At 44.2% G+C, this 576716-nt stretch overlaps 1 protein-coding gene across 6 annotated transcripts; it reads left to right on the top strand.

Annotated features, from left to right (window-relative positions):
• The first annotated feature begins 146928 nt into the window (after nucleotides 1-146928).
• Nucleotides 146929-411251, top strand: grin2aa (glutamate receptor, ionotropic, N-methyl D-aspartate 2A, a). 6 transcript variants are annotated; one of them, XM_078418198.1, is made up of 15 exons: nucleotides 146929-148406; nucleotides 148536-148995; nucleotides 150139-150555; nucleotides 264641-265233; nucleotides 295210-295324; nucleotides 325883-326085; nucleotides 332287-332455; nucleotides 332746-332899; nucleotides 344511-344636; nucleotides 349749-349978; nucleotides 354144-354304; nucleotides 369522-369709; nucleotides 391313-391551; nucleotides 405098-406276; nucleotides 407065-411251. In XM_078418198.1, the coding sequence occupies exons 2-15, from the start codon at nucleotides 148975-148977 to the stop codon at nucleotides 407128-407130; spliced, it is 3861 nt and encodes a 1286-aa protein (XP_078274324.1). In that variant the 5' UTR covers nucleotides 146929-148406; nucleotides 148536-148974; the 3' UTR covers nucleotides 407131-411251. The 6 variants fall into 6 exon arrangements, with proteins under 6 accessions (XP_078274324.1, XP_078274322.1, XP_078274320.1 ...); XM_078418196.1 differs by having other exon boundaries at nucleotides 405098-406687; XM_078418194.1 differs by having other exon boundaries at nucleotides 148831-148995; nucleotides 405098-411251.
• Nucleotides 411252-576716: the final 165465 nt, after the last annotated feature.

Below are 576716 nucleotides of genomic sequence, written 5' to 3'. Positions count from 1 at the left end.
TGTCTAATGATCTATTTAACACCAGATTACGCTTTGTGGTGTGTTTGCAGTACAATTCTTTAAATTTGATCCTTGAGAGATTTCAGAAATAGGCCTTGAGGTGTTTGTAACATATAGTAGGATCTTTTACATGTTGATCTTTTGCTTCAGCATATATTTTCTGTAAAAACTCTTTCCCTTCATTCTTTAATTTCTAATGAATATATTCAACAACTGAGCCTCAGCAGTCCTTGCACTAGAGATTTCAGAAGATTCACATTCCTCTGCATGAAAAATATCTTTAAATTTCAGCTCTGAAGGGCTGGCTCCTTATTCTGTGGATGTTTTCCACTCATTTCGGTGTGGAGAAACATTAGCTCTGTAACTAGCTCAGTGAATTTTTTGTCTGTTTTAATGATGTCACTCCTCATGCTTCTGAACTCCAGGCAGTGTAAGCCCAGTTGACAGATTTTTGCAAATTGGGCATCCCTCTTTTCCAGGGAATCAATCTGGTGAATCTTTGTGCAGTTCTTCTCTAAGTATATCGCTTCTTAGAAAGGGATAAAAGATCTGTAATATCTTAATATTTTAAGTAAAGGTCTCATCACATATTTTCAGCAGGGCATCTTTACCCTTGATCTCTAAATTTCCTTTTGTCTTCACATATGTTTTCTGTACCTGTGTGTTAACTTTAAATGATTCACGCACAAGGACATCCAAATCCAGGTCTTCCACTCTTGGAACATATTTCGACATAGAAGGCACTGAGGATGCTCAGTGTGAACCACACACTTTTTCCATATAATCTGTGCCAAGTTTGTTTGTGTGAAGGATAGGGCCTGACACCACAGTGATTGTTAGAGAGCCAAAGCCTGCTTTGGTGTTAGAGAGGGCAAACTACTTTATCCACTATGTGGAGACTGTGTGGTCTTGCAGGAAGGATCCCTTTTAAGTATCTTCCTTTGCATTGGATCCCAGGAACAGCTTCCAATTACTCTACAGTCCATTTTCTGATTACCCCAGTTCCTCTCAAACTCTGGTCTCATTGCATGTTCAACTTCCCTTCACACAATTCCATTTCCTGTCCATGTTTCCAAATACACAGGACAAGATGTTAGAAATCCAAAGTGCCAAATGTCAACTTGCTCCCGGTGGTGATGGGAGGCTTATGCACTCACCTATGCTCCTCCGATGTTGAGAAAGGCTAGGTAGACACGTCATTGGGGTTATCAAGTGGGCACCTACTTTCATCGACGTTTCACTGATTGGACCCACGACGTCTCCAGTAGGCTCAGCAGTGCATTCTGGCGTCCCAGAACCACCCCCCTCTGCATCTGCTTAGCCGACTTATTTGGGAGACCAGATGGGGTCTTTCCTCTTCAGCCAGAGCCACTGGCTACTCCGCTCTGCCACCTGTGATGTTTCCTTGATAGCCTGGCGTAGGACTTGTCCGCTGATCCCCAGGTCCTTCATCAGTCTTATGGTAGATGTTGCCACAAATCCTCGACATCCAACTTCTACCGGGCAGATCTTTACTCTCCAGCCCCGCTGTTCTGCCTCCGCTGCAAGCTCTGTATAATCGCAGTTTCTTTCTTTCAAAGGCGTCTTGCACAGCATCCTCCCAAGGGACTGTGAGCTCCACAAAATACACCATGCGCTGAGAGTTGGACCAGAGGACAAGATCAGGCCTCAAGTTGGTGATGGCTATCTGTGATGGAACTATAAGCCGTTGGTCCACATCCACCAGCATCTGCCAGTCCCGGGCTGCCTCCAGCTGTCCAAACCTTGTCCTTGGTGGCATTTTCCGTTGCTTTTGTTCCCCCTCCCGAACAAAGGCAATTGGCATAACTGGTTTGGTTGTTCTGGGCGGCAGGGCATTGTTGGTTGTTCTCCTGCTTTCCATAGTCGCTGCCAGGCATTTTGAGCACTTGATTATGTCTCCAGGTGTACCGTCCTTGGGAGAGGCTTACTTTACACCCAGTGAGGATGTGCTTAAGCGTTGCTGGTGTTGAACACAGGGGGCATGATGGATCTTCGCCCAGCCATTGGTTGAGATTTTTTGGGCTAGGAAGGACATCATAGGTTGCCCGAATGAGGAAGCTTATTCTGCTCGCCTCCATCTCCCACATGTCCTTCCAGCTGATCTTCCGCTTTTCCACATTCTCCCATCTCATCCACTGGCCCTGTTTAGCTTGCGACACAGCCTTGGCACACCTACTCGACGATTCCTGTCGGCGGACTTCGGCCGTGACCAACTTCCGGCTCTCCAGTGAGGATGTCTTGTTCCAGCAAGGTCGCTTTCCGCCAAGCCCCAAGCCACTTCTTCCGTGTTGGACTTGCCCAATCACGTCGCCTTGGTGGAGAGCAGATTTTGCCTGCTGTGTCACATTCTTAGCCGTCCACTTCTTTCCTGTTGCCAGGGTTGGGGCAGCAGCTCGGATGACAGTGTACCTCGATTCAGCCAGGGTCATCTCTAGTCTGACTTTAGTGCACTTGAACTCCTCTGTGAGGCTAGAGAGAAGCAGCTGAAGTACCCCCTGACCGTACAGGCCTACGTTGCTCAGGCATCGAGGAACACCTAACCACTTTCTCACAAAAGAGCTGATTGTTCTTTCCATCTTCTCAACTCTTGAGGGTGATGTCATACATGGTTAGTGGCTACATAAGGCGAGGTAGTAACCCAAACTGCAGGCACCAGATTTTCAGCTTTCCAGGCAACATGGATCGGTCGATGTTTGCTAGACCTTTGATGATTTCTTGCCTAAGTTCGTTTGCCTGATCAGTGTCCTTCAGTTTAGAGTCATACCATCTCCCCAGACTTTTGATTGGCTTCTCTGACACAGTTGGAATTGGTTTTTGATCAATGAAAAACCTTTGATCTGTCAGTTTGCCTTTGATTATAGAAATGCTTCTTGATTTGGATGGCTTAAATTTCATTCTAACCCCAGTGATGTTCTCTTGAAGCTTCCCTAAAAGGCACCTGGTGCAAGGTGCTGTTGTTGTTATGATTGTCATGTCATCCATGTAGGCCCTGATGGGTGGTAGACGGACTCCAGACTTCAGCCGCTCGCCTCCCACCACCCACTTGGAGGCCCTTATGATGACTTCCATAGCCATTGTAAAAATCAATGGGGAGATGGTACACCCTGCCATTATGCCAATCTCCATGCAGTGTCATGTGGTGGTAAAGTCTGGCGTGGTGAAACAGAGCTGCAGATCCTGAAAATAAGCCTTGACAAGGCTTGCGATGGTCTCTGGTATCCTGAAGAAGTCAAAGGATGCCCAGAGGAAACTGTGAGGTACAGTTCCGAACGCATTGGCAAGGTCATGGAAAACGACATGCAGATCTCTTTTCTTTCCTTGCAGTCTGGATTGCAAACTGCTGGAAGAATGTAGCAGTTTAAGCATCGGTGGAAGGCAAAGGGATGGTCAATGATGGCACTGCGTCAAGACAGAGCATAGAAGGAAGATAGCAGTGTATAGAAGTGAGAGGAAGGGATGAGACAGTCTAAATCGCCCAGAGGTTGATTGGTGATAGGTTGAACCATATAAGGGAGGGCTGATAGACCTTCTGTATCAACACATTAACAAATGAACAAGATGCGAGTGAAGGGCCTATGTATAACATATTACATTAATAGCTTTCCAAACATATCCAACGATTCATGCAAGTGTGCTTTGTATAGGTTCACGGCCAACACTCGCTAACTGTAAATCATGTGAAGTGGAACCAAATTTAGCTCTATAATAAGAACATTAAGTTGTACTATTTAATCCACTGCCATCTAATAATTGAAAGAATATCAAAATTTAATGGTGATGCCACAAAATGCAATTGATTACTGCAAATTTAAGGAAGCATATTATTGGCCATAATGATGCTTTGGGACAAACTTGAGAAACACATTCGCTTTTCAATGAACAACTTATTAATTTGAGCATTAATTTTGTTAGGAAATTCCCAAATATTCTCAATTCAAAACTAAAGTAAAACTAAGATCACCTCATCCCAGGATATCATCTTGGTAGTTTCTGTACTTTTATCAAAACTTAATTTGAGATGGCCACTTTTTACATGATGCGATGTCCTGATTTTCTTCCGCTTATGTTTTTTTTCACTTGAATGTGTCCTCTTTTTTCGAGGTCGATCTTAAGGTAACATAAAATTATAAAGAAAAAATAGTAAATACATTATTTTCCTCATTAAAGTACTCTAGTATTTCCATGTTTGGAATTCTCTACGGTCAACTTTTAATATAGACTTCACTAAAACGTAATCAAATAAAAAAATAGACAATAGAAATTTTACTTTTATAGTTCGAGAGCTCGAATACAACAAATCCCTTTTTACAATCTGGTTGGACCTTATCTGGAATACTGTGGACTATTTGGCCACCTCCCTTTTGAGAAGATACCTTGATTCTAAAACAAAGATGGAGCAGTAACCATGCGATTGAAGTTTTTCCAACATTAAGTGCTATTGCTTTACCAAACATGAATTACAATTGGTTGTATGTGCTTATTATATGATTGAATTTCTGGGTTAGGGTTGCACATTCTAGTCAGATACATTTTTTGTATGTGTTCTGGCACTGGAACAGATTTGGTTCAACTTTTATTGCATGTTAAAACTTCAAACATTAGCATTGTTGCCTAAACAGTGGAAAAAATGGAGAAGCAAAGTGGAAGCTGGAAAAAAAAAACACAGGTAAATTTATATTACTTCCGCCTATAAGCCGATCAACTAACCACAGAAATAAACAATCAATTCCATGTTTGAAATATTGCATCAGCAACAATAGACAGATAAGGATGAACCTCAACCTGCTGTGTACATCACTGTAAATGCTCTCCCCATTCCACCACAGCTGGATGTTCTTCTCGAAGAGCAGCACAAATTCCAGGAAAATTTTGGGGGAAAATCCTGGAAATTCAATACCACCTCATATTGACAATCAAACCAGATAACAACAATAGATCACAATAAATTGCTTTGTCCTATCAAGTGATTTGAATGTGTGTAACAATACTGGCCATTAAATTAGAAAAATCTCAGTTTACTTACCAGAGCTTTTCATCTCCTTTAGTATAATTGGGGTACATTCAATATCATCATCTTCATCATTCGTGTGAATATTGAATTCATCCGATTTTTCTTCATTATTGTATTTTGGATCACTGGAACTTAGACTTTCAGTATGTACACTTTCATTAAATTTGTCTTTTAGCTTTTGAGTAACAGGTAATGCTGACAACTGCATATTATACATTATGTTCTTCTCTGATTCAGTGGACACCTTTTCTACCATGGGAACAAGCGAAAGCTTTAATTTCAGTTTACTGGTTCTATCATTAGAGTTTGAAGAAATATATTGAAGATTTTCAACATCAACAATGCGATAGACTGGATCAACGTTCTGTGTCTTATTCGAACTAATGGAGTTTTCACTATTTTTCTGATCCAGCAGCTCCGGAACGTTGGTAGAATTAGTTTTAGAAGCTCCATTGAAGTCCTCTTTTAATACAAAAGATGATAAATTAATAGCACTACTATGTGCAGCAGTTTTGTTTTGATTATTAGTTTTTGAAGATGTAGTTATAATCTTTTTCAGCAAGCTAATATTCTGATGCTCCACCTGAAGATGTGTTTTAGTTTCTAGGTGGCCAGTGATTTGAAAGCTTTTCTGACATTTTAACTGTTGATTCTCAAGCTGTTTTTCTGTTCTGAAAACATCTGGCAATATTTTGAACTTAGTCTTAATGACTTTGATATTATCATTAACAGTTGTACTCTGGTTTAGTTCAGGTTCTGCAGGCTTATTATTTTCATGTTTTGAAATGAAGAGTTCATTAGATTTACCACCATCTCTACTTCCTGCATTCATGCTCTGCAAATTGTTTCCCTGATGGTCACATTCTTTACATGGCTGTTCATTCTCAATGTGATGTTTTCTTCTGAGTAATGATTCCCACTGCTGGCGGTCACTTACTTGAAGAGTTTTCTTTGCTCTGTAACCCTTTCGTGGAGGGATATTTGCAGCATCCATATTTTATTATCTATAATGTTCAAAGAAAAACTAATAGCATCAGAAGCACAGATGATATTAAAACTGGAATTTATCACAATTCTCAATCATGTTTCCACTTTCATGTATACTTTTGGAATTCATCCACGATTAAAATACCTTAATTCCAATTTAAGTAAGGGCATATCACTGCCCAGATGATTCTGAGGTCATCCAGCTTCCTCTCCAGTTCCCTAATGCAGTCTATAAGGAGATGCAGCACCTCCCACAGATGTGCTCAGGGACACTGGTTTTCCCATGTATTGATGCATCTTCTCTTTTCCCCAATCACATTCAGATAATGATCTGTTTTTTAAATCAAAGTGGTTAACTTCAAATTAAGCTGTATTTGCCTACTCACCCAACTTGCCTTTTTAATATTCTTTGCCTCCTCACAGCTCCACGTCACCTGCAAATTTAGAAATGTTACATTTCATTTCCTTATTCGGATCTTTGATATATATTGACAAGGTGTGGCCCAAACACTGATCCCCTGGCACCTTACTGCCTGTCATTCAGAAAAGCACCGCTTATTCCTACCGTTTCCGGTCTGTCAAATAATTCTCAGTTCATGGTAGTGTATTACACAGTCCCAAGAGTTCTACATTTTCCATACCATGGTCATATGTGGGACTTTATCAAAGGCATTATTTTAAGAGCTGCTGCATACTATTACTGCATTTACTATTAAGGTTGAGTTGTACATTCTTAAAAAACATTTGGAACTTTTTTGAAACAACTTGTTATGAGTCACAGAATGGCTACAAACTGAAGGAAGTAATTCATCCCAATTGTTTGTACCGGCTCTATGCATATTTGCAATCCGGCTTGTCATTCTTCCAATAATCCCTTGAATAACACCAGGACAGTCTGTGTGGAATTTCTATGTTCTACTGCAGTGTGCGCTGCCTGAGTAGAGTGTACCTACTGGCTACTATAATTCTGCCCACCCACTCCACATTCCAAAGATGCGGGTCGATTAAATAGTTACCACAAATTTCCCATTGGTGTAGTGGGGGAATTGGAGGTAGGTATTAATGAGCATGTGAGAGAATAAACAATAGTGAAATGTAGGGGCAAGGAATCAGATAACAGCAAGAAAACAGACCCTTTGGTTCACATTATCACGCCGACCATCAACACTGAAGTTAAACAAATCCTATGTAAAGGTAGACTAAAAATGCTGGAGTATCTCAGCGGGACAGGAAGCATCTCTGGAGAGAAGGAATGGGTGATGTTTCGGGTCGAGACCCTGTGTACCTTTGATTTAAACCATAAATGTGAGGTTACCTACTTTGGAGGCAAAAACGGGAAGGCAGATTATTATCTGAATGGTGTCAAGCTAGGAAAAGGGGAAGTACAACACTGGGTCTCCTAGTACATCAGTCACTGAAAGTAAGCAAACAGGTACAACAGGCAGTGAAGAAAGCTAACGGCATGTAGGCCTTCATAACGAGAGGATTGGAGCAAAGAGGCCCTTCTGCGGTTGTACAGGGCCCTGGTGAGACCACACCTGGAGTATTGTGTACAGTTTTGTTCTCCTAATCTGAGGAAGGACATTCTTGCTATTGAGGGATTGCAGCGTAGGTTCACAAGTTTAATTCCTGGGATGGCGGGACTGTCATACGATGAAATAATGGAGCGACTGCGCTTGTATTCACTGGAATAAGAGGGGATCTTATATAAACATATAAAATTATTAAGGGATTGAACACGCTAGATACAGGAAACATATTCCGGATATTGGGGGAGTGCAGAACCTTCTTAGGCCCCCCTCGGTCATGGCTGACCATTGGCGATGCATCCTAGTTGGCTGCTTGCTTCACACCTCGGCTAGAGCAGTGTCGCTTGTGGCTGAAGAGACCAATGCGGGAGTGACAGTCTGTGTCGCAAAGGTCACATTTGTATGTGGTCTCTGGTCTGTTGAAGTTGCTGTACTCCTTTCTGCGTGCCCGCTTGTCTGCTGCTGCTTTCATTCGCTTCTCTTCCCCCGATTTGAGATGTTGGTTCAGGGTACCTCTCCACCTCATATGGTCAGCTGCAAGGCTCTCCCTCATCCCAGATGTCGAGCGCCTTCAGATCTTTCGCAGACATCCTTGTAATGTAGCTGGGGCGGCCGATGGTTCTCCTCCCAGATGTCAGCTCTCCATAGAGGATGTCTTTTGGAATGCGGCCATCCTCCATGCAGTGGATATGGCCCAGCCACTGCAGTGTGCGCTGCCTGAGTAGAGTGTACATACTGGGAAGGCCAGCGCGAGACAGAATCTCGGCGTTGGACATTCTGTCTTGCCAGAATATACCCAGGATACGGCGGATGCTTCTAAGGTGGAAGGTGTTGAGTCTTCTCTCCAGTCTGGCATATGTAGTCCATGTCTCACTGCCGTGCAGCAGCGTGCTGTTGACACAAGCGTTGTAGACTGCTATCTTTGTCTTCACTGTCAGCTTCGAGTTGTCAGGCGAGCGAGCGTTGTAGCTGCCTTCCCGATCCTCTTATCAATCTGTGTCCAAGGAGAGGTTGTCAGTGATGGTGGAGCCGAGGTACATGAACTGATGGACGGCATCGAGTTCGTAGTCGTCGATGGTGATGACTGGCGGTGCCTCTGTATCCTGTCCCCGGACATTCGTCTTCTTCAGGCTGATGGTCAGCCCGAAGTCCTTGCAAGCCCGATAGAAGCGGTCCATCAGTGACTGTAGTTCCTGCTGAGTGTGGGACACAACTGCTGCATCATCGGCGAACAACATGTCTCTGATGAGTAGGAAAATAACTGCAGTTGCAGGTACAAATCGAAGGTATCACAAAATGCTGGAGTAACTCAGCGGGTCAGGCAGCATCTCTGAAGAGAAGGAATGGGTGACATTTCGGGTCGAGACCCTTCTTCAGACTGATATCAGGGGGGGCAGGACAAAGAAAGGATATAGGTGGAGACAGTAAGACAATGGGAGAACTGGTAAGGGGGAGGGGAAGAGAGGGACAGAGGTACTATCTAAAGTTAGAGAAGTCAATGTTCATACCGCTGGGCTGTAAGCTGCCCAAGCGAAATATGAGGTACTGTTCCTCCAATTTGTGGTGGGCCTCACTATGACACTGGAGGAGGCCCATGACAAGAAAGATCAGACTGGGAGTGGGAGGGCGAGTTGAAGTGCTTAGCCACCGGGAGATCAGGTTGGTTAAGGCGGACTGAGCAAAGATGTTCAGTGAAACAATTGCAGAGCCTGCGTTTGGTCTCGCTGATGTAGAGAAGTTGACATCTGGAACAGCAGATACAATAGATGAGGTTGGAGGAGGTGCAGGTGAACCTCTGCCTCACCTGGAAAGACTGTTTGGGTCCTTGGATGGAGTTGAGGGGGGAAGTAAAGGGACAAGTGTTGCATCTCCTGTGGTTGCAGGGGAAAGTGCCTGGGGAGGGGGTGGTTTGGGTAGGAATGGACGAGTGGACCAGGGAGTTACGGAGGAAACGGTCTCTGCGGCAAGCAGAAAGGGGAGGAGATGGGAAGATGTGGCCAGTAGTGGGATCCCGTTGGAGGTGACGGAATAGTTGGAGGATAATTTGTTGGATACGCTGGCTGATGGGGTGGAAAGTGAGGACAAGGGGGACTCTGTCCTTGTTACGAATGGGGGAGGGGGAGCAAGAGCGGAGCTGCGGGATATAGAGGAGGCCCTAGTGAGATCCTCATCTATAATGGAAGAGGGGAAGCCCCGTTTCCTAAAGAATGAGGACATCTCTGAATCCCTAGTGTGAAATATCCTCATCTTGGGTGCAGATGCGGCGTAGGCGGAGGAATTGGGAATAGGGGATAGACTTTTTACAGGACACAGGGTGGGAAGAAGTGTAGTCCAGATAGCTGTGGGAGTCAGTGGGTTTGTAGTAGATGTCTCTGATGAGAGCTTCACATGCTTTTGTCTTGGCTCTGAGGCGGGTAAGGTTGAAGAGCTTGCCATCTGATCTAGTAGGCAGGTAGATCCCCTCTGTTGCGGTGCCAAAGGCATGTTTAAGGAGCAGAGGGAATAAAATCCCAAAGAGCGTGGGAGCGAGGACGCAGCCGTGTTTGACAGCACTGCGAATGTCGAAGGGCTCCGAGAGACTGCCATTGAACTGCATTGTTCCCTTCATGTTGATGTGGAAGGATTCTATCATGCTCTGCAGTTTTGGTGGGCAGCCGATCTTTGGGAGAGCCTTGAATAGGCCATCTTTGCTGACAAAGTCGAATGCCTTGGTGATGTCAATGAAAGCAATGTACAGGGGCATCCGCCGTTCTCTGCACTTCCCCTGGAGCTGGCGAAGGGAGAAGATCATGTCTACTGTTGACCTTCCAGCTCAGAAACCACACTGTGACTCTGTGACACTGACTCTGTGACACGTTCTGCCAGCTTCTGCAGGCGGATCAAGATGACCCAAGCAAAGACCTTGCCGACGATGTTGAGGAGGGAGATGCCTCTGTAGTTGTTGCAGTCGCTTCTCATATCCTTGTTCTTGTAGAGGGTAATGATAGTGGCATCCCTCATTTCCTGCGGTACAGCTCCTTCCTGCCAGCTCCTTCCTGTCAAAGTTCCTTTGACTTCATGCAAAGGAAGCAGTAAGGTAGTCTTACAAAGCTTGATCAGTTCAGGGGGAATCCCGTCGATTTCTGGGGCCTTGCCTGAGGCCAGGTTGTCAATGGCCTTGCTGAGCTCTTCTACCATCGGCTCTCCATCTAACTCATCCATGGTCGGCAGCACTCGATGGCGTTAAGGGCTGAGGGAGACACAGTGCTCTCTCTCGAGTAGAGGTCGGAGTAGTGTTCCACCCACCTCTCCATCTGCTGTCATTTGTCTGTGATTAGTTCCCCAGTGGAGGATTTGAGGGGGGCTGTCTTGGTCTGATATTCCCTGTTATGGCGGCCGTCTGGATGTCCTCACTAAGCTGTATCCAGTACTCATTGGCGCAACGCCTGGCAGTCTGCTGAGCCTTGCTCCTGGCAGCCTTGAGGATCTGCAGGTTCTTCTCGTTGGCTGACCGCTTGTACTCAGCTAGGGCGGCGAGTCATCTCGGTCGACTTGGCCTCAAACCAGTCATGTGTCTTTGAGAACTTCTTCCTAAAGCTAGCCAAGGCTGTGTGGTGCATGGTGTCCCGAACCAGGGGCCACAGTTTAAGAATAAGGGGTAGGCCATTTAGAACTCAGATGAGGAAAACCTTATCCACACAGAGTTATGAATTTGTGGAATTCTCTGCCTCAGAAGGTAGTGGAGGCCAATTCACTGGATGCATTCAAAAGAGAGTTAGATAGAGCTCTTAGGGCTAGCAGCATCAAGGGGTATGGGGAGAAGGCAGGAATGGGGTACTGATTGTGGATCATCAGCCATGATCACATTGAATGGCAGTGCTGGCTTAAAGCGCCGAATAGCCTACTCCTGAACTTATTGTCTATGTATCTGCAGTTCTTTCCTACACAAATCCTACGTTAATCCCATTAAATTGTTTCCCCCTGCATTCTCATCAATCCTCAGCAGATTCTATCAGTTGTCTATAAACTTGAGGCAATTTACAAAGGCCTACCAATCTGCAAATCCTCAGAATGCAGAAGGAAACTGGAGCACCACAAGGAAACCCACACAGCCACAAGGAGAACATGTAAACTCCATGAGACTGCACACGATTGAACAGGTCTCTGGCCATGCGAGGCAACAGTTCTAATAGGGTGCTGCTACTGGATTGGCAGAATTGCACTGAAAGCCAGCATCAATTCAATGCGCCAATGACCTCTCTCTAATAAGGGAATATAAAAAATTATGCCTTTCAGATATTGCCCAGCTCTCCTTTGATGGCTCTTGTTGAATCTACATTTAATCCCATTCTGGCAGTGTACTCCAGATGCCAACTTGCCACCATGTTATAATCTATTCCTTTCTGTTCAATTCATTATCCCTCATATCTTACCTTAGTGGTAGGAGGCAAAAACCAGTGGTCAAGGGGAACTTTTCTAACTACAAGTTTATAACCAGTAGTGAAGTGTAGGGAATTAGTGCTGGAATTGTTGTTTGTCAATATATAAATGAAATGGATGAGAATGGAATGGACTGATTAGCATGCTTCCCCTCATAAACCGATGCTGCCTGACCCACGGAGTTACTCCAGCACTTTATGTCTATCTTTCACATGAAAAGAACTGGGATGTTATGTTGGAGCTACACAGAACATTGATCAAGCCACTGAGTATTGTGTTCAATTTTGGTTTCTGCACTACAGGAAGGATGTGGTAGCATGAGAAAGAGTACAGAAGAGATGCACCCAGATGTTTCAAGGCACTGCAGCTGCAGATATGAATTGAGATTAGATAGGCTGGGTTTACACTCACTAGAATACAGGAGGCTTACTAGAACACAGGAGGCTGAGGGATAGCTAGAAGTTTATTATTTATTAAATTATGAATGGCATAGATATGGTAGAGAGAGTCTTAGAACAGGTATAAACTTTGAGTGGTTAGAATGAACAAATTTAAAGGAGATTTGAGGGGTAGGATTTTCCACATAAGTTATAGTTGTATGGAAGGAGCTGCCAGAGGAAAAGCGCCAAGAAGGTTTCATTGTTGTATGCACTGGAATAATGAATTTCTTACTTACTGCAGCTTAACACGCAGATTAAATGCAACAAATATACAATAAACTATCTGTTATAACCAGACCATAATTTTACAACCAAAACCAAGCCTGTAGCAGATATATAAAATCACGAGAGAAATAGATTGGGTAAAAGCACAGTCTTTTTCCCAGAGTAAGGGAAATCAAGAACCAGAGGACATGAGGTTTAAGGAGTGGGGGGATTTACTGGGAACCCGAGGGGTAACTTTTTTTTTAAACGCACAAGCTGCTGGAGGAGGTAGTTGAGGGACTAGTGTAGATGCGGCATGTTGGTTGGATTGGGCAAGTTGGACAGAAGGACCAGTTTGCACACTGTATGCAGGATAGTGGTCAGAGTTGTGCAGGGTGGTTTAAAAGCCTGATGGACTGTTCTTGAGCCTCCTGTACTCTGTCTCATTGTTATTCTTCAATGGCATTGAAGCTGTGCCTGACTACACAGTCATGGGTATAGAGTGGGGAACTGAGCATGCAGCCTGGAGCGCCCTGCAAGGTGTTATGGCCAATTGGTATTGACTGAGATCTACTGATGAACAAGTCAAGAATCCAGTTGCAGTGATAAGCGGAGACCCTGTTTCTTGAGATATGCGATAAGTTTGGAAGAGGTGATAGTGTTGAATGCTTAGCTGCAGTTGATGAACAACAGCCTATTTGTATTTCCTATTATCCAAGGAACAGGAGCACGTATGGCAGTGGAAAATCTGTGAAATAAAATCCGTTGTCGACCCGTTCAGTCATTAGGCAATTTGAAGTGGGTCCACATGGCCGTGTGGGTCCTGGCTTACTAAGACAGGAGTTGATATGACTCATAACCAACCTCTCAAGTACTTCATCACAATGGATACATTCTACCTGTCAGGAGTTGTTGAGGCATGTCACCATGTTCCTTGTGCACTGATACTATGGATGTCCTTTTGGATATGGGGACCTCGGACGTAGTAGTGAGGTTGAAGATGTCTGTGATTACTCCACACAGTTGGTTCATGCAGGTTTTGTGAATTTAGCCAGCTCCACCATCAGGACTAGATGCCTTTATGAAGGATTTTCTGATGTCAGCCTCAGAAACAGAGATCACAGTGACATCAGGGACTATCAGCGCTAGTGCAGGTATATAATTTTTCCCTCTTTTGATGAGGACATGCAAAGAATTGAGCACCTCTGGCAGTGATGCATCGTTGTCACGCAAGCTTTTTGCTTTCACCCCATGGGAAGTAATAACATTCGAGTGTAACCAAGCATACATCTGACCCTCCAGTCAATTACAGTATTTGAAAAGAATTTGGACAAATACCTGGAAAAGCAATAGAATAGAGCTATAAGGGCCTAATGTGGCCAAATGGGATTAGCAAGAGAGACATTACCGTCAGCATGGACAACATGGCTGAAGGGCCCGTTTCTCTGCTGTATAGCTCTATAAGTAGGATGCATCATAGGTCACACAATTCCTGTTTCCACCACTACTGACAGTAATTGGAGTGTTTGGGAGTAACCTAAAAAATTTGCATAGAAAGAAACTGCAGTTGCTGGTTTACACTGAAGATAGACACAAAATGCTGGAGTAACTCAGTGGGTCAGGCAACATCTCTGGAGAAAAGGAATAGGTGACATTTCAGTCAATACCCTTCTTCAGACAGAGTCAGGTGAAAGGGGAACGAAAGATATAGTCAGTGATATAGAACAAAGAAATAAAAGATATGCAAAAACAGTAACTTCATGCAATTCAAGTAACTCTCTTCGTCCCTCCCACAGCCTAGTCGTTGTACCAGTTTCACTGGCATCCTGGTGAGTTTCATTGTCTGTATAACTCGTTTTCACCAAATCCACAGCTAACAATGGACCAACATGCCGCATCTACACTAGTCCCTCAACTACCTCCTCAGCTTGTTAAATATATAGAAATATAGACTACGATATAGAGAGATATAGAACAAAACAATGAAAGATAAGCAAAAAGGTAACGACGATCAACCTAACATCGATCAATTTTTAGGTGCCAAACTACTCTGAACTGATTTTCAAAAATAGCAACCAAATCCATTTGCATTTCTTCAGCAAATTACAGTCTACTCTATGAGGCAAAACATTGGTAATATTGACAAATTGGCAAGGAATATATTTGCCACAATTGTGCCATTGCAACATGAGAGTCAAATCACCTACCCTTCACCTTAACAGAGTATCCCTCCATCCACGTCCTGGGGTCATCACTGAATAGAAACTTAACTGATCCAACAGGATAAATACAATGGCTGCAAAGGTGGTCAGAGCGTGTGCATTCTACAAGTGATTCCCCACATGACACCTCAAAGTCTTTTCACCACCTAGGAGGAATAAGTCAAGAGAGTGATGGTATACTCTCTGCTTGCCTGATTGAGTACAGCTCCAAAAACTCTCGAGGCTTGACACCTCCAGAACAAGGGACACATCAACTATCCTCCTAAACATTCATTTCATCCATCACTGGTACATAATGACTGCAGCTGGCATTATACCTACCAAGTGCGGTGGAAATTGCTTCGGCTGATCCAACATTATTTTCTACTCTTTGACCTCTACCAAAAGTGCCAAAGAAGCAGAAGCTTGTAAACACCATGAATTGCTGTTTTGCCTCCATGTTTCACACTAGATTGATTTAGAAATTGGTTGGCTTTTGGTTGAGTAAATTCTAGAAATCACAACCCAACAGTACCTTCAGAAGGACAGCAGCAGATCAATGCAGTGGATAACCAGCATCATCTAAAGGACAATTATGGAGAGAAAAATGTTGTACTTGCCAGCAACACAGATGCTGATTGATGATGGTTAATCTTTTAAAAAGCATGTTTCTCATAAACTGGAAAAGCTTTGCGTGGCATATTAATGAGAAAAATGTTTTTCCCACTCAGAAGTCAAGATAGGGCTCACATCTTAAACCAATAATTGTTCTGCTTAGGTGACAGCAGCTAGAGAACCCGATGCCTCAACGTCTGCCATCTAGTTTTGATCCTGACTCTGATGCTATCTCGTGGACTATGCATGGTCTTTCTGTTAGTGTGTCTTTCCTCTCACATTCCGAAGATGTATAGGTTAGTAATTGACCACTGTGCATTACCCCTAACTTGTGGGCAAGTGGAAAAATCATGGGGGGCATTTGATGGGAATGTGGGGAGAAATAAAATTAATGAGTGTAATATTAGTGTTAATTTGAACTTACTGCTTAGTGTGGACTAAGTAGGTTTAAGAAATAGTTTCCATGCTGTGACTTATATGACTAAATTATTCTTCACCTAATTTTGATTTTACTAAAATATCATTGCATTTGGTGCTCGCATTAAATCCAATACTACTTCAAAAATTAGCCAAAATACAGTACAAGATTACTGAATTTTGTGCTGGCACCAAATGCAATGATGTTTTAGCAAACCAAAAGAAACTAATTGGTCTTTGAAGCGAGGATGTATTTGCGTTAACCATGGTCTTATTAGGCTTAGGTTGGGTATTTATTCACAAAATGCTGGAGTAATTCAGCAGATCAGGCAGCATCTCAGGAGAGAAGGAATGGGTGATGTTTCGGGTCGAGACCCTTCTTCAGACTGATGGGGTTGGGTATCAGTTATGTATCTGACCCAACCTCTATTTTCAAAGCATTGCAAATGGAAGGAACTATTTAAAATTAGGTGGTAATATGCTGATATCTGATTCCTTAAACTTTCTTACAATTATAGTATCATACTTCTATTAATTATTTTACACAAAAATATCATGAAAGATTCATCCGTGAAAAGGAAAATACTATATTGTGGAAGCATTTATTTTGGAAAAGGTTCAAACCTTGCCAGTTTTAATATTTTGTAACCGATTTTAAGAGATACATTAAACTTATAGCTGCTTAATTTGAACACAGAAAAGAGACTAATGTCCAAATTAAGACTAACTAACTGAAGTCCGATATAATATTAGTTCACCATGCAGCAACGAGCCTATTGAGAAATTCCTGACTAACAAACAAATCACTGAGATGAAATTAAAACAGGCAGGAAAGCAAGTTGTGAGGAGCTATAAAATAATCTACATAGAGATAGGGTCTAGTCACATATATATTGTGTGCTCACTGGGCAGAGGTCAAATTTGGATCTAGTTAGGTGAAAGAACAGAAATTTAGTTGATAAATTGTAAAGTCAGTATGGATTTACGAAGGGGAAATCATGCTTGACTAATCTTCTGGAATTTTTTGAGGATGTAACTAGGAAAATGGACATGGGAGAGCCGGTGGATGTAGTGTACCTTGACTTTCAAAAAGCCTTCGACAAAGTCCCACATAGGAGATTAGTGGGCAAAATTAGAGCACATGGTATTGGGGGGTAGGGTACTGACATGGATAGAAAATTGGTTGGCAGACAGAAAGCAAAGAGTGGGGATAAATGGGTCCCTTTCAGAATGGCAGTCAGTGACTTGCGGTACACAAAGCTTGGTGCTGGGACCGCAGCTATTTACAATATACATTAATGACTTGGATGAAGGGATTAAAAGTAACATTAGCAAATTTGCAGATGACACAAAGCTGGGTGGCAGTGTGAACTGTGAGGAAGATGCTATGAGGTTGCAGGATGACTTGGATAGTTTGTGTGAGTGGGCAGATGCATGGCAGATGCAGTTTAATGTGGATAAATGTGAGGTCCAGGTGTGGTCTCACCAGGGCCCTGTACTGCAGTAGGACCTCCTTGCTCCTAAACTCAAATCCACTCACAATGACAGCCAACATGCCATTGGCTTTCTTCACTGCCTGCTCTACCTGCATGCTTACTTTCAGTGAGCACACCTAGGTTTCATTGTATCTCCCCTCCTCCTAATCTGACATCATTCAGATAATAATCTGCCTTCCTGTTCTTGACACCAAAGTGGATAACCTCACATTTATCCACATTATACTGGATCTGCCATGCTTCTGCCCAACCTGTGCAAGTCATCCTGCAGCCTCATAGCATCCTCCTCGAACCTCACACTGCCACCCAGCTTTGTCATCCGCAAACGTAGAGATGTTATATTTAATTACCTCATCTAAATCGTTAATAGATATTGTAAATAACAGGGGTCCCAGCACCGAGCCTTGCGGCAAATGGAATGAATAGTGATACAACGAGGGGCCAAGGTATAGATAAATACACATTGCGTGCATATGCTGCAAGCAATTAGGACCCATAAAATAAGAGCAAAAGTAGACTTCAAATATTGATTTTTTTTTAATTGCAAAGGGAAATTACGAATATCACAATACAAATTAAGTGTTTGTAAGCTAGAGCACTATATAGAATTTTTGCCTCTTTAAGGAGGCATAAACATGCTATTCAAAGAGGCTGTTTAAAGACGGTTCACTTGGTTGATTCCTGGGATGAAGGGTTAAGCTTAAGAAAGATAGGTGCATTCTGCCTAAATTCTGCATGAAGTTCAGAAGAATAAGAGAAATTCTTCAGAAAAATAATTCTGAGGAACAATTACGAAAATTATTTTTCTTAAGGATGACACAATATCTGCTGTATGGTCAGCAAAACAACTAACACACTTACAATTTGACTAACTTTAGGTCCTAGTACATGTCCCAAAAGGAAAAATAATTTAAAATTACCTTGTGTAGGCTTTGTTGCCGAGTTATTTTTCACAGATGATAGTGAGAAACTGACCACAGAAGGAGGTTCTGCAGAGTGTTCTGCAAATGATGAGGGATCTTCAGTTTGGCTGTGTGAGGCATGCTCATTAGTTAAATACATCTGAAGACTCAAGATAGAGAAGGAAACCAATTTTGAATATCAGTCCAGTGAAAAAATACATACTTGAGCTAATTAATCTTGAAAATGCAAAAGAAAACTACACCACAGCTCATGAGATAATCAGTTGACAGGAGAGGCAAAGCTGGCCAGTTGCCATTTGAAGAGCTAAACCAGGTCACAGCAGAAATGGTTCTCGAGTTCTTTGCATACAAGTACTTTGAATCATGATCATTTACATTTTGATAATTTGTAGTGAGGTTTAAGTAAAAGGGACAGAATTATGCATACTTCTTGGTTAAGACAAGCAACAGTAAAGTAGGTTTCCTTTTTTGACTTCCAGCTGATTGAAGTGGGAATAGCTAAAATCTGCAATACCATCTGTATGATTCTGTTCTGATTTTACAAATCAATTCTTTTTTTAACCTGAAAAAATCTGTCCCCAATTTCATTCTATATGTCAGAATTCTAACAGTAATTGGACAAAGCAGGGGGGTAATTTCTGCCCATCCTGCATTGATAGTTCAGTTTTTTTGCCTATTCCCAATTGGCCCCAAGATGGTGAGTGTGAATCATCTTCCTGAATTACTCTGGTCCTTCTGGTGAATGTGTTCCCTCAATGCTAATGGGCATAAAGTTCCAGGTATAATTTTTCCAAGTAAGGATGGTTGTTGTGCTGTTGTTGATGTTGCATTAGACCTGCTGCCTTGTCCTTCTTGGTGAGAGAGATCAACATTTGGAAAAAGTGTGGTCTTGGTAAGTAACTGAAGTGCACTTATAGATCATATAGTCTATAGCCATTGTGCCCCAGCGGTGTGAACATTGACCTCTAACTTCAAAAAGCCCTTTCTTTCCTTCTCTATCCCCTCCCCATTCCCAGTTCTCCCATCACCCATTCCTTCTCTCCAGAGATGCTGCCTGTCCCGCTGAGTTACTCCAGCATTTTGTGTCTACCTAAGTCAGGAAGCATATTCCAGACTGAGATGTACAGGCTTCAGGACCATAGGAGAATTTACATCTATGTGAATCACACAGGAAAGTGGAATTGAGGACATGATCAGGTGTACTGAATGATAGAGCAGGCTGAGGGGCACTACGTCCTATTGCACTGTGATGTACTTACATTATCAGAGCAAATATTGACCCACAATCTGGTTCAACTGTTTCAATAAACTTTAAAATATACAATATAAGGTATACAAAATCATGAGAGGAATAGATCGGGTAGATGCACAGTCTTTTACCCAGAGTAGGGGAATCGAGGACCAGAGGACATAGATTCAAGGTGAAGGTGAAAAGATTTAATAGGAATCAGAGGGGCACCTTTTTCACACTATGGGTGGTGGGTGTATGGAACAAGCTGCCAGAGGAGGTAGTTGAGGCTGGGACTATCCCATCGTTTAAGAAACAATTAGATAGGTACATGGAGGGATATGGACCAAGCGCAGGGAAGTGGGACTAGTGTTGCTGGGACATTGTGGGCGAGTTGGGCCGAAGGGCCTGTTTCAACACTATCACTCTATGACACTATATAGTTAAGAGAGTGGTGATGATTTTAACTATTCATTGATAATTAACATATCTCTGTCAGCACAAATGAATTACTTGGTCCACATACGAAAAGGTGAACTTTTACAGACGCAATATTTGATTACAAAAAAAGTCCATAACACATATTTGGTCTTGCGTTTCAACTCAGAATTATAGTGAAAGAGTTAGAACGCAGTACGTTTTTGCCTCATAATTGATACTCTCATACTCATTTCCTCAATTTGATGAACCATAAATATTTTAATTTTAATTTAGCTTTTCAACTATAGCATCAGGCATTATTTTTTCCCACGGTCAGTAATTCTATATTAAATCAAATAAGAACCTTTTATCACGTCAAGCAGCATCTGTGGAAAAAATAGCACAATTAATGTTTCAGTTCGAAGACTCAATTTTTCCAATTTTGATTAATCTGAAACTAATTCTATTGTTCCTTCCTCAGATGGTGCCCAACCTGCTGAATGTTCAGCACTTTCTGTTTTTATTTCAGATATTCATCATTCGCATTTCTTTTTTTCCTTATACTGTAGCTCCCTCTATCATCCTAATCAGGTACCTCCATTTTTCACAGTATTATGGCTTCATCAAGAAAGTAATCTTGGAGGCGAAAAGAAACGAGAGATGAATAGTTAAGTATTGAACAGAGTAAAGTCAGGACAATATAATTAATCAGGACCAAATTTAAAAAACCTTGCACCAAAAATCAAAATTGTTAAATTACGGAAAGGATAAAACTAATTGTGCCAAAAATAGCACCCATTTTTATATTACATCAGTGATTAAACTTAAAGTACTTTCGCTATAAAGCAATTTAAGGCATTCTTTAGAACACAAAAGGAAATATCTTGGAAATGACTACTTTTAGAAAGAGGCCAGCATCAGGCTTCTGAAACTAGATACCAGAACATATTTCTTCCTACATTTCTTTTATTGAAATACACAGTGCAATTATTGTCTGAGACCAGAAACTGGACCTATTTTAACAACCCCAATTTCATCAGTCTGGTGTAATTTTCATCTAACTTATTTTCTGCTGCCTCCAAACAATTTTTTGGGGTTAGAATTATATAAATAATTTGGATGAATTTCCTGACTGCAGTAAGGGGCCTTTGCAGGATTTGCAGAGATTAAGCAGACAATGATTTAAATGGCTAAATTATATATAGTTACTAGACCAAGTCAACCCATTGGGCCCATTCCTCGTAGAGGGGGGACAGGGAAGGGGAGAGGGTGCCACTCACCTTGGCCCCGTGGCGCCAGCGCTGCGGCCAAAGCGAGCCGTAGACCCAAAGGCTGTATTGGTCTTAATCCCCTCCTCCTGCCCCCCACAGCCACTCCATCCCCCACCTACACCCCCACCCCCTCCCCACCCATCCCTCAACCCCCCCACTCACACACTTCCCCTCCACCCAGCTCTCCTTCCCCCCCACCACCCCCCTCCTCCCCTCCACTCCCCAAATCCCTCACTCCCACTCTCCCCCCCCCACCCTCAACCTGGGCATCAGTCAGAACCCCCACATCCCCCTCCCCTGCAAGAGATTAATAAATATTGAAAGATATAGAATATAACATTTTATATATTCTTAAATTATTATATTTTAAGTATTATTATTATATTAGATTATTAGGTTGTGTGTGCGGTGGGGTTGTAGTCCGGTGACTGTCCGGTGAGCTAGGACTACACCTCCCGGCGGGCAGCGCAGCGGCGGGAGGCTCACACAAGATGGCAGAACGGGAGGAGGAGGAGAGCGGCCACCATTTTTATTGGAGTCGTCGACGACGCCGTTGGTTGAAACGGGCGCTGGAGGAGATGCGGGAGGAGGAAAAGCTGCCTGATGGGGGTTGTATTCCGGTGATGGTGCGGGACACTGGGCCCGGGCGGCAGCGGGGAGTCGACGACGCCGTCGGTTGAAGCGTGACTATCTTCTTCCTGCTCGGAATCTTCCCCGGGGCCTGGTGTGGGCGAGGGGGGAGAGGAAAGGGAGGCACTCACCCCGGCCCCGGACGGCAACAGCAGGAGAGCGGCCGACCTGCCAATGGCCATGTTCTTTCACCTTCTCTCTGGCGCCGCGCTAGACCAAGTGGACCCAAATCTCTCCTGCGGGCTTCTCCTGCGGCAAAGCTCAGCAACTGACCATCCTGCGGGCCCAGCAACCCTCTAACTGACAAAGCCCGTTGGCGGGCAGGGTGTGTCTCCCGGGGTCGTAGGTGGGCGGGGGGGACAGAGAAGGGGAGAGGGTGCCATCTTGTTTCGCCTTCTCTCTGGCGCCGCGCTCCGGGTGCAATTAAAGTCATGCGTGTCCCATTGGGATGTTACACGCCAAGGACCTTTAAGAAGTCGGATTGAAATGTCATTTTTAAACTTTAAAATCTCTAACTATGCCTAGTCAAACCGCATGTCAAAAACCTCAGCATGATATTTGACTCTGCATTAAAATTTGATAAGCAAGTCAACGCTGTGGTAAAAGCCAGCTTCTTCCAACTTCGAACCATAGCTAAAATCAAACCTTTCCTCCAATTCGACGACACAGAAAAAAATCATTCACACTTTCATTTCCTCCCGCCTAGACTACTGCAACTCCCTATACACTGGGATCAGCCAATCTTCCCTGTCCCGCCTGCAACTGGTCCAAAACGCCGCAGCGAGACTCCTGACGGGTACCCGTAAAAGGGACCACATCACCCCGATTCTGGCCTCTCTCCACTGGCTCCCTGTACGGTACAGAATCAACTTCAAGCTCCTCCTATTCACGTATAAAGCCCTAAATAGACACTCCCCCCCACATCAAAAATCTTCTAACCCCCCTCTCTAACTCCAGGTCCCTCAGGTCGGCCGACTTGGGGCTACTCACTATCCCGCGGTCTAGGCTTAAGCTCAGGGGTGACCGCGCTTTTACGGTTGCAGCTCCTAGACTGTGGAACAGCATCCCTCTCCCCATCAGAACTGCCCCCTCCATCGACTCCTTTAAGTCCAGGCTCAAAACCTATTTCTACTCCCTAGCGTTTGAGGCTCATTGAGGAGGCGCTGTGAACTGTTTGCGTGCTACTGTACGTTTCTTTTTTTTCTCCATTGGAACCTAATCAGATGTACAGCACTTTGGTCAACGTGGGTTGTTTTTAAATGTGCTATACAAATAAAATTGACTTGACTTGACTTGACTAACTTTAAAATATAACACCAATTTAAATAAAACTTTTCATTAACAGTCGCCGGGACAATGGTGATTAAGGTGGTGCTAAAATTGTGGCTCTATCGTTTACCGTTTTGGCTGTAGTCCCCAACCAAATCTCAGAAATATATGGTGGATGGTGTTCCCAAACACCTGAAGCCTTTGTCCTTCTCAGTTGGAGAGATCACAGGCTAGGTAGGTGCTGTTGAAGTAGCACAGGTGACTGACTGCAGTGCACATTTTTAAAGGTACATCTTACAGCCATTGTGCATGGTGCTGGAAGAACGGATTTAAGGATTAGGGTGTTGGTTGAAGTACTAATTAAGCAGAATGCAGTCAATATTCCAGAGATTGTTGGAGGTACACTCATTTAGCAAATGGAGAATATTTCATCAGTTTCCCGATCTGTGCTTGATAAATAGTGGAAAGATTTGTGGAGGTTATGCAAATCACTTACTACAACATACCTAGCTTGTGACCGGGTCTCTGACTGTTTCATTTGCTGAGGAGATCCAAAAGAAACTGAATGTTGCACTCAGGGAAATTGCTACTTCTAACCTCATGAAAGAAAGGTCATTGATGCAGCAGTTGAAGATGTCTGCCTTGGAAGACTTGAAGTAATATCCTGAGGTTAGGACACTGACCACAAACAACTACATCTATTATCCTTTGTGCAAGGTATAACCCCAACCATAGAATTATTTCCCTTTAATACCTATTAATTTTAGTTTTACTAAAGTTCCTTAACATCATACTTGGTCATGTGCAGCCATGATGTCAAAGGCAGCCTCATTTCACAACTGGCATTCATAAGGTCATAGCAGAAAAGGAGCAGAATTAGATCATTCGGGCTATCAAGCCTACTCCACTATTCAATCATGGCTGATCAATCTCTCCCTCCAAACCACGTTTTCCTGCCTCCTCCCTCTAACCCTTGACACCTGTACTAATCAAGAATCTACCTATCTCTGCCTCAAAAACATCCATTGACTTGTCCTCCACAGCCTTCTTGTGGCAAAGAATTCCAGAGATTTACCATCCTCTGACCAAAGTAATTGCTCCTCATCTCCTTCCTAAAGAAATGTCCTTTAATTCTGAGGCTGTGACCTCTAGCCCTTCGGCCCAGCGTGCCCACACCGGCCAACATGTCCCAGCTACATTAGTCCCTGCATTTGGCCCATATCCCTCCAAACCTGTCCTATCCATGTACCCGTCGAACTGTTTCTTAAATGTTGGGATAGTTCCTGCCTCAACTACCTCCTCTGGCAGCTTGTTCCATACACCCACACCCTTTGTGTAAAAAAGTTACCTCTCAGATTCCTATTAAATCTTTTCCTCTTCACCTATGTCCTCTGGGCCTACTCTGTACTCTGGGCAAGAGACTGTATCTGATCTATTCCTCTCATATTATATTATATACCTCAATAAGATTACCCCTCGTCCTCCTGCGCTCCAAGGAATAGAATCCCAGCCTACTCAACCTCTCCCTATAGCTCAGACCCTCTAGCTCTGGCAACATCCTTGTAAATCTTCTCTGTACCCTTTCCAGCTTGACATCTTTCCTATAATACAGTGCCCAGAACTGAACACAATACTCTAAATGCGGCCTTACACAATCACATCAATGACTTCCCAACTTCTATACTCAATTCTCTGACGGATGAAGGACAATGTGCCAGACGCCTTTTTGATCACCCTATCTACCTGCGACTCCACCTTCAAGGAACCATGCACCTGTGCTCCTAGATCCCTCTGGTTTACAACACTCCCCAGAACCCTACCGTTCAGGGTGTCGGTCCTGCCCATGTTAGATTTCCCAAAATGCAAAACCTCTCATTCCTCAGCTCATCTGACCAATCGATTAAGATCCTGCAGTGATTTTTCACAACCATCTTCAATTCAATCTCATCCAAAAGATTGCCAGTGACAACTCTCAGTTTTAAGCAAAATCAAACCCTGAAGAAACTCAGCAGGTTAAGAGGCATCTATGGAGGGCAAAGGGATATTCAATGGTTCAGCCTTTATGGATGCCGCTCAACCTGCTAAGTACCTCCAGGTGTTTTTTTTCCCTTCAGAATATAGCATCTTTGTGTCTCACATTTAAGGCTTAGTCATTGATCATTCAATGGCCTCTTCAATTATAGGCTAATCTTGACTCCAATTGAAATGAATAGGATACATCAGGAAATATTTTACTGGTTAATTAGAGTTCTAAATTTATCATTCAGGTCTTCAATGTTCCAAACATTTCATAAAAGCAGTCATTGGCAAACCTGCAGGTAATAAAATAATCTTTTTTAACATGTGTTCTTGTATAATTATCAGATTTTGAGGTGAGAGAATAAGGTAACTATTTAATTTGCATCGTCATTGATAGCAAGTATTTTTCTAACTATCACAGAGAACAAATGATTAAGCTGTTGAAATTTACTTACAATAATCCATTTTTTTAATGCCAATGTGAGTATTCACAATAGAATATGCACTGAATACAGTGACTGAAACAATAGGGCAAAGTTACTTAACTGCTAGGGAATGACAAATTAAATAAAGCATTACTCAATTTAATTGCAATATTTCTGATCTTACATCAAAAATAAATCTCTCGTGATTTGTGTGCTATTCAGGTTTAGTGCTCTCCCATTCTGGAAAGGAATATGATGTAAATGGAACATGTAACACTATATTCTGCAGTTTCTCTTTTGCACTACCTGTAGCACTAATGTATAGAATGATTGCACTCATGAATGGTATGATTTGCCTGAATAGCATGCAAAACAAAGTTTTTCCAAGGCATCACAGTACATCTGATGAAAACAATACCTACACCAGCATTTATGTACCAATTCCCGTTTATCTCTTGCAGTTTATTCCTGCTCACTAAAGCAAGCAAATTAGAAATGCAATTTTCTGAATTAAAAGTGACAGGGAACAGCATGGTTATGAAGATTGACTTCTCTAACTTCAAATAGCCCTTGCTTTCCCTCTCTATCCCCTCCCCCTTCCCAGTTCTCCCACCAGTCTTTTTACTGTCTCCGACTACATTCCATCTTTGTCCGGTCCCCTCCCGACATCAGTCTGAAGAAGGGCCTCGAACCGAAACATTACTCATTTCTTCTCTCCAGATACTGCCTGTCTGGCTGAGTTACTCCAGCATTTTGTGTCTACCTTCAATTTAAACCAGCATCTGCAGTTCTTTCCTACACATATCCTACCATATACAGTTAAATGTACATTGGTCAAGTGCCTAACTTTTCCTCCTTGTACCGATTAATCAAGCAGTGTAGATTTAGATTTAGAGATACAGCGCGGAAACAGGCCCTTCGGCCCACCGAGTCCACGCCGCCCAGCTATCCCCGCACATTAACACTATCCAACACACACTAGGGACAATTTTTACATTTTACCCAGTCAATTAACCTACATACCTGTATGTCTTTGGAGTGTGGGAGGAAACCGAAGATCTTGGAGAAAACCCACGCAGGTCATGGGGAGAACGTACAAACTCTGTACAGACGACGCCCATAGTCAGGATCGAACCCGAGTCTCAGGCGCTGCATTCGCTGTAAGGCAGCAACTCTACCGCTGCGCCACCGCGCCACGGTGTAGATCAGGCTACAACAACTACTCACTACTACTAACTTACTGTTACAAAAAAAAAGAAACAAAATACTGGAAAGAATCAGCAGGCCAAGCAACTATTTCTCTTGCCGAAGTTTCAGGTCAAAGATTTCAGATGAATGACACCACATCGTTCTACCAGTTTGAGACAATATGTAATTTAGCAAATTTAGTTAGGAATTTGCCTTGGTGCTTTGTTCACAAGTAACAACATGATATACAGCAGACAATTAAAAATAAAACATTATTATTTAAACATGTGACGAATGAAATAAAATACCAGAGCAAAAGGAGGCGACAGACATTTGGCTGTTGAATGGAGTTACTGTTCGTGGAAAAAAACTTTATGTCTGGCTGTGGCGGCTTTGACAGTCCAGAGTCGCCTTACAGAGGGAAGTGCTTCAGAGTTTGTGGCCAGGGTGAGAGGAGTCAGAGATGATCTTACCTGCTCTCTTCCTGGCCCTTGCAGTGTACAGTTCGTCGATGGGGGGGGGGGGAAGGGAGGTTGCAGCCAACAACCTTCTCGGCTGATCGAGCGATGCACTGTAGCCTCCAGATGTCATGCTCGGTGGCTGAGCCAAACCAGACCATGATGCAGATTGTGTTTTCTCCGCTGCCGCAGGAAGTGCCTCCTCTGTTGGGCCTTTTTGACTGTGGAGTTGATGGAGGCCTCCCATTTAAGGTCCCTGGAGATGAAGGTTCCAAGTAACTTAAATGACTCCACAGATGTGACTGTGGTGTTGTTGATGGTGATTGGGAGAGGGGGAGCTCTCCTAAAGTCTACAATCAGTTCCACCATCTTAAAAGCATTGAGCTCCAGGTTGTTGTGATGGCACCAGGACGCCAGCTGTGTCACTTCCCCTCTGTGGGCAGATTCCTCCCCGTCCTGGATCAGTCCAATCAGGGTTGTGTCATCCGCAAACTTGAGAAGCTTGACAGAGGAGTCTGTGGAGGTGCAGTCGTTGGTGTAGAGAGAATAAAGGAGAGGGGAGTGTACGCAGCTTTGTGGTGCTCCTATGCTGAGGGTCAGCGGGTCCGAGATGTGCTTTCCCAGCCTCACATGCTGCTTCCTCTCTGTCAGGAAGTTGATGATCCACTGATAGAGAGGTTCGGGCACAGTCAATTGGGAGAGTTGAGTGTAGTAGCTCTGGCACAATGGTGTTGAATGCAGAGCTAAAGTCCACAAACAAAATCCTTGCATAGGTCCCCTGGCAGTCTAGGTGCTGGAGGATGAAGTGCAGGCTAGGTTGACCGCATCATCCACTGATCTATTTGCCCGGTACGCAAACTGGGGTCCAGCAGGTGGTTTGTAATATTTTTCAGGTGGGTCAGCACGTCTTCCAAGGGTCTTCATGATTCCAGAGGTCAGTGCGACTGGCATTAAGACCAGTAATCCTTGGTTTTTTGGGTACAGAAACAATAGTGGAGACATTGAAGCAGGCAGGGGCAGTGCAGGTTTGCAGGGACTGATTGAAAATGCCTGTGTAGACTGGTGCCAGCTGTTTGGCAGAGCTTGAGGATAGTGGGGGAAACAGTGCCCAGTCCTGGAGATTTCCAGCTTTTCTGTCTCCTGAATAGCTTTACCACCTCCTCAATTGCGATTGCTAGTGGTGATTGGGGAGGAGTGGGTGGGGATGGGTCCAGTCTTTGCAGACTGGTGTCAGGCTAAGTAGGTGTGAAGTGGTGATTGGGGAGGAGTGGGTGGGGGAGGGAGGGAGGGGGTACCAGGGTTATTTTTCTGTCTTTCGAACCTGCAGTAGAACTCGTTCAGGTCGTTGGTCAGCTGCCGATTGTCCAAGGAGCCAGGGGGAGGGGGGTTCTTCTTGTAGCTGGAAGAGCTGCACCTGCGCCTAAACTTTTCAGTTCTTCTCAAGGATCACTGGCTAAAAACGTTAACGGTTTCTTTTTCTGCAGATGTCGCCTGGCCCGCAGTTTACTGCATTCTGGCATTTTGTTTTTATTTTGGATTTCTAATATCTGTAGTTTTTTGATTTTCAATAGCTCCAAGTAATTATATCTAATGAAAACAGCAATATATAAGCTAAGAGACAGAAAAATTTGGAGTAACTCAGCAGGACAGGCAGCATCTCTGGAGAGAAGGAATGGGTGAATCTTCTGAAGGGTCTCGATCCAAAACGTCACCCATTCGTTCTCTCCAGAGACGCTGCCTGTCCTGCTGAGGGACCCCAGCTTTTTCTGTCTATATTCGGTTTAAACCAACATCTGCAGTTCCTTCCTACACAATATATAATCTAACTTCCATGGATAAATTAATCCTTGGTTTTACACCAACAATATTAATTTAAATTTCTAAATGCCTTTCAAATATTCCGTCACACAAGTTTTTTTTTCAAAGTCTTTTCACAGAAGCACATGTGTGCAGAGCCATATTTCATTACTTTGGGTAACAACTGAGCCAATTAAAAATGCAACTAAAACCCTGCCTATGAATTTTACAAGCAAATGCTTTATTTCTGAATATAGGACCGGCATAATTATCTAAACAATGTAGTGGTCATTCATGTTTGATGACCACTTGAACACAGTAAAATAAAATTCAGATAATCCACCATCTGATTGATCAGAAATCCCAATAGTTCAGCATCTAGCTACCATAGCCCTATTTTTCATGCATCCTTGAAATATTACCAGTCTTTCCTGTGCTCCCTTTCAACTCACCAGAGCCCTTTTTCCTGTACTTTATTTAAACTCACTTCACTGAAGTGTAACATCTAAAATAAGTGAATTAAAAGTTTATCATGTATTAGTGGCAATAATATCCAATGAAGTGGACAATCTGCTGGATTATTGGAATTTTACAGTACTGACACTAGATTCATTTACCCAATTTCTATGACATTTATTATTTTGGATAACTTATCTACAACTATATTTTCAGTTGTTTACATTTAGTCAAGTGCAGTGGTACCCACGAGAGTACTTAACCACCCCATTTCCTCAACACACCATTGCACTGTGTCCTGTCCACGAGAGCAATCTTTGAGATCAATGCTGGGCGACTTGAGTGGAGATATATCTTGATGCTCAGCTAGTTTGACCAACAAGTGTAGAGGGCAGCAGGTGCTTGGTTTGCTCAATGAAATCCAACAGCGATATTCCCAACTGATGGGATTTATTCCCAATTGATGGCAATTCAATTTGCCAAAATAGGGCATGGAATATCTTACAATATTTGGAACGATGAATCGCCATTCTGTTCCTTAGTGAATTAGATGCAAGTAAAAATGGTTCATCTAGTACCCTTTCAAGGAGAAGATTGCTTGCACAGATTCTAACACTAAAATGAATCAGTTATATTAGATGGCCCACTGCATTGCACACCAATAAAATGGTGTAATATACTCAAAAGGAACACAAATGAGATACAGTAAACCCTTGTTATAAAAGACTATGGTGGCATGGGTGGGGAAGGGGAATGGTCCTGTTATTGCCAATTATCCGCTATAACTAAGTATAATATATGGCATTTCATGTGTCGACTCAACAATAAAATGTAGGTCGAGCAAGAACTCCACTGACAGAGGTGCCTTTTTTTTCAGCTGAAACATTAAAACAAAAGCTTACCTACCCCAAGCTACAAAGCTGCAAGGTCGCAATATAGGTGGTAGTGGAAGAGGCAGCAGGGGCGGCTTGGAAGGCTGGCTGGCGTTGGCAGGTGCGGTGAAGTTCGGTAGGTCTGTCCACTATAACTGAAATCCATTATAAAGAGATCCATAAAACGAGGGTTTACTATAGTTATATTTTGTAACATTTCCAACACTTTGATTAATTGCTGAAGGAATTAGGATTAGAACTATTGGATTGCCATTTGGACAATTTCTTTATTGGCATCTGGGCAGAAAAGAGCTGTTGCATCCTCATTCCTTTTCCAGATACTGATTTAATAATTGATGGAAAAAGGCTGCTTTTGCTTGATGGTGAGGTGCTACAGCATTTACCAGAGCATTACAAATCTTGATTCTCGATCTGCTGAGAACTGACATATCCATAGCAGATCATACTGTGAAAATGTTATTTCAGCACACCATGACTTGTGAGAGTATGGAATCATTAGCCATGTCACCTTCACCCCAAGAAATATCTTTTAGTTTGCCATTTTTGACAAAGTGGACTTTTGCAGAATGAAAACATGACATTGCAGCCAAGATGATCCATTTAATTCATGTTCCGTGATCACATGTCCACTGTATTGTTCTAGAGTTTTGGTTCCTGTATGGGGAGACTTGACAAGCAATAGCTGAAAATGTTACTTATGCATGTGGTGAACAGCATCATCTCTAAAGAGTAACTGCTTGCAAAACTTGAAGCGCCAAGTTCTTGCCACCACTTCCTGTCTGGCAATAAGAACAAAATCTTGTCTGCTTAACTTTATGTCGCAGTAAATAGCAAATTAAAAATGTTGCAAATTTCATCCTCCACAGCGCAACACACAGATTAAGTATGATCCTGTCCTTACTTTAACTTTGCAGCTGCACTTGAAGCCAATGCCAGATTTTGCTAAGCATGTCATTACTAAACTCAAGGCATCTCTTATACTTCTTGTCTGATTATCTAAGAGAACTGCTTCCTGAACACCTGGGTTGGTTTGGATTCCTGCCAAGAGCCCTCTCCCAACCTTAACTACCGGTGCCGCTACATCAAACTTGTACGTTTCCCAGATGCTCGGAGTATCAATCAGCTCTGGACGATTACTCATTTTAGCTTTCAGGAGCGTTATGACAGGATGACTTGCTGTGATCAGTTGTGGAAAGCATTTCAGAAACATCTTCCATTTTGGTACACCCCATGTTTAAATGCTTAACATGGACTCTGCACAATTCATTGCCATTTCACAAGATAAACTCCTTGTCCTATTTTCCTTCAGGTCAGGACCCTTCTTCAGACTGATCGTGAGGGAGGGGAGGAAATAACTAGTGGCCCACCCCTTTCCTCCTTCCGCAGAGACTGCTCCCTCTGCAGTTCCTTGGTTCACCCATCCCTCCCCCTCCCCGGATACTATCTTCTGCCCCTATACCTCTGGTCTCACATCCATGCAGAGACCACAGCAGCTCTTCCAGGTAAGACAGAGGTTCACTTCCTCCACTGCATCTGGTATCCCTGATGTTGTCGTCTATACATCAGTGAGATCAAGCATAAATGCAGCAACCCTTTCGCTAAACACTTGCGCTTGGTCTGCCAAGGACAACGGGATCTCCCAGTTGCTAAACATTTTAAATACTCTTCCCATTCTTACCTTTCTGTCCTGGGTCTCCTTCATTGCCAGAGTGAGGCCACACGCAAGCAGGAGGAACAGCACCTCATATTCCACTAGGTTAGCATCATAGCCCAATGGTATGAACTCAATCCCTGTGGGTACTTTGGGTGCGAGTACTAATTGTCAAGGAATGCTGGTGTTCTTTGTCTAGAATGAGACAACAGAAGAGCTTTAACTTTGTTGCAATATTTTGCTTTGCAAACTCAAACCTTGGGATGTTGGCAATGTGCTACTTGTCTTCTGGTCGAATAGAATCACATTTGGATCTTTACAAAGTTGTAAGAATTTGTCCACCTTCAGGACCATAAAAAACAGACCACACACTTCAAGCCACTTCATGCTCCAAATTTACTCGTTTACCTGCTCTTTTAACATAGATAGAATCCTTTGGGGATTTCCAATGCTTGCCAAATTTGCATATCTGTCAGATATATCCGACTATCATTTTAATCGCTCTGTGCAGAAATATGTATGCCGAGTTATTTTTCAAAGTTGTGACCTTGTCTGGAACTTTAAAATGAGGTTGAGGATCAGTCTGATATTTGTCCTTTTACATGTTTTTTATGCCTCTCAACACCCAAGTATAATCCATTAAAAAATGCACTGTTTTTGCAGAAGCCTTCTCAAACCTGTTCTAACATAATTACACTAAATATATTTATCCCATACACGTCAATTCTTTTATTCAAATTATTCCTGTAAGGTCAGTCTGCTCACATGGTCACCAATAAAACAGGTAACCTTGCCTTCTGCCAATAACACTAACCATTCATTCCATTTGTTTTCATACTCATGGGTGTAATGAGAATAAGTTCTTATTTCTTTTCAATTACATCTGATATAACTTCAGGTTATGATTATCACCATGATGGAATAGTTTGCAGGTATATCAATATTAATTCCAATGTCTTGATTACCGAGTCTTCTTTTGTTTTTGAACCGCCTGAACTAACTGCAATCAATCATGAATGATTCCAACTCATCCAGTGTAAACATTACTTGCATTGGGCTTGGCACTCTGTGGATTTGTAACTTCCAACAAAGGCCATTAGCAGAGCATAACATCAGAGAAGCAAAATTTAAAAACAAGACATGTTGCCTTTATTCAAGAGCTCATCAGAACTTTCTATAAACATTGTTGCAACCCAGACACCAGGTAGACACGTGACACAAGGCTTGCAGTGACAACCTTAATGTAACAATTATTATTCACAAGAAACATTTAATATATATCACACACAGTATCTTTTGCGACACACCTGCGAAGCCTCTAAATCCCTTGAATGAATTAAAGAAACAACAGGCTCAGTGTCTCATTTATGTCAAGCGACTTTTCTGAACATCACATGGGAGAACACATGGATGGGAAACATGTATGAAGGAACTGTAAATGCTGGTTTAAACCAAAGATAGACACAACATGCTGGAGTAACTCAGCGGGACAGGCAGCATCCCTGGAGAGGAGGAATGGGTGACGTTTCGGGTCGAGACCGTCGCTGCCTGTTCCGCTGAGTTACTCCGGCATGTTACGTCTCCCTTTGGATGGAAAACATGTTTTGTTAAAGGAACCGTTGTCAGTAAAAGAAAAATATACTAACCGCATTTTCATGTGGCATAGAAAAATCAGTTTTGTTCTACACAGAAATAGCTTTGAAAGCGAGCTTTCCTTCACGGGAGCAGCCCCAAGACCAACAGGTGGCGTTTCCATTTAAAAGAGATTGAGGAAACAAGACGAGCAGCAGGAAATCTGCACAATAATCACCCCACCTTCAAGAATATGACTGAGTTTGCGGTAAACCCACTTCCTAAAGCAGGAACCAAAAACAACCTATTCGCCGAGTAGAGGTTCAAAACCTACACCAAAACTGCATTTACAAAGTGGCAAACATACCAGTTTCTGCAATCAAGGCTGCTGTAGCTCATGATAAATACAAACCTTCCAGCCGTTATCCTCACGGGACGTTTTCAAAAACAAACCTTCAAAGAATAACATTTTAACCACTTCCACGATTAAGACAAGCGTGACATTTTTTTTTTCGAGCGGATGAGACACTAACCTCCGCAATTAATCGGTACTAAACTTTAAAATGTACAGATAGACACAAAATGCTAGAGTAACTCAGCGGGGCAGGCAGCATCTCTGGAGAGAAGGAATGGGCGGCGTTTCGGGTCGATACCCTTCAGACCGAGTGTCAGGGGAGAGGGGGGACTAAAGATAAGGAAAGTAAGGTGTGAAAACGACTGATCAAAGCTGACGTCGGTGAACGAAATGTAGAATGGTTCATTGTTGACTGAGGAGGAAGGTGACAACAAGGCATGATACGAACAATAAAATTAATCAGGCCCGTGAAACTAGTTAGAGAACTAGGGTGGAGGAGGTGTGTAAGAAGGAACTGCAGATGCTGCTTTAAACCGAAGATAGACACAAAATGATGGAGGAACCTAGCGGGGGTCAGGCTGCATCTCTGGAGAGAAGGAATATATAGGTGACATTTTGGGTTGAGACCCTTCTTCAGAGACGGAGAGAGAGGGAAAGGAATTTGGAAGTTAGGGAAATCAACATCCATATCGCTGGGTTAGAAACTACACAAGGTTGTCTAGTGCATACCTTGACCGAGCCACATACTCCGCCATGCACGCACAGAGCAGGTGTGAGGACGACACTTGTGCTTCCCCCTCCCCGGCACGGCGGCGCACGCGCACCAACAATGACGACCGTTAACCGCGGGAATTACGTTCGAAATTTCAAACCGCGCCCCCGCTCGGCCCCTCGCGCTCCGGCGCCAACCGTCGGCCCCTTCGCGCAGCCGCAGAGGCAAGGGCGGAGGCCGGGGCCGAGCATGCTGGACTCGAGGCCGTCGACGCACAGCCACAGCACAGAGGCTGAGAGCCGGGCACGCTGTCACGATGAGGGAAGGAGGCGAAGCGTCCGGCAAGGTAGCATGTTTTAAACAAACAAAAATAAAAAAAACCCGCGGTGAAGTAAAACATTAATCGATATGTGGAAATATCGTACATTCACAGATAGAGTCATACGCATGGGGGCATGAAACATCACGTGTAAAAACTTCCAGTGAATCAACGCGACACATTTTCCCTCCCCATTCGTTAGACATGGATGGGGCAGGTTTGGAGGGATATGGACCAAACGCAGGCAGGTGGGACGAGTGTAATTGGGACTTGTTAGTCGGTGTGGGAAAGTTGGGCCGAATGGCATGTTTCCACTATGACATATTTAAAAAAAATCTGACAGGTCGACGGGGAGAACAACGCGTTCGTTGCTTACCTTTAAAATAGTCATTTGCTCTGGTTCCGTGTCCCGTGGGGCAGGTTCCTTCCTGTCACTTTGTGAGAGTTTGCTGTGTGCGTGTGCGATCTATTCTAGGACTAGGCTTTAACATGTCTGAGCCCCGCTGTACATGTGTATCTACCCACAGCCGTGCCAGGCTGGGAGGGAAGCATCTGTATCAGGCAGATATGGCAGAGAATTGTTTCTGCAAAGTGGTTTTGGTCCAATGCCTTTCATTGACGTGATTCGTCTTAGTTGCACTATTTAGAGGCTTACTTTTACTTCTTAGACAAATCCGATTATATGCCCCAAGCATATGCATATATCTGTTTAAACAGTCCATGATGATCCATTATTTATAAACTTACTTTTATTTCGGAGTATACCTATCTGTTTATATACCCATGCATACAGTATATCTGTTTTAACCATCCGTGATGGTTGCGTTATTTATAGCTGTACTTTTATTTCTGAGTATACTCATCTGTTTATATGTCCATGAATATGTCTACATTTATTTAAATGTCCCTCTATTTACCTGTCCCTGTATCCATTGTGCATGCATCGGTTTTGAGGTCTTCACTTATCTCTTTAGCAGTCCCTTGGGATGGAGAATGACCGACTTCATTCCCATTCCGTGCTTTTCTGAGATGGTTGATGAGACCAATGCTGGACCACTGGATTGCTTGAAATAAGTTAGGATGTTCTTGATGTGGTGGGCAGTTGAACAATTTTTTTGTGGTTATAAGATTTCAATAGCACCTCAAATGTCCTTTTCTATTTAGACCAGTCATGAAACAGAGATAGTAGCAATGTTAGATATTTTCAAGAAGAAATTGAGTATACCCCTGAAAAGTTTCCTCTGTCTGAATGGTAATCAGATATTGGAGCAGAATGTTGCGAGTCTGCTCTTATGAAAGCAAATGATTCGTACTGCTCAATGAAGGCAGTTGAGTTTAATAAGCCCACAAATGCTGGGGGTTTTGGTCTTGGCGAGGATGGTCTTGGTTCATTCCTGCCATTGGAGTTGAGAATTATATGTAGGTGGCATCTTCCAGTGCTTTGAGATGCTTTTTATAGGTAGTCTATTCTAAGAAACATGGTCAAGGGGTGGGACTATTGCTATCCTGTAGAAGAAGTGTGCCATGCTTGCCTGAAGTCTTGATCAATCAGTCAACAAATATAGCTCAACTTGAAAATATATGTTTGTATTAGTAAATGTCAATTTCACATTACACTCCCAAAGCAAAAAAAAAGTCTGCAAATTAGCAGTCTGAATTCATTAATAAACAAACATCTAACAAAATATTGAAAAGGGAGCAGAAAAGGGAGTAAGGTTTTTATAGGTCCACCACTGATTTTCCAGCAACTGGTATTTATTCACAAAATGCTGGAGTAACTCAGCAGGTCAGGCAGCATCTCAGGAGAGAAGGAATGGGTGACGTTTCGGGTCGAGACCCTTCTTCAGACTGATGTCAGGGGGGCGGGACAAAGGAAGGATATAGGTGGAGACAGGAAGATAGAGGGAGATCTGGGAAGGAAGAGGGGAAGAGAGGGACAGAAGAACTATCTAAAGTTGGAGAAGTCGATGTTCATACCACTGGGCTGCAAGCTGCCCAGGCGAAATATGAGGTGCTGTTCCTCCAATTTCCAGTGGGCACTATGGCACTGGAGGAGGCCCATGACAGAAAGGACAGACTGGGAATGGGAGGGGGAGTTGAAGTGCTCGGCCAGTTTGGCCAACGCGGACCAAGCGCAGGTGTTGAGCGAACTGTCGGGACAGTTCTGTTTATGGATTTTGGGTAGGAGGTAGAATTGGGCCGTGCGGGGCTGGGGAACTATAAGTTTGGGGGCATTGGGAGGGTAGATCGCCGGAAATGGTGAGGTCCGTGATGGTGCTGATGATAAAAGTCTTGTGTTTGTCGGTGGGGTCATGGTCCAGGGATAAGTAGGAAGAGGTGTCTGACAGTTGTCGTCTGGCCTCGGTCAGGTAGAGGTCAGCACGCCAGACAACCACTGCACCTCCCTTGTCAGCGGGTTTGATGATTAAGTCCGGGTTGTTGCAGAGTGAGTGGAGGGCTGCACGTTCAGGAGGGGAGAGGTTAGAGTTAGTCAAGGGAGTGGAGAATTTGAGGCGGTTAATGTCACGACGGCAGTTGGATATGAAAAGTTCTAGTGAGGGTAGTTGGCCAACCGGGAGGGTCCAAGAGGAGGGGGTCCGTTGGAGACGGGAGAAAGGGTCATCACTGGGGGGGGTGAGGACTCCCCATGGAAAAAGGCGCGGAGGCGGCGGAAGGTGAACTGTCCCGGCTGACCCATTGTCTCTGCCTGCTCATGTTCCACCGAACTTATATCCACCTACCTCGATTCCATCCTATCCCCCCTGGTTAAATCCCTCCCCACCTACGTCCAAGACACCTCACACGCTCTCCATCTCCTCAATAACTTCCGGTTCCCAGGCCTCCACTCCCTCATCTTTACCATGGATGTCCAGTCACTCTACACTTCCATCCCTCACAAGGATGGTCTCGAAGCCCTCCGTTTCTTCCTCGACCGTAGAACCAGCCAATCCCCATCTACCAACACTCTCCTCCGCCTAGCAGAGCTGGTTCTTACCCTTAACAACTTCTCCTTTGACTCCTCCCACTTCCTCCAAATCAGAGGCGTAGCTATGGGCACTCGCATGGGCCCTAGCTATGCCTGCCTCTTTGTCGGGTACGTCGAACAATCCCTGTTCCGGGCGTACACCGGCCCCATCCCGAACTCTACCTCCGCTACATCTACGACTGCATTGGTGCTACCTCTTGTACCCATGCAGAACTCACTGACTTCATACACTTCACTTCCAATTTCCATCCTGCCCTTAAATATACCAGGACTATTTCCGACATCTCCCTCCCGTTTCTGGACCTCTCCATCTCCATCACAGGAGACAGACTAGTGACTGACATTTACTATAAACCCACTGACTCGCACAGCTATCTGGACTACACTTCTTCCCACCCGGTCTCCTGCAAAAAGTCTATCCCCCTACTCCCAATTCCTCCGTCTACACCGCATCTGCGCCCGGGATAAGGTGTTTCACACTAAGGCGTCAGAGATGTCCTCATTCTTCAGGAAACGGGGCTTCCCCTCTTCCATTATAGATGAGGCTCTCACTAGGGTCTCTTCTACATCCCGCAGCTCCGCTCTTGCTCCCCCTCCCCCCACTCGCAACAAGGACAGAATCCCCCTCGTTCTCACCTTCCACCCCACCAGCCAGCGGATCCAACAAATCATCCGCCAACATTTCCGTCACCTACAACGGGACCCCACCACCGGCCATATCTTCCCATCCCCTCCCCTCTCAGCGTTCCGCAGAGACCGTTCCCTCCGTAACTCCCTGGTCCATTCGTCCCTTCCTACCCAAACCACCCCACCCCCGGGCACTTTGCCCTGCAACCACACGAGATGCAACACCTGTCCCTTTACCTCCCCCCTCAACTCCATCCAAGGACCCAAACAGTCTTTCCAGGTGAGACAGAGGTTCACCTGCACCTCCTCCAACCTCATCTATTGCATCCGCTGCTCCAGATGTCAACTTATTTACATCGGCGAAACCAAGCTCAGGCTCGGCGATCGCTTCGCTCAACACCTGCGCTTGGTCCGCGTTGGCCAAACTGGTCTCCCGGTGGCCGAGCACTTCAACTCCCCCTCCCATTCCCAGTCTGACCTTTCTGTCATGGGCCTCCTCCAGTGCCATAGTGAGGCCCACCGGAAATTGGAGGAACAGCACCTCATATTTCGCCTGGGCAGCTTGCAGCCCAGTGGTATGAACATCGACTTTTCCAACTTTAGATCTTCTGTCCCTCTCTTCCCTCCTCCTTCCCAGATCTCTCTCTATCTTCCTGTCTCCACCTATATCCTTCCTTTGTCCCGCTCCCCTGACATCAGTCTGAAGAAGGGTCTCGACCCGAAACGTCACCCATTCCTTCTCTCCTGAGATGCTGCCTGACCTGCTGAGTTACTCCAGCATTTTGTGAATAAATACCTTCGATTTGTACCAGCATCTGCAGTTATTTTCTTATACTTCCAGCAACTGGTTGTCTGGCACCTCTTTAATCCGGCCAAAATTATGAGAGCACACTTGAAATCCCCCCTGGAAGTCCCCCTGAAAATATGGTGCCTGTGCTGGGTGAGGCGGTTGTTCTCGACCTCTTTGGGACTTCTGTGGATGATCGGCGGGTCGAATTTATCCTCTGTGGTCGGGGCTCTGGGAAGCCTGTCCAGCCAAAGACAACAGATCCCTTCCCATAGCCGACTTCCGAGGATGACTTTGCGGGCCGGAATCTTGGAATTGTTCCGGTATCGTTCAACTCTTCGAGGAGGCCGTGACCTCTGTAGTCTGGTAAAACGGATAATCCAGCAAGGCTCTGGAACTAAGGGTGTCAGAAAAATTGGTGGCGGACCTGTATTTATATATTTCTTTTACTCTGTCTTGCAAGTGTAACCAAATGGTGAAATAAGCATAATGATTTTAAACAGTTAAGATTTCCAGTGTAGATGTATGCTTGTTATATTTTTTTAGTGATTCAGAAACTTTTATTGACATACAGTTATTGATATGTCTTCCTCTACATCCCTCATTTTTGCCACTCCAAAATGCAAATGAATAAATGCAGCATCAAAAGTGCTGATGTTAAACAATGATTGCTTAAATAAAAATTGAATGTTGCTACAGTTGTATTGCATAATACATAATTGTAAGATAATATTCAAGTGTATTAAACTGCTCAATATTGTGCAAACCCTGTTGGTTTCAAACTGCACCTAAAAATATATTTTTGTTGGAAGATAAACAAATAAGCGTGTTACAAGTCACTGTTAAATGGTAATGAAAATGCATATTGATAAAGTTTTACAGTAAAATGCTGCAGACCAACAATAAAGAAGTGTACGAAGGAACTGCAGATGCTGGTTTAAACCGAAGATAGATACAAAAAGATGGAGTATCTCAGCGGGACAGGCAGCATCTCTGGAGAGAAGAAATGGATCCAAGTTTCATTCAAATTGGTCTTATATTTTTAAAGTTAGAGATTTTAAAGTAAAAAAATTACCTTATTTAAACTGATTCCTTACGATGTTCAGCCTGTGACGTCACAATGGGACCCGCCCGAGTGAAGGCCAATGAGGGATGCGCACTTTTACATATCCGCGTCTGCGCAGTTGGGGCCCGTTGATCTGATACTTACGTAAGATGGCCACCGGATCCGCGCATGCGCAGAACCCAATGGGTCCGAACGGGGTGGGTGAGTGGGGGGGAGGGGAAGGGTGGGAGTGGAGGGGAAGGGGAGGGGAAGGGTGGGGGTGGGACTGGGGGGAAGTGGGGGTGGCGGGAGGGTTGAGGTGGGGGGAGAGGGGAGTGGGGGGGGAGGGGAGGGTGCTAGACCATTGGAGGAGAGGCTTTGGGTCCACGGCTCGCTCCCTCTTCCCTTTGGGTGGCACGGGGCCGAGGTGAGTGGCACCCTCTCCCCTTCCCTAACCAGGTCAAAATGCTGTGTAATTTGGAAATAAATTTCGGAAGTGATTTCCCTAAAAATTCTTTAGTACCAAAAAAAGCTGTTCAAAATCTAATCAGTTAAAGAAAATCCTTGCGTGTAGAAATAACATAAAATGCCTTTTCTGTACTAGTTGAAACATTGCATAAGTAAAAGAGGAAATTAGATAAACCAGGGATTGAGACTGAGATTGACATGAGGCAATCAGCATCAATTGACATCAATGGGATGGGGGTGGGACAGTGGAACACATCCAACGATAGAGCATTAATAGAAGTCAAAATGCTGCAAAATGTGAGGGAGAGAGGGAAGAAAGAAAGAAAGCGGGGGGAGCCTCCCAGTTAGCTGTGTTTCCTTGTCACGGGTTAGAGGAAGACTGAGCTATCGGGACAAATCTGAGACCACCAGCAACATTGTGTGAAGCCAGGGAGAAGCCCTTGGCAGCCAGTATCTCTATCGAGGCTATCAGTGTTTCTTACTACACACACACACACGCACGCACGCACGCACACACACACGCACGCGGCGTAGGTTCACTAGGTTAATTCCCGGAATGACGGGACTGTCGTATGTTGAAAGGCTGGAGCAATTAGGCTTGAATACATTGGAATTTAGAAGGATGAGGGGGGATCTTATTGAAACATATAAGATAATTAGGGGATTGGACACATTAGAGGCAGGAAACATGTTCCCAATATTGGGGGAGTCCAGAACAAGGGGCCACAGTTTAAGAATAAGGGGTAGGCCATTTAGAACGGAGATGAGGAAGAACTTTTTCAGTCAGAGTGGTGAAGGTGTGGAATTCTCTGCCTCAGAAGGCAGTGGAGGCCAGTTCGTTGGATGCTTTCAAGAGAGAGCTGGATAGAGCTCTTAAGGATAGCGGAGTGAGGGGGTATGGGGAGAAGGCAGGAACGGGGTGCTGATTGAGAGTGATCAGCCATGATTGCATTGAATGGCGGTGCTGGCTCGAAGGGCTGAACGGCCTACTCCTGCACCTATTGTCTATTGACACACACACACACACACACACACACACACACACACCACCCCCCCCCCCCCCCTCCCCCCCAGGATAACCCAGAGACCGTCCGCATGCCTTTTCAGGTCCAAAGCTGAGCCGCCAGGATAAACCTGAACCTCCAATGTCTCCTCTCAGACAAGGGTGAACTTCAGGGAGCAGCCTGAGATCGCTACGCCTCCTCCTACGAAGACCAGGTATAAGCTACTGGGACAAGCACAAGATCGTCTTTGCACATGCATCCTGATGGCGAGGGACTGTGCCCTCATGCAGTCCTGGACTTTCTTACCTCTGTAAATAAAATATATTATGTGAGAATGAAAGAGTTTAAAAAGAAACAAGTCACAAAATGTTGCCTGCTTCTTCTTGCACATTGTAAATTGCTTAGCTAAGCAGAAAGAGGTAAGCTGTGTCTAACCTTGACAAGTACATGTACTATAAAAAAAAACAACTGACCTTTAGTTGGCTTTGCTAAAAAAATAATAAGAATAAGCGGAGATTGCTTTATTTTTTTTTAAACTGACCTACTGATGACTTCTTAATACCTTATACGGACATGGTCTTATTTCTTTCACTACCTTGTAATGGGCATGATGTGAGTGGTGCCACCTCATTCATTGATAAGAAAAATATATAACTATACTGTTTTGTCCTTGTTTTCGGAGAGTGGGGCACGAAGTGAGCTTGGGTGTCTGAAGACACCCGGTGCTGTCCTCCCCATTCCCCCCTGGCGTAATAAAGACTTTACTGTTTTACCACTAACTTTGTTGCATTGTTGTCTGTCTAGAGAAAACAAACTTTAACAAGGTCACCATACAGCGAGTGTCGATGTGATCACTGTCAAACCCAGCGTGATGCCACAATTCTTTAACCATTAAACTACAGTACATTGGAAAGGGTTAAATTATTTTGTTAGCACATGACGTGTAGAAGCTTGGTGAAGCATGCCTATAAGCAAGGATATGCCTGGAGTAAATGTGGATAACAATGATGTTAACTATTGAGTAATACATCAGAGGAATCCCCTCTCATCAATTTTGCATTAATGAAGGCGGGTTTACTAAATATGTCAAACAATACTATCACCCCCTTCAAGCTAGTTATCAAACTCACGGAACTGAGTCTCTGCACATCCCTCTGCAACTGGATTCACGATTTCCTCATCAAAGGACCACAGTCTACAAATTGGCATCAACACTTCTCCAATAACCATCAGTATGGGAGCACCTCAAGGCTGCGTGCTCAGTCCACTGCTCTACTCACTCTATACTCATTGCTGTGTGTGACCACCATCTTCAAGTTCGCCCACGACACCACTGTTGTTGGACGAATTACATATGGTGATGAGTCGCAATATAGCATTGAGATCAATCAACTGACCAAATGGTGCCAGCACAGCAACCTGGCTCTCATTGTCAGTAAGACCAAGGGCGGCATGGTGGCGCAGCGGTAGAGTTCCTGCCTTACAGCGCGAGAGACCCGGGTTCAATCCTGACTACGTGTGCTGCCTGTCGGAGTTTGTGTGTTCTTGTGACCACGTAAGTTTACCCTGGGTTGCGCCGGTTTTCTCCCACAGTCCAAAGACAAACAGGTTTGTAGGTTAATTGGCTTTAGTAAAAAATTGAAAAGTGTCCATAGTGTGTAAGATAATGCAAGTGTACAGGGATCGCTGTCGGTGCGGACCCGGTGGGCCGAAGGGCCTGTTTCCGTGCAGTAGCTCTACACTAAACTAAAGTCTACTTCCGGTGCGCCGTGCAGATGGCTGTACTGACATGAACTCCGAGTCAACTCGGCAAACTTGTGTGGATTCACTTTTAACTAGTTGCTCTTTTGCACATACTGTACTATCACATATTCAGTATGATCGACAAACACTTTCGGAGATAGGAACGTCAGCCAACGTGGACTTTAAGCCAGCTATTGATAACACAGACGACGGCCTCCCCTGGGTGTTTTGTCTACCTGCATGGCGGAGGAGGAAAGCAAAGAGAGGGAAGCGTGCTGGCGCTCTGTGCAGAAGCCGGGGAAGAAATTACAAATCCCCTCTGCCCAGCATTCTGTTAACTAATGTGCAATCCCTGGACAATAAATTAGTCGAGTTGCACGCACGGTTCGAACACCATCGGGACATTAAGAACTACTGTTTTCTGGCGTTCATGGAGACGTGGCTGGAGACCAGCGTACCCGACTGTGCCGTCACTCCGGAGAGTTTTTCCGTCTACCAATAAGACAGAACGAGAGACTCGGGCAAGTCGAGAGGAGGGGGAGTATGCTTTATGGTTAACTCTTCGTGAGCCATGGATGTCTGCGTTTTAACTATACACTGCTCCCCGGTTCTGGAGCTGTTGGCCATTAAAGCTAGACCGTTCTACCTCACCAGAGAGTTCAGTTCAGTCCTCCTTACTGGTGCTTACATCCCCCCACAGGCTAATAAATCTCTAGCCCTGGACAAACTATGGAATTGTAAATGAGCTGGAGAACTCCCATCCTGAGGCTGCGTTCATTGTTCTGGGAGACTTCAACAGAGCCAATATGAAGAAGGTTCTCCCAAAATACTTCCGACACATCACGTTTCCCACTGGGGGAGAGCAGACCCTGGACCATTGTTACACCCCATTCAGAGACTGTTATAAGCCTGTCCCTCGCCCTGCAATTGGTAAGGCAGACCGCTGTTCCATTCTACTGCTGCCTGCATACAGGCAGAAACTAAAACAGGAAAAACTGGTTTCCAGGGTCATATATAAATGGAACAATGAGGTTGATGAGGCCTTACAGGACTGCTTTGACACAATTGACTGGCAGATGTTTGAAGACGCAGCAGAAGGCAATATCAACGAATACACAGACTGTCTTAGGCTACATAAGTAAGTGCATCGATGATGTGGTTCCAAAAGCCACCATCTGCACTTATCCAAATCAGAAACCCTGCGTCTGACGGGAAATCCGTGCTAAACTTAAAGCACGGACTACTGCCTTCAACTCAGGCGACCTCAACGCCTACAAGGTAGCCAGATATGACCTCCGGAAGTCCATCAGGAAAGCCAAGAGAGACTACAGAAACAAAGTGGAATCTAACTACTGCAGCTTGGACTCCAGACGCATGTGGATTGTGTGTGTGTGTCTGTGTATACACACTGAACTTTTTCTCGTTTATCATATTGTTTACAGAGTACTATGTTTACATTTTCTGTTGTGCTGCTGCAAGTAAGAATTTCATTGTTCTGACTGGGACATATAACAAAACACTCTTGACTTCTTGACGAGCAAAATTAGTTGGCATCTGAGAATAACTCTGATAGTTGATCTGTCAAAGGAAGTGCCTAGAAGCTTGGATTGCCACTTGAGTTTGAATATAAGAGTCCATGGCACACAGATTGGTTACAATTTAATTATACTTTTTTTCATCTTGGTATCGAAAAAGATAATTTATGAAAAGAATAGAATCATTGGTAATTGAATATGTACAGATGTCAATGTTTGTTTGTTACATTCTGCACAGTTGAAGAAGATTTCCAGGGTTTGGCAGATGGAAAATCTGGTAAAGGTTATGGCAATACAAATAGTGTGGCTTGTTGCTTTAAAAGAAAGAACTCTACAGATTTGTCTTTTCCACACATATCGTGTTTAATTTTAAATATTGGTCTCACTTTCAGCATACATAGCAGGCAAAATTATGGAGCATGCAATAACCACATTGACAGATTTGTGATGTAAGATATACTTGATAATGCCACACTTCAGAAGCACTGCTTCAGATTATGTGTTCTTAATAGCGGTCCGGTCAGTTTTATAGTGCTCACTCTGAATACTTTCTGCTGTTATTCATGACTATCCTAAAAGTGTCAGAAAATGTCTTTGAATGTAATCTGTCTTTCCTGTAAGATGTTCTTGCATTGTTCATTCTCTGTAAAATAATCCTGACATGTTGGATACTTTAAAATGAATGCAAGGAATTTCTCATGAGAAAATAGCATTCATTTTGTTGATCAAAGAGCAATCTAAATATTGAAAAGGTGATCATACTTATATTTTTGCAGACCATGATATTGCATATAGTAACCCTGCGTGATGGTTGAGAAGGAAAAATAATTATTGTCAGTGCATATCACGAGGAAGGGATGGGACAGATGCCGGTGGTTGAGAAGTGGATTCAGATGAGATGAGAGAGTTGGGGGGGGGGGGGGGGGGGGAGGATAATGGGCAGATAGAACCAGGAGGGAGAATGGATGAACAAGGTGAACAGAGAGAAAAAAATCTAGGTGGACCGGTGAGTGTGGATGGGTGGGGGGGTTACCTGAAAAATTGGAAAATTCTGTGTTCATACCATTGGGTTGCAGGCCTCCCAAACAAAATATGAGATGTACTTCCAATTTGTCTTTGCCCTCACAAGAGCGATGGAGAAGGCTGTGAGGGTGATGGCCTGGGGTTCATTGTCCAATGTTATCATAGGACTTTTGACGCATGTAACACCGGTGCATTCTGGGTGAGAACAGTATGCATGAATATATTCTTTTTAAACTCCCAATTAGATTTATTAGCAGCTGTTATTGGTATAGTTTAGACGAAAGTGAAAAATATTTTCTTCACTTTTATCCCATTTTGTTTTTCTTTACCAAACAAACAATTTATAATCACATTTATTCCCCAGCATTTTGTGTCTACCTTATAATCACATATGTTCTGTTAAAATCAATGCTGACAATTGCAACAATAACATATGACTAGTTCAATTTTAAGACTGCTGGTGTAAGGTTAAGTGTTGACTAGATCTCCAAGGTAATTTTCTGATGCTTCTTTGAATATTGCCATGTAATTTATTATATGCCGCTATTCAAATGGACAGATGTCAGTTTAAAATCTTATTTAAAAGACAGCAACTTCAACAATGAAATAATCTTTCAATACTGCCCAAAACTGTCAGCCTGAGTTTATGCCCAATTTCTAGGGTGGACTTGAACGTCCCTTACAGTCTTGTATGATAATCATTAAAAGGACCAGGGCTAGTTAAGCTAAAAGTTGCAATCTTGTCAAAATCCTGGGAGGACCTAAAACAAGCCTGGATTCCTTTAGAACAAAAACTAAATAAATCAGGCCTTCTGCTCTTGGGCTTCTTAAATGTCCTCTTTCTTTCCGAATTTCATCTCTGTCAAAATTGATGGAGCCCTCATCCATGTTACCTCCATGCCCCACATGTCTGCTCTCAACTCCCCTCCTGCCTCTGCCCAGGCAGAATAGCAAGTGAGCTCCCCAAGCCTTATCTTTCATCCAACTATCACCTACACCCAACATATCATCCTTTGCCATTTCCACCAGCTCTCAAATGATCCCGTCACCAGTTGCATCTGATGCATTGTCCCATTGTCTGACTGTCATGGCCTGGCTTGGCAACTCAAATGCCCAGGAACGAACTAGATTGCAAAAAGTGGTGAACACTGCTCAGTCCATCATGGGTACTGACCACCCATTATTGAAGGGATTGATTCAAGGGAATAAAAGTTAACGGGAACTAAGTTACCTACTCGGAATTATTTATTTTGATAAAAATGCTTCTGCCTTACATCGTATATATCTCTGCTAATGACAATATTTGACTGATCACAGAAACACATTACAGCCATCAGTCAAACAGAATTTAAAGTCATGCCAATGACATGATATAAGTTGAAACAATGATACAGTCTGTATTTTTCTGCAACAAACTGACATCTCACAATTGTATTGCTCTGCTGCTTACTCAGACCCATTTAACATTGGGGACTATAGGCATCACACCCAATAAGGTGCAGATAGTTGAGAGAGACTTAGAAGGGTCCTGACCCAAAGCGTCGTCAGTCCATTCTCTCCTCAGATGTTCTCTCTGTCCTCCAGAACTTTGTTTTGGTGAAAGTCAAGAAAATCTCCCAAAGTACAGCTTCAGAAGCCAATTATATATCAGAAGATTTAGAAATAGAGTTGGGAATTTAATTTTGTTCTGTGGGATTGTACCCCAATGTGGGTTGAAGATTCAGTATTTTTTGCCATGCATTACAAGTGAATGCTTTACCACTAAGAATACAAGTTACAGGTGGTATCAGCATTCACTCTTTGGTGGAGTTTTCAATTTGGAAGACCCCAGTGTTTAGCTGTGTAAAGATAAATCAAAATGGGGCCTTTTAAAGTTTTACGTTATTTAATGGCTTGATGTGTAGGCGATACTGGTACTGATGCAGATTTGTTCAAAAACTGACTTGCCAAACATGTATTACCTGGGGATACTTTTCTCTAGTGGCTTTCATCCTCCCAGGTGCCCTTAACTAATAGGTTTCAGCCAGGCAAAGCAGCGCAGTATTCAACAACAATTTTTGAAATTTCTCTTGCAGTATATGCATTACAACATCCTTGCATATCTTTTCATTTTTCCTAGTTTGCTGTCTCAATAACTTCTGAAATGCACAATGATTAATTCTAAGAATAACAAAAATCCTACAGCAGCCCAGAGTATGTCCTAAATAACACATAGGTTTCATAAGCCCAGGCTGCAAATGATCCACATCAGAAGCCTCCCTGAGATTTCTCATTGTGAATCACCAGTTAATAAATTATGACTCTCATAAAATTAAGGCATGATGCGAAACAAGCGTTTACCTGTTTGTTTATTAGTGCGTAAGAGCATAAGAAATGGAGTGGCAGTAGACCTTTCAAATACCTTAATGCTATTTCCATCATTGTCCCCATATCCCCTTATTCTCTTCATATGCAGAAATGTATTGATCTCTGACATCTGAAAATGACTGAGCTTCTGCAACCCTTTAAGATATAGAATCCAAAGATCTTACTTGCAGGAGCACAGCAGATATGTAAACATCGTATTCAGTCGATGCCCTAATAAACACCATTAAACAAAAATGCCACTATGATCTAGTTTAATTTAGTTTAGAGATACAGCACGGAAACAGGCCCCTTGGCCCACCGATTCTGCGGCAACCAGCGATTCCTGTACACAAACACTGTCCTACACACCAAAGACAATTTCCAATTTCCAATTTTTACCAAAGCCAAATTAACCTACGAACCTGTCAGTCTTTGGAGTGTGGGATGAAACTGGAGCAGCCGGGGAAAATCCACATGGTCATGGGGAGAGCATACAGTCAGCACCCATAGTCAGGATCGAAGACGGGTCTCTGGCGCTGCATGGCAGTAACTCTACCGCTGCGCCACCATACCGCCCAACCTAGGTTGTCAGCCCAACGTGGTGTTCCATTTTTATGGTTTTGTTGCACTATTTGTATATTATATGGAATTGCAACAAATGAATCACAAGTTCTCAAATGGGTCCTACTATCAACTGCCGCCCAGGTTAATGCATTTAATATACATAAAGGACTGCTTTCTCAAGTCAAATTTTAATAGCAAAACTGTTAAAGTAACATTTCTTTGATTTCAATTTCAATTTGTCTTGTGTATTTCTAATTTGTTGTGAATAATGTAATTTAGTTTGTGTTGCAACAGATGATTGCATGTTATTTTGAGGTGTATCTTCCTTTACCTGATTGGCTTCAGTTGAAGTTGAGGTGGACAAGGTGTCCCTGTTAAGAATGGGGGGAGGGGGAGCAATAGCGAAGCTGCAGGATATTAAGGAGACCCTAGTGAGAGCCTCATGTATAATGGAAGAGGGGAACCCCCGCTTCTTAAATAAGAAAACACCCTTGTCCTCACCTTCCACCCCATCAGCCATCGCATACAGCATATAATCCTCCAACATTTTCGCCACCTCCAACGAGATCCCACTACTGGCCACATCTTCCCATCTCCACCCCTTTCTATTTTCCGCAGAGACCGTTCCCTCTGCAATTCCCTGGTCAACTGGTCCCTTCCCACCCAAACCACCCCCTCCCCAGGTACTTTCCCCTGCAACCGCAGGGGATGCAACACCTGTCCCTTTACCTCCCCCAGCGATTCCATCCAAGTACCCCAACAGTCTTTTCAGGTGAGGCAGAGGTTCACATGCACGTCCTTCTACCTCATCTACTGTATCTGTTATGCCAGGTGTCAACTCCTGTACATCGGCGAGACTAAGCGCAGGCTCGGAGGTGATTTAGCTGAACTCCACTCAGTCCGCTTTAACCTACCTGATCTCCCGGTTGCTCAGGACTTTAACACCCCCTCCCATTCCCAATCTGACCTTTCAGCCGGGCCTCCTCCATTGTCAGAGTGAGGGCCCAGCACAAATTGGAGGAACAGCACCTCATATTTCGCTTGGGTAGCTTACACCCCAGCAGTATGAACACTGACTTCTCTAACTTCAAATAGCCCTTGCTTTCCCTCTCTCACCATCCCCTCTCCCTTCCTAGTTCTCCCACCAGTCTTACTGTCTCCGACTATTCTATCTCGGTCCTGCCCACTCTCCTGACATCAGTCTGAAGAAAGGTCTCGACCCAAAACGTCATCCGTTCCTTCTTTCCAGAGATGCTACCTGTCCTGCTGATTCACTCCAGCATTTTGTGTCTACCTTCGATTTAAACCAGCATCTGCAGTTCTTTCCTACAACCTTGGAAGAATTTGGCGACTGCAGGGCAGAAGGAGGAGGTGGCGGGTGAGCGGACAAAGTAACTGGTGAGGGAGGAAGCTCAACGTTGACCAAGCTTATCCAGTAGGTGGTGGTGGCCTGAAGAAAGCGCTGCCGGCCACAGACTACAACTGACTGTTTTGTTACAGACTGAATCAGTTTGAAGAAGGGTCCCGATGTCACCTGTCCATGTTTTCCAGAGATGCTGCCAGACCTGCTGAGTTACTCCAGCATTTTGTGTCCTTTTGTGTATGAACAATCATCTTCAGTTCTTTGTTTCAACACAATCTGCCACAGGCAATGTTGGTCCAATTCTATACTGCTATCATTGAGTCCGTCCTCACCTTCTCCATCATGGTCTGGTTTGGCTCAACCACCAAGCACGACATCCGGAGGCTGCAACGGAACGTTCGCACAGCTAGGAATGTTGTTGGCTGCAACTTCATTGACGAACTGCACACTGCAAGGGCCAGGAAGCGAGCGGGCAAGATCATCTCTGACCCCTCTCACCCTGGCCACAAACTTTTTGAAGCACTTCCCTCTGGAAGATGACTCCGGACTGTCAAAGCAGCCACAGCCAGACATAAAAATAGCTTTTTTCCCACGAGTGGTAGTTCTACTCAATAATCAAAGTCGGTAGTTTCCTTTTTGCTCTGGTTTATTTTCACCTACATGTTTAGACCGTAATGTTGTATCCTTATTGTTTTGATGTGTTTATCTTTATTCTTAATTGTTAACTGTATGTTTGTGTTGTCATTTGTGAGCGGAGCACCAAGGCATATTCCTTGTATATGCACATACTTGGCCAATAAACATTTGTTCGTTCATTCATTCATTCCTTCATTCAATTATGTACAATGATAATCCCTTTCTTCGTTACAGCCAACAATTGGCAATCATGGACATATTCCCCCCCCCCCATGGTTCAACAAGGGTTTGCTTAATTCAAAGATGGAGCAGAACAACACTCATGAAACTCTCATATTTCCTTTTGACAAAGAAGGAGGCTATTAGGATAAATGGCATTTGCTTTTAGCAGGTTTTATAATTTGTTTACAGGGGAACATGGATTGAGTTATCTGTGAATGTTAGCATAACCACATTGTAGCATTGAATTCAGCAGTTGAACTGCATTATAGTGGACCATATTTGGGTGACATTTAGATTGTGAACTACTCGGGCTGTGCACAAAATGTTGTTTGAAAAATAGATGTATTTTTACTGAGTGGAGCGAATGCAAAACATACTACCAGATGGAAATGTGGAGTAACATAGTACAGTTGCATCTTAGGGGATCTAAATAAATATATGCAATGGGAAGGAATAGAAGGATGTGTTTATAGTGTGAAATGAAGTAAATAGAGAAGGGAAAGGCTGGTATGGAGCATAAACATCAGCATTGGCCAAATAAACTTTCTGAGGTGGAAAATTCTAAAAACTGTAATTTTATACAAAATTCCATCACTGGTGATCATCTCTTGTATACACCAAAAACACGGCAGTAATTAAATCATACAAAAATAGACAACCTAAGGAAATGTTGCAAAATACTGCTATTCCTGCATTTTTTCGTTGTGGTAAAATATTCAAATCAGATAGTCTTGAGGAATGCAAAGTTTGAGAACAAAATAGAATTGTAACATAAAAGTTAAAATTTCATAAGCACTTCCTGTGCACTGTCTCACCCTCTCTCTCACCACAACTGGTTTCCTGTGGACTTTGGTTTCTTACATTGAACAATAAGCCAACATTGGGCATTGTTATATTACAATTATATTGTGCCAAATGTAACATACTTTGGTTTATTAACTGAATGTCATGACTATAATGATAAATTAGGTTTTATCTAAGCAGGGGAAAAATGAAGATTTGCGAAAACAGTTTATTTGACAATTTATATGTATAAATGCCGAAGTGTGACTACGAAGAGTAGTATTTTAATTGATAAAACTTTGTATTCGATGGCTATGTTATTTGTATCTTTCTACGGATAAATATTAATAGTTGAAAAATACAAGTAATGTGGTCCTGATTATGTGATATTTTTTACAAGGTCTTACTGTATATTAACAGAAAATACTGGAAATACTGAGCAGGACAGTTGAATGAATGAATGAATAGGTTTATTGGCCAAGTATGTGCATATACAAGGAATGTGCTTTGGTGCTCCGCTCACAAATGACAACACAAACATACAGTTAACAATTAAGAATAAAGCATTACCACATCAAAACAATAAGGATCTCAACATGTGGGTGAAAATAAACCAGAGCAAAAAAGAGACTACAGACTTTGGTTATTGAATAGAATTATCACTCGTGGAAAAAAAGCTGTTTTTATGTCTGGTTTTGGCTGCTTTGACAGTCCGGAGTCGCCTTCCAGAGGGAAGTGCTTCGAAGAGTTTGTGGCCAGGGTGAGAGGGGTCAGAGATGATCTTGCCCGCTCGCTTCCTGGCCCTTGCAGTGTACAGTTCGTCAATGGGGAGAAGGTTGCAGCCAACAACCTTCTCATCTGTGCGAACGATCCGTTGCAGCCTCCGGATGTCGTGCTTGGTGGCTGAGCCAAACCAGACCATGGTGGAGAAGGTGAGGACGGACTCAATGATAGCAGTATAGAATTGGACCATCGTTGCCTGTGGCAGATTGTGTTTCTTCAGTTGCTGCATGAAGTACATCCTCTGTTGGGCCTTTTTGACTGTGGAGTCGATGGTGGCCCCCCATTTAAGGTCCCTGGAGATGATAGTTTCAAGGAACTTAAATTACTCCACTGATGTGACTATGGTGTTGTTGATGGTGAGTGGGGGGAGGGGAGGGGGAGATCTTCGAAAGTCTACAATTAGTTCCTCTGTCTTGAGAGCATTGAGCTTCAGGTTGTTGCGATGGCACCAGGACGCCAGCTGCGTCACTTCCCCCTCTGTAGGCAGATTCCTCCCCATCCTGGATCAGTCCAATCAGGGTAGTGTCATCTGCAAACTTGAGGAGCTTGACAGAGGAGTCTGTGGAGGTGCAGTCGTTGGTGTAGAGAGAGTAAAGGAGAGGGGAGAGTACTGTAAGGGGTTTCTGCGCCGAGCTTTCGCCCGACCTAAGGTCCCCGTGCCTTGCTCTGATCCCTTGACCAGGCCGTGCACACTGGTTCCCCGTGAGTGGCTCGACCCACTCACCCCTTACGGTTCTAGACACTGGACTTAGATGCAGGAGCTCTTATAGTGCAGAAAAATTCAACCAGACCAGATTTCAAAACCAGGGTTTAAATGAAAAAGGCTTTTATTCAGCGCTTGGGACTATTGTCCATGAATACTTATACAGTTCTATAAGACATGTCTATAAAACACATACCGAATCACATGAATACTTATAACTATGAATCATAAAACACACACAGTTCTATAAGACATATACACGACTGTAAGATGGGGAACGTACGACACATCGCAAAATTGACCAACACATATTCCTTTACACACCCAACGTTTATTCAAACCACCCTCCCCTCTACACTAAACTATGTCCAGGATATGCAAGATCTGGGTGCATGCTCACCATGGGGCTATTACTGGGGTTACTGGCTGTTCGTTTTGCAGTATTTCTCCTCGAGTTGCGTGCCGGTTCCTCTCTCTTGCATCCGTTTTTCTTGCCTGTCTTTTCTTCCTCCTGCATTCGTTTTCTTGCCTGCTTGCGTTCCTTGCAGGTTTTCTTCTAGAGTTGACTTAAACTTTTTCACCCAAAAGTAGTGGCCAGTTATACTGTTTCTGACCCGTCCTATCTCCCGCCAGATCTTGGAATCTCTTTGTTCAAAAAGATATGTATGAGGTTTTCTTCTGATCTGCGCTTATGTTCGGGGATACCGGGGATGGCCAGACGGTGTAAATTGGGATTTCATTGTGAGGTGATGGGTGTTAACTGGTTTCCCATCACCTACCAGGTAGTTTTCTATGGGCTATTGTGCCCCCTCACTGAGATGAACTGTTTAGGTCGGCTTGGGGCATTGTGAGTATGCTGATGTCAGCGCCCCAGTGTCTGGACTCCGACCTGGTTTCGTAGGTTTCTGCATGGCCAATACCCATCCTTTGTTCTGGCCATGGCTTTGCAGAAAACCTAGAGACTGGGATGTAAGGTTTTTACCTTTTGTGGCTGGTCACGAGGTCCTGCGGCCATTTTAGGACCCACGGATTGTGACATCCTTTGTTAATCTGACCGCAGCCTTTCTCCGCTATCAGCCCCAGTCTCTTGTTTAAAATGTCCAAACTGCAGCTCTTTGGTTTGGTGTTGCTTTCCAAATGAGGGAAAACTTCTCAAATCTTACAGTCCCACCTGTTGATTTGCATAACCCCAGCTTATCGAATCAATTAAATAATGTGGTTGAGCAATGTTTTCCCGATTCTCCATATCCAGACCCCTGAGGTTTTAACTAAACTAGTGTTTCATTGCGAACGTACAGTCCCCATCTTAGGCTGACCTTTACTGCCCGTGTCCCGGGCAAAACTATATTACATGTACATTTTCATATCGGACATATACACCTACACCTTGTCCCAGGCCGATGCCTCCGCCATCCTCCTACTGATGTCAGCTGTAATGTAGGACATGAAAACAATACAACAGTAAAACGATACATTTTTTTACATTCCTTCACAATCACTCTTGATACAAATTCGAATACAAAAACCTAGTTTATACAAATTTTAAAAGGGGACAATATAAAACACAGTCTACTCGGTGCGGAGGGGGGGGCACGTCCTCCTAGCAGCTTGCGGCTGGGTCCTGCTCGCCCACCCGCACGTAACGGTCTCTCCATTCCCCTTGATGTACTTGGTTATTGAGGTGCTGTCCTCTTTTACATTTCCCCTTAGTGGTTTTTGGGCACTCACCCTCCTGTGCTACTGCCAGTGGAACTGTGGGAGGTGTCATGCGTGGTCTGGTGATGAGTTCAGTGGCGTTTACCCGGATCGGGGAAAGGGGGACCCCACAAGCCCGCGAGCTAACATCCCACCTCATTCCCTTACCGTCATCCTGCCACTGTCTCTGGAAAAATATGCTGTTGCCCGTGGGGCAACGATACCTCGAACCCCACATACACATATAAATCCCCTCATCCGGTTCCCACCATTTGTCCCAACACACACTCAACTGTTCTTTAGTCCCAGAAATAGTCCTGTGAGTTTCGTTGTTAAGTCTCTCCCACTCAACAGTGGAGTTGGCCATTGTCCTGCTCGTTTTCCTCAGCCACCACCGCCTGCTCGCGGGGACCTTCCCCGTGCATACCAGGCAGATCCTTTTGCCAACGGTGGCGCTGATCTTTTGGGCGATGATCTTGATTCTCGGGCACAATAATGAAGCGTCCCGATAAGCAAAACCTGGGGCGCTGGAATACTCTGAAGAGTTCGATCCCAGCCACCCCGGCCACCGGCCTTCATGGAAGTAAACTGCGGTCTCCTCCGCTTCTCTCCTTCCAGTCCCATCGGTCGTGATGGGAGCCGTGTCCCCGGAGCAGCCGTAGACGATGATGTCCTTGGTGTGGCCCCGATAGGTCCACCCACATCCGATCGCCGTGGCAAAGATCCACCATACGAGTGCCTCCTTCCACTCCAGAAAACAGATAAAGAAGAATGGTATAGCCAGCCTCTTGGGGAGCGCTTGGCTTTGTTAAACGCCTCTGTGGGCGGGTCTCTTGACCCCCAGCCTGCACCCCACACCCACACATCCTGGACGCATCAACTTTATTTAAACGCTAACTATCCCCACAAAACTTATCTTAAATAGCTTATCCTTATCTAAAATACCTATCCTTATTTATATTATCTAAAATATAATACAGTGCCGCCTTCCCCGGGCGGCTCAGCTAATCCCTGTCAGGGTTGCAGCGGGTCGTCCCCTGCGGCTGCACCACGCTGTCTCCCACCTTTGATCCTCCGCAGCCTGTCGCTGCCTGGCGGGGGCTAGGTCCCCTCCGGGACGTAAGCTCCCTCCTCCCTACTTGGCTCCCGTACCTCGGGGCGTGATTGACCTCTGGCCAAAACTTCCTAAGTTGGGGTTTCCTGCTGGACCTACGGAGGATCACCTTAGACACTGCCCCCTGGACAGCCTGGCTGAGGACCGGTTCCTGCCGTGCCGCAGCTCGGGTACCCCCCGCAGCTGCCGACCCTGGCCCCTCCTCATCCAGCTCTGCCCCCTTGGTGCTGGGTATACCCGCGGCATCCGGCCTCACTCTACCTGTATCTACAGGTGGTGAGCCTTCGCTCGCTACCCCCGCCTTCCTGGTGCATGAGTCGGGGACGTTACTGTCGTCCCCCTCCGACTCCTCTTCCTCCGTAATGGGATCCAGCCCCTGGTTAAGCTGATCAGGCTCTTCCTCACCCGAATCCCACCCAAAACGGGAGACCCTCCATTCCTGGAGAATTTCCTCCCCCCTCACGCAGGCAACCTTGCCTGTCTGCGTGACCTGCCTCATCCTTGGCTGTGAACGCGCGCCAGCCTGTTCCTTCCCTGTGAACCCCGCCAGTGCGAAAGGGACCCCCGTGGACAGGGGAGAGTCAAAGGGTTGCTCTGTGTGGACCACGGTGCATGAAGCCCCCGTGTCCGACAGGTAACTGCCCCTTTGCCTCTCCACTACCATCTCCACAAGCGGCCTCTTCCACGCATCGTAGCGGAGAGGACACAGATAGGCAGGCTGCGTGGGCTGATGTCATTGGGGAATGTCCAGTGCCCCCCTCGCACCCGGGGAACCGGTAGCGACTGCCACCTTCCCCTGGGCGGCCATGAGGGACTGCATCACCTCGATCATCGTTTCGATGATCTCGGGCTTAACTGGGACCCCGGTGCACTGGGTGGTGCCAACCCTATCTTCCTTGGTGTGGGCCCTGCAATCCTTCTGCCAGTGTCCCACCTTACCGCACCTGAAACACTTTGACTGTGTGGTAGGGTTACCCTCCTGTCGCCACTCCTTTTGGGCCAGTGCAGTAGCCTCCGCTACGTACACCTTCCCTTTTTCGAGTCGGGTAGACGTACTCCGGGTGTTTCTATACCCTACCGTGAGATGGTCTAAAACCGCCTCCTCCGTGCTATTTGTGGGATCAAACCAGGCTTTCGCCTGTTCCCTGACGACTGCCAGGCTGTTTGACACCAAGCATCGGAGCCACTGGGCTCTCCCATTCCCGACCAGGACATCCCGCGCGGGGACGTGCGGGCAACTGCTCTGATATACTGTCCACAGTCGCGCCGCAAAAACCCTTGGGGGTTCTCCCTCCATCTGGAGGGTCTTCCCTAATCGGGCAAATGGACCCTCATCGCCTACCCCCATGACTTCCAGGACCTCGTCCCGCAGGAGATCGTAGGTCCTGGTCCCTCTTTTACTCTCGTCTGAGAGGCATTGGAGGATCGAGCTGTCCAGGGAGAACAGCAACATTTTTGCCCGTTCTCCCTCGTCGCAACCGTTGATTGCGGCGGTTTGCTCGATCTCCCTAAAATGCAGCGAAAGGTCCCCTGATTCGGACAATTTAATTACATGTCCGATCATAGCTCTTAACTGCTGGGAGCTGTGGGGCACCACGATCTCGCTCTGAATGGGTCCGGCGTCCCCATTCAGCGCGGTGGGTCCCCGTCTGGTTTCCCGGACCGGGCACATGGGTGCCGGTGCCGAGTATTCTACCGGGAGCTCCTCTCTCTCTCTCTCCCCTACACTACCCCTTTTCCAGGATGCCTCGTAGCTAGGGGAATTGTGGAGTCTGGGGGCTGAAGCCACCATGGTCTTTCTAGGGATCGGAACCGGGACCTTCGCACCCGCTAGTGACTGGCCCGCGGGGGGGTTCATCAAACAGACCAGCCCGCTTGCTTTATTTAAAGCACCCCGCAGACCCTCTATCTCCTGCAGGCAGGCCCCGTGGTCGGCCCCTTCCGACCTGTCCTCCAAAACCATTTTATAGGCTGCCCTAACTCCCTTAAGTTTCTCTTCCTGGGTCTCCAGCTGGTGGCTCAGGGAAGCGCACTGCTCCCTGAGCTTGCCCTTACTGCGCATAGCCTCAGTGATCTGACACTCCATCAGCTCTACCCTGGCTTCGTGGCGGTTGGTCACGACCCGGTGCTCCTTGTTTAAAGAGTCCAGAGCCTCAATCAACTGGTTCCCACCCGCAGCCTTCTCCTCTACCTCCTCCTGAAGGTCCCTGATCTGGGCTGCCTGTGCCACAACCACACGGTCCAAAAGCTGGACCTGCTTTTTATAGCAGGTCAGCCAGACCGCCTTCTCTACAGATTTCTTATGGGCTGTACTGGCCGTCCACCGGATTGCTGCATCCAGTGGGCGCTTGTCATCTAGTAACGCACACATCCATTGTTTGGTGATATTCACCTTACTAAACACATAGTCCGCAATGCGCTCGTCCATTATGTCCCTAGTTTTAAAATCCTTTTCTGGTACACTATCATCCTGCTGCCAGTGTCCCTTCGTGGTCGCCATTATCTGTAAGGGGTTTCTGTGCCGAGCTTTTGCCCGACCTAAGGTCCCCGTGCCTTGCTCTGATCCCTTGACCAGGCCGTGCACACTGGTTCCCCGTGAGTGGTTCGACCCACTCACCCCTTACGGTTCTAGACACTGGACTTAGATGCAGGAGCTCTTATAGTGCAGAAAAATTCAACCAGACCAGATTTCAAAACCAGGGTTTAAATGAAAAAGGCTTTTATTCAGCGCTTGGGACTATTGTCCATGAATACTTATACAGTTCTATAAGACATGTCTATAAAACACATACCGAATCACATGAATACTTATAACTATGAATCATAAAACACACACAGTTCTATAAGACATATACACGACTGTAAGATGGGGAACGTACGACACATCGCAAAATTGACCAACACATATTCCTTTACACACCCAACGTTTATTCAAACCACCCTCCCCTCTACACTAAACTATGTCCAGGATATGCAAGATCTGGGTGCATGCTCACCATGGGGCTATTACTGGGGTTACTGGCTGTTCGTTTTGCAGTATTTCTCCTCGAGTTGCGTGCCGGTTCCTCTCTCTTGCATCCGTTTTTCTTGCCTGTCTTTTCTTCCTCCTGCATTCGTTTTCTTGCCTGCTTGCGTTCCTTGCAGGTTTTCTTCTAGAGTTGACTTAAACTTTTTCACCCAAAAGTAGTGGCCAGTTATACTGTTTCTGACCCGTCCTATCTCCCGCCAGATCTTGGAATCTCTTTGTTCAAAAAGATATGTATGAGGTTTTCTTCTGATCTGCGCTTATGTTCGGGGATACCGGGGATGGCCAGACGGTGTAAATTGGGATTTCATTGTGAGGTGATGGGTGTTAACTGGTTTCCCATCACCTACCAGGTAGTTTTCTATGGGCTATTGTGCCCCCTCACTGAGATGAACTGTTTAGGTCGGCTTGGGGCATTGTGAGTATGCTGATGTCAGCGCCCCAGTGTCTGGACTCCGACCTGGTTTCGTAGGTTTCTGCATGGCCAATACCCATCCTTTGTTCTGGCCATGGCTTTGCAGAAAACCTAGAGACTGGGATGTAAGGTTTTTACCTTTTGTGGCTGGTCACGAGGTCCTGCGGCCATTTTAGGACCCACGGATTGTGACATCCTTTGTTAATCTGACCGCAGCCTTTCTCCGCTATCAGCCCCAGTCTCTTGTTTAAAATGTCCAAACTGCAGCTCTTTGGTTTGGGGTTGCTTTCCAAATGAGGGAAAACTTCTCAAATCTTACAGTACGCAGCCTTGCGGAGCTCCTATGCTGAGGGTCTGCGGGTCCGAGATGTGCTTTCCCAGCCTCACATGCTGCTTCCTCTCTGTCAGGAAGTTGATGATCCACTGACAGAGGGGTTCAGGCACAGTCAGCTGGGAGAGTTTGTTGTGTAGTAGCTCTGGCACAATGGCGTTAAAAGCAGAGCTAAAGTCCACAAACAGAATCCTGGCCATAGGTCCCCTTGCGGTCTAGGTGCTGGAGGATGAAGTGCAGGCCTAGATTGACTGCGTCATCCACCGATCTATTGGCCCTATATGCAAACTGCAGGGGGTCCAGCAGGGGGTTTGGATGTTTTTCAGCTGGGCCAGCACAAGTCTTTCAAAGGTCTTCATGACTACAGAGGTAAGTGCGACAGGCCTGTAGTCATTAAGACCAGTGATCCTTGTCTTTTTGGGTACAGGGACAATAGTGAAGACCTTGAAGCAGGCAGGGACAGTGCAGGTTTGCAGGGACTGGTTGAAAATATCTGGGTAGATCGGTGCCAGTTGTTCGGCACAGAACTTGAGGGTGGAGGGGGAAACATTGTCCGGTCCTGGAGATTTCCGGCTTTTCTGTTTTCTGAGTAGCCTCTCCACCTTCGCAATTTCTATTGTTAAACTGGAGTCATTCTGTGAGGATGTGCAAATCGGTGATTGCAGAGGGGTGGGGGGGGGGGGGGGGGGGGGAAGGGCCAATCTTTGCAAACTCCAGCCAGTCTGTGTAGGTGTGAATTGCTGCTTGGGGAGGAGTGGGTGGGGACGGATCCAGTCTTTGCAAACTGGAGTCAGTCTTTGAGTACGTGTGAAGTGGTGATTGGGGGTGGGGGAGGGGGTCCCAGGGTTATGTTTCTGTTTCTCGAACCTGCAGTAAAACTCGTTCAGGTCAGCTGACGATTGTCCAAAGAGCGTGGGGTTTTCCTCTTGTACCTGGTGATTTTTGACTGGCGGAGCTGTCTGAGTTCTGCTGTGAACCAGGGCTTGTTGTTGTTGAACCAGATCCGGGTCTTCGTGGGAATGCAACTGTCCTCGCAAAAGCTGACATAGGATGTCACAGTGTCTGTGTACTCATCGAGGCTTGTAGTTGCTTCCCTGAACACATTCCAATCAGTGTAGTCATAGCAGGATTGTAGACAATAGACAATAGGTGCAGGAGTAGGCCATTCGGCCCTTCGAGCCAGCACCGCCATTCAATGTGATCATGGCTGATCATTCTCAATCAGTACCCCATTCCCGCTTTCTCCCCATACCCCTGACTAGGCTATCCTTAAGAGCTCTATCTAGCTCTCTCTTGAATGTATTCAGAGAATTGGCCTCCACTGCCCTCTGAGGCAGAGAATTCCACAGATTCACAACTCTGACTGAAAAAGTTTTTCCTCATCTCTGTTCTAAATGGCCTACCCCTTATTCTCAAACTGTGGCCCCTGGTTCTGGACTCCCCCAACATTGGGAACATGTTTCTTTCCTCTAATGTGTCCAACCCCTTAATAATCTTATACGTTTCGATAAGATCCCCTCTCATCCTTCTAAATTCCAGTGTATACAAGCCTAGTCGCTCCAGTCTTTCAACATATGACAGTCCCGCCATTCCGGGAATTAACCTAGTAAACCTACGCTGCACGCCCTCAATTGTAGTTTTTCAATGCCCTTGCTTGTCCACCTTTTTGTTGTTCTGACCACAGGTTTAGCAGATTTTAATTTCTGCCTGTAGGTCGGAATAAGGTGAACTAAACAATGATCGGAGAGACCCAGAGCCGCCCGTGGAACAGAGTGATATGCGTTCTTGATTGAAGAGTAGCAGTGATCAAGTGTCCTCTTCCCCTCTGGTGGGGCAGGTAACATGAGGTCTGTACTTTGGGAGCTCACGACTGAGGTTGGCCTTGTTAAAGTCCCCCAAAACAATGACTTGTTGAGAGTAACACAATAAATGCTTCAGATCAATGACCTTTCATCGGAACTTAATTATATTGTTTGATCTATGGCTCTGTAGCCATTTCCCAAGTGAATAATAATCAATAATGCACACTTTAAAAAAATTCAAGTGTTCATTAAAGCAGATGAGGGAATCTTAATTATACTGTTATGAATATGTTTGAATCATTAGTATTCTGGTACGAAGGAAGCCATTCAGTCTGCCACATCTGAATGCAGCTATTTGAACATTCCATCTGCTTTCAACCCACTCTCATGTATTCTCTCTTATTCTGGCAATTTTGTCTTCAAGTGCATAACTAATTGTTTTTCAAATGTTTCTGTTCAGAATGCTATATCCTATTAATAATACGTGGATTTTTATCATTAGTTCAGCACTTAAAACAGCTTTGCAAATTTGATCTATCATTCTGAGGGTATTGGGGAAATTAGTTTTCTTCCTTTTAACATTTTTTATAAAGCATAGGTTTCTAGACCAGATAATTCAAAACATGCTAACTTTTTTTTGCCAAATTTCAACAGTAATCATCAAAAATGTGTTGGAAAATGACTTGAAAATAAAAAAATATCGCAGGGTTATGGGAAAGAACAAAAAAGGTGAAACTAACTGGATAGCTCGATCAAAGAATCAGCACAGCTATTGTTTTCCAAATTAAAAAAGCCACTTGGAAAAGGTAATTCCAGAATAGAAAACTGTGGAAAATAAGTTCATGATTCAAGATCCCTTGTATAATCATGTTGTGATTACAGAAGACACAAGGAACTGCAAATGCTGGAATCTTGAGCAAAACACACAGTGCTGGAGTAATTCAGTGGATCAGGCAGCATCTGAATGGATGGGTGACGTTTTGGAGTCTTTCTTCAGATTGATTGCAGTTGTGGAGAGAAAGCTGAAAAAGAGGTGGGGCTGGACATGTGAAAGGTGTGTGTGTGTGGGGGGGGGGGGGGGGGGAGGAGGAGGGTGGTGATTGACAGATGGCTAGAGATGAAAAGGAGACACAAAAGGTTGTCCGATAAAGAGAGGAGTGAAATGTAAAGCCAGACGGAGGGATGTGTAAGGAGAGGGGGAAGTGGGGAAAGAGGCCAAAATAGTGAGAGAAATCGGTGTGGTCCAAGCTTGTGGGGGTTACACATGAAAGAGAGTGGAGGAGGGGAGGGTGTTACTTAAAATTGGATAATTCAATATTCATGGAATTGGGTTGTCAGCTACCCGAGCGGAATATAAGCTGCAGCTCTTCCAGTTTGTGTGTTGCCTCACTCTGGCAATGGAGGAGACCAAGGACAGAAAGATCAGTCTGGGAATGGGAAAAGGAATTAAAATGGTTAGCAACTGGAAGATCCAACAGGCCACGATGGATCGAGCGCAAGTCTATGCTTGGTCTGGCCCTGCAATCTATGCCACATTGAGAGCACTGAATGCACTAGATAAGGTTAGAAGCGATGCATGTCAACCTCTGTCTCACCTGGAAGGGATGCTGGAATACCTCAGTGCTGGCTCGAAGGGCCGAATGGCCTACTCCTGCACCTATTTTTCTGTTTTTTCTATAGAGGTGAGGGAGGAGATATAGGGATAGGTGTTACATCTCCTGTGGTTATAGGGCAAAGTTCCAGGGATAGAGGCTGTTTGGGTGGGAAGGGAGCAAACCAAGGATGTGTCAAGGGAGTGGTCCTGTGATCATTTGCCTGTGATTATTGATCCCTGGTCTGGTGGCCTCATGCTCAAAGTATCCTTTTGCACAGTTAAGGCCTTGGTGATGTACCTAGGACCAGGCGTATTATACAGTTATCACATTTCTCATAGGAGCCATCTGGTATCTCTTCCCTCATGCTGCTATACAAATCAGGTCTGACTGACTTTGTGGGGTAGAAATAAACTTTTGTTTTAAACTGTGATTTTATAAATACATACAAGTTAACCCTACAGACTTTGGAAGTATATTTGTCAACTTCAATCTGATTATCAATTTGCTGCTTTATTTATTTACTCTAAAATTATATTTTTCACACAATCTTCTGTTAATAATAAGTCTTAATAATAAGCCAAGTGGAAGTGGCGGCGCCTAACGGCTGCAGCTCGCTAGCAGTCTGTTCGTCTTTTTTCCTTTTTTTTGTTTGTTGTGTGTCGGTGTTGGGATGGTTTTTGTATTTTTTTGGTTGTGTATGTGTGGGGGGTGGTGGTGTGTGTGGGGGGGTGGTGGTGTGGGTGGGTGGGGGTGGGGGAAACTTTTCTCTTCCTCACGGCGCGGGGCCCAACATCGCCCGGTGCGGCTCGGCCGCTGGACTTTACATCGCCCGGTGCGGCTCGGCCGCTGGACTTTACATCGCCCGGTGCGGCTCGGCCGCTGGACTTTACATCGCCCGGTGCGGCTTGGCCGCTGGACTTAACAGTGCCCGGTGCGGCTTGGCCGCAGGACTTTTCATCGCCCGGTGCGGCTCGGCTGCGGGACTTTACATCGCTGGTGCGGCTTGGCCGCTGGACTTAACAGTGCCCGGTGCAGCTCGGCCGCTGGACTTAACAGTGCCCGGTGCAGCTCGGCCGTGGGACTTAACATCGCCCGGTGCGGCTCGGCCGCGGGACTTTACATCGCCCGGTGCAGCTCGGCCGCGGGACTTTTCATCGCTGGTGCGGCTCGGCCGCGGGACTTAACATCGCCCGGTGCGGCTCGGCCGCGGGACTTAACATCGCCCGGTGCGGCTCGGCCGCGGGACTTAGCTGCGCAAGGCATGGTCGCGGGGCCTTCCATCGCCCGGCTCGGCCGCGAGACGTTTCAGCGCCCGGTGCTATTCGGCCGCGGGGACTTCCATCCCCTTGCGGGGACTGTGCGGGTCGGTCGGGGACGAGCTGTCTGTCCGTGGGCGTGGGGAAGAGAGTGGAAGTTTTGTTGCCTCCATCACAGTGAGGGGGTGTTTGGAGTCACTGTGATGGACGTTTGTGTTGGGGTTATGTGTCTTGTGTTCTTTTTTTCTATGACTGCTATGTAGTTTCATTCGGTACTTCGGTACCGAATGACAAATAAAGCCCTGTTATACTGTTATACTGTTAAGTATTGACTTTCCAAAAATGCCTTTTGTTTTGTTTATATTGTATTGTATGTTGGCAAGTGGCATGCTTTCACACTTCGAGGTACTGCTGTGCTCACATCGTTGATCTATAACCACATTATGATCAGTATCTAGACAGCTAGCTAAAATAATTGATTTTCAAGGAATTGTTCCTAATTTGGAACTCAACAATAGATCCGTACTACTTGAAGATTGATTTTTTAAGAAAAAACCTTATTATTAAGAAAAGTGCAACAAAGTTCCCAAGGATGACACCAGAAATGAGAGATTGCAGAATTTTTGTGATTTATACAATGGAATGAGGCTGTTCAACTCACCAAAAATAAGAAACTATTTTGACTAATCCCCTTTCCATGGCAGTATGGTTTATTAACCTGGCTAGTTTTTAAATAAGATATGGATTTCTTTCTCCATCATCTATTTGGGCAGTGTTGTAGTCATCCATAATGCTTAGAGGGATTTCAAATAAATCCTTATCTTCCATATAATGCGGCTATTAGTTATGTTAAATCTGTGCCTCCATTTATTGTCTCCTCTGCTGATCAAGAGGTCCTTCTAATTCACCCTAGGGTTCTTTTTGAGGGGGAGGTTCCTGATAAATTGCAGACCAAGAAGAAGAGGTCAATGGTGAAACTGAACGGAGGATTGTGGCTGGCATGTCAGTGGACCACCACAACAGCAGCAAACTTGTAAGAAGTTTGCAGCAGGGATAGACTGCTAACCATCAAGGAGACCATGCAGTTGGACCCAGGGCTGTCTTTGTCAAGGACCATGTCGTGGCTACCCGTGCACCAGTCTCCTTACATTAAAAGATGGCATACACAGGTGTCCTGCATGTCCCACACTGCAGTAAAGTATGTGGTTCCAGGATTGGCCTCTTCAGCCTTCTCAAGACCCACAGAAAGGAGGACTTTGAGAATATTGGACTTTGAGTGATGCCGATGATGCCAAAATGGTGACCAGAGCAGTGTTTACTTCCTTTCCTGAAGCCTAAGTATTTCACACAGATCTGGTATTATCTTCCCACTCCTATATTCTATGTGTCGACCAATAAATATGCTTCTGTGACTTAGACGAAGGGATTAAAAGTACCATTAGCAAATTTGCAGATGATACTAAGCTGGGGGGGTAGTGTGAATTGTGAGGAAGATGCAATAAGGCTGCAGGGTGACTTGGACAGGTTGTGTGAGTGGGCGGATACATGGCAGATGCAGTTTAATGTAGATAAGTGTGAGGTTATTCACTTTGGAAGTAAGAATAGAAAGGCAGATTATTATCTGAATGGTGTCAAGTTAGGAGGAGGGGGAGTTCAACGAGATCTGGGTGTCCTAGTGCATCAGTCAATGAAAGGAAGCATGCAGGTACAGCAGGCAGTGAAGAAAGTCAGTGGAATGTTGGCCTTCATAACAAGAGGAGTTGAGTATAGGAGCAAAGAGGTCCTTCTACAGTTGTACCGGGCCCTGGTGAGACCGCACCTGGAGTACTGTGTGCAGTTTTGGTCTCCAAATTTGAGGAAGGATATTCTTGCTATGGAGGGCGTGCAGCGTAGGTTCACTAGGTTAATTCCCGGAATGGCGGGACTGTCGTATGTTGAAAGGCTGGAGCGATTGGGCTTGTATACACTGGAATTTAGAAGCATGAGGGGGGATCTTATTGAAACATATAAGATAATTAGGGGATTGGACACATTAGAGGCAGGAAACATGTTCCCAATGTTGGGGGAGCCCAGAACAAGGGGCCACAGTTTAAGAATAAGGGGTAGGCCATTTAGAACGGAGATGAGGAAGAACTTTTTCAGTCAGAGAGTGGTGAAGGTGTGGAATTCTCTGCCTCAGAAAGCAGTGGAGGCCAGTTCGTTGGATGCTTTCAAGAGAGAGCTGGATAGAGCTCTTAAGGATAGCGAAGTGAGGGGGTATGGGGAGAAGGCAGGAACGGGGTACTGATTGAGAGTGATCAGCCATGATCGCATTGAATGGCGGTGCTGGCTCGAAGGGCTGAATGGCCTACTCCTGCACCTATTGTCTATTGTCTATTGTGTCAAATTCTTTGCTAATATCCATTTAGATAATATGTCATCATTGAACCCTTGTTTTCAAGTTAATCAGATTGGGGGGGGGGGGGAATTCAATGATATATCCAGAGTTGGTTGTTAGATGCTGGCAGTCATTGCTTGACCTTTAGCATCCACACTTGGTGTTTTTCCCTTATTTAAGATGGGGAAAAACTTCAAGAACATCTATCAGCTGTTTAATTGCCCACCACCATTTATGATTAATATGGCAGAACTGCAGAGTGTAGATATGATAGTGGTGGATTGCTTAGTTCAATTTGTCGCATGTTATTTTTATTGTTTAGCACGTCCTTGATCCCAGCACTGTAAGGAACTGAGATGAGTTTGGTGCTGTGGATTTATTTGGCTGGTATCTCATATTTAAGTATGCTCATAGCATCCCATTCTTCATTGCTATTGAAGGCGTGCAGCGTAGGTTTACTAGGTTAATTCCCGGAATGGCGGGACTGTCATATGTTGAAAGACTGGAGCGACTAGGCTTGTATACACTGGAATTTAGAAGGATGAGAGGGGATCTTATCGAAACGTATAAGATTATTAAGGGGTTGGACACGTTAGAGGCAGGAAACATGTTCCCAATGTTGGGGGAGTCCAGAACAAGAGGCCACTGTTTAAGAATAAGGGGTAGGCCATTTAGAACTGAGATGAGGAAAAACCTTTTCAGTCAGAGTTGTGAATCTGTGGAATTCTCTGCCTCAGAAGGCAGTGGAGGCCAATTCTCTGAATGCATTCAAGAGAGAGCTAGATAGAGCTCTTAAGGATAGCGGAGTCAGGGGGTTTGGGGAGAAGGCAGGAACGGGGTAGTGATTGAGAATGATCAGCCAATGATCACATTGAATGGCGGTGCTGGCTCAAAGGGCCGAATGGCCTCCTCCTGCACCTATTGTCTATTGTCTATTCCTTGTTGGACCTCTGACTTGAAAGTGAGATTAATTTGACGGATTAACCAGGTCATGAGATGACTAATTGTGATTGTGTACATTTCTGTATCTACAGATGGCCCATATAACTTCATTGTTGTCCTGTTTCGCGCTGCCAAATCCATTCTAAATGAATGTATTAACAGCAAATAGAAATGAATTACTTATTTAAACAATTTAATCCATCTAGAAAAACAAATGCTTTTGTATTGAAGGGGATAGTAGCAAGCAAGAACTTCACACACTTACTTTTGGTTTCAATTTACATAATAGGATCTTTAGAAGTGGTTGTTACTGGCAAGGATGTTTTCATTGCTCGTTCCAAGTTGTTTTAAAAATCATTTTGATTGTTTTCCCCTGGAAAGAAGCTGGCACTGATGAATATCAGAAGTGAGATATTATTCCCTGTGTTAGCACACCAGTTATCAATCAAATGGTTAAAAAAAAATTAAAAGATCAATATTTATTTATACAAACAGATGTTTGTGGTCTTTCATATTAATAGCAACAATGTAACCTGTCTTCTGGAACATTTCCTGAAAGGTTCCTGTGTATTGTGGCAGCTGTAGATGTTGTACAAGGTACAAGTCATTATTAATATACTTTCAGGAATAATTGCAATAAAATTCTTAAGGGAAAATGTATCACCATTATTAGCTATTGTTTCTAAATTGCTGCTTACTTTACAACTGCCATCATACTCGTTATAACTGCTCTTTCCAGCTTCTGGAAAATGGGTCCCTCCAGAGAGGTAACGGTCTTGTTGACAATAATACTTGGTCCTCAGTGTCCCTGCAATGAGTGTCTCAGAATAATGCTTGTAATAATAGACATTCACTATGCCTTCGGAAAGACCACCAGTATAATCAAGGACCAAACTCACCCTGGCCACACTCTCTTCTCCCCTCTCCCATCAGGCAAAAGGTACAGAAGTTTGAAAATGCATACCTCCAGATTCAGGGACATTTTCTTCCCAGCTGTTATCAGGCAATTGAACCATCCTCTAACCAGCTAGGGTGCGGTCCTGACCTCCCATCTACCCCATTGGAGACTTTTGAACTATCTTTAATCGGACTTTATCTTGCACTAAATGTTATACTCTTTATCCTATACACAATGGATAGCATGATTGGAATCATGTATAATCTTTTCTTTGACTGGAAACCATGCAACAAAAAGCATATCCTGTACCTTGGTAAACGTGACAATAATAAACTAATCAAAACTACGATTACAAAAAAAATGAGTAGACATGGGGTTCCTATTTATGTAACAATGCTGTACAACTCTGCCAGGTAGATTCTAGCGGGATTAGTAAATTGATTTGGAGACCAGTGCCAGGAGTTCATTGCATACCCTCAAGGTAAATAACATAATTGAAGAAGAGGGTGAGGATGGAAATGTTCATAATGCAGATATATGCAAATTGAAGAAGTTAACTGAAAAAATATGATATATTTATATAAATTATCATAAAGTCAGCGACCCTTAAAAGTAGAAAAATTGCAAAATCATTGCACCATTGGAAATTGTGGAGAATAACAAATTTGGACTCTCTAATCAAGAGTGATGACTGGCAATCACAGACTTTCCCAAAAAATCCGTTGTTTTCATATCAGTGATTCCTTTGATCAAATGCTAAGAGAGAACTTTGCGTGTGGATTGTTTGATGAACATAAACAATCCGTTATCAAACCCACCAGTCTGAAGAAAGGTCTCGACCCGAAACGTCACCCATTCCTTCTCTCCAGAGATGCTGCCTGTCCCGCTGAGTTACTCCAGCTTTTTGTGTCTTTCTTCGGTTTAAACCAGCATCTGCAGTTCCTTCTTACACAGATAAATATAATCTCTGATGAAGCTTGTTGCAGAAGCCATAGACTGACACACATGAAATAGAAGGTACTCAACATAGTGCACTTTATTCAAGTTTTCTTCACAAACTGCCTTTGAAACTTGTTCTACACATAATTGCAGTCCAGAGGCCTTTAAACGGGATGACCACCTTAAAGTGACAAATATTGTTTACAACCAATAGTAAATATACCATTGTGAGAAATGTCTAGAATATTAAAAAAATATTGGAAGTACACTTGACAAACTGGTATTTTCAAAAGGTTATGAGATGTGAAATATGTAATCCTTTATCAGAAAACAAAATTGATTGCAGGGTGTTTTGTTTTTATCTCAGATTTTCAGAGTTTCGTTTACCTTCGGAAGAAAAACATCTTCTGGATGTTAACATATCTCAGAATTGTGTGGTTTTCCAGATAGATATACAGTATTTTCTCAATTTTAAGGCCTTAGAAAACCATTTTAGTATTGAGTGCACATTGGAATGAAAAGATTTATTGCCACCTACTGGATGAAATTGCATCGAAGCCTGCAGCAGTGGACCCATTACTGATTTAAAGATTATATTATTGAGCCTTTCAAATATGATTTTTAATGTGGTCAAGATTATCAACGGAAAAGAAAAGGCAAGATTTAATTTTGGATATTAAATATTTATCATGGAAAAATGTTGAAATCTACAAATCAAAGACTACAGTTATTTAGTTATTGGTGGATAGCCAAGATTTTCATAGTAAGAAAGAATTGATAAATTTATATGCATTTAAAATAACTGAGGCGGTTAAAGGATTAGACCTAATCATAATTGTCTATGATTTATGGTATTGTGAATCTTTTCAGTCCACTGGTTAGGTTGTAGACTTGTATCAGCCACCTCTTTTCTTTAATAATTACAGGCAATGCAGGATATTTGGGCTGATTCAGCATTTCTGAAGGCACGCATACAGCTCGAGATAACTTCTAGCTTCTGAGTTAGTAAATAATAGGACTTGGCAAATGCAATTTAATAAAGCAAATACATGTATGTAGGTTAATTGGCTGGGTAATTGTAAAAATTGTCCCTAGTGGGTGTAGGATAGTGTTAATGTACGGGGATCGCTGGGCGGCACGGACTTGGTGGGCCGAAAAGGCCTGTTTCCGGCTGTATATATATGATATGATATGATATGTATTGAATGCAAGATTTATAATGACTGTGAGTGAGTCTTATTTCATGCAATCTCCCATACTCTTGGTGCTGATTTCTGTTCCCATCTTGTACAATTAGTGGTGCATCCCTATATCGAATGCGCATTACGGGAACATGCTTCTTCGTAGAAACAAGCATGCTTTCAATTCCATGGAGAGTTTTCTATTATTTTTTTCCAGATGCCTATCCATTGAACTTGGTGCATAATTTCATGCCAAACTTTGTGAATTTGCTTTAATTGTAATACTGATTGCCCACAGTCTTTTTCTCACAAGAAGTATGCATGTTATTCAAGATGGTAATTTGTTTGAGTATTCTTTTAATAAGATTCGTTATATCTAATCATAATCATACTTTATTAGCCAGGTATGTTTTGCAACATACGAGGAATTTGATTTGCCATACAGTCATACCAATAAAAAGCACCAAGACACACAAAATACATTTTAACATAAACATCCACCACAGTGACTCCTCCACATTCCTCACTGTGATGGAAGGCGAGAAAAAAAGTTCAATCTTCCCTTCTTTGTTCCCCCGCGGTTGGGGGCCTCAAGCCTTCCGTTGACGGGACGATTTTGGCTCCCGTAGCCGGCAGTCGGGCCTTCCGCATTGGGCCGATCAGGCTCCCACATCGGGGGGATCTCAGCTCCCCCGTGCCGGGCGATCGGACCTTTGCGACTTTGGAGCTTCCCGACATCAGTCTCTACCCGAGCTCCTGATGGTGAAATCTGCAGGCCCCGATTGGAGTGTCGATCCCAGGCAAGGGATCTCAGGCTCAGAGGGAAAGTCCACGGCCCCGCGGTGGGGCTCAAAGTCAGTCTTGAGCAAGGCCTCCAGCTCCATGATGTTAGGCCGCAGAGCAAACGGAGATACGATCTGAAAAACAATCGCATCTCCGGCAAGCTAAGAGATTGAAGAAAAGTTTCCCCCGACCCCCGCCCCACCCCCCAATAAAACAAACCAGAGAACATTAACACAAACCTTTTAAAACACACTAAATATAACAAAAAAGACGAAAAGACAGACAGACCATTGGCGAGGCTGCCATTGCTGATGGCGCCACCCGGTGGAGACCTGAATGAATGAACTCGCATAAGTTCAAATCCTCCTCGGTACCAGTTGGAAGATTCTAAATTGATTAATTAAATAGTTCTGGAATGTTTTTAAAAAAGTAGCTAATATTCATCTCAATGACAGTGAAACCACCAAATTATCATACAAATTCATATAGTTCACTTATGTACATCAAGGAAGAAAATATACCCTCTTAAACTAGTCTGGTGAAACTGTGACTGCACATGGCACCAACATGATTGAGTCTTAACTGCCTCCTCAGTTCAGAAAGAGTTAGGGATATATAATACAAGCTAATCTTGCCAATGGCTTTCATGCCCTGTGAATGAATAAATCAAAACATTTAAATTCCTTTAATTGCCTGCTTAAAGTAATTGACAATTAAATTGGCGAAACCTTGCAGAAAAGGTGTTTCTCAATTTAATTGACAATTAAATCTAGCATTGAATCAATAAAAGAAACATTTTTGTTAATAAAATGAGTAATTGAATGGAGAAAGCACATAGCGAAGTCAGTATTCAGGTTTGAAGGAATTAGTGGTCTGAGAAAGGCTAGAAAAATATGGATCACCATATTTTATAAGCTAAATACAGGAAGATTTTTAAATGTATTGAAAGTGAGCCATGACCACTGAGATATGACTAGGCTGGGGAGTGCTGTGTATCTAAAGAAAGAGAAAGGAAGATGGTAGAATCCATCACATCCGACATGAGGTCATGAGAGAGATCATAGAATCTGAGCGGTTTGTCAATGCAGGGAGATGTAGCCCACATTCAACATGCTTGTCACTACCCTGCAGCTCCAAGTCCCACATCTTAAAGCCGAGCAGCCACATTGCTCTTACTAAATGGCCCAAATTAGCCCTGATAGGCAACCTTCTACACCAAGCCATGAGCTGAATCTTTGTTGTTAGAGCACCAGCACAGGACAGTGATTCATGCTGGGTTCCTAACACCTGTGTTCCTGCCACAGCAGCGCAGAGCAGTGGGATCTCTTTTTTAAAGAGCAGCTGGGTACATATTTGTGAATTTTTCTACTGGAGGATCAAAAACTCGATAATGAACCAGTGCTCTCTGCGATAGTGCTAAGCAAGATACCAGTGCAACCCAACTCTAATACAGTCAGAGATGCTTTCTGATTCAGTTATTGATGAACAAAGTCATGTAACCTACTCAAATCACTGCAGCAACTTCGAAAAGACCATTAATGAATTAACTGAATGAATAAACTTGCTATTTAAATTTGCCAACTCATCAGCCGTGTGAAAATGTATCATTAATTAATTTTACTGAATCTGCCAGTCCTTGTTCTGAATTGTTACAGATTTGTCCGCAACAATTAGTTGCCCTATGTAAAAATATTTAAATGAAAGAACATTTTGGATTGGACTCTTTAGCCAGGTCTTTTTCTAGTAAATGGCACCAGGATGCAATCATTCACAAATGCCATATTTCTGAAGCATAATTAAAAATGTGAGATCAACAGGATTTGGTTTTATCAAACATTTTTCACTAGAACTATACTGCCATGGTTTCCTGTTTTGCAGATTTATTACTTGGCACAAAATTTACAGCCATTTATGCTTCTAATAAAGAAATTGGATTAGCCTGTTTTTTTGCTATGTAAATGTTGGGAAATAAATTATTGAGAGGGGAAAAATGAGCTTCAGTTTGACAAAGTCACACATCGTTGACAAAATCCATGATTGCAAAAATCTGACGAATAATTTTCTGTGAATCCAATGAACTAACTTTTGCTTTACGAAGAGACCATTGTAAGGGGTTTCTGCGCCGAGCTTTCGCCCGACCTAAGGTCCCCGTGCCTTGCTCTGATCCCTTGACCAGGCCGTGCACACTGGTTCCCCGTGAGTGGTTCGACCCACTCACCCCTTACGGTTCTAGACACTGGGCTTAGATGCAGGAGCTCTTATAGTGCAGAAAAAATTCAACCAGACCAGATTTCAAAACCAGGGTTTAAATGAAAAGGGCTTTTATTCAGCACTTGGGACTATTGTCCATGAATACTTATTATACAGTTCGATAAGACATATCTATAATACACATCCCGAATACATGAATATCTTTTATTTATTAATCACAAAACGCACAGTTCACAAGACATATACCCGAATACCCTTTTCGCTGAAAACTTAAAAGCACACAGTTCCACGAGACATATATCCGAATACCTTCTTCGCTGAATTCTTGAAACACACACAGTTACACAAAACGTATACACGAATACCCTTTTACTTATGAATTCTTAAACACAGTTCTGCAAGACACATACACGACTGTCAGATGGGGAACGCACGACGCATCGCAACCTTGACCAAACCCTATTTTTAATACACACCCAACGTTTATTCACAACCACCCTCCTCTCTACACTAAACTATGTCCAGGATATGTAGGATTTGAAGTGCATGCTCACCATGGGGTTATTACTGGGGTTACTGGCTGTTCGGTTTTTGCAGTATTTCTTTTCGAGTTGCGTGCCTGTTCCTCTCTCTCGCATCCGTTCTTCTTTCCGACTTTCTTCTTGACTTCAGACTTCGAACCCGGTTTTCTCTGCGCTTCTTGCCTCCTGTCCGTCTTAACTTTTTCACTCAAAGTAGTGGGCAGTTATACTGTTCCTGACCCGTCCTATCTCCCGCCAGATCTTGGAATCCTTTTGTTCAAAAGATATGTATGAGGTTTTATCTTCTGATCTGCCTTATGTTCCGGGATACCGGGGATGGCCAGACGGTGTAAATTGGGATTTCATTGTGAGGTGATGGGTGTTAACTGGTTTCCCATCACCTACCAGGTAGTTTTCTATGGGCTATGTGCCCTCTCACTGAGATGAACTATTTAGGTCGGTTTGGGGCATTGTGAGTATGCTGATGTCAGCGCCCCAGTGTCTGGACTCCGACCTGGTTTCGTAGGTTTCTGCATGGCCAATACCCATCCTTTGTTCTGGCCATGGCTTTGCAGAAAACCTCGAGACTGGGATGTAAGGTTTTTTACCTTTTTGTGGCTGGTCACGAGGTCCTGCGGCCATTTTAGGACCCACAGATTGTGACATCCTTTGTTAATCTGACCGCAGCCTTTCTCCGCTATCAGCCCCAGTCTCCCGTTTAAAATGTCCAAACTGCAGCTCTTTGGTATTGCGTTGCTTTTCAATGAGGGAAAACTTCTCAAATCTTACAGTCCCTCCTGTTGATTTGCATAACCCCAGCTTATTGAATCAATTAAATAAAGTGGTTGAGCAATGTTTTCCCGATTCTCCATATCCAGACCCCTGAGGTTTTAACTAAACTAGTGTTTCATTGCGAACGTACAGTCCCCATCTCTTAGGCTGATCTTTACTGCCCGTGTCCCGGGCAAAACTATATTACATGTACATTTTCATATCGGACATATACACCTACACCTTGTCCCAGGCCGATGCCTCCGCCATCCTCCTACTGGTGTCAGCTGCAATGTAGGACATGAAAACAATACAACAGTAAAACGATACATTTTTTTTTTACATTCCTTCACAAATTCGAATACAAAAACCTAGTTTATACAAATTTTTAAAAGGGGACAATATAAATCACAGTCTACTCGGTGCGGAGGGGGGGGCACGTCCTCCTAGCAGCTTGCGGCTGGGTCCTGCTCGCCCACCCGCACGTAACGGTCTTTCCATTCCCCTTGATGTACTCGGTTATTGAGGTGCTGCCCTCTTTTACATTTTACGCATATCAAATATAAGACTATACCCGCTTGTATCACAACTAATGCGTGTGACGCTATCCTAACCCAAGACGGGACCTCGATATTGGTGAACAGGTCCCACCATGGTGGGATCACGATGTCCAATATTTCGGACCCTATCTCTACGGTCTTTTGCTCCAGGGTGTAAAAATGTCTTTGCGACACGGCGACTGCCTTTAACAGGGTTGTGAGATGTTCGGGAAGAGGGGGAATGGCGTACCCGAAATGCGCTACAAATCGCTGCAGGTCAGTGAAGTTTTCCTGTACAGTGAGGTGAACCGTGGAGGGTTCAGGAATGGGGACAATTCGCTGCTGTGCCACTTGAACCTCTGCCCTGGGTTTAAAACAGAAGCTGCTGTCTCTTACCGGACACGAACCGTGCTGTCCGTGTCGATAGTACTGCGCTGCCGTGGTAACACAATAGGTACCACCCCCTATGTATGCCACCTGTGGGGGCACATGGCTCTCTGCCATTGCCTCCATGGTACAATTCATAGGCTTCGCGCCAGCAGTCCTGAACCCGCATTGCTGTTCTGAAAAAGCATTCAAGTGCTGAGGACACAATATGATATGTGCTCCCCGGCTCCGACACCCCGAGAGGTCAGTGCCCGTTATCGACTGCTCCCAGCGGATGACGTGCGATGGGACCGCTGCATAGCGAATATGGGCTCCCCCCTGAATGACTCCAATGTTCTCCACCCTGTACACTGGTGCGGGCCTTGTCGTCTTGCCCAACACTGGCATCCGCACCACTATTCCCATGACTGTGTGGTTTGACTGGCCACAATCTACGGGAACAGGGTATGCCTCCGATGCTAACCTGAGCTGGCACGGGGTGAGCGCGTTCTGAAAGGGTAGCAGCGCCTGTAGGTGCTTGTTACTGATCCAGGACGGGACCAATCCTCCCTTTAGGTCCTCGAGGTTGCTGCGGCCCTCGCCCAGCAACCATGCCCCGTACAGTATACACACCTCATTTTGCGCTGCCTGATCGGACGCGTTCCGATCTTCCCTGATCAGTGCGTTCACCGTGCCGGCATGCCTTTCCAGCTCGGCAATTATCTCGCGCAGGTGTAGTGTCATTGCCTGGTCCTCATGTAGCTCGGACCCCACGACCTTGTTCTCATCTGTGAGGATGTCTTTTAACTGCGCCTTTAACCTGTTAATCTGGGTCTGCAGCTCCACGGTATCTAGAGCGTTGACCACAGATGTCCCGGTGTTAAAGCCTGTAAATACATCATTTACTACACCCCTCCTATGCCTCCCCGTCTGACTCCAGTCCTCCGGCTCTTGGCTATACAAGCTCTCCTTGTCCACACTGGCAAGGTCGAACTCGTAAAATTGCCGGAACATGTTGGCTAGTAGCACCTGGTACAGTTTTTCAGTTTCCCTGGGGCACCACCCCGGCAACCGCACCTCGGTGAGGTTTAAGATCACCGAGGCTACCGCGTAGTGCACCCCCTGGTACAATACCTGGTCAGTCGGTATCAGTACCAGGCCATTCCCGGGCCCCTTAGTGGTTTGTGGGCAATCACCCTCCTGTGCTACTGCCAGTGGAACTGTGGGAGGTGTCATGCGTGGTCTGGTGATGAGTTCAGTGGCGTTTACCGGGATCGGGGAAAGGGGGATCCCACAAGCCCGCGAGCTAACTTCCCACCTCATCCCCTTACCGTCATCCTGCCACTGTCTCTGGAAAAATATGCTGTTGCCCGTGGGGCAACGATACCTTGAACCCCACATACACATATAAATCCCCTCATCCGGTTCCCACCATTTGTCCCAACACACACTCAACTGTTCTGTAGTCCCAGAAATAGTTCTGTGAGTGTTGTTGTTGAGTCTCTCCCACTCAACAGTGGAGTTGGCCATTGTCCTGCTCGTTTTCCTCAGCCACCACCGCCTGCTCGCGGGGACCTTCCCCGTGCATACCAGGCAGATCCTTTTGCCAACGGTGGCGCTGATCTTTTGGGCGATGATCTTGATCCTCGGGCACAATAATGAAGCGTCCCGATAAGCAAAACCTGGGGCGCTGGAATACTCTGAAGAGTTCGATCCCAGCCACCCCGGCCACCGGCCTTCATGGAAGTAAACTGCGGTCTCCTCCGCTTCTCTCCTTCCAGTCCCATCGGTCGTGATGGGAGCCGTGTCCCCGGAGCAGCCGTAGACGATGATGTCCTTGGTGTGGCCCCGATAGGTCCACCCACATCCGATCGCCGTGGCAAAGATCCACCACACGAGTGCCTCCTTCCACTCCAGAAAACAGATAAAGGAGAATGGTATAGCCAGCCTCTTGGGGAGCGCTTGGCTTTGTTAAACGCCTCTGCGGGCGGGTCTCTTGACCCCCAGCCTGCACCCCACACCCACACATCCTGGACGCATCATCTTTATTTAAACGCTAACTATCCCCACAAAACTTATCTAAAATAGCTTATCCTTATCTAAAATACCTATCCTTATCTATATTACCTAAAATACCTTAAATAGCTTATCCTTATCTAAAATACCTATCCTTATTTATATTATCTAAAATATAATACAGTGCCGCCTTCCCCGGGCGGCTCCGCTAATCCCTGTCAGGGCTGCAGCGGTTCGTCTCCTGCGGCTGCACCACGCTGTCTCCCACCTTTGATGCTCCGCAGCCTGTCGCTGCCTGGCGGGGGCTACACCTCCGCTGAAACGTAAGCTCCCTCCTCCCTACTTGGCTCCCTTCCCTCGGGGCGTGATCGACCTCTGGCCAAAACTTTCTAAGTTGGGGTTTCCTGCTGGATCTACGGAGGATCACCTTAGGCACTGCCCCCTGGACAGCCTGGCTGAGGACCGGTTCCTGCCGTGCCGCAGCTCGGGTACCCCCCGCAGCTGCCGACCCTGGCCCTTCCTCATCCAGCTCTGCCCCCTTGGTGCTGGGTATACCCGCGGCATCCGGCCTCACTCTACCTGTACCTACAGGTGGTGAGCCTTCGCTCGCTACCCCCGCCTTCCTGGTGCATGAGTCGGGGACGTTACTGTCGTCCCCCTCCGACTCCTCTTCCTCTGTAATGGGATCCAGCCCCTGGTCGAGCTGATCAGGCTCTTCCTCACCTGAATCCCACCCAAAACGGGAGACCCTCCATTCCTGGAGAATGTCCTCCCCCCTCACGCAGGCAGCCTTACCTGTCTGCGTGGCCTGCCTCATTCTTGGCTCGGAGTCCCCACTCACAGGGCTGGCCCCTGTGGTTGACCCCTGTGCCCCTGGTCTGTACAATTTACATTGGTTGACATGGAACCACTTACTCCGCCGGGGCATCTTCACGGCGTAAACCATGGGGCTGGCTTTATCTACAATGCTGTAGGGCCCCGTGTAGAGTGGTTCGAAACTACCTACCCTAGCGTAGTTCCGAACCATCACTAGTTCTCCTACCTCCCACTCCTGCAGCTTGCGTGGCTCCAGCAACAGCTTGTTGCCCAGGTGCTGCCTACCCATGTTCCCAGCCGCCTGCCCGTGGACCTGTTTTAGATGCTCGAAGAGGTTCTGGACAAACCTGTCCCTCTTAACCTCTTCGAGCTGACCCTCCGTGAGCACTGGGGCCAGAACATGAGTGGGAGTGCGCATAACCCTGCCAGTCATCAGCTCGTACGGGGAATACCCCGTGCTCTTAGACTGGCTGGCCCTGATCCCCATGAGGACTAGAGGCAGGACCTCCGCCCATTTTTGGGGCGAGCCCGTAGCCTCCTTCCTCAGCCTTTCCTTCAGGGTCCTGTTCATACGCTCCACAATCCCTGATGACTGGGGATTGTGGGCTACGTGCCACTTCCCCTCAATGCCCAGGAGCATGAGGGTGTTCTGCATTACCTGCCCTGTGAAATGACTCCCTTGGTCGGACTCCACAAAACGAGGGAGCCCCCACCGTGAGAACACCTCCCGGACCAGGATCTTGGCAGTACCCAATGCCGTAGCTGCCTTGCAGGGGAAAGCCTCCACCCACTTAGTGAACACGTCAACGAGGACGAGGCAGTACTTATAACCTCCTTGGGTGGTGGGCAAGGGCCCGATGTAGTCGATCTGGATCGACTGCCATGGTCCCTCCACCCTCCTGACGTGTCCCATGGGCACTTTCCTTTTCTGGGGGTCTGGGTTATTGGCAGCACAGACGAGGCAGCTGGCACAGAACTCACGGACCTCGTCCCTAAGCCCCGGCCACCATCCCGCCTGCTCTACCCGCTGCCAAGTAACCTCCGGTCCGGGGTGCCCTGCCCCTGGACCCTCATGTGCCAGCTGGAGGAACTCCCTCCTGTGCTGCTGTGGCACAACCCACTGTTCGGCATGGAAGAGCATGCCTTCTTTTACAGAGAGGGTCTCCTTACCGTAGAGACCCTCTACCTGCTTGCCCTCGCTAACTGCTCTGAGGACGGCTTTTAAAACAGGATCCTGAGTTTGGACGGTCCTCAGGTCCAGAGGTAATGTGACCTTTGGGGTCCCGACGTTACCCTCCTTACCCTGGATCACTGCTATCTGCCTGTGCCCATAGGGGTCCCAAAAAATGCCACTGCGGGCGCCCTCCTTGGCCAGGACGTCCGCCTGCTTGTTGCCCTCCCACCGGGGCTCTGTAGCGGAATGAGCCTTCACCTTATGGATGTAAACCTCCCTTTTCTCCCCTACTGCTGCTAAAATCTGCTCTAGCAGGGGTTTGACAGTTAAAGGCCTCCCGTCTGAGGAAGTGTATCCGCGACGGGACCAGATGGCCAGGTACTCTGTACACGAATTGCATGTGAACATACTGTCCGAGCAGATCGTGTACGGGGTTGGGAACCTCTCTGGGTGGGTAATTACGTACGCCACCGCGGACAGCTCAGCCTGCTGCGCGCTCATGAGACTGGGGAGCTTAATTGCCAAGGCAATGCCTGCCTTGGGGTCATAAACTCCACATCCCGTGAGTCGTTCGCCAGCTGACACCGTGCTGGAGCCGTCCACATAGATCTCCCGGCCTGTGGGATGGATCCCAGCCCGTAAACCTATGTCGACGTCCCAGACCCCCTCCACGGAACACCGATGGGCCGTTCCGGGATATATTAAATTTGCCGCGAGCTTGGGCTCGCACAGACCTTCAATTCTCAGATTCATCTGTGACAGGAGGAGGGTCCAGCGCGCGATGCGGGCGCTGCTGACAGTCCCATCCTTGATCCTTCCATCCAGAAGCATCTGGGTGGGTGTGTGATGGGTGAGGAGAGTGATTGGAGAGGTACCTGTGAAGATTAAAGCCCTCTTCACAGCCCAATGCGTGGCTAAAAGGTGCCTCTCGCAATTGGAGAAACTCCTCTCCACATCGGTGAGCACCCTGGAGGAGTACATCACTGGTCGCAGCCTACCGTGCCGTTCCTGCAGCAGCACGGCACTCAGGCTGTCCCCACTGGCTGCCACTTCCAGAGAAAACCCTTTCTCCCCATCTACGGCTCCTAAGGCTGGTGCGGTTTGCAGATCTCCTTTTAACTTCTCGAACGCGGCCTGGCAACCCTCATCCCAAGCCCACTCCACTCCCTTGTGTAGGAGTCGGAGTAGCGGGGCTGCGGTGGCCGCGTAGTCCTCGATGAAGTCTCTGCAATACCCGGTTAGTCCCAGGAAAGACCTCACACCCGTTACTGTATAGGGAATCGGCAACTCCTGCACTGACTCCCTCCTTGCCTGATCTATGGCTCTTTCCCCGGCACGGATGGTCAGACCCAAGAATTTTACTTCTGGCAGACCGATCCGTGCCTTTTTCGGATTTATTTTAAAACCCTTCCTAGCCATCAGCTCCAACAACTCGGTCAGCAGTGGACCGTGCTCCTCCTTTGTGTCTGTGAACAAAAGGAGGTCATCCACATACTGCACGACCTGGTGGCGCTGGCTAAACTCTCTCAGGCTATCCGCCATACACTGATGAAAAATGCTGGGGCTGTTGTGGAAACCCTGTGGCAAGCAGTTCCAGGTATACTGTTGCCCTTTAAAAGTAAAGGCAAACTTGTACTGGTCCTCCCGCCGCAGCGGAATGGACCAAAACCCATTGGAAATATCCAGCACCGTGAACGTGGTCGCGGATGCTGGGATACTTCCGATGAGGTCGGCAACTGCTGCCACCGTGGGTGCGCAGGCGGGGATGTTACTGTTGAGGACCCGGTAGTCCACCGTAGCCCTCCATGAGTTATCCGGTTTCCTAACCGGCCACAATGGAGAGTTTACGTGTGTGGCTATTGGCCTTAGTACGCCCTGCTGCACCAGTGAAGATATGGCTATCTCCAGATCGGGTTCTGCCTCCTTGGGGAAATTGTACTGCTTCTGGGGTCTGATCATGGGGTCCCCGTCTATGCTGACCTCGAACCCCACTACCCTACCACAATCGTGTTTGTGGGTCGCAAACGCGTTCAGGTTGCTCCCCACACACTCTTGTAATTCGGCCGGGACCTCTGCCACCATGCGCTCGAGATCGTAACCCTCGGGCGGCTTCATGGTGCACAGAGTCCCTTTCCCCTCCTTTCCCCTAATCACTATTATCTCCCCTTTACCGCCCTTGTCCACCCAAAGGCAGTGGTTCCGTAAGTCCATGAGGATCCCATGGCTTACTAGAAAATCGGAACCAATGATTCCCTTTCCACCCCCTTCTGTCCACTTCATTAGGATACACTCCCATGTGGTGCGGAGTGTCCCCAAATGAACGGACAGCGGGATGGAACGCGCGCCAGCCTGTTCCTTCCCTGTGAACCCCGCCAGTGCGAAAGGGACCCCTGTGGACAGGGGAGAGTCAAAGGGTTCCTCTGTGTGGACCACGGTGCATGAAGCCCCCGTGTCCAACAGATAATTGCCCCTTTGCTTCTCCACTACCATCTCCACAAGCGGCCTCTTCCACGCATCGTAGCGGAGAGGACACAGATAGGCGGGCTGTGCGGGCTGATGTCATTGGGGAATCTCCAGTGTCCCTCCCGTACCCTGGGAGCCGGTAGCGACTGCCACCTTCCCCTGTGCTGTCATGAGGGACCGCATCACCTCGATCATTGTCTCGATGATCTCGGGCTTAACTGGGACATCGGCTCGCTGGGTGGTGCCAACCCTATCCCCCTTAATGTGGACCCTGCAATCCTTTCGCCAGTGCCCCACCTTACCGCACTTAAAACACTTGGACTGTGCGGTAGGGTTACCCTCCTGTCGCCACCCCTTTTGGGCCGGTGCAGTAGCCTCCGCTACGTGCACCTTCCCTTTTACTAACCGGGTGGTCGTACTCCGGGTATTCCTATACCCAACCGTGAGACGGTCCAAAACCGCCTCCTCCGTGCTATTTGTGGGATCAAACCAGGCTTTCGCCTGTTCCCTGACGGCCGCCAGGCTGTTTGATACCAAACATCGGAGCCACTGGGCTCTCCCATTCCCGGCCAGGTCATCCCGCGCGGGGACGTGCGGGCAACTACTCTGATATACCGTCCATAGACGCGCCGCAAAAACTCTTGGGGGTTCTCCCTCCATCTGGAGGGTCTTCCCTAATCGGGCAAAAGGACCCTCATCCCCCACCCCCAAGACTTCCAGGACCTCGTCCCGCAGGAGATCGTAGGTCCTGGTCCCTCTTTTACTCTCATCTGAGAGGCATTGGAGGATCGAGCTGTCTAGGGAGAACAGCAACAATTTTGCCCGTTCTCCCTCGTCGCAACCGTTGATTGCGGCGGTTTGCTCGATCTCCCTGAAATGTATTGAGGGGTCCCCTGATCCGGACAATTTTGTAACATGCCCGATCATGGCTCTTAAATGCTGGGAGTTGTGGGGCACCACGATCTCGCTCTGAATGGGTCCTGTGTCCCCATTGTCCAGGGGGGGTCCCCGTCTGGTTTCCAGGACCGGGCACATGGGTGCCGGTGCCGAGTATTCTACCGGGAGCTCCTCTCTCTCTCTCTCCCCTACACTACCCCTTTCCCAGTATGCCTCGTAGCTAGGGGGATCGCGGAGTTTGGGGGCTGAAACCACCATGGTCTTTCTAAGGATCGGAACCGGGACCTTCACACCCGCTAGTGACTGGCCCGCTGAGGGGTTCATTAAACAAACCAGCCCGCTTGCTTTATTTAAAGCACTCCGCAGACCCTCTATCTCCTGCAGGCATGCCCCGTGGTCAGCCCCTTCCGACCTGTCCTCTAAAATCATTTTGTAGGCTGCCCTAACCCCCTTGAGGTTTTCTTCCTGGGTCTCCAGCTGGTGGCTCAGGGAAGCGCACTGCTCCCGGAGCCTGCCCTCACTGAGCATAGCCTCAGTAGCCTGACATTCCATGAGTTCTACCCTAGCTTCGTGGCGGTTGGTCACGACCCGGCGCTCTTTGTTTAAAGAGTCCAGAGCCTCAATCAGCTGGTTCCCACCCGCAGCCTTCTCCTCTACCTCCTCCTGAAGGTCCCTGATCTGGGCTGCCTGTGCCACAACCACACGGTCCAAAAGCTGGACCTGCTTTTTATAGCAGGTCAGCCAGACCGCCTTCTCTACAGATTTCTTATGGGCTGTACTGGCCGTCCACCGGATTGCTGCATCCAGTGGGCGCTTGTTATCTAGTAACGCACACATCCATTGTTTGGTGATATTCACCTTACTAAAAACATAGTCCGCAATGCGCTCATCCATTATGTCCCTAGGTTTAAAATCCTTTTCTGGTACACTATCATCCTGCTGCCAGTGTCCCTTCGTGGTCGCCATTATCTGTAAGGGGTTTCTGCGCCGAGCTTTCGCCCGACCTAAGGTCCCCGTGCCTTGCTCTGATCCCTTGACCAGGCCGTGCACACTGGTTCCCCGTGAGTGGTTCGACCCACTCACCCCTTACGGTTCTAGACACTGGGCTTAGATGCAGGAGCTCTTATAGTGCAGAAAAAATTCAACCAGACCAGATTTCAAAACCAGGGTTTAAATGAAAAGGGCTTTTATTCAGCACTTGGGACTATTGTCCATGAATACTTATTATACAGTTCGATAAGACATATCTATAATACACATCCCGAATACATGAATATCTTTTATTTATTAATCACAAAACGCACAGTTCACAAGACATATACCCGAATACCCTTTTCGCTGAAAACTTAAAAGCACACAGTTCCACGAGACATATATCCGAATACCTTCTTCGCTGAATTCTTGAAACACACACAGTTACACAAAACGTATACACGAATACCCTTTTACTTATGAATTCTTAAACACAGTTCTGCAAGACACATACACGACTGTCAGATGGGGAACGCACGACGCATCGCAACCTTGACCAAACCCTATTTTTAATACACACCCAACGTTTATTCACAACCACCCTCCTCTCTACACTAAACTATGTCCAGGATATGTAGGATTTGAAGTGCATGCTCACCATGGGGTTATTACTGGGGTTACTGGCTGTTCGGTTTTTGCAGTATTTCTTTTCGAGTTGCGTGCCTGTTCCTCTCTCTCGCATCCGTTCTTCTTTCCGACTTTCTTCTTGACTTCAGACTTCGAACCCGGTTTTCTCTGCGCTTCTTGCCTCCTGTCCGTCTTAACTTTTTCACTCAAAGTAGTGGGCAGTTATACTGTTCCTGACCCGTCCTATCTCCCGCCAGATCTTGGAATCCTTTTGTTCAAAAGATATGTATGAGGTTTTATCTTCTGATCTGCCTTATGTTCCGGGATACCGGGGATGGCCAGACGGTGTAAATTGGGATTTCATTGTGAGGTGATGGGTGTTAACTGGTTTCCCATCACCTACCAGGTAGTTTTCTATGGGCTATGTGCCCTCTCACTGAGATGAACTATTTAGGTCGGTTTGGGGCATTGTGAGTATGCTGATGTCAGCGCCCCAGTGTCTGGACTCCGACCTGGTTTCGTAGGTTTCTGCATGGCCAATACCCATCCTTTGTTCTGGCCATGGCTTTGCAGAAAACCTCGAGACTGGGATGTAAGGTTTTTTACCTTTTTGTGGCTGGTCACGAGGTCCTGCGGCCATTTTAGGACCCACAGATTGTGACATCCTTTGTTAATCTGACCGCAGCCTTTCTCCGCTATCAGCCCCAGTCTCCCGTTTAAAATGTCCAAACTGCAGCTCTTTGGTATTGCGTTGCTTTTCAATGAGGGAAAACTTCTCAAATCTTACACCATTCAGGATCAGTAGAGTAATAATTTCGCAGATTCTGAGAAAGGGTCACGACCAGTTAGTTGTTGGTCCATTTTTCAGTCTGAAGAAGGGTCCTGATGTGAATCGTCATCTGTCCATTTCCCTTCATAGATACTGTCCAACTTGCACAGTTTGTCCAGCAGTTTTGTTTTTGTTCAAGATTCCAGTATCTGCATGGTCTTGCGTCTTGATCTTTTCACATTGTCCACTCTGGCCATTTATGTAGATTAATGGTGCTAAACCCATTTGAAATTAATACAATTATTATTAATCTATTACATCATGCAAGTGTATAACACAAACGTGCATATATGACTTGGTCTGTTTTAGATGCTTATTAAAAATAAACATATGACAATTCATATTAAGCAACCACAGTTTGATAGAAAACTAAATGTCGCCAACATCTTGGCTTTGCTGTCCCAAACAAAATAGAGCACTGATGCCTAATCTCTTCTCAGCAATAGGTGATAAAAAGCAATCTCATAAGAAATGTAATATGGCCATTCAGATCTGTTATTCAATTCTAAGGTATCACAATGATTCAATTCTCATTATCTTATGATATAGAGCCCACCAAAGCTATATTGCTCTCAGAGCAATCTCATCATTCCCACTCCTCCATGTATTTCCTTGTAATCTATTATTTCTGATATGCCATCAACATCCCTTTTCACCTTTCATCCATCTACAGGAGAGATAATTTACAATAGCCAATTAACTTACCAACTAGCCTATCATTTGGGCGTGAGGGAACTCTGGAGCACTTTGGGGAAACTCTACATGTCAAGTTTAGTTTATTGTCATATACACAGATACAATGAAAATTTAGCTTGCTGCAGATCACAGGCACCTAGGCTCAGACAACAAATGTAAATTTACTGTAGACTCCCAACCTTATGCTCATGGTAACGGCGAGAAGTGGGTCTTACCCTGACAGTGGGGATCATTGATACAGATGTCACTTTTTTGAGGCAGCGTGTCATGTTGATGTTTTCAATGGTAGGGAGGTCTGAGCCCATGAACGATTGGGTTGAGTCCGCCACTCTTTGCAACCTCTTGCATTTCTGTGCATTGGTATTGCCATACAACCAGTCCAGATACTTTCTACAGTACATAGGTTTGTTGGAGTATTTGGTGATATGCCCAGTCTCTGTAAACTTCTAAGACAGTAAAGTGAAGCCTTCATGATTACATCTCTGTTCTGTGCCCAGGGCAGGCCTCTGCGATCTTAACACTTTAGGAGTTTGAAGCTACTATATCTCTCGACTGTCAACCCACCAAAGAATAGTGGCATGTAGCCCTCCGACTTTCCCTTTCTGAAGTCAGTGATTGTTGACATTGAGCGAGAGGTTGTTGTTGCAGCATCACTCAACCAAGTGTTCTATTCTCTCTCCTGTAAGCTAACAGATTACCATCCATGATTCAGTCAACATTTGTCCATTAGCGAATGTATGTATGACTCTGAAGCTGTGCTTAGCCACATAGTCAAGGGTTTAGAGGGGATTAAGCAGGGGGCTTAGCAGATAGCTGTGAAGTGCATCTCTGTTAAAGTCAGTGTGGAGGAGATGTTATTATCAATCTGCACTGATTAAGATCTGCCAATGTTGTTCCTTTAAGAAGGGAAGGAGAGGGAATCCAGGGAATTATAGGCCAGTGAGCCTCACGTCAGTCCAATAAAGCTCCGTCATGACTTCCTGACTCTTATGCTCAATGCTCCGGCCTACAAAAGGAAGCAAAACAGTATGCCTTCTTGATCACTCTAACTACTAGTGTGGCTGCTTTCAGGGAGTAATGGACTTGGACCCAAGATCCCACTATACATCAATGCTGTTAAGGGTCATGCCATTAATTGTTTATTTTTCCTTTACATTGACCATTTCTCTGCCCATTTCTGTAGCTAATCTATACAAGTTCATAAGACAGTAAACAAAATTAGGCCATTCGACTGCTCTGCCATTTGATAATGGCTGATTTATTTTCCCCTCTCAACCCTATTCTCCTGCCTTCTCCCTGTGACCTTTGACACCCTTACTAATCAAGAACCTATCAATCTCCACTTTTAAAATAGCCAATGCGTTGGCCTCCACCGCTGTCTGTGGCAATGAATTCCTTTGTTTCACCACCCTCTGCCTAAAAAAATTCCTCCACATCTCCATTCTAAATGTGCGTCCTTCTATTCTGAAACTATGCCTTCTGGTTCTAGACTCTCCCACTACTAGAAGCATCCTCTCCACATCCACTCTATCTAGGCCTTGCATTATTCAGTATGTTTCAATTAGATCCCCCGTCATACTTCTAAGCTCCAGCAAGTACAGGCCCAGAGCCATCCAACGCTCCTCATACATTAACCCAGTCATATCCTGGATCATTCTCATAAACCTCTGGACACTCTTCAACGCCAACACATCCTTCCTCAGATATGGGGCCCAACTTCAAATTTATTGCAAACAGCATTGGTCCCACCACCAATCCCTGCAGATTTCCACTAGTCACACACCTCCAACCTAAATATTTTCCTTCCACCACAACCCTTTGTCTTCTATCAGTCACAAAACAAAAGCATCACAAAATTGGCTAATTAAAAACAAATTATCTTTAACATTTTAAACAATCTTAAATGTTAACAAACTGATGTGTTGATTAGAAATCTTTGTTATGTTCATAATCAATATTTACACAGAATAATTTGATTGCATGAAGAATCATTAGTTGTTTTTTCACAGGATTTCAATGCTCAGTGTAGAAATCATATCTGACATGAGTTTTTAATTTCAGTCATGTTGTAATTTTGAAATGCCCTGGAAACAAAGAAAAAGTAATTAAAGGCAGTTTGTTCTTCATAATGGAACACAATAGGAATTCACTCCACATTATTGTATCATTATTATAGGTAATGATGTAGGTTACTAATAGGTTAATTGCATTTTTAAACACACTTGAGAAAATAATTAGCTGGAAATGATTATTGAAAGTATTTTGACTTGAACAAAATTTCAAAACCATTATAGAAACAATTATTTGCAGGAAATGGCCATCAATGGCAATGCTCACATTGGTCGCCCATCCCTAATTATCCTTGTGAAGCTGGTTATGAACTGCCTTCCTCAATTGCTGTAGTTTGAATGGGGAAGTGCTGTTAGGCAGTTCCATTATGGAGAAGCAGCAATGATAAAGGAACAGTGATATAATTCCAAGTCAGAAAGCTATGTGATTTGGACAGCTGTGCTCATGTACCTGATCCCAGGTGGCGAAATTTGTGAGTTTGAGAGGTTCCATCAAAGCAGGCTTTGTGAATTACCTCTCTGCATTTTATAGCTGACACACTGCAGTCACAGTGAGCCCGTGATGGAGGAAGCAAATGCTTTTGATGGCACATTTTGTGTCATGAATGTTGTTAAGCTTCTTGAGAGTTGCTAGAGTTGCACTCATCAGGTCAGAGAAGAACATTTTACTGTGACTCGAGTCTTTGAGATGTAGGAAAGACTGGGGAGCCTGGAGCATATCATGCGCTATAGGTTAACTAGCGTTTGATATTTTTCTGTGGTAATGGTGCTGATCCAGTTAAGTTTCTGGTGCTCAACCCCAACTCTGTGCATTTTAATTGTGCAGAGAAAAGCAAATTATACGAGAAGATAGATACAATGAAAAATAAGGGCTCTGATTCATTGTATGTTCAGCAATAAGTTGCAGAAACCTTTATAAATGTAATCATCATGACATACCAAAGAAACATACAAAGATAATTCACGATGAGAATATTTTAAAAAAATGGGCCAATTTTATTTGGTTCAGAAGTAGATTAAACATAAAAATAGATTCAATGAGCACTAGCTAATAAAAGAAAGAACAAAATACATTAACAAGGGAACTAATTTAGTGGAACCATTGAATTTTGTGGAAATTTAATTCTGGATATGTGAGATTACACATACATAACCACCTTTACAAAGCCCTAGCCCTAATAAAGTTAAAAAATAAATAAACAAATGATTGTTCAAAATTTAAGAGAGTGACTTAAAGTTCAAGTAGAGCTTAAAAGCAATATCGGGCACTGAAGAGGTTTTTTCAGCACTGCAGAGCCTTTGGACAAAGTGATCATGTGATGTAATATTGATGGCACTATAAATCCCTCACAGTGATGCATTATGTTCAAGATGGGTGGGTTATTAAATACAAAATCTTGATATGGGTGGGAGGGGAGAGGGTGGGGGGGAGGAGGGGTGAGGGCAGGGGTGGGGGAGTGGATTTGGGGGAAAGCGGGGAGGGGAGGGGTGGGGGAAGTAGGGGGGGTGGGGGAGGGGTGGGGGGAGAGCAGGGGGTTGGGTGGGAGAGGGGGGGGGTGGGGCGAGTAGGGTTGAGGGGGACATAGACCGTTGTGATTTGGTGTTGAAGACCACTGGAGAAAATATGTCTTCAATTAAATTAGGTATGATTTTTTTTTGATAAATGAAACTCTTTCTTCATAACTTAGTCACACATTTTATGACCATTGTTCTTTTATTCAATAAATTACACACCGGGATGTGTAAGGAAAAAGCAAAATAGAAAAAGCAAAACAAAACAATTTTTTCTTTGTTCTAAAAAGTATTTCTGTTCAATAACCTTTCTATAATAGTAGAATATACTCATGATAGGCCTGACATTGTACATTTAGTCCAAGAACTACAGACTGTTGGAAATAATAGTCGTTTTTCACACATGAATGTAGTGCAACACGTATGTGCATTTGGCGTGCATATTTGTTTTGCTGAAAAGTTGCATTATGCGTCATATTATGAATTTTGATGTAAAATTCTGAACTTTGGACATCAAAATTCTGAATTTGTAAAATCAAATGTTGGGAGGTCTGATGTAGCTACATTTTCAGTATGCTGAGGTGTTGACTTTTTAAAAATAAATGATGCACCCTGACCTGAACCTTCCTGGTATTTTCTGTTATTAAATAATATGCTATTACCTTTCCTGTATCCTATATTTACTATATTTACTGTATCCTATATTGTATCCTATATTTCCTATATTTACTGTATCTGAACACTAGTCTTTTGCAAATCATGTGCGAGGGCATCCAGATCGTTGTGCATCTCCAATCTTCTTAACCTCTCCATTTACTACTTTCCTATATCCGTCTCGGGTATAAAATTCCAAAGATTTACCACTTACTATTTGAAGAAATTTATTTAAATCATAATCCTAAATGGCCTACTCATTATTCTGAGACTATGACCCTTATTTATAGATTTGTCAGCCAGGAGAAACATCCAGCTTATTGCACCACATAAGAATTTTCCACATTTCAATGAGATCTCTCATTCTTCTAAAGTTTGGAGAAAACATCAGTCTCTCCTCATATTGCATACCTGCCATCCCTGTTCTAGTCGATCTTCACTGCACTCCTATGTGACAACGATATACGTTTTTCAGGCGAGGAGACCAAGATGATAACAATACTCCAGTTGAAGACTAATCAAGGATTCTTTAATTGCACTCAGATGTCTTTACTCCCATAGTTAAATTCCCTCATAATTTGTAGGAATAAACTGCAGATGCTGATTTAAACCGAAGATAGACACAAAATTTGCTTGCAGAATCTGATTGTTGGCTTTCAGTAATCTGTGTACATCTAAACCTTGATCCCTTTCAATACCAGCATTACCCATCCTCTCACCATTTGAACATGCTAAGGATTTAGATTTAGAGATACAGCGCGGAAACAGGCCCTTCGGCCCACCGAGTCTGCGCCGCCCAGCGATCCCCGCACATTAACACTATCCTACACACACTAGGGACAATTTTTACATTTACCCAGTCAATTAACCTACATACCTGTACGTCTTTGGAGTGTGGGAGGAAACCGAAGATCTCGGAAAAAACCCACGCAGGTTACGGGGAGAACTCCGTACAGACGGCGCCCGTAGTCAGGATCGAACCTGAGTCTCCGGCGCTGCATTCGCTGTAAGGCAGCAACTCTACCACTGCGCCACCGTGCCGCCCAGAGTTTTCTGTTGTAGGTACCAAAATCGATAATTTCAAAGGTGTGTAAGAAAGAAAACTGCAGATGCTGGTTTAAATCGAAGGGTCTCGACCTGAAACGTCACCCATTCTTTCTCTCCAGAGATGCTACCTGACTTGCTGAGTTACTCCAGCATTGTGTCTACCTTCGATAATTTCAACATGTTATGTTGCATCTGCCATGTTGTGGCGCACACATTCAGATTGTTTGTATCTCCTTGAAGCCTCTTTGCCTCCTTCTTTCTACGCATAATACCACCTAGTATTGTGTTAGATTATAGATATTAATCATTTAAAGTAGAATAAAAATCTAGTCACATTAAATTGCAACAACATTGTAAAAACTCACCTGAAATATACTTTAAGGCAGGACATCTGCCGTCTGTATGCAGACTTTTTATATATGGCTCCAGGCACACAATAATATGATTGTCTTCTAAATTGGCTGAGCAAGCCAGTCAGTTCAGCATCAATTTAAGATAGACAACACATTGTAGCAACTTACTCATCACAGAAATTAATGCTGTGCTTTTACAATGTGGAGTGAATCAAAATGTTAAAGGAACTGTGTTCTGTTAAGTTGTTGCTGTAGAATAACTAATGCTTAATCAAACTATAGCATAATTAAACAACTAAGAGAGAAATTGAGTTGAACCTTGGGAATAATTATCCTACGATTCTGGCATCAGAAAGTTACTCCATGGGTATAGGCCTTGAAAATTTGCAAGACAGTGTTAACAAAAGATTTAGAGGCTAATTTCTTCTTTATAATAATGTTTAAACAATGAAGATTGTGAATCATCATCAACAATGTAAGAAGAGTAAGAAAATGACTGCAGATGCTGGTACAAATCGAAGGTATTTATTCATAAAGTGCTGTAGTAGCTCAGCAGGTCAGGCAGCATCTCAGGAGAGAAGGAATGGGCGACGTTTCGGGTCGAGACCCTTCTTCAGACTGATGTCAGGGGGGCAGGACAAAGGAAGGATATAGGTGGAGACAGGAAGTCAGTGGGAGATCTGGGAAGAGGGAGGGGAAGAGAGGGACAGAGGAACTATCTAAAGTTGGAGAAGTCAATGTTCATACCACTGGGCTGCAAGCTTCCCAGGCGAAATATGAGGTGCTGTTCCTCCAATTTCCGGTGGGACTCACTATGGCACTGGAGGAGGCCCATGACAGAAAGGTCAGACGAATGGGATGGGAATGATATGTTATCAACATATAATAATGATTCTGCTATGTCTTTCTAAAACATGAATTGCATATAACGTCATCGGTGAATTAGGGAAAACAGTGTTATGCGGGCCAAGTTGGTTGGAACACCATTTTGATCGGGAACTAGAGAACCACTTAAAAGTTACAAGCAGAAAAAAAGCTGCCTTGGAAAAAAAGTCAGTGTTGGTAAAAGACACCTCTGTAGCGGCCCCTGGTGGTGAGCCACACGAGGTACACAACCTTTGGCTCGTCAGAGATCACGAGGTGCCCCGGGGGGTATGGGATTTTTGGCGCAGGCGGCAGATAAAGGAGTGAGTGGAGAGAGAGTAAGTGGTGCAGTGAAATAAAGTGGTGTCGGATAAACTTGGTCTGCTGCCTTGTTCTTGGACGGACAGCTCCGTGTCCACTACATCTGGTGACCAGCCGACTTCCAAAATAGACATTTTGGAGGATCAGAATGCATGCTGCTAGCGACCAACCAGCCATCGCCGCCGACCAGGCCCAACTCGACACAGTCACCCTGAAACTGCCTACTTTCTGGACCGCCCAGCAGTGGGTATGGTTTCAACAGGCCGAGGCACAGTTTTATCTTCGCGGTGTCATGACTGACGAGACCCGCTACTATTACGTGGTTGGCGCGCTCGACCAAGAGACAGCTGGTCGGGTACTTCCCTACCTGCGGAATCCACTGGCGGCCGAGAAATATGGGGGCTTCAAGGCGCTGCTACTCCGTACTTTCGGCCTCAGTCGTCTGGAACGAGCGGCCCGTATTTTCAACATGGGCGGGCTGGGCGACCGAAAGCCCTTGGTCCTAATGAGTGAGATGCTCTCGCTCATGGACGGCCACCAGCCCTGCATGTTATTCGAATACGCCTTTTTGCAGCAGCTTCCGGATGATATACGCCCACTCCTCGCAGGGGTGAGTTTCCAAGACCCTCTAGCTCTAGCAGAGCGTGCCGACGAGCTGTGGCTGGCCGGGCGGCAGGGAGTGGGCGCGCTGGATCGTGTGTCCACAGTGCCCGGGAAGGCGCGGCGGCCTAGATCCACACCTGCCGGGGCCTCCACGGAGCCCTCTGAGCCTGCCGGAGAAGCCCGTGGAGGAGCATGGTGTTTCTGCCATCAGCGCTGGGGCTCGGCGGCCCGCCAGTGCCGCCCGCATTGTACGTTTCCGGGAAACGCTCGGGCCAGCCACCGGTGATCATGGCGTCAAGATTCACCGCCTATACGCCTGGGACCGGCGGTCAGGCCAAAGATTTCTAGTGGATACAGGGGCCGAGGTCAGCGTTGTGCCCCCGTCCGGGATGGACACGTGTGCAGGCAAGCAGGGGCCCTCGTTAACCGCTGCTAATGGCAGCCCCATACGGTCGTATGGCGTCCGCACCATTCCCATGATCTTTGGCGCTTGCCACTTTTCCTGGACATTTACCGTGGCGGACGTATCCCAGCCACTGTTGGGCGCGGATTTCCTCCGGGAGCAATCTCTGTTGGTGGACGTGAGGGGTCAAAGCCTTGTCCATGCTTCTACGTTTGAAGCAATTCACTTACGCCCTCCTGCGTACGCTGTGCCAGTCCGCAACCCGGTGGCGGTGGTGGATAACATCTACGTCCAGATTTTAGCCGACTTCCCAGCAATCCTGACCCCTCAATTCAACTCAACCAACCCGAAACATATAAGATAATTAGGGGATTGGACACATTAGAGGCAGGAAACATGTTCCCAATGTTGGGGGAGTCCAGAACAAGGGGCCACAGTTTAAGAATAAGGGGTAGGCCATTTTGAACGGAGATGAGGAAGAACTTTTTCAGTCAGAGAGTGGTGAAGGTGTGGAATTCTCTGCCTCAGAAGGCAGTGGAGGCCAGTTCGTTGGATGCTTTCAAGAGAGAGCTGGATAGAGCTCTTAAGGATAGCGGAGTGAGGGGGTATGGGGAGAAGGCAGGAACGGGGTACTGATTGAGAGTGATCAGCCATGATCGCATTGAATGGCGGTGCTGGCTCGAAGGGCTGAATGGCCTACTCCTGCACCTATTGTCTATTGTCTATTGAAGCATGGGGTTCAATGCCATATTCTCACTTTGGGGCCACTGCTTCATGCCCGCGCCCACAGACTGGCCCCCGACAAACTCCATTTTGCGAAAGCAGTGTTTCGAAAGATGGAAGCCATGGGAATTGTTCAACGCTCAAACAGCCCATGGGCTTCCCCACTGCACATGGTGCCCAAGGTCTCTGGCGGTTGGAGGCCTTGTGGCGACTACCGCCGCCTGCATGACGCCACAATTGCAGACCGGTATCCCATCCCGCACATTCAGGACCTCTCTGCCCATCTGGCTGGGGCTAAGTTCTTTTCTAAGATTGACTTGGTCAGAGGTTACCATCAGATCCCCGTGCGACCGGAGGATGTTCAGAAAACCGCCATCATCACCCCTTTCGGATTGTTCGAATTCCTGCGTGTGTCCTTTGGCCTTAAGAACGCCGCGCAGGCATTCCAACGCCTGATGGACACCGTGGGGCAGGAGCATTGTGCCCACATCCCTCTGTTGTATCTGCAACTCAACGAATTTGTGCTTGTGATCAACCCGGATAAGTGCCGGTTCGGCCTCCGAGCTGTCGATTTCCTGGTCCACCATGTGATGCAGCACGGTGCGGTGCCCTTACCAGACAGGGTGGAGGCCATTCGCCGGTTTCCACGGCCGTCCACAGTGCGGGGCCTCCAGGAGTTTGTGGGCATGGTTCAATTTTACCACCGATTTGTGCTGGCAGCGGCAAGGATACTGCGGCCCCTATTCCAGCTGTTGTCGGGTAAGCGGCGGGACGTGCAGTGGACCGACTTCACCGTGGCAGCTTTTGAAGGGGTGAAAGAAGCATTGGCTCGGGCGACGATGTTAGTGCATCCACGTGTCGAGACCCCAACAGCACTAACCGCGGATGCCTCGGACTCTGCGGTCGGTGGCGTGTTGGAGCCATCTTTGTACGGTCACTGGCGGCCTCTTGCCTTTTTCAGTCGCCAGCTTAGCCTGGCAGAGTGTAAGTACAGCACATTCGACCGGGAGCTGCTCGCCTTACACCCGGCGGTTCGGCAATTTCGGTATTTCCTGGAGGAAATCGCCTTCACCGACCATAAGCCTCTCACTTTCGCTTTCGCTAAGGTTGCGGATCCCTGGTCCGCTCGGCAGCAGCGCCAACTCACGGCAATCTCGGAGTTTACCATGGACATCCGCCACATCGCCGGGAAAAGTAACCTGGTCGCAGACGCCCGGCCGGTGGTAGCCACTCTCGACATGGCCCCGGGAATTGATTATTCTGCTTTGGCGGCAGCGCAGCTGGGGGACGAGGAGATGAAGGCATATTGCAATGCCATCACGGGTCTGGTGCTCGAGGACGTTCCTTTGGGTCCCGCCGGTATCACTGCCCTGTGTGACACCTCCACAGCCTGTTGTTCCCGTGGCCTGGCGCCGTCGGGTTGTCGACGCTATTCACGGTTTGGCCCACCCATCTATTCGGGCGATGGTGGCATTGGTTGCTGCAAAATTCGTGTGGCATGGGTCGCAGAAGCAGGTCGGTCATTGGGCCCGGACGTGTATTGCATGTCAAACATTGAAAGTTCAGCGGCACATCCGGGCGCCAGTTCAAGACTTTGCAGTGCCTCGCCGGCGTTTTGTTTATATTCATGCGGCATCTCACATCTACTTACGGTGGTGGCCAGAGGCCATCCCGCTCATTGGCACCTCAGCCTTGTCCTGTGCACGTGCCCTGGTGGCCTATTGGATTGCCCGTTTCGGGGTACCGCTGGACATCTTGTCCGACCGGGGTGCCCAGTTCACGCCAGAACTGTGGTCCGCAATGGCTTGCCTGTTGGGGACTCAGCTCCATCACTCGACGGCTTACCACCCCCAGTCCAATGGGTTGGTGGAACGTTTCCACCGCCGTCTTAAGGACGCTTTGAAGGCACGCCTCACCAGTCCCGGCTGGATGGACGAGTTGCCGTGGGTCCTGTTGGGGATCCGCACCGTCCTTCAGGAAGACTTGCAATCTTCATCGGCGGAATTGGTTTACGGCTTTACGCTCACCGTGCCCGGGGAATTTATTCCAACCACGGGCGGCCCCCAGGAGTCACCGTCCATGTTGGTCCGTCTGTGGGAGAGGATCGGCGCCCTGTCCCCTGTCCCAACGTCTCGGCATGGGGTCACTCCATTATATGTGCCTCTGGCTCTCGCCGACAGCTCGTATGTTTTCCTTCGGCGCGATGCACACAGGTCGCCCTTGCAGCGGCCGTATGAAGGTCCTTTTCCGGTGCTGCGACATGGGCCCACGACTTTTGTATTGAACATGGGGGGTCGGCATGAGACTGTATCGGTGGCTGGCTTGAAACCGGCCCATTTGGACCTGAGTGAGCCAGTACGGTAGGCCCAGCCTCGTCGTCGGGGGCGCCCGCCATCTTGGGTCCAACCTAATTTGTCCTTACAGGGCAGGCCCCTTTTGCGCGGGGATGTGCGTACAATGTCCGGCTGCCTCGTTCGGCTGCCCGTCCGTTTTTACGCCTCTGGTTCTGGGGGGGGGGGTCATGTAGTGGCCCCTGGTGGTGAGCCACATGAGGTACGTAACCTTTGGCTCGTCAGAGGCCAAGAGGTGCCCCGGGGGTGTATGGGTTTTTGGCGCGGGCGGCAGATAAAAGAGTGAGTGGAGAGAGAGTAAGTGGAGAAGTGAAATAAAGTGGTGTCGGATAAACTTGGTCTGCTGCCTCATTCTTGGACGGACAGCTCCGTGTTCACTACACCTCTTTATATGTAACCTCTCCCCAATAATTAGACACCTTTGTCTCTTAAGAACATAATATATAGTTTCACCATGAGGCCATTGAAATTGAGAAGAAATTACTTCAATTGATACATTTGCAATGATACCCTATTAAACAATGTAACATACAGTTATGTTACATTGTTTAATATACGGGGCTCTCGTTGTCGACCTCCCCATGGTGAGCCTTGTAAACTGACCTCAGTCAGGTGAACGACAACAAACAGAGACAGCAGAAGCAGTAGCAGCTTCAAACGCAAGAAGAAGAAAGTTTAATATACCATTGCACATGTATCTAGAGAAGCGATTATTTGTCAATTTCAACGGCCTTCTGTAGTGAAACTAGCAGCTGTGTTCTTCAGAGATTTTAATATTTTTAGCTTGCAGTAATAAAAAATAATTTATAGCTATTAAAAAGACTTAGTTTTGAAAATCTTCCAGAAAATAAACATTATTTTATTTTAGTGACTCTGAAACGCTCTTGCTTCCAACCCTCTTTTCCCAATGACACTATTATTTTTATAATGCCATTTTATATAACGTTTAGTTTTCCAGGAACTCAATTATCACTTTAAAACAGAACTAACTGCTTTCAGGTTATTTTAACCATGGGAATCAATAAATAGATATTGTCTCAGACTGCACATGTTATTATTTTACCTACATTTCCTGATATTTGTGAATAAAAAGGTTTGCTGCAGTAAGAGTAAACAATTGATGAATGACTTCAAAGGCTGGTGATAGTTCTATTAATATGGTAATATTAATTGAATTTTAAAAGAAATATTCATAAATCGGATATGAGTGTTGTCCATCCCCCTGTAACAACACTCCTCCCTTAGGGCCATTCCGCTCCCCATCACCGGTAGACAGGCTAGGAGAAGCCAATGATCCACACCACAAACAACGCCAGGCTGCTGGAAAGCAACGGCATCCTGGACAGAGCTTTGGACAGAGCTGAGACCACAGTCAAAGGAGAAACAGCTGTGCCCAAAGATAGACACAAAAAGCTGAAGGAACTCAGTGGAACAGGCAGCATCTTTGGAGAGAAGGAATGGGTGACATTTCGGGTCGAGACCCTTCTTCAGACAACGTCACCCATTCCTTCTCTACAGAGATGCTACCTGCCCCGCTGAGTTAAGAGTCAAGAGTTTTAATGTCATGTGTCCCAGATAGAACGATGAAATTCGTACTTGCTTCAGCACAACAGAATATGTAAACATAGTACATTGTAAACAAATGAGAGAGAAAAAAAAATTCAGTGTGTGTATATATACACATACCCACAAGTACTCCACCAGCGACTCCGCCGACTCTCGCCACTCCATTGCCCACCAGCGGGCCACAGCCGTTGCCTTACCTGAGTCCCAGGCTCAGCACCAGGCCCACAGCCTCCACGATGCAGACTCCAACAACACGTGGTCTGGCTCTGCTGGGTCCCACTGCTCCCCCACTCCTACAGGAAACCTCAATGGGGATTCCACTGGTTCTTCCTCTTCCCCTTTTAACCAGGTGGCCCCAGCTCCTTCCCACCCGTACAATAGTCCTCATGCCCCCCTCCTCTCTGAACACCCCCCCCCCACCAGACAATAGCCCTGGCCTCCATCTACTCACCTGCCTTTCTCAGACCCCAACCTCCACCCTTGTGCGTTCACCATCTCCTCTGACCTCCCCCTTTCTGATATGGAATGGTCTGTCCTCATCAGAGGCCTCACCTGTGTTCCCCTCCGCCACGATGTAGAGCTCTTCTTCCGTAGCTTCTGCCTCTGACTATGGGAAGGTCCTCACCACCCAGTGATGACCCCTTCTCTCTCTCTGAGAAGGGGTCATCACTGGGTGGTGAGGACCTTCCCATAGAAATCTCCACCCGACCCCCTCCTCTTGGACTTCCCCAGATGGCCCCTTAACCTTCTTTAGACCTTTTCATTTCCAACTGTCAGCAGGACATCAACCATCTCAACTTTTCCACTCCCCTTCCTTACTCTAACCTCTCCCCCTCTGAACGACAGCCCTCCGCTCACTCTGCAGCAACCCCGACTTGATAATCAAACCCGCCGTCAAGGGAGGTGCTTGGTAGTTTTGCACGCTGACCACTAGCGGGCTGAGGCCAGGCGACAACTCTCAATCACCTCCTCCTACTTATCCTTGGACCATGACCCCATAGACGAGCACCAGACCTTAATATCACACACCATTTCTGATTTTATGACTTCCGGCACTCTGCCCTCTAAAGCCTTCAACCTTATCGTTCCCCAGCCCTGCACGGCCTGATTTTATCTTCTCCCCAAAATCCACAAACAGAACTGTTCTGGCAGACCCATTGTTTCTGCTTGTTCATGTCCCACCAAATTAATTTCCACATACCTCGACTCCATCCTATCCCCCATGTCCAATCCCTCCCTATCTATGTCCAAGACACCTCACATACTCTTCGGCTCTTTAACGACTTCCGGTTTCCAGGCCTCCACTCCCTCATCTTTGCCATGGATGTCTAGTCCTCTACACCTCCATCCCCAATCAGGAAGGTCTTAAAGCCCTCCGCTTCTTTCTCGACCGCAGAACCAGCCAATTTCCATCTACCAATACTTCTCTGCCTAGCAGAGCTGGTCCTTACCCTCAAAAACTTCTCCTTCGACTCCTCCCACTTCCTCCAAATCCAAGGCGTAGCTATGGGCACTCGCATGGGCCCCATCATTGCCTGCCTCTTTGTAGGGTACGTCGAACAATCACTGTTCTAGGTGGACACTGGCCCTATTCCTGAACTCTGCCTCCGCTACATTGATGACTGCATCGGTGCTACCTCCTGCATCAATGCAGAACTCACTGACCATCAACTTCACGACCAATTTCCATCCTGCACTCAGATTCACTTGGACCAACTCCGACATCTTTCTACCGTTTCTGGATCTCACTGTCTCCATCACAGGCAACAGACTATTGACATCTACTACAAACCTACTGACTATCATAGCTATCTAGACTACACTTCTTCCCAGCCTGCTTCCTGTAAAGACTCTATCCCCTACTCACAATTCCTCTGTCTACACCGCATCTGTGCCCAGGATGAGGTTTTCCACACTAGATCATCGGAGATGTCGTCATTCTTTAGGAAACGGGGATTTCCCTCTTCCATTATAGATGAGGCTCTCACTAGGGTCTCCTCAATACCCCACAGCTCCGCTCTTGCTCTCCCTCTCCCCATTCGCAACAAGGACAGAGTCCCCATTGTCCTCACCTTCCACCCCATTAGCCGTTGCATACAGCATATAATCCTCCAACACTTTCACCACCTCCAACCAGATCCCACTACTGGCCACATCTTCCCATCTCCACCCCTTTCTGCTTTCCGCAGAGACCATTCCCTCTGCAACTCCCTGGTCAACTCATCCCTTCCCACCCAAACCGCCCCCTCCCCGGGCACTTTCCGTTGCAAACGCAGGAGATGCAACACCAGTCCCTTTACCTTCCCCCTCGACTCCATCCAAGGACCCTGACAGTCTTTCCAGGTGAGGCAGAGGTTCACTTGCACCTCCTCCAACCTAATCTCCTGTATCCGCTGTTCTATGTATCAACTTCTGTACATCGGCGAGACCAAGGGCAGGCTTGGAGATCGTTTCACTGGACACCTCCGCTCAGTCCGCCTTAACCTACCTGATCTCCCAGTTGCTCAGCACTTTAACTCCCCCTCCCATTCCCATTCTGACCTTTCTGTCCTGGGCCTCCTCCATTGTCAGAGTGAGGCCCAGCGCAAATTGGAGGAACAGCACCTCATATTTCTCTTGGTACCTTACACCCCAGCGGTATGAACATGGACTTCTCTAACTTCAAATAGTCCGTGCTTTCCCTCTCTCTCTATTGCTGGTTCTCCCATCAGTCTTACTGTCTCCGTCTACATTCCATCTGTCCCGTCCACTCCCCTGATCGGTCTGAAGAAGGATCTCGACCCAAAACATCACCCATTCCTTCTCTCCAGAGATGCTGCCTGTTCCGATGAGTTACTCTAGCATTTTGTGTCTACCCACAAGTGCACTCACACATATACACCGATCAGCCAAAACATTATGATCTGATGAGCCAAAACATTATGACCACCTGCCTAATATGCTGTTGGTCCTCCTAGGGCAGGCCCATACGCAGCAGGGTGCGATGCACTGCGTATTGTGACACATTCCTCCTGTGACCACCATTAAAATTTCGTGAGACTTGTGCCACAGTAGACTTTCTGTCGGTTCGGACCAGACGGGATAGCCTTTGTTGCCCTCGCGGTTCAATGAGCCTTGGGCGCCGAACACCCTGTCGCCGGTTTGTGGGTTGTCCCTCCTCGGACCACTGTCGGTAGGTACTCACCACTGCTGACTGGGAGCACCCCACAAGCCTTGTCGTTTCAGAGATACTCTGATCCAGTCATCTGGCCATAACAATTTGGCCCTTGTCAAAGTCACTCAGGTCTTTACTCCTGTCCATTTCTCCTGCAACCAACACATCAACTTCAAGAACTGACTGTTCACTTGCTGCCTAACAGTGGGTCACTGTTAGGGGGGGGCAAGGAACAGAGGCAGGGACTAGGGAGTACCCCGGTGGCTGTACCCCTTGGAAATAAGTACTCCTGTTTAAGTACTGTTGGGGGGGACAGCCTACCTGGGGGCAGCGACGGTGCCCGGGCCTCTGGCAAGGAGTCCGGCCCTGTTGCTCAGAAGGGTAGGGAAAGGAAGAGGAGAGCAGTAGTAATAGGGGACTCTATAGTGAGGGGGTCAGATAGGCGTTTCTGTGGACGCAGTCGGGAGACCCGGATGGTGGTTTGCCTCCCTGGTGCCGGTGTCCGGGATGTGTCTGAGCGTGTCCAGGATATCCTGAAAGGGGAGGGAGAGGAGCCAGAGGTCGTGGTACATATAGGTACCAACAATATAGGTAGGATAAGGGAAGAGGTCCTGAAAGGAGAATTCAGGGGGCTAGGAAGAGAGTTAAAAAAAAGGACTTCCAAAGTAATAATCTCAGGCTTACTGCCTGTGCCACGCGATAGTGAGAATAGGAATGGAGTGAGGTGGAGGATAAATACGTGGCTGAGGAACTGGTGCAGGGAGCAGGGTTTCAAGTTTCTGGATCATTGGGACCTCTTCTGGGGGAAGTATGACCTGTACAAAAAGGACGGGTTGCATCTGAACCCGAGGGGAACCAATATCCTGGCGGGGAGATTTGCTAAAATAACTGCGGAGACTTTAAACTAGTACGGTTAGGGGGAGGGACTCAAACACAGATAGCTAATAGGCAGGGTGTGAGGCAGGAGGCAGAAAAGGGAAACACTCAGACCCAATATGTAGGAGAGAAAGAAGGGAAAAGAAATAAACTGAGAATAAGAAATGATGGGTCCCTTAAATGTGTATATTTTAATGCTAGGAGCATTGTAAGAAAGGTGGATGAGCTTAGAGCCTGGATTGACATCTGGAAGTATGATGTTGTGGCGATCAGTGAAACATGGTTGCAGGAGGGTTGCGATTGGCAATTAAATATTCCAGGATTTCATTGTTTCAGATGTGATAGAATCGGAGGGGCAAGAGGTGGGGGTGTTGCATTGCTTGTCAGGGAGGATATCACAGCAGTGCTTTGGCAGGACAGACTAGAAGGCTCGATTAAGGAGGCTGTTTGGGTGGAACTCAGAAATGAGAAAGGTTTAGCAACACTTATAGGGGTGTATTATAGACCGCCAAATAGGGAACGAGAATTGGAAGAGCAAATATGTAAGGAGATAGCAGATATTAGTAGTAAGCACAGAGTGGTGATTGTGGGTGATTTCAATTTTCCGTATATAGACTGGGAATCACATTCTGTTAAAGGGCTGGATGGTTTGGAGTTTGTAAAATGTGTGCAGGATAGTTTTTTGCAGCAATACGTAGAGGTGCCTACCAGAGAAGGGGCAGTGTTGGACCTCCTGTTAGGAAATGAGATGGGTCAGGTGACGGAGGTATGTGTTGAGGAGCACTTTGGGTCTAGTGATCATAATGCCATTAGTTTCAATATCATTATGGAGAAGGTCAAATCTGGACCAAGGGTTGAGATTTTGGATTGGAGAAAGGCTAATTTTGAGGAGATGAGAAAGGATTTAAAAGGAGTGAAATGGAAATTGTTGTTTTATGAAAAGGATATAATAGAGAAATGGAGGATATTTAAAGGTGAAATTTTGAGAGTACAGAGTCTTTATGTCCCTGTTCGGTGGAAAGGAAAGAATAATAATTTGAAAGAGCCGTGGTTTTCCAGGGAAATTGGACACTTGGTTCGGAAAAAGAGGGAGATATACAATAAATATAAGCGGCAGGGAGTAAATGAGGTTTTTGAGGAATATAAAGAATGTAAAAGGAATCTTAAAAAGGAAATTAGAAAAGCGAAAAAAAGATATGAGGCTGCTTTGGCAAGTAATGTAAAAGTAAACCCCAAGGGGTTCTACAGATATGTCAATAGCAAAAGGATAGCGAGGGATAAAATTGGTCCATTAGAGAGTCAGAGTGGACAGCTATGTGCTGAGCCGGAAGAAATGGGGGAGATATTAAACAATTTCTTTTCTTCGGTATTTACCGAGGAGAAGGATATTGAATTATGTGAGGTAAGCGAAACAAGTAGAGTAGTGATAGAAATTAGGAGGATTAAAGAAGAGGAGGTACGGACACTTTTGAAGAATATAAAAGTGGATAAGTCTCCTGGTCCTGATAGGATATTCCCTAGGACATTGAGGGAAGTTAGTGCAGAAATAGCAGGGGCTATGACGGAAATATTTCAAACGTCATTAGAAACAGGGATGGTGCCGGAAGATTGGCGCATTGCGCATGTTGTGCCTTTGTTTAAAAAAGGTTCTAAAAGTAAACCTAGCAATTATAGACCTATTAGTTTGACGTCTGTGGTGGGAAAATTAATGGAAAAGATACTTAGGGACAATATATATAATTATTTGGATAATCAAGGCCTGATTAGAAACAGTCAACATGGATTTGTGCCTGGAAGGTCATGTTTGACTAATCTTCTTGAATTTTTTGAAGAGATTACCAGGGAAATTGATAAGGGCAAGGCTGTGGATGTTGTCTATATGGACTTCAGTAAGGCATTTGACAAGGTTCCACATGGAAGGTTGATTAAGAAGGTTAAATCGTTGGGTATTAATAGTGAGGTTGCAAGATGGATTCAACAATGGCTGAATGGGAGATACCAGAGGGTAATGGTTGACAATTGTATGTCAGGTTGGAGGCCAGTGTCTAGTGGAGTGCCCCAAGGATCTGTGTTGGGTCCACTATTGTTTGTCATTTACATTAATGATCTGGATGATGGTGTGGCAAATTGGATTAGTAAATATGCAGATGATACTAAGATAGGTGGAGTAGTTGATAGTGAGGTAGATTTTCAAAGTCTACAGAGAGACTTGGGCCTTTTGGAAGGGTGGGCTGAAAGATGGCAGATGGAGTTTAATGCTGATAAGTGTGAGGTGCTGCATTTTGGTAGGACAAATCAAAATAGGACGTACAGGGTAAATGGTAGGGAATTGAGGAATGCAGTGGAACAGAGGGATCTGGGAATAACTGTGCATTGTTCCCTGAAGGTGGAATCTCATGTGGATAGGGTGGTGAAGAAGGCGTTTGGTATGCTTGCCTTTATAAATCAGAGCATCGAGTATAGAAGTTGGGATGTAATGTTGAAATTGTACAGGGCATTGGTGAGGCCGAATCTGGAGTATGGTGTGCAGTTCTGGTCGCCAAATTATAGGAAGGATGTCGACAAAATGGAGAGGGTACAGAGGAGATTTACTAGAATGTTGCCTGGGTTTCAGCACTTAGGCTACAGAGAGAGGTTGAATAGGTTGGGTCTTTATTCTTTGGAGCGTAGAAGGTTGAGGGGGGACTTGATAGAGGTTTTTTTAATTTTGAGAGGGACGGACAGAGTTGACGTGGGTAGGCTTTTCCCTTTGAGAGTGGGGAAGATTCCAACAAGGGGACATAGCTTCAGAATTGAGGGACAAAGGTTTAGGGGTAACATGAGGGGGAACTTCTTTATTCAGAGGGTTGTGGCTGTATGGAATGGGCTTCCGGTGGAAGTGGTGGAGGCTGGCTCGATTTTATTATTTAAGAGTAAATTGGATAGGTATATGGATAGGAGGGGATTGGAGGGTTATGGTCTGAGTGCAGGTAGATGAGACTAGGTCAGGGAGAATGGTCGGCGTGGACTGGTAGGGCCGGACAGGCCTGTTTCCATGCTGTAGTTGTTATATGTTATATGTTAATATATCCCACCCCTTGACAGGTGCCATTGTAACAAGATAATCAATGTTATTCACTTCGCCTGTAAGTGGTCATAATGTTTTGGCTGATCGGTGTGTATATATATATATGTACATACACACACATACTCAAAAAACAAACAATAGTAGTGCAATAATAATAATAATAGTCTATTGTAGTTCAGAGCTTATTTGAGGTTGTAGGGTTTAATAGCCTGATGGCTGTAGGATAGAAGCTGTTCCTGAACCTGGACGTTACCATTTTCAGGCTCCTGTACCTTCTTCCCGATGGCAGGGGTGAAATGAGTGTGTGGCTCACTTCTATACTCTGACTCATCACCATCTGTAATTCATCCAACAATGGTGGAGTTGTCGGTGAACTTGAAGATGGAGTTTGCATTGTGTCCGGCTACACAGTCACGAGTATAGAGTGAATAGAGCAGAAGGCTGAGCACGCAGCCTTGCGCGGTGCTCCTGTACTGATTGTTAATGAGGAAGAGGTATTTCTGGCAATTCAAACAGACTGTGGATGAGGAAGTTGAGGATCCAATTGCAGAGGGATGCGAAGAGACCCAGTTCCGTGAGCTTGGTAACCAGCTTTTTTTTTATTATCAAAAATTGTACACAATTATTTAAAAAGCAATATTTACAATTCAATAAAACAAAACATAACCCACCACCAGAATACAATAAAACAAATATACCAAATGAAACGATTATACAATTATATTACAATCCCCATCCAGGATGCATCCAATCCCCCGTGGTGCCCAGCGGTCCCGGAAATCCTCCAGGGTGCCTGTGGACCGGGCATAGTCCCTCTCCAGCATCACCCGGGCGCGGACGTAACCCCGGAAAAGGGGTAGGCAGCTGGCTCGGGCAGAGCCCTCTTCCGCCTGGCGCCTTGGTAACCGGCTTGGAGGGGATCATGGTATTGAACGCGGAACTGTGGTCAACAAACAACAGCCTGACGTAAGTGTTTTTATTGTCCAAGTGGTCCAGTGTGGAGTGGAGAGCCAGTGAGATTGCATCCTCCGTTGACCTGTTGTGACGGTAGGCGAACTGTAATGGGTCGAGGTTCTTGTTGTGGTAGGAGTTGATATCCACGATAACCAACCTCACAAATCACCATCACCACGGACGATAGCGCCACTGGTCGATAGTTGTTGAGGCACGTCACCTTACTCTTCTTGGGCATTGTTGATGCCCTATTAAAGCAGGTGGGAACCTTAGACCTCAATAATGAGAGGTTGAAAATGTCCCCAAAAAGTCCACCCAGTTAGTCTGCACAAGTTTTGAGAACTCGGACGGGTATACCATCAGGTCCAGGCGCTTTCCGAGGGTTCACCCCCCCCGAAGAATCTTCTGACATCGGCCTCTGTGACTGTAATACCATCAGGGTGTATGAGGGCTCGGGAAGGCACATCAGTATTCTATCAAAGCGTGCGTAACCCCGGAAAAGGGGTAGGCAGCCTCCTGATTTCACCTTGTGGGAGGTGATGGCATTCAAGCCCTGCCACAGTTGCCGAACATCTGCCTCATCCTCCAGCTTTGAGCGGGTCCCTTTTGGCCTTTTTGATGACCTTGTCATGGTCGTGCCTGGACTTTTTATAGACCTCTGCGGCACCAGACCTGAATGCCCAGGATCTGGTCTTCAGAAGAATGTGGATCCCCTGGTTCATTCAAGGCTTCTAGTTAGGAAACACTCGGGTGGTTTTTGTAGGAACACAGTTACTCCAGCTTTTTGTGTCCAGATGTTTAAACCAGCATCTGCAGTTCCTTCGTATACAACAGCTGTGTCCAGTTGCTCCGGCTTCTTGTGTCTATTTCGATTTAAACCAGCATCTGCAGTTCCTCCTTACACATATCCAATTAGCTTTTATTGAATCAGCTTACCTGCATCTCATCAGCCCTACTCCTTATAAACCAACGGAGTTCCAGCCACGAGAGGAGGGAGAGGAGGCAGGAGAGAAAGGAGAGGAAGAAAAAGTGGCAGACTCTTTACCAGCTGTGCTTCTTATTGTAGGCTCTGAGGATGACTGACCTGCCAAAACAAGTCCGACACTGCCAGCACCTCCTCTGAGGCACGACTGAACTGCTGGGACAAGCCTGAGATCGCCATTACCTCATCACACACAATGAGGGACTGTACTATAAATAAACCATATCACGTAAGTTCACCCTATCATGAGTGTATCAGTGTAGTCATTGTCGACCCAGGTGCCACAGCCCCTAATTTCCTTTGAAGAGGTGGTGGTTATATATTTCTTGAATCTCTGCAGTTAAGTCCTACTATTTAGATCCAGTGACAACGGATGACAAAGAAGCAGGAAACTATGTCCAAAACAAGGAGGTCTGTGATTGGAGGGGAAATTAGTGACGATGACTTATCCGCAACCCTTTCTCCCATTGTCTTTCCAGGAAGTTGTAATGGAGGGCCGTTTTTCTGGATGATGTTGAGTTTCATTAGCTGTGTTAAAGTTGCATTCAACCATGGATGTAGAGAATATTGTATGTGACGTCGGGGATGATGCCCGGTCAGCAGTGACCACATCGACACTCGCAGCAGGGTATAGTTACATGGTATATTTTATTTACAGTGGTAGGAAAGTCCAGGACCACATGGGAATGCTGTCCCTCTCCGTCAGAGTGCATGTGTGATGACGTTGGCTATCTTGGGCTTGTCCCACAGCTTAGTCCTGGTCTTTGAAGGAGTAGGCATTGCGATCTCAAGTTTCTACCTGCAGTTCACCCTTGCCTCGAGAGGGGGTTCTGGCAGTCTCAGGTTTCTTCCTGGAAGCTTAATCTTGCCTCTGTGTGGTAGTAGGTGCATTCCAGGAAGAGGTTCTGGCATCTCAGGCTTGCCCTGACCACTCAATCTTAGCCTCAGTAGAGGCACTGGGTGTCTAGGGTTTCTTGCCGGCAACCCAGTCGAGACCACACAGTTGGTCTGCTCAATCTAGTCAGTCAGCCAGTGATAGGGATCAGAGTGAAATCCAAGGGAGAAGGTTTTGGCACATGTACCATATGTACAATTTGTGCCTTGAGTAAGGTGAGCCACTCTGCACAGATGACCAAAGACCAACTTTTGCAGTTGGAGTTATATTTGGCACAACTACTTTTCAGGTCACCAGTGAGCCCTCCCCACAATTCTGGATGCTGATAGTGAAAGATGTAATGGAAACAGGTCATATTGTCAAGCGTTTAGAGATTCTTATATTGCTATTATCAACCAAAGCCTGAATGTTATTTATCTGTATGTGGACACATTATTTCATTATCTGAAGAGTTGCTTCATGAGTGTCTCTCATCAGCTCTTCATTGGAGATATATTTAGTTATGTTTAATTACAATCCCCCCCCCCACCTCCACTTCTTCAGGATAAGATTCTGGCATAGTGGGGCATCTTGATAGTTTTTCCAGCTCTGATAATCAGTGGTAGTATTTAAATATAGTTGCTGTGTTTATTGTCACAGAATTGGAATTGCATTCGGCCACGTACGGTTACTGTGGGACTCCCTACCCTTTCACCAGCTGCCACTTCTTCCTGTAGGGCATTACTTTCTCCGCTCCCCTGCCTCATCCTCCTTTACCCCCGACATACTCAACTTTGGAAGATGTCGGCCACTGGGGAGGAGGAGCAGACGGTAGTGGTGGACAGACAAAACGATGGCCACCAGGAAGAAACCGCAGCTGGTGAGGGGAGGGAGCCCCGTGGTGACCCAGCACGTCGTGTCGTTGGCAGCAGCCTGAAGAAAGAGTCACAAGGGCTACAAAGTGAGCTGCAACAACAGCTGTGTCAACTGGAGCATGAGGAAGCTGGTGAAAAAGGACTCGCTGGTGCAATTGGTGCACAGTTTTAAGGTGAAACAACACAGTGCTGGAGTAACTCAGCAGACTGAATCTGTCTGAAGAATGGCCCTGATGTCACCTTTCCATGTTCCATAGAGATAGATGCTGCTGGAACTACTGAGTTACTCCTGCACTTTGTGTCCATTTGCGTATTAATCAGCCTCTGCAGTTCTTTGTTACAACTACATACAATGATAATTCCTTATTTGGTTTTAGTGGACAATTGCCATTAACGGACACCACCCCCACCACCCCCCCTCCCACCCAAAGTCCATTATAATGAGGGTTTACTGTAATGTAATTCAATATCCGAATGATGTAACTGACTATTAAATCCGAATTAATTATTTATAAAAAGAGGCAACTCTTACTACACACCTACATTTTTTTTACAATTTGTTGTTGAATTTTTGTTTAATATAGTTAATGAACTGGAAATTCCAGATCAGCATTAAAAGGAGCAATATTATCATGGAATGACTTTTTTTGTTTTCAAACTCTGATTTGAAAATATAAAGATGGTTTATTTTTATCAAATTTTAATTGTTCAATCAAATAAAGTTCATTCATGGATAGTGTGACAGATGTTTTAATAATTTACTGCAAAAATTGAATAATCTCAAAGATTTTTTTCATTCCTAGACAGGTGTGAGTATTGCTGGCAAAAGCAGCATTTAATGTTGGCCCCAAGTAACCCTTGAGAAGGTGGTAGCGAAAAAATATGCTTTTTGTTGACAAATTGTGTGGCACTGATTTTGTTGCATTAAATATTGTGCCATTGTTGTTGTAGATGGTGTTAACGTCAGCTTTGCCTCTCCAAAAGCTTCAAAATTGACTCTAAATAGTTGTACAAAATGTGGTTCCTATTCAAAAATATGTTTTACATCTTGACTTGCATGCATCCCAATTGTGGAGCCCCCAGTTTATTACTGTTACCATCACTTTCCTACCCAGTAGTCAGGGAAGAGTGCCAGCCCTTTAAGCCAAACATGTTGGAGTTATATTTGGCACAACTACTTTTCTGGTCACCACAATCCTGGAAGCTGATAGTGAACGATGTGGTAATGGGAACAGGTCATATTGTCAAGTGGTTAGAGATTCTTGTTGCTATTATCAGCCAAAGCCAAATGTTATTTATCTGTATGTGGACACAGATTACTTCATTATCTGAAGAGTTGCTTCATGAGTGTCTCTCATCTGCTCTTCACTGGAGATATATTTAGTTATGTTTAATCATAACCCCCCACCTCCACTTCTTCAGGATAAGATTCTGGCATAGTGGGGCATCTTAATAATTTTTCCAGCTCTGATAATGCACCAACTTATTCCCTTGGATTGCTAGCATCTGATATGAATAGTAGGCTCCATTTTAAACTTCAACTTGAAGTTTTCAGAAAAGTCTGTTGGTCTCCTAGAGAACTGCGTCCATCTGCCATGGGTAATAAAACTGTTCCAATCTGGGTGGAAAAGCAGTAAAACTCAATGCCAAATTTGTTTAATTTGCACACATTGAGTGGGATTATGAGGGAGAATCTAATTGTTCCCAGCATAATGCCTCCGTTCATGATGAGCTCATACGGGAGTCTCTTAAAGCCTTTACATTAGCAGATTAGCTCAAGGATTCAATAATCTAATCAGTGGTAGTATTTAAATATACTTGCTGTGTTTATTGTCATTGAATTGGAATTGCACTCAGTCGCTCCCGGTCACTGTGGGGCTCCCTCCCCTCTCACCAGCTGCCGCTTCTTCCTGTAAGCCATTGCTTCCAACACTCCCCACTTCGGTACTGCCTCCTCCTCCTTTTCCCCCGACATACTCAACTTTGGAAGATGGCGGCGACTGTGGGGAGGAGAAGGAGGAGGAGGCGTCGGCGGTGGAACGGACAAAACAACAGCCGACAGGAAGATGTGGCAGCTGGTGACAGGGGTGGGAGCCCCACGGTGACCCAGTGCATCTTGTTGTTGGCAGTAGTCTGAAGAAAGAGCTACAAGGGCTACAACGTGAGCTGCAACAACAGCCGTGTCAACCGGACCGTGAGGCAGCTCATGAAAAGGGGCTCACTGGTGCAGACCAGTGGTGTTGGCACCTAGTTTTAAGGTGAATTGACACAACACACAACGTGCTGGAGTAACCTAGTAGACTGAATCAGTCTGAATAAGGGTTCCAACGTCATCTATCCATGTTCTCCAGAGATGCTGCCCGACCTGCTGCATTACTCCAGCACTTTGTGTCCATTTGTGAGGACAGCATCTGCAGTTCTTTGTTTCAGCTACATGCAATGATAATCCCTTATTCCGTTATAGCGGACAATCGGCAATAATGGACAACAAATCCCCCCCATGGCTCGTTATAATGAGGGTTTGCTGTTAGGTAATTCAATATCCAAATGATGTAATAGTCACCATTAAATCCATATTAATTATTTTTTAAATGAGGATGCTCTACATTTTTTTTCAAATCTGTTGTTGAATTTTTCTTTATAACATTGTTAATGAACTGGAAATTCTAGAACAGTATTAAAAAGCAGAATATTATATTTTAATTAATGTTTTGTTTTCAATCCCTGATTGAATAAATTCTGTTTGAAAATATAAAGATTGTTTCTTTTGTCAAATTTCAATTATTAAATCAATTAAAGTTTGTTCGTGGATAGCGACATATGAATTATCTCAAAGATTTGTTTCATTCCCAGAAAGGTATGGGTATTGATGGCAAAGGCAACATTTAATGTTCGTCCCAAGTATCCTTTGAGAAGGTGGTAGTGAAGGATCCGCTTTTGTTGACAAATTGGGTGTCACTGATTTTGTTGCATTAAACATCGTGCCATTGTTGTTGTAGATGGTGTGAATATCAGATGTGCCTCTCCAATAGCTTCAAAATTGGCTAAATAGTTGTACAAAATGTGGTTCATATTCAAAATGATGTATCTCATCTTGACTTGCATGCATCCTAATTATGATGCTCCCAGTTTTTATAGTTACCATCACTTTGCTTCCCAGTTATCAGGGAAGAGTGCTCGCCCTTATACTCAAACTCCCCGTGGCAGCTAGAGTATACAAAATTCTAATTGGCATTGACTGGAGGATCTAGAACAAGGAGTCACAGTCTTGAACTAAAGGGCGTGTCATTTTGGATGGAATTGAGGAGAAATCTCTTTTCTCAAAGGTTAGTGACTCTGGAATTTTCAACCCAGGAAGTTTAGACATTGGTGGCATTCAAAACTAAGACGGATGGATAGAAGGGTAGGAAAATGATGTTCAAGTGGAAGATCAGCTTGCATTATTAAGTGTTGGAGCTGGCTTGAGTGATCAAATGGCTGTCTCCTGTTCCCATTTCTTAGGTTTTTTACTATGACCACTATTGGAGGAGAGAAGGATTGGAGAGAGCCTGGAGAGAGCACTAAGATTCTTTGAGAAAGACTGTGAAGTGCTGGTGAATGAGACAGATGCCTGAAGAGAGGATGTGCAACCAATGGAGCTGTGCCGGGAAAGATATCTCAATATTACTAGGTATGTCAAAAATTGCTCTTTAATGCACAAACACATACATAAACAGATGCGGGGACATACGCAGCCAAAGACATCCCACTCCCCTGTGTTCACCAAAGAAAGATGCCATCCTTTCCCAACATGTCACCTCCTCAAAGATCAAGCTGATATATAGCAAGGTTATTTGTTTCATTTTCACCACTGAGGTAGAAGCTGCCAAGAACTGGAGAGAGGGGAGAGGGTATACAGACAAGCAGTGAAACCTCTTGGGTGCAGCACCTCATCTGGCTTTTAAGAGAGGGTACTTCCCCATGGCCAGGCAAACTATCAAGGGCTTCATAACATGTGTTGATGCATCCAGAATTCCCTTTGCTAGTTTGAACACAGTCTGAGCAATGTTGGGAAGTATGTGAGCAGTTTTTGATATGCTGATTGAAATGAATTTATAATATTAAATGAAAATGTAGAGGAAAATGTGTTGAAGTTTTTTGGCAATCAAGAAGTAGCTAAAAACATTACACATAGTTAATGGTAAAGTGCAGTGATGCAGAAAAATTGCGCTCAAATACTTTATCTATAAGTTTTACTATCTGCCAGAGGATTATTTTTTTTTAAATTCACTCAGACTCTGATTAGATTCAATATATAATTAGGCCATAATGCTACATTTTCTAACTTGCTATTAGTAAGCAATGGTGTGGAACTGTTACAAATGTTCACATCAAATGCTATGAAATCATTGCAAAATCAAACTAGTTTTATTTTGAGCCTTCGATATATTTTAATTCATCGTTTTTTTACCTTCTCAATTATCTACTGATAAATTACATATACTAGGTTAATAAAAACAGTTTGCTCATATCTAGAACTTTTTATCTTGCATGCGTTGGTGTCAGCTGCTGCAAATATATGCTGATGTTTGCGAATGCGACAATCTGTGTGGGAAATGGAAGAGGGGGCTTTAATTAAGTCTAGCATGCTTGAGAGGTGCAGTGTCCATATAATTCTCCTTCGATGGTATATGCTGTGCCTGTGACATATACACGATTCAAAAGTATAATAGCCACCTGAGGTTATGGCCTAATATTTTTTAAAGAATAGAGCAATATATTTTAGTTGTTACCTGACAAGATTTGTCTTTTATCAGAATCATGCTACAGGGTAGTATACATTTGAGGTCATAATCATGAATATTCCACTTTCAAAAGTCTAACTGTAACAATTGAATTGATAATTAATAATGGTAATCTGTTAAAAGCTAATCATTCATGACTTTTCCTGTTAGCAGAACATTGTAATGAATGGCTATAGATCTGCCTGGTGGCTGATTACATGGTTTTCTGCTGGAAAATCGTAAGTTGATTTGGTATTGTTTTTATTTAATTTAGACGCAAGTTGGGGGGGGGGGGTAATTGTAATTGTTGTGGGGGTTTCGAGGATGGAGGGGGAGGGGATGGGGTGGGTGGACAGTAGTGGTGTGTTGGAGAGAGAATGGTCTATGAGTTAATCGATGATTCTGACATTCCGCAAAGAAATCTAGATATATTGGGGAATGCAGAAACTCTTTAAAGTTAGATAAATGCAGCGTTATGCACTTGGCATTATCACTGTCACATGTATTATATGGTGCATGGTACTGAATTTAAATCATTTGGGAGTGCAAGGGATTTTACTATTCATTACTCACTATCGGCTCATGATAAATGCTGAAAGGCCACAACCAAAGCAAACATTTCAAAAATCAGAACTATTGGGATCCACAAATAGAGCTAATAAAATAAAATATACTACCTTGTCCATTTAGCTTTAGTAAACATAGAAATGTTGGGAAGAGTTCAAAGAAGGGCTGTGAGATACATTTCTCAGTTTATAAGTCCTTAGATATTCAAATATATTTAAGGCTTTGTATGTTTCTTGAAGAAATGTATACATTTTGGATATTTTAACAGAAACTTGCACATTATGAAATTCTTAACGAGATTGATTGTGTTCGTACTCAGAGGGTATTTCAGTTTAGTTTCAAGTTATGGGAAGCCTCATCTATCTGAGCTGTAGCCTGCAGAGGCTTGGTTTTAATGGTGCTGATTTCCTAAAGGATAGTAAATCTCTGGGGCAAGATGCCACTTCACCTCTCAGTGCATGCCTTCAAGAGAGCTCTCTACCAGTTCCACATTGGAATGGAGATCATGCCTTATAAAAGAGAAATCAAATATTAGATGCTCTATGGTAAGTCCATGTGGCTGATCAGACAGGCTTTATTCATTCATTATCTGGGCAGCAATTTTCTACTTTTTTCCCCTCAAGAGTGGAGAGATCGGTTCGGAAGGAACTTTCGATAATTGTTTTTTTAATCTCCCACATTACATGATAAATGGTTGGTTGCTTATTGGCTCAAGACATCATGTTTTTGTGCAATAGGCTCAATGGTCTGGCCAAATTTTACCCATCAATTGTATATATTGCATAACACTCAATTAAGCTTGTTGAGCTGGCTATTGCGCATGTTAAATATTTGTCATAAATTAATCGTTTCAAAATTTGTAATAATGCAGAACCAACGTTTTGGATTAATTGGTGATACCGTTTGTACATTGCTGATAAAACTTAACTTTAATATCTTTGGAATTAATTATAATTTGAAATCTTATAAAGGTAATGACTGAAACAGTTATAAATATCCCTTGATTACTCTGGTTATTGTTCTACGTGTAATTGTGAGCCAAAGGCAGCCTGAGAACAAATATTTTGTGCAGTATTCCTAATACATGACATTATAAAATTACATTTAAATTATGTTTCAGTTATGTCAACAAATGGTTCTCTCTTCCTTGTTACCACAGTGAAATTATCAAAAGTACAATGTATTTCGCAAAAATGGCAGTGGAAGGAATTTCTGGCTTTGTTTCTATGTTAATGTAAACTGAAAAAAACATAGTCGGTATTTAACAAAAAATATTCTGCTGCCTTCACAATAGAAACAAATGTGAAAGACCCACAGGGTACCAGCAGACACTAGCATCTTACCTAAGTGAACATTCTTTGTGAGCCAGGCAATGGTATTTAATTCAAATTTAAAAAGAAAGAAAAGAGAACAATATTTTGCACCAACGTTTAATTTATCCAGGGCAGGACAGTTGTTAGTGATCCTATAAGAAAATAACTGCAGATGCTGGTACAAATCGATTTATTCACAAAATGCTGGAGTAACTCAGCAGGTCAGGCAGCATCTCGGGAGAGAAGGAATGGGTGACGTTTCGGGTCGAGACCCTTCTTCAGACTGAGTCTGAAGAAGGGTCTCGACCCAAAACGTCACCCATTCCTTCTCTCCCGAGATGCTGCATGACCTGCTGAGTTACTCCAGCATTTTGTTAGTGATCCTATCCTTGTCAACATTTAGACAAGCATACTTTCCGGTAATGCCACGATAGTAATTATTTGAAGGAATCTGAGCTTATTTATCTTTGTAGTCAGGGCTCTGAGTGGAAAAGGTCATTTTCTAATGGTGCCTTCAATTAAATCAGGTAATTCAATGCAAATCAAGAAACATATTTGGGACCTGCTTTGTTTGCATGGTTCAAGAGTACTAACTGATCATAGAATATTGTATATTGTGACCTTGCTGAAATTCAGAATTTAAATTCACTTTAGTTTTTTTTCTGTTTAAGTGTTGTTAAAGCAAATGTGCAAGGCTTCAACACTGGGATCTGAAGATGAACCTGGACCCAGCTTGTTGCTGGATATGCTGCCAGCAGTGCTTTCTTGTTGGCCTTACCTTTGCCATATTAAAAGGCCTGAACTCCCTGACTCTCCACATGGGCAAGGTGCACCTGGCCCACGAGGTGAACTGTACTGCGATCGGGCCTCATGTAGCAAATTTTGAACACCCGCTGGTTCTTTTGAAAGCTAACCCCTTGTGGTACTTTTGAACCATTTTGAAGTGAATCCCATAATTAAAGACACTTAAAAACAATTCTAATAGACATGTAATTCATAGTTATGTATACAAGTGAATAATATTAAAATAAAGTAAAAAAGAGGTAGTCCATTTACTTGCATTTACATGCATTCAGATCTTCCCTGCAGCCTGTTTTGATGCTGTATCTCTTTTGATGCTGTATCAATGTTAACATCTGACCTCCAGGTTGTTTCGAATGCCTATACTTGACCAAGCATGCAGTAATCCTAAATGAATGGCTGCCTGTTCACAAGACCGATCAAACTGCAGATAGACACAAAATGATGGAGTAATTCAGCAGGACAGGCAGCATCTCTGGAGAGATGGAATGGGTGACGTTTCGGGTTGAGACCCTTCTTCAGCCTGTAGATTGGCTTGTCAACACATTCCAGTCCAATGGCTCTTATCTGCGTTTTTAGACAAAATGTGCTTCAGGTTCCATATGCAGCATGAATATCGTACTCACATTTCTGCCAGCAAAATGAACCTTCCTGAACATTTCATTCATGATGAGTTTAGTTACCGCTCGAGATTTTTAAAATATATATGAATTTCAAATTCTTGTAAAACCCATGATAGATTAGTTCTGTTTTTGGGTCTTAATACATATATTGTGCATTTGTGTGGGTCGGACTTGCATCAACCAAGGGAACCCTTACATGCGCGCTCCCATGTGAAACGGAATTACATGTACAAATGGAGATATTGGAGAATTAGCATATGTGACTCATACACACCCACTGGTAGCCAAGAACAGAATATTTTGGCAGATAGCACAAAATTCTTACTGCTTACTCATTTGGTTGACGATAATGTACAGAATATTGTTTCAATATTTGCACCTTCTGCACACGCAGTTCCTGTCCTTTCGGGTAAATGTCACCAGTGAGAAATATTTATCCTGTTATGTGCAGAATGAAGATGACAATGGTTTCCTATTGTTTCTGACACTTGCTGTCTTTCGGCATAGAGTTATAGTCAGTTACACAGCATAGAAAAAAGCCCTTTGACCCAGCACGTCCATTCCGACCAAGTTGCCAACCTGAGCGAGTCCTATTTTCTTGCATTTGGCCCATATCCCTCTAAATCTTTCAAACACAAGTTCCAATCTAGTTTAAACAATGGTATTGTACCTGTCTCTACCAGTTTCCCTGGCAGCTCATTCCACATAATTTTTCAAATCTATATGCACATTTGATTTCGATTTTTGAACAAATTCCATGGCTGGTTATATCTTATCAGACAAATGCAGCAATGGCTGATGTCTCATGAAATAATTTGTTGGGTTAATTCTAAAGAGGTTATATTCCAGTGATATGTTGTTTGGGTGGCAGCCTTGCACCAGATATTAATATTGGAATTTTTTGCAGTCCGTAATTGCCCTCTTGATTACATGCATACAGGAAATCATACCACTGTGCAGAAGGGGAATATTCAATCCATCTTGTATAGTCAAAGGCTTGGATAGAGTTGATGTGGGAGGATGTTTCCACTAGTGGGAGAGTCTAGGACTAGAGATCATAGCCTCAGAAATAAAGGACGTTCCTTTAGGAAGGAGATGAGAAATTTCTTTAGTCAGACGGTGGTAAATCTGTGGAATTCTTTGCCAGAGGAGGCCAAGCCAATGGATATTTTTAAGGCAAAGATAGATAGATTCTTGATTAGTACGGGTGTCAGGGCTTATGGGGAGAAGGCAGGAGAATGGGGTTAGGAGGGAGAGATAGATTAGCCATGATTGAATGGCCTAATTCTGCTGCTATCACCTTATGACCTTATGTAGGTGGAAAATATCTCAATTTTTTTTTATATTTGGCAATTGTTTTGCGGGTGAAGGCCTTAAATTCTGTCAATCTTCCACTGTAAATCCAACAAGAAACAAACATAGCTCCCAGAGAATGTCGTAAATGGCAATTTCAGCTGGTGATCCATTTTCTCTGGGTGTTCTGATAGTTTCCAATGGGATCCTAAATATTTTTTTGTTATTTCTCTACCCCAAAACTGATTCAATGATTTATGTAAAGGATACTTTATTCCACTTGGCACAAATAGACTATAGACAATAGGTGCAGGAGTAGGCCATTCGGCCCTTCGAGCCAGCACCGCCATTCAATGTGATCATGGCTGATCATTCACAATCAGTACCCCGTTCCTGTCTTCTCCCCATACCCTCTGACTCCGCTATCTTTAAGAGCTCTATCTAGCATCTAATAAGTCTCAACTCTGGTACCTCAATTTTAAATTTGGTTTTGCTGTACATTACATCTTCTGCAGTAGTTTGAAAAATATGGTTACAACAAAGCAGAATAAATTAGACCCTGGAATTCTCATGGGCTTCATCGATTTCCTCATTATAATACCGTGAAATTTCATGGTAATTGCAGAAAGAATGTCCCACGAAGGTACAGCAATTTTAGAAATTGTTCTAATTCTATATTTTCTAATTCTATATTCTAATTCATATTTTCCTACACTGTTGTGTAGAAAGAAAGCAGACAATGGCAACCGACAGGGAGAAATACTCAGTCATTGCCAATAACATTACCTGAAATTTTAAACCATTTTCTGCTAAATGTGCACTGGTCCTCAGGATTTATATTTTCCAATTTTTGAGCTAGATACTGTGATTAATGTTTCTCTCCACAGGACGAAAGGTATAAACATATAACAAGAACTACTGTGTTAAAGGGTAAAAATAAGGTCAGGTAAAAATTCATGAAATCTGGTCTTATCAAATTTTTATTAGTTATCACAAATAATGATGAACATTGATTTATGTCTCCTTTACAACATGAAATATGTTATTACTACGTTCCTTCCAATTATGATACACTTTTAACTAGTGCCAAATCTTGTGACTTACCACAATGCTTTAAATAAATAGTGAATCATTGTTGAAATGATATGTGGATGACAGGAAATATATTCTTCACACTGTAAAATTGCACATTTATTTTAGTAACTTGTTTTTAAGGCAGTTTCCACATTATTGTTTATACATTTCCTTTTATTGTTTGGTGCTGCATTGCTGCAATATAAGCTGCCTGATAAATGGGGAATCTCCACATCCCCAACAGATTGGACCTCCAAGAATCGTTTTTTTCATAGTATTGCCTTATTATGAACTTTCACAGTAATACTACTTTGGGTAAATTGCTTTTATATACTGTTTTAATGGTATCATCAATTTGTTTTCTTGTGTAGGCTAACAAATTGGTTAAAATATCAAGAAAAGATTACATTAAAAACACCCTGAGGGCTGGTAAGATTCCTGACAGTGTGCATGCTCAAGCAGTGCATTAAAGTATTCTACATGTGTGCACAGCTGAACAGGTCAAGAAAGACTGAATTCTAACACTAAAATGAGATAAACTTCACAATCCCAGTATAGAATTTTATGGGGCCATGTTCATATCATGCATGGGCCGAAAGTTAATTATTTGAACTTAACTGAGTTAAATGCTACACTCCATTAGTCTTTTAATTTTCACTTAAGAAATATAAGAAGTGAGAGTTGGAAGATCTGATCTGTTCTGATCTTTCGCCTTATTTCCCTTTATTGTCTCATCGCCATAATCCCGAGTCCCCTTTTATCCAAAAATCTATCCATTTCAACCATAAATCCATTAAATACCGACATCCCAGATCACTCAAATAGAAAATTCCAAAGATTTACGAACATCTAAGTGAAAAATTTCCACATTTCAATATTAAGTGGCTGATCAGTTATCCTGAGACAATGCCCTTGGTTCAACATTCCTCCTGCAGGAGAAACAAACTGCATAATCTTAGATATTTCAATGGGATCATCTCTCATTCTTTTAATCCAGAGTGTCAGCCATTCTGTTCAACATTTCCTTCAGGGCAATCCTCTCATCCCCAGAATAAATGCAGAGAACTGTGTTACACAGTCTCATTACCTCTTGTACTCCATCAAACATGCATTGAAGGCCAATCTTTCATTTATCTTCTTAATGATGTACAGTGTCTGCATGCTAATTATAATCTATCTTCAAGCATGGAACATGCTGTTTTTCCTGTTTATATTGTGGTCCTGTCGAACAGCAGAATCATGGTACTTGACAGGCCAAATTTATGCTTGTTCCTGTTTCTTGTGATAAGAATGATTCTTTTGCCCCTTGGTTACTTATTATTTTGGGAATGCATTTGATGTCTTCTGTAAAGGCAAGTGCAAATATTTGTTTAATTACAATGTTGTTTCCTACTCAACATTATTAATACATCTGTCTTCGGGTCCAACTATTATTACTCTGTTTCTTATTGTATATTTAAAGTGTTTTATATCTCATGCTGGGCTACTCTAATATTTTATTTTCTTTCTCTACATTTTTAGGATTATCCTATGCTGGTTTTTAAATTTCTCCCAATCTTCAAATCTGTATTGTTCTTTGTGTCTGTTCTTTAACTCTAATGCTATCCTGTAACTTCTTTGGTTGGCTTTGGATAGATTACTTTTCCAATGGAGTCTCTATTTCTCAATGGATTGCACTTTTTGGGGGAAAGGGGTGCAGTTATTAAGTTTTTCCTTATATGTTGTCCCCTTATCTACTGTCATACATTTTCATATTGTCATACCTAATATCTCAATCTGTATTCAACAACTCGGGTTTGTAATTACCTTTATTTAAGTTTAATTCTTACATTTCTATTAAGCTGGTTGCTACAAATCTTAAATGTTTGTCACACATGTAATTAATGTTGACTTTGTCTTATCTTAAAGTTACTTCCAGTGCAAGGGTAAATTACTAGGGATTATTAATTAATCTAGTTTCATTGCAGATGACTAGTTCTGAAACAATCTACCCGTACCGTGGTTCACAATGCATTTATCAAGGGAAATGTATCAAATGAACCCATGAAGTCTTCAAGTCCACCTTTGCCCAGTCTATATGAAAATGCAATCTCTCAATATTCCTGTATTTGCACTTAGACATATTGCTTCTTCCAGACCTTCATACTGTCTGTTGAAAGCTGGATTTTTAAGGTTGTGACTGACTGACCTGTATTGCATTCATTGTCTATTGCTTGGCTTTTCCTACTGCATTTTCTGTATTGTTTTAGACTATAATTTCCTTACTTTTCCTGTTGCTTTGCAGGCTTTTATTGTACATTAATACAGCTATTGCACTGTTACAGCTGGCAGCAGCAAATCTTAACCGCAACCACACTGCTCAAACTGAAGAGGAGGAGAAGAGCAGAGAATGATAGGTATGGCTGCAGCTCTGCTAAATCATTTTTTTTCAGCTACGAGGCACCGTTTAGGAGTGTGATGGAAGACTCTATTTGCCTGGAGAAGTTGTTAAAGAACATTTTAAAACATACCATATAGATTGGACAAGGCAATCAAGGTTTTTTCAAGAACGTCAAATACAACGGCTGTAATATACAACTTTGAAAAACACAGTTTTTCACTGTATCTTGGTACGTGTGACAATATTAAACCAATACTAATACAAATACCAAAATTAAGCATGACCCTGACTTGGAAATATAATACTTTTCTTTCATAATCAATGGATTAAATTTTTTGATCTCGTTACCTAATGACACTGTGGAAGCACCTTCACCATATCAGCCGCAGTGGAACAGTGGCCGACCATCAGCTTCTCAATGGCAAAGAGGCAAGAGTAAAATATATTTTCCTTGAAAGTAATTTTTACATCTTACAAGTGAATCCTGTGCCCAGAATTATTGTTCATTATATTGGGAGGAGTTTCCACCAGCAGATCAGATATTTATCACTGAGTCTTTGACAAGCAATGAGGAAATTAAAAGCATGAGCAGCACGAACAGTGTATTCTATATCTGGCCTGATGGGGTGAAGCCCACTGGTCCATGACTCCACATTGATTGTGTTTGGATGCTTGTTTGTTCCAGAAGGTGAAGTCACTAACAATGAGAAATTCTCACCCATAATTATATCAATTCATAATTTTCGAAGATACACTTCTACAAAATTAACTGTCTGCTTCTCTTGTATTCAGTGTTATTTTATATTGTTATAATAAACAAATTAACCCACCCTTTACTAGGATTGTCATGTTGCTTCCTCAGTCCAACATGAACCACTTCCTCAAGTGCCATAATAATCTTGAATGTTGAGTTCAGTTCACCAAGCATCAGAGACCAAGCATGGACTAGGCAACTGTTTCATCGACACTTGTGCTCTGTCCACTAAGGCCTGGTGGTACTCCCAGTTGCTACTTACTTGAACTCTCCTTCCCATTCCTTTCCATCCTTGGCCTCCTCCATGAGGCCACATGCAAACTGGAAGAACAGCACCTCATATTCTGGTTTGGTAGTTCACCACCCACCAATAGGAGCATTGAATTCCTGATTTTGAAGTCATACCCCCTTTCTCTCCTATGCCCCCCCACACCCCACACAAATTTCACCCACCATCGCAGACTCCCCCCAGTCACCCTGCTCCTTTCTCCTACTTTGCACACTCATCTTCCATTCCCAAGTCACCCATTTCCCTTTTATTCCCCCTCCCTGTTCCTTACCAGCCAATATCCTCCCTCTGGCTTTATATTTCACTCCTCTTCTTATCTGACATTCTTTTGTCTCCTATTCCCCTCTAACATTTGTCACCTTTTCCACTCATCTGCCAAACAACACTGCTTCACCTGTCTCCATCAATCACTTGCTAGGCTTTGTCCCATCCTCACCCACATTTCTTTTCCAGATTTCTTCCCCCTACTTTAATCAGTCTAAAGTATGGCCCTGACCTGAAACATTATAGATGCTGCCTGATCCGCTAAGTTTCTCCAGCACTGTGCTTTGCTTAAAATTTTCCACCTGGTTAGAGGAGTGAAATGGGGCTGAATCCATAATGGACAATAGGTGCAGGAGTAGGCCATTCGGCCCTTCGAGCCAGCACCGCAATTCAATGTGATCATGGCTGATCATTCTCAATCAGTACCCTGTTCCTGCCTTCTCCCCATACCCCCTAACTCCGCTATCCTTGAGCTCTATCCAGCTCTCTCTTGAATGCATTCAGAGAGGCAATGGCCTCCGCTGCCTTCTGAAACAGAGAATTCCACAGATTTACAACTCTGACTGAAAATGTTTTTCCTCATCTCTGTTCTAAATGGCCTACCCCTTATTCTTAAACTGTGGCACATATTCTTAATATGTGCCTGTACGCCACAACATGAGGAACAGAAGTGCAATAAGCTGCCCTGAAAATCCCAACACTCAGTCTTCAGTCGGCTTCCCAATAATTTCTTGCATTTGAATGCACTGCTCTTCATCATCCTCATCCCCCACAATCTTCCTCATTTATCTTCCCTGATCACCTCTTATCCACAACCAAGACCTTGATCTTCTGGCTGCCATTTCCTACCCCCTTCCCGAAGGATAACACCATTCTTCAAAACAATCTGTTCTACCTTCCTGTTTTCTCCTTCACTGTAACCTTTTGCAGCCTTTCCTTCTTTTGCAGCTTTTCCAACAATCTTATAAAAGTCTGAACAAGAACCCTGGAAAAATCTGAGTCTCCTGTAGTCTGCATTCTCCATGATCCAAACACTCAAACCAGAAAATATTGAAACCAACTTTTCTGTACACCACAACGATATTAATTTCACTGAAATAAGTCTGATGTAACAGTGCTTCACAATGAATCTTCAATAAAAAGAATCATGATGTTATAAGTGATTGCTTTCCAAACAATCTCATGGAGCACAATCACTTTAAAAAAGCATACTTTTGCATTGTGCTTTTATGCACGTTGGAGGGGGAGGGGAGGGAGGGGTTAGGGGAGGAGGGAGGGGGAGGAGGGGGTGGAAGGTGGAGGGAGGGAGGGGAGGGTGGAGAGGAGAGGAGGGTGCTGCACCAATGCAGGAGAGGTTTGGGCCTAACGGGTCTACTTGGTCTAGTACATCCTAAAAAGGGGTGACAAATCCTTGGTTTGACAGCATTTCCAAAAGGTAGCACCTACAATTTGGGAGAACCAGTGCAACCTTTTAGGATCAAGCCACTGGAGCAGGGCTTCAATCTTTTGTTGCCCATTGGCTTTGGTGGAAAGCGTGGGGGAGGACTGTGCATGTCCTCCAATTCACACAGAGAATCTGATTTATTCTTTTACTGCCAATGCATTTCCCTGTCACTAAAGTAAGCTGATGCTGCAGTCAGCTAATGTCAATCAATATAAATCTGCTGCCGAGCCTACAAAAAATTGAAAGGCAGTTTGTACACAACATAGCTAGTATATAACTTGGGTGTGACAATTAAAGATTTGCTCAGCAATGATGATATTGAACTGCATTTTCATCAGAAAAGTAAACTATTGTGTGGTATTGGTTTCTAAAATGGGTTCAACAATAGCAATAATGTGATTTCTGGAAAATCAATTGCTTAAATAGCAGTTAAACATCAGTTTTGAAGAAGCTTTACAATTTTAAAGGGACTAGAAATGGACTACTATTGATTTTGTTTCCAAACCTACATTTGAATTTAGTCTGGTTGAAGGATTGAAAAGTCATGCTTTTTAAATGCCTATAATCATGTTGATAAAAACAAACGGAAAATGGAGTAGTGTGGGTCAAAATGCAATTTTGTGCGTTGATCCTACCATTTCATGTAGTTTGCTGAAGCAAACAAGAAAGTTTGATAAAATGCAAGTGATCAATGTAAAATGTAAATCCATTTATGTGCTCGGGCTAAATTGGACCAGGTCTGAAAATCTTCAATATAATAGTGACAAACTGGCTTATTCAAAGTAATGATTTCCTAATGCAAATAGCACGAATCAAAATAATTATTTGCTGACAATATTTAACCAGCTATGGACATTTTACAGGAGAAATGTATTATGACTGGTGCAGATGTTAGCAATTTTTTTCTGGTTGTATCGAACCAGGAAAGAGAGAGGAATGGTTGAAAATGGGAGAGAAAGATGGCCATATTTTCCAGCATTTCTCTTGGTGGTACATGCAGGCACATTCAGTGAAAACATGAGAGAAAGCCTATACTTGGAATAAATCAAGAGGACCTGAATCCAATGTAGAACTTCGATAATGAGCAGTTACAATCAGTGAATGGATCTTGAAATCCTATATCCAACTGACTGAACGACCAACCTCAGCTCCTGCTCAATTTATCACACCCTTTTTATTCAGTTAATGATCAATGCTGTTAATCAGGATTCAAACATCATGATGATATTTCACCTTAATCATACACACCATGATTATTGCAGGCATCAAAACCACATCTTGCAGCTTGCATAGCCTATCAGCTTTTCCGTTCTGAATGCTGATTCTATGTCTCTCGCTCCAGATCCTATTTGAACATCTGAGTATCTCTATCAAGTTTTGTTTTTATTTCTATCAGTTTTCAGACAAGGCAGCCAGATGCACAATACTAACTGATACCTTACTTTTGGGTCAAGTTGATACTAAATAGGAACAGCAGGAACTAGCTGTGGAAGAAGGTTATTCTCTAATTCCCTTTGTGTAAATAACGTTGAGCTTTATCAAAAGGCCCATTGCTGAAGTTATGGAGTGAAGGGCAGTCCATTGATAATAATATCCATCTTCCCTCATATTTGCTCCTCTTCATGCCAGCATTCTGTCTTCAGTTCAAAATTAGTTACATCAGAAGCGTATATACAAACTGCAGATACCATTGTGGAGCTCTATGGTATCCCTTGGCACCCAAAGATATGTGCTTCCAGAGATTCTACTAAAAAATAAGTGGAGCCAATCGTGTTTGATTTTAAAAGCAATCCGAAATTGTTCCATTCCACTAACGAAGGACTACAGGAGTACCTAAGATCTCAACGGCACAGTGACAGTGTGAGAATGTGGAAATCAAATGGACATCAGAGATGAATGGTCATAGGTAGACACAAAATGCTGGAGTAACTCAGCGCGACAGGCAGCATCTCTGGAGAGAAGGAATGGGTGACATTTTGGGTCGAGACCCTTCTTCAGACATGACTGATCATGTTCCAAATAAGGCAATCCACCAATGACATATTTCTCAAAGTTTAACATCCAAGATTTCCTTTGTGAATCGAATACCTCTGCACAAATGATTTCTACCAATTGGCAGCTATTTAAAATAATTTAAAAGGCAAATATAGTTCTTTTTATCAGGAAATCGGATAAATACTGTATTTAACAGGCAGTCAGCAACCGTCCTTTATTTCCTGCCCATATTTTCCAAGTAGTGTAAACCAAGCCAAAATAGAGGTGGAGCCTACATTTCAAGGAGTTGCCACAAATAACCTCTGTTATTGTGGTCAAAATATCAGAGAAAATTATAACTCCTCTTCCATAATCAAGATAATGAGCATAGCGGAATTAATAGTTGGATCCACTTAACCCTAAGTTCAATTCCAATATAAATATTACAGCTGAATCGGCTCCAGTGCACAGAAGGTTTTTGCATCTCTAAAAAATGTCCAGTGGAAGTAGACTGCATTCCACCAGCTATGGAATTGCGTCCCACACTATGTCAATGACCATGACAATTTTCTTTAAATGCAGACTTTCCAATGCAGGCAGAGAGCAACTTTCTCCCAGTCTCTTAGTAATGCAGCTTTTGAGCCAGCTGTCAGATGGCACAAATGAGTGGGCTGACGTTCATTTCAGGAGAGAAAATGTATAATTTTAAAGATTAAGATTGCAAGGAAATGTTTATCCTAATGATCTCCTTGGAATAATGATTGTCCTCACTAATTAATGGAAAGAGATTAAAGTCATTAGCATCTCATGGCGAACAATTAGCAGAAAATCTGCAATGGATGTAAAGTGGATGGCCTGCTAATATTTCTAATGGTAAGTCAACATGGACATGTAGTAAAATAGTGTTAGAGTGTGGTGACATTTTGCCGGCAGCTGAGCAGTATAATCTTAAGTATACTCATTTTAAAGTCCTAATGCCAAGAAAAATGGCACAAATCGGTGAGGTAACAACAGGCTTCTGGACCATTTAAATGAATGAGCCGTTGTACCATTGCTTGATGGACACAGAGATCATGACTGCGACATGCAGGCACAGTAAGTACAATACTTGGAAGCACTGGGGAGACCACCGTTATGCCAGGAAAGGCGGTCTCGTCGGGGAGGTCTCCAAGTGAGAATAAAGCAACAATAGACAATAGGTGCAGGAGTAGGCCATTCGGCCCATTCGAGCCAGCACCGCCATTCAATGTGATCATGGCTGATCATTCTCAATCAGTACCCCGTTCCTGCCTTCTCCCCATACCCCCTGACTCCGCTATCCTTAAGAGCTCGATCTAGCTCTCTCTTTAATGCATTTAGAGAATTGGCCTCCACTGCCTTCTGAGGCAGAGAATTCCACAGATTCACGACTCTCTGACTGAAAAAGTATTTCCTTATCTCTGTTCTAAATGGCCTACACCTTATTCTTAAACTGTGACCCATCAGGGTCTATAACCATCCATACCCCTCCCGCCACACTCCTCCAACCTGCCGAGCATCCTCTTGGCCAAAGTAAATAAGACTGAGGACTAAAGGGCATGATTGCTTTATTAAAGGAATATTAGGAGATACTGCATATTCTCCCAGAGACATTGCAAACTCTCCAGACTTTGCCCCCCAGCCTGAAGGTTTCTCACCCCTTTAAATTGTGCCATTGAGAAAATGGAGAGGTGATGACATCTGCCTCAAGATAATATCTTTGTGCTATTTGGACATGTCAGTCTTGTCCAACTCCTACTCCATTCACGTGGAACATCTAGCAGTAAAGTACCATCCCTTCTCCCTTCCAAAGGCATTGACCACCATCGTTATGACTGCATTCTACCCCAAGCAGATGTGGAGATAGCAGATGATGAACTATACACTGGTTAATAAACATAAGACAATGTACCCAGATGTCTTGTCCATCATAGCCGGTGACTTCAACAAGGCTGGCTTGAAGCAGTCAGTTCCAAACTATAACCAGCACGCAGGCCGAGAAGATCAAATACTCTTGATTACAGCTGCTCCTCTATCAGAGACATCTATCATTCCATACCTCACCCATCTCTGGTTCACTTTTACAACTCAACCTACAAACAATCCCATCCATGCCATACCTTTCCAGGCAGTGATTCCACTGACTCACACTCTTCCTCCCTAAAACAATTATAGAGACATATAATTTTATATGTCTTATAGTGACACATAAAATTATAAAAGGACTGGACAAGCTAGATGCAGGAAAAATGTTCCCAATGTTGGGGGAGTCCAGAACCAGGGGCCACAGTCTTAGAATAAAGGGGAGGCCATTTAAAACTGAGGTCAGAAGAAACTTTTTCACCCAGAGAGTTGTGAATTTGTGGAATTCTCTGCCACAGAGGGCAGTAGAGGCCAAATCACTGGATGAATTTAAGAGAGAGTCAGATAGAGTTCTGGGGGCTTGTGGAATCAAGAGATATGGGGAGAACTTGGGGACAGGTTACTGATTGTGGATGATCAGCCATGATCACAATGAATGGCGGTGCTGGCTCGAATGGCCTCCTCCTGCACCTATTGTCTATGTTTCTAATTCACTTGCACATCTTCCTATTTTAGTGTTCTACATTTGGCAGTCAGAATGTGTGATCTCCATGAAATAGAAAACAAATGCAGGTCAGCTAGCTATTTTGTGAAACATCTGTGTACAGTCCTCAAAGATCATGCTGAGTGTCCAAATCCCATATTTTAGATTTATCCTCAACCCCATTGTTGGTTTCCCAATCGATCTTAGCCAACTTCCTTCCTTGTAGAAAGTCTTTCCGCGCAGTTTCCTGTAGTTAGATACAACATCCCAGTCTCAGACCTATTACATCTCTCTATGTTTCACTTAAGATTTCTATCTTGTTACGATTGAAACCCCCCCTCCCCACCACAGATGGCCTTGCAGATTAATGTTGCAAATTAATCCATTCTCAATTTGAAATATTGATTTGCTGTCTTATTGTTTCTATGATGTGCCCAGAGAAATCATCCTGTATATACTCCACAAAGTTCTCTTCCACTTTATTTATATTCCATTGGGAGGGAGAAGGGAAAATCGGAAATGTCAGTATTACAGTATAGCAAAGGGGATTACAGAGGCATGAGGCAGGAGCTGGCCAGAATTGACTGGAAGGAGGCCTTAGTAGGGAAGACGGTGGAACAGCAATGGCAGATATTCCTGGGAATAATGCAGAAGTTGCAGGATCAATTTATCCCAAAGAGGAGGAAAGAATCTAAGGGGAGTAAGAGGCTGACAAGGGAAGTCAAGGACAGCATAAAAATAAAAGTGAAGAAGTACAACAAAACAAAGAACAGTGGGACGCCAGAGGATTGGGACTCTTTTAAAGAGCAACAGAAGATGACTAAGAAGACAATACGGGGAGAAAAGATGAGGTACGAGGGTAAACTAGCCAATAATATAAAGGAGGATAGTAAGAACTTTTTTAGGTATGTAAAGAAGAAAAAAATAGTCAAGGCAAATGTGGGTCCCTTGAAGACAGAAGCAGGGGAATTTATTATGGGGAACAAGGAAATGGCAGACGAGTTGAACCGGTACTTTGGATTTGTCTTCACTAAGGAAGATACAAGCAATCTCCCAGATGTTCTAGTGGCAAGAGATCTTAGGGTGACGGTGGAACTGAAGGAAATCCACATTAGGCAGGAAATGGTGTTGGGTAGACTGATGGGACTGAAAGCTGATAAATCCCCAGGGCCTGATGGTCTGCATCCCAGGGTACTTAAGGAGGTGGCGCTAGAAATTGTGGACACATTGGTGATCATTTTCCAATATTCTATAGATTCAGGATCAGTTCCTGTGGATTGGAGGGTAGCTATTGTTGTCCCACTTTTTAAGAAAGGAGGGAGAGAGAAAACTGGAAATTATAGACCAGTTAGTCTTACATCAGTGGTGGGGAAGATGCTGGAGTCAATTATAAAAGACGAAATTACGGAGCATTTGGATAGTAGTAACAGGATCATTCCGAGTCAGCATGGATTTACGAAGGGGAAATCATGCTTGACTAATCTTCTGGAATTGTTTGAGGATGTAACTAGGAAAATTGACAGGGGAGAGCCGGTGGATGTGGTGTACCTCGACTTTCAGAAAGCCTTCGACGGTTCCACATAGGAGATTAGTGGGCAAAATTAGAGCACATGGCATTGGGGGTAGGGTACTGACATGGATAGAAAATTGGTTGACAGACAGAAAGCAAAGAGTGGGGATAAATGGGTCCCTTTCAGAATGGCAGGCAGTAACTAGTGGGGTACCGCAAGGCTCGGTGCTGAGACCGCAGCTATTTACAATATACATTAATGACTTGGATGAAGGGATTAAAAGTACCATTAGCAAATTTGCAGATGATACAAAGCTGGGTGGTAGTGTGAACTGTGAGGAAGATGCTATGGGGTTACAGGGTGACTTGGACAGGTTGTGTGAGTGGGCGGATGCATGGCAGATGCAGTTTAATGTGGATAAGTGTGAGGTTATCCACTTTGGTGGTAAGAATAGGAAGGCAGATTATTATCTGAATGGTGTCAAGTTAGGAACAGGGGACGTACAACGAGATCTTGGTGTCCTAATGCATCAGTCACTTAAAGGAAGCATGCAGGTACAGCAGGCAGTGAAAAAAGCCAATGGAATGTTGGCCTTCATAACAAGAGGAGTTGAGTATAGGAGCAAAGAGGTCCTTCTGCAGTTGTACAGGGCCCTAGTGAGACCGCACCTGGAGTACGGTGTGCAGTTTTGGACTCTAAATTTGAGGAAGGATATTCTTGCTTTTGAGGGCATGCAGGATAGGTTTACTAGGTTAATTCCCGGAATGGCGGGACTCGTATGTTGAAAGACTGGAGCGACAAGGCTTGTATACACTGGAATTTAGAAGCATGAGAGGGGATCTTATCGAAACGTGTAAGATTATTAAGGGGTTGGACACGTTAGAGGCAGGAAACATGTTCCCAATGTTGGGGGAGTCCAGAACAAGGGGCCACAGTTTAAGAATAAGGGGTAGGCCATTTAGAACGGAGATGAGGAAAAAGCTTTTTCAATCAGAGAGTTGTAAATCTGTGGAATTCTCTGCCTCAGAAGGCAGTGGAGGCCAATTCTCTGAATGCATTCAAGGGAGAGCTAGATAGAGCTCTTAAGGATAGCGGAGTCAGGGGGTATGGGGAGAAGGCAGGAACGGGGTACTGATTGAGAATGATCCGCCATGATCACATTGAATGGCGGTGTTGGCTCGAAGGGCCGAATGGCCTACTCCTGCACCTATTGTCTATTGGATTAATATTTGGAATATGCTGTCAATGGTTGGATAAATGGCCATTGCATAGTGTATCCGTTTGTAGAACATAATGGACCATCTCGTTGTGCGGGACTGAGACTGGGCTGACGGGGTTATGGTGTAGATAACAGTCAGAAACTCAGAGGGGGCTATGTGTAGATATTGGGCATCATTTACATTTTCAGATCAAATAAGAAGGTATTGGTAGTGGAACTCGGACATTGGAAATCAAATTGCAGCAATTGCAGCATGGACATTGTTCAGCTTGCTGAAGCTGTGCATCTTATAGTTGGGATAGGGCATGGCATTTGAGATTGTGGCCTTGATTGAGGACTTCTGGGAGTCAGTGTAATGGGGAGTTCAGAGTATCAGCAGTCTGGAAGGGTTATCAGAGGAGAAGATCCATGGGTGTTGGAATCATGGTAGTATTTTTCATAATGATGGAACATGTCTTACTGGGGTTCTGGTTCAATATAGCACAATGAAAGCATTTTAATTTTGAGTATATCTAAGAATGATTGCTCCTGAGAGCAACATGGGCACAGTTTCCTGCAGAGTAATCCCAAATGCATATTAGGAATGACATAATTTGATGCATCTGAACTAGAAATTGCTACACATAAGATAGAGTTACTCAACTCTGATTGAGTTTGTGGAATGACTGGAAATGATCTAAAAATGAGTATAATCATATTTTAGTTTGGGAAAAATATATTTTCAATTGTGCCAAGCAGAAACATATAGTGCTATGTAATCCAATTTTCATGTTTATAGTGCTATGTAATAAAATTTCTGTGCCACAATCCAGAACGTAGTTGATCCAAACACTAATAATACACGATGAAGACAAAGGGGACTGCAAATGCTGGAAGCTAGAGCCTGAACAGACTGCTGAAATAACTCAATGGGCCAAGCAGCATTTTGTGGAGGCAAAAGGTGTAAGTTAACATTCCGGCTCTGGACCCTGCATTAGGACCGAGAAAGAACAGGAAAGGTTGCCAGTATATAACAGTACATGAGGAGTGGGGGTGGAGGGAGAGGGGGGTGTGGGATAGAGATTAATATGTGATAAACAGAACCAGATGGAGAGAGGTTCATAGGTAGATGGAAGCAGAGGAGTGAAAGGGCATGGTACGGATGAACAAAGAAAGAAAAATGCCAGGTGGATGCATGTCCATTTGGGAGGACAACACTGAGGATGTGGGTTCCTGAAATATGAAAATCCAATATTCATACTGTTGAGTGGTAAGTTACCCAAGCAAAATATGTGATCAAGACACATGAGACGGCTGATGCTGGAATCTGGAGCAACAAACAATCTGCTGTAGGAAATCAGAGGGTCGAGCAGCTTCTGTGGGGGAAAAGGTATTTTAAGTCAAAACCCTGTATCAGGCGATATGTGATGTTCTCTCAACCATTGTTTGACTGATCTGCAGTAATGGAGGAGTATAAGAACAGACAGGCAATGTGGGAGTAGGAAGTAGAGTTAAAATGGATGCAACCAAAAGCACAGGATGGCTTTGCAACGAGAGCAGAGGTGCTCCCGCAAAACGGTCGCTTAGCCTTCGCTTAGTTTCACCAATGTAAAGGAGGTCACGTTGCAAGTTCCTCCATTTCACACATGTCTGTTCTGATCTCCCCCCAGTGAAACAGCAATAGGACTTCCTTGATCCTCACCTTTCACTGCAGCAGCCGCCACATTCATTACATTATTCTCTTCTGCTTCGGTAGCTCACAAATCAAAGATGTGAATATTAATTTTTCCACTTCCAGGTGATCTACACACTGATGCTCTTCTCCCACCTACACTCACCTGTCCACCTAGTTTTATTATTTAGTTCATTCCTCACCCCTCAACCCACTTGGCTCCATCTGCTCATCATCTCCTATTTTAGCTCCACCTATCATCTACCAGCCTCTATCCCACCCACTGCTGCATGTTGGCAATCTTTCCTATTCCTGCTCAGTCCTTACGCAGGGTCTCAACCTGAAACGTCAATTTACATCTTCTGCCTCAACTTCTTATTGAGTCCACATCACGATTAGAAATTGTTCAGCCAGAGCTGAGCACACTTCTCGGCATCTGCATACAATGTGCTTCTTGTGCGTCGTGGTAGAAAGGTTGGTGGAAACAGGGCCATGACGTGAACGCTCTTTCCTTGACCCCCTGCCTCTGATGCTGTTAGACCCACTAAGTTTCTGCAGCATTCTGTTTTTGTTCTATAAATACATAATGAATCTGCATGTCATTGCTTATTTGATATTAAATCTCAATTTCCCCTTTCAATTATTGTGATTTGTAGCCAAAAAATTGGATTGATTAGTATCCATTTTGTATGCAATCTGCAATCACATCTTGAAATTAGACTGGGCACTTCTGTACAATGTTGATATGAGCATACCTGATGTTTTCCTAGCATCAAAGTCAACATATTGTGTTCATACAGTGGGTCACTCCTCTGGCAGTGATTTATTACATGTTGTCATGGCTGCCATGAGCTAGAAGCCAAAGACATGCATATTAGCACTTAGCCTGTTTCTATAGAACCTTTGGAGGCCCTCCTGCCCCCTCGACTCCAAAGCAACACCTTCACCCCACCTGAAACTCTCCGATGAGCCAGATGAAAAGACAATCTAAACTTTTCTAAAGCTGCCGTCACTGAGGTATGTGAAATGCTATAGGAAAACCTTAGATCAGATTAACACGCCTGGATCCTGTGCAGGTTAAAGTCATGTTGACTCTCAACATGTCCCCTAATCGATCTTTCCAAGTAGCTGCAGCAGATCTCTGGCATGCATCATAATTTGCTGCTCATCACTACATTGGGGCAAGGGGCTGTTTTGGAGGCATGAGATGAGAACTTTGAGTTGACTGCACAAAACCTTTCTGGTAAAGGGATCATTTGCTATTGGGGGCTTTCAATAGTAAATAGTATAAGTAAAATAGTAAAGGCTCAGCGGCACCATCTTCCTGTTAGGGTGAAGGGAAGAAAGACGGGCAAATTTAGGGAACCCTGGCTGATGAAAGATATTGAGGCTCTGGTCAGGAAAATGGAGGAATATACTAGGTTTTAAGCAGTCAGGATTAGGCAAATCCATTGACAAGTATAAAGAAGTGAAGGTGTATGTCTAAGAGAGAAATTAAAAGGGCAAAAAGGGGCATGAGATGGAAATAGCAGGCTAGGTAAAGGAAAATCCTAAGAGATTCGACAAGTATATCAGGAGTAAAAGGGTAGGCTAATTGAGAGAATAGTCCTCTTAAAGAACAGCATGGCCATCTATGTGTGGAGCCACAGGAGAGGAGTGAGATTTGTTACGAATATTTCTCAATGTTTACTGTGAAGAGATCATGGAAACTAAGGAATTGAGGCCAATGAATTGTGATGTCTTGAACCATATACTAATTGTCAAAGAGCAGGTACAGGTGATCTAAAAGCATATTAAGATGGATAAACCCCCAGGACCTGACCAAGTGCATCCTTGGACATAGTGGGAAGCTTGGAAAGAATTTGCAGAGGCTCTTGAAGAGATATTGACATCCGCTATAGCCACAGGTGATGTACCAGAAGACTGGAGAGTAGCTAACGTTGCACCATTATTTAAGAAGGGCAGAAAAACAAGCCAGGGAACTGCAGGCCAGTGAGCCTGTCATCAGTGGTGGGATTCTGAGGGACAGGATCTAACAGCATTTGGATGGACAAGGACTGATTAGTGATAATCAGCATGCTTTTTGTGTGAGAAATCATGGCTCTCACATCAGTTGGACTTTTTCGAAAAGGTAACCAAGAGGATTAATAAGGGCAAGGGTAATGGATGTTATCTGCATGAATATTGGCACGCAAGGCCTTTGGCAGGGACCCGCATGGAGCCAGAATTTAGATTACATGGGATCCAGTGAGAGTTAGCTAATTGGATACATAATTATCTTGAAGGTAGGTAGCGAAGGATGATGGGTTTTTTGGACTGGACACCTGTGACTGGGTATGCCACAGTGATGGGTGTTGGATCCAAGGATGTTCTTCATTTATTTAAACAATCCGGCATGAGAATGTACAGGGCATGTTTAATACGTTTGCAGATGATACTACAATAGAAGGTATCTTAAACAGCGAAGATTGTTATAAGAAATGACAACGTGATCTTGAATCTGGCTATCTTCCCTTTGCGCTCTCACTCCTGATGCTGGGTCTCAACCTGAGAATCAACATTCCTTTTCCTCCACAGATGCAGCTTGACCCGTTGAGTTCTTCCAGCAGTTCATTTTTGTTGTGGTGTCGGTTGACAGCCTTCCATTTCCAAGCCTATTTCTTTTGCAGGAAACCCAGCTCTTTCTGTCAAAATTAAATTGATTTATTCAGTGAATTAACTGATTATGTTAAATGTGAACAATCTCGCCTGGAAATTAGATTATATAGCACCTATTTTAAAGGTGTTAAATTTGATGTCTCTGGAACAGATCACGCACAAATCATTTCTGGGTGAAATTGAAGCATTCATGAAAATGAACCAGGCTCTTTTGTGAGCAATTCAGTTAGTGCAGTTGACCTTTTCCTAGTCTCAACCAATGCATCTAATTACACCATTATCCGTGCAACACATGATTTGAACAGTGCTAAAGTAAATTTGAGCTCAGTAAAACTAGGTTAGCATCACACACAGCTTTGTTGCTTTTCATAATCATAATCATACTTTATTAGCCAAGTATGTTTTGCAACATACGAGGAATTTCATTTGCCATACAGTCATACCAATAAAAAGCAACAGAACACACAAAATTCATTTTAACATAAACATCCACCATAGTGACTCCTCCACATTCCTTACTGTGATGGAAGGCGAAAAAAAGTTCAATCTGCTTCCCTTCTTTGTTCTCCTGTGGTCGGCGGCCTCAAGTTGACGGGTGATCTTGGCTCACATAGCCGGCGGTTGAGCACTCTGGGTCGGGGTGTTCAAGCACCCGCATTGGGGGATCTCAGCTTCCCCGCATCGAGCGATCTGACCCCGGGTCGGGGCTGGTCAAACCTTCTGCGACTTTGGAGCTTCCCGACATCGGTCTCTACCCGAAACTGCGAGTTCCTCAATGTTGAAATCCGCAGGCCGCGGTTGGAGCGTCGATCGCAGGCTCCGATGGTAAGTCCACGGCCCCGCGGAGGGGCTCAAAGTCAATCTCAAGCAAGGCCGCCAGCTCCATGATGTTAGGCCGCAGAGCGACCGGAGATACGATCCGGAAAACAATCGCATCTCCGGCACGGTAAGAGATTGAAAAAAGGTTTCCCCCGACCCCCCTGCTCACCCCCACATAAAACAAACCAGAGAACATTAACACATACTTTTAAAACCCACTAAAAATAACAAAAAAGAGGAAAAGACAGACAGACCGTTAGCGAGGCTGCCATCGCTGACGGCGCCACCCAGTAGATTTTTTTTCACAACTTAAAGGTTCACTCTGCTGGCATCCCACATTAAACAGCTTCTAAACCTACTGCAGGTTGGTGAGACACCCACTAAATCTAGAGAGTTTGCTTAATCTAAAGGCAAATATTTTCTCCAGTATTTAGTAGCTGAGATACTCATTCAACGGATGTCTCATTGGTAACACCACTGCAAGCATTCCGCCACTTGGCATTGCTAGCCACTCAGGGTGAGTCTGGGATCAGGATCAAAGGTAAAGATACCAATCAGTAGGAGGCTTTGAAAACTCTTTGACACCAACACTTCTCCCAGAGAGTCTTCAGAGCCACCAACACTTATCAAGATCTCTTTGATTAACGATGTATCAGCAGGCCAGGTTTTCTAAGACTGTAATCAATGAGGTATTTAATATTATGGAACAAGCCTTCAGCACAGTGACATGATTTAACCCCCTTTTTGCTTTCCACAGAGACCACTCTTTTTGGAACTCCTTTATCCACTCATACATTCACTCCCACCTCTAGCATTCCCCCCCTAACACCTGACAATAAACGAATTTGTAGCTGTATCAGCCCACTAATCAGCATAGATGTGGCATGCTGGATAGCCTGTTTTCTTGCTGCATCATTCTGAGACTCTATACTGGCTTCTTAAGAATGCAGGCAACCATTGACTGCACTTATATGTTCATAAGTAATCCTATTAATGACTGACACATTTTCAAATAAGAAAGGCTTTGTGTATTTTGAGGTATTCCTCATTCATGAAAGCCATATTTCCAGGAAACACTTGTTCACTTTAAGGGAGTCTGCAATACTTCATATTTTCAGCAGGGAAATGTATTGTAAAATTATAGACCCATACAACAAACAAACTGGCCGTTTGGCCGAACTGACCAAGATGCCCACCAACACTAGTTCCATTTTCCTGTGTTTGACCCATAGCCCAATAAACCTTTCCTATCCACTCTCCCTTAAATATTGTTTTTATATTTGCCTCAACCACTTCCTCTGGCAGCTCGTACCATTTACATACCTTCCTCTGTGTGAAAAAAAATTGTCTCTTAGGTTTCTATTAAATCTTTCCCCTCTCACCTTAAACATATGCCATGTAGTTCTTGATTCCCCAACCCTGGGGAAAAGATTGAGTGCATTTACCCTTTCTTTGCCCCTCATGATTTTATACACTTCTAGAAGATCACCCCTCAGTCTCCTTTGCTCTAGGAATAAAGTCCTACTCTGCCCAAACCTCACTCCATAACTCTATCCCTCGAGTCCTGGTAACATCCTTGTGAAACTTCTTTGCACTCTTTCTAGCTTAATGACTTCTTGCCTAGAGCAGGGTAACCAGAACTGTACACAATACTCTTAAGTGTGGCATCACCGTTGTCTTGTTCATCTGCAACATAACAACCCAATTCCTGCGCTCATTGCCCTGACTGATGAAGGCCAGTGTGCCAAACACCTTCTTCACCATGCTGTCTACCTGTGACACCACTTTCAGGAATTGATGTATTTTACTCCTAGAGAGTTCTGTTTTACAATACTTTCTCCAGGGCCCTTCAGTTCACTGTGAAAGTCCCACCCTGGTTTGACTTCTAAAATGCAACACTCACACTTATCTGAATTGTACACTATTTACCATTCCTTGGCCCACTGACATAGGGTCTCAAAGCAAAACGTTGACATCCTCTTGCCTCCACAGATGGTCTTCAACCCACTGAGTTCTTCCAGCAGTCAATTTTCATTCCAGATTCTGGCATCTACAATATCTTGTGTACGTGCATTCACCCCATCTAGCTAAGACATCATCTAACTGTATATGCAATAATATATAACATACTGATAAAATATAGTTAAATAACTTACATAAAACAAGAAAGATAATGCTTAGGAAATCATATAACTGAGTTCAGTGTCCTGCCATCAATGATTTTATTCCAGTTGCTTCAATGTAGCAAAATTATTCACTTAAAATAATCCTAACAGCATTAGTTCTAAGTTGTGTTGAGTGCCTTACCGTGTGAGTTTCTATCATCTTCAATGTACAAGTAAGGAGGATGATGGAATATTTTCCACTTGCCTGGATGTATGCACTCCTAACAACAATTTAGAAGCTTGCCATTTTTCAACTTGAGGTAACAACTGATTGGTATACATTCCAAACATTCAGTCCCTCCACCATTGATGTACCATGGCTGCACTCTGTACCATCTGCACAATTATTTTCCAGGACTACTCCAGTAGCACATCTCAAAACATTGATCTCTACACCAAGAAGGTCAAGGCAACTAGCTCAGAGGAACATCACTGATTCAATGTAAGTCATCCACCATCCTGATTTGGAAACGTATTGGTCTTCCTTCGTCATTGTGTTTAAATCATGGAATTTCATTCTCAACATCAGCAGAAGGACTGGAAAGGTTCAAGAAGGTAGTTTAACGCCACCACTTTTCCTAGTGCAATTTTGATGGCCAATAAATGCTGGCCACACCAATGAAACCCACATCCTCCAAATGAATGGAGAAAAAACTTTCCTGCCAACAGTGTTATTTATATCCTTATTACATGAATTATAGTGGCATTAAATTTGTTGGGAACAAATAGCCAGATTAATACATTGGTACCATCTGATTAAGTATTGATTTTGAAGACTTGTCATGCTTTTCTGTGGTCACAATTATGAATGATTCCATCCCCCCCCCACCCCCCACCCCCACCAAAGCATAGCATGTTAATTAATTGAGCTCTTGAGGTTTTTCAACAAGATAAATGTAACTTCATTTATTTTTATTAAATCCAAATGAGCTAATTTTCAGGGAAACAATTAGAAAAAAGTACTCAGTGCTACCGTTAGGCATAATTGTTTAATTTAACAGTAGTAATTAATAATCATAAGAGACATTCAATGAAACAACGATTCCATCAGTATTTTGCACATCAGACTCCACATTTCATTAACTACCAGAATTTCCACATTGATCTTGCTCTGAGAACTGTGTTCTTCATCTGCTAATGAATATTTGACTGAATTGTGCTTGTGATCATCAGAATTAAAACCGGAATATATTGTTTGCTTATGACAACAACAGTGTGATACTACCCAACTATTTTGGGGGTTCTGTACATATCCAGCACACTGAATACCAATCATAACATTGCTGCAGGCCATTTCATTTTACAGTATGCAGAGGTTGAGAATATTGCTTGACAGGCAAACTGGGAGATTACAGGACCCTTAAAAGGGCAGCTGGCAAAAAGTATGCCTTCACAAATTTCTTGAGAAACATATACATTTTATCCATATGAAAGCAATCTTTGTGTATTGAAGATTCTTCTCTATATATTAGGAATCAGAGACAAAAAATTATCGTGGCAATCCTTTTTTCATGCAGAAAGTGTATATCAATCAGAACTGGTTTCAGTAATTGCTTACACACAAAAAGCTGGAGTAACTCAGTGGGTCAGACAGTGTCACTAGAGAAACGGAATAGGCGATGTTTCAGGTTGAGACCCTTCTTCAGACTGAGAGTCCGGGGAAAGGGAAACGAGAGATATAGACGGTGACATAGAGAGATAGAGAACAAATGAATGAAAGATATACAAAAAAGTAACAATGATAAAGGAAACAGGACATTTTTAGCTGTGGGCTAAAATGAAAATGAGTAACAGACAATGAGATTAAATAAGATGAATTTGAAACTAGTACAAGAACTGGGGTGGGAGAGAAAGGGGATGCAAGGGTTACTTGAAGCTAAATTAATCAATATTCATACTGCTATGTTGTAAACAGCCCAAGCGAAATATAAGGTGATGTTCCTCCAATTGCGTTTGGCCTCACTCTGACAATGGAGGAGGCCCAGGACAGAAAGATCAATGTGGGAATGGGAAAGGAAATTAAAGTGTTTGGCAACCGGGAGATCAGGTAGGCCCAGACGGACTGAGTGAAGATAATTGCTTGTCGCGTATCGGTGACTGTGCAGTAAAGAACAGTCCCTGAGATATTGGGTGGAACCAGTATATTTATTGATGCCCACATATGAATAAATAATTGTATCTACAAGATCTGAAATGTCAACCATCCCTTTCACTTTGCAAATTTTGCTTGAGTTCTTCCAGCAGGATAGTTTTTGCTCCAGATTTTAACTTCTGCAGTCTCTTGCATACTTATTATATCTACAAACTGAGCATACTTTAGCTGGCAATGGATAATCTACCTCTGTAGTTGTGACACTAACTTTGTGGTGGTATAGAATCAACCTTGATTATGATTATTCGATCAATATTGCTGGTTTCCATGAAGGAGATGAGGTTCCTCCGTACTAATCTTTCCATGATGTTTCCAGTCCAATTCTATAGACAACAATTTTAAAAAGGTTTTTTAGCTCAAAGGTTAGGGACATCTGCAACTCTTTCCAATAAATACCAATGTTAGCATGATATGATTACCAAATTTCACCAGATAACCATCTTTCTAAAATTATACTGGACAATGATATAGCCTGTGGTACATTGCCCCCTCCCCCGCCTCACCCTTCCATGACCCGTATGCACAGGTTGCAGCGAGCGGAAACCACAAGTCTGCACTGACTTATTAGCACTGATTTTTTTCCCATAATGATCCTCTATCGTTCCACTTGGACATTGGATTTAAGGACAGTTAAATCTACACATTCTGGGGCAGCTCAATTCTTTTGTAAACATTCATCCACAAAACCAAGAGGCTTTCTACATATGAATTCTTGCGAGAGATGGGTCCGGACCTTGGATATCATTAGTGAGTACAAATAAACTGGTTCACGGAATTTGATGATTCTGGGCATGTTCGTGAGCCTATTATGTTCAGACTGGTTAAATTGGATGATGAGGGATTTTTAAAAATAACTAGTAATAGTATTGATATGCAGTGAAACTCCAACAGTCTTTTGGGACTTTGGTAATGCTAGGATAGCAGATTTTATGTCTTATTGGATATTACATGTATTAATAGCAAACACGTTTCATTGCACTTTTTTCAGAGCATATGATGAGTTTAAATGGAATAGGAAATTATAAAAGCACAACTAGACCAAGTGGACCCATTGGGCCCAAATTTCTCCTGCATTGGTGCAGTCCCCTCTCGTCCTTCCCCTCCCCCTTCCCTCCCCCTCCCCTCACACCTCCCCCTCCCTCCCTCCCTCCCCCCTCATCCCTCCCACCCTCCCCCCTGCCCCCCTCTCACTCCTCCCCTCCCGCTCCCCCTCCCCTCCCCCACACCTGTGTTTACATGTTACCTGCCATACTTTGTCCTGCCTCTCCTCTCTTCCAGCTTTCTTCCCCCCACCCCCTTTACAATCCGTCTGAAGAAGGGTCCCAACCCGAAACATCGCCTACCCGTGTTGTCCAGAGATGCTGCATGATCCGCTGAAATGAAGGCGATGTTCTAACTCGGAAGCAGATGTGGAAGTAATGACCTGTTACTTTCCCTACAAGTTGTTGATGGTGTAGGTTGGGGAGATAATACTTAGGAAATCATGGCAAGTCGTGACAGTATATCCCAGAAATATTACGGAGTGGGAAAGAGGATGGGGCGATGTTTGAGAGATAGGAAGAGATCTCGGGAGTTGAGGGAGTGGAGATGGGGCTGTTGTTTATTCTGCTATTAAGTGTCATAATAATAAGCAACTACAGAAACGTCATATAATATTACTGGGCATGTAATTATGCGCCATTGACTAATTATTTTTTATTAATTAAGTGTTGTCTTGCCAGAAGCAACAGTTTTATGGGGTGTGTGGATCACATGGGTATTGTATTGTGTATGGGAGGTGGTAGCAATATGTTCTGGTGATACCCTGGATATTGGAAGAGGCACAAGGAGTTGCAGAAATAATTTAGCAAATCTAAAAACTCAGTACAGATCGCATGCATTATACAGTTTCCTTGGCATTTAGTTTAGGATTTGAAACATTGAATTGCTCTGAAAATAAGTGGTAAGTATATACATTGCCAGAGAAAATGTTGAGTTAAGATAGACACAAAAGGCTGGAGTAACTCAGCGGGGCAGGCAGTGTCTCTGGAGAGAAGGAATGGGTGATGCTCTCTGAAGAAGGGTCTCGACCCGACACATCTCCCACTCCTTCTCTCCAGCGATGCTGCGTCCCACTGAGTTACTGCAGCTTTTTGTGTCTATCTTCGGTTTAAACCGGCATCTGCAGTTCCTTCTTACACAAAATGTTGAGTCCATATTCAAAGAAAGACATGTTCCATTTATATCAATGAACCACTAAATGCAATTTCGACCTGGAGCATTTGTTCAAAGAAATGGGTACCATCAGCAATGATACTTGCATCCTTGGCAATAACCTGAAAATCCACTGCACACAAATGGAAAATTGATGACGAGGGGATACTTAGTTGGATTTTAGTAATGCGCTCAGAATTATAAGTATAAACCGAGTTAAAAAAACCCATCCAGTGATACCCTCAGTGCGAATAATTTCCTGACAGTAGCAAAACAAAATGTAACAGTCCATTTATGTTCTAGCTGCAGGATTGTTGTATCGCACAATACAATCTGCCCCGCATTCTCTTGGACGAGATAGAATTAATTCCATCTAATACCACAATGCTTAGCCTCTAGCAATGGTGAATGGAGAAACTCAATGATGTAAAAGTGGTTATAGTTTAGAAATGGAGCAGCATCGGCCCTCTATCGGCAGTGACTTTTGGTGGCAAGTGTGTTGCAGGTGGTCCCGGCTTTGTCAGCTGTTGGCATTGTGTTCATGAGGGAAGTCTCACGGTGCTGAAAGGGACAGCTCCAGCGTCGAAATGGATGATTCCTCCAGAGACTTTGAAATCATAAAGACTTGTGTGTATATTGGCGGAGGAGGAACGGTGGGTGTTGGTGGCGGGAGGACATTTACGTCTTGCAAATTCGCTTTAAGTCGCATCCACTACGTGGTGCCTCGTGTCGAATCCACCACAATGTGGTTAATCAGTTCCAGGATTACATTTCCGGAATCCATTTACAATAAACCATTTCCATCCCCCCTCCCCCCCCCCCCCCCCCTCCCCCCATTTACAGCGAACTCCATATTTATCTTTGACACGCATGGATGTCAGAGGCGAGTGCGTGTGATTTTCCCCTTGGCCAAGTGCGCGAAGATAAGGACTGTAAACTGGAGCATGTCATTAAAATCGGCCATCACATGTCTCCATCCCGGCCACAGGTAAATTCAATGCATTCAGTAACGGATCAAAAAACACATTCTCCGTATGTGTTTGCAATCTCAGTGGGGGAATCAGGAGCAGATTTAGCAAATAATGGTGCTGTTACAGATCATGTTCCCAATGCACGGCGATGTGCTATTATGTTGTGCACATATAGGGGAGAGTTTAGTGAAACGACGTGTGCATTTTGAAATTTACATATTTTAAAACATCAGGGCTATATTTTATGGAACGCATGGCAAATTCCACAGCAGTAGATAGAGCGCCTTTGAAGTAATAAAACTTCTTCAGGTGCTTTCCAGGAGAGTTAACAAACAAACAAAAAATACCTGGGCCGTATAATGGGGTATTAGGACAGAAGAGCAAATACTGTGTCAAAATTGTAGGTTCTGGGGAACGCTGGAGCTGTGGAGAGACGCAGGGAGGCTTTTATCGGACTCTGGCACCTTGAACAGTTCCAGTGCTTACAAGCAATGCTCGCTTCTGTTGACATGGTTCTCTCGAGATGACATTGGGTTAATCCAGTGATCAGAGATGTACTGTTTCAGTATGCCTTGATGGTTTCGCACAACTCTGCTGATTTCTTCATACCAATCACGGTTTTCTCTCAGTCAACCGGAAATACATTGGTTTTTGAATGTATAACGCAAGTGGAAGTGTGGGATGCATTGCGGTCCGAATTGCAGATATCCATTATCGGCACCTGCACCGGTCGGGAGCAATTGTCAATGGTGGCAGCTGAAAAACTCACTGTGTGTACAAATCACCGACTGCTCACTGTGCCACGGCCTTGAGTTTAGCTGCTCAGCTCATGAGAAATCCAGTGTTCCACATCCATGTATATTGTTGCCTTTTCATTGTATTCCTGCGCCTCCTCTCTAACTTTTACATTCAGGCAATGGTTTATTTATAATAAACGTGTCCACAGTCGGGGCAATGATTGATTGCACATAAGGTGCAGTACATCCATTTAAAGCCAGTAGTCTTCAGCAAAGACTGCTATTCTCCATCCCGACTGAGATTGGAGACTGGGTGCTGATAATCAGGTACCCTCCGCAACCAACGGTACACAACACACAGTTTTGAAGATACTGTTCCGTGGGGCTAAAAATAAACGTTTCTTTTTATAACCGGTTTATAATGAATGTCCGTCTATTCGCAGTCCCAGCTTGATCTTGTGCCCTGGATTGTAGCTGTGATCCCATGTCAGGGTTGGTTGCATTTAAAACATATACTGCATTTCATAATGAAGAGCGTATTGACCCTGCAGATTAAAAAAAAAGAGATGAAAAGAGGATAAATAATGACTTGTATTGCATGAATACCTTCATGCCTATTCTGGAAATAGGTTATTAACCCGCCACGGCGTCATTGAACATTTGTGTCACACAGCGAGATAGAGAAGTAACGAGTGCACCAGACGCCCACGGTACAAGGCATTGAATGAATGAAATAAACAACAGCACAATATGAAAATCCGCCACCGGCCGCCAAAATAAGAACGGGCACGTTGCTTTCAAGGGAGAAATTCCGAGGTACGTGAACAGCCTCGTAAAATGTCAGGAAAAGGAGGGTATGATTTCTAATCCCCTTCTCAAACTGACTGCCGACAGGCGGCCATTGGGAGCGAACCTCCGAGCACCTTCTCCATATATGAATTGGGCAGGGGTAGCGGTGGTGGGTTAAATCTGGTAGGGAAGCAACTGACTTCGCCAATGAACGGCGACATCGTTGACTTAAGTTGTGTCAAACATCTTGGTGCTTTTGTCAATCCGTGGAGTTGTTGTTTGGTCAACCTTGTCGCATCATTTGTGCACACCAACGGCCGCCAGCGGAATTTCTTTCACAACTTTTCCAAGGATCGGTGGGACATCGAGCCTCGCCCACCCTTCAAGAAACGGGGCTCCGATCTATCGGCCCATTCTGGCTGTGGTCAGCGAGACACGTGCAGTGAAGTCTCATTCTCACTCCGGTGGAGTCCACTCTAACCCAGGTTATATCACTAAGCAAAACAGGAAGTGCCGTAGGAACTCAACGGGTCAGGCAGCATCTGTGGGGGTGTACACAGGCAGGCGGCGCTTCGGGTCGGGACCCGTCTTCAAAGCCTGAGTTTGTTCTGGTACATCACAAAATGGGTTACTTCTAAGCTTTGGGTAACTGGCTCTCAAGACAAGAGGTGTGAGAGGCATCACAGCGGAAAGGAGAACTGTGCGCTCCAGGTTGATCTACAACATTGGCGGGTTGACTCCTCATCTCGATCCTATCTCCTGTATCTTAGTCACTTCATCCTTTCAGGAATGTAATTGAAATGGAGAACTCCATCACGAATCCGTTGTAGCTGATACATTCGTGCAGACTATTTGGCGTATCATTCCATTTTTAGTAAATAGGTCTTTTAACTCACAGATAAATATGGACAGACCCCTTTCGCACACGCACGCAGAGTTGTAATTCACATTGTCTCCATAAGGATGTGTCGTTGACCGGTTCCTCAAACGGAGAGCCCAGGAATCTACAGTGTTGCAGTCTCGACTGAGACAGACTGAAGGATTTCGACAGAAGCTCCCGCGTATGGCACCGTGAAATGCAGGAGTTCAGCTAGTTTGGTTTCAATTCCTGCGGGCATTTTTCAAGACTGATTCTCCGAGACAGCTCTGTCGAGTTTGCCGCCTTTAATGGGAGTCCTCTGCGCGTTCACATTTCTACAATGAAAGCGAAGAGTCTGGCAGCACATTTCAGGAGAATGCTGCATAGATGCACTAGCAGGCGCGCCGGTCACAAGAACAATTATTGGCGTGGTTGCGGTGGTTTTCAGTACAAATGGGTTTCCTTGCGACCTCATTTTTGAGTTTCCGAGCTGCAGCTATGTGGAAGAATGATGCTGTAAGTACTCTGCTGCTTTTCTCGTGCGTTTGTGCAAACACTCTGATTGCAATTGTTATACTTTGCTGTGCTCAGCTCTTACTCCGAAACGCACGACACGTTCATATGATTTCATTTTCTACGTTGCAGGTCTTTGTTTGCACAAAATGTCATCTGCTGGGTCTAAGTCTCGCTATATTGAAACTGAGGTCCATTTGTCCTGTATAGAAATCAGCTTCTGTTTCCTCATTCCGACCAGCGTGTTGCACTGCTAATTTTATTTAAAACCTACAACGGTATCGGGAATTTACGTTATTGCTTTGATGAGACTTAAAGCAAAAAAGAAGTGGTGGAAAAAATGCAGCACGTTTCTTTTCTCTTAATCGGGCTCACTGCATTTTATGCCCACTGTAGACCAACTTTGCATACTTTCATACTTCGTTAGTTCCTGGTGCAAGAGCTGCTGCCGAACACAAAGGGAATAAACTGGATCTTAAAGCGGCAATCTGTGGAGATGCAACGGCCCGCAAAATAACCCTTGGTGTTGCGAGCCAAGATATGAAAATCTTTCCAACATGCCAGCGAGCAAATGCATTTCGTGATGTCCAAGGTATGTCACATCTATTGTGCCACACACATCATGCTTAAAACTGCCCATGCCGGCTCCAACTGCAGGGGGCACTCGAGCTTCTCGTCTCAAACTACCATGTGAAAGAATTTATCTTTAGAATAAACTTCATCCCAATTTATTTCATGTTGTTATCGGCCGATCATCTATCAACATGAATGCCTTTTGTATCTTGCCCATGCGTGTCGAGAAATCTTAAAGCTTGCAAGAATATATAATTGCTCATCCGCTCGTTATTAAAACGTACAAAACACGCTTTCTATGTTAAAATTTAATTTTCGAAAGATTATTGATTAAAAAAAAAATCAATGGCACCTGGTGTGTTTTAAAATGGCACGGACGAGAGCAGATTCATTCGTTCATTATGTAGGATAAGACATCCACTTGGTCGAATGATTTATTCCGTGACTTCAGTGACCAAAATAGCTCCTCGAGCCGTCGTTTAAGTTGATAGATCGTCCCTACCACTGCAAACCCTGCTGGCATGGGGCGACGATTGCACATTTAACTACCCACCACCCGCTCCCCTCCCCTTCTCGGACACGTTAATTTAAACATTTCTTAAATTGCTCCCAGACCATGTTGTGCATTATGGCAACGTGTCCAGTAACCGGTGTCCCAAATATGTTGCATCGAATGTCAGATTGGAGGTGACAAGTTAATGAGCGATGCCGCCGCATAGTGTCATGCAGCAATAAAACCCCCGTGGTAAAAAAAACCCAAGCATGACTGACGCGAGGAAAGGGTGTGATTTAAAAAAAAAATGTGTTACGGAACGTGACCCCAGTTGATTTATCAAGACCAGTTCCAAATTATTCGCGGGGTGCCGTAAGCCTTCCTGTGTTCTTATAAAACCTGTCCTGAATACTCAGTAGTATGTAAATTAGGTCAGATGTCTTTTTTTGGTCTTCGTGACGAGGGAGAAAAAAGCTCCCAGAATATGCGGAGACTGCGGTTTCCTTTGTCCTTATTTGGAGAATAGGTGCACTTTTCCCACGTTGGTGCCTCGTTGATGCTTGTGAAATCTAAAAGTGGGGGTGGGGGGTGGGGGGAGAGTGGAAGGAGAAAAGGTGTTTTTTTTTCCCGGTGCAATCTGCAGATTTTTGGTAATCTTCACCTTTGCAGGGGCCGGAGCTTCCGAAAATGGGACGCCTCGGATTTCTTGCGGTGGTGGTTCTCGATCTGCTTATATTCCACTTGAATCTAACCGGAGGACAGCAGGGTTACCCGACCCTCAACATCGCCATCATCATGGGCAGAAGCCCCGACAGCCCGGGATTTAGGGATGTGTGGATCAAGGAAGACGCCCCCAACTTTCCCAATGATGTCAACGTGGTGAATGTGGCGCTGAACCAGACCGACCCGAAGAGTATCATCACCCACGTGTGCGATTTGATGTCAGGCACCAAGATCCACGGCGTGGTGTTTGGCGATGACACCGACCAGGAGGCTATCGCTCAGATTTTGGATTTTATTTCCTCTCAGACTTATATCCCCATCCTGGGAATTCACGGTGGCTCGTCCATGATCATGGCAGAGAAAGTAAGTGCACTGGAATTGTTTGTTATCGCCTTCTTTTTACAGGAGTATTCGTCCCTTTCTAGTCAATTGAAAACTTCCTTCTAGATTTGGAAGTGCGCACTGATCTCCCCTGGAGTGTGCGGACAGGTAAGGTAATAGCACCATCTCTGTGTCAAATACCCACAGAATCGTACCAGCCTCTGTAAAGTACGGGGTTGATAACCAATCCGATCTTTATTTTGCCTGGCACACGTTTCCCTTTGGTGTGGCTGGCGTTGGCGTGCATGAGGGATGGGTATTTGCTGAAATTCACTCAAAGATTAAAGAGCAATGCTGGTTCTGAGCGTTCCAACACGCTCGGGTCGTTTGCAAGTTTGAGAGCATTCGGTTTAAACAGGCAGCACGCAGCGTTGACTTCGCTATGTGTTCTGATACTTTAAAGTGCCAACCCCTGTATTGTGCCATTTCAAAAGCAGCCAGAAGGACGACGAGGGTGCTGATGTGGTTCAACGTGCGAGGGGGCGCAGTGGAGTTACATTTCACTGAATTCATTCATGCATTCCACTGAGTCAGTCTTGGATTTGCAAGCGAATCAACTCAAAACCACAGTAGTTACCTAAAGTTATTTTAAGAAAGCAATCTAAATACATTACGCAAGACAATAACTAAGGATTAGCAGCAACGATTTTTGAAATAAAAAATTAAAAGTGAGAAGCGAAGTAATCTTATTTTGAGCGCCAGTCAATTACCATTTGTCTAAATGGTTCCGGCCTAAAGGCATTGTTGGTTGAACTCGCAAATTAAAGAACATTTAACTCTGAAGTTAATGTTCCAACAAGGAGCAGAACATCAAAAATTGGAATAGAATTGTTGCGGAAATTTAAATCCATTTGAATCTTTGCCATGCATATATTTTGGAGACTCTAATATCAGTTTAGGTAAACTTTCTCTTGAATCAGCCACACTTCCTTGGGAAAGCTTTCCAAAGCATTGCATAACGGAATGTAGGATACGCGTGAAAGCTACAAGAGTGTGAAGCATAATTCTGAACAGGGGACACACTCTGTCTTAACGTCAGGTGGTTATAAACCATTGGAACCTGAAAATATGGATAAATGGAAACAGACAATTGTAATGCATCTGTCTAGCCCCGGACTCAAAATCCTGGGATATATAGTTAATTTAGTTATTTCTCCCAGTTGATTAACTCACTATATATATATATATATATATATATATATATATATATATACTCATAAAATGCTGGAGTAACTCAGCAGGTCAGGCAGCATCTCGGGTCGAGACCCGAAATGTCACCCATTCCTTCTCTCCCGAGATGCTGCCTGACCTGCTGAGTTACTCCAGCATTTTGTGAATAAATCGATTTGTACCAGCATCTGCAGTTATTTTCTTATACTATATATATACTCAATTTGGTAGAACATGGAGCAAAAACTGAAGTACTCTACGATCATAATCCATATTGTGATTGAAGTATATATTAAAATGAATTTGGCATCAGGTGTGAGAATAATGACTAGCTGGAAATTCTAATATATTTATAAAGTATAGATTACAATAAAGGAATAATTTAACTGAATGCTTCCTTACGACACTCGTATCCTATATTCTTCAAAGTTTGACTATAGGAAATAAATTGCTTTTTCTAACGTTCTGTTTAAAACTGCATTAAATATATATACAGTAACAGGTAAAGCATGCAGGTGTCAAAAACAAGTGAATAGAAAAAATAATTTTAGAAAGAGCAAATGATTTCAATAAACTCATCATGAAAAGGGGATAAGAATATGATAAAACATTAAACAGTTATTCATAAACCTGAGAAGTCACTGAAAGTGATAAAGCAAAGGATGTTTATCTGACATCAAGAGTATGAATGGAAATTACTACTCAAGAATAGAAGCGATGGAGTTCTCCAGCGAAAGGAAAGGGGAACAGTTAATTATTTTTAAGGAATGTTCAGGGAAAAGGATATTAATTCAATATCTAATTATGAAAGTACAATTAATATTCTGCACAGCTTTGGTTTTCAAACTGCATGTACGTCCCTACAGGCTGGGTGGTAAAGCTTGAAGTGAGGGCAAAATTATAAAAAGGAATAGATTTTGTTCTGAATTCATTATCAGTTTGGAGTCTTGGGGACAGAAGGAAATCTCTCTGAAGTGGGGTGCATTAAAGAATGCCTGGAACATCTGTTTTATCTGGCAGGTTAAGTGAACTTAAAAGCAATTATTTCTGGATCAGAAGCATACGCCATGAGTTGCTGAAGACTACGGGTATTACCATCTGTAAAGGTGAAAGGCTTAATGGGTATTAAACACTTCTTGTAAACATTGAAAGTGTTCAGATGAATTGAAGTTTTAAAACAAACTTAGAAAAATGCAGGCTAATCGGTTCATTTGTGGATGGGGAGGAAGGTAACAATGTAAACTACACTATGGGATGTATTGCAGGCATGACTAAATAAGTACTTCTCAATGAGGAACAACCACAAATAATTTAGGGACTGCAAGTGTTGTGGTAGGGGTGGACCAGGAGCTCCTGTATGACACAAATGGTTATTTTTTACAGACACAGTAAGTCACAAGGGGGCAAATGGTTGTTAGTTTTCATTGCAAAAGGTATGAAGTATAAAGGTAGGGAGTTTTGATGCAAATTTACACGGGCACTGGTGAGATCATAACTGAAGTACTATGTAAAGTCTTGGTCTCCGTCTTAGTTATAGAGACATAGAGCATGGAAACATACCTTTCAGCCACCAAATCCGTGCTGACCATCAATCACCCGTTTACATTAATCTCATTTTATTCTCTCTATATTCCCATCAACTTCGCCTGGACTTTATCACTCATCTGGTCAATAACCTAACACCCAGCACATCTTTGGAGCACGGAAGGACACCTGGGAACCCAGGGGAAAGCCATATGATTACATGGAAAACATACAAACTCCACACAAACAACATTGGAGGTCAGCATCAAACTCGGGTCATTGCAACTGGTGAGAAACCATCCAGTGAAACTCTTTAATCTTGATTTTCGCCACACCCCACCACCCCCATCCCCCCCCCCCATTGCAATTAAATGCCAACACACTAATGGGCTTTCTTTGGCTCCCTTCCGATATGGTTGAAACATATTTTATGAACTATGATGTTCTGTCAACCTCTTCAGTGAATTTGCTGGGAAGAACCTCACAGGCTCTAGTATATTTGCAATATATAAATTACTAGTAATACCAGATATGGTATGAATTCTGTGTAAGACTCCCAATGTATTGTATGGCAAGAAGGATTTTTGCACTATATTTTCTTGTGGTATAAGAAAAGTGATATTTTCTTATATCACCAGCCAATCCAGAACAAAATAGTTCATTGGCATCAGACATCCCCTGAGATCCACCCAGTTAATTTAATTTGTTGCATTCATCTTTCATTGCACCATGTTGTTTACACTGATTCCCTCCCTATTAAAGATATTGTTACCTTACTTTATTTGCCATTGGTAAGTCAACTTACGAACTTGGTCTTTGGGTTACCTTTCAGTCTTTTTGAGAGATTTCTATGTTTGCACAGGGTATCATACGGTGGTGTTGTATTCCTGATGTGGTATCTTGAGTTTTGGATAACCAATACAGTCAGATCTGTTCTTGTAGTCTTGCTTTCAGTCTTGTTGGTTCTGTGATGTGCAGAGAGTTTAGCACTGCACAGTATTTTATGGTATTTACAGCATACCAACAGATTCAGATCTATTATTATGCTCCAAACACAAGCCTCCTGCAGTCCTTCTCCATCAAGATATTGTGGCGACTCCTGAGAGTTAGGCCACTCCTTGGCCGAACCCCCGGCACTGAGACTGACAGGGTGTGGGCACTGCCCAGCCCACGGGGTTTCTCCAGCAGGGGTTGTAGAGAGGAAGGAGAGTGAACATGTGTGCTGGCTTCCATTCCTCTCTCCCTCATGTATTTATCCAGCTTCCCCTCATGCATCCATGAGAGCTACTTCAAGAACTTATTTTGGTAGTGGTGTGCATTTTCTAAATATCCGATACGATAACCCCTTTATCTGATCTCTAATGCAAAGATTTTCTCCATCTGTCATTTGGGATCATACATTAAATGGGAGGATATTGAGTTGTTGAGGAATAAAGGGACATGGAACGTATGTTCACGAAGGTAGCTAAATGGGTTAATAAGGTGATTGTAGGAGCAAAATGGAAAGGCCAGGCGGAGTTGGTGTTCAAGGTAACGGGCGATTTATTAAGACTGGTAATTGCAAAAGCTGACCTCCTGGTGCGCACCAGTCTTAATAAATCGGCGTTACTTCAAACACCAACTCCACACGGCTTTCCCATTCTGATCCTACAGTGATTAAAAAGTGCCAAGGCAAAGAATATTGGAGTGAGGAGGTTGAGCCTGAGTAATGTGTACAGTTTTGGTCACCAAATCAAGAGAGGGATATGATTGCACTAGAAAGAGTAAAAAAGACTGGAATGTTTTAGGTATTAGGAAGGATTTAGTATGCTGGAACAGCTACATAATGGGCAGTGGATCAAGTGCTGGAAGATGGGATTTCGGTGAAAACCTATTTGACAGAAAGAGGCAGAATAAACCAACGAGCCTCCTTCTGCATATGTTGCCTCTAATTCTCTGTTCAAACCTTTGCATAAACTTAAAAGCTTCTGTCACGTCATCCCTCAGCCTTCCCTTTTCTGGAGAAAAAGGTAATCCCAGAATGTTTAGCCTTTTCTTCGTAGTATTTTTGTTTTCACCCGTATCATTCATATGAATCTTTTGCCTGTGGTTGATGGAGGAGTAAGCCAAAGAAAATGAGTTCAGATTCCTTCTTGAAAATTTGAGAATTTGAATGCAGATTTTCATGATTTATAAATAATCATGAACATTTAAAGCTGCTTCCCTGTTTTCATTCGCATAATCAAGTAAAGGAATTAGTTTAGTTGAATTTAGTTTAGAGATACAGCGTGGAAACAGGCCCTTCGGCTCATCGAGTTCTCGCTGACCAGCGATCCCCGTGCACTAGCTCTATCCTAATCACGAAGGACAATTTACGACCTTTACTGACGTCAATTAACCTACAAACCTGCATATCTTTGGAATGTGGGAGGAAACCAGAGCACCCAGAGAAAACCCACACGGTCACAGGGAGAACGTACAAACTCTGTACAGACAGTACTCGTAGTCTGGATCAAACACGGGTCTCTGGCGCTGTAAGGCGGCAACTCTACCGCTACGCCGCCGTTCTGCACAGAATGGCTTTTTCCTTTACATGTATTAAGATACAACATCTAATTAGGTTTTGCCTAATTGTCTTTGGTTCTGTGAATCTTTACATTAATTTAAAATCTGGTTATATTGTCAATTAAGTTTCTGCAAGAAATAGGCTTGATCACAAGAAAGACATGATCACTGAAGAACTCACGGTTAGTTTGATAATTTTACTCACGCTGCCAGGATGTTTCAAGCACGAGCAACATCCCAAGAATCACATTCTACAACCTCCACATCGTCTATCTTTATTTATTCATTCACATGACGTGGGTGTCACTCGCAAGGTGAGAATTTAATATTCATATCTAATTAGCCTTGAACTAAATCTCTTGTTAGGCTACTTCAGAGGGCAGCTAAGAGTCAAATGCATTGTTTAGTGTCAAGTATATGCCGGTCAGAGCTAAGTCTTCCCTAAAATACTTTTGTGGACCAATTATTTTTTCGCTGATAATCACAATTAGGCTGTTGACTACCTTTATCCCCAACTCTGCTGCTAACAATGAGGCTGCTAACAACCTTTATCCCCAGTTTAATGCTGAACACAAGGATTACTAATCTATTTGCTTTATTCTTACTGAAAAAAGTACACGGATTTAATAAAGGGCATAGAATAGAACATCACAGGACTAAACCTGTGATAAATGGGGATAAATGGGTCCCTTTCAGAATGGCAGGCAGTGGCTAGTGGGGTACCGCAAGGCTCGGTGCTGGGACCGCAGCTATTTACAGTATACATTAATGACTTGGATGAAGGGATTAAAAGTACCATTAGCAAATTTGCAGATGATACAAAGCTGGGTGGTAGTGTGAGCTGTGAGGAAGATGCTATGAGGTTGCAGGGTGACTTGGACAGGTTTTGTGAGTGGGCAGATGCATGGCAGATGCAGTTTAATGTGGATAAGTGTGGGGTAAGAATAAGAAGGTAGATTATTATCTGAATGGTGTCAAGTTAGGAAAAGGGGAGGTACAACGAAATCTGGGTGTCCTAGTGTATCAGTCACTGAAAGGAAGCATGTAGGTACAGCAGGCAGTGAAGAAAGCCAATGGAATGTTAGCCTTCATAACAAGAGGAGTTGAGTATAGGAGCAAAGAGGTCCTTCTGCAGTTGTATAGGCCCCTAGTGAGACCGCACCTGGAGTACTGTGTGCAGTTTTGGTCTCCAAATTTGAGGAAGGATATTCTTGCTATTGAGGGCGTGCAGCGTAGGTTTAATAGGTTAATTCCCGGAATGGCGGGACTCTCATATGTTGAAAGACTGGAGCGGCTAGGCTTGTATACACTGGAATTTAGAAGGATGAGAGGGAATTTTATTGAAACATATAAGATTATTAAGGGGTTGGACACGTTAGAGGCAGGAAACATGTTCCCAATGTTGGGGGAGTCCAGAACCAGGGGCCACAGTTTAAGAATAAGGGGTAGGCCATTTAGAATGGAGATGAGGAAAAACTTTTTCAGTCAGAGAGTTGTAAATCTGTGGAATTCACTGCCTCAGAAGGCAGTGGAGGCCAATTCTCTGAATGCATTCAAGAGAGAGCTAGATACTCTTAAGGATAGCGGAGTCAGGGGGTATGGGGAGAAGGCAGGAACGGGGTACTGATTGAGAATGATCAGCCATGATCACATTGAATGGTGGTGCTGGCTCGAAGGGCCGAATGGCCTACTCCTGCACCTATTGTCTATTGTCTATTGTCTAAACCCTTAAATCCACGATGTCTTTGCTGATCGTGATGTCAATTTTAACTGCACATCTGCCTATACAGATCTATATCTCTCCATTCTTTGCCTGTTCATGTGTCTATCTAAATTAGGGTTAAATTAGCTAAATGTTACATGTTCTTATATATTCGTATCTATCGTATCTGTTTCCACCACTTTCCTTGCTAGGAACTCATCACCTTTTATTTGCCATGTAAATCTCCGTAAAACTTTTTCCTCGCACCTTAAATCTATGCCTTCTGGTATTATGCTAGTTCAACCCTGGAAAATAAAGAAAGTAGACCCAAAAAGCTGGAATAACTCGGTGGGTCAGGCAGCATCTCTGGAGAAAAGGAATAGGTGACGCTTTGGGTTGAGACGCTTCTTCATAAAGACCCTGATTATCAATTCTGTTTCTGAAAATGTTATATTCTTCTATCAGGTCGTTCTCAGCCTCCAGAAGAAACAATCCATTTTTTTTCAAACCTCTCCTAATAGCTAAATCTCTCCAATCCAGGCACCATTCTATTGAACCTCTAATGCACCCTCTCAAAAACCTTTACAAGTTTCCTATGATGCGAAAACTAGAAACACACACCATACTCCATACATGGCCTAACCAAAATTTTATATAGCTGCATCATGATAGCTGCAACATTGTTGTATTCGAGACCTTGGCCGATGAATGCAAACAGCTGTGTGGCTTCTTTACCACCCTCTCTCCCTGTGTGGCACTTTCAGGGATCCGTGCTCTTGCACCCTAAGATCCCTGTCTCTATATGTCATTTCTTTTATTGGATTTTTTTTTCAGATAAATCTTGTAAATTTTATTTTTGTTTTAGACATTATCATATTTTCCCATCTCTCTCGTGTATTTATTGCCCTGTTACTCCTATTGCCTGTGTTTTACAGCCTTGTTAGTTTTTCTCTCCTCTAAACTGCAGATTCCCTCCTTTATCTTTCCAAACAGACTAGTGACAAGGGCAACAAAGAATGGACATGAATATGAAAATATTAAGAATTAGGAAGAATTACCCGTTATATGCTTTGGTCAAAATAGACCATAAGATGGCTCAAGGCAGAAAAATATAACATTTAATCCCAGAGTACAAGCAATTCTGCTCATTTCTGTTAATGCTTCTATTAATTATCTGCGGTATGTGAAATGGCTGCATTTCAGCCCATTACATATATCTCGAAAACAGCTCTAACATGTTCAATTTGGAATACTGGGGAGAAACATACTGTAGATAATCCTTGCACGTAATATTGTGAGTTTTTGCTGTATGTTGCTGGAAAACATTCAGATATGAGATTTTCTTAACATTATTGTCTGACAACACCAACACAATCATTGACTGTCAAAACCAACATGATTGTTTTAAAATTGTGGTTATTTGCACAGAGTTTATCATCTTTCCCACCTCCCCAAACCACCATTAACAAATTCCAACCTACTGGATTCATACTGCAAAATAAAATGGCACACTATCTAGAAATATTATTATAAATCATGTTGAAAGGAATTGCAAAGCAATCTTTGTTCCTGCACTTTTTATGATCTGGCTGAGACTGGGAAATTCAATCCTCTCATGTGGGATGGGAATGTAATATTTCATGTTGTTGTCAGACTAAATATGAAGTCATTTCCTTCGATCAAAGTAAAATACCGCAGGATCCGCTTCCTTATAACATGAAATCACCCTCGTAGAATACAGCACCTCCTGGCACCACAGATTCATTCTGTGCGCACATGTTTATGCATGGATATGGTGCGGAGTGTTTGAGAATATAACAATAAGTGGCCATTCAGTGGACAAGACTGCAATCTTGAAAAATATAAAAGATAAAAAAACTACATTAATGCAATATAAAAGACTAAATTAATTTATAACAACAAAACTACTTTGACTAGGAAACTAAATAAAGAATTGGATAAACTGAGTTTGGAGGAAAATTCTTTTACAATGTAGATTGAAGAGATTGCCATTCTACTTATTTTATTTACCATATGAACTCAATTTGACCATACGTTTCTGAACCCGAAGGCCAGCAAGAGTATGTGGAAAGCTCCTTTGAAATAGCATTCAATATAGGATTCAAATTGAAGTTTCTTTGTTAGTGATGGCCCAATGCAGCTGTGTTTTAATAATCAGATAACAATGTAATATAAATTTGCTGTTGCATCCTTTTGTACAGTATCTGCCCCAATATAGTGTCCAAACTGTGTGTTGGAGTTAATGCCTTCCCTTAGTCTTGTTCTGCAGCAGGAAAGAGCCCCATCCAACAACCGCTCTATTAAACCCAGTACTCGTAGCTGGGTTGTTGATTAATTTCTACTAGAAGCATTTGGTGCTTTCTACAGTTCTTTATAATGATTAAAGTTCATAAGGAGAGGTGTGCCAAATACCGACTGACCATTGACTTCAAATCAGTAGCACAGACCTCATGGGTAGGTCTGAAGGATGGCATGCTTAGGATGATGATCAGCGAATGACAAGCTTGTCAAAGAGAGAGAAAGAGGAGACAGGGAAGTGACGGAATATCAGTCAACACCAATGTCAGCCAGAGACAGTACACAGCACAAGTGTATGGATGGATCTAGGTTACATATTAAATTCCAGGAGTGGCCCTTTAACATGCACTTTGCTGACGCAAAAATAAATTTGCGAAAAGTAAAAACTGCCTTCATTCAATGCGTCACTGTTTTAATTACAGATTTAATTTTAGGTCAATAGCAAAGGGTTACTTAAAGGCAACATTCAAAATATATCAGCCCTCTTGCTGAGGATTGCAAGAGCGTGTGAATGATGAGAACCCATTGTGAAACTGATGATGATTTCTTAAAAGGTGAAGTAACTGTTATTTTTATTCACCTGTTTGCAATAATACTTTTGTTTCAGAGAAGACTGGCACAAATACACTGAAAAAATGTACTGAAGATGTTATGGGTTGTCATCTGGTAAATTGTACTTTTTGAACAAAAGCGTCTTATTTTGATTATGGAACTCACTTTAGCTTCGTAGTTGACAGATTCTTAGTCTTACAAAGAGGCGTAATGGCTGAAGTTATGTGAAGTTGGTGCAGTACTTTTAAATTTAGAGTTATGATGAGAGAACATTTGTAAACTGGACTAAGAATGGATAGGCATAAACGATTTATCGGCAAAGAAAGGCATATCTGTATTTTCATCTATGGAATAATAACTAGGAAAAAGTGGATCGGCGTTTAGGACAGGATTCTCTTTTTTTTTTGTCTGTTGGTTATGTGTGGATTCTATAGCAGGTGAGTGATTCATTTGGCCAGATTACTGCGATGGAAATGAAAATATTTCCAAGTAAATGTGAAATCAAAGACTGAGATTAAAGAAATCTTGATATAACTCTGCAAAGGTATTATTGACTGCAATGAAATGGCATTTAAAATTCAATTCATATTCCAGAGAGATGCTGTTGTCATTAGAAATAAAATAGATTGCTTTTTGTGTTCCCTGTTCCTGCTGAAAGGCATGAAATATATCAGGAGACTCAAAAGGAGACTAGACTAGATCTTGGTTAGAAAAGGAGTGCAGCAGAGGACAGGTGTTTTTGTTCTCTCATTGGTGTAGAAGCAGCACAGTGACGCAGCGGCAGAGTTGCTGCCTTTGTTAACGAACACTTTAAAACACACCACAAAGATCAGGCAAAGCAATCACGACTTTATTTATGAGCGTCAAACACAGTGATCACTGGGAGAGCAATCTAGTGGATTGCTCACTGAGCAAAGATTTATCTGCTCCTATCTACCAAATTTCCCTTTGATGCACATGACGTCCCTTTGATTTCCCTTTCCCGCAGGAACTTGAGCCTTTTCCGCTTCACATGGTCCTCCAACAATCATCGATCAAGCACCTCAGGAGGACGCAGATTAACAAATACATTTCAATCGCACTGAGCGGCAGACAGAAATCACACCCAGCGCCAGGCGGACAGATGTCCTGTTACCCTTTAGATCTTTTTTTAAAATTGCCATTTGTTCTTTCACACCTTACAGCACCAGAGACCCAAGTTTGATCCTGACTATGGGTGCTGTCTGTACGAAGTTTGTATGTTCACCCTGTGACCATGTGAGTTTTCTTCTGCTGCTCCAGTTTCCTTACACATTCCAAAGACGTGCAGATTTGTAGGCTAATTAGCATCTGTAAATTGTCCCCAGTGTGTTGGATAGAACTAGTGTACTGGTGATAGTTGGTCGGTGTGGACTCGGTGGACCAAAGGGCCTGTTTCCATGCTGTATCGCTAAACTAAACTAAACTAAACTAAACGAAACTAAACTAAACTAAACTAAACTAAACTAAACTAAACAAAACTAAACTAAACTAAACTAAACTAGAGAAATTCAAACCAAGTTGAACTTGACTACCATTATAAATTGAATTCCAGATCCTCAATTAATTAGAAGTCATCAGAAGTGGGATAAACTAAAATAAGTAGGACACTTTATCACATTTCTCCAAAAAACATAACATAAGCGGTCGTTTTGGGCAGTGGCCATTGTCAAAAGCCTTAAAGAGGAGGTCTATGTAGCTTTTTTAACCTGGGAAGAAACAAACAGTACTGCAGAGTGGCAGACAGTAAAACATCACCAGTACTTCTATCTGGTTTTACCTCCGGGCAGCCAAGGATCCCATTTTTAATATTTTTCAAGCAAGGAAGCATACTCCATCCACATTGGTAGTGGTCGTGTTCAGGTGGATAGAGATGAAAATGGTATTGGATGACTTGAGCCACATAGACATAATCCTGATGCTCCTGTCTGAGTCTGATGGGAAGCTCTGGCTAACCAAAGCACTGTCCATAAATCAAGTTCGCTGACCAAGCAGTCTAAATCTAAAGTAATAGAATCCACTGCAGTTTGGAATCACTGTTGGCCTACTTTCAGCATGAATGAGCAGCAGAAAGATGAAAATTACCCCATGCTGTTGCTGATGATCAAACAAAATATTAAATGTTGCTGTAATTAGTTTATTAGAAACAGTCTCAATTGAGAACATTGGGTGATTCAAAGAGACGGCACTGGTCAGTCCTGACAGTGAATAGTTGATTTACCTTCAGTCAATTTACTCCGCCAATAGCTTATTTATTGAGAAAAGGAAAACTACAGAAATTTCCAGGAAAAGAAGGGGAGTTTTCCACAGAAAACAATGATTGGAAGGTAGATATGATCTACACAATGCTATCAGGGATATAAAGAGAGAACACCAGAACAAGCTGGAGGCTCAATTCAATCAAGTGGATGTCAGAAAAGTGGCAGAATACTTTCACGGAGTACAGCTGAAATCGGTGGCTAACTCTGGCATTACCAGTTGAGCTCATTGCCTTTTACTCCTGTTTTGAACAGGCAAATTGAGTTCCACCTAGGAAGATCTAGACAGGTCTAGCTCTGTCCCCTAAATCTCAGTGGCAGAAGTCAGATCCAAGATTCAAGAGGTTGAAAGGTCGGAAGTCCAGGTGTAAGAGCAGCTTCTACCCCAGTGCTCTCAGACTCCTGGACAAGTCACCTTTTTCATATTCATTTCTTGGAGGAGCTGCCATATAGTCTTTCACTTTAGTTTAGTTTTAGTTTAGTTTAGTTTAGATATACAGAGCATAAGCAGGCCCTTCAGCCCACCAAATCCGTGATCACCCCGTACACTAGCACTACCCTGCACACCAGGGACTATTTACATTTTTTACCAAAGCCCATTAACCTACAAACCTGTACGTCTTTGGAGTGTGGGAGTAAACCGGAGCACCCAGAGAAAACCCATGCGGTCACAATGAGGACATGCAAACTCCAAACTGTAAGGGGTTTCTGCGCCGAGCTTTCGCCCGACCTAAGGTCCCCGTGCCTTGCTCTGATCCCTTGACCAGGCCGTGCACACTGGTTCCCCGTGAGTGGTTCGACCCACTCACCCCTTACGGTTCTAGACACTGGGCTTAGATGCAGGAGCTCTTATAGTGCAGAAAAATTCAACCAGACCAGATTTTAAAACCAGGGTTTAAATGAAAAAGGCTTTTATTCAGCACTTGGGACTATTGTCCATGAATACTTATACAGTTCTATAATACATGACTATGAAACACATACCAAATTACACGAATACTTATAACTATGAATCATAAAACACACAGTTCTATAAGACATATACACGAATACCTTTTACTTATGAATTCTTAAACACAGTTCTGCAAGACACATACACGACTGTAAGATGGGGAACGCACAACGCATCGCAACCTTGACCAACACATATTTTAGTACACACCCAACGTTTATTCACAACCACCCTCCCCTCTACACTAAACTATGTCCAGGATATGTAGGATTTGGAATGCATGCTCACCATGGGGCTATTACTGGGGTTACTGGCTGTTCGTTTGGCAGTATTTCTCCTCGAGTTGCGTGCCTGTTCCTCTCTCTTGCATCCGTTTTTCTTGCCTGTCTTTTCTTCCTCCTGCATTCGTTTTCTTGCCTGCTTGCGTTTCTTGCAGGTTTTCTTCTAGCTTCAGCTTCTTCTTCCAGTATTTCTTCTTGAGTTTTAAAACCCAAAAGTAGTGGCCAGTTATACTGTTTCTGACCCGTCCTATCTCCCGCCAGATCTTGGAATCTCTTTGTTCAAAAAGATATGTATGAGGTTTTCTTCTGATCTGCGCTTATGTTCGGGGATACCGGGGATGGCCAGAAGGTGTAAATTGGGATTTCATTGTGAGGTGATGGGTGTTAACTGGTTTCCCATCACCTACCAGGTAGTTTTCTATGGGCTATTGTGCCCCCTCACTGAGATGAACTGTTTAGGTCGGCTTGGGGCATTGTGAGTATGCTGATGTCAGCGCCCCAGTGTCTGGACTCCGACCTGGTTTCGTAGGTTTCTGCATGGCCAATACCCATCCTTTGTTCTGGCCATGGCTTTGCAGAAAACCTAGAGACTGGGATGTAAGGTTTTTACCTTTTTTTTTTTGTGGCTGGTCACGAGGTCCTGCAGCCATTTTAGGACCCACAGATTGTGACATCCTTTGGTAAACTGACTGCAGCCTTTCTCCGCTATCAGCCCCAGTCTCCCGTTTAAAATGTCCAAACTGCAGCTCTTTGGTTTTGTGTTGATTTCAGAATGAGGGAAAACTTCTCAAATCTTACAGTCCCTCCTGTTGATTTGCATAACCCCAGCTTATCGAATCAATTAAATAATGTGGTTGAGCAATGTTTTCCCGATTCTCCATATCCAGACCCCTGAGGTTTTAACTAAACTAGTGTTTCATTGCGAACGTACAGTCCCCATCTCTTAGGCTGACCTTTACTGCCCGTGTCCCGGGCAAAACTATATTACAAGTATGTACATTTTCGTGTCAGACATATACACCTACACCTTGTCCCAGGCCGATGCCTCCGCCATCCTCCTACTGGTGTCAGCTGCAATGTAGGACATGAAAACAATACAACAGTAAAACGATACATTTTTTTTTACATTCCTTCACAATCACTCTTGATACAAATTCGAATACAAAAACCTAGGTTTAAAAGGGGACAATATAAAACACAGTCTACTCGGTGCGGAGGGAGGGGGGCACGTCCTCCTAGCAGCTTGCGGCTGGGTCCTGCTCGCCCACCCGCACGTAACGGTCTCTCCATTCCCCTTGATGTACTCGGTTATTGAGGTGCTGCCCTCTTTTACATTTTCCCCTTAGTGGTTTTTGGGCACTCACCCTCCTGTGCTACTGCCAGTGGAACTGTGGGAGGTGTCATGCGTGGTCGTGTGATGAGTTCAGTGGCGTTTACCGGGATCGGGGAAAGGGGGACCCCACAAGCCCAGGAGCTAACATCCCACCTCATCCCCTTACCGTCATCCTGCCACTGTCTCTGGAAAAATATGCTGTTGCCCGTGGGGCAGTGATACCTCGAACCCCACATACACATATAAATCCCCTCATCCGGTTCCCACCATTTGTCCCAACACACACTCAACTGTTCTTTAGTCCCAGAAATAGTCCTGTGAGTGTCGTTGTCAAGTCTCTCCCACTCAACAGTGGAGTTGGCCATTGTCCGGCTTGTTTTCCTTAGCCACCACCGCCTGCTCGCGGGGACCTTCCCCGTGCATACCAGGCAGATCCTTTTGCCAACGGTGGCGCTGATCTTTCGGGCGATGATCTTGATTCTCGGGCACAATAATGAAGCGTCCCGATAAGCAAAACCTGGGGCGGTGGAATACTCTGAAGAGTTCGATCCCAGCCACCCCGGCCACTGGCCTTCATGGAAGTGAACTGCGGTCTCCTCCGCTTCTCTCCTTCCAGTCCCATCGGTCGCGATGGGAGCCGTGTCCCCGGAGCAGCCGTAGACGATGATGTCCTTGGTGCGGCCCCGATAGGTCCACCCACATCCGATCGCCGTGGCAAAGATCCACCATACGAGTGCCTCCTTCCACTCCAGAAAACAGATAAAGAAGAATGGTATAGCCAGCCTCTTGGGGAGCGCTTGGCTTTGTTAACGCCTCTGCGGGCGGGTCTCTTGACCCCCAGCCTGCACCCCACACCCACACATCCTGGACGCATCAACTTTATTGAAACACTAACTATCCCCTCAAAACTTATCTAAAATAGCTTATCCTTATCTAAAATACCTATCCTTATTTATATTATCTAAAATATAATACAGCGCCGCCTTCCCAGGGCGGCTCAGCTAATCCCTGTCAGGGCTGCAGCGGGTCGTCTCCTGCGGCTGCACCACGCTGTCTCCCACCTTTGATCCTCCGCACCCTGTCGCTGCCTGGCGGGGGCTAGGTCCCCTCCGGGACGTAAGCTCCCTCCTCCCTACTTGGCTCCCGTACCTCGGGGCGTGATTGACCTCTGGCCAAAACTTCCTAAGTTGGGGTTTCCTGCTGGACCTACGGAGGATCACCTTAGACACTGCCCCCTGGACAGCCTGGCTGAGGACCGGTTCCTGCCGTGCCGCAGCTCGGGTACCCCCCGCAGCTGCCGACCCTGGCCCCTCCTCATCCAGCTCTGCCCCCTTGGTGCTGGGTATACCCGCGGCATCCGGCCTCACTCTACCTGTATCTACAGGTGGTGAGCCTTCGCTCGCTACCCCCGCCTTCCTGGTGCTTGAGTCGGGGACGTTACTGTCGTCCCCCTCCGACTCCTCTTCCTCCGTAATGGGATCCAGCCCCTGGTCGAGCTGATCAGGCTCTTCCTCACCTGAATCCCACCCAAAACGGGAGACCCTCCATTCCTGCAGAATGTCCTCCCCCCTCATGCAGGCAACCTTACCTGTCTGCGTGGCCTGCCTCATCCTTGGCTGTGAACGCGCGCCAGCCTGTTCCTTCCCTGTGAACCCCGCCAGTGCGAAAGGGACCCGCGTGGACAGGGGAGAGTCAAAGGGTTCCTCTGTGTGGACCACGGTGCATGAAGCCCCCGTGTCCAACAGATAACTGCCCCTTTGCCTCTCCACTACCATCTCCACAAGCGGTCTCTTCCACGCATCGTAGCGGAGAGGACACAGATAGGCGGGCTGCACGGGCTGATGTCATTGGGGAATGTCCAGTGCCCCCCTCGCACCCGGGGAGCCGGTAGCGACTGCCACCTTCCCCTGTGCGGCCATGAGGGACTGCATCACCTCGATCATCGTTTCGATGATCTCGGGCTTAACTGGGACCTCGGTGCGCTGGGTGGTGCCAACCCTATCTTCCTTGGTGTGGGCCCTACAATCCTTCTGCCAGTGTCCCACCTTACCGCACCTGAAACATTTGGACTGTGCGGTAGGGTTACCCTCCTGTCGCCACTCCTTTTGGGCCGGTGCAGTAGCCTCCGCTACGTACACCTTCCCTTTTACTAACCGGGTGGTCGTACTCCGGGTATTCCTATACCCAACCGTGAGACGGTCCAAAACCGCCTCCTCCGTGCTATTTGTGGGATCAAACCAGGCTTTCGCCTGTTCCCTGACGGCCGCCAGGCTGTTTGATACCAAACATCGGAGCCACTGGGCTCTCCCATTCCCGGCCAGGTCATCCCGTGCGGGGACGTGCGGGCAACTACTCTGATATACTGTCCATAGTCGCGCCGCAAAAACTCTTGGGGGTTCTCCCTCCATCTGGAGGGTCTTCCCTAATCGGGCAAAAGGACCCTCATCCCCCACCCCCAAGACTTCCAGGACCTCGTCCCGCAGGAGATCGTAGGTCCTGGTCCCTCTTTTACTCTCATCTGAGAGGCATTGGAGGATCGAGCTGTCCAGGGAGAACAGCAACATTTTTGCCCGTTCTCCCTCGTCGCAACCGTTGATTGCGGCGGTTTGCTCGATCTCCCTGAAATGTATTGAGGGGTCCCCTGATCCGGACAATTTTGTTACATGCCCAATCATAGCTCTTAAATGCTGGGAGTTGTGGGGCACCACGATCTCGCTCTGAATGGGTCCTGTGTCCCCATTCTCCATGGGGGGTCCCCGTCTGGTTTCCAGGACCGGGCACATGGGTGCCGGTGCCGAGTATTCTACCGGGAGCTCCTCTCTCTCTCTTTCCCCTACACTACCCCTTTCCCAGGATGCCTCGTAGCTAGGGGGATCGCGGAGTTTGGGGGCTGAAGCTACCATGATCTTTCTAGGGATCGGAACCGGGACCTTCGCACCCGCTAGTGACTGGCCCGCTGGGGGGTTCATTAAACAAACCAGCCCGCTTGCTTTATTTAAAGCACTCCGCAGACCCTCTATCTCCTGCAGGCATGCCCCGTGGTCGGCCCCTTCTGACCTGTCCTCCAAAACCATTTTATAGGCTGCCCTAACTCCCTTAAGTTTCTCTTCCTGGGTCTCCAGCTGGCGGCTCAGGGAAGCGCACTGCTCCCTGAGCTTGCCCTTACTGCGCATTGCCTCAGTGATCTGACACTCCATCAGCTCTACCCTAGCTTCGTGGCGGTTGGTCACGACCCGGCGCTCTTTGTTTAAAGAGTCCAGAGCCTCAATCAACTGGTTCCCACCCGCAGCCTTCTCCTCTACCTCCTCCTGAAGGTCCCTGATCTGGGCTGCCTGTGCCACAACCACGCGGTCCAAAAGCTGGACCTGCTTTTTATAGCAGGTCAGCCAGACCGCCTTCTCTACAGATTTCTTATGGGCTGTACTGGACGTCCACCGGATCGCTGCATCCAGTGGGCGCTTGTCATCTAATAACGCACACATCCATTGTTTGGTGATATTCACCTTACTAAACACATAGTCCGCAATGCGCTCGTCCATTATGTCCCTAGTTTTAAAATCCTTTTCTGGTACACTATCATCCTGCTGCCAGTGTCCCTTCGTGGTCGCCATTATCTGTAAGGGGTTTCTGCGCCGAGCTTTCGCCCGACCTAAGGTCCCCGTGCCTTGCTCTGATCCCTTGACCAGGCCGTGCACACTGGTTCCCCGTGAGTGGTTCGACCCACTCACCCCTTACGGTTCTAGACACTGGGCTTAGATGCAGGAGCTCTTATAGTGCAGAAAAATTCAACCAGACCAGATTTTAAAACCAGGGTTTAAATGAAAAAGGCTTTTATTCAGCACTTGGGACTATTGTCCATGAATACTTATACAGTTCTATAATACATGACTATGAAACACATACCAAATTACACGAATACTTATAACTATGAATCATAAAACACACAGTTCTATAAGACATATACACGAATACCTTTTACTTATGAATTCTTAAACACAGTTCTGCAAGACACATACACGACTGTAAGATGGGGAACGCACAACGCATCGCAACCTTGACCAACACATATTTTAGTACACACCCAACGTTTATTCACAACCACCCTCCCCTCTACACTAAACTATGTCCAGGATATGTAGGATTTGGAATGCATGCTCACCATGGGGCTATTACTGGGGTTACTGGCTGTTCGTTTGGCAGTATTTCTCCTCGAGTTGCGTGCCTGTTCCTCTCTCTTGCATCCGTTTTTCTTGCCTGTCTTTTCTTCCTCCTGCATTCGTTTTCTTGCCTGCTTGCGTTTCTTGCAGGTTTTCTTCTAGCTTCAGCTTCTTCTTCCAGTATTTCTTCTTGAGTTTTAAAACCCAAAAGTAGTGGCCAGTTATACTGTTTCTGACCCGTCCTATCTCCCGCCAGATCTTGGAATCTCTTTGTTCAAAAAGATATGTATGAGGTTTTCTTCTGATCTGCGCTTATGTTCGGGGATACCGGGGATGGCCAGAAGGTGTAAATTGGGATTTCATTGTGAGGTGATGGGTGTTAACTGGTTTCCCATCACCTACCAGGTAGTTTTCTATGGGCTATTGTGCCCCCTCACTGAGATGAACTGTTTAGGTCGGCTTGGGGCATTGTGAGTATGCTGATGTCAGCGCCCCAGTGTCTGGACTCCGACCTGGTTTCGTAGGTTTCTGCATGGCCAATACCCATCCTTTGTTCTGGCCATGGCTTTGCAGAAAACCTAGAGACTGGGATGTAAGGTTTTTACCTTTTTTTTTTTGTGGCTGGTCACGAGGTCCTGCAGCCATTTTAGGACCCACAGATTGTGACATCCTTTGGTAAACTGACTGCAGCCTTTCTCCGCTATCAGCCCCAGTCTCCCGTTTAAAATGTCCAAACTGCAGCTCTTTGGTTTTGTGTTGATTTCAGAATGAGGGAAAACTTCTCAAATCTTACAAAACAGACACCACCTGTGGTCAGGATCGAACCCGGGTCTCTGGCACTGTAAGGCAGCAACTCTACCGCTGCGTCACTGAGCTGCATTTAACTCTGCATTATTCGGTTATTCCAAAATTGTACTTTAATATTAGTTGTACTACTTCAGAACGCATTACAATCTTGTACCACTCTACTGCTTTGCATTTATTGTTATGTTTGTCATTACTGTATATATGTATACTGTTTATCTACTCGATGAGCTGCACATGAACAAGGAAGTTCACTGTGCGCTCATAGTTCCCGATTGTTCCCGATGTTGGGGGAGTCCGCGCGAAGATTGTTCCCGATGTTTGGGGAGTCCAGAACCAGGGGTCACAGCTTAAGGATAAGGGGGAAGTCTTTTAGGACCGAGATGAGAAAACATTTCTTCACACAGAGAGTGGTGAGTCTGTTGAATTCTGCCACAGAAGGTAGTTGATGCCAGTTCATTGGCTATATTTAAGAGGGAGTTAGATGTGGCCCTTTTTGCTAAAGGGATCAGGGGGTATGGAGAGAAGGCAGGTACAGGCTACTGAGCTGGATGATCAGCCATGATCATATTGAATGGCGGTGCAGGCTCGAAGGGCCGAATGGCCTACTCCTGCACCTATTTTCTATGTTTCTATGCTTCTATATGGAGCTGCCAGTCTGAGGATGATGCAGCAGGAGATTTAAATGCCGCTCTTATCTATTTAAACTTTCTCCTGTCATCCTGCCTGCCTTCCCAATCTTGGAATGCTGTTGAATCCAGTGCTGTAAAGATGGGAATGTAAAATTATTGACTCATTTTAAAGTAATCCCTGAAAATCACGTAGACGCGCAAACAGAAAGATTCTTTTATTTTTGTCCGCAGTCATCCACCGTAATATCTGCAGGAAATAAAAGTAAAGACCGAGCATAATCCTAGCTGAACTGCAGTGTGAATGATTAATGTTCACACTTTAAGCTTATCCTTCACCATGCAATCACAGAAAATAACAAGGTGTATCGTGAAAAACTGAGGATCAAAAGTCTGAATAAAGAAGGATTCTCTTCAATTTCCATTGTAGTAATAATATGACATTCCATGGATTATGCACACTGACAGGTGGCAACACTGGTTCAGTATGATTCAGTTGTTAGATTTAATAGGCCCACGATTCATAAATATTTGGGTTATTTGGGCAGGCAGTTTCGCCAGTGCTACTAGGTGGGTTTAAACTAGGCTGGCAGGGGCGGTAGGATCCTATGCAGGACTAAGGCTAGTGATAGGTTGGAAGGCAGTATGGATGGTGATGAAAGAAAATTTAGCAGACAGAATAGGCAGGAGAAAGGCAGGGGAGCGAGGAAGGACTGTTGGTTTGAATTGCGCTTATTTTAATGCAAGAGGCTGAATGGGTAAGGCAGATGAACTCAGTGCGTGGATAAGTACATGTAACTGGACATTGTCGCCATTACAGAAACCTGGTTGAGAGAGGGACAGGACTGGCAGATTAATTTTCTAGGGTACAGTTGCTTCAGGAGAGGCACAGGTGGGGACAAGAGAGGAGGAGGTGTTACTTTATTGATTAAGGAAGATGGCACGGCAGTGGTCCGAAATAAAAGTAAAGACCGAGTATACTCCTAGCTGAACTGCAGTGTAAATGATTAATGTTCACACTTTTAGCTAATTCTTCACCATGCAATCACAGAAAATAACAAGGGGTATCGTGAGAAACCGAGGATCAATAGTCAGAATATTGAGTATAGATGTTTGGAGGTCATGTTACGATTCTGCAAGACATTGGCGAGGCCACATTTAGAGTATTGTGTTTCATTTTGTTCACCTGGTTATAGGAAAGATGTTTTTAAGATAGAAAGGTGCATAAAAGATTTATGAGGATGTTGCCAGAACCCGAGGGGCTGAGCTACAGGGAGAGGTTGAGTAGGTTAGGACTTTGTTCTTTGGAGCACAGGAGGAAGAGGGGTGATCTTATGGAGGTGTACAAGATCATGAGAGGAATAGCGTTTTTTTACCCAGAGTAGGGGAATTGAGAACCAGAGAACATAGGTTTAAGGTGAGTGAGGAAAGATTTAATAGGAGCCTGAGGGACAACATTTTCACATAGAGAGTGGTAGGTGCATGGAACAAACTGCCGGAGGAGGTTGTTGAGGCAAGTACTGTCACAACGTTAAAAAAACATTTAGACAGGTACGTGGGTAGGATAGGTTTGAAGGAAAAATGGCCAAATGCAGACAGGAGGGGCAAGAGTATAAGGGCCTGTTTCCACACTGTATGAGTCTTCGATTCTATTTGGCTGCAACCTTAAGAGCTGCACTCCGAGCTTCATTAACCTGTTGTTTCTAGGCACCTGGAATCACTTATGTAATTGTGACAATATGGAGGCTTCTCTCTGTTCTTGTCCAAAGCCAGGAACCAAATTGAAGGAAAGGTTGGTCATTGTCAGGTTGGTGTGGACTGCTGACACTGCCATTTAATACTTCCTGCTACAACAGTTGCGGCTCAAAATGTAACCACTCTTTCCCCATTATATCCACCTAAGTTCTTCTACAAAAACATAGGTTGTGTAGTAGGTCTCATAGGGAATTATGACATCTCTACTGGGGTGAGGTCCTTTGAACTATTTCAAGAACATAGTGGCACCATTTTTATAGGTGGATTTAAAAATACCCACCAAACCAAACACACATTTTTGACTTACAAAGTTCTAGCTGAAGACCTGCCTGAGGACTGGCTCAGAAGATGCAGAACAGATTGCTTCTGAGAACAACTATGTCAAAATTCTGCAAATAGCACATCCTGTGATTGTGAAACATCTTCCTTTACATTTATTCACCCTTCATGCAATCTTTCATTCACCCTAATGTGAATAGTTGACAAGGAGCAGAGGTTTGAATCATAGCAATGCCTCAGGTATGTCATTGTCAATTAAAACGTTGGAATTTAGACCCCAGTAGCAATGCTAGGGGAGTATAAGTCAGCCCCTCACTGTCTCAGCAACAATTGTAATGTCTTCCCTCACCTCTCCTGGCATGACCAGGCCAAGACTAGCAATTTTGGAGAAATACAACCATAACGATGTGTTTAAAAACCCTCCGCAGAACTGTTTGACAAAGATCAAGGCACTTAAAAACTCTTTGCTTTGTGATGAATCCATACTTTTTTTTATTTTTACGATCTGAATGTAGCTGGCAAGGCCAGCATTTATTACCTATCCTTAATTAGATAGGCAGAGGTTCACTTGCATCTTTTCCAACCTCATCTATTGCACCGAGTGCTCCCAATGTGGCCTTCTCTGCAAAGTGAGACCAAGCATAGACTAGGTGAACGTTTTGCTGAACACTCGGCCTTTGTCCACTTGTTGGCTTGTTGGAGCTCCCAGTTGGTAACCATTTTAATTCCCCTTCCCATTCCCATAACAACTTTGCTGTCCTTGGCCTCCACAGAGAGATTGAGGCCGCACACAAGCTGGAGGAACAGCACCACATATTCCATTTGGGTGGCCTGCAACTCCATGGCACGAACATTAAATTCTCCAATTCATGACTCAAGAGTGTTTAATTGTCCTCTGCAGGAAACTCTTATTTGCTGTAGCTTAACTGGCATATTAATGCAACACAACAAATAAATATACAATAATCAGTAATACAATAATTTATCAGCACTAGTAGGTGACCAGGCCATAAAAAGTAAACCCCCAACCGTGACCATCCTTCTCATTCCCCCCCACCCTGTTCACACCTTACTCCCACCATCCCAGTTACCCTGTTCCTTTCTCCTCCTCCTTCCTCTCATCTCCCACCCCTCCCTACTAACGAGTCCCCACATTTCCACTTTAACCTCCCTCCTTTCCCCTCCCCCCTTTCCCCTTCTACTTACATTCCTGCCTCTGGCTTTACATTTCACTCTTCCTCTGTCTGCCTTATCTGATCTCCATTTCACCTCTAGCCTTTGTCACTATTTCCATTCATCTGCCAATGACCCCCTCCTCATCAGTATCCTCCTATGCAGCTTTGAGACACCGTCTGTCCATTTCCCTCCGCAGATGCTGCCTAACCTGCTGAGTTCCTCCAGCACTGTTTTTTTGCTCAAAACTCCAACATCTGCAGTCTGTTTGTAGGTAATTTTCTGAAATGTAAAAATGATCGATGCATTAAATATATACACATGCTGCTGCCAGCTATCTCTGCCCTAACTGGTAGTATTCCTGCTGATCGCACACCCCCCACTGATTCTCCAAACCCCATTCTTTCTTGCCTGTGACTGCCTCGCATCTACTCACCATCAATTGCCTTCCTCTGCTGATTATTACCTTTGCATTAAATGCCACTGCTCCTCTGAATCCCACTTCACCCTATCACTACATCTTTATCCCTCTGTACTTCATTCATTTCTACCTTTATTCCATTTATATAAGATACCATTTGATTCCTCTTACCACATTTCTCCAAATTAAGCTTCATTTGTAATTTTCATTCGTTCACTCATTTTGCATTGAAGGGGGAAAAACATCTACATTACAGCTTGCCCTTCCACCTACATCATCAACAAACTTAAATATATTAACTCAACCCCCTCATCCAGTTCATTGATATAAGTAGGGAATAATTAAGACCAAGAACTGATCCCTGGGGCACTCCATTAGTTACATTCTTCCAACATGAAAATTATCCATTTATTCCACCTTTATGTAATGACCAATTTTCAGTTCATGTTAACACTTCTTCCAATACCATGAGCTCATAACCTGTGCAGAAGCCTTTTATTTGGAACCTAGGCAAATACCCTTTTGGAAGTCCAAAAACAATATATCTACAGGTTCCCTTCTCTGCATGCGACATTCTCAAAGAACTCAAGCAGATTTGCCTTTTATGAAGCCACGCTGATGTGACTTGCCTATATTAACCTTTCCTAAGGAATTTGTTACTTTTTCTTCAATTATTGACTCTAACGTCTTACCGACTATAGATGTTAAACAAGCTAGCACACAGTTTCCTGCCTTTTATCTTTCTCCATTCTTGAACAAAGGACGGACACTTGCTGGTTTCCAATCAACTGTCTTCTCCTAGAATTCATTGGATTTTGAAAACTTCAGTCCACTGTCGTCTATAACCACTTCCTTTATATCTCTCGGTGTACGCCATCTTTTTTATTAATCCCGAAAGTTTTTATAATAATTTGTACCTCATGATAGGGATTTTTACAACTTCTTCCATACTGTTGAAAACAAGCACAACCATTATCATTGGAATACTGTGGAGCAGTGAAGCCAAATGCAAAAAAAAATGATTAACGTGTCTGCAATTTCCTTCTTGTCTGATATCAATTCCCCAGCTTCATTCTCCTCACTAACCTTAGCCATTGTCTTCTTTTTTATATATCCATAAACAAACTTTTATTGTTCATTTTGATACTGCATGCCTGTTTTCTCTCAAAATCAATTTTCTCCTTTCTTATGACCTTTTTAGTCTTTCATTGTTGGTTCTGAAAATGTCATAATCCTCAGTTGTGTCGCAAGCCTTTGCCACATTATAAGACCTACTTTTTGATTTAACATTATCCTGACTGATCTTGTTAACCATAGATCTTATGAATGCTTCTTTCTTGTTGGGATAAATTTCTGCTGAGCATTATGAACTAGCTGCATAAACATCTACCACAGTTGAGCTATTGCTCAGTTTATTTATCCAGTGCATTAAAACAACTACACTTTAATTTTAACACTTTTATTTAAATTGGCAAAACAGTTTTTGGACCTAGGGTATAGAATGATAAGACTGAACTGGTTACAGTTTTTCATATTCCATAATTTAGCGGTACTTATATATTTAGTTGGGCTTTGTGGTGCATTGGCTTTGCATTAAAAACTGAAAAATCAAACACATTTGACAGACTACCTTACCTTCATGGAAACTATGGTAAGAAGGTGTCTCTAACATAATGACTATAATAAGTTCATGAATTTAAACTAAGGTTGATCTTTTTTTTTGACTGGCTAATGGTTGAATGGAAATGGTGAAGTAAAATTGACACAGTACAGGTAGTGAATAGGCAGAAAATGCTGACAACTAAGTTATTTTAATTTACCCAATTCAGAATAGAAATTAAGAGAAATATCCCTGTCTCTATAACAGGGCTTTTCCTAAGTTGAGGCAACATGGATTGTGGCAATTGCAACCATTTGTTCCTTCACGCCTGTCCTACATTCTTAATGAAAATGAATATGGGATATATATGGGAGGGTTTCTCCGGTTTCTATTGCCTTGCCCGTGAATGAACCTAAGGGAACAAAAGCTGTATGGCCTGAGGCTTCTTCCCCATCAAAGGACCACACTGAAATTGAAGTTCTCCTTCTGGTGCGACTGTAATGTCATTAATATTAAAGATTACTTTCTTTTTGTAGCACTTAGTCTATTAATATTTCAATGTCCGTTGCCAGATTCAGCCGGACTGTTACACTAATTTTTGGACTGAAATTATTTTTCAAGCGCATCAGCTTCAAAATAATCTTGTTATCCATTAAAATATTCATGCCTCTTGCACCGATGGAAATATTAATCTCCAACTGAAATCTTGTCAATCAATACTGCATCTTAAATATCACTATTCGATCCCATTGGTCATTTCTCTTTTGCTTTGGAAGTCAGTCATACATGAGGTGTGACATATATTCATTATCCCCACTTAATTTAGTCTTTTAATCTCATTCCTCTTCAGATGATGCTGATTTCATGCTGAGGTTTGATGGTTTGATTCTAACCATTCTTGTTATCCATCTGAAAGTCCCAGAACTGAATGTCACCAGCTTGGAGATCCTACCTGATACTATCTTCAGGCTGTCACAGCAGGCCTAGTTGTCTCCCATGGACCTTTCAGTATGGGCATTTGAGCGCCAGCAAGGAGCAGAAACCTTGACAATCAGTCATGGCACCTTAATACTTCTACGTTTGAGAAATCACAGTATCCTGAAACAATCCAGGGAACCAAAGGGGGCAAGCTGACTGGAAGGAGAATTGGCTTCATGGAAGGAAGCAGAGGGTGGTGGTGGAAGGTTGTTTATCGGACTGGAGGCCTGTGACTCGAGGTGTGCCTCAGGGTTCAGTGTTGGGCCCGTGCTGTTTGTGGTTTATTTCAATGATATGGATGAGAATGTAGAAGTCATTGGTAGTAAGTTTGCAGATGACCCTGACATGGGTGGTAACGTAGACAGCAAAGATTGTTATCAAAAATGACAGCGGGATTTTAATCAGTTGGGCAAATGGGTTGAGGAATGGTTAATGGAGTTTATTGCAGATAAATGTGAGGTGTTGCAATTTGAGAAGCCTGATCAGGGCAGGACTTTCACAGTGCATGGCAAGGTTCTGGGGAGTGTTGTAGAGCAGAAGGATCTGGGAGTGCAGGTACATAGTTCCTTGAAAGTGGCGTCACAGTTAGATAAGTTGGTCAAGAAGGCTATAGAAATAGTGATGCAGGAAATGGAATGGACATTTTTAATATTGGCTTCTGTGGAGGGGGAAATCTAATAGGTACTAGATGTTTTGGCCAGAGAGATGACATTATGGAATGGGAGGGTGGGGTAAAGTGGCTACACAATCTTCCCGGTTGCCCAACACTTTAACTCCCCTTCCCATTCCAATACAGACCTTTCTGTCCAAGGCCTCCTTCACTGCCAGAGTGTGGCCAAACTCTGCCCCTCCCACACCTGGGTCATCGTACTAGTTTCACTGTCATCCTGCTGAGTTTCACTGTTTGTATCACTCGTTATCACCTTCTTCAAAGCCATCAATGGACCATTGTGGGCTGCACCTTTCATTGATCATCGTTGCGGGCTTTGATTTGTCATTTTGCATATCTTTCATTCATTTGTTCTATGTACCCTTTCATATCTCTTGTTTCCCTCTCCCCTGGACTCTTAGTCTGAAGAAGGGTCTCGACCTGAAACGTCACCTATTCCTTTTCTCCAGAGATGCTGCCTGACCCGATGACTTACTCTAGCTTTTTGTGTCTTCTTTTGCTAAATTAGGAGGCTGGGTGGAGCTTTACAGATGGGGCACAAGCATCACCATAGACCACTTGCACCAAATGTTCAGTGTCAAATCTGTACTTCCAATGATGAGGAATGCAGTGCCAAGTACAATCTTTAACTGCTTCTGATGAATTTTCTCAGTGAAAGATAAATATTGATGGAATTTGCAGACATGCAGATTAATTTCAGTATATGAAACAATTCAGTTCCATTGGATTTGGTCTTTAGACTGCTGGTACAACTCTTACTATGTTTTCATTGCAGAACCACTTTTTGGGTGGTAAACAAACAGATATTAAAGTCATTTTGATTAACCAATTTAGCTTGACATTGCAAGATGTTGAATAAATTGCTGGTGTGCATGATGAGTATTGTTGGAGCAAAATGTTGTTGTTACAGGCCTATTTATAACAGCATCAAATAGCATTTGGGTAGCGCCTTTAACTAATAAAATACTGGAAGATCCCTTCACAAGAGCATGATCAGAAAAAAAGAAATATTTGTGACGTGGCATAATGTTTGAAGAATCTTGGTCGAAGAGATAAGTTTGAAAGAGAATTTCAAAGATTGAAAGGTGTTGAAAGTGGGAAAGGTTTAAGGATGGAGCTACAGAGTTACTGCAAAGACAATGTTGTTCTCCCTCCTCTTTCTTCCCATCAAAATATGTAATACTTGATACAGCAAAGTCAATGGCTCGAGGCACTCTCAAAGATTGCAGCTCAGTGAAATCACTTGGCATTCCCAAACATGCAAAATTACAAGTGTCTCTCAACACTACAGTCATCTCATGGCAGGTTAAAGCAAATTAGAAGCAGGTTACATTCACAGTGAGTTTGAGGCAATGGAGTGATTTGAACAAGGATATTAATTTTAATCATGAGCCTAACATTCATGTGTGTTCAAAATCACTGAGTGCACATCCCTTGAAAGATGAATTTCAGTGATTTTTTTTCTCCACAGGGAACACCTCTTTGGCATCCAAATGATCATTTTTCTATACTTGGATTTGTGCTTTAATACTCTCCCGACACAGATCACCAACCCATTATTGCCAATGTCAAAACATAAGTGAGAAATGCTTCACAGAAATGACCTTCAGACTACATAATGCTGTTGCCCTGAGTGAACACTGAGGGGGAGAGAGAGAAATAGTGAGATTCATTTCAAAGTGATGGATCAGGCCAACACTGATTGTTTTAGTAGAGTTGTGAATAGAAGAGAATATATATAACAGATGGTGTTGGCGAGATGACAACAGAAGGAGAAGTCAGCCTGACACGGTGTGATGAATTCCTTACTGTTCCAATGGAAAAGCACAAACCGTTTTCAGTAGGTTATTGCTTAAAGATACGTAGTTATTATTATATAATGCATTAGTATTCCATCTAGGGTACGTGCCTCAATATACACACAACAGTGAACATTTTGTCTGAGTTGCGTTGTTGTTTATCGCCTTTTGAATGATTGCAGAATGGAAGGAAGCTTATTTTATAAAATGCTATTACATGTTTCCTTGATACCTCGACCACCAATGGCAAATACTCCAAACATGTTGGCTATTCCAGGCAACCAAGGGAAATTTAATGTAGCAGCCTGCAGTAAATAAGAATACGAACTTCAAAAAGATAATATAAGAAGATAACTGCAGATGCTGGTACAAATCGAAGGTATTTATTCACAAAATGCTGGAGTAACTCAGCAGGTCAGGCAGCATCTCGGGAGAGAAGGAATGGGTGACGTTTCGGGTCGAGACCCTTCTTCAGACTGAGCAAATTAGAAGCAGGTTACTTCAAAAAGATAATGTCGGCTGGGGCTAGCAGAAGGATGCTTCCATTCCTTTGGCTCAGCTTTTGTCAATATTTGCCAGTCTTCCTCAGGAAAGCTATTAAATTGAAGTCTGAATCAGTCTGAATTTATCAGTCTGACGAAGGGTCTTGACTCAAAATGTCTCCTATTCCTTTTCTCCGGTGACTCTGCTTGACCCACTGAATTACTGCAGCTTTTTTTGTCTATCTGAAAGCTATAAATTGGGTGGATTTGCATCCATGCAAGGTTTGAGGCACAAAGGCAGCAACAGACCCTCAACACTAGTCAGAGGCTGCCAGCAATAGGATCTCATTGAAATAATTTGGCAAAGCTACCAGGGTTTGTTATAACTTGCTCTTTGCTGGGCAATTGGCCTTGCTGGTATCTTAATTGTGGCCACCAGCAATCTTCAGCAATATTGCGAAACCAGAAAGTTCACCTCAGCCCTGAACAATATTTTAAACTTTTTTTCCAATGGCCAATTTTTCAGAAAGTTCCCTAAGCAGGAACGTAGCTACTCATAATCTAGTACAAGTAGTCCAATGTCCACTCTAAATACTTGTCTTGTAAAGGACATCATGACTCCTCATTATAAAATAATGGCAGGTTAGTCCAAATGCTTAGAGTATACAAAGAAATTGTTGAACGTGGGCTCAGAATGGGGGCTACACGTAACTAGGGCAAGTTGTTGGTAGGTGATGTGCAGGAGAAACTGCACTGTGGTATCCAAGACCTCTGTGCATTTTCTTCTTCCAGCTCCCATCCCGCAGCTAATTGGGACAAAGCATCTGACCTTGGAGGGAGTGCAGTAACGGACAGGGCCGAGTATTGGAGAGGGCAAGATTAGGACCCAATATCAAAGTTTTAGTGGCCGTGGGAGGCAAAAAAAATAGCTGGAACTTTGAGATCAGGGTTTGGTTGAGGAACCAGTCTGAAGAAGGGTCTCGACCCAAAACGTCACCCATTCCTTCTCTCCAGAGATGCTGCCTGTCCCGCTGAGTTGCTCCAGCTTTTTGTGTCTATTCTCATGATGGTGGATGTCAAGGCCACTGGACCGGGATGGTAGTGATCTTCTTGAAGCAGGTGGTTACCTCAGAACAGAGTAGGGAGAGATTAGAGATGTCTGTTAGTTGGTCTGCGCAGTTTCTAAGGATGAGGCCAGGGATTCCATCTGAGCCAATTGCTTTCCATGGGTTCACCTATAGGAAGGCCTTTAAGAACAACAAGAGAGTTAGCCATCAACCAAAATCATGAAAACGGATTATCACATTACTGTTCTCAGGAGTATGCTGGATGCAAATCGACTGCTGTGTTTATCATATTATAATAGTAATTAAAGATCATATGTACTTTAAAATCGGTGACATTGTGAAGGCACTAAATAAATGAGTTTTTCTGGATTTTTTAAATTTCATGCCCAACTACATATTTCTTTCTCTCCTTTCATTTTGCTTTCAATACACAGCATGACTTTTGAATTCATTATTCTAACTTTAGCTTCCTAGCTCAAGTTCCCCCTGTTCTACTTTGATGATTCATCATTCTGACTGTCAACAAAGACCTCATCTTTGGGGATGTATGACAATAACTCCTCACTTGTACTTCAAAGAAGAAAAAGCGTTTCTGCACAGAAATGATCTTTTATTGCGAAGGGAGAATTGGAACGTTAAGGAAGTGCCTTGCGAGAGACTCGGTACGTCAGCAGACTAATCATAAACGAGCAATGCGGCAGCAACTACACAGAGTACTGCACTTTATACCTTTGCTTCTATTGATTTCTGAGATTCTTAAAACAGCAACATTTCTGAATCTCTTAAATACTTGATAACATTTCAAAGGAATAAAACTCCATCAACAATTCAAAGGAATTAGACTCTCCACTTGCAGAAATTAATTTTCAGTGTTGATGAGGTTATGAATGAATGTATGAATAAGTTTATTGGCCAAGTATGTGCATATACAAGGAATGTGCCTTGTTGCTCCGCTCACAAATGACAACACAAACACACAGTTAACAATGAAGAATAAAGCATAAACACATCAAAACAATAAGGATACAACATTACGGTCTAAACATGTGGATGAAAATAAACCAGAGCAAAAAAGAGACTACAGACTTTGGTTATTGAGTAGAACTACTACTCGTGGAAAAAAAGCTGTTTTTATGTCTGGCTGTGGCTGCTTTGACAGTCAGGTTATTGGTGTGTAATCAAGACATCACCTTGGAAATTATGTATTACAATGGAATGGACATATTTTTAATTATTTCTGGTGAGATTAGTAGGTATGTATCATCTTAATGACCTTCTATGTATTTCAATTCTAAGTCTCTTGGGAGAATCTCTAGTGAAGCTTGTGGAGAAACAAGGTCATTCTCATCAATGGCTTTAGTTGCCCCAAATCTAATGGTGACCACATGGAACAGGTATCTGACTTACACATTAATAATGGTAAGTGGTCTTTGGTAACTCCAAAGTCTTTCCCCCCATCATTAAAGGACATGGCACCAGTCAGTGGCCTGATGGAACACTTTCTACTTGCCGGATAAGTACAGCCCCAACAGCACTCAAGTAGCACCGCGTCATTCGGTGTAAAGCAGCCCCTTGTTTAGCACTCAGTCAACTGTTCTGGTGCACCTTGCTTGTGTTGTGTGCCATCTGTAAAATCCACTGCAATTACTCAACCCATCTACTCGGATAGCACCTCCCAAACCCATGATCTCTGACACCAAGAAGTCCAAGCCAGGACTGCCTTGGAAATCCAATAATACTTTATTGTCACATGTACCTAGGTACAGTGAAAGTGTTTTTGCATCCAATCCAGTAAAATCATACAGCAAACTTCACCTAGACCTATCTGCAGATTTATTTTCAAGCAGCACAACATTCTGGTGTAGAAATATCTTCCCGAGTCTAAATTCTCTGTGGGAGCACCTTTACCAGAGGAATTGCAGCAGTTCAACAAGGTGGTTCATCGCAATCTCTCAAAGGTAATTAGGACAGCCTTGCCTCTGGGGCCCACTTTGCAATAAAAAACTAAATAGATCCAAAAATTCAGAACTCTCTAGACAAGAACATCTTCATTGTCTTTCTTAAGTAGTCAGCCCCTTATCCTGAGACTACCTGCCCCAGATCTAGTTTCCTGAACCAGCAGAAGCAACCTCACAGCAAATATCCTGTCGAAATCCCATATAATCTTAGGCATCAAATGGTGTACTATGGAAGAAAGACAAGCCATGATTCCCAGGATCTTATTCTAGAGGTACAACTACATTCAAGATTTTTTTTTCTTTTGAGGACATTATATGTAAAAACCTACCTTTAGACATTTGGCTCCTAATTTACAGACGATTATTCATACATTAACATTTTCTGAAGACTCTTGATGCTGCAATGTTTGTTTATTTTCTAACATTATTCACTGAATTGTAAAATCGTGCTAATATTTATTATTAGATTTAACAGCTCTCTGAATCTTAATCATGATCAAAATGTGGGATTGGCTAGGAGCAGAACTTTCCTTCGTATTATGATGGTCAGGTAATTGATCTCAAAGCTGTCAAGGGATGTGATTGCCCAGATAATGACACCTTGCAACCTGTTCCTCATCAGAATCTCATGTTCTATTCTACATTTTCCTTGAACCGCATCCCCTTTGATGTCTCGTTTTCACACCTTACCCATCCTTATCTCTGTGTTTCCCTCTCCCCTGACTCTCAGTCTGAAAAAGGGTCTCGACCTGAAACGTCACCCATTCCTTCTATCCAGAGAGGCTGCCTGCCCCGCTGAGTTACTCCAGCATTTTGTGTCTATCTTCGGTGTAAACCAGCATCTGCATTTCCTTCCTACACAATCCTGCTCTATTTGGTATGCATTTATTGGACATTTTCAGGAGAACACAATTTTTATTGAAATAATTCCAATGGAAAGTGTCCTCTCATAACTATTCATTGATTTTAGGTATTTTGCTAAAAATGGTGAACCAAGATACTATTTGACCTCTCAAGTAAAGGGTGACATAGTGCTCATACAGGATAGTAATACCATGTGCCCTGGCCAATGTTTACCGTGTCATTTTAACAGTGTTGTTGTGGGATCTCACTGTACACAAACTAACAGCTGCCTTTCTGATTTTATAACAGATAAAGGGGAGAGTCTGCACTTCAAAAATGCTTTGTGATTAAATGTTCTGAGGGACGTGGACATTGTACAAATATAAGCGTTTTTTTAAAACAAAAGATGGCACAAGGTGTAAAAATCGTTTGATTTTAAATGATACATTGAACACTGTAGGTCAGAGTAAATGGAAATCATTGGCGGCTCAGACTGTATGGTTGAAATAAGAAATTACAGCAGTTCTCACCTTTGGGAGGAACTAGTGAGAGATTGAGGAGGATTCTCTCAGTGATTGCGCACTGTTGCTGGATGATATATGATGGAAATTGCAGGACAAAAAAAAGGCACAATGTCACCTTGACTCACTAGAACACACTCCCAATATAAAGTGAATGTAGGTGAACAGCTTGAGCTCAATGGCAATTTAGCACAAGGAAAAACAAATCAGGGAAATACATCATACACAAATCAAATCTATTCTCTAGGAATCGGTTATTAAACATCACTGAAAGACAAAATATTTGTCTCACTGGAATTAAAGCAGCAAATAACTCCTTGTGTTTATTTCCGAATGGTTGGTAAATGTGACTTAAATGTTCTCAGTTTTTATTTTGCCCGAACAGATTGATAGATAATTTTAAACTACATTAAATATTAGTTTGATATTACATTCTTGCTGAAACATTTGGAGTCGAAATGCTAACAAATCTCCTTACAAGGTCAGCTTCCTTAACTGGTGGAACTAGCTCACGGTCTCAACAATTCTCCATGGCAATTCAGGTACAACAGTGAAACAAAAATCTTTGCCAAACCTCATAAAAAAATATTAGGCAGCATTACAAAATGCAGGATCAAAGAAATACAGAGAAAAGCAGAGTTATAAATGAAGCAGGGGAAATATAGAGGTGGAGAGAATTTGGCTGAAAATAATGTAATGGCCATTACATGCTATGAGCAAGAGTTAGAGGAATGCAGATATTCCAGAGATTTTAGGTTTAGGTTCATTATTGTCGCATGTCACAGGTACATTAAAAAGCTTTGTTTTGCCTGCTCTCCAAGCAGATGAGACAGACAAAAAATAGATACAATTGGCTCAAACTCATGTACAATAAATAGAGCAAAGGGGAAGATACAAGATGCAGAATATCGTTCTCAATATTGTAGCGCATTGTAGTCCTTCAATGCCTTAGACAAGGTCTAATGTCCCCAATGGGGTTGAGGTGTATCGAACAGTACCCTAGCTAATGGAAGGATCATTCAAAAGCCTGATAACAGTGGGGAAGAAGCTATTCCCGAGTCTGATAATGTGCATTTTCAAGCTTCTGAACTTCAAGCTTCGGGAGCAGGGAGCAGATAGAATGACTGGGGTGGGATTTAATTATGTTGACTGCTGTTCCAAGGCATTGTGAAGTGTAGATGAAGTCAATGGGGAAGTCTGCTGTGAATGATGGACTGGGCTATATCTACAATTCTTGCAGCTCATAGAGTCATAGAGTGATACAGTGTGGAAACAGGCCCTCGGCCCAATTCGCCCACACCGGCCAACAATGTCCCAGCTACCCTAGTCCCACTTGTCTGCACGTGGTCCATAATCCTCCAAACCTGTCCTATCCATGTACCTGTCCAACTGATTCTTAAACGATGGGATAATCCTAGCCTCAGTTACCTCCTCCGGTAGCTTGTTCCTTACACCCACTGTGTGAAAAAGTTACCTCTCGGATTCCTATTAAATCTTTTCCCCTTTTCCCCCTTGAACCTATGTTCTCTGGTCCTCGATTCCCGTACTCTGGGTTAAAGACTCTGTGCATCTACTTGATCTGTTCCTCCCATGATTTTGTATACCACTATAAGATTTCCCCTCATCCTCCTTCGCTCCATGGAATAGAGACCCAGCCTACTCAACCTCTCCCTATAGCTCACACCCTCTAGTCCTGGCACCATCCTCGTAAATCTTTTCTGAACCCTTTCAAGGTATGGGGTTGGAGGACACTATTGTGGTAGGGTGAAATTTTAAAACTGGAATTGGAATTTATAAACTGAGATGTTAGACTGACCAACAGTTAGTGTTCTTGAATAGGGATGAAGGGAGAATGGGCCATGGTGTGATTTGATATAGGGCAGTGGATATGTGAATGACCAATAGCTTACTGAAGGTAGAGTGAATGAGGCCAGATAAGATTGTGTTGGACCAATGAATGCTCGAGGTATTGTGGGAGAGGCTATCATCAACAGTAATATTGAGGCAGAGGTGGTGTCTGCTAATGTTCCAATTTTTGGTTTATTGATTCATTTTTTGGGATCTGAGCATCACTAAAAGGCCAGCATTTATTGTCTGTCCTGAATTATTATTGAGAACACCTTCTCAAGCACCTGCAGCCCTTCCGATGGAGATGCTCGCTCTCAAATGGTGTGCGGGAAGTTCCAGGATTTCAGTGATAATAAAGGAACAATGATATATTTCCAAGGAAAGATGATGTGTGACAATAAGGGAAACCTGCTGCTGATAGAGGTTATGGAATTGGGAGATGGTGGCAGATTGCAATGCATTTTGTGGATGGTATACACTCCAGTCATGGTGGCACCAATGATTTAGAATTGTCGATGGGGGTCCCTGAATTGTGTAGTTTCTTGAGATGGAGCTGGGTCTAACCAGGAAAGTGGAGAGTACTCCATCTTACTCTGTAATGTTGTGCATTACAGATGGTGAAAAGTCTTTGGGGTTTCACTTGAGTCACGAATACAGGATTAGAATCGGGTTGGGTGCAGCTAGGAAGTAACAGCGGGAGTTGTTTAAAGGACGAGTGGGAAAATTAGAGGTGTAGGTAACAAAGGAAATGCAGTAATCGTGGAGGATGAATCCATGGAATTACACGGGGTGGATTCTCGATCATGATGTTGGGGAAGTGACGAAGGAACAGATTAATTTAGATCTACTGCTATGTAACAAAAAAAGACTAATTATTAATGTCATTGAAAAGGTGTCCTTCGAAAGAGGGCATTAAGAGGACATAGACAAGTGAATAGACAACAACGTGGCAAATGGAGTACAATGTGGAAAGACATCAGGTTATTCAATTTGGTAAACAATGCAGAAATAGAGTATTTTCTAAATGGTGGGAGATTGGAAAGCCTTGATGTTTGAAAGGTCCTCGTCCTAGTTGCCCTTGTGCAGAAATCATTGTAAACTAACAAGCAACTGTGATAGACAGTTCAGAAGGCAAAAAACAGGCTGGCCTTCATTACTAGGCAATTTAGGTCCAAGAGTAACATGATTTTACTGCAATTATACACGGCCTTGGTAAGATTGAGGAGAATGGTGCAAGATTTTAGTCTCCTTACTGAAGAAAATAATTTTGCTGCAGCATCTATGCGGTTGATTGCAGGATGTTTTCATTGGGGGAGCTGGTGATGGTCGTGCCATTGAATAACAAAAATAGATGGTTAGACACGCCACAAATATCACCTGCTGGGTTTTCACCCCATGTCTGAATCTTGCTGCATTGTGACACAGACTGCTTAATTTTCTCGGATGTTGTGAATGGAACTGAAAATTGTGCAATCATCCACAAACATCCCCACTTCTGGTCTTCTTGGTGGAAGGGAAGTCATTAATGAAATACTGAAGATGGTTGGGCCTAAGTCATTGTCCTGAGGAACCTCCAGAGTGATGAGCTGGGACTGGTATAACTCATGTCATGGATAGGACAGGTTCAGATGGATATTGCCCAAATGCAGGCAAGTGGGACTAGTGTAGATGGGACATAGAAAATAGGTGCAGGAGTAGGTCATTCGGCCCATTGAGCCAGCACCGCCATATAATATGATCGTGGCTGATCATCCAAAATCAGTACCCCGTTCCTGCTTTTTCCCCCTATCCCTTGATTCCGTTAGCCCTCAGAGCTATATCTAACTCTCTCTTGAATACATCTCTAACTCGCTCTTGAATATTGGTTGGTGTGGGCACGTTGGGTCGCAGGGCCTGTTTCCACACTGTATGACTCTACTTACTGTACGACCAACAACGATAATGTATGCCAGCATATTCCTTGGATGAATGTTTGCTCTCAGTCACCCTGCAATTTGTGGTGCTAGTTTGAGAGAGCAGTAATCGAGCTGTTTATCAATATGTTAGCATTTACAGGTGTCACTGAATGTCATAAGACGGGGTGTTATGCGACTGTAGTTTCAGAAATATAGCTAGGGTGGATAACCATACTTCTAAGTGTGGCGCCAGCACAAAGGATTTACGCTCACAAAGATATTAAGCATGCACTGAGAATGCTCCTTTGTATCACAGGCCTGTTAAGCTTGGGAATTCATTGCCCATTAATTGGGAAGCCATAAGTGTCATTGATTAGTTACGAAACTCACCTTTACAAGTAAAATCTTCATCAATATCTGCCTTGTAATTAACATACACAGTATTTTAAGCTTCTCAAATCTTATCTGCTGCTTTTGGTTTTGAATGTTAATCTTACTTTCCAGGTTCTTCTTTGTGTAACATTCAACAGCAATTCCTTCTATTTTAAATGCACTTCACACTAATTGCCTCTCCGTTTCAATGTTTAGAGAGCTTTAAATGATTTGTGAAGTGGTGACCTGATTTTGTTTTCATACACACTATCAAAGCAGGTATGATGGTATAATTGCGCAGTAAATGTGCAGGGAATATTAACCGAGCCCATCTACAGGAAACTGAAAGGGTCCTGCAGAAAAAAATGACCTGATTTCACTTTGCATTGAGATCAGTACAATGTTCAGTGGCTAAAAATGAGAGAGTTGGGAATAGGGGGTGTAGGGAGAGTGAGAGGGGTGGGATGATGTTCTTATGTCTTTTCTCTTGACGACTCACTGGCAGATTTCATTATGTTATGATTTATCACTCACCCTTAATGGCCCTGATTTGAACAACAATCTTGAATGTTTCACGATGTAGTTAAAATACAGACATAGGTAAGTGCTAAAATGAGCGGATTTGCTTCCCTGAATGAACATAAATGAAATATGTGGGATTTTATGAGAATGCAATAACTTTATAGTTACCACTATTGATTCCCCTATTTTATTGCTGATGTATTTAAATATCAACGCTTAAATTTTCTGGATGTCATCTTCAATCTCATGCCACTGGGTGTTAGTCAGTAATTTATCCACTTTGCTCCAATTTTCCGATACATCAAAATAGCATAAACGGCATCAATGGGTGCAAGTTCCAATGCACTCTCATGATTTTGGCTCTCTGGGTGTGTTCATGCTTAATCTGACCCACTATCCATACGAACATTCCCCCCTTCCAACACACCCCGTGTAACACACTTGCCTTTAATACCCACACTTTCCTCTATGACCTTGAAGGTCTCAGATTGTGACTGTCCCGTGAATAGAGCAGCCCACACATTCTGATCAAACCTCTGGCTGTTCCCTGCGGTGGTCTTCAACTCAATACCACTTCAAAGGCTTTTGATAAAAAATTCAATGGTTCAGTGGCACTTTGAGGTACAGTGAAATTCATTTTTGTACACTGTTCAGTACATGAATCATGACAAAGAAGCACATCAAGGTCTTTAAATGCCTGATAATCAGTTACAGTTAAAACAATGGCAATTAATTAAAAAAACATCAAAATATAAATTGTTAAAGTACTGCTAATTCACTGGAAACATAACTATATATCAAATAAAAAAATAAGCACAAAACACAATTAACCCTTACTTGCAGGTGATGATCTCATTCAAATAAATTAATCTATGCCCAATACACCAACTGCAAATTGTATCCAGAACCTTGATTCAGTAAGTTACAGACATGCTGTTACCTGAACATTGTGAATTTGCCACGCTGCACTGCACTGTACAGCTTATAGATCTGCAGCTCTGTAGGCTAGCCATTAGCAATGCCTCTTTATCTCTTGTGCCATTCATTTGGTTTAATAATTGTGGAGAAAGATCATGGGATGGAAATTGAAAATGCCGGTAAAAGAACTCAGCAGGTCAGGCAACATCTTCAGAAAAAGGAACAGTTAATGTTTTAGGATCCTTCATCTGTTCTGCTGGAGGGCCCTCGACCTGAAAGATTAACACTTTCTCTTTCCACAACTGCTGCCTGAACTCCTGAGCTTTTCCGCCATTTTGTTTCAATGTCAGGTTTTGAACATCTGCCATTTTTTTTTTTTTTCAGGGGCTATAAACTGTTTGGGCAAAATTATAAGCAGTGATAAACATTAATAACCCAATAAACTGTAAATAAGCACACAGCATGATACAGCTGTGAAGAGGACAAAGTATTGTGCTAAAAAAAACCACGTCCTGCACTGAATACAGCAATTTAATAGCTATTGCAATCAATTCCAAATTTGTCAGTGTTTCAACTAGTGTGGGAATGTTAATCAAATACTTCCAGGTTTCATCTATAATGTTGGGTACAAAGCACAGCATCAATGGAATGACTTTAAAGATCATTGATCAGAATTTTAAACATTGACATCCATTCTGAATTTGAAAAAGCTAGTCAGTGATAACTATATAAATGAGCATTTCACTTAATTAGTCAGTGTTTCAATAACCTTGTCTTTGCAATAACAATTAAAAACCAATTAGAATTAAGAATTTAAAGCTTTGTTTAGCAAATCAAATTGCAGGTTGCACCTCAGGATTAATCTTCCTGACTGGATTAATTTCAATCTCAGTGAATGTAATGAAAGTTGAGCTAATAAAAGTGCAAAATAATTAAAGGGATGTCAAAAAGTTGTATTCGTCAAGTTTTTTTGCACCTAAAAAATTATATATTTTTACCTTTGTGCTCCAAAATAACATGGAGAATGGTGACAATATCTACAACAAAAATAAACATAATTCACAAAACTTGCAAACAGTTAACGTATTGCATTCACATGTTATTATTTATAGCATAAGTCAAATAATTCTGACCACTCACAAGATTCACATACATCAACATGATGACAATTTTATGACCAAACTGTGAAGTTTGAGTTCTTCAATGTGCTAAATTGGGTTTAAGCTGTAGCCTTTTCCCACTGAGCCTTTGTAACATCTGCACCAAGCAAAGGTTCGTCCCTCAGCAGGCAGTTCTGGGCATGATAATATGCTTGTCCGTAATATTTTGGCATTGAAAGCTCCTTGCATTGGAACATCAGCACGTTTTGAGCAGTCCACAGGGCATCTTTTACCAAATTGATAATCATCTTCCAGCAGCAGTAAATGATTGTTTCAATATGCATCTCTGTGAACAGCCCACAAAGCAGAGTGGAGATACTTATATTTATATACATATATATATATATATATATATATATATATATACAGTCAGTATATATATCAGTCTGAAGAAGGGTCTCGACCCGAAACGTCACCCATTCCTTCTCTCCTGAGATGCTGCCTGACCTGCTGAGTTACTCCAGCATTTTGTGAATAAACACCTTCGATTTGTACCAGCATGCAGGAAATTGCAATGTCTTCATCCACTATACTTTAGACTATAGAGATACAGCGTGGAAACAGGCCCTTCGGCCCACCGAGTCCATGTTCACCAGCGATCACCCCATACCCTCACACTATCCTATACACTAGGGACGATTTACAATTTTTATCAAAGCCAATTAACCTACAAACCTGTACGTCTTTGGAGTGTGGGAGGAAACCAGAACACCCAGAGAAAACCCACGCAGTCAGATGGAGAATGTATAAACTCCATACAGACAGCACCGTAGTCGGGATTGATCTAGGTTCTCTGGTGCTTTAATTCTTCTACCCATTCCTTCTATCCAGAGATGCTGCCTATCCCACTGAGTTACTCCAGCATGCTGTATCTATCTTCTGTGAAACCACAAGTCCTTGTATTAAAACATAAAAATTGAGGTACAATTTTGTTATACATGCACACATACATTATGATAGGATTTCACTTGACTATTGCATTGTGCTGTAGAGCAAAATAAATACATTGACTTTTAGTTAAATTAACCGGGATCTATTGATATTGATCGTGTGCCCTTCAGTAAGAACAATCCTACTATTCACAAAGCAAATGACACCATCATTCCACTTTCCACTAACGGAATTAAACTGAAGGACCATTGTATCGAAAATCCTGATATAAAATGTTATTCAAAAGTGAGATTATTGAATACTTCCTGTAGGCCGATACACGTATTCGTGAAAATTGGAGTAGCACCTTCATGGCTAAAATGTACTGGAAATTCCAGACTAATTAGGAAAGATTGAGTGCATCATCTAAAAAACAATAATTAAATTCAGCAAAATTGCACATTTGAAATGCTCTGTAATATCAGTTTCACCATTCGCAGACTTCATTAAATTTTAAAATCACACATCAAATAATTCATCTTGACATGGTATCTTCTCAAAACTAAATTTTATATTTGGATTAACGATAATAGTAATGCAGCTTTAGTGCTTGAAATCTATAGGAACAAAATTATTCAATTTTCTGTGTCTGCTTTCACAAGTTCACAAGTCATAGGAGTAGAATTAGGCCCTTCGGCCCATCGAGTCCACTCCGCCATTCCATCATGGCTGATCTCTGCCTCCTAATCCCATTTTCTTGCCTTCTCCCCATGCTTTGGTTCTTATTGAATCCTCAATCGTTTGAAAAGAGTTTAGTTTAGTTTAGTTTAGAGATACAGCATGGAAACAGGCCCTTCGGCCCACCGAGTGCATGTCAACCAGCGATCACCCCATACACTCACACTATCCTATACACTAGGGATGATTTACAATTTTTACCAAAGCCAATTAACCTACAAACCTGTACATTTTTTGGAGTGTGGGAGGAAACCGGAACACCCAGAGAAAACCCACGCAGTCACGGGGAGAATATATTAAATCCATACAGACACCACCCCGAGTCAGGATTGAACAAGGGTCACTGGTGCTCTAAGGTAACAACTTTACTGCTACGCCACTGTGCCGTCCTAACCAAGCATAAAATCTTGTGCACGACCAAAGCCCTGATTTGCAATGGAGAACACACTATATTTCAGTGTCCTTGGCATCCAACAACACAAATAAATGTTTAAGCTGTAGGTGCAGCATTAAGATGAGGAATTTGCTGGAATACGGTGGTCTGTCCAAATGAGCCATGCTTAAAGTCTATTCGAATTCTGCAGGTCCCATATGTGATTAAATGTTCCATACTCAATAGAAAACTCCGTAAGAGTGAGAAATATATTTAAAAGGTAGTAATAGAATAGAAAAAAGGGTTAATTGAATCTGGTGGCGATAGAACTGTAGGAGTATGTTTTCTTTGGTGACAACTCCCAAATTAATCCAAATGTTCTGTTGTCAAGCCATCTCGGGTAAATATATTTCAATTAACAAGTTAATGACTATGAGCTGCAGAGCCTGATTTGAGGACGTACTTCACAATGCACCAAGCCATCTATGGTAAATATATTTCAATTAACAATATTAACTCAATTAACTTCAATTAACTATTTCCACTAAGTACAATATAAAACCCGAACTCTGTGAAACAGCATGAAATGTGTCGGAAGGAACTTCAGATGTTGGAGTATCTGAGTATACCGAAGATAGACACAAAATGCTGGAGTAACTCAGCGGAACAGGCAGCATCTCTGGATGGAAGGAATGGGTGACGATTCGGGTCGAGACTCTTCTTCAGACATTCATAGGAGAGAGGAGGAGAACTTCTTCAAAGTAGGTATAACTTTTTTTTTTTTTTTTTTTAAATAAAATTTTATTGGGGATAGGTACATAACCTGTTTACATCTTTACAGTCATACATTTTTGAATTGATAATATTGTCAATTATTATTATATACCTTTTACCCCTTTTTTTAATTTATTTTATATAAACTAACTAAAGCTAACGAAGTAGATGAAGTGAAGAAAGAAAAGAGAGAGAAGAAAACTAAAAACAAAAACCAATTTAAAAGAAAAAATAACTAAAAACAAAAAAAAAAATAAAAATAAGGAAAAAATTAGTTGAAGAAGAATGGAAAAATTTATTAAAATAACAAAAACTTCATTCGAGATATATTCGTACATTCCAAAGTATAGCATTTCATTCATTCTTTAGTCCGAGTGCTAGTCAGGTTCCTGTGCTGAACTATTCTGACCCTTTAAGTAATCAATAAAAGGAGACCATGTTTCAATGAATAATTCCTGTTTGTCCAACAGGGAAAATCTGATTCTTTCCACGTTTAAGGTCTCCGTCATTTCTATAATCCACATTTTAATTGTGGGGGCCGTAGGGCCTTTCCAAAATTTTAGAATTAATTTTTTTCCTGTTATTAAACTATAATCAATAAAGTTTTTTTGTGTTGTTCTGAATGTTTTATTTAATTCTAATTCTAATATTCCGAGTATAATTAATTTTGGATCTGGGTCCAATTGTGTGCTGGTTATTTTAGATATTATACTAAAAATATTTACCCAAAATTTTTTAATTTTTATACAGTTTGCAAACATATGAGATAATGTAGCTTCTAAATGTTGACATTTATCACATTTAGGTGAAATATGTTGGAAAATTTTATGTAGTTTTGTTTTGGAATAATGTAACCTATGTAATACTTTAAATTGTATTAGAGAATGTCTGGCGTTTAGTGAACACTGATCTATATGTTGCAAACTTTCTTCCCAAGTATCTTTCGTTATTACTTGATTTAATTCTTTTTCCCATTTTTGTCTATATAAATCCGTAGAAGGCATGTCACTGTCTAATAAAATATTATATATATAAGATATTAATTTTTCTGTATTAGGATGTTTGTTCCAACATTCGTCAAGAATTTCTGAATTTCTAATTTGAAAATTTTGGGAGTTCGACTTTACGTAATCTCTAAGTTGAAGATATCTGAAATAATCATTTCCACGAAGACCATAAATCTGTTGCAACTCCTGAAATGTCAGAAAGGTGCCTTCCTTATAAAGTTGTCCCATATTTTTAATTCCATAATTCTTCCACTGTGTAAAACCCCGGTCTAACCATGAAGGCTTAAACAAAGGATTATTCACAATTGGAAGAAAAAGCGATAAATTATCTAGTTTTAATGTCTTTTTTAATTGTTTCCAAATTCGTATAGCACTAAATATTATAGGGTTTTCCCTATAAATTTTTTTGTTTAATTTAGACGTGGCAAATAATATCGAACCAATATCAAAAGGCAAACAATCTTCCTTTTCCATTTTTAACCAGTCTGGTTGAAGATCTATTTCTTCCAACCAGAAATTCATATTTTTAATATTAACTGCCCAGAAATAAAACAAAAAATTGGGTAAAGCCAGGCCTCCATTTATTTTTGATTTACACAAGTGTCTTTTATTTATCCTATGATTCTTATAATCCCAGATGAAATCATTAACAATAGAGTCCAATTTTTTAAAAAAGTTTTTTGTCAAATATATCGGAATTGTCTGAAAAAGGTATAATATTTGCGGTAAAAAAATCATTTTTATGGCATTAATTTTGCCTACCATTGAGATGGGGAGTGTTTTCCAGTATTGAATATTCTTATGTAGTTTGTTCAGTAACGGGGGGAAGTTTGCTTTAAATAATGATGTATATATCTTAGTTACATAGATACCTAGATATTTAAATTTTTCATTTACTATTTTAAATGGAAATTGTTGTATTATCTGTTTGTTATGTTCCCTTATTGGCATAATTTCGCTTTTATTCCAATTTATTCTGTATCCTGAAAGTGATCCAAATTGGGTTATTAGCTTTAATAAGTTTGGAATACTAATTTCTGGTTTTGTGATGTAAATTAATACGTCATCTGCATATAGAGAAATTTTGTTCTCTGTGTCCTTTGTGTTATATCCGTGTATTTCCGGATGCCCCCTAACTCTTTCTGCCAGTGGCTCAATAGCAAGCGCAAATAATAATGGGGATAACGGGCATCCTTGTCTACAACCTCTAGCTAGGCTAAATTTCGATGACAACCTTTGGTTTGTAAATATTCTAGCCGTGGGATTTGTATATAACAGTTTTATCCATGTACAGAATTTCTCCCCTAGCTGCATATTTTCCATCACCAAAAATAAATAAGACCATTCAACCTGATCAAATGCTTTTTCAGCATCTAGTGAGATTATTGCTAGATCTTCATTAATAATTCTCTTGGAATATATAATATTAAATAATCTTCTTAGATTATAGTATGAGTATCGTTTCTGAATGAAGCCTGTTTGGTCAGGGTGTATTAATTTATTCATCACCGTACTTAATCTATTCGCTAGTATTTTAGTTAAAATTTTTTGATCTGTATTTAAAAGTGCAATTGCTCTGTATGATCCCGGGTCTTCCGGATCTTTATCAGCTTTAGGAATCAGTATTATTATAGATTCATTTAAAGTATCTGGAAGTTTCTGTTGAGTATATATATACTCATACAGTCTATGTAAACGTGGGCTAAGCAAATCATAGAATTTTTTATAAAATTCGGAGCCTAAACCATCTGGTCCTACTGCTTTACCGTTTTTTAAAGAACCAATAGACTCCTCAATAGACAAAGTAGGTATAACTTGAGGAGATTTTGCAGTCTGAAGAAGAGTCACGACCAGAAACGAAACCCATTCTTCCTATCCAGAGATGCTGCCTATCCTTCTGAGTTACTCCAGCATGTTGTGTCTATCATCTGAGAAACAGCAAGGCCTTGTATTAAAACATAAAATCACGATACAATTTTGTTGTACAGGCACACATACATTATGTTAGAATTTCACTTGACTATTGCACTGTGCTCCATAGCAAAATAAATAAATTGACTTTTAGTTAAATTAACCGGGATCTATTGATATTGATCGTGTGCCCCTCAGTAAGAACAATCCTACTATTCACAAAGAAAATGACACCATCTTTCCACTTTCCACTAACGGAATTAAACTGAAGGACCATTGTATCGAAAATCCTGATTAAAATATTATTCAAAAGTGAGATTATTGAATACTTCCTGTAGGCCGATACACGTATTCGTGAAAATTGCAGTAGCACCTTCATGGCTAAAATGTACTGGAAATGCCAGACTAATTAGGGAAGATTGAGTGCATCATCTAAAAAACAATAATAAATTCAGCAAAATTGCACATTTGAAATGCTCTGTAATATCAGTTTCACCATTCGCAGACTTCATTAAATTTTAAAATCTAAACCGAACTACTTAGGGCACACATCAAATAATTCATCTTGACATGGTATCTTCTCAAAACTAAATTTTATATTTGGATTAACGATAATAGTAATGCAGCTTTAGTGCTTGAAATCTATAGGAACAAAATTATTTCAATTTTCTGTGTCTGCTTTCACAAGTTCACAAGTCATAGGAGTAGAATTAGGCCCTTCGGCCCATTGAGCCCATTCCGCCATTCAATCATGGCTGATCTCTGCCTCCTAATCCCATTTTCTTGCCTTCTCCCCATGCTTTGGTTTTCATTGAATTCTGAATCGTTTGAAAAGAGTTTAGTTTAGTTTAGTTTAATTTAGTTTAGAGATACAGCGCAGAAACAGGCCCTTCGGCCCACTGAGTCTGCACCGACCAGCGAACCCCGCGCATTAACACTATCCTATACACACTAAGGACAAATTACACACACACCAAGCCAATTACCTACTTGTACGTCTTTGGAGTGTGGGAAGAAATTGAAAATCTCGGAATAAACACACGTGGTCATGGGGAGAGTGTACAAACTCCGTACAGACAGCACCCGAAGTCGGGATCGAACCCGGGTCTCCGGCACTGCGCTGCGCTACCGTGCAGTCAATTATCTTCTACTTGATTGCAGTGAATTGTTCCAACATTCAGAAATACTAATGCCTGGAAATTGGAGCTCATTCTTCTTTAATGCTGAAAGCACATGCTGCATTCAGTCCTAGTGGCCAGTGAAGTCTCCGAAAACAGTCACAAAGCCAGGCAAAAGTATGTTAACCTGTTCAGTGCCACCCCCAGCATCTGCAGTTCTTTCTTACACAAATAATGATGATGGTTGCGTTGCTGATCACTGGCATATGAATCAGTGTTTGAGGCATCCGTGTCCATGTAGCGTGATAGAAAGTGTACGAAAGAACTGCAGATGCTGGTTTAAATTGAAGATAGACACAAAATGCTGGTGTAACTCAGCGGGACTGGCAGCATCACTGGAGAGAAGGAATGGGTGACGTTTCTGGTCGAGACGTCTTCGGGTCTGAAGACAGGTCTCGACCCGAAAAGTCACCCATTCCTTCTCCCCAAGAATGATGCTGCCTGTCCCGCTGAGTTAATCCTGCATTTTATGTCTATCATATCATATCATATATCTACAGCCGGAAACAGGCCTTTTCGGCCCTCCAAGTCCGTGCCGCCCAGTGATCCCCGTACATTAACACTATCCTACACCCACTAGGGACAATTTTTACATTTACCCAGCCAATTAACCTACATACCTGTACGTCTTTGGAGTGTGGGAGGAAACCGAAGATCTCGGAGAAAACCCACGCAGGTCACGGGGAGAACGTACAAACTCCTCTTAGAGTGATAGAAAGGTCTGCCATGCAACTTAGAGAGAAAGCCGAGACAACTGGGGACAACGTGTCTGGGACTCTCCTCTCCACATGATCACCCGGTCCTGAGTCATAGGTGTTCTCACTTCACTGGAAAGTGCGACTTGGTTGAGGGGCCATTGATTGCTACAGACAGGTCACAGAAATGTGGGCAGAGAGGTTATAGACTTCTCCCAATACTTCCAATATTTGCAGATAGAGGAAGTAAAGGACAACCCATAAATTGATTGCCATGGGAACATGCCAGTAACACTGAAATTAATTGTGCTTCGGGCAATTTCCCGACAAGCACCAATTGAACCGGAAATGATCAATGGTATTGCTATTGGTTTATTATTGTCATGTATACCAAGATACAATGAGAAGCTTTTACCTGCATGCTATCCAATGAAATCAGATAATACTATCTGATTAATGTTACCATGCCATCACATGTACAACAGGTAGAGCAATGAGAAAAATACCAGAGTGCAGAATATAGTTTTTCCAGCATTGTAGCATTTCAGTTCAAGCGAAAATGTTCAATGTCTGCAGCAAGGTAGGTTGGAAGATTGGTACAACACCCAAGCTCGTGGTAAGACTGTTCTGAAGTCTGGTAAAAGCGGGGAAGAGGCTACTCCTGAATCTGGTGGTATGCGCTTTCAAGCTTTTGAATCTTCTGCTAGATGGGTGTGGGGAGAAGAGGGAGTGACTGGGGTGAAAAAGGTCCTTGATTACGTTGGCTGCTTTCCCGAGGCAGATGGAAGTGTAGATGGAGTCAATGGTCGGGAGTCTGATCTGTGTGATGGACTGGGCTATGTCCACAATTCTCTGCAATTTATTGTGGTCTTGGGCAGAGTTGATGCCAAATTAAGCTGTGATGCAATTCGATAGTGTGCTTTCTATAGTGTGCATCACCAGTCTCTTGAAGCACTTCATAGTGGTGGTTGTGAGAGCCAGTGGATGGTGATATTAAGGCATGCTGCTTTGCTTTTCTTTCACATCAAGATGATAGTAGTCATCTCAAAGCAGGTGGCAACCTCAGATTGGAGTTGTTAGAGGTCAAAGACATCTGTGAATATTCCTGCCAGCGGGTCCAAGCTGGTCCTGAGGACACAGTTGGGGACTCATAAGGAATAGGAATAGAATTAGGCCATTCGGCCCATCAAGTCTACTCCGCCATTCAATCATGGTTGATCTATCTCTTCCTCCTAACCTCATTCTTCTGCCTTCTCCCCATTCTCTGCACTGACTCCATCTGGATCAGTCACTATCCAAGGTTTCACTCTCCAGAAGGCCAATCTTACATCTCCTCCCGTGACCGTTGGTATAGTCGCATCCAAGGCTAACATCCTGCGACTGAACTTCCATACAAAGCAAGGATAGAATGCATTGCTTGTCAGGGAGGGACACATTGTCACCAGTGAAACTGCCTGACTTCACTTTGTAGCTCGTTACAGCATGCAAGCCTTGCCACAGTCGACAGGTATCTGTGTCACTGCCTCAGGACTGGGTCTGGTATTCCCTCTTGGCATCCTTGATGGCTTTGTGAACGTCACACATACAGATTTATTGTGCTGCGTGGGATTGTTTGACATGAACGCTGCAGACTTGGACATAACCTGGGAGTGGGCCACGTGGTTCATCCATGGTTTCTGGTTCGGGAACACATATACTGTCTTCTTTAGTACACATTCCACTACACACATGCCGAGGTCTATGACGACAGTGGTATACTCATTCAAGTTGGCCACAGAGTCCATAAAGATGGACTAGTCCACCAACTGGTGCAATCCAACGTGAAGCAAACTCGTTTAATGTATAATTTTTGCATGAAAACTGTCCACAAATATGTCCCATTCACAGGCCAAATGTATAAAATGAGAGGAGGGACTTTGCAAAGTGTACAATTCCTGACATTGTTGGAACTGCAGCAATTCTTCAACAAGCTTGTTGCCTTCATTGAATAATATCGCACTTATGACTCCCAATGATCAAATTTAAGGCCTTTGTTCTTGCTCGGTGGCGCAGCGGTAGAGTTGCTGCCTTACAGTGAATACAGCGCTGGAGACCCGGGTTCGATCCCGACTGCGGGTGCTGTCTGTACGGAGTTTGTACGTTGTCCCCGTGACCGGCGTGGGTTTTCTCCCGAGATCTTCGGTTTCCTCCCACACTCCAAAGATGTACAGGTTTGTAGGTTAATTGGCTTGGTGTATGTGCAAATTGTCCCTAGTGTGTGTAGGATAGTGTTCGTGTGCGGGGATCGCTGGCCGGCGCGAACTCGGTGGGCTGAAGGGCCTGTTTCCGTGCTGTATCTCGAAACTGTATCTCTAAACTAAACTCACATATTCCTTCAGATTCATTGCCTTTTCTAGTCTCACGTCCTCTTACCAATGATCTGCACCTTCCACTGTAAAAGTATCTCCAGCACCTGAAGCTCTGCGCTTGGAGCTCGTCGATCATGGCGTGTCTCTGCATAACCCCCACTTCTTAAATGCCTGTGGCCTCTGGACTTTAGATGTGAGTTGACCTTATTCAAACTGAGTGGGTTTGACAGGGTGGATGGCCTGAGGATGTTCCTCATAGTTGGGGGAATCGGAACCTAGAGAGGCATTGTCTGAATTTCTGAATAGTCTGAATTTCTCCCATCAGAAAGTTATTAGTGGAAACTTGTTATCACACATTTTGTAACACGTGTATGTTATCACGTCCATGTGTGTTATCATGTCCCCCTGGGCAGAAATGAAGAAAATGCTTGTTTCACTGGGTATAAGGTGGGTAGTTTATACCGCGGTGCTAGGTTCGTGCCCTGACACTTGCGGGACATTATGGTTGCCCTTTGCTTAGTCTTCTGCACTGCAGACAGTTATGGATGTTTAGTCACTGAGTAAAGTCAGGGCTGAGATGGATAGTTTGTATTGCAGAAGAATGAAGGGTTGTGGAGATTGGGCACAAAAATGGACTTGTGGCCAAAGATCAGACCATTAACAGAGCAGGCCTGAGAGGCTGTATGACCTGTCCCTACTTCTGTTTCCTCCACCCTTAATTGTTTTTTACTTGATATATTTAACTGGCCACGATACCTGTGAATATCCTTGTTCTATCATGGTGTATCTTTGCTCATGACTTAGTTCCAAACTTATCAGTTTACTTACACAAATATCATGCTGGGATAAGATCGACAAACAAACAGTGATTTGCCATTATCAAATTTTGTGGGAGCAACTTTTTTTTTGTAAATGTCAAGGACAACTCATGACGTAAGGTACAAGACTAAAGACAAAATTGTTTAGCTCGATGTTGCACTTGAGTGCAGAATGCCAAGGTTTAAAAATCAGTATTCTTACCATAATGAGGAAGGACTTTTTTACCATTTTACTTGCCTGAAATCTCAGTGGTTTAAATGGTCTCAACTTATTACTTCATGGACAGTTTGTAAGTGAAAAGGTAAATTATCCAATGTGCCATTTAATCCATAAAATATTCCATCATTATCTCACACATAAAAAGGTAATTTATTTTTTCTATTCTTAGCACAACATTAAACCAAATAATGTCAAATGGCCTGCTTGTGCTTTGGTGATGGATATTTAACGTTCACTTGCTCTACTAGTAATCAGGAAACGTTCTAGTGATGGAATTACTGAATGGAAATATCGCAGTATGCTCACTGAAGATAAAATCCATTTATATGTAAATTTACCAGCAAAAATATTAAATATTTACTATCCTTGACTTTCAGTTTTCTTTAACTAATGCTTAGCAATTTTGATGAATAATTCATGTTGATCTATAAATGTTTTTTCCAGCCAAACTATGATATCAAAATATAATTATAACATTGAGATGATAGAATTCTTCTTCTGTACATTTCTCCTCTGTTCCCTTTTATCGTCACCTACCCTGGCAGAAACAGGATGGCCATTGGCCGGTGATATTCCGTTATCAGCCTTCAGCAGCTGCGGGAGATGGTGGTGTAAAACGTGAATGCACAGTACCTGTTTTTGGACGGCATGTGTGTGTGCTTGCCTCGTTGCCACCACATTGTTGGGTTGTGCTCCACCATCTGTCCTCTTAGAAAGATTCCTGGAGAAAAAATACCTTTTGTGGTCTGGTGTGCACAGGATGTCCTGTAGGCCCTGGATGTGGGAAAAGGAGAAGGTGGATATTATCTGATGGTACCTGAGCAGGCTGTTGGCAGAATGCCTCACTGGCTGAGCTCCCAAATAAGTACCACCACTGCACTTAGCCAGTGATAGGAATGGCCCTTTGTATGGTGCACATCTGAAGTCTCAGTCCCACCATATGGTGTGCCTAAACGGTTGTGGTGTGGGTGGGATGTCATCTCCTTCTTTGTGGGCTCTATGTTTGCTGGTAAAGTTCAGAAGTGAATGCAGTGATGTTTGTTGATGTATTACCCAACAGCTACGTCACATAGAACTCTGTACTGGGCGATCATTTCGCTGAACACCATCGCTCAGCCCGCCTGAACCTACCTGATCTCTCGGTTGCTAAACACTTTAATTCTCCTTCTCATTCCCACACAGACCTTTCTGTCCTGGGTCTCCTCCATTGTCAGAGTGAGGCTAAATGCAAATTGGAGGAACAGCATCTCATATTTTGCTTGGGCAGCTTGCAGCCCAGTGGTATGAATATTGATTTCTCTCACTTCAGGTAGCCCCGGCATTCCCTCTCTCTCTCTATCCCTCCCCCACCCGAGTCGCACTAGCTTCTCGTTTTCATCCAACAAACAGCTAATAATGGCCTGTATCCTTTATCATCGTTACTTTTTTATATATCTTTCATTCATTGTTCTTTATCTCTCCACATCACCGTCTATACCTCTTGTTTCTCTTATCCCTAACCAGTCTGAAGTTTCAAATGTGAGAAGGCCAGAAGATGAAGCAGAAACCTTGATAGAGGTTTTTAAAATTTTGAGAGGGACGGACAGAGTTGACGTGGGTAGGCTTTTCCCTTTGAGAGTGGGGAAGATTCCAACAAGGGGACATAGCTTCAGAATTGAGGGACAAAGGTTTAGGGGTAACATGAGGGGGAACTTCTTTACTCAGAGGGTGGTGGCTGTATGGAATGGGCTTCCGGTGGAAGTGGTGGAGGCTGGCTCGATTTTATTATTTAAGAGTAAATTGGATAGGTATATGGATAGGAGGGGATTAGAGGGTTATGGTCTGAGTGCAGGTAGATGAGACTAGGTCAGGGAGAATGGTCGGCGTGGACTGGTAGGGCCGGACAGGCCTGTTTCCATGCTGTAGTTGTTATATGTTATATGTTATAAATGTCATCTATATGTATCTCTGTCCTGCCCCTATTTACTTTGCTGTCTTCCATTGAGATATTCACATGCTACACATGAACTGTTGATCAATTATTTCTTGTAACCTCAAAGCTATGAATGCAAAGACACTTTTTTTTGTGATAGTCCTAATAGGAATATAGCAGAAAATCCTGGCCACAACACGGCAGCTCAAGCAGCATATTTGGAGAGAGAAACAAACGTAACATTTAATTTATCCGCAGGATTGGAAAGAAAATTAAAGATAAAGTTAATTTTAAGATGTGGATGATGGAAGGGCTTAGATGGTGCTGGTGGAGGAGAGAGAACAAAAGAAAAGATGTGCGATACGGTAAAGATCAGGAAACTGAAGATTAGAAGTGGTGGAGTGGTGCAAGGCAAAAGAGGATGATAACAGCACAAGTAAAGAAAATGAAATGGGAATGTAAATGGAAATAGCAAAACCATGACCTGTAATTGTTGAAGTCAAATTGAATCCAGAAAGTTGCAAGATGTCTGGTTGAAATATATTGTGTTGTACCTCAAGGTTACACTGAACTTATTTAGAACTGTGTAGGAAGCTGAATGCCGAGAGGTAAGAGTGAAATTTGGATGGAAAAAGTGATAGCCAGTCGGAAGTGTCAGGCCATGCTTGCGGGCTGAATGGAGGTGCATCCACAATCTGCTTAGTTTCCTCACGTGGAGGGGAGCACATCTTGAGCTGCAAACACTAAATGTAAGGAGATCACAGCAGGGCACAAGATACTGCAGATGCTGGTATCTTGAGCAAAAAACGAACTTCTGGAGGAACTCAACTGGTCAGGCAGCATCTGTGGTGGGAAATCGTCAGATGGGCTTGGGTTGGGATCCTTCTTCAGACCGACCTTCCCCAGTCTGAAGAAGATCCCGACCCGAAACATCTTACAAAGCAGGAAGCATAAATGGAAATCCAGAAAAGCTAATCTTGATCTGCAAATATTAAGTTGAACCAAGTCCACATGCTTAAAGGACCTGTCCCAGTTACGCGATTTTTAAGGTGACTGCCGGCGACTGTCAAAGTCGTAGCAGATCGCCAAAATTTTCTTTTACCCTACGACAATGACCACGACAATGCCGAGTCAAGTCGATACAAGTTACCTTCTTTGGCTGCAGTTGACGTAGACTTAGCAAAGTCTATTTTGCTCCTGTGTTCGTAGCACAGGAGCAAAATGGGCCTACACAGCCCCCTGGTCTTAGTTTGACTTTCAATAAGATTGTGATTGATTTTCGATTTCAAGTTCATGTTCCTACATGCCCCCTATATTCCTGGATTCTCCGTGTTTAATCATCTGCCAATCTCAACCTTAAATATACAAAACAACCTAACATCTACAACCATAAGTGGACCAGAAAATTCTAACGATTTAAACTCCCGAGATAGAAATGGTGAAGATAGACACAAAATGCTGGAGTAACTCAGCGGGCCAGGCAGCATCTCTGGTGAAAAAGAATAGGTGACATTTTGGGTCGGAACCCTTCAGACTGAGACTCAGGGGAGAGGGAAACTAGACGTATGAAAAGGTCCAGGAATGGCAATTCCTGTAGGTAAAGGTAAAGAAATGGCAATTGACTGATTTTTCTTCCCTATAGTTTTCAAAACTTTCTACTCGAATCCTGAAGCCTAATTATTGAACTGAATTTTAACTGGGGTGCCACAATTTGGTCATCCCAATGAATTTTTCATTCCGAGGTCATTCTGTGATGTAAAATTCCAAGATAATTTCGTGATATAAAATGGTAGCTGGTCATTAGCTACTCAGAACCCTCAATTACAACTTACCTATAAATGAACCATGAAGATTAGATTCTAAAAGAAGGGATTTTTTTTTGCTCACCTTGGTCACAGCCAATACCACATCGCTGGCCATGGTTATTCTTGTCTCCAATGTGTTCACTTCCGTTGACTTCAAGCCCTGAAATGTGAGCTTTCATCTCAAGTTTATACACACGAAGTTGAGACCCCTTGGTGTGTTTAATAAATTCAGTCTCGTTTTTTTTTAAATGACAAAGAATAAAACAACAAAATCAGCAAGATCATGAAAATTTCAGTGGAGCTCCATACAGCTAAATGATGACTTCACCATAGGATCTGTCATTTCATCCTAATTGTGGAGAGAGTATACATCGAAAGGATGATTAATAGCCTTTAGTAAATTAAAAGGAATGATAAGTAGTATCCCATTCCATAATAATTACAGACAAAGTGCCTTTGAACTACCAACTTTGCCAGACAGGACATCATTAGAGCAGGAGGCAGCTTGGAGAGGATATTCTGGAGGATTGGGGTGAATAATGAGACAAAGCTCTTTTAAGACTGCTGATGGTAGAATTTTTTACTCCAAACATAAATCTTCTCAAGATCACTTTTAGGTTTAATTATTACGATGCAAATCTTGGCTGCTACCTCAAATGCTGAGCAAGCAAGAACATTTGTGATTGACTGATTTCCATGAAGAAAAATCAATCTAATTTAATAATGAAATAGGAATGCACATAATACGTTATTGTGTGCAAAATAGAATTCTTGAATGTCGGCCTGAGGGAATATTAATCGTTATAGCCCGTTCTATTGGAATATAAGCATCCTGATATTAATTTAAGTTTTAGCCTGCCATCAGAACATGTTCATTCATCAAATGGACCTTTCTGGGACATGGACCTCATGCCTCAGAGAGGATCACTATACGTATACTGCCGCATTGATTTGTCATTTATCTGGTTCAGTAGCTGGCTGATTTTAATTTCCAAAATGAGAATCTGAATGGGTGCTTGGTTACACCAGTTTTACCCAAGATGAAAACCAACACGTTTAGGTCACTTCTCAGCCTTTTTGAATCCTTTTGAATGGTAGATGATTGTGCCAAACTGTGGCTCTGGTGTCTTGCAACTCAATCATGTTTGGATTAGTTTAGAGATGAAGGCAGGAGAATGGGGTTCAGATGGAAAGACAGACTAACCACGATTGAATGGCGGAGTGGACTTGATGGGCCGAATGGCCTAATTCTGCTCCTATAACTTATGGACATGAGATACAGTGTGGAAACAGGCCCTCTGGCCTACCAAATCCGTGCCAACCAGCGATCACCCGTACACTAGTTCTATCCTACACACGAGGGACAACTTACAGAAGCCAATTAACCGACAAACCTGCACGTCTTTGAAACGTGGGAAGAAACCGGAGCACCCGGAGGAAACCTGTATGGTCACAAGGAGAATGTACAAACTCCATACCAAGAGCACCCATAGTCAGGATCAAACCCTGAACTCTGGTGCTGTAAGCCTGCAACCCTATTGCTGTGCCACTGAGCTGCTCAATGTTATTAGCAATGAAGAGCCATACGGATTTACTCTGTTGATGTTCGAGGGACATTACCCACAGTGTAATAACTATTGTAATAGGTCAACTACCATCACCAGCCACCATTTAAATTTAACAGCTGATATGAGGCAGACTGACTATAAACAGATCAGTTCCATAGTTGGGCTAAAAGGCATCCTTGCACTTGTCTGATTCCTGTCACAAGCCTGGCTCTAGGACCAGAGGCAATAGTCTCAGAATAAAAGGATATACCTTTAGAAAGATGTGTAGGAATTTCTTCAGTCTGAGGGTGGTGAATCTTTGCCACAGACCGGCTGAAGGGGTTATGGGGAGAAGGCAGGAGAATCGGGTTGAGAGGAGACGATAGATCAGCTGATTGAATGGCAGAATCAGCTTCCTAATTCAGCTCCGATAATGTATGAGCCTATGAACTTAGAACACTGTAATATAGAGGAAATGTAGCAACCAATTTATTCTAGCAAGTTCCCACAAACAAATGTAATGGTCAGATAATGCCTTTGTGATGTTGCTGGACTGTGGAAGAATTCCCTTGCCCTTCCAACAGCACATGAAACTGGTGAACCTCCTCTGCACCCTCTCCAATGAAAACACATCCTTCCCATAGTATGGAGCCAACAACTAAACATTGTACCCCATCTGTGGTCCAAACAATGTTTTACTAGGCTGTACCAAAACCTTGCTGTGGTACTTTGTGCATCAGTCAATGAAGGTTAGTGTGCCAGGTACATTCTTCACCACCTTCCCTACCTTGCTACCATCTCGCACACAGTGCAAGTCTGATCTGCACTTGAGATCAATTGCTGGTATATCTGCTGCATGCCTAGCAACAACTCTCCACTGCTTTAGATTTTAGATTTTAGAGATGCAGCGTAGAAACATGCGCTTCAGCCCGTTCTGACCATTGATAGTGCAAGTACACTAGCACTATCCTACACACCAGCGACAATTTACAATTTACAGAAGCCAATTAACCTACAAACCTTTATGTCGTTGGAGTGTGGAAAGAAACCGGAGCACCCGGAGAAAACACACACGGTCACGGGGAGAGCATATAAACTACATATGGACAACGCCTGTAGTCAGGATGCAACCCAGGTCTCTGGCGCTGTAAGGCAGCAACTCTACCACTGTGCCACCGTGCTGCCCTGCTTGTTCCGGGTCATTCTAAGACAGGAATCAGCTTCCATTCTGACAGTGCAAATATCCCTGATGTGAGTGAGCGGACAATGTGCATCAAAGAGGTGTTGGGGCAGAGTAACTCAGCGGGACAGGCAGGATCTCAGGAGAGAAGGAATGGGTGACGTTTCGGGTCGGGACCCTTCTTCAGACCCGTATCAACCAGAAACATCACCCTTCACTCCAGAGATGCTGCATGTCCCGCTGAGGTACTCCAGCCTTTTGTGTCTATCTTCGGTTTAAACCAGCATCTGCTCCTACACATTGGGGCAGAGTGTTAGGTTCCACCAGGTGAGCCCTGGTGACCATCTGTTGGCTTCTCAGTTGCACTGAACTCCAGTGTGGCTGATCCCCTGCAGGGACGACAGCAAATTCAAGTGGTTGTGGATTTGGGGTGAGGGCCAGGTGCAGACTGCAGCTTGGGTTGTGCACAATCTACTCCAACATGTACTCAAGATCCCAGATGCTCTAAGCAATTGGTTTTCAGACACAATTCGTTCTGGAGAACATACTGCCACACTGCACAATTGAATTTCGATGCCATTTCTTTTCATTCAAATTAGTTTCCTCTGTATTGATGTTAGATAAATTTGGCTAAGTGAGGAATTACTGGAGTGTTTTAGCATCAATCATAATCTTTTGTGATTTGTCTTTTCTTCTGGCTTTGGTGCCTGATTATAATAAAAACCTATCAGCAGAATGGAATGTAGCAAAACTGTAGGATGCTGCATGAGAATTTCTTGTCATGCAAAATAAAGCATTTAGAATCATAAAATTAGAAAACATCTCTATCCGTTGTACGTTTTGCTGGTAGGAAAGGAGCTACCCAAACCTCATCTCACCTTCCAGTAATGGGTTGTGTTGGCATGCATGTTACACTCGTCCAAGTACTTTTTAACCGAGATAGCAGTTTTTGCCTCTGTCATCTTTTCAGGTGATGAGTTCCTGACCCCCCAAAACCCACTGGATTTTATCTTTCCCCTTGGCTGCTGCATAATCTTTGTACGACTTGATTTGCCAACATCAATATGTGCCCCTGGGTTTTGATCCCTTTGCGAAGGGAAATAGGAACGTCCTTTTTGCCCATCTCGTTCCTCCACACCGCTACTTCCTACGAGGAGAAATCAAGTGGCAGCTCAAACATCCTGCCTGGAGGAATCCTTCCTGGAGACATCCTTCCTGGAGGAGCTCAACTTTGATAGGGAGAACACCGATGTGCCTTCTCGGGCCCTCATAGCCCCCAATGCTATTGTAATCTCAGTCACCGAGGCCAATGTCAGAAGGGGTTTCAGGAAAGTGAACCCTTGGAGTGCATCTGGACCTGATGGTGCACCTAGTCGCATTCTCAAAACCTGTGCAGCCCAATTGGCTGAGATTTTAATGGACATTTTCAACCTCTCATTACTTAGGTCTGAGGTTCCCACCTGGTTTAAAAGGGCATCAATAATACAGATGCCCAAGAAGATTAAGGTGCCACTAACGTCTGTGGTGATGAAGAGCTTTGAGTCGTTGTTTATAGTGCATATTAAATCTTACCTCAGCAAGAACCTGGATACACTACAATTTGCCTATTGCCACACTAGATCAATGGGGGATGCAATCTCGCTGGCTCTCCATTCTGCACTGGACCACTTGGACAATAACAACACAAACGTCAGGCTGTTGTTCGTTGAACACCAGTATCTCCTCCAAACATGTTACCAAGCTCAGGGCACTGGATCTCTGCGCATCTCTTTGGAACTGAATCCTCAACTTCCACACCCACAGAACACAATCGGTACGAATTGAAAACAAACAACTCCTCCTCAGTAATGATCAGCACTGGGGCACCTCAAGACTGCATGCTCAGCCCCCTGTTCTACTCTCTCTATACCAATGACTGTGTACCTGGACAGAGTTTCAACTCCATCTTTAAATTCTCTGATAACACCACCACTGTTGGATGAATTATGTCTCTCTCTCTCATTCTCTATATCTCTCTCTCTCTCTCTCTTTTTTTTTTTTTCCTTTTCAAAGACTTTATTCAGCACAAACGCATGATACATCACATCAAAACCACATTCAGAGGTTACAAAACATCAAGTAATCATTATAATACAATGTTGCCTTCATTATTTACAATGCTCTCAACCCCCCGCGGTGACCAGCGCCCACGGACGGCCTCCAGAGTCCCCGTGGTCACCGCGTGTTCCCTCTCTAGGGTCACACGCGCGCACGGACGTAGGCCCGGAAGAGGGGGAGGCAGCTGACTCTGGCAAGACCATCGACCGCCCGCTGCCTGGACCCGCGAATGGCCATCTTGGCCAGGCCCAAGAGCAAACCGACAGGGAGGTCCCACCCCCCCCCCCCCGAACGACCCTCCCCACTCCCTGCCTTGTGTCCAAACACTAGAATCGTAGGACTAAAGTGTAACCAAAACTTGAGGAACAACCCCATCAGATATTGGTACAGGGGCAGTAACCTCTCACACTCCATATACACGTGGAACACGGTCTCTTCCTCACCGCAGAAAATACAGGCGGCCGACGAGCCCATGAACTGACTCAAAAGTTTATTACACGCCACCGCTCTGTGCAACACTCTGCACCCCAGGTCCCCGATGTAAAGGGGAACGACTCCCCTGTAGAGAGACCCCCACTGAGGTCCGCCCCCGCCTTCAGGTGGTAACACAGACCGCCAAGATGTGTCAGGACGGTAGACGAAGGCAAGGAGGTGCAGAATGTGCAGGAGCATTCTGTACAGTGTGCGTCTCTTCGCATCACGAAACGGCACGCTGGGCATCTCGGAAAGGCGGCTCAAGTTGCTCTCTCTCTCTCTCTCTCTCTCTCTCTCTGTCTCTCTCTCTCTCTCTCTGTACCTCTCTCTCTGTCTCTGTATCTCTGTCTCTGTCTACCCCTGTCTCTTTCTCTCATATATACCATGGTCAAGGCTCAAGCTGCAGTTTAACTAGTACTTTATACAATGTTATTATATCCTCGCAACGTTTATGCCTTGTATAACAAAGGTAAGTATCCTATGTCTATTTCACCACCTTATTGGCATGAGCAGCTACAGTGCCTACGCATGCACTCTGCAAGGCTCATCTGTTCCTTAAATTGCCTCAGTTCCCTCCTGTTTATTGCACATTACTTTACCCCTTCCCAAATGTATTGCAAAACAAGGTTCTTATGAAAGTGTTCAGGCCTTCTTTTAAAGCTATGGAAGATAGAATTCACAGAAGAACTCTGGATGTTGTTTTTGATTGAAGACTAATCGTTGTGTCTCTATGTCAAAGTGCTTTCATTCACACATGAATTGGTGCTTGGTGGCTGCATAATCTTTGAATTATTTGATTTGTTTTCTGTTTCTATCATTTCAATCTCTCAAGTGTCTGATTCATGTTTCATCATCTTTTTTTTACTCTTTTAGCAACTTTGGTTTTGTACTGCCGACCAGAATGAGAAAACTTTAACTCTAGTTAAAATTCCTCTGGTTCTCAGCTGGATCAGTCCTTATCAATGAGAAAGTGCGTACGCCTTAACATTCCCAGATATGTAGTTAAAAGTTATGTTAAAAATGGGACAGCTAATAACTTAACTCATAAATCTTAATTTTTTTGAACTACAGATGTTCCAATCAAAATCAAGAAAGCAAAAATTGTGGTGTATGATATATTTCAACAGGGAGTAGAGTAGATTGTCGGCCATTAGTAAACATTGATGAGGCAGTAGATGGGTCTTTTTGTAATTGCTCGGCTGCAGAATAATAGCTGCAGGGAGCAGCCAGAAGCAAACGCCACAATTACACACTCACTACACAGCTGTGGTTCATTGGCTGAAGATAGACCCAAAATGCTGGAGTAAGCAGGACAGGCAGCATCTCTGGAGAGAAGGAATGGGTGACATTTCGGGTCGAGACCCTTCTTCAGACTCAGATTCGTCAGGGTCTGAAGAATGGGCTCGACCCGAAATGTCACCCGTTCCTTCTCTCCAGAGATGCTGCCTTTCCCGCTGAGCTACACCAGCATTTTGTGTCTATCTTTGGTGTAAACCAGCATCTGCAATTCCTTCCTGTCCATTGGCTGAATTTAGATCTGCAGTCTTCAATGAAGGCAGGCACAAGAGACAGTGGAAGCTGGAATGTGGAACAATAAGCAATCTGCTGGAGGAACTAACAGCATCTTTGACAGGGGGGGGGGGGGGGGAAAGAAATTGTCAACATTTTGGGTTGCAACTCTGCATCAGCACTGATTGGAGAGAGAGACGATAGGCAGTGTAAAGAGGAGAGGGGAGACAGGGGTAAGTAAGTGAATCGAGGATGCTTGAAGGATGAAGGGCAGATGAAGCCAGGTAGGGGAGGGTGACAGAGGGCAAGGGGGGATGGAGTTGGGAGTCAGGAGCGGGTGAATGATATGAGGAGGCAGACAAAAAGAAACAAAAAAGTGTCAGTTGGAGCCAGGTCGGGGGAGGCAAGGGTAAAGGTGAAGATGGCTAGGAAGGTGACAAGCGGGAACACAAAAGCTACCAGGGGCGGCAACAATTTTCAGTGAATCTATGACTTAGACACAAGTAACACGAGCAACTTGATGAGTGCGGAAAAATAGCAACTGAAATAAAGCGTGGAAACGTGGGGCGGCACAGTGGCGCAGCGCAGCGAACTAATCACTGGAAGGGCATGTTCATGCTGGAGCCTGCAAGGGCGCAACACCTCTCTCCATTCAAATAATCAAAGAGATTAAGGACATATTTACGCGTACATTATGCTGCCTTACAGCATCAGAGACCCAGGTACAATCCTGCCTACGGGTGTAGTCTATACGGGTGTTGTCTGTACGGAGTTTCAACGTTCTCCCCAACGTTCCCCGGGTGCTCCGGTTTCTTACCACACTCCAAACACATACAGGTTTGTAGGTTAACTGGCTTTGGTAAAGATTGTAAATTGTCCTGAGGCTGTCTGCTAGAAAGTGTACGAGGCTGGCATTCGTTGCTGATTGATTTGACCCTCTTGGTTTGTTTGAGGAAGTGTCAGGGAGGGCAAGCATGAAAAATAAGCTGGATCTAACCCCTGGCTAGCTGCACTGACTGAGAATTCTGCACTGTCCAGCGGGCGTAAGTCTGTGCTGAATCTACATTGCGTTACCCTGCATTGTGTGGCCAAGCAGAACTGATTCTGCTTATAAATAACCAAATGAATTTGAACTGTGTTCTAAATAATGCATCAGTTTATAGAGCCAGATACACCTTGGACTTGAGAGCGGGAGCTTTACACCAAGATATTTGATGTTCTTTGCCAATATAATGGATCCACCCTGGGTTCAGTATGAATTTGAAAGGATACATTACCATAAAGTACAAGGGAAAAACAGTCTATGAACATATCCTGTGCCTGCTCTCAAGAAGGCAGCCATCATGCAAGTCAATATCTTTACTCTTTGATAACACCTGCGTTATCTTTTCTAGTGAGCTGTTTTCATTGTGCTTGTTCACCATTTTATGCAGTTCCTTTCACTCTATTGCAGAAAAGCCAAAGGCATTTCAGTAACTAAAATTCTTTGATATGCAGCGCTAATGTTTCTTCTCCCCATTTGTGGAATGACAAGTAAACTCTCAGCTAGACATCAAACAATGGAGAAAAAATACTTGCACAAGGGCGGCACGGTGGCGCAGCGGTAGAGTTGCTGCTTTATAGCGAATGCAGCGCCGGAGACTCAGGTTCGATCCTGACTACGGGTGCTGCACTGTACGGAGTTTGTACGTTCTCCCCGTGACCTGCGTGGGTTTTCTCCAAGATCTTCGGTTTCCTCCCACACTCCAAAGACGTACAGGTATGTAGGTTAATTGGCTGGGTAAATGTAAAAATTGTCCCTAGTGGGTGTAGGATAGTGTTAATGTACGGGGATCGCTGGGCGGCACGGACTTGGTGGGCCGAAAAGGCCTGTTTCCGGCTGTATATATATGATATGATATGATAAATCTTGCCAACTGTAAACGTATGGAATGACATGAAAATTCATGAAAACTCAGCAAATTTTGGAACTTTAGTTCACTTTAGAGATAGAGTGCGGAAACAGGCCCTTCAGCCCACAAGTCTGCGCTGACCAACGATCACCCCGTGCACTAGCACTATCCTACACACTAGGGGCAATTCACCTACAAACCCGCACGCCTTTGGAGCGTGGGAGGAAACCGGAGCAACAGGAGAAAACCCACGCGATCACAGGGAGAACGTACAAACTCCATACAGACTGGTCAGGATTGAACCCAGATCTCTGGCGCCGTGAGGCAGCAATTCTACCACTGTGCTGCCCTGTGCTAATCCTTTTCCCTCTGCAAAATAATCTTTACTTTTGGAGCTGGGGTGCGATGCAAACCCTGTATCACATGTGTATTTGTTTATTGCAGCTAATCAAAAAATTGCTGTAGTGCATTCTTTCAACATCTAATGGTAATGAACCAAAGCTGAACACAGGATTAGTCCAGTTTAAGGAAGCTGATTTTACCCCACCCATGTCTGCTGAATCCAATTATTGTTGCCTGATTTTGAAATGACTATGGACCTCCAAACTAATTACCTGACTGATTGAAATGAGGGTGTCACGACCCCAGGTGGCTACCTCTTTAAGTAGTTATCACATCTAGGATTGCAGGATCTGCATTTCCGAGGAAGGACTCATGTTAGACAGTTATCATTCATAGTCCATATATCTTGGTGACTAATTCTGTGTATGCAAAGATCATATGATATGCTTGATTTGCCAAATTCAGTTGGAAATGCATTAGCTTGGAAAGGCTTTCAATTTTGTATGTAGGAGCAGATGAAGCAAAGCGGCTTTAGAAGTCCTTGATGAATGACAGAATTTATAGATTGAAATGATACACATTTGTAATTTTCTCTTCGGAAGTGAGAGCATAGCAAAATTAAATTGAATAGTACATTTGTTTTGGGAAAAGGACTTTACTTTGGATTGTGTCATTAGATATGTAGCTTTTTATTAAAAATCCACTGGATTCAGCAGCTTTCTATACAGAATCAAGGGATATGGGGAGAAGGCAGGAACGGGGTACTGATTTTGGATGATCAGCCATGATCATATTGAATGGCGGTACTGGTTCAAAGGGCCGAATGGCCTACTCCTGCACCTATTTCCTCTGCTTCTATGTTTTCTATGTTTCTACTACACATCCTTCCATCCTGTCTCTTGTAAGGTGCCATCTCCGTCTCTGCCACATCTGTTGAGGAATTTCACTCCAGGTCATCCTTCTTCAGGAAACGGAGCTTCCCTCCTCATTGTAATTGATGGTACTCTTGCCCAGATCTCCTCCATTTCCTGCACATCTGCCCTCACCAGGCAGAAGACAGACACAAAATGCTGGAGTAACTCAGCGGGTCAGGCAGCATCTCTGGATAGAAGGAATGGGTGACGTTTCGGTGCGAGACCCTTCTTCAGACTGAGAGTCAGGGGAGAGGGAGACACAGCAATATGGAAGGGTAAGGTGTGAAAATGAGACATCAAAAGAGATGGGGATTTAAGGAAAATAGAATAGATCAATGTTAGCGAGGAGAAGGTGACAACAAAGTAAACTGAGATAAAATGGAATTGGGGACAGTCAGACTGGTCGCAGAACTGGGAGGGGGAGTGATGGAGAAAGAGGGAAAGCAAGGGTTACTTGAAGTTAGAAAAGTCAATATTCATACCGCTGGTGTGTAAGCTAACCAGACAGAACAGGACTAGAGTCCTCTTCCTCACCTTTCACCCCACCAGCCTTTGCATCTAGCATATCATTCTTCAACATCTCTGACAAATACAGTGCATTTCCATCACTTATCAGACCTTCCCTGGTTATCTCCCCTCCACTCCTTTTGTCCAGAGGAAGGTTGTTGCCTGAAAGATGGATTGTCCATCTCTCTCCGGCTAAGATGATGCCTGACCAACAGCTGTTTTTTTTTACTATGTGATATCTTCTTGATGAGCACTGGAACAATTGACTATGTACAAAGCATTTCCATTTGTATGACAGCGTATCCAGCTGAAAATGTTCATTCCTAAGCAATGGAAGCAAATCACATTTCTCAGTTGCTCATTGTGAGGAGAGCCATTTTATACCACTACTTTATTGATAGCTACTTTGTCAGGAAAAGTTACATTTACATTTGGATGTCAATAAACAACACACAATGGGCAATTTTGTTGGTTGGATATCTGCATGTGAAGAAGGCAGGTGTTGCAAACTTGCAGTTTATTGAATGCAGAGTATTTTAAGGTAACCTGAAGGCGCACTATTATTTTTCTAAATGAAGCAATGATTCACTTCCACTTCTTCCAATCTGATGTATTGCATTCGCTGTTCATGGGGTGGTCTCTTCTGCATTGGAGAAACCAGACGCAGATTGGGTGGTGGCTTTGTGGAGCACTTTTGTCTGGTCTGCACAGACAACTCTCAGATTCCAGCAGCTTGTCACTTTAATTCAACTTGCCATTTCCATTTCCATGACCTAGTTGTCTGTGGCATCCTGTATTATTTTATTGAGGTTCGGTGCCAGCTTGAGGAACAGCATCTCATCCTCCATCTGGCAATGTTGCAGACTCAGGACTGAAACTAAGTATGCAGGTACAGCAGGCAGTGAAGAAAGTTAATGGCATCTTGGCCTTCATTGCGAGAAGATTTGAGTTTAGGAGCAAGGAGGTCCTTCTGCAGATGTACAGGCCGCTGGTGAGACTGCACCAGGAGTATTATGCGTAATTTTGGTCTCCTAATTTGAGGAAGGACATTATTGCTTTTGAGGGAGTGCAGAGTAGGCTCACCAGATTAATTCCCGGGATGGTGGGACCGTCATATGATGAAAGAATGGTCGACTGGGCTTGTATTCACAGGAGTTTAGAAGGAAGAGAGGGGATCTTATAGAAACATTTAAAATTCTTGAAGGATTAATAATAATAATAATAATGCATTACATTTATATAGCGCTTTTCATACACTCAAAGACGCTTTACAGGGATTTAAAGAACATAGGGAAGTGAATAAATAGATAAATAAGTAAACGAACAGAGAAAGGAGACAGAAGGTGAGGTGACCTTCAGTGGTTGAAGGCAGTACTGAACAGGTGAGACTTCAGTGATGTTTTGAATGTGGTGAGTGAGGAGGAGTCTCTGACGGTTTGGGGTAGTGAGTTCCATAGGGTGGGAGCAGCGATGGAGAAAGCCCTGTCCCCCCAGGATCTGAGTTTGGTCCGGAGGGGGGGGGATAGGAGATTGGCAGCAGCAGAGCGGAGGGTGCAGGTGGGAGTGTGCCTGTGGAGGAGGTCAGTCAGGTAGGATGGGGCCAGGTTATGGAGGGCTTTGTAGGTCATGAGGAGGATTTTGTACTGGATTCTCTGGGGGATGGGGAGCCAGTGGAGTTTGTAAAGGACGGGGGTGATATGGTCACGGATCGGGGTGTGGGTGAGTAGATGGACAGGCTAAATGCAGGAAAAATGTTCCCGATGTTGGGGGAGTCCAAAACCAGGGGTCACGGTTTAAGAATAAGGGGTAGGCCATTTAGGACTAAGATGAGGAAAAACCTTTTCACCCAGAGAGTTGTGGCTATTTCTTACATTTTCTTGCTTTTAATTCTTTGTGGCAGCTGTGAGCTGCATCTCAGTCTCCTCATTAATCTATTTGCTGCACACTTCATTAATAGCATAGCATTGTGGCTATGTAGGATCTACTGAATCCCACGACAGAAAGCAAAGGACAAACGACGTTTAGGTGAGCCAGACACTTTGTGTCACGTTTATTCTGGGAGCCCCTTTCTCAGGGAGAAAGCAGGAACGGGGTACTGATTGAGAATGATCAGCCATGATCACATTGAATGGTGGTGCTGGCTCGAAGGGGCGAATGGCCTACTCATACACCTATTGTCTATTGTCGAATCATAACCAGTGTGCAGATAAGGCCAATTAGTGTGTCTGATCTTGGAGTTGTTATTGAGCTCTTGTGGCTGGACCTTCTTGTGAGGCTGCTGGTGAGTTGCCAGCGGTGACAGGCTGTATGCAAAACCAATGTGGGCGTGAAGGCGCCACAACTACATTGGTCCCACCCTATCATAGGTATTCCAAGCCATCCTCTCTGACATGAAAATTAAGCTGTTTTCTCACTTTTCTATCTCTGATTAAGGGTCATCGACCCAAAATGTAAACACTGTTTCTCTTTCTCTCTAAGACGTTGCCTGACCTGTTGAATGTTTCCAACATTTTCCAGCATTTTCTGTTTTTATTTCAGTTTTTCAGTATCTGCAGATTTATTTGATTTTCAGAACTTTTCCAAACGATTTAAAGAATGATTTATTCTATTTCATGAAATATAACTTAAAGTAGTCAAGCACCTCTGTGCTGAAATTGTGACCAACTCTATCAAACCAAATGAAATGTGGCCAGATTCATGCAAAGCACCAGCTGTTTTGGGACATGGAGTATTATTTTCTGATTCATGAGAGTCACTAACCCTATATTTCTGTCCCTGAGTAATAGCAACACTAGGTGAGGAACAAAGCTGGAATAAGCTTAAACAGACGTGGGCAGGACTGCAGGAGCTCTACCTGGCAGCCATTTTGTGGCTTACTTAGCACCAAGATCGGAGAAAGTCAGAGCCTGAAATATATATACTGTTTACGCAGCTGAAGATAACATTTTCCCATTGATTGTAGGTGTTAGATTGTGCTGAATGAATATGATCTATCATGTGCATGATAAAGACTGCCATATGAGGGAGTTAGTAGGCATCTCCCAAAGTCCGAGTGGCGTAAATGTTCAGGGTCGAATTCATGTCATTAATGTTGACCACGATCCCCTAGCATTCTCTCAGCAGCAACATCAGGAATTATTAGAATTTCACTCGCATCTGTGATAGTTACAGCATTTATTTTCTGACTTGCCATGGTGTTAAAAGTGGTTGATCCCGTAAAAAAAATGTTGTTGCCAGCATAAGGAAAAGAACAAGCTCATCCGCTCTGTCTTCATGCATAGAGTCAAAGAGTCATACAGCGTGGAGACAGGCCCTTCGGCCCAACGTGCCCAACATGTCCCATCTACACTAGTCCCATCAGCCTGCATTTGGCCCAAATGCCTCTAAACTTGTCCTATCCATGTACCTGTCTAATTGTTTCTTGCTGCAACTACCTCCTCCGGCAGCTCGTTCCATACACCCACAACCCTTTGTGTGAAAAAGTTACCACTCAGATTCCTATTAAATCTTTCCCCCTTCACCTTCAACCTATGTCCTCTGGTTCTCGATTCCCCAACTCTGGGCAAGATACTCTGTGTGGCTACCCGATTTATTCCTCTCGTGATTTTATACACCTCTATAAGATCAGCCCTCATTCCCCCTGCGCTCTGACATCTTCAGAACGCCAAAGCTTTCTGCAGAGCTTCTAAACCAGAGGGACACCCAAAGGGACACCCATATCTCTGACATCATAGATGCCGATTTATTCTTCCTGGGAGACTCAGACACAGAGAGTAGAAGACTGCGGGATTCTGAAGATCTCATTAATTTCTTCTCTCCCGAAAGGGCAATATGCAAAAAAAAAGCACCAAAATAATTGCTTGGAAAGCTGCATTGCTCTTTTTTGACATTGTGTTTACAGCTGCTTGTTAGTAGCGACCATGCATGTGAGTGAGAGAGAGTGAGAGAGAGCTCATGTAGACCTTATTTATACTGGCCGCCAACCATCTGGAGCACTGCCCTCTCTCTTCTGATGCATTAGATGTCATTTCAATTTTATTCAGCTCTTTAATGAGCCTGGAATATGCCAGCTGTGTAGGTGCACAGCTTTACCTGGGAACTTTTCCATTCAACTAACCCTGAGGCACTTCAACTTGTTAGCTCCAACTGGCATGCAGGCTCAGAGCAGATTGTTCATGCAGGCCTGAGATCGATTTACCCGGAGTTTGTTGCGAAGCCCTCGGAAACCCAGTACACCCATAAATTATTATAGACTCTGGGTCAAATCCTGACACCCTCCAGAGTCCTGTTTAAATATCTTTTAGAGCGTATTGAGCAGATCACATTGCCCCAGCCCCCATTTTTTGGAGAGGACAAGTACGATGGACATCAGCCTTTAAAATCACTGGTGATCTTATTGGTGCCTCCTCCTCACAACATAACTGGTCTCCAACACTCATCAAGAGGGTGGCACAGTGGTGCAGCAGCAGAGTTGCTGCCTTACAGCGCTTACAGCGCCAGAGACCCAGGTTCGATCCTAGCTGCGGGTGCTTGTCTGCACGGACTGTATAAGTTCTCCCCGTGACCTGCGTGGGTTTTCTCCGAGAACTCCGGTTTCCTCCCACACTCCAAAGGCGTACAGATTTGTAGGTTAATTGGCTTGGTATGAATGTCAAAAATTGTCCCTCGTCTAGGATAGTGTTAATGTGCGGGGATAGCTGGTCGGTGCGGACTCGATGCGCCGAAAGGCCTGTTTCCACGCTGTATCTCTAAACTAACCTAAACAAAATAGTCGTTCACAGAAGAAGATGCTTTCTTTACTTGCTCCCAGTCAACATTGGGGTTGCCTCTGCTGACCTCAGTAACAGCCATCAAGATTGATTATAATAAGTGAAGTATTTTCTCCTGCATTTACTTAATTCTCGTAGCGCCTCTTCTTTCCTGTTTAAATATTGTCCTCTTTGTGTGAGAATCAGTGATCTCATGGAGAAAGGGTTGTGAGGATGTGCTTGTAATGGTAGAGGAAGTTTAGGGTTGATTTCAAATGCATGCTTGAAACTCAGGAACATAGACTACGGGGACTAAATGTGCAGAAGTCTTAAGGACAATGTGCTATCTATTAATCAATATGTATGCATTTATCGAGTCTGCAATAACTAGTTATTAAGATAAGCCTGATAAGCAGGTGCAGCAATCACATCGTTATGGAGAAGCTAATGACTAATACGATGATGAATGTTGCAATGGAATAGGAAGACTCATATCCAGGCTCCCATGAACCATGGTTTCACCAGTCTCTCTCACATAACATACAAAGTAAAGTTTCCTTTGACTCTTTGAACATTGAAACAAAGAAAATGACTATCATCGAAAAGAACAATGTGCTTCTTAAAAATGTTCTCATAATGATGGAAAACTGCCTCAAAATGCATCTAGGGTGAGAAATGGAATGGACTTTAGAGACACGGCATAATACATTGAAGCTACTGCATAGCAGAGTTAGCATCCAACTGGGACTGCATTTCAAAGTAGTTATGTCTTTAATTACAGGCACAAACTTTTACTGGGTCACCTCTGCGCACTTTCAAGGCACATTATTCATTGTCGTTCTCATTTTGAAGATAAATTATGAGTGGGCCATGCCTCTCTGTGTCTGAGGTTGATTAGATTGTATTAATCAAAAGCAAAGAGACCTACATGTCAAAAGAGTTAGGTCACAGTTCATCTTGAACTTGATGAATGGTGAACAGACTTGACGTACCGTCCCCTGGTCTGTCTGCTTGTGTGATTCTTTGTTGTCTCAAATGCACTGCACAGTGAAATTATTTTAGAATATCTCACACATGGACGAGTCGCCATATTTTGATGCCGTTTACAAAAAGAAAAAGTCCAAAGTCCAGCCCACGTGCTGGACGTACTAGAGCGCCCCGATCCACGTAAGCCCAGATAAGCCCCAGGCTGCTGAGAGGCTGCTCCATCGCCCTCCACAGGTTTGGCCTGCGAATCGACGTCTCTCTCCTCGCCAGACCGCCTCTGTGTCCAGGGGTCACCTCGTACAACCGACCTCAAAGGCGCTGGAGTGAATACCCCGGTCCCTGTCCTACCGGGCCACCCCTTGCGTCCTCTACTCTCCAGTCTTCGGGGCCGAGCTCGGCAGCTTTCGAGCTTTCCCAGCAGGTAGCAGCCCCTTCTTTGCGGCGGAGGTGGCCCGCCAAGGCTTCACTCGCGGAAGCCCACCAGGTCCGTTTTTGTCCGGCTCCGCGGCCCATAAGGGGAACCTTCTGCTGCGCCACCGCGGCGCATCTAGAGAGCCTTGGAAGTCAACCTTGTTGAACACCCTCTGTTGAATGACTAGACTTCTTGCATCTTCCTTTTGCTTCATCTCATCCCCAGACATCATTGTCACATATGGGCTTGTAAGGTCCCGACCCTGATCCTGCTTGACATTAACAGTCATGTAATTCCCTGCAGGGGTCATTCTTACTGACTCAAACGATCCGAACTGCCTTTCCCTACTGAGATTTTGAGGCCATCTCAGGTATTCTTCAGCAGCTGCCCTGGCTTTAGCAACATGTCTGGAAAGTCAGCCATTAATTGGTGACCCATTTGGATTAGTACACCAGATGGTCCTTTTACCCACCAGGATGTTCAACAGCCTGTAGAATTTTACACCTTTTTGCCAACAGCACCAAAGGTCCTCAAGATCAACTGTGTTGAGAAAGACAACCAGAAAACTCTGCAGGTTGTCAACTGTCTGTATGAGCATTAAGTTGTGGTTCCAGGTAAGGCAGCTGGAGATGAGACTGCCACGCTTTCATTTCAACAGCTGAGGATAGCTTGTACATGTTGGCTTCATCAGCGATGACCAGATCCCATGAATGAACAGATAATAAACCTTCTGTTCTTGCCCGGTGTGCCATCTGTGAAAAGGAGGTCAGCTGAAGGTTGGGAATGGAAAGTAGCAGTCTGCTCAGCTTTGGCAACCTTCCCTTTCACTGGCAGGGCAGTATGAGTGGGTTTTCATAAAACTTTTCATAGAAAGCTTGAATAGAACAGAGTCATCACAATGTGTAGGAATTGTGCATCTATTGGAGCGCAAATTGGAGGAACAGCACCCCATATTTCGCTTGGGTAGTTTGCACCCCAGCGGTTATGAACATTGACTTCTCTAACTTTAGATAGTTCCTCTGCCCCTCTCTATCCCCTCCCCCTTCCCAGTTCTGCCACTAGTCTTCCTGTCTCCCTCTACATCCTTTCTTTGTCCCGCCCCCTCCCCTGATATCAGTCTGAAGAAGGGTCTCGACCCAAAACATCACCCATTCCTCTCCCGAGATGCTGCCTGACCCGCTGAGTTACTCCAGTGTGTCTATCCGAGTCATCACAATGCTTGACTCTCCATGCACACTGTCGCCAGTGATGAGTATAGTATAGTATAGTATAGAACTTTATTGTCATTCGGTACAAGTACCGAACGAAATTACAGCAGTCACAAAACACAACGAAAAAAATAAAAAAAGTACACAGGACACACGACCCCAAAACAAACATCCATCACAGTGAGTCCAAACACCCCCTCACTGTGATGGAAGGCAACAAAACTTCCATTCTCTTCCCCCCACGTCCACGGACAGGCAGCTCGACCCCTACCGAGGCGGCCGACACGCACAGCCCCCGCAAGGGGATGGAAGGCCCCGCGGCTGAGCCGCACCGGGCACTGAAACGTCCCGCGGCCGAGCCGCGCCGGCGATGTTAAGTCCAGCGGCCGAGCCGCGCCGGCGATGTTAAGTCCAGCGGCCGAGCCGCGCTGGGGGATGGAAGGCCCCGCGGGCGATGGAAGGCCCCGCGGCCGCGCCGGGCGCTGAACCGTTCCGCGGCCGAGCCGCGCAGGGCGATGGTAGGCCCCGCGGGCGATGGAAGGCCCCGCGGCCGTGCCGGGCGCTGAACCGTTCCGCGGCCGAGCTGCGCCGGGCTCCCCCCCACACCCCCCCCACGCATACACAGCCAAAAACAGAAACAAAAACCAACCCAACACCGACACACAAACAAAAAAAAGGAAAAAGTACAGACAGACTGCCAGAGAGCCGCAGCCGTTAGGCGCAGCCACACGCGAGGGTGAAGAGAGAGTTGGAGGTGGACATCGTCCATGTGGGTAACGGATGTTCTCGGATCAGCAATAGAATCATCGCATCAAGGGATTACAATGGCACAGGGAGCTGCTATTGAGCCCATCAAGCCTATGCCAGCTCTGGACAGTCTTATTCCCCTGCTCATTCCCCCAGTCTGTACATTTATCCTCTCTGAAGAGCCAATAAAAGACACTAGTAGAGGAATGGAAATATGCTTCAGGAGGATGTCTCCAAGTGAAGCAAGGAAGAAATATTTCCATTAAATGGGGGTGTGGGGTTGTGGCGAGAACATAGATGGACCCAACTTGGGGGGGGGGGGGGGGGGGGGGGACCGCCAAGAACAAAGAGGGACCATTAGGGACTATAATGAATAATTTGTGACTATGTCAACGCCCTGTACATAGTGACTCTTTGCATACCTTGGTGTGCAAAATAAATAATTTCTCTGTGACATGTCACATGTGATATGAAAATATCAATCAATCAATCAATCAATCAATCAATCAATCAATCAATCAACAAGAAATGGATATAAACACTAATTTTTGCTGCACAGTATAAAGATAAATATCAATATGTTTACAGTTGGTGCTGTTTTAATTGTTCAACAACTCTTGTGTGAACTCTTGTGTGCATAAGTTAATCACTGCGAAGGAAATTCATGACTGAATACCTTCACATGAAAAAATGTTTTGGAGAATATAAAGGGTCCTTAGAAACCACATTTGTTTAGTCTTTTTGAAATCTCGCTTACTGTTGGCTTGCCAAGACCCTGCAGGCTGTTGGGAATGGTGAAATGAACTGCAAATTGTCTTGCAGCTGTTGTATCTAACTGGTATGGATGTCCTAGTGGGAGTGGACAGATGTCTAATGTTGAAGTCACAAATTAAGCTGTTTCTGTTGCCATTTCCATTGCTTAAAAATTGATGATTTTCTGGTAATTGCAGATGGGCATCACATGTAGAGAAGAGAGACATTACATGTAATTCTGCTATAACTGGATAGTTGCATTCCTATGAAACTTGGCATTGCAGAAAACAATTTTGTCATGTGGGCTGGGGCTGGAGAATTTGAGACTCACGACAATGATTTTTTTAGAAGTCTTTTTTAATACTATTGAGTTTATTTTTGTTCCTGCAAGCAAAAAATCCTGCAAAAATATGTTACTCTGTTTAATAGAGTATCATTGCACAAGTGTCAATAGACGTAATTGGTTGTCATGTTCAATGTGTAAGAAGGAATTGCAGATGCTGAGTTACACTGAAGAAAGAAACACAAAATGCTGGAGTAACTCAGTGGGACAGGCAGCAACTCTGGAGAGAAGGAATGGGTGACGTTTCGGGTTGGGCCCCTTCTTCAGACCCTTCTTGCCTTCTCTCCAGAGATGCGGCATGTCCCGATGAGTTAACCCAGCATTTTGTGGTTCTTTATTGTCACGTTTACCTAAAAACAATGATTTTGTTTTCATAAAGATCGGTAAAATCTTACTATATACATGCACAATTATACCTAAGTACAATCCAACGATTGTAGTGTAAGAATAGTAAATTATTCTGAGGCAATACACAAAAAGTTTAGTTTAGTTTAGTTTAGTTTATTATCACGTGTACCGAGGTACAGTGTTAAGCTTTTTGTTGCGTGTTAACCAGTCAGCAGAAAGACTATACATGTTACAATCAAACTGTCCACAGTGTACAGATACATGATAATGGGAATAATGTTTAGCGCATGATAAAATCCAGTAAAGTCCGATTAGAGATAGTCTGGTCTCTAGTGAGGTAGATAGTAGCTCAGAACCACTCTTTAGTTGTTGATAAGATAGCTCAGTTGCTTGATAATAGCTGGGAAGAAACTGTCCTTGAATCTGGAGTCTCCAAGTGTTCAGCACCATTTTGCATCATTCAAAGTTCCTAAAAGTTTAGGGTGTTATCCTGGCCTTAAAGACCTGTTGTCCTGGTGGTGGCGCTGTGCAGGTGTTGCAGGGGTCGGCCTGACCTGGTGATGCTATCGATGTTCTCCCCCTCCACTCTTTGCCACTGCAGGCCGCATCCAATCTGTGGCCTACAGTAGGATGTCCAGTGGCACCTGATGCATGCAATCTCCCGGCTGCTGCAGCGTCTCCAGCCATGGCCTCCTGCAGGGAACCTAACAGACTGTGATCTTCAGACAGTGGCTCTGATTACTGTGGGGAGGTTACATAAAAACAGATTTTTGTTCGCAAGACTTCTTTTTGCAAGATAGCTTTTTTCTGCTTGTCCATTTCCAAAAGTAACTTTCAAGTACAGTAGTTCTCTAGTTCCCAATTGAAATTGCATTATAAGCAATTTGTCCCACACAATACAGATATTTTTTGTGTTAATCTAATTTGCAGTGTGGAAGCATGCTTTCTAGCAGAATAATCTGAATATTTTGTGAGAAAGACTTCTGTACTTCTGTTGCATCTTTTGCAGCCTCAAGACATCCCAAAGTAGTTTACAGTCAAGGTCCCACAACAATCAGCATAATTAACACATAATGTCTGTTTGTTTAGGGATACAGCGCGGAACCAGGCCCTTTGGCCCACCGGGTCCGCGCCGCCCAGCGATCCCCTACATTAACACTATCCCACTAGGGACAATTTTTACATTTACCAAGCCAATTAACCTACAATCCTGGAGTGTGGGAGGAAACCGAAGATCTCGGAGAAAACTCACGCAGGTCATGGGGAGAAGGTACAAACTCCGTACAGATAGCACCTGTAGTCAGGATCGAACCCGGGTCTCCGGCGTTGCATTTGCTGTAAGGCCGCAACTCTACTGCTGCGTCACCGTCACTGTTGAGGAATAACTATTGAGAATGGCACTTCAGACTGGTGTTTTAATATCTATTATATCCTCCTGAGTGATTGGAAAGGCCCTTGATTTAAGATCTCACTTGAAAGTCCGCACCTCCGAGAGTGTAGCACTCTGTCATTAATTAACTGGAGTGTTTGAATTTACATCTCATGTGTGCACCATTGATTTAGAGACAAGACTTTAAACCCCACCAATGCAACTGGAAATGTAAATTCAAATAATTTAATAAAATCTGGAGTAAAGCTGGTATCCCTAATGGTGGCAATGAAACAGGCCGATTGTAAATTCCATCTGGTTTTCCAGGGTCCTTCAGGAAAATAAATATTTTCCTCATTATTCAGTCTGGTCTGTGGGTGACTCCAAACCCATCAATCTGGTCATCGAGTCATAGAGTCATAGAGTGACTCCAGTGTGGAAACAGGCCCTTTTGCGCAGCTCGACCAACACCTTTGAGCACAAGTCCATCGGGCAGTGGTCAGCACAGAACGTCCTGCAGGCACTGCAGGGGAATGACTCCATGGATCCTGTGGCGTGGTTCCCAGAGCAGACTGCCCAGCTTGTCTGGCAAAATACCTCATCGCCAGAACTCACCAACAAGCCCCAAGACCTAGCTTGGCTGGCGGTGACGGGAGCCCTCTCAGTCAGATCCTTCCTGCACCTACGGAGCCTCACCAGCAGCGCACGCTGCCCTCGGGACGGCTGCTATGGGGAGGAGACGGTTACCCACCTCTGCACAGAGTGTGGATTTGCCAAGAGAGTCTGGAGAGGTTTGCAGGGGTCCCTGTCATGATTTATTCCGAGCAGCTCTGTCACAGAGAACTCTGTGATCTACGGACTGTTCCCAGGGACGCATTCAGAAACTGACATCGAGTGCTGCTGGAAGGTCATCAACTCGGTGAAAGACGCTCTTTGGTCTGCCCGAGCTTTGCTGACCTCCCAGCGGAGCGAGCTGTCCGTCGGGGAATGTTGCCGACTGGCCCGCTGCAGACTGCAGGAGTACGTGCTGAGGGACGCACTGAAGCTTGGTGCAGCCAACGCCAAGGCCCTGTGGGGGAGGACCACAGTCTAGGGTCCTTCCGCTGTTGGACGGGGGCAGGGTATGGTGGAGACGCCCCTCCAAATAAGGGAAGGGATTCTGTGTAAATCTGGCAATGAATATCTGTATTGAATGTATAACCTCTGGGAATGTCAGATGGAGTTTTTGAAAAGAAAATGTTTTGTAACTATTTATTACTGGAATAAAGTATTTTTTGATATTAAAAAACTCACCCACACTGGCCAACAATGTCCCAGGTCTTAACAGTCATCTCAGTTCAGAGGCAATTATAATTGAAACATTCAAATGCTATTGCAGCAATATCAACATTCTGTAAACAAATAATGAAAAAGGTAGAATAATAAAATATTGTTCATTTCCAAATCTATCAAATTGGAATTAAAACAATTCAGATGATTTGAAGGCACATTAATCCTGACCCTGTTAATACTTTCAATACCCCAAATATAGTCTGACCCATATAAGGTGTATACAGCCAGGTATAGTGTGAAGTGTATAATGCCGATGTTAGAAGCTATCACAGTACACAATAAATCTGAAGAAGGATCCCAACCCAAATCATTGTTTGTCCATACACTCCACAGATGCTGTCTGACCTGCTGAGTTCCTCTTGCACTTTGTGCTTTGCTCAAGGTTCCAGCATCTGCAGTTTCTGGTGTCTTTAATGGTTATGTTACTGGGAGTTCGGCTAATCATTTGGTGTTCAGAATGCATTGCAGCTTTGTGCGAAGTTTCAATTTGGTTGAATAAACACATTTGGAATATACTTTTAAAATATTGATTGGGAAACTGCAGTGCCATTTAAAATGCATCTGACTGCACTGTTTCTTCCACTGAATCCTTTTACTCTTAGTTCATGGGGGAATTATCGTTCAATTCATTGGGTCAATATTAATTACATCCATCCAGCTGAAAGTAAATGAGAGGATATGTCATTAAATTTAAGTGGAGCACTTATACACTCTTCATCTATCTCAATATGATGGATTGACATTTTAAGTAACAACGATCCAAATGAATTGGCTGTTTGAAAAAAATTATCCACGATGGACTTCAGTGTTGTCAATTAGTCTTTCTGTCCAGTATTAACCTGAGCAGGTGAGCAATTCCTTTAGTTTTTAGCTTATTTTTGAGAAGCAGCGTGGAAACAGGCCTTTCGGCCCACCGAGTCCACGCTGACCAGCAATCCCCGCACACGAGCACTGTCCTACACACATGCTAGGGGCAATTTATAATTCTTACTGAAGCCAATTAACTACAAACCTGTAAGTCTTTAGTATGTGGGAGGAAGCACCAAGAGGAAACCCACACTGTCACGGGGAGAACTTACAAACTCGGTTCAGACAGCACCCATAGTCAGGGTTGAACCTGGATCTCTGGAGCTGTAAGGCAGCACCGTACCATGGACGGGCCACTTGTACCTGATATTACTTGGTTGTACATGAGACCCAGTCCATGGTTTGCACTGGTATACTGCATAAATGTCTGCTTACTATGGTGGAACATCCCATTTTAAGATCCCATCCCATTACTGTTGGAATAATCAATTCACCCTGCATGTCAACAATTAGCTTTTAGTTAATGCACCTTTGTGTCCTAGATTTTACGCTTGGTTGACATCATTAAATCTGTTATTATCATATTGATATTTATAGAAATCTGTTGTGTGCAAATTAGTTGCTGTATCTTTTCCATTGGAAGAATGACCATATTTGAAAATAATGCTTTATTGGTTGGAATACGTTTTGTGACATCTTGAAAGGGATGCAAAAGATGCTATATAAATGCGAGCCTTTTGACTGCCATAAGGGGTGGCACGGTGGCATAGCGGTAGAGCTACTGCCTTACAGCGCCAGAGACCCGGGTTCGATCCTGACTACGGGTGCTTGTTTGTATGGAGTTTGTACCTTCTCAGCATGGGTTTTCTCCGAGATCTTCGTTTTTCTCCCATACTCCAAAGACGTACAGGTTTGTCGGTTAATTGGCTTGGTGTAAATGTAAAATTGTCCCTAGTGTGCGTAGGATATTGTTAATATGCGGGGATCGCTGGTCGGTGTGGACTCGGTGGGCCGAAGGGCCTGTTTCCGCACTGTATCTCTAAACTAAGCTAAATGATGGATGGATGGATGGATGTGAATGAATTTGAGAATTAAAAAAATTGAGGCAAATCAGGATCAATCAGATGGTAGTCAGATGGTGTGTCTAAATATTCATCATGTGTTGTACACTCCTCTAAAATACATTCAGAGATGAATTTCTAGATAATAGTATTTTGATTTATACAGAGCTGAAGGTTTGACTTTCTGGAGTCTACAATTGAATTTGTGAAGCTAGTTCTAACTGCTTAAATCCACCAACTGGAATGATGCCCAGGAACCTGATTCCAAAGAAAAATTCAGTTGTGATTTTAACCTGCATCATAAAAGTATTCAATAGTTGCAAAATATTTTGAAGTATTCTGAAACGGAGAAAGAAGCCAAAGAAAAACAAAATCATTTTTTCTTAAATGCTTGCAAAATTAAAGGCGCTATGTGGGATTGACAATGCGGTTGCCAAAAATTAACTGTAGTTAAAATAGCGTGGATATAATGTATATTCAGATGGTGGGAAACATTAGTTAGTCAATGTCATATTCTCCAGGATGTACACTCAATCTGTTTGCAATATCTGATGAACAAAAGAAAATGAGTTACACACAAATGAAATTGAAGTTAAGAAGAATAAAATCTCAGGCAGGTGGGCAGATTAAGGGTATCTCAGAGGAAAGGCAATTCAAACATAAAGATGGGAATTGAGAACCAGAAGGCATAGTTTTAAGATGAAGGGGGAAAGATTTTATAAGAATCTGAGGGGTAGATTTTTCACAAAAAGGGTGGTGGGTGTATGGAACGTGCTGTCGGTGGAGGTAGTTGAGGCAGGGATTATCGCAACGTTTAAGAAGCAATTAGACAGGTACATGGATACGATAGGTTTAGAGGGATATGGGCCAAACGCAGGCAAGTGGGACTAGTGTAGATGGGACATGTTTGTCGGCGTGGGCAAGTTGGGCCAAAGGCGTGTGTCCACACTGTATGACTATGACTCTCTATAACTCTATGGGCCTGACAGAAAGTTAGCATTGTTTTAGTTCATTTATGGAATGCAGTTGGCAGTGGCGAGGGCAGCAATCTCTGACCTGGAGAAGGCGGTGGGGACTTGATTCCTTGAACTACTCAAGTCCGTCAGGTTTTGTTTTTTTTAGATTTAGATTCTACAGTGCGGAAACAGGCCCTTTCGACCCACCAAGTCCGCGCCGCCCAGTGATCCCCGCACATTAACACTATCCTACACACATCAGGGACAATTTTTACATTTACCCAGTCAATTAACCTACAAACCTGCACGTCTTTGGAGTGTGGGAGGAAACCGAAGATCTCGGAGAAAACCCACGCAGGTCACGGGGAGAACATACAAACTCCATACAGACGGCGCCCGTAGTCAGGATCGAACCTGAGTCTCCGGCGCTGCATTCAGTGTAAGGCAGCAACTCTACCGCTGCGCCACCGTGAAGGTGGTCCCACGCTGGTCAGCAATTCCGGCATTCAGAGGTCAGGAAGGAGCAATGAATAACTACCAAACCGTGCAGCTGTGTAACATAGAGAGGATCTTACAAATTGCTGTGCATTTGCCGTTGTCCTTTTGTCAGTGGGAGGTCACACATTTGGAAGGCTACTGCCGAATAAATCGTAGCAAAGTGCTGCAGCCCATATTGTAAAAGGAGTGCATGGTCGCCACAGTGTGCTGTTGTTTGGGAATCAGTACTGTGCAACTTTGGCTGACAGTCAAGCAAGTGGCTTTATCCTACGTAGATTACTGAGGAAGTCAAGTTTAGGCGAGTGATGGAAAGGCTCAAAAACACCCAGGCCCATTTGTTTCTTCATATTTCCAGACACGTTGTCATTAGTTAATGTCGAATATAGCTCTGTGAGATTAAATATTTAAATGATTAATGCCAAAAGAGACCTCTCCTGTTTTTCATTTATTTTCTCATTAGTTGAACCTTGTTTTCATCATTTACATGAAAAGGCGCACTCCTGAAAAAGATTTATGGTCATATGTAAACAATTAAGTTCAAAAGGATTTTGTTCTATTCATATGCAATCTTTTATTTTCCCAGTAAACCTCATTAGTCATTTCATTATGATGTTGGCCTCAGCAACGTAGAATTCTCTGAAGGTTTTGAATAAATGTGCATTTGTAAGCCACTCATTTTCGCGATAATCAACCTAATTACAAGTGGTCTGATTATCAGTTGTCCATGAAAATATTAGATAATAACCACTTTCGAGTGTGCCTGATGATGCATTGCGCTCAGTTAGGGAATTTTTCAGGAGTGAAGCAAGTATGGTCTGGAAGGTGTTTGGAACTTGCTCCTCCAAAGACAGTTGGTTGTAGTAGGTTACGTACCAGCCACCATCTTAAACTCCCGAATAGCACTGTTTCCTATATTCCTAACTTGGAGTAATAAACAATAATAATCATACATCAAATACTTTCATGTGAAAAATGGATCACCTTTGAGGCTAGGTTGTACAATGTTTGGGAACTTGGTTAAATCCAGAACAGACCGCTAAGATGAAAGTCCTCTCTGTCTATTGCTGGTAATAATTCTAAATGAAATCACTCTGACTTGTCATAACCTAGTAGCTAATGGTCTCCTTTCAATTCAAACACAAATTTTGACGGTTTTCTAAAACTGCTTCATTTCAATGAAGTCTTTGTAATGTTACCTGGGAGGTACTCAATTAATAATGAATGCTCAGATGAGAAAGGACCATTTATTGCAAATGGTTGGCGAAGCTGGAATTCTTAATTCCTTCGTACCTTTAACATTCTTAAGAACTGACAGATGTCTCAATACTATAAAATCCACACATTAAACCATGAGAAGAAGGTATCCTTGAACTTCACTCATTTCATTCATATTCAGTTCAAATTTTTAAGGCCAAAGAGTAATTTTGCATGGTCGACACAAAATGCTGGAGTAACTCAGCGGGTCAGGCAGCATCTCTGGAGAGAAGGAATGGGTGACGTTTCGGGTCGAGACCCTTCTTCAGAATTAATCCAGCATTTTATGTCTACCTTCGATTTAAACCAACATCTGCAGTTCTTTCCTACACATGATTAATTTTGCATTTTGGACACAAAGTTCAAACCATTAATGAAACTAAAAAAGTATATCTGGGATATAACTACCTCTTAAATGATTCTCCGGCTATTTTTCCCGTGATCAAATTCTTTTCAAGGACTAATTTACTGCAGTTAAAATTCAAAGTTAAGCTGTTAGTGAAATTTTTTTAAAGTAAATCATCAGTCTGTTGGTGTATCACATTTAGATTAGTTTAGAGATACATTGCAGAAACTGGCCCTATGGCCCATTAAGTTCGCACCAACCAGTGATGCCCACACATTAACACCTTCTACACACACTAGGGACAATTTACATTTATACCAAGCCAATTAATCTACAAAACTGTACGTTTTGGAGTGTGAGAGGAAATCGAAGAACTCGGAGAAAACCCACGTGATCATGAGGAGAACGTATAAACTCCATACAGACAGCACCCGTGGTCGGGATCGAACCTGGGTCTCTGGGGTTGTTAGTGCTGTAAGGCAGCAACTCTACGGCTGTGCTACCGTATTTCCCATGCTGACATATATTTTAATCTAAATGATTCAACCAAAGTTTTTGTAGCTCATTAGAGAATTGTGCCATCACTAATTCCTCAAGCTATATCAATATCACTTCACTGATTAAAATAGACGTTTCATTGTTGGTTCAATTGAGTTATAATCTTGACTATCGCACTAACAGTATCGCTCACCAATATCCATTATGGCTTGAAGCGGTTCTGATCTGTTTTATTAGCTGAGGTATTCATCTGAAGGAAAAGTTGAAAGGCCCAATCTTGCCTCAAGAAAGGAATAATCTATCCATTGATTTATCTGTCAGCATGGAGCTTGAAGGCTGTGAATGTCCACTAATCCATTGCCATGACTTTCAAACGTTTAAGAAAAGGAAGGAAAACATAAAAACCATCAGAAAATGTCTTCCCATCATTAAATTTCAACCTCAAAAACACAGAGCCTGGTTTAATGTTAAATATAATTAACTTCCTTCCATTTTTGATAATTACTTCTGTCCTTCGTTTTCCTCTGCCTCTGGTCTCTTGAGGGCTGCTGTGTACATTCCGATTACTCTTTTCAAAAGGAATGATTTATTTCCAGGAGACTTATTTCATCCTTTTCACGATTGCATAACACCAATTGCTTTTCCCAATCTTACATTTCCCAGTGCAAATTCCAGAAGGTTTAGCTCTTTTTTTGCGAAGCTCTAATAAGGAGAATATTCTTGCTGCCACTGTATATTTTTCAGGTAATGACTCACTGTGATATGATGGATGGTGGCTTGTGTCTCGTCTCTTCTACATGTCGATATTGTGATATAGCGGGCGGCATGATGGCACAGCGATGGAGTTGCTGCCTTACAGCGTCAGAGATCTGGGTTTGATCCAGACTATAGGTGCTGTGTGTACGGAGTTTGTACGTTCTCCCCGTTACCAGCATGGGTTTTCTCCTGTTTCCTCCCACTACAAAGACGTACAGATTTGTAGGTTAATTGGCTTGGTATGATTGTAACTTGTCCCTAGTGCGTGTAGTATAAAGTTAATGTGTGGGGATTGCTGATCGGTTTAGACTCAGGTGGCCGAAGGGCCTGTCTCTGTGCCGTATATCTAAAACTGAAACTAAAAGTAAAAACAACGAGCACCCTATATAATGTGCACCCTGTATAATGTGTCATATGTAATATCTATCTGTGGACAATAATTATTTATTTAATGCTGCCAAGTCTTTAAGGGTCTCATTATGTAAGTATCTGTAGAATCGTGTTGTAGCAGTGTTTTGCTTGGCACGATGATTTCCAGAATCATGGGGTATTGGAAAGAAAGCAACTTTCAGCGATTAAAGATAGTCATTCAGGACTAAAACGAAGAGAAAATTCTTATTCTCAGAGGCAGTATTTGGGGGATGGTAAGAGGCGAGTGAACCTCATTACAATAAAGGGTTCTGTAGGGTCAGCCATTGATTCCATTCCAAATTGAGAGTGATAAATGTTGGATATTTAAGGCAGTTGGGACAGTGGTGCTAAGCCATGATGTTTTTGCTTTGCAGGGCAGGGCTGTCTTTGCATTGCAGGGCAGGATGCAGGGATCAAATGATCTACTATTCCTATTTCTGATGCTGTCAAACACCCTTATTGTTTCTGTAAACAGTTGCATCATTATATTTGTTGTACATTGCTAGCTATGTCAAGTGTGTTAGACAGCCCTACCATTCAATAAGATGGTGGCTGACCTTCTATCTTCGCACCATATTTTAGATGACTAATAGGGACGGTATTGATATGAACCTGACAAAGTGGTGCCCTGCAAGGAGAATGAGTGGAGGGTGAGTAGATTATAGTTATATGCTCAAAACATCCACCCCAATATAAGAGTCTTCTTCCACAATAATAATGGAAAGGCCGGGGAATTGGTTGACTACACAGATTGGTTGGGCAGAGATTTGTTCAATGTAGTCCGTGCAATAATAAGAAGATAATGCCAGTCTTGTACATTGGCAGAAAACAGGGCAAATTTATTTTTGCCTTCCAAATTCATTGCATATTTTTCCTTTGATGAAAATTGAGATCCTGCTACAGAGGTGATTCAAACAAGTCCTGAGTACAATTTATAGATATTTAAGAATAGACTACAATTTGCGTAGCTTGCAAATGATTCTCATCGTTTACAATATGATTAAAACTTTAAAAAAAAAATTGATGCTAGATCAGACTGCATTAATGTTTCAAATGATGAAAGATCATTGATGAACCATTAATCTTTTCATCTCTCCATTGATGCTGCCTAACCTATTGAGTATTGCTGACATTTTCCATTTCAGATTTCTAGCATGTGCAGTCTTTTTCAATCGTCATGCCTCAGCACCAAACTTGGCTTGCAACTTAATATGAATAATTCAGAGACTTTAAAAATCTTAGATTTATGAAGCAATAAAAGAAGAGATATTATATTAAATGACTGCTTTTGCAGACGTCTAGTTTCATCTGATGTGATTTACACGAGTCAGTCCACAAGAGAGATCAGAAATCATAGAATTTTTCAGCTTGCTATCAAACTCGTGCACCCATGCTAACAAGTCTTGATGAAGGCAGAGCTGTAGATGTTGTTGATATGGATTTTAGCAAGGCATTTGACAAAGTTCTGCATGGTGAGCTGCTCTGGAAGGTTAGATCGCATGGGATCCATGGACAGCTTGCCAATTGGATAGAAAATTGACTTCATAGAAGAAAGCAGTGGGTCATGGTGCAAGGTTGTTTTTTGGACTGGAGGCCCGTGAATAGTGGTGTGCCTCGTGGATCGTTGCTGGCCCCATTGCTGTTGGTGGTCCATATCACTATTTGGATGAGAATGTACAAGGCATGCTTAGTAAGTTTGCAGATGACACTAAAGTGGGTGGTATAGATAGCAAAAATGGTTATCAGAGGTTCCAGCAGGATCTTGATCAGTTGGGCAAGTGGGCAGAGGAATGATGGATGGAGTTTAATGCAGATAAATGTGAGGTGTTGTATTTTGGGAAGTCTATCGAGGACAGGACCATCACAGTAAATGGCAAGGCTCTGGGAAGCGTTGTAGAGCAGAGGGATCTAGGAGTGCGGGTAGATAGTTCCTTGAAAGAGGCATTACAGGTCGATAATGTGCTCAAGAAGGCTAATTGGCACATTGATCTTCATCAGTCAAGGTACTGAATATCACAGTTGGGATGTTATGTTAAGCTGTACAAGGCGCTAGTGAGGCCACAGTTGGAGTACTGTCTTCAGATTTTATTATTTTATTTTAGATTTATTATAAACTCACTGCTATTTAGACTACATTTCTTCCCTCCCTGCTTCCTGTAGAGACTCTATCCCCTACTCTCAATTCCTCCGTCTATGCCTCATTTGCACCCAAGACGAGGTGTTTCATACTAGGACATCTGAGATGTCCTTATTCTTTAGGGAACGGAGTTTCAACCGTTGTATACAGCACATAATCCTCTGGCATTTTCACCACCTCCAGCGGGATCCCACCACTAGCCACATCTTCCCATCTCCACCCCTTTCCATTTTCCGCAGAGGCCATGCCCTCCGCAACTCCCTGGTTAACTCGTCCCTTCCGACCCAAACCACCCCCTCCCCAGGTACTTCCTCTGCAACCGCGGGAGATGCAACACCTGTCCCTATATCAGCCCCCTCGACTCCGTCCAAGGACCCCGACAGTCTTTTCAGGTGAGGCAGAGGTTCACTTGCACCTCCCCCAACCTCATCTACTGTATCCGCTGTTCCAGGCGTGGACTCCTGCATATCAGCGAGACCAAACGTAGGTTCGGCAATCGTTTCACTGGACATCTCCACTCAGCCCACCTAAACCTACCTGATCTCCCGCCTGCTAAACACTTTAACTCCTCCTCCCATTCCCACACTGACCTTTCTGTTCCGAGCCCCCTCCATTGTCAGAGTGAGGCCCAGCGCAAATTGGAGGAACAACACCACATATTTCGCTTGGGCAGCTTGCATCACAGCGGTATTAATATTGACTTCTTTAACTTCAAGTAATGTTTGCCTTCCCTCTCTCTCCATCTCTACCCCCTTCCCAGTCCGACTAGTCTACCTGTCCTCGTTTATGTTTTATCTCTGTTTACTGTGATGTTACCTTCTCTTATCTAACAATGATCTATTCTACATTTTCATTGATCTGCATCCCCTTTGTCTCGTTTTCATATTTTACATTTCCTTATCTCTGTGTCTCCCTCACCCCTTTTTCAGACTCAGTCTGAAAAAGGGTCTTGACCCAAAACATCACTCATTCCTATCCAGAGATGCTGCCTGCCTGAGTTACTCCAGCATTTTGTGTCTATCTTCAGATTTGGTCACCCAGCGAGAGGAAAGATGTTGTATGTTGGAAAGAGTGCAGAGAAGATTTACGAGGATGTTGCCAGGGCTTGAGGGCCTGAGCTACAGTGCGAAGTTGGGCAAGCTAGTATTCTTTGGAATGTAGTAGGATGGGAGGCAATCTTATCAAGGTGTATAAGATCATGGGGGGGATTAGGTTGGGGAAATCCACAGTTTTTTTTACCCATAGTAGAACCAGATAACATAGGTTTATCAAGAACCAGATAACATAGGTTTAAGGTGAGAGGGGAAAGATTTAATGGGAATCGTAGAGGCAATTTTTTCCACACAGAAGTTGGTGGGTGTATGGAATGAGCTGCCAGAGGAAGTAGTTGAGGCATTACAATTAAAACACAAAGTAGTTGTGCTATAACTCCAGGATAAGCACTCAACTAAGAAAACCATGCCCAAAACCAAAATATTATCTAACTAATACACCAACTTACAATAAATGACTCCATATGCAAAAAAATCCTAACCACCTACATATTAATTCTCTTAAAAAACAACTAATCCTGTAGATGCAAGTATATCATTGGGGTTATCAAGGAGGCCCAAGGACTTCCCTTCATTGGTGTTTCATTGAGTTAGGCCCACAACACCTCGGGAAAGCTCAACAGTTGGTTCTGGCATCCCAGAACAACACCCCCTCAATTTCTGCTCTCACCACCTATGCTACCAGTATCTACTAAATAAAGGAAGCTGCAGCCATTTAGATCACTCTAACAAATGCTAAACACCTGCATCCTATCTGCCACTAATCCTCGCCCATCATTAAGCTTGTGACACCACAAATATCACCCTTGCATAAGACCAGGTACACTTGCACAGACTACAATTACAAAGAAATACACATACTGCATGTCATATGTTTCCTTTCTGCTCCCAACTGACACTATTTCTTCTCCACCAAATCCACCCACTGCCTTGTTCTGCTGCCTCTGACATTTGCTTTACGGCCTGACGGAAACTCTGCCCGCGAATTCCCAGCTCTTCAAATAGCGACGTGGTCGATCTCGCTATGAAACCTCTACAACTCACCTCTACCGAACGTACTCTTGCTCTCCATCCTCGCTGCTCAACCTCTGCTGCCAACTTTACATATCTAAGCCTTTCCGTTTCATAAGCCTCATCCACTAAGTTCTCCCAAGGCACCATCAGTTCAATAAAATACACTATCTGCTAACGAACTGACCATAACACTATATCAGGCCTCAAACTAGTGATATAAGAAGATAACTGCAGATGCTGGTACAAATCGAAGGTATTTATTCACAAAATGCTGGAGTAACTCAGCAGGTCAGGCAGCATCTCGGGAGAGAAGGAATGGGTGACGTTTCGGGTCGAGACCTTTCTTCAGACTGATGTCGGGGCCGGGACAAAGGAAGGATATAGGTGGAGACAGGAAGATAGAGGGAGATCTGGGAAGGAGGAGGGGACGGGAGGGACAGAGGAACTATCTAAAGTTGGAGAAGTCGATGTTCATACCACTGGGCTGCAAACTGCCCAGGCGAAATATGAGGTGCTGTTCCTCCAATTTCCGGTGGGCCTCACTATGGCACTGAAGGAGGCCCATGACAGAAAGGTCAGACTGGGAATGGGAGGGGGAGTTGAAGTGCTCGGCCACCGGGAGATCAGTTTGGTTAATGCGGACTAAGCGCAGGTGTTGAGCGAAGTGATCGCCGAGCCTGCGCTTGGTTTCGCCGATGTAAATAAGTTGACATCTAGAGCAGCGGATGCAATAGATGAGGTTGGAGGAGGTGCAGGTGAACCTTTGTCTCACCTGGAAAGACTGTTTGGGTCCTTGGATGGAGTTGAGGGGGGAGGTAAAGGGACAGGTGTTGCATCTCGTGCGGTTGCAGGGGAAAGTGCCCGGGGGTGGGGTGGTTTGGGTAGGAAGGGACGAATGGACCAGGGAGTTACGGAGGGAACGGTCTCTGCGGAACGCAGAGACGGGAGGGGATGGGAAGATATGGCCAGTGGTGGGGTCCCGTTGTAGGTGACGGAAATGTTGGTGGATGATTTGTTGGATCCGCTGGCTGGTGGGGTGGAAGGTGAGAACGAGGGGGATTCTGTCCTTGTTGCGAGTGGGGGGAGGGGGAGCAAGAGCGGAGCTGCGGGATGTAGAAGAGACCCTAGTGAGAGCCTCATCTATAATGGAGGAGGGGAAGCCCCGTTTCCTGAAGAATGAGGACATCTCCGAAGCCCTAGTGTGAAACACCTCATCCCGGGCGCAGATGCGGCGTAGACGGAGGAATTGGGAGTCGGGGATAGACTTTTTGCAGGGGACTGGGTGTGAAGAAGTGTAGTCCAGATAGCTGTGTGAGTCAGTGGGTTTATAGTAAATGTCCGTCACTCGTCTGTCTCCTGTGATGGAGATGGTGAGGTCCAGAAATGGGAGGGAGATGTCGGAGAAACTAGTAGTAATTATTTCCTGTGGAACATCAAGCTTTCCTCCTACATCTACCTGCATCTCCCAATCATTGGCTCCCCGTAACTGGCCTGACTCATGCTTGTCTGCAAACTTCCCTTGTCTACCTTTCTCTCCCTCATGGACAAAATGAGTTGCTACACTCCCAGTCCTGATGCCTGCTGAATTCACCTGTGCACTCCTCCTCTCAATTGCTGCAGCTGTGCACTTCAATACCTGGTTATGCCGCCAAGTATACCAATCCTGAGGAAGACTAGTCCTACATCCTGACAAAACATGCCTCAACGCTGCCACCTCTGAACACAAGGGACACACCGGGTCCTCACCTACCCATTGTTTGAGGTTCTGTGGTGATGGCAGCACATCATAAATAGCCCTTATAAGGAAGCTTACACGACCCGCCTCCATGCACCACAGGTCCCTCCAGCTAAACCTTCTCATTTCTACACTTTCCCAGTTCATCCACTGTCCCTGCTCAACCTGAGCTACTGCCCTTACACATCTCACTGCTTCCTGCTGACGATGTACCTGCTCTACAACCAATTTCCTCCTCTCTGTTGGGCCTACCTTACTCTACACTGGTTTCCCCGTGCTGAGCCCTAAGCCTCCTTTCTCTTGCTGCAACCTCCCAACAATGTCTGTATGCCCCAGAGCTGCTTGTGCTGCTTCTACTGCCTGCTTTGAGTTCCATTTCCTCCCTCTAGTTAAACTTGGCACCTGATTACTAACTAAGGTATCCTTACTCCCTGATAATTGCAACTCTAACCTCACTTTAGCACACTTAAACTCCTCTGTTATGCTAGACAACGGTAAATGGAGAATACCTTTCCTATAGAAAGCCACATTACTAAGACACCGTGGAACTCCTAACTATTTCCTAATATATGAACTAACCAATCTCTCTAACCTTTCCACCTTAGAAATTGGCACCTCATACTGCCAATGGCCACATCAACCTAGGGAATAGCCCAAAACTGCAAACACCACAACTTCAACTTGCCTGGAAGCCCTGACTTCTTTATCCTTTCTAACCCGTCAGTAACACCCTTTCTAAGTTGCTGAACCTGTTCAGTGTCACCCACCTTCCTGTTATACCACCTACCCAAACTTTTAACTGGTTTCTCCATTATAGACGGGATTTCTTCTTCATCTACACAGAACCTTTCCTCTACAACTTTCCTCTTGCCAAATAAATACTCCGTGACTTACTAGGCTTAATCTTCAATCAAGCCCATTTAAGATTATCATTTAACTTCTCTAACAAGCTTCTTGTACAAGCTACTGTTGTGTTCACCAAGATCATATCATCCATATAGGCCCTGATTGGAGGGAGGCGCAGCCCATCCTGCTGTCTCTCCCCGCCGACGACCCACTGTGATGCTCTAATCACACGCTCCATCGCCACTGTAAATGCAAACGGGGAAATAGTACACCCTGCCGTAATGCCCATCTCTAGTCTCTGCCATGTTGGCGTAAAGTCTGCTGTACTAAAACATATTCGGACATCTTGGAAATATGTTTTCACTAAATTTACTATTGATCCTGGAATTCTAAAGAAATCAAAAGCACTCCAAATAAGACTATGTGGCACAGATCCAAATGCATTTGCCAGGTCCAAAAACACTACGTGCAAATCTTTTCTCTTGGGCTTGGCTGTCGGAATCTAGTGCCATATTACACTAATGTGTTCTAAGCAACCGGCGAAACCTGGGATTCCTGCATTCTGCACTAGGAAAGGTTTAGTGGGACATGGGCCAAACATGTGTAGGAAAGAACTGCAGATGCCGGTTTAAATCGAAGGTAGACACAAAATGCCGGAGTAACTCAGCGGGACAGGCAGCATCTCCGGAGAGAAGGAATGGGTGATGAGACCCTGCGGACTGATGGTCTGTCTGTCTGAACTTCATCAGTCTGAAGAGGGTCTTGACCCGAAACGTCACCCATTCCTTCTCTCCAGAGATGCTGCCTGTCCCGCTGAGTTACTCCAGCATTTTGTGTCTACCTTGGGCCAAACATGGGCAGGTGTGACTAGCGTGGATGGGTCACCTTGGTTGGCATGGGCAAACTGGGCCGAAGGGCCTGTTTCCATGCTGCATGAATCTATGACTATGACTCTGTGAAATGTGTTGTGTTTTCCTGATGGCAATTGGCCATTGGCTAGGGTATATATTTCACACCATCTAGCTGGCAATGGAAGGCAGGATATTTGTCTGTACAACTTCAGTTTATTGCTTTAACAATGCCTTGTTGATTTCGTGATAATGTACTTCTTTCAACGTATTAGTAAAAATGAAACTAAACTAAACTAAACTAAACTAAATTTCCTTAATGTAAGTGGCCATAGCACTGGCTGCGGACTAGGAGAATCAGGATGTTTTTCCCCCTCACAATTCACACTTTGTGAGTTCATCACTCCTAACCTCTTCCTGGAACTCCACCGACCATTGGACAATTTATCTTCTCATGAAACCTGGAATTGGAAATTCCTCTCTCCTCAACAATCTTCCCTCCCCCCCCCACATTCCTTCCTCTCTTCCCACCTATTTGTCCTACCTTGTTTTCCTCCACTATGGCTTTGTGTTGCAGACTTCGGCTGACAGGAGATAGACACAAAAAGCTGGAGTAACTCAGCAGGTCAGACATCATCTCTGGAGAAAAGGAATAGGTGATGTTTCGGGTCGAGACCCTTCTTCATTCTGAATGAATTCCATGTATGTTGAAAGTACTATATGTTTAAATATCCATTTGATTTCTTTCCAAGTGTTACTCTGTTCCTTCATTCTCGAATGCGTTCTCAAAGTTTTTGTATATTCTTCAGTCTGAAGAAGGGTCTGGACCCAAAACGTCACCTATTCCTTTTCTCCAGAGATGATGTCTGACCCGCTGAGTTACTCCAGCTTTTAGTGTGTGTCTTCGGTTTACATAGAAACATAGAAACATAGAAAGTAGGTGCAGGAGTAGGCCATTCAGCCCTTCGAGCCTGCACCGCCATTCAATATGATCATGGCTGATCATCCAACTCAGTACCTGCCTTCTCTCCATACCCCCTGATCCCTTTAGCCACAAGGGCCACATCTGACTCCCTCTTAAATATAGCCAATGAACTGGCCTCAACTACCTTCTGTGGCAGAGAATTCCACAGATTCACCACTCTCTGTGTGAAATAAAACGTTCTCATCTCGGTCCTAAAAGACTTCCCCCTTATCCTTAAACTGTGACCCCTTGTTCTGGACTTCCCCAACATCGGGAACAATCTTCCTGCATCTAGCCTGTCCAACCCCTTAAGAATTTTGTAAGTTTCTATAAGATCCCCCCTGCAGATGCTAGTTTAAACTAGCATCTGCAGTTCCTTCCTACACACTCCAGCTGACTCTTGTCAATCAGAGTACCAGTGGGTGTGAAACCGAGAGACAACAAAATTCAATGAGCTTTGCTGTTAAAAATTCATGAATATTTGGGAAATTGTTTATTTTAAGTTTAGCAATCTCAAAGCAGCCCTGTTGCCAGGAATACACCTCCAGGCTTGAATGCAGGCATTTGGATAAGTAAGGTGGGTTATCATGCAAGGTAACCTGGTTTAATTTAAATAAATTAATTTGCATGTGTCTGTATGACACGTGTGATTATAATCCCTGAAATGAAACATCTGAGTTTGGCTTGAAATGAATATTTTCCAGTTTGTTTTCAAGGAAATTGAAGAAGCAAACACATTTGGCATGCAGTTTGAGTTCAGATCACCAGGGGGGTTATGCTGTTGTAGCCTCGTCCTTAAGCATAAAATATTCAGTTCTTACAAGATTGACTGGAACCAAAGTAACCTGAGTATCTAAGGCAAGGCCCTAAACCTTAACACAATCCACTCACAGAAATCAGGTGGACGAATTAATTCAATAAACCATTACTTGAAAAGAACATAGTAATATTGTTGGATTATGGTGCACTAATTGCTTTGTTTTTAAATAACTGACTTTTTAAATATCATGCTCTAAGATGTATACAAGATCATAACGGTATATAAAAAATTGATTCTTTATTTCAATCTTATTTAAGTCCCTCTGGTGAGAGTAAGGAATTGGGATTGATGGGGTTGTCTTGAGAGTTGCCATAGACCAACGGACCCAACAGTCTCATTCTATCTCTTAAGAAAATGAGAGAACATATACAAAAACTTTGAGAATGGATCCGAGAATGAAGGAACGGAGTAAACACTTGGAAAGAAGTCAAATAGTACTTACAACATACACGGAATTAACGGTTGTTGCTTTGAAATTATACTCAACCTGTAAACTTTCTTCCTTCCCCACCCCTACTTACAATCAATCTGAAGAAGGGTCCCAACCCGAATCGTCACCCATCCATGTTCTCCAGGGATGCCGCCTGACCCCTCTGGGTTACTCCAGCACTTTGTGTTATTTTTTTGTAAACCAGCTTCTGTGGTTCCTTGTTTCTGCCTGCTGTAATACCTGTTTACAATCATTGACGTTTTGAAAAGTATATAAGATCATGATTGCTTTAGATAAGATAAATACATGGCAGCAGTCCCCGTGAGCAGATGGTTTAGCTGGGAGTGTAGGTTTGAAATTTGGGAAAAATGTGCAGTAAGAATATTAGGAAAACTTGCTTCATGTTGAGTAAAGATGCAATCTGGAATTCATTGCCTGCCAAAATGGATCTTTTCATAGATGCTGCCTGATCCAATGAGTTCATCCAGCATTTTGGGTTTTGTTCAAGATTTCAGCACCTGCGGTTTCATACATCTTTGTCTGTGTTGGGCGTTGCTAGTGGCAGGGCTTGTAGATGTGCCCAGCCAGTCAGGATGTGCTTATGTTGAGAGAAACATTGCATCAGTGTATCTATGACTTTCAGATGAAATTGCTATTCTAATACAGATAAAGAGATTTACATAAAGTTAGAAAATTAGACATTGAGTCCAGCAGGCTGCAATGTGCCCATCAGAGAATGCAGGGTTGTCCTTCAAGCTTGCATTAATTAGTCCTTGTAACAATGCAGGAAGCCACAGGCTAAAATGTCAGAGTTTCACTTGGGCTATCTCTCACACCTCTCTCCCATTTCTTGATCCCTCTGACTCCATCACAGGGACAGACTATCGACGATCTACTACAAACCCGTCAACTTCCACAGTTATCTGGACTACACCTTCCCACCTTCTCCCACCCTGCCTTTTGTTAAAACGCTATCTCCTACTTTCAATTGCTCCATCAAAGCTGCATTTGCTCCCAAGCTAAGACTTTCCATTCTAGGACATCCAAAATGTCCTCTTTTAGTAAATATGGTTTACCATTCCCCCACCCCCCCACCGCTGTCATAGATGGATCCCTCACTCGTGTCTCCTCTGTGTCCCGAGGTTCTGCTCTCGATCCTCCTCTCTCCAGATGGAACAAGGATAGAATTGCCCTGGACCTCATCTTTCACCCCACCAACCACCCAACAAATTTCTCTGCCATTTCCATCCCCTCCGCACCTTCTGTCTTTTCATATCTCGTCTTTGTCCAACCATCTGCCCATCAAAATCAGCTCACCTATATCCACCTATTACTTGCCAGGCCATGTCCTGCCACTCTTCTCTTCTAGCTTTCTTCCGCCCTCCCCCCACCACTATAATCAGTCTGAATAAGGGTCCTGACCTGAAATGTCACTGATGCAAGTTCTCCACAGATGCTGCCTGACCTGCCGAGTTACTCCAGCACTTTGTGTCTTTTTTTTGTAAACCAGCATCTGCAGTTCCTTGGTTATACATTATAGGTCAGAGTGCATGGCGAATAATCTTGAAATCTGTTTTTTTTTTCTGCAAGTGATCATCAGAATTCCAAACGTTCTCCCTTACCAGGCTAGCTCAGTCAGTTCAGGTTGTTAATGTGCAGAACAATTCTCCCATTTTTCTCCATTTCAATCCTCAGTCTCAGTGACAGATTGTATAATTAGAAGCCATGTCCCTGACAACTTTGTGCGGTGCTTAGCTCAATTAGAACTGTCAAAATCTAATTTGCTGGTGACAATTCTTGGATATTAACAGTGGGAGATTTGCATCTCTTTGCCTTTAACCTTATTTAAACCTCAGCAGTGAAAGATGTTCTCACAGTCAAATGTCATTTCCTTTATCTGAAGTTTTGATGCCACATCTGAAGCCTATATACAATGGCTTGCTGATGTAGGAACTTGCTGAGCTCCCCGGAATCTCCATAAGGAGGTCTAGGACTGCAGTGCAGCAAAGAATTGGCCAGCAGAACAGTAAATAATTTTGTGACCTGATAATTCTCAATGGAGTCCCGAAACGTAAAGGCATTTATGTTGAGGAACCCCAGTAATTCAGTGCAGAACTTTGGCATTTCCTGGCAAAATCCAAGTCACTGAGCTTTCCTCTCTAAATTTCTAGAAAGGCTGTAAATTCCTGCTCTCTCTAAGGATAATCATGGCAATCGTGACACTATTTTAGCAAAAAATGTTACTGAATCAGCATTGTCGAATGGGGTATAGCTGATATTGATGTTTGAAATAGAAGTACCATACGGATGCATTCTTCATGATCTTGGGTCAAAGCATATTTCTTGGATCAAATCTGGTGTACTTTGACTTAGCATTTTCTATGTTCAACTGAAAAGTGCTTGTGTTGACAACAAGCTCAAAGTGATTTGAATTCCCACTTACTGTGTGCGTGTTTCTTCCCATCAATGCAAAGTACTACAATATATTACAATAACTTTTCACAATTTGACAGAACTTAGATAAAGTTCATCATGACAAATTCTTGCATTTGACCCGAACATGGGTAAAACTTGGAATTCCTTCAATATTTGATTTTGGATCATTGCAAGATTTATTTCTTTAACATATTCAGTTCCCTGTCTATGAATAAGTGGTATTAATTGCATTGTACAGTTTCATAGCATATTCAAAGCATATATTAGATTAAAAAGGACAGACAGTTTCTCTAAAATGTCATCCTCTGTACTATTTAACATATACTGTACAATAAATCTGGGAACATGAGCAACTCACTTAGCTCCTCAAACCTCTTCTGTGATTCAATGAGTTCAAGGCTGATGCGTGGCCTAATTTCAGATACATGTCTTTATCTCTATCCTTTTTTTAAGGTTAACAAAAATCAATCAACCTTGAATTTAACATTATCAAATGACCTAACACGTGTTGCAATTTCGGGAAGGGAATTCCAAATTTCTATTGTACCTTGAAACTTCACTCCTGAAAGCCCTGTTACTAATTGCTAGATGATATACATATATATCTAATGCCAGACACTACATAATATTAATTCCCCTTAAAATCGTAAAAACTGCAATCAACCTTTAAACTTCTTCATTGCAGGGACTGCAACCTTAGTTTGTGTAATCTCTCCCTGGTCTCTGGAAGTTGAGTTTCATTCTGGATAGCTCGCAACAAAAGCTTTTCACTGTACTGTACCTCGCTCGGTACACGTGACAATAAACTAAACTCAACTGAACCCTCGAAAGTCAACATTGTGACTGGAGCTGCTCACAGTGCTGCATCTGTGGACTTCTACACACATGGTCTCCTCTCCTCCTGACGGGAAGACTAGGATTCCGTGAGTCGTTCTGGTTTTACTTCACCTGCCCATGACACCTCAGTTATCTGTGCAGCCACTTTGGACCTACTGCTGATAGAAATTTAACAAACTCCATTCAGTGGGATAGCTTATTGGATTGGTGCGTCATTTGGTTTGGTGTTGAGCCAGTTGCAGCAAGAGTTATCAAGGTTCTCTCCTTGATCTATCTGAATTAGTTGGTTTCAAGAGCAGTGAAATAGTTATAAAATGAAACATCCACCAAGTAAAGTTGATATTGCTAATAGAAGGAGTTATTTATCACTTTGGACTAATCTTTTTGGAAATGTTTCTCTTACTTTCTTTTTAAAGTCATGAGAACATTTAGAAGTCTTCCTAAAGAACTTCCTTAGAGAACTTCGCCAACCTGAAATGGAAGGGGCTATTTTAAGCTGGAGATTGGCAGATTTGTGATTGGTGTGGGTGCCAAGGGTTATGGGGAGAAGGCAGGAGAATGGGGTTGAGAGGGAAAGATGGATCATCCATGATTCAATGGCGAAGGAGACTTGATGGGCCAAATGGCCTAATACTGCTCTTCGAACTGATGAACTTATGGAGGTGGTAAGATGGGTTTCTTTGTGATTTATTTGCTATAGTCAGAAAGGGTGGAGGGAAAACAGGCAGCCCATGATGTCAGGTTTATACAAATCCAGATCCACTGAAAGAGTACCAGAAGGTCAGTCTCTGGTTTAGTTTAGAGATGCAGAGTGGAAGCAGGCACTTCGGCCCACAGATTCCACGCCGACCAGCAATCCTTCTATACTAGTTTTATTCTATAGACAACTAGGGACAATTTACAGAAGCCAATTAACTTACAAACCTGCATGACTTTGGATTACGGGAGGAAACCGGAGCACCTGGAGAAAACCCACGCGGCCGCAGGGAGAACGTACAAACTCCATACAGACAAGTATCCATAGTCAGGATTGAACCCGGGTCTCTGGTGCTGCAAGACAGCAACTCTACCACTGCGCCAATGTGCTGCCCCAATTTAAATCTTCAGTCAATAAATTCTGGAAGTAATACATCAAGAACTTTGTTCACAAAATGCTGGAGTAACTCAGCAGGTCAGGCAGCATCTCAGGAGAGAAGGAATGGGTGACGTTTCGGGTCGAAACCCTTCTTTGTGTGCTCTGTGGGATATTTTTTTTTAATCCCTCAAGCTACCTTCAGTTCAAGGTGCTCTAGTTTACGGAGAAACCTGTAAAATGGCTGGTGAGCTTTTGCAGTGCTGCAGTCTGATTCCGCATTGCCACATGGTTTATGTCAATTTTAAATGCTAAGGTCTTTGACATCACAGCATTAATCATTAACATTCTGGATCTGATGTTTCTGACGCTTCCCTCAGCCAAATGCATAGACAATACCTTATCTTTTGGCAATCTTGTCAGTTAAAATCAACAAAGTCAAATCTTTCCTGGCCATAATTCTCAATTTCAGGGTGAAGTATAGCAGACGACAGACAGATGCTTGTTCCTGTAAGGTTATGTCCTGATGGTAAATTCAAAAATTCCATTCTCAACAACATCCTTAGTTAGTTTATTTCAGTACCTGAAGAAGAGTGAATGTATATGCTAGAATAGCCCAGTTAGGGTGGCACATTGGCGCAGCGGGAGAGTTGGTGCCTTACCGCACCAGACACACTGGTTCGATCCTGACTATGGGTGCTGTCTGTACAGAATTTGTACATCCATAAGTTACAGGAGCAGAATTAGGGCATTCGGCCCATCAAGTCTACTCCGTCATTCAATCATGGCTGATCTATCTTTCCCTTCCAAACCCATTCTCCTGCCTTCTCCCCATAACCCCTGATACCCTTACTGATCAAGAATCTATCAATCTCTGCCTTAAAAATATCCATGGACTTGGTCTCCACAGCCGTCTGTAGCAATGAATTCCACAGATTCACCACCCTCTAATTAAAGACATTTTCAATGTGATCACATGAGTTTTTTCTGGATGCTCCGGTTTCCTCCTACACTCCAAAGATGTACAGGTTTGTAGGTTAATTGGCTTTAGTAAAATTGTAAAATTGTCCCTTGTGTGTAGGATAGTGTTAGTGTTTGGGGCGATCGCTGGTTGGCATGGACTCGGTGGGTCGAAGGGCCTGTTTCCCTGCTGTATCGTTAAAGTCTAAAGCCCAAACATTAGCAGTTTCAGTTGTTGAGGGCCCTGACATTAGCACTGTCTTTCTGGTGCAGTTTGTGCTTCTTTTAGCTTCTTTGGAGGTCCAATATATTGAGAAATATAATGAATACCTTGCTGACCCCTTTTCCTTACTGAGCAACAAAATTACCTGTGATAACTTGTGATAAACAATGCATCCTAATTGTGATAAAGCTAAGCTATGCCTCCTATCTTTAACAGCATTCACTGACCAAATTCTCAGGATTCACTTTCCCACTTGTTGCCTCTCGTCCATACTGTGCCTTTGGGAATTTTTAGGATTTTTTTTTCTTTCCGCACCTGTGTTTAGCTTATGCGCAACCACCTGCAAAAAAAGGGATTGCCAGTTAATATTATGCAGAGACATTAGTATAAACTGTTATCATGATCAGACTTAATTATCTGATGGATGGTTTTCCTTCAATAAAATCTGACTGATTTTCATTCTGTGGAAAATCAATAGAATTCCATTTAGGGCAGCAACACAACAGATTGTGTGACAAATGCAAATGGCATGGCAACATAAATGGTTGAAATATAGTGGCACAGTGCATGTTACATTCAACATTTACACAAGTGGCTTAAGGGTACAGTAAATTTTGACAATGGATATCAATAGAAGAAAAAATCTAATTGATTCTATGACAGATGGGGGAAATATTGTCCATCTGGGAAAGATAAAAATTATTCCCATTAACACTCCAAGTTTGAAAATCAGATAGCCTATCCTTAATAGTTTCCTTGTTGATCTGATCCCACAGAAAGACAGATTAATCTTCTATTTAATAACATGCAATCTCTCGTTTTCTTCTTCGCCTGTCATTCCTAATAGATGAATAATTAATTTCAAGAGATAACATGGAGAAAGGTGAGACATATGTTACAAAGCTGTTGATGAAAGATAACCTTTCAACCGCTCGCTGTAACTTGCCAATATTCCTAAAACCACAAAGAGTTCCTCCATCTGCACCATTAATGCTATTTCCATTTGTCATACAATCTGTCAACATGGTCTCTCTCAATGAAGACCAATACTCCTGTGCCATATCTGAGCATCATTATTTGTCTTCATTAGTTGGGTATTGGCTTTAGCCTAACTTTACTTGGAATCCATCTCGCTTCCTCCTCTCAATACATTGTTTAGAAACGTTGAATTCAGTCCGTGTAATGCTGCAAGAAGTTATTGCCAATTGGAACAGTTAAAAATAGTGCTTTCTCAGCTGACAGACATGTATACATAAGGTACATCAGGATAGTGGTTAGTGCAAGAGCAATCCGGCGCCTTGAATTAATGACCTGATGACATGGATTCAAATCCCACCATGTCATCTGGAAATAGACACAAAAAACGCCGGAATAACTCAGGCAGCATCCTGAGGCAGCATCTCTGGAGAAAAGGAATAGGTGACATTTTGGGTTGAGACCCTTCTTCAGACTCATCTGGAAATTTAGATTGTGGATTAAAAAAAAAAAGTAGTGGTAACAGAGACTTTTAATGTTTCTTTAGGGAAGAAAATCAGCTGCTTTTTCCAGATCTCTGGATTTTATAACTTCAGACTCATGGTCTGCTCACAACTACCCTTTGAAAAGCACTGAACAGTACATCAAAATAATAATATGAATAAAAAGGAAATGGGCAATCCAGCATAACCCAGGCAACAGATCCCGACAGGGTAATATTCTCTGTACAGGAAGGAACTGCAGATGCTGGTTTAAACTGAAGATAGACACAAAAAGCTGGAGTAACTCAACGGGTCAGACAGCATCTCTGGAGAAAAGGAATAGGTGACGTTTTGGGTCGAGACCCTTCTTCAGTCTAAGAGTCAGGGGAAAGGGAAATGAGAGATATAGACGGTGATGTAGAGAGATATAGAACAAATGAATGAAAGATATGCAAAAAAGTAACGATGATAATGGAAACAGGCCATTGTTAGCTGTGGTGTAGGTGAGAATGAGACTCAACAATGAGACTTAATGAGACAATGAGACTCAACAAGACGACTTTGAAGTCTGAGTCGGAAGAAGGGTCTCGACCCGAAATGTCATCCATTCCTTCGCTCCAGAGATTCTGCCTGTCCCGTTGAGTTACTCCAACATTTTGTGTCTAAGACTACTTTGAAGCTGGTTCTAGCCTGGTCATCTCTGGAAAGCTGACTGGGAAGTGGTGCCTAAACAGGGGGATTGAGGGAGCTGGCCAGCAGATCAGTAAAGCAACAACCTGACTTCATCATACAGGATCTTTCAGCGTAATCTCTGGATATTTCCTGTCACATCAATAAGACATATCCATCAGTGATTAGACGGAGTCTGGAAGACGTGGATTTGGGGCTTTGGGCCTCGTGAAGCTAGATGCCTTCAGGTTAAATATCAAAAAAGAAACCTGCTAAATAGCATTTACCAACTTCTTTCTGCTGAGGAATCCGTATTGAAAATCACTTGTAAAGAAGCTCTGAGAGTAGCTAGCACCAGCAAGAAATGGGAAACCATGGATGCTAAGCAACAGAAGTAGCAAACAATAGACAAAGCAAGACTGTCATCCAAGTTCAGGAGATCAAGTAATCTTGAAATTGAACATTTTTTGCTTACAGAGATATTTAAAGATGAATTACAGTATGTCTAGAAACTGAAAATGTATTTATTTTAATGCAAAAAGGAGTGTGTGCGTTGAGATCGCAGCTGAAGAGGTACAAGATATTAACTGGATTTTAAATGTAATGGATGCAGGAAACAATTGTGTTTGATGGCATTGTGCTGCAATACAAACTGTACTGAGTCGAATCCCACAAAATGTGTTATCTGCAGACTTTGTACCTATATATCATGCCTCACTCAACCCAAAGACAGAATACACAGTGAAAATGTCCCCCCCCTTGGGCTGGAGTGAGCAAAATACAAATAGTTCATTTTATTGTTCCAACACTATATCAAACAGAGATAGAAATGCACATGAGAAAACTGATGAAAACTCCGAAGGCAAAAAAATGCAATCTATTCTTTGAATTTTGCATTACTTGCACCAAGTTAGTTCATATAATGCTCCCTGCAGGGTAAGCTGCTGCCAAGTGATATTCATTCCAACTGAGAATCGCTTCATTTCTTGCGTAAAAAAGGTAACATCATGGGATGGCGTTTAAATTATGAAGAGGTTTGATTTCTCTGAAATGGAGGAAATGTTTCTGGTTGCAGGGGATGGCAAAGTACTAAATTCATCGAGGAATTCAGGGAAAAAAATATTTATGCATCGAGTGGTGATAATGTGGAAGAAGGGGCAGTTGAGGTAAATAGCACCAGATGAATTTAAGGATCAGTACATGAGGAGAAAGAAGTAGAAGAATATGTTAGACACAAAATGCTGGAGTAACTCAGTGGGACAGGCAGCATCTCTGGGGAGAAGGAATGGGTGAGATTTTGAGTCGAGACCCTTCTTCAGACATATGTTGCTTGGATGAGGGGCAGATGCACCAACTGATTAAGCTGAATGGTTTGTTTTCAGTGTTCATTTTTTTAGACAAAGAGATGTGTAACAACAACAACAACAACAACAACAATGCATCCTGAGCAAAACACACAAAGTGTTGGAGGAACTCAGCGGGTCAGTTGGTATCTGTGGAGGGAACAGTCAGGAGCCTTTCTACAGGCTGGGTTGTCTATCCATTCTCTCAACAGATGCTTTCTGACCCATTGAGTTCCTCCAGCACTTTGTATTTTGCTCAAGATTCCAGCATCTGCAGTTCCTTGTGTCTCCAACAGTACACCGAGATTGGGTCCCCAAATGTTGATGATGCATGAAAAGAGTTTAGGGGTTCTGTGAGTTCTTTAGATTGTTGACTTTTTAACCAGATCTCTGCTTTTTTTTTCATTTTTTCAATTTAGTACTATTTTTACTTGGTACAACAGCAAATAGATGTTTTCTTGTCAAACGCAAATTGGAGGGAACAGAACCTCATATTTCACTTGGGTAGCTTACAACTCAACGGTATGAATATTGATTTCTCTAACTTCTAGTAAACCTTGCCTTCCCTTTCTCTCTGTCCCACCCCCACCGTAGTTCTCTGACTTATTCAACTGTCCTCTTGATTAATTTTGCTGCTTGTATGCTTTGTCACCTTCCCCTCAGCCAACAATGAACGTTTCCTTGATCACCATCTGCTTTGATCTGTCATTTTTCACACTTTACCCATCCATATCACGTCTCTCACTCCCATGACTCTCAGCCTAAAGAAAGGACTCGACCCGAAACATCACCCATTCCTTCTCTCCAGAGATGCTGCCTGTCCCGCTGAGTAACTCCAGTATTTTGTGTCTATTTACGGGGTAAACCAGCATCTGCAGTTCCTTCCTATACTTTTCTTTACCAGTACAGTAAGACAAATGTCATTTGGATTAGTAACACTGTTTTACAGAGGTTGGGATGGAGATTCCAAAGGATTAATTCAGTAATGCAATGGATGGTTAAATATCATTGTCATGGTGAACATCATTCAGTTATATTTTAAATTCTGTTATTAATTGTTTTGATTTCCAAAAAGTGGGAAAGTTTAAATTCATCAGTGGCTTTGTGAGCTGCTTCAGGGAATTGCACAGCTGAACTGACAAGGTTTATTCTCAGGTTACCTCACATAGTCTAAGGTGAATCGACTAATCAGTTGGTACCACTCCATTGAGTAATGCACCTCTTAATCTAATGCTTAAACATTATTAAATGCATGGAAGTGGAGGAGTTAGATAGGATGCGTTTGCGGTTGTGGACTCATGGTCGCTGAAGATTTACAAATATTCAGAAATTCTATTCCCTCTCCAAATCTGGTGATATTAATTTTGGCCTGGAATCAGGCTGATGAAGACCGTTCGTCTGATGAGAGAACAGGGTGGTTTGAACACGTGGCCTCAATAATATATTCTCAGTCCATCTTCCCATCATAAATAACAGGAAAACAGGAAGCAGCTGTGAGGCAGGAGAGGCAGAATGGACCAGAAGGAAGGACAGGACATGGAATCCCAGGTTAGGGCAGATCTAGACTTTCCTTCTGGAGCCCCATTCAAGAACTAATTCTCCTCAGAGTGCACCCCCTCCCCAGGCACCTCTCCTGCAACCGCAGGAGATGCAACACCTGTCCCTATACCTCCTCCCTTGACTCCGTCCAAGGACCCTGACAGTTCTTTCAGGTTAGGCAGAGGTTCACTTGCACCTCCTCCAATCTCATCTATAGTATCCGTTCTTATACATTAGCGTGACCAAACGCACACTGGGCTATTGTTTTGCTGAACACCTTTGCTCAGTCCGTTTGGATCTACCTGATCTCCTGGTTGCTAAACACTTTAATTCCCCTTCCCATTTCCACACAGACCTTTCTGTCCTAGGCCTCCTCCATTGTCAGAGTGAGGCTAAATGCAAATTGGTGGAACAGCATCTCATATTTCGCTTGGGCAGCTTACAGCCCAAGGGTATGAATATTAATTTCTCTAACTTCATGTAACCCTAGCATTCCCTCTCTCTCCTTCCCTTCCTCACCCAAGCAGCTTTCCATTCTCACCTAACAAACAGCTAACAATGGCCTGTTTCTTTTATCATTGTTATTTTTTTTTACATATCTTTCATTCATTTGTTCTATTTCTCTCAACATCACCGTCTATATCTCTCATTTCCCTTTCCCCTGACTCTCAGTCTGAAGAAGGGTCTCGAACCAAAACGTCACCAATTCCTTTTCTCCAGAGATGCAGTCTGACCCACTGAGTTATTCCAGCATTTTGTGCCTATCTTCGGTTTAAACCAGCATCTGCAGTTCCTGTCTACACACTAGTTCTCGTCAGTCAGATCAACTGGCTGAAAAACCGCAATATTTTTCCTGTTCGAACACACAGTTAAAATAACAGTCAAGATCCAATAACGTCATGGGGAGCTTATGGAAGAAAAATAAAACCCTCTGGCATTAGCAAGAGGTTCATCATGCTTGCTCAGAAGCAGATTAAAATCATTGCCTTCGGGCTCAGGTGACTTTCATAAGTGATTTTAACCTACAACATACAATTTCCACTGGGCCATTTGCGTTAAAATTGCCATTAATGTTTTCAAAGTAATAACGGGAAGCGATTAGCATATTAAAACCCCAGTGTTATAATCATCTCAGCAGATGGATGTGGAAACCATGAATCATCGAGACATAGAATCATGCAGCACAGAAACAGACTTTTGTCCCACTGTGTCTGTGCCTGCCATCAAGTTCTTATCTATACTAAGATAGACACAAAATGTTGGAGTAACTCAGCGGGTCAGGCAGCATCTCCGGAGAAAAGGAATAGGTGACATTTTGACAACCTTCTCCAGACGTGGTGTATTCATACTAATCTACACTCAGCCTGTAACCTTCTGTACCATAGTATTCAAGTTGATCATTTAAATATTACTTCAACATGATAAGAATATCTGCCTTCACCACTCCCTCAGGCAACTTGTTCCAGATTTTAACCACACTTTAAGTGAGTAAATTTATTGCTCAAAATTCGCACTAAATCTCCTCTCCATACTTTGAACCTCGGCCCTGTGGTCACAGGCACCTCCGTTAAAGGGAAAAGGTTCTCCTATATACCTAGTCTATGCCTCTCATCATTTTGTAGACCTCAATTAGGTCATTGCTCGGCCTTCTCTACGTCAAGACAAACATACCTAGTCTGTCCAGTCAGTAGTCACAAATGAAATGTTTCATCCTAGGCAAGAGCTAAGTGGAACTCCTCTGCACGCAATCTTTAGTGCAATCTTTAGACATTAGGCATTAGAGATACAGCATTGGAGCAGGCCCTTCGGCCCACCGAATCCATGCCGACCAGTGTTCCCTGTGTACTAACACTATCCTACAATTTACAATTTACAATTTTACCGAAGTCAATAAACCTACAAACTTGTACGTCTTTGGATTGTGGGAGGAAACCAGAGGACCTGGAGAAAACCCATGCAGTCACAGGAAGAACGTACAAACTCCGTACAAACAGCACCCATAGTCAGGATCGAACCTGGATCTCTGGCGCTGTAAGGCAGCAACTCTACCGCTACACCACTGTACCACCCTAAATCAGTCCTTGGAGTGTGAAACCATAACTGCACATACCCATACAATTGTGGATGCACAAACAAATATTTTATGTAGTTGCACCGAACCTCGCCACTCTTAAATTTTATACCACAGCTAATGAAGACAAATCTTCTGTTTGCTATCATAACTAATTTTTCTACCTGGTTACTATGTTGGGGGAACGTTTGAGATGTGGACCAAGGTTCTTCTGCCTCACACTATTTACTTGGACTCTATTTGCCTACCCAATGCCACATTTCTCAATTTGATCAATTTATGAATATATTTTGCCACTGAAGGCGATCTTCCTCACTGTCAACAACACAACCAATTTTTATGTCTTCTGAAAACTTGTTACTAATACCTCCTACATTTACATCCAGATCATTGATGAATGTAACAAACATTAAGGATCCTAACACAAATTTATATGATACGCCACCTGGCACAGGCTTCGACTCAAGAAAAAAATTGACCATCACCTTCCGCCTCCAATAATTAAGGGCATTTCAAGATCAATTTTGGTAATGGGATAGAAACATAGACACATAGAAAAATAGGTGCAGGAGTTGGCCTTTTGGCCCTTCGAGCCAGCAACGCCATTCAATATGATCATGGCTGATCATCTGAAAATCAGTACCCCATTTCTGCCTTTTCCCCATATCCCTTGATTCTTTTAGCCCTAAGAGCTAAATCTAACTCTCTCTTGAAAATATCCAGTGAATTGGCCTCCACTGCCTTCTGTAGCAGAGAATTCCACAGATTCACAACTCTTTGGGTAAAAAGGTTTTCCTCATCTCGGTCCTAAATGGCCTACCCTTATTCATAAACTGTGGCCCCTGGTTCTGGACTCCCCCAACATCGGGAACATTTTTCCTGCATCTAGCCTGTCCAATCCTTTAAGAAATTTTAATGTTTCTATAATATCCCCCCTCATCCATCTAAATTCCAGTGAATACAAGCCCAGTGGACCCATTCTTTCATAATACGTCAGTCCCGCCATCCCGGGAATTAACCTGGTGAACTGACACTGCACTCCCTCAATAGCAATAACGTCCTTCCTCTAATTAGGAGACCAAAATTAGGAGACCACAATACTCCAGATGCAGTCTGACTAGGGCCCTGTATAACTGCAGTAGAACCTCCTTGCTCCTAAACTTAAATTCTCTTGCAAATTCTCTTAACTTTCTTCACTGCTTGCTGTACCTGCATGCTTACTTTCAGTGACTGATGTACAAGCACATCCAGGTCTTGTTCCACCTACCCTTTTCCTAATCTGACACCATTCAGATAATAATCTGCCTTCCTGTTCTTGCCACCAAAGTGGATAACCTCACATTTATCCACATTATACTGCATCTGCCCACTCGGCCAACCTACCCAAGTCACCCTGCAGCCTCATAGCATCCTCCTCGCAGCTCACACTGCCACCCAGCTTTGTGTCATTGGCAAACTTGGAGATGTCACATTTAATTCCCTTGTCTAAATCGTTAATATATTTTGTAAATAACTGGGGGTCTATCTTTTGGAGCAATCTTCCATATAGGGGCTTTTCAAAGATCTCAATAAAGTCCATATACATCACATTAATGGCTATGTAGACTATCTGGGTAGCACAGTGGCGCAGTGGTGGAGCTGCTGCCTTACAGCGCCACAAACCCGGATTTGATCCTGACTACAGGTGCTGTCTGTACGGAGTTTGTGCGTTCTTCCTGTGACGGTGTGGATTTTCTCCGGATGCTCAGGTTTCCTCCGACACTCCAAAGATGTGCAGGTTTGTAGTTTAATTGGCTTCTGTAAATTGTCCCTAGTGTGTAGGATAGACAGTGTACAGGTAATCGTTGGTCGACGTGGACTTGTTGGGCCAAAGGGAAGTTTCCACGCTGTATCTCTAAACTAAACTAAACTAAACTAAACTAAACTAAACTAAACTAAACTAAACCAAACTATCCCTGATCAATGCCTATCTCTCCAGATTAGTCCTGTCCCTCAGAATTATTTTGACTAATTTCCCTAGGAGTGATTTTAGATTCAGCGGCCTATTATTACATAGATTCTTAGATACATAGACAATAGGTGCAGGAGTAGGCCATTCAGCCCTTTGAGCCAGCACCACCATTCAATGTAATCGTGGCTGATCACATGCTTTCCCCTGCTGCCTTCTTTGAATAAAGATATCACATTTGACAGTAGACAGTAGACAATAGACAATAGGTGCAGGAGGAGGCCATTCGGCCCTTCGAACCAACACCACCATTCAATGTGATCATGGCTGATCATTCTCAATCAGTACCCCGTTCCTGCCTTCTCCCCATACCCCCTGACTCCGCTACCCTTAAGAGCTCTATCTAGCTCTCTCTTGAATGCATTCAGAGAATTGGCCTCCACTGCCTTCTGAGGCAGAGAATTCCACAGATTTACAACTCTCTGACTGAAAAAGGCTTTCCTCATCTCCGTTCTAAATGGCCTACCCCTTATTTTTAAACTGTGGCCCCTGGTTCTGGACTCCCCCAACATTGGGAACATGTTTCCTGCCTCTAGCGTGTCCAGCCTCTTAAGAATCTTATATGTTTCGATAAGATCCCCTCTCATCCTTCTAAATTCCAGTGTATACAAACCTAGTCGCTCCAGTCTTTCAACATATGACAGTCCTGCCATTCCGGGAATTAACCTAGTAAACCTACGCTGCACGCCCTCAATAGCAAGAATATCCTTCCTCAAATGTGTAGACCAAAACTGCACATAGTACTCCAGGTGCAGTCTCACTAGGGCCCTGTACAACTGCAGAAGGACCTCTTTGCTCCTATACTCAACTCCTCTTGTTATGAAGGCCATGGCTTGTTATGGCTTTCTTCACTGCCTACTGTACCTGCATGCTTCCTTTCAGTGACTGATGCACGAGGACACCCAGATCTCGTTGTACGTCCCCTTTTCCTAACTTGACACCATTCAGATAATAATCTGCCTTTCTATTCTTACCACCAAAGTGGATAACCTCACACTTATCCACATTAAACTGCATCTGCCGTGCATCCGCCCACTCATAGCATCTTCCTCACAGTTCACACTACCACCCAGCTTTGTATCATCTGCAAATTTGCTAATGGTACTTTTAATCCCTTCATCCAAGTCATTAATGTATATTGTAAATAGCTGCGGTCCCAGCACCGAGCCTTGCGGTACCCCACTAGTTACTGCCTGCCATTCTGAAAGGGACCCATTGATCCCCACTCTTTGCTTTCTGTCTGTTAACCAATTTTCTATCCATATCAGTACCCTACCCACAATACCATGTGGTCTAATTTTGCCCACTAATCTCCTATGCGGGACCTTGTCGAAGACTTTCTGAAAGTCGAGGTAAACCACATCCACCGGCTCTCCCTGTCAATTTTCCTAGTAACATCCTCAAACAATTCCAGAAGATTAGTCAAGCATGATTTCCCCTTCATAAATCCATGCTGACTCAGAACGATCCTGTTACTGCTATCCAAATGCTCCCCACCACTGATGTCAGACTAACTGGACTATAATTTCCCGTTTTCTTTCTCCCTCCTTTCTTAAAATGTGGGATAACATTAGCTACCCTCCAATCCTCAGGAACTAATCCTGAATCTATAGAACATTGGAAAATTATTTCCCATGCGTCCACAATTTCTAGAGCCACCTCTTTAAGTACCCTGGGATGCAGACCATCAGGCCCTGGGGATTTATCAGCCTTCAGTCCTATCAGTCTACCCAACACCATTTCCTGCCTAATGTGGATTTCCTTCAGTTCCTCCATCAACCTGGGATCTCTGGCCATTAGAACATATGGGAGATTGTTTGTATCTTCCTTAGTGAAGACAGATCCAAAGTACCGGTTCAACTCGTCTGCCATTTCCTTGTTCCCCATAATAAATTCCCCTGCTTCTGTCTTCAAGGGACCCACATTTGCCTTGATTATTTATTTCCTCTTCACATACCTAAAAAAGCTTTTACTATCCACCTTTATATTATTGGCTAGCTTACCCTCGTACCTCATCTTTTCTCCCCGTATTGCCTTTTTAGTTATCTTCTGTTGCTCTTTAAAAGAGTCCCAATCCTCTGGCTTCCCACTCTTCTTTGCTATGTTATACTTCTTCTCTTTTATTTTTATGCTGTCCTTGACTTCCCTTGTCAGCCACGGGTGCCTCTTACTCCCCTTAGAATCTTTCCTCCTCTTTGGGATAAATTGATCCTGCAACTTCTGCATTATTCCCAGGAATACCTGCCATTGCTGTTCCACCATCTTCCCTGCTAGGGCCTCCTTCCAGTCAAATCTGGCCAGCTCCTGCCTCATGCCTCTGTAATCCCCTTTGCTATACTGTAATACTGACACTTCCGATTTTCCCTTCTCCCTCTCAATTTGTAGAGTAAATCATCATATTGCGATCACTGCCTCCTAATGGTTCTTTTACCTTGAGTCCCCTTATCAGATCAGGTTCATTACACAACACTAAATCCAGAATTGCCTTCTCCCTGGTAGGCTCCAGTACAAGCTGTTCTAAGAATCCATCTCGGAGGCACTCCACAAACTTTCTTTCCTGGGGTCCATTACCAACCTGATTTTCCCAGTCTACCTGCATGTTGAAATCTCCCATAACCACTGTAGCATTTGCGACATGCCAATTTTAGCTCCTGATTCAACTTACACCCTATGTCGAGGCTACTGTTTGGGGGCCTGTAGATAACTCCTATTAGGGTCTTTTTACCCTAACAATTCCTCATTTCCATCCATACTGATTCTATATCTCCTGATTCTATGCCACCCCTTGCAAGGGAGTGAATATCATTCCTTACAAACAGAGCGACCCCACCCCCTCTGCCCACCTGTCTGTCTTTTCTATACATTGTGTACCCCTGAATATTCAGTTCCCAGCCCTGGTCCTCTTGTAGCCATGTCTCTGTGATTCCCACAACATCATACTTGCCAATGTCCAACTGAGCCTCAAGCTCATCCACTTTATTTGTTATACTTCGCACATTTAAATACAACACTTTAACTTCGGTATTCACCTCCCCTCTCACACCGGTCACAATTGGCCCTGACCTTACTCTCTTATAGACAATATACAATAGATAATAGGTGCAGGAGGAGGCCATTCGGCCCTTCGAGCCAGCACTGCCATTCAATGTGATCATGACTGATCATTCTCAATCAGTAGCCCGTTCCTGCCTTCTCTTATCCCATCTAGAACTTCCCTTCCCATTTATTCGAGAGTCCTTTGCAATTTCTCCTGTATTCGCTTCCCCTTTAACTCCATCTTCATATTCCCAATTTGTCAACCCCTCCCCCCCACTACTTAGTTTAAAGCCACACGTAGCACATTTGCTGTCCTGCAATCATTTTATACATCGTCTGAGGCCAGAGAATGTTGAAGATTCCTGGCAGAGCCCCAGCAATCTTTCACAGCAATCTATGACACATCTCCCCAGGCCCTGGAGATTTACCTATCTTTAAGCCTATAAATACTTCTAATATTTTCTGCTTTTTTATGTTAAATAGTTATAGACCCCAACAGTCCTCCTCCCCGAACACTCTTAACTACCACACCCTTCTCCATCATGAATACAGTTTTCATTTAAGACCTCGTCTATGTTCAGTTGTAAATATAAGCAGTCAGAAGTATCTGAATTGCATTCCTTCAGATTCATGTACCAGCTTTTTTTTCCGAAGTTTGCACTTTGCATATCTTTTGATGCTGACAGTAAGAGCTGTTATGATCTGAAAGTTACTGTCTGCAAAAATGGTGGAAGCTGGGTTTACAGGACGCTCAAAATGGTTGTGCAAAGGTGCTTGATGGAAACTTACTTGCACGGATACAGGAGAGAAACAAGATTAGTTTAGTTTAGAGATACAGCGCGGAAATAGGCCCATTGGCTCACCGGGTCTGCGCCGATTAGCGATCCCCATAAACTAGCATTATTCTATACACTGGGGACAATTTACAATCTTTACCAAAGCCAATTAACCTACAAACCTGTACGTCTTTGGAGTTGGGAGGAAACCGGAGCACCAGGGGAAAACCCACATGGTCACAAGGAGAACGTACAAATTCCTTACAGACAGCACCTGTAGTCAGGATCGAACCCGGGTCTCTGGTGCTGTAAGACAGCAACTCTACCCCTGTGCCACCGTGCCATCTCTTTCGCTACCAGGATTCAGCATGGACTGATAGGGCTGAAAGGCCTCCCTCTTAACTGTAATAATTCTGTGATTCTCCGATTTTGTGTTACCAGCAGAGTCTTAATATAAGTTAAAGCCCTTTGTCTACTCAAGGGATGCTGATGATTGCTGCCAAGTAGTTTTGAATGGACTATGAAATGATTCTGTCGAAGTATTCTGAGCAAATTGCAGTGAAAAAGCACAATGAGTTGGGCTGGATCAATTGTCTCCGTTCAGAGAAAGGCATTCACTGTTGTTAACACAGCCTCATTGTAACTAATGGAAAATTGATCTATGTGGTCAAAGATAAGAAAACGTGTAAGCCATGATGAGTTGAACAATGATAATTGCCAGAGTGTGCAGAGAAAATCAAAAACTATAATGGTGTGCTGTTGAATGTGAAGTTTTTCTTTCTCCATTCTGTCTTCTTTAAAGATTCTCCTTCATTGCCCGCTCCATTGACCATCTCCCTTAATATCTTTTTATATACACTCTGTATAGAATATACTGTTTCTCTGCATTATATTTGCCTTTGAAAATTTTGATTTATATCCTCCCGCCATTAATGTTCGACATGGTGGCGCGGTGGTAGAGTTGCTGCCTTACAGTGCTTGCAGTGCCAGAGATCCGGGTTCGATCCCAACTATGGGTGCTGTCTGTACGGAGTTTGTACGTTCTCCCCGTTTTCGCGTGGGTTTTCTCCGAGATCTTCAGTTTCCTCCCACACTCCAGACATACAGGTTTGTAGGTTAATTGGCTTGATATAAATGTAAATTGTCCCTGGTGTGGATAGGATAGTGTTAATGTGTGGGGACCATTGGTCGGTGCGGACCCGATGGGCCGAAAGGCTTGTATCCGCATTGTATCTCTAAACTAAACTAAACTAATCTACAGTTATCTTCTGTATTCTGTCAGTATTATTGGCTGCATTTCATTTCCACAGCTTATCTTTAAATTATTTTGTAATCTCTATTACAGGATCAAAAGTCAACATTCTTCCAGTTTGGAGCTTCCATTCAGCAACAGGTTGGAGTGATGCTAACTATCATGGAAAGGTATGACTGGCACGAGTTTTCCATTGTAACCAGCACCTTCCCTGGATACCATGAGTTTATTGGTGTCTTAAAAACCACAATCAAAAATAGTTTTGCTCGCTGGGAGCTTCTCAGCACCATCACATTAGATGCTGTTGATGGGGATTCAAAGACTCAAATCCAGTTGAAGAGAATCCAGTCATCGGTTATCCTGCTGTACTGTTCGAAGGACGAAGCTGTTTTCATACTGGAGGAGGCCCGTTCCCTGGGGCTCACGGGCTTTGGCTTCATCTGGATTGTGCCCAGCTTGGTAACGGGTAACACAGACATCATACCTGAAGAGTTTCCATCTGGGCTGATTTCCGTGTCGTACGATGAATGGGACTACTCCATTACAGAAAGGGTGACGGATGCTGTTGGCATCATTGCCACTGCTGCTACTGCCATGATGGAGCAATTTGGATACATACCTGAAGCCAAAACAAGTTGCTATGGCCAGTTGGAAAGGAAGGTTCTTCCATTGTTTTCCTTGCACAAGTAAGTACCTGATGTTTTGCTTTTTTTGCTGATTTCACGTAAAATGTATATATAACCCTATATTAATACCAAACTGGTGTCATATAAGAAAACAGATATAGAATGGATGGATATTGTGGGAGAGAAAATTCTTCTTTATTGGTATAAGCCTGAAGGCATGGGTCCATGGCTTCATTTGGACTTTTAATCTAATTGTTGTTTGTAGCGAATGATTCCTCACACAGAAGTAAAGAAATTAATCAGTTATGGGACCTTTACCTTCTAGCAGCTGACTTCAAAGTAGGAATTTGAGAGACTTTGAAGTAAGGCTCTGCCATATTTCCTTATAGGGCTATGACTGGAATCAGGTTGCAGTGGGCAATGTCACAATATCTAGAATAAAGGAAGGGGGAATTGTTAAAATGCTCTTGCTACATTTTTATTGTGTTTGTATTAATAGTTTTAACACCTCTTCTGTTTTAAGAAGCCACTTGAAACACATTTTATACAGTGGGCAGGGAGTGGGAAATGACCAAAATAAAATGTCAAAGGACAAGTGGACAGTTAATCTATTCTCATTTTAGTGGAATTTTGTAGATTTTAGTTTCCTATCCTAATGTTGCTCAATATGAGGTTTTTCTTTGGTAATGCTCCTGTGAAGCACTTCTGTGTCAAAAGAATTACATAAATCCAGGCGGTTGCCATTGTCCAATGTGTCAATTTTCATTGACATCAGCAAATTGTCTCATTCACAACCCCTGTTCTGAACATGTGATGGAGTTCTATTGTAAACTCGGTCATGAGGAGGGGTAGCCTGCAAGGATATGGCATAGTTTCAAGGTATCTATGATTTCTTCTGAGTTTATTCCCAAATGCTATCTTTTGAAAATTCCTACCACATGACTTAGTATTGATACTCGTATTAGTTTATTACCGTCATGTGTATCGAAATATTGTGAAAAGCTTTTATTTGCTACAATGCCATGCGTGGTTACACTCAAGCCACACATGAGTACAACAGGTAAAGTGAAGAGAAAAATACCAGAATATATTTATTCAGCATTGTAGCATAATAGTTCCAGAGAAAAAGTGCACTGTCTGTAGTCAAGTCAAGTCAATTTTATTTGTATACAATACAATACAATACAATATATCTTTATTGTCATTATACCCAGGGGTACAATGAGATTGGGAATGCGCCTCCCATACGATGCAATAATTTAGGTAATTTAGACAGCAGCAACCCAACGAAACGAAACAGTTGTAACAGTTTTGGACAGGGTAAAGTGCAAGTTGATCTATGCGTTGTGGCCATCCGGCTCAGCAGGACCGGTTCATAGCAGCTATGGCCCTGGGGATGAAGCTGTTCCTGAGTCTGGAGGTGCTGGCGTAGAAAGCCTTGTATCGTCTGCCCGATGGAAGGAGTTCGAACAGACTGTTGCAGGGGTGTGAAGAGTCTTTGTGGATGCTGGTGGCTTTTCTGAGGCATCGTGTGTTGTAGATGCCCTCCAAGTCTGGTAGCTGTGTTCCGATGGCCCTCTGAGCTCTATGGACTACCCGCTGTAGAGCTTTCCTTTCTGCCTCCGTGCAGCTGAGGTACCACACAGGGATGCCATGCGTTAGGATGCTCTCTATGGTGCAGCGGTAGAAGGTCGTCAGCAGCTGTTGGGGTAGACCAGACTTTTTCAGTGTTCTTAAGTAGAACATTCTTTGTTGTGCCTTCTTGACCAGCGCAGCAGTGTTATTGGACCATGTTAGGTCCTCCGAAATGTGAGTGCCCAGAAACTTGATGCTGGACACTCTCTCCACACTGTCCCCGTTGATAGAGATCGGGGCATATTCCCCGTTATGTGACCTACGGAAGTTGATGATCAGCTCCTTGGTCTTGGTGGTATTTAGGGACAGGTTGTTATCTGAGCACCAGTCCGCCAGGTTCTGCACCTCCGCTCTATAGTTTGTTTCATCCCCGTTGGTGATCAGCCCGATCACTGTTGTGTCATCTGCAAACTTGACAATGGTGTTGGTGTCGAATGCAGGAACACAGTCGTGTGTGAAGAGGGAGTAGAGCATGGGGCTCAGAACACAGCCCTGTGGTGTGCCGGTACTCAGGGTGATAGTGGAGGACAGGTGCGGGCCCATTCTCACTGCCTGCGGTCGTTCCAGCAGGAAGTCCAGGATCCAGTCACATAATGACGAGCTGAGGCCTAGCTGGTGGAGTTTGGTGATGAGCTTGGTGGGGATGACCGTGTTGAACTTGGAGCTATAGTCTATGAATAGCATCCTCACGTACGTGCCCTGTCTCTCTAGGTGAGTCAGGACAGTGTGAAGAGCCAGAGAGATGGCGTCCTCTGTGGATCTATTTGCCCTGTATGCAAATTGATGTGGGTCCAGTGAGTCAGGGATGCTGGATTTGATGTGTGAGAGGACCAGTCTCTCAAAGCACTTCATGACTATTGGCGTTAGGGCAACCGGGCGGAAGTCGTTCAGGTTGGAGATCTTTGCTTTTTTCGGCACCGGAACTATGATAGCCGACTTCAGGCACTTGGGGACCATAGCCAGAGATAATGACAGGTTAAAGATCCTGGTGAATACCTCAGCCAGCTGTTCAGCACAGTCCTTCAGTACCCTTCCTTGAACTCCATCCGGTCCTGCAGCCTTGCGTGGGTTGACCCTTTGTAGAGCGCGTTGTACCTCCTGTGTGCTCAGTTGCAAGACCTGTCCCACCGCCTCGGCTGGGGTTCTTTCACTCAAGGTGGTTTTGCCAGTTTCAAAGCGAGCAAAGAAGGTGTTAAGCTCGTTGGTCAGTGCCATATCGCTGTGGGGGCAGGCAGGGCTGCTCTTGTAGCCAGTGATGTCCCTGACACCCTGCCACATGCTTCTGGTGTCCATGGTGTTGAAGTGGTCTTCCACCCGTTGCCTATGGGTGTCTTTGGCCCTTTTAATACCTTTGCTCAGGTGTGATCTGGCAACACTGTATGCTGAAGTGTCACCAGATTTAAAGGCATTGTTGAGTGCCCTCAGCAGGTTCTGTACCTCCTTGTTCATCCAGGCACATTTAAAAACAACTCTCGTTGACCAAAGTGCTGTACATCAGTTCAGGTACTAAGAAACCAACATACAATGGGACACAAACACAACAGCACATACAAAACAGTTCACAGCACCCCCTCAGAGTGCCTCAAACGCTAGGGAGTAGAAATAGGTTTTGAGCCTGGACTTAAAGGAGTCGATGGAGGGGGCAGTTCTGATGGGGAGAGGGATGCTGTTCCACAGTCTAGGAGCTGCAACTGCAAAAGTGCGGTCACCCCTGAGCTTAAGCCTAGACCGCGGGATAGTGAGTAGCCCCAAGTCGGCCGACGTGAGGGTCCTGGAGATAGAGTGGTGGGTTAGAAGATTTTTGATGTGGGGGGGGGGGGGTGCAAGCCCGTTTAGGGCTTTATACGTGAATAGGAGGAGCTTGAAGTTGATTCTGTACCGTACTGGGAGCCAGTGGAGAGAGGCCAGAATAGGGGTGATGTGGTCCCTTTTACGGGTACCCGTCAGGAGTCTCGCTGCGGCGTTTTGGACCAATTGCAGGCGGGACAGGGATGATTGGCTGATCCCAGTGTATAGGGAGTTGCAGTAGTCTAGGCGGGAGGAAATGAATGCGTGAATGATTTCACGCATTCATTACGTACCTGTAACGAGGTAGGTTGGAAGATCGGGAAGATATCCTAGCTTATACAAGAATCATTCAGAAATCTGATAACAGTGGGGAAGAAGCTGTTCAAGAGGCTGGCGGTACATACTTTCAAGCTTCTGTATATTTTCCTGACGGGAGAGGGAAGAAGAGGGAATGACCGGGCTGAGAAAAGTCATCGACCTTGTCGGCTGCTTTCTTGAAACAGCATGAAGTCAATGATGGAAGTCTGGTTTGTGTGATCTATTGGGTCACATCCACAACTCTCTACAATTTAATGCGGTATTGAGCAGAGCTCAATCCAATAGTCCCCACCAGACTTGCTGAGAAGCTGCTGAAACTGGGGCTTAACATTCCCCTGTGTGCCTGGGTCCTGGACTTTCTCACCGCCAGGCCCCAAATGGTCAAAATGGGGAGACATACATCTAACCCCCTCACACTGAACACAGGATCCCCCCAGGGTTGCGTCCTTAGCCCCCTACTGTACTCCCTGTACACACATGACTGTGTGGCCAGGTTCAGCTCCAACTCCATCATCAAGTTTGCTGATGACCCTGTGGTGGTGTGCCTGATCTCCGATAATGATGAGAAGGCCTACCGGGAGGAGGTGGCTGATCTGGTACTCTGGTCTCAGGACAGCAGCCTCCTCTTGAATGTCAGAAAAACTAAGGAGCTGATTGTGGACTTTAGAAGGGCTCAACATCCAAGGACGTACACGCCACTGGAGATAAATGGGATTACTGTGGATAGGGTAAGCAGCTTTAAATACCTGGGAGTCTACATCACAGAGGACCTGACATGGACAACACACATTGCCGCACTGGTGAGTAAGGCAAGGCAGCGCCTTTACCACCTCAGACAGCTGAGGAAATTCAAGGTCTCTCTGAGGATCCTTCAGTGCTTCTACTCTGGGGCTGTAGAAAGCATCTTGTCCGGCAACATCTAAATCTGGTTTAGGAACAGCTCTGCCCAGAACAGGAAGGCTCTACGGAGAGTAGTGCATTCAGCTGAACGCACTATGGGAACTACACTCGCCCCCCTGCAGGACCTATACATCAGGAGGTGCAGATCCAGAGCCAGCAACATTATGAGGGACCCCTACCACCCCAGCAACGGACAGTTCCAGCTGCTACGGTCAGGCAAACGCCTCCGCTGTCACGCTGTGAAAACAGAGAGGATGAGACGGAGTTTCTTCCCACAGGCCATCAGGACTGTTAACTCTTATATCACCAGGGACTAATATACTGTGTTAATTAATTTTTTTCTGTGTCTTTTAAAAAAAAAAAATGCTATTCTGTTTTGTAGTTTTAGCACAATCCACAGGCATTGCCACTTTCATTTCACTGCACATCTTGTATGTGTATGTGACAAATAAAGTAGACTTGACGACTTGACTTGAGCTGTTCCCAAACTGAGCTGTGATGCAACCCGATAGTATGCTTTTTATGATGCATCTGTAGAACTTGATAAGAGTCGTAGGAGACTTGCAAATTTCCTTGGTCTTCTGACGAGGTAGAGGTTGCTGTGCGTTTTTGGCCATAGTTTCAATGTGGTTGGTCCAGGAATGATTGTTGGTAATATTTACATTGAGGAACTTGAAGCTCTCAACTCTGTCCACTTCGGCACCATCGATGCTGACTGAGGCATGTCGTCCACCATGCATCCTGAGTCAAGAACTAACTCCTTCATATTGCTGGCACTGAGGGAGAGATGGTTTCCCTGACGTCATTTTGTCCAGACAGTTGGTTACTTGTATTGGAATCTTTTACCCACCAACTAACTGAGACCTGACCCTTTACCTTCCCCCTTGACACCATCCAAGGACCCAAACAGTCTTTCCAGGTGAGGCAGAGGTTCACCTGCACCTCCTCCAACCTCATCTATTGTATCCGCTGTTCCAGGTGTCAATTTCTCTACATCGGCGAAACCAAACGCATGCTTGGCGATCGTTTCGCTCAACACCTTCGCTCAGTCCGCCTTAACCAACGTGATCTCACGGTGGCTCAGCACTTCAACTCCCCCTCCCACTCCCAGTCTGACCTTTCTGTCATGGGCCTCCTCCATTGTCATAGTGAGGCCCACCGCAAATTGGAGGAACAGCACCTCATATTTCGCTTGGGCAGCTTACACCTCAGCGGTAGGAACATTGATTTCTCCAACTTCAGATAGTTCCTCTGTCCCTCCCTTTCCCCTCCCCTTCCCAGTTCTTCCACTGTCTTCCTGTCTCCCACTACATCCTATCTTTGTCCCACCCTCTCCCCTGACATCAGTCTGAAGAAGGGTCTCGACCCGAAACGTCACCCATTCCTTCTCTCCTGAGATGCTGCCTGACCCGCTGAGTTACTCCAGCTTCTTGTGATACCTTCGATTTGAACCAGCATCTGCAGTTATTTTCCTAAACAAAAGCTTATTAATGCTGCCCTGCTATCATCTAAACTCAGGAAATTGTTAGATTACTGACAAAGAAAAGATTGCAGCAATAAAGAAATAAGCAGTTATAGTGTGATTTTCAAAACATCCTGTACTTCTTTGCACTCAGTTAAATAATGTTGAAATGCGATCACTATTGGACTGCATGAAAACTGACAGCTAACTTGCATGCAGCAAGTTCCCATTAATAGCAATTTCCAGATAATCTGTTTGAGACATAAATGTTGTCAGTGGGGCGGCACGGTGGCGCAGCGGTAGAGTTACTGGCTTACAGCACCAGAGACGCGGGTACCATCCCGACCACAGGTGTTGTCTGCATGGAGTTTGTACATTCCCTCAGTGACCGCATGGGTTTTCTCTGGGTGCTCCGATTTCCTCCCACAGTCCAAAGACGTCCTGGTTTGTGGGTTAGTTGGATTTGGAAAAGATTGTAAATTGTTCCTAGTGTGTGGTGCTAGTGTACGGAGATTGCTGGTCGGCGCCCACTCGGTGGGCCGAACGGTCTGTTTCATTAAAATCGGTGTTATGTTTTTAAAGTTGTTCACATTTTAAAGTTTAAATCTATCTCCTAGAGAGGGGGGAGGTTGAGGGGGGGTTGAGGGGGGAGGGAGAGAGGGAGAGAGGGGGGAGGGAGAGAGGGGGTTGAGGGGGTGGAGTGGAAAGGCAGGGCGGGGGGAGGAAAAGGGAGGGGAGGGTGGAGGAAGGGAAGGGGGAGGGGGTGGAGGGAGCGGGGAGGGGGCACCCGGAGAAAAACCACACGGTCACAGGGAGAACGTACGCTCCGTACAGACAGCACCCATAGTACGGATCGAACCCGGGTCTCCGGCGCTGTGAGGGAGGCAGAAACTCTACCTTTGCTTCGCTGTGGCCGCCCTTTGTTTTACCGTACCAGAACAAGGCAGCTGCTCAAATACTAAAAGCCAGTGATAGATTTGCAACATATTTCTGCTGCAGTTTGTCCAAACTATACCGACAAGAGCAGCACATGCAATCTGCTTCTGTTTTACTCATTGCTAATGTCTAATGGGATGCAGAAGACAGATTATTTTAATCAATGTTTGGGGAACTGTGGACGAAGGTCAAGACTGATGATTTATGGTGATGATTTAATAAGAATAAATAGCGGCGTTCGGATATTTAAATTTTAACTGCTGGGGTGCAAATAACATGTAGTGCTCATGTCACAAGTGGTTCATATTTTTATAAGCCCATGGATCACTGTCAAGCACGCTGTTCACAAAACATTTTTCTTTGCGGCAGCAGCTACAAATAAAAAATCTGTGTAACTACAGATGCAGGTAAACGAGAGGATGATCAATACTGAAAGCAATCAGTAAACGGCACACCATCAGCACAAGGTGTTCCACAGTGGTGGAACCATGTTGCAGTCCAGCAGGTCACCACATGAATTTAGTCCATTGGACAACTCTGCCAATCCCCCTGGCCAATCTTCCCAGTGCAGGCAGAGACGATGTCAGGCAGTTTTGCTTCATTGAAATGGCTGATGCAGCCTTGATTGCTTTTGTAAGGAATCAACGGTGGGTCCGGAGATGCAGGATGGTTCCCAGATCTTCACAAGGACATGGAGTCTCCCAGGCCTTGGTCTTGCCTCTTCTCCCTTTACCCTGTTTCAGTTGTGCCAAAAACCCTTTTACTATAAAAAGGGCAAGGCCTTTGCTTTATTCTTGTATTGTTAACTAGAAAATCACTGGCCAGAGAAGTGAGACTTAATTCTCTTCGCAGTTTGTGGAGCGACACAGTGGTGGATCTGTTGCCTTGCAGCATCAGAGACCCAGGTTCGATCCTGACCATGGGTGCTATCTATGCAGAATTTGCATGTTCTCTCTGTGACTGCATGGGTTTCTTCCCAGGGTTCCTGTTCCTTTCCATATCCCAAAGATGTACTTTAGACTTTAGAGAGACAGCACGGAAACAGGCCCTTCAGCCCACCAAATCTGTGCCGACCAGTGATCACCCCGTATACTAACACTATCCTACACACTACGGACAATTTATAATTCTACCAAGGCAAATTAATTGACAAACCTGTACGTCTTTGGGGTGTGGGAGGAAACCGGAGCACTCAGAGAAAACCCGGTCACAGGGAGAACGTACAAACTCCATAGAGACAACACCTATAGTCAGGATTGAACACAGGTTTCTGGCGCTGTAAGGCATCAACTCTACCACGGCACACCTCAGCGACCCTAAATGTGTGGGTTTAATTAGCCTCTGTAAATTGCCCATAGTGAGACGGGAGTGGATGTGAAAGTAGGATAACATAGAACTAGTGTGAACGGATTAGCGATGGTCGGTATGGACTTGGTGGGCTGAAGGGCCTGTTTCCATGCTGTATCTTTCAATCTACCTATCAATTGAATCAAAACACATCAGATTAACCAGACCTGGATGCCATGGTGTAGGTTAAACCTAACGTGTCGTATGGCTTTCATCATCACTACTCACTTAAGTGTGATATAAGACAATTACATGATTGATTCTTCTAATTACAGTTTTGACATGAAGCAATCAGACAGTTGACATTTTTATGGAAGATGAGGGGGGGGGGGCTGGGCTACATGTGGGAAATCACAGTGTCACTTCCAAGTCTTTAGTTATTGTAACATCTGTGAGAGAACATCTAAGAAAGTGGCGGCACGGTGGCACAGCGGTAGAGTTGCCTTTGCTGCCTTTCAGCGTTTGCAGCGCTGGAGACCTGAGTTCGATCCTGACTACGGGTGCTGTCTGTACGGAGTTTGTACGTTCTCCCCCTGACCTGCGTGGGTTTTCTCTGAGATCTTCGGTTTCCTCCCATACTCCAAAGACGTACAGGTTTGAAGGTTATTTTGCTTGGTGTATGTGTAAATTGTGTAGGATAGAGTTAACGTGCGGGAATCGCTGGTCGGCGCGGACTCGGTGGGCTGAAGGGCCTGTTTCCACGCTGTATGGCTAAACTAAACTAAATAGATAATATTGGCCCCAAAGCACCTGGGACAAAACTCCTGGGAATGGAGTGGGTGAAAAGTCTGATTTCTTCCTGTGCCAACGGGAATGGGGAAAGTATTTTTCAAAATCATTTGTCTGGACTTGCTGTGAATAAATCCCTGCCTGCCATCCGCTCTAGTTGGCAGATTGTGGTCCGACTTGGATTGCTTGGGCCCATGTTCAAAATGACGTACTTATCCCACTGCCAAAACTGAGGATTAGAGGAAATGGCAGCAGGACTAGGTCATACAGTCTCTGAAGCTGAAGCTCGCATTCACGGCCACTTTGACTGCGTCCACTTTTAATGCAAATACCACCATTCAGTGATTCCTTGGACATCTAGTTATATAGTTTCTTCTTGACTGTGCAAATCCCCAATGAATCTTGAAAGCCCTGCAATTGTGATGGATGCTTGAATATGTTGCATCTTCATAACACCAGTGACACATGAAGAGGGTTGACACGACCCTAGGAGTCTGGCAGACGTCCCTGATAGCTTGTTTGATCCATTAGCACCTATGATCTGTTACAGCTCACCGCGAGGTGATGAATATTTTCGCTCAGGAGACTGAGCAGAACCCACTTATAGCTTTCTCGCTGGTGAATTGTCCAGTCAATTGATCTCAGTGATATTAATCCCATCGGACTCCTGGCCTCAATCTGTCTACACCGTCGTTGGATTGAAAGAATACTCCCCGAGAAGTAATCTTAGTCTCCAGGAGTGACGCGGTTTGTGTCTTCTGAAGGCACAAACATATAATGCTGAGTATGAAGGATGCGTCAGCAAGATTTAGACACATTGGGTTGAATACTAGCAGAAAGGTTGTCATTAAGGATTTAATGTTATGTCACTTTTAACTGCCAGGCATAATTGTAACACTGCCAGTTGACTTCCTGCTCAGCATAGTTGTAAACAAGGTACAGAGGAGCCATCAGTGAGCGGTGAGTTGGTTTCCTTAAAATGATGCATGGAGGCATTTAAAGTGGACGTCAATACATTTTTGAAAGAGAGTCTGTCTGTCTGCCTCTGTCTCGCAAATTCATCTCTTTCCCTCCCCTTGCTTGACTTTCCCATCATCCTTCTCTCCAGAGATGCTCCCTGTCCCGCTGAGTCGCTCCAGCATTTTGTGCCTATCTTCGGTTTAAACCAGCATCTGCAGTTCATTCCTACACATCCTTCACCCCTCCTCTATCCACCAATCTTTTCTGCCTAAGATAGACACAAAATGCTGGAGTAACTCAGCGGGACAGGCAGCACCTCTGGGGAGAAGGAATGGGTGACGTTTCGGCTCGAGACCCGTTGACCTCAAACGTCACCCATTCCTTCTACACAGAGATGCTGCCTGTCCCGCTGAGTTACTCCAACAGTTTGTGTCTATCTTCGGTGTAAACCAGCATTTGCAGTACCTTCCTGTACAATCTACTCTGTCTCCTGTCTCACCACTCCCCCTCTCTTTATATTGGCTATCTCCGCTCTCCATTCCTTAGACCTGACACAAAGACCCAAATCATTACTTTCCATTGCAGGTGCTGCTGGACTTGCTGAATTCATCCAGCTTGTTTGTTGCTCCAGATTCCAGCATCTGTAGTCTCTCATGCTCAAAGGTTCAATGCTTCTTTATGTCTCCATTATCCTGCGACTATTCTTCTCAGTATTAGATCCCCTACCAACAAGGGGAAACATCATACATCTATTCTGCCATGGTTCAATAAGACCATCTATTCTTTTTACTAAGTATAGTGTATAGGCCTATTTTGTTCATTCAAGGCATCCAGAGAACATTTGTACAGTGCTTGGTGGACACAAAAATCTGGAGTAACTCAGCGGGTCAGATGCATCTCTGGAGAAAAGGAATAGGTGCTTCCTTCCTGAAGTAAAGAGAGCGGAACTGTGTATGATATTCCAGGTGTGATATCATCAAAGCCCTGCGTGGTTACAGCAAGCTTGTGATGAGTCTAAATTCCACCATTGGTCAGACGTGGCTGGGCAGTGCATTTCTGTGTTGGTTATTCATTTATTTTTTGCAGGTTATGGACATCATTGCTGAGACCAGCATTTATTGTTCCTCCCTTATTGTCTCTCCCTTATTGAATCAGCTGTATTGGTTGCTCTCAAGTCACTTGTAGGCATAACGCGTATACACGGCAGATTTTCTTTCCTAAAGGACACTAGTAAACTAGCTGGGTTTATTGACAATACAAACTAATAGTCTGTTTAAGCTCCACTGCTGCCATACAGGTTTGAACCCATGAACCATGATTAAGGATAGCCCCTCAGTCACCATCCCACCTCCCAATTATTCTATTCAAACTCTTTTTGTAAAGTTTTAGAAACAACTCCCGGCACAATAATCTTGTTGTGTAAATTGTTGTGCCCTTTCCTTTCTTATACCCTCCCTGCAAAATATGTTCTCTGATCTCTAACCTAAAACCTATCATTGGGTGGCACAGTAGTACAGCTGCTGCCTCACAGCGCCAAAGACCTGGGTTCGATCCTGTTCACGGGGGCTATCTGTGCAGAGTTCGCACGTTCTCCCTGTGACTGCATTGGTTTTCTCCGGGTGCTCTGGTTTCCTCCCACACTCCAAAGACGTGCAGCAGGTTTGGAGGTTAATTGGCTTCTGCAAATTGCCCCTAGTGTGTACAATTGATAGTGGGATAACATAGAACTAGTGTACGTGGACTCAATGGGCTGAAAGGCCTGTTTCCTCGCTGCATCTCCAAACTGAACTAAGCTAAACACGTAACATTTTGCTGATATTCGCATTTAATTTTATGTAATGTATCTGAGGTAATATGTAGACTCCCATTCCAAAAGTCTCATGTCCCTGGATAGTTCAAAGTGCATAATTCATTTGCAAGGGCTTGCAGTCTGTTGCTGCCTAGTGCAGTACATGCTGCTGAGAAACATAAAAGCCCGTTCCACACAGCATCGACCTGCACCAGTGGACACTGCTTCTCTGTATTATGTGAACCCACATCAAATGGAATATTTTTCAAGGACATAATCACATTCCAAGTTCAGGAGATGTTTACAAACCATGCTAGCTTTGTTCTCCTGGTTCACGACACCATCGGAACACTTCAGTGCTGCCTGACAACATGCTGTAAATCCGTGCTGCAAGAAGAAACATATTCAATAAGACCTTTTTAATTCAGTTTTGCTTCATGCACAAGGAATAAATTCACTACATCGTTGCTTTCAGTTTGTACACCTTCTAAATCTTACTGCTCCTTGCTGCTGGAAATCTAGACTGAGTTAAAATTGTAGGGGTTCAATAAATCTCCACCCCGTTTATGGTGCTATGTGACAGCAACTGGGGAGGGCATGAAGCTGTCTGTTGGGCTTTTTAGTTTTGTGATTACCGTTCACTTCAGAAGAAATAAACAGGCAAATACCCATCCGTGCAGCCAGTTGCAAGACAGGTTTGCTTGCGAGATCGACAGAAAAAGCTGGAGTAATTCAGCGGGACAGGCAGCATTTCTGGAGAGAAGGAATGGGTGACGTTTCGGGTCGAAACCCTTCTTCAGGCTTTTGTGAACTCCAGAATTTTGTGTCTCTCTTTGATTTAAACCAGCGTCTGCCGTTCCTTCCTACAGGTTTGCTTGCAACATCCTCAGAAGTATCTAATGTATTAGATGACTTTGATCAATAGACAATCCATCGGATACAGTCCCACACAGCTGGCTCCCATTACTTGAAGAATGGACAATATTCCACTATTTATAAATCTCTATTTGCATTCAATTGGTTTATACAGCAATACATCTTAGTATTATATTATGTCAGTCCAAACTTTATATGTTATTTTTTCAGGAATAAAGACTTTTAATCTAAAATAACTGTTTAGAGGAGAAAAGCAGCATGATAATGGAGCTTGGTGTGTTTATGTTCCTTTATGTTCCCTGGTGTGCTTATGAATGTTATGCAAGAATCTTGCCAACATCATAGTACCAGACGAAGTGTGTAGGAAGGAACTGCAGATGCTGGTTTACACCGAGGATAGACACAAAATGCTGGAGTAACTCAATGGGACAGGCAACATCTCTGCAGAGAAGTAATGGGTGATGTTTTGGAAGGGTTTTAAGCTGAAACGTCACCCATTTCTTCTCAACAGAGATGCTGCCTGACACGCTGAGTTACTCCAGCATTTTGTACCTATGTTCACCGTACCAGATATTTTTTAGACAATAGACGATAGGTGCAGGAGTAGGCTATTCGGCCCTTCGAGCCGGCACTGCCATTCACCGTGATCATGGCTGATCATCTACAATATGTACCCCGTTCCTGCCTTCACCCCATATCCCTTGATTCTGCTATCATTACTCTCTCTCATTACTCCGCTGACTCTCTCTTGAAAGCATCCAGGGAATTGGCCTCCACTGCCTTCTGAGGCAGAGAGTTCCACAGATTCACAACTCTCTGAGTGAAAAAGTTTTTCCTCATCTCCGTTCTAAATGGCCTAACCCTTATTCTTAAACTGTGGCCCCTGGTTCGGGACTCCCCCAACATCGGGAACATGTTTCCTGCCTTTAGTGTGTCCATTCCCTTAATAATCTTATATATTTCAATAAGATCCCCTCTCATCCTTCTAAATTCCAGAGTATACAAGCCCAGTCGCTCCAGTCTTTCAACATATGACAGTCCCACCTAACCTCGTGAACCTACGCTGCACTCCCTCAATAGTAAGAATGTCCTTCCTCATATTTGGAGACCAAAACTGCACACAGCACTTCAGGCGTGGTCTCACTAGGGCCCTGTACAACTGCAGAAGGACCTCTTTGCTCCTATACTCAACTCCTCTTGTTATGAAGGCCAACATTCCATTAGCTTTCTTCACTGCCTGCTGTACCTGCATGCTTACTTTCAGTGACTGATGAACTAGGACACCCAGATCTCGTTGTACTTCCCCTTTTCCTAACTTGACACCATTCAGATAATAATCTGCCTTCCTGTTCTTACCACCAAACTGGATAACCTCACATTTATCCACATTAAATTGCATCTGCCATGCATCTGCCCACTCACACAACCTGTCCAAGTCCCCCTGCATCCTCATGGCATCCTCCTCACACTTCACACTGCCACCCAGCTTTGTGTCATCTGCATATTTGCTAATGTTACTTTTAATCCCTTCATCTAAGTCATTAATGTATATTGTAAATAGCTGTGGTCCCAGCACCGAGCCTTGCGGTACCCCACTAGTCACTGCCTGCCATTCTGAAAGGGACCCATTTATACCTACTCTTTCTGTCTGCCAACCAATTTTCTATCCATGTCAGTACCCTACCCCCAATACCATGTGCTCTAATTTTGCCCACTAATCTATGTGGGGCCTTATCGAAGGCTTTCTAAAAGTTCTACATGGTGTAGAAACCTAGCTACCCTGATAACTCCACTGTCTTGAAATTATTGGACTTCTTACAGATCATCCCAGTAATGGATGATCTGAAACTTGCTCCACAGATACTGGGACAACTAAAACCTTTGGCTAGATTGTGTTGTAGCAAGGAACTGCAGATAGACGCAAAATGCTGGAGTAACTCTGTGGGACAGGCAGCATCTCTGGAGAGAAGGAATGAGTGTCGTTTCGGGTTAAGACCCTTCCGAAACATCACCCATTACTTCTCTCCAGAGATCCTGCCAGTCTCGCTGAGTTACTCCAGCATTTTGCATCTATCTTAGATTTAAAGCAGCATCTGCAGTTCTTTTCTCAAGGTTTCAAGGTTTCAAGGTCAGTTTATTACATGCACCAATTAAGGTACAGCGAAATTCGAATTACCATACAGCCGTACCAAATAAAAGCAACAAGACCCAAAACTACATAAAAGTCAACATAAACATCCACCACAGCGGAACCTCTGTCTCACCTGGAAGGACTGCGGGAGTCCTGAGATGGAGGCGATGGAAGAGTTATAGAGACAGCTGTTACATCTCCTGCGGTTGGAGGGTAAAATACCTGGGGAGGGGTGGTTTGGCTGGATTGTATTAATGGCTACCCAGTGAGTCATGAGAGAATGCCTAGCTGGCTGCAGTAAATGCAGCAGCCCATTCTGAACTTCTGCTAAATGTGTCCATTTGATCACTCTCTGCACTCTTGGACTCATTGGCAAGTCCAGGGTTGTTCTGTAATTCCTGAATGAGAATCCAGGATGTGCTTAATGTCTGGCCCCTTAGGTTTATGCCCGCTGTAACTAGTGCCTCGAGCAGGATTCATTCAATAATGAATCATGTTGCTGACCTTCAGTAAAAAGATAAGCTAATGTAATTAAAAAATATACATAGTATATTGATATTTTAATTAATTCACATTAGGTTCATGTTTTAACTACAGCTATCTTTAAAAAAAAATCAATTGTTTCCAAATGTCTCTGTTGACCATGGGCAAGACTTTAGTGTCTGAAGTCTTCGTGGAGTCACTGGCAGCAATGATCCATGGTCCAACCTCACCACAAACTTTGTCCCCAAACCACCGGCCCTCATCTTTCTCCACGAGTCTGGACTGGGTTTGTCCATTATCTCTGTGATATAGTTGACCCAGACATGAGTTTCCAACCTCACACTTGTCTACGTTTCAAAATAGGAAGTTGGCCATTCGCACAGACGAGAAGGAGTTGCGTCAGCCAGTGGTAAACTTCTGACATTTTTTCACTCAATTGGGCTGTGGAGGCTCAGAGCGTCAGGATGAAGTTCAATACATTTTTAGATATTAACAGAATCAAGGCACGTGAGGATAATAGAGGAAATTGGCACTGAAGTAAAAGATCGCATATGATCAGGGATGAGAGCAGTGACGAGGGCTGAATGACATACTCATACTTCTATTTCTTATGCTCTTTTGTTCTTATCTATTATTACATATTCTAACATCTTTGGACACAACCCTGCTCCTGAACCCTTCATACATGATTTTGTTTTAATCTTTGGGTTTAACTGTTGCATTATAATCCTGGACAGCTTTTTATTCCTTGTAAACTTAAGCTCAATTGAAACATTCTCAGTATTTGCACCAAGACCTATTTGGACATCATCATTGTTCACTTACACTGACTCCAAATGTCTGAATTGTTGACTTGCACAACCTTTTCCCCAGGGTGGAAACGTCCAACACTAGAGGGCACAGCTACAAGGGGAGAAGGGGAAAGTTTACTGGAGATGTGCGGGGGCAAGATTTTTAAACAGAAGGTGGTGGGGGTCTGGCACGCATTGCCAGAGGTGGTGGTGAGAGCAGACACGATAGTGGCGTTTAAGATGCCTTTGGAAAGGCACCTGGAAGAGCAGGGAATATGGATATGGAGATAAACACAAAAGGCTGGAGTAACTCAGCAGGACAGGCAGCATCTCTGGAGAGAAGGAATAGGTGACGTTTTGGGTTGAGACCCTTCTTCAGACTGTGCATCTGCAGTTCCTTCCTGCACATGAATATGGAGAGATATGGATCATATGAAGGCAGATGAGATTAGTTCAGCTAGGCATCATGTTTGGCACAAACATTGTAGGCCGAAGGGCCTGTTCCCATGCTAGGTTCTGTTCTATGACTCACAGTTACACAACACATTTTAAGATTCCATTCCTTGTTTTCAAATCCTTCCATGATTTAGATACTACCTGTAGGAGCCATTTGTGTTTACAACTGTCTTTGCATATTATATTATTTTGTATCCTGCTGCATTATTATTGGACATCAGGGGGTTGTCGCGAGATGAATACTAGGCTTACGTATATGGGCATATGTGCATATATGGACTGGGAGGAGCCAGGGGAGGAACCAGAATTATGAGAATAATTGGGAAGGCAGTAACCTTATGCATTAGACACGATAGGAGCCTGGTAGGATACAAATTCTTACCATGTTAAATGACAGGAGATATACTAATCTGTTTGTATTACTACTTCAATAAATGACTAATTAAACTGAAATGTCGTGAAGATCTCTCTGTTGTTGTTTGCGTCATGAATGTTCACTCCACTCCTTTCATGAAAGTGGTAAGCTTAAGGACTTTATTGGGAAAGACTAAGTTTCTGCTACACTACCTGTCCATTTTATTCTTCCATTCTACTACTGTTAAATATCAGCTCTTCTCCAATTCTGGCCAAATTCATCTCCAGTTTTATTTGTCCCAGTGTTGACAGTTCTACCTTCATGTGCTCGTTTTGGAACCGCCACCCTAAATCTTTCTATCTCTCTACCTATCTTTCTGGTGACAACCTCCTTGTACTGATTTCCTATGTGCCTTGTTGTTGAACTTTTATTTAGCATTGCTCTAATGAAACACTAGTGAGGCTTCACCACAGCAAATGTGCTATGGAAGTACAAAGTTGTTGCTATCATTGTGATAATGAGGGCCTTGAAGATTTTTTCTTTCCTTTATTAAAATGTTTAATTGACCAATCGAACCAACCACATTGTACAGATACATGATAAAGGGAATAATGTGAATCACCAGTCTGAAGAAGGGTCTCGACCCGAAACATCACCCATCCCTTCTCTCCAGAGATGCTGCCTGTCTCGTTGAGTTACTCCAGTTTTTTGTGTCTATCGGTGTAAACCAGCATCTGTAGTTCTTTCATACACATAACGTGAATAACGTGCAGTGCAAGTTACAGCCTAAAACATAAGAAGGTAAAATAGGAGCATGAGTAGGTTTGTTTTCCTCTCAAGACTACCCCACCATTCATTATGATCATAGCTGATCTGGCCCAGATGTTGTTTCCTCTTCTTTGCCTTTTCCCAATTGCCCTCAACTCCTTTAATACTACAAACATTTATCTTCTCCATTTTAAATACCCCCAATGACCTAATCCCCTCTACCCTCCAGGGTAGAGAATTCAAGAGGCACAATCTGCCAGGAAACATCATTTTCCCAACTATAAGCTGCAAATGACTAGATGAAAAATATCCAAAATGCTGAAGGTTTTAATACTATTCTTCTCCATTCATTTCTACACCTTTAATGTTTGGTAAGATAAAACAAAAGCAGCTTTAATAAAGCAATGGGTATTGGCACGGATATGAAATAATTTTCTCATGGCTCACCATCTTCAGCAGGTGACCCAGAGGGGCGCAGGATACTTTTACTTCTTTTAAGAACCGTGTCAGTCTTAATGGTGAACTGATGCAGCAGTTAATTGAAAATAAGATCCAAAGGTACTGGGAACACTCAGCATATCAGACAGCGACTCCAGAAAGAAAAAAAGATTTAATGATTTTGGTCAAAGGCAACTTGCTGTTGAGTAGAATGCTTTATTTTTTTCCTCCAGAGCCTTTGTTAACCACTCTGAATCTGCTGACTGGGAGGGGTCCATTTAGAACAACTGTCAGGGCATCTCAATGCACTTCCAATCAGCAAATGCCCACTGAATTATCCATTTTTCTCAAGGGCACAAAGGGGTCTGGATCATTGGAAATTTTATTTTTTTGACTTGGAGAAAGTCTTTAGGACAGGGTGAGTCCTCAGGGGACACCGGTATCCAATGAAGAGGGGCCTTTCAAATCTGGTCTTTGCTAGACTAATGGTGATATCTGTCATTAACGATTCCACTATCTGGATTTCCTTTGGAAATGTTTCATTGAAAACAGAACATACAGTAGAACGGTACAACGTAGGAACAGGCCCTTCAGCCCACAATGCTGTGCTTAACATAATGTTAAGTTAAAGTAATCTCCTCTGCCTGCACGTGATCCATATTCCTCCATTCCGTTCACATCCATATGCCTATCCAAAAGCTTCTTAAATGCCACTATCGTATCTTCCTCCACACATGCCCAATGGTGCATTTGAGGTTCCCACCAAATCTGTACAAAAAAACCTGCCATGCATCTGTTCTTTAAACTTTGCCCCATTAATCTTAAAGCTATGCCCTCTAGTCTTTGACATTTCTAACCTGGGAAAAGTGTTCTGACCGTATGTTTCACAAAAATATCTTTGCCTCCATTCTACTATTAAATTTGTCATTTATGTTTAATAAACAAGTTCCCCAAAGGACACAAAAAAGCAGGAGTATCTCAGCGGGATGGGCAGCATCTCTGGAGAGAAGGAATATGTGATGTTTCGTGTCGAGACCCTTCTTCAGACTGGTTAGCGATAAGGGAAACTAGAGATATAGACGATGATGTAAGGCAGGGCCTCCAAACATTTCAGCATGAGGGCCACATTACATATTTGGCACATTTTTGGGGGCTGCAGGAAAAAACAAAGAAGTGTGAGTTTTATAAATTTAATGAACTCAAAAAAGTTTAGACTAGGTTACGTTTGGTTAGATTAGGAAAGGTTAAACTAGGTTAGGTTAGATTAGGTTAGTTTACATTAGGTTTATATGGCAATAAATAAATAATATTCAATTTTTAAAAAGAGCTTGAAATATTGGAATATATATAGATACCGTAGGTATACAATTATTTATAAAACAGAAAAAATACAGTGACCAGCACTGGGGGAGAGTAAGAGAGAGAGAGGGGGGGGGGATAGAGTGGAGGCGGGTAAGGGTCAGAGGGGGGAGAGAGTTGGGGTAGAGGGAGCAGTGGGTGAGAGCAGGAGAGCGGGGAATGGGAGGGTGTCAGAGAAGGAGCGCCGCCATTTGCGGGGGCTGCTCCCTCACTCTCTCTCCCTCTTTCCCCTCTCCCTCTCTCCCAGAGCCAGCAAGATCCGCGCTGCTCCTCCACTCTCTTCCCGGCCCCGCCTCCCTCTAACGCAGCAAAATAAGAACAAACACAAGTGTAGTTGTTGTTCAGAAGCCCTGCATCCCCGGGGTGAGCGGCGGCGGCGGCGAGGAGGGAAGTTTCACGTGTGCTTGTTGGTATTTCGCTGCGTTCGAGGGAGACGGGGCCGGGGAAGAGAGTGGAGGAGAGACCCAGATCTCGCTGGCGCTGGGAGAGGGAGAGGGGAGAGAGGGAGGGAGCAGCCCCCGCTGACACCCTCCCCCTCCCCGCGCTCACCCGCTGCTCCCTCTACCCCGACTCTCTCTCCCCAGGGTGAGCGGCGGCAGCGTTGGCGAGGAGGGAAGTTTGCGAGGGGGCGCTGCGATCTCTCGCCTTGTCCCCCAACTCTGGGTCAGTGGCGATCCGCTCTCCGGCGAACCTTCGCTGGCAGCTTCTGCCTCCAGTCCCCGATGTCTAAGAGCTTGCTGCGAGCCGGATAAAATCTCGTGGCAGGCCGGATGTGGCCCGCGGGCAATAGTTTGGAGACCGCTGATGTAGAGCGATAAAGACCAATGAATGAAAGATATGCAAAAATGTAACAATAATAAAGGAACCGGGCCATTGTTAGCGGTTTGTAGGGTGAAAATGAGAAGCTAGCGCGACTTGGGTGGGGGAGGGATAGAGAGAGAGGGAATGCCGGGGCTACCTGAAGTGAGATATATCAATATTCATACCACGCACTGGGCTGTAAGCTGCCCAAGCGAAATTTGAGATGCTTTTCCTCCAATTTGCATTTAGCCTCACTCTGACAATGGAGGAGATCTAGGACAGAAAGGTCTGTGAGAATGGGAAGGAGAATTAAAGTGTTTAACAACTGGGAGATCAGGTAGGTTCTGGTGGACTGAGAGAAGATGTTCAGTGAAATGACTCTTATCTTTCATTTCGAAGGTATTTATTCACAAAATGCTGGAGTAACTCAGCAGGTCAGGCAGCATCTCAGGAGAGAAGGAATGGGCGACGTTTCGGGTCGAGACCCTTCTTCTAACCAATCTGATCTCCTGGTGGCCGAGCACTTCAACTCCCCCTCCCATTCCCAGTCTGACCTTTCTGTCATGGGCCTCCTCCAGTGCCATAGTGAGGCCCACTGGAAATTGGAGGAACAGCACCTCATATTTCGCCTGGGCAGCTTGCAGCCCAGTGGTATGAACATCGACCTCTCCAATTTTAGATAGTTCCTCTGTCCCTCTCTTCCCCTCCCCCTTCCCAGATCTCCCTCTATCTTCCTGTCTCCACCTTTATCCTTCCTTTGTCCCGCCCCCCTGACATCAGTCTGAAGAAGGGTCTCGACCCGAAAAACACAGCCTCATCTTTCATTTAGTCATATTACACTGGATGTGGGAGGGACTAGTTCTGGTTTCCATTACTTCCCACTTCCAATATGCTGCTCGTCACCTACCCTAATTTCTCATCATGTGACAACACCAACAATGTTTTTGACATCGTTCTTGTGAAAGATCTTTAGGACGTTGGATGTTGTTAAAGGTGTTAATTAAATGCAAGTTGTTGATTGTTTATACAATACATCAGTTATTTTCCAGACTAAAAAAATAATTGCTGCCCATTGACTGTATTTTTGGAGGTTTGATATACCTTTGACTTGCTCTCAGCAGATTGTTCTTGCCTCTGCCAGGATCTATAAATGTTCTCAATAATGAAGTTTCAACCTGCTGCATAATTCATCAGTCTCTGTGGACTTTAACACTAACCTAATGTACTAAGCGCCCTTCAGTATTTTTGACACGTACATTTTCTCATTGTACAATTCTGCAGGACATGTGTGGCAAGCTAGTGTCAAGTTCATAGCATGCTGCAAATGGATTTACGTGTCCTATGCAATTACAGGGCCCCAATGTGGAACTGGATGGTTATCATAATGCTGGTATCACTCTAGGTTTACATGCCTCCCCTTTTTACAAAGGGGACTGAACTGTGCAGAGAACTGAACTGCTTTATCCTTTCTTCTTGAAATGAAAGTATTGGCGGTTACCTTGTTGGCAGCAACAGGCTGTCACCTCAATTTGCTAGTGAGGCATCTGGAAGGAACAGCCATAATGATTTAGGGCTGGGCAAGTATTAGGACATAACACATGAAGTAGGAAAAGCTGTCAGCAATAGTGACTTTTCCCAGCATGAATAACAACTTTTCGTAGCATGTGTTATGTCTCGCCCACACCTCCTGCAAACTATTCCATTTCCCGTTCAACTCAATATTTGTGACCTTGGCTCTCCTTTGTCTTTGGTCAGCTGTATCATTTTCCTGCAACTCCTCACAAGTTCATAAGTTCATAAGTTATAGGAGCAGAATTAGGTCATTTGGCCCATCAAGTCTACTCCACCATTCAATCATGGCTAATCTGTCTTTCCCTCTCAACCCCATTCTCCTGCCTTCTTCCCATAACCCCTGACATCCGCTGTAATCACGAATCTGTCAAATGTGCCTTAAAATTATCCATTGACTTGGCCTCCACAGCATTCGGTGGCAATGGATTCCACAGATTCACACCCTCTGATGAGATAGATTCTTCTCCCATATCCCTCCCATTATCACTCCACCTCAACTTTGATTTTTGTCGACCTCTCCTTCCTACCAGAACTGAATGCCTTCAAGGTTATGAAGCGTGGAATGAGGGAAACTAGCGGAAAGTATGTTAGAATAATCCAGTCAAGATGTTACAAAGAAAAGGATAAGGTTCCCAGTAGCAGATCAGCAGGGCAGGGGCAGAAATTGGCAATCTAATTGATGGCAGGAATATGTGATCAAACTCGCTTCACGAACAGATGCAATGCAAAGGTTGACAGAGTGGGATCAAACCTATGGCTAACACAGGAGGACAGATTGTGATGGGAAAGAAAGCAGCCATTTTGGTGTTTCCAGTAATTCATTAAAATAGAGATTTACAGCTGGGGATCTGCCTTTAATTATGTTTTACTTTTATTTATTTACTTATTTTTGTTTACACAAGTGCCAATTACCTCACAGGATGGCTGATGCATAATGAATGAGTGTATTCTGAACCATCTGGCAGGCTGTGGGTATGTATGGGCCTGCGCCTTGGAAGAATGTAGAGGTTTTGCTGTCAAATTGTGCATTTGTGATATGATGTATTGTGAACACATCAGCTGCAAAGGGGTGTCCAGGGAGGGTGGGTGAGGGTTATTTTTGTTGTTATATATAAAAAACAAAATGGAGGGGAATGTAATACATTACATTATTCGTATTGTATCTTTCCTTCAATAAAAATAAATATTTAAAAAAAAAAGAGATCTACAACTTTACTTCACATGATGACACTGAAGAAACTAAATTATATCCTTTCCTTGAAATTCTTCTGTTGTTAAGTCAATGTGTTATCAGGCATCTAATGGGAGAGTAGACCTCCAGTAAAAGGTGTAAACAACAATCATTTATGCATTTCCCAAGGGATGCTCTTATCAGAGTTACAATGAGAGGCTGACAAAACATTTGCCAAATTCAAGATACAATAAGATAATCTGTTTAACTGAAGACAAGTAACTGTTAAAGATTCCGTTGGAATACTTGAAGTAAAGCAAAAGAGTTCTTTAGATATTCCATTTAATAATGATCTTTTAGTAGTACAATTGAACATTATTGAGTCAATTGTCTCATTACTATTTATGAGGTCTCTTGTTAAGTCTAAATTGGCTCTTGCAATTCCTTTTTTTTTAAACAGTAACTAAAAAAAAATTGAAATAAAAACAAACATGCTTTTAGCACTCCAGGCAGCATCTGTGCTGAGAGAATGGAACCAGTGGTTTAGATCAGTGAGGCCAATACACTAAAACATTAACATTTTCTCTTCACAGATGCTGCCTGACCAGTTGAGTATTTTCCAGCATTTTCAGTTTTATTTTAGATTTGAAGTCAAGTCAAGTCAAGTTTATTTGTCACATACACATACACGATGTGTAGTGAAATGAAAGTGGCAATTCAAGCATCAATAGTTTTTCCCCCCACTTTTTGATTATTGCTTTAAAGAATTAAATTGGCTACAAAGCACATTTGGATATCCAGAGTGTGAAAAAGGAGCAAGGAAAGTGTTGGGAAGCTCATAGTCCATGTATTCTCTTGGGAATGCTAAGAGAAAGCCAAACTACTCTTTGATTCTTACTCTCTGAGTTCTGTTAACAAGTCATTAAATTCTGATCTCCAATTCCCCTTGTTGTTGACACTTCTGAAATAATTTTTTACTGCTTTGTTTTTGTCTGCAGTTTCAGCAGATATGCATCTTGTGCATCTTTAATATTTTTTAAATTTCTATATTCATGTCTCTGTATCCATCTTGGTGAACTCTTCAACGATCTCCGAGCAGGAATTGGCCACTCCCAGCATCAACCCCTCCAATAGACAATAGACAATAGACAATAGGTGCAGGAGTAGGACATTCGGCCCTTCGAGCCAGCACCGCCATTCAATGTGATCATGGCTGATCATTCTCAATCAGTACCCCGTTCCTGCCTTCTCCCCATACCCCCTGACTCCGCTATCCTTAAGAGCTCTATCTAGGTCTCTCTTGAATGCATTCAGAGAATTGGCCAATTTTATTTAGTTTCGTTTCAGTTTAGATATACTGCGCAGAAACAGGCTCTTCGGCCCACTGAGTCCGCACCAACCAGCGAACCATGCACACTAACACTAACCGACACACACTAGGGACAATTTACAATGATACCAAACCGGAGATCGCGGAGAAAACCCACGCATGTCACGGGGAGAACGTACAAATTCTGTACCAACAGCACCCGTAGTCAGGATCGAACCGGGTCTCTGGTGCTATAGAGCATCAGCTCTACCTCTGTGCCACCATGCCACCTTGTCCACTATCTCTCAGTATTTCTGATTGTGGTTCTCAATTGTCTTTGGTCAGATGTACCCTCTTTCTGAGGAGTATCCTCGCTCGTGCCCTTTCCACCATGTCACTTCACCTCAATGTGTAGGAAGGAACTGTAGATGCTGGTTTGAACCGAAGATAGTCTGAAGAAGGATCTTAACCCAAAACGTCACCCATTCCTTCTCTCCAGAGATACTGCCTGTCTCTCTGAGTTACTCCAGCTTTTTGTGTCTATCTTAGATTTTCAATATGTCACTCTATCTCCTCTTCCTGGTGGTGCTATCTTTGAACCTTATATCTGCTATTCAATTGGTCTTCTTTGAACGTTTATACTGCACTGGCAAATATTAACCTTAAATCTGTATTTACGCTGCAGGTTCTGTATTATTATTTTTAAAGCTGTCACACTTTTCCTTTACTGTTTGATAGCATCTTCCCATAAATTTTCTTACACTCATCTAATTTCCCCTTGGAAAATACTAATTCCAAAATTCAACAAATATAATTTGTCTAATAACAAATATTATTAACCTGTTTCAGGAAGTATTGAGAACCATGAAATATTATACTTTTTATTTCCCCTCTGACTGCCTGGTGAGCTGAGTATTTTCATAATTTTCTGCTTATATTTCTGAATCCAGTTCAGTTCTACATTGAAGTAACAATTAAAGAAAAGATGTTCCTGGGTTATAAATCTAGGAATGTCTAATGATAATAAGTCACTTTTTTCGAACATGTCCTGTTATTATCTTCTATCTAAGTTTATTGATCGTTTCAATGTGAGAAAGAATTGAACTCATTCTGAGACCAGAGTAATACATCTTAATAAAGTATATTATGTAGATGAGAGTTAGTTTTGGAAAACAGTTAATTTTCATCTATAGACAGCATAACAGTAATCAAAGCAGAATTTAAAAAGTCATATATATTCCTTCAAGGCCAAATAACTGCCGATGAACAAGCCATGGTTTTCAATGAACTAAAGGAAGTCTTAGATCAAAGGAGAAGCCTCACAAAATTGCCAACAGAGGACAGGGAAAGATTTCAGAATTCGGATAAGAGGGTCTAAAACATTGATGAAGGGCAGACAAGTAAAATATGAGGTAGACACAAAATGGTGGAGTAACTCAGCGGGACAGGCAGCATCTCTGGAGGAAAAGAATGGGTGACATTTCGGGTCGAGACCCTTCTTCATACCCGTCTCGACCCGAAACATCACCCATTCCTTCTCTCCAGAGATGATGCCTGTCCCGCTGAGTTATTCCAACATTTTGTGTCCATCTTCAGTTTAAACCAGCAACTGCGGTTCCTTCTGACACAAGTACACTATGAGAGCAGGCAAGCAAAATATTGGGTTTGTAATACATTCGTTTGATATGTCAAGAGGAAAAGATTAGCTATTGTTAATATGGACCCCTTGCAGACTGAGAGAGAGAGGAATTTCTGTTGGGATATAAGGAAAAGACAGGATAATAAGACAAATATTCAAGAAAGAAGGCACAGAAAATCACTTGGAAATAATAAGAACTGCATAGTCTGGAGGAAATGAGCAATTAAAAGAAAATAGCAGTAATAAAAAAACGCAGTTGCAAAATTAATTGGCAATAAATCCCCAGAACGAGAAGAGCTGACTTTGCTGGGTCCTAAAGCTCCCCTGCTCACTTCCAGGCAGGGGGCGGCAATGCTGCTGGTTCGTGCAGCTTCAAAGGATGCTCGCAGGCTGGGACCATTGATTCTCCTGCGTCCTACTTCTTCCCTGGGGCTGCTACTAGGCCGGGGCTGTTAACTCCAATGGGTACCTCTACCCTTCCTCTCACGCTAACCACGCCACTTCTTCTACCCTCCACTCCTACACCACCCCGCACATTCCCCACTCCTCTGAGCCTCCCTCCTCCCTCCATGGTATCTCCCCTGAGCCCACTGCTCCCCCTCGACACTCTTCAGACTCTCTGGCTGACCCCAGCCCCAAACCCTGTCATGTTTTCACCATCTCCCCTGGACCTTCCGGTTTTCAGTCTGAACAGTATGTCCTTACCTTTGCCCAATCCTCAACGTGTTCGGTGCCCACCATGACGTCGAGCTCTTCTTCCATTGCCTCTGACTCCAGTGTTTATTTCTCTAGCAAGGAATCCTCGCACCCCAACAAGTGACAAACTCTTCTCCCATTTCCAGCTCTGCTCCTCCTCCTCTTGGTTTCCCCCAGTCAACATAAAGCATAGATCATAAAACAGTACAGCATAGGAACAGGCCCTTTGGCCCACAATGTCTGGGTCGAACATGAAGCCAAGGCTATATCGTATCTGCCCGCACATAATCCGTATCCCTCCATGCCCTGCATTTCCACGTGTCTGTCCAAAAGTCTCTTCAATGCCACTTTTGTATCTGTTTCAACCACCGTCTCCGGCAGTACATTTCAGGCACTCACCACCCTCTGTGTAAAAAACTTACACCGTACACCCCTTTAAACTTGGCCCATCTTGCCTTAGAACTATGTCCTCTTGTTTTTGATTGTTCCATCTTGAGATGGTGTACATAATGTGATGTATACTTCTATCAGGTCTCCCCGCAACCTCTGGCACTCCAGAGAAACTAATCCAAGTCTGACCATCCTCTCCCTCTAGCCAACATCCCCTAATCCAGGCATCATTCTCATAAACTTCCTTTATACCCTTTCCAAAGCCTCCACATCCTTTCTGCAATGGGATGACAAGAATTACATGCAATACAGCAAATGTGGCCCAACCAAAATCCTATAACACTGCATCATGACACTCTGACTGTTATACTCAACGCACTGATCAATGAATGCAAGCATACCGTATGCCTTCCTTACCACTCTGTCTACATGTGTTGTCGCTTTCAGAGGGTTATGGATTTGGACAGCAAGATTCAATGTTTATTGCCCCCTATCAATGTTTGAGGGTCATGCCATTAATTGTATAATTTCCCCTTACATTCAACCTCCCAAAGTGCAAAACCTCACACTTGCTCGGATTAAACTCCATGTGTCCCTATCTACCTGTGACACCACATTTATGGAATATGTACTTGTAGTCCTGGATCCCTCTGTTTTACAACATTCCCAGGCCTGACAGTTCACTGTTCAATGACTACCCTGGGTTTTACTTTATAAAATGCAGCACTTCATACTTACCCGAATTAAACTCAATCAGCCATTCATCTGCCCACTTGGCCAGCTGAGTAAGATCTCTCTGTAATTCTTGATAACCAAATCCTACTGTAATTCCAGATAACCAATTCCCGCTGTGGTACTTGATAATGTACGTTTCCTAATATTGCAACAATAATCACATTTCAATAGCATTTCACTGATCTTAAAACATTTGAAAACCAATTAATTTACTGCATCAAAACAAGTTAATTACTCTCATTGAAGTATCTAATATTCTGTAAGGACTTTCACGGTGGCGCAGCGGTAGAGATGCTGCCTTACAGCGCTTACAGCGTCAGAGACCCAGGTTCGATCCTGTCTACGGGTGCTTGTCTGTACGGAGTTTGTATGTTTTCCCCGTGATCTGCGTGGGTTTTCTCCGAGAACTTTTCTCCGAGAACTTTGGTTTCCTCCCAGTTTGTAGATTAATTGGCTTGGTGTAAATGTAAAAAATGGCCCTAGTGTAGGATAGTGTTAATGTGCGGGGATCGCTGGTCGGTGTGGACTCGTTGGGCTGAAGAACCTGTTTCCGTGCTGCATCTCCAAATAAACTAAACAAACTAGACTTGATGCATGATGGATGATGAGAAGTTGCCACAAACTAGGTGGTGTAACCTCAGATTAAGGGTGTCATCCATGTAAGACACTCCGTGATGTAAATCTCAGACATTCTTCATCACCGTGAGCTGAGGCTCTGTGGCTGATTATTTTCAAGGCTGTGATTGATAGAATTGGCAGTCTAAGGGTTTAGTGGAATGAGTGGGGCAAGTGAAGTTGAGGTAGAAGATTATCCATCTCAACAGAGGCTATCCAATAAATAAAGAATGCGAAAAAAAAAAAAAAAGTATTTGCATGGCTGATGAAATCCAGTATCGGTTTAGTTTGAGAACTCTGATGACCGTCTCCATCATTTATAAAGGGGAATGATAATATTGTCTCGTCTTTTAAAAAAAAAAAAATTGGTTTTAACAGTGGGCTGTTGTATGAAACAGTGATTTATACTGTTACCCAAATCACAAACATAACAAACAATCCAACCCATGAAACTTCCAAGTATGATAATACAATTCCCCGAAGCCGCTGGAGACGGAGGGAGAACATGTTCAAGTTGACTGTTTCCACAAATGTGGAACATCTTTAAGCTGTTTGAACAAACATATCTGAGAATTGCAGGGGCAGTTCCAAACATCCTTATCAAATTAATCCTTTTCATTACAAATTCATGCCGGTGCAGACTTTGTTTTTCAGAAAGAACCGTACATCATTTTTCACTGCAAACTTTATCTGAAGCTCGCGTGAAAGTAATTTGCCATTTGAATGGGTTTATCGTAATTAGCTTTGATTCTCGAATGAATTCACACATTTGTGTGTTTACTTTCTTTGTGGTAGGATCTTTTAATTTCCTGCACTGCGAAATCCAACAGTCTAGAATTACTTAATTGCTTTAATATTGCAGACAAAAGATTACAAATCATTTGTTGTAAACTTATAATTAATGTTTGATAATGCAATGAACCCCTGCAATAAAAATGACTGCTTGTATAAAAACAATACCATTTTTCACCATGAATAAAAAATAATAAAACTGTCAAGTCTGTATAATTATTTATGTATGGGTTTGCAAGTAAACCCTTCATATAATCAATATGTAAGTATAATTTATTACCATGTGTTAAATTATGCACTCCAAATGATTCCTGGTTTATGATCCCAACAATTACCTCAGGCTTGTGCTCGGAGATTTCCTGTTGGTGATGAAATTGTGAACTTAAGAGGTGGAGTATTTCATTATCACAAGTTGGTTATGGTTTACTTAAAGTTTGGATGAAGCATTAGGAGCTCATGCAAAGGTCACGGATAATTATTTTACCATTTGCTACTTCTATGTAGCCACATTGTCACATCATTAGGAAAAAAAAATCTATTTATTAACCTGTAGAGTGTAGTTCAAATGTTACATTCTTGATTAGTAGGTTTAGAAGGATATTGACTAAATGCAAGCAGTTGGGACCAGTGTAGATGGGGCATGTTGGTCGGCATGGGCAAGTTGAGCCGAAGGGCCTCCTTCCACGCTGTATGACTTTATGACTCTACGACTTAAAGATAGTTCAGATACAGTAGCATATATTATTATTCAAAGCGTTTTAACGTAACATCAACTGTTCTCCATTCATTCCTCAGGTTCATGATGAATGTATCCTGGAATGGCAGAGATCTCTCCTTCACTCGGGATGGATACCAGTCCAACCCAAAGCTTGTGGTGGTAGTACTGAACAAAGAGCGGACCTGGGAAAAGGTCAGTTTGGCATTTTGTTCCTTTCTGTTTTGTGAGACTAAGTACCCAGTTTCTGCTTCGGGAATACTCAATTAAAGGAACCACTTATTTCATGTAACCAGTGATCCCTTTAAAGATTTGTCACCTTCCCCTTGCAAACAATGATCAGTTCCACATTTTCCTTCAGCTTCGTCCCCTTTGATGTCTCGTTTTCACCCCTTACCCTTCCATATCTTTGTGTCTCCCTCTCCCCTGACTCTTGGTCCGAAGAAGGTTCTCGACCTGAAACGTCACCCATTCCTTCTATCCAGAGATGCTGCCTGTCCCGCTGAGTTACTCCAACATTTTGTGTCTATCCCTTTAAAGATGAACCCTTTTAAAATGTTTTATCTGAATCGGCAAGTCCTGGAGCACTGATTAAGTTTCTCTCCGAATGCTGTGATTACCACTGCGATTAGGACTAATTGGAGATTCACCTTCATTTTCCCTTCTCTCTGTACTACTGTCAGTGTTCTCTGAGATGCACCATTCTTACATGCTCAAGTGGCAGGAACAATAGCTCTTTGACCAAGATACAATAAAAGCCCTTACATCTTCAATATTGGCACGCTAAATGAGCACAATTGCCTGTTCCAGTCACACTGCAGCTTGAAATTAAAGGTCCTAAATATTTCACTAAACACATTGCATCAGTTTCCTTTCTTCAAATGAAGAGACTGGAATAATTGTTTGATCGGAAGTATATTATTATGCAATAATGGGATATGAGCATTTCTCAGTTTTCAGAAATAAAATCTGCTACATCGTTGTGGCATCATATCCCACTCATTTCTGCTGTTGAGAGGGCTAGGGCAGCTTTTTTTATTACTCTGTCCATTGTAATGTATGTGTGCTCAATCGGTTCTTAATCTCTAGTGAAGTTCATTCTGGAGGATTGAGATTAACACATGTGAGACATGAATTTAAATGAGGTTATGCTGCATGTTCAGGGCTCTGTACTAAGTGTGGGACTTGTACAGGCATTGCTGTAATTGAATAAGCAGCCGGTCACATCGCAAAATCCCTAAAGAAGTGACCATAAACTAACAATCCCTGATATTAACCAACATTACACAAACTTCATCACATCTCCTATTTGTAAGAAGAAGAAAACCTAAAGCGATTTTTATGTCATTCCACATTTAACCTAATCACTTTTTCGCAGTTGCTATTCTTCTGCACACAACGAGTTGTTAGTGTTACCTGTGTTTAAGTCATAGATTCACTGAAAATTGTTGGAGTTTCATCCACCTTTGATCTCAGAAACATCATATGCTGCCTCCACTTGAACAATATTGGGCCTACTTCAGAGAAACTCAATCTCACACACTACTTGACGATCCTCCTGGGTATCATCCACTATTGTTAAGTGGTGAACATACACGTCCAGGATTTCTACCTGACCTTCATGATATTTTCTAGACTTGTATACCAGTACTATCTCTTCGTTAACCCTACTATCAATCTCCGACCCATGGTTGATGAAGGTACATTAAGTCTGAAGCAAAGAGTAGGAATAAGGAAAGAGTAGGAATAAACGGGTCCTTTTCAGAATGGCAGGCAGTGACTAGTGGGGTACCGCAAGGCTCAGTGCTGGGACCCCAGTTATTTACAGTGTATATTAATGATTTGGACGAGGGAATTGAATGCAACATCTCTAAGTTTGCAGATGACACGAAGCTGGGTGGCAGTGTTAGCTGCGAGGAGGATGCTAGGAGGCTGCAGAGTGACTTGGATAGATTAGGCGAGTGGGCAAATGCATGGCAGATGCAATATAATGTGGATAAATGTGAGGTTATCCACTTTGGCGGCAAGAACAGGAAAGCAGAGTATTACCTGAATGGTGAACGATTAGGAGAAGGGGAGATGCAACGTGACCTGGGTGTCATGGTGCACCAGTCATTGAAAGCAAGCGTGCAGGTGCAGCAGGCAGTGAAGAAAGCGAATGGTATGTTGGCATTCATAGCAAGAGGATTTGAGTTTAGGAGCAGGGAGGTTCTACTGCAGTTGTACAGGGCCTTGGTGAGACCGCACCTGGAGTATTGTGTGCAGTTTTGGTCTCTTAATCTGAGGAAAGACGTTCTTGCCTTAGAGGGAGTACAGAGAAGGTTCACTAGATTGATCCCGGGGATGGCGGGACTTTCATATGAAGAAAGACTGGATAGACTAGGCTTGTACTCGCTGGAATTTAGAAGACTGAGGGGGGATCTTATAGAAACATATAAAATTCTTAAGGGGTTGGAGAGGCTAGATGCGGGAAGATTGTTCCCGATGTTGGGGGAGTCCAGAACCAGGGGTCACAGCTTAAGGATAAGGGGGAAGTCTTTTAGGACCGAGATGAGAAAACATTTCTTCACACAGAGAGTGGTGAGTCTGTGGAATTCTCTGCCACGGAAGGTAGTTGAGGCCAGTTCATTGGCTATATTTAAGAGGGAGTTAGATGTGGCCCTTTTTGCTAAAGGGATCAGGGGGTATGGAGAGAAGGCAGGTACAGGTTACTGAGCTGGATGATCAGCCATGATCATATTGAATGGCAGTGCAGGCTCGAAGGGCCAAATGGCCTACTCCTATGTTTCTCCTTGTGATTTTTCTCATGGTATTTTCATTGTTTAGTTCAGTTTAGAAATCGTTATATAAACTTATAGTTTAGGAAACAGGCCCTTTGGCCCACTGAGTCCGCACCGACCAGCGATCCCCGCGCACTTACACTATCCTACACACATTTGGGACAATTTACATTTACACCAAGCCAATTAACCTACAAATCTGTACATCTTTGGAGTGTGGGAGGAATCTGAAGATCTCGGAGGGAGAACCTACAAACTCCATACAGACAAACACCCGTAGTCAGGATCGAACCTGGATCTCTGGTGTTGTGAGGCAGTAGCTCTACTGCCACGGCACCATGTTGTTATTGCTTCTCCTTAATTTTCCTACCAAACTGGGTTGTATGTGACCAAACAGTGTTCTGAGTCTTCTATTCATTAATACTTCAGCAAGAGTACACTTTGTTTTACCGCTCATGGGAAATGCTGTAATGCATGGTTTCATAGTGACATTTAATTGACCTTCCATAACCCATTTCTTCAATTCCTCTTCACTTTGCCCGTCTGCTCTCCTGCAAGTTGAGTGATAAGGATAAGCGAAATAGTGTTGTGTTCCAATTTTCTGTATGAATTGTTCATGTTAGTCAAGCCAAGTAGTTATTATCATATGCTTTGGTATGTTGAGGTATAGGTGCAGTGAAAAGCTTGCTTGCTGCAGCATCTCAGGCACATAAACTAACCAATGCACAATATCCAAACTCAGCTTCACCTAGAAGGACTGTCGGGGTCTTTGAACAGTCGAGGGAGGAGGTAAAGGTGTTGCATCTCCTGCGGTTGCAGGGGAAAGTACCTGGAGAGGGGGTGGTTTGGGTGGGAAGGGATGGGTTAACCAAGGAGTTGCGGAGGCAACAGTCTCTGCCGAAAGCGGAAAAGGGTGGAGATGGGAAGATGTGGCTAGTGGTGGGATCCCATTGGAGGTGGCAAAAATGTCGGAGGAATATGTGCTGTATGCGATGGCTGATGGGGTGAAAGGTGAGGACTAGGGGGACTCTGTCCCTGTTGCTTTTATGAGACGGCTGATGGACTGTTCATGCTGTTGGCCTTTGGAATGTTCTCTGATGAAACCATGTATCTTTTGAGCAATTAAATAATCGTTTTCTATTTCTGCATGGAACACCTCGGAATAAGCCAGTAAAATATCTACCTCCCAAAGCCAGCAGCTTCAGTGGTCAGTTTGAATTATTTATAGATACACCTTATTGAAAACGTTCAGGAGCTTGCACATTTAGAATACAATTACGAGAGGATTCTAATGGCCTTCTCCATAGAGTGTAGTCATCTTTGACATGCTAATAGGCCAAGTAAATGTAGATCGTAACACCTAGATGTTGCCATAAGGCAGTGGGAAAATTTACAAAAAAAGGAGGCTCTTCAGTCCTTCACATCTGTGTCATTTGGAAAAGGACACACAGAATGGAAAGCAGTTAGGAAAGCATATGGTACGTTGTCCTGTTTTGCAAGAGGGTTTGAGTAAAAGGGTTGAGAACACCTTGCTGTAATTATGTAGGATACTGGTGACCTTGTGTCTGAACTATTGTGCGCTGGTGAGATCTCCCTACCCAGGGAAGGATATACTTGTGACACAGGGAATTTACACCGGACCAAATCAAAAGGCTTGTTTTTGTGTGTGGCAGCTTTTGGTGTCTATCTTCGGTTTAAACCAGCATCTGCAGTTCCTTCCTACGTAAAGCAAAGGCTTGTCGTATGTGGAGAGATTGAGGAAATTGTCCCAAACTTTTTAGAATTTAGAGAAATGAGAGGCGATTGGGCTGACAGGATTGATGCAGATTTGATGTTTCTCCTGGTTGAGGCAGCTAGAATCAGAGTTACAGTCTCAAAGTAAAGGTTTTGGGCAGCACAGTGGCACAGCAGTAGTGTTGCTGCCTTCCAGATCCAGAGACCTGGCTTCCATCCTGACTATGGGTGCTATCTGTATGGAGTTTATATGCTCTCCCTTTGACCATGTGGGTTTTCTCAGGGTGTTCTGGTTTCCTCCCACACTCCAAAGGTGTACAGGTGTGTAGGTTAATTGGCATCTGTAAATTGTAAATTGTCCCTACTGTGTAGGATAGTGTCCCTAGGTGGGCTGGAGGGTCTGTTTCTGAGCTGTATCTCTAAAGTCTAAAGTAAAGTAAAGTCGAAAGGTTAGGCCATTCAGGAGGGAGATGAGACGTCTTCACCCAGATAGATGTGAATTTATAGATTCTCTACCCAAGAGGACTGTATAGGCTCTATCACTGACTGCATTCAAGAGAGAGATTGACAGATGTTTAGATATGAAGGATCAAGGGATGTAGTGCAATAAAATGGCATTGAGGTGAAAGATCCACTGTGATCTTCTGAGTGGCAGAACAGGCAGGAGGGACGAATGGCCTATGTTACTTATATTCTTATGAGTTGTGATGGCTCATCAAATTCTCGGTTTTGTGGATGAAATCAATTAGAAGAGTTTTGTTTGAGTGTGTTGCATCATTTCTCATAGTTTGGTGATGTGGCTTTTAGGTCTGCCAACTTAAAGTGGTGAGCAGAGATTTTGAAGACGAGATATTGATGACAACCTTTTCAAGGACATTCATCTTGTGGAGTAAATGACCAGTATCATCAACAGACCACTTGCCTTGGGCCCAACTCACTGGAAACACAGCCACAGTATTGGAACCTATGTTGTTTATACATAGAAACTCAACACATAGAAACGTAGGTGCAGCAGCAGGCCATTCGGCCCTTCGAGCCAGCAACGCCATTCAATATGATCATGGCTGATCATCTAAAATCAGTACCCGTTCCTGCTTTTTCCTCATATCCCTTGATTCCTTTAGCCTGAAGAGCTAAATCTAAGAGCTTAATCACAAAAGATTAAACGTGTAAAATGCTACAAGTTCATAAGGATTCTCAAGGATGAAGTCATTGAGGAAGATGGCACTCTTCAAAAAACTTTACAAAAGATGGAGCAAAAGTCACAGACTTGCAGATCATCAATTTTTATTGAGATAGTTGTAGAATTGCAAATTGTGTAAAATTGCAATGTGGAAATCACCGAAGGATATAATTCTGGTTGGACTACTGCTATTTGGGGCTGATTATGGAGCAGCTTTACTGCAGTAGCCTTAAAGCAATGCTTCAGTTTCAGAGATAATAAGGAGGTCAAAGACGGATGGTTATTAAATGGCAGATACACAAATTGAACAAGCTTATTTGATGTCAAGGATATTCCGTGGAGAACACAGACTCGAGCCACTTTGGAGTCATAGATTATTTATCCATTTACAAACAGTCTGTGAGCAGTTTTGTTTTTACTTTTGCAATCTTGTGTATTGAATTTTGCAGAAATGAATAGATTGTCAGAGGAAGCACTGAGTGACGAGTGATGGCCCAGCAACCCACAGGGATCTCCCTCACCCCTCTCGTGCCGGAGAGACTCATTCAGAATCAGCAAGTCTGGCGGGCATCGTGCCAGGGCCGCTCTCCACGGCTGCCCGTCAGCCAAAGGCAGCGCTGGCCTGACAGCATCTGGCCAAGTCTGCTGTGTGGATCTCATTTAAACCTCAGATAGACACAAATGCTGGAGTAACTCAGCGGGACAGGCAGCATCTCTGGAGGGAAGGAATGGGTGACGTTGCGCGTCGAGACCCTTCTTCAGACCTCCTGCCCTTCTAATTTAAACCTTGTCCCTGAGCCATTCCTGACTGAGCCGGAGTGTGACTCAGGGAGACCACAATGCTTACAGATTTTGAAGGACCACTGCTAGGTTTTGAAGAAACGCAACCTCGGCAAAATGAACCATTGCAGAAAGGTATAAATGTGTTGGAAAGAACTGCAGATGTTGGTTTAAATCGACGGTGGACATCAGTCTGAAGAAGGGTCTCGACCCGAAACTTCAACCATTCCTTCTCTCCAGAGATGTTGCTCTTGTCCCGCTGAGTTGCTCCAGCATTTTGTGTCTACCTACAGAAAGCTATAAATATTGACTTCTACTTAAAGGCTCTAAAAATTGTTCTATTTTGTTGATAGGCGGAGAACAATTTCAGGTGTTAATAAATAGGAAAGCCAATGAAATGGCATGAATCATCTCGCTGAAGGTCGGAGTGGTACTTTCATTCAAACCCCTTTAGACTTTAGAGATACAGCGTGGAAACAGGCCCTTTGACCGATCGTGTCTGCACCGCCCAGTGATCACTATACACTAGCACTATCCTACACGCTAGGGACAATTTACTATTTACAAAATCCAATTAACGTACAAACCTGTACGTCTTTGGAATGTGAGAGGAAACAGGTGCACCCGAAGGAAGCTCACGCGGTCACGGGGAGAAAGTACAGTACAAACTCCGTACCGACAGCACCCGTAGTCAGGATTAAACCCGGGTCTCTGGTGCTGTAAGGCGGCAACTCTACCGCTGTGCCACGGTGTTGCCCCTTGTTTGACCACAAGTGAGGTGTGTCTATAGTTGCAGGAGGCAGATGTGAGGTGTGTTAACCTGCATGGCATCATCTGCAAGAGGATCACTGTGTGTCACACCTCATGGGGAATGATGCCTGGACTGTTTTTGGGGAGATTTGGCAATGAAGCCATGGAGCCTCTAGATGATCCAAGACTCCTTTCCGCACAGAAGTTTGCTGATGAACGCATTCTATTTATTGACAAGTTCCCTTGCAACACTGTGGCTTTGCATTACATTTTAAGCCTATCTACTTCAGTGGGACAAACAGTTAAAGAAACTCCAAATACAGAGTGGAATCTTGCCAAAGGCTCAACCTCCTGGAGGATTGCAAGCTGGCAACCACAACACCGTAAACATTTGTAGTTGTCTGTTGTTGCTTCATAGCTGCATGGTAGCATCGATGGGGAAAGGAAAGTAAATGGTGACCAAAGGCAAATAACAATTTATCAATGCTGTCCGCTAGCTGGGAATGATGCAGTAGTGTAATGGGAGTGGACTGTGGTGAGGCTGGTGCTCAGTGTTAGCACACAGCGGTCTAATCTGAAAAGTACAAAACGCTGCTGCTGGACCAAGCAGAGGCGATTGCCCACAGCCTTTGGCACTTAGGTTCAGATTTAGACTTCTAGTGTATGTAATATTGGTTGTGATCAATAATTATTGCTTTAAGACTGTCTTGCCTGTAAGGATTGTCTTCCCATGACCATGAATACACACAGTTTGAAGAAGGTCTGAAGAAGGGTCTCGACCCAAAACTTCATTTATTCCTTTGCTCCAGAGATTCTGCCTGACCCGCTGAGTTATTCCAGCTTTTTGTGTCTATCTTCAGTTTAAACCAACATCTACTGTTCCTCGACCCGAAACGTCACCCATTCCTTCTGTCCGGAGATGCTACCTGTCCCACTGAGTTACTCCAGCATTTTGTGTCTATCTTTGATTTAAACCGGCATCTGCAGTTCTTTACATCTGCAGTTCCTTCCGACACCCACAGTTTGAACTTCTGAGACCCCTGTGAACTCCAACATTTCGCAAGACTTTGTGACTGTTTAAAAACTGACAGGAGACCCTTACTCTTCAAGTTTGTTGTCTGCTGGTGTCAGACTCATGCAATTGTACAGCATAGAAACAGGTATTCAGCCCAACATGTCTACACTGAACAGTGGACATCTACTGTATTAATCCTATCTCCCAGTACTTGGTTAATAGCCTTCTGTGCATAGGTGATACTTGTTCTCATCTCACCTGGAGCATCCTAAATGCTCTCAGCGACCCAGCTTCAACCATTCTCTCTGGCTGTGACCTCCTGATGCTTCCCATTTTCCGCAGAATAAGACCCCCTCATATCCCATCAAAATTACTTCCTCCTTACCCTAAATTCAATGTCCTTTACTTTTATCTGCCTCTGACATGGGAGAAAGTTTCTTGCATCTCACACATCTACACTCCACATAATTTTATATACCTTAATCATGTCCACTCTGAACCACCGGGAAGAACAGACACGGCTTCTCCTGTCGCTCCTTTTAGCCGAACTGCTCCATCCCAGGCTATATCCTGGTGAACCCCTCCCCCTCCATCCTTCCTTGAGCTGTTGCATCCTAATAATAACATGGTGACCAGAATCACATGCAGTACTCCCACTGAAGTCTCTCTCCCTATTCTCCCACATTATTCCAGTAGCCAGCAGAATAGGATCAATACCATATCTTGTCATCTATGTCATTATCATCATTGTGAGTCTTGATCCTTTTCCCTATGACCTGCAACCCCCCACTTTGTAGAAATATATATAAACAGTTTGAAAGACTCCTGATCAGAAAGAAAAAAAAAAGAATCATGTATATTATGCAAGGTTGATGTACCAATATGTTTAATATACCGGATTTAATGATGGTATATTTGATTCAGGAAGCTGGGCTGGGTCATCTACATCACATGGTTATCAGGCTCCTCAAGTCTCCAATAGCATTTGATGGTATTTCGAGAGGTTTCATCACTTAATCTCGTACCACCAACTGCAGCAATTCACACATTGCCAATTGATCACCCAACATTTCCATTATTAATATCTGCTGCTTTGCTGAACTTCAGGGTAATCGTGAAAGGAATTGTATATTTATTTTTATCAGTACAATTTGCCCAAGATTGGTCAAAGCATGCAAAAAGATTGCAGAAATTCTAGCTCTAACTTACATCCAGTGCAATTTCCAGTCATCATTAGACAGGCTTTAGTTTTTGTTTCGTTTAGGGATACAACGCAGAAACAGCCCTTTTGGCCCACCGACCAGTGATCCCTGTACACTAGTACTATCCTACACACACTAAGGAGAATTTACAATCTTTTACCAAAGCCAATTAATCTACATTAGTTGTTGGAGTGTTTTTGGAGTGTGGGAGGAAACTGGAGCACCCTATGCGGTCACTGAGAGAACATACAAACTCTGTACAGACAGCACCTGTGGTCAGGATCAAACCCAGGTCTCTGGTGCTGCAAGGCAGCAAACTATACCGCTGCGCAACTGTGCCGTCATGTTAAAAATACTTTTATTTGCAATAATCGTGCATTCCATGGTATTGATCAACACTCTTAAATGACTCAAGGAACGGTTGAGTTCTGCACTCTATGCAAGCTCTGACCTCTGATCATTGCTGGCCCTGACTCCACGATCAGCTTGTGTCTCCAACCTGAGGTTGGCAATGCTGCACCAAGTGTGAGGAACAGGTTATGGGCAGGCGTAGGGCTCGGCAGTAAGTTTTGTGGGTCAGGAAGGATTCCAGTGATTGCTGGAAGTTGTCACACAGTGGTTTTCTCACAATTAATTCAAACGTCAGTGGGGAATATGAGTGGCCTGAGATCATTGGCGTGGCAGGCATTTCCTCCCGGTTTGGAAAACTAAGATAGGAAAATGAAATGGGAAGAAGTATCCTTCATGGATTTGTAGAAGGGAACTGCGATGGCTGGTTTATACCAAAGATGACTATGGAGCTCCAAGATCGCGAAAAGCCAACACTATTTTGGTTGCACCAATTGACTCTTGTTCTACATTTTTCATAGATATTTTGTTCATATTTTAAAACAGCTGGTGTAGTCTGCAAAAGTCTCCCCTTCCAACATTCTCTCCTCCTCATGGATATTGCAAGGAATGATTCTGTAGCTGACATATTGCATTGCAATACCGGAACAGTGTAAGGTCGAACAAAGGGGGACCCAATGTGGGGGAGGGGGGGGGCACTCTAGTTTTAGAATCCTCTGCCCAGGGGATAAGCCTGCAATTGTTTGTATGTTTGTTTGTTCGTTCGTTCTGCTTCGGGTGCTGTGCACATGGCAGCCAGCCAACAGTCACTTGGCTTTTTCCTTTTTTTTTCACTTTTAATTTAATTTTAATTTCAAGTTTTCGTGTACCTTGTTGTGTATTGTGACTGTTTCGCAGACCAATTTCCCTCCGGGGGTTGAATAAAGTCCTATCGTATCGTATCGTAGACACAAAGTGCTGGTGCAACTCAGTGGGTCAGGCAGTATCTCTGGAGAAAAAGGGTGGGTGACATTTCGGGTTGGGTCTGAAGAAGGGTCCTGACCTGAAATGTCACCCATTCATTTTCTCCAGAGATGCTTCCTGACCTGCTGAGTGGTCTATCCATCATGGATACTGTGCTGTGTAACCCACTTCCATTTTAAGTACAGTGTGTCCTGTCTAAGTGTGTGATTTCAGCCTCTCCTTCCTCTTTTACTACCACTGCTCTCCCACACTTCTCCTGCGGCAGTAGCCCCCAGTTATTCTGCACCCTGGCACGTTGTCACAGCCACAAACCAACATTTACCTGCTTCTGCCGCAGCAAAGTTGCCCTGGGCAGAGCTTCTGGCTGTGAAAAGGCCTTGTCCTTGCTGCGCCAGCTTCTCCAGCTGTTGCCTGCATCCACTGAGAAAAACACTGCAAGGCAAGTTTGTTTAATTCTCAGCTAACAGTGTTCAGTTCTCACTGCTGAAATATCTTGGCTGTAAGGTCTATGCTAGCTCAGACCTTACCAGAAAACAATACCAGGAATAGGATATTGCGACTGGTTTTGCAAGCGTTAGTATATTTTTTATTCTTAAGTTCATAAGTTCCAGGAATAGAATTAGGCCATTCGGCCCATCACGTCTACTCGCCCATTCAATCATGGCTGATCTATCTCAACCCCATTTTCCGGCCTTCTCCCCAAAACCCTTACTAATCAAGAATTTGTCCGTCACTGCCTTAAAAATATCAATTGACGGCCTCCACAGCCGTCTGTGGCAATGAATTCCACAGATTCATCACCCTCTGACTAAAGAAATTCCTCCTGATCTCCTTATTGTAGTGAGGAAGGTTTCTCAGAGTAAGGGGCAGTTGGCAGTCTTACCCTTGAGTTCCACACACATCCTCCACCTTCCCGATTTTCCCAATGCAAGCTCTCACTCCCACAGTCCCTGATCATCTCTTGGCTAAACGGAAATCTCTGCACACACTCCTACCTCCCAAGCCAAACATTTTGTCCCCTTACCCGCAGATTCCATCCATCTCAGCACCAGCTCTGTGACGTATGAAGGGGAATATGTAACCTGTCCGTGCCAGCAGCAGAACCAAGGCAGTCATTGCCATGCCACCCTACAGTCTCACAGCACATCTTTGACAGTGCATTTCAAGTTACAGGCTAATATTATATTTATTCCTTCTTGGTATATGTTTTGAGCAGCTTTTTACCGTATTTGAACATCAGGTCAAATCCCTTGTTCAGAGATTTATGCAATTGAAGGCATAGAGGTGATTGCTGTAGAGGTATGCAGTTTGCTGCTGTATTAACAGCTTTGAGCAATTGTCGATACACTCTTTGTTTGGAGCAAATGCTGTTCGTGAACATTGCTCTACCAATTTGGATGCAACACTGAGTGATTGTAGTGCTGAGAATGAGAATCTGTTTTGTCTTTTTCACTCCACTGTACCATGAAACAATTTTAGGCCGCATACTGTGCAGTGAATACCGGTACAGTTACTCTTAATAATATCACTATTAACATGGAATTTGAGCAATTGGTCTTAATAATGCATCATTACCTCTTGCCATGCTCATTCCCCTTGTCTTCACAGTAGAATGCAAAGATGGGCCTGTATTTGTGCATAAATGTTTTCATATTTCAGCACGGGTTAACTTGAGGGTCAGTTTCTTTTGCGGAAAGCAGTACATTTATGGTTCATTCATATTAAACTCTTGCTTAGTGCAAACACTGTTCAAACATGAATACTTTACTGGGTAATAGTGGAAATTGATTGTATTATGCTTTATTTTGATGGACTATTAAATCAAACAATTAACTTGCCTGTTTCAATGTAATAAATCGAAGCAGCTGCACAATATATCTACACGCGGTCTATGTTAAACTTAGCAGGTGCTTTCCATAGTAGAATGTGGTAAATAGTTAATATTGGTTGTGATAAACAGTAACATAAATAGATTCACTGAACATTTCCATGTCTATTCTCGTCTTCTGCTGAGGGTAGTTGACCTGTCTCTCTTCTACAACCCCTCTAATTTGAGAGGAGCGATCAACTGGGGCAGCACGGTGGCACAGCGGTTGAGTTGCTACCTTACAGGTCCAGAGACCCGGGTTCATCCTGACTATGGCTGCTGTCTCTACGGAGTTTGTACATTCTCCCCGGGACCGCGTGGGTTTTCCATGGGTGCTCCGGCTTCCTCCCACACTCCAAAGATGTGTGGGTTTGTAGGTTAATTGGCTTTGGTAAAGATAGTACATTGTCCCTAGTATTTACGATAGTGCTAGTATTTGGGGGGAATCACTGATCGGTGCAGACCCGGTGGGCCGAAGGGCCTATTTCCATGCCGTGTCTATAAACTAAACTAAACTAAACTGATATCATCGCAAAATGGTCTGGCCCATGCAGAATGTAAATAATTAACTATGGTAGGTAAGAACTGCAGATGCTGGTTTAAATCGAGGGTAGACACAAAATGCTGGAGTAACTCGGTGGGACAGGCAGCATCTCTGGAGAGAAGGAATGGGTGACCTTTCGGGGTCGAGACCCTTCTTCAGACTGATTGTGTTCACCGTAAATAATTAACTGTTGAATTTGAACTAAGTTGCAAATCAAGCACGTGTTAGAGCAAGTGACGCAAGCCTGGGTTTTCCACTACTGATGCAGCTCAAAGTCATTGATATGGCAGCAGAAAGTCAAGGGTAATTGCGTCGGGGCCTCTCACCACTGCAGTTGTGGCAGAAATGGCTCTGATTTCACACTTCAGTATCACATCAGGAGATCTACATAAGCTACAGCACTTGGGGAACCTTCAGACTAACTTGGGCAGCTGGAGTGCTTGATGGGATGACAGACAGTGTGATACTGAATAAGTGAAGCACATTAGCTCTTTATTTTCCACCTCAGTGTTTCCAGTGCTTCAGTACTTGCTCTTGAATAGTCCTTGGAGACTGTCTCACTTTGTGAATAAGGGAACTATAATAACCGGCAGCTTTCAGGGTGCTGCATACTTTCTGCTATCATGATGGACAACAGTAAAAAAATTATGTTTGCAATTAAATGCAGTCGATTAATATCAGATTGTAGGCCTGATTCAAGAGGCTTCTGTTTGGAATCACTCATATCTTTCTCAGCACTACTCCCTCACTCTTACATCAGAAAAAAATGAATATGGATTGTCCATATAATGCAACATTTATTGCTCTGGTTAAATTGATAATCTGTGGATTGCGAAGGAACTGTATACAAGACCTCAGGACATTGAAAGTGCTCCACAAACAATGAAGTATTTTCTGATGTAGATTAACATCTCATTTAGGAAAATCGGACATGCAACCAACTGGGCCTCAGCAAAGTAACGATGGAATAAATGACCACATAGTCTATCTTGTGGTCAAAGGTAGACAAGGTAATTGGGAAAGACCCATTTTGTACATGCATGTGGGAGGATAGGAGCTCAGATCAACATCTCGTCAAAAAGACAGCACCGCTCACAATGCTGAAACGCTTCAGCCTAAATAACTCCCTCAAATCCCTGGAAGCGGCATTTGAATCTTGAAACTCCAAAGCGATGAATGCTGCCATTGAGCCAAGCCAAACATACTGTTGCTCCAAGCTGCTTGCAAGTGCATTGCATTTCCAACCACTTTTTGCCTCAGTGCTCAGCTGTCAGGTACTGCAAAGCCAGTCTTCACATTCTGATTCAAGCTGAATTTTAACATATGTGGGCAGATGATTTAGTTTAACTGTCTCATTTACTACATCTGAGAGGAAGGCTCAGTGATTATAATTACACTCGACAATGAGTTTATTTTATCACTTTTGTGCTCTCACATAAATTGTACAAATACCTTTAGCAGAACATGAATTTACGTGGCACTGGCTTAAAATTATTACAGGCACATTTTTGTTTTCTCCAACACAGCAGAGAGAAAGAAATACCTACCATCTAATGTTATTATTGGGAGCATTAACACCCATAACCAAAAAAAAAAGTAATGAATGTGATGAATGTGATTTGCATGTGACTGAGCTACTGGTAGGTGGAAACCTTCTGCAATGCTCCTTATTAAATCACGACACTTAATAATTTGTATATTAGAATTTAATTTAAAATCTTTGCGTGAGGAACTGCTGACACGATTAAATGCATCCTGCAACTGCCTCGAGGGTGAAATCTTATTGTTATTCCAAATAAATTACACGGGGAGAGAGAACTACACATTTCTGGTCAACATCGTTAATGGCTTGGGCACCAAATGCTTCCCGATTAAATGGAAATCACCATAAAGTGATGTTGTGACATGTCTCCTGCAACACAGAAGGAAAACAAAATATTAGAGTACAAGGGCAAAGCAAAAGTCATCACATTGCGAGTTTCAAAATAATTAACATTTATCTAATCTCAAGTACTAAAAATCATGTATTACTAAAGATAAAATTGGATAACTGATTGTCAATTATCCTTTACTGCCTCTCAGATTTTAATGAGAAAGTCACTCCACAACCTGGACAACAAAATAAATAGTACAAAATATCCAATTAGCAGCTGGTTCTAGTTGTGTGTTTAGGCTGTTCAGCTATTTTCAGAGTGTTATGCAATGGTATGAATCTATTGCTCATGTACCAGCCCTTACTTCTGGACTTGTCCAGTGCCCTGGTGCAAACATTGGTTTCTAGTACTGGTGTCTACTGAAGATGATTCTCTGCCACAGAAGGCAGTGGAGGCCAGGTCACAGGATGTATTCAAGAGAGAGTTAGATATAACTCTTGGGGCTAACGGAATCAAAGGATATGGGGAGAAAGCAGGAACGGGGTACTGATTTTCGATGATCAGCCGTGATCATATTGAATGGCGGTGCCGGGTCGAAGGGCCGAATGGCTACTCCTGCACTTATTTTCTATGTTTCTATGAATGCTTCTGTCCCTGTTCTGCTCCGGTGACCTTATCACTGAGTCCAACAGGACAACTTAGGAATCTCTGAAGAATTTCCAGTGGAGGCTGGGATTCTTATTGGCTGAGTGTGCTGAGGAGCCTGGAACAAGCAAATGAATGGGAGGCAAAAGGAAGGTCCCGACCCAAAACGTTGCCTATTTCTTCTCTCCAGAGATGCTGCCTGACCCGCTGAGTTACTCCAACATTTTGTGTCTATCTTCGAATGGGAGACATCAACTGCTGGAGGAACGGCTTTTGGTGTTATTTAAGCCAATTTCAATATTCTAATTGATTTTTGATGTTTGAATGTGTGTTTTGAGTGTTTCAAATGTAAGAAAAATTGCCACCAACATTTTGATTTTTCTTACCTCATGCTTGATGAGCTTTACAAACACTCAATGGCCCCGAACAGACTGACAGCTTTGATGGCTCATGAATCTGTGGTAATAGACAATAGACAATAGGTGCAGGAGGAGGCCATTCGGCCCTTCGAGCCAGCACCGCCATTCAATGTGATCATGGCTGATCATTCTCAATCAGTACCCCGTTCCTGCCTTCTCCCCATACCCCCTGACTCCGCTATCCTTAAGAGCTCTATCCAGCTCTCTCTTGGATGTTAGTTTTCATTTCTTAGATAAGTTCTGTCTACTCAAACTACAACAGCGGCACTGAGGTGGGCTCCATGGTGTGTTGACCCACACTCACCAGGACCCACCGGAACAAACAGAGTGGTCCAGGATCAGGCAGCCCCTGATGTTGGGGGTAGATGAAAATCTGCCCTCAATGAGCGCAGATTTCAATTTTGCAAGAAATATAAATCTGCTGTGTGCTTTGGTTGAAATTTGGTCATGAGGTCATGAGTGATAGAAGCAGAATTAGGCCATTTGGCCCTTCAAGTCTGCTCCGCCATTCAATCATGGCTGATCTATCTCTCCCTCCTAACCCTATTCACCTGCCTTCTCCCTACAAACCAAGAATCTGTCAACCTCCACCTTAAAAATATCCATTGAGTTGGCCTCCACAGCCTTCTGCGGCAGTGAACTCCACAGATTCACCATCTGATTGAAGAAATCCCTCCTCATCTCCTTCCTAAAGGACCGTCCTTTAATTCTGACCTCTAGTCTTAGACTCTCCCATTAGTGGAAACATTCTCTCCACATCCTATCTTTCCAAGCCTTTCAAATTCTGACCTTGATGTATATTCAGCCTCCACTTAACGTCTTTTCAGATTGAACGTGGTCAATAACCTTTCTCATTATTTTCCACCTTAACTGCTTGGGAAGTAAACCTTGACAGGCAAAGGCACCAATGTTAGTTTTCATTTCTTAGATAAGTCCTGTCTACTCAAACCGCAACAGTCACATTGGTCACATTGAGCTCACTTGAAAGTACACTTATGGTTGGTCTGCTGGCAAACATTGCTGACTCCAGAAAGAGAAGTTAATTATTTCTCACTACATATTGTTTCTAACAGATGTGAAATTGTTCCCTGCCATGGTTTATTCTTTACCGTAGATCTGGCAATAAATCTGCCAATTGCACATTTTGCACTTGGAAAATTCTATGTGATACAGTTTAGTTTAGTCTAGTTTATTGTCAGGTGTACCGAGGTACAGTGAAAAGCTTTTGTTGTGTGCTTACCAGTCAGTGGAAAGACAATATATGATTACAATTGTGTCATTCACAGTGTACAGATACAGTATAAGAGAATAACCTTTAGTGCAAGACAAAGAGGGGAGATTAAGAAGATCATAATTAATGTAAGAAATGTTGCTGTAGGAGTAGAGATTTAAAAGTATGGAGTGATTCAGTTCGGTTTAGTTTATTGTCACGTGTACCGAGGTACAGTGAAAAGCCTTTGTTGCATGCTAACCAGTCAGCAGAAAGACAACACATGATTGCAATCAAGCCATCCACAGTGTACAGACACAGGATAAAGGGTAAAACGTTATTTCAAGATAAAATCCAGTAAAGTCAATAAAAGATAGTTCTAAGTTCTCCAATGAAGTAGATGGGAGGACAGGACTGCTCTTTAGTTGGTGAGAGGACAGTTCAGTTGCCTGATAATAGCGTTTAGTGCAAGATAAAGTCCAGTAAAGTCAATCAATCGATTGTAGTGTGTGATCTGCTTCTGTGACTAGTAGACAAATAGTCGCCTGGATCAGGCGCCATCTTGGATGAAAGCGTAAACTATAAATTGGAATTATCTTCAGGTAAAATAATACACAAGTACAGAAAAACATTGGTAAGAGATGCTACAGGACAATATTCGTGCCATTTCTATTTATAAATTGATTGAAAGCTTAAAATATTCAAAAGTGCTTTAACTTCACTCAGCAAGTTTTTAGGAAGGCAAATTAAAGTACACAAATCTTCTCAAAGAGTTCAACCCATCTCCTGCAAACATCACTTCCAAATCTAATAAAAGGAAAAAAATGTGTATCTATATAAGATGAGAAATCTTCCAATATTTTTGAAAACAATTTTTCTGCGCAGTTCAAACAGCACCCATTTTCGCAACCTGGGGCCTAGAGGAGGCTGACCATAATCGTCTTGTTTCCTGGTATCCCTTTCAACCAGCCTAAATTCATTCATGAACATAGCGTACACTTCAACAGTTTAAAGAAACTATGCTAAGTTGTTGTCAGCACAACTCTGACAGTGGATAAGTATCAACTGCAACAATGGAATTAGAATAAACAATAGTTTTTTTCAAACTGACACATTGTCAATGAGAATAAAAGAAGTAGGAAAAGATTGACCTGGTCTGATATGGATACAAGAGGCTGCAGCTGTTAGTTTACAAAAGAAGACGCAAAGTGCTGGAGTAACTCAGTGGGTCAGGCAGCATCTCTGGAGAATATGGATAGGTCACATTTTGGGTGAGGACCCTTCTTCAGACTCATTGTTAGGGGGTGGGGGGGGGGGGGGGTGGAAGAAAACTGGAAGAGAGGAGGGGCAGGATAAACTCTGACAGGTAATAGGCTGCTACAGGTGAGATAGAGGTTCACATGAACCTCCTCTAACCTCATCTATTGCATTATATGTTCCCAATGTGTCCTCCTGTACATCAGCGAGACCAAGCATAGACTCAGCAACTGTTTCGCCGAGCATATGCTCTCAATGCACGATGGCCTAAGTGATCTGCCGGTTGCCAACCATTTTAACTCCTCTACCCATTCCCATTTTGTCCTTTCTGTCCTGGGCCACCTCCTTTCCCGCAAGCAAATGGGAAGAAGAACACTTTGTATTCCACTTGGCTAGTGAACAACCCAGTGGTATGAACATTCAATTCTCCAATTTCAGATAACCAGAAAACCACTCCCTTCTCCCTTCCTCCCCCTAGGCAAACCCCCCTCCCTCCCCTGTGCATAAACACAGACCTATTTCTCACCTCCCCCTCCTCTTCCTTCCTCTAGCTTCACAATTCACAACTCTTTACACCTTTTGTCTTTTCCTTCCAGGCCTTTGGCTAGTACCTTTCTATCAATTTCCTCACCTGTACCAGGCTATTACCTGCCAGGCTTTGTCCTGTCCTCCTCTCTTCCAGCTTTCTATTCCCCACCCCCACTAATCAAAGAAGGGTCCCGACCTGAAACATCACCTATTCATGTTCTCCAGAGATGCCTCCTGGCCTGCTGATTTACTCCAGCACTTAGTCTAGATCTGGTTTGATTATTGGTCTCCACTTCACCTCCATGCTTGTTCTCCACATACCTCGATTCTCTTATAGTCCAAACATCTAATTCTGTCAGTCTAGACAATGTTTAATAGCTCAACCTCCTCAGCTCTCCAGGGGGAAAATTCTAAAGATTCACAACTTTCTGAAAGAATAATAATACTCCTAATCTCTGGAAGCACTGTGCAACCAGCAATATCTTTCACTGTTCCCCCAGTTTTAAATTCCCCATGTCATTGACTTGGCCAACCCCATCAGAATCTTGTTTCAATAAGATCGACTCTCATGCTTCTGAAATCCAGGGTTTAAAGGCCCAATTTACTCACTTTCCATATTAAACAATCTCTGAATACCAGAATTAAATCTTAATGAAATGCAGAGATGCTAGATTGAGGACAGTGGTAAACTGGCCCATACCTTGCTGTTGGTGTTTTGTCTTCTGCCTCTCAAATCCCACATGCTTGAGTCTTAGACCCCCCCCACTTGAGTGCTCTTGGAAGATGTTATGTTACTAGTTGGAATATTGTACGGTGTTCTGATTAATATCCTACAAAAAGATAGTTTTGGTACAGAAACGGAACGGCAGTATGATATCAGACACCAAAGAACAAGAAGTGATTTCAAAAACCTGGAAGTATCTTATCAACAAGCAAGAGACCCGGGTTTGATCCTGACTATGGGTGCTGTCTGTTTGGAGTTTGTACGTTCTCCCTGTGACTGTGTGGGTTTTTCCTGGCTGCTCCGGTTTCCTCCCACACTCCAAAGACGTTTGTAGGTTAATTTGGCTTCGGTAAACAATGTAAATTATCCCTAGTGTGCAGGATAGTAAACTAAACTAAACTAAACTAAACTAAACTAAACTAAACTAAACTAAACTAAACTAAACTAAACAACATGGTCCATGCGATACCATTTGCAATGTCCTGATCAGGAATAAAGAGATGATTTTGGATAAAGAGTGCCTCATTAGGTAAAGATACAATACAATACAATACAATACAATATATCTTTATTGTCATTGTACAGGGGTACAACGAGATTGGGAATGCGCCTTCCATACAATGCAATAAATTAATTAGCTAATCAGTATAAATTTAAACAGTAAAGTAAATGAGGCATTCACTTTACTTTGCAAAGAAAAAGAAGGATATTTGAAACAATCCGCCAAGAGGGAACTGACAAAATCAGCAATTAATGGTTGGTTACTGCACGAGTTGGTAATTTTCCACATCAGTGTGGGTGTTCAGTGACAGGCTGTGACTCGGGTTATGGATTGAGCTGGAACAGTGGGTGTCCGCACAACTTCCCATGTCTGCCATAACTTGGTGTACATGGTGCTTTTTAAAATGTTGTACAAATGAAAATGTTATCCTTGTAACTTGAACTGGGGGAGGGAAACCAAAGCAGCTTGAACTTGAGAAGCAGATACATTGATACTTTTCCCACAGCTCTCTTTCAGGCTGTAGGTGGACCATTACCTCTTATATTCTTCCAGCCAACAATTAGAACATTTTTCCTTTATTCTAAACAAAAGTGCTTGCTTTGTTTTAACATGTTAGGTTTAATATCAATCTTTTGGGAGAGATTATTAAAGCATAAGTTCTTGTAAATGCACCTTCTGGGTGGATTTAAAAGATCCGATGGCAGCTTTCAATGAAGAATTGGAGCATTATTCCTCTTGCTCTGGCCAATCACGCCCCTTCATACAAGTTTCGTGAGATCAGATATTCTCTCATTATCTTTTCCTTTGTGGAATTTTGTGCGCAGTTTTGTCAGCCGCAATGTTTCCTTCAATGATGTGGCAAATGCACTTAAAAAATACCTAGGTGCAAGCTAGGACTCTATTCCTTGGAATGCAGAAGGATGAGGGGCGATCTTATGGAGGTGTACAAAATCTTGAGCGGGATAGATTGGTTAGACGCACAGAGTCTCTTGCCCAGGGTAGGGGAATTGAGAACTAGAGGATATAGGTTTAACGTGAGGTGGGGAAAGATTTAATAGGAACCTGAGAGGCAACACAAAGGGTGGCGGGTGTATGGAGCGAGCTGCCGGAAGATGTATTTGAGGCAGGTACTATCGCAACATTTAAGAAACATTTGGACAGGTACATGGATAGGACCGGTTTAGAGGGATATGGGCCAATCACAGGCAGGTGGGACAAGTGTAGAAGGGGTATGTTTGTCGGTGTGGGCAAGTTGGGCTGAGGGGCCTGTTTCCACACTAGGACTCTAAGTGGCTGTAAAGCACCTTGTCATGTTCTGAGATCATGAAATGTGCAATACATGGCTCTAGAGGAGAGCACATAATTGATATGAGGAGCTGTGACCATGTTATTTTCCTACTACCCAAAGACGTGCAGGATTGTAGGTGAATTGGCCTCTAAAAATTGCTTCTAGGGATCATGTAGAGATATTGTGAATGAGTGATCAATGGTCATGGACTTGGTGGGCCAAAGGGCCTGTTTCCATGCTGTATCTCTAAACTAAACTAAGCTAAACAGAGTACAATTTCAATAAAGGCATGGTTGCCAAGTAAAATTGGGAACTTACAGTAAGTTTCACAAACTCCTCAATTTTCCTCATGGCCCTTCCTACTCCTGTCACAGTAGCTCATGGGAATGTTGGGCACTAATACGGGAGCTGATGTTCGATCCGCAAATGTTGCGTCAATACTTAAAAATCTGTCTCAAGCCCTCTATTACGCAACTGGACATCATCCACACCCATCCTGACTCTGTTCCTTCCCTTCCCCAACCAGGACCTCGGTCTTGGCCTTTATCCTCCATCCTGATCATGTGCTCTTCCTTTACCTATGACTTTGTCCCTTCAAACGCCCTAATTTGTGTCTTTGTTCCTCATGCTGTGAAGTTCGCCCCACCCCACTAAATAATGCAGCCTTACCATGCCCTCCCCTCTGTAGCCAACCTTTGTCCTGCCCCTGACTATGCTGACCCAACCCTCCTCTACCTTCAAGGTCATAATTGCCCCCTGCATGGTGCCCCTATACCACATCCATCTTGGGGTTCTCCTCCATGACCATGACTGCTCTGTTTATCCTCTTTCATTGCAGAGGGTCCAATCTGTAATGCAACACCTTGGGACTGATGCATTATACAACTTCGCACTAGCAGGCTTGTGACAAATCTCCAGGAGCCTCCTGTGCACTGCTGCGTTAATTTGTCTTTCTAAGGTGCACAAGGATTTCTAGGCCATGTTCTTTCTTGCATTGCATTTATCACAATGGCCATGGACTATTCTGCACTGACAGATGAAAAGTAGGCCACATCCTTTTCCTTTTTTATCATTGTCACCACACCCCTTGATGAGTAGACCATTTAAGTTTTTGCTGCTAAGAGATTGCCTGACTGCGGGAACATTTGTTGTGTAAGTCTTCTCCATATTTCATACGCTCGCTTCTCATCCAGCATTATAGAATTGGGTCAACAACAATACACCATTGGGCCGAGTTTCATTCTCCACAAAAAATACTACTCTGTATCTGCATTAGGGCAGAGGAACCAAGAATTAGAGGGTAGAGGTTTAAGGTGAGAGGGGAAGAATTTAATAAGAATTTGAGGGGCAACGTTTTCACAGAGGGGATGGTGGGTATATGGTATGAGTTGCCAGAAGAAGTAGGTAGACACAAAAAGCTGGAGTAACTCAGTGGGACAGACAGTATCTCTGGAGAAAAGGAATGGGTGACTTTTCGGGTCGAGATCCTTCTTCAGACTGTTTGACTCTTCGTGTCTGAAGAAGGGTCTCGACCCGAAACATCACCCATTCCTTTTCTCGAGAGATACTGTCTGTCCTGCCATTACTCTAGTTTTTTTGCGTCTATCTTTGGTTTAAACCAGCATCTGCAGTTCCTTCCTACACAAAAGGAAGTAGGTAGGTACAATAACAACATTTTAAAGACTTTTGGACAGGTGCATGGATTGGAAAGGTTGGGAGGGATTACAGGAGCAAATGGGACGAGCTAAGATTGGGGAATCTTGGTTGGCATGGACTGAGTTGGCCTAAGGGCTTGTTTCCATGCTGAATAACTATGGCTCTATCTGCATTTAGTTTTACATTCATGCTGATGGTGAGGTTTACCTTAAACTTGTTGCGTATATTATTCATTACATATCACTACAAGTGATACATAGGGAGGATCGGTATACAGCATCGTTGTTGATGATCTGCAAAAATGTTCAGATATGCTGTGGATTGGTGAGTTTTTTCTGCCCTTTCTCTGTTGAGATATGACCCATGGTATTCAGGTGGCCCTGTGTGTGCAGCTCCTTGTAACTGCACTCCGTGACTGTACAGGGCGCCGTGGGCATGAGATTGGTCCTTGGTGGAAATGCAGAATGGGTGATGAAAGAGTAGAGTACGACAGGAGCTCCTCCACCCAGGTTGAGTGCTGAGGTTTGCTCCTCTGTTTGCGACCATGTTCTCTGTCTCCCAAGTATTCTGCTCTTGCAGGCAGTCAAGCTTGTGCTGATCTTGGCAATTATGCACATCCAACATGGAAAATAAGCTCTCCCAGAATCGTGCCGTCACCAGCCGAGAGTAATTAAGCTGCACCTTGGTCTGTGGCCACATGAGTCTTGTCTTGAGGTAAAATCAGTACTTAAAAAGAATCTGTAACTTGTCAAAGAGAAATGCACAAAGATGAAGCCAACTTTGAAGGTCTGATGGCCATGTGTAAAATTGAGAGATGTCTTCTTGCAATGGGCAACACCACATTTCCACAGCAGAGTCAGGTCATTTTAATGGGGGGAAACACAAGCGCTGGTGAATATTAGTGCTGCATCTATGGCAGAGATGCATTCAACACATTACGCCTTTCTAAACATACAGTGATGTTACAAAAACATATCTAAATTGGAGGCAGGAATTGGCAGACTTTAACTATTCCAGCCAGATTACCTGCGAGGAGAAATCATTTTGTGGTGAATGCTGTAGTCCAATTCAGACCCAGAAGCAAACGCACATTGCCACTCCTTTACGGTGAGCAAGGGAAAATTACCCCCGTGGCATTATTGGATGAGGTGTACGTTACTTACTCTCCACGTAACATTATAATAACATTACAGAGGGCCAATATTAGAACAATGGAGAATATCCCTATTCTTTAATTCATGCATGGGATGAGTTAATTTATGAGTTTAGTTTATTGCCACGGGTACCGAAGTACAGTGTAAAGCTTTTGTTGTGTGCTAACCAGGCAGCAAAAAGATAATACTTGATAACAATTGAGCCATCCAGAGTGTACAGATTACACGATAAAGGGAATAACGCGAATAACGTTTAGTACATGAAAACGCCAGTAAAGTCCGATCAAAGGTAGTCTGAGGGCCTCCAATGGGATAGATAATAGCTCAGGACACTTCATGATGGCATGTGCAGGAAAGAACTGCAAATGCTGGTTTAAATGGAAGATAGACACATAATGCTGGAGTAACTCAGAGGGGCAGGAGGCATCTCTGGAGCGAAGGAAGGGGTGACGTTTCGGGTTGAGACCCTTCTTCAGACTGGTGGCATGTACTACATTTGATATCTGTCCCTTGTTGTCCCTGCTGAGCCATTTCAGATGGCAATTGTGAGTGAAATGTATTATTTATGGATCTGGATCATTAAAGCCAGTCAGGGTAGATTCAGCAGATTGCATTCCTTAGTGGACGTCAGGTAACCAGAGGGCTATTGCAACAATCCAAAAATGCTGATACAAAAGTCTTTTTTTATTCCAGATAGATTAAATTATTTGTATTTTATTTTGGTTTAGTTGAGTGTATCTTTATTAGTGTCACATGTGCCGTGGTGCAGTGAAAAGCTCTTTTGTTGTGTGCTATCCAGTCAGCGCAAAGACTACACATGATTACAATCAAGCCATCCACCGTGTACAGATGCAAGATAAAGGGCATAACGTTATTGCAAGATAAAGCCTAGTAAAGTCCGATTAGGAGGTCAGGACCGCTCTTTAGTTGGTGAGAGGACGGTCCAGTTGCCTGACAACAGCCGGGAGGAAATTTCAATTCCCCAGCGACTTTGGTGGGATTTGAACATGATCCCGGATCAATAATCCAGAGCTCAAGATCATCGGTCGAATAATGTAAACATTCGTTCCAGTCATTGACTCGAGAAATTGTCACAGCAAAAACTGAACACAGGACAATGTGACAAATATGTAGACAGGATCATAGTCAGAAAGGATACTGTAATAGTCAACAGATAGCACACTCTTTTCTGATCTTGTTTTGATTGAATTGTTGATCCGGGGCAAGGTCTGCTGCAAACTTGAGGAATCTGGTTATTTTCATTTTCAATCTGTACTGGCCTTGAGCTGAGTACAATATTTATTCAATATATGAAACTGGATGCATTCGTATGTGTTAAAAATGACACGGAGTAAGCACAACATTGGAAGTGAAGCAGTGACACTGAAGCAGCTGACAGCAATCTTGGATCTACAGCCATTTTATCCAGTTTTTATCCCTGATGTCTACCTGTGTATTTGTGTACCCTCCTACGGAAAGCCCAAGCCAGATAGGCAGGCCATATCGTCAGAATGCCCGAGAGACGACTGCCAAAACAGCTTCTGTATGGAGAACTGTGTCAGGGCAAGCGCTCAGTAGGAGGACAGAAGAAACGGTTTAAGGACTGCCTCGAAGTGTCCCTCAAAGACTTGGACATCAACCTCAGCACTTGGGAGTCTCTTGCTCTGGACCGTCCAACCTGGCATAGCAAGCTCACCACAGGAGCCCGTGCAGCAGAGAACAGATGCACTGCAGAGGCCCAGAGGAAATGCACCGCGCGCAAGGCCTGGGCTACCTCCACTTCCACTGCAGCACCCATCCACTTGTGTCCTACGTGTGGGCGTGCCTTCCGGGCCCGGATTGCCCTCACCAGTCACTTCCGGACCCACAGTCACCAATCCCCCAACTGAAAGTGAAGTCATGGTCATTTTCGAACCCGAAGGACGAACAACAACAACAACATTTGTGTACATCACAGAGTCATTGGAAAGTGCAGCACCAAACTGACCCTTTTGGCCCACCATGACTATGCCTACTGTGATGCCTAACTATGGTTGTCCCATTTGGCCACATCAGGCCCATAGCCCTCTACCCCGTTCCAATCCAAATCCAACCTGTCCAAATGCCTTTTAAACATTGTAATAGTATATGCCTCCTCAACCTCATCTGGCAGCACATTCGAGATATTTACCGCCTTCGGTGTGAAAAACCTACTCCTCAGATATCTTTTAAAATTTCCCCCTCTTACATTAAATGCACGCCCCCAATCCCCTAGTTACGGACCGCACAACCCAGGGAAAAATATCTGATTATTGTATTCTCAAAATTTTGTAAATCTCTGTAAGGTTCCCCATCATGCTCCTACATTGCAGAGAACATAAAACCAAACTATCCAATCTCTCCTTATAACTACATAGACCCAGCCTATCCATTCTCTTTTTATAGCTATATACATCCAAACTATCCAACCTCTCCATATAAATCCAAACTATTGAACCTTTCCGTATAAATACATAAACCCAGTTTATCCAATCTCTCCTTACATATTAACTACATAAACCTCATCCATCCAATCTCTCTGTATAACTACAGGTCTCCATTCCAGGGAACATTCTCGTGAATCTCTTCTGAACTCTCTCTATTGCTACCACATCCTTCCGGTAGTATGGCGACCAGAACAGTACATGCTACTCAAAAAATGTGATCTAACCAATGTTTTGTACTGCCCAAATCTACTTGTTGCCTCGGCCTGTGTAGTCAAGCATGCAAAATGTCTTCTTCAACCTCTCCACTGGTGTTGCCACTTTCAGAGAGTTGATTTGCATCCCAAGGTCTCTCAACAATAAACGCTCCTAAGGAACCTGCGATTTACTTCATACGTCCGACCAGAATTTGCCCTCCCAACGTGCATAACCTTACATTTAGATATACAGTGTCGAAACAGGTCGTTTGGCTCACTGAGTCTGCTCTGACCAGCGTTCACCCCTAGCACTAGCATACACACTAGGAACAGTGTACAATTTGCAGAAGATAATTAACCTACAAACCTGTACATCTTTGGAATGTGGGAGGAAACCTGAGCACCCGGAGAAAACCCACTTGGAGAACATACAAACTCCATACAGACAGCACCCAAAGTCAGGATCGAGCCCGGGTCTCTGGCGCAGTAAGGCAGCAACTCTACCGCTGCACCATGGATTGAATTCCATTTGCCACCACTGTGCCCAACACTCCAGCTGATCCGTGTCCCACTGTAACCGTAAGCAACCTTCTTTGTCATCTACAATTCCACCAACTTTTGTGGCTGATTAGCCCATCCCTTTGAAATAGAACAACCATTCCAACCCGCATCACTACCCACAGCCCTCTCTACCACCTCCCCCAGATACATTGATTCCTAAATCTAGGCCCTTTTGTTATAATTACAAAAGACAGCTAACTCACAGTAACCTTGTCGCCGCCAAAACACGGAATGCACGGAAAAACCAAAACACTTGTGCACTGCCTAGGTGTGTTCTGCTGTGTGATTTTACCAGGTTGTATGCAAAACAAAGCACTTTATAGTGCCTAGGTACATAAGATCATAAGGTCATAAGTGATAGGAGTAGGATTAGGCCATTCGGCCCATCAAGTCTACTCCGCCATTCAATCATGGCTGATCCATCTTCCCTCGTACTCCATTCTCCTGCCATCTCCCCATAACCTCTGACGCCCATACTAATCAAGAATCTATCCATCTCTGCCTTTAAAATAACCACTGATTTGGCCTCCACAGCCTTCTGTGGCAAAGAATTCCACAGATTCACCATCCTCTGACTAAAGGGTATTGAAATATAATTGAATCATTGAGCTTTTGTAGTGTTCTTCCTGCCTGGAAATTCAACTGTGTGTACCTGCCAGGAGAAGTCAAGAGAAATAAGTCAAAGATAGACAGAAAAAGCTGGAGTAACTCAGTGGGTCAGGCAGCCTCTCTGGAGAAAAGGAAAAGGTGATGTTTCGAGTCAAGACCCTTCTACAGACTAAGAGTCAGGGGAAAAGGAAACAAGAGATTATAGACGGTGATCTAGAGAGATGTAGAACAAGCAAAAAAGTAACGATGATCAAGGAAACGTTCCATTGTTGGCTGTGGGCAAGGTGTTATACAGACAATGAAACTCACTAGGATGACAGTGAAACTAGTACAACAACCAGGGTGGGGGAGGAATGAGGAGAGAGGGAATGCAAGGAAAAATATCAATATTCATACCGCTGGGTTTTAAGCTGCACAAGAGAAATATGAGGTGCTGTTCCTCCAGTTTGCGTTTGGCTACACTCTGACAAGAAGCCAAAGCTGGGTCTGCAAGTGCAAAAGCTAAAAAGTTTAAAAGGCCTCATCTGTATTCTCTCAGATAGATATCCAGCTGATGTAAATGAAACTAGAGAGGGGGCTGCACATACAGTATTTTCGGACATACTGTATGTGCAGCCCCCTCTCCGAAAATGATGGATCATCGTACCTAAATACGATGTCCGAAAATCATAATTTGGATTAATTTTCAGCTGCAGATAAAGCATATAAAAAAGATCAAATATCATCACATATGCAATGAAATACAGCAGACCAAAAGTCTTACAATGAAAATAGTGAATTATTTTGCACTTAAGTGCTTGGACATTTTCCTAGAATTTATTTCTCAGCACTGAATAAGGTCAGGAGGTTTTTTTTTAATGGTATTCTCAATCAGGAGGCCCTGTCCTCAAAATATTCTCCACACCCTTTGATGTTGGGGAACCTGTGAATGAGGCTTTGCCAGCTCTCAAGCTGTAACTGATTTTAATAGCTTTTCAAATCTTTGACTCCTAAACTAAAGGTAGATATATATATATTTTAATTTAACATGCAAAAAAGCTAACTGTAAACCTAAAAAAGCATTAAACTCAATAAAAGTAACAAAAAAAGTTAACTTGCTCCTGTGCATCCCAGGTTCATTGCCCATAAAAACAGTAGGGCTCTAACCAAAGACAAAATACGAAAGCTAATAATAATCCAGGGAAATGCTGAGGAATCTCAGCAAGACTTGGTTCCACTGATAGATGCTTTGTTTCACATTTCACATTTCACAGGGTATGCAGGGTAGTCTGGGACTTACTTCAGCTTCAATGGGTGATTCTTGGGTGATTATCAGAAATATCGGAGTGTTTGCTATGTTCATGTGATTTGGCAAACGGTTTACCCTATTCCACATTAACAAACAGGCTCCATTGCCTTGTTCCTCCATATCTCAGTAGACTCCTCCAACAATACAACCCTCATGATCACTCCACTGCTTCCATCTGACCCTTTTTTCTCGTTTCATCATTGTCATAAGTCATATGGTCGTAAGTGATAGCAGTAGAATTAGGCCATTGGGCCCATCAAGTCTACTCCACCATTCAATCATGGCTGATCTATCTCTCCCTCCTAACCCCTTTCTCCTGCCTTCTCTCCATAACGTCTGACACCTTACTAATCAATTGTTGTCCGTACCTTTAGCAACTTGAGCTCTGTGTTCTACAAATCCTCGCCTATTTATTTTGTTCTCCTCTCAGAAGCTTCTTAAAATATTTTTGGTTTGCTCAAGCTTTGATTAGGTGCTCCGGTTTCCTCCCACACTCCAAAAACGTACAGGTTTGTAGGTTAATTGGCTTTGGTAAAATAGTAAATTGTCCCTAGTGTGTAGGATAATGTTAGCGTATGGGGTGATCGATGGTCGTCGCAGACTTGGTGGGCCGAAGGGCCTATTTCCCTAAAGTCTCAAGTCTGCATGGAGACACAGGAAAATACAGATGCTGGAATCTTGAACTCCTCCAGCAGTTTGCTTTTTGCTTTTGATTACATGTACTGAAAATGTTTTGGTTAGTTTGTAGGGAAAACTGTGTTACTTCTTCTGTGCAGCACCAGGGACCGTATTATTACATGAACGGTACTACCTAAATACGATAGGATATGATAGAACTTTACTTATCCCAGGAGGAAAAATGATCTGCCAACAGTCATAGAAACACAAAATACATGAAACATGAAATTAAAGTGACGAGTGGAAAGGATTGGGGATGTGCAAATATTGGGGAGATCAGTCTCAGTCTACCCTATGACAGAAGAGGGAGGAGTTGTACAGTTTGATAGCCACAGGGAAGAAGGATCTCCTGTGGGGTTCTGTGCTGCATCATGGTGGAACCAGTCTGTTGCTGAAGGTGCTCCTCAGGTTGGCCAGTGTGTCATGGAAGGGGTGAGCTGTATTGTCCAGGACAAAATCACGTTTCTATTGGCAAAACGATTGCTTGGAAAACTTGAGTCAACACATGAATAACTTTGATATCTTCCCCTTACAGGTTGGGAGATGGGAGAATGCCAGCCTGACTCTCAAATATCCCGTGTGGCCGAGATATAATTCCTATGCAGACGAAGAAGCGGATGACAGCCACCTTAGTGTTGTAACACTAGAGGAAAACCCCTTTGTGATTGTGGAAGATGTGGATAACCTTACTGGAACTTGTGCAAGAAGTAATGTCCCATGTAGGAAAAATATTTCAATGTGAGTACAATCAGTGTTCATTTTCATTCTTCCCATTGGCTCTTTCTGCAACATGAGAGCTAATTGTTTTTAATGTGGTGGGTTCCACCAAAACTTCACTCTTGGCATTTTTAGGTTCAATCTCCAATATTTTGTAGTGCTTTAACTCAATAAAATGGGAAGCGTGTAGTTTAACGATTTGTTCGTAGCAACCTTGTTATCCATTTCGACCGAGCCATTTGTCTCAATGCCAATAGATTTACTCCCCTTTCTGTTCATCTTTTCCATGATATTTTACATTTTAATCAGACTTTCACCTTCTGCGATTTTTGTTGTTGTTTGTTTTAAACCATTTTGGTCTAAAACTTAAATGTATTAGTGCCCATTTCCCATCTTGAATCCTGCATCTAAGTGCTTTGGATGGCATTAACGATCGATGGACCTGCTGAGAAATTGGCCCAGCCACTTCTCTATGAAGTTCACCTTTGCACATGTGAACTTTTTCCAGAGTCGGCCATTGCACCTAATGATGTCATTGTTCATACATTGTTTGACTTCACCCCTGACTGGCACACAGTGGACCTACTGAGTGTAACTCACAATCATTGTTGAAACGTTACAAGACAGCCAACAGCACATCATGCTGAGATTGCCAATGAGATGTCAGTTAAAGGGTCCTCATTCCGACACCCATGTTTTGTACATTGTATTTGTGAGCCTCAGTCTTACATGTTCAGGTTTGTCAGATGTCTGAGCATTGATTGCATCTGTTCCATGTTAGAGACACAGGCTGCAATCTCTGCCTCATTGATTACCCCACACCTCAGAACTACGCGTGATCATTTGGGGCATAGGACATTATCATAAGTCCATAAGTTATAGGAGCAGAAATAGGCCTTTCGGCCCATCAAGTCCACTCCGCCATTCAATCATGGCTGATCTATCTTTCCCTCTCCCTGCCTTCTCCCCATAACCCCCCGACACCTGAACTAACCAAGAATCTATCAATATCCGCCTTAAAAATATCCATCGACTGGGCCTCCACAGACTTTTGGGCCAGTGAATTGCACAGATTCACCACCCTAAAAAAAAATTCCTCCTCATCTCCTTCCTAGAGGTAGGTCATTTTATTCTGAGGCTATGGCCTCTAGTGCTGGACTCTCCCACTAGTGGAAACATCCTCTCCACTTCCACTCTCTCCATACCTTTCACGATTCGGTAAGTTTCAATGGCAGGGCAGCTAGCTGTGTTTTCCCTCAGCCACAGGCCAGCTGAGCTTTAGCCATTCTTCTCAGTGATTAGCTTGGCAAAGCATCAGTAATCAAGAACTTTTCATGAGGCTCCATTGGGAACCCCACAGATCACATTTTAGTTTGTGATGATCAGTTAAAAAAATCTTGGCCAATTCCTGATTTGTAGCGAGGGGTCCACATAGTTACTGGCATGTTCAGTGTTCCAAAAACAAAGTACAATCCAGCGATCTCTGCTTGAAATGGACTTGTTTATTTGTTCTTGCATTGTAAACTATCAATGGCGCAAAATGACATTGTTTCGCAGTATGGCAATGCCCCATTCACGTTTGTGTTAATGCTTTGCAGAAAGAAGCCTGCTCCCCACTTGGAGTCATTTCCACTGTCAATAGGCCATTCTATTCCTCATTAATTCCTATTTATCTCCCTCCCCGATTTATGAATGCGTTCGATGTGATTTCCTCAAACAGCAGCAAATGCCACCTTGTGCTCCACTGATTCACAACTGCTCCGTATTCTCTGTTCTGTGACCTTGTCGAAGCAGTGCCATGTTTCCTGGAGAAGCTATGGTTGAATTTGTCAGTGAAGCCCATTTTCTGTCAATGAATAAAAAAGTGTGTCCAAGTGGGGAGAATACAAATGGAGTCGCAGAGTCAAGCAGTGTGGAGACAGGCCCCTCCGCCCAACTTGCCCACACTGGCCAACATATCCAAGCTACACTAGTCCCATCTGCCTACATTTGGCCCATAGCCCTCTAAACCTGTCCTATCCATGTACCTGCCCAACTGTTTCTTAAACATTGCGATAGTCCCTGCCTCAATTACCCCCTCTGGCAACTTGTTCCATATGCCCACCACCCTTTGTATGAAAAAGCTATCCCCCAGGTTCCTATTAAATCCTTCCCCCCTAACCTTAAACTTTTGTCCTCTAGAGGCTATTAATGTAAGAGGATGATGATAAAATTATACTCATTAATTTTATTTATTTTAGTTTATTTATTGTCACATGCACAGTTAAATCATACTGTACACGAGGACAATAGATCCTCTTCTGAAACAGCACACACATTACTTCACCACCTGGCAACTTACAAATCTCTGAAAATTCTGCTCTTGGCCCAAGGAGATGTACAATTTGTTATATTCCCAGTTTAAGGTCCGATGTGGTGGTGGTGCTGGAGTAGGGGTGGGCCAGGCCCAGTGGATCCCTCTGCTCCTCCCTCTGCCGTGGGCTGCACTCATTTACCTGGCTGTTGTAGGGCCTCCCGCACGCAGCCCTTTGCCTTCACCATGATCTGCTACGACCACAAACCTACCCCTCCTACAGCCGCCGCTCCACTTTCAGTGCACGGAGGTGGAGGGATGGCCTCAGGGAGTAATTGAACAAAGAAACGTAGGAAAGGGCTATTCTCGCCTTTGAACCTACATGGCACTGCCATGTTCAATACAATCATGGCTGATCCTCTATCTGGATATCATATTCCCACTCCCGCCCCCAGCTCGTGGTGCCTTTTTGTGCCGAGAAATGCAACTGGATGAATCTAGACGAGTTGGCGATGGAAACGGGAATGGTGGACTCTGGTGCTGGTATAAATGAAGGAATCTTGGGAAAAGGTGCTTGCTTTGAACAGGTTGGATTGAATGGCCTGTTTCCGCACTACATTTTCCATGCCATTCTGTTTACAGTGACGATAGACCACAAAATGCTGGAGCAACTCAACGGGACAGGCAGCATATCTGGATAGACGGAATGGGTGAGGTTTTGGGTCGAGACCCTTCTTCAGACACCTAGTCTCCTAGTCGGAAGAAGGGTCTCGACCCGAAACCTCACCCATTCCTTCTCTCCAGAGATGCCTGTCCCGCTGTGTTATTCCAGCATTTTGTGTCTATCTTCGGTGTAAACCAGCATCTGCCGTTCCTTCCTCCACTGTTTTCAGTGACCATTAACATGTTTGCTCAAGTGAAGAATGAGAAGAATTTTAGAGTGTTATAAATCAGTTAATCCACTCATAAAAACAAATGGCCTGTTCAGCTGGACGTAATGTAGTATTTTAAAAGAATGTGCAACGCCTAATTATAAACAGCCAGTTCTATAACTTAGATCACAGTACTTTGCATCCTGTCAGCAATCTATTATAAGCACTAATCCCAAAAGTGAAAGTGTATCTATTTATGACACTGTGATTAATTCTGTGCATTTCTCCAAAGCCTTGCGGGAAAATCTTGCCTGTACACAATAACCAGTGGCACAGAAGCAGTGCATTGATTTGGTGATCTATTGCAAGATAAAGACACAAATAGATGGAGCTCGATTGTTTTTAATAAGGCCATTGAAATTCTAACTAAACCTAGATATCATGGGGCAGAGGGATAAGTAAAGAAGCAAAAGATGGATTCACAGCTGGGTGTAAATGTGATCTTAGAATCCAAATGATAGAGATTGTGGTTTGAAATATTGAATTCAGCACTGAGTCTGAAAGGCTGTGATTATCAGGAGTATTCTTCAAGCTTCAATGAAACAGGGCATGGGGGCTGAAGGTAGGTTGAGGTATCATGGTTCAATGGTTTATTTATTATCGTGCGTAACAAAGTACAGTGAAGTCATTCTTTTGCATCCAGATCAGCAAGACGATCACCATACATGAGCACAACCCCCTGGTGAGTACAGAATGTACAGAACAGCCCACTGAGTCTAGATGCAAGAGTCACCGTTTTGTCGCCATTTTACAGTCCTAGCTGCAGTTGGCCACAAAGGCCCATTGCAGCCATCTAATTAACGTCACAGGCAAATGGAAACACTCACAAACTGAACAGTTTTCCATTTGCTAGTCACTCTATTTCTGTTTGCCTGCCCTTATAAAAGTGGCCACAATGTGAGCGGTGAACTTGGCATCTTGGCTCTCACACCTACCTGGTTTCCCAATATTTTCCAGGGAAGGGATTCTGCCATTTTTCCCAACATGTGGCTCCAAACCCCCATTGCAGCTGACTGCAATATCTCAGTCCTTTTGCATACAGATCAGCAAGACTATCACCACACATAAACACAATCCCCAGGTTAGTGCAAAATGTACAGAACAACCCACTGCCCAAATGCAAGAGTCGCCATTTTGGCACCATTTTACAGTCCCAGTTGCAGCAGGCCGCAACCTCCTCAGTCAAGGGCAATAATGGATAGACAATAAATGCTGGAAATGTCAGGAATTGCCACACCCTCCCTAACGACAATTTTTTTTTTTTTAATTGAAAAGTGTACAAGCAAATTGTTGTTTCACCTAGAGAGAGTATTTGGAAACTTGGAAGATGGGGATGAAGGATTATATCCCTTAGGATGCATGGAAATGGAAGGAGACTATTGGGGGCTCAATAAGGAGTAGTTCAGAGTGCTACGCAAGGATTGGCTCTACCAGGATGCTGAAAGGGTGAACGGAGAGGAAGATTTGCTTGGTGATGGACTGGAAGCTGATTTTTTGTACTCAGAGGTTGCTTGAGATGGAAAGTTCTGACAGAGGGGGAGAGAAATAAGAGGGAAATGGAATGGACATGATTGGGTACCTTTTCAGTTGTGGGAGAGGAGAATCCTCAGCTGAAGCCCAAGGAAGGTATATCATATATATTGTAATCAAAGGTGGAATCATCAGAACAGACATGATCAGGACAGCAAACCTGAGCCAACGGAATAAAGACCTAAACTGGGGGCAGTTAAGGGGGAATTGTAGCCAATGTTATTAAAAGAGTCAGTAGACTTAAGGTAAAGATTATTTGAAACTATTCTCACTTAAACCCACCCTGGATCTATACTTGACTTCTGATCCTTTTAACCCACCATTAACTAGGCTTACTTAGAAACTCAATCCAACGAATGGGTTTATTAAGAACAATCAAGCTCGGTCTGTTTATATCGTTGCCTTGTCATGGATCACCAAACATAAAATATCTTCAGAAATGAAGATGTAATAGTTGTGGAAAGGGAGAGTATGAGATTTTTAGTTTAGTTTAGAGACAGGGCGGAAATAGGCCCTTCGGCCCACCGAGTCTGCACCGACCATCGATCCCCGCACATTAACACGACCCTACACATACTAGGGACATTTCTACAGTTTTACCAAGCCAATTAACCTGCAAACCTGTACATCTTTGGTGTGTGGGAGGAAACCGAAGAACTCGGAGAAAACCCATGCAGGTCACGGGGAGAACATACAAACACCATACAGACAGCGCCCGTAGTCAGGATCGAACCCGGGTCTCTGGCCCTGTAAGGCAGCAACACTTCCACTACGTGCCACCCATATAGACCATATGAAGACAGGACAAGGGTTGAATTTGAAAGCACAGTTATAGTAAGAGCATCAAAAGACATATACTTCAATAGTTTGAAGAAGGGTCCCGATCTGAAACGTCACCCATCCTCCAGAGATGCTGCCTGACGCACTGAGTTACTCCAGCACTTTGTGTCTATCTTCAACAATGACTGAATCTAGGGAAGAAGGTGACTTCCTCCCTGGCATAAAACACTTTTGTCAGTGATGTGATGACCGTATTTCAGTTGATGGGAAATAGGTACAAATGATATCAAGTTTATTACTGGCTATAATTAATCTTTAATCATAAAGAGGCACCACATTTATGATTAATTACATTGAGCTTCACTTCAAAGCAGCGCTGGAAGCTTTAATTAACATGAGAAGTCACAAATACAAGTCTGAGATTATTTTTTTGCGTTGGGAAGTTTAGCTTATATCGAAAAACACTCACTGTCAAAGTACCTGCTTCTCTTAGCTCACCGAATGGCCATTTACTAAATTAGCAGGAGGGAACATTGACGTTGCCTTTATGCATTCTCAGGTTCAGGGCCACGGTAATTAACCTGAAATGTAATTGTGTAACCGTTTTAGACAGTGGGGACAGATTCCATGTTGGCGTAACAAAGATTAATTTGCTATTATTACCGCATTGCTTTCTTCCTTTTGCAGCAATTCGACTGCCAAGGGGCACTACGTGAAGAAATGCTGCAAAGGATTTTGCATTGATATTTTGAAAAAACTTGCAAAGACTGTGAAATTCACATACGACCTGTACCTGGTGTCAAATGGGAAGCACGGGAAAAAAATCAATGGTGTATGGAATGGAATGGTTGGTGATGTAAGTAGCTTTAGGTAATAAACAGTGGCAAGCAGTTGCACAACTTAAGGTTTCAAATCTCTCGGCAGACAGAAGCCGCTCCCCCCCCTCCTCTCCTCCCCCCCTCCCCCCCCCTCCTCCCCCCCTCCCCTCCCCCCTCCCCCCTCCTCCCCCCCTCCCCTCCCCCCTCCCCCCCTCCTCCCCTCCCCCCCTCCTCCCCTCCCCCCCCCCCAAAGCACACCACCAGAAACTAATGATGAGCTGCACAGACTACGTGTTTTAACCCACACCTTCCTTTTCTTTGCCTCCAGGTGATACATCGTCGAGCAGAGTTGGCTGTTGGCTCACTTACAATTAACGAAGAGAGGTCTGAAGTTGTGGACTTCTCAGTGCCCTTTGTGGAAACAGGAATCAGTGTGATGGTGTCTCGGAGCAACGGCACAGTTTCGCCCTCCGCATTCTTAGGTAAACTGTTTTTAAAGTCTTACGTATGCTTTTTTCCCCATTCTTTTGACTATCTGCTCATCCTTCAATATGTGCTTCAGATGTTAACATTTAATATAATGCAGAGTTCACTCTCCAATTTTACATTAAGACCAAATGAATGTATGTGTGTTAGTGTCTGAGTAATTTAAACAAATTCCTCAATATGTGCTTCAGGTCAGGTCCCTTCTTTAGAGTGATGGAGGAGAGGGGAAATAGGTGGTAGAAAGAGGTGCGGTAACAGCTGGGAGAGTGATAGGTGGATTCGTAGTGCAAATGCTGGAGTGTGATAAGAGGCAAGCTGGGAGAGTGTAATGTGGAAACATAGGGAAGAATAGTGGGTGGAAGGGACCAGGGAGCAGAGGAAATGGGTGGCCTACGGTAGGGAGGGGTGGGAGAACAGTGAACGGTGGAGCGGCAAACAACTGGGTGATGGCAGCGGGAGAACGGAAAGAAAAATGTTGGCGGGCCGGGGTTTTGGGGATGAGAAACAGAGGAGGGAGGGGTATCAGCGACTGGAGAATTCAATGTTCATGTCGTTGGGTTGCAGGCTACCCAAGCGGAATATAAGGTGGCTTCCTTCCATTTGTTCTGTGGCCTCACAATATATTTGGGGAGGCCAAAGACAGATATGTTATTATGGGAATGGGGGGAGGAATTAAAATGGCTGGTAACTGGGAGCTTCAGGTGGCCCTGATGGATAGAGTGCCAGTGATGGAGACAGAGAGATTGAGAAAGGGGACAGCAGTGTCAGAGAGAGTCAAATGAATTTGAGGGCAAGGTGGAAGTGAGTAGTTTTTGAGAAAGGGAAGAGAGTAGTTTCATTGCAGGGGATGGACTATCAACTAACATCTACTACAAACCCAGTCTCTCATAGCTACCTTGACAACACCGCTTCCACCCTGCCATTTTCAAGGAAGTTATCTCTTACTCTCAACTTCTCCATCGCATCTGCTCCCACCGACATCCACATCCAACATATTATTCTCCAACATTTCCGCCACCCTCAATGCGATCCATCCACCAGTTGCACCTCCCTGCCCGCTCCCCTTTTCCTGCTTTCCATAGAGACCACTTTCTCCACAACTCCTTGGTCTGTTCATCCTTACGCACCCAACTCGCCTCGTCCCCAAGCATTTGCCCTGTAACTGCTGAAGTTGTAACAACTGTCTCCCCACACCTCGTCTTTCTCACTTCCATCCAGGGACCCCAGCAGCCCTTCCAGGTTAGAGAGGTTCACCTGCACCTCTTCCATCCTCGTTTTTGTTGCTCCTGATGTGGCCTCCTTTATATTGGCCGGACCAAACATGGATTAGGCGAATGTTTTGCTGAACACTTGCCCTCTGTCTGTCAAGACTTGCTGGATCTCCCGGTTTTTAACCATTTTAACTCCCCTTCAAATTCCCACATTGACCTTTCTGTCCTAGGTCACCTCCATTGCCAGCGTGGGGCCACGCGCAAACTGGGGGAGCTGCACCTCATGTTCTACGTATCATTGTAGCCAACAACCCAATGATAGTAACATTGAATTCTCCACTTTCAAATAATGCCCCTGAGCCCCCTCTCTCCTTCCATGGCCCACCCCCTCCCGACCTGGTGTGCACATATGTCTCCCACAATCTCTCACCATGCTAATCACCCAGCACCTTTCCCCTCCTCTGCACACTCATCTCCCAACCCTGAATCCCTTATTTCCCATTAACCGCCACCCCACATCCTTTCCCCAAGAATTTCCATCCATATCTCTCCTCCCAGGTTGCTCATAGATGTCCATCCACCATTATTTAACATCCCATTGTGGCAGTTGCCTCGAGTAGTTCACAAACTTCACTTGGATGGGGCTGGAATTTGCTTAAATTGACAACTGAAAGGAACAATATGATACGGTACGATACGATAAAAATGTATTCATCCCCGGAGGGAAATTGGTGTTATTCATTCCTGGAAGGAAGCATTGGAAGGCAAACCATATCTGTCAGGTGTGACATTTTCCTATCTAGTTTCAGCTTTGTTGAAACCAGTTGGCCACTTCATTGGCATCCATGTCGTTGACCTCAAAAGAGCTGCAGTTTCCCTAGGTTGCAGCTCAACAGGCTTTCTGTACATTGAAACATTGTGAATTCATCGAAACTCTCACCTTACTATCAAAATCTTTCTCGGCCTCTGCAGCTGTCTTCTCCTCTAATGACAGAACACCTCTTAGCATATTCTCCATGTCAGCAGGTTCTTCACTGGCCTTATCCAGCCTGTGATGAAACACCAGATGCAGCAGTGATCTCAAAAGGCAAACCCAGCCACTAATATTTTCCCAAAGGTGTGTTGAATGTTGTTAGAAACACACTCCTACTGTGAGCTCTACATGCCAAAATCCAGTCTTGGCTTTCAACAAGCTCTGCACAAATCCGGCAGGATAGATAATGGTTCCCCTTCATTACTTTGTGCAGATCATGGGATCTGGACAGGTCCTCAGCTTGCCTGAAGTCTCCAGGCTGGCCGGGAGGTCCAGTTGTCCACTGCTGCAGTGATCTCTGCCTCTGGCAACTTCTCAAGTTGGTTATTCAGTTTCTCCTTGACAGCTGCAGGAACACACCGCAGTGGATGTACTTTCAGCTGCTCCCCATCATCTAGCTCGAGATGGAACTTTCCCTCCAGCTTTCCACTTCCCTCAAAAGCAGCTGCAAGTTGATTTCGCAGCTGCTTCCTGTCAAGTGAGGAGCTGGAGAGCCCATCCGCTTGTTCTCCCATCGAGTTCTCTACCTGTACACTCATTTGTTCTATTCACTCGCCTGCTCAAAATCGACATTGTATCTCTTTCCATTCGCTGTACTTTTCACTTTCAGCTGCGTGTTCCCAATGGTATTGCAATCATGTGGTTGTACATCCTTAGCACTAGCTCTGCCTCTTCACGTTTCCTTGACGACTCCTTTGGACCAATATTACATGTTATCTCACTGCCTACCTGGAACTGTGCATCTTTTCCTTCCACTTCCATAATAGTAAACAACAAAGTGCTGGCATAACTCGGCAGGTGACTCAGTGGTAGAGTGGCTGCCTTACAGAGCCAGAGACCTGGGTACGATCCTGTCTACGGGTGCTATCTGTATGGAGTTTGTACGTTCTCCCCATGACCATGTGGGGTTTCTCTAGGTGCTCCACTTTCCACCCACATTCCAAAGATGTGCAGGTTTGTAGGTGAATTGGCCTCTGTAATGCGTGTATGCGTGATCGTTGTTCGGCGCGGACTCGGTGGGTTGAAGGGCCTGTTTCCATGCTGTATCTCTAAAACTAAACCTTAGGTCGGGCAGCATCCATGGAGGATATGGATAGGAGATGTTTCGGGTCAGGACCTGCCTTCAGCTGAAAAAGGGTACATTGATAGGACAGGTTTTGAGGGGTATGGACCAAACGCAGGCAGGTGGGACTAGTGTAGCTGGGACATGTTGGCCGTTGTGGGCAAGTTGGGCCGAAGGGCCTGTTTCCACACTGTATCACTCTATGACTCTATGACTAAGGATCCCAACTTTCTATGTGTTCTATGCAAGATTCCAGCATCTGCAGTTTCCTGTTTCTCCATAATGGTAAATATCTGTTTGGGGAGCTTGCCCTCTTCTTCTCTGTTTGGCTTCAAAGTCATGATGCTGAAATATTTGAATAAAAATAGAAAATTGTCGAAGCAGTTAGTGGGCCACATAACACTGTTGGAAAGGGTATCAGCTTCAGGTCAGAGACCCTTTGTCAGAAGTGGGATAGAGAGATTAATTTTTTTGGGGGGTTTCAGAGAAGTTGGTGGAGGAATGGATTACAGATTACCAGTGATAAGGGACGCCCAGTTATCAGTCTGAAGAAGAGTCTTGACCCGAAACGTCACCCATTCCTTCTCTCCAGAGATGCTGCCTGCCTCGATGAGTTACTCCAGCATTTTGGTGTAAACCAGCATCTGGAGTACTTTCATACACATAACGTGAATAATGTTCAGTGCAAGTTAAAGCCTAAAACATAAGAAGATAAAATAGGAGCATTAGCTTCGTTTTCCTCTCAAGACTACCCCACCATTCATTATCGAAGGTAGACACAAAATGCTGGAGTAACTCAACGGGTCAGGCAGCATCTTGGGAGAGGAGGAATGGCTGACGTTTCGGGTCGAGACCCTTCATTATGATCATGGCTGATCTGCCCCAGATGTTGTTTCCTCTTTTTTTGCCTGTTCCCAATTGCCCTCAATTCCTTTAATACTGCAAACATTTATCTACTCCATCTTTAAATACCCCCAATTACCTAATCCCCACTACCCTCCAGGGTAGAGAATTCAAGAGGCACAATCTGCCAGGAAACATCATTTTCCCAACTTTAAGCTGCAAATGACTAGATGAAAAATATCCAAAATGCTGAAAATTTTAATACTATTCTTCTCCATTCATTTCTACACCTTTAATGTTTGGTAAGATAAAACAAAAGCAGCTTTAATAAAGCAATGGGTATTGGCACGGATATGAAATAATTTTCTCATGGCTCACCATCTTCAGCAGGTGACCCAGAGGGGCGCAGGATATTTTTACTTCTTTTAAGAACCGTGTCAGTCTTAATGGTGAACTGATGCAGCAGTTAATTGAAAATAAGATCCAAAGGTACTGGGAACACTCAGCATATCAGACAGCGACTCCAGAAAGAAGAAAAGATTTAATGATTTTGGTCAAAGGCAACTTGCTGTTGAGTAGAATGCTTTATTGTTTTCCTCCAGAGCCTTTGTTAACCACTCTGAATCTACTGACTGGGAGGCCCTGTCCATTTAGAACAACTGTCAGGGCATCTCAATGCATTTCCAATCAGCAAATGCCCACTGAATTACCCATTTTTCTCAAGGGCGCAAAGGGGTCTGGATCATTAGAAATGTTATTTTTTTGACTTGGAGATAGTCTTTAGGATAGTGTGAGTCCTCAGAGGACACGGGTATCCAGTGAAGAGGGGCCTTACAAATCTGTTCTTTGCCAGACTAATGGTGATATCTGTCATTAACGATTCCACTATTTGAATTTCCTTTGGAAATGTTTAATTGAAAAGAGAACATAGAACAGTACAACGTAGGATAAGACATACAGGTTACCTGTGATAAGGGAGGCCTGGTTATCACTCTAAAGAAGGGTCTTGACCCGAAACATCACCCATTCCTTCTCTCCAGAGATGCTGCCTGTCCCGCTGAGTTACGCCAGCATTTTGTGTCTTATCATGGGGATGGGTGGCGGGGATCGATTGGTCAAATGGGTTATGGTGAGCAGTTAGAGGGTGAGAACAAACACATAGTATGTTAATAGCAGGGTTGTAATACATGCTCTACTATTAGGAACGGAAGTGATAAATCCTCGGCAGTGGTGTCCACTCGGTCCTCATTTACTGAATTGTGACTTGGATTTCATAATACTCTCTCTCAAGTCCTCCTAGGGATGTTCGTCAGCTTGTTACTTGTTCTTTGTAACATTCCATCCCATAAGCTGGACATTTCTCAATTTGCTAATCATGTTGTTTGCCACAGTACCTCACACTGTCACTGTCTTCTCTCTCTGTGGTCTTGATTGAATACATGAACAGAATTCTGTTGTCTGCTATCCAATTCATCAACTCTGCCTTTTGTTATCTCTGGGAGTGGGATTTGGCACTCTTTGCCAGGTCTAAGCCCCAGCAGATTCTCACTCAATCCTGAATCTCCAATTTGACTACCAATTCTTCCGTAGATCAATGAGTCCCTCAGATCTCTGAAGTTACAGTTTGCAGCCAGCAAACTTCAATTCAACCGAGTATGTGCGAAATGTCTCCCAGTTCACCTGATACAGTATCTCCTATAAATCTTCAACCCCACCACCATCTAATTGCCTGGGGTGGCAGTATGTCTCAAAGACTTTGTGAAATTCTTCTGTAGTCTAATTGGTAAACCTGCTGTTCAGTAAAACTCGAAACCCGCTGTTTGGTAAAACTTGGTGAAAAGACTTGGTGATCAACCAGATACAATGCTTTTGACCTACCTGATCTCCCGATTGCTAAACACTTTAATTCTCCTTCCCATTCCCACACTGACCCTTCTGTCCTCGGTCTCCTCCATTGTCAGAGTGAGGCTAAATGCAAATTGGAGGAACAGCATCTCAAATTTTGCTTGGGCAGCTCACAGCCCAGTGGATTGAATATTGATTTCTCTAAATTCAAGTAACTCCGGCATTCCCTCTCTCTCTATCCCTCCCCCACCCAAGTCGCACCAGCTTCTCGTTTTCACCAACAAACAGCTAACAATGGCCTTTAACATCGTTACTTTTTTGCATACCTTTCATTCATTGTTCTTTATCTCTGTACATCATCGTCTACATCTCTCGTTTCCCTTTTTCCTAACTAGTCTGAAGAAGGGTCTCGACCCGAAACATCACCCATTCCTTCTCTCCAGAGAAGCTGCCTGTCCCGCTGAGTTATTCCAGCTCTTGTGTCTCACAACGTTTACGATGCCATTTTCACCTTTGTATTTTCTATTATTATTCAAGGTCAACTGGATTCAAAGAAAAAGAAATCATACTTCCATTGCTTCTATCCATTGAGATTACTAGCCTCAAAGTCCACCTGCCGTAATGGCTTTATCTGCCCCATCTCCCATACATAGGACCAGGTAATGGAAGAAAAACAAGTTTGGTGGTTCTGCTCACCAGACCAGGCAGCATCTGAATGGTGTTTAATCACTGGACCCCTTCAAGCAGAAGAAAGAAAAAAAACGTCTCTTGCCCATATAACAACCCAAGTAATATTCCAAACAAACACCATTTAAACACAATATAATGAATCAAATCACCACTGACACGATGTTGTCGTTTATTTATCTTGTTAATTAAATATTCCTGAACACATTCACTTAATTCTTGGTAAGTTGGTTATAGGATATTGTTATACTTGCAATAAAATTGTTCACCATCTTGGCACAACATGCTGACCTCTGACCTCAAAATGCTTGCTTGTGAAGGCGTAATTTTTGCTTTGCCAAGAGGTGGCACCAGATAGCTGCACATCCCTCATGGCCTCACAAGGATGAAGAACGAGGCTTCATTATTACAACGGCAACTCCTAGGCAGAACACAAACACTAACATCGGCCTGAAAGGCTTGTTTCTGTATTGTACATGCAATTCTCTCACCAGCAATTAAAAACCAAGAATGCTGCAAATACTCACCAGGTCAGGCAGCATTTGTGGAGAGAGAAAGAGATTTAACATTGCAGGTCAATGATCTTCCTTCAGAACCAGGAAAAATTACAAAGCAAATGTATTTATGGTTGCAGATGAAAAGAACAAAGAAAATATTTATGATACGGTGGGGACCTAGAAAGAATGAGTGATACAAGTGGTTTTGGTTATTACTGGGGGAAGGTGAGGAGGTTTGTTAATTGCAGTGGATGTGTCTGAAAAGTGAACACAGAGAGAAAAAATAAGGTAGAGGAGAGAATAAAACAGACATTGTTCGGCATTACAGAGGCTGCCAGCATTGCAGCTATCCAACAGCCCTCATGAATAATGTGGTACGGTTAATTGGCAAGATGCTGTGCACTGTAAAATACAATAAAGGTTTTTAGCAATCTCTCAGGACCCTTTTCCTTCCTAAAGCAGCTATCTGCCGCCTTAAAAATGATTTTATTATTTAATTTTTCGCATAATTTCTTCTATCCTGCTGTGACTAATACACATAACAGGTTCGGAGGAGGATACAGGCAAACTGACTGAACATTGGCACTAGGGAGTTAATGATCATGGTCTATGTGTTAAAAGTCATAGATTTAATGAAGGTTGTCTTATCACAAGTCCGCGTTGGGGAATGCGTGGTGAAACCACCTCCGAGAGCACATTATTTCCACTGCCCAGAGCAATCAGTTGCAGAGAACGTACGATTATATGTTTTAAAAGTGATGAGCGGGTGGATTTGTTGGCATAGCACCATTCCCATCATATGTAACCTGAGAGGTGATTAATGCACTTTGAAATCTAGGGCATGATTTACATTTTGGTAACTGCTTTGTTTTAAGGTGGTTTTTCAATCCCACCTTTTTTTTAGTTTGGAAAGAAGAAGGTTTGCAAATTTTAAATAGTGTGTTAGTTCATAAGTCATCGCGGCAGAATTAGGCTGTCGGCCTACCGAGTCTACTCTGCCTTTCATTCGTGCCTGATCTATCTTTCCTTCTCAACCCCATTCTCCTGCCTTTTCACCATAACCTTTGACACCTTTGCTAATCAAGAACCTGTCCATCTCCACTTTAAAAACACCCCATGATGTGGCCTCCACAGCCATCTGTGGCAATGGATTCCATAGATTCACCACCCACTGGCTAAATTCCACCACTCTCTGGTTAAAGGGGGTTAGGAGAGAAAAAGGTCACTTATTTTCAGTTGTGGACCTACATTTATTTTTTTTCACTCATTGTGCCACGATATTCTCCTTGTTTTATCCTTCAGGGTACACTTTCTCTTTGCTGGCCTGTTCTTAGGCTTAGAGTTTAAATTTAGAGATATAAGCTTGGATATAACCGAGCCCACGCCGACCATCGATCACCCATCCACATTATTAGTCCTACACACTATTTACAGAAGCCATCAAACCTGCACGTCTTTGGAATGTGGAAGGAAATCGGAGACCCCAGAAGAAACCCATGCAGTCACAGGGGGAAGGTGCAAACTTCACGCAGATAGCGGCCAAGGTTCGGATGGAACCCAGCTATCGGGTGCTGTGAGGCGGCAGCTCTACGACTGCGCCACTGTGCTGAGCTTCTGCATCCTCCCCAAGTTTACCAACAATCAATTGATCAGTGCTTGTCTTCCATTTCCCACAATGTTTTGGGAGCTGCCTGACTGTTCAATCATTTCCTCTTCTTTGCCTTTTGATAGCACAAGGGTAAACCCCTTACTCTGTGCTGCCCAGTTCCTTACCCTAGTGTCCATCCAAACGTTCCTATCCCGAACTGTAGATGCTCAGAAATGGATATGTGTGATTCACAACTGCTTCAGCTGTTTGCAATAGATCTGATGGGTCTAGATCCCATGCTGTTCCAGGATCATCCAGGAATAAACAGATAAACCTAGGCTTCTTTTCCTCAGCGTGAAACAATTCTCAGAATCTCCTCTCTTGCCTCCTGCACACGCCATCAGCTACAATCCCACTGTGCTTGTGAAGTTCTTTGTCATTAATTAATCCCATAGAAGCTGCCTCTGCTCATCCTCTTCCTCCCCTTAGCACAGAGTCATAGAAGCATACAGCATGGAAGCAGGCTCTTTGGCCCAACTTGCCCATGCCGACCAAAGCGATCCATCTATGCTAGTGCCATCTGCCTGCCTTTGGCCCATATCCCACTAAACCTTTCCTATCCATTTCCTGTCCAAATGTCTTTAACATCCATTTATATTTCTTAGACAATAGGTGCAAGAGGAGGTCATTCGGCCCTTCGAGCCAGTACCGCCATTCAATGTGATCATGGCTGATCATTCTCAATCAGTACCCCATTCCTGTCTTCTCCCCATACCCCCTGACTCCACTATCCTTAAGAGCTCTATCTAGCTCTCTCTTGAATGCATTCAGAGAATGGCCTCCACTGCCTTCTGAGGCAGAGAATTCCACAGATTCACAACTCTCTGACTGAAAAAGTTTTTCCTCATCTCCATTCTAAATGGCCTACCCCTTATTCTTAAACTGTGGCCCCTTTTTCTTCTAAGGCACTAACTCATTTTAGACAATAGACAATAGACAATAGACAATAGGTGCAGGAGTAGGCCATTCAGCCCTTCGAGCCAGCACTGCCATTCAATGCGATCATGGCTGATCCCTCTCAATCAGTACCCCGTTCCTGCCTTCTCCCCATACCCCCTCACTCCGCTATCCTTAAGAGCTCTATCCAGCTCTCTCTTGAAAGCATCCAACGAACTGGCCTCCACTGCCTTCTGAGGCAGAGAATTGCACACCTTCACCACTCTGACTGAAAAAGTTCTTCCTCATCTCCGTTCTAAATGGCCTACCCCTTATTCTTAAACTGTGGCCCCTTGTTCTGGACTCCCCCAACATTGGGAACATGTTTCCTGCCTCTAATGTGTCCAATCCCCTAATTATCTTATATGTTTCAATAAGATCCCCCCTCATCCTTCGAACAATAAGATCCCCCCTCATCCTTTGTGCTGAACTCACCACTCTTGAATCCCCCCTTCCTATACCTATCCCAGACGCTCTTCTTTCCACTTCCTGTTCTCTCGCCCCTATTCCCAGTGATCTGCTGAGCCTCCTCAGCGCTGTTCCCAGTGTGAACCTCCGATGTTTAATACGGCACAGGGAGAAAGTAACCAGTAAATGCAAGCTTGTTTGCCAAAAGTTTATCATGGAGCCATTTCCTCCGAGTTATTGTTCATTTTTTAATGGCTAGATTGGAGGCAGGAGGCACTGCAAGCACACAAACCTAGAAGCTGAGGCCATCTTGTCTCCTACCTAGGATCCTTGGATATATTTATTGCTAACACAATGTTAGACATGACTTTAAAGGGTTAGGGTGCAGGATTTAAAGCAAATATTCACATGTATACCAATATTAATTGAGTCAGAAAGCATTGCCTAAAGAATGCGGTGTCACAGCGGTAGAGTTTCTGCCTTACAGCACCAGAGACTGGGGTTTGATCCTGACTATGGTGCCGTCTCTATGGAGTCTGTACGTTCTCCCCGTGACCTGCGTGGGTTTTCTCCGGGTGCTCCGGTTTCCTCCCACACTCCAAAGACGTACAGGTTTGTAGGCTAATTGGCTTCGGTAAAATTGTACATTGTCCCTAGTGTGTAGGATAGTGTTAGTGTGCAGGGATCGCTGGTCGACGCAGACTCGGTGGGCCGAAGGGCCTGTTTTCACGCTGTATCTCTAAACTAAACAAAACCAAAACTTGAGAAATTATAAAATACGACGACTTCTCCAATAAATACCAGTTAACTGCTCGGTAAAATGCACTGAGTATTCTCCCCGTGACCTGCGTGGGTTTTCTCCGAGATCTTCGGTTTCCTCCCACACTCCAAAGACGTACAGGTATGTAGGTTAATTGGCTGGGTTAATGTAAAAATTGTCCCTAGTGGGTGTGGGATAGTGTTAATGTACGGGGATCGCTGGGCGGCACGGACTTGGAGGGCCGAAAAGGCCTGTTTCCGGCTGTATATATATGATATGATATGATGATATGATATAGTTACATAAAATGTGTGTGCATAAAATCAATGGCAATCATTTGCAACCGTGTGATCCTGAAATTTCAATTGATTGGGAAATTAGCCCAATTATCTCCATTCTTGCAGGTTGTGGTGTTGTCACTGTAGCTTTGTGTGAATGGAGACATTTATTGTTGACCCTTCCCAGAAGAGAAGAAAATAAGTATAGTTTGATTTGTATGAATTGTTCAGAATAATTTGCTGCCTATAATCTATCCCACTTGGTAAGTCAATATTTTTTTAATGGATGCTGCCATTGTAAATGCCTGTATCATTCTACCCCTCCAGCATTGTAGAACCTGTCTTCTTCCTGGACGATGCGTCATGCATTGAATAACACTTATTTTTCTTCCTTCCAGAGCCCTTCAGTGCAGCCGTCTGGGTTATGATGTTCGTTACACTCCTCATCGTGTCTGCCATAGCAGTGTTTGCTTTTGAGTACTTTAGTCCACTAGGGTATAACAGAAACTTGGCAAAAGGAAGAGGTAAGTGTTTACACCTACATGCATTTTCATTCCCCTGCAGAATTGGAGAAAGCGTAGCCATCTCCTTTTGTCATCGGGTTTTTAGGCTACATTGAACGTTGCATTAGACACAAAATGCTGGAGTAACTCAGCGGGACAGGCAGCATCTCTGGAGAGAAGGAATGGGTGATGTTTCAGGATGACAACCTTCTTCAGTTTCTCGGTTTCTTCAGAAACTTTTCAGTTTCTCGACCCTTGAAACGTCATTCATTCCCCCATGGTGCTAGACCAGTAAATCTTCTTTAATAAGAACTAATCAGCCTCAAGCAGCCTATTCGGGAGGAGGGAGGGAGGGAGGGAGGAAGGGAGGGGAGGGGGGAGGGGAAGGGGAGGGGGGGAGGGAAGGGGGGGAGGGGGAGAGGGGAGGGGGAAGAGAGGGTGCTGCACCAATGCAGGAGAAGTTTGGGCCCAATGGGTCCACTTGGTCTAATTATCCACTATTATTCATGAGGCAGCTCTCTTTCCTACAACTGCACTTCTAGAGCATGTTACTGACTGCAAGGTGCCTTGCAATATTTCTGATGTGTAAATGATCCAAATTTTCTTTGCTTGGATAAAGTAAAGGAGAGCTCTTGTGTGAGGTGCTGGGACACTGAAACTGATTTATTAATTTGTCAGTACTGCTGAAATCGTTATTAAAACACAGCACAAATCTCAAATTGTGTTCCTTTTTTTCTGGGGCTGTCAAGCTTTAGCATGAATCATTTGTTACAATATACCAAAGTAAAAATGGCCCCATGTAGCCTTATATCTCAAGCTGCCATCTGGCTTAGTAATAAAATATGCACACTTCAGCGAAAGGCATCTTGTTAAAATGCTAGCTGTGCTCCAGAAAGAGACACCTTCATAAGGTCTTACTGGTGCTGCAATAAAAAAGCATATTCCTTTAAAATGGTGGAATGCTATGTTATCTAAACTATTGGACCGTCTTTTTGAAAATCTAGATATGAAGAAAGTCTTTTGCTGCTTATAGATTGCATTTTCCTCGTGATATATTGGGATTCTTGTCAGAAGCATGTTACATTGTAGATTATATCCACATGAATCTGTCTTCAAGCTTAACATTTTCATTCCTTTCACCTGCATTTTTATAAAATTGAGGCATCACTCCTTCACAAGCACAAAATAAATCCTTGATTTTCCTGCAGTCAATTCCTTCCAATACAGAATGCCTCGCGGCGCCAGACACCCAGGTTCGATTCTGACCTCGGGTGCTGTGTGGAGCTTGCACATTCTCCCTGGGACCATGTGTCTCTCCTCAGGGTGCTCCAGTTACTTTAAATATACCTGGACTATCTCTGACATCTCCCTCCCGTTTCTGGACCTCACCATCTCCATCACAGGAGAAAAACTAGTGACGGACATTTACTACAAGCCCACCGACTCGCACAGCTATCTGGACTACACTTCTTCCCACCCGGTCCCCTGCAAAAAGTCTATCCCCTACTCCCAATTCCTCCGTCTACGCCGCATCTGCGCCCGGGATGAGGTGTTTCAGACTAGGGCTTCCGAGATGTCCTCGTTTTTCAGAAAACGGGGCTTCCCCTCCTCCATTATAGATGAGGCTCTCACTAGGGTCTCTTCTACATCCCGCAGCTCCGCTCTTGCTCCCCCTCCCCCCACTCGCAACAAGGACAGGATCCCCCTCGTTCTCACCTTCCACCCCACCAGCCAGTGGATCCAACATATCATCCACCAACATTTCCGTCACCTACAACAGGACCCCAACACTGGCCATATCTTCCCATCCCCTCCCCTCTCTGCGTTCCGCAGAGACCGTTCCCTCCGCAACTCCCTGGTCCACTCGTCCCTTCCTACCCAAACCACCCTAACCCCGGGCACTTTCCCTTGCAACCGCACGAGATGCAACACCTGTCCCTTTACCTCCCCCCTCAACTCCATCAAAGGACCCAAACAGTCTTTCCAGGTGAGACAGAGGTTCACCTGCACCTCCTCCAACCTCATCTATTGCATCCGCTGCTCTAGATGTCAACTTATTTATATCGGCGAAACCAAGCGCAGGCTCGGCGATCGCTTCGCTGAACACCTGCGCTCGGTCCGCATTAACGCAACTGATCTCCCGGTGGCCGAGCACTTTAATTCCCCCTCCCATTCCCAGTCTGACCTCTCTGTCATGGGCCTCCTCCAGTGCCATAGTGAGGCCCGCCGGAAATTGGAGGAGCAGCACCTCATATTTCGCCTGGGCAGTTTGCGGCCCGGTGGTATGAACGTCGACTTCTCCAACTTCAGATAGCTCCTCTGTCCCTCCCTTCCCCTCCTCCTTCCCAGATCTCCCTCTATCTTCCTGTCTCCACTTATATCCTTCCTTTGTCCCACCCCCGACATCAGTCTGAAGAAGGGTCTCGACCCAAAACGTCACCCATTCCTTCTCTCCCGAGATGCTGCCTGACCTGCTGAGTTACTCCAGCATTTTGTGAATGCTCCAGTTACCTCCCACATCCCAAAGACGTGTGGGGTTTGTAGGATAACGGTGTTGAATCTGTGGAGTTCATTGCCACAGATGGCAGAGGAAGGCAAGACATTGGAGATTTTTAAAGTGGAGTTTGATAGATTCTTGAGCATCAAAGGTTCCAGGGAGTAAGTAAAAGAATGGAGTTGAGAGGGAAAATTAGATCAGCCAAGATTGAATGGTGGAGCAGACCCGATGGGCCAATTGGCCTAATTCTGTTCCTAGGTCTTATGGTCTTATCATTGGCCTCTGTAAATTGGCCCCAGTGTGTAGGGAGTAGACACGTAAGTGAGATAACGTGGATGTAGTGCGAATGGATGATCGATGTTCGGCGTGGACCCAGTGGGCTGAAGGGCCTGTTTCCGTGCTGTATCTCTAAACTAAACTAAACAGTGTCAGTTAAATGAAGTTATTAATTATTATTAAATAATATGTGGAAGACCATCCATTGCAAAGTGCACTTAAAAAAAAAAAATCTTTTAAAAGTAAAAGGATTTCAATGATATTTCCTGGCTTACTTTTCTGTCTCTGCGCTCGTTTCAAGCATGGGTGATAATAAAAGGGCGGTGCAGCGGTAGAATTGCTGCCTTACAGCGTTTACAGCGCCAGAGACCCGGGTTCGATCCCAACTATGCGTGTTGTCTGTATAGAGTTTATATGTTCTCCCCGTGACCACGTGGGTTTTCTCCGAGATCTTTGGTATCCTCACACCCTCCAAAGACATAGAGGATTGTAGGTTATTTGGCTTGGTATAAATGTAAATGGTCCCTAGTGTGTGTAGAATGGTGTTAGTGAGTGGGGATCGCTGGTCGACGCGGACTCGGTGGGCCGAAGGGCCTGTTTCCACGCTGTATCTCTAAACTAAACTAAACTAAACTAAACTAAACTAAACTAAAAGATTAAAGAGAGTTTGAGTAGAAGGAATGATGTGGGTGATATCAGAGATAAGTGTGATAGAGACAAGGGAGAACTGAAGGCACAAATGGAGTGCTGTATTGTCAGTGCACAGAAGGCATTCCTTCCAAGATGTAAAAGCATGAAGGAGCAAAAATGGTTTCTAATCTTCAGTACAGATTGGCATGAAACCAGAGCTCCTCTTGCCACTTTGTCTGCATAGATTGAAGACAACTACATTACAATTTAAGGCTTTGTCTGTTATTATGTTCAGCTCTGTGTGCAGTTATTGTCATTTGCTCTGGACAAGAAGGTGTGAATTGTCTTTTTGAACCATCACTAATTTACCGAGTGAAGCTGCTCCCATGATGTATTGGGGGTTGGGAGTTTTAGGATTTAGACCCATCAATGAAAAAGAAAGAAAATAACAATAACAATGACAATGGATGGCGGTAGAGTCGCTGCCTCACAGCGCCAGATTCCCAGATGCAAACGAACCTGATTGTAGATGCTGTCTGTATGGAGATTGTATGTTCTTGCTGTGAACAAGTGGGTTCTCTCTGAGTGCTTAGGTTTCCAGCCATATTTCAAAGACGTGCAGATTAATTGGCTTCTATTAATTATCCCTAGTGTGCAGGATAGAAATAGTGTATGGGTGATGGTTGGTCAGCATGGACTTGGTGGGTTGATAGGTCTGTTTCCATGCTCTAAATGAATCTAAACTCAAACTAAACTAAGAGAAGTATATACGGATTGATCAAATCCTTGCTGCACTGTGTTCCACTTGCTTTGTCCTTTCTATTTTTTACACGTAATGCCTCTCCTGCACTTCAAAGTTCATCTTTGTAAGGAAGACCTGAAACATTAACTGATTCTCTTTCCACAGATGCTGCCTGCCCTTTGTGTATTTCCAGCATTTTATGCTTTTATTCAGATTTCCAGCATCTGCAGTTGTTTTTATTTCTTTTCCAGGCTGTTCCGCTTTCATTTATGTAATGTTTTTGACTGACTTTACCGCAGATAATTTTGCTGCTCGTGATTTATCTTTGCTTTTGAGGCAAATTCAACGCTGATGTCCACTTCAATACATTGAGAGATTTATCTGTTTTAATACTGAGAAAACAAAAAAAAAGTTTCCACCAGCCATTAATCACTGACACTAACCAAATAAGTTTGTCTCAAAGTTCAGGTTATATACTTCTCAAGAAACTATTACAGATTGCAGTGAAAACCTGGCTTGATAATGCTTCCATTGAAAATAATGATATCTGATTACCAGTTTTAAAGTGAGGATTTATGTGATTAAAATAGTGAGGAAAAGGCATTATCCATGGAGAATTCAATACAATATCTGTCTGATTGTACACAGGTTTAGTTTAGTTTAGAGATACAGTGTGGAAACAGGCCCTTCGGCCCACCGAGTCCGCACCGACCAGCGATCCCCGCACATCATCACTATCCTATACACGCTAGGGACAATTTTACATTTATACCAAACCTATTAACCTACAAACCTGTACATATTTGGAGTGTAGAGCCATACCTCGAAGTGTAATCATGTATAATTCTAGAAGGATGATGTGAAGAAATACATTGGAACCAATATATTTTGGTTGCTTCATTCAAGAAACTAGGTGTTTTGAGAGATTAATTTGGAAATCCCTGCCTGTGCTTAGAACTTGTTCTTATCTGTTGTTCTTTGTTTGCAGCTCCGCATGGCCCCTCCTTTACAATAGGGAAAGCAATTTGGCTCCTTTGGGGCTTGGTTTTCAACAACTCCGTGCCGGTCCAGAATCCAAAGGGAACGACGAGTAAAATCATTGTGTCCGTGTGGGCCTTCTTTGCTGTAATATTCCTTGCAAGCTACACTGCCAATTTGGCTGCTTTTATGATCCAGGAAGAGTTCGTTGACCAAGTGACCGGGCTCAGTGACAAAAAGGTAATCTTTTGAAACCCAATAACAACGACGCTTCAAAATAATCTGACAGTAAAGTGCTTTGTGATGTTTTCTGGGGTTGTGAAAAGTGCAAGATTTTACCTTAATTTATTAAAATGAAGGTAATCTCTTGGCCTAAGGTTCTGGATCACTGAATGTATTGCTTTGCCAATCCTGAAGTGGGTTTTATCGAAACATACTGTAGCTTAGCCCATGACTTCCAAATCCTGAGTGGTGTTTCTCATCCATTATTCTGAAATCTTCCGCTGAAATGAACTTGAAAACGATTGACTGGCAAAACGTTCTCTCCAATGTCTTTGAACAGCTCAAATATCAAACAAATAGAAACACTCTGGAAAGCAAAATGTACGCTGGTAGTCGTAGAAGACTGTGATATCTTGAGAACCCAAAATGATGTATTATGTTGACTTTGAAAAAGCTGACTCCTGATGGAGATTGGACAGCAGCATATGACAAACGTTCTACAGTCATGAAACACAAAAGATGACTTGTTCAAAGATGTACACAAACTGGATCCAAAGCTGATAGAAATAGCTAAAAGGTGTAGTTGACACAAAACCAGAACCAGGGTGAGAAAATTACTGATGATATTACCTCAATAAAGAACTTATCCGTGTATTGCAATGTTGGTGCTTCCCAGATCAGGCCTTAATTGAGAGTATTTGTGTGTGGAATGAAGTATGAAAGAATTCTTTCAAATACCTTGTGCAGAGAAAACCTTGTGTTCAGACCTGCATCTCAAATTGCTGTGTCCACAGAAATGGCATCCAATACTGCTCGAAAAATGTGTTTACCACTAGCAAGAGTCAAGAGTCAAGTGTCAAGAGTGTTTTATTGTCATGCGTCCCAGATACAACAGACATTTTTACTTGCTGCAGCACAACAGAATAGGTAAACATAGTACATTGTAAACAATATGATAAACGAGAGAGAAAAAAAAAGTTCAGTGTGTAAATATACACATACTCCCAAGTACACACACACACACATATATATATATATATATGTATATTATATATACACATATATACACACACACATACACACACACAAACACATATATATATATATATATATATATATATATATATATATATATACACACACATATATATATATACACACACACGTTTACCCACAGTTTACCCACTGTCTCTCAAAGTATTCATGGTCATTGCAGTCCTGAAGTATGTTGATTCTCTCCTGTTGCTATCCAGCAACAAAATGGATGACAATGGAAATGCACCCACCCAAAAATGGACTTGCATATTCTTGAAGATGGAGGCAAGGTTTACCAATTTTCAAGTAAATGGAGCCATTTGCCTGAATAATAATGAATTGCCCCCAGGATCAATTCCCATTGTCTGAGATATATCTGGGATCATTTCAAGGGCCTCATTGAACCCACATGTGCTCTTAAATGGCTAAAGGCATTGTGTGGAATTTCCTACAGCACCCTGAGATTTCCCTTTGACTTGTGCCGGAAGGAACTACAGATGTTGTTCCAAAGATAGACACTAAATACTGGAGTAACTCAGCAGGTCAGGCAGCATCTCGAGATTTAAAAAAAAGAGGTTTTTGGTCAGAATGAACCTGAAACGTCACCTATTATTTTTCTTCAGAGATGCTGCCTGACCTGCTGAGTTACTCCAATATTATGTGCCTCACTTCCCTTTGACTTGTCCCACAGAAATGTAGGGCTGGTTTCGGCCCTCTTCTCGACCACAGTCCTCCACATCCTGTGATCTTATTCAGTCCCGATCTGCTGTCCCACCCACATACTCCTTGAGTCCATGCAGAATCTCCGAAACATGTCAAGCTCCAGGAATAGCAGTAGAAAGCTTCCTAAAACTAGGCAGAACATTTGCTACCTGGTCAAGACACATGAAGGCCTTCAAAACAAACCAAAATGCCATGCGAGTAGTCACATGAAAGTGCTGTGCAAAATCAGATATCATGCGATAAACTTGTTCTTTGAGAGTCAAAAATGTCTTTTGTCAATTCCAAAGAAAAACTGCCATTCTTATTACCAAAGTGAATACATAGAAAATGTAGTATAGAGATGGAAAGGCATGGAATTTGGGGCAGGCTAATGATTTTAACGTGGAAAAAGCACCTGAAATCTTTCTTGCTGAAAAACACTTACCACTGTTATGGTTTTGAAAGTATGCTGACGTTCTTCTTTATTCTTTAAAAACTTCCATAATAAGGACACAATACCCGGTGTCCCACTTTATGGTTTTGTCATGGACGATATATCAAGGTTTCCAGTATATAAAGTAGCACATGGAAATCCTTCTTATCCCAGTCGATGGAGAACAGTTTCAGCCAGTCTGTTAGAAAACAGCATTGCCTTTTGCTGCCTTTGTCACAGCTAAATTATCCGGCAGCACTATTTTGACATTTCCTGGCAGAGTTTGACCCACTTTAAGTGCTGTTATAAACAGACTGAGCTTATCTATTGCATTGTGTAGCATGGAGACTCTGATGCTGCGAAGCCCATAATTTCCTGTCGTGACAATGATGAATAGCTGTGGTCAGGCAAGTCATGGTTCGCAACTGCAACACTTTTATTAATAGTGCACTTGATCCACCAAAATGGCTTCTGCAGGTTTCAGGAAAGTGGCAACAGCCTGTTGAAAATTAGAATCTATCCAATACTAAATGCTGCTTATCGTTGTGACACAAATGGCTCAGAGGAGTAAGATAAGTTTGATCACCTTGAATGCTTCAGCATTTGAAGGTTAGGGTCACGTAAATGCCAGGATTGTATCCAACAGGGAGGAACAATGACCCCCATTCATTTTGATTCATCTTCTTGCAATAACCTCAAGTGGCTGTGGGAGGCTCAGCATAAATTTGCTTCCATGATACAGTGATAAAGTATTTCCAGAAGAACAATATTACAACAACAATTGAGTCCATTGGCATAGTATCTTTAATTAGCAAACCATCTTAAGGCATTTTTGGGAGTGTTACCAAACAGAAACTAACTGAGCCATAAAAGGAGATTTAAGGGTGGGGTGGGTGAAAGGCTTGGTCAGAATGGTTTTAATAAGCATCTTAAGAGAGGAGAAAGAAAGATGGGGTCATGAAGTTCAGGGAATTGCGGATAATTTGGCGTGTTGCAGGATGATATTGTTAAAATGGAGCAAATTAAAAGACTGATGGAAAATATTCCCCAGTGTCCAAATATCTGTTGGCTGGAATGTCAAAACACACTGACAAAAAATACCCAATAAAGAAAATGAAAGGACACATTGGCAATTATGTAAGTTACCATACTAGTGAATATTTCCCATTGCCAAGTCCTGGTACCAAAATAATCTTCAATATAGAAAGAGCATCACCATGAATATAGATAATTTGATTGAGTAATGTGCGGAAGCATGCCTTGACTGAGCTTCAGAACTAAGGCACAGGGAAGGAACCATTTAGATCCTCAGTGACTCTACCGATGTTTTACAATGCAGTGATAACCAGGCACAGCATGGTAAAGGATCACAGTGTGATTCACATACATCATCAAACATTGATGGCAGCTTGAAGGCAGGAAGAGCATGCAGAGGAAGAATGGTGCATTCATTTGAAGAGGAATATTATTACCATGGAATGAACTGGATAAGTGTATGCGCTGTGTTGGTATTCGCCTTTGATTCCAGCGGCCATTTCCTTGTAGCCAGTCTTTGTAGTATGACGGTAGTCTATCAGCACGGGCCAATAGGTTACATTTCACTCTGTAACCCCAGCTGGAATAGCTTGCAAAATGAAGCAACTTTTAATTCATCGAATCAATGTGCCAAAAAGCTTATTGCAGCAGGAAGGCACTTGAGTCTTTTAAGATGCAATGCCGTACATGATTAGGTTACAATGTTCAATTAAATTGGATCACTCCTGGGCGCTTTGGCAGGGCTAACATTCTGAGAGCCAGATTCTTGAGAGCTGCTTCCATGGGACATGGGAAGTATTCAGTGCTTTACATGTAAGTGCTTAACCGTAAAAAAACAGAAACTCTTTGATTTCTTGGGTCCCTTTGTTTTTAATGCAGGAAACTGTTCAGAATATAAAAGGCTATCCACTTCTGCTTTGACACACTGGTACAAAGTCAATATAACACCAGTCACCATGGATTTTGTGTTTCTTATAGTTTCAGAGGCCTTATGACCATTCGCCACCATTTCGATTTGGGACAGTGCCGAATGGAAGCACAGAAAGAAACATCCGAAACAACTATCCAGATATGCATGCTTATATGTCTAAATACAACCAGAAAGGAGTGCACGAAGCCCTGATTAGCCTAAAAACTGGGTAAGTATTAGATGACACTTTCTTATTTATCACGTAACAGGTTTTTGGTCATTTATTTAAAGGAGCAATGGCTCTTAAAGTTTCATTTATACCTGTCATGTGCTAGGAAATGATGTAAAACCTTTACAATTCACTGGCTTGGCCTCAGATGGAGTATATTTTTGGGTTTCACACCTTGGGAAAAATGTCAAGGCCTTGGAGGCAGTGAAGATACTCAAGAATGATACCAGAAGTGTTAAAGACAGAATAGGTTACACATTCATTTATATGACCTTTCAGGATATATCAGAGATTGTTACAGCCAATTAAGTACTTTCTGAAGTGTAATATTGGAATTGTGGCTGCCAATTTGCATGTAGTAAGTTCCTTCAAGTATCAATGTGGTAATCACTGACATTTACAGAACAAAAGGAGGCCATTTTTCAGATTTGTCCATGTTGGCCAAATTTTTTGTCCATGTTGGCCAGTCTTTGGGTTAATCTTACTTCTCAGCTGTTGGTTCAAGGCCTTGCAGGCTATGGCATTTTAAACACTGACCAGATCCTCTCGATTTAGTGACGTCCATTGAGAATAAGCATTGACTAGGAAACCAGGGTGCACCACCCTGCCCTCCTTCCAAATAATGCCACGGGATGAAGCCCCACTTCAAGGCTCAGTTGAACATCGTATACGTAAAAACAACTCTTCTGACAGCCTGACAGAGCCTTTCGAGTGGGGCTTGAAACCACAATCATTGTCAATGTGGTTAGAATTCACTTGCATAGAGAGACTATAATTGCAGGAATGTTCACCTTGGAATGAGAGGGATAAAGCTGCAATGTTTAACAATCGTCTGCAAAAAGCTGGTAAGGGGTTAGATTGAGGAATTAGACAAACTCCTTCCATTGGCATGGTAATCAGGAAGAGGTGTCTCGACCCAAAACGTCACCTTTTCCTTTTCTCCAGAGATGCTGCCTGAATTACTCCAGCTTTTTGTGTCTATCGTCTATATATTTATCCAATCAGGATCTGTATTTGTGATAATTTGCAAAATACCAAAAGGAGTTGGCATAAAAATGTCCTTTTCTGGTTGGCAAAATGTAATGAGTGGTGTGCCACGTGGATCAGTGGTGGGAACTTATGTAAGTCACTTGGGTGAAGGCACCAATGATATGGTTGTTAAGTCTTTTGATGATACAAAAGATGGAAAAATAGTGAGTCATGAATGAGACATGAAGAGAGATAGAGATATGAATCGTCTGAAGAAGAGTCTCGACCTGAAACATCACCCATTCCTTCTCTCCAGAGATGTTGCCCGTCCCGCTCAGTTACTCCAGCATTTTGTTTCTATCTTTGGTGTAAACCAGCATCTGCAGTTCCTTCATACAGAGACATAGATTTGGCAAACGGAGTATTATGTACTGTAGGTAAACTGACTAGCATCTATGCGTTTGAACATGTGACATGCAGAAAAAAAAATCAAATGGGTCTTAAAATCTGCAGCACATTACGACCGACAGAGTACTGTGACTGAACACTTCCTCGCTTTCACTTTCCCACCTCACCACCACCACCCACCCCTCCCTCCACCCCATCTTCTTTCACCCCCTCTCTTTCCACCTCACCAGTCACAGCCATGAACTCCTGCAATTAATAAGTGGAAAATGCGCTGATAAATCCTGTCTCATTTCCCTCAGGCAGACTCACTCTCTTGGAAGCCGCAGCATGCAAATGGTAAATGCATTCACAAGTGTTGTTGTGCTAGCACATTCACTTTTTCTACATCTGTTTCCACACCCAAGGAAAAGGTTAACATTGCCCATCTCCTGAAGGATGAACTTATCCCAGAAGCCAAGAGAGGAAGCAGAGAGAAGGGTCATTGCCTGTTGCGTAGGAATGAACTGCAGATGCTGGTTTACACTGGAGATAGACACAAAATGCTGGACTAACTCAGTGGGACAGGCAGCATCTCTGGATTCCATTCCTTTTCTCTTGAGATGCTGCCTGTCCCGCTCAGTTACTGCAGCATTTTGTGTCTATCCCAATGCTTATTATCTGCTATGCGTAGCAACATCTTAAACCCATTCCATTTAATCTTTCCTGTCATATAATTAGGTTTACATTTTGGACAAGATGTCCCTCAGTGTAGAGGGGATCTATTCTCCACAATAGATGCCTATGGCTATGCCTATGGTAGCAACCAGTGGAGGCCATCCATTGTCCAACGCTTTGCTAGCGTTTGACCGTGTACAAGCGTGGTCTGGGAGAAGATGCTGTTACTCTTGAGATACCTTGCCATACCCGTCCCATGCATCAGGCTGCATTGCAGCCCCAGAATGCAGCAACTGCATTCGCCACTCATCTTCAGTCCTGCATTGGGATTTATTAATGTCCAAGTGGCCCAGGTGATGATATGCAACACCCACTGTTATGCTCACATCCTTCCATGAGCAACACTTAATACTTTAGAGCTGAACTTGTTCAATGTCCACTGTGGATTCCAATGTAAAAGAGTCTGTGGGCCAAAGAGAAACGTCCTGTGATTGTGTATTTGCTCGTCGCAGAATAAAACGATAGTGTCATCTTCATGGCCTGTACATGATAAATTGTTAGTTAAGTGGAGAAGACGGAAATCTTTAATAAATACCAGCCTGTGAGGGACTTTCAGAACGCTGTAGGGAACAATCATCCCAACCTGTTCTATAGAGAGCTCCTAAGCTTTTATATCACTGCAAGATATTGCTCTCGTTACATGGTCACTTGCAGAGTCATAGAGCTATACAGCATAGAAACAGGCCCTTTGGCCCACGATGCCCCATCTATGCTAGTCTCACCTGCCCACGTTTACCCCTTCGCGAACCTGTCCAAATGCCTTTTAAATGTCCTGCTCTGGCAGCTCATTCCATATACCCACTGCCCTTTGCTTGAAAACGTTGCCTCTCAGGTTCCTATTAAATGTTTCCACTTTCCACCTTAACCCTTGTGTCTGGTGTTAACAGGCATATCTAATGATGATTTGCATATCTCAGCTGGGGCTCCTGCAATTTATTTTCTAAATTCCCACAGTGTCCATTGATATATCTGATCAGGTCCAGGAGATTTATTTACCTTCGTAGACCTTAGGACCTTGACCGTAATATGGACTGTCCTCGAGACATCTCCTTTAACTGTCCCGAGTTCTCCAGTCTTCATGTCTTTCCCCATTGTAAATACAGAGGGCAAATACTCATTGAGCACCTTGCCCATCTCATGCAGCTCCACACAGAGATGACCAACCGCTTTGGTTTCTGAGTGGCTCTGTTCTCGCTCCAGTTGCATTCTTTCCCCGAACGTACTTATAAAATCTCTTAGGAATTTCCTTAATATTATCTGCCAGAGCTATCTCTTGTCCCCTAGATTTTCAACAGACCCTGGAGTGTCTATGTCGAAACAGAACTGCAGCATATACTGTCTCTCTAAAACGGAATAGCTATGAAACGTCAGTTGTCAAATGAGTTTAATAAAAATCAATATAACTTGTGAACAGAATATTAATTGCAGCCCTTACAAAAACAATAGTCAGTCAGCATGTTGGAACCATCACTGTTCTTTGTTCATCCAAGACAGCTCTGATCTTAAACCTTCGGTTATTGTTGCTGCTTGCGGCAGGCTGACTGCAGATGTCAGATAGAATTGGTCTTGAAGGTCAGACACTCAACATCTCAGTCACGTGGGTTACTTAAGTAAGATAGACACAAAAAGCTGGCATAACTCAGCGCGGCAGGCAGCATCTCTGGAGGAAAGGAATGGGTGACGTTTCTGGTCGAGACCTTTCTTCACACTGGTTACCTTGAGTAAGTTGTGTGTAACCTTAGACACATCTTACTTAAGTAACCACATGACCCTAGATGATGACCGTTCTGACCTTCAAGAATTGGCTTTAAATAGTGTCCAGTCAGAACAAATCTTCAGAAGACTGAGAGGTGAAAGCTGGCAAGGGAGTAAACAAGAACCATAAGCACTCAAGTTCTGAGGAAGTGAGTGTATTTGTCAAACAAATGTTCTCCCAGCATGTTCTTTAAATTGGGAAATCAGAGACTTCAATCTTTTGATTCTCCAACCACTAATTTTCATGGAAACCACAGGCAAATGATTGCCCTGCTTGCACTTGATGGGAGAACTTGATTGTGTAATCAACTAAACAATACCACTTTCTCCAGATAGTATCTTTTAACAGTCGTGAGTTTTAGTTCAAACCAAATGATCCTATTCAACATCATTAATTAATTAAACACCACTTACCTATTTTGTCAAAGTCACATTACAACGTCTTTTCGTGTCTTGCCTGTTCCTTTATCAACATTACCATTTTCTCTCTGGTTCTGGAAATGATTGATGGCAACATAGGAAATAGGAGTAGGTTATACATCCCTCTCAACTTGCTCAAAAGCAATCTCAATCCCCCACTTATTTCCCTGTATCCTATTTTCTCGTACAGGCCTGTTAGCACCCTGCTGATTCTCCCACCACCCACCCATACTAGCAGCAATTATGGTCACCTAACCTTGTGATGTGGAAGAAAACCGGAACACCTGGGGAAATTCAGACATTCACAGGAAGAGGGTGCAGACTCCACACATTAGAATGATTTTTATTTTAATAAAGAGGCTCTGACAAGGCCATGGTGAGCTTAGGCCCAGACAAATCTGACTATTTGCTGGTATGACAAATACATGTGTATTTGCCATTGATAAGTGTGTGGCTCTGAGTTTGGACCATGCCTCTACCTGTTAATTATTGTTTTACACTCTTCTATGTTTGTCGCTCATCATCAATATGTGTGTCTTTTCTCCCCCTCTCATACTTTTATTTGTCTGTTTATATTTGTATATCTGTCCCTTTGCTCACATCCAGCTGTCTCCTGCAATCCCCTTGCTTCAGATCTCTGTTTACTTCCACCATTTTGCTGTTTCTTTCTGTCTCCTGCTATATTACTTGTTTCTAAAATCACTCTTATGTGCAAATATTGACTCAGCCCACCCTCCTCTCCAACCTGTCTCTGTTGTTTTCTCACTGCTTCAGATTTATCTCCTCGCTCAAATTCCATTTTACTTACTTTGCTGTTCCCTGTCACCTTCGTCTCGAATCACTGACTCCAGCTACATTATAGTCATCGTCGGCCTCTGCCCTTAATTCAGAACCTTCACTTATACTCGTCTACCTACCTCTCCCTGATGATACCTCAATGGTTTTATTTTTACTCGGCTTCTCCTTTGTCCTCACTCCTGTGGGGATATTCTTCCTTTGTTCATTTCTGTCTGGCTCAATTTTTTATCGGTCGAAAAGACTGCTGAGTTTTACCAAAACATCCTTGCCTTTTCACACGCCTAAACGGGGGAATGATAAGGGGAAACCTTTTTTGGAATAATTGGAACAGTTAGCTTACAACCCATATCAAAACCTCCGGAATGAATTGGACAAAGTCAGACTGAAAGTAAAACATATCTAATCCTTTGTGTACGAAGGAACTGCAGATGCTGGTTTAAACCAAAGATTAACACAAAAAGCTGGAGTAACTCAGCGGGACAGGCAGCATCTCTGGAGAGAAGGAATGGGTGACGTTTCGGGTCGAAACCCATTCTTTCTCTCCAGAGATGCTGCCTGTCCCGCTGAGTTACTCCGGCTTTTTGTGCCTACCTTCATAGCTAATCCTTTACTGCACATTCTAAATATGTGATGTGATAATGTATACAATTTGAACTCTGCTCCCAAAATCCAATCTCAATTGTTGCAATCTGCCACAATGCAAATTGAGAGTACATGACAGAGGTCAAATTTATTCCAACATGATTTTTTTTCCGGAATTCAGATTTAAATTCAAAAAGAAGTAAAGTTTCAGTGATGCCGGAATGATGAGAATGGGAAAAGGGGCTTCTCAGCTCTCTCCACCATTGAAACAGAATGGGGACCATCGATAACTTCAGTCCTTGCTTTGGCTCCCCTTCTCTTACTGCCCTTTACAAACATTAACATTTATGCCTCATCATTACATCAGGATTATTATCTGTTCAATGGGGAAAGATATGAGCAACTGTAATAGGAACCTGAGGGGTAACTTTTTCACACAAAGGATGGTTGGTGTATCTAACGAGGTACCGAAGGTGCTAGTTAAGGCAGGTACTATTGCAACTTTAAGGAACATTTAGACAGGTACATGGATAGGACAGGTTTAGAGGGATATGGGCCAAATGCAGGCAGGTACGACTAGTGTAGCTTGGACATGTTGGTCGGTGTGTTCAAGATGGACGGGAAAGTCTGTTTCCATGCTGCATGACTCGATGACTCTATAACTTGCATGACAGAAAATGTATGATGTTACTTGTTAATTATTGGGTGCAGTGAGAGAGCTACTTTTGTTCCCAGCTTCTGAAATCCAATCTCATTCCTTTGATAGCTGGCCTACATTGGATGAAAAATTAATTTAAAAAAATTGGCAGTAGAACTTGGTGATTACATTAGTTGCAAAGTTGAATAAACTGACATCTAATTTATCAAATGTTGGTCCTTTATTAGCTGCCGAGGCCTTAAGTCACATTTATACTGTAATAACCTTAATGGACCAAAATTTACAATATTATCAATTAGCGTGTTGCAGTTTTCTACAGTGGTTTGGATCATTCCAGCATGCAAGGGATTGTCCCTACTAATCCTTTGTCATTTATTCCTGACTAAGCAATTTAAGTTTATAAAGGTTCTACAAGATTCTACATGGATATCAAAAATTACAGCAGGATATTGATCAGCTGGGCAAGTGGGCTGAAGAATGGCTAATGGAGTTTAATGCAGTTAAGCGTGAGATGTTGAAGTTTGGGAAGTCAAGCCAGGGATGGACCTTCACAGTAAATTGTAGGCCTCTGGGAATATTGTAGATCAGAGGGATTTGGGAGTACAAGAACACAGTTTCCTGAAACTAGTGTTACAGGTTCATTGGATAGTAAAGAAGGCGTTTGGTACATTAACCTTCATTAGTTATGTTACAGAGTAGGGACGTTGGGATGTTATGTTACAGTTGTGCAATACGTTAGTGAGGTTGCATTTGGAGTATTGTGTTTGGTTTCGGTCTCTCTGCTCTGGAAAGGATGTTATTAAGCTGGAAAGAGTGCAGATGAGATTTACTAGGATGTTGCCAGTTCTTGAGGGTCTGAGCTATAAGGTGAGACTAGGACTTTATTCCTTGGACCGCAAGAAGCTGAGGATCTGATTGTATAAAGGTGTATAAAATCATGAGGTTAATTGTTCGGGTGAATGCACCGTCTCTTACCCAGGGTAGGGGAATCAAGAACCAGAGGACATGGGTTTAAGGTGAGAGGGGAAAGATTTATTGGGAACTTGAGGGCAACATTTTCAATCATTTGGTGAATATATGGAATGAGCTGCCAGAGGAGGTAGTTGAGGCAGGTGCAGTAAAACAAGATTTAAAAGACACTTGGACAGATACATGGATAGGAAAGGTGTAGAGGGATATGGCCATATGCGAGCAAATGGGATGAGCTTGAATGGGGCATATTGGTTGGCATGAACGAGTTGTGCTGAAGGACCTGCTTCCGTGCTGTATGTCTCTATGAGTTTATAACTATTATGTATTGTGAAATCCTTTAAAAGCGACAGAGCAGAGGTCTATGGTGAACCTGTGGAGAATGGTTTTCAATAGTGCCAACCCCCATTTATGTTGGACCTTGAACCAAGTCCCTTATTTCAAAGTGTTTGACAGGAACTTTACCAGATATATTTTGAGCCACACAAAGAGATATCTGGCCAGATCATCCAGAAACATCTGCCCAGTGTGTCTACCTAACTGCACCAACCTGTTCCAGATGCAGATGTGTAAACTGAGCCTCCATCCCTAGGAAGACTATCCTGGGACTAAGCAGGTTACAAAGTGCATGAAGGTTTTGGGAGAACTGATGGTTTGGACATCCATTAGGTTCCCCAACGTAAACCTTGTGAAACATGGTCAGATCCTGGTCCACCACTGAGCTCCATGGGAAGTCGCCATAGAAATTGTCAGCAGGGTTGGCTTGTAATTTTGGGTCTGACATATTTCTGGCACATAGGTGGCAGTTATGAGCAAACTCCAGGTTACTATAATTCAAGGGACATCTGAGGACACAGGCAAGGAAGAAGGCATTTGGCAGGCTTACCTTCATCAATCAGTGTATTGAGTACAGGAGTTGAATATCATGTTGCAGTTGTACAAGATGCAATACAAGAGGCCACATGTGGATTACTGTGTTCATTTCTGGCCACCTGGCTATAGGAGCGATGTCATGAAAGTAGAAAGGATGCAAGAAAAGATTAACGAGTATTTACCAGATCTGGTGTTTTTAAGCAGGAGGAGAGGCTGGATAGACTGGGTCTTTTTCCCCCGGTGAAGTAGGGGGCTGAGGGGTGACCTTATAGAGCTATGTAAAATCATGAGGGATATGGACAACGTGAATAGCTGTGACAATCTTTTCCTCGTGGTGGGAGTCTAAAATTAGAAGGCACAGAGAGTGCTGTGTATATGGAGTGAGCTGCTAGAGGAAGTGGTAGAGACATCTATGACATCTAAAATTGCTATTGAGAGAGTACAGCCTAGGTTCACCAGGTTAATTCCTGGGATGGCGGGACTTACATATGATGAAAGAATGGATCGACTAGGCTGATATTCACTGGAATTTAGAAGGATGAGAGGGGATCATAGAAACATATAAAATTCTTAAGGGATTGGACGGGCTAAATGAAGGAAAAATGTTGGGGGAGTCCAGAACCAGGGGTCACAGTTTAAGAATAAAGGGTAGGCCATTTAGGACTGAGATGGAAAAAAAACATTTTCACCCAAAGAGTTGTGAATCTGTGAAATTCTCTGCCACAGAAGGCAGTGGAGGCCAATTCGCTGGATGTATTTAAGAGAGAGATATATCTCTTAGGGCTAACGGAATCAAGGGATATGGAGAGAAAGCAGGAACGGTGTACTGATTTTGAATGATCAGCCATGGTCATATTGAATGGCGGTGCTGGCTAGAAGGGCCGAATGGCCTACTCCTGCAACTATTCTCTATGTTTCTAATTTTCTAAAAGACAATTAGACAAATAAATAGGTAGGAAAGGGATATGGGCCAGATGCTGGCAAGTGGGACGAGCTCGATTAGGCAATTTTGTGTTTAGTTTATTGTCACGTGTACCGAGGTACAGTGAAAAGCTTTGGTTTCCAACTTGGTTGCCCTGGACAAGTTGAACTGGATGGCCTGTTTCCATGACTCTATGACTGACATCTTTTTGAGATGGGATGGAGGAAATTGTGTGGATGTTTTAAATGAGTGGAATTGCCAGACTAAAAATCCATCCAATAGAACACTTAAAAACATTCTTATTTTGGAATGATCAAGCATATTCTGCAACTTTGCAAGTTTAAAATGTAATAACTGCCCTTTCCTCAAGGCCATTTAAGCTTGGTAACTGTGATCTCTGTGAATTAAGTTGCAGAAACAAATCTGTGTAGAGTTTGCTTTCTGCCTGAAGTGCTTTGATTTTAGATTTTGGTTATGTCGAATGATGTTCAATGTCAAGCATCCTGAACTATTCCCTGTTGATAAATGAAAGGCTCTGTGCATTCTGCTGAAAAATAAACAAGATATCAGCAGCAGTCTCAATTAACTGACTCCAAGTGTGACATACTGTAGCAAACTTAAGCATAATGGAAAAACAGAACTGTGTTTAGCTGTTCTAAGCATCGTATACATGGACCTAAAAGCCACAAAAGCTTTGGCCTAAACTCCTGCTGATTTTTAAACAGTCGACATTGCTGATTTTATGAAGTTATTATGAATTAGAATTATATTTTATTTATTGTTGATAAATGCATGAAAAATCATATGTTTAACTTTACTTAGAAGGATAGTGTCTTCCGACTCAGAAGAGACCCAACTTAAAATGTTGCCCGTCCATTCCCTCCACAGATGCTGCCTGACCTGCTGAGTTACATCAGCACTTTGTGTTTTGCTCAAGATTCCAGCATCTAGACACAAAACATAAATAAAGCCACATGCTGGAAATCTGAGATTAGTTTAGTTTAGTTTAGTTTGGAGATGCAGCGAGGAAACAGGCCCCTTCGGCCCACCGAGTCCGCACCGACCATCAATCCCCGCACATTAACACCACCCCACACACACTAGGGACAATTTTACATTTATACCAAGCCAATTAACCTACAAACCTGGACGTTTTTGGAGTGTGCGAGGAAACTGAAGATCTCGGAGAAAACCCACACAGGTCACGGGGAAAAACGGACAAACTCCGTACAGACAAGCACCCGTAGTCAGGATCGAACCCAGGTCTCTGGCCCTATAAGGCAGTAGCTCTACCGCTACGCCATCAGATAAAAACAGAAAATGTTGGACAAACATAGCAGGACAGGTAGCATCTGTGAAACGGAGTTAATAATTTTAGTCAAATCACATTTTCAACCCCAAAGGCAATGACAAATAACATTACTGGTCGTTGACCCGGTTATTCATGGTATTTGGAAAGACAACCACAAATAGGCTAGAAATTTGTTAACCTTTAAAAATCTGAGCTAAAAAGGATCATGCTTGGTACATTTTTTACATCACATGAAAAAGAGCATGTGAACAAAAATCACCCTGCTCTAGGCACATTATTAGGTCCTGATTATGCTTCAAAATAAATTTAATATTACAGTGCTAATAAGGGGCATTGAAACAAAATATATTGTGCATTGTGTTTGAATTTCACATGGCTCAATCTACTAAACATGTTGAGTTCATTTTGCATCATGTTTCATTTTGGTCCTTTGTTTGGATTCTCATAATATAGATGGATGTTTTGGTTGTCAGAAGTCATTTTATTTCTGATCCACATTTCTGAATCTTTTCCCCATATCTAACTTTGTAAAAAGTGTTTAAGAGAGTGTTTTTCACACAATGGGTGGTGGGTGTATGGAACGAGCTGCCAGAAAAGGTAGTTGAGGCAGGGACTATCGCAATGTTTAAGAAACATGGCTAGGACAGGTTGAGAGTGATATAGGCCAAATGCAGGCATGGGACTAGTGTGGATGGGACGTTGATTGGTGTGGGCAAAATGGGCTGAAGGGCCTGTTTCCAAGCTGTATCACTCTATGACTTTACGAGTGTGACTTGTCTTTGTTCACTCAATCACAAGTTGTATTCTATCACCAAAATTTGGTTACTGCGACTTCAACAAAATCAAATTTTGGAAGTGAGTTTAGCACTTGCAGCTGAAAATGAAACTTTTGCTCATTGTCTGTAAATGACATTTATTTTAAGGAACAAATTCATCAGTTCTTTGTTTTACACTGAAATTTCTATTTGTAAGTGTGAATCTGTAACATGATACAGTTCCTAACAGTTAAAAGCAGCACATTAAAAAATGCATCATGCAGTGTTATCTACTGTTATTATGCAAAAAAAAGTGTTTCGTTTTATTAAACGAGGTCGATGTAAACAAGGATACCTAGCACAAAAAAACCCACGAAGCGTTGGAGTAACTCAGTGGGTCAGGCAGCATCTCGGAAGGACTTGGATAAATTCCGGGTCGGGTCGGGCCTGCACACTGCACAATGTTATCCAAAGAAATGACCTCAATGAACCAAATGGATTGGAGCAGAAACAAGTAGCAGCTATTTAACTCTTTACTTCCATACCAAGAGTAGGTGAGCACAAAGGTAGACACAAAATGCTGGAGTAGCTCAGTGGGACAGGCAGCATCTCTGGAGAGAATGAACGGGTGACGTTTCGGGTCGAGACCCTTCTTCAAGTGTTTGTTGGCACTGGGCCTGTCCTCGCTGGGGTTTAGAAGAATGAGGGGGGGCCCTCATTGAAACATACAGAATAGTGAAAGGCTTGGATAGAGTGGAGAGCATGTTTCCACTAGTGGGAGAATTAAAGGACATTCTTTTAGGAAGGAGATGAGGAGGATTTTCTTTAGTCAGAGGGTGGTGAATCTGTGGAATTCTTTGCCACAGAAGGCTGTGGAGGCCAAGTCAGTGGATATTTTTAAGGCAGAGATAGATAGATTCTTGATTAGTACAGGTGTCAGAGGTTATGGAAAGAAGGGAGGAGAATGAGGTTAGGAGGGAGAGATAGATCAGCCATGATTGAATGGTGGAGTAGACTTGATGGGCCGAATGGCCTAATACTACTCCTTTTCCTTATGACCTCATGACCTACCAGTGACAATTGCAATTGCTTTAAATCTATTCCCATGGTCTCTATCCCTCTTGTTAAATTTATGCTGACAATTATGCTGACACATGAGGTGACAGCAACGAGGGAAACTGTAGAAGCAGAGACAAGGAAACAAGTGGTGTCAGAATGGGAATAACACTGAGGGTCTGAGGTTACCGTTTATAAATAGTCTAGGCACTTGCTTGTTTATCTCTGAAATTAATGATCCATTAAATTAATGGACCACTAATGAAATCAAGTGGAATGGGTGAATAAAAACATACAATTTCTGAGGGTGTCATTTGGTGACAGACCATTAATTACTGCAAAAGCAGACTCCCAATTTTCTGTAAAGCTCCTCTTCCCAACACAGCACTGTATAAGGGGCACCATTTGGCAGCAACTTTTCCTGGCCAAATTTTCTGATATTGACACTTTAACTAAAAATGTATGTTGATTTTGTTTGATCTTAAAAACCATAGAGAAATTCAGTAACAGTTCAACAAAAGATTTCCGGTATTCTCTCCTGAAGATCGAAATAAACTCCAAAACTATTGTTTTTTATCTGCTAGAAAAGTATTTGCACTTTCCTTTCCTTTCCATAAATTAGGGACTGAAAAATAGAACCTTAATATAAACACATCCAGAGCAGGAAATAGCTGTCTAATTAATTTACGCTGAGAATTATAAAATAATGACTTGCTATTCCCCATTCGTTAAACTACTATCAAGTTCTTGAGGTTTGATGTAAACCGTAAGCAATTAACTCAGCTATTAATCATTCATGACTAAGAATTTTGAGGTAATATGACTTACAGTATTTTTTCAAGAAACCAAGAAATAGCTGTCAAACCATAATGTAATTAAACACTTGCAGTACAGTGGTGAAGTTGGTAAAAACTAATACTTCACAGTGCCAGAGACCTGGGTTGGATCCTGACCTTAGGTAGACGCAAAATGCTGGAGTAACTTAGCGGATCAGGCGGTATCTCTGGAGAAAAGGAATAGGTGACGTTTTGGGTCGAAACCCTTCTTCAGACTGTCTGAGGCAGTCTGAAGAAGGGTCTCGACCCAAAACAACACCTATTCCTTTTCTCCAGAGAGGCTGTATGACCCGCTGAGTTACTCTAGCTTTTCGTGTCTATCTTCGGTTTAACCAGCATCTGCAGTTCCTTCCTGCACTTCTGACCTTGGGTGCTGTCTGGGTAGAGTTTGCATGTTCTCCTCGTGAATGCATGGTTTTCCTCCGAATGCCCTGGTTCCCTCCCACATCTCAAAAACGGGTTAAATGGCCTCTATAAATTGCCCATAGTGTGTAGGGAATGGACAACATACAGTAGAACTAGCGCGAATGGGTGATCAATGGTCAGTGTGGACTCGGTGGACTGAATGGCTTGTTTCCGTGCTCTATCTCTAAACTAAACTTGTTTGTACCCCCCAAAAATGAATGTGATACTTAACGAAAGGAAAACACTGCCATTGAAGGGACGGTTGTAATGAAAAACATCCTGTAATTTGCAATATGTTGGAACTAAGTCGTGCAAGTCAGAAGATTGTTAAAATTTATAAATAGTGTTTCTTTTTTGAATTCTGTGTGCGTGGTACTGTATTTGACCTATTTAGAAATTATTATGAGTAGCCAATCAATTCCTAACATACTTCGTAACATAATTCCGAATGCTTTCCTAGCAACTGTATTTGAATCACCTTGATATATTTCAAATCACATCCATCAGTCTCCTGTGGCATTGACCATGGGAAACCTAATACGAATGTCATCTTCAAGTGAAGCAACTTTAAAGGGTGTAGGAAAGAACTGCAGATGCTGGTTTAAATCGAAGGTAGACACAAAATGCTGGAGCAACTCAGTGGGACAGGCAGCATCTCTGGAGAGAAAGAATTGGTTTCGGGTTGAGACCCTTCGTCAGACTGATCAGACTGAAGAAGGGTTACGACCCGAAGCGTCACCCATTCCTTCTCTCCAGAGATGCTGCCTGTCCTACTGCGTTACTCCAGCATTTTGTATCTATACCTATATATAATATAGCCTTTACCTACCATGGGGTATGTATATATGTATATAGGAAGCAGTCACTAATTAATTCCAAGAGGAGTTTGGTTAGAATGTGGAACTTGATTCCTCAAAGTGTAGTTGAAGCAAATAGCAAAGGTGCATTCTAGATGGTAAACTAAGGTATAGAAAGATTTGTTGTGCAATTTAGAAGAGAGGGAGGAAGACGTGAATAGAGCATAAACACCAATTAAGCACCTGTTGGTCCAAATAGCCTGGTTCGCTTGAGAGAGACTGAGACCTATATAAATTATGTCAACTTCAGTGTAGCTATTATTGAGGTGGCAAGATGGATTGAGACATTCGTATGATGTTATGAGCTTCAAGAAAACTTCACAATAATAATGATAACTTGGATCATGCCATCTCTCCTTGATTCAGTCTATTTATTGAGCCTTTAGCTGTCTTATTTTTATTTTGCCCACATTGAAGGTGAAACTTATTTGAAGTTGTTATTCTAATCCAATCACAAGATTTAAAAAAAACTCCTGTGCTTGCAAGTATTAACGGAGCTACAATAGATTGGAAGTATGCTGTTTTCGGGGCACTGTCTTTACAATCGTTATAGAGTCATGGAGTCAAACAGCATGGAAGCAGACCCATTGGTCCAACTTGCCCACACCGACCAACATGCCCCATCTAAACTAGTCCCACCTGTCTGCTTTTGGCCCATATCCCTCTAAATCTACTCCATCCATGTACCTGTCTAAATGTTTCTTAAATATTAGTTGTTGTGAAGAATGGACAGCAATATAGGTAAAATCTCTCTATCAAGTTAGAAAATAAAGCTAGGATGAATTCAATCATTAATAAATATGCAGTAAGACTTTGTGTATTGCAAGTTGGGTTTTAAACACACATTGAGTGGGCAGCAGTTGTGCCTGATCTGTGCAGGACGATACAAATGGTGCTGTTTTCAGTCATTTCATTTCTTTTATTTTAGAAAGTTGGATGCGTTCATTTACGATGCAGCAGTGCTGAATTACAAGGCTGGGAGAGATGAAGGTTGCAAGCTGGTAACGATCGGCAGCGGATATGTGTTCTCCACCACCGGCTATGGAGTAGCTTTGCAGAAAAGCTCGCCCTGGAAGCGGCAGATTGACTTAGCGCTCCTCCAATTTGTCGGTGACGGTATGTATATTACCCATGGACTCCTGAGAATCTGTTGAATGTTCCTTGCCCCTTTTATTCTTTTGATGAAATTATTCCTCCTCATTACGAAGCTCCACAGAGAAGAATTTCCTCTGACGTACTGGCTTGAGGTATAAAACCAAGATGGGGGAGTTTATGAGCCTTTGGATATTAGAATAAACTGTGCAAAAATTGACGAGAAATCTGTCCAAAGTTTAGCACCATGAAATGAGGTTTTTCAGCCAGAAAGATCTTTTTTTTTAAATGATTATCACATATGGTGGAGATATTTCATTTCTTTTCAGATCTGGATTCCAATTCTTTTGTGATTTTAACTATCTGCTGTGCCCATCACCTCTGATACTTTAAACTGAAAGAATACTGAATTAAAATGTTAACCCCACTTTCATCTGCATAAATGTGACCTGACCTGTTGAGTGTTTCTGCGGTTTCCTGATTTTATTTCAGTTTCTCAGCAGGTGTAGAATTTTTCCTCTTGGAAATTCAGTCGAAGTCTGAAATATTTGAAACATTTCTTCCAGAACTACGCAGTATCTGTAGAGTTGCAGGCTTATCCCCCACTGTTGCATTTAGAATTGGAACCATTTTTGAGATCGGACAACTGAATGCGAAGCTTTTTAGAAGATACTTTTTCTTGTTACTTTTTACACAATAGTAAAATCTAGTTGAAAATGTTGATTTCTGATGGCCTGTATTTTAATTTGATGTACGATCATTGAGTTAGTTTGGCTGACCCTTGTATGGGGGTTGAAGCTTCCATTGCACAATTATTACAGAACTTTGTCGTGATTTCTTTGTAACCCTCAGATGTATAACCTAGGACTTTTATTCCTTGGAGGGCAGGTGGATGAGGGGTGATCTTATGGAGGTGTACTAAATCATGAGAAGAATAGATCAGGTCGACGCACAGTGTCTCTTACCCAGAGTAGGGGAGTCGAGAACCAGAGGACATAGGTTTAAGGTGAGGGGCATAAGATTTAACAGGAACCTGAGGGGTAACTTTTTTACACAAAGGGAGGTGGATGTATGGAAGGAACTGCCAGAGGAGGTAGTTGAGGTGGCTATTATTGCAACGTTTAAGAAACATTTAGACAGGTATATGGATAGTACAGGCTTAGAGTGATATGGGCCAAACAGAGACAGGTGAGACTTGTGGAGATGGGACATGTTGGCCGGTGTGGGTAAGTTGGGCTGAAGGGCCTGTTTACACACTGTAATTAGAAAGAACTAGGAGTAAGTTCTCAGCTTAGAAGTTTTTATGATCAGTTTTATGCCAGTGAGGGGTTGGGGAGTTAAAAATTATTGAAGCTATTTCTCAGAAAATTTAGTGGCTCATTCATCTGGGATCTTGTGTCGGAGGGGCTGGAAGTAAGTTGTGGTCTTTTATCCTGAAAGTGTGATTCAGAGTTATACAGTGCCATTCGTAAACTCAGGATGATCCCGAGTGTTTCAGAACTATTTAAGTGGTTTTGAAGTTTAGTTAATCTTGGAGGAAACATGGCAGCTAATCTGGACAATAAGATGGACAAAAAACATTGCAATAATGACCAGATAATCATGTTTAGAGATGCTAACTGAAAGATAACTATTGCTAGGGATATGTTGTTTCATGTGTTTTGTGATGCACTTTCTTCCCTGTCAACTTACATTAAGCCTTACTCTGAAGGGCCACATTGCTTTCCGATCATAGAATATCTATTTTTCTAGCACCCTGAATACACACTTTGCCAAGAGACTCTCCTGCATCCATTGTGTAGGAAGGTACTGCAGATGCTGGTTTAAACCTAAGGTAGACACAAAAAGATAGACTGAATAAGGGTCTTGACCCGAAATATCACCCATTCCTTCTCTCCAGAGATGCTGCCTGTCCCGCAGAGTTACTTCAGTTTTTTGTGTCTGTCTTTGGTTTAAACCAGCATCTGCAGTTCCTTCCTACACTTCCTTGGTTGAGGATTGTTTGAGAAGGGGTGGACATTATAGAGATTCCAAACAGCTGGGTTTCTGATGTACTGTTGATGGACTATGTATGCATGAAATCTCATGGTCTCTTTATGTATCCTAAATCTAAATTTGAGGTCTGTTCGGGGAATTTGAAAAAACATCTTTGCTAAGTAGGGGTATCAAAAGATAGAGCTCTCCAAAGTACGCCCATAGAAGTGAGCTGCCATGATCTGATAGAATGGTTCGGTGGGGCTGAATGGCCTATGTTTACGCGAAGTGTGTAAGCTCAAATCAGTGTGGTGCAATTGTTATCTCCTGCCATCTTTAAAATTATGGTTATTTACTGAGGCAGAAATCTAACATATGCCAATAGGAATCAGTTTCAGTGATCAACATCTTGTATTTAATGAATATCCTAATGATTATCAGTCCAATACTAGTTTTTTTTTAAGGCAACTAAAACTGACATCTTGCATGTTTTAATGATTGGATAAGTTGGAGGATTACTCCCAAGAGGTAACTCTGTTAGAAAATCATACAAAAAAGTGGTTGCTATGGGGCCATGAGAAGGTGTATCCCAACACTCCCCACAACCTCCTCCCATCCAACACTCTCAACTCACAAATTTCAAGAAATAAAAGAAAGTTGGTTTTATAACAATGATTATGAAACTAGGACATTGTTGTAAAACAAAACATCCAGGCCACTAACAGCTTTAGGGGAGCAAATCTGCCATCCTTACATGATCTGGCTGATATGTGACTCCAGATGCATTAAAGTGTGGTTGACTATGAAATTGCCCAGCAAGCAAATATGTTCAAACTGACTACCAGAAGGCAATAAATGCTGGCCACATCCCAAACGTGAATAAATTAAAATGTATTTGATACCTTTACGAGGATGTTGCCAGGATTTACGAGGATGTTGCCGGTACTCGAGGGCCTGAGCTACAGGGAGCGGTTGCCTAGGCTAAGACTCTATTCCTTGGAGCGCAGGAGGATGAGAGGTGATCTTTTAGAGTTGTACAAAATCATGAGAGGAATAGATCAGGTAGACGCACAGTCTCTTGCCCATAGTAGGGGAATCGAGAACCAGAGGACATAGGTTTAAGGTGAGGGGGGAGGGGGGGGGAAGATTTAATAGGAACCTGAGGGATACCTTTTTCACATAAAGGGTAGTGGGTGTATGGAACGAGTATATGGCGGGTGTATGGGAGGTAGTTGAGGCAGGTACTAGCACAACATTTAAGAAACAGTTAGACATGTACATGGAGGGGTATGGGCCAAACACAAGCAGGTGGGACTAGTTCGGGGCCGCTGCCGCCGACGAGCGAGGCCTCTGCACCGCCGCTGCCGCCCACGTCCTTCCCGACCCCTTCACCGCTGCCGCCGACCTTCCCGACCCCTTCACCGCCGCCCACGCCCTCTCCGGCCATCCGCTGACCGAGCCGACCGCCACTTACCCGGGCTCCGGGTCCCCGCGGGCCTCCCCCAGCGACCGTGTCGACCCGCGCCGCTCCACTGCCCAGCAGCAGGTCACAGCCGTCGCTGTACCCGGCCCCCGGGACCAACAACAGGCTGCAGCTCCACCCGGCCCACACACACCGCGCTGGGCCCACAGCCCCCACCAGGCAGAGCCCCTCAGCACTGCTGGGTCCTACTGCCCACCCCCTACTACAGGTAACTGCAGCAGGGGCTCCACTGGGTCTCCCCCTTCCCCCTCCAGCCAGTTGACCCCAAGTACTCCCCACATCGGTCCTCATGTCCCCCTCTGCCCTGCTAACCCACCACCCCCCCACCATACATCCCCTCCACCTGCCCCCCTGCCTCCATCCGATCCCAACCCCAACCCCCACCATTGCCGGGTGTTCACCATCCCCCCTGACCTCCCCCTTTCAGACACCGAACGGTCGGTCCTCAGCAGAGGCCTTACCTTTGTTCCCCTCTGCCCCCACATCAACGAGTTCCGTGTCCGCCATGACGTGGAGCTCTTCTTCCGCCGCCTCCGCCTCCGAGCCTTTTACCATGGTAAGGAGTCCCGACCCCCCACTGATGACCCCTTCTCCCATCTCCAATGGACCCCCTCCTCTTGGACCCCCCCTTGTGGCCAACTACCCTCACTAGAACTTTTTATCTCAAACTGCCGGCGTGACATCAGCCGCCTCAAATTCTCCACTCCCCTGACTAACTCCAACCTCTCCCCTCCTGAATGTGCAGCCCTCCACTCACTCCGCAACAACCCGGACTTAATCATTAAACCCGCTGACAAGGGAGGGGCTGTGGTAGTCTGGCGTGCTGACCTCTACCGGACCGAGGCCAGACGACAACTATCAGACACCTCTTCCTACCTATCCCTGGACCATGACCCCACCGATAATCACCAGACCTTTATCAGCAGCACCATCACTGACCTCATCATCTCCGGCGATCTACCCCCCAGTGCCTCCAATCTCATAGTTCCCAGGCCCCGCACGGCCCGATTCTACCTCCTACCCAAAATCCACAAACACAACTGTCCCGGCAGACCCATTGTCTCTGCCTGCTCATGCCCCACCGAACTCATCTCTACCTACCTCGACTCCATCCTATCCCCCCTGGTTAAATCCCTCCCCACCTACGTCCAAGACACCTCACACGCTCTCCATCTCCTGGATAACTTCCGGTTCCCAGGCCCCCACACCCTCATCTTCACCATGGATGTCCAGTCACTTTACACTTCCATCCCCCACAAGGATGGTCTCGAAGCCCTCCGTTTCTTCCTCGACCGTAGAACCAGCCAATCCCCATCGACCAACACTCTCCTCCGCCTAGCAGAGCTGGTTCTTACCCTCAACAACTTCTCCTTTGACTCCTCCCACTTCCTCCAAACCAGAGGCGTAGCTATGGGCACTCGCATGGGCCCTAGCTATGCCTGCCTCTTTGTCGGGTACGTCGAACAATCCCTGTTCCAGACGTACACTGGCCCCATCCCCGAACTCTACCTCCGCTACATCGACGACTGCATTGGTGCTACCTCTTGCACCCATGCAGAACTCACTGACTTCATACACTTCACCTCCAATTTCCATCCTGCCCTTAAATATACCTGGACTATCTCTGACATCTCCCTCCCGTTTCTGGACCTCACCATCTCCATCACAGGAGACAGACTAGTGACGGACATTTACTACAAACCCACGACTCGCACAGCTATCTGGACTACACTTCTTCCCACCCGGTCCCCTGCAAAAAGTCTATCCCCTACTCCCAATTCCTCCGTCTACGCCGCATCTGCGCCCGGGATGAGGTGTTTCACACTAGGGCTTCCGAGATGTCCTCGTTCTTCAGAAAACGGGGCTTCCCCTCCTCCATTATAGATGAGGCTCTCACTAGGGTCTCTTCCACATCCCGCAGCTCCGCTCTTGCTCCCCCTCCCCCCACTCGCAACAAGGACAGGATCCCCCTCGTCCTCACCTTCCACCCCACCAGCCAGCGGATCCAACATATCATCCACCAACATTTCCGTCACCTACAACAGGACCCCACCACTGGCCATATCTTCCCATCCGTTCCGCAGAGACCGTTCCCTCCGTAACTCCCTGGTCCACTCGTCCCTTCCTACCCAAACCACCCTAACCCCGGGCACTTTCCCTTGCAACCGCACGAGATGCAACACCTGTCCCTTTACCTCCCCCCTCAACTCCATCAAAGGACCCAAACAGTCTTTCCAGGTGAGACAGAGGTTCACCTGCACCTCCTCCAACCTCATCTATTGCATCCGCTGCTCTAGATGTCAACTTATTTATATCGGCGAAACCAAGCGCAGGCTCGGCGATTGCTTCGCTGAACACCTGCGCTCGGTCCGCATTAACAAAACTGATCTCCCGGTGGCCCAGCACTTTAACTCCCCCTCCCATTCCCAGTCTGACCTCTCTGTCATGGGCCTCCTCCAGTGCCATAGTGAGGCCCACCGGAAATTGGAGGAGCAGCACCTCATATTTCGCCTGGGCAGTTTGCAGCCCGGTGGTATGAACGTCGACTTCTCCAACTTCAGATAGCTCCTCTGTCCCTCCCTTCCCCTCCTCCTTCCCCGATCTCCCTCTATCTTCCTGTCTCCACCTATATCCTTCCTTTGTCCCGCCCCCCTGACATCAGTCTGAAGGAGGGTCTCGACCCAAAACGTCACCCATTCCTTCTCTCCCGAGATGCTGCCTGACCTGCTGTTACTCCAGCATTTTGTTAATAAATCTAGTGTAGATGGGACATGTTGGTCGGTCTGGGCAAGTTGGGCCGAAGGGCCTGTTTCCACGTTGTATGACTCTCTGACTCTATGTATATATACCGCTCTCCATCCCTACTTCTCTGCTCTACCTCTGAGTGCCCTTATTTGCCTGGCCTAAAATCAGTGTTTGTACACTGCCTCTACAGGTCCGGCAGTTACAGGAACCTTCTCCAATTAATATTAATCAGGCCTGAAAACCAGGCGCTGAGAACAGCCTTCCGCACTGAGTCTGATTCACGATTCACTGTCATATTTTTATGCAGTGGGAGAGATTGGTTAAAAAAATGCTGCCAAAAAAATGAGGACATTCCAGGGAGATGGTAGAAATTGCTCCTCCCTCACCTGTGTTAAACAGGCAGATAAAATGAAGTCAATTGAATAAAATTTCGGGCAACAAAGAGCAATGTGCAGCCGGTCCTATTTATGCGCTTTTAATGCAAGTGATTGAAGTTGATTTTAACTACTGTGTTACAACGTTCTTGCCAATTTAAACCTACACAGTTTATTATTGTGCACCCCCTACAAAAGCTGAGAAGGTTCTCTCAGTAGGTGCCATCGCCTTGTGTTAACTTCACTTAACTCCTCATTTGCACATTGAAAATCTAGACATTTTCTGCTCTCCAGAGAATAGTTGCTAATTGAGAGCAGAGTTTACCATGATGCTGATGGAGAGAGTGGCACCCACTTGGCCAGCGAGGACAGTGCAGCTCTTCAGTGACTTAAATGGTGTACTTTGCCCATGCCCCTTAATGAAAGTCCAGACATGATACATGTCTTTTTTTCTGTAAAGAAGACACAAAATATTTCTTACATCAAAATGTGAGCTAAACTATTCTTGATTTAGATTTAGATTTAGAGATACAGCGCAGAAACAGGCCCTTCGGCCCACCGGGTCCACGCCGCCCAGCGATCCCCGCACACTAACACTATCCTACACCCACTAGGGATAATTTTTACATTTGCCCAGCCAATTAACCTACATACCTGTACGTCTTTGGAGTGTGGGAGGAAAACGGAGACCTCGGAGAAAACCCACGCAGGTCATGTGGAGAACGTACAAACTCCGTACAGACGGCGCCCGTAGTCGGGATCGAACCTGAGTCTCCGGCGCTGCATTCGCTGTAAGGCAGCAACTCTACCGCTGCGCCACCGTGCCGCCCTTTGACCACGTGCACTGACCCGGTAGAAGCAAAGAACTGCAGTTGCTCGCTTATACCAAAGAGAGCGGGTCAGGCAGCACCTCTGGAGAAAAGGAATAGGTGTTGTTTCGGGTCGAGACCATTCTTCGGACTGAGAATCAGGGGAGAGGGAAACGAGAGATACGAAAAGGATGGGTGCTATTTCGGGTCGGGACCCTTCTTCAGGCTGAGAGTTGGGGGTGGAGTGGGGGGAAGGTGAAGAGCTGGAGGCGGGAAAAGTGCAACAAATGACCTGAGGAATGGCAGTGCCTGGTAAGCCCACTGTTGGCTGGGGAAGGTGTGATCTCAAGAGGGAAAGCAATGTGGAGAACAGTGGGACTGGTAAAACGGCCAGGGTGGAGGAAGGGGGCAAGGGGGGAGGGGAGGGATGTAAGTACAAGCTACATAAAATTAGATCATTCAATGTTCACGACACTGGGTAGTAAGCTCCCCGAGTGAAATATGAGGTGCTGTTCCTCCAATTTGCATGTGACCTCATTCTGGTAATGGTGGAGGCCCCGGACAGAAAGGTTAGTATGAAAATGGGATGGGCAGGTTTTCTCCAGAGATACTGCCTGACCCACTGGGTTACTCCAGCACTTTGTGTTTATCTTTGCACTGAGCAGGTAACAGATGATGTCAGTGGTTGGATAGGATCCCTTACATTCATTATCTTGAAGTGAAGAGAACCATGTGTTGGGAGGTAAGTACAATCTGGGACCAATATTCTTCCAGTCATTTAACACGTGACTGAAAGAGAGTTTCACGCTATAGTTCATTTATTCCAACTCACCCTAGGAAATCGTCAACAGCACTGCCTCATCAGCTTCTAAACTATGACAGTATTGCTCTGCAGTGGATCAGTCTCAGAATATAGTTGTCACAAATGCTGTTAGTTCAGAGTAATAATAGACGCTCTCTCCTTCTCACTCTTTCTCAACCACTATTTTCTTTCCCTCTCTCTCTCTCTTTGTGGCCATTCGAGTTGTGGAGTTTCTGGCTGTATCTCTCCAAACAGGATATTGATCTCCATAACTCATCCACTACATTTATTTCAGCGGGACAAGCAGCATTTCTGGATAGAAATAATGGGTATCATCGTTTAGGGTCGAGACCGCTCTTCAGACTGAGTCATGGAAAGGGAGACATGGAAGGGTGAGGTGTGAAACCGGGAGATCAAAGGGGACGAAGTCCAAGGAAAATGTAGAGTAGATCATTGTTAGCTAGGGGAAGGTGACAACAAAGCATAAAGAGGTAAAGTGTAATCAGGCTGACAGTCAGACTGGTCGGAGAACGAGGATGGGGGAGGGCTGGAGGGAGCAGCTTCTGCAGTTCCTTCCTACACCACATTTATTTGAAGGGGTAAAAATCAGGAATCAAACCACTGAACAAATCCACTTCCAATTTACTGGATGATTTAGCACTTCAACTCAGTAATGCTGACGTATCTGTCTGTATGTTGTGTGTATATGAACAAAGAGTTATTGATTCATATACCGTGGAAACAGGCCCATAGGCCCAACTTGCCCATGCTAGTCCCACCTGCCTGCAGTGGCACATATACTTCTGAACATTTCCTATCCATGTAGCTGTCCAAATGTCTTTTAATATGTTATGTTAATTTTTATTTGCAAACTCATTTAATACAGCTTTATTGATCGAAGGGATAAAATTAAAATTATTGTATAGATTCCTGTGATGTGTAGGAAAAAGACTGTCTGAAGATGGGCCTCGACCCGAAACGTCACCCATTCCTTCTCTCCTGAGATGCTGCCTGACCCGCTGAGTTACTCCAGAATTTTGTGTCTAGATTCCCATGATTGTTGTTATCCCGCTGTGTACCTGATGTGAAGTTCAAATGCCTCTGCATGGATTTTGTTTTTAAATGAATGGATCCCGTAACACAGGAAAAGGTTGAGACAATGTCAAGCTGTGAAATTGAAGCTGGAGGGTTTTATTCATGTGTAGGGAAACAGATTCTGAGATCCTGTTATGTTTATTCACACACCAGATGCACAGACTATCAAAGCGTTGCGTGAATTTTACAGTGGAGAAGCTGGCCATTTGGCCCACAATAGTCCATGCTAGTATTTTAGCCAACACACAATCATCTTCTTAACCTGTGTCAAACCTGATTTCCATATCATCATAAGGTTACCGGTTTTTCTTTGCTTCTCAGAAAGCCTAAATGATTGTACAGGTATGTTTAGTTTAGTTTAGTTTGTTTGTCGCATGTACCGAGGTACAGTGAAAAGCTTTTGTTGCGTGCTCTCCAGTCAGCAGAAAGACAATACATGATTACAATCGAGCCATTTACAGTGTATAGAGATTTAAGAGTGCGGAGCGATTGTAATATGTGATTGTAGATCTGCTTCTGTGGCTAGTACGCAAATAGTCGCCTGGGTTGGGCGCCATCTTGGAAGCATCTATATGCATTTCAATGTAGGTTTATAGTTTTCTACAGTGGTTGGCTTGACTAACCCAAGTTTATTATCATGCCTCATCCTTTCCACCCAACTGGTTTCAATTTGGACCAGGCAAGTGGATTAAATTTGCTGAGTTATGGTTTATACTTTGTTAGACATGAATGCAAGGCACTGCAGATGCTGGGAATCCAATTTAAAACTTTTCTTTTGTAAGTACTCAGCAGGCAAAGCAACATCTGTGGAGAGAAACATAGTCAACGTTTCAGGCCAATGACCTCTCATCAGGATTTTGTCACCATTGATGATGCTCGACCATTTCGGATAATATAAGAGGTACATGATAAAGGGAATAACGTTTAGCGCAAGATAAAGTCCAGTGAAGTCCGATTAAAGATAGTCCTAGGGGCTTCAATGAGGACCACTGTCTAGTTGTTGGTGGGACAGTTTAGTTGCCTGATAACAACTGGGAAGAAACAGTGTAGGAAAATACTGCAGATGCTGGTTTAAAGCGAAGGGAGACCCAAAATGCTGGAGTAACTCAGCAGGACAGGCAGCATCTCTGGAGAGAAGGAATTGCGGGTTGAGACCCTTCTTCAGACTGTCCCTGAATCTGGAGTTGTGCGTTTTCACACTTCTGTACCTCTTGCCTGATGGGAGGGAGATACGAGGGAGTGGCTGGGGTGACTGGTCCTTAGTGATACTGCTGGCCTAGAATTCAGTGTCTTGCTGGTGATTTCTGAGGGTATTTAAATATCAACTATATTTCCGTACTGAGTCTGAAGAAGGGTCCCGACCAGAAACGTCACCTATGCTTTTTCTCCAGAGATGCTGCTTGACCTGCTGTTACTCCAGCCCTTTGTATCTTTTTTTTGAATAAACCAGCATCTGCAGTTCATTGCTTCTACTCGAGTATTTCCAATGGAGACTGTTGGACTAACTGCTTTTTCTGGCTGATCAACTCTTTCTTTTTGCAACGGCTACATGAATTTTGTGGTAAAGTGATTAATTTGCTGAGCTGGGATTAATATGACATGCATTCAAATTCCATTGTGGCAGGTGAGGAATTTAAATTAGTGTTAATTAAATCGGGATTAAAAAAGATATTTTCATTAATATTAACCAGTATTTTTTAAGACCGGCCTGGTTCATTACAATCCTGTAGGGAAGGAAAACTGGAGACACAAGAGATTGCAAATTCTGTAATATTTAATAAAAAAGTGGGTCAGGCAGCATCACTGGGGGGGTAAATGATCAGTTGCCATTTCAGATCGAGACCATTCATCTCGATGCCTAAAACGTTGACAGCCCATTCCCCTCCTGAGATGTTGTCTGATCCACTGAGTTCTTCCAACAGTACAGAGGTCGAGTTGATGCCTCACAGTGCCAGAGACCCAGGTTCGATCCTGACTGCGGGTGCTGTCTGTACGGAGTTTGTATGTTCTCCCCATGACCATGTGGGTTTTCCCCGGGTGCTCCGGTTTCCTCCCCCATTCCAAAGATATACATGTTTGTTGGTTCATTTGACTTCGGTATGAATTGTAAATTGTCCCTCGTGTGTAGGATAGTGCAAGTGTATGGGGATCGCTGGTCGGCATGCACACGGTGGGCCGAAGGGCCTGTTTTGGCACTGTGTCTCTAAACTAAACTAAACTAAACTACTCCTTTTTGCATTGGGGAAGGAAATCTCCTGTCCTTACCTGAACGAGCTTGTTGCTTCATTCTTAATTGCCTCCTGAAATGGGCTGGAAAGACTGTGATAAACCTTGTGCCAAGGACTGCAGTAGTTTGAGACAGGGCTCATCATCTGCCTCAGGATGTTGTGGGAAAGAGAACTAAACAGTGGACTTGATAGGGACATTACTACATTCATTTCATTCACTAATGATAGCAGACTCGGGGAGTATGGGGAGAGGGCAGGAACGCAGTACTAATTGTGGATGATCAGCCATGATCACATTGAATGGCGGTACTGGCTTGAAGGGCCGAATGGCCTTCTCCTGCATCTATTGTCTATTGTCTATTATCTATTACATGGGAGTGTAATGATCGAAAAATATTGTTCATTGCATGATTCATAGACTGGAATCAAAGGTGTGATAGTTTGCTATCCATTGTGGCTCCATTTACAAATTTTGTTTTTATGTGTATTGATCTTGGCAATAAGGATGAATGGCAACGTATTATGAAGGTAAATGATTGCCAATTTGTTCTAATTAGATTAATTAAAGTGTGGTTCAAGTAGTTTTATGCTTTCACTGCCGTCCCTTGATTATTTCAGTATTTTACAACTAATGGCAGGAATGTGGATGGCTAGGCATGTCCAATAGTCTTGAGAAGCCTTTTAGAAAGATTTGCATTGAATACCAGGGAATGTGGAGAAGACAGCATCAGTTTAGCACAGGCAATGTACAGAACTTGGAACCTATCTATTCCAGGGTTAGAGTAATGAACAAACCCATTAGGGCACTTGACCCAACCATATAACAGTCTCTGATGCTCAGATTGACATCATGTGAGATCAGGCTGCCGCTGTTAGGCCTGTGAATGTCATTGCTCAAAGGGCTTGCAAACTCTCACAATAGTCTAGAGCTCTGCCCTCCAACATTTATTTTACCAGAATTGACACCAAAACTGATGGTAGAGTGGACAGTGAAGAAGGTTACCTACAATTACAGAAGAATCTAGATTAGCTGGGAAGATGGGCCAAGGATTGGCAGGTGAAATTTAACTCAGATAAGTGTGAGGTGTTGTATTTTGGGAATGGCTTGAGCAGTGAATATCAGGGCCCCGCAGAGTGTTGTAGAACAGAGAACAAGAAGATGTTTGGCGCGCCTGCATAGATCAGTCAGAGAATGACAACTGTCCAGGATATTGATGAAACTTCACGGAGTATTGTGTGCAGTTCTGGTCACCTAGCTATAGGAAGCACGTCATTAAGCTGGAAAGGGTGCAGAAAAGGTTCATGAGAATGTTACTGGAACCAGAGCCTTTTAATTATAAAGAGAGAATGGATACATTAGGGCTTTTTCCCCTGTAGCATAGGAGGCTGAGGTAAATGCAGAGCTACATAAAATCATGAGGGGCACAGATAAGGTGGATTTTGAGAGTTTTTTCCCCATGGTAGTGGAGTCTAAACCTAAAGGGGAACAGATAAAAGGTGAGAGGGGAAAGATTTAACAGAGACGTGAGGGGCAATGTTTTCACATGGAGGGTGGTGGGTATTTGGATTGGAGCTGGGTTAATGTTCTGTTTAACAGCACACACCACCCATGCAATGAAGGGGTGGTATCCCTTTGTGGGATGGTAAATGTCAATGTTAACGAGTGCTTCCAAGACATAGAGTACAGACACTGGCACGCTCCATTTCTCACAATTGTCCAATCCTGATGATACTGCATGTTCACTCCATGCTCTGCAACTTGGCAAAGAAGAATGGTTGACAATTGACTCCCTTTGGAAGTGCACATGGGGAACGAGAAAACTGTGGGGTTAAAGATATCGTCATCTCTAGGCTGGAAGTATCCAGAGGCATAAAAGTTCATCCTCATTGCGATCTTCAGAGCTACTGGCAGAGCACTGCTCTGAAATAGCTCGGAAAGTGGCACATTTCAGTGCCGGCATCATTACTAAAGTGCAAACATCTTCTTCATTGACGTGGAAAGAGGAAAACGTATTATTGAATGTTTTTGGTGGGCTCATATTATCAAAGATGGGGTCATCATAGAGTTATACAGCGTGGAAGCAGGTCCTTCACTCAACTGGTCTTTACTGACCAAGTTGCTTAACCCAGAGAGTCCCACTTGCCTAGCCCATGTCTCTTCAAACCTTGGACAGACACAAAAAGCTGGAGTAACTCAGCGGGTCAGGCAGCATCTCTGGAGAAAAGGAATAGGTGACGTTTCAGGTCAAGACCCTTCTTCAGACAGTTTGATAGTTTGAAATGTTGAAATGCTGTGCAGATTCTGAATAGAGACAGGACTTCTGAGCGATGGAACTTTCAATATGATATCAGGTCAACATGGGTAAAACAACATGACAATGGCTTTAACATACACACATTTTCAGAAGCTACTGGAACCAAATATAGACTTCTTAACCCTCGATCTGAAATGTCATCTATTCCTTTTCTCCAGACATGCTGCCTGTCCCGCTGAGTTACTCCAGCTTTTTGTGTCTATCTTTGGTTTAAACCAGCATCTGCAGTTCCTTCCTACACATCCCTTCAAGACTTTCCCATCTTGTCTGAGTGTCTTTTAAATGTCGTGATTGTGCCAGCCTCTACCACTTCCTCAGGCAGCTTGTTCCTTCTATGCACTACCCTCTATGTGACAAAAGATGCCCCTCAGGTTCCTTTGAAATATTTCTCCTCTCATCTTAAACCACTGGCCTCTAGCTTCAGATTCCTCTACCATGGGAACATTTGTTTTAGAGATACAGTGTGGAAACAGGCCCTTTGGCCCACCGAGTCCACGCCGACCAGCCAGCAATCACACATACACCTGTTCTAGTCCTACACGCTTGAGACAATTGACAGAAATCAATTAATCAGCCAACCTGGAATGTGGGAGGAAGCCGGAACACCCAGATAACACCCACGCGATTACAGGGAGAACATGCAAACTCCGTGCAGACACCACCCATAGCCAAGATCGAACCCAGGTCTCTGGTGTTGTAAGGCAGCAACTCTACTGATGCACCATCGTGCCGCCCCTATAATACATCCAGGTTTGGGAGCAAGTGAGCTATACAGGAGCAGGGAAGTAAGGGCAACATTCTTCAGCTCCCAGCACACACTACTTCTTGTCTACAATTTACTTTTGAAGAATTCTAGAAATCACTTACTGCTGAGTAACCAACAAAAACCAAGCAGCACTAACATGCTGGTACGGGTGACCTCTTTATATCGCACATTTCATTTGTGGTGCATGTGTGAAGTAGGGATGGTGCTGGGAATGCTCATCCCTACTGAATGCTCTTTCAACTTTGTGAGACTGAGGTGTTTGCTGGAGCATCAGGTTCCAACATGAGAGTGCTGAAGATAGACACAAAATGTTGGAGTAACTCAGAGGGACAGGCAACATCTCTGGGGAGAAGGAATGGGTGACGTATCGGGTCGAAACCCTTCTTCAGACCCGAAACTTCACCCATTCCTTCTCTCCAGAGAGGCTGCCTTTCCCGCTGAGTTACTCCAGCATTTTGTCTATCCTCGGTGTAAACCAGCATCTGCAGTTCCTTCCTACACATGAGAGTGCTGATGTTGTTTCAGAATTGATTAACACAACAATCAGCTCACACCACATCCTTAAGGCAGGCACAAGCTGCGATCCAGCTAACATCGAAATAGCAGCTGGTGTGACTCCAGGCACAGGTTTGTGTGTGCTTTGTGGCGGTCACACAGGAACCTATTTGGTTCTGGTAGCCTCCAATAACGTGTGTATGTTAAAGCCAAATTGTCATGTTGTTTTAACCATGTTGGGCTGATATCACGTTGAAATATCCATCGCTCAAAAGTCCTGTCAATATTCAGAACCTGCACATCTAATATTTCAACATTCCAGGCTATCTCCACAAGTACACTTTTAGTTCTTGAGCCAAACTGGTTGGTCAAGAGTTAAATGCGCACTGGTTTAATGAAGGTGGGAAGAGTTCATCAATGAGGAGGGATTGCAAAGCTAGTGTTAGAGGGCACTGAAAGTGCATTTCGTGTAAGAAGTCTAGACAGTAAGCATTAAGAATTTATTTCTCTTGGCAAATAAGTCTAACAATTTGAAAGGTCTTCGATGTAGGGGAATTAGTGAAAACGTCTTTCCACCTTGAGCATCGTGGTGTCTGGAACGAACTGTACAAGAGGATAGTGGTGGCAGAAAACTATCTGTGTTCCAAAGTACATGGACAAGCCCTTGATGTTCTACAACCTACAAGGCAGCGGAGTGGCATTGTAGCGTAGTGCACTTATTTCAAATCTGCTGCAACCCAGCTCAATCCTGACCTCTGCTTTCTGTGTGGAGTTTGCACGTTCTCCCTGTGACTGTGGGTATGTTTAGATTTAGATTTAGATTTAGAGATACAGCGCAGAAACAGGCCCTTCGGCCCACCGGGTCCGCGCCGCCCAGCGATCCCCGCACATTAACACTATCGTAGGGACAATTTTTTACATTTGCCCAGCCAATTAACCTACAAACATGTACGTCTTTGGAGTGTGGGAGGAAACCGAAGATCTCGGAGAAAACCCACGCAGGTCACGGGGAGAACGTACAAACTCCGTACAGTACAGCACGATCGAACCTGAGTCTCCGGCACTGCATTCGCTGTAAGGCAGCAACTCTACCGCTGCGCCACCATGCCGCCGGATGCTCCCCGGATGTTCCCCGGATGCTCACCTATCCCACGATGTCGTGGCTGGTCGGCAAGCTTGTGACTGTTCTGGTGTAGGTGGTGGAGAAGAGAATCACGTGCGAGAGAATAGGTTTCAGGAATGAGTGAACTTAAAGTGCTGGGACAAACTGGGTGGGCTGGGTGACATCCTTTTATATCAGAGAGGAAAATATAACATGGTATAATGTGGAATATGAAAAGGCTCTTGAAGTGAACTTTAATTGGATTGGTCTAGGTGGCTATTTTTGGTTGGCATGGGTACGATGGACCAAATGATCTCCTTTCTGCAGTAAATTTCTCTGATTCGATGAGAGTTGTGTTGCAGAAACCTGTATCAGCAGTGACGAGATTGAATATAAATTAGCATCTTCTATAAATACTCTTCCAGAAGTATTACAGATATTCTTTATCATTCACTCTAGAATATTAGTAAGTGGACACTTGCGGTTGAAATAATTATCTGCAATGCAGAGCTGGACTAAAGTTGATTGAATATTGCAGTGCCATTTATGACTATAGGAATGCGTTGCAACAATTCATTGAAACAGCCAAGATATGAAAGGGTGGTGAGATATAGTTTAGAAATGCAGCATAGAAACTGTCTCTGCAGCCCACCGAGTCCAAGCCAACCATGGATCACCCGTTCACACCAGTTCTATGTTATCCCTCTTTCTCATCCACTCCTTCCACACTTTAAAGCCACACATCTGAATTTCTGGGCGAGTAAATGGACAAAAGGGTATTGTACAATGGGATATAACTCCCCATCCCATTGTCTTTGGGAGTGTTGTGGAGGAAATTTGGCGACTTACTCAGGAGCACCCGCTGTTCACTGTTGGGACAATCAGCTTGTCACTGCGCAATGTTGGACTGGGACACTTCTGCATTAAGTTTCATAGGACACCCACCACACAGCAACATAATTCTCCAGGATCTCTGAATGGCTGAGGATCATCACACCCAATCTTCACGATTGAGGTCTCAGTCTCCACTTCTCTAACATGATTATTAGTTCTGTCCCACTTCCGTTCCGGATCTTCCTCGATCATCCGAGTCCCAGGCCACCTACCTTCATTGCTGACCTAAGCAAGGTCCCGGTCAAGTCTGGAGTATCTCTCTTGACTAACTCGAGAACTTTATTTTGATTCCGGGCAGTGCTCTTTTGTTCATGAAAATATGCAGACCCCATTCAGTAGTTGATGTTTGATAAATGGTTATTGCTGCACAACTACTTTGACCATTTGGGCAGCACCTGGGTTTGATCCTGACTACGGGTGCTGTCTGTACAGAGTTTGTACGTTCTCCCTATGACCGGTTTTCACCGGGAGATCTGGTTTCCTCCCACACTCCAAAGACCTGTAGGTTTGTGGGTAAATTGGCTTTAGTAAGTTGTAGAAATTGTCCCTAGTGTGTGTAGGTGAGTGCATGGGGTGATTGCTGGTCGGCTCGGACTCGGTGGGCAGAAGGGCCTGTTTCCGTGCTGTAACTCTAAAGTCTAAAGTCTAAACTGGAACACAAATTGGGGTGCATTAGAATTTTAAGACCACTTGTTTTGAGGGTTTAATTCCTTGACCTGACTACATGGGACGATGAGTAATTTTGATTTTGTGTGATATTGTTTAGGGGATATTCCATTTGGATCTCTCTCAGACTTTGAACAGTGACAGTCTCCATGTCTAGTCATCCCAGGTGAATTCCCATTACATTAGTTATTTATTTGGCTCCTAGTTTTCGCTTCAGTTGCGGGGCATCCAGTTTCTGCTTAGTGAATGCCCTCCGTGGCCGAATGAGGTCCTAAATGCCTCAAAGGAGATTTGCTGGGATAAGGCTGCATCTTCTGGCTAGTTTTGGTGCCATACATACAATGGGGGTCTGCATCTGTCCATGTTCACAACATTATTCACATTCCTGAGGCAAAGAATGATGATTCATTTTTCTGGACTGAGTGATTTGAAAGAAGTTAGCTCGGTGATTATCACTAATTTATACTTTCAGTTCAAATTAAATTACAGTCATCCTGAAGTAAGTGGAATTCTGAGAGGAATTGTGTCATTTCAGAAGGATCCAGCCACAATAAATAATAAGATGCACTGCGGTTAATTTTGCCGTTCAACAACTTGTAGATCATGCTGGAGGTGCCCTAGTTATTGACCTAAATAGACGTCCATGTGGTTTTTGACTGTCCTAGAAACTCTCCTTGAAATAATGGCTCAAGGCTGCCACTTTCTATTTCACGCCTCTGAATAATGCTTTGTAGTTCCGTCATATTGTGGTCCAGAGTTTGGAATGACTTTAAAACTGATAATAAATTCAGATTACCTCCACCCTGAAACATTTGAATTTAGGATCAATCCTAATCCTGATCCTAATAGACCTTGAATTGAATTGAATTGAATTGAATTGAAAAGAGCATTGGAACAAAAGGTACAACGGTTGGCGATTGGACTGTGGTACCAATTGGCCTTGAATTGAATAAATGGAGGAAGATAGTTAAGGGTCCAAAAGGTTTACTGCTGATTCTACAAATCCTAATGGACATCAAATGCCTTAGGTAATTGATAGCATTGAGTTTTCTATAAACCTAAGCGGGTGATTGTTGATTCTAGATCAAACCACTTCAAAACTCATGATCTAGTTAATCTTTATCTGCAACTCTCTTCTCAGTGAATTAAGATTTATCATGTCTCGCACCCGATTGTGCACTGGTTTATGAAGCAGCACTAAATCAATGCAGCGTCATACAATGGTGGCTACCTATAATCTCTATGTTTTAGCTAATTTAATGACATTACACATAAAAATTGTTGACCTCGAGATGACACTGTGTAAATTATTTATAAATGGTTAACATACTCCTTTGTGTTATTTTACTGCAGATGTTAACCCTGTTTTAAACAGTTCAGTGCCTGTGTTATAAAGACAGTAATACAGAGGATGTTTTCATTTGTCAATGACTAATATCTAGCAGTATAAATCCATTCTGGGGATGAGCCTTGTATCATGGACCACAGATATAACGTGCCTATGAAAAGCCAGCAGAAATCAAGATTCAAAGGTTTCAAAGGTTTTTTACTGTCACATGTACCAATCAAGGTACAGTGATATGCAAATTACCATACAGCCATACAAAAAAACCCCAACAAGACACACAACTACATAGAAACATAGAAAATAGGTGCAGGAGTAGGCCATTCGGCCCTTCGAGCCTGCACCGCCATTCAATATGATCATGGCTGATCATCCAACTCAGTATCCTGTATCTGCCTTCTCTCCATACCCCCTGATCCCTTTAGCTACAAGGGCCACATCTAACTCCCTCTTAAATATAGCCAATGAACTGGCCTCAACTACCTTCTGTGGCAGAGAATTCCACAGATTCACCACTCTCTGTGTGAAAAAAAACGTTCTCATCTCGGTCCTAAAAGACTTCCTCCTTATCCTTAAACTGTGACCCCTTGTTCTGGACTTCCCCAACATCGGGAACAATCTTCCTGCATCTAGCCTGTCCAACCCCTTAAGAATTTTGTAGGTTTCTATACGATCCCCCCTCAATCTTCATAGAAGTTAACATAAACATCCACCACAGTGGATTCCCCACATTCCTCACTGTGATGGAAGGCAATAAAGTCCAATCCTCTTCCTCTTTATTCTCCCATGGTCAGGGCAGTCGAACCATCCATCGGGGCGATCGAAGCTCCCGCAGCCGGTGATCAAAGCCCCCTAGTCGGGGCAGTTGAAGCTCCCGCGTTGGGGTGGTTGAAGCTCCTGCGGCTTGGAGTTCCCGAAGTCGGTCTGTGACCAGAGACCGCGAGCTCCGTGATGTTAAGTCCGCAAGCACCCACAGTTGGAGCTCCGAGGTCGATCCCTGGCAAAGGGATCGCGGGTTCTGCGGTGATAAAATCCGCAGGCACCCACGGTGGAGCTCTCAAAAGTCGGTCTCCAGCAAAGGCCGCCAACTCCTCGAGGTTAGGCCGCAGTGTGGACGGAGATACGATACGGGAAAAAAAATCGCATCTCCGTCAAGGTAAGAGATTAGAAAAAGTTTCCCCCAACCCCCCCCTCCCCCCACCCCCACATATAACAAGCTAAAGAACACTAAAACATACATTTAACGCATGCTATTAAAACACAAAGAAGGAAGGGGCAGGCTATTGGTGAGGCATCCATTGCTGACGCCACCCGGTGTTTTCAAATAGCTTCCTATCTTCCAATATTTCATAATTATAGATATTAACAGATCCGGAGTGAACTCAGGATAAAAATTAGTTCAAAGTCGTCTGCTAAAAAGTTTCTGTTTTTGACTTCTAAAATTTAAGTCAATGTTAATCCTGTAAACTGAAATACAGCAGTGGAGTCAAATGCCCCTCCTCAATTGGCATATATGATTAATGTTTGCGGCTGAAGATTAGGCTGCACGCCTTTATCTCCCCGGCTTCTCACAGCTAGAAGTGTGGAGCAGAGAGTTAGTGTTTGTTGGGGAGGATTGACTCACACTTCAACCCATATCTGTCCATTTTCAAATCAGGGTGGGAGTTTATTTTTCAAATTGCTTTAATCAGTTCTGCGCTGTTCTCTGCTATTCTACAGTCAATTTGTTAATTTTATAAGTAGGAAGGAACTGCAGATGCTGGTTTGAACCGAAGATAGGCACAAAAAGCTGGAGTAACTCAGCGGGTCAGGCAGCATCTCTGGAGAAAAGGAATAGGTGACGTTTCGGGTCAAGACCCTTCAGGCCGAGGAACGGGGCAAAGGGAAATGAGAGACGGTGACATCGAGAGATATAGAACAAATGAATGAATAATTTTATAGATTTTCATTCTAAAGTGTACATTGGGAGCTAACCTGAAAACAGAACAACTGACCTCTTGTTCATGCACCACCCATCTGTGAGATATGTCTGATCCTGTGGCCTATCCACTTTCCTGCCCGATCACAACACACCCTGATTCCTACAATCTTCAAAGATCTATCAGTCTTGCTCGAATTCTTGATGGCTGATCACCCTTAGCTCACCTAGAGAATTCTCTGAGAGAATAAATTTTACTTCAACTCAGTCCTTAAGGAGCAATCCATAATCTTCATCAAAACGCAAACGTCAGACTGATGAAGGGTCAAGACCCAGCACGTCGCCTGTCCATTCCCTCCTCAGATGCAACCTGACCCATTGAGTTACTCCAGCACTTTGTGATTTGCTCGGAATGCAGCATCTGCAATTCCTTGTAGAGTTGGCCTCCATCGCTAATCTTGATACTGTGCAGGGTTGGCCATCAGGGATTAAAATGAGGAGGTTGGGCAGTGTTGGGTGGAAGGTATCTTTACTGGTTTGGAAATCTGCATCCATTCTGTCTGTGGATGAGTTTGTACGTGTACTGATTCAAGACCAACCTGTGCTTCTCCTGCAGGTGAAATGGAAGAGCTGGAGAGCTTGTGGCTAACTGGCATCTGTCACAACGAGAAGAACGAAGTGATGAGCAGCCAGTTGGATGTTGATAACATGGCGGGCGTGTTTTACATGCTGGCTGCCGCCATGTCACTGAGTCTGATCATCTTTGTGTGGGAGCACTGGTTCTACTGGAGCCTGAGGCACTGTTTCATGGGCACTTGTACCGGGAAACCAGGACTCCTCTTCTCCATCAGCAGGGTGAGTGAGGAAAAATGTGGCCTAGTCTACTTCTGCTTGTCGCCTGAACTATTTAAATTCTCTTCCTTCCTGTTTAACATTTCCATTTTTTTAGATCTTTAAAATGTGTTCAGTTTTAAAAGGAGCACATGATCTAATAATGAGACCAACATCAATACAATAATTGCACCTCATTGTAAAAATCACAATCAAACGCTGAACCGTTCTGTTGTCAGATGAAAAGTCACTTGTAACATAGTGTTATTAAAACAAGAACATTGGTTCTTCCATGTAGTGGGAGTAATTTTAACTTAGAGGAATGATGCGAATGGTGTGATATTTCACCTACCGCCCATCGTACACATTGTACAATTTTTTTAAATATCACAGCTGGAAGTTAATTTCTTCCCAGAGGATCAATCAGACAATTACCATTTGGATAAAGGTAGAGCCCTATTCCAAACTGATTCATATGCCTCCCAATAAGACAATATAGAAATAAGTCATTAATCCCCTAATGCCCCAGGTCCCTGAACTAACTATCTAATTAATGCAACACCTTTGCTATTTCCATTCTAGCCCAATAGTTGTCCCTTCTCAAGTTGAGGTGCAGTCCCCATGTGAATATCTTTATCGAATCTGCTTGCATCACCCTTTAAGGCAGCATATTCCAGCTCACTCTCTCTGCTTTATGCTCAAGTCATTTTAAAATGACAAGACGTCAGATGTCTGTGCATCTAACCTCTGCTCCACTGAGAATTTAAATGTGACTGCATCTGGCGGGACATGCTAAGCAGATATCAACAGATGGTTAGAATTTCAAGTCTAGTTTTCTTCACAAAATGTACCATAATAGCATCGGCACATTGCACTTTGCCTGTGCAGCTCTCTTCACTGACTTCAATAGAATGGATTTCAGAGGATTTCAGAGATGCAGCAGTGACATACAGCAGCTCCGTGTTGCAGTTAGTGCATCAGGCTGGGACTCAATTTTGAGGCAAGCCAACGTTCGACCAAACCCCTCCACAAGTCCCACCTGTGACCACACTTATTGGAAGCTGCAATGTGAGATGGGCTGTGTTGGAAGCTAGTGCTCTGCAAGACCTTTGTAAAGTAGATCAGGGGCATGACTGGTAACTAAGCCTCAGGTGTTGAAGTCCTAGACCCTGTCCCCTCGACTACCCGGCGGTTTCTGATAGTTAAAGCCACTTAAAAATGGTTGAAATCGAAAAAAATTGTACAAAAGAATAAAGCAGTATTTAAAAATAATGATAATAAACTGGATTAAAGGTACATTATTCTCTTGCTGAGTAATTAAAAAAATAGGGCGGCCTGTTGGTGTAGCGGTAGAGCTATTGCCTTACAGTGCCAGAGACTCAGGTTCGATCCTGACTACGGTTGCTTGTTTATACAGAGTTTATACGTTCTCCCCATGACCTGCATGTGTTTTCTCTGAGATCTTCGGTTTCTTCCCACACTCCAAAGACGTACGGGTTTGTAGGTCAATTGGCTTGGTATAAAATGCTAATTGTCCCTGGTGTGTGTGGGATAGTGTAAGTGTGTGGGGGAATCCATGGTCAGCATGGACTCAGTGGGCCGAAGGGCCTGTTTCCGTGCTGCATCTCTAAACCAAACTAAACTAAAAGAAACATTCAAAGATTTAAACCAGAACATTTGTGAAGCTTACCTTTTTACAACGGTTGGCTCTAATCGAAGGTCTGTATACACCAGCCATGTTGAAGTAGAGCTGGCTCCTCAGATCCATCCTATCGGCCCGTGGTGAAGCGGAGGTTAGATACACAGACATCTAAGGTTCAGCGTGTCTTTGCGGGCAGATCTTACCCAAAATTAGGGGGCCTCAGCCAGTCCACATATCTGTGTTCTTTGTGTAAAGATCTTCCTGGAACTAATTGCTGTAAAATTTTCAAAGGGACGACTGAACAGAAATCAAACATGGAATGTGCATTGCATTGAATTTTTGAATTGAATTGAATTGAATACTTTATTGTCACATGTGACAAGTCACAGTGAAATGCTTTGCTTGCACGCCCAAGGTATGCAAATGGTCACCACAAAAAGGGCGCTGACAAAGTTACAAAGTATCCCATCCTAGGTCCACCTTTGTTCTCCCCCCTCCCCTCCCCCCCCCCCTTCATGGCGGTCCCCCCCTGCCGGGACCTCCTTTGTTCACGGCGACCCCTCCTCCGACTCTCACGTCCTCTGCAGGGACTGAGATGACCGTGTCCCTTTATGGCCACAGATTGAGAATTACTCTGAATCAGTAGTCAAGTGGGGTTTAGATGTTTGGGTAAATTTGCTGGTTGGAACATGATTACGAATGTTATCCCAGGCCAGATGACAAAAGTAGGATTTGGGAGGAAATTGTGGTTCCAGTTTGTATTAAGTACATTTCTTTCTCATTTTCGTACATCACTTTGACTTATTTAGACATGGGTGGATATGGTGTTTGAGACAAAACTGGTGTATAGGACGATCCTAAAGATGAATTAAGTTGTTCCCGAGAAAAAAAGTATGAAGAGGTTTAACTACTCTACCTTTTATTCGATGAAGATGAACTGATAATCATCAGATGAACTGAATACCCTATCAGTTCTTCATAGGGTATTCCCATAATGTTTGATTAATTAAAAAAACTTTACATACCCGGGACCAATGACCACTGATCCATTTGGTTTAACACAGTTATGGATAGGGACAGAGAGGGCCCACGTGTTAAAATGCTAAATTGGGGTAAGGCCAACTCTGAGGGTATGAGAGAAGATCTTGCTCAAGTTGATCGAAGCAGATTGTTTGAGGGGAAAAGAACATCGGCCAAGTGGGATGTTTTTAAAAATGTGCTAACTAAAGGTCAGGATATGCATGTCCCTGTTAGAGTGAAGGACAAGGCAAGGAAATGTAAGGAAGCTTGGCTGACAAGGGAGTTTGAGGCATTGGTCAAGAATAAGAAGGAGGCATAGGACAGGTATAGGCAGCTGGGATCAAGGGTATCCCTGGAAGATTTTCGGGAACTAAGGAGCAAATTAAGAAAGGAAATCAGAAGGGCAAAAAGGGGTCAGGAGATAGCATTAAGGACAACCGCAAGAGATTTTATAAATACATAAAGGGAAAAAGGGTAACTTAAGAGAGAGTGGGCCCCCTCAGGAATCAAACAGTACTAGAAGGATAGTTTTAAGATGAATGAACCACCAAGGAAAATGCTGAAATAATTGTGCACACTTACATTGTTTGCTTTTAATAATAATGCCATCTAAGTCCAGTCTGCGATCTCTTACAATTTAGTTGTCTTTTGGTCCTGAAAATTAAGTCCAATAACAGCTATGAAACTAATAACAAAGGCATGGTAAAGTGTATGATCTGCCAGAAAGTTATTATTCTGCTATTTAAGAATATAAAGCACAGACTGAGTTGGAGGATAATACAATGATGGTCAATTTCAGTTTGATGGGATGGCAAACATATATTTGGTTTTCAATGATTTGGGCTTTTAAAAATAATGTCAACAATTAGCATGTGCTTGCATTCTAAGGATTCTACATTAAAAATGTGGCAATATTACACATGTATCCACTGGTTGACATACATTTTGGAATATCTTGGGCTGGGAAAGGTCCTTCAGAAATGTTATCTCTTTCTTTCTGTATGATATTATAATTCTTTTATATAATGCATTTTAAGATTTATGGTTGTAAGAAAATTATGTTTTCCACAGTGATTTAAAAAAAATCAGAACTTAAGATAAGTTGGTTAGATAGAGAGAAGGATAAAAATATCTTATATGAATGTGGGTGCAATATCTTTTAATAATATTGTCACCAATTGTCTATAAATTTATCTCTGGTTGATAGCACAAAACCAATTATATTTTAACATCTGTGTGTAAGAGTCTTCCTCCAAAATGCATTCTATTGAATTAAATGGATTGAGTTTTGGAAGCAGGTTAGAATATGTTGAATGGTGGTGTGCTTAGTGCTATCAAATGTGGATGAATTTGTCAAAATGCCTTATGCACAGAGATATCTGGCATCCTTCTTAAATAATGGCGGCACGGTAGCGCAGCGGTAGAGTTGCTGCTTTACAGCGAATGCAGCGCCGGAGACTCAGGTTCGATCCTGACTACGGGTGCTGCACTGTAAGGAGTTTGTACGTTCTCCCCGTGACCTGCGTGGGTTTTCTCCGAGATCTTCGGTTTCCTCCCACACTCCAAAGACGTACAGGTATGTAGGTTAATTGGCTGGGTAAATGTGAAAATTATCCCTAGTGGGTGTAGGATAGTGTTAATGTACGGGGATCACTGGGCGGCACGGACTTGGAGGGCCGAAAAGGCCTGTTTCCGGCTGTATATATATGATATGATATGATAATGAGCTTAAAGGCAACCTTGTTTTGAGTCCGTGTTTCAGTTTTATTTTATTTCTGGTATTTGCAGCACAAATGAAGTTTCAAGCAAATAAGATAAATTTTAATGTCATGTTGAGAAGAAATTATCAGCTCCCGACATTAATACTCATTGATAACTCTGTTAATAAGAAACGACTGGGAAAAGTGATCTCATCCACAATCGATTAATTTGGCTAGATCACCACAAATTATTTTAATTCTGTAATAGATGGCTAACCAAAAAATAATAATAAGCAAGTTCATTAAGACTGTGAACACACCAACAGCTTTGATTCCTAACAATACAAAAAATTAAAGTCTCATCATTTTCTGCATTCCTTAATATGAATGGGATACTTTCCAGCCATTGAAATCTAACAGATTTGTTCCCTTTGACCAGATGTTTGATTTACTTTGGACAACAACATTTTTATCATAGCACCCGAGGAGTGAGATAGTTTAAAACTCAAGGCATAGTTTTATAATGAGTCAACAATTTAAGGCAGAAATAAAGAATCTTTTCTAGCGGGCAATCATGAATCTTGCATTCTCGGGAGCTGTGTCATTGAATAATTTCAGGGCTGATATTGGTACATCTTTGGGGAGACGAGGGCTTTGGAGGACAAGCAGGAATGTGATATTGAGCCAGTGCTCGGGGCCGCTGTGAAGTCACTGAATGGCAGCATAGGCTGGAGGGGCTATGTGGCCTTATCCTGCTCCTGTCACTGGCGCTTCTGGTTCTTCTGGTTGAAAGGAGCAATGTCAAACAGCCTCACAAAGAAGTATTCGAGCAGGGGGAAGGGCCTTGTACGAAAAAGCAGAAGTTTAAAGGGGAAGAGTTCCAGAGCTGAGGTCCAGGGAATTGAACACACTTCACCATTGGCTGAGGGATGAAGATTGGAGATGTGCTAGTGATTAAAATTGGAGGGGTTCAGAAGAAGAATTTTTGGCCTGGAGGAAATCACACAGACAGGGAGGAATTTGATGACAAGGATGAATATTTTAGAACTGAAGCGTTGGTTAATCGGGCGCCAGTGTTATGCATCAAGCACACGGGTGACAGAAGCAGGGACTTGGTGTGATTTAGCGCAGCAGAGACTAGCACTTCAGTGATAGCAATTTCACTGTTTGGTAGAACATTAATTATTATCATTGCTAAGCTTGGTTGGTCTGTTGGAGAGCACGCTACTGAAAAAGGGTTAAAGGCAATCTAAGATGAAAGTAGGTCTGTGAACCATGTAGTCGAGCATTTCCACCATCCAGACCTCACCCCACAGTGCACCACCACCTGTATCATCCACCTCCAAAGAAAAGCCAGTGGTGCCTTTTGTCAGAATGAAAAGAAAACTGAGTAGCCCTTTCATTAAATGTACAAAGAAAAAAACTAAGAAGAAAAGATCATCAAAAGGTTATGATAATGTCAGTTCAGTTCAGTTTAGTTTCAGTTTAGATTATTGTCACGTGTACCGAGGTGAAGTGAAAACCCTTTGTTGTATGCTAACCAGCCAGCAGAAAGGCAGTAGATTGTTACAACCGAACCATTCACAGTGTACAAATACATGATAAGGGAATAATGTTTAGTGCACGGTAAAGCCAGTAAAGTCAGATCGAAGATAGTTCAAAGGTTCTGAGGTAGGTAGTAGTTCAGGGCTGCTCTCCAGTTGTGGTAGGATGGTTCAGTTGCCTGATAACAGCTGGGAAGTAACAGTCCCTGAATCTGGAGGTGTGCGATTTCACACCTACACCTTTTGCCCGATCGGAGAGGGGAGAAGAGGAAGTGGCCAGGGTGTGACTTGACCTTGAATATGCTGCTGGCCTTGCCGAGGCAGTGTGAGGTATAAATGGAGTCAATGGAAGGGAGGTTGGTTTGTGTGATGGTCTGGGCAACGTCCACAATTCGCTGCAATTTCTTGTTGTTTTGGAGGGAGCTGTTCCCAAACCAAGCTGTGATGCATCCCGATAAAATGCTTTCTTTGGGGTGCAAATTCATCGTGGGCAGTGGTACTAATGGACTATTTTTTCTACCGGCTGAAACCCTTACTTAACATTCAGTTTGACTGAACCTGTGATTCTGAATATCAGCCACAGTGTTTAACTGGAAAACATCCTGCTGATCTCCATTGGACACGCATTGTAGAAGTCACAACACGATCATTAATGGGAGATATAAGGGACTGCAGTGGCTGGTTTACCAAAAAAAACATATTTTGAGTCAGGACCCTTTCCAAAATGTTGCCTTACAATGTCCTCCAAAGATGCTGTCTCATCTGCTGTGTTACTCAAGCATTTTGTGTTTTTTTAAATGGTCGTAAAGGGATTTGGGAAAACTGGTCACCAATCTGGCAAGCTTCTTCATAATTAACGAAAGATGCTACAGAAATATATACCCTTTTCTGCTGAGTGGATGCTTCTTCCCAGCCCTCCCTTTTAACGTCAAAGGCCTCAGGTCTTTTTGAATTTGGTCGCTTCACTAGGTTTCCCCTCCTCTAAATCAATGAGATACTTATCTGTCACTCGCACATGCTTCCAGCTCTCCAGCACCCTGACTAGATAAAGATATAAGCTCCTCATGAATCTTTGAAGGGTCGCTTGTGATATGGAAGTTTAATTAAACAGATCTCAGTTTATTAAAGGTTTGCAAGCCTGATGCTGGAGACTGCATCTGCTTTGCACTATTCTGTCCGCTGAATATTCTCATCTGCAGGATAGATCTTGCCCCATGGAAAAACAACTTTTGCTGACAGCCCCTGGGGAAATCTAACTGAGCATTTAGTATTACTTCACTGCAGGACAGGACCCTATATTTACACGGCACATTCAATCGGAACAGAAATTAAAACAGCAGCAGTATGTTAGGAAAGTTAGATAGAGAGAAGGCATGTGTTTTAAAGGTTAATTTCACAGGAGAATCTGTTTCAATATTTCTACAAAATAGTGGAAAATGGACGAAAATTCATCCAAATTACGAGGGTAACTTAACATAAGAAAAAAGGTACAGATTTCTCATGGTGACTATCTCCACAAATGCACACCGCAGTAAACATTTTTGCAACCACATAGAGAACAGTTTGACACAGGTCTTAAAATGGTAAAACTAAAACACCAATGTTGTTCATCATCAATATTATGAGGCATGCGTTACTGGGATGCAAGCATTAAGCAGTTTGCAGCTGATAAGTCTTTAATATTCTGCATTTAGGATATGTGAAGCTTCTATAGAGGTGCTTTAACAGGTCTTGCTGAGTATAGCTGTGGTGCATCCTTATAAACAAAACTGTCAAGTCAAGTCAAGTCAATTTTATTTGTATAGCACATTTAAAAACAACCCACGTTGACCAAAGTGCTGCACATCTGATTAGGAAAAAAAAAAAGAAACATACAGTGGCAGGCAGCCAAACACAACGGCGCGGCCATCTTGAACAAAATGTTTAACTAAAGCAGAATGGTGTCCTGCGGCTGCGCCGCACCGGTCGATGGAAGGCCCCGTGGCCGAGCCGCACCGGGCGCTGTTCAGTCCCGCGGCTGAGCCGCGCCGGGCGATGGAAGGCCCCGCGGAAGAGACCTAAAAAAAAAAAGAAGAAAGATTTCCCCCACCCACACCCCCCCCCCCACATACCCACCCACCCCCCCCACCCTCACCACCCCCCCACCCTCACCACCACTCCCCCCCCACCCCCCCCCCCACATACACAACCAAAACAAAACACCCCACCACCAACACACAAACAAAAAGGACAAAGGACAAACAGACTGCCAGCGAGAGCAAATACTGCACCTGGTCTATAGTAGAGCAAAGAACAAGATACAGAGTGGGTGAGACATCCCCTGGGACACCAGCAGCCTGAAACATTGGCTGTTTTCCTGCTCACAAGTGCGTAACAGGGGATACTACGAGGAAGATGGGTAATTGTTGATCACATTTTCAGGATTTCCGTGTTTAAATATGCGGGTGGGAATTCCAGAAGTTGTAAAAGCGGCAACTGCTGACAGTGTCACCGTCAATAACAACTGCAAAATCCATGCCTTGGCCACACGCAATGAGATTACACACATCAGCAGAAACCTCACAGGTTATCAAGAAGACCTAATATCTGTGCCATTGATGAAACATCTGGGTGGACATAATAGGGTAGCATAGTGGACTGTAATGCTGGAAACAAAATGCCTACTGCAGGCATTTGGATTTATACTCATTTTATTTTACATCTTGTTTTTTGTTCACTTTTGGCATGTACCGTGGAGTTAGCAAGTCAATGCATTGAATCTAGCATTGTAAGCAAGGATAGATCTCTACCCTTCACAATGCGGTGACAGAGTCAATGATTCATAGAAGAAGGAAGACAATTATCTTTATTGCTTTTGGCAAAGTATAATGGTGAATGATGTTATGTTACTGGTGCAGGATCATAAGCCTCCATTGATCTTCTGGTGCACTTAAGTTTAATTTACTCTGACAGACTAGACAGCAAAGTTATTACGAAAAGTGAACTGGCCATTATATCAGATATTTATGTGTGGTTTTATGCTGAATCCTCTCCAAGGAAGTTGTGTTTCATTAGCATTCATCAAAGGGAAGATGGATGAGAATGGCTGCTTATATTAAAGTCTATGATTCTCCAAAAACTAATTTAAGCTGCTCTGTACTGCAGTGAGAAAAGGAAGAAATATTTTGACTTATATTGCGCCTTTCATAATCTCAGGACAGAGGGCATCCCAAGCCCAGAGTTATATTCAACAGTAAAACACCATGGACTTAACTCTTTTTTACTGTAGAATGGCAATCCAGCAGATTAATATTGCCTCACAGTTCTCCATTGATGTATACACAAATGCACCCTGACCACAACAATTTGCAATTACGATACAAAGTGCTGGAGTAGCTCAATGGGTCAGGCAGTATCTCTGTAGAACATAGATCGGTGGCGTTTCAGGTCAAGACCGCTTATGCCTTTGATATACTCCATGAGTGTTCACGTGAATGTATTCGACTGCTCCACTTGAACCCATTAACTTTTAGTGACAGAAGAAGATCATTAACTTTCCATGAATTAATTTAAAATCTACAGTCTTTACCCACTTTATCAGCCTTTCAAAATCCCACAACAAATGTGAGCTATGGGATCGTGGTGAAGAGGTTTACTCGAACTCTCTACCATGTTTGTAGAATCCTAATTTTGCAACGTGTTTATTTGAACAATTTATCTTGCTCAACAAATTACTTGGATTTGTTTTCTTCTTTAATAATTTTGTAAATTTAAGTTAGGTTTGCATCCAGATTCCTCTTCATTTCTTGAGTAGTTAACCTCCGACAATTGCTCTTCATAACTTAAATTTTTGCTACTTAAATCTATGGGGCATTTCACCCATTATGAATGATGGTTGTCAAATCTGCTCATATTAATAATGCCAATCTCTGCTCCAACATATAATGTGCTCATCATTTTGGGTTAGGCTGATTCCTGCTCTGTGTGGATCTGATTAACGCTGCAATTATAATGTTAGTGGGAGAGTCGAGGACCAGAGGACATGGCCTCAGAATAAAAGGACGTACCTTTAAAATGGAGATGAGGAGGAATTTCTTTAGCCAGAGGGTGGTGAATCTGTGGAATTCATTGCCACAGATGGTGGTGCAGGCCGTCATTTGGGTATTTTTTGAAGCAGAGTTTAACAGGTACTTGATGAGGGTGCCACAGGTTACGGGGAGAGGTCAGGAGAATGGCGCTGAGAGGGGAAAATAGATCTTCCATGATCGAATGGTGGAGCAGACTCGATGGTCTTAGTTAGTTAGCATATTTTATGCTGACTTGTTGTACAGGACTGGAACTTGTTAAATTTAGACAATAGTGAGTATACATGGTCCACTAGGTATTAAAGGCAAGAATATGCCTTCCTTATTATAGGAAGGATGTCGACAAAATGGAGAGGGTACAGAGGAGATTTACTAGAATGTTGCCTGGGTTTCAGCACTTAAGCTACAGAGAGAGGTTGAGCAGGTTGGGTCTTTATTCTTTGGAGCGTAGAAGGTTGAGGGGGGACTTGATAGAGGTTTTTAAAATTTTGAGAGGGACGGACAGAGTTGACGTGGGTAGGCTTTTCCCTTTGAGAGTGGGGAAGATTCCAACAAGGGGACATAGCTTCAGAATTGAGGGACAAAAGTTTAGGGGTAACATGAGGGGTAACTTCTTTACTCAGAGGGTGGTGGCTGTATGGAATGGGCTTCCGGTGGAAGTGGTGGAGGCAGGCTCGATTTTATTATTTAAGAGTAAATTGGATAGGTATATGGATAAGAGGGGATTAGAGGGTTATGGTCTGAGTGCAGGTAGATGGGACTAGGTCAGGGAGAGTGGTCGGCGTGGACTGGTAGGGCCGAACGGGCCTGTTTCCGTGCTGTAGTTGTTATATGGTTATATGCATGGTAATGGGAAACCAGACTGGAAGTCAAACCTTTCAAATGTGCTCTCTGCCTAGGGATTTTACTGCACATGTAATTTTTATAATTCATGCCGAGTCAATTATATCTCACCCAACTGTTGATTATCACTTGCAAAATAGTAGTGATTACACATCTGTTAATCTGCAATATGAATATCATTGTGCATCAGCAGCTTGGAGCATATTAGCTCTACATTTATCGTGACAGCTACAAATGGCATTAAAAAAAAAAACAAGCACCTTCAAAATTAAATGAAACAAATTAAAATTACAAATACCCCGGAATGATTTTGAGACTGTGACCTCTGATCTGGCATCAGATGAAAGTCATGGACTGCCACAAAATCTCCCAATGCTTATGATGCCATCTGTGCACCCTGTTATCCTGCCTGCCTTTTCATAATAGTAAGATACTGCCATTTCAGAATCATTTAAAGTTTGTTATTTGAGTATCTTATTCTTCAAGTTTGAAGTTTTGTCAATAATTACAACAGAGCTTAAAAGCTGACAAGTTTTAATAGTTGAAATAAATCAATTGGACTTAGTGCCATGAACTAAATGACGGACAAGATCTTGCTCAAATTCCTCAGACTCTATAAACGTTTCATGAGGTAGCGTCTTCTCCCAACAAATTTATGATGATATCGCCTGTCCCAATACAATGAGGCTTGTTCCCCCAAGTCTGACGATGGCTGTTAAATAACGACAGTGGGCCACCTTTTCCAGTACTGGACTGATGATATCACTTCTCTCAATACCTATATGATAACATTATCAAGACAAAATGGCTTGATCTGACGGCACATTAGGACGCACTCAAATCAGGATGATTAAAGTGGCAGCAGCAAGGGAAGGCACATGTCTTCCTCATTTCACACTCATCGATTCTCCAAGCTTACTCTTATAATTTAACCATGAATAAAATCATCAGATGCTTTTATATCTTTGACTAGCAAATATTGCAGTGGCAGTTCCTTTAACCGCAAAGATGATTGGGGGGGGGGGGGGAAGGGGGGGAAGAGAAATTTACGTGGCCCCCATGTTACGGGCTTTCACCCTCAAATAATTCACAAACCCCCACCTGGCAACACTACTTTAAAGCATCTGTCCACGTGACCTTGGCTTGGAGATGGCAGGACAAAGGAGGGACCACCATCCCAATTGACATGACGGTCTAATTCATAAATCTTACGCCCCCACGGTATTGATTGACCAAAATAAAAATCTACGACATTTGGTGTTTTTTCCACATAAGCCTTGTCCATTCCCCATTATCCTTTGCTCTTAAATAATGGTGGTGGGGCATTTTGTCATCGCTAATAAAATGGTTTAAGGAAAAATATTCTGTAGGAATGCATTTCCATTTATAATATAGGATCCAATGGGAAAAGAGGTTCACATTAGAGAAAATCACAATAGGGGCAGTTTGCTCAGATCGCAACCCCACCCATAAGGAAGGAGCTGCCTTGATATATACTTCAGAAGATGCTTGAGGATGCGTTTCATCGCTTGTAGTGGAACAATTAAGGATAATACCAATGGCTTCTGAGAGATATGTGCCAAGAAGGATACCTGTCAATGCCCCAGTTACATCCTTGGAATCTGGAATTGGGAAACATCCAGCCTCAGCTCTCGGGAGGCAGATAGCAGCACCATGCTGTTTTCCTAGTTTCCGCATTATGAATTCTCTCATTCCCCTGCTCCCTCTAGTGGAAAATCACTCACTTTGAAGAATTATTATTCTCTTTCCAAGTGAGATTTCAAAGGAAAAAGTGATCTTGAGCATTATTTTAAATTGGAAATGTTGATGTCCAAGTATTATTATTCAGGCATTGACTGATAATGGGGAGGCAGCTATGTTTTAATTCTGATTCCAATGTGCATAAATGAGTGAGGCATAATCATTTACAGATTGTAGGTATAAAATATTGTAAGATGGTGGACATGTTAAGATTCAAGAGCGTTTATTTGTCATTTGCACCGGATACGAACCGGAACAATGAAAGTCTTGCTTGCTGTGGCTTTACAGGTACTTTAGATGCAACAACACAAATAAATGTGCAGTAAATATTAAATTATTTGAAATAAACTCAACCATGACAATGCAAAATCCAAAGTGCAATGAACAACAACGGTTGTGCAAAGTCCACAGTTGTTTGGTGCTGAGGAACAGTGGTGGTCTGTGTTATGCAGGATTGTCCAAGAACCTGAAATTGGTGGGAAGATGCTAGTCTTATACCTGGAGTTGATGGTTCTCAAGCTTCTGTAGTTTCTTCCCAATAGTGGCAGGGGGAAGAGAGCAATGACCCAAGGTGGTGTGGGTCATTGTTTATATTGCCTGCCTTCTTGAGGCAGTTTTACCTGTAGATCTCTTCAATGGTGGGGAGTCACTACCCGTGAAGGTTTGGCAGTGCCCACCACTCTCTGCCGCCTCCGTCATTCTTGAGCATTTGAATTTCCGAACCAGGCTGTGACCCGACCAGTTGGACCTCTTGAAATTTGCTGAGAGTTTTTCTTGTCACGCTGAATCTTCTCAAACATCTGAGGAAGTAGAAATGTTGTATTTTTTCATGTATTTTGATAGAATATCATGTGTTTCTCAGCTCTGTGAAAGCGGTTGTTAGATTCCTTGGCTTTAGTCTTGTCGGTTAAACACTGCAGAAACACTGAGGACATTTAGCTTAAGACCTTCATGCAGACTCTGCTAATTTGTTTCCCCTGCCTTTTTGTTTTACAGGGAATATGGAGCTGCATACATGGTGTGCCCAACGAGGAAAAGAAGAAGTCTCCCAACCTGGATTTAAACAGTCCGCAAACAAATATACTGAGGCTGTTTAATACAGCAAAACCAATGGCCAATATGTCAAACCTTAATGCTTCAAGAGCAAACTCGCCAAAAATAACTTCCAATTTCATTCAGAGAGGATCATTAATACTGGATGTGGTTGATCAAAAGGGGAATTTCCTGTATTCTGACAATAGGCCCTACCAACCCAAGGACGTGGGCCTCAATGACAACACCAGTGAAATGTTAACCTTCAACGTAACCCGTCAGAAAGACAACCGCAATAATTATATCCTCCAAGGGCAGCATCCGTTGACTCTAAATGATGCAAATCCAAATACCGTTGAGGTTACAGTAAGCTCAGAGACTCCAAAACTCAACTCCAGGCCTAGGCAGTTATGGAAAAAGTCTGTTGACACCTTGCGGCAGAATCAGGAATCAGTGGTAGAAAGTGTCAATGTGGAGCCCAAGCAACCTGTGAAAAACCAGAGGTACCTACCGGAGGAAGTGGGGCATTCGGACATGTCTGACTGCTCCAGCCGTACTGCCTCCCACAAGGACCCTGCTAACAACCACAAACACCACAAGCATAAGGAAACCTTCAAAAAGAAATCTATGATGGCCAAATATCCTCGAGACTGCAGTGAGATAGAACTCTCCTACCTTAAAGCTAAAGAAGGGCATCAACACCATCGTGAGAAAGTCTACACCATTGATTCTGACAGGGAGTCCAATTACCACTCAGACACCCATCATTACCGCGAAGATGTGGCAATTCCTGAGGACTTGGACTACCCTCCAGTGTACCACGATCAGAACGAAAACTACAAGAAACAGGAAGCGGTCCTGCACCTGAATAGGACTCCTCAGCATAATGAGGACAGTCTTATCAATGCTGAGAACAAATACAGCCTGTACAATAAGCACTACAGCTTGAAGGAGAAAAATATCTCCCCAGTAGAGTATGGTGACAGGTACAAGCAGCCCACTGCACACTGCAGAAGCTGTCTTTCCAAGCTGCCTAACTATACCACACACTATTCGGTTAGGTCTCCGTACAACAGGTGCGACGCCTGTGTACACACTGCAAACTTGTATGACATCAGTGAAGATCACATGTTACAAGAGCCGGTAAGCCCCATGTTGTCTGAAGAATCCTTTGCCCGTCACTGGGCGCCTTCCGATGTCTCGAACATGCAGAGGGTGAACAGGCTGAGGATTAGCAGGCAGCACTCCTTTGACAATATCCTTGAGAAGCCTAAGGAAGTGGATCTGGGAAGACCTGCCCGCAGTGTGAGCCTGAAAGAAAAGGACAGATTTCAGGATGACCCTTATGCACATGTGTTCAATATTAAACCAGAGAAGTTCTTTAGCACGAAGGTTTCTGTTTTTGACCACAATCTGGAAGAAAGCAAGCGGAGTAAGTCATTGTATCCAGACCACGTCTCTGACAATCCATTCTGGCAGTCCTTTCGCGAAGATCAGCATCTGGTCCATGGACGAAGTTCTTCTGACATATATAAACAGTCGGCTGCATCAAAGGCACGCTACGATAATCACTTTAGATCATCTGTTAAGTCGACAACATCATACTGCTCCAGAGATGAACGAGTTCCTAATGATGTGTACATATCAGAACATATTATGCCTTATGTATCAAGCAAGAATAGTATTTACTGTGCTCCCAGGGTTTTGAATTCTTCCAGCAATAGACGTGTCTACAAAAAAATGCCTAGTATTGAATCAGATGTTTGACTCATCATTTGTTTGTCTAATTCTACGTTAATGCTATTCATTCGTTGTCACTAATGATGTACATAGTTGCCAACATATTGAAGTAGGAACTTAGGAGACATTAAGGGGCAACTTTGCCAGATAGTCGTTGCTAACATTGTCTTCTTTCTCCTATTTTCTGATAGATAGGGCTGACTGGCCTTTCCTACTATCTGATGGCAAAGGAGCAACAGAAAAGAGATACATGTTGATGATCATACCAACTGGTTAGCTTTGCTGCAAATGAAGACTGCATAAAATGACCTAGTGGAATTATTGCCTCCCTTTGACGGCGCATTAATTTATGAGACCACACTAGGCAGTCCTTTGAATCTTAGGAGAATATTGGTTCTGTAAAATAAGCAAGAAATAGATGACAAGCTCAATATTACTGTGTAAATGTAGGGAGTTGGCAACTATGCTATTATATGTACTCCAGATCTGTAATTGCTGAAATCTTTAAATTCAACTGTTTCCCAAAGTGAAACCCTGAGCTAAAGCAGCTAATGGCATCCTTTAGAAATACTGAGATCAAATGGGTCCTCTAGTAGAGTCATAATCTTTTTTCTTTAGAAAATAATTAAAGTCCTGAGTGCATAGGTCATCTTGTACAGCCAACCTTTGCAAGTGTGCAAACCCACCCTCGGGAACACGGCCTCACGAGCATCAGTCAGACACAGCACCATGAAGAAGCCAATGTTAAGGCTCATATTCCTACAACACCACAAGAGTCATCACATTGAGTAACAGTGCGACAGCCGTAATATTTTGAGCCTTGTTTTTCTATTGTTCCATCCAGTAATTTGTTCCATCCTTTGTTCAAGTTTGTTCACTTGAAGAAGTCATGGACCAGCAGTCCAACAAAGACATGGAAAGATTAACCGCAGGGGAGCAACAGAAATTTGCTAATAAAATGCATGGCATGAAAGTTCAGGGATTTTGCACTTCTGAACATTATAGATTTTAATAAATCCTGGTAGTTGCAAAATGTAATTTATATGCTGTTAGCTTGGGGATTCACTTCAACCGAAATCTTTAACTCTCCCCAGATTTGATAGACATCCAAACATGAATCGTGAACGAATCTGATAGTCCATCTCTTTGCAGTATACTCGCATTGTATTGTATATTTACCATGTACACTTGAACTGATTAATTTGAATATGGAAACAGGGGTATAGCATTTGCCTCTCTGGGCAACAAACATTAGAATGTCACCATTATAGAAAAGAACATATAATTATTTGAAAAAAATAGTATACATAAGTATCTTCAGTTAACTCTAGATTTCTACCAGTGCTGAATTTTGCTGCTTGATAAGTACAATATGCCCACAGCTTTGAATAAAATCTTCCATAACTACCAGCACACTCTGGGCATTTTGTATGTTGAAATGGCTGGAACTTATGACCTTTTTATCAGTGGTATGCTTAAATTAACAACAAAAAAACCCCATTTGGCCACTGAATATATCCATTTAAGGCTTAAATATACTTGTGTTTTGTTTTATCTTCTTCACAATATCATGCAAATGACATAACATAAACAAAGATGTTTCCAGCAAAAACGGCATTTCAGAAAGCTGCCCCCTATTACATCCCAAAAAGGCCACATTTTACTCTGAGGTTTGTATCAAATTTTATCAAAGGAACGCCCCGTTAAAATGATAATCGGAAATACAGCGCAATATGCTGTTTAAACTTGTGATAAATGCAAGAACACGACAGTGCAATTGATTAACTTTGCCCTTGATACAAATGTTGTTTTACTTCAGGATATCAGGGAATTAATTTCCAATCTGTCAGCAAACCTCGGTAATAGTAGCTAAATGTGCTAAATGTGGACGTCTTAGGAGCAAAATGAACTCACTGAAAATAACATTAACATTTCTTGAAGCTGACATATCAAAAAAATTAAGTCAGAAAAAACAATTAAATGATATTCTACAATTCTTAGAAATGCTAGTGGGAATGCAGCAATCTCAGTGACATAAAGGTTTTAGCAATATTAGTTCCAACCTTGCAATTTCGTTTTAATGGTCATTAATTGAAGTCACTGATATTTAGTGGAATGGACACATTGAATGGTTACTGTTGAGAAATTCATTATTCGGTGAATGCAAAGTCTTCCTCTAGAAAACAGATCACGTGTTTACACTAAACGTTCATTCAGTAATGCTATGATAGAATTTCAAAGCTCTATTAACGATTTAAATTTAATTCTAGTACATTCCTATTATGTTTTTTCTTTAACCAGATCTGTGAGACGGTTGTTGAAAGGAAGGGGAGAGAATACATTTCCATGCTTTTTAACGCAATACTGCTTCACACTCATTTCAATATAATTTCAAGCAATAATACAAATTCTGTTGAGAGACAAAATAGTAAGCTTCATTAAAAGTCAAACACCTCCTCTATCCCAACATGGCAACCTTTCTGGCAAACTGACCCGCTACTGAAACTTGCAACGTGTCGATCTTTTTAATATGCAGACTGCAGGCATACATAGAGTATCATTTAATAATGCCTTGTGCATGCAAAGAATACTTCCAATTGTTCGGGAGTTGTGTCACTTTTGACTTGTTACATAAGGAATAGTCTCATTTTATGATCACAATTTTTTTTGACATTCCCAAGAAACTAATTCCAACTTGTAATAACATAGTAAAATAGTTTGTACTTCTTTACTTAATATCATTTCACCATAGGAGCTATCTTAGCCTCAGTCTCTTAAACTAATGATGATGGAATCATTCATTTTCCTTTTGAAACTGCTGGTTTTTATAAAAACTCTGATTTTTAATGATATTCTTTTGTAATAAAATAACCTAGTGTAGAACAACTTACATTACTGAAGAATATCTTGAACAGTTGCCAGATTACTCAAGAAAAGTTGGCCTGCTACCAAAATATGTGTAAATTGATTACCAAGCAAAGATAACGAAAGGCCTTTCAAAAGTTTGATTATTTTACCATTAACTAGACACTTTTTATATTTCATATTCCAGCTGTAAATTTCAATAAGCTTGATCTTTATATAATTGTATTATAGTAATGAATGTGAAAAATAGTTAGTAAAATTATAGACCATCATTTACATAACCGATTAAACAAAGCCAACACTTTGGTAATTAGTGCAGTTATGAGTAACGAGATAGCGTACATTTCCACCACTGGAGCCAATTAGTAGTTTCTCATCCCTCCCCATGCCCGTTAATGCTGGATCTTTGTTTTAGACAAGTCACAGTGGTAGATTGCAATAGATATTTAACCGAATATTAATTGCTTTTATTATTATTTCCCATGGCTTATTTCCTTCTTTAGCGTAGCACGATTTCTTTGGTTAGAGGAGCAACATGATATTGTGGAAATTCCACTGCCACACACACAGCAGGTTTAATTCAGGTACAATGATGATTGGCAATATTTCAGTTCCCGGTTTGCAAAATTAATTTTCTAAATCAAACAAATTAGGCTATAACTCAACACAGTCCGAAACATATTACCTTTTTTTTTTAATGCCCATGTGGGTTTCTTTCTTAATTTGTAACTACTTTGTGTTCTAATTGTCCTCCGTAATATTTCTCTTGAAATGAAAAGATTTTACATTATCTTCTGGAAATAAAGCAAGTTTGATGTGGGTGACAGCCGTGAAAGTGACAGATTTCAGATAGCATTAGTGGGGGAGTCACAAAAAACAATTCAGCAAGATATTTGGCAAGGATTAAGCATAAATGATTATAAGATGTATATTTTGGTAGACAGAGCGAATTCAAGCTGGTAACCAAATGTTTGGGTCTGAGATGTTCTTTGGCTGTGTGCATGTTTGCCTTGACCATAAAATATATGTCATGCTTATCCAATTTACATTCATGTGCAACTTGGACCTAAAAGCATTGGACACACATTTTGCCTCACTAAACATTCACTAAACAATAATTAATTATTGGTACTAAAGTAATTTGATTCCTGCCTATTCCATTAGATGAGAAAATACTAATTATTACTTTGTGACAGTATAGATTTCAAACATATCCGCTATCAAAGTCTGTATTTACATTTGTTTTGATCTTTATATGAACTCTAACTGTAATATTTGCCAAGGTTGTCTTTAAAACTGTAATATGTGTTTTATTTTCATTGTAGATGTGTAGAAATTACAATTGGAATGGATTTAGAATGTTCAAAGTGTTTACTGCAACAGCATTTGATGTAAATAGGTTGTCAATTGTGCCAGAAAATCCGATGTAAAAATGTAAATAAGTAAAAGTACCATTTTTCTAAGGAAGACTATTTCTGCCACTTTATATCAAAATTAAAACTATAGTCACTTAATTTTCTTTAACACTGTAGTTATTTCAAGTGAGCTTCTCCTCATTAACGATCTCCTTTATCATTCCCTGCAATGGAACCTTAAATGGTATGTGCACAAATAATAGCCTTGAGCTGATTAAAAGTCATCTATGTCCATTTCAAGTGTTCGCAAAATCTGGAGTAGACATTTGTGTTGGTCTAACACTGGATGGTTACTTACATTTCCACATAACGTTATGGGTCACGCCACCAGAAATCCCAGGTTTCATGATGCCGCTACTGCCTGCGAGAGCTTTCCATGACAAAACTGACTTCTTAGTTTCTTCTAATAATTATTACACTTATATAGAGGTTGAGTACTGCAAAGAAGTTGGGAGGTCATGTTGCAGTTGTATAAGACGTTGATGAGACCATATTTAGAGTATTGTATTCAGTTCTGGGCACCATGTTGTAGGAAAGACATTGTCAAGCTTGAAAGGGTTCAGGGAAGATTTACAAGGATATTGCCAGGACTAGAGAGTCTGAGCTATAGGCAGATGTTGAGGAGGCTGGGACTCTATTCCTTGGAGCGCAGGAGGATGAGGCGTGATCTTATAGAGGTGCATAAGATCATGAGAGGAACAGATCGGGTAGGTGCACAGAATCTCTTGCCCAGAGTGGGGGAATCGAGGAACAGAGGACATCGTTTCAAGGTGAAGGGGAAAAGATTTAATAGGAATCTGAGGGGTAACCTTTTCAAACAAAGGGTGGTGGGTGTATGGAACAAGCTGCCAGAGGAGGTAGTTGAGGCTGGGATTATCCCAATGTTTAAGAAACAGTGAGACAGGTACATGGATAGGACAAGTTTGGAGGGATATGGACCAAACGCAGGCAGGTGGGACTAGTGTAGCTGGGACATGTTGGCTGGTGTAGACAAGTTGGGCAGAAGGGCCTGTTTCCTCACTGTATCGCTCTATGAAATCTAGGACTTAAAAAGTATCCCCAAATGTCTCGCAGTGACTTGAGGTTGCAAAAGATTCAGTGTAAAAAAAAGTGCCTTCATAACAATAGTGTACAGTTAATGACTGGACCATTTAACAGCATTGTTGTACAGAGGGATCGTGGGGTCCAAGACAACATAGCTCCCTGAAAGTGGCAACACAAGTAGAGAGTGTGATAAAGAAGGCATATGCTAAGCTTGCCTTCATCAATCAGGACATTGAGTATAAGAGTCAGGAAGTCATGTTGCAATTTTACAGGGCATTGGTTAGGCTACATTTAGTTTAGTTTAGTTTAGAGATACAGGGTGGAAACAGACCCTTGGGCCCACCGAGTTCGCGCCGACCAGTGATCCCACCACATTAACTATCCTGCACACGCACAGGACAATTTTAGACAAACACCAAGCCAATGAACCTACAAATATGTAGGTCTTTGGAGTGTGGGTGGAAACCGAAGATCTCGGAGAAAACCCACACGGTCACTGGAGAACGTACAAACTCCGTACAGACAGCACCCGTAGTCGGGATCGAACCAGGGTCTCCGGCGCTGCAAGTGCTATAAGGCAGCAACTCGACCACTGCGCCACTGTGCCGCACAAGTATTGCGTGCAGCTGTGATCGCCTCATTACAGGAAGGCTTGTGGAGCCTTGAGTGAGGGTTCAGAAGACATTCACCAAAATGCTGCCTGGATTAGAGAGTATTAGCTACGAGGAGAGGTTGGATACACTTGGATAGCTTTCTCAGCAACATCAGAGGCTGATAGAGGTTATGAGAGGCAAAGAAAGGGAAGACAGTCAAAACCTTCTTCCCAGGGTGGAAAAGCCAAAGACTACTGGGCTTAACTTTAAAGTGAGAGGAGCAAAGTTTAAAGGAGATGTGCGGGGTATGTTTTTTACACAGAGAGTGGTGGGTGCCTGGAATGCACTGGCTGGGGTAATGGTAGAGGCAGGTAAGATAATGGCAGTTAAAAGGCTTTTGGAATAGACACATGGATATGCAAGTAATGGAGAGATATGGATCATGTGCAGGCAGAGGTGATTAGTTTAACGGCATCATGTTCGGCACAGATATTGTGGGCTCAAGGCCTATTCCTATGCGGTTCTGGCTCAAAGGACCAAATCGCCTCCTCCTGCACCTATTTTCTTATGTTTCTATGTTTCTATGTGAAGGTAGGGGAGGCATAGTAGACAGTCAGAACCTTTATCCCAAGGTGGAAATGTCAAAGACTGGAATGTATTGCTGTAAAGTGAGAGGGAAAAAGTTTAAAGCAGATGTGCAGGACTTTTGCCAGCTGTACTATGCAGACAGAACACCATTAAAATAGGAGCGGGAGTAGGCATCAAGACTGCACGCCATTCACTATGATCACGGATGATCTAAGTCGGCCTCAACTCTGCTTCTATGCTCTGTCCCCATAACCCTAAATTCCTTGATGTTTCAAATACTTATTCATCTCCCCCTCAAATATATTAATGATCACGCCCCCAGTAACTGCGCGGGCAGAGAATTCCGGATACTACTCTTGGAGAGAAAAACATTCAATGCACCACAGTTATAAATAGCTGCTCCTTTAGTTTGTAACCATTTCCCCTTGTTCGTCACTCTCCCACTAGTAAAAACATCCCAACATTTATCATGGAAGCATGGAAAAATAGGTGCAGGAGTAGGCCATTCGGCCCCCATCGAGCCAGCACCGCCATTCAATATGATCATGGCTGATCATCTAAAATCAGTACCCCGTTCCTGCTTTCTCCCCATCTCCCTTGATTCCTTTAGCACAAAGAGCTAAATTTAACTCTCTCTTGAAAACATCCAGTGAATTGGCCTCCACTGCCTTCTGTGGCAGAGAATTCCACAGATTCACAGCTCTCTGGGTGAAGAGGTTTTTCCTCACCTCAGTCCTAAATGGCCTACCCCTTATTCATAAACTGTGACCCCTGGTTCTGGACTCCCACAACATCGGGAACATTTTTCCTGCATCCAGCCTGTCCAATCCGTTAAGAATTTTATATATTTCGGTAAGATCCCCTCTCATCCTTCTAAATTCCAGTGAAGACAAGCCCAGTCGACCCATTCTTTCATCATATGTCATGCCAAGCCTCCCCTTTAATCTATCAATGGTTCAATATTTCAAAGGTTTTTTAGTGTCACATGTACCGATGGAACAGTGAAATTCGTTTTTTTGCTTAGAGTTCAGTAAAATATTACTGTACAACCCTAGATTAAGTACAAAGTGTATAGAAATAGTCCACGGAGCCAATATACAAGAGTTGTCAGGATTTAGCGCCATTCTCAAAGTCCAAGTTGCTTTAAGAACAGCTGGCCATCAAGGACCGTTGACCTGGCGACGTTGCAGGGTTGGCCTGGCCAAGTGAAGTTGTGGGTGTCCTCCACTGCTGCTCCACTGCTCTGTGCTACTACAGGCCACCGCAGGTCCGTGCGTTCCGTCTCATGGAGTGGGCACTGATGTAATCGAGCCCCAGGCTGCTGCAGGGCCTCCAGCTGTCTCTTTTTTTAAATCAAAAAATGTATTCAATTATTTTAAAACTATATTTACAATGCAATAAAACAAAACATAACCCACCACCAGAATACAATACAAACAAATATACCAAATGAAACTAATATACAATTATATTACAATCCCCGTCCAGGATACATCCAATCCCCCGCGGTGCCCAACGGTCCCGGAAATCCCCCAGGGTGCCCGTGGACAGCGCGCAGTCCCTCTCCAACACCACCCGGGCGCGGACGTAACCCCGGAAAAGGGGCAGGCAGCCGGCTCGGGCAGAGCCCTCTTCCGCCTGGCTTCGTGAGCCAGGCCCAGGAGCAACCCAACCAGGCCATCTTCGGCCCTATCCTGTCCCCTACGCACAGGGTGTCCAAAGATGAGGATGGTGGGTGAGAAGTACAGCCAGAAGGCAAGGAGCAGCCCCTTTAGATATTGGAACAGGTGCTGCAACCTCACACACTCCATGTACACGTGGTACACAGACTGATGCACTCCATGTACACGTGGTACACAGACTGACGCACTCCATGTACACGTGGTACACTGACTGACGCACTCCATATACACGTGGTACACAGACTCTCACACTCCATATACACGTGGTACACAGACTCTCACACTCCATGTACACGTGGTACACAGACTCACACACTCCATATACACGTGGTACACAGACTCCTCCAGCCCGCTCCAGCTGTCTCTTTGGTCTGGATGCTCCCATCAGCCAGTGAACCATCGTCCCTCTCCACACCCGGCCAACGTTCAGTCTTTGTGCCCCGGGAGTGTTTCCCAAAGCCAACCTTGAAGGGGGGGTTGGGGGAAGTTAAGACCCCGGTTCCTCTTTTCAGACCTTTTTCTTTGCGTCTTCCTCTACCGCCGCCATCTTAACTCCCGCCTCCTTCCTCTCCGGTTGTCTGGGCCTCGTGGACGAGCAGGGGCCGGGCTCAGCGGCTTCCCTCTTGAGGACGGGCTGCCCGGCGCTGCGGCGGGTGAGCCAGGCCTGATGCCGGGGGATCGGCGCAGCCTCATGGTTGCTGCGCAGCACCACAGTATGAAAGCTAAGATGTCTGAATAAGGCAACCTCACATTCTTCTAAACCCCAGGGAATATAGGTCAAATACGACCTTTAGTAGCATTCATCTGATGGGTTTAGAAGGATCGTCACGGAGTTACAAAGGTTTATGACACAGAGGGAGGCCATTTACCCCAAATGTGTACATGCCAGCCAAAAATTAAACTTGATCACTCCTGCCTCACTGCTCTCGGTCTGTAGCTTTGCAGCTGCCTCGGCAAGGCCAGCAGCATAATCAAGGACAAGTCGCATCCTGGCCACACCCTCTTCTCCCCTCTCCCATCGGGCAAAAGGTATAGAAGTGTGAAAACGCACACCTCCAGATTCAGGGGCAGCTTCTTCCCAGGGAACTGAACCATCAGGGAACTGAACCTTCCTACCACCAACTAGAGAGCAGTCCTGAACTACTATCTACCTCACTGGAGACCCTTGGACTATCTTTGATCGGACTTTACTGGCTTTATCTTGCACTAAATGGTATTCGCGATATTCCCTTTGTCACGTATCTGTACACTGTAGATGGCTCGATTGTAATCATTTCTCGTCGTTCCACTGACTAGTTAGCACGCAACAAAAGCTTTTCACTGTGGCTTGGCACACGTGACAATAAACTCACGACTAATGACTAATGCAGATTATGGCGCATCAGATGCTCAATACTGTCACACCACCCGTTATCACCCTCCTTGATTTGGCCTGCCCCTTTAAGACCACAAACTCTAAGGCGACAGTATTCTGGGCTCAGTCCCTGGTTTGATTGTCGTTTGGTCAGGGAGCTTTACCGATTAGAGCAGGCTGCAGGTCACACGCTACTGGTCAAAAGTAACAAGTCGTCAGTGCGTTTCTGTCAACTGGCGTGTGCCCTAATGAGAGCTGGCAGCTCGGCAGTCAGAGCCTGGACACCAGAGGAGCTGAATCTGCACTTTCTGAGGCCAGAGAACAGGGTGAGTGAGTCTGGACCAAGTATGGCACTGCAGAACATCAGAAGAAAAAAAATAGGAGCAGAAATAGCCCACCAGGGTCCTAAAGCCTTCCCACCCTTCAGTCTGATCATGGCTGATCCAAGCCAGCCCCAACTCTGCTTCTTTGCTCTTTCCCCATGACCCTCAATTTCTTGATTTAAACTTTACTTTAGAGATGCAGTGGGGAAACAGACCATTCGGCCCACCAAGTCAATGCTGACCAGCGTTCACCCCCTGCACTAACATTATCCTACACACCAGGGACAATTTACAATTATACCGAAGACAATTACCGAAGTTGTCTGTGTGAAATTTGTATGTTCTCCCTGTGACTGTGTGGGTTTTCTCCGGGTGCCCTGGTTTCCTCCCACACTCCAAAGACATACAGGTTTGTAGGTTAATTGGCTTCGGTAAAATTGTAAATTGTTCCTAGTTTGTAGGATAGTGCTGGTGAACGGGGTAATCGGTTGTCGGCACGGACACGGTGGGCCAAAGGCCCTGATTCTGCGCTGTATCTCTAACGTTTAAAGTCTAAAGTCTAAATTCCCCAAAGATCTATTGGATGGATATTCCTATGTGTCATTGGAATGTCTGGCCGATAATTTGTCAAAGAGCAGAAGATGTATTCGGGATAGTATAGAGAGCTTCAAGGCCGAGCATCAGAGGCCCACAGAAGCCTGTGTGAATAAAATATTTCCTCTGTATCCCAGTATATGTCACAACTTTGATCTGGCATGTTAATGCTGTTTCTCTTTCCACAAAATGACCTGCTGAAAGTTTAGAAAACTCTAAATTGTGGGATTGAATCCATTTGATGCCATTGAATGGCGGTGCTGGCTCAAAGGGCCGAATGGCCTCCTCCTGCAACTATTGTCTATTGTCTATTGTCTATTGATTGAATTAATTGAATTGATGGAAAGATATGGCATGGGACCAGGCCCTTCATCCCTCCGAGCCCATGCTGCCCATAGACCACCCACCCACGCTAGGTGTAGAACGGTGGCAGCAATGCGGCACAGTGGCGCAGCGGTAGAGCTGCTGCCTTACAGAGCCAGAGACCCGAGTTTGATCCTGACCGTGGATGCTGTCTGTGTGGAGTTTGCATGTTCTTCCTGTGGGGTTTTGTGCTCCAGTTTCCTCCCACATCCCAAAAACGTGCAGGTTTGTTACTTAATTGACTTCTGTAAATTGCCTCTAGTGTGTTGGATAGAACTAGTGTGCTGGAGATCATGGTGGGGTAGACTTGGTGGGCCGAAGGGCCTGTTTGCCAGCTGTATCTCTAAACTAATATTGTAATCCACAAAATATTTTCCACAATTTGAAGTCCATACCACTGGATATTTTCACACTTTTGAAGGCGAGTTAATTTAACATGAAATTCTACACCCTCTTTCCAGGGTTTCTACAATAGCCTATATGTGAGAATATATTTCCTTTCAACATCCACATTTTGACGTTGTCCACCATCTCCCTTTTATTCATAAACATGTTGAGGTTCTTCATGGATTGTCCTCTTACATTTGATGTGGTTTTACAAGAGCAAAAAAGCTAGTCTGAATTAGACCCTAACCAGTCTGAAGAAGGGTCTCGACCCGAAACGTCACCCATTCCTTTTCTCCAGTGATGCTGCCTGTCCCGCTGAGTTACTCCAGCATTTTGTGCCTATCTTTGGTTTAAACCAGCATCTGCAGTTCTTTCCAACAAAAAAGGTAAGAGCTTGGTCATCAGATCTGCGATCAAATTAATGTTCGGGGCATGTCTCTCCTCCATTTAGAAACATAGAAAAATAGGTGCAGGAGTAGGCCATTTGCCCCCCCGAGCCAGCACCCCACCATTCAATATGATCATGGCTGATCATCTAAAATCAGTACCCCGTTCCTGCTTTTCCCCATATCCCTTGATTCCTTTAGCTCTAAGAGTTAAATCTAACTCTCATTTGATGTCACTATTCCATTGATACAATAGCCAGCCTTGTATCTTGTTTCTTTTTGGCTTTCCCAGTTGTGTTTCTCCTTTACCCAGGGCTTTTCACGAGGCAGTATCTTCCAACATGCATATTAGTTGTCCAAGCTGTGATCTGGGTTTGAAGAGCAGCAAGCCAACATCTCCATTACTCTAGTCCCCCCCCCCCCCCCCCATTCCATCAGAGCAGAGAGTTCAGTCTGATGGCTTTGGGCTGAGTATAGAGAACGGCGATCCCAAGTGACAGTAAAAGACGAGATTATTTCTGGTTGAGGGGCTCCAAGGTTTTTCTGCCTTATTGTTGGTTTCCGGAGGTTAAGCTCTTTTTGTTTGAACAAAGTGGGTGAGGGGCAGATCCATAACTAATGTGATATTTGCCACGGGCAATAACAATGTTAATTTAGTGGCTTTCCAAAGCCTGTAAGATGCAGCCTCTGTGTTCCAACGTTAGTCCTCTACAAACAGAGTAGGCCATTCGGCCCTTCGAGCCAGCACCACCATTCAATGTGATCATGGCTGATCATTCTCAATCAGTACCCCATTCCTGCCTTCTCCCCATACCCCCTGATTCCACTATCCTTAAGAGCTCTATCTAGCTCTCTCTTGAATGCATTCAGAGAATTGGCCTCCACTGCCTTCTGAGGCAGAAAATTCCACAGATTCACAACTCTCTGACTGAAAAGGTTTTTCCTCATCTCCATTCTAAATGGCCTACCCCTTATTCTTAAACTGTGGCCCCTTGTTCTGGACTCCCCCAACATTGGGAACATGTTTCCTGCCTCTAACGTGTCCAACCCCTTAGTAATCTTATACGTTTTGATAAGATCCCCTCTCATCCTTCTAAATTCCAGTGTATACAAGCCTAGTCGCTCCAGTCTTTCAGCGTATGACAGTCCCGCCATTCCGGGAATTAACCTAGTAAACCTACGCTGCACGAATGTGTGGAACCTGCCACTGGGAGTATGAAGATAGACACAAAAAGCTGGAGTAACTCAGCAGAACAGGCAGCATCTATGGAGAGAAGGAATGGGTGATGTTTCGTGTCGAGTCCCTTCTTCAGACTAGTCAGGGGAAAGGGAAAAGAAAGATATAGACGATGGTGTACCTCTTAATATAACGTCAAACCGAGAGCTACTTGAAGACTGATTTAGGATTAGGTTTAGGTTTTATTATTGTTACATGTACAGTAAAAAGCTTTGTTTCGTGTGCTGTCCAGGCAGATCAGATAATTATGGAGAAAAGGAATAGGTGACGTTTTAGATCGAGACCTTTCTCGTCCTGAAACGTAAACTATTTCTTTTCTCCAGAGATACTGTCTGACCCAGAGTTTTTTTGTGCCTATCTTTTTGTGTCTATCTTCAGTTTAAACCAGCATCTGCAATTCCTTTCTACACCATACATAATTATAATCAATTCTAGATAGAGCTAGATAGATACATAATTATAATCAAACCTAGATAGAGCTCTTAAGGATAGCGGAGTCAGGGGGTATGGGGGAGAAGGCAGGAATGGGGTACTGATTGAGAATGATCAGCCATGATCACATTGAATGGCGGTGCTGGCTCGAAGGGCCGAATGTCCTCCTCCTGCACCTATTGTCTATTGTCCAATTCAAACTCAAATACAATAGATAGAGCAAAGGGGGAGAGACAGAGTGCAGGATATATTTCTCAGCATTGTAGACAGTGCTTACGTCTCGACCCGAAACGTCACCCGTTCCTTCTCTCCAGAGATGATGTCTGTCCCGCCGAGTTACTCCAGCATTTTGTGTCTATCTTCGCTCACAATGTTTACTATTCCCTCCGTCCCTGAGCGATAACAGAAGCATGTTCAGGAGCTGACAGTGTGGCCAGCTGGAACAAACCTGCTCTGCAGCACACCGCATCTGAGCACCGACAACCCGTGCCAACTAAATGTGTCAATGCCTAAAAAAAGGATAAAGGAGAAAACACAGGAGCAGCAGCTAAACTGAGGACAATCAGATCCCCGACAGTGCCATCGCTGAATGTACTCAATGAGTGTAACAGAAACATGAGACATTTGGACATTTACTGCACCAGTTCACGCTCCTTTCCTTATCGATAATAATTTGGGATGCAAAATATCTTAAGTGCGCCATTACAACAACAAAAATCTGCATATATATCTTTGAGAGAGAAATTTTGAACCAAAATATAAATCGTGTAAAACCTAATGGCCATTCCAGCACCTGGTTTTGCCAGAATGTATGCAATATAGTCTCATGGAACCACAGAAATCTGGGAGTGAAAGGTTTAGTTTAGTTTGGTTGAGAAATGCAGCAGGGAAACAGACCCTTTGGCCCATCGAGTCCGTGCAGACCAGCGATCACCCCGTACACTAGCACTATCCTACACGTGCAGGTTCGTAGGTTAATTGGCTTCTATAAATTGTTCCTGGAGTGTAGAACTTTAGTCTGAGTGATCGCTAGATGTCGTGAACACGGTAGGCCGAACATCACGCAACAGCAGCTTTTCACCGTATCTTGGTACATGTGACAATAAACTAAGCTGAAACTGTTTCCACACTGCATCTCTAAACTACACACTCGGGACAATTTACAATTTTACCGAAGCCAATTAACCTATAAACCTGTGCATCTTTGGAGTGTGGGAGGAAACTGAAGCACATGGAGAAAACCCACATGGTCATGGGGAGAACGTACAAACTCCATATAGACAGCACACAACGTAATACTTCAGTGGTTGACACGTCACAGGTATCTGTCATAAGATGGCAATAAATGCAGCAACTTGCTCCGAGAACATATCCTCATGTGACATTTAATTGAGTTGGTTAATGACAATATATTGCTAAATTTCCCCCCTAACTACAACATTGGGAGTCTGGGAAATGATTGAATCTCTTTCTGTTCTCTCAGGCGGATGTAAAAGATCCCTTGGCATTATTTACAAAGAGAACAAAGGTGGACTCTCTGTGTCCAAACCAATAATTAGCTCTCAAACAATGTCTGCAAAGCAAATGATGTGAGCACTGTCAGACCACTGTGTATGGGAGGATGCTGCACACAAATTGGCTTCATGTTTTACATGTTACCACAATGACTGCACTTTGAAAGTGCTCCATAGGCTGCGTAATGCTTAGAGTGAGGGGGAAAGCTTCTTGGGACGTACAAGCCATTTGTTTTCAGACGATGTGTCTACGAAGGAACCGCAGATGCTGGTTTGCACCGAAGATAGTCACAAAAAGCTGGAGTAACTCAGCGGGACAGGCAGCATCTCTGGAAAGAAGGAATGGGTGACGTTTCGGGTCGAGACCCTTCTTCAGACTGAGAGTCAGGGGAGAGGGAGACACGGAGATAAGGAAATCTAAGGTGTGCAAACGAGACATCAAAGGGGATGTAGGTCAAGGAAATTGGAGAATAGATCGTGCGGCACGGTGGCGTAGCGGTTAAGTTGCTGCCTTACAGCGAATGCAGCGCCGGAGACTCAGGTTTGATCCTGACTACGGGTGCTGCACTGTACGGAGTTTGTACCTTCTTCCCGTGACCTGCGTGGGTTTTCTCCGAGATCTTCGGTTTCCTCCCACACTCCAAAGACGTACAGGTTTGTAGGTTAATTGGCTGGGCAAATGTAAAAATTGTCCCTAGTGGATGTAGGATAGTGTTAGTGTGCGGGGATCGCTGGGCGGCGCGGACCCGGTGGGCCGAAGGGCCTGTTTCTGCGCTGTATCTCTAAATCTAAAAAATATATATCATTGTTAGCTAGGAGAAGGTGACAACGAAGCACACAGAGATAAAATTTAATCAGGGGGACGGTCAGGCTGGTCAAAGAATTAGGAAGGGGGAGGGTTGGAGAGAGAGGGAAGGGTGGTATTGCTCTTCTGTAGCTCGAGTTAGGGTGCAATGTTGGAATGGAATGCAGACACATTGAAATGAGTGGACCTGGATGAAGAATGTTGGCTGAAAATGCACTTGCATTCTTAAATCAATCCTATTGCCCTGCTCACTCTGCTAACCTACTGTAGTTCCCTCCGAAAAGAAGGAATGGTTCCCGTCAAAAATGTTTCTTGTGGAAAAGCTTGGCACCCTCCCCAATTAACATTGCGTCTTTAATTTACTTTAGTTTATTTTTACTTTAGAGATACAGAGTGGAGACTGGCCCTTTGGCCCATCGAGTCCACACCGACCAGCGATCACCCCATGCACTAGCACTTCCCCGCACACTAGGGACAACTTTAAATTTACAGAAGCCAATTAACCTACAAACCTGTACGTCTTTGGAGTGTGGGAGGAAACCGGAGCACCCGGAGCAAACCCACTTGATCATAGGAAGAAGGTACAAACTCTGTACAGACAGCACCCTTAGTCAGAATTAAACCCGGTTCTCCGGCGCTGTAAGACGACAACTCTACCGCTGCGCCACCATGCCACCACCAGTGACTTTGCCTATTCCTTTGGAAAAGCACATCTGCTTCTGAAATGCTGTTTTATCAACGTAATCTGTATGCATTTGCAGTGACTGGCCCACAGTGACAATGGATACAAACAAATTGAGTTGTTGTGTGTCTAATTGAAAACTCGTTGTGTTTCTAATTGAAAAGTGTGAAACATCATACTCAATATTTCCTAACAGGCTGAAATTTAAGAAACACTTCGACAGGGACATGGATAGGACAGGATTTAGAGGGAAATGGGCAGGTGGGATTAGTACAGGTGGGACATGTTGGTCGGTGTGGGCAAGTTGGACTGAAGGGCCTGTTTCCACACTGTATGACTCTAAATTCTCCTTATCACTCATAGTCACGATATTTTCCCAGGGTTTCGACTTGTATGAATATTGATTTCTCTGATTTCAAGTAACCCTTGCATTCCTTCTCTCTCTGTCCGTCCCCAACCCTGGTCGTCCTTCTAGTTTCACTGTTCGTATCCCTTCGTTATCATCTTCTCCCTAGCCAACAATGGACCATTGTGGGCTCCTTGGCCCTCAGTGCCATCTCCGATTTGTTCTTTGCACCTTTTCACACCTCTGATTTCTCTCTCCCCTGACTCTCAGTCTGAAGAATGGTCTCGACCCGAAAAGTCACCAATTCCTTTTCTCCAGAGATGCTGCCTGACCTGTTGAGTTACTCCAGTTACTTTTGTGTCTATCTTCTTGCAACAAGAGGTTGGGGATGTCATCACAGAGATCCCAGTTCGTTTATTATATGCATTGGGCAGCTCATAGGAATCCCCATGGAACATTGACAGCACTGTGTTAGTTGGACACTGGGATAGCACTCACAGTGCAAACATTGAACAAAGCTAACTGCCACAGAAAAAACGTCCGCATAAAGAGTTGAGGAAACAGGTTAACAGAGAGAAAAAAATATCACAGCAACTTTGCCCAATCAGAGCTGGGATCCGTGCCAGAAATACTGAGTCGAGGATACTTCAACATGAATTTTGCATTTCAGTTTAATCCCAGTCACTTATCGCCAAGTGGCTATCATTTTTAACTGACAGAGGAATAACCAAATCATATCTACTCTGTCTTTGAATAACACTGTCGCTCTTGCACTCTCGATATTTGATATTTGATAGCTGGCGGACAACACTGTCATCGAATATCAAGATTGGAGGTGTGAAGACACGGGGAGAACGTACAAACTCCCCGCGGGCAGCACCTGTAGTCAGGATCGAACCTGGGTCTCTGGAGTTGTAAGGCAGCAACTCTACCGCTGCGCCACCGTGCTGTCCTATGTTAAATCCCATGCTAGTGATCAGGGAATACAACGGATATTCAGATCTGGCGCAAACAAAGTTTCTCTTTTGAAGAAGAGTTGGAGGTTATACGTGGTGAGATGCCTAATATCTACCTGGTTATTATTTCTATTGACATTTGTGAGAGCTTGCTTGGCACAATTTGGTTTCCAAGTCTACAAAAGTTCAATAATAACGATGCTCCATAGGAAGTTGCTGAGTTTATGAAAGGCCTTATATAAATATAAATTGTTCTGACTTTACCAGACAACTTGTCATAAAACCTCACAGGAATTGTCTGTCCCTTCCAGTTAATTGAACCCTCTGGACAAATGAATGTTAAATTAATCTTGAATTTGCATCTTTCTCTTTCTCAGATGTCCCAGACTGTAGGAGACACTATAGGTAAATTGTATTGCATGATGGGCTGAGTTATGATTTGGATATAGAGTCATAGAGTGATACAGTGTGGAAACAGACTCTTCGACCCAACGTGCCCACACTGGCCAACATGTCCCATCTACACTAGTCCTACCTGCCTGTGTTTGACCCATATCCCTCTAAACCTGTCCTATCCATGTACCTGTACAAATGTTTCTTAAACATTGTGATAGTCCCAGCATCAACTACCTCCTCCGGCAGCTCATTCCATACACTCACCACTCTTTGTGTAAAAATGTTATCCCTCAGGTTCCTATTAAATCTTTTCTCCCCTCACCGTAAACCTATGTCCTTTGGTTCTCGATTCCCCCCTAGATATTTTAGATTTAGATTTAGAGATACAGCGCGGAAACAGGCCCTTCGGCCCAGCGGGTCCGCGCCGCCCAGCGACCCCCACACATTAACACTATCCTACACACACTAGGGACAAATTTTACATTTGCCCAGCCAATTAACCTACATACCAGTACGTCTTTGGAGTGTGGGAGGAAACCGAAGATCTCAGAGAAAACCCACGTAGGTCACGGGGAGAACGTACAAACTCCGTACAGACGGCGCCCGTAGTCAGGATCGAACCTGAGTCTCCGGCGCTGCATTCGCTGTAAGGCAGCAACTCTACCGCTGCGCCACCGTGCCGCCTCATGAAATTGGCCTTCTCTGGCCAATCTATTCCTCTCATGATTTTATGCACCTCTATAAGGTCACCCATCCTTGCAAATATAAGTTCTATGGGGTACTACAAATTTCTTATGTCATCTGTAGGGTGCCATAGTAATCTTCATTACTAGAAATGTAAATTCAATATGTACAATTATAAAATTGTTCAGGAATATAAGGAGTCTATTTAGCTGATCCAATCTATGTCTGCCCCTGGTGATCAACCCATTGCCCTGATCAATGTTACAAAGCTGAGATCTAGATTCTGCACTCTGTATGTCCCCCTTTGATCTATCTTTAGTTTGATTCCGAGATGCAGTGCAGAAACAGGCCCTTCCACCTACTGAGTCCACGCCGGCCAGTGATCCCTGTACACTAACTCACACTAGGGACAATTTACAATTTACAGAAGCCAGGTTAACCTGCAGACCTGCTCGTCTTTGGAGTGTGGGAGGAAACTGGAGCACCCGGGGAAAACCCATGCGGCCACGGGGAGAACGTACAAACTCCGTACAGACAGCACCCGTAGTCAGGATCGAACCCGGGTCTCTGATGCTGTAACGCAGCAAATCTACTGTTGTGCCACCGTGCTGCCCCAACCTATCTATTGCACTTGAGTTTGGCTTGATAATATTTATATATGTTAGGCAGCATAGAAACATAGAAACATAGAAAATAGGTGCAGGAGTAGGCCATTCGGCCCTTCGATCCTGCACCGCCATTCAATATGATCATGGCTGATCATCCAGCTCAGTAACCTGTACCTGCCTTCTCTCCATACCCCCTGATCCCTTTAGCCACAAGGGCCACATCTAACTCCCTCTTAAATATAGCCAATGAACTGGCCTCAACTACCTTCTGTGGCAGAGAATTCCACAGACTCACCACTCTCTGTGTGAAAAAATGTTTTCTCATCTCGGTCCTAAAAGACTTCCCCCTTATCCTTAAGCTGTGACCCCTGGTTCTGGACTTCCCCAACATCGGGAACAATCTTCCCGCATCTAGCCTCTCCAACCCCTTGTATGTTGTATGTAATCTGTTTGGATAACATGCAAAACACAGCTTTTCACTGTGCCCCAGTACACCTGACAATAATAATCCTAAACCTAAAGCTTTCTGAATGATTCCATTAGCACCAGTCTTGCACACAGTGATTCCAGACGCTAGCCACAATGCACGAAAACCCCCCTGTGAATCCTTGGCACGTCACTTTCAACCTGCCTTGCCCAGTCTTTGAACCATCTGCTGACAGCTTCCCTCTATTTACCTTGCCTGAACCCCTCATGATCTTGAGCACCTCATTCAAATCTCCCTCCAGCCCCCCTTGTTCCATTTTGCACCCTCCCATTTCCCATTTGCACTTTGCTGATGAGATTCAGTCATTTAAAGATTGTTGTTTTTTCACAGCACACAACGGAGCAGATTTGATTGATGAAGGTTTGCCCTGAGTCTCATCTGCTCGTTCTCATCGAGAGCAGACGGAAGCCAGGAACAATTGGAGCCTGAAGGCATCCAATTAAATTATGCGATCTTTGCAAGTCCAGTGAAAGCAATTGGCAGCTCCATTGGGATAATGAGAAAATAAGTTAGGATGGTGCAGGCACACACACACATGAGCCAGATGGTTTATTTTCAAGGGCAATGTCTGCTATGGGTAGAACCATTGAATCAATGAACTCTCTACTTTTCAACAACAACCAGGCCATAGCAGTAGAGCTACTGCCTTACAGCACAGGAGACCCATGTTCGACCCTGACTACGGGCGCATGCCCGTACAGAGTTTGTACCTTCTCCCCGTGACCTGCATGGGTTTTCTCCGAGATCTTCCATTTCCCCCCACACTCCAAAGACGTCCAGGTTTGTCGGTTAATTGGCTTGGTATAAATGTATTAATATAAAATTGTCCCCCAGTGTATGCAGGGTAGTGTTGTAGCCTGCAAACCTGTACATCTTTGGAGCATGGGAGGAAACCGGAGTTCACAGAGAAAAGCCGCGCAGGCCACAGGATGTGAAAACACCGTACATACAGTGCCCGTGGTCAGGAACGAACCCGGATGTCTGGCGCTGTAAGGCAGCAACCCTACTGCTACGCCACCATGCCACCCCTTTATTCCATTCACAAACCTAGTCTACATACCACTGTAATTTGGTTAAAAACAGTTTACTATGCCTCCACACTCTCATATTCATTGTGTTTAAAGTAAATATCCACAATCTGATATTTGTCACCTGCTGTTCCCAAGGAAAATAGTTTTCCTCCCATAATATTAAAATCAACTGTTTATTCCCATCAGTAGAGGTTTATAGGTTTATTACAATTAGTAATTAGCCGGGCGGCACGGTAGCGCAGCGGTAGAGTTGCTGCTTTACAGCGAATGCAGCGCCGGAGACTCAGGTTCGATCCTGACTACGGGTGCTGCACTGTAAGGAGTTTGTACGTTCTCCCCGTGACCTGCGTGGGTTTTCTCCGAGATCTTCGGTTTCCTCCCACACTCCAAAGACGTACAGGTATGTAGGTTAATTGGTTGGGTAAATGTAAAAATTGTCCCTAGTGGATGTAGGATAGTGTTAATGTGCGGGGATCACTGGGCGGCACGGACTTGGAGTGCCGAAAAGGCCTGTTTCCGGCTGTATATATATGATATGATGATATGATATAGGTTTATTATAGGTTTATTACAACCAGTATAGGTGTCACCTAACTAGATATGAATCACTACTTTCCAATTTAAAAAAATAATTGTTTGACATTGCAGGGCAATCACAACGAAACTATAAATAAGAATTATTGCACAATACTGTGGTAAAATTCACGTTATTCTTGATTAGTTTTGCTAACATTCGTTTGGAATTCATCATCAAGAAAGTCCACTGGGTATAGCTTTGGATAGAGTCCTAGAGTCATAGGATGATACAGTGTGGAAACAGGTCCTTCGACCCAACTTGCCCACACCGGCCAACAATGTCCCAGGTACACTTGTCCCACCTGCCTGCGCTTGGTCCATATCCCTCCAAACTTGTCCTATCCATGAACCTGTCTAACTGTTTCTTAAATGTTGGGGTAGTCCCAGTCTCAACTACCTCCTCTGGCAGCTTGTTCCATACACCCACCAACTTTGGTGCGAAAAAGTTACCCCTCAGATTCCTATGAAATCTCTTCCCCTTCAACTTAAACCAATGGATGACTTCTTTAACATGGATGAGTGCAGTGTATATATTGAATGACCATGTTCTGGTCATTCAATGTGTACAGTGTTGTTATTAAAACAATGAATTATATAATCAACACAAAACAATGCTAAGTCCTTCCATGGGTTCTGTAGGATGACTGAGTGACTGGTCAAAGCTGTGAGGAGGAATGAGCGATATTAAGACGCAGAGATTCAGTGATAGAATTCCAGGGCTGAAGCTTTGACAAACTTTACCTTGGCTCTCGAGAGTAGTTCGAGGGGGAAACAGAAACCAAGTAGGCACAGACTAAATGTGTAGGAAGGAACTGCGGGTGCTGGTTTATACAGAATGTAGACACAAAATGCTGGAGTAACTCAGCAGCAGGTCAGGCATCATCTCTGGAGAGAAGAAGTAGGTGGCGTTTTGGGTCGAAACCCTTCTTCAGACTGAAAGATAGAGATGGGGATGCAGAGAGAAGGGGGTGGGGGGGGGGGGGGTTACGGGGGGGGGGGGGAGGAGACAGGAGGTGAGAAAAGGCCTGAATAAATCAGGGCTGGCAACAGGTGACCTAAAGAAGGGTGGAGTTGATAATGGACCATTTTTGGCTGGGGAGGTTGTGCTAACGACAGGGATACTGGGATGTGAACCATGGAACTAGTAGGATGATTAGGATGGGGGAAAGGGGGAGAGAGGGAGGGAATACAGGAGTTATTTGAAATTGGAGAAATCAATGCTAATACCACTAGATTGTAAGCTGCCCAAGCGAAATATGAGGTGCTGATCCTCCAATTTGCATGTGGCCTCACTCTGACAATGGCAATCGTATCTAATGTATCTCACCTCAATGGCAATCGGATCTAACCCGTCACATTGCACTGCAAAAGGTTATTTTGATTTAATCCTGAAATCAGTCTCCTGTGACTGTTGCATGAAACGAGCAGTTCCCACTTCATTAGAAACGTGGCTTGTATACTTCATATCCTATTGATGCTAATCAGTGCTAATAATGAACATTCATTTACATGCTAATATACTGAGGAACAAACTGTATTCAACCGCATTCCAAAACCGTTCAGCACTTTCAACGAACCAGCAGGTAACGTTTAGGTTCCAATATATTTACAGATGGCGAGGAAAACGAGAAGATGAAAAAGTTCTACGAAAACCCAGACGTAAATATCCAGATGAGCCCATTGTGGGAACGCTTTCAGACTTTTTAAGTTCTGCTGGCGAACCAAAGCTAAGTCCAGTTGCTCCGAATGAAGATGACACAACAACTTCAAGACAGACTAACCTTCCAGGGGAACGATCAGGGCCCTTATTTAATTATCCAAAACTACGAAGGCCACTTTCAGGTTTCGTGATTGCAGGTTGATATTTCTGGCCTGTTTATTGACGGTCCACAGGGTTCCAGCATTGAAGTTGAAAATGTGTCTCGCCTGACAATTTTAGGCAGTGGAGATTTTAAAATCCCTGGCTTTAGGTTTATTTTAGAGGCACAGCATGGAAACAGGCCTGAATCTGTGCTAATCGTTCAATTTTTGTGTGTTATTATATTATATTGCATTGTTTGCTTTCAGTACCAATGACAATAAAACACATAATAGACCCAAAATGCTGGAGTGGTTCAGCAGGTCAGACAGCATCTCTGGAGAAAATGACATTTCGGGTCGAGACCCTTCTTCAGACATTAAAACACACTTGGCTCTCTCCTGCCTCTTGATATGCAGGTTACGCTTGGTCAAGCTCACTGGTCATCTCAGAAAGTGTCCGTCATCACACAAGGTACTCAATTATCTCACCAATAGATCACACTTCCATCATGCCAACCACTTGGTCGGCCATACCTCTTCTTTTATTTTAGTTCAGTTTAGAGATACACCGCGAAAACAGGCCCTTCGGCCATCGAGTCCACGCCAACTAGCGATCTCCGTACACTCACGCTATCCTGCACACTTTGGACAATTTACAATCTTTACCAAAGCCAATTAATCTACAAACAACGGTACATCTTGTGGAGTGTGGGAGAAAACCGGAGCACCCAGAGAAAACACATGCGGTCATGGGGAGAATGTACAAACTCTGGACAGACAGCACCCATAGTCAGGATTGAACCACAGTCAAGTCTCTGGCTCTGTAAGGCAGCAACTCTCTTGCTGTGCCACTGTGCCTTCTGGCCCTTCCATGAATGCTGCCTGACCTGCTGAGTTACTTCAGCACTTTGTATCTATTTTTCCTCTCGAAAACATGTTGGCTGGTCGATTTATTGGTCTCTGTAAATTGCCCCATGTGATGTATGGACTGGAAGAATCCGTGGGGAATAGATGGAAATGGGGGAAAAGAGAAATGGGATTAATTTAGGATTGGTGTGAATGTCCTTGCTAGTTAACAAGGACTTGTTCTGTGCAGCGGCTTTGTGACTCTTATCAATAATTCCACACAGAAAAGACAGAGATCGATAGATTCTTGCTTAGTACAGGTGTCAGGGGTAATGGGGCGAAGGCAGGAGAATAATGGGGTTGAGAGAGAGAGATAGATCATGATTGAATGGCGGAGTCAGCTTGATGGGCCGAATGGCCTAATTCTGCTCCTATAACTTATGAACATGAACTTATGAAAGGTGTGTCTGGAGAAGGACTGAGTTAAACATAGAAACATAGAAAATAGGTGCAAGAGTAGGCTATTCGGCCCTTCAAGCCAGTACCGCCATTCATGGCTGATCCACCCAAATCAGTACCCCGTTCTTGCTTTCTCCCCATATCCCTTGATTCCGTTAGCCCGAAGAGCTGTATCGAACTCTCTCTTGAAAACATCCAGTGAATTGGCCTCCACTGCCTTTTGTGGCAGAGAAAACAACAAAAACAGCAGAGGAGGAGGGGAGAACCAACTAAAGCCTGGCAAAGCTGGCAGGATTGGCACTGTGGATTGGAAAAGCTGGCAGGATTGGCACTGCGGATTGGAAAAGCTGGCAGGATTGGCACCGTGGATTGGCAAAGCTGGCAGGATTGGCACTGTGGATTGGAAAAGCTGGCAGGATTGGCACCATGAATATATTACATTGTCCATTGGCTCAAGGAAGTGTTTCTCTTTCACTTTGGTCCCCTCAGGCTGGAGTCATCTGTTGACTTTGCTGCCATTCCCCCTTTCTCCTGAATGCCATGTGCTATTCTTGCCATCTCTCCGTCACTTGCTGTACTCTTGCTACTGGATTCAAGTCCCACTGTGTAGATTTGAGCACAGAAATCCTACACAGTACAGAGGGTACGGATACAAAAAGCTGGAGTAACTCAGCGTTCTCGATCATGGTTAATTTTATTTTCCACATCTTACATTCATTTGTTCTACATCTCTCTCCATCACCGTCTATATATATCTCTCGTTTCCCTCTCCCCTGACTCTCGGTCTGAAGAAGGTTCTCGACCCGAAACGACGCCTATTCCTTTTCTCCGGGGACGCTGCCTGACCCGCTGAGTTACTCCATCGTTTTGTGTCTATCTGCGGTTTATAAACCAGCATCTGCAGGTCCTTCCAATACAATGCAAAAAGGGCATGGCGTCCTTTGGAGGTGATAATTCACTGAGATATTGTGCAACTGCTCAGCTGAACATAAAAAGATGCCGTGCCAGTATTTTGTAGAACAAGAATGATTTCTTGATCAATATTTAATCAACATAATTGGTGGATTATTAAATTGCAATTTGCATGAGCACACAGTTTGGCAAATTAACTGGCATATTTTCCTGCACTATACAGCCACCATGATTTCACCTGTGGGATATCAAGAAGTTATGAAATGTTCCATGAAATTGCAAGCTCCTTTTCTCCTTTTTAAATGGAAATAAATCAAGTGAAATTGGTCATAGAAAGTCAAAAAAGTGCAAATAATGGAATCACTCAGCAGGTCGGTCAGCATCGGTGGAAAGAGATACAGTTAGCGTTTCAGATCCAAGACCCTTTGCAGAAAGAGAGAACAAGTTAGTTTTCAATGGAGATCAGATGGGGGTGAGGGAGAGTCAATAGAATCATAGAGTGATACAGTGTAGAAACAGGCTCTTCGGCCCAACTTGCCCATACTGGCCAACATATCCCAGCCTCACTCGTCCCACCTGCCTGCGTTTGGTTCACATCCCTCCTAACCTGTCCTATCCATGTACCTGTCTAACTGTTTCTTAAATGTTTGGATAGTCCCTGCCTCAACTACCTCCTCTGGCAGCTTGTTCCATACACCCACCACCCTTTGTGTGAAAAAGCTATCCCTCAGATTCCTATGAAATCTTTTCCCCTTCACCTTAAACCTATGTCCTCTGGTTCTCGATTCACCTACTCTGGGCAAGAGGCTGTGTGCATCTACCCGATCTATTCCCCTCACGATGGTGAAAACAAAAAGAATATATCCGACTATCAAAGATAAATTGCAAAGCTTGAAGAAGACAGCAAGAGATAGCGATGGGTGGAGTGCTTAAAAATGCTTCAAGTCCTCTTCATGTGCCATAATAACTCTGTGCTTTAAAGAAGGTTGAATCTGAGCATGTGTAACTGCAGTCTACTTTAGTCAGATTCTGTTCTCTGTTGTCAAAGGACAAATGGCAATCGCAAAACAATAGAATAAGGTTGAAAGGGTAACAGGACATTTGCTTATCTGTAATAGGGTGGAATTGGGCTGTATTTACTCTGCTGTGTCTTTTGGAGGTGCACGATGTGTACTTGTTATGGGCCCATTTGGAAGAAGGAAAAGTTCTAAAGTGCTTTCTGCAATAAAGAAACCATCAGAGGGAAATTCTGTGTATGAGAAGTCGATGAATCATTGTTCATTGAGCAATCTAGTGGTCACTGTATTTGGCGCTCGTAAATAAAGTCTTGCCCGATCTTTGTGTTGTGTTTTAAAGTTTCCTTTAACAGCGACAAGGTGAGTCTGGGTGAGGTAATGGAAGGTCTCCAGCACAGTAAACGTCATTGTCTGTACAATGCAGTGCAAATGACGAGACTGTGAGACATGCCAGCGGGCCAGACTATATGCATAGAAGAAGACAAACTGAGCAAAAATGATGCAATGTGCTGTAGTAACCCAGTGGCCAGGCAGCATCTCTGGCAGGCATGGCTAGGCGACCTTTCGGTGACCATGGATAGGTTCCTTCTGCAGATTGATTATTGGGGTGAGAAGAAAGAAAGCTAGAAGAGGGGTGGGCAGGACAAAACGTGGCAGGTCATAGGTGAACACAGGCGAGGGGGAGTTTTGATAGGCAGACGTTTGGTCAAAGGCCAGAGATGAACACACACCAGGGTGTGAAACTAAAGGATTAGAGAGTTGCGGATTGTGCAGCTGGGGGATTGAAGAGGTGCAAGTTGTTTAGGAATGTAGATGGAGAGGGACGGGAGGGGAGAAACAGGTGCAAGGTGAGCGAGGGGTCAGGAGAGGGGGGGGGAAATGTTTTTTTTTAATAGGGGGGAGAAAGGAGGGGGGGGGGGGGGGGTGTTTCGCAAAGGTTACCTAAAGTTGGAGAATTCGTTGTTCATACTGTTGGGTTGTAAGTTACCCAAGCGGAATATTAGGTGCATGTATTCTCTGTAAGCGCATCCCGTTTTTATACGAGGTTGATAATTGTGGCACTACGACTGTTTAATGGTGGGTTAGGATAGGTGGAAGACAAGTTGCGAATGCTTAGCATTTGAGTGAGTTAACCATCTGTAGTTTACAGTAGATACTGGTAGTATAGGTGGTGAGAGCAGGTATTGAGGGGGGTGGATCTCGGATGCCAGAACTAACTGTTGAGCCTTCCCGAGGTGTCGTGGGCCTAACTCCACGAGACATCAGTAAATGGGTGATGCTCACTTGATAACCCCAATGATATACTTGCATCCACACGATCAGTTTTTTTTAATGTGCTTGTTAACATGCAAGTAGCTTATTATTGCATATGGAGTTGGTCATTGTCCTCAACATAAGTTGGTATATTCAGTTTAGATAGTACTTTGGCTTCGGGCTTGGTTTTCTTGGTTGAGTGCTTATCCTGGTGCTACAGCACAAGTACTTTGTGGTTTAACAGTAATTTGTTTTGCTGCTCCTCCAGTTTGGAACTGGCAATGGAGGAGGCCCAGGACAGGAAGGTCAGTATGGGAATGGGAGCTGAAAGTTCAGTATTGGAATGGGAAGAGAAAGGTCAGTATGGCAATGGGAAAATTATGAGAGGCAGTTTAGTTAGTTAGTTAGTTCATTGTCACGTGTACGGAGGCCCTTCACGGTGTGCAGGTGCATGCTAAAGGTAATAACGTGAATAATGTTTAGTTTAGTTTAGTTTAATGTCCTGTGTACCGAGGTACAGTGAAAAGCTTTTGTTGCGTGCTATCCAGTCGGCAGAAAGACAATATATGATTTATATATGATTGTTTAGCACAAGATAAAACCAGTAAAGTCTGATCAAAGATAATGCGAGGCTCTTCAATGAGATGGATAGTAGTTCTCCAATGATGCAGACAGTAAGAGAGAGAGAGATACATTTGATGTTGAGTTAGAGTCATAGGGTCAGAGAGTGACAGAGTGTCGAAATAGGCACTTCAGCCCAACTTGCCCACACCGGCCAACATGTCACAACTACACTAGTCCCACTGGCCCGAATCCGTGTCCATATCCCTCCAGACCTGTCTTATCCATGTACCTGTCTAACTGTTTCTGAAATGTTGTGATAGTCCCTGCCTCAACTATCTTATCTGGCAGCTTGCTCCATACATCCACCACCCCTTGTGTGAAAAAATTGCCCCTCAGATTTTTGGAAGTTGCCCAGACGTAAGATGAGGTGTTGCTGCTCAAGTTTGTGTTGGGCGCCATTATTATAGCGCAGGATGCCACGTACAGAAAGATCTGAGTGGGATGGAGAATCAAATGACTACGGCTACGGGCGCCGTCTGTACGGAGTTTGTACGTTCTCCCCGTGACCTGCGTGGGTTTTCGCCGAGATCTTCGGTTTCCTCCCACACTCCAAAGACGTACAGGTTTGTAAGTTAATCGGCTTGGTAAATGTAAATATTGTCCCTAGTGGGTGTAGGATAGTGTTAGTGTGTGGGAATCGCTGGTTGGCACGGACCCAGTGGGCCGAAAGGGCCTGTTTCCGCGCTGTATCTCTAAACTCTAAACTAAACTAAATCATAAAATTTATCTTTGGCTGTTGTGCAACAGAATCAGCAGCAATTCAACAGCCTATTCAAAACTAGGCTGATTTCCATTGAAATATTCTAAATGAAGATTCATGTATCTTTTTTATTCAGTGACAAGGAAAAGAACATTTCTTACACATGATTGCTTACAACTGGCAAAGCACATAATCTCAGCCTGCACACTGATGGACTCTCTTAATTAGTTATTTAAAAAATATTCAGTCAAATTAAACAGTGGGAAACAGGCAATTACAAAGTTACATGTGTTATAAAATGAAAGCATAACAGTTTTAGACTGAAAAGCAGTAAAATTTAAATTATATGCATTGCTCTCGTTTATTGAATATAAAATGGACAAGGCACCGACCGATCCAGGCCATTTCACATGAGTTTAAACGGAAAGATCATTCATCACCAACCTTACTGAATTTTTTGAAGAAGCAACCGAAAGCCTAAACATGGGTATAGTGGTAGATGTAATGTACAGGCACCTCAAGTTTTATGTGGGGGCTTGAAAAGCAGCGCCTCATTTAAAAAATACCTGAATTAATCAGCAGTAAAATTGAGTTCAAGTTTATAATCTATATACCAAACCTCTCCTTTGTTTGTTTGTTTGTTCCTGAACTACAGCCAAAATGGTACAGGATAACAAGGCCATTTTAGGCCCACCTTACTTACTGTCATCCCTTCGGTGCTAATGGAAGAAGTTTAATTGAAATTGGTGTTATATTTTAAAAGTTATTCACATTTAAAAGTTTAAATCTATCTTAGGGAGGGGGGAAGGGAGGGAGGGAGGGGGGAGGAGGGAGGATAGGGGAGTTGAGGGGGATGAAGTGGGGGGGGGGAATGGGAAGTGGGGAGGGGAGGGGAGGGGGTGGAGGGGGGAAGGGGAGGGAGATGGGGGGGAGGGGGAGGGAGGGGGAGGGGGAGGAGGGAGGGAGGGAGGGAGGAGGGGGCAGGGAGAGGGGTGGAGGGAGGGGGAGGGGGGAGGGGGGAGAGGGGAGGGGGGGAGGGGAGGGGGGGAGGGGGGAGAGGGGAGGGGAAAGGGGGAGGAGATGGTGCTGCCCCAATGCAGGAGAGGTTTGGGACCACTGGGTCTACTTGGTCTAGTGATCCATTAAAAATGCAAACCAAGCCCTGGAGATGATCTTTGGAGGAATAGAGTTAATGCACAGAAAACGTGTTGGATTAGGGTTGTATTATAACTTGGTCACTGTATACAATTTAAGTCTCCATTTTATCAAAGAGATGAGGAGGATATATACCGAGTTTATAGATGGCATTAACATTGGTGGTATCGTGGACATGGTATCCTTACGGTGCAATAGAAAATCATGAAGGGCATAGATAAGGTGAATAGCCACAGCATTTACCCCATAGTAGGGGAGTCTACCTATTCATGTTCTCCAGAGACATTGCCTAAAGGGCCTGTCCCACTTAGGCGATTTTAAGGCGACTGCCGGTGACTAGGCTGTCGCCGAACGTTCGCAAAGGTTGTCGCGGGCATGATCGTGAGAGTCTTCCAAAGATCGTAGTGGATCGTAGTGGATCTCGGCGCGTTCCCGAGAAATCAAACGGTTTGAAATCTCTCGGCGACAGCTGGCTTGTCGCCAGGTATCGTAGCTTATTGCGGGCGCTGTCGCATGCTGTCCCCAGGTTTGATAGGTTCTCTTAAGATGCATTTAGAAGCACTTAATATTAAAATAAGTAAAGTAATTTCAAAATACCATAAAATGCTTGTGTTTAACCAATTTATTTACCGTCAGGACATTTGACAGGTAGATTGGAGGCGACAGTTTGACGGTCAGGTAAGCGTGGGAATTTTCGCAATGTTTTTGGCCTCAGCCACTACATTTAAAGTAGGCTCCCAACCCAGATATGCAACCCAGAAACCAGATATGCATCTCCCTTACATTTTCAAAGAATGCCCACACACTTTTCACAAAAATCCACTGAACCACTTTTTAAATTATTTTTTTAATACAGTAAACTGGAAGTAAATCCGGTTTATTCCTTGTTACAGTGAAGCTTGGTTTTCAAGTAACCCATACAAGGTGTTATAGTTCAAAACTCTCAAGTACTTACCGACTTGTCAGTGATTTCAGCAAAAACCAGGATGCCGGGGAAGCATTGACAGCTGGGAATTTTTGCGATGTTTCAGAAGAGGCTGTAATCTCGACCTGACTCGGCATTGTCGTGGTCATTGTCGTCGGGTAAAAGAAAAGTTTGGCGATCTGCTACAACTTTGACAGTCGCCAGCAGTCGCCAAAAAGATCGCCTAACTGGGACAGGCCCTTAACCCACTGAGTTACTCCAGCATTTTGCGTCTTTGGGCACAAGTTTAAGTGAGAGGTGAAAGATTTCAGAGGGAACCTGAAGTGTATTTTCTTTCACACAGAGTACATGCCTAGAATGAGCTACCAGAGAAAATGGTAGAGGCGGGTACACCTTGAAATACACTTGGGCAGATACATGGAGAGGAAACGTTTGGAGAAATGTGGGCTGGGCTATGATAAATGGAACTGGCAATTGAGGAACTTGGTTGACAAGTTTTGCCAAAGGGTCTGTTTCCTTGTTGCATAGTTCCAGAGCACTAACAGTGAAAATTAGGTCTGACACATTCAATTAAATCCTCCTGGTGGTTATCCTGTTGGAGAAATTAGAAAAGATGATAGGATTGAAAGTTCCCTTAGCATTGGGATTCATTCGATAATCTTACTTTATCCAATCTTGAGGTCTAATATTAAGTTCTGCTTGTAAATGGATAGATCATAGTACAGTACAGAACAGGAATTGTGTCTGTGCCGAACATAATGCCAAGACCAGCTCTTGTTTGCCTGCACACAATCCATATCCCTCCATTCCCTGCATATCCATGTGCCTATCCTAAAGTCTCTTGAATGCCACTGTGGTATCTGCGTCCACCACCACCCCTGGCAGTGTGCTCCAGGCACCCATCACCACCTGTGTAGGAACCCTGCCCTGCACATCTTCTAAACTTTGTCCCTCCAAGCTTAAGGCTATGCCCCCTAGTATTATAATATATAGAGAACTTTGAAATGACATAACATGCTATCTGTTAAATTTGACAGCAAAAGCAACCAACAGCATAAAAACAATTTATTTGAAAAGGTTGTTCAATTTTAACACCTTTGCAGTGGAGAACGGGGCCATTCAGGATTTATAAACTAGGTGGCTCCGACCAATTACCACTTTTTAATTAAATTTAATGGACTGAAGATTGCGCTGGATATACAATGGATGACCAATGCATGATCGGCTGCTTTATGAACTTTCTAAAGTTATGATGCATCAGTGATATTATGCTTTTTTCCACAACAAGAATCAATCACACTCTGTGATATTAATGTATTAAACACTGAATTGTTCCAGTAATGTATTTGAGCCCCAATGTTAATCTTCACAAGGTGACATTTTGTTTTGCTTCAGCCTCCACCAAACCTAAATGTGCTTTTTGATGGCCCATCATTTCTTCTCATTCATCTGGCATAGTTTGAATGCCTCTCTTGCTGCACTCCCTCTGTGATTCCATGTACCTTCTATAGCTCTCATTTCCTTTTCCCGTGACTCTCGGTCTGAAGAAGGGCGTTGACCCAAAACGTCACCTATTCCTTTTCTCCGGAGATGCTGTCTGACCCGCTAAGTTGCTCCAGCTTTTTATGTCTATCTTTGGTGTACACCGGCATCTGTAGTTCCTTCCGACACATTATGTCTGTTCCACTGCAAAATCTCCTCAAAGGTACGCCTATTTTGAAGAAGTTCCCCTCCTTTCTCCGAGAGTTGTGCAACACCCTCTCTCATTGCACCCTCTCTGCGATTCTATGTACCTTCCACATCTCTCGTTTCTCTTCCTCCTGACTCTCAGTCTGCAGAAAGGTCACGACCTGAAATCTCACCCTTCCATTTTATGCAGAACATTTAGAGTATTGTGAGTATTTAGAGTATTGTGTTCAGTTCTGGGCATCATGTTATAGAAAAGATGTTATCAAGCTGGAAAAGGTACAGAGAAGATTTACAAGGATGTTGCCAGGGCTAGAGGATCTGAGCTACAGGGAGATGTTGAGCAGGCTCATCGCAGGAGGATGAGGGGTGATCTTATTGAGGTGTATAAAATCATGAGAGGAATGGATTGGGTAGATGCTCAGAGTCTCTTGCCCAGAGTTGGTGAATCAAGGACAAGAGGACATAGGTTTAAGGTGAAGGGGAAAAGATTTAATAGGAATCTGAGGGGTAACGTTTTCAAACAAAGGGTGGTGGGTGTATGGAACAAGCTGCCAGAGGAGGTAGTTGAGGCCTGGACTACACCAACATTTAAGAAACAGTTAGACAGGTACATGGATAGGACAGGCTTGGAAGGATATGGACTAAATGCGGGCAGGTGGGACAAATGTAGCTGGGACATGTTGGCTGGTGTGGGCAAGTTGGGCCGAAGGGCCTGTTTCCACACTGTATCACTCTCTATGACTCTATGAGAGGAATAGGTAGGGTGAATACACTGAGTATTTTTTCCCAGAATAGGGGAAAAGAACTAGAGGGCATAGGTTTAAGATGAGAGGGGAAAGATTTAATAAGAAACTTAGGGAGAAGGGAGGCAGGGACTTCTTTCTTTGGAGCGTAGGAGGCAGAGGGGTGACCTTACGTGAGGTCGTGCAAGATCATGAGGACATGGATAAAGTGAACACCTACGGTCTTTTTTTCACAGCGTGGAAGTTTCTAAAACTCGAAGTCATAGGCTCAAAGTGAGAGGAGAGAGATTTAATCGGGACCTCAGGGGAACTTTTCCACTCAGAAGATAGTCCATATCTGGAATGAGCTGGCAGGGGAAGTACTAGAAGCGGATACAATTGCAACCTTTATTAGACATATGGTCAGCTATACATATATAGGAAAGGTTGAGAGGGGCTATGGACCAAATGCAGGCAAATGGGACTCACCGACACTGCTACCTTGGTCGGCATGGACAAGGTCAAGTCAAGTCAAGTCAAGTCAATTTTATTTGTATAGCACATTTAAAAACAACCCACGTTGACCAAAGTGCTGTACATTTGATTAGGTTCCAATAGAAAAGGTGGACTGAAGGACCTATTTCCATGCTGTACAGCTCATGACTCTATGACTCTTTTTTTTCTCTGCACTTTTGCAAATATCCTGCCTTGACAGTTCAGAGTATTGTGCTTCTCTTGGGAGTGTCATGTAAGATAAGCGGACAATGTGATCCATACACAGAGCTTGTTTATGCATGACCAGAGTCCCTGTATTAAGGATATTTGGCTTGGAGATGATGTTGGCATTTATTCATGTCGTCTGACAATAGTTATGGAGGGCTTTGTGATGTCAGAAATGGTGGTAATTCTCTAATACTTTGTAGTATCTACATTATATTGTCCACATCTCTGACCCATTGAGGAGAAAGAAAGTACAGTTGCCTGGTAGATTATGAGTGTGTAAGAAGGAACTGCAGATGCTGGCTTAAACCGAAGATAGACACAAAAGGCTGGAGTAACTCAGCGGGACAAGCAGCATCACTGGAGAGAAGGAATAGGTGGCATTTCGGGTCGAGACCCTTCTTCAGACTGAGAGCATTATCTTTATTCCGTCTCGTTCTGGAGAAGGATCGTGTCCCTAATGAGGTCTTGGAGTTCAGCATCTAATTAGGTGCATGCATCAGTCAGTGGTTCTGGTGTGGAGCTGATGCCATTTCAATTGTTTCCTGTTAATAGATTAACTCCACTTTAGAGGGCTGCTTCTTGAAGGTGTGATGCCACAACCTTGCTTGACTCTAGTCTGTGCTGGGATTCGGTCCGTGTCTGGACCCACTGGTTAGATTACAGCTTGCACACTGATGTGTTCGGTCATGAATTTCTAATGTCAGAAAAATGTATAAATGGTTCTCCATAACCACTCACAGTTGATAGAGTCATAGGGTTTGTGAGGTTATTCATTCATTCATTCATTCATTCATTCATTCATTCATTCATTCATTCATTCATTCATTCATTCATTCATTCATTCATTCATTCTTTGCCACAAAAGGATGTGAAGGCCAAGTCAATGGATATTTTTAAGTTGGAAATTGACAGATTCTTGATTACTATGGGTGTTAGGGGTTGTGGGGAGAAGGCAGGAGAATGGGGTTGAGAGGGAAAGATAGATCAGCCATGATCACATCCATTTCTAGGTGGAGCCAGGGGGGGGGAGTTCAACGAGATCTGGGTGTCCTAGTGCATCAGTCAATGAAAGGAAGCATGCAGGTACAGCAGGCAGTGAAGAAACCCAATGGAATGTTGGCCTTCATAACAAGAGGAGTTGAGTATAGGAGCAAAGAGGTCCTTCTACAGTTGTACCGGGCCCTGGTGAGACCGCACCTGGAGTACTGTGTGCAATTTTGGTCTCCAAATTTGAGGAAGGATATTCTTGCTATGGAGGGCATGCAGCGTAGGTTCACTAGGTTAATTCCCGGAATGGCGGGACTGTCGTATGTTGAAAGGTTGGAGCGATTGGGCTTGTATACACTGGAATTTAGAAGGATGAGGGGGGATCTTATTGAAACATATAAGATAATTAGGGGATTGGACACATTAGAGGCAGGAAACATGTTCCCAATGTTGGGGGAGTCCAGAACAAGGGGCCACAGTTTAAGAATAAGGGGTAGGCCATTTAGAACGGAGATGAGGAAGAACTTTTTCAGTCAGAGAGTGGTGAAGGTGTGGAATTCTCTGCCTCAGAAGGCAGTGGAGGCCAGTTCGTTGGATGCTTTCAAGAGAGAGCTGGATAGAGCTCTTAAGGATAGCGGAGTGAGGGGGTATGGGGAGAAGGCAGGAACGGGGTACTGATTGAGAGTGATCAGCCATGATCGCATTGAATGGCGGTGCTGGCTCGAAGGGCTGAATGGCCTACTCCTGCACCTTTTGTCTATTGTCTATTGTCTATTGTCTATTGTCTCATCCACAATCATCTCCCTATCTGAGCTCCCCCCCTGTAACTGGGCTCCTCATGTGAGCTGCATCAATAGTCACGTTATTCAGTGAGATCTCAGCTTCAAAGCGGTCCCGTCCTCTCATTGAACAGAGTCAATTAGTGTTCTGCTTGCCCCAGGAGAATGACGTTCCCTTAATGCTCGTGCTTTTCAACGAAGGTGCTAATTGATGAAGAGGTGCAATATCACAATAGTGGTAGCTCTGTGATATTCTCAAAGTACTTCGGGGGCAGAATGGATGTCAGCTTTAATATAAGCTAAGAGAAGTTGTAAATGAACATGAAGGTGATGAGCAGGAGACCTTCGAGAGCACTTCAATTGGATTAAAATACAAAATACATCGGGAAGCACATTATTTATCATTGGATTTTTAAAGGCTAATTGACATTGACCAGTTTCTACAGAACTGTTTCAAAAAACGTGATGCCACTGCCAAAATTTTAACGTATATGGATTTCCAAGGAAGCATTTACTAATGAGTCACAAGGACATTGCTGGAAAAGTCGCGGAATACGGAATTAAAAGGAATGCGATGAAACAGGTTGGAAAATGGACGGGTATTGGAAATTTAGGATTGTAAAGCAAAGTTTCTTAATGAGTGACAAAAGGTGATGAGTCGTATTTTGCTAAGCTCAGAATTGAAACTATCTTTATTTTTTATAGTTATGATTGATCTGCACTTAGGAGTTGGGAAGTGCGTCTAAATTTTGTTATTGTATCGATCTGGAGACGCCACAAATCATGTGGCAGGTGGATGGGTGGCAGATGCAATTCCATTTAAACCGTCACTGTGATCATTTATGTGTAGGAGGGGTCTGCAGATGCTGGTTTACACCGAAGTTAGACACAAAATGCTGGAGTAAACCCACGGGACAGGCAGTACCTCTGGAGAGAAGGAATGCGTGATGTTTCAGGTGGAGACCCTTCTTCAGTCTGAAGAAGTGTCTCGACCCAAAACGTCACCCATTCCTTCGATCCAGAGATGCTGCCTGTCCCGCTGAGTTACTCCAGCATTTTGTGTCTGAAGAAGGGTCTTGACCCATAATGTCTCCCATTCCTTCTCTCCAGAGATGCTGTGATCATTTATTTCTAACATGGAATCGTTTTTTTAATAAATTAACCCCTCCCAGAAAACGATGCGTCTCCAAATATTTCTCCTTGGATATCCATAGTTTTAATCATACCACCCATTGGGGTTGTGACTTTAGTTACGGGGCAATAAGCTCTGCACTTCTGTCTCTAAACCGTTCCACTCGTATGGCTGGGCCATTTATACTCCTGTGCTACAGTTGCACTACTGCCCCCTTGCTTGCAAGGAAGAGCAGTTCTGAGAGTGCCAGTGGGTTCATGTATTCAGATCATTGGTCCCCATCTGGGTCCATCAATCCACAGAGAGTTATGGGTGAGTGGAGAGGTTATAGTGGAAAATTAAGGCTATAATAATATTGGAGTACGTTTGCTGAAAAGTTCATTAAAATGTGAATTTTAAAAGAAATACACTTGGCATGCTACAGATGTCACAGCCATGGAGTTACTCACTGACCCACCCCAAATCACCAGGACAGCCTCAACTTTGTAAAGGTGCAGCCTGTGATGTGATCCGATATATTTTATTGAGTGGGAATGAGTGTTTTGCTCATTCAAAAGGGTTAGGAGCAAATCCTTGTGAAGAAACAAAATAAAATATATAAAAATATATAAACATATAAAATTCTTAAGGGGTTGGAGAGGCTAGATGCGGGAAGATTGTTCCCGATGTTGGGGAAGTCCAGAACCAGGGGTCACAGCTTAAGGATAAGGGAGAAGTCTTTTAGGACCGAGATGAGAAAACATTTCTTCACACAGAGAGTGGTGAGTCTGTGGAATTCTCTGCCACAGAAGGTAGTTGAGGCCAGTTCATTGGCTATATTTAAGAGGGAGTTAGATCTGGCCCTTGTGGCTAAAGGGATCGGGGGTATGGAAAGAAGGCAGGTACAGGTTACTGAGCTGGATGATCAGCCATGATCATATTGAATGGCGGTGCAGGCTCGAAGGGCCGAATGGCCTACTCCTGCACCTATTTTCTATGTTTCTATGTTTCTACTTGTACAAGACACAAAATGCTGGAATAACTCAGCAAGTCAGGCAGCATCCCTGGAGAATGTGGATAGGTGACGTTGTGGATCAGGATCCATCTTTAGTCTGAAGAAGGGTTCCAACCTAAAACGTCACCTATGCACGTTCTCCAGGGATTTCCACTGCTGAGTTACTACAGCAATTTGTGTCTTTCCTTGGTAAACCAGCTTGTTCCAACGATTTACTTCTTGCTTATGGTCTTGCGTAGAAGTTGTGCCTGATAATTCATTAACATTGACATGCGCTGCTGTTTGAACCATTTGGCCATGTCTAATAATGAGCTAGATTTAAAGCAATTCCTCATTCTGCGAACACCTGTGTTTCAATGTTTTCATGGATGAAGCCATCCTCAATAACCCATTGACTTCATTCAATTATTTCCTACCTCTCAACAGCAATAATATTTCTCCTGTGATTGTCGACCACAATTTCACATTGAAGCAAGAGCTTACACAGCAAAAATCAATGGGGTTTTTTTTGCATGCTAATAATGCTTGGCATTACAAACCATGCCTTATTTACTTAAAAAAAAAAAATCATAGGCAAAAGCCATTTGGTTATTAAAACACAGCGTGCAAAAAGAGTGTTTGCCAGACTAATCAATAAAGTAGATGCAATGCTTGTAAATCTCGCCTCTCTCTCCTTTATTTGATCTTATTCGTTCATTCATTCCATCGCGATGAGATATTTTCAAATGACTTCAAAGGAAAATCCAAACAACTATCTCATACTTTCTCCATTTGGAGTTCACAGTTCTCGAAGGAATGATTGCAGGGTATTGTTGAACTGAAGGCTGTTGAACTCAAGGTTGAAGAGCCAGTGGTCTTCTAGCGATTCATTTAATTGACCCTGAAGTGAAACGTGGCCACTTTTTTAACTTGCACCCTTGGTATGCAAGGCTGGCTTCTGGAAATATTAAATAAGAAATCAGTCCTTTGGGTACCATCCTTTTGTAATTATTCTATGCTAATAGGTATATTACTGAACACGCACACACGCAATGCAGAACTATAATGCAGGGTACATAATCAATCAAAATATTTAAGTGTGAATTGCAAGGCATGAAGGAAAAAAATCAGCAGGGCTATGGGAAAAGAGAAGGGAAAAGGATGATATTATTCTTCAAGGAAATGGTGGCAGTTTATGGAATGAATGGTCCATCCAGTACTGTAAACTCTTTATTATTCCATGATTTTAATACATCAGATAATTTAAAGGACACTTGGACTGGTAGATGGGTAGAAAGATTTTGAAGGCTATAGACCAAACATGGATTAATGGGACTAGCTTTAATGAGGCATTTGCCCGGCATAGAAACATAGAAACATAGAAAATAGGTGCAGGAGTAGGCCATTCGGCCCTTCGAGCCTGCACCGCCATTCAATATGATCATGGCTGATCATCCAATTCAGTATCCTGTACCTGCCTTCTCTCCATACTCCCTGATCCCTTTAGCCACAAGGGCCACATCTAACTCCCTCTTAAATATAGCCAATGAACTGGCCTCAACTACCTTCTGTGGCAGAGAATTCCACAGATTCACCACTCTCTGTGTGAAAAAAACTTTCTCATCTCGGTCCTAAATACTTCCCCCTTATCATTAAACTGTGACCCCTTGTTCTGGACTTCCCCAACATCGGGAACAATCTTCCTGCATCTAGCCTGTCCAACCCCTTAAGAATTTTGTAAGTTTCTATAAGATCCCCCCTCAATCTTCTAAATTCCAGCGAGTACAAGCCGAGTCTATCCAGTCTTTCTTCATATGAAAGTCCTGCCATCCCAGGAATCAATCTGGTGAACCTTCTCTGTACTCCCTCTATGGCAAGAATGTCTTTCCTCAGATTAGGAGACCAAAACTGCACGCAATACTCCAGGTGTGGTCTCACCAATGCCCTGTACAACTGCAGCAGAACCTCCCTGCTCCTATACTCAAATCCCCTCGCTATGAATGCCAACATACCATTCGCTTTCTTCACTGCCTGCTGCACCTGCATGCCTACTTTCAGTGACTGGTGTACCACGACACCCAGGTCTCATTGCATCTCCCCTTTTCCTAATCGGCCACCATTCAGATAATAGTCTGCTTTCCTGTTCTTGCCACCAAAGTGGATAACCTCACATTTATCCACATTATCCCCAACATCGGGAACAATCTTCCTGCATCTAGCCTGTCCAACCCCTTAAGAATTTTGTAAGTTTCTATAAGATCCCTACTAGCATGGACTAGTTTGTGCTGAATGGCCTGTTTCCGTGTTATATGACTTTATAACTCCATAATTGGCCAGAATATAAGTTGCACTGATTTATCTATCTGCACAGCAACAATGTATTTTCAATAGAAATTGTCTTTTTAAGTTTCTGTATTAACACCATTGTGGTTAATCTGTAAAATGCTATGCACGATTTGATATTAGTCCTTTCTAGTTTTTTTTACGTTCTCCGTGAAAGTATGCTGATAATTGCCTGAAGAAATTCTTATTACAAAGCTTATTAAAAGACTTCAATCAGCCTTAAAGAACATGAGGTGATTAATTTGAAAAAACCTCAGTAAAACACACAAACGTTTTTTGATGTTGTGCTTGTTAGCCTTTGACTGGTTTAGTGGGTGGAAAATCAGATAGTGCTAATTAAGAATTGAACAATCTAAGCTGCCAATTCACCAGTGGCAGGTATCACAGAAAGGGTGGGTTAACGTGTTGGATGTAAGGATAGAGTCAGGTATTTCTGATCAGCATTTGCAGTTAGTTTAAATCAGAATTGGAGTATTATGTTCAGTTTTGGACACCATGTTATAGGAGAGATGTTGTCAAGCTGGAAAAGGTTCGGAGAAGTTTTATGAGGATGTTGCCAGGACTCAAGGGTTGTGAGCTATAGGAAGAGGTTGTGTAGGTTAGGACTTTATTCCTTGGAGTGCAGGAGGATGAGGGGTGATCTGAAAAAGGTGGACAAGATCATGGGAGGAATAGATCGGGTAAATGCACAGAGTCTTTTGCCCGGACTAGGATAATCAAGAACATAGGTTTAAGATGAGGGGGGAAATATTTAATAGGAACCTGAGGACAACCTTTTTTCCACAGAGGGTGCTGGGTGTTTGGAACGAGTTGCCGGAGGTGGTAGTTGAGGTAGGTGCGATCATAACGTTTATGAGACATTTGGACAGGTATATCAATAGGATAGTTTTCGAGAGTTACTGTGTGGGCCAAGTGCAGGCAGGTGGGACTAGCGTAGATGGTGCATGTTGGTCGGTGTGGGGAAGTTGGGCCGAAGGGCCTGTTTTCATGCTGCATGACTCTATGACTCTAATTAGAGAACAGGCTTTCTTGGATAATTTCCCTGCTCCCCCTTTTAGTGGGATCTTTTATACACCATTTCTACACGAGGGTGTCAGCCCAGGTTATGGCCTATAATTAAATCCTAGAAACATTGAGTTATTTTGTATCAATCAAAATGAAAACAGAGTAGAAACAAGGAACAATATCGGGACTCATCTTCTGAAGAAGGGTCCTGACCCGAAGCATCACCTTCCAGTGTTCTCCAGGGATGCAGTCTGATGCACTGAGTTACTCCAGCATTTTGTGCCTTTCCAAAATGAAAACAGACATGTTCCTGCACTGAGGGAAGTGGCAGCACAGAAACTGTCATTGTGGCTGCGTACAATCATAAATGTAGGGATTAAAGGGCAGGAGCAGGCTCCGCGAGTCCCTTAGGCCTGCTCAACTTTATAATGGGAGTACGGCTGATTTGACTGTGAACTCAACTCTGCATTTCCATCGAGGCACAATAGTCTTTAACCCACATGCCCATCTAGAATCTATCTACCTCTGCTTTCAAAGACTCTGTTCTTTCAGCGACAGAGCTCCAAAGATTCAAAAGAGATATACAAAAAGCTGGAGTAACTCATCGGGACAGGCAGCATCTCTGGAGAGAAGGAATGGGTGACGTTTTGGGTCACCCAGAAGAAGGGGCTCGACCTGAAACGTCACCCATTCCTTCTCTCCAGAGATGCTGCTTGTCCTGCTGAGTTACTCCAGCTTTTTGTGTCTATCTTCGTTTTAAACCAGCATCTGCAGTTCCTTCCTACACATTTCCAAAGATTCAGAACCGTCCGGGAGAAATAACATCTCATCTCTATCTTAAATTGGCAATTGTTTATATTTATACAGCTACTCTCTGCTAAATTCTTCTACATTCACCCTGTCAACACCTCTGGAGGTCTTTCATGTGCCTAGTAGCAGGCTTGTGAGCAAAAATGGAGCATGGCAGCACAGTGGCACAGTGGTAGAGTTGCTGCCTTACAACGCCAGAGACCTGGGTTCAATCCTGACTAAGGGTGCTGGCTGTATGGAGTTTGTACGTTCTCCCCGCGACCTGTGGGAGATTTCTCAGGGATCTCCGGTTTCCACCCATATTCCAAAGATGTACAGGTTTGTAGATTAATTGGCTTGGTATATTTGTAATTGTAAAATCGTCCCTGATGTGTGTAGGATAGTGTAAGTGTGTGGGCATCACTGGTCAGCACAGAGTCAGTGAACTAAACTAAACTAAACTAAACTAAACTAAACTAAACTAAACTAAACTAAACTAAACTAAACTAAACTAAACTAAACTAAACTAAACTAAACTAAACTAAACTAAACTAAACAACTAAACTAAACGGGGATCGCTGGGCGGCACGGACTTGGAGGGCCGAAAAGGCCTGTTTCCGGCTATATATATATGATATGATAAACTAAACAGATGCCTTAAAGAATCATAGATTAGAAAATGAGTAACAGAAAACTGAAGAGTCTGAGGGAAAAGGTGCTTCTTGGACTGCTGAAAGGTGGATACTGGTATGCCCTGGGACATTGCTTTTAGGATGGATATTACTAGGGGTGCAAGCCACAATTTCTACATTTGCAAATGACGCAAAACATTGCAATACTGTGAACTACAATGAGTACGTCTTTGGAATGTGGGAGGAAACCAAAACCCATGTGGTCAAGTGGAGAACGTACACACTCCATACATACAGCACCCATAGTCAGGATCGCACCTGGGTATCATGCACTGTGAGGCAGCAACTCTACCGTTGCGTCTCCATGCCAACCCTAATGCATTGGGCAAGATTGGAAGAGATGCAGATGTCTATCTTACCTGTAAGGGCTGTTTGGGTCCTTGTGTGGGGTGAGAGAGGAGGTGTAAGGGCTGGTTTTACACCTCCTAAGGATGCAGTGGAAAGTGCCTGGAGAGGAGGAGGGATGGGTGGAGAGATATGATGGCTATTTCTCAATTTCTTTTCCTGCACAATCCACCTATCTCTTGATTCCCTTAATATCTAGAAATGTATCCTTCTCCATCTTTGAATGAGCACGAGGACTGAGCCTCCATAGCTCTTCAGTGCAGAAAATTCCAAAGGTGCACCATGCTCAGAGTGAAAACAAAATCTGGTCACCTCAGCCCTAAATAGTTGGAGTTCTTCAGCCAGTGGAAACATCTCTTCCTATTCCTTTACCTTCAAGAGAAGACAGTGCCTTACTAGTCAATTTCACAAATACAGCAAGCCGACCACCCCTGTTTAGTTTAGTTTAGTTTGAGTATAGTTTATTGTCACGTGTACTGAGGTACAGTGAAAATCTTTTGTTGCTCGCTAACCCGTCAGTGGAAAGATAATACATGATTACAATCGAGGCACTCACAGTGTACAGATACATGATAAGGGAATAATGTTTAGTGGCAAGGTAAAGCCAGTAAAGTCTGATCAAAGATCAAAGACCAGTCAAGTAAATTGTTTCCTCAACGCGTTTCCTTTACGTTTGGGTAAAACTGTTCACAATACCCCAGGTGCAGTCACACCAACGTGCTCCACCATTGGCAGTACAGTGGCTCAGCTGGTAGAACTGTCGCCTCACGGTGCCAGAGACCCAGGTTCGATCCTAACCTCGGGCGCTGTCTGTGTGGAGTTTGCACATTCTCCCTGTGAGCACGTGGGTTTCCCCCCGCCTGCTTTGCTTTCCTCCCACATCTCAAAGCCATGCAGTTTTGTAGGTTAATTGACCACTGTAAATTACCCCTGTGTGCAGGGAGTGGATGAGAAAGTGGAATTCCATGAACGGGTGATCAATGGCCTTCGAGGTCTTGGGAAGTAGGGGGGAGGGGCAAGGTCCTTTGCTATTGTCAGTTTTTAATTAATATTTCTGAAAGCTTGGATGATTTGTAATTGATAATTGCCAATTCTTCAGGGTAAACTAAATGCAGTATACCTTTAAGTATTGTGGACCTCATGGTGTGACATTTGATAGATTATTATATCAGACACTGTTATCAGTTGTGGGTTTAGTGTCTTCAATAATGATGTTATGTTAGCATCTCCATCTCTGCGATTTGCCTTTGATGGCAGTGATACCGAGGAATCTACATTCACCACAACAACGTTATATTAAGCATTGATTGGTATATTGTACTACCTTGTCCAGTAAATTGCTTCAAAGATTATCTTGGAGAAAACATTTTCTATTTTGTAAGTTTGTAAAATTGCTCCTTTGCAAAGATCAATAATCATCTGTGAATCCAATGGCTGAGAAAATTAGCGTCAGAAGAAACTGTAGACATGGAGCGTGAAGGAAAATATATAATCTGCTTGAAGGATTCAAAATATCAAGCAGCGTTTGCAGAGGCAAGGATTGAGCCCATTGCTCATGTGAAAGTTGTTTGGACGTCTATTATTTGCAATTATTTTCATGGTCATAAGTCATAGGAACAGAATTAGGCCACCTGGTCCATCGAGTCTACTCACCATTCAATCATGGCTGATCTATCTTTATCTCTCAATCCTATTCTCCTGCCTTCTCCCCGTAACCTTCAACACCATTACTAATCACGAACCTGTAAATCTCTGCTGGAAAAATATCCAACGTCTTGGCCACTACAGCCGTCTGCGGCAAAGAACTCCACAGATCCACCACCACCCGTTCATTGACTAAAGAAGTTCCTCCTCATCTCCATTCTAAAGGTAGGAAAATAACTGCAGATGCTGGTACAAATCGAAGGTATCACAAAATGCTGGAGTAACTCGGCAGGTCAGGCAGCATCTAGGAGAGAGGGAATGGGTGACGTTTCGGGTCGAGACCCTTCTCCAGACTGAAAAAGGGTCTCGACCCGAAACGTCCCTCATTTCCTCTCTCCTAGATGCTGCCTGACCTGCTGAGTTACTCCAACATTTTGTGATACTTTCGATTCTAAAGGTATGTCCTTTTTACCCTTTGTTACTCTTTTACAGTTTGTCCTGGAAGGAAGCTATTCAGCCTTGTGAGTCCCTGCCAGTCTGAGTGCAAATCCATCAGACTCATTTGCCCACATTTCCTGTAGTTTATTCTCTCTTTCCTTACCCATCAACTCCCCACAGTCCTCCTGGCACTCAACAAGATTGGGGATCGTTTGCAACAGCCAGCTCACCTACTGACCAGCGAGTCTCAGGGGTGTGAAGTGAAAGATTTTCCAACGGCAATCCATACAGATAGGGTGAGAATATACAAACTCCACAGATAAAGCATCTGAGGTCTGGATAGATCCCAAGTGCATAAAATCACAAGGGGAACAGGTGGGGTGAATGCACAGAGGCTTTTACCCAGGGTAGGGGAATCAAGAACCAGAGGACATAGGTTAAAGGTGAGCGGGGAAAGATTTAATAGGAACCTGAGGGGCAACTTGTCACACAGAGGGTGGATGGTGTATGGTGTATGAGCTGCCACAGAAGTGCTTATAGGTGCTGTCTGTGTGTGGAGTTTGTACATTCTCCCTGTGACCGTGTGGGTTTTATCCATGTGCTCTGGTTTTCTCCCACATTCCATAGACGTGCAGGTTTGTAGGTTAATTGGCTTCTGGAAGCTGTCCCTAGTATGTAGGATAGAACTAGTGTGCAAGTGACTGCTGGTTGGCGTGGACTCAGTGGGCCAAAGGGCCTGTTTCCACACTGTATCTCTAGACTAAATTAAACTAAACTAAAGGCGGAAGTTGAGGCAGGTTCTCTCACAACATGTAAAAGACATAGGACATGTTCATGGAGGGGGAAGGTTTGGGGAGATATGCAGTGACCAGTGGGGTGCCGCAAGGCTCAGCGCTGGGACCCCAGTTGTTTACAATATACATTAATGATTTAGACGAGGGAATTAAATGTAACATCTCCAAGTTTGCGATGACACAGAGCTGGGTTGCAGTGTGAGCTGCGAGGAGGATGCTATGAGGCTGCAGGGTGACTTAGATGGGTTGGGTGAGTGGGCAGATGCATGGAAGATGCAGTATAATGTGGATAACTGTGAGGTTATCCACTTTGGTGGCAAGAACAGGAAGGCAGATTATTATCTGAATGGTGTCAGATTAGGAGAAGGGGAGTTGCAACGAGACCTGGGTGTGCTTGTACACCTGTCACTGAAAGTAAGCATGCAGGTATAGCAGGCAGTGAAGAAAGCCAATGGCATGTTGGCATTTATTGCGAGAGGATTTGAGTTTAGGAGCAAGGAGGTCCTACTACAGTTGTGCAGGGCCCTGGTGGGACCGCACCTGGAGAATGGCGTGCATTTTGGTCTCCTAATTTGAGGAAGGACGTTATTGCTAATGAGGGAGTACAGTGTAGGTTCACCAGGATAATTCTCGGGATGGCGGGACTGATGTCTGATGAAAGAATGGGTCGACTGGGCTTGTATTCGCTGGAATTTAGAAGGATGAGAGGGGATCTTGTAGAAACATCTAAAATTCTTAGAGGATTGGACAGGGTAGATGCGGGAAAAATGTTCCTGATGTTGGGGGAGTCCAGAACCAGGGGTCACAGTTTAAGAATAAGGGGTAGGCTTTTTACAGTAGGACTGAGATGAGGAAAAACTTTTTCACAAAGGAGAATTGTGAACCTGTGGAATTCTCTGCCACAGAAGGCAGTGGAGGCCAATTCACTGGACGTTTTCAAGAGAGAGTTAGGGCTAAGGGAATCAAGGATTTAGGGGGGAAAAGCTGGAATGGGGTACTGATTTTGGATGATCAGCCATGATCATATTGAATGGCGGTGCTGCCTCGAAGGGCCGAATGGCCTACTCCTGCACCTATTTTCTATGTTTCTATGCGCCATGCTGTTTCTGTGCTGTGTGACTCTATGACTCTAAGTCGCTTAGAGTTTTAAAGCAAGTTCTGATCATTAGGGTGCAATAGGGTGCATCTTTTTCCCAATAACAAGACCACCATAAGAGTTATATATAGTAATGCAAACATGTTCCAAGAACTTTAATCTTAAATGATTCAAAAACTGTCTAAGCAGTGAAGAAGGCACAGCAGAGACTCCACTTCCTGAGGATCCTCAGGAAGACCAACCTGCAGGAGAAGCTAATGATGTCCTTCTATCGCTGCTCCATCGAGAGTGTGCTGGCATACTGTATAACCACATGGTATGCCAGCTGCTCAGAAAAGGACAGGAAGGCCCTTCAGAGGGTCATCACGACGGCCCAGAAGATCATCGGCTGCTCCCTGCCCTCCCTGGAGCACCTTTTCAGCCTACGCTGCCTCAGTAGAGCAGGCAAAATAATAAAAGATCCATCCCACCCCGGCCACCGTCTGTTTGTTCATCTGCCCTCTGGTCGACGTCTCAGGTCGATCAAATCCCGAACAAACAGACTTAAGAACAGTTTTTACCCCAGGGCCATACGAGAACTGAACACTACTTTCTGCACTAGGCAACACTGTTAAAACTTTTGTACTTAATATAATTGTATTTATTTGTTTGTGCATTTATTGCATATATGTTTTTACGCACCGTCAGGATTGGCTATTTTTTAATTTCGTTGTACTCGTTGCAATGACAATAAATGAATATTATTATTATTATTATTATTATTATTATTATTATTATTATTATTATTATTATTATTATTATTATTATTATTATTATTATTATTATTATTATTATTATTATTATTATTATTATTATTATTATTATTATTATGGTAAATTTGATAGCGAAAGTATATAAAATGTCAGCTGCTTGACATTTATCTCTCCCAATTTCTATGCCCACTATTACCGAAGGAGGAAAGAGATGTACGTCACATACTGTAATATGAATCCCATCTGTTTAATACCCTCATCCAAAGTCAAAATTAAGTCCAATCAGTGTCTGTTGCAGAGCAGTTGCAGTGAAATAACTGTCCTTTTCAACAGCATCTCACACAGAATTCAACTAACACCTTCATAATTGATTAAAAATATGACATTGTCCTTTTCAGATATGACCAGGAGAGCCAAGACCTGAAGCAGCTCACATGCCTTCACCTACAACCTGTAGTGGCTCCATCAGCCATTTCCTGCCCTGCATGCAAATGACAGATAGAGGCCATGCCGAAAATAGGTGTTCTCTTTTCAGCACTAGGTCACAGTGATACCTCGGGGAAAGTGGTACAAGGCGCTCGAGAACGTTCCCTGGCAAACATAGATCCTTTCAAGGACACAGGGCTCCTGTAAATCATCCTTGCAGAGGAACTTTGTAGCTAAAAGCCCACAAACTCCCTCTTAAGTTACAGGATCACAATGTCACAGCTTCTGGTGCCTATCGCAAAATAAAAAGCCCGCCTCCACAAGGAGCATTGCAGACAATCAGGCACCTCACGTGGACCCTTAAATAAATGAGCACTTATTTCTGTTGATTTCCATTTGTTAAAATAGATTTCCTATTTAGGCATTAATAAATAGAAACTTTAAAAAAAAAATTATCCGGCTAATATTGAAAAGGAAGTTTCAACTACTTTCAATCTTCCCTTCTTCATGACCGCTTCGTGGCCCAAATAATAAATCAGACATTGCAGGCCGCTGCAGGTACTCCTCCTTTGTGGGGGGGTTGGAGAGAACGTTCTCCTTGGTTAGTGGTCCTTGTTCAGTGAAAATATATCAGCCCGAGCTTCCTCTCTTGAACATGCAGTGAGAAATGAAGACTGCAGATCTGAAGTAAAACTACAGAGATGTAAAGGAGAGGGAAACAGAATTATCACTTGAGGTCTGTGGAAAAGCTACAGGCCTCAGGTGTCACCTTTGTTTCACTTTCCATAAACATTATCAGAGGATAGTGTGGCACGTCGGAAGAGGCCCGAAATAAAGGCGAGAAGCCGGGTATTTCGGGACGTTCTGTTTTATTATTCCTCAGTTATCAGACCGGTCACGTCTGCTGGAATGGCTTCGCGCCCAAAACCTTGTCCTTATATACGTAGTACCGGACCGCCCCCCTGGACTGGTCCATTCCCGTGCCGAGGGGTCGGTAGTGGTATGGCCCGACCCTTGGGAGCCGCCACAGGACTTCCCCCCCAGAACCGGAGGCACGAAGCGCACTGGCGGTCGCACAACCCGACCGGACCGCGTACGGTAATCGGTCGACAGAGGGGCCGGCGGAGGCACAGTTGGAGGGACAGGCGGTGGGACCCGCAAAGGTGGGCGACCTCGTGGCCGAGGCTGGGCCACCCGCACCGGTTGGTCGATGTCTAAGTGGGCTGGCTTCAGGCGATCAATTGACACGGCCTCCGGCCGGCCCCCCATGTCCAAGACAAAGGTTGTCTGTCCGTGCTCCAGCACCCGGTACGGGCCCTCATACAGCCTCTGGAGTGGCGTCCGGTGGGCGTCACGGCGCAGGAACACAAAGGCGCAGTCCCGGAGGGCCGATGGCACGTAAGGGCGGAATGTCACATGGCGGGACGTTGGCACGGGTGCGAGCTTGCCAACTCGCTCTCGGAGGCGCTGTAGGGTGGATGAGGGCGGTTCCTCTCGCCCCGGCAACGAGGGCACGAACTCCCCGGGCACCGTGAGCGGGGACCCGTAGACGAGCTCCGCTGATGATGAAGCCAGGTCCTCCTTGGGCGCAGTCCGGATGCCCAGCAAGACCCATGGTAGCTCGTCCATCCAGTCGGGGCCGGAGAGTCGCGCCTTCAGCTCTGTCTTCAGCTGCCGGTGGAACCTCTCCACCAGGCCGTTTGCCTGCGGGTGATAGGCCGTGGTGTGGTGCAGCCCCACGCCCAACTGGTGGGCCATGGCCGACCACAGCTCAGAGGTGAACTGTGGCCCCCGGTCCGAGGAGATGACCACCGGCACCCCAAAGCGAGCGATCCAGTGCGCGGCCAACGCACGAGCGCATGTAGCTGTGGCTGTGTCGGCCAGCGGTATGGCCTCCGGCCACCGCGTGAAACGGTCCACCACCGCGAGGAGGTGTGTGATGCCCTGGGACGGCGGGAGCGGGCCCACAATGTCCACGTGCAGGTGGTCTAAACACCGGCAGGGTAGACCGATCTCCTGGAGTGGCGCCCGGACGTGGCGTTGGATCTTTGCCGTCTGGCACGGAATGCAGGTGCGGGCCCAGTGGCCAACCTGCTTGCGCAGACCATGCCATATGAACCGCGCAGTTACCAGTGCGGTCGTCGCCCGGATGGATGGGTGAGCCAGCCTGTGGACCACGTCGAACAACCTCCGGCGCCACGTGGCCGGAACGCTGGGGCGCGGCTGACCTGCCGACACATCACACAGTATCGTCGCTGCTCCGAGGGGGACATCCTCAAAGCGGAGGCCAGAGATGGCAGTCCGGTAGGCGGGCATCTACCCATCCGTTAGCTGGGCCTCCGCCAGGGCAGAATAATCAATGCCGGGCGCCATTTCTAAAACGGCATTGATGGCGGGGCGAGACAATGTGTCGGCCACCCGGTTTTCCTTCCCATCGATGAAGCGGATGGAGGTGGTGAACTCCGAGATGTACGCCAAATGGCGCTGCTGTCGGGCGGACCACAGGTCGGAGACCTTTGCCAGGGCGAACGTGAGCGGCTTGTGGTCCGTGTATGCGGCGAACGGGCGGCCCTCCAGGTGGAAAAAACGGGTATCATCTGTTGTGATGCCCCGCAGCTGGAACTGGGCCTCCGCTTGGTAAAACCAAACGCGAGCCCAGGTGGTCCAGAAAGTCGGGAGCTTGATGGTTACCGCGTCGACAGCTGCGGCCTGGTCGGCCTGCGAGCCGGACGGATGGTTGGCTATCCAACGTTTGTCCGTCCTAGTATGAATGGACCGTCGAGGTCACCAATGTGGTGCTTCGGAAGAGGCCCGAAATAAAGGCGAGAAGCCGGGTATTTCGGGACGTTCTGTTTTATTATTCCTCAGTTATCAGACCGGTCACGTCTGCTGGAATGGCTTCGCGCCCAAAACCTTGTCCTTATATACGTAGTACCGGACCGCCCCCCTGGACTGGTCCATTCCCATGCCGAGGGGTCGGTAGTGGTATGGCCCGACCCTTGGGAGCCGCCACAATAGACACAAAAAGCTGGAGTAACTCAGCGGGACAGGCAGCATCTCTGGAGAGAATGAATGGGCGTCGTTTCGGGTCGAGACCCTTCTTCAGACTGACCCGACCCGAAACGTCACCCATTCCTTCTCTCCCGAGATGCTGCCTGACCTGCTGAGTTACTCCAGCATTTTGTGAATAAATACCTTCGATTTGTACCAGCATCTGCAGTTATCTTCTTAGGCAAATGAGAGATATAGACTGTGATGTGGAGAGATAATGGACAATGAAAGAAAGATACGCAAAAAAGTTACAGTGATAAAGGAAGCAGGCCATTTTTAGCTTTTTTGTAGGGTGAAAATGAGAAGCTAGTGCGACTTGGGTGGGGGAGGGATGGAGAGAGAGGGAATGCCGGGGCTACCTGAAGTGAGAGAAATCAATATTCATACCACTGGGCTGTAAGTTGCCCAAGCGAAATATGAGATGCTGTTCCTCCAAATTACGTTTAGCCTCACTCTGACAATGGAGGAGGCTTATCTGAGGTGTTGATATTTCCGGTGTTTCCTCATCTTAACTAAGACCTGAGGAAAGATTGAAAAGACTATGCTGGTTGTCCTTTTGGTAAAACACATCGTAGAGTCACACAACACATACGTAGGCCTTTCAGCACATCATGTCAATGCTGATCATCAATTACCTCTATATATCAAACATATTGACCAGCACTTGTTCCATAGCCTTCTCGGCCTCGGTAATACAAATACTCATCCAAATACTTCTGAAAGAGTGTGGCTACCTGCCTCCATCACCTGCTCAGGCAATGCATTCCAGATTCCAAACACCTTCCAGATGAAAAAAATACTTCCTTAGATTTCTTCTAAAGCTTTGATCTCTTCCCTAACGTTTATGCCCTCGGGTTTTAGATGATTCTTCTGAAGGGAAAAGTTTTTGACTTTCTAAACTATCTATTATCTAAACTATCCAAACGATCTAGGGACAGAGTCTTCCCAGCTGTTATCAGGCAAACTGAACCATCCTACCAACAACTAGAGAGCAGTCCTGAGCTGCAGAAGATGGACACAAAATTGCTGGAGTAACTCAGCAGGACAGGCAGCATCTCTGGAGTGACGTTTCGGCTCGAAACCCTTCTTCACTGAAACATCACCCATTCCTTCTCTCCAGAGAGGCTGCCTGTCCTGCTGAGGTACTCCAGCATTTTGTGTCTATTTTCGGTTTAAACCAGCATCTTCAGTTCCTTCCTACACAGTCTTGAGCTACACTCTATCTCAATCAAGACCCTTGGACTATCTTTAATCAGACTTTACTAGACTTTATCTTGCACTAAACATTATTCCCTTTATCATGTATCTGTACATTGTGGATGGCTTGATTTTAATCATGTATTGTCTTTCTGCTGACTGGTCAGCACGCAACAAAAGCTTTTCACTGTACCTCGCGTACACCTGACAGTAAACTATACTAACTAAAGTATACCACTCGCCCACCTAATCTAAATGTGCTTCAAACAGGAACCAAATGGAACGTCTATTACTAAGATCGATATGTAAAAAGGATGAGGTGCCAAAATTAAAAAGGTTGGGGATGAAATATGTCAGAAGGGTTGTAATAAATTGCATCTCACTTTACCCGACAGCAAGTGTGGTTTCTCATGGTCTCACAAACAGTTAAAGAATCAATTGATTGCTGGTCGCTGTTGGTGAGAGGTCAGCAAGTGGTTAGAACAATGAAATAACTTCTTGGTTTTCTTTGAATATTAATGTTAAGAGGGGCGCATGATGGTGCAGTGGTAGAGTTGCTGCCTTACAGCGCCAGAGACCCAGGTTTGATCTTGACTGTGGGTACTGTTTATATGCTTTTTGTATGTTCTCCCCGTGACAGTGTGGGTTTTCCCTGGATGCTCCAGTTTTCTCCCGCACTCTAAAGACATGTAGGTTAATGGGCTTTGATAAAGATTGTAAATTGTCCTTAGTGTGTAGAATAGTTCTGGTGTACCTGGATCACTGGTCAGCATGAACTTCGTGGGCCGAAGGGCCTGATTCCACACTGTATCTCTAAATTAAATTAAACTAAAAAATCTTTTACACAACAGGACAGTGGTTCAATATCTCAATTTGGTGGTGATACTTGCAAACATTACTCCTCCTTCAGCATTGCACAGAAGTAGTTGTGTGTCTAAATCCTGAAGAAGAGTCTTGACCCAAAACATCACCCATTTCTTCTATCCAGAGATGCTGGCCGTTCCACTGAGTTACTCCAGCATTTTGTGTCTATCTTCAGTGTAAACCAGCATCTGCAGTTCCTTTCTACACCTGAAACACTATCAATGACCAAAACTGCCTCTCGTATGAGACTATGTGAGAAATTCCTTTCATCTGGTCTTTGACTTGTTGCTAATGGCATGTTGGCCATCATAACGAGAGGATTTGAGTATAGGAGTAAAGAGGTTCTTCTACAGTTGTATAGGGCCCTGGTGAGACCACATCTGGAGTATTGTGTACAGTTTTGGTCTCCTAATTTGAGGAAGGACATCCTTGTAATTGAGGCAGTGCTGCTTAGGTTCACGAGATTGATCCTTGGGATGGAGGAAAGATTGAAAAGACTATGCTTGTATTCACTGGAGTTTAGAAGGATGAGAGGGGGTCTTATAGAGACATATAAAATTCTAAAAGGACTGGACAAGCTAGATGCAGGAAAAATGTTCCCAATGTTGGGGGAGTCCAAAACCAGGGACCACAGTCTTAGAATAAAGGGGAGGCCATTTAAAACTGTGAGAAGGAACTTTTTCACCCAGAGAGTCATGAATTTGTGGAATTCTCTGCCACAGAGGGCAGTGGAGGCCAAATCACTGGATGAATTTAAGAGAGAGTTAGACAGAGCTCTGGGGGCTAATGGAATCAAGGGATATGGGGAGAAGTTGGGCACAGGTTACTGATTGTGGATGATCAGCCATGATCACAGTGAATGGCCTCGGGTGCTGGCTCGAAGGGCCGAATGGCCTCCTCCTGCAACTATTTTCTTTGTTTCTATAAGACTATAAGACATAGGAGCAGAATTTGGCCATTCGGCCCATCGAGTCTACTCTTACTCTAAGGCCATTGAGTTTTTGCGGCTTTAATGTATTCAGCTATATTTTGGTATAATGCATAGAGTGCATCTCTCAATGGACAGGGACATTATGTAAGATATGTCCATAATATATTTTGCCCAGTCCTTTCAATTCATGACATTTTGTATCATAAATTATTTACCATCAGAATGCATCGGATGTGTAAATCGAGAAATGGCTCAAATGCAAAAAAAAGACCGTGCACCACTTGTTCAAAGCTGTGATGTGCTCCACATAACTATCTCATCCTCCTCACTGATATTAATCAAAAGTCAAACATTTCTAAATGATTATGTAATCCTAGGAATAATTGAACCAAAGACAATTAAAACTTTAAGCATTCAGGGAAGGTCATCAAAATAATTAATAGGATTTTGTTGTGATGTGGCTTGAGGCAAATTTTGAGACGGTTAAGAAATTAATTGATCTGAGTTCTCACATTATAAAAACTCAAATTTAAACATCTTTAATTTTTGAAGAGACCTCAACCACAGAGTTCAGTTAATATTCTCAATGTGCACAGATGTTTGTTTATGATATTCAATCAATCAAGAAGTTGTATGTTAAATAACTGATTTTTAAAGGAAACACTCCAGTATAAAGTGTGTATATCATATCATATCATATATATACAGCCGGAAACAGGCCTTTTCGGCCCTCCAAGTCCGTGCCGCCCAGCGATCCCCGTACATTAACACTATCCTACACCCACTAGGGACAATTTTTACATTTACCCAGCCAATTAACCTACATACCTGTACGTCTTTGGAGTGTGGGAGGAAACCGAAGATCTCGGAGAAAACCCACGCAGGTCACGGGGAGAACGTACAAACTCCTTACAGTGCAGCACCCGTAGTCAGGATCGAACCTGAGTCTCCGGCGCTGCATTCGCTGTAAAGCAGCAACTCTACCGCTGCGCTACCGTGCCGCGTACCATGATACATGTAAAGGAACAGTGGACACAAAATTCTGGAGTAACTCAGCGGGTCAGGCAGCATCTTGAGATGCTGCCTGACCCGTTGAGTTACTCCAGCATTTTATGTCTACATTCGATTTAAACCAGCATCTGCAGTTGTTTTTCCCCTAAAAGAACAGTGTTTTTCCCCTAAAAGAACTTGTGTTCTGTCAATCTATGTCTGATTCTCTATTAATCCAGCGGGTATGTTTGTATTAATATTTCATTCATGTATTGTAAAGAATCAATATTTTCTGGCAGTCCAGATTTGCAATACTGTGAACTGCATCCACATTGTTGATGCCAATTTTCTGGTGGTCCTGTATTGCTGCTGCGTTTTATATTTTCTGGCATTTGGCTCTGTGAGGCTCATGTTCCCTGAACAGCGTACAGTAATTGAACAGAGTTCAGCTGAGCAACCAACAGAATATTGTAGCTTTGAACCCTGTGGCCTGAAAGAGTGGAACATAATTCCCCAGCTTTAGGAGAACGAGGTAGGATGTTATCAGTGCACGAAGAGTTATATTTGCTGCATGGCAGTTCCTTTGTAAAAAAAAGGTTTCAGTTGAATCCCATTTAGCATCCCCATTTCTGGCTTACAATATAAATTTCCTCACCAAACATACTTAAAAATACTTGTTTCATGGTGTATTGAGAGATGTTGCAAAACTTCACCGCATGGAACGTCATCTGTATATCATATCATCATCGTGTTCCATTCAAAAATAGCTTGGCGCACAGATCCTGGCAGGCTCTGGCGTATATGATCTGGCAGTACACTGAGTCTGCCACAGGCTGTTCAACACATTTTTGTTTGCAGTATTCATTTCGCAAAATCTTGAGAGAATTAATGATGCAGTCACTTCCTTCAGCTCTGAGATCTTTGCTGTAATATCGCTGGCTCGTGAAAGGCCCACAGAGGCTGGATTTGGAACAATCTTTAAGCATTTCTCGATTGATCATAGCAAAATGCTGCAGGTGCAGGAGGTCCGAAATGGACACTGAAAGTGCTCAGGGTGAAAACAGAACCTGCTGTCAACACTCAGCAGGTCAGGCAGCATCTGTAGTGAAATGAACAGCGTTAAAGTTTCAGGTCGATGAATTGCTTTAAGAATTTGCTGATCAAGACATCGTTACTTTTCTTTTTGTTTTCAGAATTTCAGCATCTGTGGAACTTTGCTTTTGTAACACAAGCCCCACTCACGCAGAGCCTGTGGAGAAAGGATCAGAGCTGGTTCAGTTCAATGACCTTTCATCAAAAATGTGAAAAGTTAAAATTAACAGCAGTCTGCGACAGGTGGAATGTAAAAGAGATTAAAGTCACAACAGACATCATGATGCAAGTTATAAAAAAGGGTACTGCACGAACAGGTTAAAGTGGCAATGATGGGTTTAATGGAGGTGCAGGAATAGCGGAATCATTACCTGAAAGAATTGAATCTAATTTAGCAGCGTATCTGGTAGAGTTTAGTTTAGTTTAGAGATACAGCGCGGAAACAGGCCCTTCGGCCCACCGAGTCCGCGCCGACCAGCGATCCCCATATATTAATACTACCCTGCACACACTAGGGACAATTTACACACACACCGAGCCAATTAACCTACAAACCTGTTTAATCACAAAATGCTGGAGTAACTCAGCAGGTCAGGCAGCATCTCAGGAGAGAAGGAATGGGTGACGTTTCGGGTCGAGACCCTTCTTCAGACTTCTTTAACCTACAAACCTGTACATCTTTGATGTGTGGGAGGAAACCCAAGATCTCGGAGAATACCCACGCGGGAGAACGTAAATCTTCGTACAGACAGCACCCATAGTCGGGACCGAACCCGGGTCTCCGGCGCTGCAAGCGCTGCAAGGCAGCAACTCTACCGCTGCGCCACCATGGCCGCTGCTGCCTCACATCGCCAGAATCCCAGGTTCAATCATGACCTCGGGTGCTTTGTGTGTGGAGTTTACATGTTCTCCCTGTGACTGTGTGGGTGTCCTCCAGTGCTCCGGTTTCCTCCCACATCCCAGACGTGAGAATTTGTAGGTCAATTGGCCCTGGTTAGGCAGGGAGTGTGGGAGAAAGTCTGATACCGTAGAACTAATGCCAATGGGAGATCGATGGTTGCCAAGGACTCGATCGGCTGAAGGGTCTGTTGCCATAATGCATCTTTTAATCAATCAATTTTGCAAGGTGAAATGTCACAGTTGAAACTGATTGCCATTTTCCACAGAAAATTGGTAAAAACCTACTTAGAACATAGAACAGCACAGCATAGGAACAGGCCCACAATGTACATGACATGATGCTAAGTTAAACTAATCTCTTTTGCCTGCATGTGATTCATAGACCTGCATTCCCTGCACATCCTATGCCTATCTGAAAGCCAAATGTGGAAACGTCACAGGAATAAGCGAGAAGTGGACTCAGTTACATGGATCCATAAGTAATATTCATCTGTACCTTGTGCGTTGAAGGTGGGATTTGCTTAATAGCCATTTCTACACTTGTAGAAGTGCTGATCTTCCACAGCTTTGATATCCAGCAAAAAACAAATAAAGATCTTAATGCACCATAAGTAGTATAAGAAGATAACTGCAGATGCTGGTTCAAATCGAAGGTATTTATTCACAAAATGCTGGAGTAACTCAGCAGGTCAGGCAGCATCTCGGGAGAGAAGGAATGGGTGACGTTTCACCCGAAACGTCACCCATTCCTTCTCTCCCGAGATGCTGCCTGACCTGCTGAGTTACTCCAGCATTTTGTGAATTAATGTACCATAAAATGGGAAAGCAATTTCCAGCAATAATATTTTCATTAGTTGCCCACCACTGAATGTTCTTACATTTACCTTCAATTCATGAGACTGACTTGGCAGGGATAATATATATTTTCACTCAAATGGAGTCCAAATTAAATAAAGGCCTTTATATGGATATAATTAAAAAATGATTATGGACAGAATGCTTGTGAAGTTTTCATTTAGGTATACTCAAGAGTTTGAAAGAATGCACAGGTGCATTTAAGGAATATCGGATCGTACAGAAGAGTTTGACGTAGTCTGTAGAAAAACTGACAATGTGCAGGATAAACAGGAGAACAGTCATCTAGTCAAAGCCACATAGAATAATCCAAGGATTTTTCTTTAAGTTTATTTATTTTTCTTGTCTCTCAGGTCATTTGTCATGTTTGATGCTAGTGTCATTCACCGACAATCCTTCTCATATGCCTCGACCATATGGCATCTTAGTTTACTATAAGAATATATCATTTCACTTTCGCACAAAGGGTGGTGGGTGTATGAAACAAGCTGCCAGAGGAGGTAGTTGAGGTTGGGAGTATCCAACATTTAAGAACCAGTTAGACAGGTACATGAATAGGACAGGTTTGGATGTGGACCAAACGCGGGCAGGTGGGACTAGTGTAGCTGGGACATGTTGGCTGGTGTGGGCAAGTTGGGCTGAAGGGCCTGTTTCTACACTGTATCGCCCGATAACTGTATGACTTTATTTAATCATAATTTCTTGTTGATGGCATTAATTCTGCATTTAAAATTCAATGTGGACAAATACCTTCTGCCCTCATGTTCCTGATTTTGGTCTGTCACTGACTAACAGGGCTGTGACACTGGCTGCTTCAAAAACAGATTAGCCGGATTAGCAGTTAAGGTTCCAGTGACCGGGAACCAGGCCGAAGGCTCAGCAGATCGCGGGGCCGCCGGAAGGCTCGTTGGTTGGCGGGGCCCACCTGAAGGCTTGCCAGCGGGCAGCGGGACCGGGAACCAGCCCGAAGGATCGGAGGACGGCAAAACAGGGAGGGAGCTGTAGTTGCCGGACGCAGGGAGGCTGAACCGGGGTGATGCCTCCAGCGCCTTTAAGGTCGGCTGCAGGAGACAGCACCGGGACACAAAGATGGCCGGACAAGGTGAGGGACATCGGGTCGCGGGAACTGCTCCAGTGCATCGGGGGTGGGGGCTGACTTGACTTTGTACTTTGGAAATGGCACCAACACATAGCGGCGCCTCCATGTGTAATATATGCAAAAGGAATTTCACTGTGCTGTTGCATACGTGACAAATAAAGCACAATTGAACCATTGAACCATTGAAGCACCAATGCTTTGGACCAAGAAGTGGGAGGCGGGATTGGCCCAAGGCTGCAGATACTTCCAGTGTGCCATAACAATAGACAATAGGTGCAAGAGGAGGCCATTCGGCCCTTTCAATGTGATCATGGCTGATCATTCTCAATCAGTACCCCGTTCCTGCCTTCTCCCCATACCCCCTGACTCTGCTATCCTTAAGAGCTCTATCCAGCTCTCTCTTGAATGCATTCAGAGAATTGGCCTCCACTGCCTTCTGAGGCAGAGAATTCCACAGATTCAGAACTCTCTGACTGAAAAAGATTTTCCTCATCTCAGTTCTAAATGGCCTACCCCTTATTCTTAAACTGTGGCCCCTTGAATCATAACGTTCAATGATTAATGATTCAGCGCATCCTTAAACTTGACCCTGTCCCGCTCTTGGGCGTTTGGTTGAGTAAAGTGGTTTGTAAGAATGTCCACATCTTCTCAAGACTGTTACATCATGTTCAATTGCTAGAACCTGCTATACTTCTTTCGATGTTCCCTGCTGAGATTACAATGTTAAAACCCTCTTCCCCTTCTTAATTTCAGACTTTGTAATTCACACACAGTTTGTGATCTCCCTAAGTAGCAGTTAAGATTGTTGCATCTTTATTACTCGTGTTAATGCAATCATTCTGTACACGAGCTATATCATAGTGGGTCAATGACCTTCTGCCTGCAATTTATGCTGTCAGCATGTGAAGTCACATTGCACGGTAGCGCAGCGGTAGAGTTGCTGCTTTACAGCGAATGCAGCGCCGGAGACTCAGGTTCGATCCTGACTACGGGTGCTGCACTGTAAGGAGTTTGTACGTTCTCCCCGTGACCTGCGTGGGTTTTCTCCGAGATCTTCGGTTTCCTCCCACACTCCAAAGACGTACAGGTATGTTGGTTAATTGGCTGGGTAAATGTAAAAATTGTCCTGTAGGATAGTGTTAATGTATGGGGATCGCTGGGCGGCACGGACTTGGAGGGCCGAAAAGGCCTGTTTCCGGCTGTATATATATGATGATATGATGATGATGAATTTACTTTTTTTTGCGTCCGCTCTTGTCATTTTAGCCATCGTTTCTTTTCTATTTCATTTTCAGGGACTGGATATTTCTGGCAAGGCCAATGTTTATTGACCATCCTGAATTGGCTGTGAGCCATGTTTTTTGAACAACTGTTGTCTTTCCACTGAAGGTACTCCCACAATGTCACAGGACGTTTCAGGCTTTCGACTCGATGAGAATGAAGAACTGGTGATATATTTCCAAGAGCGGATCCTAGATGGGAACCTGCAGATAGTGGGATTTCAATTTGCCATCCGCCCGTGCTTATCCTGGTAGTAATGAACATGGGACTGGTCTCTGAATTGCCCTTGTAGCCCTGGTGCAGCTAGCCTGGTTGTCGTTTCTGGTCAATGGTGGGATATTGATGGTGGGGGAGTCAGCAAAGCTAATAAATATTGATTGGCGAGGGTAGGACGTTAGACTTTCTCTTCTTTGAAATGACCACTTCATGGCACGACGGTAGTTAAGATTTTTTAGTTCAGAGATACAGTGCGGAAACAGGCCCTTCAGCCCACAGAGTCCGTGCCTACCAGCGATCCCTGTACACTAACACTGTCCTACACACTAGGGGCAATTTACACTCGTTACCGAAGCCAATTAACATACAAACCTGCATGTCTTTGGAGTGTGGGAGGAAACCAGAGCACCAGGGGAAACCCATGTGGTCACGAGGTGAACGTACCAACTCTATAGACAATAGACAATAGACAATAGGTGCAGGAGGAGGCCATTCGAGCCAGCACCGCCGTTCAATGTGATCATGGCTGATCATTCTCAATCAATATTCCGTTCCTGCCTTCTCCTCATACCCCCTGACTCCGCTATCCTTAAGAGCTCTATCTAGCTCTCTCTTGAATGCATTCAGAGAATTGGCCTCCACTGCCTTCTGAGGCAGAGAATTCCACAGATTCACAACGCTCTGACTGAAAACGTTTTTCCTCATCTCAGTTCTAAATGGCCGACCCCTTATTCTTAAACTGTGGCCCCTTGTTCTGGACTCCCCCAACATTGGGAACATGTTTCCTGCCTCTAACGTGTCCAACCCCTTAATAATCTTATACGTTTCGATAAGATCTCCTCTCATCCTTCTAAATTCCAGTGTATACAGAAGGCAGCCGTAGTCAGGATTGGCCCGGGTCTCTCGCGCTGTAAGGCAGTAACTCTACCGCTGCACCACCGTGCTGCCCCAATGGTACTTACAGTTTATAAGACGGTGCGAAGAAAATCGAAGCAGGAATTGTCCAAATGATCCACTAAGCCTACGCCACTGTTCAATAAGACCATGCCTTCACTCCACTCTCTACCCAACCTTATATCCTTTGATTCCCTGCGCGTACAAAAATATATCAATATCGGCCCCCTACACAATCAATATTTGAGCATCCAATAGTGAGGCCCACCGCAAATTGGAGGAACAGCATCTCATATTTCGCTTGGGCAGCTTACACCCCAGCGGTAGGAACATTGATTTCTCTAACTTCCGATAGTTCCTCCGTCCTTCTCTTTCCCCTCCACCTTCCCAGTTCTCCCACTAGTCTTCCTGTCTCCCACTACATCCTATCTTTGACTCGCCCCCTCCCCTCACATCAGTCTGAAGAAGGGTCTCGACCCGAAACGTCACCCATTCCTTCTCTCCTGAGATGCTGCCTGACCCGCTGAGTTACTCCAGCATTTTGTGATACCTTCGATTTGTACCAGCATCTGCAGTTATTTTCCTGCACAACTTGCTGCTTTGACCATCCATAGACTTCGATGGTGGATACTACCAAAGATTCACAGTCCTCTCAGTACAATGTTTCTTCTCATCACCAATTTAAATGTCTGGCTCCTAATTGTTGACCTTGACCCCCTTGTTCTGTTCTTAAGTCTAAGGAAGCAGCCTCTTAGCATTTAACCTGTGATTCCTCACAGAGCCTTTGTTATCGCAATGAGATCAACTTCATTCTTCTAAATAGTGAGTGGAGGCCAATCTCACTCAATCTTACTTCAATCTTACTTCAGTTTAGTTCGGCCCACCAAGTCCGCGCCGACCAGCGGACACTAGGGACAATTGACAGAAGCATATTAACCTACAAACCTTTTGGGGCGTGGTGGGGAGGGGGGGGGGGGGGGAGAAACCAGAGCACCCGGGGGAAACCCACTGGTCACAGGGAGAATGCCCAGACTCCATACAGACAGCACCCGTAGTCAGGATGGAACCCGGGCCTCTGCCGCTGTATGGCAGCAACTCAACCGGGAGATCAATCTCAACCCAGGAGCAACAAATAATCTGCTGGAGGAACTCCATGAGTTGAGTCGCATCTGTGCAGGCAAATGGACAGTCGAGGTTTCACGTCGAGACTCTTCATCTGGACTGGAGGAGGCCTTATTATTATTATTATTATCTATCATAGATATTATATTATATTTGGGGGACGAATTTCTTTAAAGTTTCTTACCATTTAAAAAAAAAAACCTGTGATTGAATTATTTCAAAATGCAAGCAGGATGGCGGCTGGCTGAAGGGACAATGACCAATGATCAGCTGGTCACTTGTACGTGCTGCGGAAAGGTTTGGAGCTCCTGTCACAAACAAACTGGTGAGCCTTGGGATGATGATTCCGCTGTGGAGAGCCTTGCCCGTCAGCTGGGGGTCTGGTGTGGATCAGATGATTGTGCCCAAGAAAGAGGTTGGCCCAGCGGCGCTTGCGGTAGAGTTGCTGCCTTACAGCGCCAGAGACCCGGGTTCGATCCTGACTAGGGGTGTGCTGTCTGTACGGAGTTTGTACGTTCTCCTTGTACAAACCTGCGTGGGTATTCTCCAGGTGCTCCGGTTTCCTCCCACACTCCAAAGACATACAGGTTTGTAGGTTAATTGGCTCCGATAAAATCGTAAATTATCTCCAGTGTGTAGGATAGTGCTAGTATACGGAGTGGTCACTGGTTGGTGCGGACTTGATGGGCTGAAGGGCATGTTTCTGCGGTGTATCTCTATAGTCTCAAGCCCAAAGGCTGTGCTCCCACTGGTATATGACCAGGCAACGACCAGCTCGAAGGGCCGAATGGCCTCCTCCTGCACCTATTGTCTATTGTCTATTGTCTAACTCACCAGTCATTGGAGGTTTTAGCATAATGTGTGAAAAACCTCTGTATACCTGAAAGCAGAGAGGTCTAAGATGAGGGAATATCTGGTCGGAAGATTAATTTGGAACCACTGAATGTCTATAGAAGAACTTGACACAATGGCGCAGCGGGTAGAGCTGCTGCCCCCACATCGCCAGAGACCCGGGCGTGATCCCAACCTCGGGTGCTGTGTGTGTGGAGTTTGCACGTTCTCTCTGTGATCACGTGGGTTTCCTCTGGATTCTCCAGTTTCCTGCCCACACCCCAAAGACGTGCAGATTTGTAGGTTTAATGGCCTCTGTAAATGTGCGCTGAGGGTGTTAGGAGTGGATGGGAAAGTGGGATAACGTTGAACCAGTGTGAACGGGTGATCGATGGTCAGCATGGACTTGGTACTCCAAATGGCCTGTTTCCATGCTGTGTCTCTAAACTAAGCTAAACTAATATTGATGTCTGTGGGCTGATATAGATTTATGTCATTTTTGGAGCAAGCTACTCGAAAGAAGCAGCACGATATGTAAATGATTTATGAATAGCACTCAGAAGTTGGTTAAGTAATGAAATGCGCTATGAAGATAAAGCTGGCTGATTGCTGCTAAAGTGAAGCAGATTTAAACGTCACATATTGGGGAAAAACACAGTTTGCCAGACCAACAATTTCAATCCAATCCACCAACGTGGAGGAAGAAACATAGAAAATAGGTGCAGGAGTAGGCCATTCGGCCCTTCAAGCCAGCACCGCCATTCAATATGATCATGGGTGATCATCTAAAATCAGTACCCCATTCCTGGTTTCTCCCCATATCCCTTGATTCCATTAGCCATAAGAGCTATATCTAACTCTCTCTTGAATACATCCAGTGAATTGGCCTCCACTACCTTCGGTGGGAGAGAATGCCACAGATTCACATCTCTCGGCCTATCCTAAATGGCCTACCCTTTATTCTTAAACTGTGACCCCTGGTTCTGGACTCCCCCAACATCGGGAACATTTTTCCTGCATCTAGCCTACCCAATCCCTTAAGAATTTTAAATGTTTCTGTAAGATCCCCTCTCATCCTTCTAAATGCCAGTAAATATAAATAAGCCTAGTCAATCCATTCTATGAAACAGAGAATAATTTAAAGCACTGATTGATTCCACACTCTGCCCCCTCAAACATGGAAGAAGCTGGCTTGAGGCAAGTAGTCTTCATCAAGCAGAATGGTAGATGTGGGTGCACTGTAATTCGTAGCACAGAGACCCAGCTGGCTGCCTAGTGTAATCCCATAGAAAGCCAGCAAGTGTCTCCAATAAGGGAGCCACTTAAAAGAAAGAGGAGACGAGATGCTACACATCTGAGATGGCACTCAAATATCCAATGAGGCACCAATGCAATGTGCCAACTTCCCACATCACAGAGCAAATTCCCACTTACCTCTGCATGACCTGAACATTGAGCTAAGCATTGCAATTGTCTTAGTTCTTCTTGCCAAGAGGCCAATATGACATGCCAAGAAATTGCATAAAAGGTTCATATGGGAATGATTAATGGGCACTTAGAGTCATAGAGTTATGCAGCATGGAAACAGGCCCTTCGGCCCAACTTGCCCACACCTGCCTGCGTTTGGCCCGTATCCCTCTAAACCCATCCTATCCATGTACCTGTCCAATTGTTTCTTTAACATTGCTGACTGGTTAGCACGCAACAAAAAGCTTTTCCCAGTACCTTGGTGCACCTGACAATAAACTGCACTGAACTGACCATTGCAATAGTCCCTTCCTTAACTACCTCCTGGGGCAGCTCGTTCCAAACACCCACCTTATTTGGCATTATTAGTGTAAGAACTGATGCTACTCTATTGACCAAGGACATGGAGGACAATGAGGTCAGAGTGGGGAATACCAATATGCAGGGGCAGTTTGAGATCAAGAAGGAGGTGATGTTGGGGCTCTTGAAGAGCAATAGGGTTAATAAATCCCCAGGCTGATGTGATCTATCCCAGGCTATTGAGAGAGACAAGAGAGGAGATTGCATTGGCCTTGAAGATCTTTGCATCTTCTCCAGCCACAGGCAAGGTCCTGAAGGACTAGAGAGTAGAAAATGTTGCTTCCTTTGTTTAAGAAAGGAAGTAGAGATAATCCAGGGAGTTACTGAGTCCCATATCAGTGGTAGGGAGGCTTTTGGAGAGGATTCCTTGGAAGAGGATTTACTCACACCTGCCATGAAATGGGTTAATTAGGGACAGTCAGCATAGCTGTGTTTGCAGCAGGTCATGTCTTACAAACTTGGCTGAGTATTTTTTATTTATAATTGTAATTGAAATTGATTTTATCAGCCAAGTATGAAAACAAAGCAAGTAAATCATACGAGGAATTTGATTTGCCATACAGTCATACCAAAAGAGCAACAAAACACGCAACCACATAAAAAGTTAACATAAACATCCACCACAGCGGCTCCCCCACATTCCTCTGTGATGGAAGGCAATAAAGTCTTATCTTCTTTCCTCCTTTTCTCCCGCGGTCGGGGCAGTCGAACCATCCGCAGTCGGGGCGATTGAAGCTCCCGCAGCCGGCGATCGAAGCTCCCACATCGGGACGATCGAAGCTCCTGTGGCTTGGAGCTCCCGAAGCCGGTCCCTAAACAGGGACCGCAAGCTCCACGATGTTAAAGTCCGCAGGCTCCCGCGGTTGGAGCTTCCGAGGTCGATCCCTGGCAAAGGGACCGCCAGCTCCACGATGGTAAACCCGCAGGCTCCCGCGGTTGGAGCTCCCAAGGTCGATCCCCAGCAAGAGGCTGCTAGCTCCATGATGTTAGGCCGCAGTGCGGACGGAGATACGATAATGAAAAAGTCGCATCTCCGTCGAGGAAAGAGGTAAAAAAAGTTTCCCCCAGCCCCCCCCCCTCCATCCCCCACATAATACAAAACTAACGATACACTGAAACAACATTTAACTACAGACTAAAAACAACAATGAGAGAAAGGGACAAGACAGACTGTTGGCGAGGCAGCCAATGAACGGCGCCACCCAGTGGAATTGATTAGGGTAGGGCAGTGGATGTTGTCTACATGGATAACATTTGACAAAGTCTTTCATGGTAGGGATGATCCAGAAGATTAAGATGTACAGGATCTTTAGTGACTTGATTATTTGGATTCAGAACTGGTTTACTTAAAGAACACAAGGGGTTGTGGTGGAAGGGTATTATTCCGGTTGGAGGTCTGTGAACTGTGGTTTCTGCAGGGATCTGTGCTGGGGCTTCTGTTGTTTGTGTTGTAAATGAAAGACTTGGATGTAAGTGGAGATGGGTTGATTAGCGAGTTTGCAGATGACATCAAAATTGGTGGAGTTACCGAGAGTGAAGGTGGCTGTCAAAGCATACAGTGGGATATAGATTAGCTACATAAATGGCGGAGAAATGGCAAATGTATTTTAACCTGTGTTGGCATGAGGTGTTGCACCTAGGGAGGTCAAATGTAAGGGGAAAGTATGCAGCATTATCTTATCAGCATTGATATGCAGAGTGATATTGGGGTCCGAGTTCACAACTCCCTGAAAGGCACAACACAAGCACAACACAAGGTGAACTTATGCTTACAGTGTGCTTATACACTATTACAGTATTGATTATAAGTATCTGGAAGTCATGTTGCAGTTTTATAAATCTTTGGTTAGGCCACATTTGGAGTGTTGCGTGCAGTTCTGGTCACCGTGACAGGAAGGCCTGGAGAGGACGTGGGGGCTTGGGAGAGAATGTAGAAGTGGTTTCCCAGGATGCTGCCTGGATTGAAGGGCATTAGCTACAGGACAAGGTGAACAATCTTGGATTGCTTTCTCTGGAGCGCCGGTGGCTGAGGGGAAACTGTATAGAAGTCTATAAAATGATGAGAGGCATAGGTGGGGTTGGCAGTCAGAACCTTTTCCTCAGAGACCAGAGAGCATAGCTTTAATGTCAGAGGGGTAAAGCTTAAAGGAGACTAGACCAAGTGGACCTATTGGGCCTAAACCTCTCCTGCATTGGTGCAGCACCCTCTCCTCCCCCCCTCCCCCCTCCACTCCCCTCTCCTGCCCTCCCCCCTCCCCCCTCCCCAACTCCCCCCCTCCCCCACCTCCCCCCTCCCCTCTCCCATTCCCCTCCCCTCCCCCGCACCCTCTCCCTCCTCCTCCCTCCCTCCCTCCTCCCCTCCCCCTCCCCCCCTCCAACCCCCTCCACCTCCCCTCTCCCTCACCTCCCCCTCCCCCCTTTCCCTCCCCCCACTCCATCCCCCTCAACCTCCCTTATCTTCCTCCACCCTCCCTCCCTCCCTCCCTCCCTCCCTTCCCCCCTCCCTCCCTAGGAGATAGATTTAAACTTTAAAATGTGAATAACTAAAAATATAACACCGATTTCAATGAAACTTCTTCCATTAGCACCAAAAGGACGACGGTGAGTAAGGTGGGCATAAAATTGTCGCGCTATCGTGACAATTGGCTGTAGTTCAGGAACAAACAAACAAACAAATGAGAGTTTTAGCATATAGATGTGCGAGGGCAAGTTTTTTACGCAGTGAATTATGGTGGTGGAGGCAGATATGATTGTGGCATTCAAGAGGCTTTTACATAGGTACATGGATATGCAGGTTCCGAGAAACATGGATCATGTTTAGCATGGAAATGGCGGGCTAAAGAGTCTATTCCTGTGCAGCACCGTTCTATGTTCTAACATTCTATGCCTGGGAGCTACCTGGAATTAGTGTGTGCTGCGTTTCTTCAGCGCTACCTTGGATTTGCCATTCTGCTCAATAAACTGAACACCAGGCTGGTCTCCTACAGAGCAGACCAGGAGACAACTGGAGCCAAGCCTTAATTATGTCAAGGATGCAGCAGTAGATTTATAGAGTCATAGAGTCACAGCAGGCAGTGAAGAAAGCCAATGGAATGTTGGCCTTCATATCAAGAGGAGTTGAGTATAGGAGCAAAGAGGTCCTTCTGCAGTTGTACTGGGCCCTGGTGAGACTGCACCTGGAGTACTGTGTGCAGTTTTGGTCTCCAAATTTAAGGAAGGATATTCTTGCTATTGAGGGCGTGCAGCGTAGGTTTACTAGGTTAATTCCCGGAATGGCGGGACTATCATATGTTGAAAGACTGGAGCGACTAGACTTGTATACACTGGAATTTAGAAGGATGAGAGGAGATCTTATCGAAATGTATAAGATTATTAAGGGGTTGGACACGTTAGAGGCAGGAAACATGTTCCCAATGTTGGGGGAGTCCAGAACAAGGGGCCACAGTTTAAGAATAAGGGGTAGGCCATTTAGAACGGAGATGAGGAAAAACTTTTTCAGTCAGAGAGTTGTGAATCTGTGGAATTCTCTGCCTCAGAAGGCAGTGGAGGCCAATTCTCTGAATGCATTTAAGAGAGAGCTAGATAGAGCTCTTAAGGATAGCGGAGTCAGGGGGTATGGGGAGAAGGCAGGAACGGGGTACTGATTGAGAATGATCAGCCATGATCACATTGAATGGTGGTGCTGGCTCGAAGGGCCGAATGGCCTCCTCCTGCACCTATTGTCTATTGTCTTTTGTCTATTGTCTATAGAGTGATACAGCGTGGAAACAGGATGTTCCACCCATCTCGCCCACATGGGCCAACATTTCCCAGCTACACTAGTCCCACCTGCATGCGTTTGGTCCACATCCCTCCAAACCTGTCCTATCCATGTACCTGTCTAACTGTTTCTTAAACATTGGGATAGTCCCAGCCTCAACTACCTCCTCTGGCGACTTGTTCCATACACCCACCACCCTTTGTGTGAAAAAGTTACCCCTCATATTCCTATTAAATCTTTTCCCCTTCACATTAAACCTATGTCCTTGCTGCCTTACAGCGCCAGAGACACAGGTTTGATCCTGACTACGGGTGCCGCCTGTACGGAGTTTGGACGTTCTCCCCGTGACCGCGTGGGTTTTCCCCGGGAGCCCTAGTTTCCTCCCGCACTACAAAGACGTACAACTTTGTAGGTTAATTGGCTGCGGTAAAGATTATAAATTGTCCCTAGTGCGCAGAATAGTGCTAATGTACGGGGATGATAGGTTGGCACGGATTAAGTGGGCTGAAGGGCCTGTTTCCATGCTGCATTTCTGAACTAAACTAATTGCCAGGTCGAGGACTCGTTCGGCATTGATGTTTCAGTGAGTTTATATATAGAGGCTGAATGCATAGCGTAGGAGTTGCAGTCTGAAATAGCTTTAAATAAACTATCGAACAGCATAGTCAACGTACCTAGTATTATCTAACTGAAAGAGATGAGCAGTTGTTTGAAGAAAAAGTTCCAATTTAATGGTCACAGCAAGGGTTGTTGAAATGACAGCTATCAGCTTTGGCCAACGTGTGGATCTGAGTGAATGACATTTATGGGGGTTGGCTGCACTGGTGAAATAGTATAACCTCACACTCCTGACTTTATGCTTCACTGGTCCCAGAGCAAAAGAAGCCCTGCTTCTTTTTAAAAGATTTTTTAGATTTAGAGATACAGCACGGAAACAGGCCCTTCGGCCCACCGAGTCTGCGCCGCCCAGCGATCCCCGCACATTAACACTATCCTACACACACTAGGGACAATTTTTACATTTACCCAGTCAATTAACCTACATACCTGTACGTCTTGGAGTGTGGGAGGAAACTGAAGATCTCAGAGAAAACCCACGCAGGTCACGGGGAGAACGTACAAACTCCGTACAGACGGCTCCCTTAGTCAGGATCGAACCTGAGTCTCTGGCGCTGCGTTCGCTGTAAGGCAGCAACTCTACCGCTGCGCCACCGTGCCGCCTGCTTATTCATGGTTATGTGCAAGTCTAGATCTCTGTGTCTCAGCAGACAATGGCTAACGTGAAGAGTAAATGGGCAGAAATATTTACTTTTCCCCCCCCCAATATTACTAAAGAAAGGTGAGCTAATAACGTTCCCACCTGATGTCTGAGATGCTCAACACCACACGATGGAACTGAAAGGACCAGTTCTGCTGGAGACAACGCAGAGATTCTTTAGTCTTATTGAACAACTACCTAGAACCTGAGAATGAAAAACTGAACAGAGCAGAAAATGTTGGGGATGCTGAAATAAACCAGGCATTTTTGGAAATGTCTACTGGTCAGAGGCCACAGCTGTGGTGAGAGAAGCAGAGATTGACTTTTCAGGTTAATAATCTTCCATTAGAAATGAAAAAAAAAAAATCCCAAAGAGCCAAACTTTAAGAGAGAAATTGGAGTGCTGTCAACAATGATCACTGCTCCTCCCTGACTCATGACTGCAAATCAAATGTGCCAGATATCCTAACCAGAAATTCTATGTGATAAATGAAAAAAATTCGAAATCCTAATTAAGAGAGGATTATATCACAAAAAAAAACTGTTTGTCTAATTTGTGATTTAATATTTCATGCTAACTGGCGAGAGTGCTTTGTACTCTGGCAATTAAATACATCTAGAAGGCAGGGCTAAACCATAAGGATTTCTTAGTTGAGTTTAGTTTATTATTGTCCCATGTACTGGGTGACAGTGAAAAGCTTTTGTTGCACGCTATCCAGTCAGTGAAAAGGCTACACATGATCACATTACAATCAAGCCGCCCACTGTATACAGATGCAGGATACAGGGAATAATGTACAGTGCAAGATAAAGTCCAGTAACGTCCCATTAAAGATAGTCCAAAGGTCTCCCATGAGGTAGATAGTGGTGAAGACCGCTCTCTAGTTGGCGATACGATGGTTTAGTTTCCTGGTAACTGCTGGAAAGAAACTGTCGCTGAATCTGGCCTTGATTTGACATGAATTATGCACTGTACACTGTCAACACAGTGAGCTATCTCTAGCGCGGTTGGTAATCATTGGTGCCTTCACACCTCCTAAGGTAGGAGGCCACGGGTTTAAGAGCCATTCCTAGAGACTTGGACACATGGTCTAGAGGGCGCTTTTGAGAAGGAATTGCCCTAAGATTTGCCTTTAGGATCAGAAGTAAACCATGATCTCATCTGACAACTCCGGGGGATGGATAATAACTCGGGACATTACTTGACAATGTTTCTCTCCAACGGTAATAAGCAGAACAACTTTAAGACAAAGGCATGTCTAACTGCCATGAACTTTGATGCAGCACAGGTTGTTATATCATGCAAAGTGACATTTATTTTGTTATGTTCAACGGCAGCACCATGGCGCAGCGGTAGAATTGCTACCTCACAGCACCAGAGACCCAGGTTTGATCCTGACTACGGATGCTGCTTGCACGGAGTTTGTATGCTTCCCCTGTGACAGCGTGGGTTTTCTCCGGGTTCGCCGGTCTCCTCCCACACTCCAAAGGTTTGTAGGTTAATTGTCTTCTGTAAATCACCGCTAGTGTGTCGGATCGAACTCGTGTACAGGTAATTGTTGGTCAGCACGGACCCGGTGGGCCGAAGGGCCTGTTTCCATGTGTATCTCTAAAACTAAAAACTAAAAACCTCGTACCACTAGTGAGGAGAGTTAGGTTATGTATCAAAGAATTTAAGGTTAGATGGTGTTCAGCATGGATGTTTGAAGATCACACTCTTGAAGATGTAATGGAAGCTCAACCAATTTTATATCCATTGAAGATGCAGGCAAAGGAATGATTAATGTTCATCGGGATTCGTTCTCCCATGGAAACTTATCTGTAAAATCATCACCATGACTTTTCAGGCTACAATGGACAAAGTACTATCATAGTGATGTTTGCACTTGTGGGACAGTCCAGGACCAGAAGGCACAACCTCAGAATGAAAGGATATACCTTTAGGAAGGAGATGAGGAGGAATTTCTTCAGTCAAACGGTGATGAATCTGTGGAATTTATTGCCAAAGATGACTGTAGAGGCCAAGTCATTGGGTATTTTAAAGCAGAGATTGATAGGTTCTTGATTAGTAAGAGTGTCAAAGATTGTGGGAAGAAGGCAGGAGAATGGGGTTGAGAGGGAAAGATAGATCAGGTTTGAATGAAGGGTGGACTGGACGATGGGCAAATGGCCTAATTCTGCTCCTATGACTTATGAACTTAAGAGAACATATGAATAATTACATATACCAAAGCAAAGAATCTTGGAATACTAGAAGTATTCATGTAACTATATGTATATATATATAAAACCTAATTGCGGCTGCCTTACAGCACCAGAGACCCGGGTTTGATCCTGACTACGGGTGTTGGCTGTACAGAGTTTGCATGTTTCCTCCGTGACAACATGGGTTTTCTCCGGGATCTCCGGTTTCCTCCCACACTCCAAAGACGTGCAGGTTTGTAGGGTGATTGGCTTCTGTAAATTGTGGGTTGTCCCTAGTAGGTGTAGGTTAGTGTTGATGTGCGGGGATGATAGGATGTGCGGGGACCGCTGGTCGGTGCGGACTTGGTGGGCCAAAGGGCCTGATTCTGCGCTGTACCTCTAAACTAAACTAAACTAAGCCATAGTTGAAAAGTACATTTGTGCAGAAAGAAATACTGGGCTGAAAATCGGTGCAAATGGATTGCAACTAGCCAAAGAAAAAATGGAATCAATGGTGAAGGCAAGATATACTGAATCCAATTTCAAACTTGCATCAATTCTAAGCATGGAAAAATAACTTAACATCCATCATTGGAAAATGTTAGAAGCTAATATTAACGATGTTACAGCAGGGCATTTGTCAAGACAAAGTCAACGTAGTTTTGTAAATGGACAATTGTGCTTAATCAATCTATTCAAATTTTTTATAAAAGCACCAAATGGCGTAGGAAAAAAAGGAACTGTTGAATGTAATATGCTTGGATAATGGACGTTTTTTGAGTGGTTTAGTTTTAGTTTAGATATACAGCTAGGAAACAGGCCCTTCGGCCCACCGAGTCCGCACCGACCAGCGATCCCCACACATTAACACTATCCTACACACACGAGGGACAATTTACACACATACACCAAACTAATTAACCTACATACCTGTACGTCTTTGGAGTGTGGGAGGAAACTGAAGATCTCGGAGAAACCCCACGCAGGTCACGGGGAGAACGTACAAACTCCGCACAGACAGCACCCGTAGTCGGGATCGAACCGGGGTCTCCGGCGCTGCAAGCGCTATAAGGCAGCAACGCTACCGCTGCGCCACTGTGGTTGCCCAGTTGTTGGGGGAAAAAAAAACCTCATTGAGTAGGGGATGACATCTCGTTCTGGAATAAATATTGGCTGGGTGGCAGGAAACAAGAGAGTAAGGTAAATGATCTTTTTAGTGTTGGCAAGATGTAATGAGCAGTGTGCCACAGGAACTGGTCCTGGGACCTTAATGTCTTACAATTTATATAAATGATCTGACCAAAGGGACGATGGTATGGTTGCTAAATCTGATGATGATGCAAGTTAAGGCAGGACATTAATTCGTGAGGAAGACATTGGAAACGACAAACAGACATTGATAGGTGAGTGGAGTGGACAAAGACCAAGTGCAGCATAATGTGCGAAAATGAAGTTGTGTTCATTTGGCAGGAAAGGTAAAACCAAAGAAGCATTCATCTAAAAGTACAGAGGATTTTAGGCATCTTAGTGCATGACTCACAAAAAGACCAGTGCGTGGATACTGTAAGTAATTAGAAAAGTTAGCAGAATGACATCACTTACATTGAGGAGAATTAAATGTCAAAGTAAGGAGGCCATGCTTTTAGTTATTCAGGACATTGGTGAGTCCTCGGCACGGGCGGCACTGTGGCGCAATGGTAGAGTTGCTGCCTTACAGCGCCAGAGATACGGGTTTGATCCTGACTGTGGGTGCTTGTCTGTACGGAGTTTACATGTTCTCCCTGTGATTGTGTGGGTTATCCCCGAGATCTTCAGTTTCCTCCCACACTCCAAAGACATACAGATTTGTAGGTTAATTGGCTTTGTATAAGTGTAATTTGTCTCTAGTGTGTGTAGGATAGTGTCAATGTGCTGGGATCGCTGGTCGGTGTAGATTCGGTGGGCCGAAGGGCCAGGTTCCGTGCTGTATCTCTAAACTAAACTAAAAAGCTAAACTAAACCTGATCTGGAGTATCATGTACCACACGGGTCTCCTTATTTAAGGAAGGGTGTCAATGTATTGGAACTGGTTGAGGGAATATTTACCAGCCAAATATCCGGAACGGGTGCAGAAGGATTCTGACACGAAACGTTGCCTATCCATGTCTTCCAGAGATGCTGCCTGACCTGCTGAGTTACTCCGGTACATTATGTTCTATAGAAGATAGACACAAAGTGCTGAAGTAACTCAACGGGTCAGGCAGCATCTCTGGAGAAAAAGGATGGGTGACGTTTCGTGTTGGGACCGTTCTTCAGTCTGCTAGTTTGTGTTCTACATCTGGAATGGGTGGGCTGTCTGTTGTGAAGAGGTTGGACAGGCTTGGCTTGTTTCCACTGGTGTCTTAAAAGGTGAGAGGGGACTTTCAATCGATTGAATCGGTTGAAAAATACAGCATGGAAACAGGCCCATCAGCCCACCGAGTCCACGGTTCACACTAGTTCTATGTTATCCCACTTTCTCATCCATTCCCTACACACCAAGGGCAAATTACAAAGGACAAAAATCCTGCCTATTCGTATCCAATCAAACCTGCAAACACGCATGTCTTTGGGATGTGGTGGGGGGGTGGAGAGAGAGGAACTGGAGCACTTGGAAGAACCCACGTGTTCACAGGTGGAACATGCAAACTCCACACAGATAGCACCAGAGGATGGGATCGAACTCGGTCTCTCTGGCACAGTGAAGGAACAGCTCTACCAGCTGTCTCTCTGTACTGCCCAACTGCGCTCGACTGAAACATGTAGAATGCTAAGATTTCTTGATAGGGTGTGGTGGATGTGAAGAGCATGTTCCCTTTTGTGAAAATCCAGAACATTTCAAAATCCTGGAGTAAATCAGCGGGTCAGGCTGAATCTCTGGGGAAAAGGAATAGGTGACGTTTCGGTTCAGAACCCTTCTTCAGGCCTTCAGGTCAACTCTTCCTTTTCTCCAGACCTGACTCTATGAATCTATCCAGGTTCTGAATATCAGATTTTTTTGATTGATCGATTGAAAGATACAACTTGGAAACAGGCCCTTCGGCCCAGCAAGTCCATGCCAACCCATTCGCACCAATTCTATCTTACCCCACCTTTGCATCAGTCTGAAGGGTCTCGACCTGAAACATCACCTATTCCTTCTTTCCAGAGATGCTGCCTGACCTGCTGAGTTACTCCAGCATGTTGTGTCTACCACCTTTGCATCCACTCCCTACATAGTAGGGGCAATTTATAGGGGCCAAATAACCTCCAAACCTCTGCAGTTCCTTCCAACACATTAAAAATGATGTCCATTTAATTGCGAGTTGAGGTAAATATTTTTTCTTTCAGAGGGTGGGGAATCTTTGAAACACACTTCCGTTAAGGATGATGGATATAGATTTTTTGACTATTTCTAAGACAGAGGTAGACAGATTCTTGATAAGCAAAGGGGTGAGATAATTCCATTGAAAAGCTGGAATTCAAAGCATGATTTACAGTGTGATCTGTCATGATTTTACACAATAGTCTTTTCAGCCTTTTAGCTAACTCCAGCTCCTAACTTAAATATTCTTATGTCCATATGTAATACCTGTTAGATCTTTGCTAGAACTTACAACAGTTCAGACGTCTGTTGCATTTGTTGCTGAAAACGTATGAGGACCAAAATTATTCCTCGTATCAAAGGGATGAATCAATTCAAACAATATTGGTGCAGCTGGTAGACGTGCAGCCTTACGGCACCAGAGACTCGGGTTCATTCCTGGATCCATATGCTGTCTGTATGCACGTTATCCCTGTAACTGCATAGGTGACCTGGTTTCCCTCCATATCTCAAAGATGTGCGAGTTTGGAGGTTAATTGGCCTCTGTAAATTGCCCCCTGGTGTGTATGGAGCGGATGTAAAAATGGGGTAAGTTAGAACTAGTATGAATGGGTTGGTGTAGACTTGCTGGGCCAGAAGGGCCTGTTTTCAAGCTGTATACATGCATTGAAGTGAAACAAAATGGTAATCCTCTTCTCTCTCATATACTATTTCAGGATGGAGTAGAAGGAGTACAGAGGAACCATTCAATATCTATACCGAACCGATTCCCATTCATCAAAGCAGCAGCACTTTTTAATACAAAGTATATAACCTTCACAAATGTACAGGCCACGTAAAGTCCTGATCACTCACTGAACAGCACGTTCCTCTAAAGCTGCCCCCCCTTTGGCTTCAAGCCTATTTCACACATTGTGAAATTTGTCATCTGACACACCACTCCATTAGAATTAGAGTTCCAGGAAGCCATTCACACACTTTGCCTTCAGGCCACGAGGAATAATTTGATTGCTTCTCCCCCTGTAATTCATTTGGACGAGGTGCTCTTACATGTGAAAGGAAGTGAAGTAATGACTCCAAATAGAAAAACCTAATTTGATCTTTGTGGGAAGACATAATGCGCTGGAGTGACTCCAGGCACAGCGGCAGAGTTGCTGCCTGACTGCGCCAGAGACACGGGTTCCATCCTGACTACAGGTCTGTGCGGAGTTTGCAGATTCCCCCCGTGACCTGCGTGGTTTTCTTCGAGATCTTCGGTTTCCTCCCACACTCCAAAGACGTACAGGTTTGTATGTTAATTGGCTCGGTATAAAAGTAAATTGTCCCTAGTATGTGTAGGATAGTGTTAATGTGCGGGGATCGCTGGTCAGTGCGGACTCGGTGTGCCGAAGGGTCTGTTTCCGCGTTGTATCTCTAGACTAAACTAAATTCAGCGTGTCAGGCAGCATCTCTGGAGAACATCGATAGTTGATGTTTTGGGTCGGGCCCCATCTTCCGACTGATTGCAGGGGGCGGGGGTGGGATATAAAGCTGGAGGAGAGGAGGGGCGCGACAACGCGTGGCCGATATTAATGGGTGAACACAGTTGAGGAGGTTTTGAGAAGCAGGTAGTTGTATAAAGTCCAGAGATGAAAAAACTGGTGTGAGCCGGAAGGATAAAGATTTGCAAATTGTGAAGCTCGAGGATAGAAAAGTTGCAAATTGTGAAGCTGGTGGAAGGAATACAGGTGGAAGGGGAGAGGGAGGGAAGATACCTGTGCAAGGTCAGCCAGGGTTCATGTGGGGGGGGGGGGGGTGCGGAGGGTGGGTTTGGAGGAGAAAGAGGAGGGGGAAGAGGTGTATTAGTCAACGTTACCTACAATTGGATAACTCAATGTTCATACTGTTGGTTTGTAAGCTACCCAGACGGCTTATGAGGTGCTGTTCCTCCAGTTTGCGTGTGGCCTCACTCTGACTCTCACAATGGAGGAGGTCACTATAGGAATGGGAAGGGGAGTTAAAATGGTTATCAACCGGGAGATCCAGAAGTCCATGACGGACCGAGCGCAAGTTTCCAACAAAACAGTCGCCTAGTCTACACTTAGTGTCTCCGATGTACAGGAGGCCACATCGGGAATGCCAAGTGCAGTAGATGATGTTAGAGGAGGTGCATGTGAACCTTGGTCTCACCTGGAAGGACCACTGGGGTCGCTGTATGGAGGGGAGGTAGGAGGTATAGGGACAGGTGTTACATCTCCTGTGGTTGCAGGGGACAGTACCTGGGGAGGGGATGGCTTGGGTGGGAAGGAACAAGAGAACCATGGAGTTGCGGAATGTTGGGGGAGTCCAGAACCAGGGGCCACAGTTTAAGAATAAGGGGTAGGCCATTTAGAACAGAGATGAGGAAAACCTTTTTCAGTCAGAGAGTTGTAAATCTGTGGAGGCCAATTCTCTGAATGGGGGCCAATTCTCTGAATACTTTCAAGAGAGAGCTAGATAGAGCTCTTAAGGGTAGCGGAGTCAGGGGGGTATGGGGAGAAGGCAGGAATGGGGTACTGATCGAAAATGATCAGCCATGATCATATTGAATGGTGGTGCTTCCTCGAAGGGCCAAATGGCCTACTCCTGCACCTATTGTCTATTGACTATTGTCTATTGCTGGATCATCCCTGACATCTGCTTTGCAACCCCCTGTCATGGGAATCAGAGCATAGTTACAGTTGAGCAGCAGATCTCTGCGGAACTATTGACTCTAGGAAGGTAGCATCTGCCTTTCAAAGTCTCCTTGTCCTCGTCAAGGATATTCTTCATCTCTCGTTGGCACAAGCTATTGCACATATCGCTCAAAGTGTTATTATTGCTCAGTGCGATCTTTCAGTGGCCACGCGTTCTATTCTGCACACAAAATGTAGCTTTATTGCAGAACTACACTTTGTGAGTGGAGCAGAGTGTGACTCTGCGAATGCAAAGGTTTAGGTTTATTGTTACCACGTGTATTGAGGCGCAGTGAAAAGCTTTGTTTTGCTCACGTTCCAGCGAGATCAGACAATGCTCCACATGAATACAATCAAGCCCAACTCAAGTACAACAGGTGGAGCAAATCAAAAGACACAGAATGCAGAATGTGGTTCTCAGCTTTGCAGTGCAACAGTTCATCATCATCATCATCATCATATATATATAGCCGGAAACAGGCCTTTTCGGCCCACCAAGTCCGTGCCGCCCAGCGATCCCCGTACATTAACACTATCCTACACCCACTAGGGACAATTTTTACATTTACCCAGCCAATTAACCTACATACCTGTACGTCTTTGGAGTGTGGGAGGAAACCGAAGATCTCGGAGAAAACCCACGCAGGTCACGGCGAGAACGTACAAACTCCTTACAGTGCAGCACCCGTAGTCAGGATCGAACCTGAGTCTCCGGCTCTGCATTCGCTGTAAAGCAGCAACTCTACCGCTGCGCTACCGTGCCGCCCTAGTTCCAGAGACAAAGATCAATGTCCGCAATGGGGTAGAGGTGAATCGGACAGTACCCTAGCTCATGGAAGGACCATTCAGAAGCCGGATTACAGAGGGGAAGAAGCTGTCCCTAAGTGTTGTGGTGCGAGTTTTAACACTTCTGTATCTTCTGCCAGACGGGAAGGGGAGAAGAAGGTTTGACCGGGATTGGAAAGATCTTTTATTATGTCGGCTGTTTTCTTGAGGCAGTGCTAAGTGTAGATGGTGTCGGTGGTGAGGAGGCTGGTCTGTATCGTGGACTGGGCTGTATCTCAACTGTCTGTAATCTATTGTGGTCTTGGACCGAGCTGCATCCAAATCAAGCTGTGATGCATGCTGGGAGTATGCTTTCCCTGGTGCAATGATAAAAAATTGCAAGAGTCATTGGAGACATGCCAAATTCCTCAAGTCTCCTGAGGGAGTAGATGCATTGGTGCAGCTTCTTGGTTGGAGCTTCAGTGTGGGTGGTCCACAGCAGATTGTTGGTAATATTCACGCCAAGGAACTTGAAGCTCTCAACCATTTCCACTGTGGCACCATTCATGCTGACTGGGACACGTACTCTACCACGCTTCCTGAAGTCAATAACTAACTCCTTTCTCTTGTTCACAGCGAGGAAGAAGTTGTTGTCCTGACAACATGTTACTAGGTCCTCAATCTCCTTCATGTACTCTGTCTAATAATTGTTTGAGGGCCCGTTCCAGTGGTGTCACCTGCAAACTTGTAGATGGACTTAGATCTGAATTTGGCCGCACGGTTGTGAGTGTACAGGGAGTATAGAAAGGGATATATCCTTGTGGGGCTCCGGTGTTGAGAGTTATTGGTGAGGAGGTATTGTTACCTATCCTCACTGATTGTGATCTGTGGGTCAGAAAGTTGATGATCCAGAGGCAGAGGGAGGTGCTGATTCCTTTAGAGATGAGTTTGGATAGGATTGTGGTGTTCAAGGCAGACTATAGGTGGTAAATAGCTGCCCATTGTAGGTGTCCTTGTGGTTTAGGTGTTCCAGAGATGAGTGCAGGGTCAAGGAGATGGCATCTGCTGTGGACCTGCCGCTATGGTGAGCAAACTGCAGTGGACCAAGGCTGGCTGGGAGGCTGGAGTTAATGTGTTCAATCACCAGTCTCTCGTGATGGTAGATGTCTGAGCCACTGGAAGGTGCACTGCTTTTCTTTGGCACCGGGATGCTAGTGGTCTTCTTAAAGCTGGTGGGGGACCTCAGAATGGAGTCGTGAGAGGTTAGAAAATATCTATGATCATCTCTGGCAGCTGGTCCATGCAGGCCCTGAGCACATGGCCAGGGATGTTGCTCTCTGCGGATTCACTCTCGGGAAGGCCGATCTTGCGATCTTTGTGACCAGTGGAATAAGCCATGCAATCACCTTCTAAACATGAAGCTGACACCGTAACCATTGGCACAGGCGTATCTTGGACTGATGAGGCGGGTAATGTTTCTCCACCGATCTTCTGTTCAAAATGAGCGTAGAATGAATTGAGCTCATCGGGGATGGAGCAGTTGTTGCTGTTTATACTGCCTGACTTTGCTTTGTAGCCCGTTACAGTATCCAAGCCTTGCCACAATCTACAGGTGTCTGTGTTGTTGCCTCGGGACGACTACCAGCAGATTGCTTTGGGCAGCAGCTGCCATCATAATGTAGCTGATATTTTGCTTCTTAAGATCACATTGCATGTTTAACAATAATGTCTCGGGATGGATCTGATTTTTTAAAATCTCTAATAGTCGTTCCATGTTAATGGGATCATCTTTTAATTTTCCAAACTCAAAGGATGTAAAGATGGTCCAAACAAGCCATCCTAGGTATTTAATTCATTTAACTTATTTAAAGAAAATTAAAAGATGATCCCATTAACATGAAACTCTTTGAAGCACTTCCTTCTGGAAGGCGACTCCGGACTGTCAAAGCAGCCACAGCCAGACATAAAAACAGCTTTTTTCCCCACGAGTGGTAGTTCTACTCAATAACCAAAGTCTGTAGTCTCTTTTTTGCTCTGGTTTATTTTCACCCACATGTTTAGACCGTAATGGTGTATCCTTATTGTTTTGATGTGTTTATGCTTTATTCTTAATTGTTAACTGTATGTTTGTGTTGTCATTTGTGAGCGGAGCACCATGCCATTCCTTGTATCTGCATACTTGGCCAATAAACTTATTCATTCATTCATTCATTCATTCATTCATTCATTCATTCATTCATTCATTCATTCATTCATTCATTCATTCGTTCATTCATTATTTCTGTTAGATCTGTGTTGATCTCCCTCCTAAACTGAAGCAGAATCCAAACTGAAAGAAAGGTTTCAAATTTTGTAACTCTTTGGGAGATATTAAGTTGGCGCAACGGTAGAGTTGCTGTCTTGCAGCACCGTAGACCCGGGTTCGATCCTGACTACGGGTGCTGTATGTGCGGAGTTTGCACGTTCGTCCTGTGGCCATGTGGGTTTTCTCTGGGTGCTCCGGTCTCCTCCCATGTTCCAAAGATGTGCAGGTTTGTAGGTTAATTAGCTTCTGTAAATTGTGTGTAGGATAGAACTGGTGTATGGGTGATCGTTGGTCAGCGCAGATTCGGTGGGCCGAAGGGCCTGTTTCCTCACTGTACCTCTAACACCACAATTAAATTCAATATCAGCTACATAATGACGGGAACTGCTGTTCAGAAAGCTGGTAATCTTTTTTCCTTAAGTTTTAATTGTGGTGTTACAGGTACAGTGAGGATAGTCTGTGGGACACTAAAGAGGAAGATAGTAGTTGAACATTGCTCTCTGGTTGTGGTAGGATGATTCAGTTGCCTGATAACAGCTGGGAAGATACTGTCCCTGACTCTGTAGGTGTGCGTTTTCACACTTCTGTACCTTTTGCCTGATGGGAGATCGGAGAAGAGGGAGTGGCCAGGGTGCGACATCCTTGATTATGCTGCTGACCTTGCCGAGGAAGCGAGAGATATAGATGGAGTCAGTGGAAGGGATGTTGGTTTGTGATGGTCTGGGCTGCGTCCACAATTCGCTGCAATTTCTTGCGGTCTTGGATGGAGCTGTTCTCCAAGAGGGCTCTTGGATTGTTTTGTACCTTCTTACTCCAAGGAATAATGGTCTGCATACATGTTGCTCCACACTTGACACCAGTGGAATAAGCCGTGCGATCACTGTCTAAACATGCGGCTGACGTAAGACCACAGGCAATGGACAGTGTTGTTCTGAGAATAGTTTCCTGGTGGCGGTGTTTAATATCCTGCTTCCTACTCCTTCTTCATGTTTACAACATACAGCAGCTATTAGCATGCTGGCACTTTGCAGACAGGGATGAACCTCTCGTACCAAGGATAAACTGAGGCTGGTACACTGTTTCCAACCGTGACAGTGAGGGTGAGGTTTAGATGAGAATAGACACACGTTAACATAGACCATGGACCTGCCAGCGACACACTCTGTCCTCCCTAGTCTGCCCATAATTGCAGTCTAATTGCGGGGGTGATAATAGGTATTAACCCCTTCATTTCTTCCCTGTGCACTGTCCATGTTATTGATCTCTCTATGATGAAATACTTTGAGAATGTTTGTATCTGAGCGGTGTTGGTTGGGGAAGGATGGTGGAAGTATAAGGAGGGGTGAGGCAATACTATGGAGCGATGTTATTGTTCAATCTGACAGGAGGAGGTAAAACATTGTGGGGATTAAACTGGATGCTAGTAATCAGGGCGGGAATGATGCCACCCGATGCTCGATACAGGGAAATTGGAAAACCCGAGCTTGGAATATTATTTTAGCAACACCGAGTACATCATTCAACTTTCAGTTTAGTTTATTGTCATATGTACCGAAGGGCTTTTGTTGCGTGCTAACCAGTCAGCAGAAAGACAATACATGACGTCAATCTGGCCATTTACTGTGTATACAAACATGTTAAGGGAATAAAGTTCAGTGCAAGGTCGAGCCAGCAAAGTCCGATCAAGGGTAGTCCGAGGGTCACCAAAGAGGTAGATAGTAGTTCAGCACTGCTCTCTGGTTGTGGTAGGATGATTCAGTTGCCTGATAACAGCCGGGAATAAACTGTCCCTGAATCCACAAAGTTTGTTGAACTCCTCTGACAAGCCTTTGGAAAAATCCCTGCCATCGTGCAGGTAGAGGACATGTTTCCTCGTGCCTACTTCCCCCATGAAGAACATACAGTAAGCGGATTTATTCACAAAATGCTGGAGTAACTCAGCAGGTCAGGCGGCATCTCGGGAGAGAAGGAATGGGTGACGTTTTGGGTCGAGACCCTTCTTCAGTCTGAAGAAGGGTCTCGACCCGAAACGTCACCCATTCCTTCTCTCCCGAGATGCTGCCTGACCTGCTGAGTTACTCCAGCATTTTGTGAATAAATCGATTTGTACCAGCATCTGCAGTTATTTTCTTATACAGTAAGCGGACTCTTGAATTTACAACAGACTGTAAGGAATGCAGGAGAAAATTTACCTTGTACATGGTCAGAGTATGAAACTACCTACTAGATGACGTTGTGAAGGGAAACAGCACTGATACATTTAATGGGGAGTTAGATAAGTACAAGGAGCAAAAAACAGTGAGACATGTTGATAGGGTTACATCAATGAATGTGTGAAGTATGGACATGTTGGATTGAATTGTGTCCTTACTTTCTGATGCTTCTTTAAAAAATATGCAGTGGCTTCTGAGAAATTGAGGCGTTTACAAAAAATTCCCATTGCCTTCTCTTTATTTGGTGAAAGCTGCCTTTAAAGCAGAGTCAGGAGCATGTGATGTTATTTTTTCCTCCACTATCCCACCATGCCCAAAATTGGGCAGTCTTCCTGCCACAAATACACAGCTTGGAGATTTATAGTTTTTATTTCCTTCCTAATTCTCATTATAGCCAATGTTCCTTCTGCAAAATTTCTTTAAGAAATCTCTGTTTCTTTCCACTGAAAATTCATTAAGCGTAAACAAAATTGCCTACTCAATTTTATTCCAAGGGGGATATGCTTATTGTAAATCAGCAAGGAACTTTATTGATGCTCCGGCGTTAATCAAAGAGGGACTCCAAATTTAGCAGAAAACGTCTGAAACAGCATCCTGGGCTGGATTTAGAAATCCATTAACATATAATCAATCACCTCCAGTCTGAATCAGAGGCTCCGATACTTACTGTAACAAGAACATTGTAGGCTGCATTGTCAAAATTGAGTCTACTCAGAAAATAAATGCAGTCCAAAGTGGGTTCAGTTGCAGAGATTTACCTTGGGAGGATGTTGTTTCTGCTTTCCTGTATCAGGTTATTTGAATTGCTTTCTGTGGCTTTGAACAGCAAATATCATAATCATAGGTTCTATCAAACAAGCTGTTTCATTTCTATTCCAATGAGCCATGTCTGATATGAGTGGGTAGCTTTAACATTTTGTCTTGTTACAAATAATACATAGAACATTTAAAATAAAATGTCAGCTAATTTTCTTTCTGAAGGGATAGATACAGAACATTATCAGTGTGCCAAATCAGCTCTTATACTAATGTGAAGTTCCCATGCAAATATTTAATCTTTGCTGTACAGAATTCTTCTACTTTGGTGATTCATCCACATCGAGTTTAACTTGCATCCTCTCCAGTTCTATGGTTTCTGAGGAGGCTGATGAATGTGTGTTTTTGGAGACTGCAGGCAAATGATAAGGACACCTACTGGAGCAGAACTCGGGGCCTTGAGATATATGGAGAGGTTGGAATGGCTGGGACTTTATTCCTTAGAACACAGGAGACCAAGGGATGAACTTATAGAGGTGTATAAAATATTGAGGGGAATGGATAGGATGAATGCATAGGGCCTTTTAACCAGAGTTTAGTAATCAGAGGATGTATGTTTGCGGGTGGATGGGACGTAGCTAGGGTTGCCAATGGTCCCATATTAGCTGGGACATCCCATATTTTGGGCTAAATTGGTTTGTCCCATATGGGACCGCCCTTGTCCCGTATTAGGCCTGGACGGCGCTGTAGGCCCGGACATTGTAGGCCCGGACACTGTAGACCCAGACACTGTAAGCCCGGACACTGTAGGCCCGGACACTGTAGGCCCTGGGGCCCAGGCGCCGCCTAACAGAGGTTGCATAGCAACCCGCCTCCCGGCCCGGGCGGCCGCCATTGGTGGAGCGGGAGCACATGGCCGCTGGCTGGGTGAGGTCACGTGGGGGGCAGTGACGACACCTTTGTCTCTTATTTCGGAGTGAGGAAGTTGGCATCCCTAGACGTAGCCCATGAGGCTTCTTGGCCGGCATGGACAAATTGGGCTGAAAGGCCTGTTTCTGTGCCGTATGATGCTATGATTTTCTGACTGAGTCTAATTAGGGCCTCAATGCTGGGGATATTGGCTTGATATAGAACATTAACCTTGGTTTGTGTATCCTGCCACTTTATTTGTAGGACGTTGCAGAGACAACGTTGGTGGTATATCTCCGGTGCTTTGCAGAGCCTGCAGTAGGTAGTCGATGACTCAAAAAAGCGCATGAGTGTAGGAGACACAGCTGCCCTATAGACCATGGGTTTTGTGCTGAGGTTTGCATTGCACGTGACTAAAGTTCCTTTCTACCTCCCTTAGAACCTCAGTCAATACCTTCAGTTCCTGAGGCCTTTTTTTTGTCAATTGACTTGAAGCTTTTTTGGCATCCTATTAACTAGGAGTAATGATAAGGCAGGACTGCACAATTTGGTATTGGGTAGAGTCAAGGGGTCTCAAGTTAAGGATAGAGCTTTAGTTAAGGAATATTTGAAGTTCTCCACCAGCGGCCCCAATCAAAGATACTAGAGGAGCAAGATGGACCACTCAGTTGAAATCGCTTATACTGAAGTGTAGTACGCAAAGGAGCATAACATCCGCCATTTTAGTAGGCAAAATCCGCCGTTCGCTCTGCCTCTCGCAGTGTAATCAGTGTTTTGGAGGAACAGTATGTGTGATGATACCATTAAAATGCAGAATATATCTCATCTATCAACTCACAGATTTTTGTTATTTTTATTTTAAAATGTTTCTACAAGTTTCTGCCTACTAAAATGGCGCCATGACGTACTACGGTTTTTAGAGTCGAGTGGTCTATCTTACTCCTCTAGTATCTTTGGCCCCAATTGCCTCTTTGTCTCTGATACGTTCTTGGTTTTCAGGGCTGGGGTTCATTCTTCTTTGGGCCTTAGCTGACCACAGCATGTTCTGGTTATGAGCTTCCTCCTGTATTTTCTTTCACCTTCTCAGCCTATCCTTCAGTTCCTGTCTCTCTCATATGCTTCTCCTGAGATGTACCTGTGCTGTTCACCTTGATGACTGCAAGGGACAGTAATCTCTTAATATTGGTTGCCACCCACCTTGAGGATCTACATTCACATTTGGATTTAAAAAATGATTGCCTCTTGTTTAATAATCAACTTAATTTTAATATATTTGTTAGGGATTTCAAATGCGGAAAGGCACTAGGGTAATACGTACAGGCTTGATAAACTTTGAAATATGAATTTGCTCAATATATGTAAGCTGATAATTCAAATTTAATTAGCACCGAGTCGTGCCTTTGCTATGTATTTAAAATTGCTAAGTTAGAAACATTCTTCTTACTTTTGAAGTATGCTTCGCAAGATAAAAGAATAGTTTATCTACTTCATTGCAAGAAATGGAGCATGGGCATTGATGTTTAATGGCGTGCTTCTGCTTATACTCTCCATCGCTCCCAGAGACAGTGTACGAGGAATGGGGTCTTCATGCCGTTCAAGCTCGCTCTGCCACATAGTAGGATTGTGGTTGTCCTCAATCCACTCCTGCATGATTCTCATTGTCCATTGTTCCCCTCCAGTCCAAAACCTTGGGTGGCACAGTGGCGCAGCTGGTAGGACCAGAGACCAAAGTTAGACCCTGTTCTTGGATACTGTCTGTGTTAAACGACTATTGACTATTGACATTCTCCTTGGGTTTCCTCTGGGTGCTCTGGTTTCCTCCCACATCCAAAAGACATGCAGGTGTGTTGGTTAATTGGCCTCTGTATAATCGCCCCCTAGTGTGGAGGGAGTGGGTGAGAAAGTGAGATAACATAGAACTAGTGTGAGCGGGTGATCGATGGTCTGCGTGGATTTGGTAGGCTACAGGCTTGTTTCCATGCTGTAACTCTAAAACTAAAACTAAAATCTACCTATTTTGGTCGTGAACAATTTCAGTGGCTCAATCACAAAAGTTCTCTTGGGTAGAGAATGCCAAAGACTTGTGATCAATTGAGAGAAGAAATTCACGGTGGAGCAGCGGTAGAGTTGCTGCCTTACAACACTTGCAGCGTTCAGAGACGTGGGTTCGATCCTAACTACGGGCGCTGTCTGTACGGATTTTTAAGTTCTCCCCATGACCACGTGGGTTTTCTCTGAGACCTTCAGTTTCCTCCCACACTCCAAAGACGTACAGGTTTGTAGGTTAATTGGCTTCGGTTCGCACACTTGGTATAAGTGTAAATTGTCCCTAGTGTGTGTATGATAGTGTTAATGTGCAGGGACCACTGGTCGGCACGGACGCAGTGGGCTGAAGGGCCTGTTTCTGCCCTGTATCTCTAAACTGAACTAAAGTAAATTGCTCATAACCTTGATGGCTTGATTGGAAATTTTGTCCCCTGTTTCTATATTCCTCTTTGAGGGTTAGCATTCTCTTACTATTAGTCTTGAGACCCCTTGGAATCCGACATGTCTCAATAAGATCATGCCGTCCAAATGCTTGTGTTTGGCCTCTCTATGGTGGTGGAAGAGGCTGAAGATAGACAGCTTGATGTGGCAGAAGGAAGGGGAGTTCAAATGACACGCGACCAGAAACTCGAATTGGTCATTGAGGACAAAGGCAGGTGCTCTACAAAACCCCTGCAGTCAGGAAGTGTTGGCGATGGGACGGGTTTCTGGAAATGTTCAACAATGGCCAAATGGTTCAATGGTTCGTTATTGTCATCCATGCACAGCCCAGTGACATTCTTTTGCACAACCACAAATGCACAGTCAGCATATTTTGATGCCGTTTGCAAGGAAATAATCCAAAGTCCTAAGTCCAGTCCTCATGCTGTAAGTACTGGAGCGCCCCTGATCCAGGTAAGCCCAGGTAAGCCCCAGGCTGCTTCAGGCCCGTGACCCAACGCCCCTCTCCTTGCCCAGCTGTCTCTGTGTCTCGGGGGAGCCTCCTGCGGCCCACCTTGAAGGTGCTGGAGGCAATACCCCAGTCCCTCTCATACTGGCCCACTCCTGCGGCCCACCTTGAAGGTACTGGAGGCAATACCCCAGTCCCTCTCGTACTGGCTCACTCCTGCGGCCCACCTTGAAGGCGCGGTCGGCAATACCCCAGTCCCTCTCGTACTGGCTCACTCCTGCGGCCCACCTTGAAGGCGCGGTCGGCAATACCCCAGTCCCTCTCGTACTGGCTCACTCCTGCGGCCCACCTTGAAGGTACTGGAGGCAATACCCCAGTCCCTCTCGTACTGGCTCACTCCTGCGGCCCACCTTGAAGGCGCGGTCGGCAATACCCCAGTCCCTCTCTTACCGGCTCACTCCTCGCCTCCGTCACCGCCAGCGGCTTCCTCTTCCTCGACTCTCCGGACTTCGGGGCTTCCGAGCTTCCCCCTGTAGGCGGCGGCCTGCCGGGCCCGTCTACGCAGCGGCGAACCAGGCCTGGCACCGCACGTGGCCACGGCTGGTCAGCCGCGCCTTTGTTCTTGGCGGCCGCTGGATCTTTGTTCTCATCGGACGCCGGGTCCGTCCTTTTCTCGGCCAACCACCTTGCCTGTTCTTGCACCCCCCTCCCCCCTCCAACATGGCCGGTGTTTTATACTTCACATGGCATTGAAGGTCCATTCAAATCCTTGTTAGCTTTGACAGAAAGCAAACCCTGTAGCCGGTGTGCAGGGAGCGAGGTCTTGGCACGGTGGCACAGCGGTAGAGTTGCAGCCTTAGAGCGCTTGCAGTGCCAGAGACCTGGGTTCGATCCTGACTACGGGTGCTGTCTGTACCGAGTTTGTACGTTCTCACCGTAACCTGCGTGGGTTTTCTCCGAGATCTTTGGTTTCTTCCCATACTTCAAAGACGTACAGGTTTGTAGATTAATTGGCTTGGTAAATGTAACAATTGTCCCTGTTGTGTGTAGGATAGTGTTAAGTGCAGGGATCGTTGGTTGGCATGGACTCGGTGAGCCGAAGGGCCAGTTTCCACGTTGTGTCTCTAAGCTAAACTAAACTAAACTTAACTTAACTAAACTAAACTCCACACTAAACTGCCTAAGGCTCAATTAGTTTAGTTTAGAGATACAGAAAGGAGACAATACACACGGACCATCAATCACGCATCTATACTAGTTGTATGTAATCCCACTTTATCATCACTCTGTACACGTTAGGGGCAATTTTACAAAGGCCAATTAACGTGCAAATTTCAGTTTCAGTTGAGTTTATTGTCACGTGTCCTGAGGTAAAGTGAAAAGCTTTTGTTGCATGCTAACCAGTCAGCAGAAAGACAACACATGGTAACCTGCGAGTCTTTGGGATGTGGGAGGAGTGTGATGCACCCGAAGGAAACAGTGAGAATGTGCAAACACCGCACAGAGGTCAGGAGCGAACCGGTGTCTCTGGTGCTGTGAGGCAGCAGCTCTACTAGCTGTGCCACCATTGTTGTCTAGCTTCCCTGCCTGACTCAAGAGTGTGAAATGCCAGTGAGGCCAGCCCATCACATTCGATACGGGGGACTGTGGATGAGCCGGGATGGAGACTCTGGGCAGTGGGTAGATCCAGCACAATGTTTTGTCAAGCCTCTGCACGGAGCAGAATGACGTGGTAATGAATCAGGCAGTGAGTACATCGCACTGTGTGGGATCACGGGGATATTAGGCGAGCACGCAGCTTACTGAAAAGGCAGAGGAGGAATGAATTAGTTGGAAGGCTTTAAGCTGCCTCCATATCTGGATGCACTGATGAAGTCAATATGGTGAGAAGTAGTTCTGCTACAATCTCCGAGACTTACTACTGCAGTGAGAGGCAGATTGGACAACACTGTATTGACTGCGAGAAGGGTCTCGACCTGAAACGTCACCCATTCCTTCTCTCCAGACATGTGGCTGGCCCCGCTGAGTTACTCCAGCATTTTGTGAAGGGAAATAACTGCAGATGCTGGTTCAAATCGAGGGTAGACACAAAATGCTGGAGTAACTCAGCGGGTCAGGCAGCATCTCAGGAGAGAAGGAATGGGTGACGTTTTGGGTCGAGACCCTTCTTCAGTCTGAAGAGATGCTGGTGTAACTCAACGGGTCAGGCAGCATCTCAGGAGAGAAGGAATGGGTGACATTTCGGGTCGAGACCCTTCTTCAGACTGAAGAAGGGTCTCGACCCGAAACGTCACCCATTCCTTCTCTCCTGAGATGCTGCTTGACCCGCTGAGTTACACCAGCATTTTGTGTCTACCAGCATTTTGTGTCAATCTTCGACTGTGTTAACCGGAGGTTGGGAAGGACCCAGGACTTGGCACCCGCCTCTGCAATTGGATTCTTGACTTCCTGACACATGGACCCCAATCAGAAAGGATAGGTAACAATATATAATAATATATTCCTTTATTCGTCCCACACCGGGGAAATTTACAGTGTTACAGCAGCAAAGTGGATAGCAAGAGATCATTTATTACAAATAAAAGTAAAGACAAGGATAAATTGTCATCAGTTTACTGTGTATTCCTTAACTGTTACTGTTACTGTTGACTGGTCTGCTGGGAGCAGTGCTGGTTGTGCAGTCTCACAGCAGCGGGAAGGAAGGACCTCCTACATCTCTCCTTCATGCACTTGGAGTGAAAGAGTCTGTCACTGAAGGAGCTACTCAGTGCAGTGACAGTGTCCTGCATGGGGTGGGAGTTGTTGTCCAGCAGCGATGTCAACTTTACCATCATCCTCCTCTCCCCCATCGCCTGTACTGAGTCGAGGGGGCAACCCAGGACAGAGCCGGCCTTCCTGACCAGCTTGTCGAGTCTCTTCCCTTCCGCCGCTGAGATGCTGCTGCTCCAGCAGACCACTCCATAGAAAATGGCCGATGCAACCACCGTGTTGTAGAAGGTCCTTATGAGCCCCCCCTGCACTCCAAAGGACCCGAGTCTCCACAGCAGATAAAGTCTGCTCTGGCCCTTTTTGTATAGCGCATTGGTGTTTTCGGTCCAGTCCAATTTATTATTGAGGTAAACACCCAGGTACTTATAAGAGTCCACCCTCCCGATGTCCATTCCTTGGATGTTCACCGGTGTCGGGGGGACCTGGCTGCGCCTGCAGAAATCTACCACCATCTCCCTGGAACAAAACATCCTCCACTATAATTCTCAATACCGATGCCCTACAGGATGCATTCTCAGCCCCTTACTACATTCCCCATCACGCCTCATGACAATGCAGCCAAACTCTGCTCTAACTCCATTTACAAGTCTAGTGGTGGCACCAATGGAGTGGACTGAACAATTATAAGAAGGAGTTCAGGAAGGAGAAAATGAGTAACCTTTCAAAACAACATCCTCTTTTGAAGAAGGGACCCGACCCGAAACGCCGCCCATTCCTTCTCTCCAGAGATGCTGCCTGACCCGCTGAGTTACTCCAGCACTTTGTGTCTACCTTATCCCTCAATGTCAGCCAGGTGAAGGCACTAGTTGTTGCTTTCAGGAAACAAGGTGATGTACCAGCTCAAGTCAACGTTAATGGCGCTGAAGTGAAGATGGTCACAAGCTTTGTTCTTGGGAACAACTCTCATCAATAAAAAGTCCTGGTCCAACCACAATGAAGTGAGGCCAAGAAAGCAAACCAACTCTACTTCCTTAGAAGACTAGGGGAAATTCAGCATATCTCCAACAATTTTTACCAATTTCAATGGCTGCACTGTGGAAAGCATCCTATCAGGATGTATAACAACTTGGTTTGGTAACTGTTCAGCCCAGGACTGCAAGAAATGGCCGAAGGTTGTGGATGCAGCCCAGTCTATCCCACAGACTAGCCTCCTAACCATTGGCGCCTTCTGCACTTTATGCTGCCCCTGGAATGCAGCCAACATCGTCAGACCTTTATCCCTCCTGTCATTCCGACTACACCTTTCTTCTGTCGGGCAAAAGATACAAAGGTTTGAAAGCATGTTCCACTGGATTCAGAAACAGCTTAATTTCCACTGTTATCAGTCTACTGAACAGACCTCTTATTCGCTAAGGTGTAGTCCAGATCTCCCAACCTACCTCATTGCTGCCCTTGCACTTTTCTTTTTTTTTTGCCTGCACTTTCTCTGTGGCTGTAACACTGCAATTCTTTAGCACTACATTCTGCACTGGTTATTTTTCTCCTTGTACTAGCTGTTGTCCTTGTGTACGGCTTGACTGTACTTGTGTATGATTTGACTAGACAGCATGCAAAGCAAAGTTTTTCACGATATCACAGTCCGTGTGATGATAATAATCCAAAACCGATACTAATTGAAGATGACACAAAATGCTGGCGTAACTCAGCAGGACAGGCAGCACCTCCGGAGAGAAGGAACGGGTGACGTTTCAGACCTGAAGAAGGGTCACGACCCGAAACGTCACCCACTCCTTCTCTCCAGAGATGCTGCCTGCCCCGTTGAGTTACTCCAGCATTTCGTGTCTATCTTTGGTTTAAACCAGCATCTGCAGTTCCTTCCGACCAATACTAATTCATCTGCCCCAGCATTGGGCTGTATAAAACTGTTGGTGTTGCTGGGCTGTGGAGAAAGGCAGAACTCAACAGCAAAATAAGTTAGTCTTTGAGATATTAATTATATCAAATGGGTTGATCTCTAATTGTTCTAAATACTCTTAAAGCAGTTGGGAAATTGCTTTGAGAGCTGCCAGATCACTTAGCTCATTAAAGGACTGCTGTCAGAGGAATAACTTTATTTTCATCCCTGCTGTTAATTCTCAGCCTTCAGTTTTACTCCAGTCTGCACATTAGTTCTGAGGATAGGTCCAGGCCCTTTGGGACAAGAAATGTTGCAGCCAATAAAGGATATTTGTGTTGTCGTCGCTGTAATTACTTAACTTACTTAACTGCTGCGGCAGCCAATTTATGCATAGCTAATTCCTTACACAACATAATCAGGTCCATCACAAAGCCCTCTCACAGCTCTCCATCATGCAGCACTAAAAATCATATTGACCCTTGAAAGGGAACTAAAGGAGCAGTACCACACAAAGAATCAGAAGAATCTGAGGCAGACTTTAAAGTTTAGTTTAGAGATACAGTGTGGAAACAAACCCTTCGGCCCACCGAGTCCTCATTGACCAGCGATCACCCGTTCAGTTGTTCTATGTTATCCCACTTCTGCATCCTGCACACCAGGGACAATTTGACAGAAGCCATTTAACGTACAAACCTGATTGGTTTTGAAATGTGGGAGGAAATTGTAAAGCCCACGCCGTCACAGGGAGAACGTACAAACTCCGCACAGACAGCGCCCATAGTCAGGATCGAACTTGGGTCTCTGGCGCCGTGAGGCAGCAGCTCTACCCAGTGCCACTGTGCTGCCCTGAGGAACAAATTGAGGTGCTTCACCAGAAAATAAACCAACACCTTTTATTTTGGAGTGAAAACAGAGTTATGGATCCGCCCGGTGCTGTTTGTGAAAGTTGCATAAAGTACATGAACTTAAATTGTGAGTTTCAGAGAAGAGCTTTGCGGTGCTTTCACGAGTAACTGGTTTCACTGTTATCATCCCCATTGATATGTTGCCAGTTCTACTGTGGCTGTGTGCTGTGTGTGGAATAGCTGCCTCGTGTTCCCACAAAGTGCTCAACCAATTTATTGGTATTGAAGGTGGAGTTATAGTCAATAAATAGGAGCTTAATGTAGGTATCCATTTTGTCCAGCAGTTCCAGTGATGACCTTAGGGGCAGGGAGGTGGCATCTTCCATTTATGATTAAACATGAGGTATAGAAGTGTAAAAACGCATACCTCCAGATGCAGGGACAGTTTCTTCCCAGCTGTCATCAGCCAACAGGCCCATTCTATCAACAACTACAGAGCGGTGCTGAGCTACAATGTACTTCATTGGAGACCCTAGGATTCTCTTTAATCAGACTTTACTGGACTTTATCTTGCACTCCACGGTATTCTCTTTATCCTGCATCTGTACACTGTGGACGGCCTGATTGTAATCATATATAGTCTTTCCGTTGACTGGATAGCAATGCGACAGTTCGCGTGACAATAAACTAAACCACACTGAACTCTAAGCATGTAAAGTAGCATTGAACGCTAATTCTGAACAGAGTCTCAATTAAATAAAACGGAAGTAAAACCTAATAGCAGAAATAAATACGCATACCTACTTCACTTCTATGCATGGAGACACTAGGAACTGCAAATGGTGGAATCTTGCTTCAAATACAAAGTGCTGGAGTAACTCAATGTGACAGGCAGCATCTCTGGAGGACATGGATAGGCAACCCTTCTTCACACTTATGTGTTTGGTTAGCAAGTACACCAGAGAGTGAATTCTTAAGCCGATATGTCTTTTTCATTATCCCCATTGTCTAAAGTTAGGAGCTGCATAATTATCGTAGCCTCGGGCATGCCAGTAAAAGAGGCTATCTGCACACTTACGAGAGTTATAAATATATATTGCCTACACTACACTATATGTGCATCAATAATACATTTTGCTTGTGCCATTATTTTCCTTTCACCTGCCAGAGAGCATTTGTACTCGGACTGAACTAAATGGACGTTTTATCCTGAGGAAGGTAAAGCCATTAGCCAAAGTATTGCCCCAAGAGAGAGATGTGTCTTTGGAACACTTAAGGATAAAGGAGTGCTGGGAATAGAAGTCAATAGATGTGACACTAGCAGGGCAAAGGTCACATAAAGTATGTTGGTTTATCATTGTCTGTCGCATCAGCAAAGTTCAGTCCTTTATATTTTGTTCAATGACTGGCTTTTAGACAATAGACAATAGACAATAGACAATAGACAACAACAAGAGTTCTTGCTGTATAGAAACATAGAAAATAGGTGCAGGAGTAGGCCATTCGGCTCTTCAAGCCAGCACCGCCATTCAAGATGATCATGACTGATCATCCAAAACCGTTCCTGCTTTTTCCCCATACCCTTTGATTCCATTAGCCCTAAGTGCTAAATCTAACTTTCTCTTGAAAGCATCCAGTGAATTGGCCTCCACTGCCACAGATTCACAACAAAAGTTTTTCCTCGTCTCAGTCCTAAATGGCCTACCCCTTATTCTTAAACTGTGACCCCTGGTTCTGGATTCCCCCAACATCAGGAACATTTTTCCTGCATCTAGCCTACCCAATCCCTTAAGAATTTTATATGTTTCTATAAGATCCCCTCTCATCCTTCTAAATTCCAGTGAATATAAGCCCAGTCGACCCATTCTTTCATAATATGTTAGTCCCGCAATCCCAGGAATTAACCTGGTGAACCCACGCTGCACTCCCTCAATAGCAATTACGCAATTCATAGCTAGCCATTGATCTGGATTTTCACTGTGATGACTTGCCCTCTTGCCCTCAGAGTCAGGGGCTTATAGATTCAAACCCCATAGCAAAAATTGGGCAGAGAGATCAAGTGAGACTCATTCTGTACATTCAGGATAAGGATAAAGATGCTATTTCAGAAACAAGATAAAAGCATAGAACAGCAGAGGGGATTTCTTGGACAAAGTGGTTTCCCGAAACTCCACCACTACCATCAAGAACAGATCATCAAGTTTTGATTGGATTTGTTAATTCTAGGAATTGAGATACAGTACTTAAAGCATAAACAATAGAAGCCTAAATGCAGAAAGAAACGTTGGGGGTAACCTGGAAATGTGCCATGGTTCGATGGTTCGATGGTGCGTTTATTGTCACATGTGTGAAGTGCTAAACGCACAGTGAAATTATTTTCTTACAAACAGTCCACTAGAGTATCACCATACCAGCTCCGATGAGCAATTATACAGAAATAATCTACTGAGCCCGCAAGAGGCACCGCGTTTGGCAGCTTTTCCAGGTCCATTCCACGCTCCGGTTGATATGAGCTGTATCTCTAAACCAAAGGAAGGCAATGACTGGAGGCTCGCAGCAGCCTGGGGCTTGCCTGGATCAGTCATTGCCAATCTGGTGACAAGCCTGTTGCCACAACGTCTACAAGATCACCCCTGAGCCTCCTACGCTCCAAAGAATCAAGTTCTAGTTTGCCTAACCGCTCCTTATAGCTCAGGCCTTCAAGTCCTGGCAACATCAGAGGTTTATGGGGAGAAGGCAGGAGAATGAGGTGAGATAGATCAGCCATGATTGAATGGCGGAGTACACTTGATGGGCCGAAGCGCCTAATTCTACTATCACATGATCTTATGGTCTTTGTCGACACAAAATGCTGGAGTAACTCAGCGGGTCAGGCAGCATTTCGGGAGAGAAGGAATGGGTGACGTTTCCGGCCGAGACACCTTCTTTAAACCAGCATCTGCAGTTTTTTTTCCTACTTATGATCTTTTTGTAAATCTCTTCACTATAAAATGCAATTGTGCACCACTTCCAATCACCTTTGGGCATGATTGCAACAGCAAAAGTTGAAATCACTAACATAACAACATGATAACCACCAGTGGTTCCTTGCTGGACAAAAAGGTGCTGGTATATACACCATTGATAAATATAGGCCACACTGTCACAAGAAAGCTCTGATAACGACGACAAGACAGGGTGATTTGAAAGGTGGACACAAAACGCTGGAGTAACTCAGCGAGTCACGAATCATCTCTGGAGAAAAGGAATAGATGATGTTTCGGGTCAAAATCCTTCTTCAGTGACTCCAGCATCTTCAATATAAACCAGCATCTGCAATTCTTCCTGACACATAATATGAAAGATACCCACATGACCGACCCACATGGCCACAAGTAGTTCCTGCTGGTGCATTTGTAAAAAAAGGCCACAAATTGGATTTTTTTACATTAAGCTGGGAGAGAAAGTGAATATTGTGGCGGTACCCGGGGATTAGGCCACTCCCTGGATCATCCCCCACGGCACGGGTTGGACAGGGCTGGGGGAGGGACTAGTGCTATGGGGTTTGCCTGAAGGGGCTAGAGAGAGAGAACTCGTGCGTTAGACTGAAGAGAGCGTGGATGTTCTGTTGCTGGATTAAATTATTGTTAATACTTACCTGGCGTCTTGCCTGATTCCGACCGCGTCCAGACCCACTACACTGGTGACTCTCGACATTCCCTTGCAAGTCGCGATGGACTCGAACGTTCCTCAACACGCACTACCTGGTCAACTACCCCTGGACCCTGCCGTTCAACTACACCTTGGCCCTGCCGGTCAGCCGCCCCTGGACCCTGCCGGACCACCATGCCGTGGACCATGCCGGCCGCGCCGCTCTCCACGCCGTGGCGTTGAAACTGCCTCCCCTTTGGACCGACGACCCTGATTTCAGGTTTGACCAGGCCGAGGCGCAGTCTGCACTGCGGGGCATGACAGTCGACGCAACCAAGTACTTTTACGTTATCGGCGCCCTCGACCAGGCCACTGCGCGACGGGTCAGACCTTTCCTCCGCTCCCCCCGGCGGCTAATAAGTATGTGGCCTCAAGGCCCTTCTCCTACGGAGGTTCCGCCTCAGCGAGGCCGAGCGGGCGGCCCAGATCTTACGGATGATTGGACTGGGTGACCGCCGCCAGTCGGGCGATATGCTGGCCCTGATCGGCGGCCACGAGCCCTGCATTTTATTTAAGCACGCTTACCTGCCGCAGACGGCACAAATCGGTGGTAAAAGGCCACCATCCCAACGAACTCCTGGAGGCCCCTCACGGTGGTCGGGCGTGGAAACTGGCGCACCACGTCCACCTTGTCCGGGAGTGGCAGTGCCCCGTGTGGAGTCACGTGGTGGCCCAGGAAAATGATGGATGTCACCCCGGCATTTGGCGATGTTGATGGCCAGCCCATGATCGCTGAGGCGCTGGCATAGCCTTTGGGAGACGGTGGGCAAGCTGGCACCGGTGCCGACATCTCGCCATGGTTCGGTTCGGCCGCACGTCCCTTCTGCTCTGCAGGACTGTCCGTTTGTTTTCCTGTGCCGGGACGCACACCGTATGAAGGAACATTCAGGGTGCTTGAGCGTGGCTCTGCCACTTTCGTTTTGGACATGGGGGGTCGTCCTGAGACGGTCTCCATTGCGCGGCTGAAGCCGGCGCACGTGGACATTAGCCAGCCGGTCCTACTGGCGCGGCCTCGCCCTCGAGGTCGTCCTGCGTCCCGGCCCTTGCCCCCAGCGTCCCCGCAGCCTTCTTCGCCTGGTGGAGTGGTTCCGGTTCCTGCGACCGCCGTGGTGCGCACACGGCTGGTCGCCTCATACGTCCCCCTGTCCGTTTTGTGCCTCCTGTTCTTGGGGGGGCGGGGGGGTCCTGTGGTGGTACCCGGGGATTAGGCCACTCCCTGGATCATCTCCCTCGGCACGGGTTGGACAGGGCTGGGGGAGGGACTAGTGCTACGGGGTTTACCTGAAGGGGCTAGAGAGAGAGAACTCGTGCGTTAGACTGAAGAGAGTGTGGATGTTCTGTTGCTGGATTAAATGACTGTTAATACTTACCTGGCGTCTTGCCTGATTCCGACCGCGTCCAGACACACTACACTATACTAGAAGCATGAGATGCAGAACAGCAGAATGAAAAAGGTCATGTCTCAGCAGATCAGTTAACACCCATGGAGAAAGAAACTTGACAATGTTACAGATGAATGGTTCCACATCAGAATGGCCCACTGCTGACACGATGGCGCAGTGGTAAAACTGCAGCCGTACAGCACAAGTGACCCGGGTTCGATCCCGACTACGGGTGCTGTCTGCACGGGGTTTGTGCGTTTGCCTCGTGACTGCATGGGCATTTCCCGGTTGCTCCGGTTTTCCTACACACACCAAAGACGTACAGGTTTGTAAGTTGTAATTGGCTTCGGTACAGGTTGTAAACTGTCTCTAGTGTGCAGTATAGTGTTGGTGTGCGGGCATCGCTGGTCGGTGCAGACCTGATGGGCAGAAGAGCCTGTTTCCACGCTGTATCTCTAAACTAAACTAAACTAAACTACTGACACAAGTATTGAATAAGCTGATTGTCTGAAATTATTGAATTTATAGTTGAGTTCCAAAGTTGCAATGTGGCCGGATGGAAGATGAGGCACTATTCAATGAAATTACTTTGGTCTAGATTGAGACATAGGCAGAGAGCTCAGAGTGGGAATAGGATGGAGACTTAAAATGACAGGTGACAGGTAGTTCAGGATTAACCTTACAAACCAAGTGGAAGTGTTCTGCTTTTTATGTCTCTACTAGTATCATTCATCGTAGAGGAAGATGAGCCAAAATGTTTTACCAGACAATCATAGAACAAAGTTATAGAGTTAGACTGCAGTGAAACTGGACTTTCGGCCCATCATGTCTATGCTGAGCTTTACAGTTTCATTTACACTTATCCCCTTTTTTTAATCCTCCCCACATTCTCATGATATTGGTGAGGTCTATGTGTAGCCAATCCATTCAGAACTTGGGCAGAACCTCACCACTGGAGTGCAGCCTCTGGATATTGTAACATGGCTGGGAGCTTGTATATGGTGTAATACTAGATGGACACAAGAGCCAAAATTCAATCAGGACGTATAAAATAGAAGGCCGGAGGTTATAGTTCCATTATTTAGCTCACTTTGCATGAGGTTGTCGGCGAGGGTTGAACATAGAACATAGAACATAAAAGAGTACAGAACAAGAACAGGCCCTTCGGCCCACAATGTCTGTGCTGAACATGATGCCTACTCCTATCCGCCTGCACATAATCCATGTCCCTCCATTCCCTGCATTTCCATATGCTTATCCAAAAGACTCTTAAATGCCGTATTTATCTGCCTCAACCACCACCCCTGGCAGCACCTTCCAGGCACTCACTACCCGCTGTGTAAAAAAATACTTGCCCCATACATCTCCTTTAAACTTTGCCCTTCTCACCTTCAAACTATACTTAGTGTTTGATTTTCCCATCCTGGAAAATAGATTCTGACATGCCTCTCATCTATATACTAAAACTATCGTTTGTTTGTTTGTTTGTTCCTGAACGTCAGCCAAAACGGTACACGATAGCGCGACAATTTTAGGCCCACCTTACTCACCGTCGTCCCTTTGGTGCTAATGGAAGACGTTTCATTGAAATCGGTGTTATATTTTCAGTTATTCACATTTTAAAGTTTAAATCTATCTCCTAGGGAGGATAAGGGCGGTTGAGGCGGATAGAGTGCGTGGAGAAGGGGAGGGGAGGGGGAGGGAGGGAGGGAAGTGGAGGGGGGAGGGAGGGAGGGGAGGAGGGAGGATAAGGGGGGCTGAGGGGGATGGAGTGGGGGGGAATGGAGTGGGGGGAGGGAAAGGAGGGAAGGGGAAGGGGAAGGGGAAGAGGGAGTGGGAGGGGGATAGGGGAAGGGAAGAGGGGGAGAGGGGGAGAGGGGGGCGGGGGGAGGGGGGGAGGAGAGGGTGCTGCACCAATGCAGGAGAGGTTAGGGCCCAACGGGTCCACTTGGTCCAGTAGTTTATATTATTGTGAAGTGGTGGTATTGTGCAGCACTGTAAAGTTAAGGTTTTGCAAAGTCTGGACTGCATGTGCAAGTGTTGTGAGAGAACCACATTATGAAGCTTTCTATCATTCCTTCTACATCCAAACATTTTCCTCTCCGACTCAGCTGTTAACCTCCCTGAGATGCGAAAGCAATAGTGGCAAGACAAAGGGTGAGTTTGTATTTATTTATTCTCGAGAGTCTTGAGAATTTAAGCAATTACCTTCACTCTTCTTCATAAAACACTGACATCTCGAATTTGCTGCACTCTGTTTCACTACATTTGGGAAGGGTAATATTATTATGGAGTAAAAAAAAAATCAATGTCCATTCAGTTTTAATAAAGTGAAACAGAATATTCCACTTACTTCTTTCCCCTTCATCACTTCACATCGTTTCAAGTAATGTTATTCATTGATTACTGTAAGTATGTCCTTTTGCTTTTCCATACAAAAAGTGTGTAAATGCGTGTGTGGCGTAGAATAGCCAAATAGCCCCAGGATCAATGCGATCTCTTCTTTGTATTTCCATCACAAATGTATTGCAAAACTGCTATCAAGTTCAGCCATCTTGGTGGAAAATGTTGGAGAAAGTGTCAGAGGGTAGTTAATCTGTGGAACTCATTGCCACAGGGGGCTGTGAAGGCCAAGTCTGTGGATATTTTTAAGGCAGAGATAGACAAATTCTTGATTAGAACGGGTGTCAAGGGTTATGGGGAGAAGGCTGGAAAATGGGGCTCGGAGACAGAGATCAGCCATGATTGAATGGGGGAGTAGACTCGATGGGCCGAATGGCCTAATTCTACTCCTGTATCTTATGAATTTATGAAAGCTCTGTCAAAAAGCAGATTTTATCACCCTTCTGCCTTATGATTCAAATGAAATAGTTTCACAACAAATTCAGTGGCTATTGAACAGCATTTGAACATCTTCCGTTTCATAACTCCTTGCCTCTATTCCATGAAGCCCCGGACCTCTAGGCCCGTTGCCAAGGGACCAGCTTGCTATCAGAACATCGTAGGCTAAATTTTTTTACAATAGCACTGAGCAACTTAATTGCACGAAATCCAACCCACCATAATCTCTTATTTACTCCTACTTCTTCTCCTCCCCCCAACCCCCTCCCGAACCAACTGGTGCAAAAGCTGATAATCCGCTTATTGTGAAGCTCACCTCAGTTAAATGACTTAATTAATAAAAACTGAGTGAGTTCGAATCTGGCTCATTATCAGCTGAACAATTCCCCCCCCCCTCCCCCCCTCCCCTCCCCTCCCCTCCCCTCCCCTCCCCTCCCCTCCCCTCCCCTCCCCTCCCCTCCCCTCCCCTCCCCTCCCCTCCCCTCCCCTCCCGGAACTGAACTGCCTGCTTCTTTGCTTTGCATTGCTCAGTAACGCACTGAAGCACACAGTCAGAGAGAGGACAGTGAGTTCATGTAATACTCTGCATGCCTTCAGAAGCCTGCAGGTGATTTACAATGACTGAAGGACTTTGGAAGTGTCACCGCCTCTGTAACATAGGAAAGGCAACAGTCACCTCATGTACAAAATGCCCCCCACAACAGCAATCTGTTTGCAATCTGCATAAATGTAAAGGGCTGTAATAGAATAATGATTTGTCATAATATTAAAGAAAGGAATATTAATCTGGAATGGAATTTCACCAGACAATAACTGTGTGCTTTTATTCAGGTGCAGAGTGACGCATCGTGGATCATGCCCACACAGAGTGCTTTTTTTCCAATGCTGAGAAACATTGTGGGACATTCAGAGCTTGTGAAATAAATTTCATAGAGCAAATCCCTCTTCCCTTTCCTTACTCCCCATCTGTCCACATGATGACAAGGGGCAGCAGTGGAGTTGCTGACTGACAGAGTCAGAGACCTGGGTTAGATGCTGACCACGGCTGCTGTGTGCGTGTGTGTGTGGGCATTGTACGTTCTCCCCGTGACCTTCATGGGTTTTCTCCGGGCGCTCCAGTTTCCTCCCACACTCCCAAGACGTACAGGTTTGCAGGCTAATTGGCTTGGTAAACTTGTAAATTGTCCCTGGTGTGTGTTGGATGGTGTTGGTTTGTTGATCATATAAAGGAAGGTAGACCGTGTGACATTGTACCAACGGAGACGGATTGGAGTGTAAATTTGTCCACTATTGCAGGCATCGTCATCGGCGGTCACTCGAAGCGAGTATGACTGTCCTCTCCAGGGAGGACGCCTGTGCGTGACTTTGTTTAACGTGGGGAGACTGGTGCACAGACAGCCACCACACGGTCCTTGACAGATCTGAGTCAGGATCCAGTGGCATGGAGTCCAAGACGACCGGGGACCCTTTTCTGCTGCAGCCCTCATCCGCCTTCCCAGCCGTTGTGACGCTCCACTAAAGTCGGCCATCATCCTCCGCCTGTTCCACCGTTGAGGTCTTGGTTGGATTGCTCTTTGTCAAGGACCTAACTCCCCTTCGACCTATCCGCCGTGGGTGACCCTGCCAGGAGCGTAGCTAAAGACGGCATCGCTCTCAGGATCTCAGCTTCTCCACCACGTCAAGGTGACAATCCATGGAGAAGAATTATTGCAGACACTAAGCAGTCAGTGTATGAGCACTGAATTCTACTTCTGTAATTTGGCTCCATTGACTGAAATCTGACAGAGTGTTCGTGATTAATACAAGTGTCAGAGGTTACGGGGAGAAGGCAGGAGAACCCATGATTGAATGGCGGAGTAGACCTGATGGGCCAAATGGCCTAATTCTAGTCCTATCACTTATGACCTCACAGAGGGTAGTGAATGTCTGGAATTCTCTGCCATGGAACACACTGGAGGATAGCTCATGGGAATTATTTAAAGTGCAGAGTGCCAATTTTTTGAAAGATCAGAGAATTAAGGTCGAAGATAGGCACAAAAAGCTGGAGTAACTCTGCGGGGCAGGCAGCATCTCTGGAGAGAAGGAATGGGTGACGTTTCGGGTCGAGACCATTCTCAAAACATCACCCATTCCTTCTCTCCAGGGATGCTGCCTGACCCGCTGATTTACTCCAGCTTTTTGTGTCTATCTTCGGTTTAAACCAGCATCTGCAGTTCCTTCTTACACGGAGAATTAAGGTCGATGGGGAAGGGGCACTGGCAAGTTGAGGCTGGAGAAGATCAGAGACGGCCATATTGAATTGCGGGCAATTTCGAGGGGCCCAAAGTTCCGGGTTCGATCCAGACCATGGGTGGCCAATTACTGCTCCTATTCTTCTGTTTTCTTTAGGAAACAAAACTGCAGATGCTGGTTTAATTCGAAGGTAGACGGAAAGTAGCTCAGCGGGTCACTTCCTGTCTCCGACTACATTCTATCTTTGTCCCGACCCCTCCCCTGAAATCAGTCTGAAGAAGGGTCTCGACCCGAAACGTCACCCATTCCTTCTCTCCAGAGATGCTGCCTGACCCGCTGAGTTACTCCAGCATTTTGTGTCTACCTTCTGTGTTCGTTGCCTTGCTCGGCTCAGCTGTAGGGATGGAGGTACTTGTGTTGTGTTGTCTTGTGTTGTGTTGGTAAGATCTGTCTAGTCAGGATGTGCCAACTCTTGTGGTTGGCGAGGCTGGCTCACTGTACCAGTTGCTCTTTACCTGTCTGAGTGAAAGAATCACAAAGCTCTCAAAACACCCCATCAGGTAATAATGTTTGCTCATTCCTCATTGTGGTTTTTTTTTAAAACCTTCTGGTCCATCGTAGAAACAAGAAACTGCAGATGCTGGTTTACAAAATACACAAAGTGCTGGAGTATCTCAGCGGGGTCAGACAGCATTCCTGGAGAACATGAATAGGCGATGTTTCGGGTCAGGACCCTTCTTCAGACTCACAAAGGGCAGTGAATCTCTAGAAATCTCCCTAGAAGGCACTCACAATTTTGGTCCATTGAATAGTTTGGTTGCTGAAAATTAATGTACATGTGGAGAGAGATAGAAGCGGAATACTGCCTGTTAGAAAGTCTGTTCCTTCACCTTCCAATTTTCTTTGAAATTTCCAAAACATATTTTACCTGATTTTTGATAGTTCCGTATTTCAAACTTGTCTGATGATGATCAAACTCCAATTTCATGAATGAATCAAAACGTGTAGGTCGGAAATCTCAATAGCTGTTGATATTCATTTGCTGTAGCTTGGAATGTTTGATAAAGTAATGAAATGTTTAAAATCGTAAAATCAAAGGTTCGGTAAATGACTAATTTCACATGAAGCCCAAGGTTTGGATTCTTTTATGATGCCCACTGGCCCCTTATTCTGTGCATATTACAACAAATATCTATCAAGGGTGGAGTTTGGAGGGAGGCATTTAGTTTAGCTTAGTTTAGAGATACAGCGTGGGAACAGGCCCTTTGGCCCATTAAGTCCGTACTGACCAGCGATCACTCCGTACACTAGCACTATCCTACACACTAGGGACAATTTACAATTTTTACCAAAGAAAAATGTACCTGCAAACCTGTAGGTCTTTGGAGTGTGGGAGGAAACTGAACCTCCTGGGGAAAACCCACGCGGTCACGGGGAGAACGTACAAACTCTGTACAGACAGCACCCATAGTCGGGATTGAACCCGGGTCTCTGGCGCTGTAAGGCAGCAACTCTGCCGCTGTGCCACCGTGTACATAGGTAGGTTAGATACTACTCTGGCTTTGGGATTGGTTTCCTTGATTGAGCGCTTATCCTGCTGTTATAGCACGTGCTTTGTGTTTTAATAGGGAATTGTGACCCGCCCCCAAGCACTTACAATGCATGAGGTGAAATTTATCAAGTGTGTTCAGGAAAATTTCCTTATGCATTATGTAGGCTCTACAAGGGAGAGGGCAAAGCTTCATCTATTCTGAGGGAACTGAGCAGGTCAAGTGACTGAAGTGTCAGTGGGCTCGCCGTTTGAGGCCATCGACCACAGTTACAGCTGCCTGCACACAGTTATCGATTAGGACAGGGCTGGTCCACAAATTTAAGTTTTAAATTAGGGTAAGGCCAACTTTAATGGTATTAGACGGGAACTTTCAAAAGTTGATTGGAGTAGGTTGTTTTTGGGCAAAGGGATGGCCCAAAAGTGAGATGCTTTTAAAAGTGAGATTGTGAGAGTTCAAGCTATGCATTCATGTTAGAGTGAAGAGCAAGGCAGGTAGGGGTAAGGAATCCTGGACAGCGAGGGGAAAAGGGAGGGTGGAGGGACTCAGGTAGAGGCAGCTGGGATTAAACGAATATCTCGAGGGATTGAGGAGCATACTTAAGAAGGAAATCACAAGGGATAGAAAGAGGGCAAGAGATAACAAGAATTAGCTCTGGCAGGCAAGATTAAGGAGGATCACAAGACATGCTACAAGTATATTAAGGGAAAAAAGTAACTGGAGAGAGAATATGGCCACTCAGAAATCATAGTGGTCACACGTGGGTTGTTTTTAAATGTGCTATACAAATAAAATTGACTTGACTTGACTTGACATAAATGGACAAAGTCCTCAGTGATTTAGCTCGGAGATAGACATTAAGGTGAGCTATCTTGGGGAGGTTTATGATGATGTCTTGGGTCCAGTCCATATTACAGTCAAGTTGATGCTTGATGTCCTAAGACATACGAAGGCAGACAAATCTCCTGGGCTGGATCAGGTACATCCAAGGACACCTTGAGGAGTTAGAGAAGAAATTGCAGGAGTCCTGACTGAGATATATAAATCATCATTAGACATGGGTGAGTTGCTGGAAGGCTGGAGGGTTGCCAATGTCATGCCTCTATGTAAGAAGTGCTGCAAAATAAGTGCATGGCTCCTTGAAAGTTGCGTCGCAGATAGATAACAATATTGACGAAGGCTAGTGGCAGGTTGGCCTTCATCAGTCAAGGAATTAGGCACAGAAGTTGCGACATTATATTACAGTTGTACAAGATGTTAATGAAGCCACCCTTGGAGTATTTCGTGTGGGAAGGAACCGCAGATGCTGGTTTAAACCGAAGATAGACACAAAAAGCTGGATTAACTCAGCGGGTCAGACAGCATATCTGGAGAAAAGGAATAGGTGGTGTTTCGGATAGAGGCCCTACTTCAGACTGGGAGTCGGGGGAAAGGGAAACAAGAGAAACACATGGCAATGTAGAGATGTAGAACAAATGAATGAAAGATATGCAAAAAAGTAAGGATGATAAAGGCCTTTTTTAGCTGTGTGTGAGGTGAAAATGAGTTACAGACAATAAGACTCAACAAGATGACTGTGAAGCTGGTATGACTTGGCTGGGAGAGGGATGGAGAGAGAGGGGAATGCAAGGGTTAGTTGAAGTTAGAGAAATCAATATTTATACTTCTGGGTTGTAAGCTGCCCAAGCGAAATATGAGATGCTGTTCCTCCAATTTGCGCTTGGCATTGCTCTGACTCTCACGCTTGGAGTATTATGTATGGTTTTACTTACCCTGTTGTCGGAGAGATGCCTATAAGCTGGGAAGATTGCAGAGAAGATTTACGAGGATGTTGCCAGGTCTTGAGGGCCTGAGCTATAGGATGAGGTTGGGCAGACTAGGACTGTGGTTAACAATGATACAAATATCTCTGGCAGGATCCCAGGAATTTCTTCCCTGGCTTCTCGCAATGTCCTTGAGCAGATCCCAGTGATTTATCCACCCTTATGTTCTTCAAGACTGCCAGCATTTCCTCTTCTGTAATATCGATTTGTTTTATGACGTCACTCTTCTCTTCCTGAATTAACAAGTCTTCATGACCATTTCTATGGTAAATGTGGACAAGAAATATTAATTTACAAGTTCACAAGTAATTGGAGTAGAATTAGGCCGTTAGGCCCAGCGTGTTCATTCTGCCATTCAGTCATGGCTGATCTCTGCCTCCTAATCCCATTTTCCCGCCTTCTCCCCATAACCCTTGACACCGGTTCTAATCAAGAGTTTGTCTATCTCTGCCTTAATAACTTGCCCATCTCCTGTGGCTCCATGCAGAGATGATCACATTGATTCTCCAGCTGACTATTCTTTCCCTCGTTACCCCTTTGTTCTTAATATACTTATAGACTCTCTTGGGATTCCCCTTTACCTTATCTGCCAAAGCTGCCCTCAATTGCCTTCCTGATATTATTGATCCTAGTTCCCAGCTACCTGCCATAGTCCTTCTTTTATGACCCCATTATCCCTCATCTTTTATATGAGAAAATAAAGTAATTATTGTTATAAAAGGGACTGTATTCCTGTGTGGTGTATTAGGAATACCCTATTACAATGTTATTTATTTGAGCTTACCTTCCCTGGCTTCATGAGTTGATATTCCTCTTGAGTTACAAGTTCCAATCATACTTGCGATGCAATGGCAACCTCATAACTCTGTTTTATTACGGGCACGCTGACATATAATTATAGCTTACATTTTAGGGCAGCACGGTGGCGCAGCGGTAGAGTTGCTGCCTTGCAGTGCTGTAGACCCGGCTTCGATCCTGACCACGGGTGCCGTCTGTACAGAGATTGTGCGTTCTCCCCGTAACCTGCGTGGGTTTCCTCTGGGAGCTCCGGTTTCCTCGCACAGACGTACAGGTTTGTAGGCTAATTGGCTTGGTAAAAATGGTAAATTGTCCCTAGTGTGTGTAGGATAGTGTTAGTGTTCGGGGATCACTGGGTGGCACGGACTCGGTGGGCTGAAGAGCTTTTTTCCGCGCTGTATTTCTGAACCAAACCGAACTAAGAGACATTTGTTTTCTTCGTTTCTCCATTTTTGTGAGGTTATCCACTTTGGTGGTAAGAATAGGAAGGCAGAGTATTATCTGAATGGTGTCAAGTTAGGAAAAGGGGACGTACAACGAGATCTGGGTGTCCTAGTGCATCAGTCACTGAAAGGAAGCATGCAGGTACAGCAAGCAGTGAAGAAAGCCAATGGAATGTTGGCTTCATAACAAGAGGAGTTGAGTATAGGAGCAAAGAGGTCCTTCTGCAGTTGTACAGGGCCCTAGTGAGACCGCACCTGGAGTACTGTGTGCAGTTTTGGTCTCCAAATTTGAGGAAGGATATTCTTGCTATTGAGGGCGTGCAGCATAGGTTTACTAGGTTAATTCCCGGAATGGCGGGACTGTCATATGTTGAAAGACTGGAGCGACTAGGTTTGTATACACTGGAATTTAGAAGGATGAGAGGAGATCTTATCGAAACCTATAAGATTATTAAGGGGTTGGACACGTTAGAGGCAGGAAACATGTTCCCGATGTTGGGGGAGTCCAGAACAAGGGGCCACTGTTTAAGAATAAGGGGTAGACCATTTAGAACTGAGATGAGGAAAAACTTTTTCAGTCAGAGAGTTGTGAATCTGTGGAATTCACTACCTCAGAAGGCAGTGGAGGCCAATTCTCTGAATGCATTCAAGAGAGAGCTAGATAGAGCTCTTAAGGATAGTGGAGTCAGGGAGATGGGGAGAAGGCAGGAACGGGGTACTGATTGAGAATGATCAGCCATGATCACATTGAATGGCGGTGCTGGCTCGAAGGGCTGAATGGCCTCCTCCTGCACCTATTGTCTATTGTCTATTTTTTAATAATACCTACTAGAGGGAAATATTTTACAGATTGCATTTTTATCCATCTAGTTACATACAAAGAAATTGAACGTTGTGAAGAATCCCAATGAAATTAATGTCAAAGATTTAACAGTGATTTGAATCAAAAGGATTTTTCCCTTTAAGATCACTTGTATTCGCTGATTAAAACATTAATAATTCTGTGATTGTATGTAGAGATGGAAATACTTGAAACAAAACCTATCCCTCTTGGGCACAATTTTTAATCATTGTCAGTGGACAAAATTACAACTTTAATTTTTATTTTGCACTTTGAAGACCCAATGTATATTATTCCAAGTTGCTGCTGAAGAGGACGCCATCTTGGATGACCATGTCACAGGGGGAAGTGGGGAGGATGATCACTGCGACTGAAGTTGATTCCATTTACTTAAACTGGAGCCTCTCCATAAATTCATTGCTCGGGGACAGGAGAGTTGACTGTGGCAGTTCAGGCAGCACATGTGACATTTAATGTAAGTATGCAAGCAATTGCTAAAGGTTAGGCAATTTCTTTTGACAGTCCGTTTGATTTAATTACTTGTACCCCAGTTGCAACTGGTTTTGATTTGCTGCCATTTCTAGAGCTTTGATGACTAAAAATAGACCAAACGGAAATATGCAGCCCAACTACAAACCCAGTGTGCTTGTTCTTCCATGTTAATCTCATGTGTAACTTTTTGGCTAAAGTTATTTATGGCGGGCATTCTCAGGCACTTTCCCATGAATATCACCACAGGACACAGGTTCCAGCCACAAGCTGTTGTCTATGGCAAATCTACCAAATGGAAAGGTTCACTTAACCTTGAAGTGGGTGGATCATTGAAACAATTTTGATACAAGCATGAAGTCAGCTTCGGTCTTCAAGGTCCAAGCACCATTTTGTTCAACCTTCAGACAATACTTAATGATGTTTTCAAGAGAGAGTTAGATATAACTCTTAGGGCTAACAGAATCAGGGATATGGGGAGAAAGCAGGAACGAGGTACTGATTTTGGATGATCAGCCACGATCATATTGAATGGCGGTGCTGGCTCGAAGGGCTGAATGGCCTACTCCTGCACCTGTTTTTTATGTTTATGTTTTATGGTAATATGGATTTATTTTGTTAAGCGTGGTTTATATTTTATGGTCATGGATTTGTACTGACTAGAAATGGGCCCTTTATCCATGCCAACCTTTTTTGCCATCTCCATTAATCCCGTTTGCCTGCATTAGGGCTGCACCCTTATATGCATTGGATAATCAAGTGCATGTCTAAATATCTCTTAAATGTAGTGATTGGATTTGATCCCACCACCTCCTTTGGCTGCTTGTTCCAGATATCTTTTGCAACTTCCCTTCAAAATAAAAAAGCAACACTTGGATCTACTGGCGACTAGAAGATTGAGAGGTGATTTAATTGAGGCATATAAAACGCTGAGAGGACTTGAGCAGTGGATGCGTAGAGGCTAGAACTCACTGTCTCTCTTGAATTTTCATTCATTAATTAATACGTAAAGGGACATCCATTCAAGAGAAACGAGGGGAGCTTTCTCTTCAAGTAGATTGTGCATCCTTGGAAATCACTTCCTCAAAGAACCATGGAAACAGAATTCAGATTCAGATTATTTCATTGGCATGTACACACCAGCGTGGAATGAAACTGTGCTTGCCTGAAGCTCAAAGAATAAACCTTGTAATCATAAATGCAACAACAAATACAATGACCAAACAGCAGAACGATGCACAGAACATAGTGCAACCTGAAGTAGTAAATAAAAAGAATTATGTGCAATTAGTTGACTTTAGTTTGGAGATACATACAGCATGAAAAGAGGCCCTCTGGCACATCAAGTCCAGTCCGACCATCGATCACCTGACTACACCAGTTCTACATGATCCCATTTCTCATCCACCCCCTGCACGCTAGGGGCAATTTACTGACGCAAATTAACCAACAAACCAGCATGTCTGTGGGATGAGGGGAGAACCGAATCACAGGGAGGAAACCCATGTGGTCACAGGCCATCAGATGCTGCCCGACCCGCAGAGTTGCTCCAGCACTTTTGTGTCTTTTTTTTTGTAATCCAGCACCTGCAGTTCGTTGATTCTAACCTCTCTGTACCTCTTGATCAAGAAAGAAGAAAGAATAGTTCATCAGGATGGTTCTGATGAAACATCATCGAGTTCTTCTTCTTTCGTGTCCATCGTTCATGTTTCAAATGTTGACTTCGCTGTCACCGTCCGTCCTGAAAAGGGCGCAAGCTTCCGGCGACAATCAGTGGGAGCCATCACTTGTTGCAATAGATGATGGTGGTAGCAGAATTAGCTCAGGGCACTACCAGTTTCCAGCCCCGCGACGTGGACGCTTCTGCAATGGGGCCATCACCGAGTTGGAACATTATCTCTGTTTCTCTCTCAACAGGTGCTCCCTGATGCACTGACGATTTCTTGCAGTTTCTAGTTTCAATTCACGTTCCCAACATCTGCGCATTTTGTATTTGTAAACTTATTAGAGGTAGTTATTGGGGTTTATTCACAAAATGCTGGAGTAACTCAGCAAGTCAGGCAGCATCTCGGGAGAGAAGGAATGGGTGACGTTTCGGGTCGAGACCCTTCTTCAGACTGATGTCAGGGGGGCGGGACAAAGGAAGCTATAAGAAAATAACTGCAGATGCTGGTACAAATTGGGATTGTTAGCCTGCTCGAGAGAGTGATCTTCAACATGGAAAAAGGAAAATTTTAAAGTACTTAAAGTTCAGGTTGTGTTTTGGAGTTTAGGTTTATCAAGGTCCATTGGAGCAGTGGCACAAAAACACTCTCAGAACACCATGCCCACAGTAAAGTGGTTTGCAAGGATTAGGGTTGGATTTAACAGCAAACAAAAGAAAGATTCCACTGATCTGGCACCTTTCATGAAGTAGTAGATTGCTATACAGCCAATAACATACTTTTCACGTGCAGTCGCTTATGTGATGTTAGTTATTATTGTAAAACAAAATCCCTCTGACAATCATGAGATAAGAAGGTATAGGAGACTGAAAACTGTGAGCTCCACATTAAGGAACAGCTTCTTCCCAACAACCATCAACAACCATTGAACACCAACGAACCTTTCAGCTAGACACAAGATGCTGGAGTAACTCAGCGGGTCAGGCAGCATCTCTGGAGAAAAGGAATAGGTGACGTTTCGGGTCGAGACCCTTCTTCAGACCCTTCTTCGGTATAAACCTGCATCTGCAGTTCCTTCCTACCAACTAAACTTTCAACTGCAAACTGCACTCGGGACTTCAGGCTTTCGTTTTGTTATGCACTATATTGAGGAGTTTTGATAATTGAATATTTTTTTGTTATTGAGTTCTGTGTTTACAAACCTGTTGTGATTCTGCAAGTAAGAATTTCATTGCTCTGTTTTGGTACATATGACACTCAAACATTTCTGCCTTGTAAGATATTTGTTGAGTGATAGGCCTGGAGACCACATTGAACAAACACAGAAACGTAGAAAAATAGGCCATTCAGCCCTTCGAGCCATTCAATATGTTCATGGCTGATCATCTAAAATCAGTACCCCGTTCCTGCTTTTTCCCCATATCAATAGACAATAGACAATAGACAATAGGTGCAGGAGTAGGCCATTCAGCCCTTCGAGCCAGCACCGCCATTCAATGCGATCATGGCTGATCACTCTCAATCAGTAGCCCGTTCCTGCCTTCTCCCCATACCCCCTCACTCCGCTATCCTTAAGAGCTCTATCCAGCTCTCTCTTGAAAGCATCCAACGAACTGGCCTCCACTGCCTTCTGAGGCAGAGAATTCCACACCTTCACCACCCTCTGACTGAAAAAGTTCTTCCTCATCTCCGTTCTAAATGGCCTACCCCTTATTCTTAAACTGTGGCCCCTTGTTCTGGACTCCCCCAACATTGGGAACATGTTATCTGCCTCTAATGTGTCCAATCCCCTAATTATCTTATATGTTTCAATAAGATCCCCCCTCATCCTTCTAAATTCCAGTGTATACAAGCCCAATCGCTCCAGCCTTTCAACATACGACAGTCCCGCCATTCCGGGAATTAACCTAGTGAACCTACGCTGCACGCCCTCCATAGCAAGAATATCCTTCCTCAAATTTGGAGACCAAAACTGCACACAGTACTCCAGGTGCGGTCTCACCAGGGCCCGGTACAACTGTAGAAGGACCCCTTTGCTCCTATACTCAACTCCTCTTGTTACGAAGGCCAACATTCCATTGGCTTTCTTCACTGCCTGCTGTACCTGCATGCTTCCTTTCATTGACTGATGCACTAGGACACCCAGATCTCGTTGAACTCCCCCTCCTCCTAACTTGACACCATTCAGATAATAATCTGCCTTTCTATTCTTACTTCCAAAGTGAATAACCTCACACTTATCTACATTAAACTGCATCTGCCATGTATCCGCCCACTCACACAACCTGTCCAAGTCACCCTGCAGCCTTATTGCATCTTCCTCACAATTCACACTACCCCCCAACTTAGTATCATCTGCAAATTTGCTAATGGTACTTTTAATCCCTTCGTCTAAGTCATCCCTTGATTCCTTTAGCCCTAAGAGCTAAATCTAACTCTCTCTTGAAAACATCCAGTGAATTGGTCGCCACTGCCTTCTGTGGCAGAGAATTCCAAAGATTCACAACTCTCTGGGTGAAATTTTTTTTTTTTCTCATCTCAGTCCTAAATGGCCTACCCGTTATTCTTAAACTGTGACCCAAAGCATGAGATCTCTTGTAGTGGTTACTTGTCTTAATGCCTTACCTAGAAAGTTAGCATTTCCAACAATGTATCACTCTCTTCAATACTATGTCAGACTGTCAGCCAACATTTAGTGCTTATTCCCTGATGTGAGTATTCAATCACCTAATATAGTGAAAGGCAATCATCTGTCAATTAGAAACAGAGCAAGAGTTTGCGTTCTGATATGTCATTGAACACAATGCATTTGCAGCAGCAATTATGTTAAAAACTCCAATTACTTCTCCGCTGATATAAAAGAATCGCCTTGATCCATTGATTGAAAGACACAGCATGGAAACAGGACTTTCATCCCACTGAGTCCATGCCGACCACCAATCACACTAGTTCCATGTTATCCCACTTCCTACACACTAAGAGACATTTACAGAGGCCAATTAAAGGTGGCACGGTGGCGCAGCGGTTGAGTTGCTGCCTTACAGCGCTTACAGCGCAAGTGATGTGGGTTCGATCCCGACTATGGGTGCTGTCTGTACGGAGTTTGTACAGTGGCTGCGAGATCTTCGGTTTCCTCCCACACTCCAAATATGTACAGGTTTGTAGGTTAATTAGCTTGGTATAAATGTAAATATGTCCCTAGTGTGTGTAGGATAGAGTAAACGTGCGAGGATCGCTGGTCGGTGCGGGCTCGGTGGGCCGAAGGGCCTGTTTCCGCGCTGTACCTCCAAACTAAACTAAACTACTGTAAATTAAACTAAAAACTAACATCTATAAACCTGTACATCTTTGGCATGTGGGAGGAAACTGGAGCACCCAGGGGAAACCCATGCAGTCACTTGAAGAACGTGCAAACTCCACACAGACAGCACCCGTGCAAACTCCACACAGACAGCACCCGAGGTCAGGATCGGACGTGGGTGTGTGGCGCTGGCTGTGAGGATTTGATTATTTTCGAAGGATTTGTTTGGCGAGGACAAACGAAAGCAGTCAGAATTTGCTTTTTGGACTTCTGTCGGAAAGCAGAGACTCTCTTTGTTGAAAGAGTCCTCTAATTGGGGAGGATTTGTTCGTGTTTTCTGAAAGTCGTAGGAGCGGCAGTGGCTGGCGGAAGGCCAAATTGCACTTGAACTGGTGGGAGCTGAGTCTGGAGCGGTGTTTGTGGTCTGTAGCATCGGAAAGCTCCCTCCCACACCGACTTTGCCCGGTCCAGGTGTGCCGGGTAAGTACGGCAATAGTGCATTGGATTTTCGTTGAAGCCGGGAGGGCGACCGAGACCTGGGGAAGAAGCCTCCGGAAGCTCCATTTTCTACGACGGGAGGATTGGCACGGACTTTTCCCTATCTAATCAGGAGGAGACTGCTTCTGTTGCTTTGCCAGGAAAGCCTTCACAAGACTTTAAACTGCTGCAAATGCGTGGAGGTGCAGCAATAGCAGAAAGACTGCTTTGACTTATAAAATACTGAGACGTTTTGTTTTGCTCCACGCCCTAAAGATGGCGGCCCCCAAGACTTATGCAGCTGCCGTACAGTCGGCAGTCTCCGTGACTAAGGGCCATGAGTCGTTGGGGCGTATAAATGGGGTGAAAGTGACCTTGCAGGGCAACATTACCTTCAAGGCTGTGCTAACCGCGCTGGGGGAGACTGTTGGCAAGAAGGCCATAATCGCAGGCGCGGTGGTCAGTGGGAAGGCTGTTGTCATCCTAAAGAATGAGCAGTCGGTGGCTACCGCATTGGAAAGGGGGATCACGGTGGCTGGGATTTACATGGCGGTGGACCCATGGGGACGGCCCGTGCTGCCGGTCATGCTGTCCAACGTTCCCCCTTATGTTCCGGACGCGCTCCTGCTCCCACATGTAACTAAGCTGGGGGAGGTGCGGTCTGGGCCCACCAAACTGTTGCATAGGTTGGATGATCCCGAAATGCAGCATGTATTAACGTTCAATCGCCGCGTGTACATACAGCTGGCACAGGGGATTGATATGGAGGGGAGTTTTGAGGTTGAATGGGAAGGATTCTGCTATCGCGTGTTTTGGAACACGGGCCAAGCACGCTGCCATGCATGCAAAGAGGTGGGGCATTTCCGCAGGAATTGTCCCAAGCACCGGGCTGCCAGCTCCACCAAGGTGGCCCAGGAAGGCAGTGCTGGCCCATCTGGGGCTGCTGGTTCTACCACGGTGGCCCGTGATGACTTTGTTCCCTTGCTCCCATCCTCCATTCCCCCACCACCCCCATGTCCCGTACCTGTGGCGGAGGATGCCGGTGCAGTGTGGGGGGTGGATGAGGAGCACTGGGAGAGACAGAAGAGTAAGAAAGCTAAAAGGAAGAAGAAGAACGTTCAAGCGGGACGCCAGGCAGAAGGTCACCTTAATGAGGGTCCCCCGGCAGTAGATATTATCGAGCTCGCCTCTGAGCCTGAGGGTCTGAAGGCTGGAGAGGATGAGCAGGTAGATGGCGGGGCGGAGGAACAGGCTTCAGCAATGGAGCTGACTGTACCACTGCACGCTAGTGGTTATAAGAGGAGGAGGCACGGGTCCTCTGACACGGAGAACGGCCCTGAAGGTCAGGGGCGACCTGAAGGGAGGTGTTTCTCCCCTGTTGAGGCAGAGTACCCAGTACACGCTTCCTCTGGGCAGGAGGATGCCTCTGTAGTGCAGGGACCACCTGAGAGTGGTGACACACTACCCGAGGGGGCTGTTCCCCCAGGGATTGCGTCCGCTGGCTTAGAGGGTGACCAGGGGAAGATTGATGGGGGGGACTTGAGTGTGGGGGTGGGTCCCCAGCCCATGCTCCCCATTGAGGCTACGAGTCCTATTGAGGGGTGTGCTGCCCCATCGGCTGAGGGAGCAGGGGAGACTCCGGGAACATCGCCCCCTGAGGGCCAGAGCGAGGTGGTTCCCCTGGTGGTGGGGGACGGGGACTCTCTGGGTGACGGTGCTAGGCCGGGTGCCCTGGGTGCGAAGGAGGACATGGTCGTTTCGGATCGTGTCCTTCGGTCGGACTCCAGACGTACCCTCTCACTGCCCGCCCCGGAGACTTCCTCCGACATCACTGCCCCCAATCCGGTTACAGAGGGCAGTGGGGGTGTGCAGGAGCCTGGCCATTTACCAGGAAGCTTGCCACAGTTAGAGGTACCGGTACCTGCCCCCGTCACTGATCCTGGGGGTGGGATGGTGACGGAGGAGGGACCGGGTGATGTGGCCGACCCGCCCACCTCACAGGGAGGGGTGAGCGAGGCGGCTGGGAGTCAGAACTATCCAGACTCGGGCTCAGACATTGAGTGGGAGGAGGAGGGGGACGTGGAGTCCAGCGACAGTGAGTTGATGGACTGTCCCACCCGCAGCCCCGTGTCTCGGCTTGTTGATATCTGGGAACTCCGGAAGTTTCTGAAGGACAGCAGAGGGAAGAGGAATAAGGCAGATCTGGCTGTTGACTGCTGGTCGGACCTGACAGTACCCTTGCAGTCCATTTATGCCATCCTTCAGGAGGAGGGGAAAGAGGCAGGTGTATTGAAAAATGAGCGGCGCCAGCTCCAAGAGCTTTTTAAGTCCCTAAAGAAAGGGCAGAGGGCTCGGGGAGGCTCCATTCCGTCAAGGGGGGCTGGTAAAAGTTCTTGTGCGCTTTCAAAATGAAGCTCACTATAGCCAGCCTGAATATTAATGGGGCCAGGGAGTCTCTCCGTAGGTTTCACCATCTCTCGGTGCTGAGGGACGGGAGGTACGCGGTGAGCTTCCTGCAGGAAACACACACTGTGGCTAGTGACGAGCCCACCTGGCTCCTGGAGTGGGAAGGGGGGGTCTACATCAGCCATCTCACCTCCATTTCGAGTGGAGTGGCCTTCCTGTTGGCCCCATCTTTCCAGCCGGAGATTGTCAAGGTGCAGGACATTGTACCAGGCCGGTTGTTGTATCTGGCCGTGCGCCTGGATGGCGTGCCGTTACATTTTATTAATGTGTACGCCCCCAAGAGCGGTGCTATGCAGACGCGGTTAACACAAGAAGTGACCGCACTGTTGAACACCATCGATCGGGGGGAGTGTGTTTTCCTGGGGGGTGATTTTAATTGTACCCTTGAGGCGAGAGATCGCTCTGGCATTCAGCGCGATCCGGCAGCGGTCAAGACATTAAGGGAGTTGGTGGATTCTTTTGAGCTAGTAGATGCTTGGAGGAATTTCCATCCCAACTCCGGCGCCTTCTCATACAGGTTTAAGGGGGGTGGATCCCGTATTGACCGTGTATATGTGTCTAAGGCTTATGTGTCCTGTGTCTCGGCAGCCTCCATGCGGTTGGAGCCGTGCTCGGACCACTGCCTGGCGCGAGTGGACTTTATCCCGACGCGCACACGGGCAGGGTCCGCGTACTGGCACTTCAACAACCGGCTACTGGAGGAGCGCCGGTTCCGTGACTCATTCAAGCAGTTCTGGGCGGAGTGGAGGGAAAGGCAGGGGCGTTTCCCTTCCCTAAGGCAGTGGTGGGATGTAGGGAAGGCTTACGTCCGTCTGTTTTGCCAGGACTACACGAGGGGGTCGACCAAGGGGCGGGACTCCGAGATCGGACGGCTTGAGAGAGAGTTGCTCGACTCGGAGTCTCGCCTGGGTCAGACGGAGGGGGACTCATGTGAGTGGGAGGAGTATCAGGAGAAGAAAGGGGCACTGAGGGACTTGCAGCTGAGGAGGTCCCGGGGCGCGTATGTGAGGTCGCGAGTCCAGATGTTGCACGATCTGGACTGCGCCTCCCCCTTTTTCTTCTCCCTGGAGAAGTGCCGAGGTGCCCGCAGGCAGTTTGTCGAGTTGCTTGTGGACGATGGCTCCTCCGTCACGGATCCAGAGAGGATCGGTGCCTCAGTTAGGTCGTTCTATGACACTCTGTTCTCCGAGGGAACATCTAGTGAGGAGGCACAAGGGGTGCTGTGGGAGGGCTTACCCGTAGTGTGCAAAGAGGTGGCTGAGCGCCTCGATGATCCCCTAACTCTGGAGGAGTTGACTGGTGCCCTGCACCAGCTCAGTAGGGGCAAGTCTCCGGGGCTGGATGGGCTGACTGTGGAGTTTCTTCGAGCCTTCTGGGGTGTCCTGGGGGGCGACTATGTGAAGGTGTTGGGGGAGAGCCTGGCGACCGGGGAGATGCCCTTCTCATGGCGAAGGGCAGTCGTCGTCCTGCTGCCCAAGAAGGGCGATCTCCGCCTCTTGAAGAACTGGCGCCCGGTCTCTCTTCTCAGTACGGGTTACAAAGTCTTTGCACGGGCATTGGCCAATCGCCTGGGGCCCATGCTGTCCCATGTGATCCACCCTGACCAGTCCTACACAGTCCCGGGCCGGTCCATCCAGGACAATATCCATCTGGTCCGGGACCTGATCCATCTGTGCCAGAGGGCTGGTCAGTCCGTTGCCTTTCTCTCCCTTGACCAGGAGAAAGCGTTTGACCGGGTGGGACACAACTACCTTCTCGGGACTCTGCGGGCGTTTGGATTCGGACCCCATTTTGTGGCCCGGGTCCGGCTCCTATACACTGCCGCAGAGTGCCTGGTCAAGGTCAATGGCTCTTTGTTGGCTCCCATTCACTTTGGAAGGGGGGTTCGTCAGGGATGCCCCATGTCCGGCCAGCTTTATTCACTCTGTGTGGAGCCATTCCTGTGTCTCCTACGGAGGCGGCTGGCAGGTTTGGATTTGCCGGGGCCGGGGGTGGAGGTGGTTCTCTCGGCCTACGCCGACGATGTGTTACTAATGTTCACCGACCCGGTTGACCTGCGGAGGATGCGTGAGTGCCAGCGGGTGTTCTCAGCCGCATCCTCCGCCAGGATCAACTGGGGGAAGTGTGCTGGGCTCTTGGTGGGTCAGTGGCAGGTGGACTCCCTGCCGGAGGAGATGGCAGCTTTTGCGTGGAGCACCACGCACCTCCTCTATCTGGGGATCTACCTGAGTCCCACTGAGGGGGCTTGGCAGGCGAATTGGCAGGAGCTGGAGGCGAAGGTGGTCGCCCGTGTGGGGCGCTGGTCAGGCCTCCTTGGTGTGTTATCATATCGGGGTAGGGCTTTGGTCATAAACCAGCTGGTGGCCTCTCTGCTGTGGTACCGGCTGGCCACTCTGGTCCCGTCCTCTCGTTTCATCGCCATGATACAGAGGAGGTTAGTTAACTTCTTCTGGGGTGAGAGGAACCACTGGGTCTCTGCTGGAGTTCTGAGTCTCCCGTTGGAGGAGGGCGGTCAGGCGCTGGTCTGCGTCCGCACTCAGGTGGCAGCCCTCCGACTCAGGACCTTGCGGAGGTACGTGTACTCCGAGTGCCCTCCCAGATGGCACACGCTGGCCACGTACTTTTTCTGCCAGGGGCGCTGCCTCCAGGAGGGATCACGGCTCCCGGTAGCGGGCATGAGTCAGCGCGCTAGGCGGGAGTTGCCTGGTTTTTACCGTGATCTCCTGAGAGCCAGGAATTTGGTCACCTTCAGCCAGGGCGCTGCTCCTCAGGGGGAGGGGGGTGCTGTGGTTGTGAGGGGGGCCGGTCCTCACCCTGTCACGGTGGGTGTCGAGGAGAGGCGTGTGCGTGGAGCGATTCCGACTGGGCTTACCCCCGCTCCGTCGGAATTGCTCATCGGGCCCACGGCACGGGTCCCTTCCCAAGAGCCGGCCCCACGCAATATGAGCCGCCTTTCCCAGATGCCCAGCGTGCCGTTCCGTGACGCGGAGAGGCGCGTTTTGTACAGGCTGCTCCTGCACACTCTCCACTTCCTCGCTCTCGTCTTCCGTCCGGACACGCCCTGGCGGTCCGTGTTACCACCTGACGGCGGGAGCGGTCCCCAGTGGAGGTCTCTCTATAAGGGGGTCCTCCCGCTTTACATCGGGGACCTGGGGTGGAGAGTGTTGCATAAGGCTATAGCCTGTAACAGATACTTGAGCCGGTTCACGGTCTCGTCTGCCGCCTGTCACTTCTGCGGTGAGGAGGAGACCGTGTACCATTTGTATACAGAGTGCGTGAGGTTACAGCCCCTGTTCCAGTATCTGAAGGGGCTGCTCCTCAAGTTCTGGCTCCATTTTAGCCCTACGATTTTAATTTTTGGGCACCCGGTACAGAGGGGGGAGGGTCAGGAGGGAGGAGAGGGTCTCCCTGTCGGTCTGCTCCTGGGCCTGGCCAAGATGGCCATCCGCGGGTCCAGGCAGCGGGCAGTCGACGGCCTCACAGAAGTCGGCTGCCTACCCCTGTTCCGGGCTTACGTCCGTGCCCGCGTGTCCCTGGAGAGGGAACACGCGGTGTCCACGGGGACTCTGGTGGCCTTCCGGGAACGCTGGTCGCCACGGGGGGTTGAATGTATTGTTGACAGAGATGGCGGGATTTTAATGTGATAATTGTTTAATTTGTAAACTGCCGATACAGGCGGCTTTTGTTTGATCACATTTTGCATAGTATGTTTGTATGTTTTTCTTTGGAATAAAACTTTTATATATTAAAAAAAAAAAAAAAGAGGTCAGGATCAAACCAGGTCTGTTGTTTTATTTGTTAAACCAGGTCTGGTGTTTCATGCGCAGTTGTCATTCTCCCAGGGTCCACGCTTGGATAAATACTACAACTCTGATAATCTCGCATCCAGTTCTTTGGAAATCCCGATGGCCCACATCAGTCTCACTCGTTACTTCAGACTGTGAGGCAGGGTTCGAGGTGTAAGCAGGCTGTGCAGCCAGAGACAGCAGGGGCAAGTCAATTTGAGTTTATTGACCTGTGCAGAAGGAGGTAGGGTGAGGTAAAGCTACATTGAAAAGCATCCTTGCAGTCGTGTCACTGCCACAATGAGTCAGGTAACATGTAAAACATAAAACACACATCAATTACACACAATTTATACAAGGACAATGAAAATAGAATGACCGTGTAAAAAAAAAATCATTAGTGCAGAAAACTATTTAAACACATGTCACTGTTAGAGTTGGTCGATAATGATTAGTTTAGTTTAGTTTAGAGATACAGAGTGGAAACAGGCCCTTTCGGCCCACCGGGTCCGCGCCGAACAGCGATCCCCACACATTAACACTATCCTATACCCACTAGGGACAATTTTTACATTTACCAAGCCAATTCACCAACAAACCTGCACGTCTTTGGAATGTGGGAGGAAACTGAAGGTCTTGGAGAAAACCCACGCAGGTCACGGGGAGAACGTACAAACTCCGTACAGACAGCATCCATAGACGGGATCGAACCCGGGTCTCCGGCGCTGCATTCACTGTGAGGCAGCATCTCTACCGCTGGCGCCACCGTGCCGCCCTTAAGTTCTGTTGCTGAGGTTAAAATGAGAGTTGTGCAGATCGGTTCAAGGACCTGATAGTTGTAGGAGTCGCAGGTTCTTTTTCTTGAACCTGGTGGTGTGGCACTTCAGGGTTCTGTACCTCCAGCCCAATGGTAGAAGCGAGAAGAGGGCATGGCCTGAATGGTGGGTATCTTTGTTGATGAATGTCGCCAAGATGCTTCTGATGGTGGGAAGGGCTGTGCATGTAAGGGGTTTCTGCGCCGAGCTTTCGCCCGACCTAAGGTCCCCGTGCCTTGCTCTGATCCCTTGACCAGGCCGCGCACACTGGTTCCCCGTGAGTGGTTCAACCCACTCACCCCCTACGGTTCTAGACACCGGACTTAGATGCAGGAGCGTTTATAGTGCAGAAAATTCAACCAGACCAGATTTGAAGACCAGGGTTTAAATGGAAAAGGCTTTTATTGAGCGCTTGGGACTATTGTCCATGAATACTTATACACAGTTCTAAACGACATATGCATCACTACACGAATACTTAGACACAGTTCTACTAGACATATTCTTGACTGTAAGATGGGGAACGTACGACACATCGCAAACTTGACCAACACATATTCATTTACACACCCACGTTTATTCAAAACACCCTCCCCTCTACACTAAAACTATGTCCAGGATGTGCAGGATCGGGGTACATGCTCACCATGGGGCTATTATTGGGGTTACTGGCTGTTCGTGCTGCTTCTCCGCTGTTTTCTGTGAGGGTCGTGCTTGTCCCCTGAGTTTCTTCCTTCCGCTTCGAGCGTTCCTGGCCAGTCGCTGCGAGCGTTCCTGGCCAGTCGTTGCGAGCGTTGCTGTCCCTGCTGCGAGCGTTCCTGGCCAGTCGCTGCGAGCGTTGCTGTCCCTGCTGCGAGCGTGTCTTTCTTGCCTGTCTTTTCGTCTTCCTCCTGGCTTGCGTTCCTTGCAGGTTTTCTTGCAGTGTTTCTTCTTGAGTTTAAAACCCAAAAGTCGTGGCCAGTTATACTATTCTGACCCGTCCTATCTCCCGCCAGATCTCGGGATCTCTTTGTTTAAAAGATATGTATTGAGTTTTCCCTTTGATCTGCGCTTATGTCCGGGGGTACCGGGGATGGCCAGACGGTGTTAATTGGTATTTCGTTGCGAGGTGATGGGTTTAACTGGTTTCCCATCACCTACCAGGTAGTTTTCTATGGGCTATTGTGCCCCCTTAACGAGATTAACTGTGTAGGTCGGCTTGGGGCATTGTGAGTATGCTGATGTCAGCGCCCCAGTGTCTGGACTTCGACCTGGTTTCGCAGGTTTCTGCATGGCCAATACCCATCCATTGTTCTGGCCGTGGCTTTGCAGAAACCTAGAGACTGGGCTGTAAGGTTTTTGCTTTTGTGGCTGGTCACGAGGTCCTGCGGCCATCTTAGGACCCACGGATTGTGACATCCCTTGGTAAACTGACCGCAGCCTTTCTCCGCTATCAGCCCCAGTCTCCCGTTTAAAATGTCCAAACTGCAGCTCTTTGGTTAGGTGTTGCTTGCAGAATGAGGGAAAACTTCTCAAATCTTACAGCCCATGATGGACCAGTCTGCCGCCACTCTCTGCTGCCTCCAGCGTGCCTGTACCAGGGGCCCACGATGCAACCAGTCAGGGTCCAGACTGTGGACTGTGCATGCTGGTGGAGTTGGGGGTCAGGATCTGGAATGCCCAGGAGCTGAGAACATGGGTAGGTTTGCGGCTGGAGCCAAAACCCGGAGCGCTTTGCCGCTCCCTTCAAACTCACTAGGTTCCCTGGATAATTTAGTGCACATATAAAATAAGTGAAATAGAGACAGGTACTAATTGTTACTAATAGAGATGACTGCCCATGGTCTGGCAAATCTGCATGTTGGGCATCACCAAAATCCCAAGAGGGTCAGAATATGATAGTTCTACTGTACTTTTAAAATTTGGCATTGTACACAATATTTTAGTGCTTCTGTTTTAATTCATTCTCTCATTAGAAATATATCTCCTTTCATCACAGGAAGGCCCATCCTCTGACCCTAGACGAGGCAATTATAACGATGGGTGACATTTCGGGTCGAGACCCTTCTCACAGACCCTGAAGAATGGGTCTCGACCCGAAACGCCGCCTATTCCTTCTATCCAGAGATGCTGCCTGTCCCGCTGAGTTACTCCAGCATTTTGTGTCTATCTTCGGTGATAGACAGAAAGCAAAGAGTGGGGATAAATGGGTCCCTTTCAGAATGGCAGGCAGTAACTAGTGGGGTACCGCAAGGCTCGGTGCTGGGACCGCAGCTATTTACAATATACATTAATGACTTGGATGAAGGGATTAAAAGTACCATTAGCAAATTTGCAGATGATACAAAGCTGGGTGGTAGTGTGAACTGTGAGGAAGATGCTATGAGGTTGCAGGGTGACTTGGACAGGTTGTGTGAGTGGGCGGATGCATGGCAGATGCAGTTTAATGTGGATAAGTGTGAGGTTATCCACTTTGATGGTAACAATAGGAAGGCAGAGTATTATCTGAATGGTGTCAAGTTAGGAACAGGGGACGTACAACGCGATCTGGGTGTCCTAGTGCATCAGTCACTGAAAGGAAGCATGCAGGTACAGCAGGCAGTGAAGAAAGCCAATGGAATGTTGGCCTTCATAACAAGAGGAGTTGAGTATGGGAGCAAAGAGGTCCTTCTGCAGTTGTACAGGGCCCTAGTGAGACCGCACCTGGAGTACTGTGTGCAGTTTTGGTCTCCAAATTTGAGGAAGGATATTCTTGCTATTGAGGGCGTGCAGTGTAGGTTTACTAGGTTAATTCCCGGAATGGCGGGACTATCATATGTTGAAAGACTGGATACACTGGAATTTAGAAGAATGAGAGGAGATCTTATCGAAACGTATAAGATTATTAAGGGGTTGGACACGTTAGAGGCAGGAAACATGTTCCCAATGTTGGGGGAGTCCAGAACAAGGGGCCACAGTTTAAGAATAAGAGGTAGGCCATTTAGAACTGAGATGAGGAAAAACTTTTTCAGTCAGAGAGTTGTGAATCTGTGGAATTCTATGCCTCAGAAGGCAGTGGAGGCCAATTCTCTGAATGCATTCAAGAGAGAGCTGGATAGAGCTCTTAAGGATAGCGGAGTCAGGGGGTATGGGGAGAAGGCAGGAACGGGGTACTGATTGAGAATGATCAGCCATGATCACATTGAATGGCGGTGCTGGCTCGAAGGGCCGAATGGCCTCCTCCTGCACCTATTGTCTATTGTCTATCAAACCGGCATCTGCAGTTCCTTCCTACACTAAGGCAATTACAGTTCCAAGCCCTGGTGTGAAAGTCGTAACGATAAACTCTCACAACGCACAGCACACCAACAGAGCAGGAAAACAATGAAAGCAAGTTCTTTTGAATCAAAATAAAATTGTGTGCGAGAGGTCAGAGATTGCCAATTAATGAAATGGCTGTTGGGCTTCTTACTGCCCATACGTGACCATACAATTAATGAATGTTTGGACTTTATACACATAAATGTTTAATGAATAAAGCACTAGAATAAATGTGCTTGAAGTTGCTTCAGCAGAATTTAGTACATAAATTACCCTGGCTTTTCCTTTGTTAAATGCAACTTACGATCCACTAATAAACTCTCAGTATATTTCCCTATGAAAGCATTTGTCTCCGTGACCTTGGAGGTGGTAATTGTCTTCTATCCAACAGACAGAATTAAAATTCCAATTAATCTTATTTAATGCTTTTATACATCAACAACAGACCACAAAATCATGTGAGACAAATTGGAAACGAGGCCAACATATTGGTGGCACGGTGGCCAGTGGGTGGCACGGTGGCGCAGCGGTAGAGTTGTTGCCTCACGGCGTTTACAGCGCCAGAGACACGGGTTCGATTCTGACTACGGGTGCTGTCTGTACGGAGTTTGTACGTTCTCCCCGTGACCTGCGTGGATTTTCCCCGAGATCTTCGGTTTTCTTCCACACTCCAAAGACGTAGAGGTTTGTAGGTTAATTGGCTTGGTTTAAGTGTAAATTGCCCCTAGCATGTGTAGGATAGTGTTAATGTGCGGGGTGATCGCTGATCGGTGTGGTTTATTTCACAAAATGCTGGAGTAACTCAGCGGGTCAGGCAGCATCTCAGGAAAGAAGGAATGGGTGACATTTCGGGTCGAGACCCTTCTTCAGACTGATGTGATCGGTGGGCCGAGTCTGCTGTATCTCTAAACTAAACAAAACATAGTGAAGGTTCAATGATACTTTATTATCACGTGTACTGTGCATGCACAGTGAAATTCTTTGTTTTTTCCCCATACATTCCAGTAAAGTCATACAGCAGACCTCACCTCGGCAGCACACAAAGAGTTGCCGACAAAGTTACAAGAAGTTAATCGAACAGTCTGATCTTCTTCCAGCGGTGAACCAGGCCTTCCGTGGCCGCACATGGCAGCAGGCGCCCCCTGCTGGGCCCCCCTTCAATCCCGGCGGCCCCTTGCCAGTCCCCTGCATTCATACATTGCCATGCCTAGCGAGCTGGAACAAAGGTGAACTGAGGATGGACACAAAATGCTGGAGTAACTCAGCGGGACAGGGGAGAAGGAATGGGTGATGTTTCTGGTCGATACCCTTCTTCAGACTTCGGGTCTCGATCTGAAAGTTCACCCATTCGTTCTCTCCAGAGATGCTGCCTGTCCCACTGAGTTACGCCAGCATTTTGTGTCCATCTTCGGTTCAAACCAGCATCTGCAGTTCCTTCCTACACATTTCGTAAACTGAGGATGTTTGTAAATCAGGCCGAGGGCAATAAAACTGACCACAAAACAAGAGAAGTCACTTTATGGCAGCCATTAACAGAGCAAATGGGAGAATGGGTTTCTACGAACAGGAAGGAAACTCCCAGCTCAAGCTAACTACAGCAGAGATCAAACAAGGATCAAAGACTGCAAAGAAAAATGGGTGACTGATGAATCATTGCACAAATGTAAAATCTGCATGTAACCATTTTAACGCAAAAGGCTATAAGTGGTTTGAGTCAGTGAAGCACTTTAGATCCTCCTCAGTGTGGGTCCCATTACATACTGTTGAGGCCTGAATTAACCCACTTGTTTGAGAACTGCTGTGTGTGATTTTCCATGCACTGTCCAGAACTGAGCCACCATTCAGGGAGACTGGGCCCCACATGAAAGGCACATTCTGGTCATAGACACAAATCCCTCCGACATTATTTAAAGGTGAAAGGGAAAAAGATTTAATAGGAATCTGAGGGGTAACTTTTTCACACAAAGGGTGGTGGGTGTATGGAACAAGCTGCCAGAGGAGGTAGTTGAGGCAGGGACTATCCCAACATTTAAGAAACAGTTAGACAGGCACATGGCTAGGACAGGTTTAGAGGGATATGGACCAAATGCGGGCAGGTGGGACTAGTGTAGCTGGGAAAATGTTGGCCGGTGTGTGCAAGTTGGGCCAAAGGGCCTGTTTCCACACTGTATCACTCTATGACATCTTTGACTACCTTAGGATCTTTATATCTTAGGAGCAAAATTGGCAAAAATGAATAGCACTTGTTCAGGTGGGTCTGTCAGTGGCCCTGCTTATAGGTCACCATCAGAATGGCCTAGCGTAGGTTCAGGAACCAATACGAGGCTTTCCCTCAGCATTCCCCAAGTACTTTTTACCAATGTTCCAGTTTACCTTCTGCTGCCTTGCGCTGCCTTGTGGTGAAATGTTCCGATCTACAAACTTACGAGGCAAGGGAATGGTGATATACATAGCAAGGGATGACGATGTGTGAAATTAGTCACATTGCTAACAAAACTGCACTCAAAATAACGTGTAAATGCTTCCCCCAGAGCAAAGCCATTAATCCGCGCAACATATCCAGACCATGAAACCATTATGATTATCTTATTTAATTTTTGGAAATTCTAATATCATAATATATAATTATGCGGCACGGTGGCGCAGCGGTAGAGTTGCTGCCTTACAGCGAATGCAGCGCCGGAGACTCAGGTTCGATCCTGACTACAGGCGCTGTCTGTACGGAGTTTGTACGTTCCCCCCGTGACCTGCCTGGGTTTTCTCCGAGATCTTCGGTTTCCTCCCACACTCCAAAGACCTACAGGTATGTAGGTTAATTGGCTTGGCAAAATGTAAAAATTGTCCCTAGGGTGTGTATGATAGTGTTGGTGTGCGGGGATCGCTGGGCGGCACGGACCCGGTGGGCCGAAGGGCCTGTTTCCGCGCTGTATCTCTAAATCTAAAATCTAAAATCATAATATTGTAGTGGCCTGCCGGAGGCCAGAGAAAAGGCAAGACGCCAGGCAGTTTTAGGTAAGGTTCTTTATTATGCTGTGAGCTCCTGCTCACAGCGTAGTCCACCTAGGGATGAGCCACGCCTCCCCACGGGCTGGCTTTTAACCCCTTACGCCTGTCCGTCACGTAACGAGGGGGCTGACCCAAGGTGTGGCCTGATCCGCCACAGGACCCCCCCCAAGAACCGGAGGTACAAAACGGACAGGAGGGCGCACGAGGTGACCAGCCCGGGTGCGCACCATGACCGGCGCAGGGACCGGCGACTGACCGACAGGTGGAGGGGTCGTAGCAGACACTGGCGGGGGTAGCGTGGATGGGGGGCGACCGCGCGGGTGGGGCTGCGCAACCGTCACCGGCCGATCAATGTCCACGTGTGCCGGCTTCAGCCGTGCGACCGAAACAGTCTCTCTGCGACCCCCCATGTCCAGAACGAATGTGGCCGAGCCGTGTTGCAGGAGCCGGAAGGGGCCCTCGTACGGCAGCTGGAGAGGTAATCGGTGTGCGTCCCTGCGCAGGAACACAAACTGGCAGTCCTCCAGAGCGGCAGGGACGTGTGGCTGGAAGGTCCCATGACGTGACGTGGGCACAGGTGCCAGCCTGCCCACCGTCTGCCGAAGACGTTGCAGGGCGTCAGAAGGCTGCTCCACTCGACCCTGCGCCGGTGGGATGAACTCCCCGGGAACCGTCAAGGGGGCCCCGTACACCAACTCGGCGGAGGAGGGGGCCAAGTCCTCCTTGGGTGCGGTGCGGATCCCCAGCAGAACCCACGGCAGGGCGTCCACCCAGTCTGGGCCCGTGAGCCGAGCCTTCAGGGCAGCCTTCAGCTGGCGGTGAAAGCGTTCCACCAACCCGTTCGACTGTGGATGGTACGCCGTAGTGTGGTGTAGGCGGACACCCAAGAGTCTTGCCATGGCCGACCACAGTTCCGAAATGAACTGCGGCCCCCGGTCGGATGTAATGTCCAGTGGCACCCCGAACCGGGCGATCCAGTGCGCCGCCAATGCCCGCGTGCAGGTGGCCGTCGAGGTGTCCACCAGCGGAATGGCCTCCGGCCACCGCGTGAAGCGATCGACCACGGTGAAGAGGTGGGTCATGCCCCGGGACGGCGGCAGCGGTCCCACGATGTCCACATGAATGTGGTCGAACCGCTGCCGAGGGACACGAAACTCCTGCAGAGGCGCACGCACGTGTCGTTGGATTTTTGCAGTTTGCCTTGCTGTCTCCTGGTCCAGGGCGCCGACGACATAGAAATACTTTGTTAAGTCAACGGTTACCCCTTGCACAGCAAACTGTGCCGCTCTTCGGTCCACAGGGTCGGGAGTTTGAGGGAGACGGCATCGAGGTCGGCAGGACCGGGTTGCGCATTATTGCGCGACATCACGACACGTGATGTATGTCGGGGTCACCAATGTAGTGGCCTGGCGGAGGCCAGAGAAAAGGCAAGACGCCAGGCAGTTTTAGGTAAGGTTCTTTATTAGGCTGTGAGCTCCTGCTCACAGCGTAGTCCACCTAGGGATGAGCCACCCCTCCCCATGGGCTGGCTTTTAACCCCTTACGCCTGTCCGTCATGTAACGAGAGGGCTGACCCAAGGAGTGGCCTGATCCGCCACAATATATATAATAATTTCAAGGAGCAGAGTTGGGGACAACGATGGCCCAGCAATGTTCTTTGCTTATAAATACTTCTAAGGCTTTAAAATCTTGTTGATTTACTGACTGTGGCGATGATCTTTGGTAGAATAACATGTTGCGTAGAATGGCGGCAATGTGGGGAGGACTTTAGATGAGACTTGGCTTTGGACTTTAGAGATACAGCCCTTCGGCCCACCGAGTCCGCGCTGGCCAGCGATCACCCGCACACTAAAACTATCCTTCACACTCGGGACAATTTACAATTTTTTACCTAAGCCAATTAACCCATAAACCTGTACGTCTTTGGAGTGTGGGAGGAAACCGGGGCACCCGGCGAAAACCCACGCAGTCACGGGGAAAACGTACAAACTGCGTTCAGACAGCGCCCTTAGTCGGGATCGAACCCGGGTCTCTGATGCTGTAAGGCAGCAACTCCACCTCTGCGCTTGGAGATGCTGGTGGGCGGGGTAACAAAAAACATGAGCTAGGTGGGCACCATGGCAGTAACAGCCTAATTTACTTTCCCTGCTCTCCTACTCCATTTTAACTTTAATGGATTTGATTAGGAGGGAAGGAAAATGGCAGGCAGGCAGGTGGTTCAGCTGTTGTAAGCCTCCAGCAGCTGGGTTCAACCCTGACTCCTGGTGCTCTCTTAAAGCTGTGGCTCAGTCTCAGCAGGAACTGCAGAGGCAACTAATGGGGACTGACTAAACTGAGGGTGATGCTAATGGGGCAGGGACAAGCGTGCTCTATCTCCGATAGATGTTTGAGTGTCCTGGGAGCGTAGGAAGTCCCTGGGGAACAGTGTAGCAGCCTAATTGCTTCCTGTAAGGCTGTTCCGAGAGTCAAGGCCCACACACTTTATTTCAGCGTGTGTGATTTAGCAACAGCATCATCTGTATATTGGAGGTATTTATTCACAAAATGCTGGAGTAACTCAGCAGGTCAGGCAGCATCTCAGGAGAGAAGGAATGTATATTGGATGTGACCCCATCAGCAGTCTGTGTGTGCGTGTGTGTGTGTGTGTGTGTGTGTGTGTGTGCGCGCATAGGCATATCATCTATCAAAGGCCTAGAAAGCAATTTGGAATTGCACACTGCAAACACAGAATTCCTGGTGGACACAAAATGCTGGAGCAACTCAGCGGGACAGGCAGCATCTCTGGAGAGAAGGAATGGGTGACGTTTCGGACTTAAGAAGGGTCTCGACCTGAAACGTCAGCCATTCCTTCTCTACAGAGATACTGCCTGTCCCGCTGAGTTGCTCCAGCTTGTGTGTCTATCTTCAGTTTAAACCAGCATCTGCAGTTACTTCTCACATGAATTCCTGGTGGAATTGCATTGTCCATTTTGCACATCGACTCGACTGCACAGTGCTTAGGGGAACACTTGCTAAGCTGTTGAATTTCTGGAACAATGCCTCGAATTCTGATCTGACCTCAAATCAGTATGAAAATCTATTTCTTTCCCTGTTAATGATTGATTACCCGCTTGCTGTCACGTTGGTAACTTATTTGGTGGTTGTTGGTGGCTGACCGGCATTAGAAACTAACTAAAGGACTCGAGTCGCACTCACGGAGAGGCACAGTGGGTTTCTATATCGTCAACACTGGTCTTGCCAGATCCCAGCAGGTCAGATCCAATGCTGACTTTGTTAGTGTTCTCCATGATAGCAAGCTGCACTGCAGATACGACAGCGTATTTAAGCCTGCAGCAAAGCAGCCATTCTGCTTCTTCGAGAGAGTAAACCTTCGACGGGAAGAGGACCCGTTCTGGGGTGCTCCACTCCCGGTGCGGCTCGGCCGCGGGGCCTAACATCGCTGGTGCGGCTCGGCCGCTGGACTTAACAGTGCCCGGGCCGTGGGGCCTAACATCGCCCGGCGCGGCTCGGCCGCGGGACTTTTCATCGCTGGTGCGGCTCGGCCGCTGGACTTAACATCGCCCGGTGCGGCTTGGCCGCGGGGCCTAACATCGCCCGGTGCGGCTTGACCGCGGGGCCTAACATCGCCCGGTGCGGCTCGGCCGCGGGACTTAACTGCGCACGGCTCGGTCGCGGGGCCTTCCATCGCCCGGTTCGGCCGCGAGACGTCTCAGCGCCCGGTGCGACTCGGCCGCGGGGACTTCCATCCCCTTGCGGGGACTGTGCGGGTCGGTCGGGGACGAGCTGTCTGTCCGTGGGCGTGGGGAAAAGAGTGGAAGTTTTGTTGCCTCCATCACAGTGAGGGGGTGTTTGGAGTCACTGTGATGGACGTTTGTGTTGGGGTCATGTGTCTTGTGTTCTTTTTTGTGTGTGACTGCTATGTAGTTTCGTTCGGTACCTTGGTACCGAATGACAAATAAAGCTCTGTTGAACATCCGAGCTTGACATTTTTGGCGACTCTTTGAAGGGGAGTTGCACTGCTGGAAGCAGCAACTCTTGCGTCAGATGTGAGTGCTAAAGATCCCACGATACTCTTTCAAAGAGGAGCTCGCAATCTCTGTTCCCTCATCATTATTCCCTCATCATTATTCAGGCAGACTGTTGGCTTTCCAACAGATCCGCTTCTCAGCTAAGTTTATCCAGTTAAACTTAAAAGGCAGAATTCTGCATGCGGATGCCTCGAAGCAACGTTTCATAAAATCTCCATCGCAGGCATCATTCGCTCTCCTCCCTGCCAATCCCACCGTATGAGGACACCAGGCAGCGCAGAATTCGACTGAAAGAGATGCCGTCTTTACAAATGCCCAGATAGGATAGAAATATTCAGTACAGGGAGCGATCTGGCAGATAATGGCTCATAGATTTGGGAGATGATAGCTGGTTTCATACCAATGATAAAGTATCAAGAAGGGACATTTTGTGCAGTTAATGAATAAGATTCACACATGGATAATAGATCAGTAACTTTCAAAGAGATGGTCTCGATAAGAAAAGCGATCGGAAATGTTCCACTGCTGTGTGTAATTACGTGCAATAAATGCACCTCCAATAATGAATACCAAACTAATTATTAGTAGGTAGAATTTTACAGACCATTATATTCTACTTAATAGTGATGACAATCTATATCAAATAAGTAGAACTGTCAGTTAATTCAGCTGAATTATCGGTCATAAAGTAAACGGAGGCACAGTGGGGCAGCGGTAGAGTTGCTGCCTTACAGCACCAGTGACCCAGGTTCGATCCTGACTACGGGTGCTGTTTGCATGGAGTTTCTCCCTGTAACCACGTGAGTTTTTCTGGGTGCTCCGGTTTCCTCCCAAGAGGTACAGGTTTGTAGGTTAATCGGCTTTGGTAAAAATTGTACGTTGTCCCTAAGTGTGTGCAGGATAGTGCTGGGATCGCTGGTCAGCGCAGAATCGGTGGGCCAAAGGGCATGCCTGTGCACTGTATCTCTAAACTAAAAAACTAAACTAAACTCACACTCCAAACGCATGCACGTTTGTAGGTTAATTGGCTTTGATAAAGATTGTAAATTGTCCCTAGTGTGTAGGATAGTGCCAGTGTACGAGGATTGCCAATCGGCACGAACTTGGTGGGCCGAAGGGCCTGTTTCCATGCTGTATCTCTAAACTAAACTGAACTAGAGCTTGGAGCTTGGCCTCCCAGTGGAAGCATGTACCAGGCATGTACCTAGTGTAGCTGGGACATTTTGGCCGGTGTGGGCAAGTTGGGCCGAAGGTCCTGTTTCCACACTGTATCTCTCTATGACTCAATGACAGGATTAATTAGTGTAGACCAGGGTGCAGGTAAACCAGCAATCCCAGGTTATGGGAATATCTGGCCCATTAGTGTTTCACCAACTTTATTTTCTACACTATTCTACACACAAATGATTTGCTTCAGGATATCAATCACTGACATTTACTAATCCTCTCGGATAGGCCAATAAGCTGACTCTATGTGAAGGTAAATTCTGATGGTTATTAAATGCCTGAAGTGTTTTCAGTGATGACCTCAGCTCATGATTAACATAGTTATGTTCAACATCACAGGAAATTTAATATGAATGTCTTGCATTTATACAGCAGATTATGATCCCAAGACAACTTTAAGTGCTTCATGGTAAACAAAGTTTAATTAAAATATAGAAGCAATAAACTGCAGATGCTGGTTTATACCAAAGACAGACACAAAGTTCTGGAGTAACTCAGCGGGTCAGGCAGCAATTCTGGAGAAAAAAGGATAGCTCTCGTTTCATGCCTGAAGAAGGTTCCCAACCTAAAACGCCACTAGTCTGTAGGATAGAACGTATGTATGGGTGATCGCTGGCTTGCATGGAGTCGGTGGGCCGAAGGGCCCACGCTGTCTTTTTAAACTAAACTAAACAAAACTAAACTAATGAGCCACCAGATATCAGAGCCGCAACGGTGGCGCAGCGGTAGAGTTGCTGCCTTACAGCGAATGCAGCGCCGGAGACTCAGGTTCGATCCTGACTACGGGTGCTGTACTGTACGGAGTTTGTACGTTCTCCCCGTGACCTGCGTGGGTTTTCTCCGAGATCTTCGGTTTCCTCCCACACTCCAAAGACGTACAGGTTTGTAGGTTAATTGGCTGGGCAAATGTAAAAATTGTCCCTAGTGGGTGTAGGATGGTGTTAGTGTGCGGGGATCGCTGGGCGGCGTGGACCCGGTGGGCCGAAGGGCCTGTTTCTGCGCTGTATCTCTAAATCTAAAAAAAATCAACTCGACTTGAACTACCATCTACCTCATTGGTGACCCTCGGACTATCCTTGATCGGACTTTGTCAGGTTTACCTTGCATTAAAAGTTATTTCCTTATCCATGCACTGTAAATGGCTCTATTGTAATCATGTACCGTCTTTCCGCTGACTGGATAGCACGCAACACAAGCTTTTCACTGTACCTCAGTACACGTGGCAATAAACTAAACTAAACTAAACTAAACTAAACTAAACTAAACAATCAGTCACCAGAGGACAGCATTACGCCAGGTCACAATGACACCAGGGAATAATTGACTTCTGCTTGGTCTGCACAGACCATGCACTGTCATTGTCCCCATTTGCTCGCCTCACCTCTTTCATTGAAACCTCGTTGAAATGATCTCTGCGTTTGCAGAATCCTCATACTGGTCTCTCACAGGAGGTGTGATCCAATTTGGAAATATCGTAATTCCACGTCATGGAGAATTGAAAATTCCACTGGTAGGAGGCCAACCGACCAAAACAGATTTTGCTTCAAGATCGGAGCCGGGCCAGACTGTTGACAAAGGGTGGCCGAATGTCAACAGGACACTCGGAAGTGAGGGTGAAAATGATAGAATCTTTGGTTCAAGAGGTGATTGCAGTTTCTCCTGTTGCACCATTTTCTCCAAGATATCACTTCAAATCACAGCAGAACATTCCTTGCCACGGATCACCAGATATCACAACTACATCGTGGTCTTAAAATTGGTTAATTTCCTACTGTGACTCAACAGTAATTTTGCCGACATTTTTCTCCTCAGGCTGTGTCTTGGCGGGGGTTAAGGGTGACTTCCACTCTGATTTTGTGGGTCCTGAGGTGTTTGAAGAGGTCAATGTGGGAAGCATAGATGATTCCACAGCTCTGGGGCAGGAAGCTCTTGACTGGGCAGGTGAGTGAGTTATTGGGCCAGAGTGCACGCCTGCTGCCGAATGTACATGACTTCCACCATTCCTGTTGAGACCCAAGCTCCTCATTGCCTTTGCACCATTTTGTCCGAGGCCAGCAATACCAGAGATATCAGCTTAGGATATTAGTTTGGATTAGTTTAGAGATACAGGGTAGAAACAGGCCATTTGGTGCATCAAGGCCGCCCCGACCAGTGATCCCGTACACTAGTTCTATCCTACATACAAATGACAATTTACAGAAGCAAATCAACCTACAAAACTGCATGTCTTTGGAGTGTTGGAGGAAACCGGCGCACCTGGAGAAAGCCCATTCGGTCACGAGGGAGAACGTGCAAACTCCGTACAGACAGCACCCGTAGTCAGGATTCGATCTCGGGTCTCTGGCGCTGTGAGGCAGCAACTCTACTGCCGCGCCACTGTGCCGCCCACTTACATCTTCTCACAACAGCTTAGAAAGCATCTCTGAAGTGCTTCCTCTGTCCTCCTGATAATTTCTTGCCACGGCAATATTCAGAGTAGAATGCTTACTTTGGGAGATGGTAGTCAGGCATGTGAATGATAGGGCCCATCCAGAGTTGCTTGAGTGTGGTCAGAGCCTTTGTGGACGTTGGCCTGGGAGAAAACACTGAGGCTGGTTTGTCAATCCTGCTGTGTAGGAAGGAACTGCAAATGCTGGTTTAAACCGAAGATAGACACAAAATGCTGGAGTAACTCTGCGGGACAGGCAGCATCTCTGGAGAGAAGGAATGGGTGACGTTTCGGGTCGAGACCGAAGAAGGGTCTCAACCCGTAATGTCGCCCATGTTGTCAATCCTGCTAAGGATTTAGAGAGCGACACAGTGGTGCAGCTGGTAGAGCTGCTGCCTCACATTGCCGGAGACCCGGTTACCATCCTGACTTTGGGTGGCAGTCTGTGTAAAGTTTACACCTGTCAAATTTTATAAACTCTCATCTGGCTGAGTTGAAGTTTTTATTAGGTTGACGAAGTCATCCACGGTAGTTGCCATTACTTCTCACATTTTTCTTGGATTTCTTGCACAGTGAGGATCACATCCATTTTATCTCTCGCTGGACCTCAGAGAGTGACTCTTGTACCGTTGAGAGAAGTCAGTTGAAGAGAACCTGTTGGCGGCACGGTGGCGCAGTGGTAGAGTTGCTGCTCACAGCGTCAGAGACCTGGTTTTCGATCCTGACCACGGGTGCCGTCTGTACAGAGTTTGTACGTTCTCCCCGTGACCTGTGTGAGTTTTTTCCACATGCTCCGGTTTCCTCCCCCACTCCAAAGATGTGCAGGTTTGTAGGTTAATTGGCTACGGTAAAATCGTAAAATTGTCCCTGGCGTGTGTAGCGTAGGATTAGTGTGTGGGGATCGCTGGTCGGCGCGGACTCGGTGGGCTGAAGGACCTGTTTCCGTGCTGTATCTCTAAACTAAAATAAAAGAACCTGGCACTCAACTTTCTGGCTTCATTCTAATTATTGCAATCAGACATCTTCTATCTGGAAGGTGGTTCCCGGTCGTGAGATCACTGAGTTCTCCGGCATGCCTCTCGTTTTGCCAAATGAAGGCGATGAGGCTCTGAATACGTGCCAGGTGTACTGCTTGTAAAAAGACACTACATGAAAGCAACGTTGCAACTTCACCACCACGCGGGCTCATGACTGGCACGGGACCTCTGACCGCCTTGCAAACTAAATTAAAAAATGTGACAATTGGAAGCTAAGCACCGAACTGGTAAGAATACAGCTCCTAAGTACAGAGCCAAATGACTTCACGCAGTTTCACAGTGAAAGCCACACAAGAGATGATAAAATCTTCACGTAGAAGCATGCAGGGAAGATGATTAAATCTGAAGTTAGAATCTGAACACAGTGTTAGTGGACTCGAAACCTGGGGAATCATAATGGTAACATAGCCATTCATACCGTGAGGGGCATGTTCTAAAGGCCACGGCAAAAGGTAACTTATACATTTCAAGATTTGAAATGTCACCTGAACCTGAGATGAACTCACGACCAGAATCTACAATCCTAAATCGCTCATTTTCTGTCAGGGCATGAAGAATATGGGTGGTGGTTGGGATTCTGCTTCAATATATAATCCACTGTGCCAAATAGGACATAGAAGCGTGAAGCTAGTTTGCAATCCCAAGGTAGAATGATATGCCATTAGGAGTTTGAAATGTAAATATATTTATATATTAAATGTAATAAGAAAGGAACTGCAGATGCTGGATTATGCCAAAGATAGACACAAAGTGCAGGAGTAATCCAGCGGGTCAGGCAGCATCTCTGGAGAAGATGGATAGAGGTCTGAAGAAGGGTCCCGACCCGAAACGTCACCTATCCATTTCCCCCAGAGATGCTTACTGACCTGCTGAGATAGTCCTGCATTTGTAGATTGCCGTTCCTGACATTTTAGAATGTCTGAAGGTGCTAATGAAGCAGCTTTGACCGGTTTTGCTGCAATAAACATGGCAACAATCTGGAGTCGGCAAGCTTCCACCACAGTGTAATAATAATCAGATGCATCGATTTTGAGAAGTTGATTGATGAATAAATATTGGCCAAGTTCACCTTGTCTTCAGAGGAATGGATCGGTTGACACGTACCTGAAGGTTATCCCGTTTTGTTTCTCATCTGAACAGTAGTGCAGCCCTCAGTCAGCAGTATCAGCCGAGAATTTTTCAATCACATCTCAGGAATGTAAACTCTCCCTCCCCCCCCCCCCTCCCCCCGCCTCAGAGGCAAGCGTGCTGCCCACTGCACTCCACAGCTCAGACCATTCATGGGGGGGGAGGGGGGTCAGTTTTGTAATAGACCCTTTAGTCACAGTCACCTCCTCCAAAGGATGGAGAGAAATCCGTGAGAAGATTTCAGCTTCAGGCAGAAAAGCAACTGAGATTCCTTCGAAGCAAACTGAACCAAATTGGTTAACTCACAAAATAATCTCACAGCAGTACAACAAAATTGCAAGTCGTCATTGATATTCTGCTGTGTTGTTAATGTTGCTGTGGGTAATATTCATCCCCACCCCATGGAGCCTAGCTAATTGTTGAGGGTTTCTAGAACCAGTATGTGGATAGTCCAACTAGAGAAGGGGCCATACTGGAACTTGTATGGGTAGTGAGCCTGCCCAGGTGACCAGCATTTAAGTGAAAGAGCACATTTTGGAACATTGATTGCCAATTTCTTAAGTTTTCAGATAGTTCTGAATAAAGATATTCCTAGACCTTGGGGAAAAAAACTGGGAGAGGGAAAATTATAACATTATTAATCAGGAGCTAGGGAGAATAAATTGTAAATACCTACAAAATAAATGATTTTGCAGTTACTTCTTTGCTGCGACTTTTTTTTCTATCAATATCCCAATATGACTCAATAAGTTTTATCATCGTTCCTCTGAAAAAGTGGCATGGTGGTGCAGTTAGTCGAGCTGCTGCCTCACAGCATCAGTGCATCCCATCCTGACCTTGGGTGCTGTCTGTGTGGAGTTTGCACGTTCTTCCTGTGACCACATGGGTTTCCTCTGGGTGCTCCGGTCTGCTCCCACATCCCAAAGATGTGTGGGTTTGTGGGTTTATTGCCCTTAGTGTCATAAGGTCATAAGGTCATATGTAATAGGAGCAGTGTTAGGCCATTCGGCCCATCACCATTCAATCATGGCCGATCCATCTCTCTCTCCCAACTCAATTCTCCTGCCTTCTCTCCATAACCCCTGACACCTGTACTAATCAAGAATCAATCTATCTCTGCCTTAAAAAATATCCATTGACTTGGCCTCCACAGCTTTCTGTGGCAAAGAATTCCACAGATTCACCATTCTCTGACTAAAGAAATTCCTCCTCATCTGCTTCCTAGATGAACGTCCTTTAATTCTGAGGCTATGACCTCTAGTCCTAGATTCTCCCACTGGTGGAAACATCCTCTCCACATAGGGAGAGGGTGTGTAGGGAGTGGATGTGAAAGTGGGATAACTTAGAACTGGAGTGAACAGGTAGTCGATGTTCGGCTTGGACTTGGTGGGACAGTGGGCTTGCTTCCATGCTGTATCTTTCAATCAAATAAGTATTGGAGATAATACACTGCATAGAAGGTACAATATAACTGCAGTTACTGTTGCTCTTATGACTGAACATTACCAAGGCATATGGATTACATCAAGTGGAAATGAGCATGTTAACTGCTCCCAGATGTTGCCCCACCTGCCAAGTCTTTTTTTATTGTTTTCTGCACTTATTTTTACCTTTCATGATTTCCTGGCCTGATCTGTCGGGGGGAAATTTAACAGAAAACTCCGAGGAATAATGTAAACAGATAATTATGCTGCTTTTTTTCAGCATTTCTGCCCTTCTGTCAGTTACAATAGAAAACTCGGAGACCCAGGTCAAAATGAAAACAGGCAAGGATATCAGCGATGTTCAATGTAATGGAAAGGTAGATAGTAAAACCACTTTAATGCAAACAAAAAGAAACAAAATATGGACAAATTGTAAGATGAGCGAATGGCAAGGCCAGGAAAGTGTACTAATTATTGCAGTGAAGTTTTTTATAAATCAATAAATTCAATCAGATGAAGAGCCAAGATATGAGGTAAATTCCAGGGTTAAGGTGGTATTTGTACAGCGTAGGTAGGGGTACAGTTAGTTTTGGAGTACAGGTAGATAGCTCCACAGCTTGGATGTTGTTGGGGTCTATAGCCCTTGCGGTATTCAGTGTAGAGTCATAGAATCACCATGAAGGCTGAGGGGTGATCTTCTGGAAGTCCATAAAATCATGAGAGGATTAGACAGGGTGAATGCACAGTCTTTTTCCCAGTGTAGGGGAATCAAGAAAGAGAAGCTTAAGGCGAGAGCAGAGAGAGTTAATGAGGGGCAGATTCTTCACACAGAGGGTAGTGGGTATATGGAATAACCTTACAGAGGACGTACTTAGACAGCACAATAACAACATTTAAAAGACATTTGGACAATACAAGCTTAGGAAAGGTTTCAAAGAATATGGGCCAAACACGGGCTAATAGAATGAGTTTAGATGGGGGCATCTAAATGCCCCCATCTAAAATGGGGGCAATCTGCCACAGGCAATGATGGTCCAATTCTATACTGCCATCATTGAGTCCATCCTCACCTTCTCCATCATGGTCTGGTTTGGCTCAGCCACCAGGCACGACATCTGGAGGCTGCAACGGATCGTTCGCACAGCTGAGAAGGTTGTTGGCTGCAACCTTCCCCCCATTGACGAACTGTACACTGCAAGGGCCAGGAAGCGAGCAGGCAAGATCATCTCTGACCCCTCTCACCCTGGCCACAAACTCTTCGAAGCACTTCCCTCTGGAAGGCGACTCCGGACTGTCAAAGCAGCCACAGTCAGACATAAAAACAGCTTTTTTTCTACTCAATAACCAAAGTCTGTAGTCCCTTTTTTGCTCTGGTTTATTTTCAACCACATGTTTAGACCGTAATGTTGTATCCTTATTGTTTTGATGTGTTTATGCTTTATTCTTAATTGTTAACTGTATGTTTATGTTGTCATTTGTGAGCGGAGCACCAAGGCACATTCCTTGTATATGCACATACTTGGCCAATAAACTTATTCATTCATTCATTCATTCATTCATTCATTCATTCATTCATTCATTCATTCATTCATTCATTCATGTTGGTCGGTTGTGTGAGTTGGCCCAAAGGGCCTGTTTCTTTGATAAATGATTCTATGACTCTAAAGCAAATGATGGTAAACATAGTCCTATCAAATCTAAAAGTTCCCATGCTTTATGACTCTGTGGTTCTATGTTTCTGTATCACTGAATGGCAGAGCAGGCTCAAGTAGCAAGTCCTATTCATGCTACAGATTCATATGTTTGTATGTTTGTAACCATAATGTGTAACAGGATTAGAGACTGCCACATCCCTCACTCCGTCACTTCCAGCAACCAGGATAGCACGCCTGAGTCAACAAGAAATGCAGAAAGAGCATATAAAAAGCGAGGTACTAAGCAGGCAAAGCTCCAACACAGGACAATACACATGCCAAGCCGTGGAGATAGCAAGGGGTCATGGGGAGAAGGCAGGAGAATGGGGTTAAGAGGGAAAGATAGATCAGCCATGATTGAATGGCAGAGTAGACTTGATGGGTCGAATGTCCTAATTCTGCTCCTATCACTTCGGAACTTATGAACGAGCTTTAGACACCAAAGTATAAGAGCAGAGAGTTAGAAGAAAAAGGAGGAAAATCCATTTTCTCAAGGTGACTGAAAACTAAATATTTAGAGTAAGTTGAGTTGTGAGTTAGAAGCACAGCACTCGGCATGTAATAATGAGTACCTCTGAGAACTACTGCAGGCCTAAACGCGGCAACTTTAGACAGACAACTTGCAGACATGCATGGGGAGCATAATCAAACAGGGTGCAATGTGTATTTGGATTCCGCTCTCACAGAGTTCACGAGTATTGGATAGAATAGTTTATAGGAAAATAGGAGGCAAGGAAATTATCATTCGCTTGAGAAAACACGGAAACTCAGGAAAAGGGAAAAAAAAACAGGGCAGAGAAATCAAACGGTAACACAAAATGGAAGCAGTGGAATGAAATACATAAATGACAAATTAGAAGCCAATACACCCTGCCAATTTTCGCTAGCAATGTAGAGGAAGGATGTGTGAGCTGACTGAAACACAAATCGAAATGTTGTATTTAAAAAAAAACATGCATAGAAATTGGCAGCAATAATCACAGTGCAAGCTGTGACAAATCAGTGAAAGGCAAAATTAAAGTTTTACTGTATGTGAAAGTCCCCTTGAGGGGTTTTACTATACGATACGATACGACAGAACTATATTTATCCCAGGAGAGAAATTGATCTGCCAACAGTCGTAAAAACACAAAATACATGAAACATGAAATTAAAGTGCATGTTATAGCTGTGAGTTAAGCAAATTAGAAGGTTTTGATGTCTCTGTAGCTGTATAGATCCTTTTGATCAAGGAAGTTCATTTATCTCAAGTTAACTCATCCAGTTTGAATGATTGAATTCTACAGTATCTGGTTGTATCCTCTGTTAATCTATGATTCAAAGCCCGTCTCTTGGTCTATAAATCCATTTCGAATTTTCACTGCGCGCTGATTGAAGAAGAGTCTCGTCTCATCAGTTCAACAGTAGTAATCATTTACCAGGATGTAGCCAGCAAGAGACAAGTTTAATTTTGAGAAATGGCTAACTAGATTGGGATTGTTTTTTATGAACAGAGGAAGCTGCAGAGAAGTTTAACTGAGTCAAATATATTACTTTCTGAGTATTCTAGGAAGGGGTTAAAATGTAGGAGCGAGCTTATTCACTGGTGAGTGTTACACTTCAGTGTGTTAATTTAATAAACATTTAATTTTTAAAACATTGCTGATTGATGTCTGTATATTCATGTTTAAAAAAAATATTTAACCAAAATTCAAGCAATGAAATTGAGAACATTGAATAAGGATGATAAATAGGGTTTTTAAAATGGAATCATGCTTTTTTTTCAAAATTGACCTAAAGCTTACAAGGGGAAAGCTAAATGTGTAATAAACCCAAGAACTGAAATCCCAAAAGGGAGGTATAACTCATAGGGTTATTTTTATGACAATTGTAAGATGCCAAGGTAGACTGGAAAAGAATCTTACCTCCATAGCTGGTGAAATGGAGGTGACAGCTGCAAGGAGCCCCTGTTACCAACTGCAGCTCGGACTGTAAAATGGCGCCTAAATGGGGCCTTTTGCATACGGACTCATTGGGCTGTTCTGTACTGACCGGAGCGTTTGTACTTGTGTATGGGGTAGTCCTACTGAGTTGTATGCAAAAAATGTATTTCACTGTACCTGGTGCACATGACAGTAAAGAAACCATTGAACGACCAGTAATTAATGGGTTTAAATTAGTTAGCGTGCGGGGATCACTGGTCGGTGCGGGCTCGGTGGACCGAAGGGCCTGTTTCCGCGCTGTATCTCCAAAGTAAACTAAACTAAACTAACCTCAACTAAACTAAACGAAACTGGGTTGAGCTGGAGAGTTTTCTCTTGGCAAGCACAGCAATAAAGGGATGAATGCCACCCCACACGCCCCTCTCCTCTGCGGCGTAATATCCCACTGTCCTATAAAAGTGTCCCTGCCCTACTCCCATAGCTGGTCTTAAAATGGGTATTCTAAATTAACCAGAGAATTCAAGTCGACAACAAGATTATAAATGGATGAAAATGTTAGCACGTAGACGGAAGCTGATAAACAGCGATGGGTATTTTTGGAACAGAAAGTAAGTTGTCAGTGTCGAGAATAAGTGGGTTAAATTCAAGCAGTCGTGTGTGGACATAACAAACGGGATCCAGTCAATTGAATGTCCTTGTAATTGGAGCAAAATATAATCAAATGACATGGCTGTACCTGATCATAAGTTATTTTCAAAGCAGTAGTCTCAGGGAAAAGTATATTTCATCAGCATCCCAGCATTGCCTTAAAAACAGATGAAGGCATGCAATAGGTTACAAAGGCCTACTCCTTTGTCCATGTGGAAGGCTTTGATTATATCTCAGTTCATGAGGGGGGTCAAGTGTTTGTCTCCTTGCATGGTAACTGACTGAGCATTCCTGTGAAGGAAAATAACTGCAGATGCTGGTTCAAAATGCTGGAGTAACTCAACGGGTCAGGCAGCATCTCAGGAGAGAGGAAATGGGTGACGTTTTGGGTCGAGACCCTTCTTTAGACTGATGTCAGAAGAGGGGGCGGGACAAAGATAGGATGTAGTAGGAGACAGGAAGACAGTGGGAGAACTGGAAAAGGGGAGGAGAAAGAGAGGGACAGAGGAACTATATGAAGTTGGATAAGTTAATGTTCATACCGCTGGGGTGAAAACTGCCCAAGCGAAATATGACATGCTGTTCCTCCAATTTGCAGTGGGCCTCACTATGACAATGGAGGAGACCCATGACAGAAAGGTCAGACTGGGAGTGGGAGGGGGAGTTGAAGTGCTCAGCCACCGGGAGATCAGGTTGGTTAAAGCGGACTGAGCGAAGGTGTTGAGCGAAACGATCGCCGAGCCTGCGCTTGGTCTGGCCGATGTAGAGAGGTTGACATCTGGAACAGCGGATACAATAGATAAGGTTGGATCTGGGACAGCAGATACAATAGATGTGAGCATTCCTGTGAGCTCTCCAGTTAGATGAGGAGTCTTGGGCAATTTTTGGCACTAACTGGAACTCAGATGACTTCCCAGGGAACACGTACCTGCATTCATATCATATCATATATATACAGCCGGAAACAGGCCTTTTCGGCCCACCAAGTCCGTGCCGCCCAGTGATCCCCGTACATTAACACTATCCTACACCCACTAGGGACAATTTTTACATTTACCCAGCCAATTAACCTACATACCTGTACGTCTTTGGAGTGTGGGAGGAAACCGAAGATCTCGGAGAAAACCCACGCAGGTCACGGGGAGAACGTACAAACTCCTTACAGTGCAGCACCCGTAGTCAGGATCGAACCTGAGTCTCCGGCGCTGCATTCGCTGTAAAGCAGCAACTCTACCGCTGCGCTACCGTGCTTGGTTGACTGCAGGGTTCAACGCCTTTATGCTTCAGGAGCAGCAGCGTACATGCAGAAAGATCCAAAATTATAGAGTCTTAGAGTGATACAGAATTGAAACAGGCCCTTCAGCCCAACTTGCCCACACCGGCCAACATGTCCAGCTACACTAGTCCCACTTGCCCACGCTTGACTCATATCCCTCCTAACCTGTCCGATCTATGTACCTGCCTAACTGTTTCTTAAACGTTCCAATAGTCCCAGCTTCAACTACCTCCTCTGGCAGCTTGTTCTATGCACCCACCACCCTTTGTGTGAAAAAGTTACCCCTCAGATTTCTATTAAATCTTTTCCCCTTCACCTTAAACACCTATGTCCTCTGGTCCTCGATTCACCTACTCAGGACAAGAGACTCTGTGCATTTACCCGATCTATTCCTCTCATGATTTTATACACCTTTATAAGATCACCCCTCATCCTCCTGCGCTCCAAGGAATAGAGTCCCAGCCTACTCAATCTCTCCCTATAACTCAGACCCTCTCGTCCTGGCAATATCCTCATAAATATCATCATAGAAGATTATATGGAGATTTTTGAAAGTGTTCTCAGGACGTAGAGAAGATTAATTCACAGTTTAAAAGATCTTTGTTCCACATGTAGAAGGATTTGGGTATTGAAATAGAGATACCCATAGGTTTGCAGGTGATTTGAGCAAAGTTTAGTTTAGTTTAGTTTATTATTAACGCAGGTACTATTGCAATGTGTAAGGCAGATACTATGCAGGTACTATCGCACTGTTTATTAAATATTTCGACAGGTACATGGATAGGACTGATTTTGGGAAACATGGGCCAAATGCAGGCAGGTGGGACTGGTGTAGATCGGGCAAATAGGCCAATGTGGGAAAGTTGTGTCAAAGGGCCTTTTTCCATGCACTAGGACTCTGATTCTGTTGCCACATGTCACAAGGTACAGTGAAAAGCTTTTGCTTACATGCTATCCAGTCGAAGAAAAGACAATCAAGCTGAATACAATCAAGCTGCCCACAACCCACTGATAAAAGATAAAGGGTACAAGATTTAGTGCAAAAATATAAAATGGAAGTCTGATAACATTTATCAGATATAAAAGAGATCAAAATGTGTAGGAAGCTGCAGATCCTGTTCTACCAAAGTTTGGTTTATACCCAAAGATAGACACAAAATGTTGGAGTAACTCAACGGGTCAGGCAGCATCTCTGGGGAAAAGGAGTAGTTGATGTTTCGGGTTGGAACCCGATCAAGTTGTGTTTTCAAAGAAAAATATATTTCAGCTAAATAGACTCAGAGATGAATACAAATTAGTAATGATACACTTCAAAATACCAGTGAATTATTGATGCTAAGGACAAAGTTTCAGTCAGATCGCAGGCAAAATTAAGCTTTTTTGTCTCAATGTTTCCCATTGCCTCAAGGAAGAAACAACATTTAAGTCCAAACAAAATTAAAATTGTGACCTGACTAAGATTCAGTAACTCTCACTGATCTCATTCCAAGCGGGAGTGGAGGATTTCAGAAGTCGTCACTGCCTGGTGACCGAATCATTGTAGCACTGTAGATCCCGTGAAAAATATCTAGCATTCCAAGGGAATTAGGTTTGCACTTGTTATGGTTTTGACTATGGTTGTAACCATCGACCTGGGATGCAGTATTTGCTCTTCTATGTAATCAACTTCTATTTGGAGAAACTCAGCAAGCATAACAGCATCTAATTAGCAACACCAACAGTGATAACATCTCCAAGAGCAAACATTGAATGAAAATGTTCTAACATGTTAGGTTCTCACACGTACACACACACACACACACACACAATTATACCGTGCCAGTGGGCATTCCTTGGCCAGACTGCGATAATGTCTCAGGGTATTCGTAGAGTGTGAACCGTGATTGCCAGGCATGGGCCATCCTGGCTACCATTCCTGCTTTCATTGTCACATCTCTCTCACAGTTTCTCCCTTTTGAAATTTCGTTCATATCCAGATTTTTCCTTGGCTTTTTAAAATTCTATTAACAGGGTAGGAATCCCATGTGAAAGTACGAAGACTGCCAGGCATCGGAAATGTTTGGCAATGTGGCCTCCTCCTAGGTTGTCCCACAGCCTATGTCCGGCCTACATTCCTAGCCAGCCTAGATCCCTGCCTGTTGACTGACGTCTTCTTTATGTATCTGGGAGGCAGCTGTAAACCAGAGCTGTGCAGGAAGAAACTGCAGATGCTGGTTTAAACCAAAGATAGACACAAAATGCTGGAGTAACACAGCGGGACTGAAGGAATGGGTGACGTTTCGGGTCGAGACCTTTCTTCAGACTTTCTTCAGACTGTAAATAGGAGCTGCTCAGTTTACTGGTTCCATTGAAAATTTTCAGCCTTAGGTTTGGTTTATTTACGGTCACGTGGACAGAGATACAGTGAAAAGCATGTTTTGCATGCTATCCAGTCCAATCATGCTGTCGAAAAGGAATAGGTGACGTCTCGGGTCGAGACCCACTTCAGACCTGAAACGTCCACTGTTCCTTCTCTCCAGAGATGCTGTTTGACCGGCTGCGTTACTCCAGCTTTTCGTGTCTTATCTTTGGTTTAAACCAGCATCTGCAGTTCTTTCCTGCACTAATCATCTGGTACATGTGTACAACTGATCCTCTTCTGGAACAGCCCGCAGAGATTCGCCATGTCCCAGTAACATCTCACTACTTCCAAGTCTCTGAAATGTCCAATCTTTGCCCAGGGAGATATGCAACTTCTTATATTCTCACTTTATATTCTCACCTGGTGGCTTTGCTTCAATGATGTAGGTGCTGGCCTGGCCCTTCTGCCATCCAGTGCAGTTGCTGTATAACATTGTGTAAATTAGTTGGATATCAGGCTGATTTTGCTATTTTTCATTATGACTAAACAAAGTGGACCCGTTGGGCCCAAACCTCTCCTGCATTGGTGCAGCACCCTCTCCTCTCTCACTCCCCCTCCCCCTTCCCCTCCCTCCCCCCCTCCCCCTCTCCCCCTCCTCCCTCCCTCCACCCCCTCCCTCTACCCCCCTCCCCCTCACTCCATCCCCTTCAAACCCCCTTATCCTCCCTCCCTCCCTAGGAGATAAATTTAAACTTTAAAATGTGAATAACTTAAAAAATATAACACCGATTTCAATGAAACCTTCCATTAGCACCAAAGGGACGACGGTGAGTCAGGTAGGCCTAAAATTGTCGTGCTATCGTGCACCGTTTTGCCTGTAGTTCAGGAACAAACAAACAAACAAACAAACGAGAGTTTTAGTATGTAGATGAGTTTCTATGTCCACCTTTTGATCTAATATTTAAAATTAATAACATTCAAAATAAATTAAAGACAAAATTACAAACTTACATCATCCCCCCCCCCTCACTGTTTCATCATCATTTGAGAAGAACTCATGAAGCAATTCACAAAATGGACATCAAGCAGTTCACAAAATGGATATCACTCTAAGGAGATGAACGAAGATCGGAACTTTGCATCAAACATTGCTTGAAGTCACAGCGGGAGATCACAAAGTTGGTTGTGGTGAAGCCAAGCTGTATCCAGGATTGGCAAACGTGGATCCGAAACTGGATCACTTAAACCCAAGAGGATCGGCAGGTACGGCCACAAAAGGAAGTGACTCCGAGAGATGAGAGCTTGCTGATTCGGGAAAGTAAGAAGGAACTGAGAAAGACAGGCGATGCCCTGAGGCAGAAGGCGTTTCAATCAGCTACAGTACCATGCGCCAACATACCATTAAAGTTGGTCGTACAGCCAAGACACCTGTGAAGAAACAACTTGTAACTGGTGCAATGAAGAAGAAATTATACCAGTGGGCCTTAAAAAGACAAAGATTGGACATATGGCGACTGGAGAAAGGTGTTATTTGGTGATGAAAGCCAGATCCTGGTTCAGGACCAACGAAGCCAATATGTGTCGAGTTGATGTGTGGGAAGGAACTACAGATGCTGGTTTAAACCAAAGGTAGACACAAAAAGTTGGAGTCATTCAGCGGATCAGACAGCATCTTTGGAGATAGGAATCCAGAGATGCCGTTTGACCCACTGAGTTACTGTAGCTTTTTGTGTCTATGTTTAGAGTTCAGTTGGAGAGTCACCCTGACCAGTTCATCAAACATCCTGAACAATAAATGTTCTGGGGTTGTTTCTGCTGCTAAGGTGTTGGCGTGCTGCACTCAGTCGACGGGATGATGAGATTGCCGCAATATAGCGATGCATTGCAGAGAAGGGTGGTGCCGGGGATGGTAAAGACTTTTCCAGCTGGGTCTGAGATATACCAGCGAGACCTTGCACTGCATCACACGTCAAAGATGGCGACAACAATTTTTCCAACAGAAGTTGGGAAACATTTCTTTGACTGTTCTGGTAACATCCCGAACCTGAAACTGGTTGAGAATTTGAGATCAATTATGAAGAAGACACTGAAAAGAAAGGACTGTACCTTTCATGAGACAGAAGCCCATCAAGGCCACAATTCAGCTGTGGCATCGAGATGAAAAACCCGCGGAATCGGTCAGAATCCACGCCAAATACGAAAAAGACGATAACAAACAGTGGTGGACATCTAAGTTACTAAAGACATTGATGGTGAATTAGAGGTAGCCCTACGACACGTATGTGTTAGTTTGTTATATCCGAGCGCATGCTTGATTCAATTACGTTGCACAAGGATAGAGGCTGTGCTCGATTCTGCTGCTCCAGGCATACCCCATGCATTCCAATGGTTGGCGTGGTGGAGTAGTGAATATTGCCTTTAATATGTCCAAACTAATTGGCACCCTTCTCAAAGTATTGAACGATTCAAAATGGACCTTGTGTGACGATTCCCTTGACATCTGCGCAAATTCGTGATATGATCTGCTTCGTAAGAACATGGCCTTAGGTCGGGAAATAACTCACATTTCTTTCTCCCCAGGGTTCTTTTGTGCACACGTTCGTGTTGGTGATCTTGGGAAAGCTTGCTAGGGATGGCAAAGAACTGGAAATATCATCTCCAGACTTCAGCAGAGCTGAGAGCTAGAGATGTCAATCGTTTGATCTTGTGTCTGCAGATGTTGGGGGAGTCCAGAACCAGGGGTCACAGTTTAAGAATAAGAGGTATGCAATTTAGGACTGAGATGAGGAATAACTTTTTCACCCAGAGAGTTGTGAATCTGTGGAATTCTCTGCCACAGAAGGCAGTGGAGGCCAGTTCACAGGATGTTTTCAAGAGAATTAGATAGAGCTCTGAGGGCTAATGGAATCAAGGAATATGGGGAGAAAGCATGAACGGGGCACTGATTTTGGATGATCAGCCATGATTATATTGAATGGTGGTGCTGGCTCGAAGGGCTGATTGGCCTACTCCTGCACCTATTTTCTATGTTTCTATGTTTCTAGATGTCCTCGGTCTTGGACTCCTGCTAATGGTCACCTATGCATCTATCAACAGGAAAGTGAATAGACAATAGACAATAGACAATAGGTGCAGGAGGGGGCCATTTGCCCCTTTGGGCCAGCACCGCCATTCAATGTGATCATGGCTGATCATTCTCAATCAGTACCCCGTTCCTGCCTTCTCCCCATACCCCCTGACTCCGCTATCCTTAAGAGCTCTATCTAGCTCTCTCTTGAATGAATGCTTTATTAACCAAGTCCATAGTTATTGGCTGTCATTTAAATAGTTTTTCCCCACTTTCCAGTGTTTTATCATTTGTACGCAGAAATATTCAGACATTTGCAATACCCTTATCTCCCGATCTCCCAGTTGCTAAACACTTTAACTCCCCCTCCCATTCCCACACTGACCTTTCTGTCCTGGGCCTCCTCCACTGTCAGATTGTGCCCAGCGTAAACTGGAGGAACAGCACCTCATATTTCGCTTGGGCAGCTTACGCCCCAGCGGAATAAATATTGATTTCTCCAACTTCAAGTAATCCTTGCTTTATCACTCTCCCCGTCCCTCCCCCTCCCTAGTTCTCGACTAGTTTCACTGTCCTCCTGATTAATTTTATTGAGTGTATACCTCATTGTCACCTTCCCCTCAGCCAACAATGAACAATTCTACATTTCCTTGATTATCGTCTGCTTTGATCTGTCGTTTTCACACCTTTCCCTTCCATATCTCCAATTTCCCTCTCCCCTGACTCTCAGTCTGAAGAAGTGTCTCGACCTGAAACGTCACCCATTTCTTCTCTCCAGAGATGCTGCCTGTCCCGCTGAGTTACTCCAGCAGTTTGTGTCTGTCTTCGGTGTAAACCACCATCTCTATTTCCTTCCTACCTCTTATTTTCACCAGGTTTGTTATTTATTTGTTCTTTTGTAGGATGTAGGCATTATTAGCAAGGCCAGTATTTATTAGTCATCCCTTCGATCCTTGGATTGAATGGTGACTGGCTATTTCAGGGGGGAAATTACAATTCAACCACATTGGTGTAGATCACACTCAGTAAAATGCCAGACTTTGTTCTCTAATGGTCATTAGAGAACCAGCTGGATTTTTAATACAATCTAATACAATCTATTGGTTTCACCTTGATCATTACTGGAACTTAAAAGGCCTAGGAGGAGAGGATGTTTCTAACAGTGGGAAGGTCCCGGACCAGAGGGAATAGCCTCGGAATAAAAGTACCTTTAGAATGGAGATGAGGTGAAATTTCTTTTGCCAGAGGGTGACAAATCGATGGAATTCATTGCCACAGATGGCTGTGGATACCAAGTCATTGGGTATTTTTAAAGCGGAGATTGATAGTTTCTTGATTAGTGAGGGCATCAAAGGTTATGGGGTGAAGGCAGGAGAATGGGGTTGAGAGGAAAAAATAGATCAGCTATGATGGAATGGCAGAGCAGACTTGATTGGCTGAATGGCCTAATTCTGCTCCTTTGTCTTATGTCTTAGGAAATAGAAAATAGGTGCAGGAGGAGGCCATTTAGCCCTTCGAGCCAGCTCCATCTTATTCAGCAATGATTTGCCGAAATATAATCTCCCTATTTTTTGTGGTGGGGTTTGAAGTATGTCTCTGATGAAAGGTCTATGACCCGAAGCTTTAATCTTTTCCACAGACGCTGCTCAACCTGCAAAAAAATTCCACACATTTTCTGTTTTCATTTCAGATTCTCAATCTGCGCAATAATTTGATTTTGTGTGATTCAAACTCATGATCCTGGATCTTGGTACCAGGAATCTGGATTACATGCCTAGTAACAGAATAATTTTGGAACCTCCTGTTAAGTACGGCGACATTCCGGAGGCTAGGTTGGAATACCTGATGATTTTCTTGGAAACTTGGAAGGTCGAAACTCTCCCAGCAGCTGGATTGCTTTAGCCTATTCTCCTCTGTTGCCAGCCTTGCCTTGTGAAGGGGGACCTTCCATAAGATAGGGTACAGTCTGATTCACCTCTACACCATTGTGGACGTTGGACTTTGGCTGGAACTGCTGCACTAAAGCAGTGCTTCTTGAACTGGTGAATGGTTCACCCAAGGTGAATGAAATTATTTTGGGGTGAAATAAATTAGAGGGGTGAACGAAGGGTGAATGACTTCATATATATAAAATTATACACAAGGTAGAATAAGACGAAGATTACCAAAAAACATACAAAAATTACCAAAAAACATAAGAAAATTTAGTCGAAGGTGAATGAAATGTTGTGATAAAGACTCATGGGTGAATGACACTGAAATACTTTAAGAAGCACTGCACTACAGTGCTGAAAACTATATTCTACACTCTGCATCTTTCCCTTCACTCAACCTGTTGCACTTGACTTTGGCTCATTGCATTGATGTATAGTGTTATCTGATCTGTGGTCAGTTGAGCTAATACAATACATGGAGGTACAGTGAAAACGTTGTGTTGATGTATAGTATTCAGTTTCAGTTTAGTTCATTGTCAGGTGTACCGAGATACAGTGAAAAGCTTTTGTTGCGTGCTCACCAGACAGCAGAAAGGCAACACATGGTCACAATCGATCCATTTACAGTGTACAGATACATGATAAGGGAATAACGTTTCGTGCAGAGTAAAGCCAGCAAAGTCCAATCAAGGATAGTCCGAGGATCATCAGAGGTAGATAGTAGTTCAGGACTGCTCTCTGGTTGTGATGGGATGATTCAGTTGTCTGATAACAGCTGGGAAGAAACATTATCTCATCTGACCACTAATCAGATAATACTATGCATCAGTACAAAGTTTTCACAGCAGTACACATGGCAATAATAAACCTAAATATGATTTCCTTCTATCAAGCACATCTACCTAATGGTCAGAGCAAAATACCGCATACACTCACAATATGAAATTAAAAAGAAAATGCTGGAGAACCTCAATATGGCAGATAGCTTGTGAGGATAGAGAAACAGAGTTATTCTGCCAAATCTTACGGATGAGTTCCTCTCACTGAAATGGCAGCTTGTGTTCCCCAGTGCCTGGGTTTGCAGGTCTCGGGGTGATGGGTCTGCCTTGCCTGAAGAAGGGTGTCGACCCAAAGCTTCTCCCATTCCTCTCCAGAGATGCTGCCTGTCCCGCTGAGTTACTCCAGCATTTTGTGTCCACCTTCGGTTTAAACCAGCATCTGCAGTTCCTTCCTACACACTTGCTAACCTGGACCCGGACTGTCAGCTGGTCAGCTTCATTGTACTGAGTAAGTCCTGCCCCTGGACATCTATTGAAAGCGCAGACAACACTGCATTGTCTATGTGACTCATTACCACCAAGCCAACGGCCAGCAATGGACGGTTTACTTAATCAGCATTGGTTTTTTGCATATCTTTCATTCGTTTGTTTTCTATCTCTCTGTATCAACGTCTATCTCTCTTGTTTCTATTTCCTCAGAGATGCTGCCTGACCTGTTGAGTTACTCCAGCTTTTTGTGTCTGTCTTCGGTTTAAAACAGCATCTGCAGTTCCTTCCTACACATTCTGCCTGGTGAAGAATGGTCTCGACCCAAAACGTCACCCGTTCCTTCTCTCCATAGATGCTGCCTGTCCCGCTGAGTTACTCCAGCTTTTTGTGTCCATCTTCATTTTGTCCACTCCCCACTTTGTTGGCTTTCAAAAATGTACGGGTAACTTTACGTGTTTTGAAAGAGGTTTAAAAAATGCAAATCATTTAAAATGTAAAAGAAGTGTACTGAAAGCATTCAAGGTGCAGATATAATTAACAAATGAAACTAAACCAAAAATATTTTTTTGAAATCCTTTGCCTTTGGACTATATCTGCACCTCAAAAATCTCCATTAAAATCAACTTAGATTTGAATCCTCCAGCAAGAAAGAGGCAATTTTTCAGCAACCATTTTGTAACTCTATTGGAATTGTCAGCATTAGCCAGTGACACAGTACCCAACATTTAAGATCAATGGCCTTAAATCAGGACCATCAATAAGTGAGACTAACTTTGTTTCTCTCTCCAGAGATGTTGCCTGCCTTGCTAAGGATTTCAGCTATTTGCATTTTGATGAATTCATCACCACTCTCCACACAACACCAATATTCAAACTAATTAACATTAAATCCACGCATAAAACGAAACTTTAGCTGTGTAGAATTCCCCTGAAGGATTTTGGTAAATATTATCCTCTGAAGTTTTCTATTTTTATTCGGGCCTTCGTCACTCTAATCTCTATTTTAATTTGTTTCATTCATTCATTTATTTATTTATTCACCGTGGGGGGCTTTCCTTGGGCATTACTTCCAAGGTACAGCTCCTTGGATATTTCACATCTTTTAAAATCCATTCCAGAAAAGCAATACTAACATTACACAAAATATCTGGACATATTTTTGTGCACATTAGGAGTAAAATTAGGCATTTCGGCCCATCAAGTCTGCTCTTCGATACGATCATGGCTGATCGATCTTTCCCTCTCAACTACATTCTCTTGCCTTCTCCCTGTAACCTTTGACACTCTTACTTACCAAGAAACTATCTGCTTTGAAAATCAGAAGAATCAGAATAGCCTTTATCATCCAAAAAAAACAAGTCTTTTGGACAAAATTCCGTTACCCACAGTCCAACAATAAGAGCAATAAAAATAAGCAATTTCACACACAATCACAAACCAACACAAAACAAAAAAAAGAAACATCCATCACCGTGAGTCTCCTCCAGTCACCTCCTCACTGTGATGGAAGGCCAGAATGTCTTTTCTCTTCCCCTGCCGTCTTCCCCAAAATACCCAATGACCTGGCCTCCACAGCAACGTAACTAGTCTTATGGCAAAACACAGTGCTGGAAGAACTCAGCGGGAAGGGAATGGAACAGGCGACACTTGTTTTGGGATCCTTCTTCAGACTGATTGTGGGGGGGTGGGGTGGGGGGGGGGGGGAGAAGACAGCTGGAAAAGAGAGGTGGGTATAGGGTGCAAGTTGCATCAGGAGTTAAAATTAGCATGGAACAAAGGTAATGCAACGGTAGTTATGGGAGATTTCAATATGCAGGTAGACTGGAAATATCATGTTAGTACTGGACCCCAAGAAAGGGAGTTTGTAGAGTGCCTCCGAGATTGATTCTTAGAGCAGCTTGTACTAGAACCTACCAGGGAGAAGGCAATTCTGGATTTAGTGTTGTGTAATGAACCAGATTTGAGAAGGGAACTCAAGGTAAAGGAACCATTAGGAGGTAGTGATCATAATATGATATGTTTTAATCTGCAATTTGAGAGGGAGAAGATAAAACCAGAAGTGTCAGTATTGCAGTTGAACAAAGGGGACTATGGAGGCATGAGGGAGTAGCTGGCCAAAGTTGACTGGGAAGGAACCCTAGCAGGGATGATGGTGGAACAACAATGGCAGGAATTTCTGGGAATGATCCAGAAGATGCAGGATCATTTAACTCCAAAGAGGAAGAAATATTCTAAGGGGAGTAAGAGACACCCGTGGCTGACAAGGGAAGTCAAGGACAGTATAAAACTAAAAGAGAAGAAGTATAACATAGCAAAGATGAGCGGGAAGCCAGAGGATTGGGAAACCTTTAAAGAGCAACAGAAGATAACTAAAAAGGCAATACGGGGAGAAAGGATGGAGTACGAAGGTAAGCTAGCCAAGAATATAAAGGAGGATAGTAAAATCTTCTTTAGGTATGTGAAGACGAAAAGATTAGTTACGACAAATGTGGGTCCCGTGAAGACAGAAACAGGTGAATTTATTATGGGGAACAAGGGAATGGCAGATGAGATGAACAGGTACTTTGGTTCTGTCTTCACTAAGGAAGACACAAACAATCTCCCAGAAGTACTAGTGGCCAGAGGATCTAGGATGATGGAGGAACTGAAGGAAATTCACATTAGTCAGGAAATGGGGTTGGGTTGACTGATGGGACTGAAGGCTGATAAATTCCCAGGGCCTGATGGTCTGCATCCCAGGTTACTCAAGGAGGTGGCCCTAGAAATCGTGGACACATTGGTGATCATTTTCCAATGTTTTATAGATTCAGGATCAGTTCCTGTGGATTGGAGGGTAGCTAAGGTTATCCCACTTTTTAAGAAAGGAGGGAGAAAGCAGGGAATTATAGACCAGTTAGCCTGACATCGGTGGTGGGGAAGATGCTGGAGTCAATTATTAAAGATGCATTTGGATAGCAGTAACAGGATCAGTCCAAGTCAGCATGGATTTATGAAGGGGAAATCTTGCTTAATTAATCTTCTGGAATTCTTTGAGGATGTAACAAGTAAAATGGATAAGGGAGAGCCAGTAGATGTAGTGTATCTGGACTTTCAGAAAGTCTTTGATAAGGTCCCACACAGGAGATTAGTGGGTAAAATTAGAGCACATTTTATTGATGGTAGGGTATTGACATGGATAGAAAATTGGTTGACAGACAGGAAACAAAGAGTAGGGATTAACGGATCCCTTTCAGAATGGCAGGCAGTGACTAGTGGGGTGACGCAAGGCTCGGTGCTGGGACTGCAGCTATTTACAATATACATTAATGATTTAGATGAAGTAATTAAAAGTAACATTAGCAAATTTGCAGATGACACAAGGCTGGGTGGCAGTGTGAACAATGAAAAGGATGCTATGAGGATACGGTGACTTGGATAGATTGGGTGAGTGGGCAGATGCATGGCAGATGCCGTATAATGTGGATAAATGTGAGGTTATCCACTTTGGTGGCAAGAACAAAGAAGGCAGATTATTATCTCAATGGGGTCTGATTAGGAAAGGGGGAAGTGCAGCGAGACCTCGGTGTCCTTGTACATCAATCACTGAAAGTCAGCAGGCAGATACAGCAGGCAGTGAAGAAAGCAAATGGCATGTTGACCTTCATAATGAGAGGATTTGAGTATAGGAACAAAGAGGTCCTTCTGCAGTTGTACAGGGCCCTGGTGAACCACACCTGGAGCATTGTGTGCAGTTTTGGTCTCATTTGAGGAAGGACATTCTTGCTATTGAGGCAGTGCAGCGTAGGTTCACGAGGTTAATTCCCACGATGGCGGGACTGTCTTATGATGAAAGAATGGAATGACTGGGCTTGTATTCAGTGGAATTTAGAAGGATGAGAGGGGATCTTATAGAAACATATAAAATTATTAAGGGATTTTAGTTTAGTTTAGTTTAGTTTAGTTTAGTTTAGAGACACAGTGCAGAAACAGGCCATTTTTTGCCCACCGGGTCCGTGCCGACCAGTGATCCCCACACATCAACACTATCCTATACCCACTAGGGACAATTTTTACATTTATCAAGCCAATTAACCTACATACCTGTACGGCTTTGGAGTTTGGAAGGAGAAAACCCACGCATGTCACAGGGAGAATGTACAAACTCCGTACAGACGGCACCCGTAGTCGGGATCGAACCTGGGTCTCCGGCGTTGCATTCGCTGTAAGGCAGCAACTCTACCGCTGTGCCACCGTGCCGCCCTCAAATTGGATTGGATAAGCTAGATGCAAGAAACATATTCCTGGTGTTGGGGGAGTCCAGAACCTGGGGCCACAATTTAAGAATAACAGTTTGGCCATTTAGAACTGAGACGAAGAAATACTTTTTCACGCAGAGAGTTGTGAATTTGTGGAATTCTCTGCCTCAGAAGGCAGTGGAGGCCAATTCACTGGATGCATTCAAAAGAGAGTTAGATGGAGCTCTTAGTGCTCGAGGAATCCAGGGATAGGGGAGACGGCAGGAACGGGGTACTGATTGTGGATAATCAGCCATGATCACATTGAATGGCTGTGCTGGCTCGAAGGGCCGAATGGCCTACTCCTGCACCTATTTTCTATGTTTCTATATTTCTAAGACAGAAGCTGGCAGGTGATAGGTCGATCAGACCACAGTCGAACTACAGGAGAGCAGCAGGAATCACAGAGATTTTGAGCCCAAGGCAATACCTTCACCTCATCTCCACTTTCTCACCTGATCCACAGCTGTTATCAGACAACTTCCCAGCTGTTATCAGGCAATCGAATCATCCTACCAACAACTAGAGCAGTCCTGCTATCTACCTCATTGGAGATCCTCGGACTATCTTTGATCTGACTTTACTGGCCTTTACCTTGCACTCAACATTATTCATGTTATTCCCTTTATCATGTATCTGTGGATGGCTCGATTGTAATCATGCATTGTCTTTCCGCTGACCGGATAGCACGCAACAAAAGCTTTACACTGTACCTCGGTACACGTGACAATAATCTGAACTCAAACGCAAGCTCATACTCAAACATATTTCCTGATTCTCACAAAGGCTCAAATCATTCTATTGATCCCAGGATTAAATGTGTTCAACAACTGAGCGTCCGCAGTTCTCAGGGATGAGAATTCCCAGAGATTCCCGGGCCTCGGATTGCTTTGATGCTGTTCACTTCATTTTCTATGGCAGTGAAAAAAATATTTGAACTGTCCAGCCTCTGCTATGTAGTGTAAGAAAATAACTGCAGATGCTGGTACAAACCGAAGGTATTTATTCACAAAATGCTGGAGTAATTCAGCAGGTCAGGCAGCATCTCAGGAGAGAAGGAAAGAAGAGAAATGTCACCCATTCCTTCTCTCCTGAGATGCTGCCTGACCTGCTGAGTTACTCCAGCATTGTGTGAATAAAAGCCTCGGCTATGTGTTCATTCAGTGTCAATTTATTTAAACAAATGTTACAGTATTGATCTATTGAATGCGGAGTGGATTCCAGGGCTGAGTTTGACCTCACCTTGCAAATTGAATAGATTCTTTGTTTTACATGATGAAACGAGCAGTCTGTTTGTAGCACCAGAATGTAACTTGTGTTATACATGAGATTAGCATTATCTGCCATCTGCCGGTAATAATAACCATTTTGGCCGCAGATGGTATTTCAATGGGTCATCTACACTGCCATGTGCTGCTTGGAATGAGATGATACAATTGGGAAAAGAGTTACTTGGCAAAGGGAAGAAAACCTGCGCTCTCTGATACTGGAATTCGGTTAACCATAACATATTTATCTGCAATAATAAGCATGCACATGTGCACACATGGACACACGCAAATGTATCACACACAGACACACATACCCGTGAACACACACATACGCATAACACACAAACACACAAACACACATACACATGTACACACACAAACACATCACACACATACAGTACACCTGAACACACGCAAACGCATCACACACAAACACACATACATGTGAACACACGCAAATGCATCACACACAAACTCACATACACACATACACATGGAAACACATCACACACATATACATACACATGTACACACACAAACACATCACACACATACAGTACACCTGAACACACGCAAATGCATCACACACAAACACACATACACGTGAATACATGGAAACACATCACACACATACAGTACACCTGGACACATGGAAACACATCACACACATATACATACACATGTACACACACAAACACATCACACACATACAGTACACCTGGACACATGCAAACGCATCATACACATATACATACACATGTAAATGCACAAATGCATCATACATAAACACACATACACATACACTTGAACATACACAAACAGAAACACAAAATACCAATAAAATGAGGCTCGTCTCTTCTACCTCTTTCCTTAATCCATTCCATGTAACGTTTTCTTTACTTCACTCTCTGTACATCCTCTCCAAAGATGTACAGGTTTGTAGGCTGATTAGCTTAGTTAAAAAAATGTGAATTGTCCCTAGTGTGTGTAGGATAGTGTTAGCGTGCGGGGATCGCTGGTCAGTGCGGACTGGATGGATCGAAGGGCCTGTTTCTGCGCTGTTCCTCTAAACTAAACTAAACTAAACTAAACTAAACTAAACTAAAGTAAACTAAACTAAACTAAAGGACTATGTCCTGATTCACAGGGCATGGCCTTAAGGTGAGAGGGCCAAAGTTTAAAGGAGATGTGGAGAGTAAGTTTTTTTACAGAGAGGATGGTGAGTGCTTGGACGTGCTGTCAGGGGTGGTGGTGGTGGAGCAGATAAAATAGTGACATTTAAAAGGCTTTTGGAAAGGCACATTGATATGTATGGAATGGAAGGATTTGTATCATGTGCAGGCAGGGGAACTAACTTGGCATCTTGCTTGGTGTGGACATTGTGGGCTGAAGGGCCTGCTTCTGTTCTGTACTGATCAATGTTCTATATTCATACTTCCTAGCTTCGACACGTTGGAGAGAGAAATCAGCGTTGGCTCTCAAACACAGCGGTACAGCTGGTAGTGCTGCTGCTTTCCAGCACCAGCGTTCTCGGTGCAATTCTGACCTGTGACCTGTGTGGCATCACACTGTTCTCTCTGTAATCCAGTGGAGTTCCTCTGGATGCTTTGATTTCACGCTGCACCCCAATGACGAGAGGAGCGGTAGACTAATTGGCCATTAAAAATTGCCTCTAACATGCCGGTGAGGAGTAGAATCCACCCAGAGCTAAAGAGAATGTGGGAAGCATAAAATAGGATGAGAGGAAATGGTGCTTGACGGTCAATGTGGACTTGGTGGGCTGAAGGGCTTGTTTCTGCGCTGTAATGCTCTACGAATCCAAACAGAAAGTCTAGAGTCTTTCAAGCAAATAAAAAGAGGGATCCATGCTACTGGATCCTGTATAAATACTTGCTCCAGACAGTGTTTTTGGTTTAGGCTTTTATTCCATTTCTCATTGTTGTTAGGGCAAGGAGCAGGATGAGAAAGAGCTGTCAATACTGCGTAACTGGCCAGGCTCAATGGATAAATAGTGCAGATTACTGATTGTTTCTATGACCTTTCTCTGAACATTTCGGAAGATGTGAAAAAAAAATGTCCGGGGATCGCTGGTCGGCGCGGACTCGGTGGGCCGAAGGGCCTGTTTCCGCGCTGTGTCTCTAAACTAAACTGGAACAGGGGGATGGCTATTCAACAGCAACGCATGCCATTAAATTTGCCAGTAGATCAATTTAAATATACTTTTCGATCAAGAAGACTTTTTATTATCACAGCTACTGAAATGTGTCCTCAAAATCGCCATCATTTTCAGTTATTATTACAATAACATCCATATTCCTTTAATTTAATTTAAATAAATGAACCTCGTGGGTTTTTTTTCCCGAGCTTCCCTTGAGCTTTTGGTTGCTTATTCCTTTTATTGCTGCTTTGGGATTTGGTTAGTTGCTGCTGGATTAACTCCAGTGACTGTATAAATAGCAAAATAATAATTGCCTCTTTCCACAAATTTGGGCTGAAATTAAGAACTTTGCTGCAAAGACAATTCTCGAATGTCATTTGGAAAAACTTTGCATCGAAGCAATTTTTGTCAAGTGTGCAACTCGTCAATTTAAAACCAGGGAAACGGATGAGAAACATGAGTGGGAACCTCTTGAATGTTTATATAAGAAAATAACTGCAGATGCTGGTACAAATCGAAAGTATTTATTCATAAAATGCTGGAGTAACTCAGCAGGTCAGGCAGCATCTCGGGAGAGAAGGAATGGGTGACGTTTCGGGTCGAAACCCTTCTTCAGACTGATTTATGGTCATTTAGCGTTCGTTTTAGTTTTAGAGATACAGCATAGAACCAGGCTCTTCAAGAGACGGCACGGTGGCTCAGCAGTAGAGCTGCTGCCTACAGCGCCAGAGACTCTGGTTCGGTCCTGACTATGGGTGCTTTCTGTGTGGAGTTTGCACGTTCTCCCTGTGATCATGTGGGTTTCCTCCGGGTGCTCTGGTTTCCTCCCTCATTCCAAAGATGTGCAGGTTTGTAGGTTAATTGGCTTCTGTATATTGCCTATAGTGTGTTGGATAGGAAACTGGGATAACATAGAACTAGTGTGTACAGATGCTCGTCAGTCGGCGTGGACCCGGTGGGCTGAAGGGCCTGTTCCACACTGTTTCTCTAGAATAAAGTCTATGCCAGCCATCAGCCACCTGTTCACACTGGTTCTGTGTTTTCTTGCTTTCTCATCCACTCCCTACCCACTAAAGGCAATTTGACAGAGGCCAATTAACCCATAAGACCGCACGTCTTTGGGATGTGGGTAGGAAACCGGAGCACCCGAAGAAAATTCAAGTGGTCACAGAGAGAAGGTGTAAACTCCACATACAGAGACTCAGAATCTGGGTCCCTGGAGCTGTGAGGCATCAGCTCTACCAGCTGCTCCATTATGCTGCCCACAGTCGCCAGCTGAATGCTTTTGAAATAAACAAACGATGTGTTATGAGCAGAATTGGCATGAACATGGCATCATCAATTTTAATCTAACAGCCAAAGTCAAAAGTACCCACGTTGTGACTTTGTCACAAATAACCTGAATGATGCCATCTTGGATCGTTTTCGGGTTCTTTGTGCGGTTTCACTTCGGATCCTTCCAGTTTTGAAACGTGCTTGATTAACAATGTATGAATGCAGAATTGATGAGACCTCTCGCAGTTCCGAATGAAATCTTTCCCTTGGTGTGCTGGGCTGGACTGCTGGACTTGAACAGAAAGAGCAGTTTCAGGATGCTGGCACTCGTATCAACCTCAGTGAATAGCCAGATGGATTGCCAAGCTTTAGTCCAAAATCTTTTATGGTGCAACATGGACATGAATCTGCCAACAGAAAGACTGAATATTGCATTTTGTTAACATTGACCTTGAAACATCAGCAAAGATAAAGTACGACCAGATTTTTAATGTCTAGTTTGAATGAGCATGGATGTTACATTCTGATTGTCCAAAAATCAATTTAATGAAACTTGTAATGACATTTAAATAATTGATATCTGCTCTAAAAGAAAGAATTGGCTTCAAATACTGTACTTTATCAGCACCTTTCCGACTTAAAATGCCTCAAAGAAATTTTAAAATATGTAAACTTTGGAGGGTCGATGTCCCAGTTTAGGGATTAAGTATTGTACCGGCAGTATAAAAGGGTTCAATTCTCTATGCAAGGAATGATAAAATCATCTAATTGATTTCCTTGTGAGAATTCTATAGGCAATTCCAATCAAGGAACTGCATGTATAAAAACAAATTACAATTCATATCTTAGGAATATAAACAAAATTGTATCGGGCAGCCTCCAGCTCATGTCTACTTTGGTGTATATCTGAAGATGGGTCTCGACCTGAAACGTCACCCATTCCTTCCATCCAGAGATGCTGCCTGGTCACTGCGGCATTTTGTGTCTATCTTCGGTGTAAACCAGCATCTTCCTATACTTTACCTGGAGTAGGTTGAGATAGTCGGTGTGCTCCCTGAGCCGACAGGCCAGTACCTTTTGTGTAGGAAAATAACTGCAGATGCTGGTACAAATCAAAGGTATCACAAAATGCTGGAGTAACTCAGCGGGTCAGGCAGCATCTCAGGAGAGAAGGAACGGGTGACGTTTCGGGTCGAGCGAGACCCTTCTTCAAGGAATGGGTGATGTTTCGGGTCGAGACCCTTCTTCAGACTGATGAAGGTCTTGACCCGAAATGTCACCCATTCCTTCTCTCCTGAGATGCTGCCTGACCCGCTGAGTTACTCCAGCATTTTGTGATACCTTCGGTCAGTACTTTTTGATCGGAGCTGATGGGGGAAACGGAAGAGTGACAATGACAACACATGATGCCTCAGAAAAGCCACCAGCATCCACAAAGACTCTTCACACCCCTGCAACAGTCTGTTCGAACTCCTTCCATCGGGCAGACGATACAAGGCCTTCTATGCCCGCACCTCCAGACTCAGGAACAGCTTCATCCCCAGGGCCATAGCTGCTATGAACCGGTCCTGCTGAGCCGGATGGTCACAACGCATAGATCAACTTGCACTTTATCCTGTCCAAAACTGTTACAATTGTTTCATTGGGTTGCTGTTGTCTAAATTAATTAAATTATTGCATCGTATGGGAGGCGCATTCCCAATCTCGTTGTACCCCTGGGTACAATGACAATAAAGATATATTGTATTGTATTATTGTATTGTATTGTATTGTATTGTATTGTCAGTGTGTGGACAAGTGCGGCTGATGATAGAAGGGAGGGCATGATGGTCGGATATGAAGGAATACTTGGCCGGCCTGACAATTCCTATTGGGAGGAAAATTAACACCTTCCAACGAGCTGTGAAATGCCCCACATGGTGTTAATAATGTGACCGCAGTTTCTTTCAGGGCACTGTGCTCACATTTAAACGTGATCCTGATACTGGTTTGGGACTAGAAATTCATCTTGATCAGCATTTAGCATTATTAAAAGAATTGCTTCTTCCTATGTGTGATTTGGAGAGAGCTGATGGCCAGACTGGAGAGCAAGGAAACAGCTTCCTAAATGCCGACAGCTCGGAAACTGTCCTGCAGAGACTTTGAGATTTATACTTTAGAATACAGTGCGGAAACAGGCCCTTTGGCCCATCGAGTCTGTGCTGACCAGACACTATCCTACACACTAGGGACCCTGTACACTGACACTATCCTACACACTAGGGACAATTCACAATTTTTTTACCGAAGCCATTTAACCTACAAACCTGTATGTACGTGTGCCTTTGAAGTGTGGGGGGAAACCAGAGCATTCGGAGAAAGCCCACGCAGTCACAGGGAGAACGTACAAACTCTGTACAGACAACACCCGTGGTTAGGATCGAACTCGGGTCTCTGACGCTGTAAGGCAGCAACCTTACCATTGATCCACCGTGCACCCACGCAAAGGCTTATGATAAGGTACACGGGAGAAATACCTAAGCTTTCATAATCTGTATTAGAAGTATATGCTTAAAACTGGGCAAGGGTTTTTCCTGAATTTCTTGCAGTGAAATTGTTACCAGTGGCACATATTTATGTGGAGACCATTGAAATGAAGATTTTTTAGATTTAGAGATACAGCGCGGAAACAGGCCCTTCGGCCCACCGGGTCCGCGCCGCCCAGCGATCCCCGCACATTAACACTGTCCTACACACACTAGGGACAATTTTTACATTTGCCCAGCCAATTAACCTACATACCTGTACGTCTTTGGCGTGTGGGAGGAAACCGAAGATCTCGGAGAAAACCCACGCAGGTCACGGGGAAAACGTACAAACTCCGTACAGATGGCGCCCGTAGTCAGGATCCAACCTGAGTCTCCGGCGCTACATTCGCTGCAACTCTACCGCTGCGCCACCATGCAGTGCCGCAGATGCTGGAATCTTGAGCAAAACCCAAAGTGCTGGAGGAACTCAACGGGTAAGGCAGCAGCTGTGGAGAGAATGAATTTCGGGTCAGAACTTGTGTTTTGTATATAGTTTTTTCTTTGATCACTTGTAAGTGTTCAGCCATTCAGAGTTACATAGATGCATTTTATTCCTCTTGTCTCCCCATTAAATCTGAACAATTTTCTTCAGTCACCCCACAATTCATCTTGGTTTTTCTCCACTCTTTCCCCAAATTCACCCTCTCAAGTCAGTCCAACCATTTCATCAGATAGTCACAAATGTAATTTAAAGAAAAATCATTTTCAGTGGCATTAAAGAACTGGTAATATATTTCCAAAGTCAGGTTGTGTAACTCAGAGAGGGGCCTAAGGTAGTGTATCCATCCATCTTTTGACCGTGTCCTTCTCGGTTGTAGAGTTTGAGGGTCCATTTACCTTCTGTGGGGGACTTCCCTGAGAAGATGGTAACTATTTTTGTCTTGAACATTTCAGTTGATCCATTAGCTCAGGCATTTAGAGAATCAAAGGCGAGGTTTTCACCACCCAGCCTGAAAAATCGTGCTTCAAAAGTGTACCGATGAATGGTTTACCTTCAACATTAATGCTGATTTAGATTCCCATGCAGGTGATAGTTTCTCAGTATCGGTCACGCTAAATCTTTTCAACGGTTTAAATTTCTTGAACAGGTTACTGATCATTATAAAAGCAATGAGTACAAATCATGTTTACTCGTAAGTTAAGCTTGAGGTACATTCTGGTGAATTAGCATTGTACTTCATTGGACGTTTATCTTGCAAACCTGTAATTTCTACTGCCTTGGAGATCAAGGGCATAAGGTCGATGCAATACCACTACCTCCAAGTCACACACTTTCCTGCCTTAGAAACATACCACTGGCTCCTTATCATGCAGCGTGCAGCGTAGGTTTACTAGGTTAATTCCCGGAATGGCGGGACTGTCATATGTTAAAAGACTGGAGTGACTAGGCTTGTATACACTGGAATTTAGAAGGATGAGAGGAGATCTTATCGAAACATATAAGATTATTAAGGGGTTGGACACGTTAGAGGCAGGAAACATGTTCCCAATGTTGGGGGTGTCCAGAACCAGGGGTCACAGTTTAAGAATAAGGGGTAGGCCATTTAGAACAGAGATGAGGAAAAACTTTTTCAGTCAGAGAGTTGTGAATCTGTGGAATTCTCTGCCTCAGAGGGCAGTGGAGGCCAATTCACCAGATGCATTCAAAAGAGAGTTAGATAGAGAGCTCTTAGTGCTCGAGGAATCCAGGGATAGGGGAGACGGCAGGAACGGGGTACTGATTGGCCATGATCACATTCAAGAGAGAGCTAGATAGAGCTCTTAAGGATAGCGGAGTCAGGGGGTATGGGAAGAAAGCAGGAACGGGGTACTGATTGAGAATGATCAGCCATGATCACATTGAATGGCAGTGCTGGCTCGAAGGGCCGAATGGCCTCCTCCTCCTGCACCTATTGTCTATTGTCTATCATCACCATAATCCCTTAGCCAACAATCCAGGCGAGCACTATCTCTTCGCAATTGGAAACTGCTCAAGAACATTGTCCAGCACTACCTTCTCAAGGCCAATTTGGGAACGAGAATACCTGCCTTACCAATTTCATCTACACCCCATGTACCACTAACGAAAACGCAAAGCTGATATCCTCTAAATCTACACCATTGCGCTTAAGTGAGAGTATACACAAATTAACAGCCAAAATGGTTTCTGAAAGAGAAATGAAGAGTTGAATTTTTAAAAAACAATCACAGTATGGTGATCCAGTGCACGACACAATCCACCAAACCCACATGGAACAATGCACAGCCTTGCCTTGCCTGGATCCTGCCTGGATCCTGCCCGGATCCACTGTCCATGTTCAGCCCACACCTGTTTTTACCTGGACCAGATGCACAGGGGCTCATTTGCTGCCCCCTCATGCTCTTGTTTCCGAGGACAGGTGAGGATGGCAGTTGAGCTTCAGTCTGTGTTGCCAGGCATAAAATCTCCCTAACATTCAGAGACATTTTAAAATTATAAAAAAATTAAACATTTTACCACAAAATTAGTAACAGAGAAAGCAAGCGCCGATAAATGATTTAAAGCCTTTTGAGTGAAGGGGAAGGTTTGTTAGAAAGCCTCTTCCATCTTTGTCTGACAATCTCCATTGAATTCAGTGGGATTTTGGGGTGTTGTTTACAGGATGATTTGACTTTCTGAACCAGTCAGCATGCTCCAGACCACCTGTCTGCTGTGGGACTTGCTGCAGTTTTAAAAATGAAGGTCAGAGCAACAATGTCCAATACAGTCATAGAGAGTCATATAGTGATACAGCGTGGAAACAGCCCTTTGGCCCAACTTGCCCACACCGGCCAACATCTCCCAGCTACACTCATCCCACCTGCCCGCGTTTGGTCCATATCGCTCCAAACAGGTATATCCTATCCACGCACCTGTCTAACTGTTTCTTAAACGTTGGGACAGTCCCAGCCTCAACTACCTCCCCTGACAGCTTGTTCCATACACCTACCACTCTTTGTGTGAATATTGTCGAAGATTTGTCCTTTGCAGCTAATCACCTGGTTATGCTTTTCTTTCTTAGCCTAATCCAACACACGCACGCACGCACGCACGCACGCACGCACGCACGCACGCACGCACACACACACACACACACACACACACACACACACACACACACACACACACACACACACACACACACACACATATATATATATATGTATATATATTCAGTATCTTTGTGCAATTATAGCTGAAGCAAACATTAAGACCCTTCTCATTGTGTGCCATCATTGTGCTTTTATCTCCATCCCTTCTCTTACAACTTTGAACTTGAAACATTCCACTAATCTCCCTATCTTGCTTCTCTAACCTCTCGCACAGCCAACCCGCTGAGTCAGCCATCCCAGTCATGAATTATGGAGTTTCAGATCATTGATTATTCTGTAGTATGCACACAGAATCGTTCAGAAGCAAAAGTTTTTTTCCCCTAAATCCTTTTAATTAAACTAAGTCCTGTGTCTCAAAGTGTACATTGATGAAACGCTGCAAAAAAATGGCAACAAAAGCAAGAATTTTAACTGGGGCGGAGAATTAGGTCGTTTTAATTCCTTGGCTGCATCCAATCCTAGAAGGCTGGCTCGATGCTACCAGTACACGCGTGAAATGAGGGCAGGAGTAGTGTAAGGATAGGGAGTGGGTCGGGAGAGGGCATGGAGCACTTTTGTATAGAACCTTTGCCTCTCCTTACAATACAAAAAATATTTTGCTCTGATTTCAATCATATGCTCTATGATCACCAATTCCTCTGAAATGTTATACAAATAGCTTGTCAAGCATTTATGGTCTACCCCAGATTGTCCCTGAATAGTTTAGAATTAACCACACTAGTGCATCTGGAGTCACAGATTGACCAGGTTTGTGAACCCAATTGGCTTTTATGAAAGTCCAATAGTTTATTGGCCACCGTTACCTGCGTTTTAT

Source organism: Rhinoraja longicauda, chromosome 21 (assembly GCF_053455715.1).
Source record: "Rhinoraja longicauda isolate Sanriku21f chromosome 21, sRhiLon1.1, whole genome shotgun sequence".
Classification (NCBI taxonomy): Eukaryota; Metazoa; Chordata; class Chondrichthyes; order Rajiformes; family Arhynchobatidae; genus Rhinoraja; species Rhinoraja longicauda.
The sequence above is the reverse complement of the archived record's forward strand: the minus strand, read 5'-3'. Positions and strand labels throughout refer to the sequence as shown.

Coding starts and splice junctions, on each gene's coding strand:
- grin2aa (XM_078418194.1), top strand. CDS start 148,975: ATGCATTTCGTGATGTCCAAG. Junction 326,086..332,286: donor TGTAGGAAAAATATTTCAAT/GTGAGTACAATC, acceptor TTCCTTTTGCAG/CAATTCGACTGCCAAGGGGC. Junction 332,456..332,745: donor GGAATGGAATGGTTGGTGAT/GTAAGTAGCTTT, acceptor CTTTGCCTCCAG/GTGATACATCGTCGAGCAGA.